The sequence below is a fragment of the Ahaetulla prasina genome, chromosome 8 (genome assembly GCF_028640845.1).
Source record: "Ahaetulla prasina isolate Xishuangbanna chromosome 8, ASM2864084v1, whole genome shotgun sequence".
In the NCBI taxonomy this organism is placed as follows: domain Eukaryota; kingdom Metazoa; phylum Chordata; class Lepidosauria; order Squamata; family Colubridae; genus Ahaetulla; species Ahaetulla prasina.
In genome coordinates this window covers 93,048,941-93,613,756 of record NC_080546.1, presented here as the reverse complement: position 1 = coordinate 93,613,756, position 564,816 = coordinate 93,048,941, and the positions used below count along the sequence as shown (strand labels likewise).

Genomic DNA, 564,816 nt, shown 5'->3' with positions numbered 1-564,816 from the left:
ACAGTACTAAACATCCCTACCTCACCAAAATCTCTATGCCTTCCACCTATGGAACTGCTTCTGGACTCAAGGCAGTGGGAGAGATATTCCCTTATGTGTTTCAATCACCGACCACCACTGAGCCAACGGATTGTGAACCAAATTTCTCCTGCCTAGTGTCCCAGCCCCAACTCACTTACACTGACCTCCTCAGTTCAGACGAATCTGTTCCTTCTACTGTAACACCAGTTAAAGGGAGAAGACTTTCTTTCTGCTGCCTGGAAGTACAACGGATGCTTCCAAATGATGTCTTTTGGAGCCAGAGTGTTCTGTCCCCTCTTGGCCTCAGCCACACGAGCTGGCTAAACGAGCCAGTAATTGAGTTCATGGCTGCTATCAGTCCTGGCAGGGAATCTGCAGCTGTCTGCCAAAGTCTTCCTTTTATCTTGGGGTTGCCAGGCAACCAGGAGGTCAGAAGTCCAGACCGAATATTCAGCTCAATTCTCCAAGAGTCAAAGAGTTCAGCTCAATTTTCCAAGAGTCAAATAGTTCAGCTCAATTTTTGCTCGTCACGGAGCAGAAGAGCAGCCAGGGCTGCTTTTATACTTTGTGGGGTGTGGCTCCGTGACTCAGCACTTCCTAGGCCTGCCCCACCCCTGCTTCTGTTGTTCCCTCCTCTCCTGCCTATGAAACCTAGGGTCCAGCCAGGCCTGATTGCCATCAGCTGGGTCTGGAGGCGTGGCCTGGGGGGGAAGAGTCAGGGGACGGAGGCCTCGTTATTTCCTCCACCTGGCCTGCCTCTGGCTCCTGGAGCTGAGCCAGGGAAGCCGGTGCTCCCGAGGTAAGTCCTGATGGCCCTTCCCACTCACTTTCCGAGTCACTTTCTGGCAGGGGGCCCGGCTCGGGGGGTGCAGACACAACACAGAGAGATGAAGGAGGGAAATTTTAGGCCAATATTCAAAGTGAAGGGCCATGTCTACTACAGGATAGGGAGTATCATGGCGGGGCCTCAGCAGCAGTCTTCATTTCTCCATATATACTTTGTTGGTGATGATGACAATGAGAGCCTGTCAAGACCATGGGGATGCTACAATGGTCATAAGTGTGAAAAATGGTCATAAGAAGCGAAGCACAGATATCCAGGTAGTACTGTATATTTCCTGATTAGGGCCTGAAGTTCAGCAGGAAATGTAAGTTGAGAAATTCTGGTTGTAAATATTAAATATACAAAACATCCTATATATTTTAGCTTCGGTTAGGTTTTCGGGTAGTAAAGAAATATAAAATTGCTCCAGTCCTGATTGCAATTCATGGGGAAGAAATTTCCTAAATAAAATAGGCCAGCCACCACATTGTAAGAACAGTGGGTGGTAATTTTGCTGATTATTTTCTTCATGAGTCTCCTAACTCCTTGGCTCTCAGTCCAGTGGCCTTTTTCCATCGGAATCCACTTTTCTCCTTCCGTTTCCATTCAGGCTAAGAGACCAGGCTGCCTTCTGCAATTTGGAAGGAACTCTTTTTTTTTTCCCTGTCAGAATCTGATTTCTGTCTAGGCTTTGAGAGGCTGAAACGACCGTTTTATGTGCGCAATGCAAGCAAACCTTAGCAGCCATTTTGCTATTACCACTTTAAAAAAAAATTAAGAAATTGGTCATTCAGATGATTTAAAACAGGAGGACGTTACCACAATACTCCAATTTTACAATACTCCAAAAGAGGCATCGGCTTTACCGCAGAGGAAAACAGTTTGATTCTTAAAGCAAAAATAATTGTTTTGTTTTGTAATTTGGGATACACCCAACTGGATTTAACTGACATATTTTCAACCGCCTTTTAACCATCTTTTGCTATTATTCCCTGCCCCTCAAGTAATGCAAAACGAAGAGGAAACATTACATTTAAATCACCATCTTGTTGCTAGGAAAATGGACTGTGCCAAGTTTTATTCCAGGGCTTGATGCCAAGTGAAGAGAAAAATAACTTTTTGCAAGGAAACAGGAAGTTTGAAAGTTGTTTTTCAACTTTTCCACAGTGGCATTTAGAAGGCATCGTGAAAAGAAATATTCCCCCAGTTTTTTTTTCCCCCTAATGCACCTGAATTCTTGCCAATTTGGGGAGGGAGGGAATCTGCCTTTCAATTCTTTTAGGACAAGATTAGCTTGAGTGCACTCTATGCTACTAAATCCTTTCCCTTTGTGTATAATACAGATGATTTAGGAGGAATTGTGTCAGAGGTGATTTATATATTGATATCTTAGGATAATAAGAAATGAGCCAACATTCGGCTCACCCTTTTATAGATGGACCTGAAGGCTGCATTAGGCAAATTTGACAGCATTAAAAGATTTTATCAATTTGTCTCAGAACAATTTTTCTTTTGTGTTGTGTCAAGTGATAACATTCCAGGCCATCATTCTAATTTAATGGCTTTGATAAATGGCTCCAGAGGTTAAAGAACTAGACTGGTTATATTATTTTGGCTCTTTAAAATAAAAGGCCTATTAGCTTAATTGTTAAATGTCCTTAATTATTGAAAATGGCAAGCTCTTGGGAATGTGTGTGTGGGGGGTGTATGTTTGTGATATATTTAAATGAACTGCAACACAAATATTGCACTAAAATGATTAACTGAAATGTCTGGAAAATTATATATATATTATAATTTTCTATATAATATAGTTATATAAGTGTTTTTTTTTTTGTTTTTTTTTATTCAAAAAGTTTTTATTAGTCAAAAAAAGGTTTATACAAATACATATCAGGTATGGTAAATTTTCATTTTTCTTATCTAAAATAAGAATTTTACTCAAATTTTTTTAACACATACAACAGCCATATGGCAAGCAGGTGACACGAAGTAGCTAAGTTTACAAATTTTAAATACGTAATAAAGAAGGGTCAAGAATAAACAGAATATCGTACAAAAGAGAATAAGGAAAACCAACACAATCCCAAATATCTTTATCACTTCCTAGTTTTGGATCTCAGAACTCTGGGTTCAGCCTGACCCAACTCCAGGGCCGCAACAGCGGCAGCCGCTCCGCCCATGATCTATAACCTCCCTTCTTCAATTCCTGGGTCATCTGATTCCAGGAGGGCTTTGTGTTCCTCCACATAGGCCGTAGCCTCCATAATTGTACTGATTTTTTCGTAATGCCCTCCCGGAAAATCATCAATCCCTCTGGCATCAGCCATCTGAAGCCCACTCCCTTCTGGTACAATTTGCTTGACAAAAATAATATTTCTTTCTTTTTCACGTACCTGTCTGGGAATCTGCCTCAGAATGGCTATCTCCTGCCCCTGTAAATCAGTGCCCCACTCCTATGTTTTCTAAGAATTTCATCTCGTCTCTCTTCTCACAAATTTGACATGAACCTCTCTGGGAACTGCATGCGTGCGTGCATATTGAATTAACTCTATAAACTCGATCCACATCCCAATTCATGAAATCAACACCTCTCCCAAGAAATTCTCCCAACAATTTGGTCACAACATCTCTCAAGTCTTCTTGGTCCACTTCTTCCAAATTTTGAAACCTAAGGAAATAAGACATTTTATCCATCTGTAGTCCAAGCACAGCATTGCCTGTCGTCTCCTCTCTTTTCTGCACTGCCGCATCTCACCCTCAAACCTTCCACTTTCTGCTTGTTTTCTGCTGAAACTTGTTGAGTATCCTTTAAATCCTTTTGGATAGTCACAATTTCTGCTCTTATTTCATCAATTTCTTGTCCATATTAGATAACTTTTCCAAAATTCTCTCCATCTCTCCAGCAGTTGGTCTCTGACCTTTTGCCATTAAGGAAAAAAATACAAAATCCTCAGGCAGGCACAGTATCCTTGTAATTTCCTCCGGATCCACCAGGGGGCACTCACAGGAGCAACGAGTCCAGAGTACAGTTAGTCAACCAGGAAGCCGAAGGGAAGTGATGTCATCAAAATTCTCATAGTGAAGGCGGAAGCTGGGCGCCACCACTGTTCCCCAGAAGGAGGGGCCCCAAACCTTCCCTCCTAAATTTCTCCATCACCTCTTCTCTCCAGAGCTCCACAAAACCGGTAATCTTCTTATTTTAAGTTCTCCTCTCTCCAGAATAACTCGTGCTCCTTCCAACCGCAGGGGAGAAAAAACCCCCCCGCACTCCGGAGCACTCCACTCACATTTACCGATATTCCCTTCCCTTCTCCTCCTCAATTCTTCTCCGTTCCCTGTTCACCACCAGGCTGCTGCAGTTATAAATCCAATGCCCGGTGTCACGGGCACAGCGCCCAGGCGACCAAAATAATGGCCGCGGCCTGTGGCCTCCAAACCCCGCCAAGCCTAGGACGCGCCAGCATCGGTCCCCACAGTCCTGTATGTCGGCTGGGAGACCCCTGGCGAGCCGTCCGTGCGGCAGGTGTCCTTTTCGGAACACCTGGCCCCTGAGGGCCTCGGCGGCGGCCGGATTCGGGCGCTGGAGGCAGGAGAAGCCTTCCAGACGTCCGTTGCCGCTGGACACCGGAAGTCGTCTCAGTTATATAAGTGTTATATTGCAGGAACAAAGTAGTAAAAGAAAACTCACGTAATTTAAATATAACTTCTCTTCTACAATTGGAATTGGTAAAGAGGTGCTCCAACCTGGTTCAAAAACAGGAACTGCGAGAGAGACCTTGGAATCCTAGTGGATGATCGCTTATACACGAGCCAGCTGTGTGCAGCAGCCGCCAAAAAAGCTAACACACGCCTGGGTTGTATAAACAGAGGCATAGAATCAAGATCACCTGAAGTATAACTACCGCTTTATAAAGCCTTAGCAAGACCACACCTGGAATCCTGCATCCAATTTTGGTCACCACATTAAAAAAAACAATGTTGAGACTTTTGAAAAAGTGCAGAGAAGAGCAACAAAGATGATTAGGGGATTGGAGGGTAAAAGGCTAAAACATACAAAGAACGGTTGCAGGAACTGGGTAAGGCCATCTAGAGAAAAGGACTGGGGTGGACATGATAGCAGTCTTCCAGTATTTGAGGGGCTGCCACAAAGAGGAGGGGGTCAACTTATTCTCCAAACCAACAGAAGGCAGGAGAAGGAACAATGGATGGAAACTCATCAAGGAGAGAAGCAATCTGGAATTAAGGAGAAACTTCCTAACAGTGAGGACAATTCACCAGTAGAAGGACTTGCCTTCAGAAGTTGTGGGTGTTCTATCACTGCAGGTTTTTAAGAAGAGATTGGACAGTCACTTGTCTGAAATGGTATAGGGTCTCCTGCTTGAGCAGAGGGTTGGACTAGAAGATCTCCAAGGTCCCTTCCAGCTCTCTATTCTGATTGATAAGATAAAAAGCTAAATTTTCAGTTAGAGGTTGTAATAAGTAGAAAATAAAGTTGTAATTTCCCCCCCTCCCAAGTCCACAGGACTTTTGAAATATATCCCCAGATCACCAAAGGGTCCATGAACCACAAGTTAAGAAACCCTACTATATAAGGGTTACTATCAAAATTATTTCGAAGAAATAATAAAAACACAAATGAGGATTGGTTTGATTATATCAGGTCAGTATCTATCCCAGAGTTGCTCCATGAGGAGGAGCAAGACAATCCAAAACAGCAGAGATGCAACTGGAGAAGTTAGAACATAGAATAATAGAGCTCGAAGGGACCTTGGAGGTCTTCTAGTCCAACCTCTTGTAAAAGCAGGAGACCCTCTACCATTTCAGACAAATGGTTGTCCATTCTCTTTTTGAAGGCCTCCAATGATGGAGCACCCACAACTTCTGAAGGCAAGCTGTTCCGTTGGTTGATTGTCCTCGCTGTGAGGAAATTTCTCCTTAGTTCTAGGTTGCTTCTCTCCTAGATGAATTTCCATCCGTTGCTTCTTCTCCTGCCCTCGGGTGCTTGGAGAATAGGTGGACCCCCTCTTCTTTATGACACCCTCTCAAATACACAGTCTTCCAATATCTTAAGGGGCTGCCCCAAAGAAGAGGGAGAGTCAACCTATTCTCCAAAGCATCAGAAGGCAGGACAAGAAGCAATGGATGGAAACTAATCAAGGAGAGAAGCAACCTGGAATTAAAGGAGAAACTTCCTAACAGTGAGAAAGATTAACCACTGGAATGGCTTGCCTCCAGAAATTATGGGTGCTCCATCACTGAAGAAGAGCCATTTTTCTGATTGAGCAGGGGTTGGACTAAAAGACCTCCATTCCCTTCCAATTCTGTTGTTCTGCCGCAGAGTACCTGAAGGCAGGACAAATAGCAATGGGTAGAAGCTCGTTAAAAGAGTGGTCCTACCTGGAACTATGGAGAAACTTCCTGACAGTGACAACAATTAATCAGTGGAACAACTTGTCACCTGGAGTTGTCAGTGCTACATTGCTGAAGGTTTTCTAGAAAAGATTGGACCACTACTTGTCTGGAGTAATATAGGATCATCTGTCATGGACAGGGGGCTGGGCCAGAAGACCTCTCTAAGGCATCTTATAGCCATTTGATTCTGTGAAGACTAAAAGACTGGTTTTGAAAGACCGAGTACTGGCTGCTTGTGTTAGGGTCCAAGGCTGAGGAACTTGGAATTGCGTGCTTAAATGTAAAATTATGGACATAACAAGTCTTGTGGAATTCTTGAAATTAAATGGGCTTGTAATTCATTTCTAAGGAGCCACCAGAGGAAACATTTCACTAAGCAAATGTTCTGAACTATGACACGGGTACTCCAACATGGTTAATGTGACTTCAATATTCATTAGTGTGACAAGGGCCCAATCCTTTTCTCACTTCCTTAGTAAAAAACTTTATCTTGGTGGTGTACAATGTATAACCAAGTGTATTTGGGTTTAGACTTAAGAACACTGCAAAATAAAGCATGCTTCTTAGTAACGTTGTAGATCCAAACTATTAGATCAGCGGAAGCGTATATTGAAGGAAACCCCTACTTATTAGTGGTATAAATGCAAAAGATTAATCACTCCAGCTCATGTCAAAATACACTTAGAAGTTAAGCTTTATGGACCTCAATTTTTGGCAGAGTTACCGTTTAAATAAATATACTGTATCTAGTGTGCTAGCATGGTATAGAGAAAGAAGACCAAGTTTAGGTGTCTATGTCTTTATATTCATCTTCCTTCAAAGATAATAACAGTGTAGATCAAGATAACAAATACACCCATGCACACACAAACACACACACATAGGTAAAGGTAAAGGTTCCCCTCACACAGATGTGCTAGTCGTTCCTGACTCTAGGGGGAGGTGCTCATCTCCGTTTCAAAGCCGAAGAGCCAGCGCTGTCTGAAGACGTCTCTGTGGTCATGTAGCCGGCATGACTCAATGCCAAAGGTGCCAGGAACACTGTTCCCTTCCCACCAAAGGTGGTCCCTATTTTCTCTACTAGCATTTTTTCCTGTGCTTCCGAACTGCTAGGTTGGCAGAAGCTGGGACAAGTCACGGGAGCTCACCCCATTACATGGCAGCACTAGGGATTCGAACCGCTGAACTGCCGACCTTTCGATCGACAAGCTCAGCATCTTAGCCACTCAGCCACCACACACACACACAAATTTATTAATCCAAATTTTGGATGATACAAATAGTCCTTGACTTACAATAGTTTGTTTAGTGATCATTCAAAGTTATAATTGAAAAAAGTGACTTAGGTCTGTTTTTCACATTTACGACCATTGTAGCCTCCCCATTGTCACGTGATCAAAGTTCAGATGCTTGGCAATTGACCCCATCTCAGATACACCAACAACAGCCAAGCCTCCTACAACTGACCCCATTTCATTGGGTTCACAACCCCTAGTGATCACAGAAAAGGAAGTGCAGGACCTATTTCACAGACAAAAGCCAGGAAAAGCTCCAGGCCCAGACAAGATAACTCCTTCTTGCTTAAAAGTCTGTGCTGACCAATTGGCCCCCATCTTCACCCATATTTTCAATAAATCACTAGAGATGTGTTATGTTCCTTCTTGCTTCAAACGCTCTACCATCATCCCAGTGCCAAAGAAGCCCACCATCAAGGAACTGAATGACTACAGACCAGTTGCTTTAACATCTGTAGTCATGAAAACCTTTGAAAGGCTAGTGCTTTCCTACTTGAAAACCATCACGGATCCGCTGTTAGACCCCTTGCAATTTGCATACCGAGCAAATAGCTCAACAGATGATGCTGTTAATATGGCTCTGCACTACATCCTACAACATCTTGAGTCTCCAAAGACCTATGCAAGGGTCCTTTTTGTAGACTTTAGTTCAGCATTCAATACCATCATTCCAGACATTCTTCTAACTAAGCTAAACCAGCTACAGGTACCTGAACACACTTGTAAGTGGATCATAAGCTTCCTAACAAACAGGAAGCAGCAGGTGAAACTAAGCAGAATCACAATCAGATACCTGTTCAATTAGCACAGCCCCCCCGCCCAAGGCTGTGTGCTCTCCCCACTTCTCTACTGAAGTTCGCAGATGACACAAGAGTGATTGGTCTCATTCGAGACAATGATGAATCTGCATTCAGACGGGAGGTTGAACAACTAGTCTCGTGGTACGACTGGAACAATCTGGAACTGAACAGACTCAAAACTGTAGAAATGGTGGTAGACTTTAGGAGAAACCCTTCCATACTTCCACCTCTCACAATACTAGATAACACAGTATCAACAGTAGAGACCTTCAAATTTCTAGGTTCTTCCATATCACAGGATCTAAAATGAATACCTAACATCAAAGATGTCATCAAAAAAGGACAACAAAGAATGGTCTTTCTGTGCCAACTCAGAAAGGTCAAACTGCCCAAGGAGCTGCTGATCCAGTTCTACAGAGGAATGATTGAGTCTGTCATCTGCACTACTATAACTGTCTGGTTTGGTTCTGCAACCCAACAAGAAAGACACAGATTTCAGAGGATAATTAGAACTGCAGACAAAATAATTGCTACCAACCTGCCTTCCATTGAGGACCTGTATACTGCACGAATCAAGAAGAGGGACGTGAAAATATTTACAGACCCCCCCCAAAACTACGCTATACAGCACGGCACACCAGAACAACTAGACACAAGAACATTTTTTTCCTGAACGCCAACACTCTGCTTAACAAATAATTCCATCAACATTGTCAAACTATTTACTGAATCTGCACTACTATTAATCTTCTCATTGTTCCCATCACCCATCTCCTCCCACTTATGACTGTATGACTATAACCCTGTTGCTGGTATCCTTACGATTTATATTGACTGTTTCCTAGTATGATTTGATTGCTAATTTGTACCCTATGACTATCATTAAGTGTCGTACCTTGGGATTCTTGATGAAGGTATCTTTTCTTTTTATGTACACTGAGAGCATATGCACCAAAGACAAATTCCTTGTGTGTCCAATCACACTTGGCCAATAAAAAATTCTATTCTATTCTATTCTATTCTATTCTATTCTATTCTACTCTACTCTACTCTACTCTACTCTACTCTACTCTACTCTACTCTAGTCTAGTCTAGTCTAGTCTAGTCTAGTCTATTCATACTTATGATGGTTGCAGTGTGATCCCTTTTTGCCAGCTTCTGACTAGCAAAGTCAATGGGGAAACCAGATTCACTTAACAACCATGTTACTAACTTAAGAACCGTAATGATTCACTTAACAAATACGGCAAGAAAAGTTGTAAAATGGGACAAAATTCACTTAACCATTGTCTCAGCTTAACATAACTGTTGGGCTCAATTGTGGGTGTGAATGAATCAAGAACTACCTTATTTATCAGCCACTTAGAAACAATACAGAGGTTTGTTTGTTTTGCAATATGCATCCGTGTTTTGAATTAGAAAAGGTAGCAGTTTACAAAAGCTGATAATGGGGTATTTTTTACCTTAATGTTTGAATTTAACAACGCTTGGACTCCACCCTGATCAGCTCTGTAAATCTGCACAGCTCTGCACAGAGGCGCTTCAAATGCCTTCCTGGGCTGGGGTTTATTTTCCTGAACTGCAACAGGCACGGATTTTAATCCAGGGGGGAATTCAGAAGGCGACCGAGGCCGTGTCTGCGGCCAAGGATTTTGGGAAGAGGCTGCCTGAGCAGAACGAAGGGTGGGTTCTCCCGCTCCTGGAAAAGGATGCTGAAATTAACATGCAGCTGCGCTTCTGTGATAAATGGATTCTGTTGGGTCACCGAGGGGATGCACGACATTAAGTGATTTACAGCCCTTTACCTTAATGAAATTGTTTCAGCAAGATGACGCTGAGAGCTTTTAATGGATAGCTTTTCTTGATGTAATGAAATTGCATTCCTTTGGCATTTAATATAAGGTGCAGTTATTATTTACTGGAGCTTTCCCAGGGATGTGGTGGTTTTTGCACACGGCGTGCAAAGCAAAAAGGGATTATTATTTTTTTTGGGTGATCGCATCCAATCCAGGAGGCCGGGTGACTTCCCTTGAAGCGTCCCAGGGAGCCCATCTCCGTTTGTAGGGCCTGTCTTTCAACCCTCCTCTCTTAAGGAGCCACCCTGTGTCTAGCTTTCCTCCGCTTCACCTCTCCTCTCCTACTCTCTTAAATAGGCAGCTGGATTTCAACCAGATCAGCTGTATTGAAGATGGGGCATTCAGAGCACTGCGGGATCTGGAAGTACTGTAAGTAGCATCCTCTCTCCTTCTCTCAAATGGGGAAGTCTCGGGTTCTAGGCGGCTGAGGGTCAAAAGGCTGAAGCAAAAGGATGCCGTTGTAATTCAAACAATTTGAAATGTACGGGAGGAGGGAAGGGATTCCTCCACTCCCCACACCGTCTATGGTTATGCAAAAGCAAAGCAAACTCCTTTGCAAAGCAGATTGAAGGCTTTGATGTTTCAGTTTATTTCAGTCCATGCCTTCCCATTGTTCAGATCCAACACTGTTCTCTTCTTTTTCCATATCGTTGTTCTGCACTGAGCAAAGTGAAGCCTTGAATTTATTTATATTTATTTTATTTGTCGAGTACGTATTAGATAATATATATAAGTATAAGCATGAATTGTATACATAAAATGAATACAATTAAAGGGAACATTAGGACAGGGACGGTAGGGGCTCTTATGCACGCCCCTTTCAGACCTCTTAGGAATGGGGTGAGGTCAACAGTAGCCAGTCTTAAGCAGCTTCAGATCGCAGCAGGATATTCGCTGGTCCCAGGACAGATGGGGTTTCGGACAGAGGTGGTGTCCCCCCTATTAAGGATGGGTATTTATTTACTGAGTAAGATCCTTCACCAAGCTGTGGAATAGCTTAACAGAAGTCAATAGGACTTTTTCAGTCCTATTGAAAAAGATCAAGCAGGTAACACCGAAGTATTTCTTGGAAATCCTGCCGGTATGGTAGAGCTTTTCTGCAGTGAACAAATCAATCTTTTAATCCCCCAAACTTCTTTCCAACTATTGGGGATAAATGATAGTGGCCCATTAATTTTCAACAAAGTGGAGTAATTCGCATGCTGTCAGGAAACAACCAACCACTCTGTTTGCAGGCTCTTTGGATAAAGAAAATAGGGCTTACCCATCACTTATTAAATATGAAATTTCACTACAAAACCATGCCATCTGTATGAACCTACGTATATGTTCTTTAAACAAACAAAAAATCTTAAAAACTAGTGGGGATATCAATATTTTTCTTAAGCTCTTTTATAGGTGATATGTTTTTATCTTATTTCATCTTTCAGGATTACATTTCAAAGTGGACTTTTAAAAAAATATTTAAAAAATAAAATGTAGAAAGCACCAGAAGTCGGATGAAGATCCTGGTTGTCCCAAAAGTGCTTTTTTCAAAAGGCAACTGGACTTTCTTGGCTTTTTCCTTGAAGACGTTTTGCTTCTCATCCAGGAACTGAAGAAGCTTCTTGACTGAGAAGCGAAACGTCTTCAAGGCAAAACAAAGAAAATCCAGTTGTTTTTTGAAAAAAGCACTTTTGGCTTTCTTGAGAAGATTTGGAAAGTGTTTGAAAAGAATACAGAAAGTATGGAAAATATTGCAGCACAATTAATTGATGGATTTTTTTTTCAATTGGTGAATTTCACTTTTCTTCTTCTTCACCTCTCCTTTTTAACTTGAACTTAGTAATAGTGAACAGATACAAAAGATTGGGAGGAACTGCAATTTAGAGCAAGTCTTTGGAAGAATTGAAACTGACTTCTTTTATGGGACAAATTTGGTTCTTTCATTTTTCATTTGGTATACATGAAACCAAATTTCCCCGTAATTCTTCATTTTTTCCTATGGAAAAATTTCACAAGAATTTTCAGCCTTATTCCACACCATTGTTTTTCTACCTGTTTCTCAAAATCACAGCATCCTTGCATTTTTGAGATGTGATGTTTGATTCTTATGAAAAAGGCAAAATGAAAATCACTGCTTTCTGTTTAACTTTGGGAGAGTAAACTCATTTCACTTCAGGTGATATTAATTTTGCTCCATAAACTGTTGGGCTAGCTAACAAGAAAGGATTTAATTGTCTACTCTTAGCATGGAGATTGTAGAATAGATCTCCAAAAGGACTTGTAAAATGGTTGCAATTGCTAGAGCTGTAAACAATTTGACTTCAACAATTGCTACACATTTCATTATTTTTAAATTTTGAAAATCGGCTTCGTTGTTTTGTTGAATTCAGCCATCTTTTGTTGGCTTCTCTGTTCCTTCCTTTTGGCCTGAATGCTTTGGTCCTTCAACATAACATTTAATCAAATATAATGATTTTATATAGCTTTAAATTCCTTTTCATCAGGGCTGTGGCCACTTTTTAAAAGTGAAGTGAGACCCTCAGCCCTTTAAAGCAGCTATCTCCCTCTTATGAAGGGTTCCTATTTCAACCTGTTCTGAAACACCTGATGCGAATCATTTTAAAAGTACGCATTGTTCTACTTTTCATATGAAGAGTTTTTCTTTAAATATTCTGTGTATTTTAAAGAGGATTTTTGACATTACATTTCAGACATTTATGAATGCTGATATTAGCGTATCTCATGATAGACAAATATATCTGTATTCAGGTACATGGTCTAAATTTGATCTCTTTAGAAAGTGCTGGGCATCTGCTTTGTTACAGTGGGCACCTTATCTAGAAGTTATCTATGTTTCTGTTCCTCCCCCCTTGCATTATTTGTAAAGAAATATGTGGTGTTTCTTTTACAAATCTTGAGACTTTTTTCCAATGGTCTGTGTGTTTCACCAGCAGCTTATTATCATAATGATCATTTAACGATTTAAACTATCTCTATATGCCGGTATATCTATAAAACATCCAGTTATGAATTCAGTGTGACCTGCTTAGTACATTGCTACTAACTTTTCATTCAGGTAATTCTACCACTGCAGAAGTTTGTGATGTAAATGTTGTGATTATTATTTTTTTGACATCCACTTCCTTGCCGCTAATGGTCCTATAAAGATTCATCATTCGATCTGAAAGCAATTGTTTTGTTTCAAGGAGAATTTACAAAGAGTAGCCCTTAATTTAATGCAGTGTTTTTTAACCTTGGCTACTTTAAGATGTGCGAGCTTCAATTCTTCAGTGCTGGCTGGGGAATTCTGGGAGTTGAAGTCCACACATTTTAAAACGGTCAGAGTTGAAAAGCGTTTATTTAGTGACAATAGAAATTCTCTGTTTTCCAGGTCATGGTTGTCCCAAAGGTGCTTTTTCTTCAAGCGGCAACTGGATTTTCTTGTTTTTCATTGATGACATTTCCCTTCTCATCCAAGAAGCTTCTTCAGCTCTTCTTCGGAACTGAAGTTTATTTTTTTTTTTTATTTATTTATTTTGCCACAACAGTGTATATAAGCATAAGCATGAAATAACTATACGATATATAAGCATATATATAATAACTATATGAATTGGATACAATCCAAGGGAACATTAGGACAGGAACGGTAGGCACACTGGTGCTCTTATGCACGCCCCTTACAGACCTCTTAGGAATGGTGACAGGTCAATAGTAGAAAGTTTTTGGTTAAAGCTTTTAGGATTATGAGAAGAGACCACAGAGTCAGGTAGTGCATTCCAGGCATTAACAACTCTGTTGCTGAAGTCATATTTTCTGCAATCAAGATTGGAACGGTTCACTTTAAGTTTAAATCTATTGTTTGCTCGTGCATTGTTGCAGTTGAAGCTGAAGTAGTCTTCGAAGGAAGGACATTGTAGCAGATGATTTTATGAGTTTAGCTCAGGTCATGTCGAAGGCGGCGGAGTTCTAAGTTTTCTAAACCCAGGATTTCAAGTCTGGTGGTATAAGGTATTTTGTTGTAATCAGAGGAATGGAGAACTCTTCTTGTAAATTATTTCTGGACACGCTCAATTGTATTAATGTCCGAAATGAGGTATGGGTTCCAGACAGGCGAGCTGTATTCAAGAATTGGTCTAGTGAATGTTTTATATGCTCTGGTTAGTACTGTAGTGTTTCTGGAGAAGAAGCTACGCCAGATTAAGTTTACAACTCTTAAAGCCTTTTTGGCGATGTAGTTGCAGTGGGCTTTGGCACTTAGATCATTTGATATGAAAACTCCAAGGTCTTTAACGGGGTGGGGGTCATCTGTAAGGTAATGACCATCAAGCTTGTATTTAGTGTTCGGATTCTTTTTTCTAATGTGTAAGACAGAGCATTTGCTGGTTGAGATTTGGAGTTGCCAAGTTTTTGACCATTCCGACACAAAGTCAAGGTCTTTTTGAAGGATAGCTGTATTGTTGGTAGTGCTGAATAGTTTAACATCACCAGCGAAGAGAGCACAATTACTTGTAATATGGTCACAGAGATCATTAATGTATAATATGAAGAGTGTTGGTCCAAGAATGCTGCCTTGGGGAATGCCGTTATTGACAGGAGCAGGATTTGATTGGGTACTGCCTATTTTGACCACTTGTTGTCTGTTTGACAGGAACGTTGTTATCCAGTTGTGGAGGGGTCCAGAGATGCCGAAGGATTTTAGTTTTAGGAGATGTTTGTCATGTACCACAGAGTCAAAAGCTTTACAGAAGTCTATGTAAATTGCATCTATTGCTTTGCCCTGATCAAGATTTGTAGTCCATATGTTTTTGCAGTGAAGAAGTTGTAAATTACAGGATAATTTTTTTCTGAAACCAAATTGTTTATTAGAGAGTAGGTTGTTTGTTTCTAGGTGGAGGGTAATGGATTGGTTGATGATAGATTCCATTACTTTGCAAGTGATGCAGCATAAAGAGATCGGTCTTTATGGTCAGCATAAAGTTCTAAGTTTTCTAAACCCAGGATTTCAAGTCTGGTGGTATAAGGTATTTTGTTGTAATCAGAGGAATGGAGAACTCTTCTTGTAAATTATTTCTGGACACGCTCAATTGTATTAATGTCCGAAATGAGGTATGGGTTCCAGACAGGCGAGCTGTATTCAAGAATTGGTCTAGTGAATGTTTTATATGCTCTGGTTAGTACTGTAGTGTTTCTGGAGAAGAAGCTACGCCAGATTAAGTTTACAACTCTTAAAGCCTTTTTGGCGATGTAGTTGCAGAGGGCTTTGGCACTTAGATCATTTGATATGAAAACTCCAAGGTCTTTAACGGGGTGGGGGTCATCTACAAGGTAATGACCATCAAGCTTGTATTTAGTGTTCGGATTCTTTTTTCTAATGTGTAAGACAGAGCATTTGCTGGTTGAGATTTGGAGTTGCCAAGTTTTTGACCATTCCGACACAAAGTCAAGGTCTTTTTGAAGGATAGCTGTATTGTTGGTAGTGCTGAATAGTTTAACATCACCAGCGAAGAGAGCACAATTACTTGTAATATGGTCACAGAGATCATTAATGTATAATATGAAGAGTGTTGGTCCAAGAATGCTGCCTTGGGGAATGCCGTTATTGACAGGAGCAGGATTTGATTGGGTACTGCCTATTTTGACCACTTGTTGTCTGTTTGACAGGAACGTTGTTATCCAGTTGTGGAGGGGTCCAGAGATGCCGAAGGATTTTAGTTTTAGGAGATGTTTGTCATGTACCACTGAGTCAAAAGCTTTACAGAAGTCTATGTAAATTGCATCTATTGCTTTGCCCTGATCAAGATTTGTAGTCCATATGTTTTTGCAGTGAAGAAGTTGTAAATTACAGGATAATTTTTTTCTGAAACCAAATTGTTTATTAGAGAGTAGGTTGTTTGTTTCTAGGTGGAGGGTAATGGATTGGTTGATGATAGATTCCATTACTTTGCAGGTGATGCAGCATAAAGAGATCGGTCTTTATGGTCAGCATAAAGTTCTTGGATGAGAAGCAAAACATTTTCAAAGAAAAACAAGAAAGTCCAGTTGCCTCCTGAAAAAGCACCTTTGGGATTGATTTAGTGATAACATTGATTAAGTAATTAATATTTGACTGTGAGAAGTGGCTACATTTTCTCTGTAAAGGGTAACTCATTAGAAATAAGACTCTTCTACCGCATTCTCAGTGGCATTAAAAAAAACCCTCAAGAAATGTTTCCAGTTAGGAACACAAGTCTCATAATTTGTGACTGTGTATACAAAAGTGATCTATGTGAATGATTACACATTGAGAACCCACAACGTCTGAAGACAAAATATTCCACTGGTTGATCTAACTGTCATGAAATTTCTCCTTGGTTCTCGGTTGCTTCTCTCCTTGGTTAGTTTCCGTCCGTTGCTTCTTGTCCTGCCTTCTGGTGCTTCTTTGTAGCAGCTCCTGAGATATTGGAACAATACGCTATTAAGGGCTATTTTAAGGGTCTTGATAAAAAATATTTCTTAATGTTTATAGCAAGCAAAAATTTAAGACTGATTCACATGGATCATTGACCTGTTCCAACTGTGGTTGGATGGAGGACTTGATCCTCTGCTCACCTTTAGCATATATTACATATATTGCATATATTTTCATATTTTCTGCTTGCACATCAAAAGTTGTGCTTTCTGCCTTGAACTGCTCAAGATGTGCTGTTGGACTTGCCTGTTAGGCTTCACATCTGCAGGAGGACTCCTCTAGGGCTGGTTGCTGCTGTCGGCAAACATTTTTCTCCTTCAGTTGCCGAAGTGACTGTTTCACTCAGAACAACCTTCCCCAATTTTAATGCACAAAATCCCTGAAACCTGCTAGTTCTCTAACTGACCTAGGTCTATGGGTGGCATGACTAACTCTTCCTGTTCAGACTGAGGTTTCTTGTTGTCAAAGATAGCACTATTTTCTTTGTCATGTTTATATATCTCTTTCTATCTCTATATCTCTATCTATCTTCCATCCATCATCTATCTGTCTGTCTGTCTGTCTCTCTCTATCTATCTCAAAAATGTAATATTGTTTACAAAGTTAAAACCTTGGTATCTGCACGTATGTGCACATAGTTGTCGTTGTTGTTAGTTGCGAAGTCATATCCGACCCCATGGACAACGTTCCTCCAGGCTTTCCTGTCCTCTACCATCCTCTGGAGTCCATTTAAGCTCACGCCGACTGCTTCAGTGACTCCATCCAGCCACCTCGTTCTCTGCCGTCCCCTTCTTCTTTTGCCCTCCTTCTTTCCCAGCATTAGACTCTTCTCCAGTGAGTCCTTCCTTCTCATCAGATGGCCAAAGTATTTGAATTTCATCTTCAGGATCTGGCCTTCTAAAGAGCAGTCAGGGTTGATCTCCTCTAGGACTGACTGTTGGATCGCCTTGACGTCCAAGGGATTCACAGGAGTCTTCTCCAGCACCAAAGTTCAAAGGCCTCAATTCTTTGGTGCTCAGCCTTCCTTATGGTCCAGATTTCACAGCCATACATTGCAACTGGGAAAACCAGAGCCTTGACTACACACACTTTTGTTGGCAGATGTGATGTCTCTGCTTTTTAGTATGCTGTCTAGATTTGCCATAGCTTTCCTCCCCAGGAGGAAGTGTCTTTTAATTTCTTGGCTGCAGTCCCCATCTGCAGTGATCTTGGAGCCCAGGAAAATAAAATCTATCACTACCTCCATTTCTTCCCCATCTATCTGCCATGAATTGAGAGGGCCGGATGCCATGATCTTAGTTTTCTTAATGTTGAGTTTCAAGCCAACTTTTGTACTCTCCTTCTTCACCCGCATGAAGAGGCTCTTTAGTTTCTCTTCGCTTTCTGCCATTAGAGTGGTATCATCTGCATATCTGAGGTTGTTGATATTTCTCCCGGCAATCGTAATTCCAACTTTTGATTCATCTAGCCCCGCCTTTCTCATGATGTGCTCTGCATATAAGTTAAATAGCCGGACTCCTTTCGCAATTTTGAACCAATCAGTGGTTCCGTGTCCAGTTCTCACTGTTGCTTCTTGACCCGCATATAGGTTTCTCAAGAGACAAATAAGATGGTCTGGTACTCCCAACTCTTTAAGAACTTGCCACAATTTGTTGTGATCCACACAATCAAAGGCTTTAGCAGAGTCAATGAAGCAGAAGTAGATGTTTTTCTGGAACTCCTTCGCTTTCTCCATGATTCAGCGTATGTTGGCAATTTGATCTCTACTTCCTCTGCCTCTACGAAATCCTGCCTGTACTTCTGATAGTTCTCGATCCACATACTGCTGGAGCCTAGCTTGTAGGATTTTAAGCATAACTTTACTAGCATGTGAAATGAGTGCAATGGGGCATATAGTAAATGGCTTTAAAATAAACAGTTTCTGTTTATTTTCCCAAGTGTGACTCCCTATTCTCTGTCTCACCCATTATTGGAGTAAAATCACAGCGGCTGTAAGCTCGGCACGTAGAAGGTTTCTACTTTGAAGTTCAGCAAAAAAATTTTTAATTGCTATTGTAGTTGTTACTATTCAAATACAATATTCTGTGTTTTGCAATATTTATCCAGTTGGGTTATTTTGCAGGTTTGGTAGCATCTTGCTAAGCCAAGTGTTGATAAAAATGTTGAAATTTGTTACTTTTTACTGCATGACAAGAAAATGCTTTAGCTACCATGATGTTACAAAAGGTTTGTGATTAACTCAACATTGTTAAATTTTCATTCTGAATTTTGAGGGACTGCTATTCGTTAATTCCAGATATTTTGTTGATTTTATTTGTTTATATTTATTTTACATTAGCAGTCTTCTGTTTGCCATGTGAAAAGATTGAGGCACAGAGTTCTTAAAAAAAATAAAGGTAGAAATAATTTGTTCATTTCCAGTTTTCAAAATCAGGGCCAGGTATTCTGCTTCAATCTGTTCATTATTTTCTTTCTTTCTTTCTTAGTGATGGAATGCAATATTGTTCATAAATAGAAGGGTAACTGGAGACCTTTGTACCTAAATAAATAAATAAATATCTATTGTTGATGTTTTGCAGCACTCTCAACAATAACAACATCACACGACTCTCGGTGGCAAGCTTCAACCATATGCCGAAACTCAGAACCTTGTAAGTAATTACAATTTCCTACTAGAAAGGTGTCAGAGTCTGATGATTCCTTTTGAGAAGTCAGTTTTTCCTTTTAGAAGCGCCAGATTAAAGTTTTGGGACATTCTAAATCTGCTCCCATTGGCAGATGGAGAGGGAATTGGAGTCAAGAAAAAAATGTATAATTTTAGGAACTCTGAAGGGAAATTTCATTGAAGACGGGAGAAAAAAAATCTCACTCTTTAGAATAGAATAGAATAGAATAGAATAGAATAGAATAGAATAGAATAGAATAGAATAGAATTTTTTATTGGCCAAGTGTGATGGGACACACAAGGAATTTGTCTTGGTGCATACGCTCTCAGTGTACATAAAAGAAAAGTTACATTCATCAAGAATCATAAGGTATGACACTTAATGATGGTCATAGGGTACAAATAAGCAATCAGGAAAGAATATCAATATAAATCGTAAGGATACAAGCAACAAAGTTACAGTCATACAGTCATAAGGGGAAGGAGATGAGTGATGGGAATGATGAGAAGATTAATAGTAGTGCAAACTTAGTAAATAGTTCGACATTCGGGGGAAAACTGTTCTTGTGTCTAGTTGTTCTGGTGTGCAGTGCTCCATAGCATCATTTTGAGGGTAGGAGTTGAAACAGTTTATGTCCTGGATGTGAGGGGTCTGTAAATATTTTCACAGCCCTCTTTTTGACTCGTGCAGTATACAGATCCTCCATGGAAGACAGGTTGGTAGCCATTGTTTTTTCTGCAGTTCTAATTGTATGCTCAGAGGTAGCATGTTGATAACATTTAGGCTAATAGATCGCATTTTTTTAATAACTAAATATTGATAATATCAAGATGAATCTAGTAGGATAGATTGATATTTAAAGTAGTATAGATATATTTGATAGAATTAGTGGTATCTTGTGGAATTAAATAAGTTGTGTTTCATTTAATTTCACAACTCCATCTGTGACTGGCTGTCAGGTATGATAAATGAGAAATATTTGAACATTTTTTTTAAAAAAAATTAAGCCTCAGTGCTTAATTAAATTAAAATACTTTTTCCAGATTCTTCCTAATATAAAAAATAAAAGGCCTCTCAACAGCATTTTAATTGAATCTCGTTGGCATTTGCCCTCCACTCCTCAAGCTAAAACTTGCACGTGAAATACGCCTAAATATATTTGAATAAATTCAAATCCGTGTTAATTTAATGCAGTAGCAAGATTGATGCTACCAAAGCCTGGATTTCAATATTAGAAAACATTAGCTTCTGAAATAATCAATTCCTTTTGGGCCGATAGCAGGAATGAATTGTCGCTTTCCAAATGAGGAGGGCAGGAAAGTGTCATATTTTAACCTTCAATCTGAGTCAGCATTGCAAGCATAAATAAAAGCATTCTATTTACCTTGTATTATTCTGTTCATTTTTCTGTCTTGTGCACTGACTTTTGAAACTGTGTGTGTGTGTGTTTGTTTGTTTGTTTTTGTTTTCCAGCCGGCTTCACTCCAACAACCTGCAGTGTGATTGCCACTTGGCTTGGTTATCGGATTGGCTACGTCAACGACCCCGAGTCGGCCTTTACACTCAGTGTATGTCCCCGTTACACTTACGCGGACATAACATAGCTGAAGTTCAGAAACGAGAATTCATCTGCAGCGGTAAGACCAGCCGGGTGTTTCCACCATCCCTTTAATAGATGCAAAACGAGATTGAAAAACCATATTTGCATGCTAGTTTCACTAATAAATAGTCTACGGAAGTCCGCTGACAATCCACTTATCCAGGATTCTGAGTGGTGGAATGAAAGCTGACTTAGAAGATGGACTTGGAAATCTTGGTTTCATACTCTTTTTCCTTTTAGAAATGCAGTCAGCACAACTAGAAAAGTTGGTGGAAGGAGGAAAGGAACCAATATTCTGGCCCTTATTTACGTCTCTCGTTCCTTCATACAGTAATTCTTTCCTGCCTGATAGAAGTTATATCGAATCCTAGGTCTACAACAACTTATGCTAGAAGAAGAAGAAGGAAGGCCAGATGCTATATATTTGACTGCCACAAACTCTTGCTTTTTCATAGTAACAGCTCGGTGCAAGAGGTGAAATTATGGCTCCACATCCCCATCCAAAATTAATAACTTACTTTTGCACAAAAAATAAATAAAAAAGCCTGAATGGGAACAATAAACAGCAGGCATGTTACATATTTTACCATCTGTGGGTTTTTTGTTTGCTTCATGAAAGAATCATGAAATGACAAATGATATGTTGCTAACATTTGTCTCTTTTTCTCTATTCATAACCTCCAGATGAGGAAGAAGGCAAGTTCACTTTTAATAATAATGATAATGATAATGATAATAATAATAATAATAATAATAATAATAATAATAATAATAATAATAATAATAATATCACCATCAATTGTATCATCTGTTAATTGTCACTCTTAATACATCCCAGTTGCCCAAAGCTGATGTATAAAACTGTAATGTGGACCGTTCTTTTTTATTCCTCCCCTAAATGTTTTGGATGGTTATGCTCGATGAGAAGCTCTGCAGATAATGTCTAAAATGTCATGCATAGGAAATATTGCAGCCTTGCTAATCTTTCCCAAACTGGATTCCTTCCAGATGTCTTGACCGACTCCCGTAATTCCCCAGACAAAAGCTTGTTACAATAATGGTTGGGGTCAGTAGGGTAATAAAACATGCACTTCGAACATGGATTTATTTCCTTCTTTCTTGCTGATGGAATAGTATCATTCTGAACTCCGTTCTTTTTTGTTGTCGGTGTTGAACTATTCATGTGAGAGAACACACGCCGCGTGTTGAAAAACGTTATTTGCTTTTCTACCATTCAAAATTAAAATAGAAATACCTATAAATAATATATTACTCAAGATGTTGGTACATCGTATGAAATCTGAATGTCCCTGACTATGGTTTTAACTCATCTACGGTACTCGGTAGAAGTATCTCATGTGAGTTGTTGTGGGCATTTTATATTAAGATTGGGAAGGCTTAAGAACGGTCCTTCTGGGATCCACCCGTGACTTTGATGCACTTTTGCAGCTCTAGAAGTGGCCATTTGTTGCTGTTTTCAGGTCACCAGTCTTTTATGGCTCCCTCCTGTAGTGTGTTGCACTGCCCCGCTACGTGTACCTGTAGTAACAACATTGTGGATTGCCGAGGGAAAGGCCTTACTGAAATCCCCACCAATCTTCCGGAAGCCATTACAGAAATGTAAGTAACAAGGTCTTCCTCCTGTCCTTCTAACATTTGTTACCCAAGGTTCATGTAATCATGAAGTGACCGTAGAGAAATATGGTATATCTTCCTAGCAACTTAACTTTCCTGCCAATGAATCGATGTGGGTTTGATACAACTTTGTATTTGTGTCTGGGTTGTTGCATCACTTGAATTGTTGGTATTGTTGCTTGCAAAATCTTTCCGTCCATAAAGAGAGGTGAATTCCTAATAGGTTCCTCCCAACACAACTTTGAGGAGGGCACAAATACACTTAAGTAGCAATTCCATATTGACATCATTGGTGAACTCTAGGAGTTCAATATATTGATCATTAGATATTGACAGCTCAGGATGTATGACTTTTAATCTATCAATGGGATCTCCAATGAAATTAATGGCTATTTGGTCGAACAGTTAATTCATTAATTATATCAGATGTAGAAGGGTACCCAAGTGATTTTAGAATAGAATAACAGAGTTGGAAGGGACCTTGGAGGTCTTCTAGTCTAACCACATGCTTGGAGAGAAAACCCTATAGCATTTCAGACAAATGGTTGTCCAATTTTGACTTATGATATGTTGCAGAAACATTTTTTGCTTCTCTATGGAGTGTAAAAGATGACCAATCCATTATTCTTGCAATTAATTCCATATTGGGAAAAACACACACGATTGTGTTACTCTGTTACTTCTATCGTATAGAAAATATTAATGTTTAGAGAGGCATAATGCAGGTCACTGCTACAATCACCTCAATTTCTTTGAGTGTCAGTCCACCGTACCTCAAGAGACCCTTATTATTTTAACATAAGAGGCTTTTCAGAAACTGTGGTGGCTGCACTATTAACAGTAATAAACAGTATATCAAGAAAGTATTCCAATATTAAACAACACCATAATTTACAATTGCTACGCTGGTTTACAAATTGTTTATTTTTGGCACTCTTCTTGCTATCCTTAGTTAACAGCTGTTTCTGCATTGCAATGAAATAAAAGTGAGGATTAGCTTCTTCCTATAAATGTGCCCCCGTAGGATAGATTCAGTGATAGTTTTTGTTTTTCCAAGTCTCTAGCAAGATTTTTAAGGGGAAGCAGTGGTTCAGTGGCTACGACGCTGAGCTTGTCGATCAAAAGGTCAGCAGTTCAGCAGTTTGAATCCATAGAGCCGTGTAACAGGGTGAGCTCCCGTTACTTGTCCCAGCTTCTGCCAACCTAGCAGTTCGAAAGCAGGTAAAAAATGCAAGTAGAAAAAATAGGGACCACCTTTGGTGGGAAGGTAACAGTGTTCTGTGCGCCTTTGGCGTTGAGTCATGCCAGCCACATGACCACGGAGACATCTTCGGACAGCACTGGCTCTTCGGCTTTGAAATGGAGATGAGTACCGCCCCCTAGAGTCGGGAACTACTAGCACATATGTGCGAAGGAATCCTTTATCTTTACCTTTAGCAAGATTTTTAACCTTTTGTTTATCTATTTTCCATTAGCTTTTCCAGTACATTTTTATTAATTCGCAGTGCAGGAAAAAGTATTATTTGAAAACAGAAATCGTTTCTATAGCTATGGAAGAAATGTAGAAACTGTCCAAAATCAATCCTTTTATCAACTCGATGTAATTTTGAATGGTTGCTAAATGGACTGTTGTATTACATATGCAGATATCCATACATTTTTAAATCTTTTTTTTTCTAGTTCTCATCTACTGACTATTACTGGCTAATTTTACATAAGTGGTGAGGGAAAGAGCATGAATCCTATGTTAACCAAATATCGAATATATTTATCTAATATATTTCCTTGTATTTCCTTTTTACAGATAAAACATAACAAGTGTTATAGTATGCCACAGATGCAAAATAAGATTAGTACTTAATGGAGATTATCACTAATTTCTACATCAAATTGACAGAATATTTTTTCGGCATTTAAAATTAAAATTATTCTCATGGTGTAACTCAGCCATGTTTTTATACAGTGTTCTTTCTCTTGGGTACGGGCGCCAGTTATACTATCTTATTCCCCTCTGATGGGTTTTAGAGCATCCAGTATTATTTCTCTTCTCTTTTTGTTAGACGACTGGAGCAAAATTCAATCAAGGTCATTCCACCTGCAGCTTTCTCACCCTACAAAAAGCTCAGACGAATGTAAGTGAGAAATACTTCGGAATTTACATAAGAAGGTTGTGATTTGTGCTAAGTACTTTCAGTCTCACTTCTTTCTTTCTTTCTTTCTTTCTTTCTTTCTTTCTTTCTTTCTTTCTTTCTCTCTCTTTCCCTCTCTCTCTCTCTCTCTTTCCTTCTCTTCCTCCCTCCCTCCTTTTTACATTAATGCCTTGCATTATTATTATGGTTTAAATATTTTTTTTCTTGATAGCACAGGGCACAAAATCATATTTTTAACAGTATAAGAAGAAAATTAGTTTCCACAGTTGGGTCTTTACAATATTGAAATAAATTGCTGTTTATCCTTTTCATTCATGGTGAATTTAATGAAGCTCCTTGACATCCAAAAGCAACGTTTCTCAATCTTGTGTGTAGTTCGACTCCCAGAATTCCCCAGCCAACAAGATATCTTACAGTGGGCAAGGTTGAGAAACGGTGTCCTAAAGTGTGTGATTGTGTTAACTGTGGTATCTTTTCTCGTTTTAGTGATCTGAGCAATAATCAAATCTCAGAGGTAGCCCCAGACGCCTTCCAGAGTCTCCGCTCACTTAATTCCCTGTAAGTACCCCAGACGGCTCTCATAAGGGCTACCTTCAGCTCACGTTCAGTTGACAAGAGATGCTTTTGTGGGCCCAGACATTGTGAAATATAATTTCTCCACTGATATAAATTCTCCATAAGGAAACTTCTGCTGGGAACATTTGATTTGTCGGTACGTGGTAACTCAACACTTCCAAAGTGGGGCATAATATTATCAAATATCATGTGCCCACTGATGGGAGTTGGCGGGCACTGATTTCTCATATGTCAGCACAGTCTCAAACTTTTAGGAGGTCTGAGTTATCTCGTTGCCTTTTAGAGGGTCTTTAGAAGTCCAGTTCCCTGCTGAATACTGGATCTACTAGAAGATCTCGAGAGAGATGATCTCTCTTTGGAGGTCTTCAGTGAAGAAGAAGTCTTCATTTCCTATGGAATTTTGTTCCAGTCTTTAGCAGCTTGTAGGGTTAAGAAGTTCCAATTCCTAGTCTGAATCTCCTTCTTCAACCACAGTTTCTGGTTCTATCCTCTGGAGCCATAGAGAATTACCGTGTTTCCCCGAAAATAAGATCCTGTCTTATATTTTTTTGAACCCTGAAATAAGCGCTTGGCCTTATTGCCATGCGCTCAAAAGCCCAATTGGGCTTGTTATCAGGGGATGTCTTATTTGGGGGGAAACAGGGTAGCAAGTTCTTCTTTTTGTGTAATTTGTGGACGTCTGTCATATCTTCACTCAGCTTCCATAGGCTAAACATACCAAATCCTTTAACTGTTAATAGGGTTTGATTTCCTCATGCTTCACCATTGAATTCTCAATTTATTCAGCACTGGGTTTTTTTCAATTATATGCTGAAAACTGGACACCATATTCCGAATGGGTCCTGGCCATTTGGAGAGAGAAGAAATGGAAACAATTGCTTTGCAAGAATAGAATAGAATAGAATAGAATAGAATAGAATAGAATAGAATAGAATAGAATAGAATAGAATAGAATAACAGAGTTGGAAGGGACCTTGGAGGTCTTCTAGTCCTACCCCCTGCTCAGACAGGAAACCCTATACTACGTTAGTCAAATGGTTGCCTAGTCTCTTCTTAAAAATTTCCAAAGTTGGAGAATTCACAACTTCTGGAGGCAAGTTGTTCCACTCCAAGAGTTGGAGTCTGTGGCCTCTTAATATACTCAAAATAGCATTTGACGTTTTTAAATCAGCTGCTTAATGAGGATATGCTACTCAGACGAATAGTGAGAGTAGCAAATATTTAAGGGACCTCTGGTGGCTCAACAGACTAAGACAGTCTGTTATTAACACAGCTGCTTGCAATTACTGCAAGTTCAAGTCCCACCAGGCCCAAGGTTGACTCAGCCTTCCATCCTTTATAAGGTAGGTAAAATGAGGACCCAGATTGTTGGGGGCAATAAGTTGACTTTATATATAATATACAAATGGATGAAGACTATTGCTTAACATAGTGTAAGCCGCCCTGAGTCTTCGGAGAAGGGCGGGATATAAATGCAAATAAAAAAAAAAGTGTTGGACTATCCATGCCTCTCTCTTTTTTTAGTTTTGAAGAATGCCCACGGAGCATGTCAGGGTAAAGATATTTTCGTCAACGGAGACTATAGTTTGCATTTGCAGCATTTCTGTTATTATTACTTTTATTATCATCATAATCATCATTTAACCTGTCCTTAAACCAGTTAAGCCATTGAACTTGGGTTTCAAATGATATTACCAGATATTAATAAAACCGGAGTTTTTGGAAACATAAACTCATCTTGATTTAAGATCTTTTCCATATGAAATTTTAACACTTGTAAATTTGTTTTTAAAAATAATCCTATCTAATGAAAATGATCTTAGTCTGAAATGAAGACCATTTCAAATCTGTCCCTAGGAAACTAAACTTAATAAGTAAGGATAGATGGACCCTTAATTTAAAGATCTGCTTGACTGTTAAAATACAGCTAGTTTAAATAAGTTTAATGTAGTGCAATGGTATAATTCAGCCCATCTTGGGTAAATTATATATTAAAAAATGCTGCTATACTACGTAAAGATATATGGGTCCAATATTTTTTCTACAGACATTTTAAAAATACGTGTAGTCAGTTTTTCAATCTTTGGGGTCTTTAACATGCAGAAGCGCTGTTTTCTTTCTTTTATGTTACTCTTACCCTAAATTGTCTGCATTATTTTTAATGCAAATCAGCTGTTTCTACTCTTTGACATGTACATTATCCTGAAGCAGGTTTTTAAAGTGCACGTCCCCGATGTAAGTTCTTTTAAAAACTGTGCATAAGGCCATTTGCACTCAATTTCCAATCGCATATTTGTTTTCCAGACGGTAGGAATGTGCACAGACAAATGCTTATAGATTTTTTGGTTATGCTGGTAAATACAGTTCTGAAGCCTGCTGGGAACAGAACTTGCAAATTAATTCCCTATAGATATTCTTTTTATTTATTTATTTCATTTCTTTTCCTTTTTCCTTTCCTTTTTTTTGGATGTTTATCTATTTGTTTGGTTGTGTTCCTGAGTTAAGTAAAAATAGGCACATTCAATGTTTTTTTTCCCTCCATATTCTGAATCCCTTCGCAAGTGTACTGTAGTAGTAGAAGCCATTTATCAAACTCCATTGTACTCGCCAGAGAGCTAGGAAAGGAAATAAAAGTGCACTGTTGTAGTTCAACTAGCTGGTCCCCCCCAATTTTATGTGTCTCAGCTTCCGTTGCAGTTACCCTTCCGTAGGTTGCTTGCTTAAGCTTAATTAGACCTGAAATGTTCAGGGAGTTTTCAAACTACTGAAAATTCTAGGTACGTATTAGGTACATTTGCCGCCTTGAGTTACTTATAAAAATAGCTGAGATTTTTAAAAAAAAATCTAAAAAACAAAGCAAACCCATTTTCTTCCTGTAAAGCAGAGCTCTCAGAACAATTCAGCGCTAATAATGTGATTTAGATCAGAAGACATCTGTGAAAATAATTAGGTATACTTTCAGAAGACCTAACCAGACCCCGACTCCTTATTAAGAGACTGACAGTGGAACATTGGCAGATAAACTTGTGTTATTCAAAAGTATTTTCATGGTCCAGTATGAGAACTTTGTTCTACTTCTGCTGGGGGAATATGGTGGTCGGAAATTTCTAGATGCACTAATTAACCGTTTTTGTTGTGTTTGTGGTGGTTGTTATAGGGTTCTCTATGGAAACAAAATTACCGAACTTCCCAAGGGTCTTTTTGAAGGACTTTTCGCTCTTCAATTGCTGTGAGTATTTCTTTTATAAAACCCAGTTTTATTTGTCTTCATTGAGAAGGGAGTTTGGGGTAGAAGTGGGTTGAGCCGGCAGGCCTGCTTTGAGGGGAGAGATCTCCATCTTTTGAAGCTGAAGAGGTTTTTCTAACCCTTTCAGGCTCTCATCTCCTATTCCTACTCTTCATCGAGATAAAACCTTCCCCCCCCCTTCAATTGATTTTCCCTTTTCTTTTAAGCAGTCGAACACTTGGTTTGAGAGTACCGATTTTAAGGGAACAAATTCATTTGTTTTATGCTGTTTTCTTGGAATTATGCCTATTAGTCTCCCTATCTCCCTGTCTGTCTATCTCTTCTTCAAGCAAAGCTATTCATTTATAATTATTATTTTTTAAAATTAGTATGAACGTCGCATTTTTCAGTCATAGTTACACATTAAGGGAGGCAGTGGGGAAGAGGCGACCATAATTGGATAGATACAACTTTTGTTTGCTTGAAGGATGAGTGACAGAGAATATTTCTATGCCTAGGAATGCGATTTTCCTGCAATTTTTTCCTTGCTGACTGTCCCCTTTTCTGGCATTCCACATTCACATGGTCCTTTTCAGCCAATGCTACAGCTGATGCCAAGAAGCTTGATAATTACATCGAAATTAAATGAACTAACTTGAATTTAATCAATTTGAAGGAAATGGGAGAAAGATGAGGGATGCGAAACCTCATGTACAGGGTATGAGATAGGTAACATCCATATCTTTCTAGTCTAAGAACTTAAAGGAAGATGGATTGTATATACCATTCTGACAGATTCTGTAGATCTCTTTTGCTGAGCGCTCAGATCTGCTCAGCTCCCCTAAAGGGAATGCTCTCTATATAGTCACAAAATGGTCCATGTAATTCACCATAGAGAGTTTGAACCCTGACATCTGATTCATCCCAATACAGGGTAAAACTGGTCACATAGAAGTGAGGGCAAACAATCTGATATCCTGAAGGTGTAGCAGCAAAGACAACAAACAACCTCCAATAACACTGAACAATTGATGAGTAGTATTTGCTTTAGCTGCATAAGATACACTGGTTTCAAAGGAAACAGAAATGACAAAAATACCCAGCCTTTGCATGTATGATGAGGGAGGGAGGGAGGGAGGGAGGAAGGAAGGAAGGAAGGAAGGAAGGAAGGAAGGAAGGAAGGAAGGAAGGAATAGTTAGATCTGAGAATATAAGAAAAATCAGCTGGAGAAATAACTGGTTTATTTTGTATTTCCATGCTTTTAAATACTAATTTGGAAACTAGCTAGGTCTCACAGAGCTGGAAAAAGAAAGGTTGAATGATTGAATCATAATTATATAAACATATTAAAATTACTTGCACCAGAGGTTAGCTTTAAAATATATGTGATTAGGAAACAAATATTATTTTGGTTTGTAACAAAATAGGTACATATGTGTGTAATGCATGTATCTATCTGCAGGTGTGTGGTGCAGGCAAACGGGGACACCCCGATAAGCAGGCACACATGTACCCTGCAGAAGTAAATTTCCTTGGAGTAAACAGTAACACCGCTTTTCAGCTCACATTGTGCTAGTTTGTCTGAAGCAAGTGGCAACTCCTTGCTAAATCTGCCCCACCTGGACAGGCAATATCCTAACGCAGAGGTGGGGAACTTGGGCCCTTTCATGACTTGTGGACTTCAGCTGGAGCCATCTGGCTCAGGGATTATGAGTGTTGGAGTCCATAAATCATAAAAGGGCCACAGTTCCCCATTCTCCGTCCTAATAGAATATTTGTATAAAAATCATCAAGAGAGCCTAATGTTTAGGCTAAAACTAAGAACTGGAGAGAAAAAAGTCAACTAGAACTTGTTAATGCATACTACACGTTGAGAAAACCCAAGTGGATTCTAAGAAAACTGTTCCGAGGTCGGTAAAACGAGGACCTCGATGGTTGGGGGCAAGAGGCTGACTTTGTAAACCGCTCGGAGAGGGCTGTCAAGCACTATATAAGTTCAAGGGCTGTCGCTACAGCAGTGAAGCTTAAGAAAGCTTAATAGAATAGAATAGAATTCTTTATTGGCCAAGTGTGATTGGACACACAAGGAATTCGTCTTTGGTGCATAGGCTCTCAGTGTACATAAAAGAAAAGATCATCAAGAATTCTAAGGTACAACACTTAATGATAGTCACAGTGTACAAATAAGCAATTAGGCAAAATTAAATGCCTAAATACGATTCCATTCTCTTTGGTTTTACAGATTATTAAATGCTAACAAGATCAACTGCCTGCGGGTGGATGCTTTCCAAGACTTACATAATTTGAACCTTCTCTCTTTGTATGACAATAAGCTTCAGACCATTGCGAAGGGCACTTTCTCTCCTCTCCGAGCAATTCAGACGCTGTACGTATTAGCATTTCGATTTCGCGCCCCAAGTAGAGCAGGAAACTGCTTGCGGAAAACCAACCGCAAGATCTTTTTTTTTTCTTTTCTTTTTAAAAATGTTCTTTTCTTTCTATTTGTCCAAGGCACTTGGCTCAGAACCCGTTCATTTGTGACTGTCATCTGAAGTGGCTAGCAGATTATCTCCATGTAAACCCCATTGAGACGAGCGGGGCTCGCTGCAGCAACCCCCGGCGGTTGGCCAACAAAAGGATTGGGCAGATCAAAAGCAAGAAATTTCGTTGTTCAGGTAATTTCTTTTGCTCGCCAGATACTTTTTCTTCCCTTCCAAAGAAAATTCACACAGCCTCTTTAAAGAGGGGAAAGAAAACTGCAGACAGCCTTCACTGAAATCCTGTCTGGTTCTTAGCTGAATTATTTAGCCATCAAAGGAAGTCTGGACTGGAACTGTAATATCCGTGTAGTTAGTAGCCCACATCTCAACCTTGGTTAAACACAATATATATATATATGTTTTCTGAGGTCGTTGGTTGTTTGGGTTTTCTCCGTAAAATTGAAGTATATATATATTAATATATATATATATATATATATATATATATTTATATATATATATATATATATATATATATATATATATATATATATATATATATATCCCAATGGTCTGACTTAATATATATATTAATATATATTAATATTAATATATATTAATATATATTAATATATATATATTAAGTCAGACCATTGGGCTATATTCCTCACAGCCTTTCCCCCTCAATCCTGGAGTACTAGCAAAATCTTTTTTTTTTTTTTTTTAAACAGCAACAGAAAATTGAAACATATGTCCTTCATATTACAGGGGAAAGCTTATATTAAATCATGATAAATTGTGATATTTTTTTCCTAATCTTACTCTATTTCCTCCTTTCTTTCTTCTGAAATCTAACTTGTAGCATCTGGTATCCAGCTATTCTGCAGTTAATTCTGTTTTTTTTTATGGCAAATTCGAGAATAACGCAACTAACCTTGATGCAAATAAGTTTATATCCAGGCATACTGTATAAAATCAAAGGATGTAAATATACATTTTCCCCCTGCTAGTCACTTTAGCCTATCTGTCGTCCTTACTTAGTCTAATAAATTAATTCTTTGCTTGCTGACACTCAGGTTCCTATTTTTCTCTCTTTCTCTTTCTCTCTCTTTTTTTAAATGTAGCTAAAGAACAGTATTTCATTCCAGGTAGGTTTGGTTGTGCGGTGCAATTAGTTGCGGACTTGAGTTTGTGCTGTCACACGAAGCAATTTTGTCTTAACTTCTAAGCACAGTGATGCATGCTTTTTAACCCTAGTAAAAAACCCCTTTAGAGCAAGGGTCTCCAAGCTTGGCAACTTTAAGACTTGTGGACTTCAACTCCCAGAGTTCCTCAGCCAGCAAAGCAGGCAGCATGGGGAACTCTGGGAGTTGAAGTCCACAAGTCTCAAAGTTGCCAAGCTTGGAAACCCCTGCTTTAGAGTAGTGCTAGTTGCCTAGATTTGTTTCCAGAATCCCTGGGCTTTGCATGCAGCTCTTGATATCCGGCTCATAGTTTCTTGAAGAGGAACTTGCTAGGATATTTTGCCTTGCTATATCCTGCTTACTTTAACATCATTTTTCTTTAAAATCCGAGCTGCTTTAAAAAACGAAAGAATCCTGTTAAGGATCAAAGAGCTGAGAAAACCCAAATAATTCTTTCCTGCTTTGCTTTTTGTTTTTATGCCCTGAACTCTGTTTTCTGCTTGTCTTGCTCTATTCCTTTCTTTTGACCTTTGATTCCTGTGCTTGCAAAATCATGAGTGCTCAGCCAAAATTGGTGGGGGAGGGGAGGAGGTTTTCTTCCCACAAGGATCCACAGACTATCCATGGGTACCATTGCTCCGATAAAGTAAAAAGAATTAAAACATCACCACTATTTTATATCATCTCCTTGCACATGCTACACACCAACCACGTTGGCTGTTTGCTCTTTGACACATGCTTCCATTTTCATTATTTATTTTGTGTAGCTAATCTTTACTCCAATGTTTTCTTGATGGTTTGAGGGAGGAACTATAGGATCACTCACTTACATTGCAGGATGCTGATAGGTGAAAAATAATTGATTGGCAGAAGGGTTTCAAAGTTTAATGAACCTTTTGACTCAAATAAAAATGCATGACCTGCCAGCAAATAATAAATAGAATTATTTGATACGATAGCTTTCCTCGTTGTTAGGAATAACAAAGAAACCTATCGGTTTTTTCTGAAGAAGATCCATTGGATTCTTTGCTGTAGTGAAATGGTTTTAACAAAAAGAAAAAGGCCTTTTTGGTTATTTTAGAGACTTCTGTTTAAAAAAAAAATCAGAAAAATGAAATGACTATTTCATTTTAAAGTCATATAAAAAACATGGCACAGCTGGCTGGGGAATTCTGGGAATTGAAGTCCGCACAGCTTAGAGTTGCTAAGATTACTAAACACTGATCACTGGAATGCATACCTTAGTCTTGCCAAAGTCACCCAGGATCACCTTGAGGACAGATGGGCTCCATAAAAAAAATAATATATAAAAAGCTAAAAGCTGGGAGAATCCAACTTGTGAATGAGTGTTTACTTAGTGCAAATGGGTTTATTATTTTGAACTTCAGAATGACAACCCGTTTTGGGTTTAGCCAGCTGTTTGCCATAAAGTTAGCTCTTTTTCTTCTACTTCTTTCAAACACACCCTGAAAGCTCCACGGCATGACCGGAGCACAGGGTTCCACTTTAGCCACGTCCCTTTCCCATTAGCTCCCTAATGGCCATTGGTGACTTTCCTTGGGCAAACCGTGTCCCTTACCTGGAATTAATTGTTGTGTGAAGTCACATTGTTTTTGCTGTCCTCTCTGCTTCCAAAAAAATAATAATAATCCAAACCCTAACCCTAACCTTGCCTGCTTTCTTTTGGGGAAAGCCACACAATCAAAGAAATGTACGTTAAAGGTACGTGCTAAAACAAAAACCCAACTCCTGGATTTGGAAGCACCCAATTGAAGCCAACTTGTTCCTCAAACCCTAGGTGAGATCAAGCATCTCGGCTCCTTTGGTCTTCTGGAAGGCTTTCCTTTGGCTCTGTTTCCACTGGAGATCACTCTGTCTCTCTTTCCTCCTTGTCTGTCTTTTCTTCTCCCTCTTTCCAGGAGTTCACCACGGGGGCTGTAAGTAAGGAAGGGGGCGAGTGGATCGTGCCACCTGCTCCTCTGATCGGAGGCCCTTTCCCTTTTGAATCTCGGTCTCCTCACCTTTGATCCAAGAAGAGTTCACAACCTTCCTTTGGTTTCTCTCCTCCCATCAACCAACCAGCCAACCCTCAGATCTTTTCTAGATGTTTGTTTGATGTTGTACATGTCTTACTTACAACGAACGGTGAACAGATCTCCTCCTGCACGCCTGTGTTGCTCTCCTTTCAGATTCAGGGATGTGACCGTCATGGAGGAAGTTCTCTCTCCCGAGAAGGCTACGGCCACCTTCTGAGGTTTCTCTCTGCCACCCTTTCCTGTCCCTTCCTTTCCCTCTTGTTTCCTCTCCTTGTCCCGGTGGATGAAGTTTGATTAAGTGGGCGAGATTTTCTGTTGTGCTTGATCTAACCATGTGGTTGTGAGGTATGCGTAAAACATGGTTCTGTCAAGCACCATGGAACGTCACGCAGCTTTCTACAGCATGAAAAAGCTGCTGAGGCTTAAATCTGAATTACAGATTAAAAAATAAATAAAACAAAACCAAACCAAACCAAATGGAGAAGCAAGGCAGGGCTGTAAGCTGCGTTGTTGAGAGATGACACAAAAAGGCTGGCTTCAGCAAAACGGAGTCTAAATGGGGAAGTGGAAAAAAAGGGTGCAACGATCTAAAAAAAAAAAAAGGATATTGAGCCAAAACGGACGTTGTTCTCTGTTTTTCCCACCGTAAAAACGGAATAGATTGGCTGACAGCTTAATCAGCAGAAACGGCGGCTGTGAAAAGCTCCAGTTAATGTTAACCCATGCGGAGTTTCCCCTCCGGCAAATTTCAAGCTTTCTAAAATTTAACCCTCGCTTAAGCCTTACTATTCTTCATGATCACAAAACCCTTTTCGTCTTGTTTGCAAGATCGACTTATTTTCTCTTCTTCTTCTTCTACCAAATATTGGGAAACCGCCTTCAGGGACTTAAGCGCACGTGTTTTATGTTTTCTTTTACCCCCAGGCACAGAAGATTACAGGTCCAAACTGAGCGGCGATTGCTTTGCGGACTTAGCTTGCCCTGAAAAATGCCGTTGCGAAGGCACGACGGTGGATTGTTCCAATCAGAAGCTCAACAAAATCCCCGAGCATATTCCGCAGTACACGGCAGAACTGTAAGTCCCGCCTTGTGCCAATCGGCAGGGAATAGACAGGCAGTGCTTGGCTTACGACTGCAATGGAGTATCGTGACCAGGCCCAAATAGGTCATAGGAAACTCAGTCAGTGTAAAAACAAACTTTTTCGAACAGATGAAAATTAATTCATTCCCAGCGTCATTCAACTCAAATTAAAGCAAATTCCTCCCAACACAAATTCCTCAGTCCTATCACCAGCCTTGGTCCAATTAGGCAAACTGCCAAAGGCCTTTCTTGGCAAAAGTTCAGAAGACACTGATACACAAATGCAACAAGACAAAATTATCAATGTTGTTTTCCGGCAAAGAGCCCAAACGCCGTTGCTGGTCTTTTAAGCTTTATGGGAGGGGCCAATCATCTCTTGGCCCAACTCCCGAGTCATCCTCTTTGCTTGAGCTGCTCTTGCCTTCTGGCAGCTCTTCTCATGCGTGCATGAGGAACAGGCTCCTCCTGTTCCTCTGCCTCACCACTGTCAGTCTCTGGAGGCTCTGGAGTCCGCACCTCACTCCCCGATGGCCCTGGTCCCACCTCCGCCTCATTGCTGTCTGACTCCGTTGCCAGCTCCACAGGCTGCTGGTGGACCACAACACTGAGCCCAGAATTTATCTTGCTAGGTGAGAAATTTGTTGAGTGACCTTCAACCCGTTTTATGACTTCTTTCACCACGTTGGTTAAGTGACTCACCCCAGTTGTTAAATTAGTCACGTGGCTGTTAAGTGATTGTGAACCCCCTTTGCTGGTCAGGCGGTTGCAAAAGATGCTCCCGTGACCCCGGGACACTGCAACCGTCATAAGTATGAGTCACTTTGCCAAGGATCTGAATCCCCCTGATGCTGCAATGGTCATTAAGTGTGAAAAATAATTCCCAAGTCACTTTTTTCAGTGCCATTGTAACTTCGAACTGTCACTAAATGAACTATTGTAAGTTGAGGGTTACCTGATTGATATTGTTGCTTATTTGGCTCCTTCGGGAAGAGAAAGATGGAGGTTTAGATGTGTGAACTCTGCTGTGGCCACCTTGTCTTCAGTCTAAAGCTGCAATCAGCAGAAGGAGCTGAACAACCAACAATATCTCTAAACATAGCAAAGGCTGCAATCCTAGCAATGTTTGTAGCTGCTAAAGGGGGGAAAAAATGAACCCAAACTAAATCATCACTAGCTTCACCATCTTTACCATTGGAATTAGAGGGTGGATGAGCCAGGCTGGTTCTAAGGCAAACTTGCAATTGGATCCAAACCTAATGAGTCAACTTGATTTATTTAATCATTTATTTATTTAATCAAATTTTTATACCGCCCTTCTCCCAAAGGACTCAGGGCGGTTTACAGCCAGATAAAAACAGAACAACAAAATAAATACAGAATAAAATAATATTTAAAATACTTATTCAATTTGGCCCAGTTTAAAATATCTTTAAAACAATAAAATCAACTAAAATTAAAACCAGATAAAATCTAAAATCCTATGCCAGTCCTGCAGTCCTGATGAATAAATATGTCTTCAGCTCGCGGCGAAAGGTCTGAAGGTCAGGAAGTTGGCGAAGTCCAGGGGGAAGTTCATTCCAGAGGGTGGGAGCCCCCACAGAGAAGGCCCTTCCCCTGGGGGCCGCAGCCGACATTGTTTGGCGGACGGCACCCTGAGGAGTCCCTCTCCGTGAGAGCGCACGGGTCCCTGAGAGGCAATCGGTAGCAATAGGCGGTCCCGTAAGTAACCCGGTCCTAAGCCATGGAGCACTTTAAAGGTAGTAATCAGCACCTTGGTTGGACTTGAAAATGCGTGTCTTTGGATGAAAGGTTCTCAACAGCCATCTTCCAGGTCTTTGAATCAGTTTGTCCCGTCCATGCTCCTCTGTTTCAAGAGTTTCAGTCAGTGAGTTGATGGAACCATCTTTTAAGTCAAGGCTTCGAAGAGAAGCTTAAACAGCCATGCTACTCAAACTCTCCTCTCTGTAACCTTCAACTGAGCAGAACAGGGCATCAAAGGGCAACAGATTTTGAACCGAGGTACCCCAAAGCGGCTAACTTAAGAAATGCATCCAAAATCTGAGACCCATGACATCCATGGGATTTAAATTTGGCAGATTTGTGGTCGCTTCAGTGTTGTCAGACTTCTGCCTGGAGGCTCAGTAGACCTTCAGTAGGTCTTGCCCTCGTCTTCCACCAGCTTCCACCATGGAAGTCAACCAGCAGCTGTCTGGTTGACTTCCATCTGGGTCAACCAGACAGCTGCCAGAGAGCATTCAGCCCTTGTCAAACCATCAGCAACTGAGAAACCAGCCCCATTCCCACTGGTTTTTTGCTTTGGACCACTGTTTCTCTGCTTAATCAAGGACACTATCTCTGAAACAAGGACCCAACAGGTCACAGGTCATCTAGCTGATATTACAAATATATTATTAGTAGCTTTGGCACATCATCATCACCATCGTAATTCTTTTACCCATGAATGCTTTCATATTATTATGAGAGCTACCACCATTTTTATTGTTGACAATATTGTTAACGTTTGTTTTAGAAGCAAGCAGCTCGGTGCTTCGGGTGATATCAGTCTGTGAGCTGCAGTTCCCCGTGCTAGTTACGATACAAACGACAAACCGAAGCCTTTCCAATTATATTCTCTGCTGTGTTTCACAGCTGGAAGGGAGCAGAGAACAGAAACTACCCCAGGGAATGCTTGCTAACGGAGGAGTTTTTCTAAGCAAGGAAGAGAACTGACTTAGCAACAGGCATAATGACACTTGCTTTCAGGAGGCTTCGTTTAAGGATTTACTTGTTAATTCAACCCATGTGTTCGTGGGTTGCTGCCAAAATTTGTACTGAACTGCATTAGGGATGAGGCAAACTGTAGCAGTTAAATAACAAAACCATGTTATTTAAAGTGAAATGGGATGTTAGAGCTGTCAGGCCCAGCAAAATAACCTCTTTGGAGCTACAACTGGCCTGTTATTTATATAATAAATAATAAAAAAGACAAATTTCAAATAATAAGAAAGACTCAGGCTATGATGAAGTACAATTTGGATGCACCAATTATAAGTCTTATATGTAATGACTCCTGGATGCAAGAATAAAATGTATTCATTCATTCATTCATTCATTCATTCATTCGCATTCTAAGGCTTTCAGATGGGGAACAGATAGCAAAATTCATGGGTCAAAAGGGAAGTTTTCCAGAGAGAGAACTAGTGAGGATGTGATACATTTCAAGACTTTCACATTAAGAATTTAACATAGCACATTCCTTAAAAAGAAAGCAGTAACTGAATCCCATTACATCCATTTGTATTCTGCCTCTGCATTTTTTACAATTACTTTTGAAATAAATGCACATTTTGTTTTTAGAAATGTATTGCACTTAATAGTTTTGTCACGTGTGAAATACAGTTGGTCCTTGAATTACAACAGTTCATTCAGTGACCGTGATCAAAATTCAGGCGCTTAGCAATTGACTCATATTTATGACGGTCACAGTCTCCCGGGGTCACGTGATCCCCTTTTGTGACCTTGTGACAAGCAAAGTCTACAGGGAAATCAGATTCACTTAACATCCATGGATTTAAATTTGGCAGATTTGTGGTCGCTTCAGTGTAGTCAGACTTCTGCCTGGAGGCTCAGTAGACCTTCAGTAGGTCTTGCCCTCGTCTTCCACCATCTGGGTCAACCAGGCAGCTGCCAGAGAGCATTCAGCCCTTGTCGAACCATCAGCAACTGAGAAACCAGCCCCATTCCCACTGGTTTTTTGCTTTGGACCACTGTTTCTCTGCTTAATCAAGGACACTATCTCTGAAACAAGGACCCAACAGGTCACAGGTCATCTAGCTGATATTACAAGTATATTATTAGTAGCTTTGGCACATCATCATCACCATCGTAATTCTTTTACCCATGAATGCTTTCATATTATTATGAGAGCTACCACCATTTTTATTGTTGACAATATTGTTAACGTTTGTTTTAGAAGCAAGCAGCTCGGTGCTTCGGGTGATATCAGTCTGTGAGCTGCAGTTCCCCGTGCTAGTTACGATACAAACGACAAACCGAAGCCTTTCCAATTATATTCTCTGCTGTGTTTCACAGCTGGAAGGGAGCAGAGAACAGAAACTACCCCAGGGAATGCTTGCTAACAGAGGAGTTTTTCTAAGCAAGGAAGAGAACTGACTTAGCAACAGGCATAATGACACTTGCTTTCAGGAGGCTTCGTTTAAGGATTTACTTGTTAATTCAACCCATGTGTTCGTGGGTTGCTGCCAAAATTTGTACTGAACTGCATTAGGGATGAGGCAAACTGTAGCAGTTAAATAACAAAACCATGTTATTTAAAGTGAAATGGGATGTTAGAGCTGTCAGGCCCAGCAAAATAACCTCTTTGGAGCTACAACTGGCCTGTTATTTATATAATAAATAATAAAAAATACAAATTTTCAAATAATAAGAAAGACTCAGGCTGATGATGAAGTACAATTTGGATGCACCAATTATAAGTCTTATATGTAATGACTTGTGGATGCAAGAATAAAATGTATTCATTCATTCATTCATTCATTCACCTTCTAAGGCTTTCAGATGGGGAACAGATAGCAAAATTCATGGGTCAAAAGAGAAGTTTTCCAGAGAGAGAACTAGTGAGGACGTGATACACTTCAAGACTTTCACATTAAGAATTTAACATAGCACATTCCTTAAAAAGAAAGCAGTAACTGAATCCCATTACGTCCATTTGTTTTCTGCCTCTGCATTTTTTACAATTACTTTTGAAATAAATGCACATTTTGTTTCTAGAAATGTATTGCACTTAATAGTTTTGTCACGTGTGAAATACAGTTGGTCCTTGAATTACAACAGTTCATTCAGTGACCGTGATCAAAATTCAGGCGCTTAGCAATTGACTCATATTTATGACGGTCACAGTCTCCCGGGGTCACGTGATCCCCTTTTGTGACCTTGTGACAAGCAAAGTCTACAGGGAAATCAGATTCACTTAATAACCATGTTAGTAACTTACAACTACAGTGATTCACTTAACAACTCTGGCAAGAAAGGTCGTAAAATGGGGCAAAACTCACTTAGCAAACGTCTCATGTAGCAGCAGAAATTTTGGTCGTAAGTCAAGGACTGTCTCTACCGACGAAAAGGCTACCTACATGTAACACAACTGCCGTAGCTTTCACTTGATATTCTGAAACCAATTGTTGTGCATGTGTACAATCATTTATGAAGCATCGGAAAAAGTGTTTAAGAAAAGGCACATTGACATAAAAGGAAGAAAGCTCAGCAGACTCTTTGTGTAACGTCAGATTAAATCGATCGGTCAATTATTTTGGGAAAGGACAACTAGTGACAGATATATTCTTCAATTGGTGGGATATGCATACCAATCTACTTACTAAAATCATATGGAACCTGTTTGCATTTAGTAGATTAATTAAGCAGGATTTCTCAGTAACATCTGTAGTCTGTTTAAATTACGAATTTTTGTAATCCAGCCAATCAATTTTGCTTATTGCACAAATGTAAACCCAGATAAGTGAATCCATAAATAACTATAAACACTAAACTTGCTTAGTCTCTAATTTCTGCATCCCTCATAGTGAATGCGTATCTTACTGTTTGTAACTGCTATACGCTATTCGTTTTTGAGATAAAATCCTGACGCTTACTACTCCCAGCTGCTGTATCAAAATCTGCAGTCAGTTGACGTCTGCTTATTTTCACCAGGGGATCAATTTCTTCTTTCTTTTTCTTTTTTTTGGTCTCAAAATTTGACAGTATGTTATTAATTGATGTTTTTGCATAGATTTACTAAAGACATGAACTCGAACATACATATTTATTATGGTTTCCATTTACAGGAGACTTAATAACAATGAATTTACAGTGCTGGAAGCCACTGGGATCTTTAAGAAGCTTCCCCAGCTGCGTAAAATGTGAGTAAAATTTATCAGCCTGTCCTGATGTAAGTGGTCTCACTGCAATCATTAACCTTTTAAAAATAAAAAATAAAATAGCCTAGCGGGAAAGTAAGGGTGTTGAGATGAACCATCTGTGATATTTATCACAAAACATCCTCAAAGATCAACCCATCATAATCTGGATGCCTTCAGATACGTTGCATCTACAAATTCCAGACAGTATATAGAATAGAATAGAATAGAATAGAATAGAATAGAATAGAATAGAATAGAATAGAATAGAATAGAATAGAATAGAATTTATTGGCCAAGTGTGATTGGACACACAAGGAATTTGTTTTGTTGCATATGCTCTCAGTGTACATAAAAGAAAAAGAAAAAAATACCTTCGTCAAAGGTACAACATTTACAACACAAATGATGGTCATAGGATACAATTTAACCCTTAATGATAGCAACAAAAAGTTACAGTCATACAATCATAAGTGGAAAGAGATTGGTGATGGGAACGATGAGAAGATTAATAGTAGTGCAGATTTAGTAAATAGTTTGACAGTGTTGAGGGAATTAATTGTTTAGCAGAGTGATGGCCTTCGGGGAAAAACTGTTCTTGTGTCTAGTTGTTCTGGTGTGCAGTGCTCTATAGCGTCATTTTGAGGGTAGGAGTTGAAACAGTTTATGTCCAGGATGCGAGGGGTCTGTAAATATTTTCACGGCCCTCTTCTTGATTCGTGTAGTATACAGGTCCTCAATGGAAGGCAGGTTGGTAGCAATTATTTTTTCTGCAGTTTAATTATCCTCTGAAGTCTGTGGTCTATTGTGGTCCCGTGCAGAATTCCAGAAATGGGGGACTCCTATCGGAGCTGATGGATAAGAGGCTACAAAAGATTCATATAAGTTGTTTAGAAGTCTAATTTTAAAAGGAACACAGTTGACATTGTGGAAGGTATGAATGAGGAAGGGATTGAATTTGGAGAACAGTTTTACACAGTCCCGAGATTGAAGGAAGGGTCAGAAACAGCCTCAAGGCAATTCCACTTTGATTTGGTTTAGCATAAGATGGGACGGAGAAAAATTTGGACAGGCTTTCAAGATTCTGTTATTATACCCATGACAATAAAGTGGAATCCTGTTTTCCTGACCTGGCCTACCTTAAAAGACTGACATTAATCTCGAAAGCTATTAGATGGTGCAGTGGCTTAGAGGTGGAGCTCTCTCCTCACGAACAGGAGGCTGTGAGTTCGATCCTAGGTAGTGGCAGATATTTCTCTCTCTGGGCACAATGAGAATATATCTGCTGAACAAAACTCTGCATTGGTGACAGGAAGGGCATCTGGCCATTAAAACACTCTGCTGGCTCCATTCACTTGCTCAAAACTCCACCCCGCAAGGGATTACGGGGTCGTTAAAAGATGATGATGAGTCTCGAAAGCCATTATTCAAACTTTAATACATTTGAATGGGAAAGATTGATGATCGGCTTTTTAAAATCCTACAGCCGTATTTTTTGAAACTTGCTACCGCCCACTTTGCTTCTCTTTGGTTCTCTTGTAATAGAGATTAGGGTGGCTAACTACATTTTTTAGCAGGCTGAAAAAGCATTCTAGTTATGAATGTGGAAACCAAAATTATAAAATTGTGTATAAATGCAACATTTATTAGTTGGCATTATTCTACCTTGATAAAAATTCAGCGTACATTCAAGCATGCAGAAAATGGGGTTTATTGTACGTCAAATACTTTTGAGATGCCAGCGTTTAATTAATATTTTAAAAGTTCTTGAAATGATTCTGGTCATTAGATTATGATAGTATTTTAGAAATAATTTTTCCTTCCCCTTTTCTGGAATCATTGTCTCTGGTTGATGGGAATGCCAAGCCTTACTTACTTATTGCTCTCTTGAAATCAGTGCCAAAAAACAAAAAAAGCTCAGTTCTAGAAATGATTTATCTAAAGGATATTTGTATTTTCTTCATTATGAACATGCAATAGAAATCTAAGCAATAACAAGATCACTGATATTGAAGAAGGCGTATTTGAAGGAGCTGCTGGAATCAATGAACTTTTGCTAACCAGTAACAGGCTGGAAAATGTACGACACAAAATGTTGAAAGGGCTGGAAAGTCTGAAGACTTTGTAAGTCTGAATTTTTTCCCCTCTTTATTCTTTGCATTTAAATGTCTGTGGAGATTCTTAGTCATCCAGGTCCAGGTTCTCCCAAAGGTGCTTTTTCAAGAGGCAACTGGACTTCCTTTGTTTTTCTTTGAAGATGTCTCACTTCTCATCCAAGAAGCATCTTCAACTCTATCTGGATGGTGGGAAATTCATAAATCCATCCATTCTCCATCATTCGGTCAGATTTAAAGATGCTTCTTGGATGAGGAACAAAATATCTTCAAGGAAAAACAAAGAAAATCCAGTTGCCTCTTGAAATAGCATCTTTGGGGACTTTGCACTTAAACTTTGCCTTTCTTGTCTTGCCCATTGTAATGCAGACTCTGTGACTTGAGAAGACTAGTTTAAAATTATAGGAAACAGCATGAAAGCAGCAAGGAAGAATGAAGGAATGATTTTTTTCTGTGTGTTTTCAGCTCTCATTTTTCTATTTGTGGTAAATTTCAATACTTTATGTTAGTTTTATCCTCATTTCTGATTATTTGGTGACGAATCCTTGTAGCTCAAAAGAGGTCTGCCAAATGGGGTGAGGGGGTTTTCTTCCCTATTTTGTGACAAAAAGATGTTGCAAAATCTTTTATTGCAGAAATTCAGGGTAGGAAAATCTGAAGCATTGTTGCCATGAAATCCAAGAACTGTTTTCTGCTGATATTGAGGTTTTTTTTAAAAAAAAAACCACACCATTATTATTATTATTTAAATGCTCTTGAAGGCGTCATAGAGTAGTAATGCTTGAAATTAATTAATTAGCGATTAATTGAAAAGATTGCAATTAATTCTGAATTGAAGGAAACCGTTCCTTTTGCTTCCGACCCTGAATAAACATTCCTGAAATGCAGTTGTTATTATAAAATGTATACCTGGCATATTATTCCAGGAAAAATTGTATATAGGTACAGTAGTCCTTGACTTACGACAGCTTGTTTAATGACTGATAGAATTTACAGTGACACTGAAAAAAGTGACTTACAGCCGTTTTTCACCCTTATGACCAGTGATGGGATTCAGCCAGTTCGCACCACTTCGGGAGAACCGGTTGTTAACTTTCTGAGCAGTTTGGCGAACTGGTTGTTGGAAGAAATCATTAGGGTAGAGAACCGGTTGTTGAATTACTTGAATCCCACCACTGGTTATGACCATTGCAGCATCCCCATTGATCAAAATTCAGACTCTTGGCCAATGACTCCTATTTATGATGGTTGTAGCATCCAAGGGTTACGTGATCCCCTTTTATGGCATTCTGCCAATATGAATGGGGAAGCTGGATTCACTTAACACCCATGTTACTAACTGAATAGCTGCAGTGATTCACTTAACAAACTGGTAAGAAAGGTCATAAAATGGGGCAAAACTGACTTAACACCTACCTCACTTCGACAGAAACTTTAGACTTAATTGTGGTCATAAATCAAGGACTACCTCTATAACACATTCGTCCTTTCTTACGTCTAACCCTTACGCAATCTTTGAGTAGAGGGAAGAACCTCACTAATCTTTTCTTCCCCTGGGGGAAAAAATATATGTCAGCAATAAAGAGAAAAAAGTGGTCAAACTTTCGGAACATTAGAAGGACAAGAACAATTTTGCAAAGTGCAAAACCTGGTTTTCTGCAGTTAATTCGAAGGAACGTGGAAGTTCATTCCCTTCATTTCTGCGTTTTTGTGGATGGACGCATTCTTTGGGCTGAACCGCTGGCTAGGAAATAAACAATCTAATTGAAGATGTAATTATATAGGGAGCCTGCCTCCATCCCTCTTCATTGTTTTTAAGATTCCTCCATGTCTCCCCCCCACACCTTAATTTGTAATCCTCCTATTTCTTCTTTCACATTTCTCCATCTTTCTAACTGCATTCATTATGGAAAACACAATGCGCTGTATCATTTACTTCCTCTTCTTGTGCCTTATCCGTCATCGGACATTGGCGATCATGTTGGCGATCCTATTTTTATCAACAGCCACACGAAAAAGTCCTGCTGAGTTTTGTCCAAACCTGTCCCTTAGATTTTGAAGCCATGATGTTCTTCTTCTGCCTGGACCTCATTTGCCTTCAATCTTTCCCTGGAGGATTAAGTGAAAGACGGCGTATTTTTCTGGGGGATGCATCCCATGTCCGAAATATTCTAACTTTCGCTTTTAAAAGGTTTTGATTATTTCCCTGTATCATTTACTAAGGAAGTATAAAATATCCTGTATCTTTTCTGAGCCACACTGATTGGGCCAGTCCAATGGTTTTTGAGAAGTTCTTCTCTGGGCCTGACGGTCCAAAAGCATCTTTCTAGTTGTGCCTGGACCCCATCCCAAGCACCATGGGCCATGAACCACCCCCAGAACGGCCATATTGGTATGGCCCAAAGTAGACATGGAATGGTTCAGGATGTTGTAAGATAGGGGTCTCCAACCTTGGTCCCTTTAAGACTTGTGGACTTCAACTCCCAGAGTTCCTCAGCCAGCTTTGCTGGGAGTTGAAGTCCACAAGTCTTAAAGGGACCAAGGTTGGAGACCCATGTTCTAAGATGCTGTTTTGCACATCCAGACTATTTAGCAACATCTAAGGAATAACAATGAGTGGGTGAAATAAAGGGTTTGTTCCTATTTTCTTCTTCTTCTTCAGAATGCTCAGGAGCAACCGAATTAGCTGTGTGAGCAACGACAGCTTCACAGGTTTGAGTTCTGTCCGACTGCTCTCCTTGTACGACAATCAGATAACTACAGTAGCTCCCGGTGCCTTTGACACCCTTCATTCTCTCTCCACGCTGTAAGTTGGCTTCTGTTAATAGAGATTCAGTCAATAAGTTACGGTTAATCAGACATATTGATAACACATTAGAAAACGTTACGTACAGAACATGAATAGCTGATAGGAACATAGAAAGGGTCACAGGAGGTTTCAATTGACAAGTTGCTTTAGATGGCTGAGTTTTGGGGCTGAAGACTGCGACAATTCTAGTGTGACGGTCATAAACCAGCCTGCAGTCCATGAAGAAAGAGACAACTGAAGATCAATCTTATTTGGTTTAAGAAGAGAAGCAGAATAACATAATCAAAGAGTTGGAAGGGACCTTGAAGGTCTTCTAGTCTAACCTCCTGTTCAAGCAGGAGACCCCAAACCATTTCAGATAAATGGCTGTCCAATATCTTCTTAAAAACCACCAGTGCTGGAGCACCCACAACTTCTGGAGGCAAGTTGTTCCACTGGTTAATTGGCCTCGCTGTTAGGAAGTTTCTCCTTAATTCCAGGTTGCTTCTCTCCTTGATTAGTTTCCATCTGTTGCTTCCTGTCCTGCCTTCAGGTGCCTTGGAAAATAGGTTGACCCCCCTGTTCTTTGGGGCAGCCCCCGAGGTATTGGAAGTCTGCTATTATATCACCTCAAGTCCTTTTTTTCATTAAACTAGACATACCGAATTCCTGCAACCGTTCTTCATATGTTTTAGCCTCCAGGCCCCTATAATGTGTTCTTTAAACATATTCAGTAACCGAGCCTCTGCAGGTCTAAACCATCAAGTCAAATTTAAAGGTAAAGGTAAAGGTTCCCCTCGCACATATGTACTAGTCGTTCCTGACTCTAGGGGGTGGTGCTCATCTCCGTTTGAAAGCCAAAGAGCCAGCACTGTCCAAAGACGTCTCCGTGGTCATGTGGCCGGCATGACTCAACGCCAAAGATGCACAGAACGCTGTTACCTTCCCACCAAAGGTGGTCCCTAGTTTTCCTACTTGCATTTTTTACCTGCTTTCGAAGTGCTAGGTTGGCAGAAGCTGGGATAAGTAACAGGAGCTCACCCCCTGACACGGCACTAGGGATTTGAACCGCTGAACTGCCAATTAATTAGCATAAATTAATTAACTAATTTAATTAGTGTTTTATTTCTGTATTTATAGTTATGTATTTGTGTTTTTAATAGGCTGTAAACCACCCTGAGTCCCTTGGGAGATAGGGCGGTATAAAAATATGATTAAATAAATAAATAAATAAATAAATAAATAAATAAATAAATAAATAAAACCTTTCTATCAACAAGCTCAGCGTCTTAGCCACTGAGCCACTGCATCCCTTGCTCCCAGCTTTTAAAAAAAATGGTTGTATTCTATACGGATATATCTGAAATGTCCTTTTCCAGAACCATCTGGTCTTGAAATTGTTTTATTTTTACTGGAAGAAAAGCCAAATTAATGGGAAATGGGGAAGGAAAAGTAAATGTGCTATATTTAAAAAATGCAAGTTTCTAGGGTAGGAATTCCTGAGACCTGTAATTGCCAACATATTCAATTCTCTTTCCACTTGAAACGTGACAAGTTATACCTGATGACTAATTCGTGCCTATTTAAGATGGCATGTTTATAAATAATGAAATTGTCAAAGGTCTTTCCTGAAACGTGGACTTGCAAGAAGTCCTGAAACTTCTGCAGGCAAATTCATTTTATAAGTGACATGTAATCAACTCAGCTGTCAGTTTAGATAGGAAAGCCAGTCTCTGGAGCAAATAAAGGATGGAAATCTTGAGGAGACAAATTAATGAAAGAACAATTGTCAGGTTAAGCTTAATAATACAATGCAATCAGCCTTCATCTCTATATTAAATTACTATATTATCAGGCATAGATAGTCTAACAAGCAAGTCAGATCTGTGACATCTTTAAATTGTTTCTAAATAATTTCTAAGCTCCAAAGTCAAAACTGGCTATCCTGGGTAGAATTTTTGGAGAAGGGGGGATTGGGGTAGACACAGGTGTTTTGACTACAGATTGAAGGTGTTTTCCGCTGTTAACGAGAAGGCCTCAACCCAGGTTTTGAGGTGGTCATTTTGGGGTTAGTTTGAGTTTTATTGGATAGATGGAAAACTTTCCAAATTGGATAAGGACAAAGAAGCAAAGCAATAGCTTTTATTTCTCTTACCAAAAATAAACAAAGAGTATCAGCCACTTTTTAAAAAAACTATATATGAAAGAACTTTAATTGCTGCGGATGTCCTAATGGTTTCCTTTCTTTGCAACTAACTCTGCACGTGGTTGCGTTGCTCTTTGCAGGAACCTCTTAGCCAACCCCTTCAATTGCAACTGCCATTTAGCGTGGCTGGGTGAGTGGCTGCGGAAGAAGCGGATTGTGACGGGCAACCCTCGCTGCCAGAAGCCTTACTTCCTCAAGGAGATCCCCATACAGGATGTTGCCATTCAGGATTTCACCTGTGAAGATGGTAAGGCCAGCAGTCCCTGGGATCAGCCAAATCTGGGCATTGCATCACGCCATTAGTATAGAGTCTCTTACAATCCATGAGCAGTTCTGCCACCCGCTGCCTCCTCCAATGAGTTACTACCCCGCTCTAATAGCTTCAGTGAAAGTCTGTGGAGATTCTCAGTCATCCAGGTCATGGTTGTCCCCAAAGGTGCTTTTCCAAACGGCCACCGGACTTCCTTGATATTTTTTTCCGCTTGAAAACATTTCACTTTTCATTCTTCAGAACTGAAGAAGCCTCTTGGATGAGAAGCAAAATGGTTTCAAGGAAAAAAACCCAAGGAAGTCCAGTTGCCTCTTGATAATTCAGTTGAAATCACATTGCAGTTGCTAGCAATATGAGTAACCTCTTGGGGGGAGCAATCTTGATCTACCAAAGTAGGAAGTACTTTGAAGTACTAAAGTAAGAAGGAGACGCTCAGTAGTGGATGCTACCGAAATCTGTATTTTGGAGAGTTGAAGTCCACAGGTGGTCAAGGGGCCATAGTGGCCCACGTCAGGAGAGCCGCATAGAAGGCAACACTTTGTATAAAGGTCAGGGCTAGTTGAACCCCAACATTGTTGCCCCAACTTCTTGCACCAGAACAGTAGACCGTACTAGTCTACTGTTGTGGTATATTTATTTTATTTTTTCATTTATCATATTTGTGTAGCCTCCCACCTCACATGAATGTGACACTGGGCAGTGTACAGCACCAATTTAAAAACAACAACAACCCAATAATAAATACCATAATGTTACTTCAATTTAACTTTATATTTTTCCCATTCTAGCATTATTTTTGCCAGAGACTTATTCCTCTAGGAAGGTGATCAAATATAGTGCCTTCTATATCCCTTCTAATTCACAAGGAAAGTGTATTTCAGTCCTCAACAAACTTATTTTATTAAAACAGTTGAGAATTAATTCATTCTCAGCTTCGTCCAAAACAAAATTTTTAATAACCAGTCCCTCGGCCTTATCACCAACCTTTGATGTCTTTGGCAACCTGCCAAAGACTTTTCTTGGCAAAAATCCCACAAAGTTCAAGAGACACTGACAAGAAGCAATGGAATCAACGTTGCTTTCCTACAAAGAACCCAAAAGCTCTTTGCTAGTCCTTTAAGCCTTATGGGAGGGGCCAATCATCTGGTCTTGCTCCCGAGTCGTCCTTTTTGCTTCAGCTGCTCTTGCCTTCTGGCAGCTCTTCACATGCGTGCCCTAGGAACAGGCTTCTCCTGTTCCTCTGCCTCTCTGCTGTCCACCTCTGGAGCTGCAGAGGCTACGCATTGCTCCCAGATGGCCCGGGCCCCATCTCTGCCTTCGATGCAGAGCCCTCATCCGGGCCTTTCCCTGACTCCAAGACTGGCCCATTGTCCTCCCCAGCCTCCTCACTGTCCGACTCCGCTGCCAGCTCTGCAGGCTGCTGGCAGACCACAACACCTGGCCTTTAGCTTTGCTTCCATGACGTAGGCCAGAAGTAGACAATTACAATCCGTTTATGGCTTGTAGACTTCAACTTCATGTTGCTTTCCTGATGTAGGCCAGAAGTAGGCAACTTAGGAACTGTGGACTTCAACTCCCAGAAATCTGAACCAGCCATGATGGCTCAGGAATTCTGGGAGTTGTGGTCCGCAGGTCATAAAAGGTCCGCAATTGCCTGCCCCAATATATGCAATGTGTTAAATATGTTAAAATAGACTAGCACGAATGAGGCCTCATTCTGGAATACCTGAAGAATCTCATCCAGGGGGACCATCATCTATTAATATCAAGAAAGGAATGAAAGATTTTCTTTTATAGGACCACGTGCAAGGTCTCCTCCAATGGTTGAACTAGAGCTCAAGTAGACAGATGGGTTGTTGGCCCCACATTGTTGAGGGATACTCAGTGAGCCTTTAAAAGTATCCATAATCATGATGTATTTGTGAGCCAGAATGTGACTGAATTTCATTTAAGTCCTATTAATAGATGAAGAAATTGTGGTCAAGCACGCAACACACAAAAACGGTGCACAACCTCATTTTGTTTATTCTCATTTTCTACTATAAGTACTTTCCCCTAGGAATCTGGATTTTTCTGGCCTTCAGATGACAAAGGATGAAAGCATGAGAAAATGCAACAATCTTGTGTTGGTGGTTTATATGTAGATTTGTCCATGACATTCGTGGTATAATTGCAGTGGTACAATGACACTCGTAGCAAAAATGTTCAGAGCAACACGGTTTCCTTTTCTTTGAATAATTAGCTACCAAGAGATTTATTTTTCTTTAGCTTTTACCCTTCTATTGTTATATTGCATGATGACCTGATCCTCAAGCAATTTATGATATAGAAATGGAATTGCAAGCTATTCAAGCCCAAAAAAAAGATAATTTTAGATCCAATAGTCTTCTACTCTCTTTGGCCAGACTGTATTTTCTTTCTGCGGTTTTTTTCTTTTTCTTTTTGTTCCCTTTTCCGTCTTCTTTTGCATTTCATTTTAGAGATAGAGCTATTGTAATGACACAGAATGATTATTATGCTTACAGTGTTTATGCAGTACTCCAGTTACTCTAGCAACAGAAATTTTGTAATCTCCCACTTCCTAAGAAACTATTAGATGGATAATGGAAATGTATTCTTGAAGGTATAATTGAAACATGTCCTTGAAGACACAATCAGAGATATAACGGCTTCAAAATGTCTTTGGAGTGGAACACTAATAGACATCTCATTGTCTATATTAGATGCCCTTAGCTGAATAAAGCTTATTCATTTTTTTTATTTCATTTCCAAAGTTAAAATACAAACAGAAGGAAAAACGGGAGAAACAAACTAGCAACCATAAAACTCTAATGATACAAATAGAAAGTGTAGAAATAAAAAATAACAGATGACAAATATCTCATTCACACTGGTATTAAATATAAAAGGTCCACCCTGGTTGAATGCTGGTGTCTTGTCTTGTTTTGTCATGTCTTGTCTTGTTATGTCAGAATAGAATAGAATAGAATAGAATAGAATAGAATAGAATAGAATAGAATAGAACAGAACAGAACAGAACAGAACAGAACAGAACAGAATAACAGAGTTGGAAGGGACCTTGGAGGTCTTCTAGTCCAACCCCCTGCTTAGGCAGGAAACCCTACACCATTTCAGACAAATGGTTGTCCACTCTCTTCTTAGAAACTTCCAGTGTTGCAGAATTCACAACTTCTGGAGGTAGATTATTCCACTGGTTAATTGTTCTAACTGTAAGGAAATTCCTCTTTAGTTCTAGGTTGCTTCTCTCCTTGATGAGTTTCCATCCGTTGCTTCCTGTCCTGCCTTCAGGTGCTTTGGAGAATAGCTTGGCTCCCTCTTCTTTGGGGCAGCTGCTCAGATACTGGAAGACTGCTATCATGTCACCCCTAGTTGTGTTGTGTTGTATTGTATTGCATTGCGTTATTTATTATTATTATTATATTGGCTGTCCATCTTACCACAGGGTAACTCTTGTTTTATTTTATATTTTAATTAGGGAATGATGACAACAGTTGCTCTCCCTTGTCCCGCTGTCCTGCCGAATGCACCTGTCTGGATACCGTCGTCCGTTGCAGTAACAAAGGCCTGAAGGCTCTACCTAAAGGCATCCCAAAAGAAGTGACCGAACTGTAAGAAACACCTTTAAAAAAACCTCTTGTTTTGTGCCTGTCTGGAACACTTACAACCATCGTCGTATTCCCATGGCTACTTGAGCCAATTTGGAAGCTTGGGAACTGACTCGTATTTATGACACTTGCAGTGTCCCAAGGTCACGTGAACCCCTTTTGCGACCTTCTGGGCTCAAGTTGTGGTCGTAAGTCTAGGAAAACCTATACAAAATAGCTACGTTCTACCAAGCAAGATGGAGCTATAGATGTTAATGAATCAATTGCTATTGGCTTCATATTAGATTTCAAAGACTGCCTGTTTAGACTCCAATGTAGAAGACATTAAAGATAAGATAACCTTTATTGTCATTATTTCCCCCTGTGGGCACCTTGGCACACATTAAAAATGAAATTCTGTTGCCTGCCCTCAAAAGTGTACACACATCTAACCCACATATAGACGTGTTATATACATACATATGGCTATACCTGCACCCTGATATATAAATACATCTAAATGTTAATCCATCTTGAACACATAGCGGAAAGAAGAAACCTGGGAGTTCACAAGGTTGATCCTGTATGGAGATAGAGTAGCATTGCTTGCAAAGTAGAGGTTAAATTTTGCTCTCACCACTATATTTTGCATAAGGCCCTATTGTGCTTCTCGCTTCTGGCTTCACACCTGAATATTAGAGTGATGAAATAAACTCTTAATGATTTCAGCTAAATAATACATGTCTTTCTTTTTGTAGTTATTTAGATGGAAACCAGTTCACACTTGTTCCCAAAGAATTATCAAACTACAAGCACTTAACTCTGATGTAAGTAACTAAATTCTCTGAGCTGATACCATTTCTGAACTTTTGTTTTATGCTATATTTTGAAACTATATTTTGCTTTTGGGTCTAAGCAACATGTCTGAGGGGTTTTTTTTAGGGGTTAGGAGCAGAATCTCTTGTAACTCCAAAAAAGACCTGTTTGCTGTTGGTGAGTTGAGGTGTAGCATAAATGAACTGAGGGATATTCAACTCAGTTATGAAAAGAAATTGGTTTAGTTTCTTTGCTTTGGGATTTTTCAGCAGTAGATATTTGTGTAGTGAAAAATCAAAGGATTATTAAAATTTATTTTTAAAAAAGTCAGAAGATTTTAAAAAATAGTTGTGTTTGTTTCAACATGCATTGAAAAAGGCAAGGGCCAATCTGTCTTGATAAGAGGTATGTCACATTGCAGTATGTATGCATAAAGTATTGACTCATCTTTGTATTTTTGTAAAAAATGTTGAATGTATGCATCCTTTAAAAGAGGGCAATCACTCTTTCAATGCATATCTTCTTTAATACAAAGACAAGCCAGGAATTTATTTAAATATATAGAAACAATGTTTAAGTATTTAAGTAAACTTATTTCATATAATTGTAATATATAAGTTCCAATTCTTTTTGTTCCATTGGTGTTCTTGTTCAGTTTGCATGATCTTGTTTATAATTGCAAATCCGAAACTTAGTGAGTCTTCTGCTACAGGTAGTACGATAAAAGGGCCGGTTTAGCTCACGCTGGTAAAAGCCTGTTATTAAGAACACAGTAGCCTGCAATTACTGCAGGTTCGAGCCCGGCCCAAGGTTGACTCAGCCTTCCATCCTTTATAAGGTAGGTAAAATGAGGACCCAGATTGTTGGGGGGGCAATAAGTTGACTTTGTAAAAAAAATATACAAATAGAATGAGACTATTGCCTTATACACTGTAAGCCGCCCTGAGTCTTCGGAGAAGGGCGGGGTATAAATGTAAACAAAAAAAACAAAACCAAATTTAAAATAATGTGCTAATAAATTGTATTTATCAATAACAATGTTACAGTTCATTTTTTAATATCTGTGATATAAGACAGAAGATTTCTAAATCTGCTGTGTTGTTTTTTTGTAGAGATTTAAGCAACAACAGGATCAGTACTCTCTCGAACCAGAGTTTCAGTAACATGACCCAGCTACTCACTTTGTAAGTGTTTATTCTTTCAATAATGCAATAAGCTTTACTAATTTACTCCTTGGATTTGCCTATGTTACCATTGCAACTGAGTTGAAGAAGAATGAGGAGTGGTCCAGTTAGACCTCACTTAGAATGTAGATTCAGAAGGATTTTGACAGATGTGATCATCTGTATGGCCAGTCTAGAGAAAAGAAGGACTAGGGGTATATGATCACAGTCTTCCAGTATTTGTGGGGCTGCCATAAGAAAGCGGGGAGGTCAACTTATTTTCCAAAGCTTCAGAAGACAAGATAAGAGGGGTTGGACTAGGAGACCTCCAAGGGTCCCTTCCAGCCCTAGGATTATTTGTAATTCTATGTAACTCCTTATTGCATTATGTTGTTTAGAAATCAGCATTTTGTATACTTTCAGAATTCTCAGTTACAATCGGCTCAGATGTATCCCAACACGGACTTTTGATGGCTTGAAATCACTTAGGCTGCTGTAAGTAATATTCCTGTCCTTGCTTTTCTGTGCAGTTTTTTATTTTTCACATTTCTGAACTTCCCGGCTTCCTCAAAGAAGGACTCTGGTTAGTGTACAATTTGCTTTAAGCTCAACCCTGCTGTGACTTTGTGATGCAATTTCCCATTTGGTTTTATCCCATAGACTCTTGTAACATAAATGGGAAATTCTGGGGAACCGTGTATTTATTTTCTTTTGCCATTGTAGCTGCTTACAATAGGTAGAAGCCTAGCTCATCTGGGCAGATCTCCAAAAACTAAGCATAGTTGGCCCTTGTGAGTATTTAGATGGGATGTCCCTGTGCTGGTGGACCAACTGAGAGTCAAAAATATCCAGACAAATGCAGGGGTAGATACTTCTATGTTGCTTCCAACGTGGATGTGTTCATGAAGTCAATAGGTGTTGTGTCCCACTCCTCCTCTGACTGCCGAGTCGGGGAAGTCCATATCAAGCGTGCCTCTGCAACTCTGCCAAAGTCCTATCAGAGTTCTCAAGGCAGGCAGGAGACCAGGAAGTGACTTCAGCAATCCAAGGTAGACTTTGCCTGACTCAGAGAATGCCAGAAAGCAGATCCTTTATATAGGCCATGGGGTGTGGCTCCATGACTCAGCACTTATTAAGGCCTGCCCCTCCCTTCCTTTTGCTGATGTCGCCTCTCAATTCTCCGGAAGCGAGGATCTCTCCAGCCTCCAGCTGTTGGTAATCTGAGCTCATGACTGGCTTCACATTCTTCAGGCTCAAATGCTGTGGGGGAGGGGTTTAGTTGTTCCGTTTGCCTGGGCATGGTGCCAGGACTGGGGGCTGAAGGCCCGTCAGGCCCTTCGTCTTGCTCAGCCTGTCTGGGCATGGTGCCAGGGCTGGGGCCTGGAGGCATGCCAGGACATTCTTCCGAACTATCAGCGTCCGGCAGGAGATAAGAGGGGCCCAGCTGCGGCAGGGGGAGCGAGCGAGACACAACAATAGGTTTACTTTCATTTTGAACAAAAACTGCTTAGTAACCCCTGGACTCATTTCCTATTTTTAAACTTTTATATGCGCTTACAAGAAGCCATGTCTGCGACATGAATGCTCCACCATCTGCATCCGGAGGGGGCTTGTGGTCCCTTTGGGTGGTGAGCTGGAGAGTCCATGCTTGAAAAAAAATTAAACGCTGCTACAACACAACTTCTTAAATTTGAATTACTTTAAATTACACTGCTTAAATACAGTTCATAATGGGAATAGAATAGAATAGAATAGAATAGAATAGAATAGAATAGAATAGAATAGAATAGAATAGAATAGAATAGAATAGACAGACTTGGAAGGGACCTTGGAGGTCTTCTAGTCCAACCCCCTGCTTAGGCAGGAAACCCTAAACCATTTCAGACAAATGGTTGTCCAATCTCTTGTTAAAAACTTCCAGTGTTGGAGAATTCACAACTTCTAAAGGCAAGTTGTTCCACTGGTTAATTGTTCTAACTATGAGGAACAATATCTAAGCCAATATCTTGGGCCTCTGGTGGCTCAACAGACTAAGCAGTCTGTTATTAACACAGCTGCTTGCAATTACTGCAAGTTCAAGACCCACCAGGCCCAAGGTTGACTCAGCCTTCCATCCTTTATAAGGTAGGTAAAATGAGGACCCAGATTGTTGGGGGCAATAAGTTGACTTTGTATATAAATATACAAATGGATGAAGACTATTGCTTAACACAGTGTAAGCCGCCCTGAGTTTTCGGAGAAGGACGGGATATAAATTCAAAAAAATAAAAATAAAAATAAAATAAAATTACAATCTGAGAGCTGCATTTCTGAAGAAGCCGTGTGCTCTTAAGTTCAGTAAACTTCAAGAACTTTATTATGGTCATCACCTTGATTTTTTGCAGCTTCAAATAGGTAATTCCAAAATGCAAAAAATCAAAACATAAACATCTACTTCTAAAGAATGCATACAATTCAACACAAATAAATTGGGTCCTGGAGTCTCTACAAATAATGCACAAAGGGGGAAAGTCAGACACAGAAGACTGAGAAGGACTCGAGTTCTTTAAACGAGGTTCTCTCTTGAATTCCTGGGTGAAGAGAAGGAGCCCTTTCTAACCTACTTCCGTTCTCCTTTCTTGTTTAGGTCTTTACATGGCAATGACATCTCTGTTCTTCCTGAAGGTGCTTTTAATGACCTTTCCGCATTATCTCATCTGTGAGTATTTGGGCCCTCTTGACAATAAGGTTCTGAATTAGAATATTCCATATTAGCTGTCGGACCATTGACTGAGATTCCCACCATAATCTCAAATACTGTTCAGGCAAAATGCAGGTTGCTGTGTCCTTAACACCATGCATAAAAGATGCTCTTAGCGGTGAAATTGGGTGGGAGATGGATTTCTCTGTCCTCAGAATTATTTAGTGATATAATCGACTGCAGCTGAACACTCAAGTAATACAATGAGGAAAGTATTCACACTCGGTTAACTGGAAGGGATTTAGCCTGAAGGTAATAAACTCCTCATGGGTAATGGACCATGGATCTGGTTGCCTTTTGTCCTTGGAGAGAGCAGGCAGATAAGGATTTATCTGTCCGATTGTAATTTTTAACAGGGCAACTCTGTTCGGACATGACCTGAGGTAACCTTGGCTACCTATGTTTATTTTATTTTATTTATTTATTTATTTATTTATTTATTTATTTTGTCACAACAATATATATATAAGCATCATACAGAAAAGATTATATAGTGTATAAACATATGTAAGAGTAAATATTAGGAGGTATAAGCTCCCAGAAGCACGAAGCTGAAGCCTGAAGATGACGAATGAGACTTCGTTGAAACGTCTCCAAGACACTTCCAATTTTACGCGGGAGAAAACCCGAATAACCAAAGACCTACATACAAACACCCGCGAAAACCTCAGAATATAAATATATATAAGAAGAAGAAGAAAAAAAGAAAAACAATAGGACAGGAACGGTAGGCACGTTTGTGCTCTCATGCACCCCTTATGGTCCTCTTAGGAATGGGGTGAGGTCAATATTAGAAAGTTTTTGGTTAAAGCTTTTGGGATTATGGGAAGAGACCACAGAGTCAGGTAAAGTATTCCAAGCACTGATGATGTAGTGAGAGATACCCACCAAGTCATGTCTTCTAGCTAATATGAACCCTTCAACACCCATGAAATGGAAACAGGCCCATGCAGGAAAGCAGAAACGTCGGTTGATGGTGTGTGCTTCTACCCTCAGCGCCCATCGATTCATTTGTCAGATCTCCATCCAGGTTCTCCTCCGGGAGGTCCAGGCAATCTACATAGCACTCCCCTATCATCGGCAATCTCACGAGGCCGGCCTATCTAAGACAGACTGATTGGCGGGTCCAAAATCTGTGGAAGCTTCTGTAGGTTGAGGGTGGACTAGAACCTTTAGCTCCCCAGGCTCCAGTACCTTCCCCACTACATCACTGTGGCTTTTGAAGGAATTCCACTCTCTGCCCATGTATTATTATGGTTTGATTCATAGATTAGAATAGAGTAGAATTTTTTATTGGCCAAGTGTGATTGGACACACAAGGAATTTGTTTTGGTGCATATATTCTCAGTGTACATAAAAGATTCATAGATTAGATTATCAAATAATAATTATAAGGTTTATATAAGAAGCAACAGATGGAAACTTATCAAAGAGAGATTTAGCCCTACAACTAAGGGAAATATCTTGATAATTGTTTTTAATAAATTATAATGAATCAGTGGAATTGTTTCCCTCCAGAGGTTGTGGGAGCTCCATCACTGGAGGTTTTCAAAAAGAGACTGGACAGTCACCTGCCTGAAATGGAATAAGGTCTCCAGGTTGAGCAGAGGGCTGGACTAGAAGACCTCCAAGGTCCCAGCTAACTCTGTCATTCTGTATATAGCAATCCTTCATTTCCCCCCCCCCAACAGTTCTAGCTGTGTAAGGTAGAGGAGGCACAGAGAGGCTGGCAGATACCAAGTCAGCTTCTGTGGCTGAAAGCAAAATTCAGGAGAAGAAGCTGGGTCTCCATGGCCCCAAACCTTTGTTTCTACACTATCCTAACTAAACAATTTGAACCAATTAAAAAAGGTGTTTGGATGATAAGCATTCCTTGAGAATCTAGTCGAGGAAGCTATCTGATCAGTCCTTAGGGTATCTTTAGTTGCGGCATTCTTTGTGTCTCCTTTGCAGCTAGTCCTCAACTTACAACCTCAATTGAGCCCAAAATTTCTGCTGCTATGAGAGACAGTGCTTAATTGAGTTTTAACCCCGGTTTATAACCTTTCTTGCCACCGTTGTTAAGTGAATCACAGCAGTTGTTCGATTGGTAACACAGTTGTTAAGCTTCCCCATCGGCTTTGCTGGCCAGAAGGTCGCAGACCCCTGCGACCGTCATAACTATGAGTCAGTTGCCAAGCATCTGAATGTTGACCACGTAACCCTGGGGATGCCGCAGTGGTTGTATGTGTGAAAAATAGCCATGGCCCAGGTCACTTTTTTCAGTAAGTTTGAATGGCCAGTAACCGAACTGTCGTAAGTCAAGGATGACCTGTATTTTCATTTTACCTGTTTGGAATTAAAGGCATATTTGGCTTCTTTTTCCCCCCGCAGAGCGATTGGAGCGAACCCCCTCCACTGTGACTGCCACATGCAATGGCTCTCCGACTGGGTAAAGTCCGAATACAAGGAGCCGGGCATCGCCCGATGTGTCGGTCCCGGAGAAATGGCCGACAAACTCCTTCTCACCACGCCCTCCAAAAAATTCACCTGTCAAGGTAATGAAGTAAACAATTCCGCAATCTGTGTGCAAGGGCTTCTTTCAAATTGTAAGTCACAACCACTGCTTCTGGGAGAAAGGATTGCTCATGCTGAGAAGAAGGAGGAGGCCGTTGCCATTCAGGGACCCCTTTCTCCATAAATGACACAGCTGTGACATTCACACACTGCAGACAATGATGAAATGTTGGAACTAGAGGCCCGGGTGATGCTTTTCTTCACTCCTTCTTGTTCAAAGCTGCAAACCCAGAAGCAAAGGAATCATCCTCTTTTAACGACCCCCATAATCCTTTGCGGGTTGGAGTCTGGGCAACTGAATGGAGCCGAGTGTTTACTGGCCAGATGCCCTTCCTGTCGCCAATGCGGAGTTTTATTCAGGAGATATAATCTCATTGTGCCCAGAGAGAGAAATATCTGCCTCTACCTAGGATCGAACTCACAGCCTCCTGATTGTGAGGCGAAATCTAGGCCACCGTACCACAAAGGAAGATTGGAAGCAAAAAACCAGATTTTACTGATTCTACCAACAGGATTGATTTCAATTCTTCGACCACGTGCACATTTCCGCGTTGTGGGACTGTGGCCCTATTTCATGAACACCACGCCAAACGTACAGGAAGGCTGAAAAATAAAATCGAGGGATTAATTCCCTTCCTAGAAATGCTGTGAAGATCAAATGGGTGTTGAGTCACGCCATCATTAACAACTCCAAGGAAGACTGACATATAAATGTAATTATTGAGTGGGTGAAGGCATACCAGGCGTTGCTTGTTCTGTTAAATACCTTCAAGTCCATTACTTATAATTATTCCCGCTCCTTCTCTCTGCCCTCAGAAATTGAACTTGGGGAAAGTCGAATGATTTCTCCTCTAATCTTGCTTGTAGCTATCAGAGATCCAATTATTTCCTTTGCTTTTGAAGCGTGAACTCAACTGTTGTCTTTAGCTTCCATTCTGGCCCCGACATGGGCTTTTCCTGAACTTCTTCCCCATGAAAACTCAATTTCCCTCTTTATTTTCTCCTGTGTCACTCTTCAAAACCAATATTTTTCTTACCTTTGCATCTTGTTATCCGTAAAGTTTTGAATGCCTTGCAGATTGATATCTCTCCTTCCTTCCTCCAAAAGACTTCAAAGATACATTTGCTGTTTACATAGCTCATTTAAATAGATTTACAGATTCCATAATAAATTCAGTAAACTTGAAGGGGACCCAGGTTTCTTTTCTGTTTTTATGTGTTAAGACTGGGCAAACTCAGTAATATTTACCTTTTATCAATATTTCCCTTCCTCTCCTTCATCTTCCCTTCCCTCCCCGCCCCTCCTTCCCTTCCCTCCGCTCCCTTCCCTCCCTTAACTCTCCTCTTCCCAATCCATTCCTTTCCATTTATCCTTCACTACTGATCAATGCCTAAAATCAATCACAGTTTCCCTTCATTCTTCAAGGTTTTTTGTTTGTTTGTTTCAGATTTTCTTTAAAAGGAATTTTTTTGCGGCCATTATCCAGATGTTTATGAGTGCAGGCGATACAGAATATTTGGGAGGGCAGGACATGAGGGACAGGAATACAACTCAGTTGTGAATTTGACTGTAGACTTTGCTCACACAAATCGAACGTTTCCTTCCGCGGCAGGAGTTCATTACGCAGGAGATTCAGGCAGTTCAGAGGAGTGTAAATTTATTTATTGCAAGTTTAAGCTCTCTGCAAGAATCTGGCCAACTAACGGTCAAGGGAAATGAGCAGGAGATAAGAGGGGCATTCCAGGAGGGCTGGACTTCCATCTCCTGCGGGTGCAGGGACTCGTGACTTATGACATATTTGACATTCCCCACTCAGGCTCAGCCTGGTCATCTCCTGCAGTCTATATGACAATTGCCGTTAAAGGATCGACAAGGAAAATTATTTAAATATGAGAGATAAATAGGGAACGAAGAAACCCATTAAAGTAAAATTGAGACATTTCAAAATGTAGATGTGAAAAGGAAATTTATCTGGGGAAAGGTTATTTTTTAACAGCCCTAAGCAAATCACTCAGTTAAGCAACATTATCTAGTGGAGTTCAATCCTTTTGACTTCCTATGCCGTCAACAGAATATTTTTTTCCCCTTGAAACACTCCTCAGCTCACCTTGATACGAGCTTGATTCCCATCATAGAGGTGCCTAAACATAGCCGTATCTCACAGGGCAGCTTTGGGTTAACTAGGATAGCACCAGAAGCTTGGAAGACACGATGATCAGGGATGAAAAGGGCTCGTTTTTGTAACACAAAGAATTATTTGTGCTTATTTGAAGGTCCGGTGGATGTCACTATTCTTGCCAAATGCAGCCCCTGCTTATCCAACCCTTGCAAAAACGATGGAACTTGTAACAATGACCCGGTTGATTTCTACAGCTGTTCCTGTCCTTACGGCTTCAAGGTATAGAAGACATTAAATTAAAAAAAACCTGCGTTCTTTAATTAATGCGCTAGTTGTATCTTTTATACGAGTGAGTCTCTCTGTTCCTAATGCCTGGTTCTTTTCCATTTGGAGATGCAGTTTTATCTCAGCCAGTCTTCAGGGGCTGTGGCTCCATTATAGATAGAAAGATATGCTGGCAGGACTGATGGGTTTCGGATGTGGAATCTATAACATTTGAAAACTCATTTCCCCCCTTATTTTTCTATGCCGCGTTTGTTCATTTTGTTCATTTACTGGTAGGGTCGAGACTGTGAGGTCCCCATCCATGCCTGTATCAGCAGCCCATGTAAAGAAGGCGGGACTTGTCACTTAAAAGAAGATGAAAAGAATGGATTTTGGTGAGTTTAAAAAACAAAGTAACATGCAAAAAGGAAGCCATCTACCCTCAGCACAGAATCTGTGGCCGTTTCTTCCTCTTCCGTTCTCCCAGTAATGAAGTAGGTGATGTGTATCGATTTCCAAGTCTTTCATACAAACATCAGTGAGCTTAAGGCACTTTGGAAACTTTTCTTGCTATCAATATGCTGTTTTTAATCAAGGCGTAATGGGGAAAGATAACATGATTTTTGCCTCTTGTTATCCTAAAACAGCCAGCTAAATTCCTCCTGAAAGTCTCACCATTCAGAGGTTTTGCTTTGCCTCATATCGGCAGCTTGTAAACGATCAGAGGTAAATCCCAGCGAAACACAAAATTAACAATGCATCTCCAGTCCAGTATCCTGCTGGTAAACATGCTGTGAGCATTTTTAATCTGGAGTTTTTTTAATCACAGAATACAGGCCCTCCAGATGTGGCTCTTAAATTATGGAGCTAAGAACGGTAATAAATGGATCCCATAATCCCATAATAAAAATTCTGCTGGCTTGTTAGAAACAATTTTGATTCCCCCTATTTAATAAGCAATTAGCTTTCTTTTCTACACACAAATGACAAGCAATGGCTGGATTGATTTCGCTCTGAAATTAATTTGAAACAGCTTAATATGATAAATTGCTGTTTTAATCACAACTTTATAGGGGGGGAAATGAATAAGTAGCCCTCCAGAATACTTGTGGTGGAGAGGCTAAATTAAGACATATATTCTGAACAACAGTTATAGTGATTGCCATAAATGCATAATCACTGATTTCCAATTGAGGCAAGCATGAATAAGTAATTATTTCTGTGCAATAATTAATACAGTAAATTATGTCCCAGAGAAACTAAATTTGTTAAGTAATTCCTTCCTTCTGACTCCCTTGTCTTTTCCCTTCTCACGTGCTTCTGCATGAATTTATTCCATAGCAGGCTTGAACCCTTGAAATTCATGAGTCAAGCATTGGCAAAGTACTTTCCACCCATAACACTCAAAATGCCCCTATTTGCATTACAAATTTCAGTAATTCAGTAGTTCTCTAACTTGCAGCGTAGTTCCATTTGAGCATACTTTATAATGGAAAGATTCCTTCAAGCAGTTCCCTAAAATAAAAATAAAAAACTCTCCTCCCTTTTTCTATTAGCCGACCTGGAATTCTCTTTAAGTTTGCAGAGAATCGCATCAAAGAAATTGTTAGGCACATGCACATTTCAAACATCATACATCATATTTTTTTGTTTGTTGGAAGAGCTGGTATGTTTCCTTTTACAGGTGTGCCTGTGCCGATGGATTTGAAGGTGAAAACTGTGAAGTGAACATTGATGATTGTGAAGATAACGATTGTGAAAACAATGCCACCTGTATAGATGGAATAAACAACTACACTTGCCTTTGTCCTCCAGAATACACAGGTATGAAGAAGATCTTACTTCATCACAAACTCCATCGTCTGGTATGATAATCCTGTATGCTAATCAATTTGATCCCTGCTTCTTCTCGTTCAACTTTCAAAGTGTTCCTTTATCGTTCCTTCCTCTGCTATTTCATTGAACTCAGCTTTATACCTGTGCAACATAAATCGCATGATAAGAAAGCTCAGAGCTTATAAAAGAAAAAAGATGGAAGTTGAAGATCTCAGCTTAAATCGAGGAGAGAAGCAATCTAGGATTAAGGAGAAAATTCCTGAGATTGAGAACAATGAATCCATGGAACAACTTGCCTTCAGAAGGTGCTCCACAACTCTCTTAATCTGTTACTGTTACTCCCTGGAGGCCTTTTAAAAAGACACTGGACAGCCATTTGTCTGCAACGGTATAGGGTCTCCTGCTTGGGCAGGGGGTTGGACTAGAAGACCTCCAAGGTCCCTCCCAATATCTGTTATTCTATATTCTAAAAAGCTTGCTGACCTACTTAAATGGTTAGAATATTTTTTTGGGAAGATGGATGGATGGAGAGAGAGAGAGAGAGAGAATTGCAAATTTTGCATGGTGATGTCATCAGACCCAAAATGTCATATTGCTGGATGGTGCTGACGTTTTCTGATATCTTCTGCAAACCTCACCTCCTTTATGTTCACATCTAATTCTGGGCCATTTATAAAATAGCAGATCTAATTTTTATTTATTTATTTATTTTGTCAAACACAACAATATATATAAGTATAAGCATGAAATAACTATACGAATTGGATACTATGAAAGGAAACAATAGGACAGGAACGGTAGGCACACTGGTGCTCTTATGCACACCCCTTACAGACCTCTTAGGAATGGGGTGAGGTCATTTGAAAGTCTTTGGTTAAAGTTTTGGGGATTTTGGGATGAAACCACAGAGTCAGGTAGTGCATTCCAGGCATTAACAACTCAGTTACTGAAGTCATATTTTCTACAATCAAGATTGGAACGGTTCACTTTAAGTTTGAATCGATTGTGTGCTCGTCTATTGTTGCGATTGAAGCTGAAGTAGTCTTTGACAGGAAGGACATTGTAACAGATGATTTTATGAGTTAAACTCAGGTCCTGTCGAAGGCGGCGTAGTTCTAAATTTTCTAAACCCAGGATTTCAAGTCTGGTGGCATAAGGTATTTGGTTGTGATCAGCGGAGTGGAGGACTCTTCTTGTGAAATATTTCTAATAAAGATATTGGGGGGGGGGGAAATGTGAGAGCCATCTTTTCTTCCTTTATGGGTATGGTCTCTTTATATCTCACCTGAGATATAAAGTACAGAAGGAGCTTCTTGGATGAGAAGCGAAACGTCTTCAAGGAATAACAAAGTCCAGTTGCCTTTTGGAAAAGCGCCTTTGGGACTTTATCTCTGACCTTTCTGCCCAGAGAGTGACCCTGCTGTCCGTTTCCTGTTGTTTGGACAGCAACTGAACCACATAAAATCCACTCATCCGCTGCCTGCAACCAGATTTTTGTTTTGCAGTGATCGGCACAAGTACCAAAACGTATCAGTCAAAGTTGGGCCACAACTCAGTCCACAACAAAGTTGGACTGGGTTAGTTTTTTAAATTTATGGGTTTTTAATGGGTTTTTTATTATTTATCCTAAATTTTAATCTCGGCCAATTGAATAAGTTTTTAAATTGTATTTTAATTGTATTTATATTGTAATATTATTGTGTATTTTTATCTGGCTGTGAACCGCCCTGAGTCCTTCGGGAGAAGGGCGGTATAGAAATTTAAATAATAATAAATAATAATAAACTCCGAGTCTCCAGGAGCAATGCTAGAACCAGTAATATTCCTACTCTAAAATCTAGGCCTTTCTTGGGAGAGAATAATCTCATCCCAAATTGATAATATTCCCAAGTAAGCAAGCAATCCTACTCACTGTCTTCAGAATAACAGGAAGAATAACAAATAACAGAGTTGGAAGGGATGTTGGAGGTCTTCTAGTCCAGCCCCCTGCCCAAGCAGGAGACCCTACACTATTTCAGAGAAATGGCTGTGCAATCTCTTCTTAAAATCTTCCAGTATTGGGGCATTCACAACTTCTGGAGGCAAGTTGTTCCACTGATTAATTGTTCTCACTGTCAGCAAATCTCTCCTTAGTTCTAGGTTGCTTCTCTCCTTGATGAGTTTCCACCCATTGCTTCTTGTCCTGCCTTCAGGTGCTTTGGAGAATAGGTTGACTCCCTCTTCTTTGGGGCAGCCCCTGAGATATTGGATCCCTGCTATAATATCACCCCTAGTCCTTCTTTTCATCAAACTAGGCATACCCAAGTCTTGCAATTGTTCTTCACATGTTTTAGCCTTCAGCCACCTAGTCATCTTTGTTGCTCTTCTCTGCACTTTTCAATATTGTTTCATCTGAATTATGTATCCATTATTCCTGTCTCATCCAAAATATCATAAAATCTACATATGCATTCCGTTTAGTTACTACTTCATCTAGAACTGAATTAAAAAATGCAAAGAAAATTTTCATTTATTCTTTTGAACCCTTTGTTCTGGGTTCAACCAGTACTTTATTCTGGTTAGTAGGCTTATAGCTGTATATAAGACTCTCTAGTGTCTTTTATTTATCCTGGGTGAAATGAATAGGCTTGAATATCAATAGTTTATAAACAAAGACTCTTGTGGCACTTAAGGACTGAGTAATGTATATTACTAGAAGTTGATCTGTGATCGCCTACATAAAATCAAAATGCAGAAATCAAAGCAAATAATCAAGACTCACTGCAATGTTTATTGTTACTAGTGCATATTGAAAGAGGTCTCCTCCAAAATAATAGTGGGGAAAACACCCCTCCCTCCAGGAATGGACTCATATTTATATATTACAGAAATTAAGGGGAAATGATGCATACATGCATATTCATAAGTAATAACATAATAGATATCAGGTTACTTCCTGCCCTTCTGTTACCTAGAGAGAACAATGGTGAAAAATAAAACACCTCCATCTTGAGATTCAGGGGTTGCTATGGGAATATTCTGATAAAACTTCACACGGGCAACTGTGAGCCCAAGGACACATTGCTTTTGTCTCCATTTGTTTAATAAACAGCCCCGTTCATCTGGAAACTGATTTTTCTCACACCTACAAGTTAGATACGGGCACAGAACAGCTATGCTTTTCATCGACTGCCTGCCCTAATGTACATGCTCCTATCTTTGTCTCAGTTTTAATCTGTGACCAACGGCGTCACATCACCCATTCTGTTCCAATTGAGCTGTTTAATGATTAAATTTAATCATGGTGATTCTTCAGCTCAAGGGTGACCGTCTTGAGTTAATAGAAAAAGAATCCTGGGGAATTAGTTATCTCCTGTAAATTCTAGTTTCTGAATATTGCTATTTCTGGAGTCTAATTTGGATCCATTTATTCTCTCTCTTTTTATATAGAGATGTGTCTGCTTGCTTAATGTACAGTGTAGCAATGGAAGCTGATAAATGGCTTATTGCCCCATTAAAAAATGGTCAGATAGATGAACATTTGTTGTTAATGACATAAGAAGTCCTAGTATAGAGTCCTAATATAGAGTTGTGGCAGCCTAGTGGTTAGAATGCAGTATTGCAGGCAAACTCTGCCTACAGCCAGGAGTTTGATCCTGATGGGATTCGAGGTTAACTCGTCCTTCCGTCCTCCCAATGTCCATAAAATGAGGACTCAGATTGTTGGGTGTGTGTGGCAAGAGGCTGACTCTATACCCTGCTTAGAGAGGGCTGTGAACACTGTGAAGCAGTATATAAGACTAAGGGCTATTGTGAATAGTGTGAGGCCATAACAGCTATGAGCCAATAGAGCTTGAAATTAGGGTTTAGTTTACTCTGGTACAACCTGGCATTGACGGTGACATGGATGATTGTCTGTAAGCAAGATATGGGACATCTGAAGGACAGGCAGGGTTGATGATCATAGCTTATGCATCATGGATATCTGGCTTGCTTGGTTTTAGCTTGGAAAAACAGGTGAGAACAAGAACTGTTTGGTTCAGTTTGATTTGATTTGGAGGTGTTTTTGCTAACAAAACTAGTATATAGACAGTGTCTTTTGAAGCTTAGTGAATGAATGAGTTAACATGTTGGATGGAAAGCCCAATAGCCATAGGATGCAAGTGCAGTAAAGCAGTATTTCCAAAAAAAATTATAGTGAAATTTGCCCTGCAATTCAGATAGGTCATTTTTTTTTTGTTCATGGAATATGAAAATGCCATTTAAAGCAGTTACAAAGCTTTGGTGAAAAATTCCAATTAACATAATTAAATAGACATTTTTCCTATGTAACTTATTGTTTTTAGTTGCAACCTACCGTTGGGCTAAAAAGAAGATAAAATGTTCGTATTTAACTGCAAGAATCCTTGTTTCAGGATAGAAATATATCTATTCGTAAAATATTCAGTATATAATTAACAATATCAGTGGAGCATTTCAGCTCTATGAGTTCTCAACTACGAAAAATGTATTGAATCAGAAAAGACCAATCCTGTGTTCGAGCAGGAGACCCTACACCATTCCAGACAAACAGTTGTCCAATCTCTTCTTCACAACCTTCAGTGATGGAGCACCCACAACTTCTGGAGCAACTTCTGTTCCACTGGTTGATTGCTCTCATTGTCAGGAAATTTATCCTCAGTTCCAGGTTGCTTCTCTCCTTGGTTAGTTTCCAACCACTGTTTCTCATCTTGCCTTCTGGTGCTTTGGAAAATAAGTTGACCCCCTCAAATACTGGAAGACTGCTATCGTGTCACCCCTAGTCCTTCATTTCCCTAGATTAGACCTTCTCAATTCTCAATTCCTACAACAGTTCTTCGTCTCTTTTAGTGAAATGTTTTTAAATTCCCTAACATTATTTCCTGCAGTTGAAAAGTCTGCCTTTCCTAACCTATTCGCGTTTGTAACTCCCAGTTTGGATGTCAGGATCATTATAGATGGTTTGTCTCGCTCATTATCATCTGCCCTTAAGACCCACTCCTGCCTTCCGCTTACCTACCCGCTTCCTGAGCCAGCACTGATGTGGGGCCCCTGGTGTGTTTGCTGTGCTATAAAATTAAAAACAAAACGAAACGCATTGTCACTTTGTCTGCAGTGACTTAATTCCACTGCTGCCATTAAATGTGCCTTGCTTTATTTGCGCTGTGCTGTTTCGGTTGACCGTAAATGTCTTTTTTCTGCCTTTTGTTGCTGCCAGCTGCTAACCTGAACGAGGTGGAGAAAGGTCAGTGGATGCGGTTCCTCTTGTCCCTCTTATTTCAGTTCCCTCTTGGGTCCAACGGCCATCATGCAAAAGATGACATTTAGGGCACTCAAAATCAAACCTGATTGTCGTGTCCCACTCCTCCGCTGACAGCTGGGTCAGGGAAATCCGAATCAGGCGTGCCTCTGCAGCTCTGCCCAAAGTCCTAGCAAAGTCCTCAGAGCAGGCAGGAGACCAGTAAGTGACTTCAGCAAGATAAGTTCGACTTTGCCTGACTCAGAGACTGCCAGAAAGCAGATCCTTTATATAGGCCATGGGGTGTGGCTCCATGACTCAGCACTCATTAAGGCCTGCCCCTCCCTTCCTTCTGTTGCCTCCGCCTCTCCAATCTTCTGATGCGAGGGTCACTCCAATCAGCTGTTCTTGGGAGTAAACCCTCCTCAGGCTCACCTGCTGTGGATGAGGGGGAGGGGTCTAGCTGCTCCGTTTGCCTGGGTATGGAGTCAGGGCTGGGGCAGGGAGATGCTCCTTCTTCTGCAGTTTGTCTGGGCATGGAGCCAGGACTGGGACCGGGAGGTGCCCCCTCCTCTTCAGCTTGTCTGGGCATGGAGCCAGGACTGGGGCCGGGAGGCATACATTCCTCCGTATTCGGGAGCAGATAAGAAGACCCCGGCTGCTCTGAGGGCGGGCAAGACACAACACTGATTTTGGTGTTTCTTGATCCATGATGTTCAGATCTACCGTCCGATATTTGGATGGGTCTTAAATTTACAGAGTATCTTAAAAGTCTTTTGGGGATATCCTGTATTTCGGAAACAAAACAACCTTTAAAAGACATGCCATTACTACTGTGCAGGAAGTCCTCGACTTATGACCACAGTTGAGCCGGGAATTTGTGTTGCTAAGTGAGAAATTTATTAAGTGAGTTTTGCCCCATTTTATGACCTTTCTTGCCACATTTGCTAAGTGAATCTGACTTCCTCATTGAGGTTGCTTGTCAGAAGGTCGCAAAAGGAGATCACGTGACCCGGGGGCACAGCAACTGTCGTAAGTATGAACCAATTCCCAAGCTTCCAAATTTTGATCGCGTGAGTCAGTTGTCAAGCATCTGAATGTAAATCGCATCACCCTGGGGACGCAGCAGTGGTCATAAGTGTGAGAAACGGTCATAAGTCACTTTTTTCACTCAGTTGTAACTTTGAACGGTCACTAAGTGAACCGTTATAAGTTGAGGACTACCTGTATGTGGGTTACCAGCAGTAGAAGACCCTTAAATTATTAATTTTAAAATGCTCGGCTTGAAACCTAAACAGTAGAGGACGCCAAATTATTAACTTTAAAATGAAGTGTTATTTGGGTCCATAACTACCCATAAGACTAAGAACAATGTTGTGCAAGGAAATTTATTCTTGTTCTAATACTTTCTTATTTGTATGTTGTTCTCGCCAATAAAATCCTCTGTTACCCTTTCCCAAGAAGAGATAAATGGATTCTTAAAATTTCATTTAGCCAACCCAAAAGAAGAATCCCTGGTGACCACCAGTAGAGTGATGAAAACTGAATTCTGGCACCTGTCAGGTTGAAAGCCTCACTCAGTATCTTAAAAGGCTGCCTGAATGAAGCACAACGCCTGAGCTGCTGGGCTCAGTCTTATTTAGGGCCATCCAAATAGCCTTGATCTAAATTGAACTGCACCCAAAGTCCCTCTGCTGAAGTTGTGTTTTAGGGAATGTTGATGGTTAAAATTTTAAATTCGCTCGTTTGTGCAGACTGGTTCCTTACAGGTGGCAGCCTTGTTTTATGGCATCGTTTTATTGCAGGGTTTTCCCCCCAATAAATGCTTGTAGAAATTATAAACATATTTGTGGGTTTGTTTAGAGCAGTGATAGTGTAAAAATTGTTTGACGTAACCATTTCTTTCTAAGAGTCCACCCCCCCATTTTTTTTTTTTTTGGCTAAACAAAGGGCCAACTTGAGTCTCAAAGGACGTTTCATGGCTATTCTTATCAACATTACTTTAGCCTGATTACTGTAACAATTACGGGGGAAAAGAGAATGTCAGATGGATTTAGTGCTTAACCTGACCAATCTACAGGACTTTTCTTCTCTCAGTCACAAAATCTGTTTAATTTAAAATATACATTCTTGGAACAGGATGAAGACTCTAGGCTAACTAAGCTGCTCTGAAGTGGGAACTGGGAACTATCTTACTGTATATATCTTGCTGTAGAATATGCTTCTTGGAACATTTTATCCCACTACGACGTTAAAGGGCCAGGAGGCAGGGCTTCCTCTCAGTTGAGAACAAGGGTGTAAAACAAGAACTTTATCAAAGTAATCAAGATAGTGGCCACCAATGGTGCAGCAGAGCCTCTCTTTCAGGGAGATGGGGGGTTTAGAAAGATAGATAGATAGATAGATAGATAGATAGATAGATAGATAGATAGATAGATAGATAGATAGATAGATAGATAATGATAGATAGATGATAGAGATGATACATATATGATAAATAGATGATAGATAGATAGATAGATAGATAGATAGATAGATAGATAGATAGATAGATAGATAGATAGATAGAGACAAAGGGATGATACATGATAAATAGATGAGAGAAAGAGAGAGAGGGAGAGAGAGAGGGAGATACATAGATACATACATAGATGATGGATGGATGGATGGATGGATGGATGTGTGAAAGAGATGATAGATAATAATGAATAGATAGATAGATGATAGAGAGAGAAAGGGATGATACATACATGATAAATAGAAGACAGACAGACAGACAGACAGACACACAGATAGATAGATAGAGAGAGAGAGAGAGAGTGTTGATGGGTAGAGGGATGGGTGTGTGTGAGAGAGATAATAGATAGATAGATAGATAGATAGATAGATAGATAGATAGATAGATAGATAGATAGATAGATAGGTAGATAGGTAGGTAGATAGGTAGGTAGGTAGAAAGAAGGGGGGGAGATCAAGAACATTCAATCAATCAAAATGTTTTTATGGTCCAAGACCAAGCACAATAAAAGATCAGCATACGACCAAACTTTGTGGACATCCAGGCTTAAAAGACAACATAATTCGTTTTAAATCCAAGTCATTATTAAGTGTTGGTATTTCAAAATTCTAATATCTTAATTAGTTGATTGGTCAGTTAGTAAGATACCGTTAGTAATATGAGAGTAGTTTAAGGCAGAAGCAGCCACACAGATAAAAGTGCCGATGGAAAGCCCGGCTCAAGGAAAGCGAGTGTGGTTTTTCTCCCAGGTGTTAGAGGTGAAATGAGGCCTTTGGGAGCGAATCTTTTTGCTCCACTGATCCTGTGTCATTCTAGCCGTGCTCAATCTCCGTTGCTTTGTTACAGGGGAGCTGTGTGACGAGAAGTTAGACTTCTGTGCTCAGGACCTGAATCCTTGCCAGCATGATTCCAAGTGCATTCTGGCCCCCAAAGGATATAAGTAAGCCTTTTCTTTCTTGCATGTTCTTCTCAGTTCGGTCCTTCGAATAGCTGAGTTTAATGGATGGGTTGTGTGGTGAAGTAATCTTGCAGTCAAGATTTAATCTTCCCTTCCTTCCTTCCTTCCTTCTTTTTCTTTGCCGTTGGTTCTGATGGAGCTTACACAGTGGTGGGATTCAAATAATTTAACAACCGGTTTTCTGCCCTAGTGACCAGCTGGGTAGGCGTGGCTTGGTGGTCATGTAACCTGTGGGTGTGGCCAACTCAACGTCACTCACGTCAATGGGCGCATCGCCTTAGCGGTTACAATGTAATAAGGGTTAACCAGAGAGGCAGTTGCTGTAAGCAGGGCAATAAAAATTAGGCTAGAAACACCACCAGAATGTTCCTTCCTGCCTTCCTTACAGGATTAGCCCTGGAAAGTGGAAAAAAACCAAAATAAAATTTCTTCCAACAACCGGTTCTCCAAACTGCTTAGAAAGTTAACAACCGGTCCTCTCGAATAGGTGCGAACTGGCTGAATCCCACCCCTGAGCTTACATGAAAATTCTCTTATTGGGGTACAATAGAACATGGTATAGGCAGTCCTCAAATGAACGACCATAATTGAGCCAAGAATTTAGGTTAAGAGATACAGTTGTCACATGACTTTGCCCCATTTTACCGACTTTCTTGCCACAGTTGTTAAGTGAACCAGTGCCGTTGTTAAGTTGGCAATACGGTTGTTAAGTGAACCTGCTGGTTAGAAGTTTGCACATGGCCCAGGGACACCGCAACCATCATAAGTACATGCATCTGACTTTTGATCATGTGAGCACGAGGATGCTGCAGTGGCCGTAGATGTGAAAAACGGTCGTAAATCACTTTTGTCGGTGCTGTATTAACTTCAAACGGTCACTAATCAAACTGTTGTAAATTGAGGACTATCTGTACTCTGAATTAAGCACAGAGATTGATGTAAGGGGAGTTTTTAATCTTCTGTAACAATTCACAAAACAGTGATATGATAGGGAGTGAATAATTAAGCTAACGGCTGGATTAAGAACCTGCAATTACTAAATGGGTTATTAGGGTGACAGGTTGGAAATTATTACACAATAAGGAGGTCCAAGGAAGGGTAATCTTTAATCAAGTGGTATTATCGTTATTATCATTCATTAGTATGCACATTTGTAATGCAACTTTTAATGGGCTTTAGATAAGTAGATTTGGAAACATCATCCTCTGCTCCACATTTTTTCCCCCCCTTCAGGCCAAACTTAGATTTGTGGATTGCTTTTGCTTCATTTAAATATCACCTTTAAATCCCACAGGCTCTTTGGGTATTATGTTAATGTGATGATTACAAATAACTATCATTCTTTCAGTTAACTCCAAATAGTTGGCACTAGTTCTGTAAAACGCAATGCAATGAAAATTAACCACAAGAACCCATAGATGTGAGAGTGAGCAAATGTAAAAACATAATGCCTAAGATCGTAGAGCTAATTCTGTCGCCTCCCTTTCCATTGTTGGATGAAAATGCATTTCTGATTAATTTAGTGTATGTGCTCCTGCTTCGCTCCCTGTTTTGGGGTGAGTAACCTCAAAGCAGTAAATTGAGAGATATATGTAGGATTCCCCAAATCAGGTTCACAAATCTGCTTGTTTTTTGAACAATGATGCTTTCCCCTCCGACAGCAAAGAGACTTGTCAGAATGATTCGTGATGTAACATAAATCTCAGAATTTCTGATAGAATGTCACAGCAAGGAAAAACTTACAAATAATAAATTGCAAACCAATTTGTGCAGTCAATAGACCGACCCTAAACAAATGCTAAAATATTTTGTTTCTAATGCACCATGATTCATCTTGAAATCTCAACCTAGTTTCCCCACCTCCCCCCACTAAATAATAGCAATAATAACAATCCTGCCTGTGTTAACAATATCTATGGGCACCCCATCCCTTCGGCCTGCTCCTTAAATCGCATTCATTCATTTATTTCAATTTTTTTTTCTGCCTCTAGGTGCAGTTGCACACCTGGATATGTTGGGGAACATTGTGATATTGACTACGATGACTGCCTAGACAACAAATGTCGAAATGGAGCTCAGTGCACGGATGCCGTGAATGGTTATACGTGTATTTGCCCTGAAGGCTACAGGTAAGGACTGTCCAGAAGTAGCAGAACAAAACGGCCGTTAGAATGTATGAAGAAACTTTTCAGGAGTGGAGAATATAAGGGTTCGTTTTTAGGTTCTTGATGTCCTCTGAGCACCGTTGTTTTCCTGTGGAAATTTTGTCACTGGGTCAGGTAACATCATCAGCCATGCTTATGACTATTTTATTTTTATTTATTTAATTTATTTAATTTTGTCATAACAATATACACAAGCATAACACAAAAGATTATATAATATATAAACATATATATGAGGAGAAACAAGGTAGTATAAGCATATACATACATACATACATACATACATACATACATACATACATACATACACATACATACATACATACATACATATATATATATACATACATACATACATACATACATATGTATATACATACATACATATATACATACATATACATACATACACATACATACACATACATACACATACATACACATACATACACATACATACACATACATACACATACATACATATATATATATATATATATATATATATATATATATATATACATGTATATATGTATATATTGCTCCCAGAAGCACGAAGCTGAAGCCTGAAGATGACGAATGAGACTTCGTCGAAACGTCGCCAAGACACTTCCAATTTTACGCGGGAGAAAACCCGAATAACCAAAGACCTACATACAAACACCCGCGAAAACCTCAGAAAACAAATATATATATATATATATAGAAAGAAACAATAGGACAGGAAGGGTAGGCACGTTTGTGCTCTTATGCACGCCCCTTAGAGTCCTTTTAGGAATGGGGTGAGGTCAATATTAGAAAGTTTTTGGTTACAGCTTTTGGGGTTATGAGAAGAGACCACAAAGTCAGGTAATGCATTCCAAGCATAGATAATTCTGTTACAGAAATCGTGTTTTCTGCAATCTAAACTGGAGCCGTTGACATTAAGTTTAAATCTGTTGGTAGCTCTTGTGTTATTGTTATTGAAACTAAAGTAGTCATTGGCAGGAAGGACATTACAACGGATGATTCTATGAGCTAAACCCAGGTCCTGTCAAAGGCGATGAAGTTCCAAGTTTTCTAGACCCAGGATATCAAGTCTGGTGGAATAAGGTATTTTATTGGTTTCGGAGGAGTGGAGAACTCTTCCCGTAAAATACCTTTGGACACGCTCAACTGTATTGATATCAGATATATGGTATGGGTTCCAGACAGGCGAGCAGTAATCAAGAATTGGCCTAGCAAATGTTTTATATGCTCTGGTCAGTAGTGTGGTGTTTTTGGAAAAGAAGCTACGTAGAATTAAGTTAACATATGTAGCTATCATACATAAACAGTAATTAGCAAACAATATTCCCTCGTGGCCTGGTAAGAAAAGGTCTGCCAGAAAACAACCAAACGGAGAGAACCCCAAGAACTGCACAGGTACAGATTAGGTGAAACCTGGCTCCATAGCAGTAACTGTGAGAGGGATCTTGGAGTCCTCGTGCAAAAATCACTTAAAGGTGAGCCAGCCATGCGCGGCAGCTGCCAAAGAAGCCAACGCAATCCAAGGCTGCATTAACAGAAGGATAGTGTGATGACTCGGGGCGTGACACAAAGGCAACACAGCCAGAGAACCGATATGAGTTTTTTTTAATTTTTAATTTGCATTTATATCCCGCCCTTCTCTGAAGACTCAGGGCGGCTTACACTATGTCAAGCAATAGTCTTCATCCATTTGTATATTATATACAAAGTCAACTTATTGCCCCCAACAATCTGGGTCCTCATTTTACCTACCTTATAAAGGATGGAAGGCTGAGTCAACCTTGGGCCTGGTGGGTCTTGAACTTGCAGTAATTGCAAGCAGCTGCTGTTAATAACAGACTGTCTTAGCAGTCTGAGCCACCAGAGTCCCTTTATTATCACCAACAGTGCCCTCAAATGTCCCTTTCATCTCTCCGGCCTGGAGAGAGCTCTTCCACCAACCTGTAATAGTCTTTGGCTGGCAATACTTCAGTCCCAAATGTTGTAAGCAGAAAACGTCTAACAAAAACTCCAAAAGCAAGACTAGGTGGTTTTGGGGTGAGTTATCAACTGTACGCGGATGACACCCAGCTGTACATTTCCACCCCTGACCACCCCAATGTAGCTGTTGAAGTGTTGTCTCGGTGTGTGGAGGCCGTTCGGGTCTGGATGGGGAGAAACAGGCTCAAGCTCAACCCCTCCAAGACTGAGTGGCTGTGGATGCCGTCATCCCGGTACAGTCATCTGCAACCGCGGCTGACTGTTTGAGGTGAATCATTGGCCCCAATGGAGAGGGTGTGCAATCTGGGGGTTCTCCTGGATGGACGGTTGTTTTTTGAAGATCATTTGGCGACCGTCTCCAGGAGAGCTTTTTACCAGGTGTGCCTGATCCTCCAGTTGCGCCCCTTTCTAGACCGGGATGCCTTATCACGGTCACTCACGCCCTCGTCACTTCTCGCCTGGACTACTGTAACGCTCTCTACATGGGGCTCCCCTTGAGGTGCACCCGGAGACTTCAGTTAGTTCAGAATCCAGCCGCGCGGGTGATAGAGGGAGCCACTCGTGGCTCCCATATAATACTGATCCTGCGCAGGCTGCACTGGCTGCCTGTGGTTTTCCGAGTGCACTTCAAGGTGTTGGTGACCAGCTTTAAAGCGCCCATGGCATAGGACCGGGATATCTTGGGACCGCCTTCTGTTACCACATGCCTCCCACCGCCGGTACGCTCCCATAGAGAGGGCCTCCCCAGGGTGCCGTCAGCCAAACAGTGTAGGCTGGCGACCCCCAGGGGGAGAGCCTTCTCTGTGGGGCACCTACCCTCTGGAATGAGCTTCCCCCAGGACTTCGACAACTTCCTGACCTCCGGACCTTTCGCCGCGAGCTTAAAACATATCTATTCTTCCGAGCAGGACTGGCTTAATAGGGTTTTTAAACATGGATTTTATTGGGGTTTATTTTATATTTTGTATTGTATTTTAAATTTAGGCTATTGGAATAAGTTTTTTAAATAGTGTTTTTATTGAAATGTATTGTATTATTTTATCTGCCTGTTCACCGCCCTGAGTCCTTCGGGAGAAGGGCGGTATAAAAATTAAATTATTATTATTATTATTATTATTATTATTATTATTATTATTATTATTATTATTATTATTATTATTATTATTATTATTATTATTATGTAATTAATCCAGCGGGGCAAGCAAAATACCGTCGGATTCAGACTATGACAGGGGCATGACAGATAGAATCAACATCACATGAGTTACTAATACTGCTCTATAAAGCCTTAGTAAGGCCATATTTGAAATGCTGCGTCCAGTTTTGGTCACCATATTATAAAAAAGATGTTGAGACTCTGGAAAGAATTTAGAGAAGAGCAGCAAGAATGAATAGATAGAATAAAATTCTTTATTGGCCAAGTGTGATTGGACACACAAGGAATTTGTCTTTGGTGCGTATGCTCTCAGTGTACATAAGGAGAATAAAATACATTCATCAAGAAGATACAACACTTAGTGATAGTCAAGGCTACTAATAAGCTATCAAATTGTACTAGAAAACAAATAAAAACAATATAAATTGAAAGATACAAGCAACATGGTTATAGTAATAAGTGGGAAGAAATAGATACTAGTAAGGAAGAGAATAATAATAGTAATAGAGTCTTAGTAAATTATTTGACAGTGTTGTGGGAATTACCATATTTTTTTAGAGTATAAGATGCACATTTTTCCCTCCTAAAAGAAGCTGAAAATTTGGGTGTGTCTTATACTCTGAATGGAGCTGTTTCGAAGCTTTTTTTTCCAGCCCTAACGATGCGCTAGTGAGTGAAGCAATGGGTGGTTTGCCTGTTTTTCTCATTGCTTCTCTGTCCAAAGATCAGTTTTGCTTTAGAACCTGGTTTTTATCCCCAAGTAGAGGATAAAACCCAGAAAACTAATGTGCTGAAGCTGACCAGACTAAGGACGCTAGTCAGATGAATATCTGGTAGGCAGATTTTTTTCTTCCTATTTTCCTCCCCAAAAACTAAGCTGCGTCTTATACTCTGGTGCATCTTAAACTCCAAAAAATATGGTAGTCGTCAAGAAGAGTGATTTGGGGGGTGGGGGAGGGAAACTGTTCTTGTGTCTAGTTGTTCTGGTGTGCAGTGCTCTGTAGCGTCGTTTTGAGGGTAGGAGTTGAAACAGTTTATGTCCTGGATGCGAGGGATCTGCAAATATTTTCACAGCCCTCTTTTTGACTCGTGCAGTATACAGGTCCTCAATGGAAGGCAGGTTGGTAGCCATTGTTTTTTTCTGCAGTTCTAATTATCAAGTGATACGGGGACTAGAGACTAAAATATATGAAGAACGGTTGCAGGAAGTGAGCATGTCTAGTTTAATGAAGAGAAAGACTAGGGCTGACATGATAGCAATTTTTAATATCTCAGGGGCTCATACAAAGCAGAGGGGGTCAACCTATTTTCTAAAGCACCAGACAAGAAGCAATGGATGGAAACCAATCAAGGAGAGAAACAACCTAGAACTAAGAAGAAATTTCCTAATAGTGAGAACGATTAACCAGTTGAACTACTCGCCTCCAGAAGTTGTGGGTGCTCCAATACTGGAGGTTTTTAAGAAAAGATTGGATAGCCATTTGCCTGAATTGGTACAGGGTTACCAATTACTGTTTGGTTTCTGTTAACTTAACCAAAGTTACTTCCTCGTTTGTATCTAGCGGACTTTTCTGTGAGTTTTCGCCACCGATGGTCTTGCCTCGCACCAGCCCGTGTGATCACTATGAATGTCAGAACGGAGCCCAGTGCATTATGAAGGCCAACGAGCCAAACTGCCAATGCCTGTCTGGTTACCAAGGGGAGAAATGCGAAAAGCTAGTCAGCATAAACTTCGTCCAGAAAGAAACGTACCTGCAAATCCCGTCAACCAAGATTCACTCGCACACCAATATCACCCTCCAGGTAAGTTCATCATAAAGTGTGAAATTGTGTGAGTCATTAATGTAAATTAATGTGTATTTTATTGAGCCCATAAATGCCTCTGAAGGCCACTTACCACAGACGGTATTTAGAGCCGAAGAAGGTGGATGAAGACCCCAGGAGACCAAAGAAAAGTGACATACCTGGAAAATGAAAAACACTATTCACCAAAACCTTTGTGGGAAACTCTGATTTGCACGTGTGGCATTGGTTTGATGCACTATTGAGAGAAGAGTGAATCTTTTTAATAGGAGAAAATGAAAAACCCGCTCAACCGTTGACAACTCTAGTTCAGCTGCAAGTAGTCCTCATTTAATAGCCTTCACAAGTTGGTCACACGGTTGTTAAGTGAGTCTGGTTCCCCACTTGACTTTCCTTGTCAGATGGTCACAAAAGGGGATCACGTGACCCAGGGACCACTGCAGTGGTTGTGTGTCTGAAAGAGTCGAGGACTACCTGAATAGATAAAGTGCCTGAGAAACAATATAAAACAGACAAAACACACCAGGGGATAGAACCATTTGTTTAATGATGGTTGAAAGTGAGAGTGGCACTGAAGTAAGTGACGGGTTGGTCCTTGTACTTGCAACCATCCCAGCCTTCCTACGGCCACATGATCAAAATTCAGGCCCTCGGCAATGGTTGTAACATCTCGGGGTCATGCGATGGCCAGTTGCAACTTTCTCAGTCACCTTCCGACGAGTCGAGTCCTTGGGGGAAATTCACTTAACAACCCATCCGTATGGATTTGCTGAACACCTGTGGCAAAGGAAGGTCATAAAACCGGACGTGACTCGCTTAAGGACTGCCTTGCTTAGTTCCATTCACAAGTGTGGTAAGTTGAAGACCGCCTGTGCAGTTAGAAGGTTTACAAACGAGTGAAAAACGTAGAACAGAATTAAATGGAGCAAACCAAGCTATCATCGGACCGAGATGGGGGTCAAGGCAGCTGTGGAATTCAACTTTTTTTACTACAAGTTCTGTGGGCATGGCTTGGTGGGCATGGCAGGGGAAGGATATTGCAAAATCCCCATTCCCTCCCCACTTGTGGGGGACGGATATTGCAAAATCCCCATTCCCACCCCACTCCAGGGGAAGGATACTGCACAATCCCCATTCCCACCCTATTTTGGGGAAAGGATATTGCAAAATCTCCATTCCCACCCCAATCCGGGGAAGGATACTGCAAAATCCTCATTCCCACCCCACTCCAGGGGAAGGATATTGCAAAATCCCCATTCCCTCCCCACTTGTGGGGGACGGATATTGCAAAATCCCCATTCCCACCCCACTCCGGGAAAGGATACTGCAAAATCCCCATTCCCACCCCACTCCTGGGGGAAGGATATTGCAGAATCCCCATTCCCACCCCACTCCTGCGGGAAGAATCCCCATTCCCACCCCACTCTGGGGCCAGCCAGAGGTGGTATTTGCCGGTTCTCCGAACTGCTCAAAATTTCTGCTGCCGGTTCTCCAGAACCTGCTGGATTTCACCCCTGGGTCAAAGCCTGCATGCCGTCTGGAAGACCTCTGTTTTGAGCAGCTTCCATGAGGTAGATAGGATGGGAGCCCACCACACCTCTATGGGGAAGTCTGCAGAGATCCTCCATCATCCAGGTGAAGGTTGTCCCAAAGGTGCTTTTTTCAAAAGGCAACTAGACTTTTTGGGATTTTTTTTTTTTTACTTTGAGGATGTTTCGCTTCTCATTCGAGAAGCATCTTCAGTTCTGGAGAAGCGAAACGTCTTCAAAGAAAAACCGGGAAGTCCAGTTGCTCTCTTGAAAAAAGATCTTTGCAATCACACTGGGAAAAGAAGAATAATTAAAAGGGGAATAAGGAGAGTAGCTAGAAAAACATTGCAAACTAGGAGAACAGACAAAAATAGCGAGGGCAGAAAGAGACAAAGAGGAAAAAAAGGAGGGAGGAAAAAAAAATACAAAGTTAAAGGACCACATTGGGATTAACAGTGAAAATATAAGAACGAAGGAAAGGGGGAAGAGGAGAGTGGATGGAAATACAGGACAAGCAAAGAGAGTAAAGGATTTTAAGAGAAAGAAGAAAAAAAGGAGAAAGAGAGAAAAGAAGAGGGGGAAAAATGGCTGACAATACATTAAATGGTTTAATTATTAATAATGGTATTTGAAAGCATAAAAAGTTTTTAATTGTGATTATAGAATTTATTTAAAGCATCAGAAGTGATATTATGAAGATTAACTGAGTTATTTTTCTTTTCTTTTTTGATTATGGTTAATATTATATGAACTGCTTTGAATTGCAAATTTATGAATGACTCTAAGGTTTGATAAGTAGTATATATAAAATGTTATAAATATTAATGGGGAATAAAGGGTTTAACTTAGAGGGAGTAATGAGAGGGGAAAAAAGAGGGAAGTTGGATAAAATGATTAGAATTCAGGGCGAAGGGTAAGATTAGATATACAACTTAAATAAAAGAAAGAAAACAAAAAATGAGGGAGAAAAGCAAAACATATTAATGTAAGCATATAAAATGTGTTGGAAGAGAACTAAGAGTTGTATAAACTTGAAACCTGGCCAATATTCTGTTCAGAAAAAATGTATGTTGGTGTGTGTATTAAAAAATAAAAAAAAACTTTTTACAAAAAAGAAAAAAGATATTTGGGACTCTATGGGGAAACCATTTAAAAAAAACAACCCTAGCCACTAAAAGGAACACCCTCAAGAGTTCAGCTCTCCTCATCTCCCTAAAGCTGAACGTAAGACTTGTATCATACTAAAGAGAGTAGAATATATATATTTTCGACTTTGTCGAAACGTCACCAAGACGCTTCCAATTTTACACGGGAGAAAACCCGAACAACCAAAGACCTACGTACATACATACATACATACATACATACATACATACATACATACATACATATATATGTAGGTCTTTGGTTATTCGGTTTCTCCCCCAAGAAATTCCAAGTTTTACGGAAAAATCCGAACAACCAAAGACCTACATATATATATGTATATATATATATAAATGACATTCACTGAAGGGTGAATTGGTTGTAGTCAATATCCTTTTAAAAAAACAACTTTCAATGTCAATATTTCTAATAATTCCAAATGGTTTGCCGTCAGATTTCCACAGATGAAGACAGTGGGATTCTGCTGTATAAAGGTGACGATGATCACGTAGCCATGGAGCTCTACCGGGGACGTGTACGAGTCAGTTATGACGCAGGAACGTATCCAGTATCTGCCATCTACAGGTGGGCTTATAAATAAGAAAACCAGGCTTTGAAGAAAACATGCATTGTTTTTAATCCAGTTGTGTTTCAGAAGTGGCAGCTTCCAGTGAATCCTGTATGGAAATTCCCAGTCACCTGGATCGCGGTTGTTCCAACAATGCATTTTCAAAAGGAAACTGGACTTTTCTTTGGTTCATTCCAGAACTAAAGAAGCTACTTAGATGGGAAATGAAATGTTTCCAAAGGAAAAAAAAAACCAAAAAACTCCAGTTGCCTTTTGGGGGAAAAAGAAAAAAGCACCTTTGGGATTTTCCAATGTCATTTTTTTTTTACAATTATGTCTTGAAATGTTTTCTGAAGAAGGAAGTTTTCCTTCGACTCCGGCTACGTGGTTTAGGGGATAAAATGGAGAGCATAATTCCTCCTTCCACTTCAAAGTCGGGAAAGTTTGAACTATGATATGAGGGAATCCAGCAGGTCACGATCAAGTTTCTATTTTCCATGTTTCCTCTGCCACCTTTGGTAATGCCTTGGTAAGACCACACTTGGAATATTGTAGTTTTGGTTGCCACAATATAAAAAAGATGTTGTGACTCTAGAAAGAGTGCAGAGAAGAGCCACAAAGGTGATTAGGGGACTGAAGGCTAAAACATAGGAAGAACAATTGCAGAAATTGGGTATATCTAGTCTAGTAAAAAGAAGGATTAGGGGAGACATGATAGCAGTCTTCCAAAGTCTCAGGGGCTGCCCCAAAGAAGAGGGAGTGAAGCTATTCTCCAAAGTACCTGAGGGTAGAACAAGAAGCAACGGATGGAAACTAATCAAGGAGAGAAGCAACCTAGAACTGAGGAGAAATTTCCTGACAGTGAGGACAATTAACCAGTGGAACAGCTTGCCTCCAGAAGTTGTGGGTGTTCCAACACTGGTGATTTTTTTAAAAAAAGATTGGACAACTATTTGTCTGAAATAGGGCAGTGATGGCTAACCTTTTTGCCATTGCGTGCCAGGAGGGGGCACCCCGTGCATGTGTGTGTGACCTCCCCCTCCCCCTGCTCTTGGCACGTGATGGCCCAGTAGGCCCATTTTTGTCTCTCACCTGGCTCCAGAGCCTTTCTAGGAGTCTGGGGAGGGCGAAAACGGGCTTCCCACCCCCCTGGAGGCCCAAGAGGTTTCCCTACTTCTGGTGGGCCCAGAAGGCCCGAAAAGGAGCTGAGCTTGCATGCCCACTGATATGGCTACATGTGCCACTTGTGGCACGCATGCCGTAGGTTTGCCATCACGGGCATAGGGTCTCCTGCTAGAGCAGAGGATTGGACTAGAACAGGGGTCTCCAACCTTGGTCCCTTTAAGACTTGTGGACTTCAACTCCCAGAGTTGAAGCTGGCTGAGGGACTCTGGGTGTTGAAGTCCACAAGTCTTAAAGAGACCAAGGTTGGAGACCCCTGGACTAGAAGGCCTCCAAGTTCCGTTCCAACTCTGTGATTCTGTTGTCACCTTCTGCTTTAATTTTCTTTGAAGAATCGGAATTGCCACATTGCTACCTAGCCGATATGGAATTCCACATAGACATGTCCTAAATCTATATACCAATGTCCCTTCATCTTTAGTATTAAAATAAAATGAGATGCAACCTTTTGAACACCCATCAAGGAATCTAATTAATAAGAAAATGAAAACTTTTATTATATTTTTGCCAAAATGGTGGAGTTGGGAGAGGTGGGAGGATAAGAAGATTTATCCCCTGTTGAGGTACGTATCCCTTGGTCACTGGAAAAGGAAAGATGGTTACATAAATTATGGAACATTATATTGGCCCGATCATGTGAACTAGGATTGCATCAATTACCATTAATGCACGATTAAACTATATTCCAGCACTTTCAGAATGAATTATAAGCGCTATCTATGATCTGAGTGTGCTTGGCAGAAGAGAAAAGATTTTTTTGTCAAACTGTGGTTGTGATATTATACCGATAGGAATTGTAGGAGCTGTAATTGTTATGCTTTGAGTTTGCACATGGATTTCTTCATGATTATTGTAACCAGGGAACGGCTCTCTTTCAAGATGACAGAACACATGATGCAGGTAGTTCTTGTCTTACAACAGTTCATTTAGTGACCGTTCGAATTGTAATGGTTCAAATTATAATTGGCTTTCCCAATTATGACCATTGCAGCATCCCTATGGTCACGTGGCCGCTTGGCAATTGTCTCATACTTGTGACGGCTGCAAAGTCAATGTGGAAGCCAAATTCACTTAACGACCAGTTTACTAACCTAACAACTGCAATGATTCACTTAACAACTGTTGTAAGAAAGGCAATCAAATGGGGCAAAACTCACTTAACAAATGTTTCACTCAGCAGCAGAAATTTGGGGCCCAATTGTGGTCGTAAGCCAAGGGCTTCCTATATCTGAATACCCTGGAGTGAATTTTTGATTCTCTAATTACAGATTTCCCAAAGTCACAAAAGGATCACCACACTGAAAATAGGTGGCAGTTTGAAGTTATTTGGGTTAATTTTTCTTATGCACAGTTAGGAAATTGCCGTTTCTCATAGTTTTCTGCATGCAGAGGGCTTAAACTTCAGGGCATTACGCAGATCTCTGCTAGCTTAGTATAAGCAGTTGGGACCGGTGGGATACGTAGACACCGACTCTTAAAATCTTGGTGCAGTGATTAATATTTATGAAATTAAAACACTTTCCCTTCCCCAGTGTCGAGACCATCAATGATGGAAAATTCCACATGGTGGAACTATTAGTAATGGACCAGATTCTGTCGTTATCTATTGATGGAGGAAACCCCAAAACCATCACCAACCTGTCTAAACAATCTACTTTGAATTTTGACTCCCCGTTTTATGTTGGAGGTAAGTTCTTCCTGCTACAGGGGTAGAGAGCTTCTGCTGTCTTGGAAAACGCAGCTGGGCGAAAGGGAAGAAAAACAGTAATTCTCACTTTTTAAAATAACTAAGAGTTTCATAGCAGCTCAGCCGCTAAGCCTTTCTAAGCTCAGACTTTTTTTTTTTTTTTGGATGGGTGGAATTGTTTGCTGTACCTTGCACCAGTGTGAAATCCAAATTTTTTTTATTACTGGTTCTGTGGGCGTGGCAGGGGAAGGATACTGCAAAATCCCCATTCCCCCCCCCCACTCCTGGGGAAAGGATATTGCAAAATCCCCATTCCCACCCCACTCTGGGGCCAGCCAGAGGTGATATTTGCCGGTTCTCCGAACTACTCAAAATTTCCGCTACCGGTTCTCCAGAACCTATCAGAACCTGCTGGATTTCACCTCTGCCTTGCACTGTATGAAGAGTGGAGCCTATTACATATACTGTACATATTTTTTCCTGTTCCTTTTATAATTTTATGTTTTTCTCTTTGCTTTTTTTTTTTTGCATTTAGTTAATTTTTCAAACTAAAAATTTCTCAAAGAGTGAATTCTTTTTTAAAAAATTTTTTTGCCCTGTCAATATGGTTTTTATGGGTCTATTGTGGAGTGATCTAATTCAGCCAACAGTTGAACAAATGGCCAAAATCTTGTGAAGTGATATATCATCATTAAGTTTCTCCACCTTTAACCATCCAATCTGTAAAAATCCTTTAAGGAAATCAGCAATTTTTTATAAGAGAGTCATTGGAAAAGGTGGGAGCAAATGGGAAGTCTGAATGTCTATAGAAATTCTCTGTCATCCAGATCATGGTTGTCCCAAAAAGGTGCTTTTTCAAGAGGCATTTTCTGGTTTTTCTTTGAAGACATTTCACTTCTCATCCAAGAAGCTTCTTCAGTTCTGACTGGATGGTGGGGAATGGAAGGATTTAGACTCCTCGCAGACATTTGCATCCTTTTTAGAGAGTCGTTGAGGCCACTTGGAGGTTTATCTGTGTCCTCAGGGTCACCTGAGCGGTGCAAATGGATGTAGAGCCCACCATCCAGTCAGAGCTGAAGAAGCTTCTTGGATGAGAAGCAAAACATTTTCAAAGAAAAAACAGAAAGTCCAGTTGCCTCTTGAAAAAAAAAGCACGTTTATCTAGAAAATTGATTGCAAGCTGCCTTGGGTCGCCTCTTGGTGAGCTTGGTATCGCCTGCGTTTAATAAATACCGTATTTTTCAGAGTATAAGACTGTTAAGGGTAATCTGGGTTCACAACCAAGGTTGTGGACTGTTGAGCAGAGTACCCTATGCATGAAAACGACTGAGACTGGTTGTAGACAATAACAGTCACTACATGGACAAACTGGGGTTTGATATTCCTTTATTTTTAGGGAAAAGGCAAAGTCATAGTCCAAAAACAATTCCAGGTCATACCCATATAAAGTCAGTCAGTCAGGGATGTTACAAATATCAAGTCTTCTTACCAACGTAGACTTGCACAACAAACAAGGTCTTCTTTCAGTTCGGCAAAACACAGTTCAATACACAACAGTTAGTAAATATTGAGGAATCAGTAACTAGCCATGATCAAGCAACGATCATAAAGCTCAAATGTACAGTTGCAGCATGTCATCAGATAACAATGCTGTAGCGTCCCTGTAGATTCCCAACAAGCCATAATTTAGTTTTCCTTTTATACATTGGCTACAGAGCTCAGCCAATCAGGATGCTTGCATGATGCAGCACAGCCTTAAAACAATATAATACCTTTCTTACTGCAAACATACATAGTTAGTTTATATATTGCCTGGCCAACTGGTTAGGCAAATAAGAATTTCCTAACAAAGACGCACCTTAGTTTTTGGGGAGGAAAATAAGAAAAAAGCTGATTGGCAGGTGGATTGGTCTCCCGGAATATCCCCAATCAGCTGTTCCCAGAGGTGAATGTTAGCAACAGGTTCCTTGGTTGTGAGCTTGTGCCTTGCTTTTTTTTTGGCTTTTTTTTCTGCCTCTGAAACTCTGTTTCAGAAAAAAACTTTTTTTCTGCCTCTGAAAGCCTCCGAAACAGCTTCAGAAAAAAAGCCTCTGAAACTCTGGGAGCTTCTTTTCTGAAGCTCCATTTCTGATGCTTTTTTCAGCCTCCGAAACCTCCGTTTGAGAAGCTAGGCAGGGCTACATTCGGAGTATAAGAAGCACCCAGATTTTCACCCTGTTTTTTGGGGGGTGAAAAGGTGCATCTTATACTCCGAAAAATATGGTAAATAAAATGCGGGAAGGGTGACACTTTCTGTAGCGAGTCGGTTACTTTAAGAGAGCCAGCCGGACAGAGGCGTCCATTCCGCTCACCTGTACAATCCATCCCCCAGGTATGCCGGTGAAGGAAAACGTGGCTGCATTGCACCAACCTCTAGGGCAAAATGCCACCAGCTTCCACGGCTGCCTCCGAAATCTCTTCATCAACAGCGAGCTGCAAGATTTCAGGAACGTCCCGTTGCAAGTTGGGATCCTCCCAGGCTGCGAACCTTGTCTGAAGAAGGTGTGTGTCCACGGCACTTGCCACGTGACCGGCCAGTCCGGCTTTACCTGCGAGTGCGATGAGGGATGGAGCGGCTCGCTCTGCGACCAGGAAGCCAGCAGCCCTTGCCTGGGGAACAAGTGAGTAGCAGACCGATATATCACTTTTAAGGGTGAAACCCTTTGGCCTGGGAGAGGAGTTCTATAAGGTGGGCTTTCCACTTACAATGCCTCGTTTAGTGACCCTTCAAAGGTACAACAGCACTGAAAACAGTGACGAATGGCTATTTTTCATACCTACGATCCTGTGGCCATGTGATCAGAATTCAGACGTTTGGCAACTGACTCATATATATGACGGTCGCAGTGTCCCGCGGGGGTGTGTGTGTCACGTACTGTAATCCCCTTTTGTGACCTTCTGACAAGCAAAGTCAAAGGGAAAACCCAGATTCACTTAGCAACCGAGTTCCTAATTGAACAACTGCAATAATTCACTTAGCAACGGTGGCAAGAAAGGTCGTAAAATGGGGAACCAAGCTCACTTAACAAATGTCTCACTTAGCAGCATAAATTTTGGGCTCAGTTGTCATCGTAATTCTACCTGTATTCACAGCCTTCAAAGTTGATGGCGCGACTCAACTTTACAAATTTTTTCGGAGTCATTTCTTTGAGTCCTGTTGGGTTAAGCTGTAATACTTCTTGAAAGTATTTGTTCAGGGAATGGATGGCAGGGCCAAACCCGTTTCAACAATATAGATACGCCTGGTTATATGATAGTGGTTGTCATTATGCGACTGTCGTGTCCCACTCCTCCTCTGACGGCCGGGTCGGGGAAGTCCGTATCAAGCGTGGCCACAAAGCCTCTGCAGCTTTGCCAAAGTTCTGTCAGAGTCCTCAGGGCAGGCAGGAGTCCAAGATGTGACTTCAGCAATCCAAGTTAGACTTTGCCTGACTCAAAGAATGCCAGAAAGCAGATCCTTTATATAGGCCATGGGGTGTGGCTCCATGACTCAGCACTTATCCAGGCCTGCCCCTCCCTTCCTTTTGCTGACGTCGCCTCTCTATTCTCCGGAAGCGAGGATCTCTCCAGCCTCCAGCTGTTGGTAATCTGAGCTCATGACTAGCTTCACATTCTTCAGGCTCACATGCTGTGGGGGAGGGGTTTAGTTGCTCCGTTTGCCTGGGCATGGTGCCAAGACTGGGGACTGGAGGCACGTCAGGCCATTCGTCTTGCTCGGCCTGTCCGGGCATGGTGCCAGGGCTGGGGGCTGGAGGCATGCCAGGACATTCTTCAGCACTATCAGCGTCTGGCAGGAGAAAAGAGGGGCCCTGCTACAGTGGGGGAGTGAGCGAGGCACAACAGCAACACTGTTTAATTTAGCACTATGATTTTATTCCAAAAATTGGTGATTTTTGGAGGGGTGGGGGGGGGAGAGTAGCCTATAAAAATCTAATCAACTATCGGGATATGTAAATTTAATCACTGTTTTTGGGGGCTTCAGAATATTTGACATATTAGGAGATTCAGTCCCAGGAATTCTTTTCAAATCAGGAAGAAATCCAGTCCAAATTCCCTAAAAAGAAGATGCCACGGATCAAATCATCTACCTGCGGGCAAAATCACTACTGACTCGTGCCAGACATCCCTGGAAGAAGCAAGAGTAATTTTAGGAGCCCAGTTTTCAAAGTTCGTATTAGCAGTCTAGAACTGCTCCGCTCCCAGTAACTAAGATTAGGAAACCTGTAGATGGTTACAATTCCCTTGAATGTTATGATCCTAAAACTTGGTGAACAATCCAAGGCATCGTCATAGTGCGGTGATTCTGGATTAGACCCAGATTAGATTGAAATCCATCCTTGGAAACAGCCATTAAAAGAAGCCATGAAGAGGATGGCCGATGGGTCATAACCTGGTCATAATTGTGAAAAATGGTCATAAGTCACTTTTTTTCAGTGCTGTTGTAACTTCAAACGGTTACAAAACGAACTGTTGTACATCAGGGACTCACCTGTACTGTATTTATATGAATTCAAGTGATCCGATGCATGCAACGGTTGTGACGATTGTGGGTTCTGTGTTGCCGGTTGTTGAGAAAAGCAGAACTTATGACCTGTGGTAGCCTACTCAGGTCTTCCATTACACATCTACAGTGGTTCTTTTCCCAATGCCCAGCGGCTGCTGCATCCTTGCCGGTCAGTTAGAATAGAATTTTTTATTGGCCAAGTGTGATTGGACACACAAGGAATTTGTCTTTGGTGCAAATGCTCTCAGTGTACATAAAAGAAAAGATACCTTCATCAAGAATCATAAGGTACAACACTTAATGATAGTCATAGGGTACAAATAAGCAATCAGGAAACAATCAATATCCATATAAATCATAAGGATACAAGCAATAAAGATACAGTCATAAGTGGAAGGAGAAATAGAAATACAGTAGAGTAGAGTAGAATAGAATAGAATAGAATAGAATAGAATAGAATAGAATAGAATAGAATAGAATAGAATAGAATAGAAGTTTTTATTGGCCAAGTGTGATTGGACACACAAGGAATTTGTCTTGGTGCATAAGCTCTCAGTGTACATAAAAGAAAAGATACATTCATCAAGAATCATAAGGTACAACACTTAATGATAGTCATAAGGAACAAATAAGCAATCAGGAAACAATCACTATCAATATAAATCATAAGGATACAAGCAACAAAGTTAGTCATACAGTGAGAAGTGGAAGGAGACAGGTGATGGGAACGATGAGAAGATTAATAGTAGTGCAGTAGTAGATGCTCCCAAGCTGATTCATGACGTCTTAGGGAGTTGCTGCAATTCCAGGGGAGACATCACAGCACTGTTCCAATATTCTCCTACAAAAGGGAATAGGTCAAAATATTTTCCAAAGCACCAAAAGTCAAGATCAGATGCAATAGAAGGAAACTCAGCAAAGAGAGAAGCAATTCTAGAACTAAGGAGAGGTTTCCTAACAAAAGAATTGATCAGCGGAAGGGCTTGTCTTCAGAAGTTATGGGTGCTCCTTCACTGAGGGCTTCTGAACAGAGGCTGGACAACCATTTGTCTGAAATGGTAGAGGGCCTCCTGCTCAAACAGGGGGTTGAACTAGAAGACCTCCAAGGTCCCTTCCAATCTACTATTCGGTGTTCTAAAATGAAACTCTGAAGCATTTCCTTTACTAAGGCTTTATTAGGAAGGCCACACCTGAATCCTGCATCCAGTTTTGGTCACCACATTACAAAAAAGTTGTTGAGGCTTTGGAAAAAGTTGAGAGAAGAGCAACCAAGATGATTAAAGGCCTGGAAGACAAAAACATATGAAGAACGGTGCAGGAATTGGGCATGGCCAGTCTAGAGAAAAGAAGGACTAGTTGGGGCATGATAGTAGTATCCTAGTATTTGAGGGGCTGCCACAAAGAAGAGGGAGTCAACTTATTCTCCAGAGCACCTGAAAGCAGGAGAAGAAACCATGGATGGAAACTCATCAAGGAGAGAAGCAACCTGGAATTAAGGAGAAACTTCCTGACGGTGAGGACAATCAACCAGTGGAACAGAACTTGTTCTTCAGAACTTGTAGGGTCTTCATCACTGGAGTTTTTAAAGAAGAGACTGGACAGTCACTTGTCTGGAATAGCCTAGGGTCTCTTGCTTGAGCAGGGGGCTGGACTAGAAGACCTCCAAGGTCCCTTCCAGCTACCTTCTAAAGCGAGGCACTTCCCCTTCAGAGCCCAGCCCAACCCGCTTATCGTTCGTGTCACTTAGCCTGAGGTCGGATGAATAATGTATTCTTATTCTCTTGGGCTTGTCTCCCCTGTAGATGTGTACATGGTACCTGCTTGCCAATCAATGCCTTTTCATACAGTTGTCAATGCCTGCAGGGATACGGAGGCGTCCTCTGCGATGAAGACGGGGAGGTGTTTAACCCCTGCCAGCCCCTCCGATGCAAACATGGTAAATGCAGGCTTTCAGGCCTTGGAAAACCATATTGCGAGTGCCACAGCGGATATACCGGGGACGGCTGCAATAAAGGTGAGCCTCCGGATCGGCTGGGAATTGATCTCCTAGGAGAAGGGGGGAAATCCTCATTTTATCTGAAGAGGGGGGAAAAAAAACCCCAACAATTTTCTTTTTTTTTTTTAAATCCTGTTCTGCATGCACGCGATACAATTTTCTTTTCGAAATTTAAATTTTTTTAAATTTTCTTCTTTATCTCCATCCCTGGCAAACAATTTTAGTACATTTTCGGCTTTTTGCTGGATGATTTAACAGAATGAGGGAAGGATGGTTTTGGTTTTGGTGTTGTTGTTGTTTTTAATTTTAGAGCATAAAACCAGGAAGGTTTTTCTTATCTCCTCCTTTCAAGATTTTGCTATAAAAACTTTTCTCTTTCTTCAGAAGCGACCTTTTGCTATATTTAAACTGCCACCTTATACCTGCTGTATCTTTCTGTATTTATTGTTTCTCTGCCTACTGCAACTATGAAGCCAAAACCAATGATTCTGCTGCTAGTTTTATTCCAAATTCTACTTTTGACCTCTCATCTTCAGCCGATTTATCGCATCGAATTATTCAGGTGAGATGGATAAAAACAGGGTGACGTGATCCCACCTTTCCACTTCTGTGCTGTGTCTCCTGTCTTTTCTCTCTCTCTTTCATTTCTAGATCTGGTATTCATTCATTCTGTCCTTTTGCATCCATGGGATTACAATAGACGTAAGGACCGTGCTCTCCCACTTAAACGGGTTTTATGCCTGGATAATTGATGGCGCCTAGGGGACTGGAGCCGCTGTTAAATAACAGATTGAATAGTATTTAGGTCTAATAAATGAAATTGCGTGCTGTCTCAAACATTTCCGAACAGTCAAAGAAACCAGCTGGCTGTTAAAAAACAAAACAAAACAGAGGATATGTATTTTTGTAATAAAGAAAATGATTTAAGCTCCCAATTTTCTTGTCATAGTGACTGTAGTGCATTTCGAGTTTGGATATAAATCAGTGCCAAAAAGAGGCTGTTGCATGTCAGCTTTAATCCTGCAGAGGAGAATCCTTGTTTTATTTTATTGTTTTCATTATTTGTTTCTTTGTTTGCTTGTTTGTTTTCTAAGCTGAAAGAAAAGCAAAACAGAAGGGATCTTTAGTAGCTGCTCTGAGTAGATGCCCCTTAAGCATCTGGAGCTTTTTCTTCTTTTTCACTTTGCAGAAATCGCTTGCCGAGAGGAACGGATCCGAGATTATTTCCAAAAGCAGCAAGGTTACGCCGCGTGCCAAACGACCCAGAAGGTTCTGAGACTCGAGTGTCAAGGGGGCTGTGTGAACGGGCAATGTTGCAGGCCGCTAAGAAGCAAAAAGAGGAAATACCTTTTTGAATGCACCGATGGCTCCTCCTTCATAGGCGAGGTTGAAAAAGTGGTGAGATGCGGCTGCACTCAGTGCCTCTCTTAAGAGACATACTTTTCCCACACTCATTTTTTTTTCTGAAAAAATCCTGTATCAGCCACTTCTCGGACTAAAGTAAGGCTTCGTAGTGGATATATATTGTAAAATACAGAACAGGCTTATTTTTATTACGACAATAAAGAACTGTTTCTTTAATTACAAAAAAAAAAAAAGTCAAAAAACGAGTGCTCAAAGAGACTTCTTGAAACTCCAAGGACTTGAAGAAGGAAATATGTATATGTAAAAAAAAAAGACCTGATAAAATTTCAACCAGGATAGGAAAAATTCCACTACTTTTAACACCCAACGTTCTTCAACCCACTCTGAAGATAAAGAAGCCCTTGGCTCAATTATCTTTCCGTCTGATCCTCGTATCGATGGGAGAGAATATAAAGTTTTTCTTTTTAATGTACTTTAACTATAGCTGGGGCGGGGGAGCAGGTTTCACTTTGGTTTGGTTTTATTTCCTTCACAAGACCGAGAAGAAAGCTCTCAGGTGGAGGAAGAGACCCATTTTTACAAGATGAAAAAAGTAAAAAAAAAAGTGATGCATTTTGTACAGTGTAAAAAAAAAGTTGAGAAAATGAGAGCGTTTGTTAATTCACAATTATCCTAAGATCTTCTAACACATTTTTTTTTAATGTTAGCATGTTACAAAGAAAGGAAGAAAGAAAGAAAGCATTTACCCACCCTCTTACAGTATTAATTTTTTTTTGTAATATAAATGATAAGATTGATAAAATAGATTATGGTTGAGAAAATTAGATATAATGCGGAGTTTTGTTTCTATGAATCCTGAACAGCTCTATACAGTATTCTGTTTATTGAGAAATATTTATTATATCAAAGTACACTGTACTTAACATCTAGACCAAACTTTTTACTCCCCCACCCAATGCTTTAATATATATTAATTTATATTTGTCCTGATATTTTTCTATTTTCAGTTGTTTTTTTAAAGAGAGAGAGGAAAACTTAAAATCAGGATATTTGCAATAGGACTAATATAGCAGGTTCTCCCGGGATAAATAGATTTGATCTGGGTTAATATTTTTTAGTGCAGCACCTGCCAGCTGGTGTCCATCATAGGACCAGAAGCTGCAAACAATCTGATTATTATTTTCATTATAACAAGGAAATATGACATCTCTCAAGTCTTTGTAATATATGAGGAAATTGTCTTTACAAATAGGTGGCAAATGTTATAGGTGTGATTCTTCCCCTCCCCTCCCAAGTATACGCTACTTTTCAGAAAATGAAATTATGTGTTGAAAATGACACTAGAAGATAGATATTTTCAAACTAATGTTCCCTCGGAGTTTGGTACCTTTAAAATGAATAAAAGAGGCTGTATTATCATTTCCCCCATTATTAAAACTACTTTTAAGCGCCCAAATATTTTCCTTTGTTAACATGTTGCTGCTAAGTATAATATAGAATTGGTAATAATTCTTTATAGTGGGTTGTTCTTTTTTTTTTTTTTTTAGTAAATCATGGGGTACCCTGTAAAAAAGCGGGGGGTTAATTTCTTTTATACAAGGAAAAGATAGTTGTACATGTGTAATATGGTGTTGCTTTGTCTAATTTGGACCGGTTATCAGTATCTTTACTGATGTTTGTAAATTAAACAGATCTTTACCTCAGTTCCACTTCTTGTATTTCTCAAAGGAGTTTAACGTCCTTTGGCAGATTGATTTCTGATATTAAGTTGAATTTCTCTTGGGAGTGAACTGCAAAAGCTATATTCTAATACCAAATGTACAGCAATCAGTTGCTATAGCATATTGCAATCTATTATATTTAAGTTTTTCTGCGTAGTATAAAACACTTGTTTCTCAAATTTGGCAATTTCAGCTCCCAGAATTCCTCAGCCAGCCTGCTGAAGTCTACATCTCTTAATGTTGCCATGTAGGGAGTTGGATTGATGAGGAGATAAAGAGAGGAGAAGCCGGACAGAAGAAAAGCAGAAAGGAATGACTCAAAAGTGCTTTTTCATGAGGCAATTGGACTTTTTTTTGTTTTTCCTTGAAGACGTTTTGCTTCTCACCCAAGAAGCTTCTTCAGTTCTGACTGAATACGTTTGGGGACTGGAAGGATTTATATTCCTTGCAGTCATCTGGTCGTTAGTCTTCTATTCCCCACCATTCAGTCAAAACTGAAGAAGCTTCTTGGACGAGAAGCAAAACATCTTTAAGGAAAAACAAGGAAGTCCAGTTGCCTCTTGAAAAAGCACCTTTGGGATAACCATGAACTGGATGATGGAGGATCTCCCTAGACTTTCAGGAATTAATAAGCTGGCATTGTAAGGGAGAAGGTAGCAGGAAGACTCATGGAGAAGAAGAAGAAGAGGGAGAAGGAGAAGGAGGAGAAGGAGAAGGAGAAGGAGAAGGAGAAGAAGAAGAAGAAGAAGAAGAAGAAGAAGAAGAAGAAGAAGAAGAAGAAGAAGAAGAAGAAGAAGAAGAAGAAGAAGAAGAATGAAGTCTGAGGAATGAGAAACATCCCATTTTCAGCTTCCTAAGAATTGATCCCAGATTTCTTAGCTCTTTTTAATACTGAGCTGTGGTGGCACAGTGGTTAGAATGAAGCATTGCAGGCTGACTCTGCCCACTGCCAGCAGTTCGATCCTGACCGGCTAGAGATTGACTCGGCCTTCTGTCCTTCTGAGGTCAGTAAAATGAGGACCCAGATTGTTGGGGGCAAGAGGTCGACTCTGGAAAACCACTTAGAGAGGGTGATAAAACACTATGAAATGGTATATATAAGTCTAAGGGCTATTGTTATCTAAACTGTGGTGGCGCAGTGGTTAGAATACAGTATTGCAGGCTGACTCTGCCCACTGCCAGGAGTTCGATTCTGACCGGCTCAAGGTAGACTCAACCTTCTATCCTTCCAAGCTGGATAAAATGAAAACCCGGATTGTTGGGTCTTAGAGAGGGCTGTAATGTGAAGTGGTGTATAAGTGCTGGTGCTATTGTCACTGCTCATACTAAGCTGGACAGCATTTTCAGTATTTTTGAGAAATATTGAACAATTAAATGGTGTGATGGGATGGAGAGGTTTTGAAAAGAATCCAAAGGATGGAACTGAATTGAACAAAACAGAAAGGAGAGGTGGGAGCAGGCAAAGAAAATCAGGATGAAGGATAAATAAGATGAAGAACGAGATATCAAAATATCCGTGCAGAGAATTCAATCCCTTTCAAGGCCCTGCATTAGTTCTACAAACTTTTGATTAATTCTGCTTAGGTGTCAGTTTGATAGCCTAAAGAACAACCTGAGGATCAGATCTCGGCTTTTTATAACCTAACATGAAAATAACGCTTCTTGTTCTTTTTCATCCGAATTGAATCGCCTGCTCAGGCACGCTGGCGTTTCACCAGAGAATAAATTCTGCCCAATTTCATAGTCCATATTTATGTGTGTTAAAAATAATAGCATATCCCTTTATCCTTTGGGGACGGAATGTGAGGAAATGATGTCTTTTTGATGGCTGTTGTAAAAGTAGAGTTCGTATTCGCAAACATTCATCACGAGTGGGGATGTTGAGGTATCAAATTATCTGAAGTTTCCAATCAAATAATTCTATTGTTGTTAGGCCAGGATAATTCTGTAGGTCAGAAACTACTTTGTAGGAGCTGCTGAATTAAAAGGCAAATGACAAGTGAAAGATGCAATGATATAATTGAGGGAAGAGTATATAACTTGTTAAGTTTGTTTAATGACCATCCAAAGCTACAACGGCATTGAAAAAAGTGACATGCCTGTTTTTCATACTTGCAACCGCTGCAGCATCACGTGATCAAAATTTGGATGCTTGACATCATCATTGTCATCATCGTCATCATCGTTCTAGCCATTATCTCTCCACTACAGGATGAAGGCCTCGTCCACCTGTTTCCAAACTAGATGGTCCGAAGCTTTTGCCAGTTGGGACCGCCATGTTTGCTGACCATATTGTGCTGACTACTGGCTTGTATTTATGACGGTTGCAGCATCTGGGTGTGTGTGTGTGTGTCATATAATCCCCTTTTGTGGCTTTCTGACCAGCCAAGGCAATGGGGGAAGCTGGATTCACTTAACAACTGTGTTACCGACTTAACAGCTGCAGTGATTCACTTAACCACTGTAGCAAGAGAAATCGTAAAATGAGATGGAACTCACTTAACGAACGTTTCACATGGCAACAGAGATGGTAGCAACAGAAACGTTGGGCTCAATTGTGGTTGTAAGTTGAAGACTACCTGTATCCTGAGTTACATCTGAGAAGCTTAGTGTGTGTTACTTCAAGCCATCAATTCCCAAATGTGGGATACTTCTCTTAAGACAAAGACAAAGAGAAAGAACAACTTTATGGGAACTATCTCCTCTTAATGAATTGACCAAGATCTCTTCCAGGCCTTGGTTGACTGCTCTCCCGGGCAATATAAACACATTAAGCCACTCTTTGATCTTCCACCTTCTCCAGAACCTTTAAATCAATTATCCGTGAAGTTTCTCAGCTTCTCCTCTTTACAGTCCATAAAACCACTTTTACTGCACCTGGCACATTATAGATCAAAGATAGCAAAGGGGCTCAAGATCCTAATAAAGACATTAATGAGGGGGTCATTTTTATTATTATTTCCTTGTCCCTCCTTCAGTTTGCATCCATTCCAAGATGGAGGGGGAAAATCCCTTCACGTAAGTTCAGTGAAAAAATATGGTATAAGAAGCAAGAATTCATAGGGAAATGACATCTATTGCATTAAGTGTGAGAGTTTTCTTTTAACAATAATGCTTTTGTTATTTTGTTAATTTTGTATAATATGCTTTCTTTTAGTTGTTTTAATTCATGCTTATGATATGAATAAACACAACAGTAATACTACACGATTATACACTACATATGAATATATAATTTGCAGAATGCACGAAAGACAAATTCCTTGTGTGTCCAATCACACTTGGCCAGTAAAGAATTCTAGATGAGGTCAAAGGGACCTTCGCTTCCTATGCAAAGTTGGAGAGACAAGCAGTTTACTAAAGAAATTTCTCAAGCAACGTAAGAGCCACAGGATGTTGCGCCCCTCCCCCCCCACCGCCCGGTAATGATTCTCCCATCTGTCCCAGTGTCACATTTTTATGCTACCCATTTTAGGAAAAGTACTTGTGATTGCTCGGGCTTCTGTTGCTTATTTTTCAAAATGATTTGGATCAGGGCGTATAGGAGGCATTGATAAAGTCATCAGACGACAGAAAACATGGAGGGGTGGATGGATAATACTTTTAGAGTGGGGTTGGGCAACTATGGCCTCTTTGCGACCTGTAGACTTCAACTCCCAGAACTCCTGAGCCAGCCATGGGAATTCTGGAAGCTCCAGGGTTGGATTTCCCAGGAATTCTGGGAGTTGAAGTCCACAAGTCTTAAAGCTGCCAAGGTGTTGGAGAGCCCTGCATAAGAGCATATTGAGCTCAATAACCACTGCTAAAACAGGAAGCTGTGCCTCCTTGGTTTCTACAAGGCGGAGTGATGATGTTCGTCCATCGTGTTCTTGGCATCGAATGGCTTGTGGGCTGTCCACGGTGCATCTGCAGGTGGCTGGTAAGGCCTAGACGGGCACGGAATTTTCTGCCACACGTCGGGCAGACGTCTGTGCGGGCACCGTTGTTGCAGCGCCTGCAGCTCTGGCTTTGCGGAGAGCTCGATTCTCTTGCGCTGCGGTTGCTCTTCAGTCTTCAAATGACCGGCACCCTTGGTGGATCCATAAGACGGGAGTTAAATGAACTTGGGCCGCAAAGACTCTTCCATGCAATCGTCGTCGTTTAGTTGCAAGGAGTTCCGATTTATTTGGCAACCGTTGTTCTGAACTTTTTTTCCTGTTGATATGCCGGCCTGTTTTGCTGGCCGTGCAGGTCATAGAAGAGAAGGAATGGAAGTAGTAACTGCGCTACCCTCCAGCGCAGGGGTCTCCAACCTTGGTCCCTTTAAGACTTGTGGACTTCAACTCCCAGAGTCCCTCAGCCAGCAAAGCTGGCTGAGGAACTCTGGGAGTTGAAGTCCACAAGTCTTAAAGGGACCAAGGTTGGAGACCCCTGCTCCAGTGGGCGACTTATAAAACCGAGAAACGGTTTTTGCAGCCAGCTGCCCCCTCAGAGATGGCAGAGGTTGAGGCTTGCGTTGGCCATCCATTGGTTTCAAGAAAGAAAAGCAACCACAGCCTAGTTAGCCAGTTTTACTCTGCTCTTGCTGCAGATCCCAAAGGTGTAGTAGCATCGGGAGGGGGAAAAAAAAGGAAATGAGGAAAAATACAATCATAATTCTAAGCCTAGCAGGGGCTTCTCATAGTTCTATGAGATTCCTGGGGGAAAGTTCTCTATATGGCAGGGGTCTCCAACCTTGGTCCCTTTAAGACTTGTGGACTTCAACTCCCAGAGGCCCTCAGCCAGCTTTGCTGGCTGAGGGACTCTGGGAGTTGAAGTCCACAAGTCTTAAAGGGACCAAGGTTGGAGACCCCTGCACTGAGGGACTCTGGGAGTTGAAGTCCACAAGTCTTAAAGGGACCAAGGTTGGAGACCCCTGCACTGAGGGACTCTGGGAGTTGAAGTCCACAAGTCTTAAAGGGACCAAGGTTGGAGACCCCTGCACTGAGGGACTCTGGGAGTTGAAGTCCACAAGTCTTAAAGGGACCAAGGTTGGAGACCCCTGCACTGAGGGACTCTGGGAGTTGAAGTCCACAAGTCTTAAAGGGACCAAGGTTGGAGACCCCTGCACTGAGGGACTCTGGGAGTTGAAGTCCACAAGTCTTAAAGGGACCAAGGTTGGAGACCCCTGCTCTATGGGGCTCCAGATTTATCCACGCATTGCAACCCCCGTTGCAGTTTAAGGGAGCCCGCTTCGTCCCTGCAATGCTGCAGCCTGCCCAAAACACTCCCGCGTGGATAGGAGAAAGGGATGGGATTGCACGCAGCGACGGATCGGTTCCCCTCCTTGCAAATCCTGTTTCCCGGGGTTTTATTTCAGCACCGTGAAAGAGGTGCGGACTTCACTTCCCAGAATTCCTCCAACCGGTATGGCTTGCTGAGGAATTCTGGGAGTTGAAGTCCGGCTCCGCTGAAGTTGACCAACACCGCCGCGGACCTCAAGAGGGCGCTGGCGTTTCAAGCTCGGACGCGTTTAGGCGACGTTTGGCCTCGCCGCCGCCCCGTAGTTCCCATAGTAACGGCAGGGCCGCCGCGGCCTACCTCGATTTGTGCGGCGGGTTTTTCTCCCCGGTTCCCCGCCGGAGTGAAACGGGCGGCTCGCTGCATCCCAGGAACCCCGACGTGGTATTTCAGACAGACCTATCCTCCCCCAGACCACGTGCAGGCGGCTTTTTCCCGAATCCCTCGGGAGATGGTGGGGAGAGGAAACCCAGGGAGGCTTGGCTGGGCTGTCCTTCCTCCTCCTGGGATTTCTTGGTGGTCTCCCATCCCGGCCTTGCTTATCACAGCAGTCGTGTGAGGTGTGGGGGAGGGGGCTCCTGTGATCTCCTGATGGCCTCCTAGTCTTTGCCCTGGCCAAATTTCATCCCCGGGGAGGCCAGTGGGATCTCCTGGTGGTCCCCTGTCCATAGACCAATCCTAGGCCATTTTTTTTAGCCAGAATGCTAAAATTGCTTTGTATTGCCTTCTGCCTGGGATCTCCTGGTGGTCCCCTGTCCATAGACCAAGCCTGGGCCACTTTTTTTTTAAGCCAAAATGCTAAAATTGCTTCGTATTGCCTTCTGCCTGGGATCTCCTGGTCGTCCCCTGTCCATAGACCAATCCTAGGCCATTTTTTTTTAGCCAGAATGCTAAAATTGCTTTGTATTGCCTTCTGCCTGGGATCTCCTGGTGGTCCCCTGTCCATAGACCAATCCTAGGCCATTTTTTTTTAGCCAGAATGCTAAAATTGCTTTGTATTGCCTTCTGCCTGGGATCTCCTGGTGGTCCCCTGTCCATAGACCAATCCTAGGCAATTTTTTTTAGCCAGAATACTAAAATTGCTTTGTATTGCCTTCTGCCTGGGATCTCCTGGTGGTCCCCTGTCCATAGACCAATCCTAGGCCATTTTTTTAAAGCCAAAATGCTAAAATTGCTTTGTATTGCCTTCTGCCAGGGATCTCCTGGTGGTCCCCTGTCCATAGACCAATCCTAGGCAATTTTTTAAAGCCAAAATGCTAAAATTGCTTTGTATTGCCTTCTGCCAGGGATCTCCTGGTGGTCCCCTGTCCATAGACCAATCCTAGGCAATTTTTTAAAGCCAAAATGCTAAAATTGCTTTGTATTGCCTTTTGCCTGGAATCTCCTGGTGGTCCCCTGTCCATAGACCAATCCTAGGCCTTTTTTTTAAAGCCAAAATGCTAAAATTGCTTTGTATTGCCTTCTGCCTGGGATCTCCTGGTGGTCCCCTGTCCATAGACCAAGCCTAGGCCATTTTTTAAAGCCAGAATGCTAAAATTGCTTTGTATTGCCTTCTGCCTGGGATCTCCTGGTGGTCCCCTGTCCATAGACCAAGCCTAGGCCACTTTTTTTTAGCCAGAATGCTAAAATTGCTTTGTATTGCCTTCTGCCTGGGATCTCCTGGTGGCTCCCCATCCTTAAACTAATGGGCCCCGTTCCTTTTCTCAGCCCCGGGGATGAAATAGCCTTCCTGTCGCCTTCTGTTTAGAATCACCGACTGGACCCCCCCCATCTGTGCCAGGCCGTTTTCTTGTCTCCGGGACTGAGCTGGCCGCCTGCCTGGGATCTCTTGGTGGTCCCCCATCCCAGCCTTAACTACTGGTCTGATGCTCTTGGCCTGGAGGTGGGGGGGGGGAGAGCACGAACCTCCCCCCCCTTCCATCCCCCCCCCTCCTCCTACCCTGCCCCCAGCCATGAACGACCCCCCCCCAACCCCTGGGCTGACCTCAACAAAGCCCAGAAGGCTGAGCCTTGCCTCTCCCTTAGCCTCCTCTGCTCCCCACTCACCCCGTCCCCCATGCTCCTCTGCAGATGCCTGTTTGGTGCACCGGGATGAGGCCCCCCTCCCCTTAGGACACCCCCAGGAAGGGATGCATCGGGCCAAGAAAGCCGAAGGCGCCAGGAAAACAGCAGCCGGTACTTGCATTTCTCTTCTCTTCTCTTCTCTTCTCTTCTCTTCTCTTCTCTTCTCTTCTCTTCTCTTCTCTTCTCTCTCTCTTTCTCTCTCTCTTTTGTTTTAAGAAAAAGGGGCCTGAATTCTGATTTTTCTTCCTGGGTATTCATTCAGCAGGCAGCGCGGGGAAGAGGACGTCTCCAGGCCGTGGAATGAGAGAGAAAAGCGAGACCCAGGAGAGGAAAACCTGCTCGGCTCCTTCTCAGACTTCGGCCCTGAAGCCGCGGCCTCGGCCGAGCGATCGACTTAATCCCAAAACCATCGATCCGGTAGGTCCGGGGCCGGGAGCTCTCCTTAGCATCATTTCCTCAAGCAAGTCCAGACAGAGGAATAATTGTCTTTGAGTGTTTATTTATTTATTTATTTGATTTATTATTCAAATTTTTATACCGCCCTTCTCCAAAGACTCAGGGTAGTGTACAGCACAAATAAAACATAGATACCAAAACACTTAAAATCCAATATTAGTTAAAAATCTAATTCAATATGCTGATATGTGTTCAATATGTGTTCAAAGAGGGCCAGTCAGCTGGCAAAGCCGAGTCTTGTGGCAGAGGTTGCATTTATTCATTGCTCCTACCCCAGACTCTGCTGTCCCTTTCCAAGGGTTACTCTTGATGTACATCGAGCTGCCTGCCGCTCCCAGTTGTTTTCCTGCTATCGTGTCCTGAATAATAGACAGTGACATCCTCAGACTGGGAAAAGCCACTGCCTGACTAAAGAACACGATGGCGGGACACCCTCAACGCTGACACCAGAAGCCGTGCAAGATCGGAAGATGCGGAGACACTTGGCCCACAGAATCACCGAGATTTGGACATGACATCATCGTCAGATCAAATTGCCAGGCTCCCTGCCTCCAGGAAACTGGGTTGCTTCTCTCATTTGCTCACCTGAATTTGGGGTCTCCCTGCTAAGTGCCACTTCCTCCCGGCAGGGACTGTCCAGGAGATTTCAGTTCTAATGACCAGGTGGGATGTCTTCTGCTGAAATTGACCGCAAGGAGAACAGCGACAACAAACTTTTCTTCCAGCATCAGATCTGGTTGAGAATTGGAGCGGTCCAGCCTTCTCACCTGCTGTTCAGGAAGCCATGTTGGCCCTTTGCTTGATTATGGTCATTCCTTTCAAAAGCTTTCATAGCTTTTGATCCTTGGGCTTAGTTGCCTGTTGTGCAATTTGTAGGGATTCTGACTCTCATATCACTTTAGTGTGGCTGCCTTCTCAGCCCTGGAAAGCTGTGACATTTTATCCCACCCCAAAGCTGACATGATAGAGAGTGATTAGTTTTTCCCACAGTGGAACCCAACAACGGCAGCTTTTCTAAACTGACCTGGATTTAGAGTGATGAAACATGGTGATGTTTTTAGCAATCTCCAGATCTTTTGAGCGTATCCATATAAATGCTCCAAGAGACAGAAAACTCCTATTTCATGTGCGCAGGAGTTATTATAGGAGTACATTATAGGAAGCTTAGAGATTTAATAAATCCCTTTGTATTATTGGTTCTTTTTATCTTGGCTGAAAGATTACCGGTATGTCTGGTTTATTGTATTTTTTCCCTCTCTTTCTCTTAATAGTCCATGGATTATTTTTCAGTCTCTTCCTTTATTTTGCTTTCAAACTAATGTGCCTATTTTTATATATATTTAAAATATATAAAATATATTTTATTTATATATGCCCATTTGCTGCCCTTTCATTTTTTTAAATCTCAATTTGATAAGGAGCGATACTTAGCCCACCATTTTGTTCTAAAACTCTGGAGAAGGTTTTGCATGAAACCATCCAACTCTGGAACGTGGGGTTGATAGCTGGCTGCTGTTTCTTGCTCTAAGCAGTCTTAGCAAAAAGTTAACTCTGGTTTGGATCATATAGATTAATATTAGTAAGATATATATTATCTTATTAATGTAAACTCCAACTGGTAACAAGTTTACTTCTTCGTGTTTTTTAGGTCAAGAAGAAAAATCACAAAATCTTTTTTCAGCTGAAAGCGTTTTGGCTTGTGCCCTCCTTCTGATTTTAATCTTCATTCTGAATATACATTTATGTTTTTAGAAGAACATATCCTCAAAATATAACGTATCTTCTGTAAAATTTAAGCACGTTCAAATGCCATTGGAAGGATTCAAATTCAGTAGGAGTTAGAAAAGCGATGTCTTCCTGGGGTATATCTCTATTAGAATAATAATATGCTGACCATATTATTTCTTTTTGTTCTAGTTCAATGTTCAGTCAAGAGTACCTTCCGCCTTTGCAGCCATTTACTCTAAAGGGGGCATCCCTTGCAGGTAATATCTGGGACCTGGGGAGCAGGTCATTAACCAAATAGGGAGGATATTCTTGCTGGGTTATACTGTGAGTTTTCATCTTAAAATGTTTGCACTTAATACATTGCTAGAAATGGGATAGTTCTGTTCTTTCCCTGATTGATAGTGGTGGAAGATTGTATGTTTTTTAAAAAAATATCATACTTAATAAAGAAAAAATAATAATCCTTCTATTTGTGAAGTTGTAAGAACTGAAGCTGGTGAGGCAGAAATCCGTTGGTAGACCAGACTGAATGGTCATGTAAATACAGAACAAACGTTTACAACTCTTAGAAGTTGTAAAACAGAAAACGATTATTAGAAGTTTATTTGTTACCACCCCTCCCCCCCAAGAGCGGTGACTTCTGCTTTATGGATTTAAGGGCATCTTCTTAAAGCCCTCAATCCGTCCAGGCTGAGTCTGTGAAACTTTGCGCTAATATATTTGAATGCGGAGTTGAGTTGGTGAGAGCTCCAGGAAAGTCCAGGCTTTTGACAGGAGCCCCTTTAGTGGGCAACACACTTGATTTCTAACATTTAGAATAGAATAGAATTCTTTATTGGCCAAGTGTGACAAAGAATTTGCCTTGGTGGATATGGTCTCAGTGTACATAACAGAAAAGATACCTAAGTTAGGGCCATCCTTTTCCAATAGTCCTCCTCAGGATGTTAATGGGGCTGCTTGAGAGCCCATAAAACAGGATATATTTGTATGATTTTGCTAAAATAAAATGTACTAGTTTTGTAAAAGGTATTTTAGAAATGTTGACATTAAGTGGAAAATACAGGAAGACACACATTCTCCCTGATCCAGTCTCTCTCTCCGCTTTTTTGTCAGTCTTGGCAGCTGCCTGGACAAATCCCTGTTATTTATATTTCCAACGCTTTGTTTTATTTTAGATTAATCCATGGCTCCATAAGGCACAAATTGCAATGGGACAGTCATCCTGCAACACTTCCGTTTGACCCTCTTCTTATTAATTTAGCAGAGGTAAATCGTTTTGCGGGATATCAGCTTTTTAAGTTTGGGAAAGAATTCCTACAATTTGTATTTTCTTGTTCACTCTGTTCAAAGGACAAGGGGAAGCTGGAATTTTCTTAAAAGTAATGTATTACAACCCTCCTTTTTTAAAAAAAAGAACACCAGAAAAATGAAAGTTATAATTTTATGAAGAGCACTGAAAACCCAGTGACAGTTTTGTCAAATAAATATGTGCACGAAAGAAGATAGCATAGCAAGTTATCAGCTTTGTTCAAGTAATCCTTCCGTTGCTTAGCTAGAGGCAGCCATGGGGTTTGGGGAAACGCAGAAATCTAGAATGTTTGGGGTAGAAAGGCTAGTAAAAATGAATTGATCCCCAAACTTTGAATCTTTGGTCTGAATCAGCGTTTCTCAGTCTCAGTGACCTTATTAAGATGGGTGGACCAGCTGGGGAGTTTGAAGAATTGAAGTCCACGCAGCTTAACATTTCTGAGTTTAGGAAATCTCAGAATTGGTCTGAATTGCTCCTTTAAAAAAAAATACAAGCATTGTATCCTAACACGTCTACGCAGTTTTTTTGCAAAATTCATATAAAGACATTTCAGGCTCAACATTGCAAGTTGTGAATCGCTTATTGCCTAGTATAGAAAAGTAATTTACATAGCGATTGTTTATTGCTTTAGATTAAAAAGTTCACAAATGGAACAGTTGGGTAATTATTTGCCCTCTCCCTCTACTATGTTCATACTATATTTAATTTACTTCTGCACACTTCTGGATTATGGGTTAGCCTCTTTCTGACCTTTCTTCTTAGGGTTAGGGTTAATTTTGAACTTACCACACCGGAATATTCTGACTTTGCAAAAAACCACCCTACTCAGAACTGCCTGTTACCTTAACAGCTCTGTGGTCCTTGCTTAGGACTTGAACTGTTAAGTTTTTACCAGTCCCAGACTGTGAATCGAATTGGAGGTGAAATCTTAAATAATAATTAGTTCAGAATGAGCCCTCAGGCGCTTTTGTTCTCAAAGCAATACTTACCAAGGCATTCAACTAGCACTGATTATAGTACTTTCTGAACAAGGTATTTGAAATGTCTGAAAAAGGGAGTCAGCAATTAAACCAGTGAGAACACACAGGCTTTTCTTTTCTTTTCTTTTCTTTTCTTTTCTTTTCTTTTCTTTTTTCTTGAAAAACTACCTGGCTACTTCTGTAAAGGCAGAATGCACCTGTTGAACATTGCAATGCTAGGTAGACCCAGAAGGTGGCAAACGTACATTTGAGATGGAAGAAAACTCTGAATTCTTCCAGTCTCTGGTCAGCCGGATTTTGTTAGGAATTTCAGAGGCGAAGGGAGCTGTGCATTAATATTGTGTGGTGTGACTCCGGCAGGGGCTCAAAGAAACCAGGCACCCGTATACGTTCATCTCCCAGGAGGGCTTCAAAGAACTGCTCTCTGTGGAAGGCGCTGCTCAGAAAACTCTTCCGTTGCTGCCTCGTCTCGTTCCAGTCTTAAAAGGTGCTTTGGTAGGTCTCTCGGATCGGAGAACCCAATCACAGATTACGCTGGTCTTGTCTGCTTCCTGGTTTCGGGCAGCCCGTTCCTGAATCTCCCAAAAGCCTGGGCTAAAATACGTTTTTGGATGAACACGGGGAGGAGGGAGGTGGCCTCCTTGGCTTGGCCTTGAGGGGCCTAGAATGCCGAAACAGGCGGACGCGCTTCATGGTCAGTTTTTTAATCTCTCATCGTGGCATCTTCCTAGATGTTTTCTAGCAATGTTGATCCAAAGGAACTTGCTCTATTATACCTTCGGATCCATGATTCTCAACTTCGACAACTTGAAGATGTGCGGACTTCAACTCCCAGAATTCCCCAACCAGCAACGGAGCTGAAGTCCACAACACACCTTCAAGTTGTCAAAGTTGAGAAACCACGGCTTAAGAAACTCTATCTTAGGCCCCAGTTCCATCACAGGCACCATGTTTGAGTCACTGTTTTTTAGCCCATTCTGGGAAAAGTCCTTCTAGGAAGCACCAGGTAGAACTTAAAAATGTAATTAAAAGAGGAGTCAACTTGCGGGCAAAACATTTTGATCTATCCTCCAACCGGGATAAGAAAGTTTCTGCCTTCATATCTCACGTTGCTATTTTTTGCTTAATGCCTCCTGTTTCTCTTCTGAGAAAGATGAGCTGAAGGTTGACAGAAATTACCCAGGGGAAGAGGGATGCCTGCAGTGACTGTCAGCTTAGGTGTTTTTCGTAGATGTCATTAAATAGCAGATGTGGTGGATGATTTTTCCTAAATCATTTCAGGTTAGGTTACAGCAAGTTTTATTGGTGACAATTCCTTTAAGAAGCCCATTTATGAATTTAGGAATGATGCCCCCTCTACCATCCCAGAGCTTCCTGCCACCTATTAGCATCACAGGCTTCTTCCAGAGAAGAAAAATATAGTTGTTTTAAACAGCTCTGATTGTAGTTTTCTCCCCAAAAATGAGCTCTTTTTACCCCATTAGTTATTCTCTTCCTATTACACTTCAGTCCTCAATATGCGACCATGGTTGAGCCCAAAGTTTCTGTTGTTAAGTGAGACATTTGTTAAGTGAGTTTTGCCCCAGTTTGCCACCTTCCTTGCCAGAGTTGTTAAGTGAATCACTGCAGTTGTAAGTTACGAACATGGTTATTAAGTGAATCTGATTTCCCTGTAGACTTTGCTTGTCAGAAGGTCGCAAAAGAGGATCATGTGAGCCCGGGACTCTGCAACCATCATAAATATTGCTAAGCGTCCCAATTTTTGATCATGTGACCATGGGGAAGCTACAGCGGCCGTGTGAAAAATGGTCCTTAATCACTTTTTTCAGTGTCTTTTTAACTTTGAACAGTCACTCAACGAACGGTTGTAATTCAAGGACTATCTGTACGTTTCTTCAAGTTTGTTGAAGACTTTGTGCCCACAACTATCAGGTTGGGTATCCACAAAGTGCTCGTACCGACAAAGTGAGCTGCTAGGCAAGGTTGGGGCCCAGTCAAAGCATTTGGGAGCCAGGCTGGTGGGCAAGAAGGCCTTCCCTCCATTGTCCAGGCCAGTGGAGTGCCAGCCTTCCACGCTTCCAGTCCGGAAGAGAAGATGCCTCCTCAGAGCCCGGATCTCCCCCCACTCCACCCTCCCAGTCAGAATAAGGCCTTATAATCAAATAGGGACCTTTTAAAAAGCTACTGAAATGTGTTGGCTTCACTTTATTAGCCCTCGAGAGCCAAATGGACGTGGCAAGCGAGCAGGTGTGAGATTGTGAATATTGGAAAGTGTATTTCATTGAAACGTGTAAACACATACAAGCATATAATGTGCAAACATATATAAATATATAAGGTGCAACATATTAGTATTGTCTGAAATGCTACACATCCTCTTCATGATCTGTTTTCATTCTGTTTGCCTTCATCTTCTGGGAGGGGCTGCGGGGTATCCGAAGCAGGAACCATTCAGCTTCAGCCATGGTTTTCTTCCGTATAACATCAACCTTGTGAACTCTCAAGTTATTATATATACGTATATACATATCTGTTTACGTATGTATATATGTATGTATGTGTATATGCATGTGTGTGTATATATAAAGATAGATATAGATATAGATATAGATAAATACACACACACACTTACTGGTATGTATGTATATGTGTGTGGGTAGATATGTACAGAATTTCATTTTTAATGTGGCCCAGTGTGCTCACAGTAAAAAGTAACAATCAAGGTTACCTTATATGTGTATATATTTACACTCTATCCCATTTAAACATAAATGCTGCCAGTCTGCTGGAAGAGAAACTTTAAAATGAATAGTTTAGTGCAGTCAAAAGGCTTTTACTTAGAAGAGGAGGGCGCATAGTTTGGGCCTCCCCAGATCTTGGTGAGATGCTCAGCCTTCTGGAATGCAACCCCCAGAATGGAGGGGCTCCAAATTACCAGCAACATTTTTATATGACTTAACTAAGAGGATTGCCACATTAGCAGGATTCGCTGAACGCATTTTTCAGTTACGTTAAAGTAATGCAGTTTTATTCTGGACCTTCTTTTCTGTATCCCACCTAATTATTATTATTGTTATTATTTTTTGAGGGGGGTGGAGGCTGCTTGTACAGCTCGCCTCTCTGCTTTTTTAGCGAATAATTCTTGAACCCTGTGAATCTGTGTTTATTCTGTGTCTTCTATTTCTTAAAAGGCCCATTCAGATGATGAAGTGTTTAGAAGAGGACTGAATGCTTTGGTCCAGTTGAGTGCTGTGGTTGGCTTTTGGCTTAATGGCCACCTGAAGCATCTGCTTTCTAGTGTGAGTATAACCACGCTTAATCCCAGTTTGCCAGAATTCCTGCTTATAACCTGGTTCTGAGTTTTCCTGGTTTGTGGCAAGGGAGGATCTGTATTGTAAAAACCATCCTACTAATGGACAGCATTTCTGTGGCTCTTTGGCCTGTTAACAGGTGGTATATTAAAGATTAAAATTCCTTTGAAAATTGGAATAAGAAGGTGCTGCAGGTGGATTTGCTCATCACCCTCAGCCTTAATGTCGTGGGCGGGTTAATCCAAGCCCTCGGATTTCAAACCATCACTTACTGTAATCTAGAGGGTCTGCCTATTCTCCAAAGCACCAGAGGGCAGAACAAGAAACAGTGGAGGGAAACGAATCAAGGAGAGAAGCAATAGAGAAATTGCCTGGCCATGAGAACAACCAGTGGAATGGCTTGCCTCCAGAAGTCGTGGCTGCTTCATCGCTGGAGGTTTTCAAGAAGAGCTTGGACAGCCATTTGTCTGAAGTGGTGTAGGGCAGGGATGTCAAACTCACATCATCACAGCAGTGTCACATGACGTATCGGGACTTCCCCCCCCTTTGCTAAACCGGGTATGGGCGGGGCCAGCACATGAGGAATCTGGCTAGTGACAGCCCTGGTGTAAGGTCTCCTGCCTTGAGCAGTGGGTTGGACTAGAGAATCTCCAAGGCCGCTTCCAACTCTGATATTCCATTATAATCTACAAACCTATCCATGTGTATTTATTCCTGAAATAAATATTCCTGATTTATTCCATTCCATGTTTTAAAAATCACATCTGCTGCTACAGACATACATTTGCCTGCCTGCACTATAACCCAACAGCCATCCTGCCTAGATCAGAGAAGGCATTGTGCTAAGCGGAGAGGCTGTCCTATGGCAGCATTTCAGGCCATTTTAAAACCTCACTGTCCTTTTTGCCTTTTAATTTTGGCCCCCAGCTTTCCAAGAGACAGATGAGCAAGAAGTTCAAAGAACAAACTATGGAGGCTTTGCAAAAACTGGAGCAATACGGCGGAAAAGTAAGGGCTATCTGTTGATCTCCTCGGTTGATTTTACCTGCGTTGTCTGGTTGGGTTTTGTTTGAGGCATCAAGGAGAGCAGGATCGGGCCACTCCATAAGCTTTTGCTGGTCTTACATTCTTATTGGTGCATATTTGCAATCCTGTCCTTCACCACTAAAATGAGCGGCTGACTTCTGCCGCAAAGGCAAATGGGGTCAGTCCTTCTCTTAATTGCAGGGGCGTGGTTAATAAGTGGGCACCCACCATTGCCACAGATTAAAGGTGAGGGAAACTCAGCGAGGGAATTTCCCGAGACAGAAAAGCTGTTCTCCCTGTCACAATTCTCAGTAGTTTAGTGTGCACTCATCGGAATTCTCCAGCCGATGATTGAATGCAGGGACTCTTTTTGAGTTTTTTGCCCTGGTGTCAGAAGCACCGAGGCGCTTAAGGATCAAAAGGATTAGCCGGTGACATCAACGTTTGGAAGGCAGGAGCTGGAGCAAAGGACAGGAGCTCAATCCTGCCCCACGGCAGTTCTCGGGTCTAGAACTGCTAACCTCCTGCCCGGCCTTCCGACTACTCTTCAAGTTATGAGCATTGATTTGAAGTTATGGTAGTGTCGAACAAAGGGACTTATGACCAGAACTTGAAGGTTACAGACACCAAAATGCCAGGTGCCTGGCAACCCACCTGCCCTTACAGCCGCAGGGTTTCTTCCTCTCCCCCCACCCCTCCCATCTTCCCCTCCCCTCATCCAAGGCCTTTTGGCCTCCTGCAGCCCCATCCCCCAGCTGATGCTTCCCATCGTGTTTCTTCTGTTGCTGACCAAGCATGAACGGACATGCCCTTCATGGCGTAGCTACTCCTCGCCACTTCTGCATCCTCTCCCATCCTTCAGCAGCCACCCCAGGCCTCGCCACACTCACCCTGCCCCTCCCCATGCCTCTCACAAACACACACACACACACACTCTTTCCATGCCATGCCTCCCCGCCACTCATGCTCCCCCTCCCTCCCTCCCATATCTGGAAGCCGCCCCTTATCTGCCTGCCGGCCTTCTGGCAAATTTCCTACAATGTGCAACTTCCTTCCAGCTTCCCCATTGGTTGCCGGAAGCTGCCAGAAAGTTGCAAGGGGCTGCTTGCTTAATGACGGTATGATCCTCGCTTAATAAAGGCAAATGGGAGGGCTGGGATTGCCACTGCCAAGATCACATGATGCCTGGCTTTACGACTGCATCCTTAGCATTGCCGGTATACGGTGTAACCCTGGTTTATTCTTCTTTCATACTTCTAAACTGATAGCTGGAATAGTTAGTGTTAAAGCTGGGATTCCTCCCAGAGGTTCACAGTCCGTGTCCCACAACAGATTGGCCAAAACCATTTCAAAGTAGAAATAATTTGTTTTCAGGTGAAGAGGGAATTTGGTTGCCCGCAAACTGACTTCAATACAAACCTAATTTTCATTTCCTATTTTATGAACAGGAAAGCCTGACTATTATAAAGGCAAAGATTCCGACATATTCTTCAATTTCTTCCTAAAGAACGTGATGAAGAGGCTTCTCTTGCAACTGTATTGGTGTTACCTATTTTTCTAGAGTGTGTTTGGTTCTGTGATCTTTCAGGGGAAGAAGTGAGTAATATTTAAAATTAAGACGAGTGTCAAGAATAAAAGTGTCCTGGATACTTAATTATGAAAAATGCTTAGGAATGGCACCATCTTTGCTTTAGTCCCTTTTCTGGGGACTAAAGTCTTTGCTGGTTTGTTAAAATTATTATGAAACAGTAATTATTACTATTTTTTTTTAAATTGTGGATCCTTTACTTGCTAGGCTTAACCCTTACCTAAAACCTCTGTGCATGATTGTTACTAACTCTAGATGCTGCTGCACGAGGGCGCTAAAGACCTTTTCCATTGCTGGTTAAGGAGGTCTTAAAAGGATCTGAAATCGCTAAAGCTGGAAGGGATTGTTTCTCAGTTAATAATATTTGTTGATAGGGATGGTTTCATTTTGATAGTGTTCTTAAAGAACCCACTATATTGTGGGTTCGGGATTGGAAAATGTACATAGTTTGTTCTTTTGGGACGGAAGTCTTTTTTCCAATGTGCTCAGAATACTTTATGTCTCCATCAAACACAAAGATTTTTATGAGTATTAAATAAAAATATTTAATTGCAGCATAATCCCCAAGTATTAATCTTTCTATAACAAATACACAGGTACTGACTTCCCACGAGTCTGCTGAAGAAAAACCCCACGCCTTCCGTGTCTTCATTTTTATTATAAAATGTGCACATTTAATTCTCATGGACATTCTACAACAAAGTTTAGATGTACATTTATTGTACTACTCGTATTCCTACAGTGACAGTAATAAGAGTAGTTTGACTCTCTAAGCCATCTTGCACCAGATTAGACGCCATTTTTAAAAATAGAAAGAAAAAAAAACTACAACAGTTTGCAGCATTTTTGTACATCTATAAGCTTTCTGGAACTTCAGTGCAAAATGTCACAATTAATGCTGGCATATGTCTTCTATCAGTACTTATAAGCATCTAGCCAGACAGTAATTTAATGTTACTTTGACTATCATGAGAAGTAGAAGTATTTTTTTGTTGGCTAGAGTCTGTTCTGTCTCTCACTTTATAGTTTTTGTTTTCCTTTTTTTTTAAAAAAAAAGGGGGGCGGGGACGCCAACTTCTACCTCTCTCAACTTAGATATTGTGCATTTGTATTTTTCCCCATGGCTGTGGCAAGTGTACTCTTTATTCAAATCATTTTTCTGTTAATTTTCTGTCGTTCACAGAACACTCACTCTCTGCTTTTCACCTTGTGAATAATAGTAATTGTAGCTCCTGAAAAATCTACAGCTCCTTCTAAGTAGACATGCTAATAAACTTCGAATCTTAGTTCGGTTTTGATACCAGAGAAGAAAAATCCTTCATATAAATGAGGCTTGATTGTTGTAATTTTGTCCCGGCCCATATTTTGAGCGGTCACCTACTGGGACCGTGAATGAACCTCTCTTACTGGTTCCCCATCAGTCTTCGCTTTGACTTCCATCTTTATTCCAATCAAGAACTGGCAGTATCAATTAATTTTCACCTTTGATTGGGAAGCCCAAACTTTTATCTAAACTACCTCCTGGGTGTTCACTATTATCAGGAAATTTGTCAGTGGAATAAATTTATCATAGGTAGTGGTTAAATAATACATTTTTTGTTTTGCACAGGAAAAGCTGCTATAAAAAGTGTAGATCTTGAATTGAAAAGAGTAGTTAGTGTTAAGGAATCTGAGATTCTTCTCAGGTGAGACTAAGGAAAACTCCGTCTGCCAGTCCATTATGGAGACTGAAGGTTTTTTTTTTCTACCCATGGGGAGAGCCTGGAAGCAATTTAGGTTGTCCCATTTCTCCCAGTGCCTCAATAGGAAGCCAGCATCTGAGACCGCTAACAGGCTGCAGGAAGCCTCCAGCCACACCCGGATCGATTCCCCTTAAAATGTAATTGTCAAAAGTGCCCCTCAAGTTGAGAATTATGTAGGATGAGCTTCACACCACAGGGGCTGTGGAATTCAAGACCTGATATCGTGGAAAGTTGTCTAACAAAAAAGCTTGCCTTCCCCCCCTCCCCCCCGCCCCCATCACTCCAAGACCTCCACGCTGGAAGCTGGAACGGCGAGAATGCACTTTCCCTATTGCTGTTTTCTTTGGATTGTTCTATGACTCAAATGACATTTTAAAAACGACTACAAGAGCATTGTTGAATGACTTCGCTTTACCTCAACTAGTGGAAAAATACAGTCTCCGAAGGTGGGCTTTAATTAAACAAAGCTTATTTGCATTATAGACATCTCAGTGCAAAGCTGACAATTCTGATTCCTACGTGGCAACGCTTCTTCTATCTGTGTTGCTGCAGAATTGTTCATATTGTCCACCGATTGAAGGGAGAGCTGCTGGAGGTTAAATTACATTTTCAAAGAGTTGCATGGAACGCATTATGTTTTCATCCTACAAACAAGAAAAACCACATGAAAACTCTAATTATTAGGAAAAGATATTTGAAACCAAATTCTTAACAACACCAATATACAGTTACGGATATAGTGAATGTCTCTTTTAAGATGAAACTACTGTATCTATCATCTCCACCTATCTGTCTGTCTAACTATCATCTGTCTGTCTATCCATCCATCCATCCATCCATCCATCCATCATCTACCTACTATCAACTAGCTAGTCAGCTATATCTCATCGTCCAAAGTCAAACATAGCTGAAACAGAACCACAGGCTACCAATCAAGATCCATGCTTTGATTCTTTGACGGCCCCCGCAGCACCTCAGCAAGCCTCCTGTTGGTTTCTGGAGATACAGATGAATGTTCTTCGTCTCCACAAGAGGAGCATTAAGGCCCCCAGATCATCAGCACAGCGGGCTGTGCAAGCGATTTCCGTTTGCTCCCCCAGTTGTGGGAATATGCACTTGTGCATTCGAATGACTTGCTTCCCATTAATAGGGTTGGTAAAGACGGAACTTGGGAGCAAACAAGATCCGGCATAATATTTAAGTATCGACCGATCAACCGTACTAATGAAAATAGAAATATTTAAATGGCGGCATGACTCATCCCCTAAAACAGGCAGACACTCTGCATTCCAGAAAGATGTCTCTGTCCCCTAAAATCTCCAAGAATCTCTGAAACTGAGCCCCAAAATAGCAAATTCCAATTATTCTGTTCTCTGTTCTTTTCACATATTAAACTCAAGAAAGCAAAGCTAAGGTTTGAAGGACCCAGGGCATAAATTTCATCTACTTTCTCCGGATGTTACCCCTGCATCGCCCACCCATTATCCTTCCGGTGGCCTTCAGAAGCTAAAAATGCTAATCAAATGTGTGTCAAAATTCACGAGTGAGGAGGGGGGCACTCCCTCCCATTTTCATGCAGGGGCTGAAGAGTCCTTTGTTGGGAGGGGTCAAGAGTAGAGAAAGAGTTTGTGCAAAGCTTCAATGCTTCCTGGTGGCTTTTCGAGTCCCTCAGCCTCAAACGACTTACTTTTTGACAGCTTTCAATGAATTCATCTATGGTAACTACACCATCCTTGTTCTTGTCCATTTTCTGCCAGAAATAAAAAGGTTGCATAAGTGATTTCAAACTCTTTTTTTTTCCCCAGATGCTTCTGGTCAATTTTTAAAAAGACTTATCTGTGGATGCTAAAATTCCACTAAAAGAGAATGGTTTGGTTTCACAGTTGGCTTCTGTTCTTGATTTTATTTTACTTTGTTTCCTTATTTTAGACACATTTGGAAAGCGATACATGCAAGAAAAATAAAAGTCTAGCACGAGACTTTTACTTTCCATTGAAGTAGCTTTAAAGCATTCATAAATTAATGCCTAAATAGACCTTGAATACGAGTAGCTGATTCGTCTTTAAAAATAGCATAATAATAGCAAATTTTACAACCATCAGAATGCAAACCATCACAGGAGTTTTTCCTACCTGGAAAAATGTTTCCACGTGTTGTTTTGGCGCATCGTCTCGAAGAACAGGGTAAGTGCATTTCCCCATCATATCATAGATGGCCTTCATTATATCAAGCATTTCCTGGTGAGAAACATTAAACCGATGAAAAATACATATCACGTCGATGGAAAATTTCTGACCCCTTTGGAGCTCTCCAAAATCCCGCAGTAAGATGACTTCTAACAGTGTGATCCAAATTCCCAAGTGTAGACCTTTGTTTTAAAGCAATTTCTTTAAAAAGCAATGGCCTCTAAGGATAAAGCAGATTTTTCTGTGTTTAACAGAACATAATAGATCTGTTCTAATGATCGATGAACAGAGTAACAAGTTGGAAGGGACCTTGGAGGTCTTCTAGTCACCTAAAAGTCCTTCTCTCTCCAGCATCTCATTGCAGCCTTTCTATGGCTGTCTTGAGAAACGGTCAAGACCTAGAAGTCTGCCATGGTACAGGGCTTCCTGCCTGAGCAAGGGGTTGGACTAGACCACCTCCGAGGTCCCTTCCAACTCTGTGATTCTGTTGTTCGTAACAAAAAGGGTCAGGAAATGCTCTTCTCAAGATCAGCCAATTCAGTGGTTCATTTTTAAAGCAGGAGGGTCCAGGCAATTTCAGCCGAATCTAAAAGCACCCAATTCTGGGAAGCTGCCCAGGGTCACCTTGTAGGGGACATGGAAGCCTAAGAATGTATAAATAAAATAAATCTCACCGTTTTATCTGTCAAACAAGATCAGTTGTTTACAGACTTGCTATAATGACTTCCGCATAAATGCATAAAATTAGCCACATACAAACTTCGTGCCCAGAAAACAGTCCCATTTAGGGAAAGCTTTAATGCTTGATATTGTCTGTAAGGGCATGAGAAGGTAGCAAACAATCCCAACTGAGCAGCATTAAAAAATAATAATCAAATATCTAGATTGAATGATTCCAATATCATATACATCTTGTTTCACACTTATGAATCTAGACATCATTTATTCATCTATATGTGGAAAAAAAAGTGTATAGTTAGCTTTGTATTGGACTCCTTACCTCTTTTGTTATACAGCCGTCTTTGTTTATATCGTACAAATTGAAAGCCCAGTTGAGTTTTTCCTGCACCGTCCCACGGAGCAAAATTGAAAGGCCCATCACGAAATCCTAGAAGAAGAGAAAAACAAGAGACAATAGAAAACATGGCGGTTTAGGTTAACACGGCAGGAAGAGCTGCAGTTTGGCAGCAGGAAAAACAAAATAAACCCAAGTGATTGATTGAATGACAAGTCTGTCGTGTGACATCTGAGTCTTCAGAACAGCCTTTGTTGCTTTCCTTCTTAGCTTCACGGAAGCAGAAAAACATGGAAGATGACAAACTCTTGCAAAACTCTACGGAATCTTTAAAAACCCATTAACCACTTGGATCTTTCTTGTTGCCATAATCGGAAAACAAAAATGCCCCACTTCAATTGAATGAGAGGCAGACTATATACTATTTATCTAGGGCAAGCCTCTAGAACATAAACTGAGAGCAAACCCCACTCCTTACTAGCATGGTGTCACCTGGTTTGGGTCATGAAACATCTGCCAGAAAACCACCAAGCTCAGAGAGCACCAAGGAGCCCTCATGTCAACCCTGAGTATGAATATTTTCCTTTATTGGTATAGGTATAGCAGTAGAGCTACACTTAAACTTAGACATACTTCATAGCAATTTTACAACCCCTCTCTAAGCTGTTTACAGAGTCAGCCTCTTGCCCCCCAACAATCTGGGTCCTCCTTTTAGCCACCTCGGAAGGACAGAAGGCTGAGTCAGCCTTGAGCCAGTCAGGATCGAACTCCTGGCAGTCAGCAGATTTAGCCTGCAATGCCACATTCTAACCAATGGGAAGGAAGGAAGGGAAAGGAAGTTAGCCCTCACCCCTCTCCTAGAAGAATGAAATATTTTGGAGGATATTGAATAGATGATAAATGGAGAAACCTGTTTTAAAGACAAAGCAGCTTCCTGCCTCCTCATACCTTTGTTAATGGGCCATTAAGGCTTCAACCAAGCTCACTCAATCCCCCCACCTTTGTCAATGGACCATCATCTGCAACACAATAGGATTCATCTAGCAACAGAAACTCACCACATGGCAAGGCTCAAGCAAGTTTGAGAGACAACCTACAACGTTAGCTAAGACCCCTAGACCACCTGGGAGTTTGACAACCAATCAGGGTACATTTCTTATACAGGAACAGGAAACACCAAGGTGGGGCCCTACAGAGAGTATAAACTCAGGCACTCAGCATCCCTTCTGCCCTTCTACCCTTCTCTCCTCTTCTTCTCCTTTCCTCTCTGGTTCTTCACCCAACGCCTTGAACATGTGACCACCATTAAACTATCTTTCCAAGCAGTCTCCATGTTTCCAGTGTCTTTCCTGTCCTATTGTTCCCTTCATTATATCAAATTAATATAGCTGATGCATATTCTTTACTTACATATATATATATATATTTTCTTCATGATATGTTTTTTTTTATGACAATGTTTGTGTATACTGTTGTGACAAAATGAAATAATAATAAAAAAAACAATCTGGGTCCTCATTTTACCCACCTCGGAAGGACGGAAGGCTGAGTCAACCTTGAGCCTGGTGAGATTCGAACTGCCGAACTGCAGCTAGCAGTCAGCTGAAGCAGCCTGCAGTACTGCACTCTAACCACTGCGCCACCTGGGCTCAGTATATACTCAGTATATGCTATTTTATCACGCAACTCCACCAAGCCGTGAAACCAATAGTTTTACAAACTGCACTATCCCAAGCTATGGAGCCACCCAGCTTCCATTTCCTGGACAATTGTTTGTGTTATTGTGTCACCGAAGGCGACAGTTTTGATAGAAGTAAAAGCCACTCTGGGTTTACTTGCATTAATGTGGATCTGAGAGAAAGCAGGTGATTAGATGTCTTTTTTCCTGCCCTATTGCCTTGGAGTACAAACACCAACTTCAGTTAATTCAGCCGTAGGAACGTTTTGCTGGGAGGCACCCCAGAAAATCAATCAGCACACAAACAAGATCAGGAAGTTACTCAACTGTTACACAGCAAACGAAAGCTAATTACAAAGACCGAATAAAAGGTCATTCTTCTTTTCCCCCTCTCTTTCTCTCCATCCATCTCTCTCTTCAAGCACCCGGTGTATGCAGACAAGCACTTCCCAGCATCTTTGGGGCTTTTATTTGTCCTCCCGCCAGACTGCACTGATTTCTCAAAAATAAATTTTTATTGCGAACGCGATTCGTATTAAGCCTGGGCGGTGATCCAGATTAGTGAGACCCAGTGCGATTTTGGCGCATGGATGGGCCTGCCTGTAGCGTCTTGTCAGGAGCTCCTCAACCGAGGTCATGCCAAAATTGAGGAGATCAAAATTAATCAGATATAGCTGTCGACCCTCTCTGTAATTTACATTATTAATTATTATTCCTCTCTTCAGACGATTTAAGCACAGCCTTGTCTTTCACTGAACACTGAAGTCACTGGAATAATTCACAGTTACCTATGAATACCTCAAACTATCTCGTGAAAGGTAAAATCCCATTAACATAAAGGTTACTGCTCTGTGGGTATTTTAAATAGTTTTCTTTTTCAGTATATGTTTTGGGGTGTGGAACGAAAAATGTGAACCGTATAAACCGGTGATGGCAAATCTTTTTGCCGTCGTGTCCCAAAAGCGGATGGAGTGCAGGGGGGGGGGGTTACATGCACGCGTGCCCACGCCTGAAACTACACTATACAACGCTGTTACAAACCTAGGTCTTGAACAACTTGTAACTAACAATACAAGACTCAACAACTGCCTTGACCTCATCTTCTGCAACAATTCAAACTCAATTTACGGACTACAAATTAAAGAACCTTTTTCCAACAGTGACCACTGCATGATTGATTTTCGTCTCAATATACGTCCATACTTAAATCGTCATAACAACAGTACTCCCAACTACAACTTCAAAAAAGCCAATTACGACCTTATAAACAACGATCTTTCATTTCTGGACTGGCAAAATTTGTTTGCAACCTGCATAACCGCTGAAGACCACTATAGAGTCTTCCTACTTGAAATCAATAGAGTCATTAAACTATATGTACCACAAATGACTACCATGATCAAGAAAAACAAACTACCCATATCAATAAAAAAGCTTCAATCAAAAAAAAAATCCCTCTGGAAAAGAAACAAAAAAGGCTATGTTACAAATTTCAAAAACCGCTACAGAAACATATGCAACCAAATAAAAACTGAATGCACAAATTACCACACCAAGCAAGAAGAGAATCTTCTGCGCACAAATTGCAATCGTGCCTTTTATAATTTTGTTAACAATAAACTTAAAGACTCTAGATCCATCCCACCACTAAAAGATTCTAACAACAAAGAATGCAATGATGAAACAGTCAAAGCAAACCTCTTCAACATTTTCTTTGGCTCAGTCTTTGTTAACTCCGATAACACATATCCGACCTTCCACAAACGTACCAGCAATGATTATGATGATTTAACTTATATAGATTTCACAGAAGACAACGTTGGAAAAGCTCTTCACAACTTAAAACCATCGCTATCTATTGGACCCGATGGACTATGTGCATACTTCTTAAAAAAACTTTCCATTAATATAGCAGAACCCCTAAGTATTATCTTTGATAAAGCTTTCACTACCAGTTCCCTTCCCAAACTTTGGTCACTAGCCACAGTCATCCCTATCTTCAAAAAAGGAGACCCCAGCTTAGTTGAAAACTACAGACCGATCTCCCTTTGCTGCGTCACCTGCAAAGTCATGGAATCTATCATCAACCAATCCATTACCTCATACTTAGAAACTAACAACCTACTCTCCAACAAACAATTTGGTTTCAGAAAAAAATTATCATGTAACTTACAACTTCTGCACTGCAAAAACATATGGACTTCAAATCTTGATCAAATCTTGATCAATTCCCCCCACACATGCGTGCCCCCCCATGCTGCGCTGTCCCCTGCACATGTGCCTGCGCCCCCACGCGCACGCCCCTGCACCCCATTTTGGGCCTAGCAGGCCTCCCTGAAACCTACGGAGACTGGAAATGACCCATTTCGAGACTTCCGGTAGGCCAGTTTTTCACCCTCCCCAGGCTCTGGAGACTTTCCTGGAGCCTGGGAGGGCAAAAACGGCCTCCCCCAGCCCTCTGGAGGCTGAAAATAGCCGGTTTCTGGACTTCCGTTAGGCCCGTTTTTTGCCCTCCCCAGGCTCCAGAAGCGTTCCTGGAGCCTGGGGAGGGCGAAAACAGCCTCCCCCAGCCCTCCGGAGGCCAGAAACAGAAGACCTGTTTTTCACCCTCCCAGAGCCTCCGCATGAGCCCTGTACTTACCTGGCATCCCAAACGGGCCACGTGGGGACTCCTGGGAGGGAAGGGGCGTGGATGCGGCCAGCCAAAAATCAGCTGGCTGGTGGGTGCACATGCATGGTAGACGTGACCTAGGGCAACGGCTCGCGTGCCCACAGAGATGGCTCCGCATGCCACCTGTGGCAGGCAGGTATAGACAGAAATAAGCCTAGCTAGAATAGAGAGCTTGTTCTGAGCTTCTTAAAGAAAAAGCAGAACGTTACATAATGAACAGACCTGACTAAGATATAGTTTATCCATGCTGAGCATCTTTCAGCCCCATTGAGCTCGGTGAAGGGATCGGGTGAGTATTTAAAACTGTTATTCCAGGCAGCAGGCGATCACTGCAGGAATTACCCAGAATGTAAGATAACGATGATGTGGAATTGGAATTTTTAACATATTAGCAAAATCCCTTCTGGGGGCTCATCTGTCTTATCTTTAAATACATGTGAACTACTTCATGAATAAATAAATAAAGGCGTATTTAATCATTTGCAGACTGCTCAGTTTCTACATTCATAAAGAAGTGTAAACAACGAATGTGCAAATCCTGAGGAAGACCTCGTTTTACTAACTTTTGAAGGCTTTCCATTTTTAATCTTGATCATGCTGTTTGCTTCCTCAGTGTGTCTATTCCTTTCTCCAGGTTTTTAAGGCAGCTGTCCCAACGTTCATCCCTGAGTTTATTTCCATAGCAGCCCTCCCCTGGGTCAGGATGTCAGAGTCACTGTGTGTGTATTATGCATAAATAATACATAAGTACATAAATTAAGATGTGCAGAGGGTGTGACAATGCCAGAGTCAGCACGCGAGCTTCCAGAGCTGATGGTAGACTTGAACATTTTCTCTTTGGTCTTGGCCCAATGACTTAACTACTCCCCTGCATTTTCTATAGTGGTTTAAATCAGCATTTGGCCTGTAAATTGGTTTGGCTACCTACCTCCATAAACTTTGGGAAGCATCTCACTGCCTTAGTAAACATTAGCAAAAATATTAACTTTTTCTAGAGGAGTATTCAGAATTGGAGAAGACCAAAAAGTTTTTCGATGAGTATAACCCTGAAGAGCTCAGGAGAAACAATTTCCTTTCATTTAGCTCTTAAAACAAGAAGGAATTTACAGAGGGAAGATGTTAACTGAGAGATAATGAAAGCTGAAACTTAAATACCTGATTGAGTAAAATCAGGCCCTCTTTTCCTTCACTTATTGAATGTTTTCTGATTGTATTAAAATTCTTTCTATCACTCTTCTGCTGAGGGAATATCGATCGGAGAAGGGATTAAAGGAGAATGTTGACCAGATAGAGGAATGAGGTGTGGAAAACTAAAAAATCAGGACTTGCATTTTCTCAAGTTATTTAATAATAATATTAATACTACTAATATATTAGTAGTAAGAATTCAGTTCACCCATTATACCAGCTTACAAGCAACGTGGAAAGCATATAACCTGTTAACAAGACTTTGGACTGCATTATAGAACAGAAATAAATAATATTTTTTTAAAAACTGCCTTACCTCAAAACTCACACATCCATTGTGATCTGTGTCAAATGCATTGAACAGAAAATGTGCATACGTTGTAGAATCTGGAATTAAAAAGATTGGTCCTTATTAATTGCATATGAAAACTTAACACTTTGAATAAACACATTCTATCTTTTCCTTACCTCTATTATTCTTATTAATTGGGAGGCAGGAAGTTAAGCCATTACTTGATTATTGTTAAGCAATTGCTTATAAAAAATTCTCATCCTTCTTATACTTTACCCCGGATATCATAGATGGTGTTAAAAATCCAGTTATTATTTATGGAATTGGGAAATTCATTAAATTACACAGTAGAGTCTCCATTTATATTGGAGAATAGAAACCAAGCCACATCAATGGAATGATTGGAGCAAACTGCACATGGGTACATTTGCACATGTTATTCTGTGCTTCATATCTACTATTCCAGGTTGTTATTTCAGGATTCAAATTCGGAAGGATGACAATGCCAGTGTCATTTTTAAAGCACACAGTTGTTTGAAGACCCATCAAATTGTTATAAGAAGTGCCATTCAGGGCCTAGACAAGAGCCATTGCTCCTAATTAGCTAAATAGAAATGGTTAATTTTCCCATTGAATTCAGTCAACTCTAATACTCTTGTTGGCTCAGTCAAACTTCCTTCCTACCTAGCTACCAAAAAAGGTAGATGCCGCCACTCCAAATTGCGCTCTGAAGCTTATATGTGCAACTTTTGAGCTTCTTCCTAACCTTCATCAAGGTTGTATCATGTTTTAGAATAATAGAGTTGGAAGGAACCTCTGAGGTCTTCTAGTCCAATCCCTGCTCAAACAGGAGACCCTATACCATTTCAGACAGGTGGCAGCCCAGTCTCTTCTTGAAAGCTTCCACTGATGAAGCTCCCACAACTTCTGAAGGCAAACTGTTCCATTAGTTAATTGCTCTCACTGTCAGAAAATTCCTCCTTATTTCTAGGTTGAATCTCTCCTTGTTTAGTTTCCATCCATTATTCCTTGTCCGGCCTTCAGGTGCTTTGGAAAATAGCTTGACCCCTTCCTTTCTGTGGCAGCCCCTCCAATCCTGGAAGATGCTCTCCTGTCTCCCCTGGTCCTTCTCTTCACTAGACCAGCCAGGCCCAGTTCCTGCAACCGTGCATCATAGGTTTTATCGTCCACCCCCCTAATCGTCTTGGTTGCTCTTCTCTGCACTCTTTCCAGAGTCTCAACACCTTTTTTGTATTGTGGGGACCAGAACTGGATGTGGTACTCCAAGTGTGGTTTTAATAAGGCTTTGTAAAGCGGTGCCAGAACCACACCTGATCTTGTGAATCTGATTCATTTAGTAACCATTCAAAGTCACGATGACGCTGAAAAAAAGTGACACGGCCGTTTTTCACCCTTATGACCGTTGCGGCATCCCTATGGTCACGTGATCCAAATGCAGACGCTTGGCCGCCGACTCATATTTACGGCAATTGCAGCGTCCCGGAGGTCACGTGATTCCCTTTGGCGACCTTCTGACAAACAGAGTCAATGGGGGAAACCCAGATTCACTTAACAACCGTGTGACTAACTTAACAACTGCGGTGATTCACTGAACAACTCTGCCAAGAAAGGCCGTAAAATGGGGCAGAACTCACTGGACGAACGTCTCCCTCAGCAACACAAATTTGTTGCTCGATTGTGGTCATAAGTCGAGGACGACCTGTGCTGATTTAGTAATCAACAGGGCCCTGTGTTTTGCACCAGCCGCAGTTCCCGAAGGTTCTTCAGAAGAAGCTCCAAGAAGGAAGCTAAGGCCGTGCGTGAATTCTTGTGGTCAGGTGGGGGTCACCTGTCTCATCAGTCCCACCTGGGCCACGCCCCTTTCTCCAGCCACCCCTCTGCCTGCCCAGCTAAGTCCCAGGTCTGTTGTCCACCTTTGGGAGTTAAACATTTCCTTAGCTGGATATTGGATGCTGACCTTCTCTCTCCTATTTATATCTGATCTCAAATGAAAACAAAACATTAAAATTCATTTTTTTAAAAAAAAAAATCAGGTTACGGATCAGACTGCTTTCCCCAAGCCATTAACAAAAATAAGCTTTTATTTTTGCAGCCTTTACTCAGCAAAATATCCAAGAAAATAATAATTAAAAAAAAAGACCATCACAATTGAAAGCAGACTGCATCTGATGCAGGATGTTTTTCAGCTTTTGATGAGTCCTGTTTAATAGGGTTTCCCTTATTGGACACTGGAATATAAGCCTGAAAACTTGGGGTGGATCATGAAATACAATCTTCCTCATTCTTAGTGAGAGTGATACTGGAGCTGTGAGATTTCAAAATTCCGTGGGACAGAATTGGTTTCCAAGTAGCATTTCCGATTCACATTTAATCCTCCATTCAGGCTGAATGCCCCTTAATTCATTCCAAAGCCGCTGTGCGCTTTTTCCGACTCAAACCGACTTAACGATCTGAATCCAGGTGATTGGAGATGATCGGTATTTGCACACTTAAAATACTGTAAAGTGGAAGGAATAAACAGCCTCGGGGGTCTTACGAGATTCAGACCAAGCAAACCAAAATACTTTATTTTTATAGTATTATTAGCATCCATATTTAACAGCCCAGCCCAGCCCAGCCGGTCGCAGGTACTGTAGAAGGCAGCGGACACCTGAGCAGGATAAATAATTGGCAAATAAGGAAAAGAACTAGAGAACAGAGGTTAAAACTACCAGCCATTAAGTTGCAGCCTTGCTTTGGAGGTTTTTGGACAACTTGAAGATGGGGGGGGAATAGAATTTATATTGTAAAGCTATACCCTGGTGTTGGGATTTTAGGCAAAAAAGGGAATCAAAATGATTTCGGCAGCCTCATTATTGTCTCATGGGAAGTGTGTGTTTGAGTAGTTGTCCCAAGAATCATTCCCCTTCCCATCCTGTGACATTTAAGGCACTTCGGGGCTGAAACAAAGGTGAAATCCAGCAGGTTTTGACAGGTTCTGGAGAACCGGTAGCAGAAATTTTGAGCAATTCGGAGAACCGGCAAATACCACCTCTGGCTGGCCCCAGAGTGGGGAGGGAATGCAATATCCTTCACCTGCCACGCCCACCAAGCCACACCAGACCTACCAAGCCACGCCTACTGAACCAGTAGTAAAAAAAATTGGATTTCACCACTGAGTTGAAAGGATGAGCTGGTGACATCCCCATTAGCTGGGGGACATCCGTGGGGGCTCCTTTCATGTCCCTGTCAAGGAGCTGTGGAGCAAATGACAGGAGCTCACCCCGCCATGCAGCAGCACTCGGGTCTCGAACGCGAGCTTGCTAACCTCCAACCCAGCGTCCTTACCGTGTGAGCCACCATGGGTTTTGTTTGGCAGGACAACACCAATCCCTAACTTGCAAACAGAGAAGTAGCAGAAAGTTTTGACTTTCTTGTCTGCTTTCCTACTTTTTATTTTTTTATTTTTATTTATTTATTTTGTCACAACAATATATGTAGGAATCATACAAAAGATTATATAGTATATAAACATATATGGGTAAATATAAGGAGGTATAAGCATATATATAGAAAGAAGAAAAGAAAAACAATAGGACAGGAATGGTAGGCACGTTTGTGCTCTTATGCACGCCCCTTATGGTCCCCTTAGGAATGGGGTGAGGTCAATAGTAGAAAGTTTTTGGATAAAGCTTTTAGGATTATGGGAAGAGACCACAGAGTCAGGTAAAGTGTTCCAAGCACTGATGATTCTGTTGCAGAAGTCATATTTTCTGCAATCTAGATTAAAGCGGTTGACATTAAGTTTAAATCTATTAGTTGCTCTAGTATTATTGCAATTAAAGCTGAAGTAGTCTTTAACAGGAAGGACATTACAATAGATGATTCTGTGAGTTAAGCTTAGGTCTTGTCGAAGGCGACGGAGTTCCAAGTTTTCTAAGCCTAGGATTTCAAGTCTGGTGGGATAAGGTATTCTATTGTTTTCAGAGGAATGGAGAATATAGAATATAGAACCTTCCCACCCACCTCCTGAGATCTTCATGGCCCTGGCGGGAGTCCTGCTCCACTGTTTGAGTAGCTCAGTCTTAATGAGTCTCATGGTCTAATTTGGGTAGCGTTGGCTGAGGTCTGAACCAAAGTTGAGAAGGTTGGATTAAATCTTCATCCAATGAGGGCCTCTAGTCTTGCAGGATGGGTCAAACAAGCCAAGACAGCAGCTATGATGGCTTTTAAGCAGAGGAATTCTTGGCTTGGTGGCGCAGTGGTTAGAGTGTAGTATTGCCCACTGCCAGCAGTTTGATCCTGACCGGCTCAAGGTTGAGGCAGCCTTTCCAAAGCCAGTAAAAGGGAGACCTGAATTGTTGGGGGCAAGAGGCTGGCTCTGTAAATTGCTCAGAGAGGGCTGTAAAGCACTATAAAGTGAAATATAAGTCTAAGTGCTATTGCTATTTTTGACTCTGTGGTTGCCCCCAATTTTTCTACATAACAAAAAGTTTTCTCTGGACAAAAAGATTTGCTCCTGAAATATTTGTTCTGTTTCTGAGGAGGAAAGGGCTTGACGTAATTACATTTTTTAAAAAACCAACAAGGATACAGGATACCATGAACAGCCTCCTAAATTGATTCAGCACACAAAATGACCAAGAGAGATGAGGCCCGAGTTGCTTTGATTTGATCTTCTGTTTTCACGGCTTCGTTGTTAAGTTTTTGTTGTTGTCGTTTGGAGAATCCCATCTCTCTTGCTTTGACTCATAAAAGCCAGGAAATCGTTTCCCAGCACCAGCCTGGTTAGCCTTTCAATCCTGAGTGAAAAACCGTGCCTGACAAGAAGGGATTTATTATTAGTCATGAAGTCATCCGTTTCTAAATGAACAGAATAGAATCCAGGCTATCGGTCGGTCTTCCTCAAAGACAAATGTCGACCATTGCAGGGAAAAAAAATGGTGGACTAGAACAGGGGTCTCCAATCTTGGCAACTTTAGGACTTGTGGACTTCAACTCCCAGAATTCCCCAGCCAGCAAAGCTCTGGGAGTTGAAGTCCACAAGTCTTAAAGTTGCCAAGGTTGGAGGCCTCCCGGACTAGATGACCAGTTGGCCGTATCTGGCACAGGTTTTTTGTACCTGAAAAGGGAAAAAGTTAAGAGTCCTTCAGTTTTAGGATGACTTTATTAGTATCACAGAGGGGTTTTTCTGTCAAGTATAAGGAAGTACATTTAGAAAAAAATTAAAAAACAACCTTCCGGTCTATTTAGCCATTGGGTTTCCTGTTTTTATTCTTTTAAAAACTAACCATATCCAACCTTACTTTGGTTTTATATTTGAAGGGGAAAGGGAAGATGTTCTCGTTCTGAGATAGTCAAGGCAGGCTGGCTACCACCTTGGAACCGAAAAATTAAATCTCCTTTATGCCACTTGAATAGACAGCCAGCTCCTTCTCATTTTCTGAGGAATAACCTGGAGGCCATTTTTTTTCGGTGTGTTTTCCAATGTCTAGAGTGCTGAAGCTTGATTAGGCTTCCCACTGAGCCAATACGGAACAAGATTTTGCCTGTTGGTGTTGTGCCACGTTGTTTTTTAAATGAAAAGGAAATGCCGTTCTTTCAGATAGCATGAAACTGCATCCCTTTCTTCCTAACTTGAAATATGCTAGGAATATGCACCATGGGGGGAAATGAACATAAGAGAACAAGAGAGTTGGAAGGGACCTTGGAGGTCTTCTAGTCCAACCCCCTGCTCAAGCAGGAGAGCAATCTGGACAAATGGTTGTCCAATCTCTCCTTAAAAAGCTTAAAAACAAACAAACAAAACCCCCACTAAAACATTTCATAAAAGCAACAAGATGTTGGCTGCGTCAGTTCTATGTTCTTGAGGGCTTTCCATCCAGTTCAGGTGGAGAAATGGAGGAAGGAATGTCCCTGAGGATAGTTGTACGGACTTGGTTCAGAACTTGGCAGAAAAACATCTCAGCGAATATGCACAGGACAGAAGACCAACATGGAGGAAGCCCTCAAACTAATTTGTTCGGGAAAACGAGACGGGAAAAAGAAGTTTATATAGGAGAACGCCTTGCGCCGACGCGCACCAAGATTGCAGCATTGGGATTGTGGGCGCAGGCAGCTGATAAAACCTCCTGCTTAAGTAAAAGATAGTTGGCTGGTTTCAGTAAGAGAATGAGAAGGAGCCATAATAATAAGCAAAAAACAGCTTTATTATCTACGCTGACTGTACCAATCTGTGCAAGAGCCAGAAATTATTTACTGATGGTGGAAAGCTGTCAAGTCAGCTAAGGAAAAAGAAAGCAACGTGCCTTATGAAACAAAGGGAGACCCACGGAGATCAGTAGGATACCCCACATTTGCCTCCACTTCAGGCTTTGAGCGACACATTTCGATGGCCTCTGGATTTCTCCCTGCCTCTCCTAACATAGCATTCTGTGGGAGAGAAAGAATCACCCCACGGAGAGCTTATAAGGAATCGTCTGACGCTTTGCCAGTTCTCATTATGTGGCTCCGAATAAGAAGAGATTTGTAGAATTTCTTTTCTCCTCCTTGCATCTTGACTATTAATGAAAGAGTAATTCTTTATTAGTCAGCCAAGAAGGGAGCACACAAGTCTCTCTCTCTTTTTTTTTTTTAGCAAGACACAGCACTACTTTTCAGCTTCTCTCTGCCAAGTGGCTTTGAATTTTGGTAACTGCAGGAGACACGGGAGCTAACTTTCACTTTTCAGAGATGGGTCAACTCTGCCTGGCTCCCAAAATTTAAGGCTAATCCAATGTGAGGAATAATGATAGATGAATACAGTCCATGTGTCAATGGAGGTTCTCCGTCATCCAGGTCAGGGGCCTCCAACCTTGGCAACTTTAAGCCTGGAGGACTTCGACTCCCAGAATCCCCCAGCCAGCAAAACTTGGGAGTTGAAGTCCTCCAGGCTTAAAGTTGCCAAGGTTGGAGGTCCCTGATCCAGGTCATGGTTGTCCCAAAGGTGCTTTTTTTCAAGAGGCAACTGGACTTGCTTGGTTTTTCCTTGAAGACGTTTTGCTTCTCATCCAAGAAGCTTCTTCAGCTCTGGCTGCAATCAGAACTGAGGAAGCTTCTTGGATCAGAAGCGAAACATCTTCAAGGAAAAACAAAGAAAGTCCAGTTGCCTCCTGAAAAAACATCTTTGGGACAATAATTCAACTTTTTTGAGAAGAACTGTTGGTCACAATATTACAATGTATGTGTCTAGATTATCTGGCTTAATTCTTGAAGGTGCATTTCTTTTTTCCTCCTTTCCAATTCCTGCTTTTCGTACCACCTTGCCTGTCAAAGGTAGAGAGAAGATCTTGGTAGCAAGCTGGGTATTAAAACCTAATAAAAGTGTATCTGTTCCTTTTTCTGTTTTCTTTATTTCTACTGTTTTCTTAATAAGACCCTTCAAAAATGAAACAAAACTTAATAATATTCATTGCAGTTCTTTTCTTTCAAAACTTAATTATGGATCAAATATAATTATAGTCATTATGATGCAAAACATTCAGATTTGATATTCTATTATGTATGCATGTTTAAATACAACATACTTTGCTCTCATTCTTTTAGTCTTCATTCCTAGAGTGTAGATCTATGTAGCTTGTGTAAAACAAATCAGAAGCTAAAAATAGAGATGTTCCACCTGCATATTGGTGTACAGTTAATTACTCTAAAGGAGAATCACCAATTAAGGCCTCCACCCTTTCCAAAATCTTCTCCAGGATTGCAAGATTACCTGTTGTGACTTCGGAATTATATGTACTAAGAAAATGTAGGGAAATGTTGACGAGTTTGATGTATTTCCTTCTTCATTTCTCCTGAGCTTTCAAAATGAGCTGTGGTGTCTGGTTGTACACCATGGACCACTGCCCATCTTTTAGGATTTTATTTTTGGGGAGGTTGCCCGGGTGGGACCAGGGAGAAGTCAACATGTCTTTACATGATGGTGCAGGGCCACCAGACCTGAAGGAGGTGTGCCCATAGGTTAAGCCAACATCAGAAAATACCATTTGATGACCTTCTCCCAAATCATGGCAACTGTGGAGCACTAAATCATTTCCACTGCTTTTCAACGGTTGGGTTTGGGAACTAAATGTTTCATTATGTTTTTGTGGGATATGTATATTTTCCCCGCTGGGATGCCTTTTTTAAGATAGTACTTAAACTCATTGGATTGGGTGGTACAAAATTGCCATAAATAAATAAATAACATGTAATTAAATTAAGCAAGCAATTCATGGACATCTATACTTTCCCATAACATCAGTTACAGCAGAAATGCTGAGCCAGAGTGAAGTGATAGAAGATGCAGAAGAATAAAATGAATTGCAAAAAAAAAAAAATGCAGACCTCGATGGGACCTGGGTTCAGGAACTGGGGAATGTAAATGTCCTTGGTGAGTTTTATAGCTGGAAGAACATCTGGGGCGCTCCTAGACTTATCCCTCTTATTGAGGTCCATTTTGGTCTCCATGACTAGGAGAGTCTGCGGCCATCTTCCGTTAGTATATCAACTGGATCATTTCCTGAACACGATCAGCCTAACTTTAGCTATTCGTGGGTTGCTAACCTCAAACCTAGGTTGCTGTAACCCACCCTTTCTCCTTGACCTGAAAACCTGGAGCTGGTGCAGGATGCGGGCATTAGGAGTACCAACTGCGCCAGCTGCTGATTGGCTACCAAGCCACTTGCAAGACCCTGAACCATTCAAGGCAGAAGTTTTTTCTCATTATAGATCATCAGGGATCATCATTGCCATATGGCAGCAGCTTATTCCAGCTGCCAATGGATGGCTCTTTTCTCTGGTCCACCCCAGAATGTTCTCCCCACTGAAATTTTGGATGCACATTCTATATCCTTTAAATGCCCTGTTGAAAAGTTATTTCTTCATCTAAACCTTCCCAGAGTGAATATTAGAATCTTTCCTTCTCCTCCTCCTCCTCCTCCTCCTCCTTCTCCTCCTCCTCCTCTTCCTCCTTCTCTTTCTTCTCCTTCTGCTCCTTCTCCTTCTCTTCTCCTCCTCCTCCTTCACTTCTCCTCCTCCTCCTCTCCTCCTCCTCTCTCCCTCCTCTTCTTCTCCTCCTCTTTCTCTTTCTCTTTCTCCTCCTCCTGCTCCTTCTCTTTCTCCTCCTTCTCCTCCTCCCTCTCCCTCCCTCCTCTTCTCCTCCTCCACTTCTCCTCCTCCTTCCTCTTCTCCCTCCTCCTTTTCTTTCTCTTCCTCCTCCTCTCCCTTCCCTTCTCTTCTTTCTCCTTCTCCTTCTCTTCTTCTTCTCTTCTCCTTCTCCTCCTCCTCCTCCTCCTCTTCTCCTTTTCTTTCTCCTCCTCCTCCTCCTCTCCTCCTCCTCCTTCTCTCCTCCTCCTCCTCCTCCTCCTCCTCCTCCTCCTCCTCCTCCTCCTCCTCCCTCTCCCTCCTCCTCCCCCTTTCAAGCTAATTTGGCACAGAAGCAGTATAAAACAAATAATACATTTGAACCCAAATACAGAGTATTCTCGAACAAGTATCCTGTGGCTAAGACAGAAGACACCCTTGAACGAAACCCCAAGAAATCTTTCCAACCTCCCATGAAAAGGCATAAGCGACTGAATTCCCAAGACCTCCCCTCCCCGCCCCCGCCCTGGATTTCAAAGCCGTGAGAGGTAAGGGGGATGGATGTACATGCAAAGCGGACTACTTATCTCAAAGGACTCACCTCCCTGTGGGAAGAACTGAGAGTAAATCTCTTTGAAGGTCTCTTCATTAACAACCCCACTGGGACACTCCTAAAGAAAGGGGGCAGAGATGCGAATGAATAAGAGGCCTATTCTCCAGCTCTCCAGACTCACAAACTCACACAATGATTTCAGAAGCTTCAAAGGGTCAAGAGAAACGATGGCCTGCAGAAGGAATCAGGCTCTACCCAACTATATTCCTTCCTCCGGTTTCCTGGCTCAAAATCTGCTCCCTGCAAGTAGGAATGGAAACCTCCCCCCCCCCTCTTCCTGCTCTGAAGCTCTGTGAGTGACTGGCTGCTGGCCCAAGTACAAATCCGTTGATACAGGTAGTCCTCGACTTACAAAGGTTCATTTAGCGACCGTCCAAAAGTTGCAGTGGCACCACTAAAAGGGACTTACGACCGCTTTTCACACTTAAGACCACTGCATTGGCCACGTGATGACAGCTCAGATGCCTGGCAAGTGACTCACATTTATGACGGCGATCCCTTTTTGCAAACTTCTGACAAGCGACGTCAATGGGGAAGTCAGATTCGCTTAACGACCGGGTCACTAATTGAACAACTGCAGTGATTCACGTAACAACAGCAGCGAGAAAAGTTGTAAAATGGGGCAAAACCTCACTTAGCCAACGTCTCACTCAGCAGCAGAAATTTTGGGGTGGTCATAAGTCGAGGACGACCTGTAGAGACAGCTCACAAACCATCCTTTGAGCCCTATGGAGGAATTTAGTTTTTGTATTCCTTGGCTAATAAACCGGTCTCTTGTTGAAGGTCCCTTGCGATGAATGAAACGTGGAGCCTTTTAACGCTTCTTTGCTATTCATATCTGATAGGAAACATGTAACTTATCTAAAACTTCTCCAGACTTCAGGGATGGCATCCAAGAATGAGCGTGGCTGTCACATCATAGAATAGCAGGACATGAAAACACTTTTTCCCCCTCAAGCGTCCTTGATTGAAGTGCATCAAAGCATCCCAGAGTTGACACGGCCATCATTTCGAAATCTCTTACTCCTCTAAAGTTATAGATCCTTTTTTCCCAAAGTGAAAGAGCCATTTACATCATTCGGATCAAATTGTTTTGAATTCTGTGGGGCAAATGTTTTTATTCCCTCACCGACCTGACTTTCCTGTGTCCTGGGAAACGTGAGGAGGGGATAGCACAATTCATCTGTTTAACGCAGGAATCTTAAATCAAATGCAGCCGCCTTTTATATTAGTTCTTGCCTTTAAAGATGACTCATTTTTCCAAGAAAACATTTGTAAAAAGAAAAAAAAAATACTGCACTGATTCTTCCGGGGGGCATGAAAAAGATACAGACACCTTGAGAAAGTTTTTTACTAGGAAAAGGTATTTGTAAGGAGGAAAATGTCTCACCAATTGAGCTTTTATTATGTCTGGGCCTGCCTTTCTCTCTTTTCCTACAGGGCAGAGAAAAATACAGTTCAGAAAGTCCACTTTGCTGCTTTTAGAACAGTGTTGTGTGAAGGCCACTTTAACAACAACAGTTCCTCCAACGAGCTTCAGAAACAAAACTCACACTTTCTAAGCCTACACCAATACATCACCATGCATCCTGTCACCCCAAATAATTTTAAGTGTGGACCCCTTTCTGGCTGGGGAATCCTAGGAGTTCACACATTGAGCTGCTGATGAACCGTGGCTGTGCAGGAATGTAGGGTACCTACTCCAGGTATGACTCTACATTTCGAATTCCAATTTCAAACTTTTTCTGAGAATTCCAAGAAACATGCGCCATAGTATATATTTTATTTATTTGTATCCTGCCTTTATTATTGTTCACAAATAACTCAAGGCGGCAAACATACTCAACACATTTTCCCTCCTCCTGTTTTCCCCACAACAACAACCCTGTGAAGTGGTTTGGGCTGAGAGAGAGAAAGAGAGAGAGAGAGTGCCTGGTCTAGAGTCATCCAATTGGCTTTCATGGCTAAGGCGGGACTAGAACTCACCATCTCCTGGTGATTGGCCCAAACTCCCCCCAGCTGATTAAGGTGGGACTAGAACTCATGGTCTCCTGCTTTCTAAACTGGTACCTTAACCGCCAGACCAAACTGGCCATAGTATAGCATATAGTAGAGTTGTAATAGTACAAATGTTTAATGCCTGATCTACTGGAGCCATGCAAAACAACCTTCACAAGGGTATTTTAAGCTTTCAGTTTCACAAAGCTTATCTCTTCATTCACTTTTCATTCTGGAGCAGAAGAAAAATCCAAAAAGGTCAAAGGGAAGTGGGCAGACATGGCATGACAACCGAAGTCCCACCCCTTGTGTATATTGTGTTTTTTCTACCTTGGCAATTTTCACAAACACAAACATCCATGGATGCTGCTTGTCTGGAATGGTATCTCCCAACTCAAGTCTCTGTCTAAGGAATCCTATCAATAATAATAACTCTTTGCCAGAGGTTTCTGTTTTCTCTACAAATAGAAATGCAAAGCAAAAGAACGGTCTTCAGACCACTTATAAGGCATTAAAAAAAAACATAAAGTGGGTTTTTAAGCATGATTTTTGTGTCCAAAGTTTCTATTTTTACCCTGTTTGCTTGGTGACTACAAAGGAGAGAAGACACTAACTAGCCTTATTATAAAGCTAGTACTACAAAATAAATACACCAAAGTTCAAAACCGTTTCATTACAGCTAATGGTGTTGCTTCTAGTTACAGCGTCTGTTGTGGGATCACGACCTGGTGTAAGCTTGTATCGGAATCCATCTTTTAAAAATAGAAAGCTAACAGTAAAGAGGGGGAAGAGAAGCGAACTGCGTGGCTCCAAGCTAGATGGTGTTTTTGACAGCACATTCTGAATATCTTTGTAATTTTTACTTTGTAATTTTTACTTGTTAGCACCTAACCTGTTGGAGAAAAAGTAAAAAAAATCTTTGTTTTATATAATAACTTTTTTATATAATTTGTTTTATATAATAATACAAGTAGTAGAACAAAGTCAAACTAGAGTCTTGGATTTTAAGAGAGCTAATTTCAATAAACTTAGAGAGAGCTTGAGAAGGATTCCATGGATGAGAATCTTCAAGGGGAAAACAACTCAAGAAGCTTGGGAAATTTTGGAAAGTGAGATTATAAAAGCCCAGTCTAGCATAATACCAATGAAGAAGAAAAATAATAGATCTCAAAAGAAACCAGCATTGCTGCATAAAGAACTATCTGACAAATTGAAAGACAAAAAGGACAAGTATAAAAAGTGGAAAAAGGGGCAAATAACTAAGGCAGAATATCAGCAAATAGCCCGAGCCTATAAAGATTAAGTGAAGAAAGCTACAGCTCACAATGAACACAGGCTTGTGACAAAAGTAAAAAATAACAAAAAAAAGCTTCTTCCAACATGTTAAAAACAAGAAAAAAGTCAAGGAAACAATTGGTCCATTGCTGGGAGAAAGTGGCAAGAAGATGACAAGCAACAGGGAGAAAGCAGATCTACTTAACTCATATTTTGCATCTGTCTTTACACAAAAGGAAAAAACAATCCAACCTATCAAAAACAGCACTACAAAAAACAGATTAGAAACACAAGTTAAAATAGGGAAGAAAATGGTAAGTGAACACCTGTCTACCCTAGACGAGTTCAAATCACCAGGACCGGATGGATTACACCCCAAGGTTCTGAAGGAACTGGCAGACGAGATCTCAGAACCACTGAACTATATCTTTCAAAGATCCTGGAGCACAGGGGAGCTGCCAGAGGACTGGAAAAGAGCTGATGTAGTTCCCATCTTCAAAAAAGGAAAAAAAACAGATCCAGGAAACTACAGACCTATCAGCCTGACCTCAATACCGGGGAAGATTCTGGAAAAGATAATCAAGCAACGAATCACCAAACACCTAGAAGCAAACAAAGTAATAACCAAAAGCCAACATGGGTTTGTCAAAAACAGATCATGCCAGACTAATCTTATTGCATTATTTGACAAAGTGACAAAATTAGTGGACCAGAGGAATGCTGCTGATAAAATTTACTTGGACTTCAGTAAAGCATTTGATAAAGTAGACCATAACCTACTACTAGATAAAAAGAAAAATGTGGGTTAGACAGCATCACCACCAGATGGATTCGTAACTGGCTGACCAACTGCACTCAACATGTAGTCCTCAATGGAACTGCATCTAAATGGAGGGAAGTATGCAGTGGGGTACCCCAAGGCTCTCTTTTAGGCCCAGTATTCTTCAACATCTTCATCAATGACTTGGACGAGGGGAAAAGATGGGGAACTCATCAAATTTGCAGATGATACCAAGCTGGCAGGAATAGCCAGCACTCCAGAAGATAGGCTCAAGATACAGAAGGATCTTGACAGACTTGAACGTTGGGCGCTATCTAACATAGTTCTGGGCTGCATAAACAGAGAGATAGAATCAAGATCAAGTAAAGTGTTAATACCACTATAATGCCTTGGTAAGACCACACTTAGAATCCTGCATTCAGTTTTGGTCGCCACAATGTAAAAAAGATGTTGAGACTCTAGAAAGAGTGCAGAGAAGAGCAACAAAGATGATTAGGGGACTGTAGACTAACACATATGAAGAATGGTTGCAGGAACTCGATATGTCTAGTTTAATGAAAAGAAGGACCAGGGGAGACATGATAGCAGTGTTCCAATATCTCAGGGGTTGCCACAAAGAAGAGGGAGTCAAACTATTCTCCAAAGCACCTGAGGGTAGAACAAGAAGCAACGGGTGGAAACTAATCAAGGAGAGAAGCAACTTAGAACTAAAGAGAAATTTCCTGACAGAACAATTAATGAGTGGAACAAATTGCCTGCAGAAGTTGTGAATGCTCCAACTGGAAATTTTTAAGAAAATGTTGGATAACCATCTGACTGAGATGGTGTAGAGCAGGGGTGTCCAAACTTTTTTGAGTGAGGGCCAAATACAGAAAAATAAACCAAGGCCCGGGCCACGGGGGGGGGGGTGTAATTTTTTTTGTACCAGTTCTTTGGGCGTGGCTTATTTTGGGGTGTGGCTTGGTGGTCATGTGACTGGTGGGCGTGGCTAACTGCTCATGTGACTGAGTGGATGTGGCTATGGGCATAGAAACTACTCAGAGGGCTAAAAAAAGTAATTTTTGACCAATCCTCACACTTATGACCATCCTCACATTTATGCCCATTGCAGCATTTTTAACAACCATATCACTCATTTCACAACTGCTTCTCTTCACCACAGTTACAAGATAGGGTGCAAAATGCAAAGATAGTTGTAGGTGTGAGGACCAGTCAAAAGTGTGAGGACAGGTCAAAAATAACTTTTTCAGCCCTCTGAGTAGTCCCTATGCACAAAATGCTGCAACAGGCATAAATGATGACCGGTCATAAGTGTGAGGACTGGTCAAAAGTGCGATATAGTTTTTGTCTGGAGACATTCTGCACACTTCCCCCCACCAACGCTGTTCGGCCCCTCGCCGCCCTCACCTGTTTCTCGATGCTGGTCTTCTTCTTTTCCGCCAGGGGAGTCCCAGCTGCTTTCTATCAGTCTGCAGGGTGCAAAACTGTCACGCTGGGAGATCCTGCAGCATGCAAAGAAGCCCCCAAGGGTCCCTCGGTTTGGGCACAGGTTTGGGAGCAGAGCCCCCAAAGGGCTTTGAAGCTGCTCCGAGGGGCAGCTGGGGCCCATGTACAGAGTGCGCACAATAGCCTCAAGCCACAAGAGTTTTGCAGCCAGCCAGTCCTTCTCAGAGGCAGACAAAATGAAACGAAACAAGCCAAGCGGGTGAGAGACACCTTCAAAGGCAAACAAACAAACAAACTTCCCTTTTGGGAAGAGGCAGCGCTGTGCTAGGAAGGCCGGCTGTTCTCCCCCTCCGAGGGCCTTGTGGGTCAGCCAGGAGGCTTTGGCCCCTTGGAGGAACGACCCTGGCAATGCCCCATGGGGCACAGGGGCCACCGGCCGGCCAAGCTGCCTTGGGCCCCAAAGACTCTTTGCGAGGAAGGGCTTCATCCCCCTTGGGCATCCCAGCATCCCAGGACGTTGCCATCTTCCCCAGCTGTGGCAACACTACGGGGGGTGGGGTGGGGTGGGTCTCTTGGCTCTCTCCCAGAGCCTCCTTGGTCACTCAGCTTCCCGGACAAGGCCCCAACTCAGCTGCGCCCCCCCTCACCAGGCGTCGAGGGATTCCCACCAACTGAGCTGCATCGCCGGGGAGGGGAGGCAGTGGCTGGAGAGGGACAACCCGCCGCTGCCCCCGCCCGGAGGTTCTCCGGGAGCAGAAGCGTCCCGTTCCCACCCGGACCCTCGGCAGCCCTGGCAGCGGGGCCCACTCAGCAGCTCGACCCTCCCATCCTCCTCCGCTCCGCTCCCCCGCCCGTCCAGCCCTGCTCTGCCGACCCGCCCGGAGAGCCTACCTGCGCGGCGCCGCGAGCTGAGGGCGCCCGGAGCAGCGCTGGCAGCTCTGCCGCCCGCCCGCCTCCTTCTCTGTCTGGTGGGCCGGGCTGCAGCCGTGGGCGTCCCGGGCGCCCCCTACAGCCCAGTGGCGGAATGGCCAGCCCGCAGCCCCGGGTGGGCGGGGGTTGCCTCAGCGGAGCTTCCCCGCATCTGCAACCGGGCGAGCGGCGGCTTCCTTGGGGGCCAGGACGGGGGCCGCACCCCATTGTCCACCGAGAATTTGCTGCGGGCCAATAAAAACTGACCCGCGGGCCGCAGTTGGCCCGCGGGCCGTAGTTTGGACACCCCTGGTGTAGAGTTTCCTGCCTGGGCAGGGGGTTGGACTACAAGACTTTCAAAGTCCCTTCCAACTCTTCTATTATTATTATTGTTGTTGTTGTTGTTGTTGTTGTTGTTATTAACTGGCTGTTTGCAAAGTTACTTTTTCATCATCGTTGTAAGGGCAAATGGTCATTGTACAAGGCGGTTGGTAAATGAGGACTGTCTCTAGTTGATAGAGGAAAAATGACGCGTTGTTTACCAGAACCAAAGGGTTCTTCAACAATAAGACTTTTTCCATTGTGATCCATTAAACAATCGCTAACCACCTGCTGCCTCTCAAAATTTGATTAAACCAAATTTTGCATCCCTCCAAAATACCCCCTTTCTTCTCTTGGATACCCAGATGGAGAGATTATGCTTCTTCCATTTTCCTTTCCTGCCCCTTTTCCCCACCATCCTCCAGATACTTTCAGATTCACTCAAGCGTATTAAGAACAATCCTACTGATGAATTACCCAATTACTTTAATTGCGGCATTCATTTTACACAGGGCAAAATTTTGGCAACTCAAATGCAGTTTGAAGTACAATCATTCCATTGAAGTTTAATTTTTTTTTTTAAAAAAAAAGGCTTGTGGAGCAAAATGAAGACTTATTGTATTAATTGAAATATTACACTAATCTCAGCGGGAAAGAATCGCAAAGGGTCCCTATTAAGGATTATTTGAATATTAATGTTAAGTCATTTTTCTGAAGATTTCAGCACCAAGCCCCAAATACGTCTCTGATACTATCTCCAGCATGAGCAAAATAGACATTCTATATGATATTGTTCTTTTGAAGAGATTGGCCGTTCATCAGCAGTTTTCTTTCCATTTTCTTTAATTAGTGTTCTTGATTCTATTAGGCTACATACTATTTTAAAAAAAAATCAACCTCAATTATCTGTTATTATCTGGAGGGGAGGTTAGAGCGCTATTAATTTAATACTGTTTTCAGCAGAATTAACGCTTGTGATTGTTGCCTTCGTGCCTCAGCCAAATTTAAGAATTAATGAGTGCATGCACTGCTGGCCATAAGCCAAAAATAATTACTGAAGCATATTTGATGTGATATCTCGCAACTTGTGCCTAGGAGAGTTTTCAAGAGGAGAGAAGTGAACATCCATCCTCAGATTTGCAGAAAATTGGCCTGGCATCTTCTTCTGCCAAACCTCTTGTGCCCTTCCCGGAAAGTCCCAGAAAATAGGTAGATAAGGAAGCACCCTCAATGGAAATAGGGCTGGAAAAGCAGCTGGCTGTGGTCCTTGACTTACGACCACAACTAAGCCCCAAAATTCCTGTTGCTAAGTGAGACATTCATTAAGTGAATTTTGCCCCATTTTACAACTTTTTCTTGCCACACTTGTTAAGTGAATAGAATAGAATAGAATAGAATAGAATAGAATAGAATAGAATTTTTTATTGGCTAAGTGTGATTGGACACACAAGGAATTTGTCTTGGTGCATATGCTCTCAGTGTACATAAAAAAAGATACGTTCATCACGGTACAACATTTACAACACAATTGATGGTCAATATATCAACATAAATCATAAGGATTGCCAGCAACAAAGTTACAGTCATACAGCCATAAGTGGAAAGAGATGGGTGACGGGAACTATGAGAAGATTAATAGTAGTGCAGATTCAGTAAATAGTTTGACAGTGTTGAGGGAATTATTTGTTTAGCAGAGTGATGGCATTTGGGAAAGAACTGTCCTTGTGTCTAGTTGTTCTGGTGTGCAGTGCTCTATAGCGTCGTTTTGAGGATAGGAGTTGAAACAGTTTATGTCCAGGATGCGAGGGATCTGCAAATATTTTCACGGCCCTCTTCTTGATTCGTGCAGTATACAGGTCCTCCATGGAAGGCAGGTTGGTAGCAATTATTTTTTCTGCAGTTCTAATAATCCTCTGAAGTCTGTGTTTTTCTTGTTGGGTTGCAGAACCGAACCAGACAGTTATAGAGGTGCAAATGACAGACTCAATCATTCCTCTGTAGAATTGGATCAGCAGCTCCTTGGGCAGTTTGAGCTTACTGAGTTGGCGCAGAAAGAACATTCTTTGTTGTGCTTTTTTGATGATGTTTTTGATGTTAGCTGTCCATTTTAGATGGACGTTTTAGAATCACTCCAGTTGTTAAGTTAGTGAAGGGAACCTGGTTCCCACGTTGCCTTTGCTTGTCAGAAGGTTGCTACAGGGGATCACATGAACACCCCCACGGGGTCACAGCAACAGTTATAAATATGAACCAGCTGCCAAGCGTCTGAATTTTGATCACCTGACCAATGACCATGGGGAAGCTGCAATGGTCGTGTGAAAAACGGTCACGAGTCACTTTTTTTTTTAGTGCCGTTGTAAGTTGAGGGTTACCTACATTACGCTTGAGTGTCAATGGGAATCCCCTTTTCTGCCTTCACGCTTCTTGTCTCTTGATCCAGTTATCAGGCAGTGGACATCGATACATATTCTTTCTTCTTTTCTTTGTTTTTAATTTTAAAGAGTTTGGTAGAAACTTCTCCCGTTTAATTTTTCCAGCAGTTTTCTGGATAAATGGAGAATTGGGTATGTCTAGTTTAATGAAAAGAAGGACTTGGGGGGGGGGACATGATAGCAGTCTTCCAGTATTTGAGGGGGTCAACTTATTTTCCAAAGCACCAGAAGGCAAAACAAGAAACAATGGATGGAAACTAATCAAGGAGAGAAGCAACCTGGGATTGAGGAGAAACTGCCTAACAGTGGGGACCATTCACCGGTGGAACAGCTTGCTACCAGAAGTTGTGGGTGCTCCATCACTGGAAGTTTTCAAGAAGAGACTGGACTTCCATTTGTCTGAAATGGTAGAGGGTCTCGTGCTTGAGCAGGAGGTTGGACTAGAAGACCTCCAAGGTCCCTTCCAGCTCTTATTTTGTATATCTATATGTGGGAGGATGCGGTGGCTCAGGGGCTAGGACGTTGAGCTTGTCGATCGAAAGGTCGGCAGCTCAGCAGTTCGAATCCCTAGTGCTTCCATGTAACGGGGTGAGCTCCCGTTACTTGTCCCAGCTTCTGCCAACCTAGCAGTTTCGAAAGCACGTAAAAATGCAAGTAGAAAAAACAGGGACCACCTTTGGTGGGAAGGTCACAGTGTTCCGTGCACCTTTGGCATTGAGTCATGCCGGCCACATGACCATGGAGACGTCTTCGCACAGCACTGGCTCTTTGGCTTTGAAACGGAGATGAGCACCGCCCCCTAGAGTCAGGAATGACTAGCACGTATGTGCGAGGGGAACCTTTACCTTTACCTATGTGGGTATAATCATAGTTCCTCTGAACTAATTTCTTTCTCTGTTTCCCTTCAACATTTCTTTAGATAACTTTTTTTTAGTATAGTTTCTGCTTCTCCTTTTAACTCAAGCTATGAAAATCTCTCCCTTTAAAACCAAATTTAAAAAGTCCTAAGAGACTAAACAATTTTTTCCCCCAGAATCTCCACCAGAAATAAAACACTCTGTGGCACCAAGAATAGACAGACTGTCTTGTTCTCAAAAATTCAACTAGAGCTCAAGAGAATCCTGAAGGCAGAATCAGGAAATGCTTAATGAGATCAAAGGGTTGGCATTAAATAGAAATTGAGGCATTCGGGATAATTCTTCCACCCACATGTAAGTCCTATCACAACTAGAAAGCTGAGGAGACAATCATGGGCCCCTCCTTCCACATGAAGAGAAACTTAATGCTATAAAATCATAGCCTCCCACATACAGAACCAATAAATCATTATTCCAAATATTGGCTGTAGCAACAGGTACCTCATTTTTATTTATGCAGACCTGCACAATTTAAATTAATGAGACTTCTTCCTTCCCCCCCCCCCTTCAAATTAAGCTGGATAAGAATTTTCACTTTTAAACTGCTGGTTTTATATTTGTGACTGCTGGCAACCTTTCCCCTGCATATAGGCACTGGTTTTATCCAGGCCCAGAAAGTATGCAATGATTTGTCTTTTACCGCTTTCTATATTCCCATAAATGAATAGTATGAAACTTCTTCAAAATAATCTTGGCTCCACTGCCTGTTTACGCCTCTGTAACTGTATTCAGGTGGAATTGTAGGAAAATAAGGGGAAGGGAAGTGGCAGAGTGGGGCATGGAAAGGGGAGAGGAGAGGAAAGGAAAGGAAAAAGAGAGAGAATGGAAGGGAGGGAAGGGAGGAAAAAAAGGAGATAGAAGGGAAGGGAAGGAAGTAAATGGATGAAAAAGAAAAGGAGGAAAGGAAAGGAAGTAAATGCATGAAGAAGAAAAGGAGGAAAGGAAAGGAAAAGAAAGTTCTTATTGCTCTTAAACTTCACCTTGGGTATTTGCACTCAGACTTCTCACAGGCTGGTTAAAAGAGCAAAGCTATATAGCACCTCACTCCATTTAGCTTTAAATAATTTCCAACTCTGTGCTAAACTGCAAATCTCTCCAGGGACTTCTTCTCCTCTTGTTGAAAGACGGAAGGAAGGTGCTTCTTAATATGGAAGGAGGCGATACCAATCAATGCTCATAAGTGGCTTTTTATTTTTCAAGAAACCAGGAATTTTCTGGTGGATGTTTCCATCTTTGGAAATGTTTTAAACAACTCTTGGTCCATGACAATAAATCAGATAAAACAACTTAACAAATTGGTCCTCAAATTCTCGACTTATGGGAAATCTCTTATGGCGTGGTACTTAAAAAAACAATGGCCACAACTTTTGAAATTATTTCCATAACTGAATATGGGGATATTTGACTCCAGACAAATAGTTTTGATTGGGAAGGTCATTATTCCATTGAACATTTTGGAGGGCAAAACTCCAACTGCTTCCAGCTGCAACTTTCTCCCTTTTGCTAGGAACTTTTATTGAAGAAACATCCCACGTACCAATGTACTTGTGACAATCCTTTGTGTGAAATTCACAGTGCACTGGAAGCTTTCTTGCAGTTCCATAATTGCACAGCAGGAAAAAATAAATAAACTATTATCTTTTAAAAAGTGTGACTTGCTCTCTTTTTCTGAGTATTGTGTTACCAGCAAGTCATAAATTAACACTAGACTTCTTACCTTAGATATATACTGTCTGTCGATCCCTCCGTTTAAATCAGTAAGCTAAAGAATGCCTACCCCTTGTTGAGTGATGCTTGTTGGTGTATATATAGGGGCTGCATGAATCTTATTTAAAGCCGGCCTAAAATAATAAACAAAGTGCTTGAAAACACTAAAGGAAGCTTTCCAAAGCTTAATCTAATTGAAAGGCATGACGATGCAATACAGAGTTTTAATAACTATCCAGAGGACGCAATATTAAGTACCGATACTGGGATGCATAAGTACTCTGTGAATTTGCTCTTCATTACTTCCGTAACAGTACTTGTTGTTCTGCAGCTCGAAAGGGCAACACAAACCTCAGTGAACGTTTTCCTTTTTCAAATTATAAGAACAGATCAAACTATGAAGGTTGCTTGTTGACTATTTTCTCATGGGGCTCTTTCCCAGTTCCCTAATGTTGGAGACGATTCACTCAAGCGTTTCAGACTAATTCAAAATACTGCAGCTTTGATTAGAATTAACTAGGGATGAGCTAATTACCCAAATCAATTCGTATTTACATTACGAAACTTTTTTTTTTAAAAAAACATCTTTTTGAATGGCCTAAAGATCTTAATCAGAAATGATTTGTCCAATGGATGTTCCAGTCTGCCATATTTAAGTCCCAGATTTTTACTCAATTTGCTAAATCTGACATTTATTTATTTATTTAGGGTATGGCACACAATGTTAGAGATATCTACACTTGCTAGGCACAATGCAGCCCTGACGGCTTAAGTGGCTACTTCAGTCTCTCTTGGGTAGTTTCGTGCCTATCCTTGGTGCATCATAGGGACAAAGTAGCTTACACCAGCTGGCTAGCGGTGCTCACATTGCTGGCTCTGCAGGGCTCCTCCCAGTGGTGGGTTTCAAATTTTTTTACTACTGTTTCTGTGGGCGTGGCATGGCTTGGTGGGCGTGGCTTGGTGGGCATGGCAGGGGAAGGATACTGCAAAATCCCCATTTCCTCCCAATCAGCTGGGACTCAGGAGGCAGAGAATAGATGGGGGTGGGGCCAATCAGAGGTGGTATTTACCAGTTCTCCAAACCACTCAAAATTTCTGCTACCGCTTCTCCAGAACTGGTCAGAACCTGCTGAAACCCACCTCTGGCTCCTCCACTGCTCAGAATGGGACAATTCTCCACGGCCAACTCACCATGGCCAATGTGCCATGGGTCAACCGACTGTAGGACAATTCAGCAATTCAGTTTAATTATTTAAAATAATTAGAACATTATTTTAATTTTTGTCATTCCCATTTCATTTTGTTCCTCCTTCGGCATCCATTTTTTTTAATGATTCCGTTCCATTATTTCTTTGATATTAGGGTAACTCTTGTTCTGCAGCGAGTTGTCCCATCACGAGTTGGTTGTGGTGTTTTGGCCATGGCGAGTTGTCGTAGACCCTCCGCTGGTCTTGCCTCATCACGCGTTGCACTGCCTCTCATCTGGCCAGGTCCAGTGCCAGCGTCTGCCCGGTGCACACACAAACACAGCTAGGTTTTTTTTTTACTGAGGTGGTACCCATTTATCTACTCGCAGTATCGCTTTTGAACTGCTGAGTGGGCAGGAGGCAGGGAGTGAACAGTGGGAATTCACTCCATCTCGCAGAGCCGGACTCGAACCGCTGGAGTGCAGACCATTTCTGGCAGGCAGTTCCAGCACCAGCTGTGCCACTGTGCCCTCTTGCTAAAGCTGGCACATGACATGTCATGCATTTGACTGAAGCCACATATTGATAAGGTCTCTGTAAGACACCAATCCTGAGTATTCAACCTATGCTTTGGGGGCAGAAATCTAGAGAAATACAAAACCTTCCTTCCCTTTTCTTTCTTTTTAACTGCGAGAAACTTATCAATGGGCAGAAGACGGGAAAGGGGAAAAAAAACCCAGCCACACGTGGAGCACATGTTTGACAGTTTGGGCAATTTACTGTGAAGTGCTCCTTAAATAAGGCACACCACAGAGCCCTTGGTTTGAAAGGTTAATGACTACGGCAATCAAACTTCCATTGTGGGAACGAGGAAAGGATGGGAAGGCAGCTACAAAATGGAATTGTCCCACTGTGATCTCCATCTCAGGATGATTCATCAGCCAGGCTCGAAAGCCGGGAAGATGAAAATCACGACTGCCAAATTGAGCTTCGAAGGGGCCAAGGACCCGCGAAATCTATTTCCCAATTGCCATATAAAAACAATTATTATTTTTTTTACTAAACACAACACATTTCCTCCAGCTACTCAGATTTGGTATCGTTCAGCCGTAAGAAATCTTACAGTAGCCGTTTAATCATCAGATAATTTGCCTCTGGGTAGCAATTTTAGGCTTCTCATCCCTCTCTTACAAACGATAACTTATAACCCTGTTGATTGCTCAGATCCAGTGATGCTACTATTGATCACCACTTAGCATACGCACATATCCATTCAGGTAGTCCTTGATTTACGACCTTAATTAACTTGTGCTGGTTGTTAAGGGGTTCATCACATAACCGACATGATTTTTGTTTTGGAGCAGTTCCCAGGTGAAGCAGATCGATCTGGTTCTTAATGTGCCTTGTTAAGTGAATCCATATGATTCAATCCGAATAGAGCTGGAAGGGACCTTGGAGGTCTTCTAGTCCAGCCCCCTGCTCAAACAGGAGACCCTATACCATTTCAGACAGGTGGCTGCTGTTCAGTCTCTTCTTAAAAACCTCCAGTGATGGAGCCCCTACAACTTCTGAAGGCAACGTCTGTTCCACTGGTTGATTGTCCTCACTGTCAGGAAGTTTCTCCTCAATTCCAGGTTGCTACTCTCTTTGATGAGTTTCCATCTGTTGCTTCTTGTCCTGCCTTCTGCTGCTTTGGAAAATAAGTTGACCCCCTCTTCTTCTTTGTGACAGCCCCTCAAATACTTGAAGACTGCTATCATGTCCCCTCTAGTCCTTCTTTTCTCTAGACTGGCCATATCTAGTTTCTACAAATGTTTTTCTTATGTTTTTGTCAGTGGTGGGTTTCAAATTTTTTTACTACCTGTTCTGTGGGTGTGGCTTAGTGGGCGTGGCATGGCTTGGTGGGCGTGGTGTGGTTTGGTGGGCGTGGCAGAGGAAGGATCCTGCAAAATACCCATTTCTTCCCCACTCCAGGAGAAGGATACTGCAAAATACCCATTCCCTGCTCATTCCTGAGGGAAGGATATTGCAAAATCTCCATTCCCACCCCCCTCTGGAGCCAGCCAGAGGTGGCATTTGCCAGTTCTCTGAACTACTCAAAATTTCCGCTACCGGTTCTCCAGAACCTGTCAGAACCTGCTGGATTTCACCCCTGGTTTAATCCTCTTAGTTGCTCTTCTCTGCACTTTTTCCAGGGTCTCAACACCTTTTTTTGTAATGCGGCGACCAAAACTGGACACAGTATTAAAGGTGTGGTCTTACTAAGGCTTTATAAAATGGTACTGTCACACGATTTTGATTCTAAGTCCTCTGTTTATACAACCAAGGATTGCATTAGCTTGATTCTTCACTGAAATCCATGGTCTTTATGTTATGTGTGTTTTTTTGATCGAAACTGGAAGTAAATGCTGGTTTCTGATAAGAATCATTGTACATTTTAGTTACGTGACTGAAGGATGCTATAAATGAAAGCTGCTTGCCGAGCATTTGGTTATTTACTTTCATGCTTATGTTTATATATACTGTTGTGACTAAATAAATAAATAAATAAATAAATAAATAAATAAATAAATAAATAAATAAAGTCATTATCTGACTGCAGGGGGGACAATGGCCATCAGAACTCTGAATCCATGTCTTTTTCTTCTTTTTTCTGTTGATTTAAGCAAGGTCATAAATCAAGGACTACCTGCACGGACTGCAAAATACAGCCTCCCTCCCCCCACTGAATAAATGGGAGGAATCTAGACAGTTTCCCCTACAAAGTACTCTGGTGGATCAGTTGCCGTCTTTGGGTGCTCTGGAGGTCCGTTCTTGGTTAATTACAGTAATTGAGACCAGAATATCTGTTGCTAAGGGACGTGGTTATAAGGCATACAAAACCACACTTCACAACTGCCTCACTTCACAACAGCACCCCTGGTGTAGCAGGAATGTGGCACGGCTGGAGGGGGAGGTTACCATTTGTAGGGGGGGGGGAGACTTCCCAGAGCAATAGCAACCCTTTCCTTCAGCCTTCCCCACTGACTTCGCTTGTGGGAGGCCGGCGGGAAAAGTTGCAAGTGGGACCACCTGACTGTGGGATACCGCAACGGTCATACGTGTGAACCGGTTCCAGCACCCAGATCAAGTGACCGTGAGGGTGTTGAGAATGGCCAGGACGCTGAGTTCTGATCACCAAAACCATTGTAACTTAGAACTGAACAAGCAATCATTAACTACCTCTCCTGTATCTCTGTTATATCTGAAACAAAAGGTGAATAGGGTTTTGTGCATGGGGATTCTCAGTCATCCAGATAACAACAACAACAACAACAACAGAGTTGGAAGGGACCTTGGAGGTCTTCTAGTCCACCCCCTGCCCAGGCAGGAAAGCCTACACCACTTCAGACAAATAGTTACCCAACATCTTCTAAAAAACTTCCAGTGTTGGAGCATCCACAACTTCTGGAGGCAAGTGGTTCCACTGATTCATTGTTCTGTCAGTAAATTTCCCCTTAGTTCCAGGTTGCTTCTCTCGATTACTGTAGTTTCCACCCATTGCTTCTGCCCTCAGGTGCTTTGGAGAATAGCTTGACTCCCTCTTCTTTGGGGCAGCCCCTGAGATATTGGAACACTGCTATCCTGGCTCCCCTGGTCCTTCTCTTCACTAGACCAGCCATGCCCAGTTCCTGCAACCATTCTTCATATGTTTTAGCCTCCAGTCCCCTAATCATCTTTGTTGCTCTTCTCTGCACTCTTTCTAGAGTCTCAGCATCTTTTTTACATCATGGCAACCAAAACTGGATGCAGTAATCCAAGTGTGGTCTTACCAAGGCCTTATAAAGTGGTATTAACCCTTCACGTGGTCTTGATTCTATCCCTCTGTTGATGCAGCCCAGAACTGTGTTGGCTTTTTTGGCAGCTGCTGCACACAGCTGGCTCATATCTAAATGGTTGTCCACTAGGACTCCAAGATCCCTCTCACAGTTACTACTATTGAGCAAGGGATCATATCCTGAGACTGTTTCATTCTGAGGAGGAAAGGAAGTCTGCAGCTTCACAAAGGAAATCTTGAAGAGATATTTAAAGCCAAGACTTCCTTCAGTGATCTCCATGGCTTTCAAAATCATTTCCCATGAAATTTTCTTAGGTGACATTTGGCGAAACTATCCTGAGATCTTGCCTCTGATTTCATTCTTGATCTTCAACTAGAACTTCATTCACAGTTCCAAAGCCTATTATCAAGAGATTCATTTAAATCAGGGGTCTCCAACCTTGGTCCCTTTAAGACTTGTGGACTTCAACTCCCAGAGTCCCTCAGACAGCAAAGCTGGCTGAGGAACTCTGGGAGTCTAAGTCCACAAGTCTTAAAGGGACCAAGGTTGGAGACCCCTGATTTAAATGTAATAATATATAAACTGCTTCCAGCAATTGACCAGCTGGTGGCTGATGGATCTGATAACTGCATATTCCCATCCTAACCATTTTGCTATGGTGTATGAATTATAATAATTCAATGTAGTTTTGAAGGGCTGGTTTCAACATCACACAATTGCAACCAGCACTTGTAGAACAGTGAGATTTGTCACAACACCCCTGCAATACCCAGACGGTCATTCCAGAAACGTAACAAAATGCTCATTTTCTGCATAGCAACTGTCAAGCGAAGGTAAGCAAATTAATAGCATTACCTGTTCAGCTTGACAAAAATCCTTAGATCCATTGCTGGGAAAAGGGAATTTGTTCACTGTCACATACTAGGGGTCAACTAGAACAGCTAGATACGCTGGCTGGAGAATTCTGGGAGTTGAAGTTCACAAGTCTTAAAGCTGCCAAGTTTGAAGACCTCTGAGCTAGAACTTTTCTCAATACTTCCAACCGTTTGTTATATTAACAGTCACACCAAAAGAAAGAATATTCTCAGGGGCCCCAAACAGATGTTCATGGGTGTTGGTCCTCCTCTCTAAATAGTATTTGAAGATATGCTGTATTTCAACCCAGAGGTTTTGACTGTTCTCAGTCTCTTTCCAATTAGCTTTATTGGTCCCCCTGTTTTGAGAGAAGAACAAAAAGCTTTCTTCTGCCCACTAGAATGCTCTACATTGAAAGGCAAAGCAAAGTGAAGATGGGTGGAGACGGGAGAGAAGAATCAGGACAATGAAAGTTGGTCTTCTGGAGCAGGGATTCCTATCTCAACACAGGGGACTGAGGTATGAGATGAAAGGAACAGCAGCGTAGCTCCAGCAGAATGGGCAAAAGAGCTCATCTTACCTGCCGGAAGAGCTGCGATGCCAAGGGAAGGGAGGAACTGAGGGCAGGAGCTCTTGCAAGACAGCTCAGAGGAGACAGAGTTGATGATCTATTCTTGAATCAAAGTTGATGATCTATTCTTGAGTCAAAAAGCTAAGCATGGAATTCATGGCCCAATTCTTACCTGGCCTCTATCACTTCTGCGCTAAGTCATGGCCAATCACCTGACTTGCTTCTCTTCCAGATTATGGGGAGAAAAATCAGATTTTGAACACCTTGAAACTGTTCTTGAAGGGCCCAAAAAAGTGGGAAACTTAACTTTCCTAGCAATACAATAAAGAGAATTGCTGCAAAGTAAAATGATGTATTGGTATGTATTGCTGCAGAGGTTTTGTCATCCTCACATGAACCCTAAGTAGGAAGGACTTGCAGCACCCTAAATGAGTGAAGCTCAATCGTGACCCAAACTTATTCCAAGAAGTAGAACAGGTATTTCCTCCTAATTTGAGAAGATTCACTTCCTTAGGGCTTGAGATGTTTATTTTTACCAAAGAATTACCAAAGAATTATCTACTTTGGGGGCTGTCCTGAGTCCAAGATAACAGTTTAATTTTAGTGATAAAGTGTTTAGAGTGACGTTCCAAAATTAAAAACTAAATATTTTGTGTGTTCTTAATGTTTTGTTGCATGAAAATAAAGTTACAGGAGAAAATACTGATCTTCACTTATGCGTTGGCCACTTAATTCCCATTAGTTAGTAATGGGATCTGGAACTTCTCAATAATCTCATTTCATTAGATTATCTGTCCTGCCCAGAGGTGGGTCCTACTTACCTTTACTACTGGTTTGCAATGGGAGTGTGCACGCTTCTGCACATGCGCAGATCATCCATTATGATGTCCAGGTGGGTGGACGGAGCCTCCCACCACTTTTACTACTGGTTCGCAAGAACTGGACAGAACCGGACAGAACCCACCACTGGTCCTGCCCATACCATCTAGCTACAAGCAGCCTCCCTTCCATGAACGACCTGTATACTGCACGAGTCAAAAAGAGGGCTGAGAAAATATCTACAGATCCCTCGCATCCTGGACATAAACTCTTTGAACTTCTCCCCTCAAGACCACGCTATAGGGCATTGCACGCCAAAACAACCAGACACAAAGACAGGTTTTTCCCTGTGCCATCACTCTGCTAAACAACTAATTCCCACAACACTGTCGATCTACCTAGTAGGGCTGTATTGTCCTTTTCATCTTTCCTAATACCTATTTCCTTAACATCTTATGACCATCACTTTGTTGCTTACATCTTACAATTTTGTATTGTTTTATTTAATATCCTAGTATGATTTATGTCGATTGCTTATTTAGTATCTTATGACTATCACTAAGTGTTGTATCATGATTTATGATGAATGCATTTTTATGATGATTATGATCATGATTAATCACTTGTTGCTTATATGTACACTGAGAGCTTATACACCGGAGACAAATTCTTTGTGTGTCCAATCACACTTGGCCAATAAAAAATTCTGTTCTATTTCTATTTCATTCCATTCTAAACTTTCTCATTCCTGAGGATCATGTCTTTCATTAAACAGTTGTCTAAGTCGCTTGGGGTGCGGGTGCGTATTTCTTCTGTTGGTATGTTTTTCTTCTACCCTTCCTTCCATAAATGTTCTACAAGGAGCACTTTGTCCCCACAAAGATCACATCATTGGGTCATCTTAACCAACCATGGCTAGGAGATGAATCGTTACCACCACATTCCTGGATGCGTTGTACCAGAAGTCTTCAAACTTGGCAGCTTTAAGACTTGTGGACTTCAGCTCCCAGAATTCCTCATCCATAGTTGGCTGGATAATTCTGGGAGTTGCAAGTCCACCAGCCTTAAAGCTGCCAAGTTTGGGGACCCCTGCGTTATACTGTTGTTGAGAAATAGGCATCGTCCTGTAATTTATCCAGTCCCCCTCCAAATACTTTCTGTAATTTCCCAATTCTTAGGAATTATCTACTTTGGGGGCAAAATCCACAAGAGACACTTACATTTTTGAACCCCCGATAGAGAATCTGAAGTTCCTTCTTTGTGAATTTGCTCTGGGCTTCCAACAGTTCCAGGGCTTCTGGTCGATGTCGCACGGTGGCCATTTCAATTTCATCTTCGACGCTGTCTAAGAAACCAAAGCGAAAAGGAAAAATTACCAAAAAGGAATCCCCCGGTCATGGCAAAAGTAGATCTCCAGTCATGACCACGTCAGCTGGAAAAAAAGAGAGACCTGGTAGGTTAGATGCACCAAGTCCATCCATGAAAAGCAGCACCTGACAATAATTCCAGCTCTTTGCAATTGGCCATTCAATAATAACGTATAAAATGTCAGCAATAGAACTGGGTTGGTTATGTAGAATAACTCATGATTTTTTTCCCTCCAATCCTAAAGTTCATAAGCACCTGATGCAGGGAGCATCACCTTCTGTTCATGCTCTTTTGACCTTTGAATAAAGGTATTGTGGCTTCCGTAACTTGTAGAAATGAATATTCAGATTACGTGTGTACTAGATTATATACAGTCAAGTCAGTCCTGAATCTTAGCCACCACAAAAACAGAATATCTCCAGGATGGTCTGTACTCAAACTGGATGTTTTCAAGAGTGCGCTCCGTGCTTTCGTAATTAAGTCCATCCATCTTGCTATTGGTTGCCCTATTGGTCTCCCGGTCTCCCTCCCTCCTTCCTTTCTTCCCCTTTTCCTTCCTCCCTCCTTCCCTCGCTCCTTCATTCCTTTCCTTCCTTCCTCCCTCCCCCTTCTTCCCTCCTTCCCTCTTTCCTTTTCTCTCTCCCTTCTCCCTCTCTCCCTCCCTCCTTCCTTTCTTTCTTCCTCCCTCCCTCCTCCCTCCCTCGCTCCCTCCCTCCCTCCTTCCTTCCTTCCTTTCCTCCCTCCCTCCTTTCTTTCCTTCTTTCCTTCTTTTCCTCCCCCTCCCTCCCTCCTTCCTTCCTTCCTTTCTCCCTCCCTCCCTCTTAGGGGTCTGGAAGCTAAAACCAATGAACTGTTGCAAAAATTGGATAGTGTCTATTTTAATGGGGGGGGAAAAAGGACTAGGGACATGAAAACAATGTTCCAATATTTGAGGGGTTGACATAAAGAAGAGGGGGTCAACTGACAAGAATCAATGGGTGGAAACTCATCAAGGCGAGAAGCAACCTAGAACTAGAAATTTCCTGACAGTGAGAACAATTAATCTGTGGAACGACTTGCCACCAGAGGTTGTGGGTGCTCCAACACTTGAGACTTTTAAGAAGAGACTGGACAACCATTTTTCTGAAATGTTGTAGGGTTTCCTGCTTGAACAGAAGGCTGGACTAGGAAGATATTTGAGGAGACACGCTAGGTCCTCAAAACCTAATATACTGGTTTTTCTATTCTGATTGGCATACTGTGTATGTCTAAAGTCTCAGACAACATCTATCATTTTAATAGGAAGAGAAATAAACTGGACAGGTTGATACAGTTGATAAACTTCTCCAACTTCTAGGCCCAGAAATCTGTCTTTATTTGAGAAAAATATCAAGAGAGAGAGCGCGCGATCTGAACTTAATTGTTCCTCCAGAGTTTTCCATGTGAGCTCCCTTGACATTTGCTAGGCTGCAATTATATACCAATGCTTTAAAAAAGTACAGAAACCACCTTCACAATCTCAGCTGCTATTAAAACAAAAGTTATCAGTTCTTAAGTTGACAAAGGTCTTGTTGAAAATAAATGCCTGCTGTATATTTCACAATGTATGTGCGAAGGCCCAGGAAGAAAATTAATAATAATTTGGTTTGTTTTTTCTCTGGGCATTCCTCCTGGTTATTTAACATGAATATATTATTCGTTGAAATAGGAAAGCTAGACAATGCTGTTAAAATGATTTTAATGACCTGGTACAGAAACAATTGCAGAGTTCTGCTCTCTATGCAGGTCGAGTACAGCGAAGGGGTTGAGATAAGGGTTGGTTGACTGATTGTAAGCGGAATGAACACACCCGTATGGCTTTGCAAAACACAAGAGTGAAGAGGTGTTGAGACAAGAGTGTCAGAATTGCTTTGTGAGTTTTCCAAGTGGATCTCGGATGACCATGGAAGCACGGACCACATGGTCGCTTGGTGAGGTGCCATAGCAACTGTCCATATGTCTGAATATTTTAGCTAATATTTTAGCTAATATAATTTAGCTACATTTAAATATATTTTAGCTAATAATTTTAGCTAATATTTTAAGTATACAGCGGTCAAATCAGATTTTTAAATTTGTTATAGTATTTTAATTTGTTTTGGATTTTTGTTGTTTTATTGGCTGTACACCGCCCTGAGTCTTCGGAGAAGGGCGGTATAAAAATATGAATAAATAAAATAAATAAATAAATGAATGAATATAAAGACAGAACTTGGAAAGTCCTCACAGCTATTGCATGTTCTGGAGCAGGGGGCTCCAACCTTGACTTGTGGACTTCAATTCCCAGAATTCCTCAGCCAGCGAAGTTGAAGTCCACAAGTCTTAAAAGTTGGCAAGGTTGGATGGAGACCCCTGTTCTGGAGGACAAAGCTGCCTTAAAGAAATGAGGTGGGGACCCACTTCCCGAAGGATGCCCTACCGTGCGTTTCACACAGCCCTAATATTGCGTTCCTAAATATTAATCATTCCATACCGCACAATGCATACCAACTAATCCAATTTTCTAAAATCAAGCCTTTTTAGAATCTGCCCAATTTAAATATCTCTGATTTGCATTTCAGAATTAAATCTTTTATTTTTTTAAAAAAAGAGAAAAGAAGTGGCTGCTCAATATTCAAGAGACTTAACAGACTCCAATTTTCAAGCCATGATAAACAGCCGGTGAGCATTTGCTAAAACCTGTCATGCAAACTGTATCCCAGGCAGTGCATTTGGGGGGTCGGGGGGGGGGGAGCTTATGCGCCACTAATTTATAGCTTAAAATTTGTTCCTGACAGTAGAATTTAAATGAAAGGGCTTCCAACTGCATTTCATTAAAAGATTATTTGATCACTGTGGATTCTGTTCCTTATTTAATTCTATACAGAGCACATTTTATTCTTCTGTGAACCAAGAAAAACTGTCTGTAAGATATATTATTCCTGTGCTATATTAAGGTATTATCTTCATAATCTCTCTACGCTGAGTGTTGTTTTTAAAACTTTGCTTCCCGGTATTATAAGATTAAAGTAAAGTGATTTATTCCACCGATTATTATTTTTTAACGTAACGAATGAAATCAATTGAATTACAGCAAATGACCATCAAAGTGAAAAGGAGCAAACGCAACGAAGAAAGTCAAATAGTCTAAAGCCTAAGACAGTAACATTTTAAAACCAGAGAAGAATAAAACAAAGTGCAAAAGAACAGAATAAAACATAAAATAAAGTAAAAATAAAGCCAAATTGAAACATGGCAAAATCAAAGAGAAAATAAAGACATCATATGTCATCGGTCCAAGCTGGCGGTATCTGAGATTTTATGGAACAATGAGAACAATCAACCAGCGGAACTGCTTGCCTCCAGAAGTTGTGGAGGATTTTAAAGAAGAGATTGGACAGCTATTTGTCTGGAAGGGTCTAGGATCTCCTAGGGGTTGGACTAGAAGACCTCCAGGGTCCCTTCCAGCTCTATTCTGATTGATTGATTGATTGATTGATTGGCGGCTTCCTAGGTGGCTCAGTGACTAAGATGCTGAGCCTGTCAATCAGAAAGGTCGGCAGTTCGAATCCCTAGTATAGGTTTCCTGTGTGAGCAGGGGGTTGGACTAGATTAAAAAAACTATAATATAATATAATATAATATAATATAATATAATAAATATAATATAATATAATATAATATAATACAATACAATACAATACAATACAATACAATACAATATAATATAATATTATAAAAAACTTATAGATTATTGAAACTGAAGACTACTTCAGCTTCAATCACAACAATACACGTGCACACAATAGATTTAAGCTTAATGTGAACTGCTCCAATCTTGATTGCAGAAAATATGACTTCAGAAACAGAGTTGTTAATGTCTGGAACTCACTACCTGACTCTGTGGTCTCTTCCCAAAATCCCCAAAGCTTCAACCAAAGACTATCTACTATGGACCTCACCTCATTCCTAAGAGGTCTGTAAGGGGCGTGCATAAGAGCACCAGCATGCCTACCATCCCTCTCCTAATATTCCCTTTGATTGTATCCAATTTCATATACTTATTACATACTTATGATTATATATATGTTTATATATCATATAGTCATTTCATGCTTATGCTTATATATAATGTTGTGACAAATAAATAAATAAATAAATAAATAACCTCCAAGGTCCCTCCCAACTCTGTTACTGTTACTTGATTGGTTGAACCTGCTGTAGATAGAAGCAGTGGACTCTGTTGGTGGTGGCTTTTTTTCTCTCTTGGTAGAAAATGGACTCAGAGACCAAGATTTTGTTACAGGGGATAAAGATACCTGAGCATGGAAAGTGGTATAGGAAGGCCAGCAGAAGAGCAGATGCAAAGGAGTTTTGGGTTTGATTGGATCACAAGGAGAATGGGATGGTAGATCCTCTGTAGAAAGAAAAGATTATACGAAAGACGCCGAGACTATGGAAAGAGTGCAAAAAAGAACAACAAAGATTATTAAGAGCCTCATAGGGTAAAACATATGAAGACTGGTTGCATGAATTGGGTATGTCTTGTCTAGGGAAAAGAAGCACTAGGGGTGACAGGATAACAGTCTTCCAATATTTGAGAGATTGTATAAAGAAGAGGGAGTCAAGCTATTCTCCAAAGCACTTGAGGGCAGGACAAGAAGCAACGGATGGAAACCCATCAAGGAGAGAAGCAACTTAGAACAAAGGAGGAATTTCCTCACGGTGAGAACAATTAACCAGTGGAATTAACCAACTTGCCTCCAGAAGTTATAAATGCTCCAACACTGGAAGTTTTTAAGAAGAGACTAGACAACCATTTGTCTGAAGTGGTACAGAAAGAAAGAAAGAACCATTTACCTCTCGTGGGACTAGTTCAGAGGGCTTAACTGAAATCCACCCACAGGTTCCTCTTTTAACTTTCTGAATTGAAATTCACAACGCAACTTTTACCCCCCCCCACACACAATTTTTTTAAAAAAAAATTCTACACTCTACCTTAGCTTAATAGTACACATTAGAAAAAATTATACTAATTTACGCAAAGTGTATTATACTGATTTCAGGAGTGTGGTATTATCTTGTCAAGAACGCAAGCATTTCAAAGTTAGAAGGAGGAAAGAGCTGAGAGCAGGAGGCGGTAGGTAGTATAGTTTGGTAGACGGGGACAGAGGAGGGGCAAAAATAAGAGCACCCACAGAGACCAAGAAAAGTGGGTGGCAGTTTGCAAAACAGGAGGAAAAGGGGATGGTATTTGAATTAGGAGTTGCTCAGATTACTCAAATCCAATCTATCATTAGTAGGACTCTGTAGCACTTCCAAAAGCAGGAGGAGGTCTCAGAAACCCATCTGCCATCTCCCTGTAACTCTTTAAAGCAGGTATGTCTTTTTCCTTAGGATTGTCTAAAGCAGGGGGTCTCCAACTTCGGTCAGTTTAAGACTTTTGGACTTCAACTCCCAGAATTCCCCAGCTAGTATGGCTGGCTAAGAAATTTTGGGAGTTGAAATCCACAATGTAGCCGAGGTTGGAAACTGTGTGATCTTGGGAAAAGACATAGCTGCTTTAAAGAATTGCGGATGATGATGCAGTTTGTTATTCCTTTGCTTTTTATTCTTCCAGTTTAAAGAGCTGCAGAGCCATCATGGTTCCTTAATTTATAGAAGAAGAAAAGGGACATTCATGGTTTGTAAGTGAGCTGCAATTCTGGGCTGATCTTTTTTTTTTATTTTGTCAAATACATATTAGATGATATATATAAGTATAAGCATGAATTGAATACATAAAATGCATACAATTAAAGAGAACTTTAGGACAGGGACGGAAGGCACCCTTACAGACCTCTTAGGAATGGGGTGAGGTCCACGATAGACAGTCTAAGTTTAAAGTTTTGGGGATTTTGGGATGAAACCACAGAGTCAGGTAGTGCATTCCAGGCATTGACCACTCTGTTACTGAAGTCGTATTTTCTGCAATTGAGTTTGGAGCGGTTCACTTTAAGTTTGTATCTCTTGTGTGCTCGTGTGTTGTTGTTGATGAAGCTGAAGTAATCATTGAAAGGTAGGACATTGTAGCAGATGATTTTATGAGCTATACTTAGGTCATACCGAAGGCAGCATAGTTCTAAATTTTCTAAGCCCAGAATTTCAAGTCTGGTGGCATAAGGTATTTTGTTGCGAGAAGACGAGTGGAGGACTCTTCTTGTGAAATATTTCTGGACTCTCTCAATTGTATTAATGTCCGATATGCAGTGCGGGTTCCAGACAGATGAGCTGTGATCGAGAATTGGTCTAGCAAATGTTTTGTATGCTCTGGTTAGTAGTGTAATATTACCGGAGAAGAAACTATGCAAGATTAGGTTAACAACTCTTAAATGCTGTTTTAGCAATGCTCTTACAGTGAGCTCTGGCACTTAGATCATTTGAGAGGAGTACTCCAAGTCCTTGACAGAGTGAGGATCATCTGCAAGGTTATGTCCACTTAGTTTGTATTTTGTGTTCTGCTTTTTTTTGCCACTGTGTAAGACAGAGCATTTGTTGGTTGAGATTTGGAGTTGCCAATTTTTTGACCATTCCGACACAAAGTCAAGGTCTTTTTGAAGGGTAGCAGCATTGTTGGTGGTGTTAAATAGTTCTATATCATCAGCGAAGAGAACACAGTTACTTATAATATGATCACAAAGGTCATTTATGTATAGTATGTAGAGTGTTGGTCCTAGAATGCTTCCTTGTGGGACACCACTATTAACAGGTGCAGGATTTTAACAGGTGTAGGATTACCTTACCTGTACATTACAGATCTTACCTGTGAATCATTAATTCATCCTGTGTTTACCACAATCAGGCACAGATCTGTGCTCAGAGATATTTCTAAACCTGGGAGAATGCCAAAGAAGTTTTTGGAAGTACATCTCACCCCACACAATTAAAACGGGGCAGAAAACAAACAGTCTAACGGTCCCAGGCACTTCCAAGAGAGATGTAGATGGCCTCTTATAGCAAAGAGAGCGGGGTGTGTGTGTGTGTGGCATTTGGGGAGGCGGAATAGTATACCCTGAAAAGGCCACACCTAGTTGACCAACTGAAGCACTGAGAAGCTACCTGCTGTACCCAACATTTGTTGTTCTGATTTTCAGCCGGAAGCTTTTGCACCGTTTGAGGATGGACAATAGTTGTGATCTTGTAAGTGAGATGCTAAAGATGATTCATGAAAGCGAGCATATCTGGATAATTCTGTCCCCTGTCTTAGTAAAGAGGTGCCAATTTTCCTCTTTCATCCCACACCTGCTCTACAGTCAGATTGGAGCTGTCTCCAGCACAGCAGTAAGGCAAAGTAAGGTTTCACCTGAGAATAATTCTTCCGCTTCAAGCAAAGCTGCCAAGAGATTCACCCTTTAAACAGCAGGCAGAGTGAGGCAGTAAATAAAAATCCTGAGCTTCTGGAGCGTCTGCCAAAGGCTGTCTTGTCCTGCTTGCTCCCATTGAACAGCTGAAAAATACAAGTCGAGCCCATCAAATGGAAAGGCTTTTTCTACGTATGAAAAGGGAGATGAATTCTACACGTCGTTTTTCTTTCCACACATTGTTACTGGGATGGCATAATATTCGCCCTCTATTAAAATGACCGCTTGATAATCCCAGTAGCATTTAAGCTTCCCAAAGATTTGGTGAGGCAGTAATTTTTCTCTTTTACAAGAGAAACGAAATTATTTTTATTTATTTATTTATATAGTTTATTTTATTTATTTGTATTAGATAATACATATAAGTATAAGCATGAGTTGAATACATAAAATGAATACAATTAAAGGGAACATTAGGACAGGGACGGTAGGCACGCTGGTCCTCTTATGCAGGCCCCTTACAGACCTCTTAGGAATGGGGTGAGGTCAACAGTAGACAGTCTTAGGTTAAAATTTTGGGGATTTGGGGAAGAAACCACAGAGTCAGGTAGTGCATTCCAGGCATTGACTACTCTGTTGTTGAAGTCGTATTTTCTGCAATCGAGTTTGGTGCGGTTTAAATTTGTATCTACTGTGTGCTTGTGTATTGTATTGTATTGTATTGTGTGTATGTATTGTACTTGCTAAGTTCTTCCCTTCGATTGTTTCTTTTTAAAATGTATTTTATTTCAGTTTATCCTGTTAGACTTCTTCCCCTCCCTCCCTCTGCCCTCCCCGCCCTCCTCCACTTCTTCCCCTTCCCCTTCTTTCCTCCTCCTCCTCCTCCTCCTCCTCCTCCACCATGCAATTCCAAAACCATTGGTCCTACTTGCTTTCTTCCCCCCACTTTCTCGAAAATCAGCATCAGTAGAAATCTAATACTAAGAAAAATACATATCCTGAAAGTTGCTTTAGATCAGTTGTAGGCGTCTTCTGTCAAAGTAGAATAATAATTCTTATAGCCAGTTTAGACAATCTAGTGTTTAACACATTCACAGTTTTTAACACCTTGATCATTCCAAAGACTAAGAAAATGGCCACGAAGACCAATCCTGAACATGGGGGCTAGAGCCCTTCACGTATGAATCCAAATTGCTCTGCAGACCCACAACTTTGTGCAGTGAACTTCAGCGTGCTTCCACAATCTTTAACCCATAATGGTCAACCCAGAATCATGTTAACAGTTACATCGTTTTTGGTCACAAGTGTGGCATTGAATGTTCCCTGGCTTTGATCAAAATTTTTGTGTTCTACAGTTATCGGTAGTGGGGCTCCATTCACGGCACAAGGAAAAGCTTATTTTCAGTGGAGTATCTCTTTTGTTGTGTTCTTCAGCTTTAACAGTGAGTTATGTTGTACTGCATGGCTACAGAATTATGTTCAAAAATAGGGAGAAGTCAACAACAATGGCCAAGAGTGTACCAAGCGTTGACCACATGAGTGGATATCTCCATTTTTCAAACTTCCTTGATTACTATATATGGTTATCCAATATGCAATTACCCCAGGGGATTATTTTCCAATATGATACTGTCAGACCTGCCCCAAACCGATCCTTTAGGAAAGAAAGACCCTCGACTCCATTTGCTTGAAACGAAAGGTCCTTTTACTAAGAGATGTTGGCTGCAGTAAAGTCAGGCTAGATCTGGGTTTCCCACACACCAAGGATACAGAAAGGTTTCCTCTCATCCCAGCCCTCCCTCCGCCCATGACCAGTCCATCTTCAGCCAATCGGAACTCACTGAAATGTTTTGAGAACAGTGAGATGTTTTGGGGTACTCTACATTCTTTCTCAGGGAGCCTGGCCTTGGATGCTGGTCTTTATCACCTGTCATTCCCCCCCCTCCTTATTTCCCATTACATGCGCACAAAGCTTTATTGCCCATCCATCCTTCCCTCCCCCACCTTTCTAGCCTTTGATGGCAGGATGCCCGTGAAGCGCCAAGCCGAACCTGGCAGACCCGGCAGATACATACATTCTAGGAAACATGCAATTTAAATACCAAAGAGCTTTTCAGTGGGAAAAGAAGAAAGAAAGGGAAAAAACAAAACTTGCTTTGAACGGCAGAAGAAGTCGATTTGGAAGATGAACAGCGCAAGAGCTTCATAAGCCGCTCTTTAATGCTGTGTTTCGAGTTTCTCGGGCTGTAGAGGAAACCTAGAAGATAACATCATCAAGGCCAAGTTTAGGTTAGAAGAAGACATTTACAGGTGGACAATAGTTATATTTGCCCTTGGAAGAAGCCAGACCAAGTTGCAAGCAGGAGAACATCCCCAGCTAAGTAAGAAATAATGAAAAGGGCCGGAAGTGGCTTGTTTATGCCAGACACAAAGGAAGTGGCTGCACCGTCATTAATTGATCTTTAGACACGGGGTAGATCTTATGTACAGGTCCTCGAATTATAAGCATTCATTTACTGACCGTTCGAAGTTACAACGGCATTGAAAACAGTGGGGCTACGACCGTTTTTCACCCTTATGGCATCCACACGGTCATGAAATCAAAATTCAGATGATTGACAACTGGCTCAAATTTATGACTGGCTCAAATTTATGACGTGTCCCGGGGTCTCGTGATCCTCTTTGGCATCCGTCTGAGAAGCAAAGTCACTGGGGAAACCGGATTCACTTAACAACGGTGTCACTGATGGTTAAAACTGCTGCGATTCACTTAACAAGAAAAAAATGGGGCAAAACTCACTTAAAAAATTTCTCACTTAGCAACACAAATTCTGGGCCCGATTGTGGTCGTAAGTCGAGGACTACCTGTAACCAGCCTAGGCGTTAAGTACAGATAGTCCTCGACTTAGAGTCATTGGTTTAGTGACCGCTTGAAGTTTCAACAGTGACTTAGGGACAGTTTTCACACTCACGACCACTGCAGCATCCCCATGGTCACATGATCAAAATTCAGCCAATTGGCAACTGGCATATATTTATGACAGTTAGATTGTCCCAGGTCACGTGATCACCATTTGTGACCATTTCCCAGCCGGCTTCCGACCAGGAAAGTCAGTGGGGGAAGACGTATTTGCTTAATGACATGTCTTACTTAACAATGGCAGTGATTCACTTAATAACCGTGGCAAAAAAAAAAAAAAGGTTGTAAAATTGGATGCAACTCAGTCACCTTGCACTCCAATGCAGCTTTTGGTCATAAGTCAAGAACTACCTGCGGAAAGAGAAATTCGCCTTTTCTCTGCTAGAAAACGCCATCAAACAGGGTGCATGTTATTTAGCTAAAAACCTTCATAACCAGCTGGTACCGTTTTGCTTTTCCTTGTGAAGCAGCAATTCTCTGCTTTTTTGGGGGGGGGGGATTCTTAATCAATGAGACTTGTGTTTTGTGTGTGTGTGTGTGTGTGTTTCCTCAGCAAACCACAATAAGCCTTCATGTTGCTTCTTTGGTCTGTAGGAAGTTAGCACTCACCTCTCTCCTAGAAAAATGAAATATTTTGGAGGATATTGAATAGGGCAAGTATTGTGTTTCTCTGGATGAGAAATGGAGAAACCTGTTTTAAAGACAAAGCAGCTTCCTGCCTCCTCACACCTTTGTCAATGGGCCATTAAGGCCTCAGCCAAGCTCACTCAATCCCCCCCCACCTTTGTCAATGGACCATCATCTGCAACACAATAGGATTCATCTAGCAACAGAAACTCACCACATGGCAAGGCTCAAGCAAGCTTGAGAGACAACCTACAATGTTAGCTAAGACCCCTAGACCACCTGGGAGTTTGAGAACCAATCAGGGTACATTTCTTATACAGGAACAGGAAACACCAAGGTGGGGCCCCACAGAGAGTATAAACTCAGGCATTCAGCATCCCTTCTGCCCTTCTACCCTTCTCTCCTCTTCTTCTCCTTTCCTCTCTGGTTCTTCACCCAACGCCTTGAACATGTGACCACCATTAAACTATCTTTCCAAGCAGTCTCCATGTTTCCAGTGTCTTTTTCCCCACTTGGAACTGAACCCAGATGGACATTTTTTCCAACAGGTCATTAGAAAACTCAAATAAAAGTAATTGAATGTTCAGGATTTCTGGAGAACTAAAATAACAAACATAATTATCACAGCCTCCATGTTTTCTAAGTCATTCCTAGCAATTTCAGGTTCTCGTCACCTGCAGCATAAACATTATAAAAAGAGAGCGGGCAAAATCTGAGGGACTTTCCCTCTTCAGCTCTGGAGTGTCCACAAAGTGTGAGGAAAAAAGGAGTGAAATCTACCCTGCAGACACCTTTTGAAATCTACAAAAATGGACTCTTAAATTTTATACCATAGTAAACATATGAGTAATTTAAAGCGCCATGAGCTACTCTTGGTTTTACTAAGATAAGCAACTATTTATATCAGCAATTGGATGTTGTGATCCAGATGACCTTGAAATATCCTGTGGGGAACAGCCTCCCAGAAGAATGAAATATTGGGGGATATTAAAAGAGGCAGAATATTATATTTCCCCAGGGGAGAAACGGAGAAAGTTCTTAGCAAAGGCAGAAAGCAGCCCCCAACAGCCCCCAGCAGATGCCTTTAGAGATGGAGATTTGGTGCCAATCTATTCATAATCAAAACATCTTCAGCTCCAGGTGATGGGATTAAGAAGGACAGGACAGGATCTGAACCCCATTCATTGAGAAAAGCAGAAACAATACCCATCCATTAAGAAAGGCAGGCAAGAGGCAATAGATAACATCAATTATACATGACTGACAGGGTTGGGACCAAGGAAGCCGATAATAAGACCCACCATGAGCCTTTGCGAAACGAGTAAAATCAATCATATAATAAAAGCACCCAAAGCAAACCTCAAAATTACAAAATACTGTAAAACTGTACAAAAATCCTTGCACTCATCAAGCTAGTTTGTCAGCTGTCCCAGAACCACATGCTGGTTCTGATTTTCTTCAAGGAACAGAGTCCATCTATTTCCGGATTGGAACTGGACCACATTTTTCTTCCTACAAATCCTAAATGTATCTCAATGGCTTTTCAGGTGTGCCCCAAAACAGAGTTGAGTCCATCTTTTGCTAGACTCACCCTAGACCAGGGGTTGGAGACCCCTGCCCCTAGATTCGATCTTCAAAGCCTCTCATTGGAACCACAGTTTTGACTAAAAACGAAGCTTAGGCCACAGAAAATTCTCCAAGCAAAGGTTTAGTCAAACCAGGGGGTGAACTCCAGCAGGTTCTGACAGGTTCTGGAGAACCGGTAGCGGAAATTTTGAGCAGTTCGGAGAACTGGCAAACACCATTTCTGGCTGGCCCCAGAGTGGGATGGGAATGGGGATTTTGCAGTATCCTTCCCCTGCCACGCCCACCAAGCCACACCCACAGAACCAGTAGTAATAAATTTGGATTTCAACACTGAGTCAAACATATAATCAAGTATGGTATCTGAGAATATTCCTCCTAGAGAAGCTGAGCTTCCAATCAGTTCACCCAAATCTCAAGCAAGTTCACAAAAGCAGCTTTGAAAACCAGTGTTTCTCTGAACTGCTTCAGGAATTCCGTAGCCTCTTCTGCACCATATATTGGCTGGAAGAGATAATATTCTTCTACGCATGTTTTCTTCTTGTATAATAAATGAGGCAAGAAAAGGTCAGGACAGAAAGCAGACAAAACAGCTGCTGAACTCTGACAGCTTCCAAACTGATGTGTCACTTCTTATTGAACAAAAGCTGCCCTTCAGATTTATTTATTCCGTTTTCCAAAACATGCATTTTGTCTTTTTATCCACAGTCTTTCAGAGTCCCGTGGAAAACATGGAAACGGTCTTTTTTAAAAAAACAAGTGCACGCATATCGTGTGGTTTTAGGTATATTTATTAAAATACGTGGCTTGGCTCTTGAATTTTCCTTCGAAAAGAAAAGCCATAAACACAAATTATAATTTTTTCCTTATTCTTATGAACCGCTTCGGCTCTGCACCTTTTATTGTTCCCAGAGCAAAGACGGTGGCTGTATTCTTCCTTGGGTGAAGAACAGGTTCACTCAGTGTGAGATTTATTTCCTTTCCCACCTTGGAGGCTTCCAGGTACGTCCTGGACCTGCATGTTATCATCGCACTAAATAGAGTGGTTGGCAGGACTATGAAGCTGTGGGAGGCAACGGGGGGGGGGAGCTTATTTTTCTCATCCCCAACGCCCTCTGGGTCTCCCTCCCTCCCTCCTTTCATTTATTCCGCCCGTGAAAGCAAGCGAGCAGGCTCTCTGCCGTAAATCCCGCTTTGTTCCATGCGGTTGCTAGAATTACGGCCCCTTCTGCCTAAATCTCAGGCCTAGAGAAGGGAACCAGGCGAAGGAAACAGACTGCAGCACCTCCATGGGAGACGCGTGGCCTCCTGTGAATCGGTCAATATTTCAAAATCACTGCGGATGATGGAAGCCCTTTTCTCTGCCGAGAAAAGCCCATCATCAGCCGCTCCTTTACCAAACAGGATGGCCTGTTTATTAGATCTTTTCTTTTTATGTTGGGTAGAAGCATAAACTAGAAAAGGAACCTCCTCTCGCCATCTCCCATCCAAGACAAGGCAAGGCAGCCAGTGGTGGGATTCAAGGAATTTAACAACCGGTTCTCTGCCCTAATGATTTCTTCCAACAACCACTTTGCCAAACTGCTCAGAAAGTTAACAACCGGTTCTCCCGAACTGGTGCGAACTGGCTGAATCCCATCACTGAAGGCAGCCTGAGAAGAATGGGGAGAGAGAGATCTCAATTCTATCTGCTCCTTCCTCTTCCTCCTGCTCCTCCTCCTTCCTCTTCGTCCTCCTCTTACTCCTTACTCCTGCTCCTTCTTCCTGCTCCTCTTCCTCCTGCTCCTCATCCTTCTATTCTTTCTCCTTTTCCTCCTCCTTCCTCTTCCTCCTCCTCCTTCCTCTTCCTTCTGCTCCTCCTCTTTCTTCCTCTTCCTCCTGCTCCTCCTTCTCCTCTTCCTCCTGCTCCTCATCCTTCTATTCTTCCTCCTTTTCCTCCTCCTTCCTCTTCCTCTTCCTCCTCCTCCTTCCTCTTTCTTCTGCTCCTCCTCTTTCCTCTTTCTTCTGCTCCTCCTCCTCCTTCCTCTTCCTCCTCCTCCTCTTCCTCCTGCTCCTCATCCTACTATTCTTCCTCCTTCCTCCCCCTCCTCCTCCTTCCTCTTCTTCTGCTCCTCCTCCTTCCTCCTCTTCCTCCTGCTCCTCCTCCTTCTATTCTTCCTCCTCTTCTTCCTCCTTCTTCTTCCTTTTCCTCTTGCTCCTCCTCCTTCCTCCTGCTCCCCACTTCTCTTCTTCCTCCTCTTTCTCCTCCTCCTTTCTCTTCCCCCTGCTCCTCCTCCCTCCTCCTCTTTTACCGCTTCTGGTATGGAGGAAAAAGTTCTGGTTCCTGAACTTCTGGTGGCCTCAACTATTGTGGCTTGCTTGACGCTGTTGTAGGGGGTCTTTGAGGCTGTCTCTTCATCTTCTCCTGGGTCTACCTCATGTTCTTTGACTTTCTCCTATTTTTGTATATGCCTTGTATGCTATGGAATCCAGGTGATACCTGTATTACTTCTATTTATAATAGATTAATTTCTTTTATTAAAAGGGAATGGTTCTAATTTCCAAACCACATTGAAATCTGTAGAGGCCAACATTCACTATTATAAATGAATTTATCTAAGTCAACCCAAACTAATTTTTTAAAATTTGTTCAGGTATTTACACCAACTATTTCATATTTATTCTTCCAGGAAGAAGAAAAGATATGATTAACTGAACTTAGTCACCTCTGACTGAATTTCTAAGGCAAATTATATACCCAGTGTGGAGCCAAACTCATGTAACGCTTTGTCTTTCTCTTATACCTTTTAAGATCCTAATTATCACCAATTACTGCAACTACATCACCTTCTGCGGCCAATGCAGACAGAGCAGTTACAAGAAAGACCTTATTAATTAAACACCTTTATTTCATCACATAGTCGTGTCTCATGGAAAAAGCAAAAATAGTGGAGAATCCCAAAATCGACTTGAATCTCTGCCCCATTTTTTAAACTTGTGATGAGATGGCCTAACCTCCTACAGAATCTGAATCTGAAACAGAAAATGCCATTCAACATAATCAGAAACTTCAAAGAAGTATCTTGAAGTACTTTTGGAATAATTGGTACTTCCCACTAAAGAATTTTTTCCCCCGATTGTCCAGAACTGTCACGAATTAGGGAAGGTCCATAACTAGTCATTAAAAATACATCAAAGACAGATAAAACGCATGGATTGTTTTAAAAAAGCAGAAGTCAGACCTCAGTCAATTTGTAATCTGAAGAGGACAATAAAGACTGATAAATTCTAGAAGCCATAACGACTGATAAATTTTTTCAAACTTCTTTAGGGGCTCTGAAAATTGTCATAAAGCATTGGTCCAGTCACCTCATGGTCATAAAAAGATCCCTGTTTCACAACAATAGATCATACGAGGGCCATTCACTAGTGTGTATAAAGTGGACATTTTATTATTGCATGCGATTCGGTTTCAATTTGCAAATCAGAGCATATATAAGTGGGACATTCATCTATAAGGCAGGTGTATCTGCCAGATGTCAGACCTATGAATAACTGATGGATTTCAGCCAGGTGGAAAAATATCTGGACCTTCACCCTAAATTATTTTTAAAAAGCATCTAGGGATATATTATACTCAGGACAAGTAATGCAGTGGAAATCCCATATGTCTCCAGGTTACGCCCCACAAAGTAACTCCAACATAATTTTATTTCTCCAATCTCCTTCAGAGCTGAAAATAAATTTTCTCTGCTCCTAGATGGCAAAATCATGTTGTTCCGAAACAAAACGAAGCAAAACTATTTTAAAACAAAAACAAAAAAAACCTTCAGCAGAATCATTTTCAAGAGAAACCAAAGAAAATATAATAAGCCTCTAGACAGACTAAATACAATATGAAACAGAAAAGTAGGCTCCTGATTTTAAATCGCCATTCCATTGTAAGGTCCCAGAAGTTTCTCCGAACTACAGAGATGCTAAAGAGAGAGAGATTCAAGACGAGGCTTGCAAAAAGAAGCAGATTTTATTTTTGGCCAAAACAAAATGCTGGGTGAAACTATATCCAGAACATACAGATACAATGCATGTAAAGAATAGCCACACCTTGGGGAAGATATGATGTCCTTTTATACTTCAGAGACATCATCTTAGTACCCAGTTCTGTCCCCCTGACCTATCCCTTCCTTGTAGCCCTGCATTGGCTGTGCAGCAAGGAACAGGGTGGCTGAGTGCTTAGCAACACAGGTATTTCCCCGATGTAACCCTGTTGAACCATGACATACCCCGCTTCTTGAGATATCCACCAGGCACAGAGTTGTACAAAAAAACAAGACAGCAGAAGTCAGATCACTGGCTCTTAGCAAATGGCAGAGGCAATTCCAATTCTTAGCAAAGCAATTCTTACAGAAGCAAAACAGCAAGTCAAACCAACTCTACTGGCTCTACAATTATGGCCCACTAATTCGACCTGTTCTATTATTATTATGTCCCTTCATTATCATAAAAGCTCTCTGTGTTTTTACTTTTCATTTATTCTCTACTGGAAACAGAAAAACATGTTTAGGACAAGTGTGTTGTTATTTCTCGGCATTAAAAAATTCTAAGCACTTTTTGATTTAGAACTAAGCCGAAATGCTGAGATTACCTTAATTCAAGAATTTCTGCCTGAGTTGGTTTTCATCCGTCTATGCTTTCATTTCCACCTGTTCCTTAGCTGCATTCGTCTCTGCACCTACAGAGTGGAATTACTGACGTGTATCTGTTTACTGATTATAATGATTTCAAGGCACTCCTTACATAAACTTACTGCAATCAATATATGAAAATACAACGGCGACAATTTGCCTTAATGATCTCAAAGTGGAAATCAACATAAAATGAGGTATACGGCATGGCGATACATCCTTTTCTCAGCTTGCCTTGAAGAAGTATTTTGCAAACTGGACTGGGCAAAAGCTGGAATAAAAAAAAAATCAATGGCACCTATTTAAATCACTTAAGATAAGCAAATGATGTTATTCTCATCTCAAAGACCCAGAAGAGCTACAAAGACACACACAAGAGCTGCACAAAGCAGGAGAACTCAGTTAAGAACTGAGATTTGGGACTCAAATCATTTGGTCATAAGCCAAGGATTTATCTGTACGACACATGACACATTACTACCCTTCTCCTCAATCGCACCACATTGCCTCTCTCCTTGCGTTTTGTTTTAAATCGTTTGCACGTTTTCATAAATCGGACCAACGTTGCGTTTAGGTTCTGCTGTCATACACAGCTAATCAAGGAGTTGTATCTTGATGAACGATGCCTCACAGGGAAGAAGGTTCTGGTTATTACTTATAAGTTCTGTAGAAAGTCAACGCCCACCCGCCTCTTAGAAGAATGAAATATTTTGGGAAATATTTAAAAAAAGGCAGAATATTGTATTTCTCCAAAGGGAGAAATGGATAAACATGTTTTTTTAGAGGCAGAAAGCATCCCCCACTTTCCTTAATAGCCCACAGCAGATGCCAGCACTTTAGAGATAAAGAGCTTATTGAAAGAGGAAGACAAGTATCTAGATAGCTCTATTCATAGCAAAGCAAATACTGCAAGCAGAAATCCATTCAAGACAGGATATTTTGAAACTCCCTGCAGCAAAGTCTGAATGGTAGGATTAGAAGCAGCCCCCTTCCTCAAGATCCAAAACAGGATGAAAGCCATTAGCCACGGTAGGAATTGCCCAACTCCCTTTCAGAACACAAGCCCCTTCATTGCAACATCCCAGAGCAGTCCAAATTTCAAAGTCACAGAAACTCAGGTAAGCAACAAACAAAAGCAAATGAGCTCAAACACCTAGGATTTGCATTCCCTCTTTTGCCTATAGAGCCAGCTATGACCCCTACATGAACCCCATAGGAATCTGACAACAGCCAATAGAATATTAAAGGACATGTTCTTCCACAGGAACAGGAAGTTCAAATACAAAACAAGCATAAGCCCCCCCCCTCTCAATTCTGCCCAGAACCACATGTGGTTCCGCTTCATCAATAAACCATCTTTCCAATCAGCCTCCATGTTTCCAGTGTCTTTCTCCCAGCTTGGAACTGGACCGGATGGATATGTCTTCCCACAGTTCTTTCCTGGGGCTTAGTTATCTGATGGATGGTGTGGCTCCCACAGTCCATCAGGGACTTCCAGGCCCCTCCATCCAGCCATATTTAAAAGAGCCCTTAAAATCTGGATATCCCCCCAGGGCTTGGGCTCGACTGTGGGGTAGTTTCCTTGTGGAATGATGGATCTGTTCGAGACTGCATTATTTTTCTCTGCTTTTATACAGTTTCACACTGTTTTGTTTTAATATTGTATGCTGCCCAGAATGGAGAGTGATGGAATTGGGTAAATGCTCTAATAAATAAACAAGAAGAATTCAATTGAATACATGCCTAGAATGGAAAACATATTCAGTGGCTAGAAGAAGGATGATTGCAGAGAAAATCGGAACTAGAGGGATCAGATGAACTGTTTCCAGCATTTTCTCGTGTTGCAAAAAATGCTTGTTGCTCATGATTGCGTTACTCATTGAATACATTCAGGCCTTCGAAGTGGCTATCAAAAAAGAAAAAATACAAACAAGATTAGTATCTCTTTAGAGAAGAGAACAGAAGGGCAGCTGCAGACAGAGCAAAGGTAGGAACCTATTTGTCTGGGTAAGGGCGGCATTTAAAATCAATATATTCAGGAGCACAACTAGACTGGATTGTCATTAAGTACAGAGAAACAGCAATCTTTGTTAATGCAATTAAATATATGTAGAGCAGGGGTGAAATGCTCCCGGTTCAAACTGGATCGCGCAATCCGGTAGCGATCGTGGCCGATGGTTCGGCGATCCGGTAGCGATGGCGGAGCAAAACTCCGCCCACCCGTCCAGGTGTCATTAATTCCTGGTTTTAATCAAAAAGTAATGTGTTTTTTACCTTCTGCGCATGCGCAGATGCGCACTTCCGAGCCGGTAAGAAAGATAAGTAGATTTCACCCCTGACATAGAGTATTTACTCAAAGATCCACAGTGGTTAGCAGGTGACATCCTGAAGACCAGGAAGGTATGTTTGACTTTGCTAGTTATTTTAAAAGGCCTAGTACAAGAAACCACTTCGCCTGAGGCACTCCGCAATGAAACCTTCATTCTTACCCTCCTGATGAGTCTATTTTTCGTTAACTGTTTAGGAAATAATTTAAGCAAAAGGGATAAACAACCAAAATGAGGTGCCATAATGTTTTTCGTGAAGATTAGACATTCCTAAAGCATTGCCCTGTTTGATTTATGGCCAAAATAATACAAGAACCAATGATTTCAAATGTCAGCTTGACGTCTGAATGGCAAGACTAATATCAAAAGTTCACCTTATAGTTTGCCCCGGTCATAAACACATCACTGTTATGTTACTCCTGGAAGATTTGCTACTGAAATGTTTTGCAATGCCTTGTCTGTAGATAATTATATTCTGATGTAAATTGTTAGCAATGTATGCTTACAGTCTGCAATCTTCTCTACTTACCCCATGCCTCCTTTTGGTGTACACTGCATGCACACCGCACAGTTGGTGTGTAGTACACACTGTGCACACACACAAGCAACATGCGTTTGGCATGCAGCACGCATGCGCAGCCAGCAAACCGGCAGTAAACCGGTTCAGATTTCACCACTAAGTCAACCTATTTTCTAAAACACCTGAAGGCCAGACAAGGAATAATGGATGGAAACTGATCAAGGAGAGACTCAACCTGGAAATAAGGAGAAATTTTCTGAGTGAGAACAATCCACCAATGGACCAGAAGTTGCCTTCAGATGTTGTGGGAGCTTCATCACTGGAAGCTTTCAAGAAGAGACTGGACAGCCATCTGTCAGAATTGGGTCTCCCGCTTGGGTGGGGGGTTGGACTAGATGATCTACAAGGTCTCTTCCAATTCTGTTAATCTGTTAGTCATTGCAACCAATTCTACGTGGGACAAAGATCACATCAATTAAAAACCAGGATCCACAAACACTGGCTGGCCATCAAAAGCCATGATCCCAAATCCTTAATTTCTACCCACACCGACACCGAACCGCACCAGTTTGACTGGAGCAAGACAAAAATCATTGGCCATGCTACCAGCAGCCATGCTGGGGAGTCCACCGAAGCCTGGCACTCCACAAGCCATTCCATCAGCAGACACATTGACCAACGAACCTTTCAGAATCCAAAACAACCACACAAACAACCAGTAACGGCACCGACCCTCAACCAAGCCATGCAAGACACACACACCCAACAGTCCAGCTCCCAATGACCCTCAATAAACTGCTTTTAAATGATCTTCCAACTTGGTTCCTTATTGGGAAGGTAATCCCAGGCAAAACCCAGGGCCAGATTTGGCTATCAAAACGTGAAGCATTCCCAACTACAAAATAAATGACTACTATCTGGGCATCTTTATATCTTTTACTAGCTGGACGCCCGTGCTTTGCTACGAAACTATGTGCTCGGGCTTGATAAATTGACACTTGCAGCCTGAAACTTAATGTAGAATGTGTAACTCCGTAGCATCAGAGTGTGTTAATATAATGCAACTGGCAGTTGGAACAGAGTGGGAAGGGGAGTAGAATGCCCCAGCCTGCAACATCCATCAATATTCATCTGTCTAGGATCTTGTCAGTGTGTAAGAGAGTTGAGGGGTGGTTGGAAACTCAAACAGTATTTGCTGTGTGAGCAAGGAGGCTGGGTGTGGTTTAGCTCAACTGTTCTGTAGTAAAGCTGCTTGCTGCTGTGAACGTAAAACTGAAAGTGAAACTTCTCTCCTCTGCTTGTGTTATATGGAACAGATTTCTTTTCAGGTGGGGAGAGGAAGTAGAACTCCTTAGCATCAGAGCGTGTTAATAATAATATAGGAAATACTAATGCTCTGATGGTAATTTCGAAAAATCCTTTCTTAGTGAGCACCTAGAAGCCAAGAGGAACATAGTGTTGTGCCTCGTCCGCTTTCCCCGCAGCCGGGCCCGTTTTATCTGCTTCCGAATGCTGAGGAATGTCCTAGCATGCCTCCCGGCCCCAGCCCTGGCTCCATGCCCAGACAGGCCGAGGAAGAAGAAGTGCCTCCAGCCCCCAGCCCTGGCTCCATGCCCAGGCAAACGGAGCAACTAGACCCCTCCCCCTCACAGCATGTGAGCCTGAGGAAGGTCAATTACCAACAGCTGCAGACTGGAGTGACCCTCGCTTCAGGAGAATTGATAGGCGGCGTCAACAGAAGGAAGGGAGGGGCAGGCCTGGATAAGTGCTGAGTCATGGAGCCATACCTCATGGCCTATATAAAGGATCTGCTTTCTGGCATTCTCTGAGTCAGGCAAAGTCTACCTTATCTTGCTGAAGTTACTTTCTGGTCTCCTGCCTGCCTTGAGAACTTTGCTAGGACTTTGGCAGAGCTGCAGAGGCACACCTGATTCGGATTTCCCTGACCCGGCCGTCAGCGGAGGAGTGGGACACGACACATAGGTGGCAAATCTTCAAGTTTGTAGGCTTTACAGTTCTGGAGATTTTGTGATTAATGCATGAGTAGTTTTCACTTCTATATATAGAGATTTTCTTTTTGCAGTGTTTTTACTCATTCAACCTAACAAGGAATTTTTCAAGAATTTCCTCCTTTTCTGAGAATCAAGCTTTCAGACTGGACTAAAGCAGAAATACTGAATAACCGTATTCTTATTTTTTTTCTGTTTTACATATTTTTTATGATATCTGAATATGTGAAAATATATTACACTGTACTCACATTGTACAAAATACAGTCAGGAATTGTATTCCAGGAAATCTTTCCATCCAGGCAGAAAAGTCAGGGAACTTGCTTTTAACGTGTGACAACTGCAATGAGATTATTCTATGAGCAAAACTGGAAAAGTTTGAACCGGTTTTCCAAAATGGAAAGAAAGATTGGTGGAATTAGCAGAGATGGCTAAATTAACTTCTTTGATTAGAGAAAGGCAGCATCGGCATTTATGGCTGATTGGCAACCGCTTATGAAGTTTTTGCATGAATTAAGAGAAAAGTGTAGTTACGAGTTCTGTTTTGAATCATTAGGAAAAAAATGGATAATAGAAAAATGAGGGTATTTTTGCAATCAGAGAGTAAGAGATAATTTTGGAATCAAACTTTAATTTGCTGCAAAGGAAATCAGAAGCCTCTTTCTACTTCTTTTTATTCTTTTTGCGTTTTTTTTCCTTTGTCTTTCTTTGTTCTATTTATGTGGTATTAATTCGTGTTCATTTTATGTTCCCTTTTAAACTTTTCATACTATCTATTTATCTGCCCATCTAACCTATCCACGTAGAAAACTCATCTATCATTACAATAATTTCTTTGTTGGGTTTTCAAAACTATTGTTTCAAAAATTCAAAGGGTACAATAACGGAACAGTCGACTTTCTAACAGAAGAAAGGAAAAACCACAAACTGGACTTGGTGTGAAAAATGTGATTTAGTTCTGCATTGTCACTTTGCTCTTTTTATTTCATACAATGTTCTCTGCTTTATAGTAGCCGTTAACAATGGATAGTCCTTCAAGGTTGTTTTCACAGCCTTGAAATCACTCTTCTAACTCACAGAAATATACATCAAGCTTTGCCAAGAACTGAGGGATAAGTATCTTTCTTTAGATGAATTTTGATCCCTGTTCAGAAATGGTTGGATATTAGCTATTGTGATAGATGTGAGAAGCTACTACAAACAAAGAAGGACCATTTCCCCACAGCAGTTTCAAACTACAATGCAACTTAGCATGATAGTGTAGTGATAGTGTAACCCTAACCCTAACCCTAACCTTTCTTAAGAGAGATTTGCCCCATTTTTCGACTTTTCATGCCACTGATGTTGAATGAATCGCTGCAGTCGTTAAATTAGTAACCCGGTTGTTAAATCAACCGGGGGGGGGGGTCGCAAAAGGGAATCATGCGACCACAGGACATTGTGACCGTCATAAATATGAGTCATACGTGTCTTATGCATCCAAATGTAAATCATGGGGATGCTGCAGTGGTCATACGTGTGAAAAACGGTCATAAGTCATTTTTCAGTGCTGTTGTAACTTTGAAAGGAGACTAAATGAACTGTTGTAAGTCAAGGGCTACCTACAACAGGGGTCTCCAACCTTGGCCACTTTAAGACTTGTGGACTTCAACTCCCAGAATTCACAGCTGGCTGACGAATTCTGAGAGCTGAAGTCCGCAAGTCTTAAAGTTGCCAAGGTTGGAGACCCCTGACCTACAGTATATTCACTGAATAACCAAAATAAAAAATCATGAACTTTCTAATCCCCTTTTTGCTTCTATATTAATAAGGAACACTTTTCCCACGCTTAGCCCCCTTTCTTATCAGGAGATCGATGAAACAGATGGAGGTATAGATATTTGTGTGTGTGTGTGCACATACACACCCCTTCAAATATGTATCTGGATCCGAGTATCTGTTTGCCTGGTCTATAGATTTCATTCAGTGCTGGAACCTTTGTGATGGATAATCCTAAATATTTAAAACTATCACTCTTGATCTGAAGATGAACACAGAACTGTCAACATTAATTCGTATAACGGCACATTTGTGTATATTCATTTCAGCTCTTCCTATCTGATTTATATATCATATATCCCTGAATGGTTTCCAAACAAAAACAACATATCAACAACAGCAATCAGATTGATTAAACGTTCCCTTCCTTTAATTGTTAGCACTTAAATCTGACATTGCTGCGAATGTTTCTGTTTAATGTTAAATTAAAGCAGAACATTGTTAGAATAACGGAATAACAGAATTGGAAGGGACCTTGGAGGTCTTCTAGTCCAACCCCTGCTCAAGCAAGAAAACCTGTATCATTTCAGACAAACGGCTGTCTAATCTCTACTTACAAAGTAGAATCTCTACGTACTCTACTGTTTTCTTGCATATGTTACATGACTCAAACTAGATAACATAATCAGTGCAAGAAGGTTTTGTTCTACTGCTTGAAGTAATAGTAATTTTAATTGGGGTTTATTATAGTTTTATTACTGTTTTTTAAGTTTTAATTCAGCCAAATTGAATTAGTTTTTTAATAGATTTTTAAAATTTTATATTATATGTATAATTGTGTTTTTTTTCTAGCTGTAAACCGCCCTGAGTCCTTTGGGAGAAGGGCGGTATAGAAATCAAATTAATAAATAAATAATAAATAAATAAATAAATAAATAAAGGGGGTGGGATTTGCAGAGAGGAGGAGGAGGAGGAGGAGGACGAAAACTGTGGGGTCCTTGGTGGTCTCTGAGTTTGCTTGTTTTCTTGCATACGTCTCATTACCCAACTAGGCAACATCAACTAGAGACGAAGGAGTTGGGTTTGGCTTATGTAGCCCCACTCCTTTCTAGCACTGATGATGTTACCGAGACCCCTCAAAAACGAGTCTGTGACATTCTCCAGTCAACCAGATGCAATGATTTTTCCACTTTTTATACTGCCTTTTTTTTACTCTCCACATTTTAGATCAAGTTTTAAAAAAAATTATGTTATAAAATAAATCATGTTTTCACCAACATTTCAGTTTTGTAGCTGGAGTGCTTTACGTTCAGCTTCTGTATCTTTGTTCATTTTTGTGGCAACTATTTTTAAACAGATTTCAGCTTCTAGCGAAGCCTTGCATTCCAACAAGTTCTGTCTTGTCTCATTGACCTTGTTTACATGAGAAATCAGACTAATAAAATATGCCCTATCACAGTTTATCGTGTATGGAAAATTATACCCAAGCTGTGCTGATATGAAACTATTCCTGTATTTATAGAATAGAGTAGAGTAGAGTAGAACTGAAAAGAATAGAATAGAATAGAATAGAATAGAATAGAATAGCATAGCATAGCATAGCATAGAACAGAACAGAACAGAACAGAACAGAACAGAATAGAATTCTTTATTGACCAAATGTGATTGGGCACACAAGGAATTTGTCTTGGTGCATATGCTCTCAGTGTACATAAAAGAAAAGATACGTTCATCAATAATCATAAGGTACAACACTTAATGATAGCCATAGGGTACAAATAAGCAATCAGGAAACAATCAATATCAATATAAATCGTAAGGATACAAGCAATAAAGATACAGTCATAAGTGGAAGGAGAAATAGAAATACAGTAGAATAGAATAGAATAGAATAGAATAAGAGTAGAGTAGAGTAGAGTAGAGTAGAGTAGAATAGAATAGAATAGAATAGAATAGAATAGAATAGAATAGAAGTTTTTATTGGTCAAGTGTGATTGGACACACAAGGAATTTGTCTTGGTGCATACGCTCTCAGTGTACATAAAACATCTCTGGAATAAATGAAGAAGTATAACAAAGAAACGATGCCAAAAGCAATAAAACCATCTTATCTATGAAAGAACAAATAAAAGCAGTGAGGAGTGACAAAACTATTACAAGCCTCCCCAAACAACAGAGGCCATGCTGAAGTCAACGTGAGCAGAGCACAAAAGACACCCAAATCAAAAGAACTCTTCAACGGCCCAATGAAGCAAATCCTTACAAAAAAACAGGCAACCAGATCAATAACGTTCTCAGCAGACAAATCACAGAAACAGGAATAACATGGAAAGCAAAAAGTAGGGGGGGGGGATCTGTTCTCCTCTTTTTCTGCAGATATCCAAAAAGATAGTTAGTCCTCGACTTACGACCACAATAGAGCCCAAAATTTCCGTTGAAGTGAAACGTTTGTTAAGTGACTAAATAAACTATTAAGTCGAGGACTAGCTGTGTATTCACAAACACCAAGTAGCTTGCAAAAGTCATGATGCAACTGCATTGATCTAACTCTCTACACAGACAACTATGGTCACAACCTCTACAGGTAAAAGATGAGCAGCTCAGCCCGAGCCAAATCTAAAACTCCAAGACCCTTGCCTAGAAATCTCATCCTGCTGCTGAGATGGGCCTAACCCACATGAGCTTAGATCCGATTTATGGGTTGATAAAACCAAAACTCAAACTTCAGAGCATTAGCTCCTTACACGGTGATTAACACCCATACCATTTCATCACACAGGAAGCAATTGACACCTAGAAAATCTAGAGCATCTCCTTAGCAACCAAATCACCAAAAACCAACTGCAAGAATCACCCTTTTCCAAAGAAGCCCCCACAATCCAGCCATCAACACCATCCGTCACACAAAATGCAACCAACACAGGGAGTAAAACAGAATTTCCACCTTATGAACGTCTGACAAACATCTCAAACAACAAGGGTTTGATTAGTTGACCAGCAGTTGTCCAGAATGGTCTAGGTAGGGTCTCCGGCTTGGGCAGGGGGGTTGGACTAGAAGACCTCCAAGGTCCCTTCCAACTTTGTTATTCCATAAAACAAAATCCCAGGGATTTTGATTCTTTTTTTCTGTTTTATTTCTTTTTTGTCCTTGTACATGCCACCCAGAGTTATTTGAGAGTCAGGCAGCTTCCAAACCAATTAAGCAAACAAAGAAACGAATATATTTCCAGAATTATCTATTGGAGAGCTACATATATACTCTACTCCAAGAAAAGACCTTGACAAATTCTGGTTTGTTGAGAAGGAAGCTGCACGAACATACAAAGTCACCAGGAGGTGAGCTTGACTTGTGGGCTCAGGTACTAATCAGGTTTAAGCTTGAATAATATCTGGATGGGATTTTTCTAGGAAACACCAGGACTATAGACTAGGCTGAGATGTTTAGAAAACGGTAAATCCACTTTTGCTACGAGGAACCCCATGGAGTCACCATGAATCATCAGATGATAAACTCAAGATAATTTTGGTTCGAGTGGAATGATCTGTTTTCAGAGGTGGAAAAGTAAACATGAATTTGTCTGCCATATTGGTTGGGCAAGGGGGTGTTTTAGCTTCTTCTCTCCTGGGGGTGGGTGGGTGGATGGACCATTTTCAATTATTATGATGGTAATTCCATTTTGTCTTAGCTACAACCTCCTGGATCCGAGATGTTGGAATTAGAATGGGCTTTGCAGATGAGCAGGAAGCTTCCCAATCACACCCCCAGTGTTCCCTTGGCTCCTTGGCATGGCTTCTTCTTCTCCATTAGGAAAAAAGCGTGGAACAAAAGATGCAATGAAGAATTATATGCCAATAAATAGAGGAATTCTTGACAACTCTTCACTCCCAAAAATAAAAATAAAAATGGTGGGGGATAAGGAAAGAGGGACTCCTGCTTCCTTTCACTTTCTATCTCAGTTAAATAAGAACCACATGTGCTTCTCTGGAGGATTATATGCATGTTCTTATATTAAAATTATATTCTTTACAGATCAAGAGAAAAAAAAGGGAGTGGCCTGAGGAGAGGGAAAAAACCGTTGGTATCAATTTGGACGTCTTCTCCTTCCAGCTTCATGTTTTCCTACTGCCACAAAAATCTAATTTTCTCTGAATTGTTATCATCCATCAAGCTCCTTTGTGCAAGATACTCACTAATACGGTTCATAAGAACTTCGCGATAAGGCTGTGTGTTGTAGCGCTTCCACAATCTCTACCAGATGGCTAGCATCCTAATTGCGCACCGCACAAGTTAAACGAGTTTGTGTGTGTGTGTGTAACAATATTAACAGGCCATGTCAGGTTTTCCTTTCAGGGCTTGTTCTTTTCTTTTTAATTAAGCAGATGTCTTTCAGTTCTTGTCCTTAGCTCCATGACTACCAAGGTTTGCTCCCAAACATGCAAACGGGGCTGGTGGATTCAACAGCATTATCCAGAAGCAAAAACGTGTCTCGCAGCCACGGCGTTTACACATTTGAAAACAAAAAGTGCACAATGACTACAAATAACCTTCAACTTACAACCACAATTGAGGTTGTCCAGTAAAACATTTGCTAAGTGAGATATACACAGTAGAGTGTCTTCTACTGAGCATTTCTTTCATTCTCCACCGATTAGCTCCAAAGCTCTTCACCTTACATGTTAGGGAAAGGCCAAAGAAAGCCTGTAAGGTAGACCAGGCTAAGAAACCGACAAGGTGTATCTCGAGAGTTACATGTCTGTGGAGATTCTACATCATCCAGGCCATGGTTGTCCCAAAGGTGCTTTTTTCAAAGTCAGGCAACTGGACTTTCCAGTTTTTCTTGGAAAATGTTTCGCTTCTCATCCAAGTAGCTTCTTCAACTTCCATTCCCCACCATCCAGTCAGAGCTGAAGAAGCTTCTTGGATGAAGAAGCTTCTTGGTTTTCAAAAAAACCCCAAAACCCCCCAGAAATTTCAGTCACCTCTTGAAAAAAAGCACCTTTGGGACTCATCCCAGTTCTCAATACAAGACTAGGATTCAGGAACCCTGAGTGGACCTTCTAACCAGAGTCAAAATTTTCAGTCCAGCTTGCAGGAGGCAGAAGCAAGAAGAGCTTATGGTTCCCATGCAAACTTGCCTTCAGTTTGCCTTTTTTCCAAAATATAGCCATGATTCAGGACCGATTTTTGCCAAAAATATCTAAAAATTGGCAAATCAACATCTATTGGGCTGTGTATGTCTGAACTCAACTATCTATTTCTATCGTTTTCTTCAACTGCTCCATTAATTAGCAATATTACTAACGGTATGAAAACACCTCCTACAGACGCAGTTATGGGAGGAAGAACCAAGCCTGGTTTATAGAAAGGAAGCAGCAGATAGAATGGACAACTTTTTCAAAGGCCAAAATAATTAATTACCTTCAATATTTTCCAGACAAACAGATGCGATCACTGTACATTTGTCAGCTTAAACCAAAGCAGCAGAAAGTAAATAAAATACGATTTTTTAAAAAAAAAACATCCAAGATCCCTGAATGGAATGGCTTATTACTGTGTTTCCTTGGCTCTCAAAACATGTTGCCTAATTGGTATGACATGGAAAAAAAGAGGTTTAATCATCACTGAATTTAAACTAACAATGTCAGTTCAATCCTCGGTTAGGAACCTGTAAACAATATTTTCTCATGCACTCATGGAAGCTCCCTCCAATTGCGAGAGTCCCAGAATATTATTTGTAATGTTCAATATTAAAAATAAAGATACTAAGTACATACATGCATGCATACATACATACAGGTATGTAATGTGTAGGTAATTGTATGGCTTACAGCTGGGGGACAAAACCTGGCACCTGCCAGCAGCCTGCGGAGCTGGCAATGGAGTCGGATAGCGATGAGGCTGAGGTGGGGCCAGGGCCATCGGGGAGAGAGGTGCGGACTCCAGAGCCTCCAGAGGCTGATAGTAGTGAGACAGAGGAACAGGAGGAGCCTGTTCCTAATGCATGCATGAGAAGAGCTGCCAGAAGGCAAGAGCAGCTCAAGCAAAGAGGACGACTCGGGAGTAGGGCCAAGAGATGATTGGCCCCTCCCATAAGGCTTAAAAGACCAGCAACAACGTTTGGGCTCTTTGTCAGAAAACAACATTGGTAGCTTCGTCTTCTGCTTCGTCTACGTCTTGCATTTATTTTTCTGACTTCTGAACGTTTGCCAAGAAAGGTCTTTGGCAGTTTGCCTAATTGGACCAAGGTTTGCGATAGGACTGAGGAATTTGTGTTGGGAGGAATTTGTTTCAATTTCAGTTGAATGATGATGGGAATGAAGTATTTCTCAGCTGTTTGAATAAAGTTTGTTTGTTTTTTCACAGACTGAGTTTCCTACTACCTACTTGGGCTTGGGCCACAACAGCATCGTAGTCACTTCATGCAATCTACCAGCTCTTCCTTCTCTAGTCTGTGGCTAAGAATTATATTTTTTTTTGGGGGGGGGGTTTGTCATATTTTGCAGAGTCAGTTAAAATGCAGCAAAGATGAAGCTTCTCCTTTGTTACCGAATTCTTAATCCTCTTACGGGATCACAAAATTGGTCTTCTGCCTGCTGTCTTTTCTTTGCCGAAAGAGACACTCGAGAAAGAAGATTTGGTCTACAATCCATTATAGGAGGATTTTTTTTTTTTAAAGTAACAGATACAAAGAAAGAGGAATGCAGAAATAACCTCAACAAGGAAATAGAGGAATTGTTAGGACAAAGGTGTAAGAAAGAAATTCAACCTCACTTTGACTCTGGCCTCTTTGAGGGAAATTTGGGCAGGCTGTGAGAGAAGGAGTAGCAGATCCAGGAGTAGTGGTGGTGTCAAAAGAGCAATAAGCCTAGAATCCCTACTGTAGCCATAAGCAAACTTAAGTCCAGCCTCCTTTGTATTCTACTGTTATCTAACTCCAAGCTGCTGCTAATCATTAGTTAAGATTCCTCAATCCGAAAAATGTTGAAAGTATCATCAGGCACCTGGATCATACTACCAGATGTGGTGGCCATGCATTGAAGCGAAAAGATATTGGACTAAGATACACACATGGTTGGAGAAAATGATTAAAAAACACATAGAGTTTAAGCCAGAAGTCTTTCTGTTGGGAATTATCCCTGAGATATACACTAGAGACGTAAAATATTTGATTGTGAATATTATTACAGCAGCTAGGATTGTGAGAAAAATGAGAAATTACCCTTGCAAGATGAAATAATTAGGAAGATGATGGAATGTGCAGAGATGAGTAAATTGACATTTGAAACTAGAGATCAAGAAGACAACCAATATTATAAAATATGGGACTTATTCTATAACTGGCTAGATGGGAAAATATGTTTGAAAAACAAAGATATATTTATGAAAGAGATGTTTATCTTGAGATTGCACAAGAAGATATGTAAACACCCCTTCAGCATATTGAAATTGTTTGATGTGAATGTTTTGGGGTTTTTTTTTGTTGTGGAAAAATAAAATTTCTTTTTTAAAAAAAGATTCCTATGCATCAGAGGTGAACTTCAGCAGGTTCTGACCAGTTCTGGAGAACCAGTAGCGGAAATTTTGAGTAGTTCGGAGAACCGGTAGTAAAAATTCTGACTGGCCCCGTCCCCATCTATTCTCCGCCCCCTGAGTCCCATCTGATTGGGAGGAAATGGGGATTTTGCAGGATTCTTCCCCTGCCACGCTCACCAAGCCACGCCAAGCCAAGCCACACCCACCAAGCCATGCCACACCCATCAAGCCACACCCACAGAACTGGTAGTAAAATAAATTGAAACCCACCCCTGCTATGCATAGGCTGATAAGTAATAAATCAGGTTTAATTGGATCTTCAGATGTGGATCTGATGTTTCTCACCTGATCCAGGCTTCTTAAATTCTGTTATCTCCTTTAACCCTTATTCAGTATCTAACATTGGTGTCTTTCCCTCATCTGACTTATTCAGAGATATCCGAATGGTACATTTTCTTGGTTTAAAATCATATCGTGCTGTCATAATATAGCATCTTTAACATATATAGTATATTCCTCAGAATGGCTTGAATCTATGTGAGATAAATCGATTATTTTATGCAAATAATATTCCATATACAAAAAGGCTACTCACAATATTGTTGCTGCTTTTGTGAAATGTAAGAATCGTGGATTATAGCTAGTTCCATGGATAAACATTGTGAAACCCAAGTTGAATATCAGGGCTGCATGGACCATCTCGTCTCTCACTGCATTGTTAAGGTTCCTAGCTTAAAAACTTTCAAAAAGACTGAATTAAGGATCACACAAGATGGACTTTGTAGTACCAAAAACGTGGATTTCATAGTATTGTTATATTTGCTAACTAACATACTTACTTTTTTTATTTTAATGTGACTTATTTTTCTCTCTTTCAAATGAGGTTTTCAAACCAGACTGAAACAGACTGGATTGATTGATTGATTGATTGATTGATTGATTGCTTCTAACATCCCTAAAATGAAAATGTAAGTTACAGGATGGGATGTCTGGAAAATGTCTCCTGATAAGAGAAACCTTGTTCTATTGATTGATACTTGGTTTGTCTCTTCTGGAACTCCAAATAACCTTCTTCCTTATCAAGACCTTAAAATTTACACCCCACCTCTTTGGATGAGAGGATTCCCTTTCATCAAAATATTCTGAATAAATTGTAATTACGGTCAATGATCTTTCTGTCTCAGTCTATCTCACAGGAAAATATGAATGCCGAAAGCCAGATTTGGCCTTCAGAACACTATGAATCTTCCATTTTCTTCTCTGCCAATACAACTCACACCGGGAGTGTTTCTGAAGGGCTTCCAGAATTAGGTGGGAACAAATATTTCGGTGACATTCCTTGAGCCCCTCATTCTGGCACAATATTTAAAGGCGAGGATGCAACCACTTTAAATAACAAAACTAGGGACAGATGTGTTGGCAGAGGGATTCTGTGCACCCTGGGAAAGCTGGGCCTGAAATTGCTCTGGTTGCAAAAGAAAGAATTTGGAAAGACAACAATTGTAATAGACACAAAAGAACCTCTCAGGGACACAATCATCCTGGCTTTATTGTGCCACCGTTTACTCAACCTTGAAGGATAAATTAAAAATCCTAGCTTTCATTTAATTCCAGAGTAATTGTTTCAGTGTTTCTGAGAAATACAGCTTGGCAGTGTTTGGTTTTTGTTTGCCTCAAACCAAGTTTTTCAAGAAGGGCTCACGAGCAGCTTCCCATCTTGGAAATTAATAATATTACAAATGAATATTCTAAACACAAAGTTTGATTTAAAAGCAACTACTGTATGATCACACTGAGATTGTTTCTGTGGTTAGAACCAATCCAGAAGAACTAAGGCCCTTTAGTCAGAGGTGGGTTTCAGCAGGTTCTGACCAGTTCTGGAGAACCTTTAGCGGAAATTTTGAGTAGTTCGGAGAACCGGTAGTAAAAATTCTGATTGGCCCCGCCCCCATCTATTCTCTGCCTCCCAATTCACAGCTGATTGGGAGGAAATGGGGATTTTGCAGTATCCTTCCCCTGCCATGCCCACCAAGCCACGCCCACAGAACCAGTAGTAAAAAAAATTGAAACCCACCACTGCCCTGAGTCCTTCAAAATTGCTTCTAACCACAGAAGGGGGCCTTCTAGTTTGCTTCTAAAGAAGGTCTAGGGGTGACACGATAGCAGTCTTCCAGTATTTGAGGGGTTGCCCCAAAGAGGAGGGGGTCCACTTATTTTCCAAAGCACCAGAAGGCAGGACAAGAAACAATGGATGGAAACTCACCAAGGAGAGAGGCAACCTGGAATTGAGGAGAAATGAAAAACAATTAATCCGTGGAACAGCTTTGCTTCCAGAAGTTGTGGGTGCTCCAACACTTGAGGTTTTTAAGAAGAGACTGGACAGCCGCTTGTCTGAAATGGAACAGGGTCTCCTGACTGACCAGGAGGGATGGGCTAGAAGACCTCCAAGGTCTCTTCCAGCTCTATTCTGATCGATCGAAGATTGTTCTTTGCTTTTTCTTATGTGGCAGGTCAAAGATTTTAACACTGAAGTGTTGCATTCATAGAGCTATTTGCAAATTTGAATTCCACTGGGCTGGTTTTTTTTCTCAGATCTACACAGCTGTGTGTCTACGACATGAGAGAGGCTTGGGTGGAAAAGGTGCCTCTCCCACACACATCCTCCCTCCAACGTGTCTAGATCACACCTGGCTACTTAGATCTTGGTATGTCCTCAGGATACGGGAGAAAAAAAGTCAAGATGGCGACCACAACAGTGCAATAAAATCTCACCTGTTTTTTTTGTGTGTGTGTATTTTACACCAGACCCTGCAGGTACCCCTGAAGCCATCTTTGTTTATTTGTTTACTTATTTACTTATTTATTTAATTTGCTTGCTGCCACTCTCGCTGTTAATCCGTACAGAATCTACAAACACAGTTGGGCAGGTGAAAATTCAGCGTGTGTACTTTCCCATTTTGGCTTTGCTCGCCTTCTACATCTCAGACATAAAAACCAACGAGAATCAGCAACGGCTGTTAGCTCAACTGCACAACGTTTGCCTCGTTCCGCCTGAGGTTGTGGCTTTGACCTTAAAAGGACACACAATGGCCCAGCTTCCCCCTCATGAACAAACCTCTTCAAATGGAAAAGCTCATGTCTTCCTGAACAATATGAACAATTACTGCAGAAATGTTGCAATTGATATTAAATGTCAGGGATCATTGATGTGGCTAGAAAATAAATAAATAAACAAAAACTGAAGATCAAGGGAAGAATCGCTGCGGCCTCCTAGCCGGTTTAATCAATCTTTCTCCTAATGTGGCAGGGCCTTTATCTTCTTCTCTTAAAAGGAGCTTTTTCTATCACGAGGACATCAAGAAGAAACAGTTTTGTATACTTTTCAACCTAAAATGTTGGCTGCGCGTGGTTTAAATACTGGATGCGTGTTGCAGAAGTGACTCAGACCTATTTATCCAAACTGCACCCCATTTCTTCTTCTACGGAATCTAAACTGACATGCTATTTATCATCAGACAGAGAGGCATTTCAAGGGAAAAAAATGAACAGACGTAACTTCCAAGGGGACAACTATGCTAACCGGGTTTATTTTTCATTAAGCGTATTGGCTCAGCGAAGGTAGCAGCGATTATTCACTGAACCGTATAAACTAAATGCAAATGCTCATTTATAATTGATGTATGTTTTGGAAGGTCTCCTCGTTCATTGAACCAAACAGAAATGTAAGCAAGGCTCATTTGCATAGCCAAGTCTGGGAATTGTGGGGTTCCTTTAAATGCTTTAAATTGTACTTTTGGGAGGAGAAATAGCAACAGGTCTCCTGAAGAGAGTCTCCTACTCTTTTTTTAAAAAACAATTTTTAAATTTTTTTTTAAAAAACAAAATAAAACATACAAATCTTTGTTGAAAAAGATATCAGTCTGGTACGTACTCAAACATATTTCAAATTTCATCCTCTCATTACATCATTTACCGAATATTTTCTTTCTCCTTTTCAAATTTTGTGATAGCCCTTTTCTTTTTAAACCTCTTTCCATCCCTTTATCCTGGAAAATGTTTTCATCTATATTTTACCTGGATACAATTCTCTTTTTAGAACATTTAGTATAGATCTAAAGGCAGTCAATAATATCCTTTCTTAGAGCGGTCATGCAATCACATCAACCTATCCATCTACATAGGAATAGTCCTAAAATGAAGACTATTCAGTTCCTGTATCTTCCTCTGTCTCTAGAAATCACTGTCTAATATCATTACAAATCTTAAATAACAATATTTCTTTTAAAAATTCCAAATCAAAAATAATTTTCTATAGTCTTTTCCTCATTCCCCAAAATATCCTTAACGATTCTATAGTTATCATTCGTATTTTGCATAGTTACAATTATCTCTTAAAATCTTCATATAGATCTGAAGACAGCCTTTTAACATCCTTTCTTAAAGCGGTCCTGCAATCACATCAACCTATCCATCTACATGGGAATAATCCTAGAATAAGAACTATTCAGTTCCTGCTATCTTCCTCTGTCTCTAGAGATAAGTGAGTCTCCTACTCTTTTCCAGTTGTTGTTTCAATCCAATGGACTGTTGCTATAAAGCAGCTCAACTTTGGGACTGGGAAGTCTATCAGCCACCAGGAAAGCTCTCCCAAAATTTCATGACAATAAAGAAGCTTGGAAAGAAAGATCAAGTATATCTTGATATATAAGGGGATTGGAGGCTAAAACATATGAAGAACGGTTGCAGGAACTCAGTATGCCTAGTTTAATGAAAAGAAGGACTAGGGGAGACATGACAGCAGTCTTCCAATATCTCAGGGGTTGCCACAAAGAAGAGGGAGTCGGGCTGTTCTCCAAAGCACCTGAGGGTAGAACAAGAAGCAATGGGTGGAAACTGATCAAGGAGAGAAGCAACTTAGAACTAAGGAGAAATTTCCTGACAGTTAGAACAATTAATCAGTGGAATGACTTGCCTGCAGAAGTTGTGGATGCTCCAACACTGGAAGGTTTTAAGAAGAGAGTGGATAACCATTTGTCTGAAAATGGTGTAGGGTTTCCTGCCTGGGCAGGGGGTTGGACTAGAAGACTTTCAAGGTCCCTTCCAGCTCTGTTCTGTTCTGTTCTGTTCTGTTCTGTTCTGTTCTGTTCTGTTCTGTTCTACTCTACTCTACTCTACTCTACTCTACTCTACTCTACTCTACTCTACTCTACTCTACTCTACTCTACTCTACTCTACTCTACTCTCTATTCTATTCTATTCTACTCTACTCTACTCTACTCTACTCTACTCTACATTCTATTCTATTCTATTCTATTCTATTCTATTCTATTCTACTCTACTCTTTCTTTTCTTTTCTTTTCTTTTCTATTCTATTCTATTCTATTCTGCTCTACTCTACTCTACATTCTATTCTATTCTATTCTATTCTATTCTATTCTATTCTATTCTATTCTATTCTATTCTACACTACTCTACTCTACTCTTCTCTACATTCTATTCTATTCTATTCTATTCTATTCTATTCTATTCTATTCTATTCTACTCTACTCTACTCTACTCTACTCTACTCTACTCTACTCTACTCTACACTATTCTATTCTATTCTATTCTATTCTATTCTATTCTACTCTACTCTACCCTACTCTACTCTATTCTGTTCTAAAGTTCAACAAGTCGCTGGATTTGGTCAGAGACTGGGAAGAAGAGCATCCTGCATGCCTCCCACTGCAGAAGATTCTGGCTCAGAAGTTTACTGACTGCTCTATGCTAAGGCCTTTTTTCCCCTGTCATGAGATCCAGAACAAAACCCACTCTGGGATTTCCTGGGCAAATATAGATCCAAACACTCAGAGGCACAAAACGAGGGAAAAGACTGGTTTAGTTTTTGAGGCGGATGGATTGAGGGGGATTGAGGAAAGGCTTAAAAAAGTGGAGTAGAGTAAAAGTAAAAAGACTTCAGGAAGAAAAAGGATGAGTCTATACTGAAAAGAATTAGGTTGGTTTCCCACAGGACTGAACAAAAAAGTGGATGTTTATTTTTTAAAGCTATTCTAGACATCTGGAACAGAGAAAGAAGAATTAGGTTGCAAAGGGACATTGAAACGTGTGGAGTGATGCTACTGGAAAGCAGAGGGAAGGGGAAGGAAAAATAAAAGCGATGGAATAATTCAGGATTAGGCTGAAGTGAGGAACGCTGGGCCCTGTATTTTAATATTTGATCTGTACGGGATGATATGGCGACTTCAAAGAGGGGAAACGAAACAAACTCTTAAGAGAAAAACATGAAAAGGAAATCACAAATGCTGGGTGAAGATTGAAAAATGATAGGACTGCTGGCTTAGATGGTCTAACTTTGTGTTTTTCAAACTTGACAATTTTAAGATGTGTGCACTTCAATCTTCGAGATTTCCCCAGACAGCAATGCTTGAAAAACACTGGTTTGTTTAACTGGAGAAATGATATAAAGTGCAGTGGCCGGATAACTTGTTGCGTGTGTGTGTTTATGTTTGCTTGTGTGTGCTTGTGTGTGTGTGTGTGTGTGTGTGTATGTGGGACGATTGCATCAACATCTCAAGCTTGGTAAAAGATACTATTGCTCTCTTCGGGAAGGAGAAAGGTAGCAAGGGTGAATAACAATGATAATAATAAAAACAAAAAACTTTTGGAAGTATTCAGCCCTGTTGTGATTGACAGGATATAAAGAAGACAACCATGAGCAAAAATCTGAGAAGTGCATTATTTATTTATTATTGTTCGATTCCACTTCTGGGCTGCTCAACTCCAAACAACCCCGCAGAGCTTCAAAATGTTAGAAGAACAAGGACACAAAAACATCCATTGATCAACCACTTTTCAAAGGAACGAAACCTTCTGTCTATATTGCCTGCTTGTTCAAGAGGGTCCATCCATCCTTTCTATCCATAGATGTCTGTCTGTCTGTCTATCTATCTCCAATATCCATCCATCCATCCATCCATTCTAACCAGTGGTGGTTTGCTCCTGGTTCGGTCCGGTTCTTGCGAACCAGTAGTATTGGTGGTGGGAGGCTCCGTCCACTGCCCCATTATCACTGATGATCTGTGTGCGCACTCCCGTTGTAAACTGGTAGTAAAGTGGAACCCACCCCTGATCCTAACACAAAGCCTGATGGAAGAGCCAGGTTTGATGAAGAGCCACCACATGAAAACTAACCCTACCATACACAAAAGAGGTGGCAGAAATGGCAGCCAGAATTCTCCAATCTTTGGGAATAGCAATAGTCCACAAACCCGCAACCACATTCCGCTAGGAATTATCCAGAACCAAAGACAAGATACCAAAGGATGAAAGAAATACAATGTAATCTACAAAATCAACGGTAAGAATTGCAACCAATTCTACGTGGGACAAACATCATGTCAATTGAAAACCAGAATCCGGGAACACCAGCTGGTGGTGAAATGCCACAATCCCATATCCCTAATCTCTACCTACACCAGGGGTGTCAAACACAAGGCCCGCAGCCGAGAGCCGGCCCACAATGTGGTTGGATCCAGCCTGCAGGACCATCCTGGGAAATGTAAGGGGCCGGCCCGCGTGGCTTTGGCCCGGTCTACCCAATGCAAAGATGAAACATCAGGCCGGTATGGCTTTAGCCCGGTCTACCCAGTGTGAAGAGGAAACATGCTAGCAGTTTGGGGAGTGGCATCAAGTTGGCCACACCCACCCAATTGGCCACACCTACCCAGTCATCCACGACTACCTGCCCTCCCCCCGAGGTCAACCACAGTCCTAATGTGGCCCTCAATGGAATTGAATTTGACACCCCTGACCTACACTGACACCAAAGAGCACCAATTTGATTGGATAAACACAAAAATCATTGGCCATGCTACCACCCACCACAATTGTGAGTCCATCAAAGCCTGACGCTCCACAAAGGATTCCATCAACAGACACACTGACCTACAACCAGCCTACAAACCCCTCAGAATCCGAAACCACCACACAACCAACCAGCGACAGCCCGGACCATCAACCAACCTGCGCAATCCCCCCAACCAATGACCCCTTAGATTTCTATAGTTAAAATATATTATAATAAGATAAATGTATTTCTGGAATTTTATTTATGTAAGAATAGTTGAATTAATTTATATGAGATATAGAATTTTTTTTTTATTGGCCAAGTGAGATTGGACACACAAGGAATTTGTCTTAGTGCATATGCTCTCAGTGTACATAAAAGAAAAGATACATTCATCAAGAATCATAAGGTACAACACTTAATGATAATCATAGGGTACAAATTTAACACTTAATGATACAACACTTCATGATAGTCATAGGGTACAAATAAGCAATCAGGAAACAATATCAATATAAATCACTATCACTTAAAGAAATATTATATATCTTACATAATAATTGTGTTGCCTATTCAACAACTCTTTACATTCCTAGTTTCATGCATCTTTCTTTTTCTTTCCATCCAAAAATTTGTTCCACAAATGAACGTGATACTATAAATATAAAAATCTCTTTCTTGCAAAATGTACTTTCCTCCATGGTACATTTGTAGATGATATATAAATAAAATAAATGTGCGTTACTCAGCGATTCCCATTAGAAAGAGAGAGAAAAAGAAGCATTCCTTTTAGTAATTTAGTTTTTAAAAAGGATGCCTGTAGATGAAATTCAATCCATACACTTTCTCAATTTGATGCAAGATCTTTGAGAAGAATAATTTATTTTTTAAATGCCCTTGAAGAACAGAGATAACAATTCCTCCTTTAAATCATTTGGATTTAGTTTCTGTGAGAAAGAAGACAATGATGGTTGCTTAATCATTTTTTAAAAAAGCATGCAGCAGTCATTGATTTAAATTTTAATTTTGTTAAGGCTTCTTCAAGCTCAGCTCAACTCGGGTTGATTCTATGAACTCTCCATGGGCACATTTGTGAATTTTCTTGGCAGCAACATGGACGTGATTTGTCATTACTTTCTCATGATGAACTTTTTCAGTTTCAAAGTCTAGATCCAAGCTGAGGTATTCCTACTAGTTCCCCATTTAAGCACTATCTCAAAATCAGACCATATCCTAGCAAATATAATTATGTGGTTGGATGCCATCATATCGGTTCTGGATCATATCATCCATGCTGCATTTGGTAGCACTCTAGTATAGCAATAGTCCTTGGACTTATATACTGCTTCATATTATAGTCCTCTCTGAGTGGTTTACAGAATCAGCCTCTTGCCCCCAACAATCTGGGTTCTCCTTTTACCCACCTCGGAAGGACAGAAGGCTGAGTCAACTTTGAGCCGGTCAGGATCGAACTGCTGGCAGTGGGCAGAGTCAGCCTGCAACCCTGCAGTCTACCTACTGTAGCACCACAGCTAAAGAAAGAATCACCATTATTACTTGAGGGACCATCTGATCCCACTGGGATTGGCTTGCCCCACCCATGCTGGCAGAGAAGGCATCCTGGGGGCTCTTTCAGCTCAATTATTCTGGCTGGCGAGATCTAGGAGAAAGGACTTCTCTGCCATTGCACCTGGCCTGTGGAACATGTTGCCTTCGGTGTGAGGTTGGCCCTGACCTTCCTGACTGCCTCTAAGAGCTTGAAGACCTGGCTCTGCCAATTAGCTTTGGGCGCCAATGAGGAGACAATGGGATGGTTGATTGAGTAACAACAGACCCCCACCTCCCGCCCCCACTCATTGGGACAGAGTGTTTAGAAGATCCAATCTAGGGTGATCACTGGAACCAGAAGTTTAGTCTTTTGAGCTTTTGGACTCCTGCTGGAGCCCATCTTCAGGGAATTCTGAAGCTCCCCAAGGATGGGTTCCAGCAAGAGTCCAAAAGACAAAACCTCCGGTCCTGATGATAGACCCAGATTGGATCTTGCAACATTACACATATATTTGCCTTCATTCTTAGTGTTGGGTTTTGCATTAACGTTTTCGTTTTCATATATATAAAAACATATATATAATCATTCATAATTGGCCTCTAAATTTAATAGATAGATAGATGATAGATAGATAGATAGATAGATAGATAGATAGATAGATAGATAGATAGATAGATAGATAGATTAGATAGATGGATAGATAGATAGATGATAGATAGATAGATAGATAGATAGATAGATAGATAGATAGATGATAGATAGATAGATAGATAGATAGATAGATAGATAGATAGATAGATAGATAGATAGATTAGATAGATGGATAGATAGATAGATGATAGATAGATAGATAGATAGATAGATAGATAGATAGATGATAGATAGATAGATAGATAGATAGATAGATAGATAGATAGATAGCATTTTGGAAGGGGGTTGTTTTCAACTACAGAAAAGAAGGACTGGGGGGCGGGACATGATAGCAGTCTTCCAGTATTTGAGGGCTGCCCCAAAGATGAGGGGCTCAAATTATTCTCCAAAGCACCTGAGGGTAGAACAAGAAACAATGGATGGAAACTAATCAAGGAGAGAAGCAACCTGGAACTAAGGAGAAACTTCCTAACAGTGAGGACAATCATCCATCACTGGAAGTTTTCAAGAAGATACTGGACAGCCATTTGTCTGCAATGGTACTGTTCTGTCCTCCTCCGCCTCCGTCCGAATGATGGCTTAATTAGCCGGCACTATCAGCTCTGGCGGCAAAAGAGCCAGCGTCTGCCAAGAGCCCTCATTATCTTCCACGATGTTGGTAAGTCACAAACTCCAGCTCTAGTTAATCAGTGGATTTGCCTGTTACAAAGAGACACACCAGCTCTCGCTGCCTTTTATATCCTGTGGGGTGTGGCTCCATGACTCAGCACTTCCTAGGCCTGCCCCACCCTTGCTTCTGTTGTTCCCTCCTCTCCTGCCTACGAAATCTAGGGTTCAATCAAGCCTGATTGCCGTCAGCTGGGTCTGCAGGCGTGGCCTGGGGGGGGAAGAGTCAGGGGACGGAGGCCTCGTTATCTCTTCCAAGTGGCCTGCTTGTGGCTCCTGGAGCTGAGCCAGGGAAGCCGGTCCTCCCAAGGTAAGTCCTGACAGCCCTTCCCCCTCACTGTCCAAGTCACTTTCTGGCAGCAGGCCCAGCTCCAAGTCACTTTCTGGCAGGAGGCCTGGCTCGGGAGGCGCAGACACAACAGGTACAGGGTCTCCTACATGAACAGAGGGTTGGACTAGAAGACCTCCAAGGTCCCTTCCAGCTCCATTCTGAACTTCCCTGCCAAGCCAACAGACCAGATACTTTCTGGAGGTGCTCCATCTAAGGACTAACCAGGCTTATCCCCTGAACCCAATTAACTAATGTGATATGAATTTATGCTTTGCTTGGAGGAAGACTGTAATGAAATTTTAAAATGAACACGTACGGAATTTCTGAACTTTCAAATGATTCTCAAGTATCTAGCAGGAGTTCCAAAACTTGTAAACGCTACAGAGAAGACATAGTTGAAGCACACACTTGTCTTCGTGGAAGTAAGAACCGAAGTCCGGTTGGACGGTCAGTTTTCCTTCAGCGTAGGTAAAAATCTTCTTTTAGAATAATTACATGCATGTCAATGCTATTCGCATAAGATGTGGCTTTCACCTGTGATTACGTATCTTTTCATTCCTTTCCTTTGGAAAACAACTGCAGATGGGTGAAAACGTTAATATAAAATGTTTCTGCTCTATCTGTTTGGACAATATAAGAAAAGGATGTCAAAGACAGTCAGTCAGTGGGGATTTCAAAAAAAGAAATGACTGAACAAATTAAATTTCCCTCTAGTCTACTGGGGGAAAAAAAGACATCCTTCAACGAGAAGGCCCAAGTTAAAATAAGATTTCTGGTTATTCTGTCTTAGATTAGATAATGAGTTTTCTGACGTGAATAATCTAGATGTGATCAAATAACTGACTTTTTTTTGAAGACTGGGATAAATTATTAAAAAGAATAGACAGATCTTTTAAAACTTTTGTATTCTTCACATTCTTGTCTGGAAATTGGTAACTGGATTTCTTTTCTGTTTTTGTTTTAGACTTTAGACCATTTGGATAAACAACAAAACAGTTCAAATAAAAAAAAAACGAAGTCCAGTCACCATGGCTGAACTTCCAGACAAACTTCCAGAATCTTCCTCGACATATTATCATGTTCCTGTTTTCTGCTAGCACAGAGCAGGCTCTGGAAAGGAAAGAAAGGAACCCAAAATACAGATTTCTGGAGAAACATTTATTCACAAAACCTACAAGTAATTTTGAATTGCCACAGGATATGGTGGAAATGGATATGGATGGTAGAGGACAGGAAGGCCTGGAGGAACGTTGTCCATGGGGTCACGATGGATCAGACATGACTTCGCAACAACAACAAATGATGGAAAACTCACAGCTTTGTGTCAATTCTACTCCACCAACCACCATCATGCTGATGTATAAAAGTTTGAAATAGTGTTGTTGTTTTTGTTATATTTTTATCTCTTTTGTTATATTTTTATCTCTTTTATTCATTAAACATGAAACTCAGTCAACTGAACATTCAAAAAGGCATTGCAAATACCATTGACAGGTGCTAATGGTTGATAGGGGTTATTGCCAGCGTCCGAGGTATCAACGAAGTACCTTCTTAAGATGTACGATGTTCCGAGTAGTACAGTTCTTTGCAGTTCCGCTGGTGTTATTGCAGGAGGCTGCTATTTCTTGATGTGTTTTGTAAAATTCTTGGACAAGGTACCAAGTGCGCCAATGACAATGGGTATCACTGTTACATGTTTCATCCATAGGTATGTAGTTTCGATGGCCAGGTTGCAATATTTTGTGATTTTTTTTCAGTTCTTTTTCTTTGACTCTGGCATCCTGGTACTGCGATGTCAATAAATAGTACGCTTCGGTCCACAACAACCGTGACATCTGTCGTGTTATGTTCCAAATGATGATCTGTCTGCATTTGAAAGTCCCACAAGATCTTCACTGTCTCATTTTCAATAACTTTTTCCACTTTGTGCTCCCATAACTTTTCAGATACAGGCAAGTCGTATTTTTTACAAAATTGTGCATATTATAGAATAGAATAGAATAGAATAGAATTTTGTATTGGACATGTGATTGGACACACAAGGAATTTGTCTAATAATAATAATAATAATAATAATAATAATAATAATAATAATAATAATAATAATAATAATAATAATAATAATAATAATAATAATAATAATAATAATAATAATAATGTCACAAACATAGGAGCTTCCTTTGCAAAATCTTGCAGCTTGTATAGATTTAACTAAATAAAAGCTAGTTTTCCTACAGATTTTGGAGGAATCAGTGATTTGATTGGATAATGTGAGTTAGGTTTTTGGACATCTTCTTTGGTTAAAAATAGCTTGTACATGAAGTAGATGTTTGGGGGGGGGAAAGAATAAGCTTTATCACATCCATTTGATCATGACAGCTATGATATAACAGTTCACATTAACCCAACATGAAATAATGTTGCGCCATAAATTACATGAGATAATTTCTTTTAACCTTCAGTTCATTCTAGTGGGGAATAGAAATTTAATAGATTGCAATTTCTTCAATGCTGAAAGAATATGAAGGATGATGGTTAAACAATATGGCCAGCTAACATTAGAAGATAAAGGGGGAAACTTCATGTCTATGGAGGTTCTCCATCATCCAGGTCATAGTTGTACCAAAACTGCTTTTTCAAAAGGCAACTAACTGGAATTCCTTGGTTTTTCCTTGAAGGTGTTTCGCTTCTCATCCAAGAACTGAAGAAGCTTGTTGGATGAGAAGTAAAACATCTTCAAAGAAAAACAAAGAAAGTCCTGTTGCCTCTTGAGAAAGCACCTTTGGGACAACTATGACTTGGATGATAGAGAATCTCCATAGACATTTGGACAGAGGGACATTTTGCTCAGAAAAGCTTATATCATTTGTAGCAGCTCAGCTCAGCATCCTATATCTGGTCTTAGCACTTTAATATTGATAACTCCACCGTAGCCTAATGCAGAAGACTGAAGGCTAAAACATAAAGAATGGTTGTTGGAATTGGATATGTCTAGTTTGATGAAAAGAAGGACCAGGGGAGACATGACAGCAGTCTTCCAATATCTCAGGGGCTGCCACAGAGAAGAGGGAGTCGGGCTGTTCTCCAAAGCACCTGAGGGTAGAACAAGAAGCAATGGGTGGAAACTGATCAAGGAGAGAAGCAACTTAGAACTAAGGAGGAATTTCCTGACAGTTAGAACAATCAATAAGTGGAACAACTTTCCTCCAGAAGATGTAAATCTGAAAGTTTTAAAGAAGAGATTGGATAACAATTTGTCCAGAATGCTGTAAGGTTTCCCTGCCTAAGCAGGGGGCTGGATGAGAAAACCTCCAAGATCCCTTCCAACTCTGTTATTCTATTCTATTTGTTTTCCAAACTACAAAAATACATACAAATATTTAAAGAGGTTGAACTATACAAAAGATTTCTCCCGGTAAGATAAGGCTTATCCAAGTAGATCACTTCCTCTCTTACTTTTGAAACCTTGTTTGATTTCCCAGGCTAATCTGCATTAACCTCCCATTAATTGCCTTGAGGTTCCCTATTCAAGTACAGGAAATCCTCAATTTACCACCACAACTGAGCGCAAAATTGATGTCGCTAAAGTGAAAAATTTGTTAAGTGAGTTTTGCCCCGTTTTACGACTTTTCATGCCACATTTGTTAAGGGCATCTGTTAAGTGAGGAACATGGTCGTTAAGTGAATCTGGTTTCCCCATTGACTTTGCTGGTCAGAAGGTCGCACGTGAGGGGACCACGTGACCCTGGGACGCTGCAACTGCCATAAATATGAACCAGTTGTCAAGCATCCAGATGTATATCAGGTGACCGTGGGGATGCTGCAATGGTCATAAGTGTGGAAAATGGTCATAAGTCTCTTTTTTCAGTGCCGTTGTAACCTCAAACGGTCACTAAATGAACTGTGGTAAGTAGAGATCTACCTGTACTAAAAAGATCCAACTCTGCCTGGAGGTGGACGCTCTACTACACGGGTAGTCAACCTTTTTATACCTACCGCCCACTTTTGTATCTCTGTTAGTAGTAAAATTTTCTAACCCCCCACTGGTTCCACAGTAATGCACCGTGGATCGTTGTCTGCGCATGCCTTTCGTGCATCGTGGATTGGGTTTGGGGAGGGCGCCGGCTACCAGCTCTGCTTGTCTGTTACAGCTAGGTGGTGGTGGGGGAGATGCGCGAGCTATTCTGGGACGGGGCTCTTTTGTTTGCGGTCGCACTATAGCGCCATTTAGTTTCACTTACGTAACGTGAACTAAACTTATGTGCGGGCGATACAAATAGTATATTTTCAGAAGTTTAAATTGTCACGGGGAATTTTATGAAAACCTCATGAAAATGTTTTTAAATAATGCTATGAAAATTTTTTAAAAAGTCAATTAAATTAAAAAAAAAAGGAAAGTGCTTCAGTATCGGTCAAAACCCCTACCGCCCACCATGAAAGCTGGAACTCCCACTAGGGGGCGGTAGGGACCAGGTTGACTACCACTGGTCTACTAGCATGGATTTTCAAAGAAACGTCTTCAAATTTTTTCCCCCAAGAAAATATGGGGAGGAGAAAGGGGATAGGTGAGGCAGATTGGGGTCAGAGGTAGCCAAACAAGCCCACCTTCACATCAGAAGTCTTAAGTAGAGTACATTAGGAGGGTCATTTCATATGCCTGGCTATAGATGTGTACACATATGTGTTAATGTGTGCGAGAGAGAAATGTAATGGAGTTCTCCATAGGTCACAGCTAACTGATTGCGATCAGCCAGCCGGCTCAGAAATTTATCATATAGTCTCTAGTATGGTGGCTTATAATCTTGGTCCCATGTTGAACCGCAGGGCCATCCAGCCCTCTCAATTTCATTCTGAATCGCTTCGCCATTTGGGGAAGGGTTAGCAGGTTTTGCCCAAGTCACCGGTACGTGAAATGAACAATCCTGTCATTCTCTCACAGTCGATTTGATCTATTTTTAGAACCAAATGGATTTGGTGCGTGTGTGGGAACATTTTCCAGCTCCGTATAGAATGAAATTGTTTGCATTATGTCTTAAAAAGCAAACTTGGGGAAGAACATTAAATGGAGACATTAAGTCTAGTAACTTTGAGGTTCGGTTGTTTTATTCTTTCAGGAGCCGTTCCCAACTATAAAAATACTTCGACAGGCTTCCTTGCAGCAAATGTACATTTTTTTCTCACCCGAACTCAGCAAATAACACTGGATCTTTCTTTGAAGCCGAGATCTTCCTCTTACCAAAGACACAACAACACCATTTTTACCTTTCACAAACGTTTGAAAAGAGCTGGTTAATTAATTAAAAAATTAAATACTATACAACAATTGGGTAATAAATCCTCATTGCCCCAATCATTTAAAAATAATTATTCACATACTGTATTTTTCGGAGTATAAGACATACCTTTTTCGCCCCATAAAGAGGGTGAAAATCTGGGTGCGTCTTATACTCTGAATGTAGCCCTGCCCAGCTTCTCAAACGGAGGTTTCAGAGGCTGAAAAAAACATCAGAAATGGAGCTTCATGGAGCTTAGAATAAAAGCCCCAAACGGAGCTTCAGAAAAGAAGCTTCCAAACAGAGCTTCAGAGGCTTTTTTTCTGAAGCTGTTTCAGAGGCTTTCAGAGGCAGAAAAAAAAGCCAAAAAAAAAAAAAAAGCAAGGCTCACAACCAAGGAACCTGTTGCTAAAATTCACTTCTGGGAACAGCTGATTGGGGGTATTCCGGGAGGCCGATCCACCTGCCAATCAGCTTTTTTCTTATTTTCCTCCCCAAAAACTAAGGTGCGTCTTATACTCTGAAAAATACGGTATTTCTTTCAAAAAACCCTTCAATTTATCTACTTAGATTTGGACAAGATGTGTCTTCTCTGTTGCACAATAATGTCTGAAAAACGACGTATAATTGTAGCTCCAAATAAAATGATTACAGACCCCTTTTTTAAATCCTCAGCATCAAAGACCCCAGTTCCAAAACCTGTCTTTGAAACGACCCTTTCAGAAGTGGTGGTTCACTCTGCATGTCTCATCTCAAGGCACCGGAAACCAAAAAACTCCAACTTTTTCTGCTTATTCCCCATTAAAGGTGACGGTTTCCCCTGCCCAATTTTATCTGATTCTGGTCTTCTTAGCCGAGGAAGCCAGCATTGTCCAAAGACCCTTTCCGTGGTCATGTGACCAGCATGACTACACACTGAGGCGCATGGAACACCGTTACCTTCCCAGCAAAGTAGTACCTATTTATCTATTCACATTTGCATGCTTTCAAACTGCTAGGCGGGCTGGAGCTGGAGCAAGGAATGGGAGCTCATCCCATCTCACGGAACTCGGGACTCAAACCCAGGCTGTTGTCTTTCCAGCTGACAATCTCATCTTCTTTAACCAAAGAAGCTCCCTGTCTCCCCCCACAATTACACAAATGGGAAATACGTGAATCCTGGCTCCAATTACGCTTGGGGTGAAGCAGCCAGAGGCCTGAATTCAGCAGGATCCCTTGTTAAGGAGATATGCTTGTGAACAAATTGCTGAGTGATGAAGTAATAATGGGCAATTCAAATTACAAACATACCACGGAGAGAGAGAGAGAGAAAAAAAGATAAATTTTCATAATGTGGTTGTCTTGGATGCATGCAGTCTGAGCTTTGCCCAAGTTTGGGGCCTCTGGTGGCTCAACAGACTAATGCAGTCTGTTATTAACAGCAGCTGCTTGCAATTACTGCAGGTTCAAATCCCACTAGGCCCAAGGTTGACTCAGCCTTCCATCCTTTATAAGGTAGGTAAAATGAGGACCCAGTGTCGTGTCCCACTCCTCCGCTGACGGCCGGGTCAGGGAAATCCGAATCAGGCTTGCCTCTGCAGCTCTGCCCAAAGCCCTAGCAAAGTCCTCAGAGCAGGCAGGAGACCAGTAAGTGACTTCAGCAAGATAAGTTCAACTTTGCCTGACTCAGAGACTGCCAGAAAGCAGATCCTTTATATAGGCCATGGGGTGTGGCTCCATGACTCAGCACTCATTAAGGCCTGCCCCTCCCTTCCTTCTGTTGCCTCCGCCTATCAAATCTTCTGATGCGAGGGTCACTCCAATCAGCTGTTGGAAGTAAACTTTCCTCAGGCTCACATGCTGTGGAGGAGGGGGAGGGGTCTAGCTGCTCCGTTTGCCTGGGCATGGAGCCAGGGCTGGGACCGGGAGGTGCCCCCTCCTCTGCAGCCTGCTTGGGCATGGAGCCAGGGCTGGGGCCGGGGGATGCTCCCTCCTCTGCAGCTTGTCTGGGCATGGAGCCAGGACTGGGGCCGGGAGGCATACATTCCTCCGTGTTCGGGAGCAGATAAGCAGACCCCGGCTGCGGTGAGAGCGGACAAGACACAACACCCAGATTGTTGGGGGCAATAAGTTGACTTTGTATATAATATACAAATGGATGAAGACTTGACATAGTGTAAGCCGCCCTGAGTCTTCAGAGAAGGGCGGGATATAAATGAAAAAAAAAAAAAAAGTAAGTACCGGTGAATGGTAATGGAGATTGAAGAAAAAGGTAGCCACATTAGGAAATGAAAAGCAGCTTCTATCCCAGGGAAGTAACTATATTGAATTCTACTGTATCGTGCAATATTAATGCAATATCGGTTTTCAGTTCAATTGTACAGAATGTGAAGGATGCGTGTTTGTGTTTTATTTTTTTAATTATAATGTGCACTGAAGATGGCATTTAATTTCGTTGTACCAGGTGCAATGACAATAAAGTAAACTAAAATAAGTCAGACAGGAACATTGTCATTACTCCCTAGGCTACGTCGTCAAGGGAGGGAAGTACAGGAGAGAAAGAGAAAAGGCCAGACAGAAAGACAAATCCCGCTTTGTCTCTACTAAAAGCCCCAAAAATGGGATTAAAATTAAATATAAAGAAGACCAAACAGATGTCAACGGTAGAGCAATCAGCCTTAGACCTGACAACGAAGATATTAAAGTGGTGGGTCGCTTCTGCCTTGAGGGCCAACCCTCAACAGCAAAGGAGGAAAAAGCAGTCAAGAAATAGGCCACCCACTGGGATTTGGTACAGCAGCTATGAAGACCTTGGAAGAAATATTCAAACACAATATTCATTGTGTCTACACCTACAAAGATTGTGCAAGTGATGGTATTCCCTGTAAGACAATGGAAGTGAAAGTTGGACTTTAAAACACAGAAGAAGAAGAATACTGACACCTTTGAACTCTGGAGTTGGAGAAGACTTCTGTAAATATCATGAGTAGCCCCCCAAAAAACCCCAAACTTTGCCCACAGCCTGGAGTTCAATCTGTTCAAAGTTGACTATCACTAGATCTATCTATCTATCTATCTATCTATCTATCTATCTATCTATCTATCTATCTATCTATCTATCTATCTATCTATCTTCTGTGGTGGTGCAGTGGTTAGAAGGCAGTTTTGCAGGCAAACTCTGCCCACTGCCAGGAGTTCGATCCTGATTATCTTAAGGTTGACTCAGCCTTCCATCCTTCCGAGGTTGGTAAAATGAGGACCCCGATGGGGCAAGAGGCTGACTCTATAAACATCCCTTAGAGAGGGTGCTGTAAAACACTGTGAAGTGATATAGAAGTCTGAGCAATACTCCAAATATTAAAGCCTCTACAAAGAAGTTGCTATAGGCTGCTGTAGTGTTGGATAACAAAGGCACCCCAATCCCAAATATGCTCTGGAAGCACATTTCTCTTCTTAATCCTGGTCCAGAGTCTTTATTGAGATAAAGCACGAAAACCTGCAGTTGGTTTTGTTCTGTTCTTTTTTGTTTCCTGACTGCTTAATAAATAAAAGGCGAAAAAAAATATGTTACTTGCCTTCATTTGAGCTTTAAAGAGCCAGACAGTGCAAATAATAATTCAATAACTATTGATGTGTGTTGCCGCAGGACAATTGGAAGTGACAATGACCTTTTAGCTTTCCATTAATTGAACACATCTGGGGACAGATTTGGGGTTGAGGGAACATTTTGACAGCAGATCGCACCTGCAGCAAAAGTGAGATTTCTCTTTCAATACCTAAGGAGAATTTAAGAATCTCACCCGCACAAAAGCCCTGGATCTTGTTAGGAACAACTTCTGTGAATGTATCCTTGTTCCATTTCAAGGGAAACACTCATGCATAACAAAGCCAAGAAGAAAAAAGCGGCACAGGTGAGCCAAAGAGAATTAAAAGACAGGAAATAAAAAAAAGGGAAAAAGGAAGAAAATCTAAATGCAGGCAGTCCTCGACTTATGACCAAAACTGAGCCCAACATTTCTATTGTTAAGTGAGACTGCTGGTAAGTGAGTTTTGGCCCATTTTACAACCTTCCTTGCTACAACTGTTAAGGGAATCCCTGCAGTCATTAAGTGAGCAGCCTGGTTGTTAAGTGAATCTAATTTTGCCCCTTGACTTTGCTTGTCGGAAGGTCACAAAAGGAGAGCGCATAACCCTGGGACACTGCAACCGTCATAAGAACGAATCAGTTCCCAAGCATCTGAATTTTGATCACGTGACCTTGGGGATGCTACAACGGTTGTAAGTGTGAAAAACAGTCATAAGTCCCTTTTTCTAGTGCCATTGTTACTTTGAACGGTCACTAAACAAACTATCGTAAGTCGAGGATTACTCTTAGTTGTAGCTGACACCAAAATAGCTCATTATGTGTCTACACACTGGGTTGCAAACCTTTCTTGTTTGTATCACTGATTCATATATTACTATCTGGGTATCATTTACTTCAACTGATGCCTTGAGGTTCTATGGAAACCAAAAGGCTTTAAACATTTTATTTACCTGCCATTTTGACTTCAAGTAAACACTTAGTTGTAGTTTCTGTCAAAATGTTTTTTTTCCCCCAAGAGAAAATGGTATACCAGTTCGAAAACGATTAGATGTCACAATCACCCTGTTACACCTTTGCTCAAAAAAATTATACAGATTCCCAAATATATTACACACACACTAAAGAAAGAGGAACTAAAGAGTCTCTTGATGTGGGTGAAGGAGGAGAGTGCAAAAGTTGGCTTGAAACTCAACATTAAGAAAACTAAAATCATGGCATCCGGCCCTCTCAGTTCATGGCAGATAGATGGGGAAGAAATGGAGGTAGTGACAGATTTTATTTTCCTGGGCTCCAAGATCACTGCAGATGGGGACTGCAAACAAGAAATGAAAAGACGCTTGCTCCTGGGGAGGAAAGCTATGGCAAATCTAGACAGCGTACTAAAAAGCAGAGACATCACCCTGCCAACAAAAGTGCGTATAGTCAAGGCCATGGTTTTCCCAGTTGCAATGGATGGTTGTGAAGGTTGGACCATAAGAAAGGCTGAGCGCCAAAGAATGGAGGCCTTTGAACTCTGGTGCTGGAGAAGACTCCTGCGAGTCCCTTGGACTGCAAGGATATCCAACAGGTCAGTCCTAGAAGCGATCAACCCTGACTGCTCTTTAGAAGGCCAGATCCTGAGGATGAAACTGAAATACTTTGGCCACCTAATGAGAAAGAAGGACTCCCTGGAGAAGAGCCGAATGCTGGGAATGATTGAGGGCAAAAGAAGAAGGGACGGCAGAGAACGAGGTGGCTGGATGGAGTCACTGAAGCAGTCGGCGGGAGCTTAAATGGACTCTGGGGGATGGTAGAGGACAGGAAGGCCTGGAGGAACATTGTCCATGGGGTCATGATGGGTCAGACATGACTTTGTGACTAACAACAACAATATTAAAGAAGCTTTAAAGCAACCCAGATAGAATAGAATAGAATAGAGTAGAGTAGAGTAGAGTAGAGTAGAGGTAGAGGTAGTCAAACATCCACAGGAGTGGTGAGAAGCTCACAAAACTTGGCTGTTCCCTATGGGCTTCACAAGACCATAAAACAGACCAGGGTTAGGTTTACTTCCGCTTCATCCAGGAGTCCAGTGGGCCTTCTCTATGGGCCTCTGCTTTCTCCACAGGAGAACAGACAAGATACAGGTAGTCTTGGACTTGCGCCCATAAATGGCCCCAACCTTTCTGTTGCTAAGTGAATTCTGCCCCATTTTATGACATTCCTTGCCACACTTATGTGAATTGCTGCGGTTGTGAAGTTAGTAACCTGGCCATTAAGTGAATCTGCCTTCCCCATTGACTTGGCCGGTCAGAAGGTCTCAAAAGCGGGTCACGTGACCCCAGGACACTGCAACCGTCATAAGTACACGCCAGTTGCCGAGTATCCAAAATTTTGATCACCTGACCATGAAGACGCCGCAACGGTCGAAAGTGTGAAAAACGGTCGCAACTCACTTTTTTTCATCGCCGCTGTAGCTTTGAACGGTCACTAAACAAATGGTTGTAAGTTGAGAACTATCTGGATATCTGGTTCGCCAGGTTTTAATGGCTAATTTTCACGGGGGATGGAATCAAAAGTGGAACAATATTTAAAGTTGAAGGAAACAGGCGAGAGAGAACCTGTGTCTGTGGACATGAATTTCCGATAAGGGAAACCAGAGAGATAAATTAGCTTACAAACTCTGCTTTTTAACTTCTTGAACTAAATAAACTAAAGAACTACAATAAATATTTCCAAGAACTTTTTTTTTTCTTTTGTAGAAGTTTAGACCAGGGGTCTGCAAACTTGGCTCTTTGAAGACTGGTGGACTTCAACTCCCAGAGTTTGCTTTGCTGGCTGAGGAACTCTGGGAGTTGAAGTCCACCAGTCTTAAAAGAGCCACGTTTGCGGAGCCCTGGTTTAGAGAGTTAAAAAATAGTCCACAAACAGAATTTTTGCTGATACTTTTTCCCCTTTCAGACTTTGACCAAATGGATTCTTAATATGTGCAGGTGGTCTTTTAATGAATTAATGAATCACACAATCAATGAATAATTGTGTAAAGGCTGATAAGCCATCCCATTTAACCATATTAAGTCTGAAATTAAGCTAGAAATAGCAGCTCTCTTTCCTAAGTCAGAGAGAACAATGCCTAGGGTTGTGTTAGGCATTGTGTTATTTAATTACACCTCGATTCTTGTAATGTGCATTTTTATTGGTATTTTTACAAGATATTCTAAATAAGATAAAGCGAATGAGGCGGCGCCTTGTTTCAATTTATTGATCTTTCAAAATGCACAATCAGCTAGACTTTTCCTGACAGGGGAGAATTCTTAGGGCTGAATTTATTGTCTTAATTATCTTTAGATAGCAACCTTAAACACATTTGGGAAGATAAAAAACGACTTCGCCAAAGACACAGATTTTACTTCAAATCTCCTTAAACCGTAAGAATGGACTTAAATGGTTCATTTTTATTTGTTTGTTTGTTTGTTGGGTGCCTGGACTGCTGAAAACGGAACAGAAATCAAAGAAACAAACTCGGTGATCATCCTTCAATTATGCCTTACAATGCTTTAATTACTTTTTCCATCCTTCAGATACGGCTGAAAAGAATAAACTATATTGCAGGCAGTTGTCTGATAACTGGAAGCTAAACTACGAAAGACTTTGAGAAACCTTTCCTGTTTAACTGCTCTCACTCACTCTCGCTCTCTCCAGCACACAAACACACACACACACACACACACACACACAGAGAGAGAGAGAGAGAGAGAGAGAAGAAGAGGAAGAGGAAGAAGAAGAGGAGGAGGAGGAGGAGGAGGAAAAGGAAGAAGATGAGGAAGAGGAAGACAAGGAAGAGGAAGACAAGGAAGAGGAAGGAAGGAAGGAAGAAGAAGAAGAGTGAGATAAAAGAATGCATAGAACCATCTTCTACAAATAACAGCTTTTCTCTAAAGTATAGGTATGTTGGTATGAATTACTCCCTCTCTCTCTCTCCCTCCCTCTCCCTTCCTCCCCCTCTCCATCTCTTTCTCTCTCCATCCCTCTCTCTCCCCCTCTCCTTCCCTCCCTCCATTTCTCTCTCCATCCCTCTCCCCCTCTCCTTCCCTCTCTCCATTTCTCTCTCCATCTCTCCCTCCCTCCCTCTTTCCCTCTTTCTCTCTCTCCCTCTCTCTCCCTCCCTCCCTCTCCCTCCCTCCCTCTCTCCATCTCTTTCTCCATCCCTCTCTCTCTCCCTACCTCCCTCTCTCTTTCTCCCTCTCTCTCCCTACCTCCCCCTCTCTTCCATCTCTCTCTCCCTCCCTCTCTCTCCCTCCCTCCCTCTCTTTCTCTCTCCATCTCTCTCCCTCCCTCCCTCCCTCCCTCTTTCTCTCTCTCCTAGAAAAGAAAGATTGGATTAGTTCACCTCCTTGTAATTACTCTATTCTGCACAAAACACCTTAATTTACTTAGCAGTTTGTGTCGGAGAGACAGAAACTGTAGGAGCTGTTAGGTCACCTTTCCAGTTCAAACAAACAAATGCTTACCAAGCATATTTTAGGACTGCAGAAAACCAGCATAATCCAACAACAACTTTGTGGCTTCAGCTTCAAGATGTTATTTTGACTGGCATACTATTTGGGCTGAAAATGGATGCACAGGCTTTGAAGAAGGCATCTAGCTCTTGTAAACCTTGAGCAACATGGTTCAAAACCATGATCATCATCTCAACCAGAGGTGGGTTGCTATCGGTTCGCCCCGATTCAGGGCGAACCGGTAGCGGCAGGAGGCTCCGCCTTCCTGCCTGGATGCTTTTGTGCATGCACAGAAGTGTTGTGTGTGTGCGCACACACAAGTGCACATGTGCACACGCATGAGCAAATGCGCACGAGCAAACTGGTAGCAAACTAAATTGAAACCCACTACTGATCTCAACATTATATTAGGAACACACTGCTGTTAGTATGGGAGAAAATCAGAGCGCTTCAAGATACCAGTTTGGCTTTCAACGATGAGAGCACTGGTTCACCCAAACGTTATTAACATGGGAAGTATTGCTAGATATAAAGATCTTTTGAATGAAAACTAAACAAGAACGGAGTGATCAAGGAATTGATATGGCATGGTATCCACAAGTACAGATACATTCTAGATCAGGGGTCTCCAACCTTGGCAACTTTAAGCCTGGTGGACTTCAGCTCCCAGAATTCCCCAGCCAGCTTTGCTGGCTGGGGGATTCTGAGAGCTGAAGTCCATCAGGCTTAAAGTTGCCAAGGTTGGAGATCCCTGTTCTAGATAAGAAGAAGGCATCTAACTTTTGTAAACCTTGAGAAACATGGTTCAAAACCAGACCTCATCGCCATAATCATCATCTCTTTAGCTCAAGTTCTAAGCCTACTTTTCTTTCCCTGGTTTCAATCCCAAACTAAACTCAATTTTAGCACTCTACCTTCACACCCACAAACACCCACACCCACACCCACACACTAATTTCATGCTACCCTATGCCTTGTCTAATTTTTTGCAAGAGAGGGATTATATTTCAACCACTGTCAATCTGCTGCAAATACATCTATATGTAAACCACTGTTGTATCGTATACCCAGCGTAAAATTACCATGTTGACCGGAGAGCTCCTGTTCTCCAGCCCTAACCCTAACTTAAATTATTATTTAAGGACTGGAATAAATTTCCAGCCTTTATAGAACTGAGTTATAACCCAGCCTATTTCTTTCACTTCATCAAAAGGATTTATTAACGCAAGAACTATTTTATGCTTCTCAGATCATGGATCCTTTTTAGGGGCGTCATGCAGTCAATTTTCCCTTTTAAGTCAATGTGGATTTCCTATTTTGCATCAGCTGTTTACTTATTATATTCTTATAGTTCATATTGTTTAAGCCTAAATTTAAAACATCACAAACAAAGGTATTCTTAGCAATGAGATGAAGATTTATCAACTGGCAGCAAGTGATAATACCCAGCTGGCCTTGCATGATATTAAAAAACAAAGCGGGATTCGATTTGGTTATTTTTTGGATGAGAAATCATTAGAAAATCTCCAGAGTTTAGGTTAAATTCAGAAGCTGGAAAACACATCCTAAAATACAGTGATGGCAAACTACTTTTGAATTTTTGCCAAGAAACCAACATGGCTATCGCATCAGCTTAATATCAAGAGTTGAACTCAATTCACACTTACCTTTTATAAATTATTCATTGCTGTTCACTGCTGATAAATTAACTACAATCAGTATATTTCTAAAGTTTTCTATGAAGTCTAGGTTTTAAAAGAGTCTCTTTCTACTAACATGTCTTTTAATGTAAAGGCAGAATTATTTAGCAATTCTTAAGAAGTTAATAGTTGCTGATTTCACTTTCTGAAGATGAATAAGATAAAAAGAGAGGAAAATAAGAAAAAAATTCGTGGCAGACTCTGAGTGTGTGCAATTTCTAAGGAAATTGGCTGGGGAGAAACACTATGTGAGCAATCTGAATAATTTCAGTTTGCTTGCAATCTAGAGAATTAAATCGGAGGGCTACAGTTTTAATTTTTAGCACCAGATATAACAAAGAAATCCCAAGAAAATATAATGCTCATAAACTCATCTACCGAACCCTACAGGGAACTTTTGTTTATACATCTGGTGCTCCTTTACAGAGAAATAAACTGAACAGACTGCAAGGCAATACGAATATATTAAAAACATTTTATCATTTGTTCCCAAGAATGCACATTACAACCAATACTCGGGATGGCTTGGAATATTGACTGACATCTTAACCAGTCAACCGCTTCCAGTTCTGAATGGATAAATAAACAGAACACACCCCAAACAGTTTTCCCGAAATCCGTTCGTGCATAAAAGCAACCGGTTAATATTAATCGTATTAATAATGGAAATCAGAAAAGTTCCAGTTTGACATAGCCACAATCTGCACGCCAAGAAAACCTGATTAGAGGCTAACTTTCTTACTCTGGCGATGTGATTGAGAGGTGCCTTTCTGCCTCCATCCCTGAAAAACATAGCTTCGAGAAGCTGCAGTGACTAAACCATAGAAATATAAACAAAAACAAAACATGATTTACAGCCCAGGCGGGCAACCATAAATTGCAGAAGCTGCTTGGCACAAGTGTATGAGCAGCACGTTTTATTCTCCAACGCCAAAGGTACACGCAGAGCCCAGGCGGCAGCAGCAACAGCAGCAACAGCAGCTGGCACTACCTACAAACAAAACAATTCAAAGTCACCACTTTACCTTCGGAGAAATCTATCAGTCCAAGCAAATGCAGCAGCTTGAGAGAGGCAAAGATAATCACAACAATGCCCACCGTTTGCAGACCCTCCGATTCCCATTCCAAAGTCAACATTGTCCGAGACGGTGTTTCATGCCAACCAGCTGCCAAGCCACCACGCAGTCGAAACGAAAGTTTAAGTCACTCTAACCGGGGTGGGTTTTTTTTTTTGGCCTCCCATACAAAAAAAGTTGCCAGCACAGCCAGAAAAAAGCAAAAAGGAAATGAAGTGACCAGGCAGGTGTTAAGTGAAACCTCTGGTCTCCTGCATCTTGATGCTTTGGGATGCTAATTGTGGCCTTCTTGCCAAAAAAAAAAGGGACATTCGACACCACCAGCTTTCTTACTTCTCCTCTGCTAGGGACGCATTCATTCCGGGTTTCCAGATTTTGCAGTATTGGTTTGGGAAAAAGCAAGGCAGCTTAAAGGAAGAGGCAGGAGCGAGCAGACCAAACGCTCCCTGCCTCTTCAGCCTTGAGTGCCAGCTCAGGCGCTCGCAGCTCCTGCTTTACAGCTCAGCTCCAGCTGAAAAGAGCAGCACTTCCGAGCTTGTCAAATATCAGATTAATCATCGGATGCGTTTGCATCTTTGTCGTTAGTGGTTTCAATTTGCGGGATGTTGTGGACCAACACCGAGAGTTTCCTCTTCTAACTTGAACGTGAGGGACACACGGGCTCCTGTCTCTTGGCAGAGGTCATCTCCAGGGTGACCGGGAAGCTCCTGTCTCTAAACATTCCAGAAACGAGAGGACCAGAAGAGTTAAAGCATTGATTGCATCCAAGAAAAAAAAATGTGGCTTGTATTGTGAACTTAGATATCTAACCTAAAAAGGTAAAAGAAAATGGGGAAAGGGCGAAACCAAAAGGTGCTTTTTCAGGAGGCAATTGGTCTTTCTTGTTTTTCCTTGAAGTTGTTTCACCTCTCATCTAAGAAGCTTCTTCAGCTCTGACTGGATGGTGGGGAATTTATGGGATTTATGTTCCTTGCAGACAGCCATTCCCCATCATCCAGTCAGAGATGAAGAAGCTTCTTAGATGAGAGGTGAAACATCTTCAAGGGAAAACAAGAAAGTCCAGTTGCCACCTGAAAAAGCACCTTTGCGACAACTGTGACCTGGATGATGGAGGATCTCCATGGACTTGAAGACAAAAGGACTTAATGTCCCTGAAAGAAGCTGAAGTTTTGAGGCAAAGCCAGACTGACTCCAGATTTTTGTGGGTCTCCTGTTGCTATTTTGCCTGCATACAATGCACAACAGAACCCTTATAGGGCCATGGAAAGGAAGCAAATGAGCTTGCAGTTGGCCAACATGCATTACAGAAATAGGGTGAGATACAATATAAAACACATGCTTTTTATTTTCAACTGAAACCAGGAACTGAATCATCAAATGGACACAGAGAATTCCAGTTGCTTTCTTAAAGGCACAGAACTTTACAAATTGCAAGAAAAAAGAATCTTGGAGGGATGAGACTCTTTCTCTGTGCTAAAATTAGAATACTTCTTTTTTTCCTAATGGGGATTATAAATGGTCACGTTCCCATATTTAAACGTGAGTGAAAGACCGGCTGCACTGGCACACAGGCACACTTAGAAAATGGTGGCAATCCAACCCAAATCCATGTATGGATCAAAAGACTGTCAAGATTGAACCTGCTGAGTGAGCCCAGTTCGTAAGTGTTCCTTGTGGGAGTTTCTAAAGACGACGATGTCAAAAGCCCAGCTGTGAAGAATTCTGATATGGAGAAAAATATGGAAGGCAGCAAACTGAGTGGTGGTGTTGATAACAAAAAAGCGAAGAGAAAGCGCGAAGCCGAAGGACGACCCACACAAGAAACGGAAAGAGGAGCAAGTCGCAAAACAAGAATGCAACTGCAAGGTCCAGAACTGTAGAATTGTGAAGTGGAACGATGGAACTTTGAGACTCGTTATATTAAAAAAAAAAATCATTATTGTTTAAGAACAATTTGATCTAGCAATAAATGTTTCTTTTTCATTAGAGCTTTTGATGTTAAGATTAGATAGCCTTCTCCCTTCTAACTTTCAACTGGATTCCTGTAGTAGGAGAAGAGTTAGATTCCATAACTTCCATGTACTCAAGGATTTGATGATTCTGTTTCAGGTTGTCTGGGATCCTTTGACCCCAACACTACATACTTTACATGTGTACCCCAAAAGGATCTCCAGTTCAATGGGATTCAGGATTACATCAATGCAGCCATGATTTTTATTTTATTTATTTATTATTTAAATTTATATACCGCCCTATCTCCCAAAGGACTCAGGGCGGTTCACAGGCATATAAAACATCGATACACAAAATTAAAATAATCTTTAAAAAACTTATTCCAATGCCCTATCATTAAAAATAGAAATATAAATATTAAAATCAATTTAAAACCCCTATAAAATTTAAAATCTAAGCCAGTCCTGCACAGATGAATAAATGTGTCTTGAGCTCGCGACGGAAGGTACGAAGGTCCGGAAGTTGACGGAGTCCTGGGGGGAGCTCGTTCCAGAGGGCGGGAGCCCCCACAGAGAAGGCCCTTCCCCTGGGCGTCGCCAGACGACACTGCCTAGCTGACGGCACCCTGAGGAGTCCCTCCCTGTGAGAGCGCACGGGTCGGTGAGAGGTATCTGGTCGCAGTAGGCGGTCCCGTAGATAACCCGGCCCTATGCCATGGAGCGCTAACGGGTCGGTGAGAGGTATCTGGTCGCAGTAGGCGGTCCCGTAGATAACCCGGCCCTATGCCATGATGGCAACTCGACCCTCATTGAAATCACTTACCAGCTTAATAACCTCAAACGTGACTTGCTTTGAGTCTCAGATGCGAACAGAGCAGCTGAGTGCCTCTCCAACAGATCCCAAAGGTGCGGGTGTCAACCACCCCCATCACATCTGCTGTAGGCAGCACAACAGTTCTGTGTGGCCTTGGTTACAAAGGATTATTTACATTTTATTTTTAAAAAATTGCCTCTTCCACCCAACCACCTACCTTGATCTATTTCATTGTCATTTCTCTTCCTGTTATATTTGTTATTGGACAAAAGCAATAAGAAATGGAACCATGCCAGGGCTGAGACCAGAAGAGCTATTTAACAGAATAACAGAGTTGGAAGGGACCTTGGAGGTCTTATAGTCCAACCCCCTGTTCAAAAAAGAGACCCTAAAGCATTTCAGACAGTCTCTTCTTAAAAACCTCCAGTGATGGAGCATTCACAACTTCTAAAGGCAAGCCATTCCACTGATCGATCGATCCATCTAGTTTCTCCTTAGTTCTAGGTTGCTTCTCTCCTTGATTTGTTTCCATTCCTTGTTTCTTGTCCTGCCTTCGGGTGCTTGTGAGAATTGATGTCCATCAAGGAGAACGTGAGATGGTTGGTTGGTCCAAAATATGATGATGCGCTGTTCGCTTGGGCCCTTCAAAGGAAGAGGATGAGCCCAGCAATTCTGGAGCATCCTCAGCAACCTCAATTCAGCACCAGCTTTCAGGCTTCCAAAACTCACACAATTACACACAACTCGCTAGGCATGGAGGTATTGTTCAAGACTAGATGCTTACTGATGTTGGAAGGCCATGCTGTGCTGAATGGGACATCTCGCTAGAATGCAAAAGCATTGAGATGGGATTCCCCACACACTCACACACATTGCCACCCCAAAAGAAATCTCTGCACACAGGTGAGCATCCTTACATTTGCATGACAAGAAGACTATAAAAGTTTTCACGCAACACGTTTAACTGGTTGGTAGGGAGACAGGTCATTCAAAGCCACTCAAACCTTGAAGGGAAAGGAAAGGTGAATAAAACAATGAACAAACTTCTAATCACTGCCTCTATTTCTCTCCCCTCCCTTAGAAAGGCCATCAGATAGTAAGAAAAAGATTGAAATTTTGAATTGGACACAAGAAAAACAATACAAGATTTGGATACTATTTACCAACAGAGTCCCTTCTTCAGTCTGTTCTGCCCTCCATGTACAAATTTTTGCAACTCCAATAACAATCCTTTCCTTCCATTTCTAATATTGCAACCAATTTAACATTCCGAAGTCTCTTCAGTTTAAATTAAGATTTATCTTTCTTTATAAATAATACAGTCATGAGTTAGTTGGAAGTCATTTTTAGCGTTTAAGGAGAGGCAAATATAAGGAGAGTCCAATGGAACTTGATGATCCTTCTAATAAAATACCAGGAATATAAAGTTGGAATTAACTATTTTAGACTGGAACAGATCATATTTAAACACCCAATTAATCTATGAAAGAAAAACTTTCCTAGAATGTGAAGCTCTGTAAAATTCTGAAAGTTACATTACATTCATCTCAATCCTGAAGTCTGGGAAAAATAAGAATAATACTCTACAACAGAAGAAAAGTTCTCGTGTGTGTATGTGTGTATTTTAAAATGTCTACTAACTGGGTATTTTTGACAAATGTTTTAAGGGGTTAGCTCAGGAAAGCAAAACTTTAAAGGGGAAAGGAAATAGAGCCTGCTGTGAGAAATTAAGAGAAAGTATAGATATTTTTGAGTTAAAGTCCAATGATCACACGGACAATCTTTTGAGGCCCTCGCTCAATGTTTCACAACTTTTCAGCTTTGTGGACTTCAACTTCCAGAATTCCCCAGCCAGCCTTCTGGATTCTGGGAATTGAAGTCCACACAGCTAAAACAAACAAACAAACAAAAAAACTTAGCCCTTCAAGTGACCACAGGAATGCTGCAATGGTCGTAAGTGTGAAAAAAATGGTCATAAGTCACTTTTCCCAGTGCCGTGGCAACTTTGAATGGTCACTAAATGAACTTTTGTAAGTTGCGTAGGTCCCGTCTGTGGAAGAATGCCACCTTGTGGGTCTAAGGAGGGCCTGCCCTATGGAAAGCCTCCCCTCTGGGGTTCTGACAGTCCTAGTTGACTGTGGTGGAATTTCCAGCCTCCAGAGTCCCTGAATCCTTCTTTGACTGGTCCAAGGACATGTATTCAGTCTGGTCAGATTCCTGTGTTACCAAGAAAGCTATTGTCCAGACTCATCACAAGCGGTTCCGTTTGGTTTGTCACCGACCTTTTGCAAGATCCTATTAGGGGACCCTTTCCTTGCATTTTAAGGCCAGCAGGCTAGCGGTGCCTGATCTCTGTCTGTTTGCATGGCATCGTCTAACAATTTCGGCTGACAGTTTTTACTTGTTATCTTTTAAAATAGCAAGAATTGTTTTTATGTCTATGACCATGGATCATGCTTTGTGTGCATTAGCCTGCTGACCCTTAAATTTACAATGCTAAAGGAATTTGATTTATTGTTGTGGTCTGCCAGCAGCCTGCAGAGCTGGCAACGGAGTCAGATAGCAATGAGGCTGAGGAAGAACATGGGCCAGTCCTGGAGGCTGGGGAAGGCCCAGAAGAGGGCTCTGCATCGGAGGCAGAGGGGGGGGGGCAGAGCCATCGGGGAGTGAAGTGCGGACTCCAGAGCCTCCAGAGGCTGACAGTAGTGAGGCAGAGGAACTGGAGGAGCCTGTTCCTAATGCACGCATGAGAAAAGCTGCCAGAAGGCAAGAGCAGCTAAAGCAAAGAGGACGACTCGGGAATAGGGCCAAGAGATGATTGGCCCCTCCCATAAGGCTTAAAAGTCCAGAAGCAGCGCTTGGGCTCTTTGCCGGAAAACAACGTTGGTAGCTTTATCTTGCTGCATTTGTTTCTTATCCGCGTCTACTGAACTTTTGCCAAGAAAGGCCTTTGGCAGTTTGCCTAGGTTGGTGATAGGACTGAGGAATTTGTGTTGGGAGGAATTTGCTTTAGTTTAGTTAAACTATGCTAGGAATGAAGTAATTCTCATCTGTTCGAATAAAGTTTGTTTGTTTTTACACTGACTGAGTTTCCTACTACCTACTTGGGCCTGGGTCACAAAATTTACAATGCTAAGGGAAAGGTAGAAGGAATGAGAAGATGGAGAGGACCACAGGCGCAGGGGGATGGACTCCGCTACAATTGTGATGGGGACACAATATGCGCATATATAATAAACCCTTCCTTCCCAGAGGAGCTGGCTTGTGTCTCGTCATTCTACAACAGGAAGACTGAAGGACCAGGATGTGTGTGAGTGCATGTGTGTTTGAGGGACAAGACAATCCTGGAGGAAACCTATCTGTGTGGGGCTATTAAGCATTTCCACTGACTTGATGGCACAGAAGGAAGCCATGAATTTTATATATAGTTCTGTGAGCCACCCAACAATATTTTACAAAGACGCATGACTATATAAATTTATTAAATATATTTCTCATCCCACCCTGCCCTACTGATTCAAGGGGCAAGAAGAAGAAAAAACCCAGCTGACTCTGCAGTCTGAATCCGACCGCTTGCTCTAATTGGAAGCAAAGAGTTACTTTTTAAATCGACATAATCCATTATGCCCTATTCAGCTAAAGCAAATCAAGTGAATGATGACCTATTTTCCTTTGTTTGGAACTTCCTTAATTGGGTCTCCAAAAGGCGAGCGCTGATACTCACCCACCCACTCAATCTGTGCAGTCCCCCAACCCTAGATAAGCAGAAATTGAGTTCCCAAAGTCGCCCCACAGTCCCTCCTTCCCACCTTTGAAAAAACAACAACAACAACAGGGAGACTTTAAGAGAAGACACGAACCGCTGGTCTGGGGAAGCTTTGAGACCCTAGTGAAACAAGGTTCCTGTAGCGGGAGAGAGTTCAATTCCTCCATTGTTTTCCTAGGAGATTAAAAAAAAAACAACACTGAGAAAGTTTCACAAAGCCACTTGATAGCCAGGAAAACATCTCCTTTCCCAAAGGTGGGGAAAAAAATCCTTACAAAATGTTGATGACACCCCCCCCCCCAGAAATCCCATTAAGAATTTTATATTCTCACACTAAATTTCACAGTGTAGGAGGAGGAGGAGAGGCGGAGACTGGAGGCAGAGTCAAAAAAGGAATCAGCCCAGAATCTCTGTGTTGCCACAAGTAGGCTTAAGTCCAACCCTTGTTGAATTCCATTGAGCCTTATCTAGCACCAAAATAACGATAAAGAAATAAAATAATGCTAACCATTAACTGAGTAGATTTCTATGCCTAGGCATGAGCAATAAATCAGTTTAATTGGAAGTTAGTATGCAGCCTGGTCTTTCGTGCCTTACACACATCACTGGACATCCATGGAGACTGTCCACCTCCCAAGAAGATCTGAACATTGCAGAGAGAGCCACCACAGATAGAGAAAATGGTCCATGTAGACCCTTTTTGGACCGTAAGAAAGGCTGAGCACCAAAGAATTGAGGCCTTTGAACTCTGGTGCTGGAGAAGACTCCTGCGAGTCCCTTGGACTGCAAGGCGAACAAACAAGTCAGTCCTAGAGGAGATCAACCCTGACTGCTCTTTAGAAGGCCAGATCCTGAAGATGAAACTCAAATCCTTTGGCCACCTGATGAGAAGGAAGGACTCACTGGAGAAGAGCCGAATGCTGGGAAAGATTGAGGGCAAAAGAAGAAGGGGACGTCAGAGAACGAGGTGGCTGGATGGAGTCACTGAAGCAGTCGGCAGGAGCTTCAATGGACTCCAGAGGATGGTAGAGGACAGGAAGGCCTGGGGGAATGTTGTCCACAGGGTCGCGATGGGTCGGACACAACTTCGCAACTATTCCTAGACCTCACCCCATTCCTAAGAGGTCTGTAAGGGGCGTGCATAAGAGCACAAGACTGCCTATCATTCCTGTCCTATTGTTTCCTTTCATTATATCCAATTAATATAGTTAATTCATACTCATGCTTATATATATATATTGTATAGTTATTTCATGCTTATGCTTATATATACTGTGTGACAAAATAAATAAATAAAATAAATAAATAAACTAACAACAAGACCCTTGTGTTTTAAATATGAGAGACCCTTGTCTCACCCATTTTCCTTTTGAACATGAGTGAAAGAGTATTCTCACATTCAAGTATCCTTAAAGAGATAATTTCCCCAAATTAATGTGATATTTAGCAGCTTAAAATTTCAGGTATTAATCCCCTGGATGAACGAGAAGTCTTATTTCTTCATGAATCTGTCCATGTAGGGTTTTTTCCCCAACAACCTGGAAGTGATCCAGAATTTCCTTCTTCTAGAACTTCCATTCGTGGTGGTTTCCCATCCAGGTTTGTTCTTAGGTTCTGTAACATCTTCAGATTTCAACAGAGAATCATTCACTTTGGATTTGCTGCCAATGAGGTCTAGTTAGAGAAGGGATGAAATCCAGCAGGTTCTAACAGGCTCTGGAGGACCAGTAGTGGAAATTTTGAGCAGTTCGGAGAACCGGCAAACACCACCTCTGGTTGGTCCCAGAGTGGGGTGGGAATGGAGATTTTGCAGTATCCTTCCCCTGCCACACCCAAGACACGCCCATCAAGCCACACTATGCCAACCAAGCCACACACACAGAACCGGTAGGGAAAAATTTTGAATTTCACCCCGAGTTAGAGCCATGGTGGCACAGTGGCTAGAATGCGGTATTGCAGCCCAACTCACTGCTCACTGCCAGCAGTTCAATCCTGACCAGCTCAAGGTCGATTCAGCCTTCCATCCTTCCGAGATCAGTAAAATGAGGAGCCAGATTGTTGGGGGCAAGAGGCTGACTCTGTAAACCACTTAGAGAGGGCTGCCAAGCACTGTGAAGCAGTATATAAGTCTAAGTGCTATTGCTATTTAGTCTAAATATTAGTAATGGGTGAATTACCTGATCCAATTCTGTTTGAGAAGCTGAATTGATTCAGATCCAAACCATTGCTTTGCTTCATCAAACCAACTCAAATTCTTGACTTGGTTAAGAAGAAAGTACTTGTGCAAATATGTATGTATGTATGTATGTATTTCAATTTGAATATTCATCAAATCAAGATGACAGCCAACTCAGACATATGGGGACTGAAGTCACAATTTTATTCAAAGAACTGATTCACCAGAGCTGACTTGAAATCAGATCTTTGCACAGGCTGACTTAATCTGTATTTCTCCAGCAATTTTCATAGTCAGGATTCCCCTATGTGTTTACCGGTTCCCAAGAAAACTTAATCAAGCCGATAATTACCAAGTGATGTTCTGTGCAGAAGATACATCATTTCCTATTTAGTTGCTAATGGGGGAAGCAGCTGCAATTTCCTGTGAAGAAACAGCAAAATAATGTCTTTTAAATCTTTTTCTCCTTTCTGCTTTTTCTGTTCTTCCATTTAGTGAAGTACGCAACCTAGTTCAACTGATACGACACAAGTGCCGATTGGAATAATCCTTCCTAAGTTATCTTCCCAGGTCTCTCTTGAATGTAAGAATGTCACCCAGTGTAGTATTAATCCAACGTCACAGGAAGGTTGAAGAACGTGAAATTTACTTGGATATTAAATTAATTCCTCTGCCAGTTTATTACAGATTTCAGTAGTGAACAAAATACGTAGCATAACAGACTTGGAAGGGACTTTGGTGGTCTTCTAATCCAACCCCTTGTTCAAGCAGACAGACAGGTGGCTGTCCAGTTTTTTCTTTAAAAAAACTCCAGTGATGAATCATCCACAATCAGTTCCACTGGTGAATTGAACTCACTTGTTAGGAAGTTTCTGAGAGCGTATGCACCAAAACAAATTCCTTGTGTGTCCAATCATACTTGGCCAATAAAAATTCCTATCCTATCCTATCCTATCCTATCCTATCCTATCCTATCCTATCCTATCCTATCCTATCCTATCCTTCTTAATTCCAGGTGGCTTCTCTCCTTGATCAGTTTCCATTCTTGTCCTAATTTCAGGTGCTTTGAGGAATAGGTTGACCCCCTCTTTTTCGTGACAGCCTTTCAAATATTGTACAACTACTATCGCATCACTCCTAGTCTTCTCTTTTCATTAAAAGGACCTTTTAGGCCACTTAGGTCTTCCTGAAACTAGCTTTCCTTCTGATTTTCACAAACGGATTGTTTCACTGCTTGTTCCTATTGTGCAAGAAACATAAGGACTGTGCAAACTTTAAACGTGGTTCAGAAGAACCTTTTGGATCTGCTGCAAACATGGAGGAGACCATAAAAAACTGAGGACGCTTGAAGGATCACGTCAACTTTGATTAGTGTTATTAGCTTTAAGACTAGACTCCTTGGAGCAGAGGTCTTCAAACTTGGCAGCTTTAAGACTTGTGGACTTCAGCTCCCAGAATTCTAGCTGGAGAATTCTGGGAGTTGAAGTCCACAAATCTTAAAGCTGCCAAGTTTGGGGACCTCTGCCTTAGAGAAGCAGCTTTTTGGAAGTTCACATGGAAACTCTAGGCAAAAAAGAAGAAGAGCTACTTTAATGAACAACAGAAAGATGCTGGCCTTGCCTGAAATCCAAAGCACTTCTTCCAAATTATTTTCCCAGTGTGGCTACCCATAATTTCTTTTTTCTTTTCATCCCTTCAGTAGCTAAATGTTAAATTGGAGTACAATTGTCTGTAAGTAAGGTGCTGAACCAAGCTGTATAGGAACTCAGCCTTTTAAAAAATGCTTGCATAAACATTTTTTAAACTAAAAAAAAATACAACCTTGATTGCAGCATTGGGAAGAAGAAGAAGAAGAAGAAAAAAGAGAGAAAATATTTAAATAGTCAGCTTAAACTGGCAAATAAAAGACCCTCACAAATAAAATATATTCACATCATGTGCTTTGAGAGTGTTTTTTTCTTCGTGGGTAATTAGAAGGAATGTCTAACTTTTAAATAAGAAAGAATAAGAAGTATTGTTTTAAAAGCCGAAAGTTAATTTTTTACTTAACGGGGGCTTCACAAAAATATTTAATGCAAATGAAACAAGGAAGATGGGAACACTTTCATGATCCAAAGTTTGTTCTATGGGTGCTGAAAAGATTCTTAAAGACAGGGAATGTGCTACTTTAAAAAGAATAAAATCTGTTGAGCTAACAATTAAGTTTTGATTGCTAGGCTGAATTTTATAGCTTAGCCTAAGAAACAAAATATTTGTTTTTCTTTGCCTAAAGAAGCAAGCTAGTGAAAATCTGTTTTTATGCATTTGCATGGAAATCTTATACGAAAGTTGTAGGCAAAGCCTTTTGCCTGGCATATTTATGGCTGCTTTCTTGGGAGAATTGATATTTAGATCCTGGTGCCCTAACATCTACCCCTTCATAAAAAAATAAACCATTTGGACTCCTGTCTTCTCATATTCATATCTCCCTGGATTGTGTGTTTGAGAAGAAAAGTTTTGTGTTGTGTTCAGTGCAGCTGGAGGAAAGAGATTAGTGGTAGCAAAGGTTATCATGAAAGCAGGGAGAACAGATAAATATTGCATATCAGATGTTTTCTCTCTACAAAACCTTCCAATGTGGCTGTTTGCTTAGAGGCTGTCCTTGGCATTTTTATGATAGACTCATTTATATTTGTATTTTCTTCAGACGAAGTCTAAAAATCCTGATAAAGAACAAGCAGATTAAGGGAGACAAATGTAAAATTCTTTACTTAGGAAACAGAAGTCAGGCACATAATAGAAAATGGAGGCCATTTATTCATCTGATTGAGTTTATGCTTCTATTGCTGAATACATATATATAAAATCTCTTTGCAATGAAGCAGTTATTTCAGTTTGTTTTTTTTAACTATATTATATTTAAATTCTAATTATATATTAAATATATGAATATGGAATGGAATAACTGCTTCATTGCAAAGAGAATATAAGCCAGCAGTTTGATGGAAGTGCTTACAAGTGTTTCTGATTGCAGCCATCAAGAAATTGGTCAATCAGCTAAAAACAAACAAACACGGAAACTAACCATTCCACTTCATTCTGAAGTGTTCACATCGTGCCTTGAATACCATGCCCATACCAATTCTGGGCAACCTGTTTTAAGACGAATTCAGACCAGGTTGACAGATGCACAAAGAGGATGCTCAATGTCTTGGAAGAGAGGCGGAGGAGATGACATTAGTTCCTTGAAAACAACTGGAGGATATGAGAGGTCCTCTCCCATACCTGAAGGTTTGTCACATGCAGTGGAATATCTGTGCAGAAAAGAGGCAGTCAAAGAAAGCCGAGAGAAAGCCAGGGCCCCTCTGCAAGGGTGGCTCCAAAATATGACTGATATAGACAGACAGACAGATGGTAGATAGATAGATACATGAAGAGAGAGAGAGACAGACAGACAGACAGACAGACAGACAGAGAAAAAGAAAGAAAGAAGATGGATGGATGGATAGAAGATAGATAGATAGATAAGATAGATAGATGACAGATGACAGATGATAGATGATAGATAGATAGACAGATAGACAGATAGACAGATAGACAGACAGACAGACAGACAGACAGAAAGAAAGAAAGAAAGAAAGAAAGAAAGAAAGAAAGAAAGAAGATGGATGGATGGATAGATGATAGATAGGTGAAAGAGACAGAGAGACAGAGAGATAGATGGCTGGCTGGCTGGCTGGCTGGCTGGATAGTATAGATAGACAGACAGACACACAGATAGAAAGAAAGAAGATGGATGGAGGGATAGATGATAGATAGAGATAGATAGATAGAATTATAGATAGAGATAGATAGATGAGAGAGACAGAGAGACAGACAGATAGATGGATGGATGGATAGATAGTTATAGATAGATGAGAGAGAGAGAGAGACAGACAGATAGATGGATGGATGGATAGATAGAGATAGATAGATGACAGAGAGAGAGAGACAGCGAGACAGAGAGATAGAAGATAGATGGCTGGCTGGCTGGCTGGCTAGTATAGATAGACAGACAGACACACAGATAGAAAGAAAGAAGATGGATGGATGGATAGATGATAGCTAGATAATGATAGATAGAGATAGATAGATAAATAGATGATAGATAGAGATAGATAGATGAGAGAGACAGAGAGACAGACAGATAGATGGATGGATGGATAGATAGTTATAGATAGATGAGAGAGAGAGAGAGAGAGACAGACAGATAGATAGAAGATGGATGGATGGATGGATGGATGAGAGACTGAGATTAGGTAGATAGATGAGAGAGAGAAAAAGAAAGAGAGAGATGACATGATGGATGGATGGATGGATGGACGGACGGACAGATGGACGGACAGATAGACGGACAGATATGAAAGATGGTGGCTAAAGCTATGTGATAAAACCTTGTTATGTCTGGTATAAGTAAAACAGCAATTTCAGTTCTATAATTGCAGACATCATCTCGATCTTTTTAATTCTGGGTAGCTGTCAACTTACAACCATTCATTCACCATTCAAAGTTAAAATGGCCCTGAAAAAAGTGACCGTTTTTCACACTAGCGACCGTTGCAGCATCCTGTGGTCACGTGATCAAAATTCAGCCACTGGCAGGTATGCATGACGGTCGCCGTGTCACGTGATCCCCTTTTGTGACCTTCTGACGAGCAGAGTCAATGGGGGAAGCCAGACCGATTTAACCAACGGGGTTACTAACTGATCAACTGCAGTGACTCACTTAACAGCTGTTGCAAGAAAAGCCGTAAAATGGCCCAAAGCTCATTTAAGAACCATCTTGCTTAGCAGTGGGAATTTGGGGCCCAATTGAGGTCGTAAGCCAAGGACCTCCTTATTCTCCCATGGAAGATGCTCAAGATCTGTTCCTCCTCATACCACAGTGCAGGTGGCAGACTTAAGGATTTAATTTACAGGAAAAAATAACTTCCCATTGCAATTTGGAAGCGACTTCGAAATTGGAAGAGCTGCCCAACAGCGGAACCCATCACCTGCCCAAATAAGTTGCTCCCCTTCCCTGGATACAGCCAGGTAGACTCCGTCCATCATCAGACCGGGATGCTTTGGATTCCTGAACTGAGCAAAGGCTTCTGCCAGCTGGCCTTCTAATTATGCTTCCACCAGATAAAAATTCATTTTGCAAAATGTGTATTGCAGACAGACGGAGGCGTAATAACTGAAGAGGCCACTCCAAGCAGTGAAGACAGAAGACGACTCTGGCTAGTCAGATGAAACACACTTGAAATGAATGAACGTACTTATTAGTCAAGATTGGGGGACTACTCGATGGACAAGAAATCAAGAATTGTCCAGGTATTTTGATAAAAGCCAGCTAGCTAGGATATGCAGGGAGTCAAACTCCACAGGAGGTCTTCCAGGTTGAGAAACGCAAAGGCACAATAGAGATACAGCCGTCAAGATAGAGAATGCAACTTCATTCTTAGCTTTTCTTTGTCCCAGCCATGTGCTATGAAGTGAGTAAAGCTGCGCATATATAGAACTAGCTGAATACCCATGCTCCGCTACGAAAATATGTGATCGGGCTTGATAAATCAACACTTAAGCGTTTGAAAATTAATGAGTAGTTATGATTGGCCTCTCCCCTTCTCTCCCTCAGGCTGGCCCCACAGAAACATCTCCTATCTTCTCCCCTTCTCTCCCTCAGGCTTTCTAGCCCCTTCTCTCTCAGCCTTGCCCCACAGAAGCCTTTCCTCTCTATTCCCTTCTCTCCCTCAGGCTGCCCCATAGATCCTCTCGTCTCCCCTTCTCTCCCTCAGGCTTTCTAGCCCCTTCTCTCCCTCAGCCTTGCCCCACAGAAGCCTGTCCTATTCTATCCCATTTTCTCCAGAGTTATTTTCAAGTTGGGAGGGGGAGTAGAACATCTAACTAATTAGCATCAGCACGTGTTAATAATAATATAGGAAATACTAACACTATGATGGTCATTTCGAAAAATCCTTTCTTAGTGAGCACCTAGAAGCCAAGAGGAACATGCGTGGCAAATTTCAAGATTGTAGGCTTTACAGTTCTGGAGATTTCATGATTAATGTGTGAGTGGTTTTCGCTTTTATATATATAGATATTCTTCTTCTTCTTCTTCTTCTTCTTCTTCTTCTTCTTCTTCTTCTTCTTCTTCTTCTTCTTCTTCTTCTTCTTCTTATTATTATTATTATTATTATTATTATTATTATTATTATTATTATTATTATTAATCAAGTGTGTTTGGACACAGAAGAGATTTGACTCTGGCGCACAAGCTCTCAGTATACGTACAAACAATAAAGTAATAGAATAATGATAATGATACAATAAGAGAACGTAGTAGAAAAGATGAGAAGGGTAATAGCAATACAGATAATCCTCAATTTAAAATAGTTCATTTAGTGACTGTTCAAAGTTACAACAGTGCTGAACAAAGTGACTTATGACTGGTTCTCACAGTGACGAACTTTGCACCACGATCACGAGATCGAAATTCAGATGCTTGGCAGGTGATTAGAGGGATCCAAGAATTTTGGTTGTAATATGATGGATGAATCAATGGGAAAACGTGAAACAAAAAAGGCCAAAATTGACATTATGGTACGGATTTAAAGGAGGGTTGGGGTTTTTTTTAAATAAAATGATGTATCATTGGTAGATGAAGTCAGAGAAATTATCTAGAATGTATAAAGACATTACAAATATGTTTTGGAAACAGGAACATTCCGTCATGCTTGGTGGACATGTGAAAAAGCTAAAACATTTAGATCCAAATACAGATATTTATATCTATTTTTATCATGCATTGTTAAGAAGAATTTGCAGCAGACATTAGAATGCCAGATAAGCTGCCAATAAATTTAATAAATAAATAAATAAATACATTTAATAAATAAATAAATAAATAAAATATATATAAATAAGTAAGCAAGCAAGCAAATAAAATGCACATTTCATAGGGCAAGTTATCGTATGCCAGCATGTTAACTAAAATTAGCATTATTTAAAATAGGTTATTGCAACAGTCAGAATATTTTAAATGGTCCCACATAATGGCGGTCATTTGGAGCCACAGATTTCAATGGATTTTACTTCCAGCTGAGTAAAGACAAAACCTAAATATCCACATTTATCTTTCTAGGTTAAGCATTTCAAAGTAGGTTATACAATTTCATCAAAGCTGTTGGGAATTGTGTAATTAAATGGTTTGGTCAGAGTCGGTTATGATTATCATGGAACTCATACCATTATGTTAATATTGTCAAATACAGCAATTAGCCTGATTTTGAAAAAAAATCCTTCACCTAAATTTTATAATCAAGTAGGACGTATATGAATGAAAACATATCCAAGCGCATACAAACCATATTTTTAAGACCTCTATTTGCAGCTACAAGGAACAGCCCCAAGTGTAGTAGCCAAGCTGGAGACATGAAGTCTAGTCATAACATATTGACTGAAGACTACATTGTTCTTCAATGGAGTGGAGAGACCATTAATGGAGAAGTCCTTGGTGGTCTCTGAGCTTGGTTGCTTTGTTGCAGATGTTTCATATACCCAACCTAGTATAGGAAGTCAGCTCTCCCTCCCTCTTCTTCTAAAATAGTCAATGAATTAAATTCCCAAATTAAGGAGAAAGCTTCCTCTTGACAACAGCTGACTTGCATCCCCTCCCTTATAGGAAAATCCCCAGAGCAGTTTTCCCAATAAACCAAAGCGCCTGTGAATGGAAACCTTGTGTCCATTCATAAAAGCAGAATGTTCTCTGTGAATGGAAACTAGGTAGCTGGACAGTACCATTCATTAACAAAAGCATTGCCCTTTACAGCCTATTCATAGGCAAAGAGCTGAGAGAGCATACCTAATAAATGAAGCATATAAAGACAACGAATAGAATAGAATAGAATAGAATTCTTTATTCGCCAAGTGTGATTGGACACACAAGGAATTTGTCTTGGTGCATATGCTCTCAGTGTACATAAAAGAAAAGATACCTTCATCAAGAATCCTATGGTACAACACTTAATGATAGTCATAGGGTACAAATAAACAATCAGGAAAGAATATCAATATAAATCATAAGGATAGAATTAGAATAGAATAGAATAGAATAGAATAGAATAGAATAGAATAGAATAGAATAGAATAGAATAGAATAGAATAATAGAATAGAATCAAGTGTGATTGGCCAAGTGTGATTGGACACACAAGGAATTTGTTTTGGTGCATACGCCCACAATGGAAACCAAGTCTCCAACAGTTAGGATAACCAAAGACACACACTTCAAACCTACTGTCCAACAATCTCAATCACACAGCCCCCAAAACAATATAAAGTCCATCCACTCACCAGACCAGATGACCAAGTCAATAGTCGTCTACAGGAAGGCATACAAAAAAACAAAAATCACCGGAAATTGAGTTGATTCAATTGAATCCAGCTAGTCTCCCTTCGAGAAACAGGACCTTTCTCTTTCACCATCTCTTTCACTGGTGAGCAGGCTGAAGCCCTCTCCCTACCAAAAATAACCACAAAAATGATGCTTCTCAAGAAGGACAGCTTCACCCATAGTAGAATAGAATAGAATAGAATTTTTTATTGGCCAAGACACAAAGAATTTTTCTTGGTGCATAGGCTCTCAGTGTACATAAAAGAAAATAAACCTTCATCAAGAATCATAAGGTATAACACTTAATGATAGTCATAGGGTACAAATAAGCAATCAGGAAACAATCAATGTCATTATAAATTATATCCTTGTATCCTTATAAGCAACAAAGTTACAGTCATACAGTCATAAGTGGAAGGAGAAATAGAAATAGAAATAGGAATAGAATAGAATAGAATAGAATAGAATAGAATAGAATAGAATAGAATTCTTTATTCGCCAAGTATGATTGGACACACAAGGAATTTGTCTTGGTGCATATGCTCTCAGCGTACATAAAAGAAAAGATACCTTCATCAAGAATCATAAGGTACAACATTCAATGCTGGTCATAGGGTACAAATAAGCAATCAGGAAACAATGTCAATATAAATTATATATGTTTATATGTGTACATACTATATAATCTTTTTGTATGATGTTGTGACAAAATAAATAAATAAATAAAATAAATAAATAAATTGTACTTTCATACCAGCAACAAGGTTACAGTCATACAGTCCTAAGTGGGAGGAGATGGATGGTGGAACCTCTAATAGTCAGAAGACCAAGAATATGGACAGAGGTACTGAAGAGGCAGATGTCTGGATCTGGATGGAGGATGGGGGCTTTCTCTGCATTATCCCTGAAGAAACAAAAATCATGCCAAATACTTCCAGAGACACTGGGACACACCTGCTAGCACTCCCACCCCATTCGGCATGTCCTTCACCTGGGAGTTGTGGGAAGTTGTAGTCCCACTCAGGACCAAATTAGGAAAGGTGGTTTAATTCTTTTGCTATTTTGTTGGGGGACAGTTAAAATATGAAGGAGGTTTTTCTCCCTTGTATTAATTGCCATGAAGGAGCCAAGCCTCCCATACTTCTATCCAATTTTCTACCTTTATAAAAAGACGTTCATTATCCTGATGTTTTTTTTAAGTAGCAAAAATCTTAAGCATCCGTGAAGATTTCTCAGAAGTTCTGTAATCCTCCATCTGTTCTCGCTCCAGCTTTGAAATACCAGAGGTGTTGCTGGGTTAAATTATCACCAACAGCTCAGTGATGTTCCAAGACTTTTGAATATATGAATACAAAAGTGGTCTTTGAAATGGAAGAGTTTTCCACTGCCACCAATAATTTCTTTCTCCTATCTTTTCATCTGTTCAAGAATCCATGAAAACCAGCTCTGTTTGTGCTTTGTAGAGGTATCTAGCCATACTTTATTTGAACTGTAAAGCTGCACCAGATAGACATTTGTCTTGATTCATCAACAGATTGTGTTATTGTGGGGGAATTGTTTTCATTTTATTCCCTTCCTGCAACACTGGAATTGTGAGCTGTTTAAACCGCTAATGGAAAAGAAGGTCAACCCAGTCCTATTCTTGTTCTAGGTTGCAGGACTCTAAAGAATGGGTCCAAGTAACAAAAGACAGACTCCAAGAACTGAATACAAAGAAAGATGCTAACAATAAGAGTCGTTTGGCAATAAAACCAATGACCCTGAGAATTGATTAACAACCCTTCACTGGATATTTGAAAGCATAAACCAAACAGTTTCACTTGGAGGTGGTTTCTTTTGAAGGCCAACATCACTGAGCAAGGGTTTGACTCAATAGGTTAGATGACAGCTTTTCTTTTTCTGTTCAAAAAGTTTTTATTAGTCAAAAAAGGTTTATACAAATACATATCAGGTATGGTAAATTTTCATTTTTCTTATCTAAAATAAGAATTTTACTCAAATTTTTTAACACATACAACAGCCATAAGGCAAGCAGGTGACACGAAGTAGCAAAGTTTGCAAATTTTAAATACGTAATAAAGAAGAGTCAAGAATAAACAGAATATCGTACAAAAGAGAATAAGGAAAACCAACACAATCCCAAATATCTTTATCACTTCCTAGTTTTGGATCTCAGAACTCTGGGTTCAGCCTGACCCAACTCCAGGGCCGCAACAGCGGCAGCCGCTTCAGCCCCATGATCTATAACCTCCCCTTCTTCAATTCCTGGGTCATCTGATTCCAGGAAGGCTTTGTGTTCCTCCACATAGGCCGTAGCCTCCGCAATTGTACTGATTTTTTTCGTAATGCCCTCCCGGAAAATCATCAATCCCTCTGGCATCAGCCATCTGAAGCCCACTCCCTTCTGGTACAATTTGCTTGACAAAAAATAATATTTCTTTCTTTTTTCACGTACCTGTCTGGGAAGATGACAGCTTTTCTGATGCATTTCTGCTTGAGACAACTGAAGAGCTGAAGTGATATTTTGAAGCCTGCATTTCCTCTCTCTGTTTCTCATCTGATCAATGCATGTTGTTATTGCGACACATATGACAAGAGACACTCGTCAATCTCTTCTGGAATTTGATTCAGTAAAACACAAAACAATTTTCCTTAAAGTGCTGGAGAAATGCATCAAACATTACTTTCGAATATGCAAAAGTATTTGTGAGTGTCTGGGTATACACACACATGCACACAGGTTCATGCATGGAGAGAGAGATGGGGGGACAGAGAGAGATCAAGAACACTCAATCAGTCAAAATCTTTTTATGGTCCAAGACTGTCTTGCATGTATGATATAATATATGATATAATAACTATGAAAATATATTTTTTAAATTGCAAGACAGTCTTAAAACAGTGCCCCCCCCCAACCTTTTGGGCACCTGGGAGAGATTTTCCCACGGACCGGAGGGGGCGTGATTTCACGTGCTACCTGTATCCTGCAGATGAGGCTTCGCTTGTTTCTGCAGCCCAGTTTCTAGTATGCCGTGGCCCAGTACCGATTCATGGACCATGTTTTGGGGACCCTTGTTTTAAAACAATGCATTGGCTAATAATTAATTGCACAAGGGACGGACCAAATGTTTTTCTAACAGCTGCAGCTCTTGCTACAAATATGGCCTCTTTCTTAGTACTTTCCAATGAGTGGTCACTCAGTTGAACTGAAAGAATATTCAAAAATGCAAGGAAAACCCCATCGGGCTTCAGGCACCTGTTAGCATAGCTCACAGCAATAAATGTAGCTGCAATCAAACCCATAGCATGGAAAACGTGGTCTGGAAGGCTGGAAAAACTGACTTTTGCATCACAGGTGAAGTGCGTGGCTCCTTTTTATCCCTCCGGCTGAAGCTTTGCTAGGAATATTTGCATGCAACAGCTGTAAGTTGTCAAAGAGGAATTCTTCAGCTAGGATGTTAAAATGGATGTTGACATCAAGGTTTGAGCTTGTTCACTCACCTCTGCCACTGCCCCTCACAAGGTGGAGCTTTTAGTCGCATTTTCATTGTTGTGATTAATTTCCTGCCTTTAGGAAAAGTGACATTATCTGGCTCCTTTTGTTACATTCCACAGCTGTACAATTTGTTTGTAGGTTTAAACGTTGGTGCTATTTACTGTTGTTAAATTAGATCATTGTTTACTTGGAATTAAGCGCTGAGTTAAATCTGTTGTAGGGCACTTCATTTAAAGCAGCACCTTGGGGAATCCTGCTTAGCTGCTGTACACTGGATAATACACTCGGATTAACCTTTTACCCCTATTCTTAATGTAGAAAACACAACGGGGCTGTCAGATCTAATTAGAAGCTCTTCAGAGTACTTTAAATGCATCCCTTAGGTACAAGTGAAATAGTTCTTGGGGGAAACTATGGCTTAAATGTGTACTGAGCAATAGATGTTTTGAGAATTGGTTAGCCATAAACAAAATTGTTTAGGAGTTAAAACACAGAGAGATCCTAATTATCCCATTGATGGCTTTGGAGAATTGTTAGTTTCAGTTGAGAAGAATGAACTTTTATTTGGCCATTCTTGTCTTCTGCAATGAAGAGAAAAATGGGGTCTCTAATCCTTGGCTTAATTTACTAGAGATGAAGTAACTAACCAGGGTAACTAACCCTAACCCTTCCAACTCTGTTATTCTGTGGACTCTCTGACACGGAAATGAAATTTGCCACTGCATTCAACTTGGTCTATCAGAGTCCTTCTAGTGGTTAATATTGCTGTGGGTTTCACCCCCTTTCTTAATTCTCAACCTCAGCTACAAAGATTGAATTTGTTTTTTCTTGGGCCGGTCCTAGGAGTTCAGCTCAGCCATCCGGAGTCTGAGATCTCTCACGGTTGACAAGTCCTGCGCAGTCCAAGGACAATAGGTGTCACTCTTGCAATTATCGGACAGGTTCTTCTATCTCTTTCCAACCAAGGCATGACCAAGAAGGTAATATTGTAGTTGCAGACTTTATTGAATTTAAAACAGGGTCTCTGTGGCCTATATAACCTGCATGTCAGTCTATTTCTGCTGCCTCTGCTAATTAATTAGAAGATTGGCCAGAATGTATACCTCTAAGCCAGAGGTTTCCAAACTTGGCAACTTTAAGATGTGTGGACTTCAAATCCCAGATTTCCTCAGCCAGCCATGCTAGCTGGGGAATTGTGGGAGTTGAAGTCCACAAGTCTTAAAGTTGCTAAGTTTGGAGACCCTTGCAACCTTAAACACTCAAAGATCCATTTGGACCAGTTTCCCACATAAAAGAAAACACCGGGAGCCACAAAACCCTTCCCATGCCTGACTATTTCCCAAGTAGCCACAATACTAGCATATATAGTTGAATTAAACATTCTGTTTTCTTCTGAAACTTTTCTTGGATTTATCCACGGTTGGCCTACAGGGAGTCAAAAGGCTCAATAAATTGCGTGCTGGTGGGTGTCGCACTTTGGCAGTTGTGACGCATATTTTGAGCGACAGGAAGCCGCAGCAGAGGGGTGAATGAGCCACATGCGGCTCCAGAGCTGCAGGTTGCTCTAAGCCAGCGGTTCTCAACCTGTGGGTCGGGACCCTGTTGGGGGTCGAATGACGATTTGCCAGGGGTCGCCTAAGACCATCGGAAATATGGGACGTATACTTGCGAGTCGAAGAATCGCGTTCCAATGGTTGACTCCACAAGCCAGCCGCAGGCTCTTCAAATCGCTAGCCGAATTCGGCTTCAGGCGCGATGAATTAAAAAAGAGAGAAATCTTTGCTCTGATGTCTCCCTCTCAAGCCAGCTGCAATCGCTCCCAATCGCTAGCCTAATCTGGCTTCAGGCGCGATAAACTTAATAGGGGAGGAGTCTCCGCTTTAATGCCTCCGTCCTCAAGGCAATCGCAAGCAGTTCAGATCGCTAGTCAATATGGCTTCAGCCGTGATAAATTCAAAACGAAAATAATTTTACGGTTGGGGTTGCCACATCGTGGAGAATTGTATTAAAGGGGTCGCAGTACTATAAAGATTGAGAACCACTGCTCTAAGCGATTAGGATGGGGAATTCTGGGAGTTGACATCCGCCAGGCTTAACATTGCCAAGGTTGGAGACCCCTGCCCCCAAAAACCTTAGGATCTATGTAGCAACCCTACACCCCTTCCAGAGGCAAATGGATAGTCATCTTTTGTGCCATGCCAAGTTTGCCGCCATTGGAAGAATTACGGGAAAGAATTAAGGGCAGGACGCTGGCTGTGTTGGTTCAACATAAGTTAAGTTCCCTGCTGGACAATTCTTAAGTTAATGAGTGGGTCTAATTCTCATCATCTCCACGTATATCTCTGCTTTAAAGGAGGTGCAGCCTTAATTGTCAGGATGAAAAGCCTTTAATGATGATGAATGAAGGAATGCGGACGGAATACAAAAGGGAAAGAATGACATTGAGCGGGTTTAGTGATACAGAGAGAATGGAAAAAAAGGATCAAAATCCAATCAATTTGTCCTCAAATGAAAAACTCCGATGCAACGACCTCCTTTTTAAGTCTCAACTCCGTAATCTGAATGCAGAAGCCTGGAAATCTTTGGGGCTTTGTTCATTTATTTAGTAGGATAACTTTCCCAGTATGAATTGCATGGTGCATTGCTAATTTTGCTCTCTTCTGCAGTAATCACAGAATGCATACAGGCTATAGGTTAAATTTAATAATAGTAAGAATAATAACCATCTGAAGCTGTATGGAGAAACACCAAACGAAATAGAATCACTGCTCAACAATGTATGCATGTGTATATCTATCTATTTACAAACACACACACACATACGTATATATATCATATCAATATCATATATATGATACTGCAAGTGGAGTTTGGACTGGATAAACTTACCATCCTCAACCTCAACAGGGGAAAAATACAGGTGGTCCTTGACTTATGACCACAATTGAGCCCCAAACTTTTGTTGCTGAGTGAAACAGTTGTTAAGTGTTTAACTAACAACTGTGGTGGCACAATGGTTAGAGTGCAGCTATTAGAGTGCCGCCAGTTGCGCCCCTTTCTTGACCGGGATGCCTTATGCACGGTCACTCACGCTCTCGTCACTTCTCGTCTGGATTATTGCAATGCTCTCTACATGGGGCTACCCCTGAGGTGCACCCGGAGACTGCAGTTAGTCCAGAATGCAGCTGCGTGGGTGATTGAGGGAGCACCGCGTTGCTCCTGGGTAACACCACTCCTGCGCAGTCTGCACTGGCTACCTGTGGTCTTCCGGGTGCGCTTCAAGGTTTTGGTTACCACCTTCAAAGCGCTCCATGGCTTAGGGCCTGGGTACTTACGGGACCGCCTGCTGTTACCACATGCCTCCCACCGACCCGTACGCTCTCACAGAGAGGGTCTTCTCAGGGTGCCGTCCACCAAGCAGTGTCGGCTGGCGGCCCCCAGGGGAAGGGCCTTCTCTGTGGGAGCACCTACTCTCTGGAACGAACTTCCCCCCGGTTTACGCCAATTGCCTGACCTTCGGACCTTCCGCCGGGAACTGAAAACTTATTTATTTATACAAGCGGGACTGGCCTGATTTTTAAATTTTAAATTTAAATTTTAAACTTTTAATGGTAATTTATTGGGTATTTTTATGGTCAATCGACGGTTTTAATTTGGCCTTTTATTGAATAAGTTTTTTAATTGTTATTTTAATATGTATATTAATTGTTTTAAAGGAAGGCTGTACACCGCCCTGAGTCCTTCGGGAGAAGGGCGGTATAGAAGTTTGATAAATAAATAAATAAATAAATAAATAAATAAATAAATAAATAAATATTGCAGGCTAACTCAATGCCCACAGCCAGGAGTTCGATCCTGACCGGCTCACGGTTGATTCAGCTTTCCATCCTTTCAAGGTCACTAAAATGAGGACCCAGATTGTTGGGGGCGAGAGGCTGACCCTGTAAGCCACTTAGAGAGGGCTATAAAGTGCCATTGCTAAGAGCTAAGTGAGTTTTGCTCCATTTTAAAACCTTTTGTGTCCCAGTTGTTAAGTGAATCATTGCAGTTCTTAAGTTAGTAACACGGTTGTTAGGCGAATCTGGTTTCCCCATTGACGTCGCTTGTCAGAAGGCTACAAAAGGGACCACGTGACCCTGGGACACTGCAGTGTCTGAATGTTGATCACATCCACATGGAGATGCTGTAGTGGTCATTAAGTGTGAAAAACGGTCATATGTCACTTTTTTCAGTGCCATTGTAACTTTGAATGGTCACTAAGCAAACTGTTGTTAAGAAAGCAAGATACGCTATGGAGTTAATATCAAGAGTGCTACCATTAGCTTGTGAAGATTCCATCTATCATCTATCTATCTATCTATCTATCTATCTATCTATCTAGTTATCTACCATCTATCTATCTATCTATCTACCATCTATCTATCTACCATCTATCTATTATCTAGCTATCATCTATCTATTATCTAGCTATCATCTATCTATCTATCTATCTATCTATCTATCATCTATCTATCTATCTATCTATCTATCTATCTATCATCTATCTATCTATCTATCTATCTATCATCTATCTATCTATCTATCTATCTATCTATCTATCTGTCTGTCTATCTGTCTATCTGTCTATCTATCATCTATCTATCTATCTATCTATCATCTATCTATCTATCTATCTATCTATCTATCTATCTATCTATCATCTATCTATCTATCTATCTATCTATCTATCTATCTATCTGTCTGTCTATCTATCATCTATCTATCTATCTATCATCTATCTATCTATCTATCTATCTATCATCTATCTATCTATCTATCATCTATCTATCTATCTATCTATCTATCTATCTATCTATCTATCTATCTATCTATCATCTATCTATCTATCTATCTATCTATCATCTATCTATCTATCTATCTATCTATCATCTATCTATCTATCTATCTATCTATCTATCTATCTATCTATCTATCATCTATCTATCTATCTATCTATCTATCTATCATCTATCTATCTATCTATCTATCTATCATCTATCTATCTATCTATCTATCTATCTATCTATCTATCTATCTATCTATCATCTATCTATCTATCTATCTATCTATCATCTATCTATCTATCTATCTATCTATCATCTATCTATCTATCTATCTATCTATCTATCTATCTATCATCTATCTATCATCTATCTATCTATCTATCTATCTATCTATCTATCTATCTATCTATCATCTATCTATCTATCTATCTATCTATCTATCTATCTATCTATCTATCTGTCTATCTATCATCTATCTATCTATCTATCTATCATCTATCTATCTATCTATCTATCTATCATCTATCTATCTATCTATCTATCTATCTATCTATCATCTATCTATCTATCTATCTATCTATCTATCTATCTATCTATCTATCTATCTGTCTATCTATCATCTATCTATCTATCATCTATCTATCTATCTATCATCTATCTATCTATCTATCTATCTATCTATCTATCTATCTATCTATCTATCTATCATCTATCTATCATCTATCTATCTATCTATCTATCTATCTATCTATCATCTATCTATCTATCTATCTATCTATCTATCTATCTATCTATCATCTATCTATCTATCTATCTATCTATCTATCTATCTATCATCTATCTATCTATCTATCTATCTATCTATCTATCTATCTATCTATCTATCTATCTATCTATCTACCATCTATCTGTCTATCCAGTGGTGGGATTCAGCCAGTTCACACCACTTCGGGAGAACTGATCTCATCTTCTGCAACAATTCAAACTCAATTTATGGACTACAAATTAAAGAACCCTTTTCCAACAGTGACCACTGCATGATTGATTTTCGTCTCAATATACGTCCATACTTAAATTGTCATAACAATAGTATTCCCAACTACAACTTCAAAAAAGCCAATTACGACCTTATAAACAACGATCTTTCATTTCTGGACCGGCAAAATCTGTTTGCAACCTGCATAACCGCTGAAGATCACTATAGAGTCTTCCTACTTGAAATCAATAGAGTCATTAAACTATATGTACCACAAATGACTACCATGACCAAGAAAAACAAACTACCCATATCAATAAAAAAGCTTCAATCAAAAAAAAAAAATCCCTCTGGAAAAGTAACAAAAAAGGCTATGTTGCAAATTTCAAAAACCGCTACAGAAATATATGCAACCAAATAAAAACTGAATGCACAAATTACCACACCAAGCAAGAAGAGAACCTTCTGCGCAAAAATTTCAATCGTGCCTTTTATAATTTTGTTAACAATAAACTTAAAGACTCAAGATCCATCCCACCACTAAAAGATTCTAACAACAAAGAATGCAATGACGAAACAGTCAAAGCAAACCTCTTCAACATTTTCTTTGGCTCAGTTTTTGTTAACTCCGATAACACATATCCGACATTCCACAAACGTACCAGCAATGATTATGATAACTTAACTCATATAGATTTCACAGAAGATAACGTTGGAAAAGCCCTTCATAATTTAAAACCATCGCTATCTATTGGACCCGATGGACTATGTGCATACTTCTTAAAAAAACTTTCCATCAATATAGCAGAACCCCTAAGTATTATCTTTGATAAAGATTCACTACCAGTTCCCTTCCCAAACTTTGGTCACTAGCCACAGTCATCCCTATCTTCAAAAAAGGAGACCCCAGCTTAGTCGAAAACTACAGACCGATCTCCCTTTGCTGCGTCACCTGCAAAGTCATGGAATCTATCATCAACCAATCCATTACCTCACACTTAGAAACTAACAACCTACTCTCCAACAAACAATTTGGTTTCAGGAAAAAATTATCATGTAACTTACAACTTCTCCACTGTAAAAACATATGGACTACAAATCTGGATCAAGGCAAATCAATAGATGCAATCTACATAGACTTCTGCAAAGCTTTTGACTCAGTAGTACACGATAAACTTCTCCTAAAACAAATATCCTATGGCATCTCAGGACCCCTTCACAAATGGATATCTGCTTTTCTGTCTAACAGATAACAAGTGGTCAAAATTGGCAATGCTCTGTCAAATCCTGTTCCTGTCAAGAGTGGCGTTCCTCAAGGCAGCGTCCTTGGACCAACACTCTTTATACTATACATTAATGATCTTTGTGACCATATATCAAGTAATTGTGTTCTCTTTGCTGACGATGTCAAACTATTTAACACCACAGACAATACTTCTATCATTCAAAACGACCTTGACCATCTAACCGCTTGGTCTAAAAATTGGCAGCTCCAAATTTCAACCAGCAAATGCTCATTCCATCTAGAAAAAGAACCCAAACACTAAGTGCATACTAGATGGACATTACCTTACAGACGACCCCCATCCCGTTAAAGACCTTGGAGTTTTCATGTCAAATGATCTAAGTGCCAAAGCCCACTGCAACTACATAGCAAAAAAAGCTCTAAGAGTTGTAAACCTAATCTTGCGTAGCTTCTTTTCCAAAAACACCACACTACTAACCAGAGCATATAAAACATTTGCTAGACCAATTCTAGAATACAGCTCACCTGTTTGGAACCCTCACCACATCTCTGACATCAATACAATTGAACGTGTCCAGAAATATTTTACAAGAAGAGTTCTCCATTCCTCTGAAAACAATAAAATACCTTATCCCACCAGACTTGAAATCCTAGGCTTAGAAAACTTGGAACTCCGTCGCCTTCGACAAGACCTAAGTTTAACTCACAGAATCATCTATTGTAATGTCCTTCCTGTCAAAGACTACTTCAGCTTTAATTGCAATAATACTAGAGCAACTAATAGATTTAAACTTAATGTCAACCGCTTTAATCTAGATTGCAGAAAATATGACTTCTGTAACAGAATCATCAGTGCTTGGAATACTTTACCTGACTCTGTGGTCTCTTCTCATAATCCCAAAAGCTTTAACCAAAAACTTTCTACTATTGACCTCACCCCATTCCTAAGAGGACCATAAGGGGCGTGCATAAGCGCACAAACGTGCCTACCGTTCCTGTCCTATTGTTTTTCTTTTCTTCTTCCTATATATATATATGCTTATACCTCCTTATATTTACTCATATAAGTGTTTATATACTATATAATCTTTTTGTATGACACCTACATATATTGTTGTGACAAAATAAATAAATAAATAAATAAACTGGTTTTTAATTTTCTGAGCAGTTTGATGAACTGGTTGTTGGAAGAAATCATTCGGGCAGAGAACCAGTTGTTAAATTATCTGAATCCCACCAATGAATGTATCTATCTATCTATCTATCTATCTATCTATCTATCTATCTATCTATCTATCTATCCTCTCTCTCTCTCATCCATCCATCTCTCTCTCTCTCTCTCTCTCTCTCTCTCTCTCTCTCCCCCTCTCTCTCTCAATTCCTCCTGTCTTTCATTGTCTCTCCCTCCCTCCTTAGCATATTCAGCGGAGTCCTAAAAGCCTCTTAGGTGTTATATCAGAATTCTTGAAGAAGATTTGGATAATGACTTGGTTGCCACTGTATTGTCGTAAAACCTTAGAAATTAAGTAACAAATAAACCGGCAGCCCACAAGGAAAGAGGCGAATCCCATCCATTGTGTATTCTGCTTGAATTGTCTAACTGCCTAGCGCAAAGGTAACTATTTGGTTATTTAAAAAATGTTAATTTGATATAAAGGGCAGACAGGACATCAATCACCATTCAAACATCAAACCTCTGGCGGCCAAATGTAAAATCTCAGAATCTTTTAAAAGGAGGTGATTGAAGTTGCTTTTTGGTTGAGTTCTTTCCTCCTGAGATATTTTACAATTAGCTGAAGAATCCTTTGGTCAGCTGTGAACACACAGTTGAGATGTTTGTTTCTTGAAGCTACCTGCATACATAGAATTTCCTTGCAGGAATCAGCAAGAAACTGCATTTCTAACAACTCCTTGACAACTTAAAAATCCATTAATTCTACCACTTAGGGAGCAACCAAACTTCTCTCCCTTTTCACATGCATTCATGTTAAAAAGAAAAGGAGGGAGGGGGGAGGGGAAAGGTAGAACCAGGACTTTGACTGCATGGTTGGCCCACCGTTTTGATGTGATGGAGGCCTCCATTTGCCTTCAGAGACACCTGCCTGCTCCCCATCCCGTAATGGGACCTTTGTACCTCGAAAGAATTTTGTTGCTTCTAGGTCTAATAACTTGAGATCTATATTTTCCCCCACAAGTGGTATGGGAATTTCTGCACGTAAACAGGGGTTCTAATGGAACCGGGGGGGGGGGACAATTGTGCAAAATACAGACCAGTGGTGAAATCCAATTTTTTTTACTACTGGTTCTGTGGTTGTGGTGTGGCTTGGTGGGTGTGGCAGGGGAAGGATACTGCAAAATCCCCATTCCCTCCCCACTCCTGGTGGAAGGATACTGCAAAATCTCCATTCCCTCTCCACTACAGGGGAAGGATAGTGCAAAATCCCCATTCCCTCCCCACTCCAGGGAAAGGATACTGCAAAATCCCCATTCCCTCCCCACTCCAGGGGAAGGATACCACAAAATCCCCATTCCCTCCCCACTCCAGGGGAAGGATAGTGCAAAATCCCCATTCCCTCCCCACTCCAGGGGAAGGATACTGCAAAATCCCATTCCTCCCACTCCAGGAAGGATACTGCAAAATCCCATTCCTCCCACTCCAGGGAAGGATACTGCAAAATCATTCCTCCCACTCCAGGGGAAGGATAGTGCAAAATCCCCATTCCCTCCCCACTCCAGGGGAAGGATACTGCAAAATCCCCATTCCCTCCCCACTCCAGGGGAAGGATACCACAAAATCCTCATTCCCTCCCCACTCCAGGGGAAGGATAGTGCAAAATCCCCATTCCCTCCCCACTCCAGGGGAAGGATATTGCAAAATCCCCATTCCCTCCCCACTCCAGGGGAAGGATACTGCAAAATTTCCGTTCCCACCCCACTCTGGGGCCAGCCAGAGGTGGTATTTGCCGGTTCTCCAAACTACTCAAAATTTCCGCTACCGGTTCTCCAGAACTTGTCAGAACCTGCTGGATTTCACCCCTGATAGAGACGCACCAACTATGACAATTATCCTAGTCACTTGGGGGAAGGGATAACAGTCTTTGGCCCCTCCAAACTATAGACCAGAATCATGCAAGCTGGCACTTTCTGGTGCAAGAAGTTCATCCTCTTCTGCAAATCTTCAGTCTGAGGCTTTTCACATCTTACGGTACAGGTGAAGATCCTTGGTGGTCTGATCATCTCGCCTACCTGTTACCTTGCCAGTAGGAGAACAGCAGAATGGACTTCAGTGGGATTAGAACCTGAACATTGAAGAACCCTGGCGGCGCAGAGGTTAGAATGCAGCATTGCAGTTCTGACTCTGCCTGCAGCCAGTAGTTCGATCCTGACTGGCTCAAGGTTGACTCAGCTTTTCATCCTTCCCATGTGGATAAAATGAGGACCCAGATTATTGGGGGCAAGAGGCTGTAAAAGCACTGCAAAGCGCTGTATAAATCTAATCGCTATTGCTATCTTTAAGAGCCCTGGTGGCGCAGTGGTTAGAGTGCTGCATTGCAGGCTAACTCTGCCCACAGTCTGAAGTTCGATTCTGACTGGCTCAAGGCCGACTCAGCCTTCCATCCTTCCGAGATCAGTAAAATGAAGACCCAGATTGTTGGGGGCAAGAGGCTGACTCTGTCAACTGCTTAGAAGGGACTGGAAAGTACCATGAAGCGGTATATAAGTGCTATTTTTATCTCAGTTAAACAGGTGTAACCTTAGTTACAGCTTGATCGGGACAATTAATTATTAAAACTTTAGGGAATAAGTCCCTGAGAAGTGTGCCTTTTGATTTCTTCCATAGTAAAATTGGCTAGAACGATTTGAGGAATCATTCCATGCAAGTGTCAGAACGGGTCTAGGAGCAATTTTTTTGGCCTGAGACATTTTATTAAAAAGGCATACATATTTTTTGAGTTCCAGTATTCCTCACAAAAGCTTTGGGTCATGAAAGCTTATGTTTTTTGGAACAAAAAAATCGTTTGTATGAAAAGATACAAAGGACACGACTGTCATCCTACAGTGTCTTGCAATTACGTGATTCATCTATTTACCATTATGTTTCATTGACAGAACATCAGTCCTATACATATAATAAATTCATAAGTGCTTTACTTCATATATCCTATTTTCCCCCCCATGCTTTTAATAGCTTGAGTGTTTCTATCATACTCCCCAGCATCGGAGCATCTTACTTAACTTCATAATTAAGTGGAAAGTATTTTAAAAGCAACTCCCACAAGAATAAATGGCATTTTTATTTATTAGCACACATACCAACACACAGAGATACTCCTCGACTTACAACTATTCATTTAGTGACCATTCAAAGTTACAATAGTACTGAAAAAAGTGACTCATGACCATTTTTCACATTTACAACCATTGCAGCATCTCCATGGTTACGTGATCAAAATTTGGATCATTGGTTCATATTTGTGACGGTCGCAGTATCCCGGGGCCACGTGATCGCCTTCTGCAACCTTCTGACAATCAAAGTCCAGGGGAAACCAGGTTCACTTAACCACTCGGCTACTAACTTAAGAACTGCTGGGATTCACTTAACCATTCAAGTTACATTTATGTTTCTCCTAACATCAACATCACACGATGTATTAGTACCGCTTTATAAAGCCTTCGTAAGGCCACACTGGCATCCAGTTTTGGTCACCGTGCTACAAAAAAGATGTTGAGACTTTGGAAAAAGCGCAGAGAAGAGCAACTAAGATGATTAAAGGCCTGGAGACAAAAAACATATGAAGAAGGGTTGCAGGATTTGGGTTTGGCTAGTTAGAGAAAAAAAAGGACTGGGGTGACATGAGAGCAGCGTTCCAGTATTTGAGGAGCTGCCACAAAGAAGGGAGAATAGGGTCAACCTATTCTCCAAAGCACTAGAAGGCAGGAGAAGAAGCAATGGATGGAGACTAATCCAGGAGGAATTAAGGAGCAATTTCTTAACGGTTAGAACAATTAACCAGTGGAACAGCTTGCCACCAGAAGTTGTGGGTGTTCCATCGCTGGAGGTTTTTAAGAAGATACTGGACAACCATTTGTCTGAAATGGCCTAGGGTCTCCTGCTTGAGCAAGGGGTTGGACTAGAAGACCTCCAAGGTCCCTTCCAGCTCTATTTTGATCCCATGTATAAGATTGATGAATTTTAGTTCGGATAAGGATGCCAGATGCATATGGTTAAGAAGTCACCAAAGTAACTACTGTAATTCTTTATTTCACTGGAGCTCAGTTTTTATTTTATTTATTTATTTTGTCAAACACAACAGTATATATAAGTATAAGCATGAAATAACCATACGAATTGGATACAATCAAAGGGAACATTAGGACAGGAACGGTAGGCACGCTGGTGCTCTTATGCACGCCCCTTATAGAATAAATAGAATAGAATAGAATAGAATAGAATAGAATAGAATTTGTTTATTGGCCAAGTGTGATTGGACACACAAGGAATCTGTCTTGGTGCATATGCTCTCAGTATATAGACCTATATAGTATATAGAAAAGCTCTTATAGACCTTTTACTTACATGGGAAAGAGAAGGAAGGAAGGAAGGAAGGAAGGACGGAAGGAAGGACGGAAGGAATGAAGGAAGGATAGAAAAATCATAACAAATCACGAAAGACTGCTGGACTTTAAGAAAAGTAGAACTATTCATGGTTCCAATACTGGGGACAGGAGCCATGGAACAAATAACTTGGAGCAATTATATATTTTATGCATCGCTTTTTAATATAATCAAATCAATCTTTTTTATGGTTATAGATCCTATAAACCCTGTTTTATAGATAAATCTTTGTTCATAAGGCAAAGTTTATATTAGACTCATTGTGTGTTAAAACCAGCAAAAGTTCATTAATCTCCATGCTCATACAGTCAAAGTTTAGGGGACTTGAAACATCTTCCAACTGTCATAAGATTTAGCAAAATCACTTGGGAGAAAAACTTTCTCACCAATGACTTTGGTTTCACGATTTAGAGCGATCTGAAGTGTTAATTTCCCCAGACTCTCATTTGACCCTTTAATCTACTGGTCTTAAAGTGAAGATATTATTAAATTTAGCAGCTGAATGTTTTTGCTGGTATTTTCACATTTTAGCATAATATTTGCAAGTTAATTAAAAGCTAACATAAAAGCATCACTCACCTCTCCTATGCAGCTGAATGTGGGTGTTTCAATTACTTCAAAAATTTACAGATCATCGGACTATGCAAAATGAAGGCAAACTTACGAAATTTCTAAATAGTAATTCACACATAATTAATGGAAGAGAATCTTCTGGAAAATGATGTATTCTCACTACTGATATGTAGCCCAGAGTTGGCTTTAAACTAAAGGCCAAAGACATTCAGGCACCACCAACTCTTCCTTTCAAATCATTTCAAAAATGCAAATCTGTTTATTGGCAGGAGGTGTTTTTTCTCAGTTAATCTGGCCAACGAGCAACTATGGAGTAGGTGCCATACAAAGCAAGCTAATTGCCCCAAGCATTTGCAGGGCCAAACAAATGCAGTGATAGATATATCATGAAACAAAATGAAGTACAGGACTTTTGAGATGATACTACGTGAAGTAGAACCAGATCTTAAAAGTATGTTAAAGGCACAACGGAATTGACAGGAAACTAAAATTCTTCATTTCTGCAAAATGCAATAGGACAGAACACAAAGATGGATTACATGGTACCTTACTGCAGTACAGCTAGTCCCCGAATTACAACAATTTGTTTAGTGACCGTTCAAAGTTACAACAGCACTGAAAAAAGGGACCTATGACCATTTTTCACACTTATGACCATTCCAGCATCCCCAGGGTCACGTGATCAAAATTCAGGCTCTTGGCTACTGGTTCATATTTATGACAGTTGCCATGCCCTGGGAAATCACATGATGGCAATAGCACTTAGACTTATATACCACTTCACAGTGCTTTTACAGCCTTCTCTAAACAGTTTACAGTTTACTCTGATGAGAAAAGTTGTAACATGGGGAAAAAACTGACTTAACAAATGTCTCACTTAGCAACATCAATTTGGGGCTCAATTGTGGTTGCAAGTTGAGGACGAACTTTAGATCTTTTTGTAGTTTTGACACAGGCGGTCCTTCTTGATTTATAGTCTTGGTCTTAATGCTAAGACGTTTTATCGACAGATCTTTGTGTTTTAGGATTCTAATACTGCGTTAGCAATATTAGCTGTTACTTGCTCTTTACCTCTTGATAGCTTTCGGTGTTATTATTGATACTCTTTTTATTCTTCTTGGTTTTATCTTAGGTTCTCTTTGCCTGCAATAAAGATTTGATTTCTGATGGATCCAAAATATTTTGCCCTTTCTGGAACAGAACTATCTAATGGGAAAACTTTAATGGGAACTTAAAATAGGCAGGAAGGAGACAGAAAGAGAAGGAAGGGAGGGAGGGAGGGAGGAAGAAAGGAAGGAAGAGGAGGGAGGGAGAGGAGAGGAGGAAGGAAGGAAGGAAGAGGAGGGAGGGAGGGAGAGGGAAGAAGAAGGCAGGAAGGAAGGAGACAGAAAGAGAAGGGAGGGAGGGAGGAAGGAAGGAAGGAAGGAAAAGGAGGGAGGGAGGGAGGGAGGGAGGAAGGAAAGAAGGAAGGAAGGAAGGAAGGAAAGAAGGAAGGAAGGAAGGAAGGAAGGAGACAGAAAGAGAAAAAAAGGAAGAAAAAAAAGAAAGAAAGAAAGAAAGGAAGGAAGGAAGGAAGGAAGGAAGGAAGGAAGGAAGGAAGGAAGGAGAAATTCTCTATTCCAGAAGAGTTTGGCATAGGAATCCAGATAGCTGAAAGAAGAATAGGACGTATATTTTTTATTATCTGCACCCTGAATTTGTAAACAAAGAGAAAGATAATTCAGAGGAGTGTGTATTGCAAGCTCCCTGGATTGAAAGCTGTGGCAAAAGCAGCCAGGATGAGCAAAAAGAGAGGAAATAAATAGTCACAGTGATTCCCTTCTTGGTCCCCTGGGAATGGCACAACACATCTGATCGATGACAGTCTCAGCAATTGTGTTGTCATTATTATTTCTTTAAACCTCATAGCATCAAAGGCTAACAAAACAAGTTATTGGCTGCTTCTCACTACTACCGTAATAGATTTATTGCTTCAGGTGCTGTTCATAACAAAATTTGCAGTTCAAAACGAGGCCCGTGAAAATGTTTATCTAACAAAAGCTTCATTCAAAGACGATGGGTCAAAGCGTTTCTGTCAAGGATTTTTTGATCCGTTTTCGGCACTGGAATCATGTCCCAACAAGGAAGTGACTTTGATTTTTAAACTGGCTTCCGTGTAAAAGAAGAAAGCCCTTTATGGTTAGCGTCAACCAAATAAATTTATTTAGAATTTCTGGAGAAAATAGACTGGAAGCAAATTGATTTTTATATTGAAGCAGGTTGTTGCTTTTTTAAAAAAAAAACCCCCACATTTTTATTCCCCCTGTTTCCCCGGATAATTGCAACTTGCCAGGAAGCAGGGGTGAAATCCAGCAGGTTCTGACAGGTTCTGACAAACCGGGAGCAGAAATTTTGAGCAGTTCGGAGAACCGGCAAATGCCACCTCTGGCTGGTCCCAGAGTGGGGTGGGAATGGAGATTTTGCAATATCCTTCCCTGAGGAGTGGGGAGGGAATGGGGATTTTGCAGTATCCTTCCCCACAGGAGTCGGGAGGGAATGGGGATTTTGCAGTATCCTTCCTCTGGAGTGGGGAGGGAATGGGGATTTTGCAGTATCCTTCCCCTGGAGTGGGGAGGGAATGGGGATTTTGCAGTATCCTTCCCCTGGAGTGGGGAGGGAATGGGGATTTTGCAGTATCCTTCCCCTGCCACGCCCACCAATCCTTCCCCTGCCATGTCCACTAAGTGACACCCATAGAAACGGTAGTAAAAAAAATTGGATTTCCCCACTGCCAGGAAATACACTAAATTAATATGCCATGCTCTCTTTCCAAGCACAATGACACTTCCTTTCCTACAATTAATTGAAATCCAAATCTGGCTTTAAAAGGCACCTTTTCCTTTGACATATTTGGGGTGGGGCGGGGAAAGGAGAAAGTGCTTACCCCATTGTTAGGTTTATAATCAAGCCCACAGAAAACAACCATTGCAGGAAAATTTATTTCAAAATTGATGGCGTCTTTTTCAGCACGCTCACAATTACCGCTACTGCAAGTTATTCATAATTATGTTTGACCTTGTATAAAACAGCTGTTATTCCAGGTGCAGGCTCTGAGATTATAAATTTGCAATACCTCTATGTCAGAGGTGGTATTCAGACAGTTTATACTGGTTAAGGTGAACCAGTAGTGGCAAGGGCCCGTCCACCCACCCCGCAGTATTCCCCGGTGTAATGCAGTATCCTATTTAGCCACTTTTTTTTATTTTATTTGCATTTATATCCCGCCCTTCTCCGAAGACTCAGGGCGGCTTACACTATGTCAAGCAATAGTCTTCATCCATTTGTATATTGTATACAAAGTCAACTTTTATTGCCCCCAACAATCTGGGTCCTCATTTTACCTACCTTATAAAGGATGGAAGGCTGAGTCAACCTTGGGCCTGGTGGGGTTGAACCTGCAGTAATTGCAAGCAGCTGCTGTTAATAACAGACTGTCTTACCAGTCTGAGCCACCAGAGACTGAGTTGGGACGCATGCGCAGAAGGCATGGATGAGAGCAAAGCGCATGCGTGCAAGCCATGCACTGGCATGAAGCAAGCATGTGCGCGGGTGGCAAACCAATGGTAAGAATATGTGAAACCCACCCTATGTGTGTAATATATGCAAAATATTCAGAGTAATAAATAGGATCCCAAGGAAACACGTTCAAACTAAAGATCATTATGTGCTTAGATTATCTTGGAATATGAGTTAAATTGCCTAAAGAGAGGCGAGTGGGACTTAAACCAGGATCCAGGGGCCGGATCCGGTCCACAGGATGCTTAGAACTGGGCTGCGGGGGGCCCCTAGAAACAGTGAAGAACCAGCCAAGGGTGGCTCTGCCAGTGAAAACAGAGCTTGGGAGGGCTGTGCACATCCTCCCTGACCTCCATTTTCACTGGCAACTACATCGCAAAAAAGGCTTTAAGAATTGTAAACCTAATCGTGCGTAGCTTCTTCTCCAGAAACACTGCACTATTAACCAGAGCATATAAAACATTTGCTAGACCAATTCTTCAATACAGCTTGTCTGTCTGGAACCCATACCTCATTTCAGATATCAATACAATTGAACATGTCCAAAAATATTTCACAAGAAGAGTTCTCCACTCCTCTGAATACAGCAAAATACCTTATGCCACCAGACTTGAAATCCTGGGTTTAGAAAATTTAGAACTATGCCACCTTCGACATGACCTGAGTTTAACTCACAGAATCATCTGTTACAACGTCCTTCCTGTTAAAGACTACTTCAGCTTCAATTGCAACAATACACGAGCACACAATCAATTCAAACTTAAAGTGAACCGTTCCAATCTTGATTGTAGAAAATATGACTTCAGTAACAGAGTTGTTAATGCCTGGAATGCACTACCAGACTCTGTGGTCTCTTCTCAAAATCCCCAAAGCTTTAACCAAAAACTATCTACTGTTGACCTCACCCCATTCCTAAGAGGTCGGTAAGGGGCGTGCATAAGAGCATAAACGTGCCTACCGTCCCTGTCCTAATGTTCCCTTTGATTGTATCCAATTTCATAAAGTTATTACATACTTATGGTAATATACAGTATATGCTTATATATCGTATAGTTATTTCATGCTTATGCTTATATATACTGTTGTGACAAATAAAATAAATAAATAAATAAATAACTGCAGGCGGCCATTGGGGCCAAAAACGGAGCCTCAATGAGTGATGTCAAGCTGGCCACGCCCACCTTAGCCCCCCCTCTGAGGTCAAACACGACTAGACCCTTCATTTACAGGAAATTCAGGATCTTCCTCCAAGGTCAGCCACAAAAGAATATTAATAGCTCTGCTCAAACATTGAAAAGTAGGGATGAGTGGCTCAAGAACATCAAAGAGGCAAGGGCCTCTGGTGGCTCAACAGACTAAGACAGTCTGTTATTAACATCAGCTGCCTGCAATTACTGCAAGTTCGAGTCCCACCAGGGCCAAGGTTGACTCAGCCTTCCATCCTTTATAAGGTAGGTAAAATGAGGACCCAGATTGTTGGGGGCAATAAAAGTTGACTTTGTATATAATATACAAATGGATGAAGACTATTGCTTGACATAGTGTAAGCCGCCCTGAGTCTTCGGAGAAGGGCGGGATATAAATACAAATAAAAAAAAAGAAAGAAAGAAAAGATGGAAAGGTTCTGCTGGCTACGCTGTATATAGATATTTTAATTTCTTCCCAAGGAAAAGAACAATCCGTGTAGCTCATTGGGCTGAAGAAATGCAGAACGGTGCTGAGACAGGAAATATGGTAATAGATCAGCAGCGGGTTTGGAAGCAGACCAGCCAAAATGAAAGAACTTTTGGATGGGTTTTGGAAACTGTCTGATACAGTATTTCTCAATCTTGGCAACTTTTAAGATGTCTGGACTTCAGTTCCCAGAATTCCCCCTGGCAGCTTCAGGAATTCTGGGAGTTGAAGTCCATACATCTTGTAGATGCCAAGGTTGGGAAATACTGGTTTGATACCTCTGGAGATCCTCAGTTACCCATGGTGGTGTCCCAAATATATTTCTTCCAACAGGCAACTGGACTTTGTTTTTCCTTGAAGAGGTTTTGCTTCTCATCCAAGAAGATTCTTCAGTTCTGAAGCTTCTTGGATGAGAAGCGAAACACCTTCAAGGAAAAACAAGAAAGTCCAGTCAGAACTGAAGAAGCATTTTTTTTTTTTTTTGGAAAACATTTCATTTCTCATGCAGGAAGCATCTTTAGAACCAAAGAAGCTTGAACTAAAATAAAAGGAGAAAATGTGCCCCAAAATACATTTCTTATATTCCCTAAAAAATGGAAGACTTCTCATGTGACTGACACAATTTTCAATCCCTGTTGCTATCTATTTATTATTATTATTATTTTCTGGAGTAAGATGGCCAAATCTTTCAATTACTCCTAGCAACCTGTTGGGCGGGAACCTGGGGAACTTCAAATTGAATTCTGGAAAAAGAGCCAGTAATGAAAGCCTTGAAGTCAAGACTTCACTGAAGACGGGGTAGGTCTGTGTCTCAAGTCCATGGCTGCCATGGTCTGTAAACTTTTGCTCAGAATACAGGAAATAAACAAGATGATCTTGACCTCCGCATGCAGAAAAGCCCCCGATTTAATAGGAATAAGACAGAGGAATCCCACAATTGGGCACTGTAGCAATTTGGCCAACAGGACTGGAAACAGCACTGGGGATTTAAAAGCACCCCCTTCGGCCCTGTTCAGAGCATCTGGGTTAAGAAAAAAAAATAACCCCCTTTATTTTCCTTTCTAGAGAAATGAATAGAAGCATGATGGTTTGTTGCTGTTTGAGGGGTCCTTGGTGCTCTCTGAGCTTGGTGGTTTTCTTGCAGATATTTTGTGACCCAAAGTAGGTGACATCATCAGTGCTAGAAGGGAGGGGGGTTGGCAGAGAGGAGGAGGAGGAGGAGGAGGAAGAGGAGGAAGAGGAGGAGATAGTACTATGGGGACCTTGGTGCTCTCTGAGCTTGCTTGTTTTCTTGCTGATGTTTCATGACCCAACTAAGTAACATCATCAGTGGTAGAAGGGGATGGGATTTGCAGAAAGGAGGAGGAGGAGGAGGAGGAGTATGGGGTCCTTGGTTCTCTCTGAAGTTGGTTGATTTCTTGCAGATGTTTCATTACCCAAACTAGGTAACATCCTCAGTGCTTGAGTCATACACTATTGGGCAGATCAGAAGTCTACTGAAGAGACTGAGAGATAAACAACAAATTCCCTAACACTGATGATGTTGCCTAGCTTAAGTCATGAAACATCTGCAAGAAAACCAAGTTCAGAGAGCATCAAGGACCCCATGGCCCTCCTCCTCCTCCTCCTCCTCCTCCTCCTTTCTGCAAATCCCACCTCCTTCTAGCATTGATGATGTTACCTAGCTTAAGTCATGAAACATCTGCAAGAAAACCACCAAGCTCAGAGAGCATCAAGGACCCCATGGTCGTCGTCCTCCTCCTCCTCCCCCCTCCTCCTCCTCCTTTCTGCAAATCCCACCTGCTTCTAGCATTGATGATGTTACCTAGTTTGGCTCATGAAACGTCTGCAAGAAAACCCACCAAGCTCAGAGAGCACCAAGAACCCCATAGTCGCTGTAACCATAGAAAGGACTTCAGAAAAGCAGAAGCTCAGAGGAGGCAAAGGTTGGTGAAGGATGGTTTTAAAAAATGCTTCTTTAGAAACAATCAAAATTAAAAAGAACAAAAAGGATAAGCATCCCAGCTGTTTGAGGACAGAGGAATAAGCTAATGGCTAATGGAAACAAAGCAGGAATAGTCAACTTCTAATTTGGATCAGTCTCCTCTTTAAAAAAAATATAGATCCACCATGAAGTGCTGAAGAGTTGGATTAATTCCAGAACTATATCTTGTTCCAAGGTCAGTTTTATGACTTCCATTTCAGGGTCATGGAGGAATTATGGACAGTGTGATTGAAGTTTTATGTAACCTCATTGAGAAATTGCTGGAGAAGAGATGAAATGCCAGAAGTCAGAAGGAAGGTAAACATTTCTTTCCTCTTTCAAAGGAGAAAGTCCTGGAGAAATTACCAACAATATCACCCAATAGTATCAGGAAAGTCCTACAACCGATCAAAAGGAATTCGACCTTTAATTAACTTTGAAAATGGAAGCTAATATGGATTTTTGTAAAGAGCAAAATTTACCTTATTAGCTTTCTCCATTTTAATTAGACATTTCCTTTAGTAACTTGTGGAGAAATTGTGGAAATAATCTATCTGACAAAATACACCATTATTAAATATGGACGAGGCGGCCTGAGAATTACGTGGCTTCATAACTTACTTGCTTGAAAATTGTATTCAACGTGTCCTCTCAACGGTGCCTCATCAAAATGGAATCATTAATTGAATTGGCGCCACCAGTTATGGGTTCCCTTAACCTTTTTATTAATAACTTGGATGAAGAAATGGAGAGAATGCTTACCAAGTGACATATCACAAAAATGACTGTGAAGTGCAATCTTTTGCCATGGCAATATTCTACTTGTTTAACAGCCACAAGTACAAAGTTCTTCACTTACCAAGCAGAAATCAAAGCTTAGGTACGAGATGGGTTTTACTTCGTGCGGTAACTCATCTAGAGATAGTACTTGGCTACAAATTGAATATGAATCAATAATGTGAAGTGGTTTGCCGGGGGAAATGCAATTTTCAGCTTCCTAAAAGAAAAGTGGACTTTCAGAGTTACTTGCAATGGTTTTTTCCACTTTATTTTTCAGGGGTAAGAAGATGCCACTTCAAATATTATGTCTTCTGGACACATCATTTTAAGACAAATAGGAATCACTTCGGAGAATGACAAGTATAGGAGAGGATTAAATGTAAACAACTGAGCAGAGATATCAGAAGCCTCTGGAAATACTTGAAAGGATGTTAAATAGACGAGGATCCATTTTCTGCTGCTTTGAAATATGGGAGAGACGATAATGGATGCAATGCTAGAAAAATAATTCCTAAAAGGAGTCACTGACCCAGATTGATGATAGCCCCCTAGCTGTGTGTTCAAGTGGACCACCTGGGATGCTTTGGGTTCTTTTGTTGAGCAGGTATTTGGAAATATCCATATAAATAAAAGGTAAAGGTAAAGGTTCCCCTCGCACATACGTGCTAGTCGTTCCCGACTCTAGGGGGCAGTGCTCATCTCCATTTCAAAGCCGAAGAGCCAACGCTGTCCGAAGACGTCTCCGTGGTCATGTGGCCGGCATGACTCAACGCCAAAGGCGCATGGAACGCTGTTACCTTCCCACTAAAGGTGGTCCCTGTTTTTTCTACTTGCATTTTTACGTGCTTTCGAAACTGCTAGGTTGGCAGAAGCTGGGACAAGTAATGGGAGCTCACCCCGTTACACGGCAGCACTAGGGATTCGAACTGCTGAGCTGCCAACCATATAAATACACATTTCCAAACCTAAGAAAGTAGTATAAGACAGGGGTCTCCAATCTTGGTCCCTTTAAGACTTGTGGACTTCAACTCCCAGAGTTCCTCAGCCAGCAAAGCTGGCTGAGCGACTCTGGGAGTTGAAGTCCACAAGTCTTAAAGGGACCAAGGTTGGAGACCCCTGGTATAAGATAAGATAAACCTTCATTGTCTTTTTTTCCCTACTATGAGCACACTGGCCCACATTAAAAATGAAATTCTGTTTCCCTGCTTTCACAATAAAGTATATATCTACACACAACACAACACACATATACATATGCTATAACATACCCTACCTACATAATCTATACCTACACCATAGACACACACACACATATTAATCATGGTCCATTTTGAATACGTAGCGAAAAGAGGAAACTTGAGAGTTCACAAGGTTGATGTTATATGGAGCAAAACTGTGACTGAATCTGAATGTTTTTTGCTTTGGATACCATGGATATCATCCGGTTATCTACTGCCTTGAATTTTGATGCTTCTACTAATGGGCTCAGCTCTCGTTTCCATGCAGCCAAGAAAGCAGGGGCCATGTTCTTACACAAAGTTATTTCTGTTTCTTTCACCAAACATTCAGTCCTCACAGCAGGTCTTATCTTACTCATTACCTTTCTCCAAGCATTTCATATCTTAAAAAATTGGCAATCTGGTTTTTCCTTTCTCTCTCCCCTAGTAGCAAATATTCTACTAAGCACATAACTCTATTTTCCCGGTCAAACAGAGTGACCTTGGTATGTGATGCATTTAAAGGAAAAAGAAACCTAAACGAAACTATAGATTATTTTCTCAACTTCTACCTTTTTCTTTCTTTCTTGAGGCCTTTGTGTTAGTCTGGACTCTGGGCAACTGCCTGGACAGGTCCTAGAAATTTTCTTAGCAAGATTTCAGAAGTGTGCCTGTTTTCTAGAAGAGAGAGAGAGAGAAAGAGAAAGAGAGAAAGAGGAAGGGAGGGAGGGACTGGCCTAAAGTCATCCAAATTCCTAAAGTTCAATTTACAGTCTTCTTCTGGTTACCTTAACCCTAACCCTAACCCTAACCCTAACCTCATGCCTTAACCACTATAGCAAATTGGCTCATTAGTATCATTTAATTAACAATCCTACAGCTTTGGAAGGTTTCATTTCTTTTTCATTCCAAAGTTACTGTAAGAGATGACCAGGCTGAGCCCAAAGGAAGAGGGGTCAAAAATGTAATCAGTCTCGAGTCCCTATGTGCCCACAAGAGATCTAAGTCCAGTCCACCTTGAATGCCTTTCTTATCTTCCGCTCATTTCCCTTGGCTGTTAGTTGGCCAGATTTTTGTAGAGAGCTTAAACCTGCAATAAATCTCTATATTCATTTGAACCGCCTGGGTCTCTGATTTCCATGGTGCTTGGCAGTAACCCAGTTCTGACCTTGCTCAGCTACTGGCATAAACAAATAGTTCCTACTCTGATACTGTGAGGACAAGCAAACAAAACAATTAATAACATTTGTTAATAGTTAATTAATAGTATTCATTTATTTTTCTTATTTAATTAACCAGCAAGTGCTAAAACATGGTGCCTTAATGATGACTGTAACTGCATTATCTGAAACCCATTTTCTCCACATTAGAATAATTCAAAATATAAGATCACAAAATCTTACAAAAACCTACTTGTGACTAAACCGAATTAGGGGACTATAGTGCTCAGGAGACAGACACAAAATTGCATTGTTATTTTATGGAGAAGAGGAAATGTGGGATAACTATGTAATGAAAATATATGGAAATCACAACTTTAAGTAGCATTTCAATAAATGAAAAATACTGAATTGCATGAAACCAGTGTGTTTAAAGTAATCTCTCTCCCCCCACTCTCCCTCCCTCCCTCCCTCCCTCTCTCTACATACATACATACATACATACATACAATTTCCCCCATATTAGGCTTAAAGCTCATTTTTCTGGAGCACAACATCTCTTATTTCTAACTATTTTGGTGATGTGGACTTTTTGAGCCACACAGAATCTGTGAATCAGGTATATAAGAAGAAAGAAAGAAAGAAAGAAAGAAAGAAAGAAAGAAAGAAAGAAAGAAAGAAAAGAGAGAGAGAAAGAAAGAAAGAAAGAAAGAAAGAAAGAAAGAAAGAAAGAAAGTGAGAGAAAGAATAGAGAGAGAAAGAAGGAAGGAAGGAAAGAAAGAGAGAGAGAGAAAAAGGAAGAAAGAAAGAAGAGAGAGAAAGAATAGAGAAAGAAGGAAGGAGAAAGAGAGAGAGAGAGAGAAAACACACAAGCAAGAAAGGCAATCTTGTCATGTTCTGTTTTGCAGAAGCTTCCTCTCCAGCCACAACTGACCACAGGAAAAGCTCCCAGCTATGTTGGAGAACCAGAACCATGTCCCTCATTACTGTCATTTCTCCCAATTATGGACTCCTTGACATTTCGCGTTGCCTCGTTGAGGTGATCTTCCACCCTTCTGATCAATCCATCTGACCTTCCCTTTTTGGTCTACAGAGACGCTTTTTGATTAGGTGGCAACTAGAAGAGACACCCACGTTCAAAGGCTGCCTTGTGACCTAGACAGGTGGACCGTTGCCAGGGACTTGGGCAACGCTTCCCAGGATGAAAGAAATGCTCAATTAGTTGACTTCTTTATAATCAAAATATGAAGACCATGAGACGCACAGAGAGACAGAGAGAGATACATCACAATCAGGCTGGAAGGTGAAATATTTGCAATTAGTCCTGTCGAGACTGATTTGCTTCACCATCCTATGTTATCATTAAAGCAAAGCTAGAATGAACTTATTCAACAGATATAAATATCCTGTCACTTCTAAATTGGATAAGGGCGAAAGAGGGCAGTCCACCACAGTGGTAATGTCAAGGGTTATACAACCAACAGTTGCCTTTTCATCTTTTATCACAGTTTCTGATGCAGCCGTTTCAAGATGAGATTCTTGATTAAAAATATATCAAAGGTCCAATACTTTTAAGCGTGTGAAAAGAAGACTCTATGGACTACCTGTCCAAATTTTAAAACAAAAAAACCACACATGATATATTCAGTGGTGGGATTCAAGTATTTTAACAACCGGTTCTCTGCCCTAAATATTCCTTCCAACAACCAGTTTGCCAAACTGCTCAGAAAGTTAACAACCAGTTCTCCCGAAGTGGTGCAAACTGGTTGAATCCCACCACTGGATATATTCTACGCAAAATTAGGTAGACTCTAAGTGTCCACTGATAATCTACCACTAATTGTAATATATTGTTTTGTCTGGTTTTAATGCTTTTATTTGTAATTCTGGTCTATGACCGTAATAAAAATTGATCGATTGGACACATGATCTTAAAGATTTTGACGTCCAGATGACGTAACTATGAATAAGGATTCTATATCTTCATTTATTTTTTTTTGCTGAATTATCAGGAAAATGTGGTAATAAAATAGCTCTGTCTCACACAATAGGATTGTGCATTTTTTTAATAAACAGAGTCCTTCATGTATTGTACTAATGAAAGCATAGTATGTATCTGCTAGTTATTAAAGTATCCCCAACTGTTTTTAGGTTTTAGCATATATTTATGTGACTGTTTAAGAGTTATTTTAACACTGAGCCAGCTCCTTAAAGTGGCCATAACTATTTTCAGGTTTTTTCCCCTTGAATCTCCAAATAATGACTGCTTTAAGAGTTCCTTTTATCAGATGGCTCATTAAAGCAGACACATCAGTGGTGGGTTTCAAATTTTTTTACTACCGGTTCTGTGGGCTTGGTGGGTGTGGCTTGTGGGTGTGGCAGGGGAAGGATACTGTAAAATCTCCATTCCCTCCCCAATCCAGGGGAAGGATACTGCAAAATCCCCATTTCCTCCCAATCAGCTGGGACTTGGGAGGCAGAGAATAAATGGGGACAGGGCCAGTCAGAATTTTTACTATCGGTTCTCCAAACTACTCAAAATTTCCGCTCTTGGTTCTCCAGAACTGGTCAGAACCTGCTGAAACCCACCTCTCAGACACATCTCTTTTCTTCTTTTCTGGCTTATGCAGAAAGTGAAAAAATAACTCTGTTAAATAGAAATAAACCTAGGGAAGTTTGAAGTGACTTGGATGCAATTTATTCGAGAAATGGAAAGGTGTTATGACATGTTTGTATCAAAAGCTAATATATTAATTCAGCACATCGGTAGAGCTGCTCTGGATTAATTATTTAAAGGAGCATTGGGGGGAAAATGATAAATTAATGTGAATATTTTAGTCCAACAAGATCTGTTCAATAAAACTCCCTTGTAAAGCTTGAAGATTGTTCAACTTGTTAGCCTATGATCTGGACTTGTCCTTCAAAAGAAGGATGATGCATATTCATAAAGAGGAGCTGGGGATGTGATTTTAAAGATATGTAGAGCCTAGGAGCACAAAAGGTCATTCATAAAAATGAGATGGGAGAATTCGTTTCGGGTCACCGGTTAATTCTGATGGAGTCAAAATGCGTAAAATGCCAAAAACCCCAACTGGTAATTGTGAACCATCTGCGTGTACTGATGTTGGGTTTGCAAATACGTGGAGTCGGATTATACCGATCGCAAAGTACAATATATCACATCAGACTTTCTAATTTACTAGACAAGGCATGCAAAAATTGTGATGCACACAAGAGAAAAGAAAAGAGAGGCAAGAAAAGTTTTGCTGCCAACTAGCAATTGTCACAATTTCTGCAGCTTGGAAATTGTAGCTTTATTATAGGGCAACTAACATGGCCCTGAGACTAAGAGAAGGATGAGATGCTATAATCAGTGGTGGGATTCAACCAGTTCAGGTGAACCGGTAGTTAAATTGCTGGCTCGCGCCTCCCCTCCCCTCCCCTCCCTCCCTGCCCTGCCCCTTCCAGGAGTCCCCACGCACCCCATTTTAGCTCCCAGGTAAGTGCAGGGAGCCCTCCTAGGCACCAAGCAGGATGTGGAGTGGGCAACCCACCCCGACCTGTTTTTTGCTCCCAGGGGGGGTGCAGGAGGTGGAGTGCTGCCTGTCACACCCCCTGGCCACGCCCACCATGGCCACGCCCACCCAGTCGGTCATTAGGGCAGAGAACCGGTTGTTAAATTCTTTGAATCCCACCACTGGCTATAATGGTATGTGAGAATGACTTTGGCAGGGGCAGGAACAGGAACAGACAGATAAGTGAGGGCATAACCGATATCTCCCTTAGAAAGAAACCTTCCTAACTTCTCGGTAAAACAGAAGAAAGAGATTTTCATCAGATTTTCCAAGATTCTGTTCCCGTAGCCTTACAGTAAAGTAGAATTAGTTCATCGGATCGTGTTTTCTGACTGGTCTACTTGGTCTACTGCTGATAAGGAACATGGTCGACATTTCCAAATAAAGGGTTTATTTCAGTGGTGAAATCCAAATTTTTTAACTACAGGTTCTGTGGGTGTAGCTTGGTGGACGTGGCTTGGTGGGCGTGGCAGGGGAAGGATACTGCAAAATCCCCATTCCCTCCCAACTCCTGGGGGAACGATATTGCAAAATCCCCATTACCATCCCACTCTAGGGCCAGCCAGAGGTGGCATTGGTCGGTTCTCTGAACTGCTCAAAATTTCTGCTACCGGTTCTCCAGAACCTGTCAGAACCTGCTAGATTTCACCCCTGGTTTATTTTCTTTTCTTTTCGGGAGGGATGGGGAGTTAGGATTTTATGACACTAGATGGGAAAAAAAGATTCCAAATTCTTACGTCAACGTCCTCTTCATTTCTGATGCCTCCATTGCTAAAGAAGCAGATAGATGAACAGGCAAAAGGATCAGGGTTTCCATGACGGTTGGAGCATCGGAATTTCTTTTTAGTTAGTTCCTTGATGGTTGGTTTCCATCAGGTGTCCTGAACAGAGTTAACGGCAGAATATTTGGGGGGGGGGGGGAAGGCTCAATAAATATTTAATTGTGCTATCTGGGTTCGGTTGTTGGCTTGCAGAGGTTTTCTTACCCAACTAGGTAACGTCAAGTGATGATGATTGATGACGATGGTTGATGATGCATCTAGTTGTGAAATAAAACATCATCAAGAGCAGAGCCAACCTGAGAGAGTAACCAAAAAGTTCCACGGTTTAACCCTCAATTTCAAATTCTTCGATGGGAATTATCTTTTTGAGGCATGGCGTGTATATAAGAAGGAGTTCCGTTTTCATGATCTCCATTCCTTCAGGAGAACTTGATCCTGAAACATGAACTCCTACACATTTTTGGACTGAATGGAAGAATATCGGTTTGTATTTGCGCTGCAACAGCTATCAGGTAGCAGCCAGAAAAATAATCTGACAGAAACAGTGGCTTATATGTAATCTTGACCTGCATACAATCTCTGCTAAACAATTCCTTGTCTGCACATGAATTTCTTTCTATTCCTTGGTGATATTTAGAGACCTTACTTTCCCCCAGGGCACCAGCAAATCCTGAATTTCTGATCAAAGAGGGGGGAAAAAAATTAAAATTCCCACAATTCAGGGAAACCACATAGACAGAGTCTTGCGGTTACTTGGCAACAGTATGAAAGAGAGCTGAGCCATTGACTTTTTCTGTATTTGTATTTATTTTTCAAGATTTCCTATCCAAGTATTTTTTTTTTGAGCCAAGACCCTGTTATTATGGAAATTCTTCAAACAACTCAGCTCTTTTGTGATTATGATTTATAATGACATGTAGGGGCCCTTTCTTCACACAGAATGGGGCCATGGCATAAATCATAACCACCAGCTCAGAGAACAATATTTGAGCGTTGGAATTCTCTAATCTCCAGTGATGATGATTATTACTGATAAAAGCGTAAGTCGACTTTGCCATCTTGTGAAAAAAAATGTGGGGAAACTGCACCCTATCCGGCTATTCAGAAGAGATGTTTTCACTACTAGTATGTACTCGCTGTTGGCAAATCTAATTGTGATCACAGTCGTATCCTTAACATTTCACATTCGCAACAAAAATACGCTCCTTCTAATTAAACTCAGGAAGCTCAAACTGCCCAAGGAGCTGCTGATCCAATTCTACAGAGGAATTATTGAGTCTGTCATTTGCACCTCTATAACTGTCTGGTTCAGTTCTGCAACCCAACAAGAAAAACACAGACTTCAGAGGATCATTAGAACTGCAGGAAAAACCATGGCTACCAACCTGCCTTCCAATGAGGACCTGTATACTGCACGAATCAAGAAGAGGGCCGTGAAAATATTTGCAGATCCCTCGCATCCTGGACATAAACTGTTTCAACTCCTACCCTCAAAACGACGCTATAGAGCACTGCACACCAGAACAACTAGACACAAGAACAGTTTTTTTCCTGAACGCCATCACTCTGCTAAACAAATAATTCCCTCAACACTGTCAAACTATTACTAAGTTTGCACTACTATTAATCTTCTCAATGTTTCCATCACCCATCTCCTTCCACTTATGACTGTATGACTGTAACTTTGTTGCTTGTATCCTTATGATTTATATGGATATTGATTGTTTCCTGATTGCTTATTTGTACCCTATGACTATCATTAAATGTTGTATCTTATGATTATTGACGAATGTATCTTGTCCTTTTATGTACACTGAGAGCATATGCACCAAAGACAAATTCCTTGTGTGTCCAATCCCACTTGGCCAATAAAAAATTCTATTCTATTTTATTCTAAAATTGCATCGTCTGAAAAACTAAGCAGTGATAACAAGGACACACCACTGTGTAAGCCATAGAATGCTGGAAAGTTTTTGTACGTTTATAATTCAGCATACAGCTTTCCCAAGTAAACACCGGGTTAGATAGCAAATTTAAAATCTGAACAGCCAACTGCAGAATTTTAAAAAGACAGAAAACAGGGTGTGTGGGACTTATAAATCCTTGTTATTCAAATATCACAAAACAGCTCCTGAAATCCTGAAACCCAAAGCTCCCTCTGCAAATTCTCTTTAGTGCAACTGGCTGAATCAGGGAATTGTTTATCGGAGCCTTTGTGCCTAGGTGGAGTTTCATGTTTTTGTTTTTACTGCTCTACAAACAATAGGAAAGCTCATGTTGTCTAGGCTGCTGTGAATCATAATGGAAGAAGAGGAAGAAAAATCTCTTGTGGGATCCATCTAAAGACCCAAACAGATGTAACCGTTATACAGGTGCGATGGAAAACAAAACCTCATCCTAGAATAAGCAGAAGGAAGTGTTCTGACCCAGGCTCCCTTAAAAACCAGGAAGCAGGAATTGGTCCTGGAAAAACCTCTTTTATTTACATGACTGTGAATTCCTTTCATTGACAGTCAGCAAGGCTTGTCCAAACAGTTTTTCAAAGGAATATTTCTCAACACACCTTATCTTGTTTGGCAAGCTGCCACGTAACTTGTTTCCAGCTGCAGTACAAGGCAAAACTTGGCACAGAGTCTCTTAAGAGTCACGGAATAAACGATTTGTTTCCTGCAAAAGCCCACTCCCTGTTTGCTCATTTTTTGTTTCCTATGCGAGGGGCCAATCACCTCCAAGACTCCTGAGTAGATCCTACTTTCTGAGTTGTTCTTGTCTTCTGGCAGTTCTGCACATGCAGACATTGGGAATGGGCTCCAGCTGTTCCTCTGCCTCACTGCTGTCTATCTCCCTCTCTGCCTCTGACGTAGAGCCTTCATCCGAGCTTTCCCCACCCCTAGGCCTGGCCCAAGTTCCTCCCCAACCTTCTCATTGTCCAACTCTGCTGCCAACTCCAATGGCTGCCAGTGGGTCACAACAGAAAATTTATGGAGTACACAATAACAAAAGGGCTGATCATCAGTTAGGGTCTGTCAGCTTCATCTTTTTGATTCCTCTGTAGGCAACTCTTCAGATCTGGGCTATATCAACCACCAAAATGGTTGGGCATTTTAGCCTCCCTGTTGCAGCTCCCAAGATGTCTTAGTTTTAAGGCAATTTGTTGGGAAAGCAACAACTTGTCCTTGTCCTCTCTGTCCTTGAGACTTGAGAAGATGGGCCTTCAAATCCTTCTCTCACCCAGCCCTTATGCTGCCTAAAAGTCAAGTTTTATTGGGGGTGAGATGTTGCAGGATCCTTAAGATATTTGTAATTTTTCAGTCACTGAGTCATGTCCGATTCTTCGTGACCCTGTGGACCATACAACCTTCTGTCCTCCACTGTCTCCTGGAATTTGCCCAAAGTCATGGTCATTGAGCCGATGACGCCATCCAACCATCTCCTCCTTTGCTGTCCCTTCCTCCTTTGGTCTTCCATTTTTCCCAACTTCAGGGTCTTCTCCAAGGAGTCCTCTCTTCTCATTAGGTGGCCAAAGTATTTGAGTTTCCTCTTCAGGATCTGGCCTTCTAAAGAGCAGTTGGGGTTGATCTCCTCTAGGACTGACCGGTTGGATCGCCTTGCAGTCCAAGGGACGCGCAGGAGTCTTCTCTAGCACCAGAGTTCAAAGGCCTCAATTCTTTGACACTCAGCCTTTCTTATGGTCCAACTTTCACATCCATACCCTGCAACTGGGAAAACCATAGCCTTGATTATACACACTTTTGTTGGCAGGGTGATGTCTCTGCTTTTTAGTATGCTGTCTAGATTTGCCATAGCTTTCCTCCCCAGGAGCAAGTGTCTTTTAATTTCTTGGCTGCAGTCCCCATCTGCGGTGATCTTGGAGCCCAGGAAAATAAAATCTGTCACTACCTCCATTTCTTCCCCATCTATCTGCCAGGAATTGAGAGGGCCGGATGCAATGATCTTGGTTTTCTTAATGTGGAGTTTCAAGCCAACTTTTGCACTCTCCTCCTTCACCCGCATCAAGAGACTCTTTAGTTCCTCTTCACTTTCTGCCATTAGAGTGGTATCATCTGCATATCTGAGGTTGTTGATATTTCTCCTGGCAATCTTAATTCCAACTTTTAATTCATCTAGCCCCGCCTTTCTCATGATGTGCTCTGCATATATGTTAAATAGGCAGGGTGACAGGATATAGCCTTGCCGGACTCCTTTCCCAATTTTGAACCAATCAGTGGTTCTGTGTCCAGTTCTCACTGTTGCTTGTTGACCCACATATAGGTTTCTCAAGAGACAAATAAGATGGTCTGGTACTCCCAACTCTTTAAGAACTTGCCACAATTTGTTGTGATCCACACAATCAAAGGCTTTAGCAGAGTCAATGAAGCAGAAGTAGATGTTTTTCTGGAACTCCTTAGCTTTCTCCATGATCCAGTGTATGTTGGCAATTTGATCTCCAGTTCCTCTGCCTCTTTGAAATCTTGCCTGTATTTCTGGTAGTTCTCGATCCACATACTGCTGGAGCCTAGTTTGTAGGATTTTAAGCATAACCTTACTAGCATGTGTAATGAGTGCAATGGTGTGATAGTTTGAACGTTCTTTGGCATTGCCTTTCTTTGGAATTGGAATGTAAACTGACCTTTTCCAATCCTGTGGCCACTGTTGAGTTTTCCAAATTTGCTGGCAAACTGAGTGTAGCACTTTTACTGCATCGTCTTTTAAGATTTTGAATAGCTCAGCTGGAATACTGTCTCCTCCACTAGCTTTGTCGTTGCTCAGATTTCCTAAGGCCCGTTTGACTTCACATTCTAGTATCTCTGGCTCGAAGTCAGTGACCACCACATCGTGGTTATCAGGAACGTTAAGCTCGTTCTTGTATAGTTCTTCTGGGGATACTATGCATTTATTCACTTACACTTACGCATGTCGCTTAATTAAGATGTTTGCCATCCTGGCGCTGCATGTAAGGTTTTAATAGATGATTAATTTGCCAGATGTGGTTTCAGATCTCTGCAGGAAGTGAACTGAAGCCCTTGGGCATTTTCCTTCTTGCAGGTCTTGTCTTCCTTCTTCTACAACACAAGATTTTGTAAAAAAAATAATAATTATAATTCCCCAGGCAGCTTTGTGAGCTTGTCACACAGTTCTGAAGCCATGCTGAAGGCCTCCATCGCTTTCAAAGCTTTGTCAGTACATCGGCCGTCCGATTTAAAACGTCCCATACAACTTCATAACGTAGCGTTATCAAAGCAACGGCCTTCCTGCACATTACTGCATCGGAGGAGTGGTTTTTCAGAAGGGCTTTGAGCATATCCACAGAATGAGTCTATGGCCCCCGAGTTTTGCAAAAGCTCTTGGACCCAGATGGTGAATTGACACTCTCCGATTGCCATGGCTTGACAAACGGAGACATCGCTTTCGTCTTGGCAGCTTAAGTCTGGCATCATCGCCTGGACTGATAACTTCACAGTTTTCAACCTAGCTTTACATCTTGTGGATGTGATGGGGATTAATGGAAGCTCTTCATAGAGTCCCCATGAAAAACTGTGAGTGGGTAAAGGCAGCCTCCATTCAGGGTGGAAGAGCAGCCACGCCATGAAAATTCAAGATTACGGTTGAAAGAGAAAGGCGGAGGAAATCTTTGGTCTGGTTTTGGGGCTCTCCATCATTTACGGACACCATCTGACGAACGATAGGTAAAGAGGAGAAAAGGAGTCTCTAATACTCAGGGTGTAGATCAGACTTGGAAGAAGAAAATGGGGCTGCTCCTATTTCAATAAAAGTATCGTGAGTGTGTATTTCTAACAGCAAAGAGTCAAAATGATGAAATATTCATGGTGATATCTCAATTCAGGCTCCGCCTTTTTTTGGTCATAGGGGATATTGTGAAGAACTATAAAAGGGTTAGAATGCGCATAGCAACATTACAACACACAATTTTTAGTACCTGCAGGTACCTATGAGAGAATGTGAAGATCTGGGGTTTGTGTATATAGAAAATGCGCGCGCGCACACACACAAATATGTTCTCGGTATTTTCCTCACATTCACACAGACGAGTCTTCTGTTTTTTCCTTCCACATTTTAATGTTCAGTTGATCAAAAAAAAAGGGGAAATGGGTATAAATATTCATGACACATTAATCTTTTCTGTGATTTATTTAAACGGCAACAACTCTGCAAGTGGGCAGGAGTGTGTGTGTGTGTGTGTGTGTGTGTGTAGTGCAAATGGGTGTGGAACCTTCTTGGAACTGCTGAAAGGAGTGTGTTGTAAACAGGATTCAAGTGACCCTGAGGACACAGACGAACCTCCAAGTGGCCTCACTGACCCTCTAAAAAAGATGCAAATGACCAGCTGTCTGCAAGGAGCATAAATCCTTTCATCCTCCACCATTTTATTCAGAACTGAAGAAGCTTCTTGGATGAGAAGCGAAACATCTTCAAGAAAAAACAAAGTCCCGTTGCCTTTTGAAAAAAAAAAGCACCTTCAGGATAAAGATGAAGAACAGTCAACACAACTTCAAATGAATCTAGGTAGAACTCCAATCTAGACCTCCTGGCTCAACTCAAGGTGTGGGTAGGAAGGAGTCACCGTGAGGATTTTGGAAAAGGAGCTAGAATAAATCTTCCCAGGGTTCTACACAACGTCAGGAGAACCTAAATGAGGCCTTCAAAGAAGTAAAGTTGAGGTCAACTCTTGCTGCTGTCAAGGTTTAAACATTTTGGGGAACAAGGATAGCAAACAAAAGCTAAACTTGTTTATAGTCTCAACCCACCCAACAGGATAGAAGGGTGGAGCCCATCAGAGGCTTACGGGCAGCTACTGGATCGAAACAGCCAGAGGACATCAGTCACCATCTGTTAGTTAAGCACTTTGTTGGAAAGAAGGATGAGAGGGTTGAGAAAGGATGAGCCATTCCTTCCTGCTTTCAATAAGAGAGGCCAAGAATCAGAGAGAGAAGCAAAGCTGGAACAGATCTAGGAAGCCCAGTCTTCTCGCTTCCTTTTCTACTCCGCATATCCTTATGGAAGAGCAGATGGTATATAGATGAAACATAGGAAGAACGGAAAAGGGGTAACTGAAGTTGCCCTAGCACAGTGTTGGTGAACCTTTTCGGCACCGACTGCTGTAACGGGAGCGTGTGCTTGTGTGTGTGAGTGCTGGAAACCGGAAGAGCAGGTCCCTGGTGCACATACACACGCCAGGAAGCTGAGCTTCCAGTGTCCGGATTGCGCATGTGCGCCAGTCACCCGGTCTTCCGGTTTCTGGCACATATGCCCACGCAAAGACCAGCTGGCCAACTGGACTAACTTCCCGGTCTGTTATTGAAGTCTGTTGTGAAGTATCTGGCATTTGTCAAACCATCTGTTCCACCTTTTGATCAGAGCTGTTAAGTTTGGGTATTGACGAGGCAGGAGACCAGGTTAGTGACAACAGCTCTTTAATATAGTGTGACCCAGCAACACTCTGGAGAAAAACCTCTCCTTATATACACTTCAGCCTGAGGCTGCATCCAATCAGAAGCGAGATATTTCCCGCCTAAAACTCCCGCCAAAACTTACAGTAATACATTACACTCCTTCCCTCCCAGAAGGCACTTTGCCAGTATTTGCATATTACTTCTCTACGTAGTCCTGCAGGTACGTGGGGCGTCTTCTGACTCTCCCGGACCTGCGCAGTTCACTTTCTGGAGTTGAGTCGAGCTTGCCGGAGGGACTTTTCGTTCCTCTGAGCTCCTCCTCCCGGCCATCCGGCCCTGGATTATTCGCCGGCTCGGACCTGCTGTCCTCTAGAGGGACCGGAGGGTGTCGCTGGACCTCGCTTGACTCAGATAAGTCTCTGTTTGGTTCTTTGCTTACGCTTTCTGTTTGTTCTTGGCTCCGGTCAGCTGTGGGGTTAATTAAATCATAGTCAGGGCTGCTCTCGCCTAATTCTGCCTTATCGCTCAATCTGTTTCTTAATTGATCTATGTGGCGCCTCAGACTCTGCCATCGTCTAGTTCCACTAGATAAGATTTGGGGCCCGTTTTGTCTATGACTATCCCCCTCTTCCAGTTAGGGCCGTCGCTGTAATTATGTGCCCACACCGAGTCTCCTATGCTTAACTCTCGGATTCTATCTGGTTTTGTTTTGAACCCGTCCTGTACATAGTTCGGTGTAGCGGTCTAGCGGGCACCGTAGCTTCCGCCCCATTAATAGCTCGGCTGGGCTGCGGCGGTGGCCACACAGGGGTCCTGTGTTGGACGGTTAGGAATGCGTCGATTTGTGCCTGCCAATCGCGGGGCGCCGTGATAGCGCTTCTTTCGCACTCCGAACAAAGCGTTCAGCAAGGCCGTTCGGCGCGGGGTGGAGCGGCGCTGAGAGGCATGTCGGATGCCCTCTTCAGCCAGGTACCCTTCAAATAATGCTGCGGTGAACTGTGGGCGTTATCGGACACGAGGGTGTCCGGTAGCCCGTGCGTGGCGAAAAGGTGTTTTAGTGCTGAGATGACAGCTCCAGCGGTTGTGGATTTCATTAGGATGATCTCCAGCCATTTGGAGAATGCATCCACCACAATTAGAAATGTTTGGCCGTGGAAGGGCCGGCAAAATCAATGTGTATGCGGGACCAAGGGCCTTGGGGTTTCTCCCACTCCAAAACTGGGGCCGTGGGTGGTAGTGGTCTGGATTCCTGACATACTTGGCATCGGCCAACCCTGTCACTGATTTCCCTGTCCATTAGGGGCCACCAGACATAGCTCCTAGCCAAACCCTTCATCCTCACAATTCCTGGGTGACCCTCATGCAGGAGTTCCAGAACTTTTTCTCAGCTTCTCTGGAACTACCACCCTATCCCCCAGAGCAGGCACCCCTTGCACAGACAATTCCCTTTTTCTTTACAAATTCCTTAAAACGTTAAGCCCGGCAGCGGCCATCCCTTGAACCCAACTGATTACAGTCCTTAAAACAACGTCCCGGTAGGAGGCCCGAGCCACTTCCTGCGATGTGACTGGCCCGAGTCCAAAGAGTCAATTAGTAGAACGGGGTGCCCGGAGTAGGGTCCTCGATTTCCCCGGGCAATGGGCATCTGCTCAATGCGTCCGCATGCCCCAGCTCTTTTCCAGGTCGATGCTGCAGTTTGTAAGAGTAGGCGGCCAAAAAGATAGTCCATCTGGTCAGCCGGGGTGATAGTGCCACTGGCGTTGGGCGGTCGCCAGCCAGTAATCCCAATAGCGGTCTGTGGTCAGTGATAATTTCAAAGTCTCTCCCAAAAACGTATTCGTGAAATTTTCCCCCCTGACACTATTGCGAGAGCCTCCCTATCTAGCTGGCTGTAATTCCTCTCAGCCGGGGACATCGTTCGTGAATAGAACGCTATAGGGGCTTCAGTGCCGTTTGGGAGTCTGTGGCTAAGTACAGCTCCTACTCCATAGGGGGACGCATCACAAACCAATACTAACGGCAGTCTGTTGTTGTATTGTATTAACAGGCTATCGCTTGATAGCAAACTTTTTACTGCCTCAAATGCCCTATTCTCTGACTTCCCCACGACCAAGCAGTGTTTTCCAAGCAATTTATGCAGCGGTTCAGCAACGGTTGCCTTGTCTTTTAAAAACACGGCGTAAAGTTTACCAGACCCAGGAAAGCCTGGAGTTCTGTCTTGTTTTTGGGTGCTGGGGCTCTCTTTATCGCCTTGACTTTGCTCTCAGTGGGGTGAATCCTTTTTGTCTATTCTATAGCCCAAAATTCAACAGATTCGACCCTATCTGACACTTGCTTGCTTTGACTTTTAATCCTGCCGACCTAAAATGGCCAAAACTTTCCTTAACCGCTTCCCCAGTTCTCTTAAATCTTCCCTGATACCAACACATCATCGAAATAGGGTACGACTCCTGGTAACCCTTGTAGAGCCGCTCCATCAAATTTTGGAATAGCCCGGGCCACACTCACCCCAAACTGTAACCGGGTGCACTTAAAGGCACCCGGTGCGTTACAATGGTCTGGGCTTCAGCTGTGCTAGCATCTACGGGTAGCTGTTGGTACGCTTGTGCCAAGTCTAATTTGGCGAAAACTTGTCCGTGCCCTAGTGAGTGCAATAAGTGTTGCACTACTGGAACTGGGTAGGCGCTCTTTGCAATGCTTTGTTCAAGGTAGCCTTGTAATCAGCGCAAATTCTTATGGACCCGTCTGGTTTTATAGGGTGACGATTGGCGTCTCCCATTTGGCATGGTCAACTGGCACTAGTATCCCTGGCTGACTAATTTATCTAACTCTTTGTCGATTTTAGGTTTGAGTGCAAAGGAACCCTCCTTGCCTTTAACCTAATGGGAGCTATTTGGGGTCTAAATTGAAGGAGATAGGGGTCCCTTGTACTTGCCTAAACGGTCCTCGAATCGTCTGCGAATTCCTCCATTAGGGCGTTTTGCAGGTTGCATCCGCTCGTGGACGCCAGTCACCCCATTCCCAACGCCCGGAACCAGTCTAGCCCCAGCAAGCTTGGCAAGGTTCCTCGACTAACGTGATGGGCAGGGTCTTTTCGTATGTCCCGTACTTGACCTCGGCCAACCCTGTCACTGATTTCCCTGTCCATTAGGGGCCACCAGACATAGCTCCTAGCCAAACCCTTCATCCTCACAATTCCTGGGTGACCCTCATGCAGGAGTTCCAGAACTTTTTCTCAGCTTCTCTGGACTACCACCCTATCCCCCAGAGCAGGCACCCCTTGTACAGACAATTCCCTTTTTCTTTACAAATTCCTTAAAGCGTTAGCCGGGCAGCAGGCCATCCCTTTGAACCCAACTGATTACAGTCCTTAAAACAACGTCCCGGTAGGAGGCCCGAGCCACTTCCTGCGATGTGACTGGCCCTGAGTCCAAAGAGTCAATTAGTAGAACGGGGGTGCCCGGAGTAGGGTCCTCGATTTCCCCGGGCAATGGGCATCTGCTCAATGCGTCCGCATGCCCCAGCTCTTTTCCAGGTCGATGCTGCAGTTTGTAAGAGTAGGCGGCCAAAAAGATAGTCCATCTGGTCAGCCGGGGTGATAGTGCCACTGGCGTTGGGCGGTCGCCAGCCAGTAATCCCAATAGCGGTCTGTGGTCAGTGATAATTTCAAAGTCTCTCCCAAAAACGTATTCGTGAAATTTTTTCACCCCTGACACTATTGCGAGAGCCTCCCTATCTAGCTGGCTGTAATTCCTCTCAGCCGGGGACATCGTTCGTGAATAGAACGCTATAGGGGCTTCAGTGCCGTTTGGGAGTCTGTGGCTAAGTACAGCCCCTACTCCATAGGGGGACGCATCACAAACCAATACTAACGGCAGTCTGTTATTGTATTGTATTAACAGGCTATCGCTGGATAGCAAACTTTTTACTGCCTCAAATGCCCTATTCTCTGACTTCCCCCACGACCAAGCAGTGTTTTTTCCAAGCAATTTATGCAGCGGTTCAGCAACGGTTGCCTTGTCCTTTAAAAACACGGCGTAAAAGTTTACCAGACCCAGGAAAGCCTGGAGTTCTGTCTTGTTTTTGGGTGCTGGGGCTCTCTTTATCGCCTTGACTTTGCTCTCAGTGGGGTGAATCCCTTTTTTGTCTATTCTATAGCCCAAAAATTCAACAGATTCGACCCCTATCTGACACTTGGTTGCTTTGACTTTTAATCCTGCCGACCTAAAATGGCCAAAACTTTCCTTAACCGCTTCCCAGTTCTCTTAAATCTTCCCTGATACCAACACATCATCGAAATAGGGCACGACTCCTGGTAACCCTTGTAGAGCCGCTCCATCAAATTTTGGAATAGCCCGGGCCACACTCACCCCGAACTGTAACCGGGTGCACTTAAAGGCACCCGGTGCAATGGTCTGGGCTTCAGCTGTGCTAGCATCTACGGGTAGCTGTTGGTACGCTTGTGCCAAGTCTAATTTGGCGAAAACTTGTCCGTGCCCTAGTGAGTGCAATAAGTGTTGCACTACTGGAACTGGGTAGGCGCTCTTTGCAATGCTTTGTTCAAGGTAGCCTTGTAATCAGCGCAAATTCTTATGGACCCGTCTGGTTTTATAGGGGTGACGATTGGCGTCTCCCATTTGGCATGGTCAACTGGCACTAGTATCCCTGGCTGACTAATTTATCTAACTCTTTGTCGATTTTAGGTTTGAGTGCAAAGGAACCCTCCTTGCCTTTAACCTAATGGGAGCTATTTGGGGTCTAAATTGAAGGAGATAGGGGTCCCTTGTACTTGCCTAAACGGTCCTCGAATCGTCTGCGAATTCCTCCATTAGGGCGTTTTGCAGGTTGGGGTGCTCGGCAGACTTGAGCCAGGTGCCCTTCCTTTCACACCGCCGCAAATGGCGTCCCTGAACTTACATCTTTGGCGCTGATGTCGCCCGCAACTTCCGCATTCCTCCGGGTCTTCCTTGTCGATTTTCCGGTGTAGTGGACTTCTTCCTCCTCTTCGCTGGTTGACTCACGATAGGTTTCTTCGTGGTGGACTGTGCTCGGCTTTGCGCCCGCCATCGGCGTGAGTCGCTTTTGTAAGGTGTCTGCTGCATGGTTGGACATCTCATGGGCTCTGGCTTCGTCCAGAGCGTTTGCCAATGTCAGGTTGCTCTTGGCTAGCAACCGTCTCCTCAAACGGATGTCTCTGACCCCCCGTATAAGTTGTTCCAGCAGCTCTTCGTCCAGATCGCGGTACTCGCAATGCTTGGAGGCTTGTCTCAGGGCTGCCATGTAGTCGCTGATAGACTCGCCTTCTTGTTGCCTGCGCTCCCCAAACTCGTACCGTCGAGCGTATTTGGGCGGGGCTGGTGCGTAGTGATTCTTCAGGAGGGTCTGAAGGGTCTGCCACGATACGGAGTGTAGCGGTGTTGGCTCCGCTAGGCTTCTGCGACGGCGATGACTGCGGACCCACAGTGGCTTATGAAGTAAGCCCGTTTGCGGTTGTCGGAGACTCCTGTAGCTCGTTTGCCTCCAGGAAACTTTCAAACGGGTCATATATATTCCCCATGTCTCCTGGGCAGGGTCAAACGGAGTGGGTGGCGTGTAGCCGGTCATCGCTGCATTCGCCCTCACCTTGCTGGGTTTGATTCTCGTAGTGAGTTCAGCTCTGTTCTGGTGCTCTGCCTCAAGATCCCACCGCCGCCAATGTTAAGTTTGGGTATTGACGAGGCAGGAGACCAGGTTAGTGACAACAGCTCTTTAATATAGTGTGACCCAGCAACACTCTGGAGAAAAACCTCTCCTTATATACACTTCAGCCTGAGGCTGCATCCAATCAGAAGCGAGATATTTCCCGCCTAAAACTCCCGCCAAAACTTACAGTAATACATTACAAGAGCCTTATCTCTCCCCCTCCTGCCTAAGAACCTACATTGTATATATATATTACATCACTGCAACTACATTGCCAAAAAGGCTTTAAGAGTTGTAAACTTAATCTTGCGTAGCTTCTTCTCCAGAAAGATTACACTACTAACCAGAGCATACAAAACATTTGCTAGACCAATTCTCGAATACAGCTCACCTGTCTGGAACCCACACCTCATTTCGGACATTAATACAATTGAACGTGTCCAGAAATATTTTACAAGAAGAGTCTTCCACTCCTCTGATCACAACAAAATACCTTATGCCACCAGACTTGAAATCCTGGATTTAGAAAATTTAGAACTCCGCGCGCCTTCGGCATGACCTGAGTTTAATTCATAGAATCATCTATTGCAATGTCCTTCCTGTTGAAGACTACTTCAGCTTCAATTGCAACAATATACGAGCACACATTAGATTCAAACATAATGTGAACCACTCCAATCTTGATTGTAGAAAATATGACTTCAGCAACAGAGTTGTTAATGCCTGGAATGCACTACCTGACTCTGTGGTCTCTTCCCAAAATCCCCAAAGCTTTAACCAAAGACTATCTACTGTTGACCTCAGCCCATTCCTAAGAGGTCTGTAAGGGGCGTGCATAAGAGCACCAGCGTGCCTACCATTCCTGTCCTAATGTTCCCTTTGATTGTATCCAATTCGTATGGTTATTTTATGCTTATACTTATATATACTGTTGTGTTTGACAAATAAATAAAATAAATAAAAATAAATCTCATCTTTGTATCTTTTGAGTTCCCTCCACTCCAGGGGGCTAAATAGCCAAGTGTGAACACAAAGATGATGATCAGGAAGAGAGAACGCTGATGATGCTCATTAAGAGGCTGTAAGCCACCGTTTTGGTTCATTCTCCTCGCCTTTCCCCCGTGTTTTTCTGGAGAAACCATTAATTTAAGGTTGGTTTGTTTGTTTTCCTGTGAGGTGTTGGGTGTGCAGCAGACCTATTGTGCTCAGTTCTCAAAGAAGCCTCCTGGGCTTGGGAAGGATTTCTATGGATTATTTGTTTCTCTCGTCTTAGCCCAAGGCTTTTGCCTCGCTCGCCTTTGTTTTCCTTCCCTTGAAGGTGTGTGCTGGTGTGTGTGCGCACGCTTGTGTAAATCTCAAGAGGAAAACCAATCGTTAGAGAGGATCCAAGGAATACCTTTAACTCATCCAAATAAAAAAGCCACCGTGAGTATCGGATTCATGGGAGGAATGCCGGGAAAAATAAGACCTCGGATGTAGGAACTCAACAGAAGTACAAGGGATGTGCTGCATCATTAATATTCTCCTGATGGCATGACCCACTATCTACTTTGCTGGGAGGAAAATGAAACATTGAAAACTTTAAAATGTCTCAGCTTTCAAAGACGTATTACAAAGGAGGGAAGGTTGCAATCCTCTTTCAGAGAAGAGTTACACAGGCAATGCCATTTGGAGTCACTTAGGTTCCCTGGGAAGCTCCATATTTGTTTATGGCTTATTTCTTCAGCCTTCGGGTTATTTGTGGGCAGGCAAGTTCTCTACTGCCATTCTTAATCCCTTTCTGGAGGACAAGACAGCACTGAATTTTGCAGGCTCTCCTATCCACCTCTCGGAAATCCTAACCCTAATTTTTTAGGTCAGAGTGGGGGCAGGATGCTACCCAAAAGAGGAAAAATCAAAATAATTCGGGGCCGAAACACCACAGAGATACAGGCAGCCACACCCTGTCCTATGGGGGAGGGGCTATCAAAAACGATAAGATGGAAAATATGGAAAATATGGTCTCTAAAAGTCAATGGAGATTCTCGGTCATCCAGGCCATGGTTGTCCCAAAGGTGCTTTTTTCAAGAGGCAACTGGACTTTCTGGGGTTTTCCTTGAAGACCTTTCACTTCTCATCCAAGCAGCTTCTTCAGTTCTGACTGGACCTTCTTTGTTTTTCCTTGAAGAGGTTTTGCTTCTCATCCAAGAAGCTTCTTCAGTTCTGACTGGACCTTCTTTGTTTCTCCTTGAAGAGGTTTTGCTTCTCATCCAAGGAGCTTCTTCAGTTCTGACTGGACCTTCTTTGTTTCTCCTTGAAAACCTTTCGCTTCTCATCTGAGAAGCTTGTTCAGTTCTTGGCAGCTTCCTGGATGAGAAGCAAAACATCTTCAAGAAAAAAACCAAGTCCACTTGCCTTTTGAAAAAGCACCTCTGGGATACGGCCTCTAAGCTTCACCTCTTTAGGACAGAGAATCATAGGGCTGGAAAGGACCTCAGAGGTCATCTAGTCCAACCCCTTGCTCAAGGCAGGAGCCTTATACAATGGTTCTCCAAACTGTTTTTGAAAACCTCCAGTGACGGAGCACCCACACCTCTGAGAGGAAACTGCTGCATTGATTAATTGTCCATGTGATGGTAGCTGTAGTCTAACAGCTTGCCAGTTACAAGCTGGTGAAAGCAGTTAGTAGGAATTCTATCCTTGTTCTTTGTCTAAGGATCCTGCAAATCAGGGTCTCCAACCTGGGCAACTCAGCCTGGCGGACTTCAACTCCCAGAATCCCCCAGCCAGCAAAGCTGGCTGGGGAATTCTGGGAGTTGAAGTCCGCCAGGCTGAGTTGCCCAGGTTGGAGACCTCTGCTGCAAAAGGCAGGGAAGGGATTCTCAGATACCGCACACATTGAATATTCCGTATAAAAGGACTAGAGTGAAAACAGTATAAACTTCGTAAAAAGTATACAAACATAAACAATAGTGCATCGGGTAAAAATTTTGTCTCAGAATCAAGAGCCTCAGAGAGAGATTTGAAAGTGTGGCTCATTTGTGCATCTAAAAAAATGCGGATCAAATTCTCAAGGTCCAAACGCCTCAACCAAGCCAACCGTGTCCTTTATAAAAACAGCTGAGTGTCAGTCACGTCTCCTTCACACTTCGCCTTCCTTCCTCTTGCCAGTCTGAGCAAGTAGGAATTAAGCCCACGGACACTAATTTGCCGCACAGCTTAGGTTATGTTTATGATGCACCTGTTAGAATCCTATCCTAGCTTGCATCTTTAAAAACAAACAGAAAAGCTTTGTCTTTCTTTCCAAAAAAGAAAAAAAAGGTGGAGGGGAAGGGAAAGCGATACATTCATCACTGCTCCTGAAGTTTTAATTTAAATTTGTATGATGATGAAGACAGGAGGGTGTTCACCCATCACCATCTCCATCTCCATTTCAGCTCTTCTTCAGAAGGATTATCTTAAATTCAGGACCATCTACATTTTGTACAAATAGAATAGAATAGAATAGAATAGAATAGAATAGAATAGAATAGAATAGAATAGAATAGAATAGAATAGAATAGAATAGAATAGAATAGAATTTTTTATTGGCCAAGTGTGATTGGACACACAAGGAATTTGTCTCTGGTGCATAAGCTCTCAGTGTACATAAAAGAAAAGATACCTTCATCAAGGTACAACATTTAGAACACAATTGATGGTCAATATATCAACATAAATCATAAGGATTGCCAGCAACAAGTTATAGTCTTATGCACAGTCACTCACGCTCTGGTTACGTCTAGGCTGGATTATTGCAATGCTCTCTACATGGGGCTGCCCTTGAGGTGCACCCGGAGGCTGCAGTTAGTCCAGAATGCGGCTGCGCGAGTAGTAACGGGAGCCGCTCGTGGCTCCCACGTGACATCGCTGCTCCGTAGCTTGCACTGGCTTCCTGTGGTCTTTCGGGTGCGCTTCAAGATTTTGGTAACTATCTTTAAAGCGCTCCATGGCTTAGGACCCGGGTACTTACGAGACCGCCTGCTGTTACCCTTTGCCTCCCACCGACCCGTATGCTCTCACAGAGAGGGTCTTCTCAGGGTGCCGTCTGCCAAACAGTGTCGGCTGGCGGCCCCCAGGAGTAGGGCCTTCTCTGTGGGGGCAGTGACGCTCTGGAATGAACTTCCCTGGCCCGCGCCATGCCTGATCTTCGGACCTTCCGTCGTGAGCTCAAAACATATTTATTTATTAAAGCGGGACTGGCATAATTTGTGTTGAATTTTAAATTGGGTATTCTTAATATTTTTAAATTTTTAAATCTAAATTTTAATAATCAGCCTTTAAAATTTGCTCTTTTTAAATGTTGTTTTAAATTGTATATATTTTGGTTTTATTCTGGCTGTACACCGCCCTGAGTCCTTCGGGAGAAGGGCGGTATAAAAATTTAATAAAATAATAAATAAATAAATAATAAATAATAGTCATACAGTCTCAAGTGGAAAGAGATTGGTGATGGGAACTATGAAACGATTAATAATAGTGCAGATTCAGTAAATAGTCTGACAGTGTTGAGGGAATTATTTGTTTAGCAGAGTGATGGCCTTCGGGAAAAAACTGTTCTTGTGTCTAGTTGTTCTGGTGTGCAGTGCTCTATAGCGTCGTTTTGAGGGTAGGAGTTGAAACAGTTTATGTCCAGGATGCAAGGGATCTGCAAACATTTTCACGGCCCTCTTCTTGATTCGTGCAGTATACAGGTGACCTCAATGGAAGGCAGGTTGGTAGCAATTATTTTTTCTGCAGTTCTAATTATCCTCTGAAGTCTGTGTTTTTCTTGTTGGGTTGCAGAACCGAACCAGACAGTTATAGAGGTGCAAATGACAGACTCAATAATATAGGATAAAATAAAATAAAATAGGATAAAATGCGTGCATGTCATCTTCATTAAGAAGGTCTCTCTCTTAATGATAGCACCTATGCCAACGAACAAGCGTGAAAGACATTTTTAAAGATGGTTGACATGGAAGGTGTGTAGCATTCTTAGTATGCGGTGCTGCCAAAAAAGTGACTGCATTGCCAAAAAAGCCAGCACAATCCTAGGCTGTCATAGCATCAAGATTATGAGCTATAGTGGCGCAGTGGTTAGAGTACAGTCCTGCAGGCTCCTTCTGCCGACTGCCGGCTGCCTGCAATTTGGCAGTTCGGATCTCACCAGGCTCAAGGTTAACTCAGCCTTCTGTGGTCAGTAAAATGAGGACCCAGATTGTTGGGGGCCACATGCTGACTCCATAAACCGCTTAGAGAGGACTGTAAAGCAGTGTAAAGCGGTATATAAATCTAAGTGCTATTGCTATCAGAAGAAGGGTTAATACCACTCCATACTACACTAATAAAGGTAAAACTTGAAATAATGCGTCCAGTTCTGGTCACCACGATACACAAAGGATGCTGAGAGCCTAGAAAGAGGGCTAGAGAAGAGCAACAAAAAGGATAAGGGATGAACCATCAAAGGAAACCAGGTATGTTCAGCCTACCGAAGAAAAGGCTTAGGGGTGCCATGACAGCTGCCTTCCAATACTTGAAGGACTATCACAGGGAAGAGGAGGGACGGTAAGAAGTAACGGGTGGAAGCTTGTCGGAAGGAGCTCCCACCTGGAAAGGAGGAGGAATTTCTTGACAGTGAAAACTATTAATCAAGGTGACAGCTTGCCTTCTGGAATTGTGGATGCACCATTGCTGGAGGTTCTCAAGGAAACATTGGACAACCATTTCTCTGGAATTGGATAAGGACTCCTGCCTTGGGCAAGTTGTTGGACTAGAAGATCTCCAAGGTCCCTTCCAAACATATGAGTCTATGATTCCATAACTTGCATAAAAAAACACAGTTCCCCAAATGCCACAGTGCAGTCTCACTATCCCACAGGAGCTTTTTCAAGAGGCAACTGGACTTCTTGGTTGTTCTTTGAAGATGTTTCGCTTCTCACCCAAGAAGCTTCTTCAGCTCATCCAAGAAGCTTCTTCAGAGAGCTGAAGATGCATCTTGAATGAGAAGTGAAATGTCTTCAAAGAAAACCCAAGAAAGTCCAGTTGCCTCTCGAAAAAGCACCTTTGGGAGAACCAGGACCTGGAGGGCTGAGAATCTCCTTAGACATTCAGTCCAACTAAGCTTCCTGGGTGCATCAAAGCAGAATGTTCAGGATAAAACCATGAAAAATTGGTTGGTTCTAAAGCAAACTTGGGGTTTGCGGTTGCAAACTTCTTAAGGTTAAGCTTGACATGCTGACAATATACACCTCCTTAGTATTTATTTCCATATAGAGTTGCAGAGTCTCTTAAATGTGTGGGTTGCCATCCACTAACGGCCATCCAGGTTTTTGCAGTCTAAAGGATAGGCATTATTTTATTCTTTATCCAAGCGGTTCTTGACTTACAAGCACTGGAGCCCAAAATTTCTGCGGCTAAACAAAGTCACCTAAGTGGACTTGCAGGCCGTTTCACGATCGTTTTGCCACAATCTTCTTGCCACAGTTGTTAAGTGAATCATGTGGTCGTTAAGCAATTCTGGCTTCTTCCATTGACTTTACTTGTTGGAAACTTTCAGGAAGGTCACCAAAGGGCAGTGGTGGGATTCAGCCGGTTCGCACCTATTCGGGAGAACCGGTTGTTAACTTTCCAAGCAGTTTGGAGAACCGGTTGTTGGAAGAAATCTTATTTTGGTTTTCCCCACTTTACAGGGCTAATTCTGCAAGGAAGGCAGGAAGGAACATTCTGTGGTGTTTCTAGACTAATCTTTATTGCCCTGCTTACAGAAACTGCCTCTCTGGTTAACCCTTAGCACATTGTATCAGCTAAGGCGAAGCGCCCATCGACGTGAGTGATGTTGAGTTGGCCACGCCCACACGGTCACATGAACACCAAGCCACGCCTACCCAACTGGTCATTAGGGCAGAGAACTGGTTGTTAAATTATTTGAATCCCGCCACTGCCAAAGGGGATCACATCCTCTTCTTCAATCCCTTGCAGGGTGGAATCTGGGCAACTGCATGGAGCTAGCAGAATGTTTTACTGGCCAGATGCCCTTCCTGTTGCCAGTGTGGAGTTTTATTCAGCAGATAATATTCTCATCGGGCCCAGAGAGAGAAATATCTGCCTCTACCTAGGATCGAACTCACAGCCTCCTGATTGTGAGGCGAGAGCTCCACACCAAGGCCACCGCAACACTGCACCAAAGGGGATCACATGACCATCATAAATACACGCTGGTTGCCAAGCTCCCAAATTGTGATCAGGGGGCCATGCGGATGCTACAACGTCGTAACGGTCAAAACATAAAACATGTCCTAAGTCACGTTTTTCCATTACCACTGCAACTTCAAGTGGTTGCTAAATGCTTATAAGTTGGGGCCTAGATAAGTGGAGTCTACGCCAAATGTAGCAAAGCAGATCAGCCTAGTAGCTTTGTATATTTTAGTGATCTGGCGTGTTTCATTTTGAAGCCATTCTCCTGTTGAAAGGCCTTCAAACTACCCCATTAAAACAAACAAAGGAAAAGCATTCAACCTTTAAACATTTTTTCCCCCATTAATCCTTTTTTCTTGCATTTGGGACCGGCTGCTGCTTAATTCCCTGCTGTGTCTCGCTCAGACATGACCTGTTTGTTAGCCTATTAATAGAAGCCCATGTAATGAAGTATTAGAAAGTTCCTTTTTTACAAAAACACCATATTAGAGGGGAAAAAATGCTTTGTAATTCTAATGTAACTCAACTCTAAAGTAGTACTGCCACTCTCTGGGCTCCGGAAGAATTATTCCTTGAAAATATATTGGTCTGCAATAAATATAAAGTCTCAAGGTAATTTACTTTGCAAAAACACCAAAGATAGTTTTTCATCAAAGAACTCATGGGTTTAAATGCATTTTTTTTCTCCACTTGTTGTGTCTTTGAATCACACTTGCATGAATTTTGGGTGCTCCCAGGACCACAGCAAGCGAGAAGGTCTCTACAGAGTCCCAAAGATGCTTTTTTTTCAAGAGGCAACTGGAATTTCTGGTTTTTCTTTGAAGACCTTCTCATCCAAAGAAGCTTCTTCAGCTCTGCCTCTTGAAAAAGCACTTTTGGGAGATTAAGTGTTGTAAGTGTTGTACCTTGATGGAGGTATCTTTTCTTTTATGTACACTGAGAGCCTATGCACCAAGACAAATTCCTTGGGTGTCCACTCACACTTGGCCAATAAATTCTATTCTATTCTATTCTATTCTATTCTATTCTATTCTATTCTATTCTATTCTATTCTATTCTATTCTAGAAGAAACAGAAGCCAACAGAGATACTGGACAGTTGGTTCCTCAAACAGCTCTTTTTCTAAGCTTAGGCAAAATAGCAGAGGGACATGGAAAGGTAGAGGGTTGGTGTTGACTGGCAATAGGCAGTCCTGAATTACAACTATTTGTTTAGTGACCATTCAAAGTTTGCAACGGTGCTGAAAAAAATGTGACATGACCATTTTTCACACGTATGACCATTCCACGATCCCTATCATCATGTGACACGTCTCCCGGGCCCTTGAACCCAGCTAGAAAAATGAGAAGCCTCCCCTAATTCAAGTAGCCCTCGACTCATGACCACAATGGAGCCCAAAATTTACGTTGCTAAGGGAGACAGCTATCAAGTGAGTTTTGCCCGATTTTATGACCTTTCTTGCCACAGTTGTTATGTCAGTAACATGGTTGTAAATTGAATCTGGCTTCCCCATTGACTTTGCTGGTCAGAGGGTCGCAAAAAGGGATCGTTTTTTTTTAAGAACAAGTTTTTATTTATTTTTAGCTTCCCCCTACACACATACATGATTTATGAACAGAGTATTGGCCATATCGTATCTTATACAATTCAATATATTCAAATATATTTTACTTAGTTACAATTTTTGCCAATATTTTTATTCATTTCCTAATATTTCCTTGCTCATTTTATTAAGTCACATCATCTTTCGCCCTCAGGTTCTAATCCAAGGGTCTGAATTTTGACCACATGATCATAGAGATGTTGCAATGGTCATAAGCGTGAAAAAATGGTCATAAGTCACCTTTTTCAGTGCCGTTGTAACTTCAAACCGTCACTAAATGAACTGTTGTAAGTGTAGAATTATCAGTATTCTAGGCAGATTTCTTTCCCTTATGAATATGGATAGATTCGTGCTCTTTTTTCTATGAAATGGTCACAGTTTTGTGAACTTTCATCACATGGCACAATCACAGTGCGTTAGAAAATCATTAAGCTTTGCTAACAAATGGAATCGAACCGACATTCCCAGATGACTTATTCCCATTTGTTCCCATCTCGTTGCCAATGCCTAGCAACACTAAAAATCAATAAGCAGATGAGACTACAGCATATAGACAGGCTTAACAGCAGGAAATGTGAGAGGGATCTTGGAGTCTTAGTGGACAACCAGATAAATATGAGCCAGCTGTGTTCTGCAGCGGCCAAAAAAGCCAACACAATCCTAAATTGCATTAACAGAGGGATACAATCAAGATCAAGAGAGGTACTACTACCACTCTGTAAAGCCTTAGTAAGACCACACCTGGAATACTGCATCCAGTTTTGGTCACCACACTATAAAAAATGATGTTGAGACTGTGGAAAGAGTGCAGAGAAGAGCAACCAAGATGATGAGGGGACTGGAGGCTAAAATATATGATGAACGATTGCAGTAACTGGGCCTGGCTAGTCTGGTGAAGAGAAGGACCAGGGGAGACAGGATATAACAATCTTCCAATACTTGAGGGGCTGCCACAGAGAGGAGGGGGTCAAGCTATTCTCCAAAGCACTTGAAGGCCAGACAAGGGATAATGGATGTGGAAACTGATCAAGGAGAGATTCAACCTGGAAATAAGGAGAAATTTTCTGACAGTGAGAGCAATCAATCAATGGAAGAGATGTTGCCTTCAGAAGTCGTGGGAGCTTCATTCCTGGAACATTTCAAGAAGAAACTGGACTGCCACCTGCTAAAAATGGTGTCAGGTCTCCTGCTTGAGCTGGGGGTTGGTCCTTTTAAAGGTCAGTGACTGTACAGGTAGTCCTCTACTTATAACAATTCAACCCAAAAGAGTGCAAAGAAGACCAACCAAGATGATTAGGGGACTGGAAGCTAAAACATATGAAGAACGGTTGCACGAATTGGGAAATCTATTTTAATGAAAAGAAGAACTGGGGCGACATGATAGCAGTCTTCCAGTATTTGAGGGGCTATAACAGAGAAGAGGGGATCAATTTATGTCCCAAAGAACGTGAAGGCAAGACAAGAAGCAATGGATGGAAACTAATCAAGGAGAGAAGCAACCTGGAACTAAGGAGAAATTTCCTAACAGTGAAAACAATCAACCAGTGAAACAGCTTCTCTCCAGAAATTGTGGGCACTCCGTCACTAGAGGTTTTTAAGAAGAGATTGGTCTACCATTTCTCTGAAATGCTCTTCGGTCTCCTGCTTGAGGAGAAGGTTGGACTAGAAGACCTCCAGGGTCCTTTCCAACTCTATCATTCTATCTTATGTATTCATTCCTTTGTGGATACTAAAGAGATCTTATCTCTTTCTCTGAAAAGTTTTGCCAGATTTGGAAAACTCAGTAGAAGTTGGATATGTTTTTGCTTAGGGTTACAAAGATGTGATTTAATTAAGGCTTCTGAATATTCCTCATAGGCAAATGATTTCTTTTATTTTAGAATAGAATATCCCAAATAAATATTGCTTGATTGAATAACACAGAAGTATATCTGTTTACATAGTTTTGAAATAATAATAATAATAATAATAATAATAATAATAATAATAATAATAATAATAATAATAATAATAATAATAATAATAATAATAATATTTTAATTTGTATATCGCCCTTCTCCCGAAGGACTCAGGGCGGTGAACAACTAAATAAAATACAAACACAGGCACATACAATATTAAAAACAACCCTTAAAAAACTTATTCAATTTGTCAAAAAATTTAAAATACAAATTACAGTCATAGCCTTAATATACAGACAAGATAATTTCTAGTATCTACTTAGAATTGATTTGGTTTAAGTTTTATATAACCATCATCATCATCACCATCTGCTGGAAAGTAAACAAAATTGGAAGATTTTTATGCTTCTTTAAATTTGATTTCAAAACAAAAATACATTTTACACTAAAACATATTCCAGCTCTCATAAAAAGGTATAAAGTCATAACAAGGTGGATTTTTACGACTTTTATTTCCAAGAATGTGTTTGCAAAGCAACATTTTTAAGGATGCCTTTTAGATGAAAGTCTCAAAAAGACAGAACCATTGAGAGGAGAAGGGAAATTATTTCCGGCACAATGCAAAAACACACTTAGAAAGCAAACCTTACAGGATTCACTCAAGTAAACGTCAACCCGTCCATGGTTTAACACCTTTGCAATCACTGGCAAATAGCTACGTTCTTTTAAATCTGCTCTAGAAAGAGGGGAAGAAAAACCACCAATAAATGGATTAATAACGTATCAGGGCAACCTACAATGCCAGTATAAGCAATTTGGATGTCTAACAGTCTACTTAACATTGTATTTTGGAAACAGAATAACCACACAGCCTCTATGACATGAAGGTAGAGACCATGGACCTGCCACAAAGCTAAAATAATTTTCATGCAGTAGGATAAATTAAGGCTATGACAGTAAACTTAGAAATGTGATGGGCGCAGCACCATCACCCCTAAGATGTAGCTGATTATTAGGCCTTCTTTGTAGTTTTCCTAAATGTTCAAACTCAACAAACAAACAAAACTGCACTGAGAACTTTTTTTTTTCATATGTTAACTCTTGGAAGAAGGACTGCATTTCTTTAAAGGAGTGTATAAATGGACAACCCCAACTCCAACCAAACTGAGAAATTTACATTTTGCCAGCTTTGTTTCCAGCGGTTAAAATTGGAAGCTGTTGTTTAAATGGAAAACAAGTTCTTGGTGCCTCATTCAGAGCTGCAATCCATACATACTGTGCTAGGAACTCTGAAAAAAATGTGACCAAATCCCTCTTTTTAGGTAATTTCCATTCTCTGCTCACTCTCGGGATACATTACAAGCACAGATGTTTTCGAATATTTTTCTAAAATCTAAATGATGTTTTTTCTTCAAGCGTGAATTCCCGGAAAGAGATCAAAAGTAGGATGCACCCGGAAATACCTCAAACTCTTAACAGTGAAAAAAGAATTCACCCCAACCTATTGATAGAATAATTCTACAAAACCTAGTTTACTTCCCTGGAATATTATGTCTGTTAAAGTAGAGTACAATTTAAACATCTCCTTTTCTCTGCTCCTCCCCATCATCCCTCGCTACACAACACAACACATTCCTCCGAATCCAAATCTTACACAAGCGTTTGTGCACAGCTAGCAAGGATCTTAGCCAAAGTTTGCTTCCCTTCTTACCACACCCCCTTCCTTCAAAGCACTTAAGAACGTCTCCTGTCTCAGGGCTTTTTCAAGACCGTACGAGAAAGCAGCAACGCTTGAATATCGATTCTGAAAAATTATTTGGAGGAATAACAGATAAAGAAAAAGAAAAAGAAAAGTTCTCTTCACAGGTACCCTTCATCGTCCTACTCAAGATTCAGAAGCTCACGATTATTTTGAGGAGCGATGCCTCTTACCTTCAAAGCCAGAATCTATCAGCCCAAATTGTTCCAGCGCTTTGACAAAAAGGACAATCATAACCAGGACTGCGATCATCTCAAGTCCTTCCAAGTTCATGATGATGCTTCAAGTCATGGTCTACTCCAGCTACAGAGGAAAGAACTCAGGTGCCGGGACTTCCCTGTAAAGCCATGGAGCCACTTTAAGAATCTGACAGCCTCGGCAAGGAAACGTGGAAGAAAGGAAAGGGAAAGAGAAGGACGACCGAGGACGTGTGACTGACAGGGAGGTGAATGTCTTCGATCGACCCTAACGGAGTCCAGAAGTAGCAGCCAGATAGAAGTCTCTGGCTTGATAGGATGAGCTGTTCGTTCATCAGCCCACTCCAGCACAGCCATGAGTGGAGAAAAGTAGCAGTTGCCCCCAAGGTCCGAGAGGTCATCTCACAAATGCCCTTTATAGAATACGATCCACCTTGAAGTAATAGCTGAACATCTAGGAATAATAACCTCTTTGTTTTTTCTTCCTGGTTCCTCCCTTCTCTACTAGCAGCTCTCTGCTAATAGCAAAGCCTTGTTGTGGATATTCAGTTGCCTGGGAAACTAAAGCTATCTAATATGGGATCCTCACACAGGATGTTAAGAAGCTAACATCTGAAAGTAAGATTCCAAATAAGCAAATATTGAAGAGGTTGTTGTCACCAGATCTTAAACACAAAGGGTGCTAACTTAAATAACAGTTGCTTATAGAGTAGCTTGCAGGGAAAGTTATAATAATAATAACAGAGTTGGGAGACCTCCAAGGTCCCTTCCAACTCTGTTAATATTATTATAACTTTCCCTGCAAGCTACTCTATAAGCAACTGTTATTTAACCCCATAGGGTGGGAGTTGGGCAACTATTTTCAAATTCCAGGTGACAGAGATCATTGTACAACCGCTATGTTAGTGAAATAAATTTAAGTTTAAGTTAAGTTTAAGATTATTTCATGGATCCAAAATCGAGCATAAAAAACCTGATGAAGATGGTTATACTACCTCAGAACCGGATGGTTCTCTCAAATAGTACCACAAGATTTATGCATTTGCATTTTAAGCCTGAGAATTTGAGACTCCAGAAAATAAACTTCTTGACATCAGAAGGAAGAGAAGAGAAGAGAAGAGAAGAGAAGAGAAGAGAAGAGAAGAGAAGAGAAGAGAAGAGAAGAGAATTCTTTATTGGCCAAGTGTGATTGGAAACACAAGGAATTTGTCTTGGTGCGTATGCTCTCAGCGTACTTAAAAGAAAAGACTACTGCGTAACGAGTACATATTTTCTTTTATTTTAAAGCATTTAATAAAATGAAAAATTGTTGAATGAATAGAAACTACACTGTTTCTTTTAACTGTTACAGAAGTTGATTTAACTTGATTTAGCTGTTACAGAACCTGTATGAGTTGAGAAGCTAAGAAGAGGTGGATGAAATAAGTCCACCAGAAAATCCACAGATTGTAACCTATAAAGTTAAACAAATTTATTTCATAGTGCAGCTAAAAAACCAATAATAATTAAACAACTGTGTTCATGAAGTCTCGAGAAATCACGCTTGACTTTCAGAAGATTCATCAGTGCAGAAACGATCTTGTGAAATGGTGGAGCTCTTGGTCAATTTCTTTTGTGAAAGGGATGCAGAGATATCATTACAGCTCCCATTGAAGACGACCTTCTCATTATATCAGGGCGATCTTTGACCCACACAGACAGGGCTATTTCTAGCAAGAACCTTTAAGACTTAGAGATAATGTCTCCCACATTAAGTCTGGTCATTTGGATCGCTGAGGTTTAGTAATCTTGGGAAGAAATCGCCTCCCAATTTAGTCCGGCCAGCAGAGACTTTCCAAAGAACAGCCTTGGTCTAACTGGAATTGACCCACAAGCCATGTTTGACCTCCGACTTCAACCATCACTGCAAATGTTGACTGCCACATATGTCTATCTACAAGGCAGGACCATCAACTTGCACTACAACTCTGCACTACATCCTACAGCATCTTGAGTCTCCAAAGACCTATGCAAGGGTCCTTTTTGTAGACTTTAGTTCAGCATTCAATACCATCATTCCAGACATTCTTCTAACTAAGCTAAACCAGCTACAGGTACCGGAACAGACTTGTAAGTGGATCACAAGCTTCCTAACAAACAGGAAGCAGCAGATGAAGCTAAGCAAGATCACATCAAATACCTGTACAATTAGCACAGGGGCCCCCCAAGGCTGTGTGCTCTCCCCACTTCTCTTCTCTCTGTATACCAATGACTGCATCTCCAATGATCCATCTGTTAAGCTACTGAAGTTCGCAGATGACACAACAGTGATTGGTCTCATTCGAGACAATGACGAATCCGCATATAGACTAGAGATCGAACGACTAGCCTTGTGGTGCAACCAAAACAATCTGGAACTGAACACACTCAAAACCGTAGAAATGGTGGTAGACTTTAGGAGAAACCCTTCCATACTTCCACCTCTCACAATACTTGACAACACAGTATCAACAGTAGAAACCTTCAAATTTCTGGGTTCTATCATATCGCAAGATCTCAAATGGACAGCTAACATCAAAAACATCATTAAAAAAGGACAACAAAGAATGTTCTTTCTGCGCCAACTCAGTAAGCTCAAACTGCCCAAGGAGCTGCTGATCCAATTCTACAGAGGAATTATTGAGTCTGTCATTTGCACCTCTATAACTGTCTGGTTCGGTTCTGCAACCCAACAAGAAAAACACAGACTTCAGAGGATAATTAGAACTGCAGAAAAAATAATTGCTACCAACCTGCCTTCCAAGTCCACTGTTCCTGTCAAGAGTGGTGTTCCTCAAGGCAGCGTCCTTGGACCAACACTCTTTATACTATACATTAATGATCTTTGTGACCACATCTCAAGTAATTGTGTTCTCTTTGCTGACGATGTCAAACTGTTTAATACCACAGACAATACTTCTACCATTCAAAACGACCTTGATCATCTAACCGCTTGGTCTAAAAATTGCCAGCTCCAAATTTCATCCAGCAAGTGCTCAGTCTTACATATAGGAAAAAAGAACCCAAACACTAAGTACATACTAGATGGACATTACCTTACAGACGACCCCCATCCCGTTAAAGACCTTGGAGTTTTCATGTCAAATGATCTAAGTGCCAAAGCCCACTGCAACTATATAGCAAAAAAAGCTCTAAGAGTTGTAAACCTAATCTTGCATAGCTTCTTTTCCAAAAACACCACACTACTAACCAGAGCATATAAAACATTTGCTAGACCAATTCTAGAATACAGCTCGCCTGTTTGGAACCCTCACCACATCTCTGACATCAATACAATTGAACATGTCCAGAAATATTTTACAAGAAGAGTTCTCCATTCCTCTGAAAACAATAAAATACCTTATCCCACCAGACTTGAAATCCTAGGCTTAGAAAGCTTCGACAAGACCTAAGTTTAACTCACAGAATCATCTATTGTAATGTCCTTCCTGTTAAAGACTACTTCAGCTTTAATTGCAATAATACTAGAGCAACTAATAGATTTAAACTTAATGTCAACCGCTTTAATCTAGATTGCAGAAAATATGACTTCTGTAACAGAATCATCAGTGCTTGGAATACTTTACCTGACTCTGTGGTCTCTTCTCATAATCCTAAAAGCTTTAACCAAAAACTTTCTACTATTGACCTCACCCCATTCCTAAGAGGACCATAAGGGGCGGCATAAGCGCACAAACGTGCCTACCATTCCTGTCCTATTGTTTTCTTTTATATATATATATATATATATATATATATATATATATATATATATATATATATATATATATATATATATATATATATATATATATATATATATATATATATATATATATATATATATATATATATTTGTTTTCTGAGGTTTTCACGGGTGTTTGTATATAGGTCTTTGGTTGTTCGGGTTTCTCCGTGTAAAATTGGAAGTGTCTTATGACGCTTCGACTAAGTCTCATTCGTCATCTTCAGGCTTCAGCTGCTTCTGGGAGCAATGTGTGATCGCAGCTGTTTCTTCCTTTTAACTGCTAGTGGGGTTTGAACTGATTGGGTGGGAGCTTGGCTGTGCTCTGATTGGATGGGGTTTTCTGTGCTCTGATTGGCTGGGGGTGTGTCCTGTGTTGGTGGGGGCTTGGTTGTGCTCAGTCTAATCTGTGCTGCAGGGGGATTTGAGCTGGTGAGCTGCACTGCTGCTGTTTGGCTTCGTGGTCGTGCTACATCTTCGTAGTGGGTGTCAGTCTGCTGCATGTATGGATTGGAGGGTTTGAAGTGGCTAATGTTGCAGCTGCGGTCTGGCTTCTGGTCCTTGGTCGTGCTTCCTGATCAGTGTGGGTTTGGGTGTGCTTTCTGGGTGGATGTGTGGTGGTGACATCCTGTGTGGACCTCGTGAGTGTGGGTCTGGTGTCATTCCTCGTGTTAGGGACACGTTTGTCAATAAGGGCAGGTTTCCAAATGGCTGGTAGGCGGGAGGTATCATCTCGTTTGTTCATGCTGTGTGGGCGTTTTTCTATCTCGATGGCTTCTCTGATTATTCTGTTGTTAAAGTGTTCAGTTTTGGCGATAGTTCTGGTCTTTTAAAGTCAATATCGTGTCCTGTGACTTTAAAGTGTTGGACCAGGAAGAAGTTAGTTCCTCTTTTTGAATGAGTTCTTGTGTTCTTCAATCGTGCACTTATTCTTCTGTTGGTTTGTCCAATGTATGTGGTGGGGCAGGCGGTGCATGGGATTTCATATACTCCTTGATTTTCTAACTCAATTTTGTCTTTGGGGTTTCTTAGGATGGTGGATATTTTTGGTTTGTGCAGAATGCTGTCTTGATGTTATGTTTGTGGAGGATCTTGCTGATTCTGTCTGTGGTGCCTTTTATATATGGGAGGAGGGCTGTGCCATTTTCTTGCTCTCTGTCTTGGGTTTTAGTGGGGGTTCTTTTGGATTAGTTTGGTAATCTTATTTCTCTGGAATCCATTGGATGTTAGTACGTTTGTGAGAGTGTAGTTCGGTTTTAGGTGTTGTTCGTCAGCTAAGCATTTTGTTCTAGAGATGAGTGTCTTGGCTACGGAGTTGATCTGTGCTGGGTGGTGGTGTGAGTGCATGCAGATAGCGGTTTGTGTGTGTTTTCTTCTGGTAGATGGTGTGTCCTAGGGAGCCATTGGGTTTCTTGTAGACTAAGACATCTAGGAAGGAAGTTGGTTGTTAACTTCTGTTTCCATGGTGAACTGTATTTTGGGGTGTAGGCTATTGAGGTGTGTGAGGAAGTTTTCAAGTTTTCTTTCCCGTGTGGCCAGATTATGAAGGTGTCGTCTACGTATCTGAGCCAGAGTTTGGGTTTGTGATCAGATTTTTCTAGTGCTTGGGTTTCAAAGTGTTCCATGTAGAGGTTGGCAATGACAGGTGAGAGGGTGATCCCATGGGTGCGCCTTCTATTTGTTTGTATTTTGTCCGTTATAGATGAAGTATGTGTTGGATAGGCAGTGGTTGGTCAGATCTAGTATGTGCTTGGGGGTTATATTTGTTTTGGATAGCTGTCAAGGCTTCTTTGATTGGCACTTGGGTGAAGAGGATATGACATCAAAGCTCACGAGTAGGTCGCTGGGCTGTAAGTTTTGTTTCTTTATGATCTCTATGAACTGGAATGAGTTTTTACGTGTGATGGATTCTGCATAGGGCTGTAGTTGTTTGGCGAGAAATTTGGCTAGGTTTTGTAGAGGTGAGCCTATGGAGCTGACTATGGGTCTGAGTGGGGTTCCTTCTTTGTGTATCTTGGGAGGCCGTAGAGCTTAGGGCATCTGGATGATTTCTCTCTGGGAATGATTCTTTGTTGGATTTCTTCGCTGATGGGGAGGCTTTTATTTTGGATCTAGTGGTTTTTCTAGGTAGGTGGTGGGGTCTGTTTTAGGGGCTTGTATGCAGGGTCTTGGAGTAGGTTGGTTAATTTGGTTTGGTAGTCAGATGTGTTCATAACCACCGTGGCGTTGCCCTTGTCTGCTGGTAGGATTATTATGCTGGTATCTTTTTTCAGGTTAAGTAGTGCTGTCTGTTCCTCTTTGGGTAAGTTGCTTTTGGGTGGCTTGCTGCTGCAGAGGATGTTGGTGATTTCGAGTCTGATTTTGTTAGCGTCATCGGGGTTGGATTTGGTCAGGGTGGTTTCAACTCCGCATAATGGTCTCAGTGGGGATGTATTTGGGAGTGACTGCAAAGTTGAATCCTTTGGAAAGGACATCGGTTTCAGCTTTGGTGAGGATCCTATCTGAGATGTTATGCACTGTTTGTTTCATGTGTTGCTGTGAGGGTGGAGGGTTTGTTTCTGGCGTTCTTGTAGTCTTGAGTTTGTTGGTGTGCGTGTCTGTCTTGAGGGTGGTCTGTGTTTCTCTCCAGGCGGCAAGTTGTTTGGATTGTCCCAAAGTGCGGGTGCATCTTGTTGCTGAGTTTGAGGTGAAGTGTGAGGAGATCTTTGTTGATTTGATCTAGGAGGAATCTTTTGTGTGAAGTTCATTTCTGATTAAGGCCAATTCTGTTCTTTTTAGGATGCGTTTGGTGGCTGCAGAGTTGGAGTGGAATTTCAATTGGAAGCATTTGGGGATTAAATTTTCATCGCGGCAGTTTCGTAGGAATGCGAGGTCACATAAAATGGAAGCTCTTTGGACTTCTAGTTTTTCATAGGTCCTGGTCAGATGGTGGATTTCCTCCCCGTAGAGGTGCAATATTTGTTTTCTGAGGTTTTCACGGGTGTTTGTATATAGGTCTTTGGTTGTTGGGTTTTCTCCGTGTAAAATTGGAAGTGTCTTTGGCGACGTCGATCTCATTCGTCATCTTCAGGCTTCAGCTTCGGCTTCTGGGAGCAATGTGTGATCGCAGCTGTTTCTTCCTTTTAACTGCTAGTGGGGGTTTGAACTGATTGGGTGGGAGCTTGGCTGTGCTCTGATTGGATGGGGGTTTTTCTGTGCTCTGATTGGCTGGGGGTGTGTCCTGTGTTGGTGGGGGCTTGGTTGTGCTCAGTCTAATCTGTGCTGCAGGGGGATTTGAGCTGGTGAGCTGCACTGCTGCTGTTTGTCAGTCTGCTGCATGTATGGATTGGAGGGGTTTGAAGTGGCTAATGTTGCAGCTGCGGTCTGGCTTCTGGTCCTTGGTCGTGCTTCCTGATCAGTGTGGGTTTGGGTGTGCTTTCTGGGTGGATGTGTGGTGGTGACATCCTGTGTGGACCTCGTGAGTGTGGGTCTGGTGTCATTCCTCGTGTTAGGGACACGTTTGTCAATAAGGGCAGGTTTCCAAATGGCTGGTAGGCGGGAGGTATCATCTCGTTTGTTCATGCTGTGTGTTTATCTCGATGGCTTCTCTGATTATTCTGTTGTTAAAGTGTTCAGTTTTGGCGATAGTTCTGGTCTTTTTAAAGTCAATATCGTGTCCTGTGACTTTAAAGTGTTGGACCAGGAAGAAGTTCCTCTTTTGAATGAGTTCTTGTGTTCTTCAATCGTGCACTTATTCTTCTGTTGGTTTGTCCAATGTATGTGGTGGGGCAGGCGGTGCATGGGATTTCATATACTCCTTGATTTTCTAACTCAATTTTGTCTTTGGGGTTTCTTAGGATGGTGGATATTTTTGGTTTGTGCAGAATGCTGTCTTGATGTTATGTTTGTGGAGGATCTTGCTGATTCTGTCTGTGGTGCCTTTTATATATGGGAGGAGGGCTGTGCCATTTTCTTGCTCTCTGTCTTGGGTTTTAGTGGGGGTTCTTTTGGATTAGTTTGGTAATCTTATTTCTCTGGAATCCATTGGATGTTAGTACGTTTGTGAGAGTGTGTAGTTCGGTTTTAGGTGTTGTCTGTCAGCTAAGATGTAGCGACGCGCCAAACAACAGCAGCAGCAGCTCACCAGCTCAAATCCTGCAGCACAGATTAGACTGAGCACAACCAAGCCCCCACCAACACAGGACACACCCCAGCCAATCAGAGCACAGAAAAACCCCACCCAATCAGAGCACAGCCAAGCCCCCACCCAATCAGTTCAAACCCCCTATAGCAGTTAAAAGGAAGAAACAGCTGCGATCACACATTGCTCCAGAAGCACGAAGCTGAAGCCTGAAGATGACGAATGAGATTTCGTCGAAACGTCATCAAGACACTTCCAATTTTACGGGAGAAACCCGAACAACCAAAGACCTATATACAAACACCGTGAAAACCTCAGAAAACAAATATTGCACCTCTACGGGAGGAAATCCACCATCTGACCAGGACCTATGAAAACTAGAAGTCCAAAGAGCTTCCATTTTATGTGACCTCGCATTCCTACGATGGCATGATGAAAATTTAATCCCCAAATGCTTCCAATTGAAATTCACTCCAACTCTGCAGCCACCAAACGCATCCTAAAAAGAACAGAATTGGCCTTAATCAGAAATGAACTTCACACAAAAGATTCCTCCTAGATCAAATCAACAAAGATCTCCTCACACTTCACCTCAAACTCAGCAACAAGATGCACCCGCACTTTGGGACAAATCCAAAACAACTTGCCTGGAGAGCCGAACACAGACCACCCTCAAGACAGACACGCACACCAACAAACTCCAAGACTACAAGAACGCCAGAAACAAACCCTCCACCCTCACAGCAACACATGAAACAAACAGTGCATAACATCTCAGATAGGATCCTCACCAAAGCTGAAACCGATGTCCTTTCCAAAGGATTCAACTTTGCAGTCACTCCCAAATACATCCCCTGAGACCATTATATGCGGAGTTGAAACCAGCCTGACCAAAATCAACCCGACGCTTAACAAAATCAGACTCGAAATCACCAACATCCTCTGCAGCAGCAAGCCACCCAAAGCAACTTACCCAAGAGGAACAGACAGCACTACTTAACCTGAAAAAGATACCAGCATAATAATCCTACCAGCAGACAGGCAACGCCACGGTGGTTATGAACACATCTGACTACCAAACCAAATTAACCAACTCCAAGACCCTGCATACAAGCCCCTAAAACAGACCCCACCACCTACCTAGAAAAACCACTAGATCCAAAATAAAAGCCTCCCCATCAGCGAAGAAATCCAACAAAGAATCATTCCCAGAGAGAAATCATCCAGATGCCCTAAGCTCCACGGCCTCCCAAGATACACAAAGAAGGAACCCACAGACCCATAGTCAGCTCCATAGGCTCACCTCTACAAAACCTAGCCAAATTTCTGCCAAACAACTACAGCCCTATGCAGAATCCATCGCTCCTCGTAAAAACTCATTCCAGTTCATAGAGATCATAAAGAAACAAAACTTACAGCCCAGCGAACTGTGAGCTTTGATGTCATATCCTCTTCACCCAAGTGCCAATCAAAGAAGCCTTGACAGCTATCCAAAACAAATATAACCCCCAAGCACATACTAGATCTGACCAACCACTGCCTATCCAACACATACTTCATCTATAACGGACAAAATACAAACAAATAGAAGGCGCACCCATGGGATCACCCTCTCACCTGTCATTGCCAACCTCTACATGGAACACTTTGAAACCCAAGCACTAGAAAAATCTGATCACAAACCCAAACTCTGGCTCAGATCGTGACGACACCTTCATAATCTGGCCACACGGAAAGAAAAACTTGAAAACTTCCTCACACCTCAATAGCCTACACCCCAAAATACAGTTCACCATGGAAACAGAAGTTAACAACCAACTTCCTTCCTAGATGTCTTAGTCTACAAGAGAACCCAATGGCTCCTAGGACACACCATCTACCAGAAGAAAACACACACAAACCGCTATCTGCATGCACTCTCACACCACCACCCAGCACAGATCAACTCCGTAGCCAAGACACTCATCTCTAGAACAAAATGCTTCTGACGAACAACACCTAAAACCGAACTACACTCTCACAAACGTACTAACATCCAATGGATTCCAAGAAATAAGATTACCAAACTAATCCAAAAGAACCCCCACTAAAACCCAAGACAGAGAGCAAGAAAATGGCACAGCCCTCCTCCCATATATAAAAGGCACCACAGACAGAATCAGCAAGATCCTCCACAAACATAACATCAAGACAGCATTCTGCACACAAAAATATCCACCATCCTAAGAAACCCCAAAGACAAAATTGAGTTAGAAAATCAAGGAGTATATGAAATCCCATGCCTGCCCCACCACATACATTGACAAACCAACAGAAGAATAAGTGCACATTGAAGAACACAAGAACTCATTCAAAAGAGGAACCAACTTCTTCCTGGTCCAACACTTTAAAGTCACAGGACGATATTGACTTTAAAAGACCAGAACTATCGCCAAAACTGAACACTTTAACAACAGAATAATCAGAGAAGCCATCGAGATAGAAAACGCCCACAGCATGAACAAACGAGATGATACCTCCGCCTACCAGCCATTTGAAACCTGCCCTTATTGACAAACGTGTCCCTAACACGAGGAATGACACCAGACCCACACTCACGAGGTCCACACAGGATGTCACCACCACACATCCACCCAGAAAGCACACCCAAACCCACACTGATCAGGAAGCGACCAAGGACCAGAAGCCAGACCGCAGCTGCAACATTAGCCACTTCAAACCCTCCAATCCATACATGCAGCAGACTGACACCCACTACGAAGATGTGCACCACCACGAAGCCAAACAGCAGCAGTGCAGCTCACCAGCTCAAATCTGCAGCACAGATTAGACTGAGCACAACCAAGCCCCACCAACACAGGACACACCCCAGCCAATCAGAGCACAGAAAACCCCCATCCAATCAGAGCACAGCCAAGCTCCCACCCAATCAGTTCAAACCCCACTAGCAGTTAAAGGAAGAAACAGCTGCGATCACACATTGCTCCCAGAAGCACGAGCTGAAGCCTGAAGATGACGAATGAGACTTCGTCACGTCGCCAAGACACTTCCAATTTTACACGGAGAAAACCCGAACCAAAGACCTATATACAAACAACCGTGAAAACCTCAGAAAACAAATATTGCACCTCTACGGGAGGAAATCCACCATCTGACCAGGACCTATGAAAACTAGAAGTCAAAGAGCTTCCATTTTATGTGACCTCGCATTCCTACGAAACTGCGCGATGAAAATTTAATCCCCAAATGCTTCCAATTGAAATTCCACTCCAACTCTGCAGCCACCAAACGATCCTAAAAAGAACAGAATTGGCCTTAATCAGAAATGAACTTCACACAAAAAGATTCCTCCTAGATCAAATCAACAAAGATCTCCTCACACTTCACCTCAAACTCAGCAACAAGATGCACCCGGCACTTTGGGACAAATCCAAACAACTTGCCGTCTGGAGAGCCAAACACAGACCACCCTCAAGACAGACACGCACACCAACAAACTCAAGACTCCAAGAACGCCAGAAACGACCCCCTCCGCCCTCAGACCACCACATCAAACAAACAGTGCATAACATCTCAGATAGGATCCTCACCAAAGCTGAAACCGATGTCCTTTCCAAAGGATTCAACTTTGCAGTCACTCCCAAATACATCCCACTGAGACCATTATATGGAGTTGAAACCAGCCTGACCAAAATCAACCCCGATGACGCTAACAAAATCAGACTCAAATCACCAACATCCTCTGCAGCAGCAAGCCACCCAAAAGCAACTTACCCAAGAGGAACAGACAGCACTACTTAACCTGAAAAAGATACCAGCATAATAATCCTACCAGCAGACAAGGGCAACGCCACGGTGGTTATGAACACATCTGACTACCAAACCAAATTAACCAACCTACTCCAAGACCCTGCATACAAGCCCCTAAAACAGACCCCACCACCTACCTAGAAAAACCACTAGATCCAAAATAAAAGCCTCCCCATCAGCAAGAAATCCAACAAAGAATCATTCCCAGAGAGAAATCATCCAGATGCCCTAAGCTCTACGGCCTCTACGGCCTCCCCAAGATACACAAAGAAGGAACCCCACTCAGACCCATAGTCAGCTCCATAGGCTCACCTCTACAAAACCTAGCCAAATTTCTCGCCAAACAACTACAGCCCTATGCAGAATCCATCGCTCAAAAAAACTCATTCCAGTTCATAGAGATCATAAAGAAACAAAACTTACAGCCCAGCGACCTACCGTGAGCTTTGATGTCATATCCCTTCACCCAAGTGCCAATCAAAGAAGCCTTGACAGCTATCCAAAACAAATATAACCCCCCCAAGCACATACTAGATCTGACCAACCACTGCCTATCCAACACATACTTCATCTATAACGGACAAAAATACAAACAAATAGAAGGCGCACCCATGGGATCACCCCTCTCACCTGTCATTGCCAACCTCTACATGGAACACTTTGAAACCCAAGCACTAGAAAAATCTGATCACAAACCCAAACTCTGGCTCAGATACGTAGACGACACCTTCATAATCTGGCCACACGGAAAGAAAAACTTGAAAACTTCCTCACACACCTCAATAGCCTACACCCCAAAATACAGTTCACCATGGAAACAGAAGTTAACAACCAACTTCCCTTCCTAGATGTCTTAGTCTACAAGAAACCCAATGGCTCCCTAGGACACACCATCTACCAGAAGAAAACACACACAAACCGCTATCTGCATGCACTCTCACACCACCACCCAGCACAGATCAACTCCGTAGCCAAGACACTCATCTCTAGAACAAAATGCTTAGCTGACGAACAACACCTAAAAACCGAACTACACACTCTCACAAACGTACTAACATCCAATGGATTCCAGAGAAATAAGATTACCAAACTAATCCAAAAGAACCCCCACTAAAACCCAAGACAGAGAGCAAGAAAATGGCACAGCCCTCCTCCCATATATAAAAGGCACCACAGACAGAATCAGCAAGATCCTTCACAAACATAACATCAAGACAGCATTCTGCACAAACCAAAAATATCCACCATCCTAAGAAACCCCAAAGACAAAATTGAGTTAGAAAATCAAGGAGTATATGAAATCCCATGCACCGCCTGCCCCACCACATACATTGGACAAACCAACAGAAGAATAAGTGCACGATTGAAGAACACAAGAACTCATTCAAAAGAGGAACCAACTTCTTCCCTGGTCCAACACTTTAAAGTCACAGGACACGATATTGACTTTAAAAGACCAGAACTATCGCCAAAACTGAACACTTTAACAACAGAATAATCAGAGAAGCCATCGAGATAAACGCCCACACAGCATGAACAAGCGAGATGATACCTCCGCCTACCAGCCATTTGAAACCTGCCCTTATTGACAAACGTGTCCCTAACACGAGGAATGACACCAGACCCACACTCACGAGGTCCACACAGGATGTCACTACTGCACATCCACCCAGAAAGCACACCCAAACCCACACTGATCAGGAAGCACGACCAAGGACCAGAAGCCAGACCGCAGCTGCAACCTTACCCACTTCAAACCCCTCCAATCCATACATGCAGCAGACTGACACCCACTACGAAGATGTAGCGACCACGAACACGAAGCCAAACAGCAGCAGTGCAGCTCACCAGCTCAAATCCCCTGCAGCACAGATTAGACTGAGCACAACCAAGCCCCCACCAACACAGGACACACCCCCAGCCAATCAGAGCACAGAAAAACCCCCATCCAATCAGAGCACAGCCAAGCTCCCACCCAATCAGTTCAAACCCCCACTAGCAGTTAAAAGGAAGAAACAGCTGCGATCACACATTGCTCCCAGAAGCACGGTTGAAGCCTGAAGATGACGAATGAGACTTCGAACGCCGCCAAGACACTTCCAATTTTACGGAGAAAACCCGAACAACCAAAGACCTATATACAAACACCCGTGAAAACCTCAGAAAACAAATATTGCACCTCTACGGGGAGGAAATCCACCATCTGACCAGGACCTATGAAAAACTAGAAGTCCAAAGAGCTTCCATTTTATGTGACCTCGCATTCCTACGAAACTGCCGCGATGAAAATTTAATCCCCAAATGCTTCCAATTGAAATTCCACTCCAACTCTGCAGCCACCAAACGGATCCTAAAAAGAACAGAATTGGCCTTAATCAGAAATGAACTTCACACAAAAAGATTCCTCCTAGATCAAATCAACAAAGATCTCCTCACACTTCACCTCAAACTCAGCAACAAGATGCACCCGGCACTTTGGGACAAATCCAAACAACTTGCCGTCTGGAGGCGAAACACAGACCACCCTCAAGACAGACACGCACACCAACAAACTCCGAAGACTACAAAACGCCAGAAACAAACCCCTCCACCCTCACAGCAACACATGAAACAAACAGTGCATAACATCTCAGATAGGATCCTCACCAAAGCTGAAACCGATGTCCTTTCCAAAGTTCAACTTTGCAGTCACTCCCAAATACATCCCCACTGAAACCATTATATGCGGAGTTGAAACCAGCCTGACCAAAATCAACCCCGATGGCGCTAACAAAATCAGACTCGAAATCACCAACATCCTCTGCAGCAGCAAGCCACCCAAAAGCAACTTACCCAAGAGGAACAGACAGCACTACTTAACCTGAAAAAGATACCAGCATAATAATCCTACCAGCAGACAAGGGCAACGCCACGGTGGTTATGAACACATCTGACTACCAAACCAAATTAACCAACCTACTCCAAGACCCTGCATACAAGCCCCTAAAACAGACCCCACCACCTACCTAGAAAAACCACTAGATCCAAAATAAAAGCCTCCCCATCAGCGAAGAAATCCAACAAAGAATCATTCCCAGAGAGAAATCATCCAGATGCCCTAAGCTCTCGGCCTCCCAAGATACACAAAGAAGGAACCCCACTCAGACCCATAGTCAGCTCCATAGGCTCACCTCTACAAAACCTAGCCAAATTTCTCGCCAAACAACTACAGCCCTATGCAGAATCCATCGCTCACACGTAAAAACTCATTCCAGTTCATAGAGATCATAAAGAAACAAAACTTACAGCCCAGCGACCTACTCGTGAGCTTTGATGTCATATCCTCTTCACCCAAGTGCCAATCAAAGAAGCCTTGACAGCTATCCAAAACAAATATAACCCCCAAGCACATACTAGATCTGACCAACCACTGCCTATCCAACACATACTTCATCTATAATGGACAAAATACAAACAAATAGAAGGCGCACCCATGGGATCACCCCTCTCATCTGTCATTGCCAACCTCTACATGGAACACTTTGAAACCCAAGCACTAGAAAAATCTGATCACAAACCCAAACTCTGGCTCAGATCGTGACGACACCTTCATAATCTGGCCACAGGAAAGAAAAACTTGAAAACTTCCTCACACACCTCAATAGCCTACACCCCAAAATACAGTTCACCATGGAAACAGAAGTTAACAACCAACTTCCTTCCTAGATGTCTTAGTCTACAAGAAACGCAATGGCTCCCTAGGACACACCATCTACCAGAAGAAAACACACACAAACCGCTATCTGCATGCACTCTCACACCACAACCCAGCACAGATCAACTCCGTAGCCAAGACACTCATCTCTAGAACAAAATGCTTAGCTGACGAACAACACCTAAAACCGAACTACACACTCTCACAAACGTACTAACATCCAATGGATTCCAGAGAAATAAGATTACCAAACTAATCCAAAAGAACCCCCACTAAAACCCAAGACAGAGAGCAAGAAAATGGCACAGCCCTCCTCCCATATATAAAAGGCACCACAGACAGAATCAGCAAGATCCTCCACAAACATAACATCAAGACAGCATTCTGCACAAACCAAAAATATCCACCATCCTAAGAAACCCCAAAGACAAAATTGAGTTAGAAAATCAAGGAGTATATGAAATCCCATGCACCGCCTGCCCCACCACATACATTGGACAAACCAACAGAAGAATAAGTGCACGCATTGAAGAACACAAGAACTCATTCAAAAGAGGAACCAACTTCTTCCTGGTCCAACACTTTAAAGTCACAGGACACGATATTGACTTTAAAAGACCAGAACTATCGCCAAAACTGAACACTTTAACAACAGAATAATCAGAGAAGCCATCGAGATAGAAAACGCCCACACAGCATGAACAAACGAGATGATACCTCCGCCTACCAGCCATTTGAAACCTGCCCTTATTGACAAGCGTGTCCCTAACACGAGGAATGACACCAGACCCACACTCACGAGGTCCACACAGGATGTCACCACCACACATCGACCCAGAAAGCAGACCCAAACCCACACTGATCAGGAAGCACGACCAAGGACCAGAAGCGAGACCGGAGCTGCAACATTAGCCATTTCAAACCCTCCAATCCATACATGCAGCAGACTGACACCCACTACGAAGATGTAGCACGACCACGAAGCCAAACAGCAGCAGTGCAGCTCACCAGCTCAAATCCCCTGCAGCACAGATTAGACTGAGCACAACCAAGCCCCACCAACACAGGACACACCCCAGCCAATCAGAGCACAGAAAAACCCCATCCAATCAGAGCACAGCCAAGCTCCCACCCAATCAGTTCAAACCCCACTAGCAGTTAAAAGGAAGAAACAGCTGCGATCACATTGCTCCCAGAAGCACGAAGCTGAAGCCTGAAGATGAATGAGACTTCAAAACGTCGCCAAGACACTTCCAATTTTACGGAGAAAACCCGAACAACCAAAGACCTATATATATATATATATATATATATATATATAAGAGCAATAGTTTCACAAACATAAGCATTTAATTTTCACAGCCTTAAAAGGAAGAAACAGCTGCGATCACATTGCTCCCAGAAGCACGAAGCTGAAGCCTGAAGATGAATGAGACTTCGTCAAAAGCCGCCAAGACACTTCCAATTTTACGGAGAAAACCCGAACAACCAAAGACCTACATACAAACACCGTGAAAACCTCAGAAAACAAATATAACCCCCAAGCATATCCTAGATCTGACCAACCACTGCCTATCCAACACATACTTCATCTATAATGGACAAAATACAAACAAATAGAAGGAGCACCCATGGGATCACCCCTCTCACCTGTCATTGCCAACCTCTACATGGAACACTTTGAAACCCAAGCACTAGAAAAATCTGATCACAAACCCAAACTCTGGCTCCAGATATGACGACACCTTCATAATCTGCGCACACCGGAAAGCTAAACTTGACAACTTCCTCACACACCTCAATAGCCTACACCCCAAAATACAGTTCACCATGGAAACAGAAGTTAACAACCAACTTCCCTTCCTAGATGTCTTAGTCTACAAGAAACCCAATGGCTCCCTAGGACACACCATCTACCAGAAGAAAACACACACAAAACGGTATCTGCACTCTCACACCACCACCCAGCAGAGATCAACTCCGTAGCCAAGACACTCATCTCTAGAACAAAACGCTTAGCTGACGAACAACACCTAAAAACCGAACTACACACTCTCACAAACATACTAACATCCAATGGATTCCAGAGAAATAAGATTACCAAACTAATCCAAAAAGAACCCCCCACTAAAACCCAAGACAGAGAACAAGAAAATGGCACAGCCCTCCTCCCATATATAAAAGGCACCACAGACAGAATCAGCAAGATCCTCCACAAACATAACATCAAGACAGCATTCTGCACAAACCAAAAAATATCCACCATCCTAAGAAACCCCAAAGACAAAATTGAGTTAGAAAATCAAGGAGTATATGAAATCCCATGCACCGCCTGCCCCACCACATACATTGGACAAACCAACAGAAGAATAAGTGCATTGAAGAACACAAGAACTCATTCAAAAGAGGAACCAACTTCTTCCCTGGTCCAACACTTTAAAGTCACAGGACACGATATTGACTTTAAAAGACCAGAACTATCGCCAAAACTGAACACTTTAACAACAGAATAATCAGAGAAGCCATCGAGATAAACGCCCACACAGCATGAACAAGCGAGATGATACCTCCGCCTACCAGCCATTTGGAAACCTGCCCTTATTGACAAGCGTGTCCCTAACACGAGGAATGACACCAGACCCACACTCACGAGGTCCACACAGGATGTCACCACCACATCCACCCAGAAAGCAGACCCAAACCCACACTGATCAGGAAGCACGACCAAGGACCAGAAGCCAGACCGCAGCTGCAACATTAGCCATTTCAAACCCCTCAATCCATACATGCAGCAGACTGACACCCACTACGAAGATGTAGCACGACCACACGAAGCCAAACAGCAGCAGTGCAGCTCACCAGCTCAAATCCCCTGCAGCACAGATTAGACTGAGCACAACCAAGCCCCACCAACACAGGACACACCCCAGCCAATCAGAGCACAGAAAAACCCCATCCAATCAGAGCACAGCCAAGCTCCCACCCAATCAGTTCAAACCCCACTAGCAGTTAAAGGAAGAAACAGCTGCAATCACACATTGCTCCCAGAAGCACGAAGCTGAAGCCTGAAGATGACGAATGAGACTTCAAAACGTCGCCAAGACACTTCCAATTTTACGGAGAAAACCCGAACAACCAAAGACCTATATATATATATATATATATATATATATATAAGAGCAATAGTTTCACAAACATAACATCAAGACAGCATTCTGCACAAACCAAAAATATCCACCATCCTAAGAAACCCCAAAGACAAAATTGAGTTAGAAAATCAAGGAGTATATGAAATCCCATGCACCGCCTGCCCCACCACATACATTGGACAAACCAACAGAAGAATAAGTGCACGCATTGAAGAACACAAGAACTCATTCAAAAGAGGAACCAACTTCTTCCTGGTCCAACACTTTAAAGTCACAGGACACGATATTGACTTTAAAAGACCAGAACTATCGCCAAAACTGAACACTTTAACAACAGAATAATCAGAGAAGCCATCGAGATAAACGCCCACACAGCATGAACAAACGAGATGATACCTCCGCCTACCAGCCATTTGAAACCCGCCTTATTGACAAACGAGTCCCTAACACGAGGGATGACACCAGACCCACACTCACGAGGTCCACACAGGATGTCACCACCACACATCCACCCAGAAAGCAGACCCAAACCCACACTGATCAGGAAGCACGACCAAGGACCAGAAGCCAGACCGCAGCTGCAACATTAGCCATTTCAAACCCCTCCAATCCATACTTACAGCAGACAGACACCCACCATAAAGATGTAGCACGACCACAAACACGAAGCCAAACAACAGCAATGCAGCTCACCAGGTCAAATCCCCCTGCAACTCAGACTAATCTGAGCACAACCAAACCCCCACCCAAGCAGGACACACCCCCAGCCAATCAGAGCACAAAAAAACCTCCATCCAATCAGAGCACAGCCAAGCTCCCACCCAATCAGTTCAAACCCCCACTAGCAGTTAAAAAGGAAGAAACAGCTGCAATCACACATTTCTCCCAGAAGCACGAAGCTGAAGCCTGAAGATGACGAATGAGACTTCGTCGAAACGTCGCCAAGAAACTTCTAATTTTACACGGGAGAAAACCCGAACAACCAAAGACCTACATATATATATATATTTCACGGCCCTCTTCTTGATTCGTGCAGTATACAGGTCCTCAATGGAAGGCAAGTTGGTAGCAATTATTTTTTCTGCAGTTCTAATTATCCTCTGAAGTCTGTGTTTTTCTTGTTGGGTTGCAGAACCGAACCAGACAGTTATAGAGGTGCAAATGACAGACTCAATAATTCCTCTGTAGAACACTGTAGAACACTGTAGAACACTGTCAAACTATTTACTAGGTCTGCACTACTATTAATCTTCTCATTGTTCCCATCACCCATTTCCTCCCACTTATGACTGCATGACTGTAACTTTGCTTTTTGTATCCTTACGATTTATATTGATATTGTTTCCTGATTGCTTATTTGTACCCTATGACTATCATTAAATGTTGTACCTTAGAATTCTTGATGAAGGTATCTTTTCTTTTATGTACACTGAGAGCGTATGCACCAAGACAATTTCCTTGTGTGTCCAATCACAATTGGCCAATAAAAAAAAAATCTATTCAATGAATTAATTTCCATCCATTGTTTCTTGTCTTGCCTTCAGATGCTTTGGAAAATAAGTTGACCTCTTCTTCTTTGTGGCAGGCCCTCAAATACTGGAAGGCTGCTATCATGTCACCCCTAGTCCTTTTTCCTCTAGACTGGCCATATCCAAATCCTGCAACCGTTCTTCATATGGTTTAGCCCCCCTCCCCCCCATTACATGTTACGACCACAACTGACTTAAATTAAGTCAGATAAACATATATTTTGGAAGAATTAAACAATTGTCTACACTCAAATAATTAGTAACAGACAGCTCATGTTACTCTATGGATTTTTTTTTTTAAATGGAGGAAAAGTCTGAAGTCTTGATACTAAATACAGATTAACAGCTTCATTCAACTGTAGCAGAGCACTCATGCCATCATAGAGTCTAGACAAGAGGTGCTTATTTTGTTTCTGTCTTAATCCAGAAATGCCAAGACACTTTGAATTTATAACTGAAAGCTGTTTATTGCTTGGAGAATGCTTTTCTTTTTAATAGATAAATCAGGTTAATAGAAGACAGTGAATTTGAAGGAAATTGATTTAAGCATTTAGATCATGGATAGAAAATTCCAGATAGCCAAGCAATAGATGTTTAACACACTAATTTCCTAGTCCATAATCGTCACCAAAATAGGAAACTCTGTTATGAATATAAAATGGGAATGAGTAATAAAATTGATATGACTAATGAAAAAAATTGGAAATCATATATGACAAGTTTTCACTGAAACAGGACTCTTATTAAACTATTTACTAAATCTACACTACTATTAATCTTCTCGTTGTTTTCATCACCAATCTCTTTCCACTTATGACTGTATGACTATAACTTTTTGTTGCTATCACTAAGGGTTAAATTGCAACCTATGACCATCATTTGTGTTGTAAATGTTGTACCTTTGATGAAGGTATTTTTTTCTTTCTTTTTCTTTTTCTTTTATGTACACTGAGAGCATATGCACCAAAACAAATTCCTTGTGTGTCCAATCACACTTGGCCAATAAATTCTATTCTAAATTCTATTCTATATTTGAATTTAGATTGGCTCTGGTTCTAGATCCATCTAACCCAACATTCTAGGTTACTCAGGGACCATACAAATGGGAAGTATTCAAGGACACCACTATCTGATGAAACCCTGATAATCTGATTTTCTATGAACCCGTCTAGTTTCCACTGAAAGCAGCCCACACAAATTTCTGGCAGTGAATTCCACAATTTAGATTGGCTCTGGTTCTAGGTCCATCTAGGTTCCTGCAGGTCAAGGACCTCCTTGAATTCTAACTAACAGCATGATAAAAGATTGATGTCAGCAAGTCCAGGCCCTAAATTGGCCTTTGGGACTGTGGAAAGTTTCATAAGAAAGCACAACCTGGATATAACTTCTATACCTGCCAGAATTTTAAAACAACATTTAATACGGCACAGTACTTGAGCAAAATGGTTCGGTTGAGATAGGCATATGTGGGTAAATTGGGGTAAATTGTAGGAGTGATACTGAAATATAATTTTATTTTATTTATCTATATATTAATTTATTGTATTTTATTCCCATTTCACTTCAAATTGTGTTTTATTCCAATTTCATTTTAAATTATATTTTATTCCAATTTCTGCCATCCAGAAGCATTGTCCCCTGGCAGCAGGGGTAAAATGTAAAATGCATTACTACTGGTTCTGTGGGCGTGGCTTGGTGTGTGTGTGGGGGGGTTAATGTGACTGGGTGGGCGTGGTCAACTTTTTTTTTTACTTTTAAAAGCATTTTAAAAGTCAAAGAGGTTGTAAAAAAAATGCTTTTAAAAGCCTCTGATGACCAGGCAACTCAGCTGGGATCGCCAGAGGGAAAAAAGCTTTTAAAAGGCTCCTCTGGCCCACCCCGCCTGAGTTCCCTGATCGCCAGAACCTTTTAAAAGCATTTTTTTACAAGCTCTTTGGCCGAAGACCTTGAAGAAAACATGCTTTTAAAAGGTTCTGGCGATCAGGCAACTCAGCTGGGATCACCAGAGGAGCCTTTTAAAAGCTTTTTTTTTTTACAACCTCTTCAACCGAAGAGGTTGTAGAAAAAATGCTTTTAAAGGGTTCTGACGATCCCAGCTGAGCGGCATGATCGTCAGAGGCTTTTTTTTTACTTTTAAAAGCATTTTTTCGGCCAAAGAAAAATGCTTTTAAAAGTAAAAAAAAAAAGCAACCTCTGATGATCGCGCGGCTCAGCTAGAGCAGAGGGGGGGGGCAGAGATTTTTGCTACCAGTTCTCCGAACCACCCACCGCCATCGCTACCGGATCGAGCGATCCAGTCTGAACCGGGAGCATTTCACCCCCACCTGGCAGGGAAACATTTCAGTTGAAATTATGGCAGAAAAAGTACAGAGTGGACAGACTAACATCTACTTGCTAAGGGACTAACTTATTCACAAAGATGCCCGGCTTTTAAGAAGCTGTTTTCTGTGTCAAACTGAGATCCATCCAAAAGCATAAAATCTATTTACAAGAAGCAAACATTCGTGTGTGTCTTTGTTAGAGTGGGTACAGAAATTACGGTAAAGCACATTCCTTTCCTAACTTTGTGCTTAGTTCCTGGTTCTGGTATTTTACTTAATTCAGCTCCTGCTGTTTTCCTGGCTCTTATCTTGGTCTTTTCCCATTAACTTTGCTACGGTTCAGTTGGTTTATTTTCATTAAGGAGAGTGTCACTTCATCAGTTCCCTTGTTCTAATCAGCGGTTCTGAATTCAGCTTCTTAACTCTCTTGAAATCAAACTTTCTTTCTGTTATGAATTTTTGCATTCTATCGGAAAGATTGCAACACCCACAAAAACACACACATTTAATCTACTTAATCCTGGAGCACAAACACGGCACAAATTTGACGTCAGTGTGACCTTGGAAAGGGACTAAGAGGCCACTGTGGGAATCTGCCCACCTTTGCCTGTAGTTTAAAGAATTATAAAAGTAGACTTTTGATTTGAATAAAATATACATAAAATGTGCATAAGCGCACCAGCGGGCCTACCGTCCCTGTCCTACTCTTCCCAATTATATGTAATCATTCTATGTGTTTATGGCTATGTTTTGCCAATTTATATCCCTTTTTTTTTTTTGTGCCAAAAATTTTTCATATGTCCATGTCTATGTCTACTCTGTTACTTGTTTTCTTGTATTTGTTGACAAATAAAATAAATAAATAAATAAAAATGACTTGGTGTTATTGCTATGATGCCAATTGTTATACTATATACAGTATTCTTTTCTTTTAATTCCTGTATTTATAGTTTAAATTTATACTTTAATTAATTATATTTGTTATTCTCTTCTTGGGGTTGTAAGATGAAGCATGACCTATTAATTTCAGCATAGTCTTTCAAAGTCATCTAGGAAGTTTGCGATTCTCCATTTTTTAAAAATAATTATTTGTTGTTGTTTTTCTCTTAACTGCTTTCTACGGCTGGTTAATCTCCTTTGATTTACATTATATTTTTAGTATGCAAAGCCACCTTCGTTTCTTACAGATTTTCTATATTACGTGCTGTTGGAAGACAGAGGAGAAATAAGGAAAAATAAATAAATGACTAATGGCTTCTCTCCTCACTGTTCCTCCTATGGACTAGAAGCATGAAACTGAGAGCCGAACCCAAACCAGAACTAGATGGCAATATAGGTAGTCCTCACGTTATGACCACAGTGGATCCCAAAATTACGACCACAAATCTCTGTTGCTAAGCCAGACATTTGTTAAGTGAATTTTGCCCCATTGTACGACTTTTCTTGCCACGGTTGTTAAGTGAATCACTGCAGTTGTTTGGTTAATAACAGGGTTGTTAAGTGAATCTGGTTCACTCGTTGACTGTACAGGTCAGAGGGTGGCAAAAGAGGATCATGTGATTCCGGGATACTGCAACCGTCATAAATATGAGTCCGTTGCTGAGCTTCTGAATTTAGATTATGTGACCTTGGAGATGCCACAATGGTCGTAAGTGTGAAAAATAGTCATAAACCATCCTTTTCAGTGTCATTGCAACTTCGAAAAGTCACTAAATGAACTGTTATAAGTTGAGGACTACCTATATATCTTTTTTAAAAAATCTCTGGAATTCTATAAGTTTTCTCTTGTCGTCTTCTTCCCCCCCATCTCCCTTTTCCATTTCAGAAGAAGAGAAGATTATAAATATAAATGTACAATTATGAAATGATAGATTGGGTAAAATAGAAAAGAAACCGAAAAGAAAGTATATATTATTAGAAGATTGGAGCTGCTCGGATACCAAACAAGGGAAATATCATACAACAAAGAAGAAAGAAAGAAGAGAGGAATAGAAGGTAAGATAGAGGAGGTGAAGGAGAGAGAGGGATGGAAGGAAGGAGAAGGAGAGGAAGATAAGTCAGGGGAGAAGAGTAAGAGAGAAGGTGAGAAAGGAGGGAAAGAGAAGAGGAGTGGGGGAGAGGAAAGTGAAGTAGGCATGAGGAAGGAGAGGAGGAGGAAGAAGGTAGGAAAGGAGTTAAAGACCTTGGAGTTTTCATATCAAATGACCTAACTGCCAAAGCCCACTGCAACTACATAGCAAAAAAGGCTCTAAGAGTTGTAAACCTAAACCCATCGCAATCCCATGGACAACATTCCTCCAGGTCTTCTTGTCCTCTACCATCCCCTGGAGACCATTTAAGCTCACGCCGACTGCTTCAGTGACTCCATCCAGCCACCTCGTTCTCTGCCATCCCCTTCTTGTTTTGCCCTCAATCATTCCCAGCATTAGGCTCTTCTCCAGGGAGTCCTTCCTTCTCATTAGGTGGCCCAGGTATTTGAGTTTCCTCTTCAGGATCTGGCCTTCTAAAGAGCAGTCAGGGTTGATCTCCTCTAGGACTGACCGGTTGGATGGCCTTGCAGTCCAAGGGACTTGCAGGAGTCTTCTCCAGCACCAGAGTTCAAAGGCCTCAATTCTTTGGTGCTCAGCCTTCCTTATGGTCCAACTTTCACAGCCATACACTGCAACTGGGAAAACCATGGCCTTGACTATACACATTTTTGTTGGCAGGGTGATGTCTCTGCTTTTTAGTATGCTGTCTAGATTTGCCATAAATTTCTACTTGCTGAAGTAGGAGACCCTATACTATTTTAGGCAAATGGTTGTCCAGTCTCTTCTTAAAACCTCCAGTGATGGAGCACTCACAACTTCTGGAGGCAGCTTCTGTTTCACTGGTTGATTGTCCTCACTGTTAGGAAATTTCTCCTTAGTTCTAGGTTGCTTTTCTCTTTGTTCAGTCTCCATCCATTGCTTCTTGTCCTGCTTTCAGGAAAATAAGTTGACCCTCTCCTCTTTATGGCAGCCACTCAAATATTGGAAGACTGCTATCATGTCACCCCATGTCCTTCTTTTCATTAAACTAGACACACCCAGTTCCTGCAATCGTTCATCGTATGTTTTAGACTCCAGCCCCCTAATCATCTTTGATGCTCTTCTCTGCACTCTTTCCACCGTCTCAACATCTTTTGGGTATTGTGGCGACCAAAACTGGAAGCAGTATTCCAAGTGTGGCCTTACCGGGTCCTGTAAGTAACCGCACCGGGTTACTTACGGGACCACCTACTGCCACCTTGTGCCTCCCACCGACCCGTGCGCTCTCACAGAGAGGGACTCCTTAGGGTGCCATCAGCCAAGCAACGTTGGCTGACGGCCCCCAGGGGAAGGGCCTTCTCTGTGGGGGCTCCCACCGTATGGAATGAACTTCCCCCTGGACTTCGACAGCTCCCTGACCTTCGGACCTTTCACCGCGAACTTAAGACGTATCTATTTTCTCACGCAGGACTGGCCTAAAATTTAATATTTTAGATGATTTTATGGGTTTTTAATTTCCAATTAGTTTTATAGGGTTTTCAAATGTATTTTAAAAGTTGGGCCAAATTTAAATAAGTTTTTTAGCTATTGTTTTTAGTTGTATAGTATATGTTTTGATTGTTGTTTTATTTGGCTGTTAACCACCCTGAGTCCTTCGGGAGAAGGGCGGTATACAAATTAAATAATAATAATAATAATAATAATAATAATAATAATAATAATAATAATAATAATAATAATAATAATTATTATTATTATTATGAATAAACCTTCTTTTAGCATGGTTTCTTTAAGATGCTTGATGCCAAAGGGCTGGCCATGTGCTACAAAGCAGATTTCTACAGTCTTGTGCACCCAGGAGATACATCGAGTTTATGTCACTTGGGAACCGCAGAAGCTGTACTACAGAGATCAGTTAGAATGCCTCTCTGTGACAAATCCTGAACAGGGATGCTCAAAATAATATAATCAATCCAAGAGAGAGCAGGTTATGAAAAAGTTATACGTGTCTCTGAAGGGCCAGCTTTGAAAATACTCTGCCACGTATTTAAGGCCTTGTGGAGTTGAGTTTTTCTTCAGCCAAATCTTCCTTCAACTAATCCAAAATTAAACGTATATTTGGAGAGTTTACTATTCAGTGTGCACATGGCTGTGAGAGAAAGAGAAGTCTCTGGACTATATTTAGTTACAAGCCCCACATTCTGGAATGCCAGAAGCATCTGAAAAGAGTTAATTTGGGAAAAATGAGGGCTTGCGATCCACTATGGCAAAATCTCCTTGGCAGGCATTTTGGTAATAAGCTTCCCCATCTAATTTCAAATTTACAAATCCAGTCTGCCCCAAAACCATGGTCCACCATTAGATTAATTTGATGCGTGAACCCTATCCTATTCTGTTCAACCCTATCCTCTTGAGTTCAACCCAATCCGATTCAGTTCAAGCCCAATCCAATAATTTTTAAAATGATATCTATACCAACCTAGCCTTATTAAAACTTGCATCTATTAAAGAAAACAATACCTATGAATCCTTCCATTTGTCTTTGCCTTAATTAGTCACCATTGCACATGAAATAATTCTACAGCTTTTTATCTGCCTTCCTACAGCAGGATATACCCTTTAAGCATATTTATTGGCAAATAATACGATTTATTGAAATAGTATTCTTTTGTCCCATTCTATTCTCTGCTTGCTTTCTCTCAAGAAATTAATTCTATAGGCCATTGGTTCTCAACCAGGGGTGAAATCCAGCAGGTTCTGAAGGTTCTGGAGAACCGGTAGCAGAAATTTTGAGTAGTTTGGAGAACTGGTACTGAAATTTTGAGTAGTTCGGAGAACCGGTAGCAGAAATTTTGAGTAGTTTGGAGAACTGGTAGTGAAATTTTGAGTAGTTCGGAGAACCGGTAGCAGAAGTTTTGAGTAGTTTGGAAAACTGGCAAATACCACCTCTGGCTGGTCCCAGAGTGGGGTGGGAATGGAGTTTTTGCAATATCCTTCCCCTGCCACGCCCACCAAGCCACGCACACAGAACCAGTAGTAAAAAAAAAAAATTGAATTTCACCACTGTTCCAAACCTTTTCTTCACCATGGACCCCCATCAAATACCTTTTGTGGCCATGAACCGGAGCCACAGACCACCAAGACTTAACTCAAGATTTTAATTCATAACATTTCTTCAAGCTTTCATGGACCACCTGTGATGAACATCATGGCCCCCCAGGGATCCATGGACCAAAGGTTGAGAACCTCTGCTGTAGGCCATTGTGGAGTCACATCAGTCATTTTCTGGGACAACAACAAAGGCCCCAAATAAACTAAATCAGCTATTCAGCAGATGTAGAGCAACAGAAAGACAGCTAAAAATATTTCTTGACTCCCAGATATTTTGGACACAGTTTATTCATCTCTAACTGTCTGGGGCTGTTGGGAGTTGGAACAGAAGCTCTCTGCCAGGAGTTGGAGAAGGTTGGCCGGACCAGAATGGAAAGGAAGAGTGGATTCACTTGCTTCTGAAAATCCACACTTCACTTTTTTCTTTCCTTGGACAAATCGTTAGCAGAAACACACTGGGAGGAACAATATGGCTGAAGAGAACTGACGATGTCTCAGATGTCCTATTCTTCTCTCCCTGTATGATATTTGAAATCACCATCAATCCGTGTTTGACAGCACATCTTCAGAAAAGATGAACTGCTTCCGTTGCACCCTTGCAGTTCTCTGTGACATGAAAGATAAAATAACGATGAGCGATTCCTAGCAATTTCATGAATCTGTAGTTGTCTTAGCAACAATATGGAAATAATTTATCATTGCCTTTCTCTTGGATGACTTCTTAACGTCCCAGTCTAGCTTGGAGCCCAGGAATGTTCTCATGGTATTCCAAACGAGTGTTAACCAGTTTCATCCTGGTTAATCCTGTCCTTAAACCTCTGAGAGAAAACAGGGTCATCCTGGGGCTGTCATCGTTTTTCATAACCGCATTAATTCATATCCAACGAAGGAGCCTCCAGAGTTTTCCGAGACAGAGAAAAAGCTTCTTCCTCTAATGAATTCAGAATCCCAGCGGAAAAGAACATAATTCTGTTTGAAAGGCCAACGTGTTAAAGAATAACTTCTTAATATATTTTTCTAGCAGAAAACTGGGGCTGGAAACTTGTTCCCAGATGTCCAATGAATTAGGGTTTTCTCCACTGAGCATTTTCTGTTAAGATGCCTAGTTACTTTGTGTGATAATTATTGTCTGCCATTAGACAGCGATGAAACAGTCATACGTGAAAGAAGAAGGTCTCAAAGAAAAATAAGCAAAAAAGGTTCCGAAACATAAACCACATCCTTGCTTTATTTTTTGACTGCCTTCTTTAGTTGAAATTATAGTTCTAATTCTCTAGTCAAGACCAAAGCTCGCCAAGTTACCAACTTTTTATAGCATACAGAAATTGAGATGAAAGGAAATGTCTCTCGTACAGGCAGTCCTGGACTTACAACAGTTCATTTAGTGACCATTCAAAGTTACAACGAAGTAGCACTGAAAAAAAGGAACTTATGGCACTTTTCCACACTTAATCAGTGGAACAGAAATTGCCTCCAGAAGTTGTGAGTGCTCCTTCACTGGAGGTTTTTTAAGAAGATGTTGGAGAACCACTTGTCTGAAATGGTACAGGGTTTCCTGCCTGAGCAGGGGGCTGGACTAGAAGACCTCCAAGGTCCCTTCCAGCTCTATGCTGATTGTATTGATTAATTGTAAATTACTTCAGGCACATTCTGTGAAGTCCTAGCACTCTAGAGAAGACTCTAACAGAGGGAAAGATAGAAGGAAACAGAAGAAGAGGACAACCAGCAGTCGGGTGGATGGGCAGTGATGGTGAGTATAATACCAATGAAACATCTGAAGGACTAGAGACATCATGGCGAAAAACGGCCACTGTGGTTGCTAAGAATTGACACCAACCTGAAGGGACACAAAATCATCTGCTACAATGTCCTACTTGTCAATGACTACTTCAGCTTCAACCACACTAATATACGAGCACACAATAGATACAAACTTAAGGTAAATCGGTCCAAATTCGATTGCAGAAAATATGACTTCAGCAACAGAGTTGTTAATGCCTGGAATGCACTACCAGACTCTGTGGTCTCATCCCAAAACACCCAAAATTTTAACCAAAGACTATCTACTGTTGACCTCACCCCATTCCTAAGATGTCTGTAAGGGGCCTGCATAAAAGCACCAGCGTGCCTACTGTCCCTGTCCTAATGTTCCCTTTAATTGTATTCACTTATTTATTCAATTCATGCTTATACTTATATATATTATCTAATACGTACTCGACAAAATAAATAAATAAAATAAGTGTGAAGGCTGAACGTTGCAGAGAAGCAGACCTTGGTGTGACCATTAGGAGAAACATCCAATAGAACAGAACTTCATGAAGATTAGTAGGTCCTCCTTAACTAGCAGCAGAAGCAAAAGCTCTTTTGCCTTCTTGAATTCATGCTCCATCAAGAGGCAGGGCAGATATCTTGTCAACTGGAGAAACTTATAATTCTCTTCCTCCTTCAGGCTGCCAAGTTCTGACTCGAAAGGGGACTAGGAGGTGGCTGCTATGAAAGGAGCGGTATCAAAAGTGATGAAGTATTCAAAAAAGGAGTTCAGCTTTATTTCCATCGGGCTTCAAAAGGCCCCGAGGGACTGCCTTCTGGGGAACTTTAAAATTTCAAAAAATTGCAGGCACCCAGGAATCCTTTCAAAAAGATCTGAAAGAAATCAGATCGGCCTGTCATTACTCTCCCCCCACCTGTTTTTCTTTTTTTTTGCCTGCCCTGCTTTTATTTTTTTTAAATTCTATTTATTCTCCTCAGGCAGCCATATCGACTGACACTTAACCACATTGTGTTTTAAAGAAGCTGCAAAGCACAACCCATCCGTTGCAGAGACATTGCATGTAATAATCATTTATCTTTGAAGCAGCGGGACAACTTTGTAGATAAACTTCTTAATAATCAGGAGTATCCACTGTTATTTCTCATAGGATTAAGATAAGGATTCCCCTTCTGAAGGAACTTCAGAAGAACAAATCAATATTATTATTATCCACGGTCTTATTGTAATTATCTGGAGCCAAAAACAGCTATCGGTTTTACTCCATGAAGTTGGCCCTTTTTCACATGTTTTGTATGTTTCGTTTGTGACTAAAAACCTTGCCCAAATCGGGAAGATAAATAGACAGATTCCTCTTAAATTTCTCATTAGAAAAGATGCAACTTTTATTTTTCACTATGAAAAGTAAAAGTTTGGCAGCGAGAGGAAACATTTAGATCAAATATGAGTGATGCATGGAGATACAAAATCCCAAGGGGTGAGTAAGGAAAACATGCGTAAAAATCAACAAGAATTAAAATACTAAAATGGGCAAGAGATGATGGATAGCTACTACTATAAGATTTGTGCTATTAAGTTTTTAGAATAGAGGAAGAAAGGGGGAAATATTATTATGCATATTCCTATATAATATTTTAAAAACAGTATGTAGATGAAAGGATCAGAAGTTGAAAGATGATTGTATTATGTACACTTAAACATCATTGTTAGGGTTCTGAGTATTGTGTATTAAAATACTGAATAATTAAATGATGAAGGATTATATACATGGTGGAGCAAATACTAAAATGTTAACACCTTTAATGTATATTTATGTTATTAATATTATAAGGATGTGAGTATGATTAATGTAATTAAGGTTATTAAGATTATCACTATTATTTGGTATCAAAATTAATGATACCCAGAGGCCACACTGTTCATGTATTCAATACATACATATATATTACAAACTATTCTAAAAATAGTTCCAGGTATACTTGTAAAGAAAGAAACAGACATTCTGCGAACTCCAGGACTAAAATAATTAAAATTTTATTCTACTAAGCTTTCGTCAGCCATCTGCTGACATCGTCAGAGTATTAAACTACCATTATAGAGATCTCTGACTTTATATGTCACTAGTCAATTTGGCCATTGCGCACGTGGAAGGGCCTATCACATGCGCAATGGCCAAATTGACTAATGACATATAAAGGCAGAGATCTCTGTAATGGTAGTATAATAATAATAATAATAATAATAATAATAATAATAATAATAATAATAATAATAATAATAATAATAGTAACAACATCATCAACAACAACAACAACAACAGCAACAACAAAGTTGGAAGGGACCTTGGAGGCCTTCTAGTCCAACCCCCTGCCCAGGCAGGAAACCCTACACCATCTCAGTCAGATGGTTATCCAATATTTTCTTAAAAATTTCCAGTGTTGGAGCATTCACAACTTCTGCAGGCAAGTCGTTCCACTTATTGATTGTTCTAACTGTCAGGAAATTTCTCCTTAGTTCTAAGTTGCTTCTCTCCTTGATGAGTTTCCACCCATTGCTTCTTGTTCTACCCTCAGGTGCTTTGGAGAACAGCTTGACTCCCTCTTCTTTGGGGCAACCCCTGAGATATTGGAACACTGCTATCATGTCTCCCCTAGTCCTTCTTTTTATTAAACTAGCCAGGCCCAGTTCCTGCAACCGTTCTTCATATGTTTTAGCCTCCAGCCCCCTAAATCATCTTTGTTGCTCTTCTCTGCACTCTTTCTAGAGTCGGACGATGTAATACTCTGACGATGTCAGCAGATGGCTGATGAAAGCTTAGTAGAATAAAATTTTAATTATTTCAGTTCTGGAGTTCATAGAATGTCCGTATGAGGGCCCTTCTTCTTTTTTTTTAACTGAATGAATCATGGAAATCCAATTGAAAATATTAGGTGCCATCAAATAATTAGAGGCATACCTTTTCAAAATTCTCTTTTTCGCCTCTTGCCTGCAAAGGTGTAAGCACACCTGGTCTGCTAGCTTCCGTATTTGAGCTGTCAGGCAAGAAGAGATCGTGCTGCTATTTTGTATCATGCTACATAAACCACCAGCTAAAATATATGTTTTAATTAATTCCCAAACGAGCAGAAGATGTACCAACCTCCAAATGGTACATTAAACATGACATCCTCCCACAATATTTTCTTGGCATTTAAACCTCATTGCTTTATAGTCAAGATAAAGAAAGCGAAGGGACATAGTAATAGGGATATACTAATAAGAATTAGTTTAACCGTTGTTCTTTTGCTTCTGTTAAGAATTAGTTTAACTCCTGCTTTCTCGCTTCTGTTTCTTGCTTCTGGGCTGACGCCAGGCACAGCCTTGCTTGACAGATAAGAAGGGCAGAGCACAGAGCCTGCAAAGGGTTGACTCGAAATAGATAAGGAGGACACAAACGCAAGAGAATGCTCTATAGCAGGGGTGTCAAATACAAGGCCTGTGGGCCGAATCCAGCCCGTGATGTGGTCAGATCTGTCCTGGGAAATGTAAGGGGCTGGCCCGCGTCACTTTGGCCTGGTCTAGTCAATGCGAAGAGGAAACATTGGGCCAGCGTGGCTTCAGCCCAGTCTACCCAGTGCGAATAGGAAACATGCCAGCAGTTTGGGGAGTGGCGTCAAGCTGGCCACACCCACCCAGTGGGCCACGCCCACCCAATCAGCCACGCCCAGTGAGTGTTGTCAAGATGGCCACACCCACCCAGTTGGCCACGGCTACCCAGCCCCCCCAAGGTCAAGATGCGATGTGGCCCTCAATAAAATTGAGTTTGACACCCGTGACCTTCCTATAAATAAGGAAGACATGGGCAGGGCAGGGCTAAGGAATGATTTATGAATGGGGAACCAGCCTTTGTCTCTGATTGGCTACGTGAATGTATAAGATGTTCCCCAAACTCTTCTCGGGCGTAGCCCTTCCTTCCACGCTTGCTGCCTGTATGCCGTGGAACTGTCCACCCAGCTATTTCCTTTGGCCAAAATAAAAACGGTTAACTTTTTCCAAGCTTCTGCTTTAAGTCTCTTTTTTTGAAACTCTGATGATATTTTGGACCTCACATTTTCTGGCTTTGCTCGGTGAAGAAGTTTGCCCCTCCTTTCAGTCCGTCCTGGGTAACATCCCTTCTGACTGGAATATCTGAATACAGGTATTCTTGGGCATACAACCTTTCCTTTAGTAACCGTTTGAAGTTACAACGGGACTGAGAAAAGTGACTTGTGACCGTTTTTCACACTTATGACCGTTGCAGCATCCCCATGGTCACGTGATCAAAATTCGGACGCTTGGCGATTGACTCGTATTGATGACGGTTGCAGGGTCCTTGGGTTATGGGATCCTCTTTTGCAACCTTCCGGCGAGCAAAATCAACAAGCCAGCCAGATTCACTTAACAACCGTTTTACTAATTTCACAGCTGAAGTGATTCACTTAACAAGAAAGGTTGTAAAATGGGCAACATTCACTTAACAACTGTCTTGCTTAGCAGTATAAATTTTGAGCTCAGTTGTGGTCCATTCCATCCATCCATCCATCTATCTATCTATCTATCTATATCATATATCTCTCTCCATCCATCCATCCATCCATCCTTCTATCTATCTATCTATCTATCTATCTATCTATCTATCTATCTATCTATCTATCTATCTATCTATCTATCTATCTATCTATCTATCTCATCTCTCTCTCCCCATCCATCCATCTGTGTCTGTCTGTCTATCTAACTATCTCATCTATCATCTCTCTCCCTCCCTCCCTCTCTCTCTCTCCCTCTCTAATTAACCATCCATCTTCTTCACAGAGGAGTTCCGGCCAGTGTCATTCACGTGACCTGCAGGGGGAAAGGCAGCACAACCATTTATGACCGCCATAAGTGCTTTATGGACTATACAGACTACAAAGCACGCATTCCATGGCTGTTGTAACATTTTAAACAGTTGTAAAATGATTTGTCATTATGTGAGGAACAGCTGCATTTTTACTTCCTCCCCCTCGTAAGCACATCTCTTAGACCAGAGCAAAGAAGGGAAAATTTCCAGCCTACTCTGCACCCATCCACCAGTGCTTCTTAATTGGAGAAGGGATGAGATCTGATATCCAGACTGACTAAAGGAAAGAGACTTCACCCCATTCCCAAGAGGTCTGTAAGGGGCATGCATAAGAGCACCAGTGTGCCTACCGTTCCTGTCCTAATGTTCCCTTTGATTGTATCCAGTTCGTATGGTTATTTCATGCTTATACTTATATATACTGTTGTGTTTGACAAATAAATAAATAAGAGAAGTTTTTAATTTTATTTTTTAACTTCCACCTTAGTACATGGGAAGTGAGGGGAAGGGCAGGATAGTCACAGGGGTTATTCTTTTGACGTCCTGAGAATTCTGCACAGCAATGTAAGAACTAGAAGACTATGAAGTTTTTGTAAAGGCCAATATAACATAAAAATGATTATTTATTCCAGAATTATATTGTCTGTAATTTCACTCCATGCATCTCTGAAATGTGGAGTTTTGGGGGGGAACCAAGGTACTAATAATATCAGAATGTGGTTCAATTGCAGGCAAAGATTAATTGGCTGGTATTCAGTAATAACATATTTCTTCTTGTTGTGATTAATTAAAGTAATTTTAGTTTATTGATCAGACTGTAAGTTGATGAATGTACCAAATTAATTTGCTTAAATATGCGTACTGATATCAATTTTCTGCAGAAAGCCCCTGTTTGCAATATGTTAAAACTTTTATTTGATGTATACGTTCCAGTAAAAAATGAAAATAAGACTTTTCAGAAACGTCTTTCTTTCCTTTATAAACATTCGAAGCGGTCATCAATCAACAGTCAGCTCCAAGCAGTGTTTCAGTGGCTCATTAGAGGTTGTCCTTTTCCTTAAGGAATTTCCTCTAAAATTAGACTAAAGTTTGTCTGATACATTTGGCTGGATTTCTGTCTGTAATGAGAAGACTAATTGCACAAGTTCAACTTTTATTTGTTATTCTCTTACTTGGGGCTGAGAAAGCCTTGGTCTCTTATCTTCTGAATTCAGAACAAAATTCTCACATGGAATAGATTTGGCAGGAAAGGAAAAAAAATGGAAACAAATCCTCAAAATGCTATAAACAGAACCCACCGGGCAATATAAATACAAGGAAAATGATATTTACAAAGTCGCACATCCGATAATCGCAGCATAAACTTTCATAGGCAACTGAGGCTAAATTGATATTCATAAAATGCAGAAAGAATAGAGAGGTCGGATTGGTATTTTGGATTGGTACTTTGTTCAGCCTTCTGCCCTCACTTTTCACTCCTCATTTGCTGGTTCCAAAGCTATGCAGATGTATTCAAATTTATGCCACCAGTCAGGAAACCAGCTGCACTGACATATTCCTCTTTCTGTTTGCAACCAGAGGGCGGCTGCCGTGAACCTACATGCTTCTGTTGGCCGTGCAATTCTATTTAAATCCAGTCTGCCCTTCAAATTAGGTGGGCTAAGAGGTTTCACGCGGCGAAATGTATTTTATCCATTGCAATTAGAGTGCTGTGAGCAAATTATGCAGGAGAGCAAGAGAGATGCTCCAAATCATGCTGGCTTCCATGGTAACCCCCCTCAACGACAAGGGAAGCAAACTCCTTAACTCCATCTTTTGCTTCAGTGGCGTGCTAGCAAGCCACAAAAATGGGATGAGGTTTCACACAACTTATAGGACAATCCACACCAGGGGTGTTGAACTCAAGGTCCGCAAGCCAGATCTGGCCCACGGACTACTTACATCTGGCCCGTGGGGCTGCCCTGGAACAGTGAAGGACCAGCCCGCGGTGCCTCTGCTGGAGAAAACGGGCTCGTGAGCTCCGTTTTCGACTGCGATGGCCTCCTGCGACCTTCTGCCAGTGAAAACAGAGCTCGGGAGGGCCGCCTTCCCGAGCTCTCTTTTCACTAGCAGACGGTTGCAGGAGGCCGTCGCAGCCGAAAACAGAGCTTGGGAGCCAGTTTTCTCTGGCAAAGCACTCAGGCCATCACAGGCACCCCTGACGCAAGTGACGCTGAGCTGGCCATGCCCACCCTACTCACGCCCACCCAGGGCTCCCGAGATCAAACACAACCCTGATGTGGCCCTCATTGAAATCGAGTTTGACACACCCTCTATAAACACCCTCTACAAACACCTGATCCACACCCTCTACAAACCAACCAAGAGGTGTTATACCTAGATGGAGCGATTTTGCTAACGATGGTCACCAAACGGCCATTTCCTTCCAAAGAGAAAGCCTCGATCTAATCAGCAAGGCCTATCAAGGCTTTGACCTCAGGTGGAATACACACAATGGACAATCAAGGAGCAGATTGGTCGAAAAAACAAAACAAAACACAATTGCCTGCAATAGACTTTACCTTTCTCTAAATTGACCTTCATTGTAAACAGGAGGCTGTGCTGTAAAACGAAACAGAAAATGTTTTCTACAACAGCCCTAATGAATCAAATAAACGTGCTAGCAGAGCCCGGAGTTAGATTTTATGGAATTGTTAAGACATTCTTTTCCTCTTGAATGAAGGCAAACATATGTGTTCCAGGATAACTGTCCATTTGTTGGATCTTTTAACTCACCTCAAGGCTTTTTATAACAGTTTGAAAAGACGGTGTAAAAAACAAGACAAAGTCGGAGTCGTGCAAGAAATAAATTCTCCTGCTAATCTGAGTAATTAGATAGATTCAGTATTGAGAGTTGATGCACCAGATAATTGGCTTCTAAAGGATAGGTTAAAATTCTTTATTGGCCAGGTGTGACTGGACACACAAGGAATTTGTCTCCGGTGCATAAGCTTATGTAATTGTACATAAAAGCTATGAGTGATAAATCATGATCATAGTCATCATAAAACATTCATCAAGAATCATAAGATACAACACTTAGTAGTCATAGGATACTAAACAAGCAATCAACAAAAAATCATACTAGGAAACAATATAAAACAATATAAATCATAAAGATACAAGCAAGAAGGTTATAGCCACAAGTAGAAAAGGAGATAGGTCATAGGAAGGATGAGAAGAATAGTAGTAATACAGTCTTAGTAAACAGTTTGACCGTGTTGTGGGAATGAGTTGTTTAGCAGAGTGATGGCATGTGGGAAAGAACTGTCTTTGTCTAGTTGTTCTGGGATAAAGTCGTTTTGAGGGATGAAGAACCTCGAAGGTCATTCCTCCCCACCCCGGCATCTTAAATTCTGTGCCCATAAGCACCTGATAGCCCATGCAGCTATTTTAACCCATCATTTGATGCTTTTAGCTGCACTAGTCAGCTGTTGTAAATGTCGTACCTTGATGAACGTATCTTTTCTTTTATGTACACAGAGAGCATATGCACCAAGACAAATTCCTTGTGTGTCCAATCACACTTGGCCAATAAAAATTCTATTCTATTCTATTCTATTCTAACCTGGTCACATTTCACATCAATTGCAATTTCAAGTAAACTTTTTTAGCATTGCATAAAAGCACATGATGGTAGCCAAGGTGTTTGTAGTCAGAGCAAGTATAATGATCATTAACTTTGACTGGCTCAAAGAATCACAGCTATTTGATATTATGCAAAGATGCTCCTTGCCGTGGCTGCCACCTGCACATCTACAAAAGTTATGAAATATTCCCAACTTTTCTGGTTTGTGTTCCACCTTCCCTCCCAACTTCTATTTATCAGGATTTCTTTTTTCATCTTCTGCAAAGAAAACTGCTAAAAGCAGAGTTTTACAGGGGACAGTCCAATGGTTTCAAGGCACTGGACCACAACAAATCCACAATCAAGTATCTGTCAACAGAACCTTAGCAGAATATTAATAGACTTAAAAATCACTCGGTGTAATCCTTTTCACTCTGGGTTACAGTAAGATAAACAAAATTGATATTTGAAGTTAACTGTATCTAAATTTACATGGATAACAATCTCCCCAAACCCATGCTACTAACATTTGGATATTCTGGGAGGAAGGAATAGAAATAGAATAGAACAGAACAGAACAGAATAGAATGAAGGAATGAAAATAGAATAGAATAGAATTCTTTATTGGCCAAGTGTGATTGGACATACTGTGAACCGCCCTGAGTCCTTCGGGAGATAGGGCGGTATACAAATATGATTAAATAAATAAATAAATAAATAAATAAATAATACAAGGAATTTGTCTTGGTGCATACGCTCTCAGTGTACATAAAAGAAAAGATATGTTCATTGAGAATCATAAGGAGGGCAAAATCAATCACCAATCAATCAGACGAGAGCTGGAAGGGACCTTGGAGGCCTTCTAGTCCAACCCCCTGCTTGGAGGGGACTTGAGTTATATTTCCAGCTACAGAATAATTACAACTTCCTTCATGGAAGTCTTCTCTAAGAAGTTACAAGACAGAGCCAGAAGATCGTGGATATAAACTGTTAGGATTCATAAGATCCTAGTATCACCAAGCCTTTAAAAAAAATCTCATTCTTTTGACAGGGTCCACCAATTATCAAAGTTCTGTCAGATCAGAAACCAGAGAATTCAACAACTGCAATATTAGTAAATTCAAATGATACAGGGAAGGCATCAATCATGACAATAATAAGGCTTGGTTGCCTGATACCCGTAATTAACTCAATACATTCAATGAATCCAATTTTGTAAATGTGCATGATACACCATATGGTTGCTTAACATAGCCCATAGCACAATTAACGATTTCATTGCTTTTCTCTCCTTATTAAAGAATATTTCTTATTGAAGAAATCGCTTTTCTCAGCTATACTAATAGAAACAGGCAAAGACTAACTTGAGGAATAATTTCAGTCTTTGGGTATAAGATGCCACCAAAAATTCAGCAGCATAGGGCTGTTTCCCACTTATAATTTCCAAAACTACCCGAGATGGGTGGTACACAGCTGTAGTAAAAAAATAAAAATAAACAATAAATAAAACAAAACTCATGTTCTATTCTTCCTTGTAAGGGATCTCAACCCAAATCACTCAACAAACAAAACAAGCAAGGCTGATTCAATCACAACTACAAATACAAACACAAAATACAGTTGCGTTATTTGAGCTTGTGGGATTAACTTGTGGGTTAAACACAGCCAATCAAAAAAGGACAACAAAGAATGTTCTTTCTGCGCCAATTCAGTAAGCTCAAACTGCCCAAGGAGCTGCTGATCCAATTCTACAGAGGAATTATTGAGTCTGTCATCTGCACCTCTATAACTGTCTGGTTCGGTTCTGCAACCCAACAAGACAGACAAAGACTTCAGAGGATAATTAGAACTGCAGAAAAAACAATGGCTACCAACCTGCCTTCCATTGAACACCTGTATACTGCACGAATCAAGAAGAGGGCTGTGAAAATATTTACAGACCCCTTGCATCCGGGACATAAATTGTTTCAACTCCTACCCTCAAAACGACGCTACAGAGCACTGCACACCAGAACAACTAGACACAAGGACAGTTTTTTCCCAAACACCATCACTCTGCTAAACAAATAATTCCCTCAACACTGTCAAACTATTCACTAAATCTGCACTACTATTAACCTTCTCATCGTTCCCATCCCCCATCTCCTTCCACTTATGACTGTATGACTGTAACTTTGTTGCTTGTATCCTTACGATTTATATTGATATTGATTGTTTCCTGATTTCTTATTTGTATCCTATGACTATCATGAAGTGTTGTATCATTAAGTGTTAAATTTGTACCCTATGACTATCATTAAGTGTTGTAAGTGTTGTACATCAAGTGTTGATGAAGGTATCTTTTCTTTTATGTACACTGAGAGTGTACGCAACAAGACAAATTCCTTGTGTCTCCAATCATAGTTGGCCAATAAAAAATTCTATTCTATCTATTCTATTCTATTCTAAAAAAATTCTATTCCATTCTATTCTATTAGTCCACAATGTTGTGTTATATTACTGAGGTTCTTCATATTAAGTAAGCTTCAAACTCCACCAAAGAATTTCTTCCAGAAATGCACATATTTCATATTTGGAAAGGTGAACAAACACAAGTCATGAAGCTACCTTCTTCACCTTCAAAAGGAAAATGGATGAGCAAATAAAAGGGGTATCCATGGGATCCCCCAATATCAGGATTCACTGCAGAAACTGCCCTGTGTGAATTCAAACACCTTGCATTTCAAAACTAGACGCCTATATTTTGGAGTTGCTCCGTGGAGGACAGCGTTGTCATCATCAAAAGAAATGCACTGAAAGACTTCCGTATCCTTCTGAACTCCATCTTCCCAGAGCTACAATTCATAATGGAGGAAGAAACGGCTAGACAAGTACCATTTTTAGATGTGCTTAACAACTGGCAGGAAGATGGAAGTCTGCAAAGGACTTTTTTTTTTAAGTCACAAAGCCACCAACACTCCAAGTATTCTTAATTTCAGCAGTTACCCTCCACTGTCACACAAAAAGAGTTGTGTCAGAACACTACATGGCAGGGTGAGAATACACTGTAGCACCAGGCAGTTAAACAAGCCAGTTGCACCCCTTCCTTGACCGGGACACCTTACGCACGGTCACTCACGCCCTCGTCACTTCTCGCCTGGACTATTGCAATGCTCTCTACATGGGGCTCCCCTTGAAGAGCACCCGGAGGCTCCAGTTAGTCCAGAATGCTGCTGCGTGGGTGATAGAGGGAGCACCGCGTTGCTCCCATATAACACCCATCCTCCGCGGCCTACACTGGCTACCGGTAGTCTTCCGGGTGCAATTCAAGGTCTTGGTTACCACCTTTAAAGCGCTCCATGGCTTAGGACCGGGATACCTTCGAGACCGCCTTCTGCCGCCGATTGCCTCCCAACGACCTGTGCGCTCCCACAGAGTAGGCCTCCTCAGGGTGCCGTCGACCAAACAATGTAGGTTGCCGACCCCCAGGGGGAGGGCCTTCTCTGTGGCGGCACCAGCCCTGTGGAACGAGCTTCCTCCGGGATTACGACAACTCCCCGACCTCCGGACCTTCAGATGGGAACTGAAGACTCTATTATTTCAGCGTGCTGGACTAGCCTAAGAATAAAATGTTTTAGCAAATTTTAATGGGGTTTTTACTGGTTTTTACTGTTTTAGTGATCAGGCCATGATAATATTTAGTCTTAACTGGGTTTTAATGCTTATTTATTATATTGTTTTAATATGCCTGTGAACCGCCCCGAGTCCTACGGGAGATGGTGCGGTATATAAGTATGATTAATAAATAAATAAATAATAAAAACTGGTGAGAAGGTACCTACATGAACAATTCAGACAGAATGGCTACCCACAAGCATTTGTTACAAGATGCCTGTGTGACATACAAAGGAGAAGGAAGGAAGATACAAGGCCATTTATGTGGCACACCCTACCGTACATCTACCGTACATCCAAAACGTTTCGGAAGCAGTAGAATGCAGCTTCCAAGTTCTGCAAATGGACATCGCGCACTGCCACAAAGGCTACCCTAGGACGACAAATCATGCATTGCAAACATCGCTTGGAGTTGGGAGATACTTCCAGTGTAATCTACCGGATCCCCTGCATGGATTGCCCCTGTCACTATGTGGGAAAGATGGAGAGGAAGCTAACCATCAGTTTGCAAGAAACAGTGAAGTGAGCAGTCAAGATGAGGAGATCCATTCAGTTTCAAACTACTAAGATTGTTGGCCGAGCAGGCACAAAAATAGCCAGGGAAATGATTGAAGCCTGGGAAATGCCCCCCTGATCAGTTGATAGGAGTGCTGATTTACCACCAGCTTACGAGGTACTGAGAAGGCGAGGGCTCAACAACAAGGAAACAACAGCCAATGGCACAGCCATTAGCACACCAATCAACAATAGCAAGGTACCACATAGACAGAATGCATAGAGTAGCCCAAAGCACACATTCGGGGATAGAGAAGCTCCCTGAGGATGGGCTCCAGCACGAGTCCCAAAGCTCAGATGATTAAACCTTTGATCCAGTGATGAAATCTAAATTCCTTTCCTAACGGTTCTGTGGGCGTGGCTTGGTGGGGGTGGGGTCATGTGACTGGGTGGGCGTGGCTATGTAACCATGTGACTGGGGGATCAAAAGACAGAAACTCACTAAGAATGTCCTGCTGGAGCAGGGTTGGACTAGATGACCTCCAGGTCCCTTCCAGCCCTGGATTATCCTCTGAAGCTGCGTCTAGCGCCAGGTTTGTACTCCTTCCTTCCTCTCCTTTTTCCTTTCTTCCTTCCTTCCTCCCCTCCCTCCCTCCCTCCTTTCTTTCTCTCTCTCTCTCTCTCTCTCAAATGAACCCCCCACCCACCCCATTTTTTGCCTACACCCCCCATTTTTTGCTTAGCAGACTTCAGCTTTTTTTCCTTTTAAAAAATGCTTTTAAAAAGTAAAAAAAAGAGCCTCTGACGATCCCAGCTGAGTTGCCTGATCATCAGAGTCTTTTTTTTTTTTTTACTTTTAAAAGCATTTTTTTTAACAACCTCTTCGGCCAAAGAGGTTATACAAAAAATGCTTCTAAAACTAAATAATTTTTTTTAAAAAAGGCTATGATGATAGCACAGTTCAGCTGTTATCGTCAGAGCCTCTTTTTTAAACCTTTTAAAAGCCTTTTTACAACCTATTCAGCAGAATAGGCTGAAAAAAAATGCTTTTAAAAGTTTTTTTAAAAAGCCTCTGACGATCACCTGGCTCAGCTAGGCATGGGGGGTGGGGCGGGTGGCAGGAATTTTTGCTACCGGTTCTCCAAACCACCCACCGCCATTGCTACCGGATTGGCGATCTGGTCTGAACTGGGAGCATTTCACCCCTGCTTTGATCCTGGTGACCGACCCAGATTGGATCCTGTAAGCGTTTCCGCAAGTAGAGTCCTGGTGGTTAGAATGCAGCATTGCAGGCTAATTCTGCTGACTGCCAGCAGTTCGATCCTGACCGGCTCAAGGTTGATTCAGCCTTCCGTCCTTCCAGTGTCGGTAAAATGAGGACCCAGATTGTCCGGGGGCCAGAGGCTGACTCTCCGCTTAGAGAGGGTTGTGAAGCACTGTGAAGTGGTAAAAAAGTCTAAGTGCTGCTGCTATTGCCATGGAAAATATGCCAACTGTAGTTCCAATATTTAGTTAGATACTCATCTAGTTTACTGTATCTTATAAAGTAGGTTACCAAAAGTACTTTTAAAATAAAGGTTTATAACGAAAAAACAACTATAGAAAGAACAATTCTGAAGAGCTTCAAAAATAACAGATTATGCATCAGTAGAGCTTTTCAGAGAGGTTAATATTAAAAAATAATGATTTATCCTGCAGTTGTGTAGGAAAAATGTGTCTGGATACCTTATCTTCAAAGTAAAAGAATAAAGTACATAGCACAATCAAAATGATCAAGGAAAGTGAGGATTTATATGGGGGGGGAAACCATTTAAACCCTCTTTAGCATTTAAAGAAAGGAAAGGATGAATAATGTTTGCGTTTACAGAGATTTATTAAAATGAGAAAGAAGAAAGCCATTTTTTTTTCTCAATTTCTCATCATCTTACCATTTGGAATTACTCATCTGAAGATAGATATTGGACAGACAGAAGAAAAATACTTCTTCGCAGTAATTACCTTTTGAAATTCTCTCCCTGCAGAAGATAACCTCCACAGCTAGCGAGGGACAATTGTTTAAAGATCAAGGAAGGAAGCTACAGTTTCAGAGTCAAAAAACAAAACCCACTTCAAAACTAGGTATCGAGGACAAACAAACCATCGGGGAAGTTGCAAGTCCACCTAGTTGGCTTTCATGGAAACAGAAGGCCGTGCAAGTACCAAGCATTGAGTGATAAGAACCAGACAATTATTTGTCTTTCCAGACAAATAATTGTGGGAAGCCCCCGAAGAATGAAATATTTTGGGAAATATTTTTTTTAAAAAAGGCAGTATTTCCCTAAAGGAGAAATGGAGAGACATGTTTTTAGAGGCAGAAAAGCAGCCCACAAACTTTCTTAATAGCCCACAGCACTTAAGGAGATAAAGAGCTTATTAAAAGAAGACGCCAACTATCTAGATGGCTCTATCCATAAGCAAAGCAAACACCGCAGGCAGAAATCCATTCGAGGCAGGGTATTTCGAAAGCCCTTGCAGCAGAGTTTGACAGCTAACCAAAGCAGAATGGTAGGATTAGTACAGTAGCCCCTCACCCAAGATCCAGCCAGAGCCACAACAGGAATTGTCCAACTCCCTTTCAGAGCAAAAGCCCCTTCACTGCACAACCCCCACCCCACCTACCCTCAGCAGCATTTCAGGACTTCTATAAAAATCCTGGCACAGATCTAGCTCGTTGTTCAGCTGACCCAGAACCACAAACCCTGGTGGTTCTGTTCACCCATAAGTGGATCTTCTTTCCAATCAGCCTCCAGCCTCCATGTTGTTTCTCCCAGCTTGGAACTGAACCAGATGGATTTTCCTTCCAACAACATAACTGTTCTGTCCCCCTCCCCACCTCACAGAGAAGACGCAGAGACGCGTGTCCCACAGTCCTTTATATTTATAACAGACCGGACTTTCTGTAGTGGATGACAGACTTGGCAGCGGCAGTGCAAAGGCCTGCCAAGTTCCGAGTTCCTTATCTCTTACGGAGACAGAAGCCCACGTGTCCAAAATCTGTTGCCAAGAGCTCACAGAAAAATCCTTTGCACAGTCCAGGCCTTTTAACTCCCAAACGACCGACCTGCAGTTCACACTTGGTACCTTTTTGTCCGTCACAAGGGCCAGATGGCAACTCCACCCGCTTTTATCCCCTGTGGGGTGTGGCTCAGTGACTCAGCAATCTCTGGGCCTGCCACACCTCTTCCTTTGCTGCGCGCACTTATCTTTTCATCGCTGCCTCGGGTCAATCCAGGATTGATCTTCAGCAGCAGGAACCTGAGGCATTGCCAGGGAGGAGGAGGGTCCGGGAGAGGGAGGCCTTGTCAGCTCCTCCTGGCCTGCAGCTGGAACCTGGGGCGGTGCCAGAGAGGAGGGTCCTGGAGAGGGAGGCCTTGTCAGCTCCTCCCCATCACTCTCAGAGTCATCCTCCTTCATGAGGACAGGCTCGGGGGCCGGAGTCACAACAATAACCTTATGTCAACACACAACAGACCTTGATCTGGAGTCAGCTCTTGTATCTCACAAATCTCTTGGTTGCGGTTCTTCTTCCTGTTCCCCTCAAGGGTATTCCTTCTGTCCCAGGGGTGAAATCCAGAAGGTTCTGACAGGTTCTGGAGAACCACCAGTGGAAATTTTGAGCAGTTCGGAGAACCGGCAGGGGATATTTTGAGTATTTCGAGAACCGGCAAATGTCACCTCTGGCTGGCCCCAGAGTGGGGTGGGAATGGGGATTTTAAAATAGCCTTCCCCGAGGAGTGGAGTGGGAATGGGGATTTTGCAGTATCCTTCCTCCAGGAGTGGGGAAGGAATGGGGATTTTGCAATATTTTTCCCTTGGAGTGGGGTGGGAATGGATATTTTGCAGTATCCTTCCCCCAGGAGCAAGGAAGGAATGGGGATTTTGCAATATCCTTCCTTTGGAGTGGGAAGGGAATGGGGATTTTTGAGTATCCTTCCCCCAGGAGTGGGGAGGGAATGGAGATTTTGCAGTATCCTTCCCCTGCCACGCCCACCAAACCATACCATGCACACCAAGTGACACCCACATAACTGGTAAAAAAAAAAATTGAATTCCACCACTGTTCTGTCCATGAGAGGACCGGCTCCAAGACCTCCAGAAGGTTTCCAGCCCAAAGTAGCACCAAGTCTGGTTTCCTAATTTCTACCCTGGGAGGTTGAAGCAGCTCATTAAACTGGTTCTCTGAAAAATTAGAAGCCGGAAATTATGAAAAGCTCTCATAATTCTACCTTTCGGACTGCAACTCATAGGAGACCCAGCCAGCTAATCTAATCCTGGTTGTAATTCATCAACGGTGAGAACAGAATCACTACTTTGGGGGCCTCCTGACAGTCCCCTTGGGCCACAACTAGACTTTCAGCCTATTCTAATGCAAATCTGCACTTAATTGCAACTTTTACTTTACACATGAACTTCGTCTTCCTAATGTCTTTGTTTTGAAACACTGCACAGGTGCATCCAGCCGAATAAAGATATATTTTGCCATACTTCTTGTGAGATGTAGAAAGGCTCTAACTCTGAAGGAAACTGAAACCAAAAATATTCAGATAGTTCCCGACTTACAATGGTTCATTTAGTGACCGTTCAAGGTTACAACGGCATTGAAAAAAGTGATTTGCGATCATTTTTCACACTTACAACCTTTGGGGCATCCATGTGGTCACATGATCAAAATTCAGAGACTTGACTCCTATTTATGACGGTTGCAGTGTCCCAGGGTCACATGATACCCTTTTGCGACCTTCTAACAATCAAAGTCAATGGGGAAAGCGGATTCACTTAACAACGGTGGCAAGGACAGTCGTAAAATGGGGCAAAACTCACTTAACGAATGTCTCACTTACTTAGCAACAGAAAAGTTGGGCTCCATTGTGGCCGTTAAGGCGAGGACTACCTGTATAAGATTGACTGGTAAAGTTGTAGCATTGCAGAAGAGCTGTTGAGGTCAGGTGAGAAAATCCCTCAGCAGTTAAACAATAATTCACTAAGTCATAACATTTCATTAAAATCAAATTGGAGGCTTATTTGCTCTGCTTCAGAGCATCCATTGCCTCTAATACAACCATAATCCTTCTACGTAGCCCGCTCTGGAAAAAAAAAATTAAACAAACCTTCCAATAATTGCTATTTTTCAGGGATTCCCCTACATTAATAGGCATCCATGGCTGCGCCAATAGAAAAATGCTCATGTTTAGCGCATGAAATTTTCACTTATTTTCTGACAGCCCTTTATTAGTGCATCTGCTATCTGAACAATAGCTGGAATCGCTTTTCTGCATCCCAGCTTAATAACCGGACACATTCAGAGCTGTCTGGGTGCCTCTCCTATCATTAAAATCACAATAAACAAAGAAGATGGATGGTGCAGGAAGGAGGGTTTCAAGATTAAGATCAAATCAGGTACTAATACCTCTCTATAAAGCCTTAGTAAGACCACACCTAGAGTACTGCATCCAGTTTTGGTCATCACACTATAAAAAAAGACGTTCAGACTTTAGAAAAAGTGCAGAGAAGAGCAACCAAGACGATTAGGGGGACTGGAGGATAAAACATACGATGCGGTTGCAGGAACTGGGCACGGCTGGTCTAGTGAAGAGAAGGACCAGGGGAGACACGATAGCCATCATCATCAAGTCTTCTGCACTACTATTAATCTTCTCATCGTTCCCATCACCAATCTCTTTCCATTTATGACTGTATGACTATAACTTGTTGCTGGCAATCCTTATGATTTATATTGGTTTATTGACCATCAATTGTGTTGTAAATGTTGTACCTTGATGAACGTATTTTTTTTTATTATTTTTATTTATTTATTTATTTTATGTACACTGAGAGCATATGCACCAAGACAAATTCCTTGTGTGTCCAATCACACTTGGCCAATAAAAATTCTATTCTATTCTATCAAGTCTTCCAATACTTGAGGGGCTGCCACAGAGAGGAGGGGGGGGTGTCAGGCTGTTTTCCAAAGCACCTGAAGACCAGACAAGGAACAATGGATGGAGACTGACCAAGGAGAGATTCAACCTGGAAATAAGGATAAATTTTCTGACTGAGCAATCAACCAATGGAACAGAAGTTACCTTCCGAAGTTGTGGGAGCTTCATCACTGGAAGCTTTCAAGAAGAGACTGGACAGCCATCTGTCAGAAATGGGGCTAGGTTCTCTTGCTTGGGCAGGAGAAGGTTGGACTAGATGATCTACAAGGTCCCTTCCAACTCTGTTAATCTGTTAGGGTTCCTTCAGGAAAGTTCGTGTCCAAGGTACACACAGGTAACAACAGCCGAAGCACCCTCATCAAATCTACTCTTATTTTCTGGCAGGAATAGTGATACACTTTGCTTTGCATTAGCCAGCGCGGCTTACAATTTGGAGTTTTAATAAAGGTTTCTTACTAACAAACTAGAAAGGCTCAGTTCTTCTTTTGCAAGTCAGCCAAGGTCGGCTAGGTGTTGCCACGTACTTGGTCTACAAACACTCCTTGGATTTTGGCAGGCCCTTGAAGTGGGTCGGATCAAGAACAAATCAATCAGATCAATTAATCAGAATAGAGCTGGAAGGGACCTTGGAGGTCTTCTAGTCCAGCCCCCTGCTCAAGCAGACCATTTCAGACATCTCCAGTCTCTTCTTAAAAACCAGGCCGCAGGATCCAAGTCATGTTTCTTAATCGTTTTGGGGTATATTAAAATAATTTTGGATGCCTCCCCCAAGCCTTTACTTCCCTGCTTTAAGGACATTAGGATCGAGGAGGGGAATAAGAATAAAGAATAGTGTAGGAATAACTGGGAAGAATAGAGGGAAGAGTCACAACCAAGACAGGGGTCAGATAAAAGAAATTCGAGTCCAAAGCAGAAATGAAATTTGAGAAAGCATCTCAAACTTGACCCTCCCTAGTTCTTCTGAAGATTAAAAAAAAGAGAGAAGTGTATTCTTACTTATAAGATTCTCTTACTGTAACTTATTGTTAATTATAAAATAAAATGCGATTAGCACCAAAGGTGGCATTCAGCCGGTTCGGGCAAACCTGTTTAGGCACGGTTTTAAGGCCGGACGCATGCACGGAAGACGCAAGGGCGAGCAAAGTGCATGTACACATGTGTGGAAGATGCACACATGCGCAAAGCAAGCGTGTGCATGCGCGGCGAACCGGTAGCAACAAAATGTGAAGCCCATCACTGATTAGCACTCATAATCTTGGTTTTCTAGTCTGGTCTAGAAGGACTCACAAGAAAGAACTCTTCCAAGTGCCTTTATCACAATTCCTTCTTCCCAAGGGTTCGTCAACAATTGCCGATCTCCTGCCTCCTTGTGTCCTTCAGCGACACAAATTGGAAGTGGTTTGCCATCATCTTTTTCCAGAATATATCTTGATTTCCCAGCTTTGCCTATCCTTGGTCCTTCCTGGAGATTGCCCATCTAAGTATTAACCAAGCCCTAAGGAATCTAGGAAAGAAGGAACCTGGAACTAAGGAGGAATTTCCTGACAATTAGAACAATCAAAGGGTAGAATGGCTTTCCTTCAGAAGTTGTGAATGCTCCAACAACACTGGAGGTTTTTAACAACAGATTGGATGATCATCTGTCTGGAATGATATAGGGTTTCTGGCTTGAGCAGGCGGATGGACTAGAAGACCTCCAAGGTCCCTTCCAACTCTGTTATTCTGTAAGCCCAGATCTGCTTAGCTTCTTTCAACTGATACATCCAAGTAATTGTAAATAAATAATGCAGGCAATTTGATCCAGTGGTTAAGACACCAGTCAAGAAATCGGGAGGCTTTGAGTTCTAGTCCTGCCTTAGGCATGAAAGTCAGTTGGATAGAACATAATTATAGAGTAACAAAGTTGGAAGGGACATTGGAGGTCTTCTAATCCAACCCCCTGCTTAGGCAGGAAACCCTATACCATTTCAGGTATATCTATCTATCTATCTATCTATCTATCTATCTATCTATCTATCTATCTATCTATCTATCTATCTATCTATGTCCAATCTGTTGTTAAAATGTTGGAGCATTTACAACTTCTGGAGGCAAGTTGTTCCACTGATTAATTGTTTTCAGTGTCAAGAAGTTTCTCCTTAGTTCTAAGTTGCTTCTTTTCTTGATTAGTTTCCATCCGTTGCTTCTTGTTCTACCCTCAGGTGCTTTGGAGAATAGCTTGACTCCCTCTTCTTTGGGGCAGCCCCTGAGATATTGGAACACTGCTATCATGTCTCTCCCCTAGTCCTTCTTTTTATTAAACTAGACATACCCAGTTCCAGCAACCGTTCTTCATATGTTTTAGCCTCCAGTCCTCTAATCATCTTTGTTGCTCTTCTCTGCACTCTTTCTAGAGTCTCAGCATCTTTTTTACATCGTGACAACCAAAACTGAATGCAATTGTTCCAAGTCTGGCCTTACCAAGGCCTTATAAAGTGGTATTAACACTTCACGTGATCCTGATTCTATCCCTCTGTTTCTGCAGCCTAGAACTGTGTTGGCTCATGGGCTGATCATTACTCTCAGCCCAACTCACCTCACAGGGTTGTTTTTCTGGGGAAAATAAGAGGAGGAGGAAGGAGTATTAGATACATTTGCCACTTTGAGTTGTTTATTTAAAAAATGATAATAAAGATGCTGTGTATATATAATTTAAAAAAAGTCTTAGCTCACATACATCGTAGATCTCTTTTTTTAAAAAAAAACCAAAACAAAACTCTATTTTACATTCCAGGATGAGCTCAGCTGCCTTTGCTTTCAGCTGAGAACAGCAACCCGAAAGGCAATGAGAATTTGATCTGAAAAAGATGATGAAGAAGCTGCATCTGTACACACGTCTTGTGACTGTGATAATTCCACAAAAATCGGGATGAAAACAAGACCTTCAGTAAAGCAGCTTCATTCAGAAAATACAGAGGTGGCCTCATGAAATTCATGCTTTCTTTTCAAGGCTTTTAAAAAGCTGTTTGGCTGCCTGGAACAAGTTGAGCCATTGCCAGCTTCTGCTATTAGAAGGAGAGTATGGGGGTGGGGGGGGGACCCTTCCTTGTTAACTTTCCTTTCTAATTTTACAGCCACCTCAGGTGAAATTCTCCTGTTTTTACTGACTTTTAACCAAGTGAGTTTCATACATTCCAGCGTCTTTGCTGCCCTCTGCAGATCATTAATGAATAAATGGTACCGAAAGACACAAGGTTTTTTCCCACTGAAAGCTCAAAGGGGAGGGGAATGGAAGGGAGAGGACATTGGAGGGGAAGGGAGGGGAGGGAGCAGAGGGGAATGAAAGGAAGGAGAGGAGGAAGGAGGAGGGAATGGAAGGAAGGAGAGGAGGAAGGAGGAGAGGGAATGGAAGGAGAGGAGAGGGAGGGAGGAGAGGAGAGCGGAAGGAGGAGAGGGGAATGAAAGGAAGGGAGGGGAGGGAGGGAAGACGTGGGGAATGGAAGGAAGGACAGGGGAGGGAGGAGAAGAGAATGGAGGGGAGGAGAGGGGAGGGGAAGCCATAGGAGCTGCTGTGCTTGGTAAAGAAGAGGAAGGACCCCTTGAGGACACAAAAGTTATGGATAATCTAACACTAAATGAAGCGTTTAGAAATTTAAGTCTTTTAGGCTTCTAATCTGGCCAAACTTCCTGCCCAAGAATATTCAGAGTGTTTTGGAAGAGTATTAACAATGAAAGAATTCTTACTATGCTACAGAGCCCCTGACTATGACATTAGCCATGCAACTATGCTAACCTCAATGCTAACATGGGCTACCTCTTGCCCATATCCACTCATCTTCCTGGGTGACCTAAATCTACCTCTCATTAACTGGATAACTAATGAATGTTCAACTGACCCAATCCATACTACACTATACAACGCTGTTACAAACCTAGGTCTTGAACAACTTGTAACCAATAATACAAGACTCAACAACTGCCTTGATCTCATCTTCTGCAACAACCCAAATTCAATTTACGGACTACAAATTAAAGAACCTTTTTCCAACAGTGACCACTGCATGATTGATTTTCGTCTCAATATACGTCCATACTTAAATTGTCATAACAATAGTATTCCCAACTACAACTTCAAAAAAGCCAATTACGACCTTATAAACAACGATCTTTCATTTCTGGACTGGCAAAATCTGTTTGCAACCTGCATAACCGCTGAAGACCACTATAGAGTCTTCCTACTTGAGATCAATAGAGTCATTAAACTATATGTACCACAAATGACTACCATGATCAGGAAAAGCAAACCCTAAGTACATACTAGATGGACATTACCTTACAGACGACCCCCATCCCGTTAAAGACCTTGGAGTTTTCATGTAAAATGATCTAAGTGCCAAAGCCCACTGCAACTACATAGCAAAAAAAGCTCTAAGAGTTGTTAACCTAATCTTGCGTAGCTTCTTTTCCAAAAACACCACACTACTAACCAGAGCATATAAAACATTTGCTAGGCCAATTCTAGAATACAGCTCGCCTGTTTGGAACCCTCACCACATCTCTGACATCAATACAATTGAACGTGTCCAGAAATATTTTACAAGAAGAGTTCTCCATTCCTCTGAAAACAACAAAATACCTTATCCCACCAGACTTGAAATCCTAGGCTTAGAAAACTTGGAACTCCGTCGCCTTCGACAAGACCTAAGTTTAACTCACAGAATCATCTATTGTAATGTCCTTCCTGTCAAAGACTACTTCAGCTTTAATTACAATAATACAAGGGCAACCAATAGATTTAAACTTAATGTCAACCGCTTTAATCTAGATTGCAGAAAATACGATTTCTGTAACAGAATCATCAGTGTTTGGAATACTTTACCTGACTCTGTGGTCTCTTCCCATAATCCTAAAAGCTTTAACCAAAAACTTTCTACTATTGACCTCACCCCATTCCTAAGAGGACCATAAGGGGCGTGCATAAGCGCACAAATGTGACTACCGTTTCTGTCCTATTGTTTTTCTTTTCTTCTTCCTATATATATGCTTATACCTCCTTATATTTACCCATATATGTGTTTATATACTATATAATCTTTTTGTATGATGCCTACATATATTGTTGTGACAAAATAAATAAATAAAAGAAAGCCAAAAGCTTCACTCCCAACATTCCAGTTTTTCACCAGATAGTACTAAACCACCTCCTCCTCCTCCCCCTCCCCCCCCAAAAAAACTGTTCCATGGAATAGCCACAGAGGGTGGGAAAACATTGATTGAGACCTTTTGGTTCCTTACCAGTTTGAAGGCGGTGAGAAAAGCCAGGAAAAGCCAGGAAGGTTGGAATTTCCTCTGGTTCAGAGCAGAGGCTGCCAAGATATCTTCCTACAGCTGCCTTTGCAGCGCAAACCAAGCCAATTATTAATCCGTTCCAGCTCAGTGGCTACTATTTCTGAAATTATTGCCAGAAAATGTTCCTAATGATTGTGGATTTCTTAGTCCTTCTGAAAACTTGGTTCGTTTATGGAGACAAAACCATCACTGTATAATCATGCTTAAAAACTGCAAACTGGTTTTAAGTAGTTTACATGTTTTAATTAAAGCGAGACATTTACAACCCTCTGAAATAATATCAGCCTTATCTAACATGGAGTTAAATACTCTTGGTAACTTGCTGTGTTTTTCAAAAGCTTCATTCTGTGTTGATATGAAAGCTAAGTCCTTAGGGCTTAATATCCCTATTTGATGGCTCTAATTAAAATGCAAATTTAGTTATAAAGACAAAACACTTTGAGAAATGCAGCATCTTATATCTAAAGAACGATGATTCTACACAACAGCCAATGAGATCATTGCTGATGAACTGAAAAAAATTATTCCAAATTCAGCAGATTATGTACAGTATTAATGAAACACTGGATTTCCTCCTTCAGCTTTTATCTCATTAAACTTTGCTTCAAAATGTTGTAGAACTCAGTGTAAATATAGCACTGATTAAAATACTTTGCTGTCTAAATGCACAATCTTCCTCTGGAAAAATAAAGCCCACCTCTTTAATTAATTATCTTAATTAACAAAGGTTCCATTTGAAAGACATTTAATGGATGATAGACGAGTGCATGACTGATTAGGACAAAGGCACAAATTGTTTGAAAAAGTGAATGTAGAAAAAACAGCAGCTTAAAAGAACATAAATATTGCTCATTTTGAATTTTCTGGAACATTACAATACCCTGTTTCCCCGAAAATGAGACCCAACTGGAAAATAAGTCCTAGTATGATTTTTCAGGATGCTCGCAATATAAACCCTACTCCAAAAATAAGCCCCAGTTAAGATTGTCAGCCAGGTGGATGCATTTAGTACCGTATTTTCCCCCAAAATAAGACCTAACCAGAAAATAAGCCCTAATGCATTTTTGGAGCAAAAATTAATATAAGACCCGGTCTTAGTTTTTGGGGAAACACGGTACATTGTAGTCCTCGACTTACAATAGTTTATTTAGTGACCGTTCAAAGTTATAACTGAAAAAAGTGACTTGTGACCATTTTTCACACTCTATTGCATACAAACTCTATTGCAAAAATTAAGAAGTGAAAGTTGATACAACTGCATTCCACTGTCCCACATAAGTTGGGGGCAAAACAAACAGTGTAGTAGTATATATAAAAAATTCCCAAGCCACAAGTCTACCTCCAACCAAACCAGAGAGGAAGAAGAAGAAAAAAGATATTTTGATATTTCCTTATTTATAACTCTCCTAGTAAAACCTGCTTAATGCCAACATATCTTCAAACTAAAATCGATGCCTGTTATCGTGAAAGACAAAGTTATTCTTAATATTTTCCTGCCTTCCTATTCTGTATCATATGCAATATTCATTTTAAAAAAAACAGCTTTTCCTGGGATATAAGCATTGATCTCAAATTGCAAGAGCAGCTGGATGAAGCTTCTACATTGAACAAACTTTTGCTTCCCACAGTGTGGCAGTAGAACCTTAAAAAAAAGATGAAGTTGACAGAAGGAAAAACCAAAGTATTCAGAAGCTGATATAAGGGATATAAGCATACAATGCGTAGGTGAGATGCCTGATTTCTAAATTAATTGCTAAAGTTGGGACTTGCAAGCTACAATCTAGAATATTTTTTCCCATTTTAACATTATCTGTTGTTGTTTTTTGGAAAGAACATAAGACGAAGAGATTATAGGAAAGATAATATCCATTATGACAGTGAAAAATACAGGTGGACAATCAACAAATCTGAAATGCCATTAAAAGCTAATATTTTCCAATGTATCATTGGAAACACAGATTATTCTAACGCACATTATATTCATGTTTGGATGAAAACCCACACTTCGCTATGGAACGTTTAGTGTTTGGTTGACACAATAAATGCTGCTAAAAACAAACTACGGACAATGAACAATTCAGTAAATCGGTTGCTATAAATTCTAATTTAAAATGTAGGAAATGGCCAGGCTGGGACTGAGGGAGGGGTCAAACTCCTAAATCATGAGTTCCTGCTTACCCTCCCCCCACGAGATCTAAGTTCAGCCCCCCCTTGAATGCATCTCTTATCTCCCGCTCAATCCATTGACCACCAGTTGGCCAGGTTCTTGTAGAGAGTCAATCTTTCAATAAATCTTTACATCTATCTATCTATCTATCTATCTATCTATCTATCATCTATCTCTTAATCTATTTATTATGTCTCTCACACATACATTTATCTATCTATCTATCTATCTGTCTGCCTATCTCATCTATTGTAAGAGATGGTCAGGCTGAGCCTGAGGAAGGAGTCAAACGTGTCATCGGTCATGAGTTCCTGCATGCCCCCGGCAAGAGATCTAAGTCCAACCCTTCTTGAATGTCTCTCTTATCTCCCGCTCATTTGGCAAAGACATGGCACACGTAGAGTAAAATAAAGTGTTAAAGTGTGAGCAGGTGGCTGACCTGGTCATTTTAGAAGCTCAGCAGAACATGTGCTTGAATCCGCAAACTCCAAAGCTATACCTTAGTCAGGGATGTTGGGAAGACAATCAAACAATTAGAAAAGAAGATGGGAATTTACTTTTGTATTGTTGCCAAGGAAACTATATGGATGAGTCAAAAAGGGTCAATTGTGAAGTGAAGGACCTTCCTTCCTCCCTCCCTCCCTCCCTGTCCTTTCTTCCTTCCTTCCTCCCTCCCTCCCTCTCTTCCTCTCCCTCCCTCCCTGTCCTTCCTTCCTTCCTTCCTTCCTCTCCCTCCCTCCCTGTTCTTCTTCCCTCCCTCCCTCCCTCCCTCCTTTCTTCCTCTCTCCCTCTCTCTCTCCTTCCTTCCTTCCTTCCTTCCTTCCTTCCTTTCTTCCTCTCCCTCCCTCCCTCCCTGTATATTGTCTATATCTATCTAGACCTACATCCTTCCTATGTTGGCGGTTCTCTTCCTAGACAGCTTTTCTCATCCATTCCATGTTAGAAGCTCCCAGCTCATTCATGTGGGCTGGAGCAGCAGGGCTGAATTAATCTCATCCAAAGGCCTGCCGGAGAACATATTTCCTCCTGATGTCCATTCAATATTAAGTTAGTCCCACAAGGTCATCTCTAATCACTACTTAATTTGAGTGTATTATCATAAAAGGCTATAAATTAATTTCATAAAACTTTAATGATTGTACTTTAAATGTCCCCTGCCCGAAGCTATCACGTAGCCTGATACTGTAGACCCAAGATCAATTTTTCACTTCACTGTAAGAGCTCCATCATTCAATTAATTCCCTAAATAGCGACATAACCTTTTCTTGTCTGAAGGCTACCCGGTTTTGTTTTAGGCAGACGACTGCATTAAAGCTCTGGTTTTCGGAATACTTTGCCACGCTAAATATGGAATTCCACTTTGCAGGTAACTTTTCTTTTTCTCCTACCTTACATGTTAGGTACACTTATATTAGGGGAAGGTGTAACTTTTAATCTTTTTGGATTTAGATACTAATTGTGTTTTAAATCTCATCAGAAGTTTCCCTCTTGGTATAACCTGGTAAACCAAATATTTTCTTAGGACTTGCTGGAATTGGGTATGTCTAGTTTAATGAAAAGAAGGGCTAGGGGTGACGTGATAGCAGTCTTCCAATATCTCAGGGGTTGCCACAAAGAAGAGGGAACCAAGCTATTCTCCAAAGCACCTGAAGGCAGGGCAAGAAACAATGGATGGAAATTAATCAAGGAGAGAAGCAACTTAGAACTAAGGAGAAACTTCCTAAGTGAGGACAAGTAACCAGTGGAACGGCTTGCCACCAGAAGCTGTGAATGCTCCAACTCTAGAAGTTTTTAAGATGAGATTGGACAATTATTTGTCTAAAATAGCATAGGGTCTCCACTTGAGCAGAGGGTTGGACTAGGAGACCTCCAAGGTCCCTTCCAGCTCTATTCTGATTGATTGATTTGTGTCAGAAGCACTGAGGTGCTTCTTGGTCGAAAGGATTAACCAGTGATAGCACCATTGCCCAGGGGATACCCTGTTGGGGGGTTCCTTTCATGTCCCGAGCTAGAGCAAAGGATGAGAGCTCACTCCACTCCACAACTGCACTCGGGTCTCAAACGCGAGCTTGATAACCTCAAACCCAGAGTTTTTTTTTTAATTTGCATTTATATCCCGCCCTTCTCCGAAGACTGAGGGCGGCTTACACTATGTTCAACCACGTAAGCCCCCATGCCCCTGATGCACTTGATTAGAAGCCAAGAGACTGAATCCATGTCTCAGTTTGGTCATCTGTGTGACTAAGAGCCCTGGTGGCATAGTGGTTAGAGTGCAGTATTGCAGGCGGACTCTGCCGACTGCCAGGAGTTCGATCCTGACAGGATCAAGGTCAACTCAGCCTTCCATCCTTCCAAGGTCGGTAAAATGAGGACCCAAGATGCTGACTCTATAAAACCGCTTACAACCACGAGTTAACTGGCTGAAGGAAGATCTCTGTTCTGGGTAGAACATGCCACTCCTTATATCAAGGGTATACATTCAAACATTACTAGAAGCATTGGAAGGTCTGATTTCTTACTAGTCTTGGAATCAACCAGAGGTAAAGCTACCACATATTTGCAACCATGATCCAGAATAAGATGTCAGTGTGGAGGAGGGAAGGAGGAAAATAGGGAGGAAGGGAGGAAGGAAGGATATAGGTAGGTAGGTAGGTAGGTAGGTAGATAAAGCTACTTCTGAAAATGTGAAGAAAAGTGAGGGACATGAGCCCATGTCACCAAGTGTCAAGGTTGCCTCAATGGACCGTCATAATGACAGATGATGCGGTGCTACTATTTAAATGTAGAATCTGAGAGAAAAAAGAACGGCAACATATATAATTAAATTTAAAATGTATGGACCAGAGAACGAGTAGGAAATTAATATTTCAGGATTTGCTGACATGCTTCTTCTCCCAGGCGTGTGGTGTGTTTTTTTACCTGTATAACACTTGAAACGATGTAGCATGGCATGCTAGAAAATGTGATGAAGTTTTAGTTTTTATTAATTCTCGCGCCATTTATACCTGTTATGCTTAATAATATCCACAGGGAGGAGGAGGCAGAGTGAGAAAAAATATTAAAAATGGCAGCTGCAATTTTCTGATTAAAGCTCCAGCCCTTGGGGGTAGGGGTGGATTTTTTAATGTAAATCCTAAAATGAAGAAATTCGAGTTAAAAGAGGAAAGGAATGCTGATTACATCCCTTAGCTTTCAACAAATCTGCTTAAAATGTTTCCTTATCCCTGATTTTGCCATGGGAAATGTGGCAAAGAGCTTTCATTCTCCACTGGGACAAAAATGTGCATTTTCCGCTAACAAGTAAGAATTTGGTCTTCACTTATTCAGAAAAAATGTAGGCCTCCAAACAAAAAAAAAATGAGTAGCTAGAGAAAACTACGGAATGAAGGCATTTTAAGGGGGATTAAACTATATTGTGGCTGGCATTGTTTTACCATATGATTCATTTGGTTGGCTTCATGGGTCAAATGTTGCAAGTTAAATCCTTTTTTTAAAAAAAAAATCTTAAAATACTGTATCAGAAAACTAAGCACGAAATTTTGATCGTGTCACCTTAAAATACCATTTCTCCATTTTCAACATTCTAGATCCGTCTTTTTTTTCTTTTTAATTGCTGATAGGTGGCTTTCAAAATACAAAAAAAGATTTTCACTCTGAAAATTTAAACGCTTTTTAGATCTGATTTGGGGTTCCTAAAATGTAGACATTATGGCATATACAATCACCTTTTTTAAAATTTTATTTTGTCACAACAGTATATATAAAAAGGTAAAGCTTCCCCTCGCACATACATGCTAGTCGTTGCCGACTCTAGGGGGTGGTGCTCATCTCCGTTTCAAAGCCCAAGAGCCAGCGCTGTCCGAAGACGTCTCCGTGGTCATGTGGCCGGCATGACTCAACGCCAAAGGCTCATGGAACACTGTTCCCTTCCCGCCAAAGGTGGTCCCTATTTTTCTACTTGCATTTTTACGTGCTTTATAAGCATAAGCATAAAACAACTATACAACACATAAGCGTATATATAATGAAAGGAAACAATAGGACAGGAACGGACGGTAGGTACTTTTGTGCTCTTATGCACGCCCCTTATAGTCCTCTTAGGAATGGGGTGAGGTCAATGGTAGACAGTTTTTGGTTGAAGCTTTTGGGAGTTTGAGAAGAGACCACAGAGTCAGGCAGTGTGTTCTAAGTGTTGCAGAAGTCAAGATTGCAAATAAGATTGAATCAGTTAACATTAAGTTTGAATCTATTGTTTGCTCTTGTATTATTGCGATTGAAGCTGAAGTAGTCTTTAACAGGAAGGACATTGCAATAGATGATTCTGTGTGTTAAACACAAAGAATCATCTTGGAACACACTTAAAACACTTAAAACACACTTAAAACACACTTGGACGTAGATGCAAAAGATCCAAGATCCATAAACATCTAATTTTTTTTTTAAAAAAAATCCCATTCAGAAGGTAATTAGAAACAGTACGGTAGACTTCTGAATGAGAAAATCTTTTGAACGGTAGGCGTTATTTAGCAATCGTAAGAAAGGGTGTAAAATTTTCAAATAATCCAAAGAAGACAAGAACAAAACTGAATTTCTGCATTTTACCTTTGCAAACTTTGTTCCGAAAGAGAATTCAGACATTAGGAAACCTGGCTTCCTGCGTTACTCCCCCAACTGTCAGACACTTTTCTACAGAAAAATGGAGATCGAGAAGAAAAAGCCGGAAGAAACAGGCTCTACCTGACCAGCTAGAGCTGAAGTTCAAGGCAAATATAATTTCTACAATCCTCTCAAGTGAAACATCCAGACTTAAATTTACGGAAATTAATCTGCTCCAGTTGGGAAAGAAGTGGAGGGACTGACGCTTCATGCCAAATCTCACCCATGGGCATCATCTAGGCCACCAGCTCACAAATCAAATTCAGAGGCCCATCCTTGAAATACATAAACAGAAGCAGAAACTGCTCTACTAATAAGAAACTCAGAAGAACAGGTTGGCCGAGAGAAATAAGTCATTGGAGTAAGATGGCTTTGCAAAACAACAACCACAACCATGTATTATGGCATTCAGGCAAATGTGTGGTGCGGTGGCCTAGAGGTGGCGCTCTCGCCTCACAATCAGGAGGCTGTGAGTTCGATCCTAGGTAGAAGCAGATATTTCTCTCTCTGGGCACACTGAGAATATATCTGCTGAACAAAACTCCACATTGGCGACAGGGAAGGGCATCCGGCTAGTAAACAGTCTGCTAGCTCCATTTGGTTACCCAGACTCTGCCCTGCAAGGGATTATGAGGCTTAGATCCTTCACTTATTTATTCCCCATATTCTGAGCATTACTTTATAGATAACAAAAGGTCTGAACTTCCTGAGCTAATCCTCTTTCTGCCATTTCTTGGTGAAGTTTAAATATGCAGGTCTGTATTTTAGACTTCAGAGCTTTTGTCTCCAACCTCCCTACCCTGTAAAACTGTCATAATAAAACTCATCATGCTTCAGGCAAACACATTTTCATCTGTCCTTGGGAGGTCACACCACTCATCTCCTGCCACGGCCTGTCATCTAGAGAACTCAGGCAAAGGTCCCAGGAACCAAATAATTTATTAAATTTCAGTTTGGGTAAAGTCAGATTGTCCAGTGGCCCACAAACAAACTTTGTTTGTGAGTGAATAATCAACTTTTGAAAATCTGGTAATGTTTTCTCCTTCCAGTTTCTCCCACTTGTAGAAGCAGAACGGAACAGAATAACAGAGTTGGAAGGGACCTTGGAGATCTTCTAGTCCAACCCTCTCCTCAAGCAGGAGATCCTGTACAATTTCAGACAAGTGGCTGTTCTTAAAAACCTTCAGTATTGGAGCACCCACAACTTCTGGAGGCAACTTCTGTTCCATTCTTTATTGTTCTCATTGTTGAGAAGTTTCTCCTTAGTTCTAGGTTGCTTCTCTCGTTTGTTAGTTTCCATTGGTTGCTACTGGTCCTGCCTTCAGGTGCTTTGGAGAATAGCTTGACCCCCTTTTCTTTGGGTCGACCCCTGAGATAACTCACACATTTTGCTCTGGCAACATCTATCTCCCTTCCAGATAGAATCAACACCATTGGACTCTTTCCATCAAGGAAAGTTTTTCCCCCCGACTGTTGGCTGATTAGAGTCCATAAACTCAATATAATGCATTAACACACAACAGATACAAACCAGTGGTGGGTTTCAATTTTTTTTACTACTGGTTCTGTGTGCGTGGCTTGGTGGGTGTGGCATGGCTTGGTGGGTGTGGCTTGATAGGCGTGGCAGGAGAAGGATACTGTAAAATCTCCATTCCCACCCCACTCCAGGAGAAGGTTATTGCAAAATCCCCATTTCCTCCCAACCAGCTGGGACTCGGGAAGCAGAGAATAGATGGGGCCAGTCAGAATGTTTACTACAGGTTCTCCAAACTATTCAAAATTTACGCTACCGGTTCTCCAGAACTGGTCAGAAGCTGCTGAAACCCACCTCTGATACAAACTTAAGGTAAACCGCTCCAAATTCGACTGCAGAAAATATGACTTCAGCAACAGAGTGGTCAATGCCTGGAACGCACTACCCGACTCTGGTTTTATCACCAAACCCGCAAAACTTTAACCTTAGACTGTCTACCGTGCACCTCACCCCATTCCTAAGAGATCTGTAAGGGGCATGCAAAAGTGCACCAACATGCCTACCGTCCCTGTCCTAATGTTCCCTTTATTTGTTGTTGTTGTTTTTTTAAATTTCTATCCCGTCCTTCTCCGAAGACTCAGGGCGGCTTACATTGTGTTAAGCAATAGTCTTCATCCATTTGTATATTATATACAAAGTCAACTTTTATTGCCCCCAACAATCTGGGTATTCATTTTATGCATTCGTAATCATGTTTATACTTATATCTGTTATCTTATACATGCTTGACAAAATAACTAAATAATGAATAAATTTAAAAAATACAATTTATGCTTATTACCATATAAGATTATATCAAGGGGGCTAGGATAAAAAGTACAGAATCAGCATCATAACCTTGGATCTCCTCCACATTTTATAAAAAGTTCTAGTTTCAATATCATATAACACATCTCGGTATAAAGGACCTTCCCAGGTCACCCTACTCGACCTATTGGTGGTTGCAGAAAGAACAGCATTGAATATTTCCTCTGCGACTTTCCACTCTTGAGGTTTCAAAATCACAGATATTTACCAACCTGTTAAACTGCTGACATAAATTGAATACCAGAAGGTAGGACAAATTGTATCTACCTGGTTGGCTTATTCAGATAAGTTCTGGGTTTCGTTCCAAGATAAATCTAGCACTAGAAAGGAAAAGAAGGGGAAGCATTTAGCATGGTGAAAAGTAATAGGTAAGGTAGATCTGTTTATGGTACATACAAACTCAAGTTCAAAGCCTACACTTCATAGTGTCATGTATGTAGCTGCTGCTCAGTATAGGCAATACCTGTAGCTGGGTAAGGGGAGGCCGCCAGTGGTGGGATTCAAATAATTTAACAACTGGTTCTCTGCCCTAATGACCAGCTGAGTAGGCGTGGCTTGGTGGTCATGTGACCGTGTGGGTGTGGCCAACTCAATGTCACTCATGTCGATGGACGCTTCGCCTTAGCTATTACAATGTAATGAGGGTTAACCAGAGAGGCAGTTTCTGTAAGCAGGGCAATAAAGATGAGGCTAGAAACACCACCAGAATGTTCCTTCCTGCCTACCTTACAGGATTAGCCCTGTAAAGTGGAAAAGAAACAAAATAAGATTTCTTCCAACAACCAGTTCTCCGAGCTGCTTAGAAAGTTAACAACCGGTTCTCCCGAATAGGTGCGAACCGGCTGAATCCCACCACTGGCGGCCGCCCACCGACTTGAGTGGCTGCAAGCACCCCAATCATTCCACCTGGAACCCCCAGATGTTGACCTATTTTTTTTATATATATATATTGGGGGTTAAAAATAAGCAGTTGCATTCTTTCCCTTCGCAACCAGCCATTCCATCCTCAAAATAAAATTAAACTGCTGCCAGGTGAAGGCAAAAAGTTTTCTCTGCGCCTTCCCACTGGCTGCACAGGACCAAATGGAATGTACTGAAAAATGCAGTTATTTTCTTTCCCTTTTGTGGCAAGCAGGAGAAAAGCATGTTCCGTTAGTTGGGTTGCTTCAAGAGCTCGAGAAGGAGCGCACTGATGGAAAAGTGGTTTTCGCTCTGATGGCACAGCTGGGAAGACGACTAATTGGCTGATGGGGTCCTTTACCTATTCTCAGCCATTCAAAGTCAACAGAGGGGAAGCTGAAATGGGTCAGCTTCACTTTTTTTTTTTTAAAAAAAAATTATTTTAAGGGCTTGGGGAACAAAGATGGTGGCAGCATGAAAATGCCCAACGCCTGCTGGCTAAGGAACTTTTCAGTCAACAATCATTACGAACGGCAACCTTACTGTAGGAAGTTAGCACCCACCCTTCTCCTAGGAAAATGAGATCGTCTAGGAAATATTAAAAAGGCTGACTATTATACCTCCCTGGATGAGAAATGGAGAAATGTGTTTTAGGCAGGAAGCAGACTCGCTCTTAATAGCCCCCACCCTCCTCAATAAGCCACAGCAGATGTCAGCACTTAAGAGATAAAGAGATAGCTAGGTCTAGTCATAAGCAAATGCCCTCACCCAAGAGCCAACAAAGGTAGGATTAGCCCTCTACCCATCTAGCAACAGAACTCACTACACGGCACCTGGGGAGATTGCATCACCCAGCAAGGCTCAACCAAGCCTGGGACTCAAAAGACAACCTACAAAGTTACCCCTGCATGGCCCCGTGGGAGTCTGACAACCAATCAGAATACAAGCTCAGATTCAAAGCCCAACAGAGGGTATAAATCTCCCTCCCTCCCTCTCTCCCTTTCTCTCTCACCCATGTGCCTTTTTTCCCAGGACCTCAAAACCATGTGATCCTGTCCACCATTAAACCCTATTTTCAAGTAGTCTCCGTGTTTCCAGCATCGTTCTCCCCACTTGGAACTGAACCCAGATGGACATTTCTTCCAACTGTACATTGGGAGCGAACCAGTGGCGGGATTCAAATAATTTAACCACCAGTTCTCTGCCCTAGTGATTTCTTCCAACAACCAGTTTGCCAAACTGCTCAGAAAGTTAACAACCGGTTCTCCCGAAGTGGTGCGAACTGGCTGAATCCCACCACTGGAGCTAACCTGAAAGAGAGGTAAGTCTTTCCGAAAGAACAAAGTCATCCTGGCTTACTATTGAGACAGAGAGAAAGAGAGAAGGATAGAAATAATTCTCTCCCCCCCCCCATTTTTATTTTTTGAGTCTGCACAATTATTTTGTGTCCTTCCCAGCCTCCTTTGTTCTCAACATCATAAGGTTGCGTCTGCCCGTTATTTTTCTTCCCATAGAATAATGGATGTGTTGCTAACTGACGGAATCAAAACCATACATCTAAAAGAGCTCCCCTCCCACCTTTCTCTTTTGATTTTTCATGATTTTGCAGAACACATTTCCTCCCTCCCCCTTTTTTTTCCCCCTCCAACAATCACTCACACACTCAAAAGCTTGCTTAGAATGTCATTTGGGTATAGATCGCGAATGGGAGACCGTTACTATCCCATTAAATTAAATAAATTAAAATATTATTATTATTATTATTATTATTATTAACTTCCATGCGCTTCCTTGGTATTTATCTATGAGCCATAATGCAACCACCTTGAACTCCCATAACTGGATCAGTGGTGGGTTTCAAAAATTTTTACTACCGGTTCTATGGGCTTGGTGGGTGTGGCTTCTGGGCGTGGCAGGGGAAGGATACTGTAAAATCTCCATTCCCTCCCCAATCCAAGGGAAGGATACTGCAAAATCCCCATTTCCTCCCGATCAGCTGGGACTCAGGAAGCAGAGAATAGATGGGGACGGGGCCAATCAGAATTTTTACTACCGGTTCTCCAAACTACTCAAAATTTCCGCTACCGGTTCTCCAGAACTGGTCAGTACCTGCTGAAACCCACCTCTGAACTGGATGTGGGCACATCAACTCCTCACACCCTAAAAAGACTACAGCCAGGAATACTTGGAAAACTCAGTGAAAGCAATACTTTTTTTTTGTGCACATTTATTTAAGAGAGACTATAGTCATGAAATTCAAATGCAACGTGCTTCAGTAAGTTTAGTGTAGAAGTACAAAGGCTTTAGGGGTCAGTGACTTTCATAAAAGTCATTCGTTTCCCAGAAATGCCCTGAGGCAAATAATTAAATTCACCCTACAGAATCCGACTGACAATGCCATTGTAAGCAGATCATCTGCGGGGAAATAAAGAGGCAGATTTTGAGAAGACCCCAAAATACCTTTCTTACCCTGTTTCTCCATAGCTTGGTACTTTACTAAAAAGGTTTGGAAAATAGGAGCTCAGAATAATAGAGTCATCCTCAGTAAGGCTGGCACATTGAAATGGGTGAGCTGCTGTATAATAAACCCATCTTCCAAATTGCCAAATATTTAAATACACAAACACCCAAGTATCTTAGGAGAGTTATTGACTCAAGCAAGATTGGAGCAGCTGGACAAATATAGTTAAATATAGAAGGTTTGAACTGGTTTTTATGACAAACACACTTGTTATTTGCAGAGTCCGAGGCACATATATCAAATAAATGTCAACTATATAAGAAATATGTATCTTGGATTACACATTAGATGAATGGGCTATTGGAATCCTTACATTAATGCAGCATATTTCATGTACGATCAGAATACCCAAAATTACGCATAATATAGACTTTTATGTGAACTCACATGCAATTCTCAGTTATACAATTGAGAACTGCACGTGAGGAACTGTTTGGGATAAATCATTGGGATCTTCAGGGGGAGACCCTGAAATATGCTTTTCTTTTAAATATTCCTTTTCTCCCATTTTGTAATACATGGTTATTGTTTTATTGTATATTGTATTATTGTTTTGTATTTTATACTTTGTATTCTGATATGACCTACCAGTTAGTCAGTCAATAAACTAGCAATGGTTTGTTTATGTAATCAGTTACTGGTATTGTCTCCATAAAACAGAGTTACCACGGATGTTAACAACAACAATAACAAAAAGATAGGAAGAAGATCGACCTTGGGATTCCAGGTCCAAAGGTGGATTTTATAGAATGTTTGTGGAATTGCTAAATGCTGACTTTTATTCTATCAACCTCTTCCTCTTCCTCCGAGCTCTCAACTCCCTCTTTTATCTTCACAAGATCCTTTCAAAGTGTTTTGATTGTAACTAAATGCCTTAATTGGGTTTTGCCACTTAATTTCATGGCTGACTAAGTATCTCCAGACCCCATACAACGCTGAAATTAGGCCAATGGAAGTATTCAAAGGGAGGTTTAGAAGGCTGTCCTGCTAATCAGCGCCAGAGACGCCAGGCCCTTTGGGGGACCCTCAGTGAATGCGGGTTTTTCTGCAGTTATTATCCCTCTAATAATCATTTTCTATTACATCCGCTTTCCTTTTCTTAACCATAATTGAATGTTGGCTTGCAAACTGAGCGTCTATCATAGGAAGAGGATTTTTCTGCAACAGAAGAATGGAGACAAAATTGTTTAGTAAACTTTGCAGAGGACTCTTTTAAATAGCATTTTTTTAAAAAAAGTAATAAATTCATCTATTTTTTCTTGGTGTTCTCTAAAGTTACAATCTAAATCTGGGAATCTTAACTATCAATGAGCAGCATGATGTTTGCGTTGACAATAAACATAGTTGTTGTGAATCTGATTTCCTCTTAATGAAAATTCATAATGGTTAACAAACGGTTGGAGGCGTCTGTTTTAAATAATGATTGAAATTGAACTCCTGGTTAATATTCGGTATGCGGAGAATGCTGGACAGTTATAGATTAAAAAAACCATATGGATTCCTTGCCATAAATTACCAGAAAAGCTACAATACCTTTCTCTTGAAACCCCAGGTGTATAGGCCATGTGATATGCCTTGCTTAGAATTTGCCTAGGTAGGAAGCTTCCAAGCTAAATATGAATATGTTTTGATAATTTTAGATTAAACTGAAAAGTTAGCTTAGCTTAATTAAATGCAAGCCCAACTGCCTTGTTTCAGATCATTAGCAAATATTCAATCATCAGCAAAGATGGGCCGCTTTTATTATTTGCTGACAATCACGACTCTTTAAATTTTTAATGAAAATGTATTCATTTAAAGCAATTTGGTTAATAACCGGGATATACTGAAGCAATTCCTAGAACCCTCATTTAATTGATTTAATTTAATTTAGTTATATTACACATTAAACCACCCATCTTCCTCAAAAGGGGACTGATTATTTTGGGCAGGAAAGAGAGAAGTGACCAGAGTAAGCAACATACAACTATGAGCAAAACAACCCTTTCCAATATCATTGCCCTATAGAAACTAATAAAACTCATAAAAATGAAGAACCAAAGGATTTGTTGGTTCATTTTAATGGTGCAACGTGTATTAATTGAACAATGCAATTTACTTGGTCATTATTGTAAAGGAAATCTCAGGCCAATAAAAATGTCTCTCCCATGCTCTTTTTGAAATGCATATACTGTAATTTCCAAGCACAAGAAGTCACTCAGAGATCTTGTAAAAGGAAAAAGAGCGTTTTTCAAACTATAACAAACTAAGCACAGACAGCTTAGAAACTGAACAACAAATATAGTGTCATAATTTGGAGAAACTTTACAATTGCACTTGAATTGAACAGACAGAAACAATTCAAGTCCATCAACAGCAAAAGACTACTTGCATAAAACAAAACAAAATAAAACAATTCTTTTGAAAAGTTATTTCCCACTAATCCAGAAAAGGTTTTATTCCCTTATATGTATACCAAGTACTCTTTGTTACTTCTTTGTCGTAATCTATTGTTACAAATTCTGCATTCAAGATGATTAAAATAAAAATATGTTTTGACGTATGAATAATGCAAGAAGTAAAACGTTCCCGCAGCATCAAAATGAATGAATGAACGAATGAATGAATGAATAAATGAATGATAGCAGATGAATTTTCCCCAGGTGTTGATGGAGTTTAAATTTTAAATCACCTAACTAGAGTAGGTTTTGTATCAGTAGAGAAAAGTGTTTTATGATTAGCCTACACCTAACCTGTCTATTTATTTTAAATATGTATTGATTACCACTGAAAACAATCTTTTTAATGCAAATTACTATATTGAATTTAAGCTCCATTTTAGCATGGAAGGCTAGATATTATTCCTGCATCTATCCTATAATAAATAAGCACTTTTCACTCTGCAATTTTGTGAGCTAAAACTACACAGCATGAACAATGCAATAAGGGACAGGAAGGGGACACAGGAGATAGGGTATTCCATAAAACTTCTGGGTCTGAAGAACTACAAAATTTGAAAGATACATCAGTAGACTTGGTTGTCATTCCTATCTGTAGCTATCCCATTGTGTTATATTTTGGTGATACTCAGAGCTGACAATACTTCAAAAAGAATGCAAGAATACCCAATGGACTCGAGGAAATAAACACATTTTATTCAGTACATCTTGATTTTATATTCTGAAGATGGCTTTAATTTTATATTCATAGCTTTATATTTCTGGCAAACATCTCCACATATCGTGTATCTATTATTTGTTTTAACAGCAGTTAGTGTTTACTTTGAGCAAAGCTCATATGATTATTTAACCTAATGTCTGATTTTAATTATTTATGTTTTAATTGTATATGCAACTGTAAGCCACCTAGAATTATCCTATGAGAAGGTGGGCTGACCAATACATTTTATAAATGAATAAATAAATAAAATGTGCCAAAATGGGTATGTTAGGAAAACAGTGACAGGGAAGAAATTGTGTGTCATACTTCACCAAATAAAAGCACAGATCAGGTGAATAAAATGGGGGGGGGGGGAGAAATTCACTTAACAACTGTCTCACCTAGTCACCTAAATTTCGGTTGAGAACTAAGTTTATGGGTTTTCCAGGAACATAATGGTACTTTCTTTCACCTCACCTCATGACATCATCTACACCAGGAGTCTCCAACCTTGGCAACTTTAAAACTTGTGGACTTCAACTCCCAGAGTTTTGCTGGCTGAGGAACTCTGGGAGTTGAAGTCCACAAGTCTTAAATTTGCCAAGTTTGGAGACCCCTGATCTACACTGTCACTTAGACTACAAAGGGAAGCTGACCAAATTCTTCCAAACTTCCAAAAATATTGGATAGCAAAGCTGAGTGAAACCTTGGATGGAAGGACCGAGCTAAAATGAGAAGGCCCTGGCTCAGAGGTGAGTTTCAGCAGGTTCTGACCAGTTCTGGAGAACCGGTAGCAGGAATTTTGAGTAGTTCGGAGAACCGGTAGTAAAAGTTCTAACTGGCCCCGTCCCAATCTATTCTCTGCCTCCCGAGTCCCAGCTGATCGGGAAGAAATGGGGATTTTGCAGTAACCTTCCCCTGGAGTGGGGTGGGAATGGAGATTTTACAATATCCTTCCCCTGCCCTGCCCACCAAGCAACGCCCACCAAGCCATGTCCACAGAACTGGTAGTAAAAAAAAATTGAAAGCCACCACTGCCCTGGCTGTCCTTTTTTGGCTGAAGCATCCCACTGGGCCTCCTTAAGGATACCTCATTTCCTAACCTCGAGGTCTTTTGCTCTTTAAAAAGAATGAAAGGCCAATCGTATCCAGAACTCATATCATGCTTTAAGAGTGATTTGCAAAGCAGAGAATAAGGGACGGATGTTTCCACGGAAGCCAGGAGCTCAATCTCTCCTGCAGCCAAGGCCAAAATCATCTGGACAAGAAATGCCCAGGAACTGGATAGAATATACATCCCACAGCAGACGGATATTTATTTACTCATTCTATTCCCTCTGTCAGAGCAAAGATGTTTTGGGAAATTGCAATAGTACTAGCAATAGTACTTTGACTTATATATCGCTTCACAGTTCTATACAGCCCTCTCTAAGCAGTTTACAGAGTTGGCATCTGGCCCCCAACAATCTGGGTCCTCCTTCTACCAACCTTAGAAGAATGGAAGGCTGAGTTAACCTTGATCCAGTCGAACTGGTGGCAGTCGGCAGAGTTAGCCTGTAATACTGCTTTCTAACCCCTGGGAAGGAAGGAAGGAAGGAGGGAGGGAGGGGAGGGAGGGAGGGAGGGAGAGAGGAGTCAACCTTGAGTGTCAGGATTGAACTGGTGGCAGTTGGAAGAGTTAGCCTGCAATACTGCATTCTAACCCCTGGGAAGGAAGGATGGATGGATGGATGAAAGGAAGGAAGGGAGGGAGGGAGGAAGGGAGAGAGGAAGGGAGGGAGGAGTCAACCTTGAGACTGTCAGGATTGAACTGGTGGCAGTTGGAAGAGTTAGTCTGTAATACTGCTCTCTAACCCCTGGGAAGGAAGGAAGGAAGGAAGGAAGGAAGGAAGGAAGGAAAGAAGGGAGGGAGGGAGGGAGGGAGGGAGGGAAGGAGGAGTCAACCTTGAGACCATCAGGATTGAACTGGTGGCAGTTGGAAGAGTTAGTCTGTAATACTGCTCTCTAACCCCTGGGAAGGAAGGAAGGAAGGAAGGAAGGAAGGAAGGAAGGAAGGAAGGAAGGAAGGAAGGAAGGAAGGAAAGAAGGGAGGGAGGGAGGGAGGGAAGGAGGAGTCAACCTTGAGACCATCAGGATTGAACTGGTGGCAGTTGGAAGAGTTAGTCTGTAATACTGCTCTCTAACCCCTGGGAAGGAAGGAAGGAAGGAAGGAAGGAAGGAAGGAAGGAGGGGGAGGAAGGAAGGAGGAGGAGGGAGGAGGGGGGGAAGGAGGAGACAACCTTGAGACCATCAGGATTGAACTGGTGGCAGTTGGAAGAGTTAGTCTGTAATACTGCTCTCTAACCCCTGGGAAGGAAGGAAGGAAGGAAGGAAGGAAGGAAGGAAGGAAGGAAGGAAGGAAGGAAGGAAGGAAGGGAGGGAGGGAGGGAGGGAGGGAGGGAGGGAGGGAGGGAGGGAAGGAGGAGTCAACCTTGAGACCATCAGGATTGAACTGGTGGCAGTTGGAAGAGTTAGTCTGTAATACTGCTCTCTAACCCCTGGGAAGGAAGGAAGGAAGGAAGGAAGGAAAGAAGGGAGGGAGGGAGGGAGGGAGGGAGGGAGGGAGGGAGGAGTCAACTTTGAGACCGTCAGGATTGAACTGGTGGCAGTTGGCAGAGTTAGCCTGCAGGGCTGCATTCTGACCAGGGTTCATAATATAGATCCTAGTCTTTTTTTCCAAATTGAAAGTCTACACGTTTCCATATACAGGTAGACCTTAACTGACAACAGTTCATTTACTGACCGTTCAAAATTACGACGACGCTGAAAAAAGTGACTTACGACCATTTTTCACACTTTTGACCGTCGCAGCATCCCGACGGTCCTGTGATTTACATTCAGATGCTTGACAACCGGCTCACATTTACGACGGTCGCAGTGTCCCCTTCTGACAAGCAAAGTCAAAGGGAAGCCAGATTCACTCAACAACCGTGTTATTCATTTAACAACTGCAGTGATTCGCTTAACAAATGTGGCAAGAAAAGTCGTAAAGCAGGACGAAACTCACTGAACAAATTTCTCACTTAGCAATGTAAGTTCTGGGCTCCATTGTGGTCATAAGTCGAGGCCTACCGAAGAACATTCAAGGACTCCTTGCCTGGTTTTCTGCCCATCGTTCAATCCCTGCATCGCTCAACAGCTGGAACTGGAGACGATGGCCAGTCATGAGGCGTGAATTTGCTCTCCAGCAAAATGAAAAATGATAACGGTACCTTCAACAGTTTTCTCCAGAGGTCTCAATCTTAAAGTTAAGGATTTGATACAATCAAGTCTGCAGTCCTAAATAACAGTCCTAAGGGCCGGGATAGCTCAGGCTGTTAGAAGCTGGTTATTAGAACACAGCAGCCTGCAATTACTGCAGGCTCGAGTCCCACCAGGCCCAAGGTTGACTCAGCCTTCCATCCTTTATAAGGTAGGTAAAATGAGGACCCAGATTGTTGGGGGCAATAAAAGTTGACTTTGTATATAAATATACAAATAGGATGAGACTATTGCCTTACACAATGTAAGCCGCCCTGAGTCTTCGGAGAAGGGCGGGATATAAATGTAAATAAAAAAAAATATATATTTTCCTTTCCCAACACAATGGGATTTACTTTTGTGATTCGTTTCCACAATATAAAAAGTACATTAAAATGGATAAAATCGCAAGTTCATATCATCTGTTTTAAAAAAACAACAACGATTTGTCGTTTTTTTTAAACCTAAAAAAGAAAAAAAGATACCTCAAAGCCATGAATCAAATATTGGTTGGGCGTCTTGAACAAATTAGGAACATTTGTGGGAACAAAGCCACAAAACCCATCTAAGATGCCATTTGCAATAGAATCTACAACTACCATCCACAATGCAGTCACACTTCAAAGCACTTCTTAAAAAAAGAAGACAAAGCCATTTTTTTTGTTGTTGTTAAAAATGGTCTTAAGTAAATCATGTCCTTGAAAATGATTAACAGCTTTTAGGCACAATATAAATTCTCCCCACAGCACTTAGTTGCAACAGTTTGTGTATTTGTAAAGCATCCACGTTATCTCTGCAAAAAAAAAGGAAAAAAAAATGGTAAATAATTGGGTATTGACTGTACTTTTCCTTTAAGGCATTTCAAGATTGACCCAATCTTGTTAAATATTTTATCTCTCTCCCTGTTGAAAAGGGACGAGGAGTTTTAATTTTAAGAAGAGAAGTTTAAAAAAGAAATTATTTCCTTATCTTGACATTAGGATTTTACCCATTGGATGAACTTCATTTGAAGCGGTCCCAAAGATGATGAAAAATTAAAAACTATTCTATCCTTGAAGAATCAAACCCAAAATGAAATCAATTTCAGATCCTTTCTCGACAGAAAGAAAACCGTTTTGTTCTGACGGGATACTTTTTCCAACACGGTTATGAAGCCTCGGCTTTGCTCTGTGTCTATCGTGCACTAACTCAAAAGCTGACAGGAAGGCCTTATTTAGTGAGTACAATTTGCACCGGTTTTAAGCAAAACAGCCATTCAGTGAAACCACAACTGTGTTACAGTCTTAAAGTTTCCCTCACTTTATAGACCTGTGAAGATTGTAAAATGCAACGGTTGGCCCAAAAGTTACTTTTTTCATCATGGTCGTAATTGCAAATAATAGTTAAACAAGTCAGCCACTAAACGAGGAGTACCTGTATCTCACAATACTGTCCATGAGACCGAACACAATTTAAATCTTACCTTAATAAGGCAATTTAATAATCTCAAACTTGGATTTTGAAAAGCTCAAAGGTGTGGATAGGAAACAGAGTTCTAACCATATCTAACCACCCTTCCACCCTTCCATACTTCCACCTCTCACAATACTAGACAACACAGTATCAATAGTAGAAACCTTCAAATTTCTAGGTTCTATCATATCGCAAAATCTAAAATGGACAGCTAACATCAAAAACATCATTAAAAAAGGACAGCAAAGAATGTTCTTTCTGCGCCAACTCAGGAAGCTCAAACTGCCCAAGGAGCTGCTGATTCAGTTCTACAGAGGAATTATTGAGTCTGTCATTTGCACCTCTATAACTGTCTGGTTCGGTTCTGCAACCCAACAAGAAAAACACAGACTTCAGAGGATAATTAGAACTGCAGGAAAAATAATTGCTACCAACTTGCCTTCCATTGAGGACCTGTATACTGCACGAATCAAGAAGAGGGCCATGAAAATATTTACAGACCCCTCGTATCCTGGACATAAACTGTTTCAACTCCTACCCTCAAAACGACGCTATAGAGCACTGCACACCAGAACAACTAGACACAAGAACAGTTTTTTCCCGAAGGCCATCACTCTGCTAAACAAATAATTCCCTCAACACTGTCAGACTATTTACTGAATCTGCACTACTATTAATCTTCTCATAGTTCCCATCACCAATCTCTTTCCACTTATGACTGTATGACTATAACTTGTTGCTGGCAATCCTTATGATTTATATTGATATATTGACCATCAATTGTGTTGTAAATGTTGTACCTTGATGAACGTATCTTTTCTTTTATGTACACTGAGAGCATATGCACCAAGACAAATTCCTTGTGTGTCCAATCACACTTGGCCAATAAAAAAATTCTATTCTATTCTATTCTATTCTATTCTATTCTATATTTCCCGTATTGGGGGCTAGTGCTTGTAAATGCCTCAGACATTTGACAGGTGATACTAAGAGTCTAACAGGAAATCCTTCATTTTCACACTTATGACCATTGTGGTATCTCCTCAGTCACGTGATCAAAATTCAGACGTTATGTTTGAAATGTGAGAATTAGCCTAAACTTGTATTGAGATAAGGAAGTGTATCAATTATAAGGTAAAGTTTGATGAAAATGTTTAAACCGGAGCTGTCACACTATGTCCACTGTTTTAAATAAATAAAAATTTTTTAAAAAATTCAAACGTTTGGCAACTGACTCGTATTTAAAACAGTCGTAGTGTCCCAGGGTCATCTGATCCACAAAGGGCTGGGAAGTGGCTCAACAGGCTAATGCAGTCTGTTATTAACACACAGCCTGCAATTACAATTACTGCAGGCTCGAGTCCCACCAGGCCCAAGGTTGACTCAGCCTTCCATCCTTTATAAGGTAGGTAAAATGAGGACCAGATTGTTGGGGGGGCAATACAAGTTGACTTTGTATATAATATACAAATGAATGAGATTATTGCCTTACACAATGTAAGCCGCCCTGAGTCTTTGGAGAAGGGCGGGATATAAATTCAAATAAAAAAACAACAACTTCTGACCAGCAAAGTCAAGATTCACTTAACAACTGGCAAAATTCACTTACCAAATGTCTCACTTAGCAATAGAAATTTTGGGCTCAATTTGTGATCATAAATCAAGGACCACCTTGATTTAAAAACTTAAAAAAAGAAACTTTTCAAAAAAAAACCTATACACTTCATAGTTACATTTGTTGCTCCCATAACATTCAACAAGAGGTTGAGGAGACCATCAATGAAGGCTTTCAAGCCAAGGTTGGACAGCCACTGATCAGGGCTCATGAGATGACAATGAGCTAAGGCAGGGGTCTCCAACTTCGGCAACTTTAAGACTTGTGGACTTCAACTCTGAAAGTCTTAAAGTTGCCAAGATTGGAGACCCCTAGAGCTAAGCGACCAGTGTAGAAAACCTCTCTAATCCCATCGGGGCCTATAATTCTTATACACTACTAGGACTGGGCTGCCCGTCCATGGACTGATGTTCTTTCACTAACTGTACATTATTTATAATCCTGTTGATTGTGGGTTTACTACTTGTTTAAGCCAAGATCAGCATGTCCTCTTTCTATAATTACATCATCTCTACAGGGCTAAGAAACAAAATTAGGTTTAATTTTGGCATTAGCGTCCATTGTCATAGCAACTGAAGCACTGCCACCTTTCCAAACGGGGGTAGCTATAACTATGCAAGAACATGGTTAAGTGGCAACGTACAGAATAACAGAGCTGGAAGGGACCTTGGGTGGTCTTCTAGTCCAACCCCTCACTCAAGCAGGAAACCCGATATCATGTGAGACAAACGGATTGTCCTCACCCTCAGGAAATTCCTCCTTAATTCCAGATTGCTTCTCTCCTTGATTAGTTTCTATTCATTGTTTCCTGGCTTCTGGCGCTTTGGAGAATAGTTTGAGCCCCTCTTCTTTGTGGCAACCCCTGAGATCTGAGGTCTCCAACCTTGACAACTTTAAGACTTTAAACTTTAAGCTTTGCTGGCTGAGGAACTCTGGGAGTTGAAGTCCACAAGTCTTAAAGATGCCAAGGTTGGAGACTCCTGCCCTAGGCCATTCCAGACAAATGGTTGTCTGATCTCTTCTTAAAAACTTCCTATGAGGTGAGAAAAAGATAACAGGTTGCAACAAAGAGTAGGGTTGTTTTTTTTAATGTATTTGGATCACAATTTTATGTGATTGCTAAGCTCCTTGGACTTGTTTCCCCTCACTGCCATGGTAGTTGTACATATGCAGGCAGCTGTTCTGTATTAAACTAACCCCATTAAAAAAAAAATAAAGTGAGGCTTCAAAATAGTCCATCTAATCCGTAGCTTTTGCTAAAATGGTTTATTACAATATACCGTTCTCCTGGGCATTCTTCGAAAAGCAGATTAATTGTAAAAGAATTATCTCAAAGAGGAATTGTTGGGCCAACATTAGAGGATAAGGGATTGCTCCATTTACCCCTCCCCCCCCCCGCCTCAGGATCAGAATAATCAGGAGGGAATCATTTTTACAATGCAAACCGTTTATTTGCAGCTGGATCGTTCTTCTCTCTACGTGTAGCTGTTCCTACTGCTCTAAACAGAATGGATGGGAAGAAGGCATGGAACAAAATTCCAAGAGAAAACTTTTTTTTAATTTTTAATTTTTTCTTTTCTTATACACATATTATAGATGCACATTTTCTTATTCATAGATAATTATACATATTCTTTCTAAAGAAAGACAAAGATAAAACATTTTGATTGCATTTGAAGTTGCTCTTCTACCCTTTCTTTCCCTCCATTTTACAAGCCGCCTTCTCCTCTTTTCCCTCCCTCCTTCTTCTCTCCTTGATTAGTTTCTATTCATTGTTTCCTGGCTTCTGGCGCTTTGGAGAATAGTTTGAGCCCCTCTTCTTTGTGGCAACCCCTGAGATCTGAGGTCTCCAACCTTGACAACTTTAAGACTTTAAACTTTAAGCTTTGCTGGCTGAGGAACTCTGGGAGTTGAAGTCCACAAGTCTTAAAGATGCCAAGGTTGGAGACTCCTGCCCTAGGCCATTCCAGACAAATGGTTGTCTGATCTCTTCTTAAAAACTTCCTATGAGGTGAGAAAAAGATAACAGGTTGCAACAAAGAGTAGGGTTGTTTTTTTTAATGTATTTGGATCACAATTTTATGTGATTGCTAAGCTCCTTGGACTTGTTTCCCCTCACTGCCATGGTAGTTGTACATATGCAGGCAGCTGTTCTGTATTAAACTAACCCCATTAAAAAAATAAATAAAGTGAGGCTTCAAAATAGTTCATCTAATCCGTAGCTTTTGCTAAGATGGTTTATTACAATATACCGTTCTCCTGGGCATTCTTCGAAAAGCAGATTAATTGTAAAAGAATTATCTCAAAGAGGAATTGTTGGGCCAACATTAGAGGATAAGGGATTGCTCCATTTACCCCTCCCCCCCCCCGCCTCAGGATCAGAATAATCAGGAGTGAATCATTTTTACAATGCAAACCGTTTATTTGCAGCTGGATCGTTCTTCTCTCTACGTGTAGCTGTTCCTACTGCTCTAAACAGAATGGATGGGAAGAAGGCATGGAACAAAATTCCAAGAGAAAACTTTTTTTTTAATAAAAAAAAGTTTTTTCTTTTTTCTTTTCTTATACACATATTATAAATGCACATTTTCTTATTCATAGATAATCATACATATTCTTTCTAAAGAAAGGACAAAGATAAAACATTTTGATTGCATTTGAAGTTGCTCTTCTACCCTTTCTTTCCCTCCATTTTACAACAAGCCTTCTTCTCCTCTTTTCCCTCCCTCCTTCTTCTCCTTTCCTACCTTCCTCCTCCTCCTCTCCCTCCTCATACCTACTTCTCTTTCCTCTGCCCCACTCCTCTTCTCTTTCCCTCCTTTCTCACCTTCTCTCTTACTCTTATCCCCTGACTTATCTTCCTCTCCTTCTCCTTCCCTCCATCCCTCTCTCTCCTTCACCTCCTCTATCTTACCTTCTATTCCTCTCTTCTTTCTTTCTTCTTGCCTTAATGACTGCTATCATGGCACCACTAGTTCTTCTTTTCTTTAAACTAGACCTACCCAATTCCTGCAACCATTCTTCATGTGTTTTAGCTTCCAGTCCCCTAATCATCTTTGTTGCTCTTCTCTGCACTCTTTCTAGAGTCTCTACATCCTTTTTATATTGTGGAGACCAAAACTGGATACAGGATTCCAAGTCAATCTGGATTGATCCTCCTGTGGAATGTTCTATTCTGCCACCACCCCTCTCCAGAATGCTCCATCATACGCTCCCCCCACTCAACCTGAGCTTGACCATAGTCTACATCAGGGGTCTCCAACCTTGGCAACTTTAAGCCTGGTGGACTTCAACTCCCAGAAAGCCCCAGCTGGCTGGGGAATTCTGGGAGTTGAAGTCTTCCAGGCTTAAAGTTGCCAAGGTTGGAGACCCCTGGTCTACATAGGCATAGGAAATTCCTAGAGATGAAACATTCTAGCAAAAAACGTGTGGAATGTTCCAGAACTGAAACACCCCAATTTCACAGAACTCAGTGAATAAAATACTGCTTGGGGGAAAAAATATATAGAAAAAGTTTTAAATATTTTTTAAAAAGTTTTATATCAGGAGATACCACCAAATGATGAAAACATTTGGCTTTGGTTATAGACGGAGCGAATTCATGTCTAGTAAAATAAAGAATGCAAAGTGTTTTGTCGTTTTATTTCCATTGATGAGTATTTAAGAATTAAAAGCTCACTTTATCTTCCCGCATTTTCTTATAATAAAGAAAAGTCGTAAAGTTGCTTCCATAAATCGTGTGAGAAACGGATTCCCAGAGGCCCCAGGTCCCCGAAGCTCATACTTCCCTCCTAGTTTGTCAACACGAGTCATTCTCATTTCAGTGAAACCAAAAAAAACACGGATAACTCCACTTGAGTAAAAAAGAATTCAAGCACTGGAGCTTCACAGACAGAATACGTGAGCAAACAACGTCCTTGCATTTAGAGCATTTTTATGAAAACCAAGGAACACGGATTGGATGTTTTCTTTCTTTCTCTGAAGACAAACATCACACATAAATCTTGATTTTATTTAGACAGTTGCTACAGTGGTGGGTTGCTCCCGGTTCACCCTGGTTTGGGAGAACCAGTAGTGGCGGCGGGAGGCTCCACCCATCCGCCCAGACGTCATAAAAATGCTCTGCGCATGTGCAGAAGCACCGCACGCTCGCAAAGCAAGTGCAAGCCCCTGCATGCTACTGATAGCGAACCGGTAGTGCCGGGATTTGAATCCCACTACTGAGTTGCCGCCTGTATTCAGGAATAGCTTCAGAGTCACACCACAGCTAGGTAGATTGCTTTTCTGTTGACAAGTAAAAAGTCACACATAAACACAACATCTTGCCTACTGTATTGTGGAGCACAGAAAGCAAACCACCCTCTCTCTCTCTCTCTCTCTCCCTCCCTCCCTCCCTCCTTCAGAGTTTAAATTTCTAGGTATTTTCCTTCTTCTTTTCTTAATCAATAAACTTAAGTCATTCAGGCCTTGAGAGTCAAAGACAAGGTTCCTTCTTTCCTTAATAGGCCCAACACACTGATTCCTACTTTCCACGTGATCAAAATTCGGACGCTTCGCAACCGATTCATATTTATGATGGTTGCAGTGTCCCGGGGTCACGTGATCCCCTTCGGCGATTTTCTGATGAGCAAAGTCAAGGGGCAAGCCGGATTCACTTAACAACTGCGGCAAGAAAGAAATGGGGCAAAACTCACTTAACAGCTGTCTTGCTTAGCAATAGACATTTTGGCTAAATTGTGGTCGCAGAGCGAGAACTACCAGTATATATATCAGAGAGAGAAAGAGAAAAAGAAAGAGAAAGAGAGAAAGAAAGAGAGAGAAAGAGAGTGAGAGAGAAAGAGAGAGAGAGAGAAAGAGAGAAAGAGAAACGGAGAGAGAGAGCGAGAGAGAGAGAAAGAGAGAGAGAGATTTGGAACCTCTTGTCTTCTGTCAACTGCCATATAAGTTACCTATTAATGGATTTACTTCAAATATATGTGCGCTGCAATCTAATACAGAACTTCTCTGCCAGCTGATAAGTACTCTAAACATTCAACCAACTGTTCTCCATTTTTTATCTTTTTCTTTTTTAAATAAATATTTAATGCCTCCTGCCTGCCCTTCAAGTCCCGTCCCTTTAATGTCATGGGAGCCCTCTAAACTGATCGCTCCCCACGTTTCCTATGGTTGAACAAAACTCTGACTTGACAGCATCCTAATTAAGCACATCATGTACTTCCTCAAACTATGGAGGGAGAATTATTTGTTTAAAAAATCAACCAACATCATGCTTAGCATTGAGAGAAAATTCATCATTGTATTAACTTATTTCGAGGCTATTTTAGAGAGCTATTTCTGTTATTCGTTTGAAAATAACCTTGTCTTCTCCAAAAAAAATTGCTTATTTGTGTTGACAGGCTTATCTATGTAATATATGATCTGAATGTCTTATTCTGCTCAGCACTGGCACAGAAATAACAACAATAAATAAATTAGTTCAAAACACTATTAACTGGCATTGCTAAATTCATTACTACACTTGACTTTTTCTGGCTCCAGCTGACAAGTAATGTCTCTTTATCAAAAAGCAGAATGCATAGAAAAGCCAGAAATAAGCCTGATTTAGCATTAAAGATCAATTAAGAGATAAAACCTGAAGCTGGAACATATACACACATGCCCCCTTTAGTAATTAGAGGAAGCAAGTTTGGTCGGTCCTCTCTTTGAAAAAATTGGCAGTGAAAATGGAGAAAGAGAAGAAGCGTTTCCAGACATTGGAATACAAATGTTTGGCAATGTTTAATGTAATAACCTTGAACTGCGGATATTTTTTTTACCTCAGTTTGCATGACTGATACGTAAAGTCATAATGTGTATTGAGTTGTCCCAATAAGTTAGGCTAAACACTCTCTCTTTCTCTCTCTCTTTGCTCTTTGCTCTCTGTGTTTCTCTCTATCCCTCCCTCTCTCTCTCTCTTTCTCTCTCTCTCTTCCAGCCATCATGGTAGATCTAGGACAACTCGGCATGGCCAACATGGGACAAGAGTTACACTAATATCGAAGAAATGATGGAATAGAATTATTAAAGAAAGGATGCCAAAGGAGAGATAAAATGAAATGTGAATGACAAAAATTAAAATAAAGTTTTAAGATAATTTTGAACAATTACAGGTAGACTGAATTATTGAATTGTCCTGGAGTTAGTTGTCCATGCGAGTTGTCCCATTCTGAGCTTGGCTGCCTGAAGAATTCTGGGAACTGAAGCCCTCAAGTCTTCAGGTATGGAAACCTCTGGTCTCAAGTAGTTAAATATTTACCCCGCAAACAGCTGCATGAATTATTAAACTAACTTTCTACAAAAATCTCTTTCGTCCTGGCATAGATATTGACCCATTATGGGGCTAAGCTGCTTACAAAAATGGCTGCTTCTCCTTATGACAAATCTGCAACCATCTCATGCAGACCAGCGTTTCTGTCAAGGTAGCCAAAGGTGGGTCAGATCTATTACACAAACAGGGGCCAAAATACCACTCAGTCATCTTACGTAAAATTCTCCTCCGTCATTCCTTCCATCCCATTATTATTACCCTCTCTCTGACTTCTTCTTCTACTTTCCTAATTCTTTTTTTTAAAACAAATATATAAGCAGAATGGAAGTGCTCCAATGCAATAAAACATAGGAACTGATGGAGTTGGTTTCCTGTCAAAAATAATTAAATTCACTTGCCATTTCTTTTCTCCCCCACTGCATGGAAGATTATCTATTGAGGTCAAAGAAAATGTTTTAGGGAATTAAGAAAGCTGTAGTGACTTTGGTTATAAGAAGACCATAACAGGCAATGCCCCTGAATTCTTGCCCTCCAGTTGGCAGGAGGCGATTATCTCTCCCTGCTGAATATTATTCTGGTTAGTTATCCTCTGAGATGGTCTCTGTGCACAAATCTTACACAAAGTTTTCAAGAAATGTGGAACTATAATAAGCAGAACCTTTGGCTTCTTTGGCTCCCAACATATAATGAAAAGGTCAATAGTAGATCACAGCCAGCAAAGCATTTCTGGGGGCTGAAGTCCACAAGTCTTAAAGTTGCCAAGGTTGGAGACCCCTATTCTAAGGCAAAGGTGTCCTTTAAAGAAAGCAAAGAGGTAAGAAAGGTAAGAAGTCGATGTAAACTAGCATAAAGGCAGTGCAGTTCTCTGCATCACGATGTTACAGGATCATAGACTGATAGCACAAGAAGGGACCTTGGAGCTCATCTAGCCCAACCCCCTGTTCAAGGCAAAGAGACCTTATATCGTTTTGTACACATGAACGTCCAATCTTTTCTTGGAAATCTCCAGTAATGTGGGGAGCAATCAAAACTCTGAGAGATAAGCTGTTCCACTGATTAATTGTTCTCACTGTCAGGAAGTTTCTCCTTAGTTCCAGGTTGCTTCTCTCCTTGAGTAGTTTCCACCCGTTGCTTCTTGTCCTGCCTTCAGGTGCCTTGGAGAATAGCTTGACTCCCTCTTCTTTGGGGCAGCCACTCATATACTGTCACCCCTAGTCCTTCTTTTCATTAAACTAGACCAGGGGTGTCAAACTCACGTTGTCATGATGGTGTCATGTGATGTACCAGGGACTTTCCCCCCCTTTAGCTGGCCACACTGGGCATAGGTGTGGCCAGCGGGTGAGGCATCCGGCCCATGGGCCGTGAGTTGGACAGCCCTAAACTAGACCTACCCAATTCCTGCAACTGTTCTTCAACAACATATGTTACAGCTGCAACACTATAATAGGATGCATGTGTTTATAAATATTGGTAATAATTGTGGGTGTCAATGCATGCATGAGTCTTTGTATAAACCAAAAACAAAACACACATATATATTCCTTCTTACATACTGCTAGATTCCACTCTTGATTAATTTCCAAATATTTACTGATTTTTTTTTCTTTTAATTGAGCAGTGCTATTTTTCTCCTATGGTGCTGGAGAAGACTCCTGCGAGTCCCTTGGACGTCAAGGCGATCCAACCGGTCAGTCCTAGAGGAGATCAACCCTGACTGCTCTTTAGAAGGCCAGATCCTGAAGAAGAAACTCAAATACTTTGGCCATCTAATGAGAAGGAAAAACTCCCTGGAGAAGAGCCTCATGCTGGGAAAGAAGGAGGGCAAAAGAAGAAGGGGAGGACAGAGAATGAGGTGGATGGATGGAGTCACTGAAGCAGTCGGTGTGAGCTTAAATGGACTCCAGAGGATGGTAGAGGACAGGAAGGCCTAGAGCAGTGGTTCTCAACCTGTGGGTCGCGACCCCATTGGGGGTCGAATGACGATTTGCCAGAGATCACCTAAGACCATCGGAAATATGGGAAGTATACTTGCGAGTCGAAGAATCGCGTTCCAACGGTTGACTCCACAAGCCAGCTGCAGGCTCTTCAAATCGCTAGCCGAATTCGGCTTCAGGCGCGATGAATTAAAAAAGAGAGAAATCTTTGCTCTGATGTCTCCCTCTCAAGCCAGCTGCAATCACTCCCAATCGCTATCCTAATCTGGCTTCAGGCGCCATAAACTTAATAGGGGAGGAGTCTCCGCTTTAATGCCTCCGTCCTCAAGGCAATCGCAAGCAGTTCAGATCGCTAGCCAAGACGGCTTCAGGCGCGATAAATTCAAAACGAAAATAATTTTACGGTTGGGGTCGCCACATCGTGGGGAATTGTATTAAAGGGGTTGCAGCACTATAAAGGTTGAGAACCACTGGCCTAGAGGAACATTGTCCATGGGATTGCGATGGGTCAGACATGACTTTGCGACTAACAACAAAAAAATTTTTTAGGAAACAACAGTGGGAACTTTTTTAACAAGAAAAATGTGTGGAAAATGTAAGACCACAGTAAGCACTAAACAACATTTAAAGACATGTTGGAACATGCTAGTCTATTCTACATAGTTTCTGAGGAAAAAAGACCAGCTTAGATGCAGGGATGTCAGAAAGGTTGGTTGATGTGGTGTAGTCAAAAGAAAACATAAATCTGGCAGCATGGATACAAAGGATATAAATATCCAGACTTAAATTTCAGAAGAAATTTTGGTCCTCTTGTGCTGGTCTGATCTCTACTGCATCTGGACCTTTTAATCTCTAACTTTGGATAAATCCTTTTTCTTTTTTTACTAAATTTTGTTGAGCTAACGTACAACTTTATGGAGATTATATTTCACTTCATACAATGCACTTCTTAAATAAAAGAATTTAAATCTCACTGACCTTAATTTCGCTGGGTTTTTTGGGTTTTTTTTGGCAAAGCCTGATTTAATAAATAGAAATTAGAAAGGCTTGGTCCAAGCTAAGAGAAGAAAGCAAGACAATAAACAAGGAGGCCTTTTCTTCAGCAGAATATTGAATAAGGATTTAAAATGCTAGAGAGGATGTTAAGATCCATGCTCTAAGCAAAATAATCATTCAGTGAATGCTTCGGTGCGCAGGAAGGTGTGGTTTTTTTGCTCCTAAGCTAGTTCATGTATTCCATTCATATACTGTCTGATCCACTTCAGACTCAGAACAATTGCAATCATAAATTGAAGCCTGATTCAAAAATCTTGTCTTATAGGATTTATTGGGGGGTCACGAAATGTCCTGAGCTCAGCATGTCCAATCTGGATTTAGGTGGGGGAAGTAGACAATCATCAAGGAACGAATCTAAATCTAAATCATGATTTCTCAGCCCAACCCACCTCACAAGTTGGTGGTTGTGGAGAAAATAGGAGAAAATAGCAGTCTCAGATATGTTCCCCATCTTGAGTTATTGATAAAAATAATAAAGGCAGATAAAAATTAATTAATTTAGAAGAAGAACAGTTCAGTCATGTTTTACAGCCATTGCTTTCTAAATGTTTTGGTCAAAGGATTTTAACAAATCAACTTGTATTTAAACGTTATTTTGTTTAATTTAACTGTTTGATATTTTTATGTTCCTTTCTTCTCTCCTTTCTTGATTCGTAATTTCTTGATTCTTTCTTGATTCTTAATTTCATGTAACATCAAATTAATAGTCTTTCAATTTACATCACATTACTAGCAATATATCTTTGTTTATGATTCTTAATAAGTCAATAAAGATTTTTTTTCCTCACACAGAAAAGCATAATATTCTGCTCACATCTTCCTCAGAAGCTTTCCTTCTGCATTTATTTTACTAAGCTTTATCTTTTTTTCTTTTTTGGTAGTTCAAAAGGAAAAAAAAAAGAATAAGAAAACTAAAAGATGGATTTAACTAAGCAAAACGGCAAAATGCTTTCATGTTTTCAGCTGATATATATTTCCTTCTGGGAAACTGTTCCTCTTGGGACAAAGACTTATTTTTAAAATGATCAAAATGTCTCCGCAACCAAGAACTTTCAAAGTGCATTCTTCAAATTTGAAATGTTTCTTTATCTTGAAACATCTAGATAACAAATGAAAAAGGAGAAAGAAGAACTGAATTGTTCTTATAAGACTTTTACCCTTGGCTCAGCAAAGAATAAAGTCACTAATTAGAAATAAGAAGATTTATTCCCAAGGAGACAAAAGACAGACAGACACTAAATACCAGCTCACTAGGAAAACAAATGCTGCGCTTAACAATTCTGCTTAAAAATATTGCACCAGTGAAAAGTTTAGCTGTTGAGATACAGAATACAGAATAACAGAGTAGGACGGGACCTTGGAGGTCTTCTAGCCCAACCCTAAGCTCGAGCAGGAGACCCTATGCCATGCTGAATAAGTGGCTGTCTAATGTTTTCTTGAAAACCTCCAGTGTTGGAGCAACCATAACTTCTGGAGGCAAGTTGTTCCACTGATGAATTGTTCTCACTTTTAGGAAATTCTTCCTCAGTTCTAGGTTGCTTCTCTCCTTGATTAGTTTCCACCCATTGATTCTTGTCCTGCCTTCAGGTGCTTTGGAGAAGAGCTTGACTCCTTCTTCTTTGGGGCAGCCCCTCCAATATTGGAAGACTGCTATTATGTCACCCCTAGTCCTTCTTTTCACTACACTAGGTAAAGTTGAAGGTTCCCCTTGCACCTACGTGCTACCCGTTCCCGACTCTAGGGGGCGGTGCTCATCTCCGTTTCAAAGCCGAAGAGCCAGCGCTGTCCGAAGACGTCTCCGTGGTCATGTGACCGGCATGACTCAACACCAAAGGCGCACGGAACACTGTTACCTTCCCACCAAAGGTGGTCCCTATTTTTTCTACTTGCATTTTTACGTGCTTTCGAAACTGGTAGGTTGGCAGAAGCTGGGACAAGTAACGGGAGCTCACCCCATTACACGGCAGCATTAGGGATTTGAACCGCTGAGCTGCCGACCTTTCGACTGACAAGCCCAACGTCCTAGGCCCTGAGCCACCGCGTCTCCTTTCACTACACTAGACATACCCAATTCCTGCAACCTTCATATGTTTCAGCCTCCAGCTCCATAATTATGGATATTTAAAAGCAAATATCATTGTTGCTTTTCTTTGCTCAAATGTACTTAGGCCTCCAATTGCATGTAGGTTTTAGCCAATGATCATAGTCAGAGATAGTCATTAATAAACAAGGGTAGCATGGATACCTAGTTTTATGACTAGTAAAAATATCCAGATAAGCACACATGGTTATTTCAGTGTCATCCCTCATTTTGTTATAGATAGCATATAGTATCTACCGTGTACTCTCTCCTTACTTATGAGGGTGAAATATTTTCTCTTACTTTGTGAGTTAGGGGCCAGTTACAAAATGGAGCATTGTAACAGCTTTAATATTTCAGCAATGCTTTAATATTTTATCACTTAAGTGGACAATAAAATGGAAGTTTGCTATATAAAGGAGGACTATAATGGAAAGTAAAGGGATTATATAACAGAAACTGGACAATACAGAAATAAAGTATATTCTCCAACTCTCTTGGAATGGAGACTGCTAGTATTGGTTGGAATTCAAGAAGCAACTAGATGAGGTTCCGTCAGCAATCTAGAGCCTTAGTGGTTGGTTCCTGGAGCTACAGATGAAGATCAAAATTCTGTAATTTGAAATTTCGTTTAACAACTGTCTCCCCCACACTTACTAACTTCTTCTTGATCAGGACTGCACTGCACACAAGATGTTTGAAGCACCACAACTTAATATAGGCACTTTTCCCTGCTCCCGAGAGGACAGTGAAAAAGTCACTTGGACAGTGTGACATGGTCCAAGGAGCCTTCTCGTGGCCTGACCATTAGGGATCCCTCAACCAAACCACCTGGTTTTGACCTGCCTCACTCCGTCTGGACAAAATTGATTCTCCTCTGATGTGAAGGAGTATGATAAATTACTGATCAAATCTCAAAGGTGTTCTTAGGAACAATGGCCATTCTATAATGGCCATCCATAAGCCATGCTAACGAACAAGAAACCACCATGCCTAAACTAAGATATTTTTGCTGTTGTTAGTTGCGAAGTCGTGTCCGACCCATCGCGACCCCATGGACAACATTCCTCCAGGCCTTCCTGTTCTCTACTATCCTCTGGAGTTCATTTAAAGTCATGCCTACTGCTTCAGTGACTCCATCCAGCCACCTCATTCTCTGCCGTCCCCTTCTTCTTTTGCCCTCAATCTTTCCCAGCATTCGGCTCTTCTCCAGTGAGTCCTTCTTTCTCATTAGGTGGCCAAAGGATTTCATTTCCATCTTCAGGATCTGGCCTTCTAAAGAGCAGTCAGGGTTGATCTCCTCTAGGACTGATTTGTTTGTTCGCCTTGCAGTCCAAGGGACTCGCAGGAGTCTTCTCCAGCACCAGAGTTCAAAGGCCTCAATTCTTTGGTGCTCAGCCTTCCTTATGGTCCAGATTTCACAGCCATACATTGCAACTGGGAAAACCAGAGCCTTGACTATACGCACTTTTGTTGGCAGGGTGATGTCTCTGCTTTTTAGTACGCTGTCTAGATTTGCCATAGCTTTCCTCCCCAGGAGCAAGCGTCTTTTAATTTCTTGGCTGCAGTCCCCATATCTTAAACTAATCTTAAACTAAGATATGGTGGATATTAAATTGAAGCAATGGAATCAGTGGTGGGTTTCACATTATGTTACTATTGGTTTGCCCCATGCACATCCATTTGCTTCATGCGCATGTACCACCCAGTTCACACACGTGCCCGCCGTCCACACATGTGCCTGGACTTCCATGCACGCTCCCAGCCTCAAAAATGTGCCTAAATAGAATGGCATAGAGCTGGGGGGAGGCGGGGTGAGCCCAGCCGTGATTTCCGCTACCGGTTCTGGTGAACCGGCTGAACACCAGCTCTGAATGGTATTAAAGTTACATCATTTACACACCCAGCAATTGGCTTCGCCATGAGGGAAAACCATTCTACTTTCTTTGCTGCAGGAGAGAACCAGAAGACCCACAAAAGCTGGGGGGGGTGGGTTCCCCCCTTGAAAGTTGGAAAAAGTGGCTATTGAGTTGTGTTTTTTTTTAAGGCTGAAGAAATCGAAAAGCAAGAGCACCCTTTTGAAATTAGCTTCAGATCTGCCTGTTCCAAAGTGTCAGCATGTTAAAGAGAGCCGAGATGATTTATTTCCAGCTTAGCTGGGTTGCCCTTGAAATCACTGCATTGTTAGGTTGTGAGTTTTTTGTTTTTGTTTTTTGTTTTGGGGAGCTCACACGGAGCCAACAGGTGCCAAGAGGGGAGAGGCCAAGATGGATTTGGTGGCTGTTAATTGCTGGTGGGGCATCAGAGGAAGAAGTTGCAGGGCGTTCGTTGCTCTCACGACCTGCCCGGAAGATCCGTGTTGGATCTGAAAGGTTCAACCAGCATTTCTGCTTAAAAAAAAAAAAGGGCAGACTGGTAAAGGACCTAGCAGTCAAGGCAGGTTATTACAGAAGTTCTCAGAGAATGCTTTCGAAAAGATACAGCAGTAAAACACTCCCAGGAGAAGACCAGGTGGAGGAGATGGAGAAAGATGACCCAAAAAAACTCCCCAAAACTTGTCAAGAACTTTTATTTGCCGAAGAGGTTCTGCAGTCTCACCACTGTTGATGTCTCTAGTCCACTGTTTCTCAACCTTGTCATATGTCAACTGTCAGAATTCCCCAGCCATGCATCTTAAAGTTACTATGGTTGAGGAACACTGCTCTAGACTCTTGAACAGCAGCTTTTGAAAGCTTTTGGGACTTAGGGAAAGGACCCTAGAAGATCTGCAGAGAAGAAGGACACTAGGAGGGTTCCTTGGTGATCTTTGAGCTTGGATCTTTTCTTGCAGTTTCTTCAGTACTCAAGCTAGGTAACATCGTCCGTGCTAGCGCTGGTGTTTTTATTAAGAAAGAGTTCTGCCAAATTCACCCGATATCCTTTTTTCAGTAGACTAGCCAGATTGTGGTAGACGTGGAGTGAAATCTCCCATGAGATTCTAGGACAGAAGATGGCATCTATGCCTATGTTAGAGAGAAGCAGAGCTGGTTGAGCAAATTGTACCTCATGGACTCTACGTCCAGTTGGAAGCCTAGACTCCTGTGTCACAGGCAGCCTTTTGAGATGCTATATTGTTCAAACAATATTTAAAAAATATTTCACAAGAAGAGTCCTCCACTCCTCTGCTCGCAGCGAAATACCTTATGCCACCAGACTTGAAATTCTGGGTTTAGAAAATTTAGAACTACGCCACCTTCGACATGACCTAAGCATGGCTCATAAAATCATCTGCTACAATGTCCTATCTTTCAATGACTACTTCAGCTTCAACCACAAGAATACACAAGCACACAAGATACAAATTTAAGGTAAACCGCTCCAAACTCGATTGCAGAAAATACGACTTAGCAACAGAGCGGTCAATGCCTGGAATGCACTACCTGACTCTATGGTCTCATCCCAAAACCCCCAAAACTGTAAGCTTAGACTGTCTATCGTGGACCTCACCTCATTCCTAAGAGGTCTGTAAGAGTGCCTTCCGTCCCTGTCCTAAAGTTCTCTTTAATTGTATTCATTTCATGTATTCAATTCATGCTTATACTTATATATATTATCTAATATGTACTTGACAAAATAAATAAATAAATAATAAATGACTTGGATTCACAGTTATGAAATGGGATCATCAAATATGCAAACAAGGCAGAGAAAACAGGGAAACGGGGGAAAACAGGGAGATGGAGAAATGCAACCTGTGATTTCTTTCTTCATCTTCTCCAGACTTGACCTACGGAACTCCCAGGAGCAGCATACTAATTGTATAGACTCTGATGCTTAATTAAAAATATGGCGGCAGAATAAGGCAGCCAGTTGTTTTTTACGTCCTCACTTTTCCCCCTCATTACTTATTTCTTCCTTTATGGCTGGGGTCTCCAAACTTGGCAACTTTAAGACTTGGGATGGAAACCAATCAAGGAGAGAAGCAATCTAGAACCGAGGAAATTTTTACTGTCAGTGAGGAAAATTAACCAGTGGAACAGCTTGTCACCAGAAGTCATAGGTGCTCCATCACTGGAGGCTTTTAAGAAGAGATTGGACAACCAGTTGTCTGACTGGGTTTCCTGCTTGAACAGGGGGTTGGGCTAGAAGACCTCAAAAGTCCCTTCCAACTCTGTTATTCTCATTGGGGACTTCAACTCCCAGAATTCCCCAGCCAGTACTGGAATCGAAACCCACAAGTCTTAAAGTTGCCAAATTTGGAGACCCCCTCCTCTGTAGGATCTTTGAATGAAGCAGAAGTAAGGCAACAAGGCCAATTAGAATAAATATGGAGACACACAAACACCGATTGCTTAATTTGCTAAATAAATAATTAGGTTAATTAACAGTTGGGCAGACGTCCTATCTATCAACTGTTCTTTATCATCTGAGAATTCAAAAGAGTTTTACCTATTTGCCCCGATCAGTAACTGACTGTTACCAATATTTTCCCCCCAAATTGTGGGAAAGAAGAAAAGGGGGGGGAAAGCGATGTTTAAATATTGCACAGCTCTTTATGCGGATGTACTTTGTAACTCTGTGCAAAATACCATTTCACCTAAAAAGGACGGAATCGTCGGAAGCTACACAGCATGACCCAGAAAGACATTTATTCTTCATGCGCTCAAATGAAAAATTATTTGGAGCATGATCCTTCTCCAACTGAAGATTTATGACCAGAATAACGAGAAAACTCACACAGAGAAGTAATATGGGGCTAATGAAGCATTTATTCATTTTACAAATTAAAAATTCTGCTGGATGATGTGGAGGATTAAAAAAATAAAATAAAGTTTCGCATCACCGGACAGAATTTTTTCAATTCTTCTTTTTTTTTAACTGAAATACTTTTAAAAAGCTGGAGGACATTATTTTCAACCTGTTACTTTAGAACATTTCTGCATTTTTATTTCATGGAAAAGTCTTCCCATTCTGAAAATCTTTGTCAGTAAGAACCAATTACTTAAAATGGGAGAATGTTTAATATTTAGGGTGAGTAAGGGGACAGGGACTGCTGAGGAGCTGAGAGGCCCCTTCCTCAGAATGGAACATGGAAAGAGAAATTACATCTCTAGAATGGCGCAAGATGTGAGAAACTGCACTGTTTTAAGATTCGGTTATTTTTTTTTCATCGTTCTGACAGTCAATTCTTGAGACAGGAAAATCTGAATTATTATTATTTTTAGTTGGGATAGAAAAACAGATTCAGAATAACAGAATAACAGCGGCCTTGGAGGTCTTCTAGTCCAGCCCCCTGCTCAAGCAGGAAATCCTATTCCATTTCACACAAGTGGCTGTCCAGTCTCTTCTTCAAAACCTCCAATGGTGGAGCACCCACAACTTCTGGTGGCAAGCTGTTCCACTGGTTAACTGTCCTCATTATCAGGAAGTTTCTCCTTAATTCCAGGTTGCTTCTCTCCTTGATTACAATTTCCATTCATTGCTTCTTGTCCTGCCTTCAGGGGCTTTGGAGAATAGAATAATAGAATAAGAGAGTTGGAAGGGACCTTGGAGGTCTTCTAGTCCAGCCCCCTGCTCAAGCAGGAGATCCTATTCCATTTCAGACAAATGACTGTCTAGTCTCTTCTTAAAAACCTCCAGTGATGGAGAACCCACAACTTCTGGTGGCAAGCTGTTCCACTGGCTAAATTGTTCTCATTGTCAGGAAATTCCTCTTTGGTTCTAGGTTGCTTCTCTCCTTCATTAGCTTCTGTTCACTGTTTCCTTCTTTCAGTTGCTTTGAAGAATAGGTTGACTTTTTCTTCTTTGTTGACAGCTCCTCAAATAGTGGAACATTGCTATCATCTCTTCCCTAGTCCTTTTTTTCCATTTTCATTCCAATCAGTCAAGCCGAGCTTCGCCACAACATAATGATTTTCTTGCAAACAGTGTAGAAATGGTTCATCAAGACCTACTTTGAAGACTTTTGTTGACTTTTCAGTTCAACCTCCGTTATTCCTGGCAGAAGCACGATTCATATTTTGCAGTTTACTGACTTCTATGCCGAGTACATCAAAATGCCTTTACAAAGTTACATTACAGCGAGTCTCCCAAAGGTACTTTTTGAAGATGCAACTGGACTTTCTATTTTTTCTTTTCCTCTTGAAAAAGCACCTTTGGGGCAACCATGATCCGGATGACTGAGAATTACAGCGAGTGACTGTGGTCTATGTAGCCTGGTAGAAATTCAGATGTTTCGCTCACATCAACAACTAAAAGCTAACAATGTAGAAAAGGCCTGCACCGGTGAATAGCTGCAGTGCTACAAAAGCTGTTTAATTCAATCATTCACTTACAAATGTCTGGTCAGCAACAGTGCATACAATTCGATTAGATGTCACAACAGGCCACAATAATCTTGTTATAAGCCCTCAACACCATCCACAGTTAGATGTCTGACAGAAAAGACGTGCTTCATTTTTTCCACCCTCTTTTCACCAGGGATTTAGGTCTCTCGGGATTCCAAACTAATGAGGAGTTTGACCCTGACATCAGGCTCAGCACAGGTGGTCCTTGACTTACAACCAGAATTGAACAACAAAATTCATGTTGCTAAGCAAGACATTTGTTAAGTGAGTTTTGTACCATTTTACGACGTTGCTCGCCGCAGCTGTTAAGGAAATCGCTGCAGTTGTTAGGTTAGCAACACCGTTGGCTCCCCATTGTCTCTGCTTTTCAGAAGGTCGCAAAAGGAGGATCACGTGACCCCTGGGACACTGCAGCCGTCATAAATATGAACCCGGTTGCCAAGTCTCTGAATTTTGATCATGGGGATGATGCAACAATTGTTAAGTGTGAAAAACAGTCTTAAACAGGGATGAAATGCTCCCGGTTCACACCGGATCGCCTGATCCGGTAGCGATGGTGGCGGGTGGTTTGGAGAACCGGTAGCAAAAATCCCTGCCCCCACCCCATGCCCAGCTGAGCTGCGCGATCATCAGAGGTGGTTTTTTTTAACTTTTAAAAGCATTTTTTCTTCGGCCAAAAAAATGCCTTTAAAAGTAAAAAAAAAAGTCTCTGATGATCGCGCGGCTCAGCTGGGATCGTCAGAACCTTTTTAAAGCATTTTTCTACAACTTCTTCAGCTGAAAAGGTTGTAAAAAATGCTTTTTAAAAAGATTCTGGCGATCAGGCAATTCAGCTGGGATCGTCAGAACCCTTTAAAAGCATTTTTTTTACAACCTCTTCAGCCGAAGAGGCCGTAGAAAAAATGCTTTGAAAAGGCTCCTCTGGCGATCCCAGCTGAGTTGCCTGATCATCAGAGGCTTTTAAAAGCATTTTTTTTTTTACAACTTCTTCGGCCGGTAGTAACAAATTTTACATTTCATCTTGGTCTTAAGTCACTTTTTTCAATGCCGTTGTAACTTTGAATGGTCACTAAAAGAACTGTCACAAGTTGAGGACTACCTGTATTTCAAACCAGCATTGTAGAATCAGGGCTTGGCCTATATAGGAGGCATCTTCCACTGTTGTCCTGGCTCGTCCTAACCTAATAGCTTTTCTTTCAATCAGATAGTAAGTGAATGAGTCAATACTTTAAAGGAACAACGCTTTTATTATAAATAGGCAATATATGTGTATATGTATGTATGTGTGTAGTGTATGTGTGTGTGTATATATATATATATATATATATATATATATATATATATATATATATATATATATATATAAATGTAGTATATAATATGTTTGTGTCTTTTTAAAAAAAGAAGCGAACATAGGGATGAAAGACACGTTTCTCGTGATTCTTTGGCTCTCCTCGCCATTTGTTTTTGGAAACCAAAGCACAGCATTTTGATGAGAACTAATTTTAATCTGCCAGAATTTATTTTGGGAACAGTGCATAAAAAATTTGCTCTGCTAATAACCGATGCTGTGATCGGATTTTACCTCTGTCCTTCCCACTCCTTTTACAGCAGCCGCAGAAATTAAACAGCGAAGGAGAAGACAAATTCCCTGCATTTTGGATTAGCATCCTAAGATACCACAAAAATTATCTGGGAAAGAGACGATGGACATTTAGATATTCTTCCAGTATTTGAGGGGCTGCCCCAAAGAAGAGGGGGTCAAACCTATTCTCCAAAGCACCTGAAGGCAGGACAAGAAGCAACGGATGGAAACTAAGCAAGGAGAGAAGCAACCTGGAACTAAGGAGATACTTCCTGACAGTGAAGACAATTAACCAGTGGAACTGCTTGCCACCAGAAGTCGTGGGTGCTCCATCAGTGGAGGTTTTTAAGAAGAGACTGGACAGCCACCTGTCTGAAATGGTAGAGGGTCTCCTGCCTGAGCAGGAGGTTGGACTAGAAGACCTCCAAGGTCCCTTCCAATTCTGTTACTCTGCTTTTCTATTGATTAGGCATTCGCTCTCTCCTTAATTTGCCTGTAATAAACTTTCAAGCTGAATATATTCATCCCCTAATCCAGAGGTCTCCAACCTTGGCCACTTTAAGACTTGTGGACTTCAACTCCCAGAATTCCTCAGCCAAAGTGGCCAAGGTTGGAGACCCCTGCCCTAATCTATTCCTTCCTCTGCACCATTCAGGCCTCCATCACTCCTTCCTTTACACTTTTTTTTTAAAATTTGCATTTATATCCCGCCCTTCTCCGAAGACTCAGGGTGGCTTACACTATGTCAAGCAATAGTCTTCATCCATTTGTATATTATATACAAAGTCAACTTATTGCCCCCAACAATCTGGGTCCTCATTTTACCTACCTTATAAAGGATGGAAGGCTGAGTCAACCTTGGGCCTGGTGGGTCTTGAACTTGCAGTAATTGCAAGCAGCAGTAACAGACTTACTTAGTCTGTTGAGCCACCAGAGGCCCCTTGTAGGATGTACAAGTGGCAGCAAGCTTTGGGGTCTCTGAGCCCATGAAAATGGATGCCCCCTCCCCCTGCAATCACCTCTCGTGTTTCATGTGCCCAAGCCAAACAAAGCCAGTGGGAAACGAGCCCCACAAGTTACAGTGTGAAGTGCTGGATGCGAACCTCTCGGGTGCGAACTTTCTCTGGAGACCATTTCCGATTTTCTGGACCTCCATTCAGATTAAGGCACATGGGTTGCTCACCACGAGCTCGCCAGGTGTAGAGATTCCTCTCCAGCTGAGCATGAAATTGCAAGATTATAAAATAAATTTGAATTCTGAGGCTGGAAGGAGAAATATGAGCATTTGAAGTTCTGGCAAGAAGCTTTCCGAGGTCATTTTGATCTGAAAGGGGGAGGAGAACGAACAGGGACCTTGGAAAGGAAGGGGCTCCAGAGCTACAAGGGTGGAAGGGGCCTTTTCTTTGAACGATCGTGTCTACAAGCAGCACAAAATCAGGAAACTGGTCACCTAGATTGAGCTAGCAACAGCACAGCAATAGCACTTGGACTTTTATATACCATTTCACAGTGCTTTCCAGCCCTCTGTGGGAGGTTTACAGAGTCGGCCTCTTGTCTCCAACAATCTAGGTCCTCATTTTACCCACCTCGGAAGGAGGGAAGGCTGAGTCAACCCTGAGCCGCTCAGGATCGAACTCCTGGCAGTGGGCAGAGTTAGCCTGCAATACTGCATTCTAACCACTGCACCACTAACCACAAGGAAGGAAGGAAGGAAGTGGAAGGAAGGAAGGAAGGCAGGAAGTGGAAGGAAGGCAGGAAGGCAGGAAGGCAGGAAGGCTGGCAGGCTAAGTCAACCTTGGTCCAGTCAGGATTGAACTCCTGGCAGTGGGCAGAGTTAGCGTGCAATACTGCATTCTAACCACTGCACAACCAGGTGATCAGGCAAAAATATCAGGCAAGATAACACACCTGTCCCTCACTGAAGTTTTGTCCAGAGCTGTCATTCTGGCTCTCTCATTTTGCAAAACTGGACAAGCCAGAAGATTCAGGGGTTGCCACAAAGAAGAGGGAGTCAAACTATTCTCCACAGCACCTGAGGATAGAACAAGAAGCAATGGGTGGAAACTAATCAAGGAGAGAAGCAACCTAGAACTAAGGAGAAATTTCCTGACAGAAGAATTAATCAGTGGAACAACTTGCCTTCAGAAGTTGTGAATGCTCCAACACTGGAAGTTTTTAAGAAGATGTTAGATAGCCATTTGTCTGAAGTGGTGTAGGGTTTCCTGCCTGGGCAGGGGGTGGACTAGAAGACCTCCAAGGTCCCTTCCAAGTCTGTTATTCTATTCTATTCTATTCTAGTCTATTCTATTATCAGAGAAGATTACTGCTTCCAGGGGGGAGGGGGGAGCAAGGGGACACAGATATAACGGAAGGTCAGTCTGAAGCAAAACACAGCTCTGCCCATCTTCATTAAATGCCAATCATGGTTGCAACTTGATTAAAAGATCAGACAATGGGAAAAGCTTTGCCTTTCACAAAAGCCTTCACTAGGCTGTCACCCACTTTATTATCCTGCATCGGAATCGCCTGGAACCAGAGAGCTAGAAAACGGGAACGATTAATGGTCCAAGCAGGCACCGTGTGGTCTCTCCAAATTTTGAACATATGGTGAGTCTACACGTCTCCCCAATTTCACAGGGGAAATTCGCACACAGCAAAGTTGTGGTCTTTGTATGTAAACAGACTCGTGGCTCAGGTCAAACCTACGGATCAGAAGGTTGAGTTTTACAGAGTTTGATAGTTAACATACCGAGCTGAAGATACAAAGCAAATTGTTGGATTTCCAGGCAACCTTAATTCTTGGTGTCAAAGGGTGATTTTGCTGTCTGCATCATTAATTACATTTTTATCCTTTCCTCCTGAAAGCTTAATGCAGCAGGAAACTATCTTGGCTTTACTCTTTGAGATACCTCTCTATAAAGCCTTAGTAAGACCACACCTAGAGTACTGCATCCAGATTTGGTCACCACAATATAAAAAAGATGTTGAAACTCTAGAAAGTGTGCAGAGAAGAGCAACCAAGAGGTTTAGGGGACTAGAGGCTAAAACATATGATGAATTCGCCATGCCGAGTTGCAAGAACTGGACATGGCTAGTCTAGTGAAGAGAAAGACCAGGATAGCAGTGTTCCAATATTTGAGGGGCTGCTACCAAGAAGTAGAGGGCATCAACCTATTTTCCAGGCCAGACAAGGAATAATGGATAGAAACTGAACAAGGAGAGATTCAACCTGGAAATAAGGAGAAATTTCCTGACAGTGAGAGCAATCAACTGATGGAACAAAGTTGCCTTCAGAAGTTGTGGGAACTTCATCCCTGGAAGCTTTCAAGGAGAGACTGGACTGCCATCGGTCAGAAATGGGCTAGGGTCTCTTGCTTGGGCAGGCAGGGGTTGGACTAGATGACCTACAAGGTCCCTTCCAACTCTGTTAATCTTTATCTATACTTGTCTCCAAATTAGCAGATTGTAAGTAATGATGGTTTCCTATAGGATCTCTCAATACATCTGTCCCCTGACTTCTTCTCTGACTCTTTTTCTTCTGCACTAACAAGGGAGATCAGAGCAGCAAAAAGAAGCTACTCTGAAAAGCTAAAGAATCAGTTTTCAGCAAATGAACCAGCAAACATGTGGAAAACTCTTAAAAATATCACCGGCTATGGCAAACCTCTTTCCCAGGCTGAAGGTAATCAACAACTGGCAGATGACCTGAATGAGTTTTACTGCAGGTTTGAAAGGAAACTACAGCCACCTATCTCCACAACCCCCATCTCAGACACACCAACAACAGCCAAGCCTCCTACAACTGACCCCATTTCATTGGGTTCACAACCCCTAGTGATCACAGAAAAGGAAGTGCAAGACCTATTTCGCAGACAATAGCCAGGAAAAGCTCCAGGATAACTGGAGATAACTCCTCCTTGCTTAAAAGTCTGTGCTGACCAATTGGCCCCCATCTTCACCAGAATCTTCAATAAATCACTAGAGATGTGCTATGTTCCTTCTTGCTTCAAATGCTCTATCATCCCAGTGCCAAAGAAGCCCACCATCAAGGAACTGAATGACTATAGATCAGTTGCTCTAACATCTGTAGTCATGAAAACCTTTGAAAGGCTAGTGCTATCCCACTTGAAAACCATCATGGATCTGCTGTTAGACCCCTTGCAATTTGCATACCGAGCAAATAGATCAACAGATGATGCTGTTAATATGGCTCTGCACTACATCCTACAACATCTTGAGTCTCCAAAGACCTATGCAAGGGTCCTTTTTGTAGACTTTAGTTCAGCATTCAATACCATCATTCCAGACATTCTTCTAACTAAGCTAAACCAGCTACAGGTACCGGAACAGACTTGTAAGTGGATCACAAGCTTCCTAACAAACAGGAAGCAGCAGGTGAAGCTAAGCAAGATCACATCAAATACCTGTACAATTAGCACAGGGGCCCCCAAGGCTGTGTGCTCTCCCCACTTCTCTTCTCTCTGTATACCAATGACTGCATCTCCAATGATCCATCTGTTAAGCTACTGAAGTTCGCAGATGACACAACAGTGATTGGTCTCATTCGAGACAATGACGAATCCGTATATAGACGAGAGGTCGAACGACTAGCCTTGTGGTGCAACCAAAACAATCTGGAACTGAACACACTCAAAACCGTAGAAATGGTGGTAGACTTTAGGAGAAACCCTTCCATACTTCCACCTCTCACAATACTAGACAACACAGTATCAACAGTAGAAACCTTTAAATTTCTAGGTTCTATCATATCGCAAGATCTAAAATGGACAGCCAACATCAAAAACATTATTAAAAAAGGACAACAAAGAATGTTCTTTTTGTGCCAACTCAGAAAGCTCAAACTGCCCAAGGAGCTGCTGATTCAGTTCTACAGAGGAATTATTGAGTCTGTCATTTGCACCTCTATAACTGTCTGGTTCGGTTCTGCAACCCAACAAGAAAGACACAGACTTCAGAGGATAATTAGAACTGCAGGGAAAAAAAATAATTGCTACCAACCTGCCTTCCATTGAGGACCTGTATACTGCACGAATCAAGAAGTGGGCCGTGAAAATATTTACAGACCCCTCGCATCCTGGACATAAACTGTTTCAACTCCTACCCTCAAAACGACGCTATAGAGCACTGCACACCAGAACAACTAGACACAAGAACAGTTTTTTCCCGAAGGCCATCACTCTGCTAAACAAATAATTCCTCAACACTGTCAGACTATTTACTGAATCTGCACTACTATTAATCGTTTCATAGTTCCCATCACCCATCTCTTTCCACTTATGACTATATGACTGTAACTTGTTGCTGGCAATCCTTATGATCTATATTGATATATTGATCATCAATTGTGTTGTAAATGTTGTACCTTGATGAACGTATCTTTTCTTTTATGTACACTGAGAGCATATGCACCAAGACAAATTCCTTGTGTGTCCAATCACACTTGGCCAATAAAAATTCTATTCTATTCTATTCTATTCTATTCTATTCTATTCTATTCTATTCTATTCTATTCCTTCTACAAACACAACCAGACAGCTAACTTTTGCATCCATTTGTTCTTCTCTTTTCATGAACAAGGGGATGATGTTGATAACTGGTCTCCTGAAAAATGCTGGAGATGCACTAGAAGACCAACCACTCAATCATTTACAGCAGTCGTGAATCTGCAGTATGGTGACACACTGGATTTTATCAGCCATCAATCATGGACTTTGGTGTGTCAAGATTAGACAGACTGTGGTGCATGGCAAATTGTGATGACTCCTCCAGACGCTTCCCCAGATACCTCTCCAGATGTCATTTTTGGGGGAAGATAAAGCAATTCCAGGCACATCTGGCGGGGAGTTGGTCAATGGCTCCAAGAAGCCACCTGAGGGGAATGTGGTTCAAGCACAGCTGTAGCAGGACAGCCCTGAGGCTCCAGGTGGGGAAAGGATGCAATGAAGAAGAAGAGGAACTGCCTTCTGTACCTCATCCAAGAACACGTAGGGCAGAGAAAAGGCAGGAGCAGAGGAGGTCAGCCAGGTTACTTGCAAGGAGGCAGCCTCACCCTTCTTCATGGGCTGCACCAGAAGCTGGCTATTTAGCAGAATGGACAGATGGAGACGATGCCGGGAACAACATGTTCATTTCTTAGTTGTGTGTTTCCCGGTCATTGTGATTCTTGCCTTGCTTTGGATTGACACCATGCCCTGACTTTGGATCATGCCTTGTGAACTCGGGACTTTTCTTGCCTCGTGAACCCTCTTGTGTTGTGGATTTAATTTTGCCTGGTGGGTTTATCTTGTCTGGGAAACTTTCAAGTGGACTCACTGGCCATTGATCAGTGTCAGCCTGCTTTTGGCTGGACATGACTGGGACAATTCTCGGTTTTTATTTGCTGGGAAATATTAATAAACCCACTAAACCACCATTATGTGTGCATGTGAGTGAGTGGGACAGCACACAGATCCACTGAAGCGGGGGGGGGGCAGCATTATTTAAAGCAGGGCTTGTCAACTATGGCCCCTTTAAGACCTGTGGACTTCAACTCCCAGAATTCCTGAGCCAGCGGGTCGAAGAGTTGAAATTCACAGGTTGTACAGGGGTCAAGTTGACCACCCCGAAGTTAAAATCTTTGGGTTTCTTGCCATCATGTGACCAAATAGTTGTTTGAATTTACCCCTTAAACTTCGGTCCTCTCTACTACTATAAATAATGGAGAACTAAGCATCAGTTTAGGAAAAGATGCCTCTCCTTTAAGGTGGACCTGTGTTGCTATATTCACATTCCTGTATATTTCAAAGCACTGAAACCAAGAAGTGTCGCCTGATTCCACACGGTTGCAGAATGCTGGTCTGAAACTGGCCGTCCAGTCTACTTCACAGATGAACACAAAGAGGAGCATATTTTATATTCCATCCGCTAGACCTCTCTGGCATTTTGAGATCACCTAAATATTGATTGGCTGGCAGTGCTAATCAATAGGGAGATGTAGCACGTTCACACCTTGCTCAGCGTGAGTCAAGCGAGCAGGATTTATAAAACCCAACAAATTGGAATTGAGACCTCAGAAGAACACCGTATGAACAAAAGAAGGGATGCTACGGGTTCATGTGTTTAAAAAGACCTCCACCCCACCCAGGTCTGCTTCCACCTGCCATCAACTCTTTTAAAAACGGGTCCCAACGTTCAAAAGCAAATTATTTCAAATCCCTGCTGACTTTTAGTGGGAGAATTAAGCTCAAGCTTAATTCATTGGTTTAAAGGGAAGAGAATTCCCGTAATGAGAGGATTTCATTTGTGACTAATTCTTTTCCATTCAAATGAAGGTATTAACTCTGGTAGGACTGTCCCCTTTCGCTGATATGGCAGCACGAGAGAAGGAAGGCGTGGGAAGCACGAAGGCCACAGGAAGAAAAACCAGAGACACCAGCCAAGAAGGCAAAGCCAACTCAGTGGTCACTTTGGCCAAACTACAGGGTTGAAAGAGATTTAGTAGAAGTGGGAAGTCCATCAACTCTTCGGAGAAGCTGTTGGCCTGAGAGTGGAAGATCTCTGGTCAGTGTGGTTTCTCTCATTATTTTGCTTGTAAACTCTCCATAAGTCACCTTTTGGGAAATCAACAGCCGAAGTAAATTTCCTCAATAACAAGAGAGGATGCTAAAACGCCCGCCCTCACCACACCACATGCGTGACAAAAGAGGGAAAGGATAACGATTGGCAAATTAGGCTATCATAAAATTCAAGTAAATGTCAATAAATAAAGCAACAAAATCACACATCTGGAAGATACAGGCTGTCCTCTCAAAACTTGAGACAAACAATGTACTTACACATCAGCACATAAAAACTTTCAAGGCTTAGTAAGTAAGCCAAGAGTTCATGCAGAAACGGGCCCATTTCTGTCTGTCCATACTCAGGCTTTTAAGCATCCTGTCTCCTGATTTTGCATAATATTTATGCACAAACCCTTTGCAGCCCGATCTAGTTATATCTGCCTTCCATCAACCCATCTATATAGAGATGCAAACGGTTCCTGCCCGCACATCATGAACTGGCATTTTTAACAACGGAAAGGAAAAAACGTTGCCTTGAAAAAAAGCAACACGAGAGGTTAACAATAACCGAGGATCATTGCGTGGAGTTGTCGCCCAAGAAACATTACCTCACCGCGGGGGGAAATGTATTCTTTATTTAGAAAGGCAGCCTGCTTCTCTTCTAAAGCCCAGCTTTTCTTTTTAAAATAAATTCAATCTATCTGCACTGTTCTTCTCACACACACCCCTTACGCTAGAGCTTAATCCATGTTTGTGTGCCCACACGTGCTCAGACACACACACACACAACTTCTTTCACGCGTCCAGTTTCAAGGAGTCTGCTTTTGGGAGAGAAATTAGAAAACAAAAATTCACAGGCTGCAAATTCTACTACTATTTCACTACTTCTGCCCCCCCCCGCCCCGACAATTCCCCAACTAACCCACCCCACGCTAACATCCAGCGCCGGTGTGAAGTTTACTCTCCTTGCCGACTAAGAGAACGCAACCCCGTTCAGTCGCTATAACTCCAAAAAACAAGCGCGCCGGGACCACCGATTCAGACGCCCCGCCTGGGTCCAGAAGCGGGTGGAAAGGTATTTAACCGCACTCTGCGTAGGCAGCTCTTGCATGGATTCTAACTTGGGTCGACCTGGATTTTTCTGCTCGGTTGCCGGGCAGAATTTTGCAGCCCGGCATCCAAAGCCGTTTGGCTAAAGAGGCGACTCGCCCACCTTCGCTTGCACGGCTGAGGACCTCGGAAAGACCCCGAGGGAAAACTTCCTTCCCCCTCCCGCCTCGAACGCAGCCCAGGGGCTCTTACCTGTCGGAAGCGTCCCGGTGACGGCCCTGAAGAGATACTGGGCGAATTTCAAGATTTCCCGTTTGCACCGTTTGCGGCATCCGTTCATTTTAGGCAGAGCCGAGTCTCCCCCCACCCAGGAGAGCGAGAGCGAGCGAGGGAGGGTCCTCGGCTGACCGGGAGGCAGAGGTTTCACGCGGCCAATTTGGGCTCCACTTTGCCTCTTCCGACGCTGCCTTGGCAAACCCGGGGAGGGAGGGGAGCCCCCAAGACAGGAGAGTCCTTCCAAGGGAGCGGCGAGGAGTTGGAAGAAAGGAGGCGAAGGGCGGGCAGGAGGAACCCCGCCGGCTCTGGTCCCCCCGCCAAGAGCCCGCCAGCTGCCCCGGATGCGTGTGAAGTCCCCACCAGGGCAGGTGGGGAGCACGTCAGGACCGTTTCTCCGCCCCCCCCCCCCAGTTCCCGCCACTCCGGCTGAACCCTCTGGAGGGCTCGCCCGGAGGCCGGCTCTGCAAAGCCAACTCTGCCCAGGGAAAAGGCGCCTTCCTCGAGGAAGCAGCCGGGAGCCAAGGGAAGAGGGCGCCGAGGGATGGAGGGATGGAGGGCAACCTGGAGAGTCCCCCTCTTGCAAGAGGAAGGAGCCGGCAGAAGGGAGGCAGCGGCTCACTCTGAGCAAATGGAGGGAGAGAGAGAGATCTTTTGGGGGGGGGGGTTGAGGGTGGGCGCGCTTGTCCTATGCCGCCTTTGATCACAGCGCCGTAGAAGGGGAGGGAGGCAAAGCCGCGAAAAGTTTATTAGACTGCAAGAACGTCAGCACGTCCTTGGGTTTGGTTTTGGTTTTGGTCGTCGTCAACTTGTGGAACAAGGAAGGGCGCGGACTTTGCGTTTTGCGGGGCGGAATGGGGCGGGGGAGAATTGGGCTCTGCTGTAAGGGGACCGTCAAGCATGGTTAGGCAGTTCAGATTTAAGGAGAAGTTTTGAGATAGAAATACCTGTAGGCAGGGCCAACTCTTGGGATCACATAAATATACTTGTATTTAGCTTTAAGGCTACCAGATGATGGATGAGGGATGGATGGGTGGATGGAAGGAAGGAAGGATTGGTAGACAGACTGACAGACTGACTGACAGACAGATACTGACAGATGATAAGATTGACAGATGACAAATCTGACAGATTAGAGAGACAGACAGACAGACAGAAGATGGATGGATGATAGAAAGAGAGAGAGAGAGATGATTGATAGGCAGACATATGATAGATAGAAAGATAGATAGATAGATAGATAATAGAGATGATAGATAATAGATAATAGATAGAAAGATAATAGATAATAGATAGAAAGATAGATAGAAAGATAGATGATAGATAGATACATAGATAGATAGATGATTGATAGACAGACATATGATAGACAGACAGACAGACAGACAGACAGACAGACAGATAGGAGATGGATGGATGGATGGATGATAGATAGATAGATAGATAGATAGATAGATAGATAGATAGATAGATAGATGATTGAGAGATAGACAGACATATGATAGATAGACAGTCAGACAGATTGACAGATAATAGATTACCACATTCTAGTGGTTCCCAGAGTTTTGGAGCACAGATCTGGCAGCCTGCCTTTAGATCCCAATTAGGAAGGTCTTTTCAAATTGGATCCCTGTTGGGCAGATTAGATTGAGGGAAAATCTCCCCATAAACTGAGTTTGGTGACATCCTGTGTGGACCTCGTGAGTGTGGGTCTGGTGTCATTCCTCTTATTGACAAACGAGTGTCTAACACGAGCTCAAATCCCCCTGCAACTCAGACTAATCTGAGCAATTTTACGCGGGAGAAAACCCGAATAACCAAAGCAGACCCAAACCCACACTGATCATGAAGCACGACCAAGGACCAGAAGCCAGACCGGAGCTGCAACATTAGCCATTTCAAACCCCTCCAATCCATACATGCAGCAGACTGACACCCACTATGAAGATGTAGCACGACCACAAAGCCAAACAACAGCTATGCAGCTCACCAGCTCAAATCCCCCTGCAGCACAGACTAGACTGAGCACAACCAAGCCCCCACCAACACAGGACACATCCCCATCCAATCAGAGCACAGCCAAGCTCCCACCCAATCAGTTCAAACCCCCACTAGCAGTTAAAAGGAAGAAACAGCTGCGATCACACATTGCTCCCAGAAGCACGAAGCTGAAGCCTGAAGATGACGAATGAGACTTCGTCGAAACGTCGCCAAGACACTTCCAATTTTACACGGGAGAAAAATTGGAAGTGTCTTGAATATATGAATATATATGAATGATACAAATTCCCTGGAGAACAAGACCTCATCTAGCACAAGAGAACAATTGATGCATCAAGAGAATTGGGAAAACTTAATTACTTTTCAAATCAAGGGCTGTAAACAAAAAAGGAACAAATAAGGATGAACCTGTAATGATGCAGAATATGGAGCCAAGAATGATCAGTGAACAGAAGATATAGATTTGTATAGCATTGTGGAACAAGAAGGAGAGCAGAGAGCAGAGCTAGAAAGAGTGCAGAGAAGAGCAACAAAGATGATTAGGGGACTGGAGGCTAAAACATATGAAGAACGGTTGCAGGAACTGGGTATGTCTAGTTTAATGAAAAGAAGGACTAAGGGAGACATGATAGCAGTGCTCCAATATCTCAGGGGTTGCCCCAAAGAAGAGGAGTCAAACTATTCTCCAAAGCACCTGAGGGTAGAACAAGAAGCAATGGGTGGAAACTAATCAAGGAGAGAAGCAACCTAGAACTAAGAAGAAATTTCCTGACAGTGAGAGCAATCAACCAGTGAAACGGCTTGCCTTCAGAAGTTGTGGGTACTCATCATTGGAGGCTTGCAAGAAGAGACTGGACAGCCATTTGTCTGAAATGACACAGGGTCTCCTGCTGGAGCAGGGGGTTGGACTAGAAGACCTCCAAGGTCCCTTCCAACTCTATTATTCTATGTTCTAACTCAGCCATAAAAGATAAAGAACTTCTACCGCTCCTATTTCCACAGCATATATTTTGTAAACAATCATCTAGAAATCTGCAGTTGTAGTCTGCTAATATCAATTGATTTTCAACTTCCACCAAAGCAAATTCTCTTCAACCAGCTGCAGGTGATGGAACACAAGATTGCCATTCTAGTGGACACGTTGGGAACTGCCTACCCATCCATCTCTTCCACCTTCCCTCTGCCTCCACTTATCTGGATCTCCAGTTACCCTGTCCACTGCCTCTCAGCGATCTTATCTATTGGCTCTTCATTGGCACAGAGACAGCGAGAATCTAAGGACAGCATCAGGAAGTAAAAAGAAAGAAAAGAAACTTCTTTCAGTCTGGGTGTAGACATTATAGCAGCAATCCTAATTTTTCCCAGGGCTTCTTGAAGTCTGGTGCAGACTGAGAATGACGGACAATTATTCCTCTTCTATTTCTTCTCTTTTTCTCCCCTCCTCCTTCAAACTTTCTCCTTTTTCTGTCACGTCGCTGAGATTCCAAATTTCAGAAAAGAGACTTCGTTTGGCTGGATGATTCATAAGCTGCTCTGAGAGCCATTCTGTCTAGAGAACTGGCAAGTGCTTTGCAAGAGTAAATACGGATTTGTGGCCTCTGCATAAGCAGAAACAAACCCAGTTTTGCCCTCAGCACAGCTGTAAGTACTATAAAAAGTCTTCAAAAAAAGTAACGCTAAATTTAACCACTTGCATTCCATGATACTGATGATAATGACTCAGGTAAGCTATTTTGCACTGTTCGTACTGTATTCCGCATTTAAGAGTTGAACATGTTTTTGGTTGCATCTGGAATAGGGTTTCTCTTTTTAAAAATAAAAGCAATATTTTTTTAAAAAAAGAGAAACTGTTCCAGATGCAACCAAAAACATTTCCAACATCATTTGTCCTCAGAAGGATGCAACTGTCTCCCGGCCCAAGCGTCACTGATTTCTGGGATACTTTAAATATATCGTAATTGATGTATGGTTGCAGTCTATATAAATAATAATAATAGGAAGCAGAAGGTACAACTAATGTGATTTATTAGCAATCTAACTGTCCAACAGCTGCCAAGGTTGATCTCTCCATATAACTGTGACCTTTTTGTGCTATTGCTTAATGGTTTTGCATTATTTTAATTATTGCTGTGGTTACTGCTTTTGTTCTTTGAAGGACATCGTAGTTTCATAGCAAATTTTGTCTGCTACAGTCCTAGTTGGTCAGCTAAAAGCTTAAAGCATCAACAAAATGCACAGAGACTCACAAGCTGTAAGCACATCCAATGTATTTCACACCCTCTGGAAAGAAAGTAGATTTTATCCTAAACAAGGGAAGATTGTGTTGTCAAATTCCCTAGGAATTTCTTTCCCAACTGATTAACTTAAAAGACAGTTTAGACCCCATGTCAAATCTCTCTTTCCCCTCCCTCCCTCCCTCTCGCTCCCTCTCCCTCCCTCCCTCCCTCCCTCCCTCCCTATCCATCCATCTATCTATCTGATTCTGGAAAATATTTCAGATATTGCTGGCTAGCATTGAGGGAGTGGGGATAGGGGGTTTTATATAGTCTCAGTGTGATACCAAACACCTTGCAAAAACCATTAGATGTATAAGCAACATGCAAACATTGAAAAAATATGCCTGAAGTTATTTATTGCAAAGAGAGGGAGGGAGGGAGGGAGGGAAAGAGGGAAGGAGGGAAGGAGAAAGGAGGGAGGGAGGAAGGGAGGAAGGAGTGAGGGAGGGAGGAGAAAGGAGGAAGGGAAGGAAGGGAAGAAGGAGGGAAGGAAGGAAGGAGAAGGGAGGGAGGAAAGAGAAAGGAGAAAGGAGGGAGGGAAGGAAGGAAGAAGGAGGGAAGGAGGGAGGGAGGAGAAAGGGAGGGAAGGAAGGAAAGAGGGAGGGAGGGAGGGAAGGAAGGAAGGAGGGAAGGAGGGAAGGAGGAGAAAGGAGGAAGGGAAGGAAGGAAAGAGGGAGGGAGAGAGGGAGGAGAAAGGAAGGAGGGAAGAAAGGAAGGAGGAGGAAAGGAGGGTATAAAGGAAGGAAGGAGGAGGGAGGGAAGGAGGGAGGGAGGAAGGAAGATTCTGAATTATACCAAATCTCTCCCTGCTGGTTCATGTCTTACAATTGGCTAAGAAGGTGAGCCTCTTTTCTTACTGCTACGCCCTTGAATTCACTCCTGTCTTCATTTCCACACTGCAGCCTAAGGGAAATTCTCCTGCCGTCAGCTGTAATGGGCCCGGGAAGCCCTCGAAGCGATCTCACAAGTGCCTGATTAAAAATTCAGAGGAAGATTGGAAAAATATGACATGGAGTCAAGGAACACGAGGGCCTGACCTTCAGTTGAAGAGAAGGAATAAAGCAGAAGACCCTAGAACAGCTGCCAGACCAAAGACAACCAAATATAGCTTTCATGTCACACTTGTAGGTGTGTCGTGTCGTGTTCTGCCTGAACAGTGAAACCGCTGCCACAGAATCTAGAGCGCCCAGAGACCTTCATACCATATCAGCCAAAGATTTCAGTGCTAGCCAGCCATCAAACACTTCTATTAAAATTCATTCTGGAGAAAACTGGACAACCGAGGTAACCCATGCCTGGCAAAAACACCTTTTAAGTGTTTGCTCAAAGCTTCAGAGAAAGCTGGATGTCAGTGTTCCAGAAGACCCCAACTCAGGGCTGAAATCCGGCAGGTTCTGACAGGTTCTGGAGAACCAATAGTGGAAATTTTGAGTAATTCAGGGAACCAGCAAATACCAGCTCTGGCTGCTCCAGAGTGGGGTGGGAATGGGGATTTTGCAGTATCCTTCCCCCAGGAGTGGGGAGGGAATGGGGATTCTGCAGTATCCTTCCTCTGGAGTGGGGATGGAATGGAGATTTTGCAGTATCCTTCCCCTGGAGTGGGGAGGGAATGGGGATTCTGCAGTATCCTTCCTCTGGAGTGGGGATGGAATGGAGATTTTGCAGTATCCTTCCCCTGGAGTGGGGAGGGAATGGGGATTTTGCAGTATCCTTCCCCTGGAGTGGGGAGGGAATGGGGATTTTGCAGTATCCTTCCCCTGGAGTGGGGAGGGAATGGGGATTTTGCGGTATCCTTCCCCTGAAGTGGGGAGGGAATGGGGATTTTGCGGTATCCTTCCCCTGGAGTGGGGAGGGAATGGGGATTTTGCAATATCTTTCCCCCAGGAGTGGGGAGGGAATGGAGGTTTTGCATTATCCTTCCCCTGCCCACCAAGCCACACCCACCAAGCCACACCACGCCCACCAAGCCCACAGAAGCAGTGATAAAAAAATTGGATTTCACCACTAGCCCAACTCCAATTAAAAACTCCGAGACGGGCATTTTCTCCAAGTTCCCATTTATTAGACTAGTTAGACTGGCACATCTGGGAAAATCCAAATCTGAGAGTTCCGGGTTTTCCCTCAGTAAATCAAAAATCCCAAACCCATCTCCTGCACCCATCAGTCCATCCCATGGCCCAATCGTCCTCCATCCCAACTCCAGGCCTCACTTCCACCACTCCTCCCTCCAGATGCAGGGATACCGTGGCCTTGACCAAAGAGAAGAATGCTATGATGGCTAAGTACATTCCCTCTACTCAATCCTCCCCTTCCTCATTTCCCAAGCACAAGGAAGCGGAATCTTCCGGTGTTAATATGGCTTCCAAAGCTGACACTGGAAGCAATAGGGATTCACATTCTTTTTTCCACGGTTCAGTACATAGAAAGTTTACCTTTGTCTAGTCCAGGGGTCTCCAACCTTGGTCCCTTTAAGACTTGTGGACTTCAACTCCCAGCAAAACTGGCCGAGGAACTCTGGGAGTTGAAGTCCACAAGTCTTAAAGGGACCAAGATTGGAGACCCCTGGTCTAGTCTAAGTCAGTTTTTAGGATTGTAAATGTAGTCTGTTTATCCTCCAATGAAGGCAGCCTGCAGAGAATCCTTGGCCAGATATATCAAGATACAGACTAATATATCATATATCCACTACAACCAGCTCTTGTATCTACCCTTGACCACTCCTAAATATCCTAAATTCTCCATCACACAGAACAGCCTTTCTACTGGCACTTTTGATGCTCTTCCAACAATTGGCAATCTTTATCAAGACTACCTGTGTATCTGCTCAGACTCCAGTATTGCACGTTCTTTTAAATTGAACTGCTGGCTGTGGGCAGAGTCAGCCTGCAATGCTACATTCTAACCACTGAGCCACCAGGGCTCTTAATCCTTGCCCAGCCCCTGGACCTCCTTCCTCTGCCCTCCATCCTAAAGTAGCTGAAGCTACTTCCTAATCTTCCTAATCCAACTGCTAAAGGTTTTGTTGTAATTGTACCATATTAATTTATTTGATTCTTTTTGTTAGTTTGTATTGTTTTAAATGTGGTTTTATATTCTGTAAGCCGCCTTGAGTTGCCATGGGAGAATAAGCGGCAATATAAAGTCAAGAAAGAAAGAAAAGGGAAGGAAGGAAGGAAGGAAGGAAGGAAGGAAGGAAGGAAGGAAGAAAGAAAGAAAGAAAGAAAGAAAGAAAGAAAGAAAGAAAGAAAGAAAGAAAGAAAGAAAGAAAGAAAGAAAGAAAGAAAGAAAGAAAGAGTTGAAGCATGGAAACTATTCTGCCAGATTCCAGAAAGTTTAGGTTGGAGTTTTAATACCCTAGCTTTAATCAATATACCAGTGGATATTGGTATGAACTCTGTTCAGCAACACTTCCAGATTGAAACCCATCTGAGTTTTCAGGAAAATATACAGAAGGGGTTAAATGTTCTCCAGAACATTTGATTGTTGGAGGCGGCGTATTTTGCACACCCTTAGCTATGTTCACAGCAGTTGAGCAATAGTGTCCCCATCCATTTAAAAAAATCATTTACCTAGACCCCAGGTTTATCAATATTGAGTATCTTTAAATTATTGATGAGAGCCCTGACATATCGGAGATATACTGTTGGTGTTGTTTTATTAAAGACGAAAAGAAAGGCATCGTGAGAACACAGATAAGAGAGAAAGTTTAAAGAAGGATTCTTGGTGATTGACTATCAACTTTGCAAAGGAAATTAGTTAGCTTGTTTGCATTACCACTGCTAATCAAAAAGAGTTATTAGCCGAAGCATATGCAAATTATAGGTTCCTGTGACTTTATAGGAAAGGATTTATTGCACTATGCATTCTGTAATAAGAATAAATAATACGCTCATCATAAGAAAATTTTCCTGTGCACAGAAGCCAAGGGAAAGCTGCACTTCATTTCAACCAAATGAGAAATCATGAACTAATATTAGGATAAATCACAGCATAACTATAATGGATTTCTTTTGCAGTAATGATGCAGACAAAGACAGCATGAAAGCTACCGGCCACTAAAAGAAGCGCGAAGAAAAAAGAACCAAGTAGACTCTCAAAATTCGATCCTCAAAGTCACAGGGGAGTAGACTACAATTTATTCTGTTTCTAACGATTTCAGATGTTCTTGCTCTTGAAGCTGGTGCAACATAGGTATTATTTAACGAGTGGATAATCTACTGCAAAAAGAGAGGGGGGGAAAACCCAATTTATTCAGACCCTCCAGGAACTCCTGGAGATCACTAATCTAGAACCAATAAATCACTTCCGAGATTAGTAGCTGAATTGTACTCTCATTGCAGACTCAATTCCTGCTAAGTAAAGGAAGCGAATGAATAATTTGAAAGTTGAGTAGCTAAGGGGCTAAGAGGTTGGATTAACAGCCAGGGAGTCTTTATTTCAAGCCACGTGGAAACAAAACCTCATTTAAGGTCCCAGGCAAGTGAATATGTTCTTATTTTCAGTCCACCGTGTATAATTATTCTGAGTTATAACACCTCTCCTAGTTTATGGGCTTCGTTTCAAGGAAATAACGCTTAGAGAAGAAACAATCAGAAAGAGGCCTGTTAAAATGGTAATTATCCTTAATGATTTGTTTCATTCTTTCTGTTTTTACGCATGATCAAACCTCAGTTCACAGCGGAGCATTTATCCTGATTCAATAAACCATGGTTTCAATATAGAGCCAGTCAAAGTCTTTGGTCATTCTCACACTAACCAAGTTGATTCAGAACAGAATAAGAAAAGAATTCCTAATAGAAGCCGGTAGCCATATTGCCTCAGAAGGACCCTGGCAGCATCTTCTAGAGCCCACTGGCAGAGTGGTTAGACTGAAGTATCGCAGGCCGACTCTACCCACTGCCAGGAGTTCGATTCTGACCTGCTCAAAGTTGACTCAGCCTTCCATCCTTCCGAGGTCGGTAAAACGAGGACCCAGTTTGTTGGGGGCAAGAGGCTGACTCTGTAAACTGCTCAGAGTGGGCTGCAAAGTACTGTGAAGTGGTATATAAGTCTAAGTGCTGTTGCTATTTATTCCTTCCTTCCTTCCTTCCTTCCTTCCGTCCGCGGCGGTGCAGTGGTTAGAATGCAGCATTGCAGGCTAATTCTGCTGACTGCCTGAAGTTTGATCCTGACTGGCTCAAGATTGACTCAACCTTCTGTCCTTCCAAGTTGGGTAAAATGAGGGCCCAGATTGTTGGGGGTGGGGGGAGCAAGAGCAGGGGTGAAATGCTAGCGGTTCCCTCCGGTTCGTGTGAATCCATAGTGATAAAAAGTACTGGTTTGGGCAAACCGGTAGTAAAAAAAAGATTAAAAAGCTACCGGTTCAGATAGCTTTTGATGCTTGGGAAGGAGGCTTGGGAAGACAAGACCTAAGTTTAACTTAGTTAAGACAAGACCTAAGTTTAACTCACAGAATCATCTGTTGTAATGTCCTTCCTGTTAAAGACTACTTCAGCTTCAATAGCAATAATACAAGAGCAACCAATAGATTTAAACTTAATGTCAACCGCTTTAATTTAGATTGCAGAAAATATGACTTCTGTAACAGAATCATCAGTGCTTGGAATACTTTACCTGACTCTGTGGTCTCTTCCCATAATCCTAAAAGCTTTAACCAAAAACTTTCTACTATTGACCTCACCCCATTCCTAAGAGGACCATAAGGGGTGTGCATAAGCGCACAAATGTGCTTATCGTTCCTGTTTTTCTTTTCTTCTTCCTATATATATGCTTATACCTCCTTATATTTACTCATATAAGTGTTTATATACTATATAATCTCTTTATATGATGTTGTGACAAAATAAATAAATAAAATAAATAAATAAATAAATAAAGGTAAGTAGAACAGCGAGGGGGGATCAGCTGTGCTGCACTGTTTAGCTTCGGTAGAAAGCAGGAAATTCTGCTTTCATCATCAATGACTTGGATGAGGGGATAGATGGGGAATTCATCAAATTTGCAGATGACACCAAGCTGGCAGGAATAGCCAGAGCTAGAAAGAGTGCAGAGAAGTACAGAGAAGAGCAACAAAGAGGATTAGGGGACTGGAGGCTAAAACATATGAAGAATGGTTGCAAGAACTGGGTATGCCTAGTTTAATGAAAAGAAGGACCAGGGGAGACATGATAGCAGTCTTCCAATATCTCAGGAGTTTCGGATAAGATACAAAATTAAATAAGAAAGTGGTGTGGGGGGGGAGGGAGAAAGGGGGGGAAGAGAAGTGAGGAAGGATAAGGGGGAAGAAAAAGAAACAGACCTCTGTTACAGTAAAATAAAGCATTAACATCAAACTACAACTTTTTGGGGTTTTTTTTCATGATAATATAAACTAGCCATTTCTCTAAGGGTCTGTCAGTCTAGTCCAGGGTCTCAACCTTGGTCCCTTTAAGACTTGTGGACTTCAACTCCCAGAGTCCCTCAGCCAGCAAAGCTGGCTGAGGGACTCTGGGAGTTGAAGTCCACAAGTCTTAAAGGGACCAAGGTTGGAGACCCCTGGTCTAGTCGATAAAACCCAAAATCCAGGTTTCATTCTTGTCCACTTCAAGCACAAAGTTCAGGAGCGGTCTGTCTGCACGTGGAAACCAAAGCACTTATATTCTTTTCTTTCATCAAAGGGGTCCGTTTCGCCCTTTCAGCCGTCAACTCCATCAACTTCTGCACCCATTTGTCCCCTGCGGTGGGACCCGAAGTGTCCTTCCATTTCTGTGCATAGAATAATCTCGCTGCTGTCAACATATATAGTGTCACAGTTCCAAATTTTTGTCCTTCTTGGGTTCCTGGTGCTGCGGGTAGAAAATACGAGCTAAAAATCAATATATTTTACCGCATTATTTTTATTCCAAAGAAAGCCATCAAATCCATGCCTAGCAGCCAGTTCCTCTTCATCCCACTGTCTCTTTTTCACAACCGCAGGACTGTGATTTGCAGTAAATCAAAGAAGCGGCTCTTTGTCGGGCTGCACCGACCTCGCAACCGATTTGGAAAAATCGCTTCTGGTCTCACACAATGAGCACCACCTCCCGCTGTTCATTAGAGCAGCTTTTCAGACTTTTGCATAAGTCTGGCGGAGGAAGCCGATACCGCTGCCCTCAGAGTTGCATTTGCTTTTAATTAGCTGGGCCCCTCAAAAAAAAAGGCAGCTGTAGAGCAGAAGAGCAGAGAGCCATGTCTACCTTCAAAGCCCTGAATAGCCCTCGTTATCTCTAATAGGAACTTTAATAATAGGATTCACGAAATCGGCTTAAGGCCCGCGAAGCTGTACAATGGTTTAGCCCAGGGGTGAAATCCAGCAGGTTCTGACAGGTTCTGGAGAACCGGTAGCGGAAATTTTGAGCAGTTCGGAGAACCGGCAAATGCCACCTCTGGCTGGCCCCAGAGTGGGGAGGGATTGGGGATTTTGCAGTATCCTTCCCACAGGAGTGGGGAGGGAATGGGGATTTTGCAGTATCCTTCCCACAGGAGTGGGGATGGAATGGAGATTTTGCAGTATCCTTTCCCTGGAGTGGGGAGGGAATGGGGATTTTGCAGTATCCTTCCCACAGGAGTGGGGAGGGAATGGGGATTTTGCAATATCCTTCCCCCGCCATGCCCACCAAGCCATGTCAACCAAGCCACACCACACCCACCAAGCCACACCCACAGAACCGGTAGTAAAAAAAAAATGGATTTCACCACTGGTTTACATTATTCCGCTAGAAACTTAACAAGGGCTTCATATATTTTTCTCTGGCTTGGAGGTCTTCTACTTCTCCAAGTCAGGAGACCTTATGCCATCCCCAACAGATGGTTGTCCAATCTCTTCTTTAAAAAACTCCAGCGATGGAGTACCCACAACTCCAGAAGGCAAGCCATTTCCTTGATTAAATGGTTGTAAAAATATTCATTATTGGAGAAGAAAAAGGCTATTTTTAAACAATCAGACTGGCTACATATGGAGCAGTTCTTCCCATATTTAGCTGAATCTACTTTTCAAGGCGCCAGAGAATTGAGGCCTTTGAACTCTGGTGCTGGAGAAGACTCCTGCGAGTCCCTTGGACCACAAGGCGATCCAACCGGTCAGTCCTAGAGGAGATCAACCCCGACTGCTCTTTAGAAGGCCAGATCCTGAAGATGAAACTCAAATCCTTTGGCCACTTAATGAGAAGGAAGGACTCACTGGAGAAGAGCCTCATGCTGGGAATGATTGAGGGCAAAAGAAGAAGGGGACGGCAGAGAACGAGGTGACTGGCTGGAGTCAGTGAAGCAGTCGGTGTGAGCTTAAATGGTCTCCAGGGGATGGTAGAGGACAAGAAGACCTGGAGGAATGTTGTCCATGGGGTCGTGATGGGTCGGATATGACTTTGCCATTAACAACAGCAACAACTTTTCAAGGGCATTTATGCTGGGCCTCAACAAGTCCCTAAGTTTTGGTTGCTGTGAATTTTTTCCAATTAGAATGCTTAATGGCACAGAATTATCTGGAATTAAGGAAAAACCTCTTAATAGTGAGGACAATTAACCAATGGAACAGAAGTTGGCTTTAGAAGTTGTGGGTGGTCCATCGTTGGAGGTCTTTAAGAATAGACTGGACAGCCACTTGTCTGAGATGGTCTAGGGTCTCTTGCTTGAACAGAGGGCTGGACTAGTAGACCTCCAAGGTCCCTTCGAGCTCTATTCTCTATTCTCTATTTCTATCTTTTCCTAGATGGAGTAAACACCCATATCCTCGCCCAAAGTCAGGAGCGCAAACTCTTAATTCTTCTCAATTTTGCATTGCTTCTTGATAATATTTGTATTCTGGGCAGGTTGAGGATTATTATAATCCAAATAGCATAGAGACTTGGCTGAGGGGTATGTTTGTCAGCCCTTCTGTTCTTAGTAAAACACAGGTCAAAGGTTCCCTGGCACTGAGGAACTATTTAGCATGTCTTGTAAAAAAAATCTACTCCTCTCAGGAAATAGTTCTTTGTGAAATTTCATAGTTTCTGGGAAATCAGTAACTCACAACGCATCTGTGGTTGTAACCATTCCAACTTGATTCAGGGGGAGTTTGCAATATATTTAACGATTAATGGTCACCACGTTACAAAAAAGATGTTGAGGCTTTGGAAAAAGTTCAGAGAAGAGCAACTAAGATGATCAAAGGCCTGGAGACTAAGACATAAGAAGAACGGCTGCAGGTTTTGGGTCTGGCAAGTCTTAAGAAAAGAAGGATTAGGGGTGACATGATAGTAGAATCCCGGTATCTGAGGGGCTGCCCCAAAGAAGAGGAGGTCCACTTGTTCTCCAAAGCACCTGAAAGCAGGAGAAGAAACCATGGATGGAAACTGATCAAGGAGAGAAGCAACCTGGAATTAAGGAGAAGTTCTCTGGCAGTGAGGACAATTAACCAGTGGAACAGAAGAAGTTGCCTTCAGAAGCTGTAGATGCTCCATCACTGAAGGTTTTTAAGACTGGACATCCAGTTGTCTGAAATGGCATAAGGTCTCCTGCTTGAGGAAGGGGCTGGACTAGAAGGTCTCCAAGGTCCCTTCCAGCTCTATTCTGATTCTGAAACAAGTCAGTGAAGAAGCAACATCCACTTAACAAACGTCTTAAACAAACAAGTGCAGTAATTCCATTAACAACTGCGGCAAAACTCACTAAACAAACGTCTTGCCTAGCAACAGAAATTTTGGGCTCAACCAATGGTCGTAAATCAAGGACTATCTGAAATAATTTTGCAACCAAGGTACTAGTCTACAATCTGGTCCAATATCTTTTTTTCTGGGGGGGTGGGGGGAGGGAAACGGAATGCCTTCCTACTTTGCTTACAGTAGCATTTCCCACTATCTAGACATTAGTAACACCTTTGGTGGATGTCCTACTATGCTTTTACTTTCTCCCATCAATCAAGTTCATCTCTCAAACTTGATTATAAAAGCCTAAAAGTTTAATAACGTCTGACTCTCTTCAATGTACAATTAGAAATCATACTTTGCAAACTCCCAACAAGTATGTACACTGAATATACAAGGTCGTATATGAATAAATGCCATTTGTACAAGGAATTTGGAAGGAAATATTACCAGGCAGTGGCCAATTAGACTTCTTTTTGACCAGATTTTCTGTCTCAAAGTCATAATGATGACTTATGATTTATATTGATATATTGACCATCAATTGTGTTGTAAATGTTGTACCTTGATGAACGTATCTTTTCTTTTATGTACACTGAGAGCATATGCACCAAGACAAATTCCTTGTGTGTCCAATCACACTTGGCCAATAAAATTCTATTCTATTCTATTCTATTCTATTCTATAAGAGACTTCAGGTCCTTCCACAGAAATATAAGCTCAGGTGCTGGCTTTTCTGTGCGTTATAAGAAATGCAACCTTTGTCCAACCAGCGAACTCTTTATTAAAACACCATGAAACCTTTTTTTTTAAGGATTAAAATTTTGTGGGGAAAACTGTCTGATTTATGGGTAGAACATACAGTAAAACCACAGACTGGAAGAAAATATTCCATCCGTCATCGTGATTTAAGAACCAATAGTTTTATTTTATGGTGACAATGTGCCTGCGATTCACACAAAACTTTTGCCTACTGAAAAAAAGAGAATTTGTATAGAAGTTTAGATTGTGGAAAAGGAACTCAGCTTCCCTTTACCCTTCTGAGTCAGATACAATTTTTATCTTTTAGACCGATCTTTCCACACTCAGGCCTACATCAATTCCAGCAAAGCTGGGTTTTGCGTAACAGTGAACTGCACTTGAAAACCGTCTGTAACGCTTGCATGAATTAAAGAGGTTTTGATTTCTTGTGAAGCAATTATTTCTTCACTGCAATCAGCAATCTGTTAAAAGTATTTGCAAGTATAATTTTTTTTCAAATAGACCCTTCAAGAAATTTCTGAAATCATTAATTCCGTTCTTATCTGATAATAGTTTGGATCGTCCCTAGATTACGTTGAAACTACGTACACATGGCTGTGAAGAAGCATGCAACCACAAGTTTTATCCATGTCCTACATCAGAACTTCCACCGTGGTGTGAAGAAGCCATGAAGGACAGATTCTACCCGTGTCATTTTTAATTTAAATCAAACTACCGTCAGTTGCTCTAGAAGACGGTTTACAGAAAACGAGTTCATTTTGTTATATACAGGGCGCTGAAAGGTATAGACAAAAATGAGATTATTACTTTTAGCGGCACAATATTTTGACTTCACCTAATGCATCCAAAAACAGAACTGTTGTAGAGTTCTCACAAATATCCTGAAGTGATGCGTGACCTTGAAAATGACCTTCACGATTTACGTGAAGAAACACCAAAGCTCTTGTCGCTAGTTTTCTTCAGGTAATGAAGGAAGAAAGCGTCCCTCATTTTCCCACATTGTCACTTCCCCTGCTAATATGGACTGGATCCAGCTTCACATTCTCAAGAACAGCTTGTTTCAGCTCAGCCCAACTCTTCTGCAGTTCAGAAAAATTTAAGAAATTAGAACAATGATAGAAAAAGGAGTATGAAATCTGCCGGATGATGTATATCCGGTGGGAATTTAAAATGCAGTTGTGAAAGTCTCCAAAACAGCTCCTTTCTTTGCCATTGGAAAGCAACCGATCTCTCTAAGCCTGCTGCCTATGATTCAGAGGTAATAGGATTCTACCATCAATACTGCCAGTCACTGATAGCTTGATTGAGGAATGGTGCAAAGGCCTTGTGGTGGAGCTCCTCACAATCCTCAAGGTCGCCTGAGTACTGCAAATGGGTGTGGATAGACATAGATCCACGATGGTGAACCTATCCATGATGGTGAGCCTTCCATTGAGGACCTGTATACTGCACGAATCAAGAAGAGGGCCGTGAAAATATTTACAGACCCCTCGCATCCTGGACATAAACTGTTTCAACTCCTACCCTCAAAACGACGCTATAGAGCACTGCACACCAGAACAACTAGACACAAGAACAGTTTTTTCCCGAAGGCCATCACTCTGCTAAACAAATAATTCCCTCAACACTGTCAGACTATTTACTGAATCTGCACTACTATTAATCGTTTCATAGTTCCCATCACCCATCTCTTTCCACTTATGACTGTATGACTATAACTTGTTGCTGGCAATCCTTATGATTTATATTGATATATTGATCATCAATTGTGTTGTAAATGTTGTACCTTGATGAACGTATCTTTTCTTTTATGTACACTGAGAGCATATGCACCAAGACAAATTCCTTGTGTGTCCAATCACACTTGGCCAATAAAATTCTATTCTATTCTATTCTATTCTATGGCGCGTGTGCCCAAAATGGCACGCAGAGCCATCTTTCTGGTCATGCGAGCTGTTGCCCAAGACACCTGCAGCTGTGCATGTGCACGCGCCCCCCCACAGCTGGTGTTCGGGCCTCTGATATGCATGCGTGCAATTCAGGGGACCCAGCTGGTCTTCTGAGCTCTCCTGCCCATGCGCACACATTTGCACATGTGTGCAAGAGTACTTGTGTGCAGTGCACATGCATAGATGGCATCCGTGCACATGGATTGTGTGCACAAAAACCGCATGCATGCAGAGATGGTGCAATTGAGCTCAGCGCACATGAGTGGGCCACATGAAACCTGCGTGCATGCGCAGATGGTGTGGTTGTGCACACAGCGCACAGGGGAGCCACGTGAAACCACACATATGTGCAGATGGTGTGCACGAAAACCATGCCCATGTGCAGATGTTGTATTTGCACACGCAGTACCTGGGGGAAGAGCTACGCGTTAGTGTGGATAGCACATGTGCGTGCAAAGTGCGCAATGCGCACGAAGCACATACCTGTTCAGCACTCGATGAGTAAAAAGTTCACCACCACTGACATAGATAAACCTCCAAGCGGCCGCAACGATTCTCTAAACAGAATGCAAAGGACTGTCTGCAAGGAATATCAATCCTTCCATTCCCCTCCATCCAGTCAGAGCTGAAGAAGCTTCTTGGATGAGAAGTGAAATGTCTTCAAAGAAAAATCACAAAGTCCAGTTGCCTCCTGAAAAAGTACCTTTGGGTCAACCATGACCTGAATGATGGAGAACTTCCGTAGACCTTATGCAAGGACCAGGTTCTCTGGAGAAGGTCCTGATGCTGGAGAGAGTAGGAGGAAAGAGAAGAAGAGAAGAACCAGCATCAAGGTTGATGGATTCAACTACTGTGATGATGGATGCACTGTTGGAAGATTTGAAGGACCAGGTTAAGGGCAGTTTGTCATGGTGATAATCCATCTACGTGATCGGTTAGGAGGCAACGCTAAATTGATAGCCCATATAATCAATCATTTCCCTTTCCATCTGGGCATTTACACTGATAATTTTGCTCCCGAAAACCTAGAAAATAAAAGATTAGAGAACTGGAAGGAAGCTTATGGAATAGCGTAATAATTTGCAAACCCACGATCAGTTAAAAAAAATCCATTAAAAAGATTTCATTCCTGCTATAAATTTGAGATCTAAGCATTAAACTTAAATGCCAAGTTTACTCTAAGTTCCGCATTATAGGATAGGCAATTATCAATCATAATACCTAAGTTTCTCTCTCTCTCTTCTTTAAGAAAACACGAAACACAATATCACGCAAGGGAGAAAAACTGTTCTTGCCCTTTGTCTGCCTGGTCTGTTAGTTTCGGGCTGCACCTGCCCCATTGACAGAGCAAAATCACAACATAATTAGGGATTTTTTTTTCACCCAGTTGTTCACTGAGCCTACCCATGCCATCTCTTTCGACCACTGTAAGAAATACAAGAAATTAAAATATGTTCTGCAAGATCCACAACATGAAAACGTGAGTGGATTTAAGACTGCAAATGCATAACACTGACAGGATAACAAGAGTTGGAAGGGCCCTTGGAGGTCTTCTAGTCCAGCCCCCTGCTCAAGCACGAGACCTTTTACTATCCCAGACAAATGGCTGTCCACTCTCTTCTTAAAAGCTTCCAGTGATGGAATTTCTGAAGGAATTTAATCAGTGGAACGGCTTTCTGAAGGCAAAGTCTTAGTTCTAGATTGGTTCTCTCCTTGATCAGTTTTCATCCATTGCTTCTTGTCCTGCCCTCAGGGGCTTTGGAGGATAGGTTTGATACGATATGTTCCTCATTTGACATATTTACTGTAATTTCTCATCCAGTTATTCGCTTATTCTTACACTATTCATAAGGGCAGAGGTCAGCAACCTGCGGCCCTGGAGCCACATGCAGGTCTTTCATCCCTCTGCTGTGGCTCCCTGTTGCTCAAAATATGCATCCCAACTGCCAATGTGCGACACCCACCAGCACGTGATTTATTGAGCTTTTTGACTCCCGGTAGGCCAACCATGGATAAATCCAAGAAAAGAAAACTTTCAGAAGAAAACAGAACATTTAATTCAACTACATATGCTAGTTTTGTGGCCACTCAGGAAATAGTCAGTTATGACTCCCAATGTTTTCTTTTCTGTGGGAAATGGGTCCAAATGGCTCTTGAAGATTGCCGACTCCTGCATTAGGATGTGTGATGCAAATGCTCAAAGTAGTGAAACCTTAAGATCTGAAGCCATGAGGGCCTGCAAAGGGTCTTTGCAATGGATTTTTGGATCCTGGAGCCCAAATTTTACGCCTTCTACCTTTGTCTTTGATCTCTCACGAGCCTTCAGAATTTGAGTAGAAAAAGTCCATGTGGATAGATCCAGCTTGACCTAAAGCCACCTTCCCCACAAGTCTCTGAAGTCCCTTGAGAAATAGGTAGAACAGGTGAACCACCTGCATACGGAGGTTAACATTCTCACAAGTTAGATCTGGTTGCTTTCCTAGTTGCTTCTTCAAACTATCATTTTCCAAGCCAACCTACAACCATCATATGCACTCTGGCATTAAATAGCATCAACATCTCATTCTAAATTTTTCTGTTTCACTACAGTTGCTTCTTGCTCAAGTCTGTACATCTGTAACATCTGGTGAATGGCTGCCTTTGTCCAAATATAATGAGGGTGATATGAAAGATTCCGCGGTAATAATTTGTGTTCATTCTCCTTCTCCTATTCTCTTGTTCTCCTCTTCTCCTTCTCCATTATTACTATGGAAGTTTTAATATTGGTTAACCTCTGTCTATCATTTACGGTGGGTGATTTATAATCAAAAACTGCCACAAATTCTTGACAGATTCAGTGGTAAACAAAAGAAGGAACCGTGCATGAAAGCAATAAATTTCTCAAATCCTTTGAAAGCGCAACTCAAATTAGCCCCATCCAACATCAACTTTCTTAAATTTCACTGGTGGACAGTTGCAGAAACAAATATCCGCTCTGTGATTATTCAGCGTGTCCTGCGATCAGAGTGACAGATGGTGGTCTGGTTATATCTTGTATCTTACTCTTGGCAAAGCTATCCATCAGTGAGTCCCATATTCCCAGGTCTGCCATGCTCACTGCATGAACAAATGCCGAAAGGGTTTGTTTTGAATGCTGTGACCATTGCTGCAGTCTCTGTTGTGCGATGCAGCTTCCAAATGTCTTATTGAAGATGAAGGCTTGTGACATTTTTTTGAATGGGGCAAAGGAGGAAAGACTTTTTTAAAAAAAAACTATTTTGGTTTTCCTGAATTCTGAGTTGCATATAAGCTCTATATAAGCTCAGAATGTCAATGACTACTTCAGCTTCAACCACAACAATACACGAGCAAATAATAGATACAAACTCAAGGTCAACTGCTTCAAACTCGATTGCAGAAAATATGACTTCAGTAACAGAGTGGTCAACACCTGGAATGCACTACCTGACTCTGTGGTTTCTTCCCCAAACCCCCAAAACTTTAACCTTAGACAGTCTACCGTTGACCTCTCCCCATTCCTAAGAGGTCTGTAAGGGAGTGCATAAGCGCACTAGCATGCCTACCGTCCCTGTCTTAATACTCCTTTTTACTTACTCTTTTCATGTATCCAAATTATTTTTATACTTTTACCTGTTATCTTACATATGATTGACAAATAAATAAATAAATAAATAAGAATTCAGGAAAACCAAAATAGTTTTTTACACACAAGCTATAACGTATGCGGGTGAAACATGGACATTAACCTCACAATCGACACAAAAGCTAAGAGGGGCGCAAAGATCCATGCTCGGCATCACAAGGCAAGATAGAAAAACCTGCGCATGGATTAGAGAACTAACAAAGGTGTAAGATGCCATCAAGAGAGTCAAAGAATGGAAATGGATACGGGCTGGTCGCATAGCAAGAAGAATTGAGGGCAGGTACAAACAAGGCAGTCTCAGAATGGATCCCACTTGATCAAAAGCGTTCACAAAAAAGACCTAGAACAAAATGGAGCAACCACAGAAGTTGCGTTTAGAATTTGTGGGCGCTTCATCACTGGACGCTTTCAAGAAGGGACTGGACTGCCATCTGTTGGAAATGGTGTAAGGTCTCCTGCTTGGGTGGGGGGTTGGACTCGATAGAATAGAATAGGATAGGATAGGATAGGATAGGATAGGATAGGATAGGATAGGATAGGGTAGGGTAGGGTAGGGTAGGGTAGGGTAGGGTAGGGTAGGGGAGAGGAGAGGAGAGGAGAGGAGAGGAGAGGAGAGGAGAGGAGAGGAGAGGAGAAGAGAAGAGAAGAGAAGAGAAGAGAAGAGAAGAGAAGAGAAGGGAAGGGAAGGGAAGGGAAGGGAAGGGAAGGGAAGGGAAGGGAAGGGAAGGGAAGGGAAGGGAAGGGAAGGGAAGGGAAGGGAAGGGAAGGGAAGAGAAGAGAAGAGAATTTATTTATTGGTCAAGTTTAATAGGACACACAAGGAATTTGACTTGGTGCATATGCTCTCAGTGTACATAAAAGAAAAGATACCTTCATCAAGGTACAACACTTACAACACTTAATGATGGTCATAGGGTACAAATAAGCAATCAGGAAACAATCAATATCAATATAAATCGTAAGGATACAAGCAACAAAGTTACAGTCATACAGTCATCAGTGGAAGGAGATGGGTGATTGGAACGATGAGAAGATTAATAGTAGTGCAGACTTAGTAAATAGTTTGACAGTGTTGAGGGAATTATTTGTTTAGCAGAGTGATGGCGTTCGGGAAAAAACTGTTCTTGTGTCTAGTTGATGTTCTTGTGTCTAGTAGTTGTGTCTAGATGACCTACAAGGTCGCTTCCGACTCTGTTCATCTGTACTTGTATATACATCAGCCAGTATGGCGAGCCCAATTGGCAAAAGAAAACTCAGGATTGTATAGTTTGGAAGCCGCCTTCCGTTCTGCAGGGGAGAGACAATGGCTAGAACGATTATGGGCTCTAAAATCTCGCTCAAGCTGGTAATAGGATACTAGCTACATTCAATTGACCTGATTTTATTTAGAGTTCTGCAGGAAAGATTTACTCTGTCCTTTTCTCTCTCAGGTTGCAGAGAACAACAAAGATACTAAGGAGTCTGGAGGCTAAATGATAAGGCGAAAGGTTGAGGGAAGTTGCTAGCCTATCAAAAGAGAAAAATTGGAGGCGACATGAAAACCCTCTTCCAATACTTAAGGGGCCATCCCAGAGAAGAAGCCCCTTTGACCTGCTCCAAAGGAGCTTTTTTCCACCAAGACCTGGATGACTGAGAATCTCTGAAGACTTTAAGGGATGACTTATTCTCCAAAGAACCTGAGGGAAGGACGAGAAGTAACATCTGGAAGATGAGATCCAACCTAGAAGTAAGGAGAAATTTTCGAACTGTGAAAAACAATTGATCAATGGAATAGCTTTTCTCCCAGAGTTGTGGATGCTCCAAGACGGGAGATTTTCCTAAACAACCATCTGACTCGGGATGGTATAAGGCTCCTCCTGCCTTGAGCAGGGGGTTGGACTAGACGACCTCTGAAGTCTCTTCCAGCCCTATAATTTCTATCTTCTATTTTCAGATTTAAGTGCTATTGTAAAGAGGGGTTTCTCTGTATTGTTTTAAAGGGGATTTCTTCTTTACAAAATAATTTCTGGTATGCCTGACTTCAAATTTCGTGTTTCTCTGACTTCTGAGAATTTCCACAAAGATTTACCTACATTTAGGCTGATGGGGAGAAGGAGTAGACCTCTATAGCTGGATAGATTAAGATGAATCAGGAAACTCGACATTAATATAGTAAAGAATTGAAATATTTAGATTAAATCTTATGGATAGTTAATTAGAAAATCTTATGGACCGTCTTATGATGACCATAGCAAGGTTATTATATCCAAGAATGGAAGACTTACAGAAATACCCCCAATTGGTGGACTGGATTGTGAAGATGGTAGAACTTGCAGAACTAACTAAATTGACTTGTTTGATTAAAGAGGGAACAGCAAACGGATAAATGAAATGAAAATGAAAATGGATAAAAATGAATTGGCTATTTCAGAATATACCAATAAGGCCTGAATATGGGGAGATGTTTATGTAACTTAGACGGGTTTTAAGTATGTTTGTAAGTCCTGTAAAGAAGATTAAAAGTTGCTTCTTCCTTTCCTTTCCTTTCCTTTCCTTTCCTTTCCTTTCCTTTTTCCTTTCCTTTCCTTTCTTTCCTCTTTGTTTTCTATTTATTTCAATGCATCTTTTTCCTTCCTTCCTTCAATACATATATCAGTGTTGTACAAACAAGAGACCATACAGGTATACAAGACATCAAATATCATTAGCAAGTTTTCTACTAATCCTAATTCTAGTATTTCAATATATATGCTCCCTTCACTTCCTTCCTTCCTTCCTTCCTTCCTTCCTTCCTTCCTTCCTTCCTTCCTTCCTTCCTTCTTTCTTTCTTTCGATTGTTTTGTCTTTAACTTTTTTAAAATATTCTTTGTTAAAAAATTATATTTAAAAGGGGAAATTCAACATTAATGGTAGTGTCCTATTATAATTATGTATGAAAGAGACTTCTTGATTATAACAGATTTAAAAGAAAAGCCATTTTCTCTCTCCCCACTAAGGAACAGCAGTCCGACAGGAAACTATATCACTCAAGATAAATAGCTGTAAGTTAAGGATGCGATATGAATTGCAACCTTTTGAAGGACTTCCTGAGGATATGTCTCTCTCTCAAAAAGCAAGTTGAGAATCACTTTGTTTTCCTTGGGAATTAGAGGCGGTCCCTGAGAACAAACATTAAATGGAATGGTTCAATAAAACAACTCCAATTGTTTTAAACTGCAATTTGAAACGCAGTAACAATTTCTGTGGAATAAAACCACAGCTTGTGCACGCAATGTTATTACAGAGCTAGTTTAAAACTGCCAAAATTTATACTGGCTTTAGAACAGCTAAATGCATAGATTTGTTAACACTAAAGAATTTGGGATAAGAATTGCTCCCTTTACAGTAAACATGGATTTGAGCCATATCCACAAAATATGGCAAATATTAAGTCCATAATGATAAGAAACCTATAATGAATTAATGTCACATGGACACTTTGGTCTTGGCTATGGCAATGAAAGCCACAGAGCCCAGCTTGCAAACTTATCTCCAGCACCTCATCGCCTTTGTGCCGTAGCAGAAAATAAAATTAGCTAAAAATCCATTCCTGCTTCAGAGCCAAAATGTGTGCTGATGCATTCCCGGCAGTACTTATCTGGTTTCAGGTTGCAATTAATCCATCAGGAAGTTATCTGGAAGTTGTTGTAAATTCAGTCCAAGCATCTTGCCTTCCTCAATAGACTCACTTGGCAAGCTGCACTTCAAAGAAGAAAAGAACAGGAGGGGAAACCGAGTCCCGAGGAAATTTGAAGAGTTGTAGAATGGTTCTTGCAAATCATTATCTACAAGATGTTCTTGTAGATCATTATTATTTCAGCCACTTCAAGCTGTTCCCAACACCAGCTTCTTCTGACCACAATGCTATTCCTGATTCTCAAGGATTCCCCTAATTGTGAATTGTGAACTTGAGGAGACAAACCTGTTGAATAATGATCTGGACAACCAACAGGAAACCAATCACCCACCAGTAGCTAAGGTGGGCAGGCTTGAACATTGGACACTATCTCTAACAAAATGAAATTCAATGGTTGAAAAAAGGAAGGTTCTACGTTTAGGCAAGAAAAACAAAATGCGCAGGTACCGTATTTGTGGTCCCTTGCTCAATAGTAGTACCTGTGAGAGGGATCTTGGAGTCCTAGTGGACAAGCATTTAGATATGACCCAGCAGTGTGCAACAGCTGCCAAAAAAGCCAACACAGTTCTAGGCTACATGAACAGAGAGATAGAATCAAGGTCACATGAAGTGTTAAATCCGCTTTATAAGGCCTTGGTAAGGCCACACTTGGAACAATTGCATTCGGTTTTAGTCACCAGGATACAAAAAAGATGTTAAGACTCTGGAAAGAGTGCAGAGAAGAGCAACAAAGATGATTAGGGGACTGGAGGCTAAAACATGTAAAGAACAGTTGCAGGAACTGGGTGTGTCCAGTTTAATGAAAAGAAGGACTAGGGGAGACATGATAGCAGTCTTCCAATATCTCAGGGGCTGCCACAAAGAAGAGGGAGTCAAACTATTCTCCAAAGCACCTGAGGGTAGAACAAGAAGTAATGGGTGGAAACTGATCAAGGAGAGAAGCAACCTGGAATTAAGGAGAAATTTACTTACAGTTTGTCTCTTAGACTGTTAGCGGAATTCTCTCTAATTTTTTTTTTAGGTGGGCTGATGGAATTTATGGCACTGTTAATGGAAAGAGACATCTATGTGGAAAGTAAAGCCATAGTGTGAAGACATTTGCTGGGTTTAATCCAACAAGAAGAAAATGTTCTACCTGACACCTCCCTATGCAATAACACTTATAAAGGTGTCATAAGAAAATTCCAATAGGAAACCAAGACAACAACACAAGCAATAATTCTTACTTTAAGATCAGAGGTTTATTGATTCTAGTAATTTGGAACATAAGAAATGAATAGATATAAAAGATATAATGGCATCAATATACTTGTATTAACAAGCCATTGCAATGGGGTCCAATGATATACAGCAAATCCTACATGGACTGCTATAAATCAAAGGGCTCCGAGCTGATCTCTAACCCCATCCTTTATACTCTTCTTCTAACCACAAACACGTTTCACAACTTCACTGTCACTGTTCTGTCCCCCCACCTCAGACACGTGAACTGACTCAATTAGCCGGCAATTTAGTCCACGGCAGCTATCAGCTCTGGCAGCAAAACAGCGATCATCTGCCAAGGTTTTCTTTATCTTCCTTGATGCCGGCATGTCAGAAGCTCGTTACCGGAGCAACCAGGAAGTCAGGAACAAACAGCAATCCAAGCCAAATGCTCAGTCAAATAGTTCAGCTCAAGTTTTCTCCAGTCAGTTTGGTTTGTCCGTCACGAAGTAGCAGAACAGCCCCTCCTGTTTTTATACTCTGTGGGGTGTGGCTCCATGACTCAGCACTTTCTAGGCCTGCTCCACCTCTTCTTCTGTTGTTCCTGCTTCTCTTGTCTACGAAACCTGGGATCTAACCAGGACTGATTGTCCACAGCTGGGTCTGGAAGTGTTGCCTGGGCGGGGGGGAGATACAGGAGACAGAGGCCTCATCACCTCCTCCACCTGGCCTGCCTCTGGCTCCTGGAGCTGAGCCAGAGAGGCTGGCCCTGCAGAGGAGAGCCCTAACGGCCCTTCCCCCTCACTCTTTGAGTCACTTTCTGGCAGGGGGCCAGGCCCGGGTGGAGGGGGGCTGAAGCCACAACAGTCACTTTCCATAAATACCTGTGTACATTACTTTCAGTTCCTCATTTCCAACAGTTTTGTTCTTCCTGTTTTAAATGTATCCACACAAGTGCATACTTTGCAAAAACATGTTTCACAGTTAGCAACGGCTCAGCAGGATTAAAAATGGTTTGGGTGTATTTTGAAACCATCCTAGCTAAAAACTTTGGTTCATATCTCTTTCTTCTGGGCCCTGCTATCATCCATAAGGTTTATTGAACCTAATAGATCAATAGGCTATATTTTTTGATTCTCACAAAGGAATAATTCTTTTCTGCATTAAGAGCCACAGTGGTGCTAGCATCCAACCCAGATCCCTTCACCTGATCCTAAAGATTCACTGCTTTGGCCATGCAACTAAGGAAGAAGAGCTCCCAAAATAACTTCTCTGGCAAACTACATAACATTGTTACATCCAGAAGACTCCAACTTGCAGGCCATATTCTCTGCAAGGGGAACAACCCAAACCCCCAAGGAGGCAGTGAGAGGGACCCCTCTGATGCCGAAATACCAAGGAGACGATCTTAAAATAGGGGGCGAAGAAGGTTCATGGAAGACATAAAGATACTAAGCATCACATGGCAAAACACCAAAGAACTGGACCTGTTCACCTCTGCTCGCTCTCTTATCTATCTATCTATCTGTCTATCTATCTATCTATCTATCTATCTATCTATCTATCTATCTATCTATCTATCATCTATCTATCATCTATCTCTATCTATTATCTACCTATCATCCATCCATCCATTTATCTATCTATCTATCTATCTATCTATCTATCTATCTATCTATCTATCTGTCTGTCTGTCTCTCTCTCTCTCTATCTATTATCTATCTATCTATTATCTATCTATCTATCTATCTATCTATCTATCTATCTATCTATCATCTATCTATCATCTATCTATTATCTACCTATCATCCATCCATCCATCCATCCATCCATCCATCCATCCATCCATCCATCCATCCATCTATCTATCTATCTATCTATCTATCTATCTATCTATCTATCATCTACCTATCATCTATCTATCTATCTCCCTACCTACCTACCTCCCTCCCTCCTTACCTGGCAGCCAGTTAATCTCTGCTACTTTGTTTGCTTGTTTATTTGTTTCTTTAGCTATGGCAGTAAATAAACACGTCAGCAGAGGCGAACAGGTTGGGTTTAATGAAGAGAAGAACTAGAGTTGACATGATAGCAGTCTTCCACTATTTCAGGGGCTGCCACAAAGAGGAGGGAGTCAACCTATTCTCCAAAGCACTGAGGGTAGAAGAAGAAGCAACGGGTGGAAACTAATCAAGGAGAGAAGCAACTTAGAACTAAGGAGAAATTTCATGACAGTTGGAACAATTAATCAGTGGAACAACTTGCCTCCAGAAGTTGTGGATGCTCCATCATTGGAAGTTTTTAAAGAAGAGATCGGATAACATTTGCCTGAAATGATATAGTGTTTCCTGCTTGAGCAGGGGGTTAGACTAGAAGACCTCCAAGTTCCCTTCCAACTTATTCTGTTCTTTTCCGAGTTTCCGGGTTTACTGTGACCCCCCTGCCCCCCCCCCAAAAAGAAGATTTGAATGTAGCCCTGAGACCCCACAGAATATCAATGTGATAAAAAAGCAGCCCTTCTTAGATCCATGTCTGGAAGGTGATCGTTTCATTACCCTGCTAATGAATTCAGCTATTAGCTTAGAGGACAAAATCAATCTCATTTCAGAGGTGTAATTTATTTCTGAGAGCCCAGAAGGAGGAGGGCAGTTTGCAAAAGGGCCAAACCCCTGAATCAACTAAAAAAACCCAGCGGGTCAGAGACGTGACAGGTGAAACTTGACTTGGCACCAGAACTTGCCAGAAGGTTGTGGGTTTCTGCTGGGCCCCACATTAAGCATGACTTAATAGCGACAGCCTCAAACATCCACGCAAACTACTCTTAAAACAAAATGTGACTCAATCAGGATTTATATTATGCCTGAGTTGTCAAATTAGATTTCTGCTTTCACAATTTGCTTGTACTTCTAAATGAATATTGCATGTTTTATAATTATATGAAAAAGCATGATTGCATCTTTGTTGCACCATTATTCAGCTTTAACTAGCCCCTGAGGGCTTCTGAAGCACTTTCTTTTCCATGTTTATTTAAAAAATACATGTAGGATGGGACTCTTTCTAGTTAAGCATAGTAATGTGTTTCACATCACTTGCTCAAAAGTACCCCCTGAAAAATTGATAAGTGTTTAATAAATATGATTCTAAAACTGGAGTTAATCATTAATTTCATTTGATTTTATTTACAATCAAACAGCAACCTTCAAATTAAATCTGCATTTATATAGAGAAGGGGGAAAAAAGAAATAGTGATTTAAAATGCAGCCTGTTATTAACAGCAGCTGCTTGCAATTATTGCAGGTTCTAGTCCCACCAGGCCCAAGGTTGACTCAGCCTTCCATCCTTTATAAGGTAGGTAAAATGAGGACCCAGATTGTTGGAGGCAATAAAAGCTGACTTTGTATATAATATACAAATGGATGAAGACTATTGCTTGTCATAGTGTAAGCTGCCCTGAGTCTTCGGAGAAGGGCGGGAAATAAATCCCCCCCAAAAAAGAAAGAAAGAAAGAGAAGAGCCAGTACAAAAAAAAAATTTCTGAATCCAGAATTACTGAATTATTGGATAAAAATAATTTTCCAGCGGATACTCTCATATACTAATGGTGATTAAACAGAAATGTCTATGGGAAGTTTATAGCGATGAATGATTGTCCTAAAACATTTTGAAACCCTGAGGAGTCTAAACAACACATAATGCATGATATATTGTCTCTATTTTCCATAATCTACCTGGGCATGTTGACTTTCCTCTTGCAATTTCGTATTTTCCCTCTAGTAACATGGAGGGCAATATGTTTACTCTGCCTATAAAGAATGTGATGAATGAGATAAGGAATGCTCTAAGCTGCTCCAATAATTTTAACAGAGAAACTTTGAGTGTTCCAACATTTCCATCAGAGAACCTATAAGATCATGTAAAATAGTGTTAGCTTAAAAAAACAAAAACCTAAAACAGCTGATTGATTGATTATTTGATTGTTTGATTGATTGATTTATGTGGCTGCCTACTCATTCTCAGTGACTCTGGGCAGCTTGCAAACAATAAAAAAAAACGACTCTAAAATGGTTCGACTGAGATTGGCATATTGGGGTAGATTGCAGGGGTGATACAGAAATATAATTTTACATCATTTTATTCTATTTTACATATTTATGTATTATATTATTGTATTTTATCCTATAACTATTGTATTGTACCTTACTCTAATTTTAAATTGTTTGTATAGGATTTTATTGGTAATACGTGTTTGAGTCTTGTACGTTGATATGGCCTAATCAATCAAAAAATAATAATAATAATAATAATAATAATAATAATAATAATAATAATAATAATAATAACAACAACAACAACAACAACAACAACAACAACAACAACAACAACAACAATCCTAATATAAAAAGGATAAAAACCACAAATAAAACAACAAGCAATCAAACAAACAAGTGATGGGCTCCATCACACTCTGTGTCCCTCAGGCCCACTGGCCAAACCAATTTCTCAAGGACTTGCGAAAGTCTAAATGGGGCCCAGTCTAATCTTTGCAGGGAATGAAGTTCCAAATGGGGGGAGCCACCATTGAGAAGGCCCTTCTTCTAAGCCCCGCCAGATGTGCTTGTGTAGAACAGGGGACCCTCCACATTCCCTGCACCTCCACTCGGGCAGATGTGACAGGTCAAAGGGATGCTTCAAATAACCTGGTCCCAAGCCATGAAGGGCTTCAAAGGTGACAACCAGCAGCACCTTGAATTGCACCTGGAAGCAAAACAAATCAGCAGCCAATGCAGCTCCCGCAGGAGGGATGACACCTGTGCACATCTGGGTCTGCACAAAACCATCTGGAGCAGCTGCATTTTGAACCAACTGGAGCTCCTGGATACTTTTTGAGGGCAGCCCCATGTAGAACGTGTTGCAATAGTCAAGACAGGGGATGACTAGGGTGTGAGTGACTTATGAGCAGGGATTGTTGGTCCAGGAAAGAGCATAACTGGCACACAACCACACTTTGTGACCAACAGTTGCTCTCTCTAGTTGCAGAGAAGCTCAGGATATCTGTAAACATCCTGAGTTATTTGAGAGTGTCTTCACCTTTTCTGATGTTTGCAAGAAAAATCAAGCTTCTATGTTTATCCACTCTCTCATCCTGTTGCATTGTTATAATTCTGAGTTTGGAGGGGATTTTTTGTGTATGTGCCACATTTGAATTTATGTTTAATTTGTTCTTCTCGCAATAGCATGAAAAAGCCTGAGGGAATCTTTTTCATATTCTGATACGCAAAGTTGCAGCAACATCTCCCTATAACAACAGCTAACGATCCTTCTGCCAGTTTTGAGGTGTAGAATTATTCCTGCTTAACTATGTGTTGAGTTCTGTTGGCATCTAGAAACGGTGAACCTTGGTTTTTTACCCCTTCTGAATGGGATCTGGGTACCTATTATCCACGGCCACCCTGCTTCTCATGCATTGGGGTTTTATTAGGATGCATCCCAATTAGATACAGCAGTTGCTTATTAAAGTTTTATCACACTCAAGACAGCATGGATTAATCATGCTCTTTTTGGTAATACATTAATGGCATCAATGCTGTATGATAATGTAGTCCAGGCAAGGTACCTGGAAATCTTTCTATTGAATAATACATAATATTATTCCGATTTGTATTTTTCCCCCAGCTGTTTCTAGGCAGGGATAATATCGTCTCCAGTTAAACTGAGGCACTTTTGCTAAAGGACATGGCCTTTAGCTATTTTTTTCAAGAGGCGACTGGACTTCCTTGTTTTTCTTTGAAGATGTTTCACTTCTCATCCAAGAAGCTTCTTCAGCTCTTGAGAGCAAAAGTCTTCCAAGGAAAAACAAAGTAAATCCAGTTGCCTCTTGAAAAAAAGCACCCTTCGGACAACCATGACCTGGATGACATAGCAGGAAATGTTATGGTTTATTTAGGGGCACAATCTTAAATTATGCCACTAATGGTTCACCAGAGGTGGGTTTCAGCAGGTTCTGACCAGTTCTGGAGAACCGGTAGCGGAAATTTTGAGTAGTTCGGAGAACCAGTAGTAAAAATTCTGACTGGCCCCACCCCCATCTATTCTCTGCCTCCCATGTCCCAGCTGATGGGGAGGAAATGGGGATTTTGCAGTAACCGTCCCCTGGAGTGGGGAGGGAATGGAGATTTTACAGTATCCTTCCCCTGCCATGCCCTGCCATGCCCACCAAGCCATGCCCACAGAACCGGTAAAAATTTTTTACCGGTGGTAAAAAAATTGAAACCCCCCACTGGGTGTCACCTTTATATAATGAAGTTGGGTCTGCATTATAGGGTGTGAAGGGACATGATAATAATAGAACAGGTCGAATTAGTGGGCCATAATTGTAGAGCCAGTAGAATTGGTTTGACTCGCTGTTTTGCTTCTGTAAGAATTGCTTTGCTAAGAATTGGAATTGCCTCTGCCATTTGCTAGTAGAGCCAGTGATCTGACTTCTGCTGTCTTGTTTTTTTGTACAACTCTGTGCCTGGTGGATATCTCAAGAAGCGGGGTATGTCACGGTTCAGCAGGGTTACATCGGGGAAATACCTGTGTTGCTAAGCACTCAGCCACCCTGTTCCTTGCTGCACAGCCAATGCAGGGCTACAAGGAAGGGATAGGTCAGGGGGACAGAACTGGGTACTAAGATGATGTCTCTGAGGGTATAAAAGGACATCATATCTTCCCCAAGGTGTGGCTTATTCCTTTCATGTATCTTAATGTTCTGGATGTAGTCCCTCCCAGTATTTTGTTTTTCGCTAGAAATAAAATCTGCTTCGTTTTGCAAGCCTCGTCTTGAGTTTCTCTCTTTGGCATTCTGGTGACTCAAGTACATTTTGGGACTTTACAGGTGTTTAAATGCAATGGAAGATTAATCCGCTAGGAATTATCTTATATGTTGACTTGGGGGAATTGCTTGTATCTTCTACTAATCAATACCCATCTGCTTTAACACATTCCCATGTATTACTTGTTCAAGGATTCTATGTGACGTAAAGAAAGATAAGGATAAAAGTTCCTGCAGAAAGTGCAAAGGGATCTCGAGGGAACCTGGAGACTTTAAACAACTTGAATGATTTAAAGAAAGAAAGACAGGTTCCTACAGAAAATGTAGCAAACTCTCAAGGTGATCTAGAGATTTAAAATTAGGTGGCTGGTTGGAGCAACCTTTTTCGGTTCCTACTGGTTAATGAAATCAGGAGTAGAGCATTGTAACTTTGACATTATCCACAGTTTTATTTGTAACCTTGTCATGGCTTATTAATTCACTTGCTTCGTGTCTTCTCTTCTGGCCACAAGATGACCTCACCAGGTTCTTCCCCAATTTTGCCCTCTAATGAGCTATCTTGTGACATAGCGAAACATTTTCTACTTTTAGTAAACTGTCTTTTCTGAGCTGGCTTTCCCTATTCCACCCCCCTTCAGATGAAATGAAGAGATTCGATTTCAATGCCACAAAACATAATCTCGTTTACCCACTAAAGGGCCATGTAATGTATTACTGTAAGTTTTGGCGGGAGTTTTAGGCGGGAAGTATCTCGCTTCTGATTGGATACAGCCTCTGGCTGAAGTGTATATAAGGAGAGGTTTTTCTCCAGAGTTTTGCTGGGTCACACTATATTAAAGAGCTGTTGTCACTAACCTGGTCTCCTGCCTCGTCAATACCCAAACTTAACATTGGCGACGAAGGTGGGATATTGAGGCAGAGCACCAGAACAGAGCTGAACTCACTACGAGGATCAAACCCAGCAAGATAACGGCAAATGCAGCGATGACCGGCTACACGCCACCCACTCCGTTTGACCCTGCCCAGGAGACATGGGGAATATATATGACCCGTTTCGAAAGTTTCCTGGAGGCAAACGAGCTACAGGGAGTCTCCGACAACCGTAAACGGGCTTACTTCATAAGCCACTGTGGGTCCGCAGTCATCGCCGTCGCAGAAGCCCTAGCGGAGCCAACACCGCTACACTCCGTATCGTGGCAGACCCTTCAGACCCTCCTGAAGAATCACTACGCACCAGCCCCGTCCAAATACGTTCGACGGTACGAGTTTGGGGAGCGCAGGCAACAAGAAGGCGAGTCTATCAGCGACTACATGGCAGCCCTGAGACAAGCCTCCAAGCATTGCGAGTACCGCGATCTGGACGAAGAGCTGCTGGAACAACTTATACGGGGGGTCAGAGACATCCGTTTGAGGAGACGGTTGCTAGCCAAGAGCAACCTGACATTGGCAAACGCTCTGGACGAAGCCAGAGCCCATGAGATGTCCAACCATGCAGCAGACACCTTACAAAAGCGACTCACGCCGATGGCGGGCGCAAAGCCGAGCACAGTCCACCACGAAGAAACCTATCGTGAGTCAACCAGCGAAGAGGAGGAAGAAGTCCACTACACCGGAAAATCGACAAGGAAGACCCGGAGGAATGCGGAAGTTGCGGGCGACATCAGCGCCAAAGATGTAAGTTCAGGGACGCCATTTGCGGTGTGAAAGGAAGGGCACCTGGCTCAAGTCTGCCGAGCACCCCAACCTTCCGCCGAAAATTCAAATCGCCAATCAGAGCGGCTCTGAGTCAGAGATGCAAACACCACATTCCGCCGAAAATTCAAATCGGCCAATCAGAGCGCGAGATCGGCGAGGCGACCCGCGATTGGCCAGGAAAGAAAGAGCGCAAGTCAAACCGAATGACTGTTACCATAGACCACGCAGCTACCCGCATCAAGAAAAGATCTTCACAAACCCGACAATTGAAGGCGCATCGTGCCGACTGGAAGTAGACACAGGATCAGCTATCACAATCATGTCCTGGGACACTTTTGTGAAAGCCTTGCCGACATCGCAAAGCGCAAGCTACAGAAACAACGGCCCGGGTGCAGGATTACCAGGGCAACCGCATCCCTGTTCGAGGACAACGACCGCCGAGGTCCGGCACGGGACATACGAAAAGACCCTGCCCATCACGTTAGTCGAGGGAACCTTGCCAAGCTTGCTGGGGCTAGACTGGTTCCGGGCGTTGGGAATGGGGGTGACCGCCGTCCACCGGAGCGGATGCAACCTGCAAAACGCCCTAATGGAGGAATTCGCAGACGATTCGAGGACCGTTTAGGCAAGTACAAGGGACCCCTATCTCCTTCAATTTAGACCCCAAATAGCTCCCATTAGGTTAAAGGCAAGGAGGGTTCCTTTGCACTCAAACCTAAAATCGACAAAGAGTTAGATAAATTAGTCAGCCAGGGATACTAGTGCCAGTTGACCATGCCAAATGGGAGACGCCAATCGTCACCCTATAAAACCAGACGGGTCCATAAGAATTTGCGCTGATTACAAGGCTACCTTGAACAAAGCATTGCAAAAGAGCGCCTACCCAGTTCCAGTAGTGCAACACTTATTGCACTCACTAGGCACGGACAAGTTTTCGCCAAATTAGACTTGGCACAAGCGTACCAACAGCTACCCGTAGATGCTAGCACAGCTGAAGCCCAGACCATTGTAACGCACCGGGTGCCTTTAAGTGCACCCGTTACAGTTCGGGTGAGTGTGGCCCGGGCTATTCCAAAATTTGATGGAGCGGCTCCTACAAGGGTTACCGGAGTCGACCCTATTTCGATGATGTGTTGGTATCAGGGAAGATTTAAGAGAACTGGGGAAGCGATTAAGGAAAGTTTTGGCCATTTTAGGTCGGCAGGATTAAAAGTCAAAGCAAGCAAGTGTCAGATAGGGGTCGAATCTGTTGAATTTTGGGCTATAGAATAGACAAAAAGGGATTCACCCACTGAGAGCAAAGTCAAGGCGATAAAGAGAGCCCCAGCACCCAAAAACAAGACAGAACTCCAGGCTTTCCTGGGTCTGGTAAATTTTACGCCGTGTTTTTAAAAGACAAGGCAACCGTTGCTGAACCGCTGCATAAATTGCTTGGAAAAACACTGCTTGGTCGTGGGGAAGTCAGAGAATAGGGCATTTGAGGCAGTAAAAGTTTGCTATCAAGCGATAGCCTGTTAATACAATACAACAACAGACTGCCGTTAGTATTGGTTTGTGATGCGTCCCCTATGGAGTAGGAGCGTACTTAGCCACAGACTCCCAAACGGCACTGAAGCCCCTATAGCGTTCTATTCACGAACGATGTCCCCGGCTGAAAGGAATTACAGCCAGCTAGATAGGAGGCTCTCGCAATAGTGTCAGGGTGAAAAATTTCACGAATACGTTTTTGGGAGAGACTTTGAAATTATCACTGACCACAGACCGCTATTGGGATTACTGGCTGGCGACCGCCCAACGCCAGTGGCACTATCGCCCCGGCTGACCAGATGGACTATTTTTCTGGCCGCCTACTCTTACAAACTGCAGCATCGACCTGGAAAAGAGCTGGGGCATGCGGACGCATTGAGCAGATGCCCATTGCCCGGGGAAATCGAGGACCCTACTCCGGGCGCCCCCGTTCTACTAATTGACTCTTGGGACTCTGGCCCAGTCACATCGCAGGAAGTGGCTCGGGCCTCCTACCGGGACGTTGTTTTAAGAACTGTAATCGGTTGGGTTCAAAGGGGATGGCCCGCTGTGCCGGGCGACCGTTTTAGAGAGTTTGTAAAGAAACGAGGGGAATTGTCTGTGCAAGGGGGGTGCCTGCTCTGGGGGGATAGGGTGGTAGTTCCAGAGAAGCTGAGAAAAAAAGTCCTGGAACTACTGCATGAGGGTCACCCAGGAATTGTAAGGATGAAGGGCTAGCCAGGAGCTATGTTTGGTGGCCCCTAATGGACAGGGAAATCGGTGACAAGGTTGGCCGATGCCAGGTATGTCAGGAATCCAGACCACTACCACCCACGGCCCCAGTGTTGGAGTGGGAGAAACCCCAAGGCCCTTGGTCCCGCATACACATTGATTTTGCCGGCCCTTCCACGGCCAAACATTTCTAATTGTGGTGGATGCATTCTCCAAATGGCTGGAGATCATCCTAATGAAATCCACAACCGCGGAGCTGTCATTGCAGCACTAAAACACCTTTTCGCCACGCACGGGCTACCGGACACCCTCGTGTCCGATAACGCCCACAGTTCACCGCAGCATTATTTGAAGGGTACCTGGCTGAAGAGGGCATCCGACATGCCCTCTCAGCGCCGCTCCACCCTGCGTCGAACGGCCTTGCTGAACGCTTTGTTCGGAGTGCGAAGAAGCGCTATCACGGCGGCCCCGGCGATTGGCAGGCACAGATCGACGATTCCTAACCGTCCAACACAGGACCCCTGTGTGGCCACCGGCCGCAGCCCAGCCGAGCTATTAATGGGACGGAAGCTACGGTGCCCGCTAGACCGGCTACACCCCAACTACGTGCAGGACGGGTTCAAAACAAAACCAGATAGAATCCGGGCATTAAACATAGGAGACTCAGTGTGGGCACATAATTACAGCGACGGCCCAAGCTGGAAGAGGGGATAGTCATAGACAAACGGGCCCCAAATCTTATCTAGTGGAAATAGACGATGGCAGAGTTTGGAGGCGCCACATAGATCAATTAAGAACCAGATTGAGGGATAAGGCAGAATTAGGCGAGACCAGCCCTGACTATGATTTAATTAACCCCACAGCTGACTGGAGCCGAGAACAAACAGAAAGCGAGAACCAAACAGAGACTTATCTGAGTCAGGCGAGGTCCAGCGACACCCTCAGGTCCCTCTAGAGGGCAGCAGGTCCGAGCCGGCGAATAATCCAGGGCCGGATGGCCGGGAGGAGGAGCTCAGAGGAACGAAAAGCCCCTCCGGCAAGCTCGACTCAACTCCAGAAAGTGAACTGCGCAGGTCCGGGAGAGTCAGGAGACGCCCCACGTACCTGCGGGACTACGTAGAGAAGTAATATGCAAATATTGGCAAAGTGCCTTCTGGGAGGGGAGGAGTGTAATGTATTACTGTAAGTTTTGGTGGGAGTTTTAGGCGGGAAGTATCTCGCTTCTGATTGGATACAGCCTCTGGCTGAAGTGTATATAAGGAGAGGTTTTTCTCCAGAGTTTTGCTGGGTCACACTATATTAAAGAGCTGTTGTCACTAACCTGGTCTCCTGCCTCGTCAATACCCAAACTTAACAGGCCAGTCTTCCCATTTTTTTCCTTAAAGCATGAATGTTGTGACCCAGGCCCAAGTAGGGAGTAGGAAACTCAGTCAGTGACAAAAGAAACAAACTTTACTCGAACAGCTGAGAATTAATTCATTCTCAGCGTAATCCAACTAAATTAAAGCAAATTCCTCCCAACACAAATTCCTCAGTCCTATCGCAAAACTTGGTCCAATTATGCAAACTGCCAAAGGCCTTTCTTGGCAAACATTCAGAAGTCACAAAAATAAATGCAAGATGTAGACGAAGCAGAAGACGCAGCTACCAACGTTGTTTTCCGGCAAAGCCCAAATGCCGTTGCTGGTCTTTTAAGCCTTATGGGAGGGGCCAGTCATCTCTTGGCCCTATTCCTGAGTTGTCCTTTGTGCTTGAGCTGCTCTTGCCTTCTGGCAGCCCTTCTCATGCGTGCATTAGGCACCTCCTGTTCCTCTGCCTCACTACTATCAGTCTCTGGAGGCTCCAGAGTCTGCACATCACTCCATGATGGCCCTGGCCTCACCTCAGCTTCTGACACAAAGCCCTCATCCGGGCCTTCTCCAGCCTCCAGGACTGGCCCATGTTCTTCCTTCAGCCTCATTGCTGTCCGACTCCATTGCCAGCTCCGCAGGCTGCTGGCAGACCACAACACACACTTTCTTTCTTTCTTTCTTTCTTTCTTTCTTTCTTTCTTTCTTTCTTTCCTTCCTTCCTTCCTTCCTTCCTTCCTTCCTTCCTTCTCTCTCTCTCTCTCTCTCTTCTTTCCAAGTGCAACCTACTCAATGATCTCTTGCCAGAATGTATGAAATGAGCGTCCCGCAACATGCCTTCTCTAACCCTAACCCCTTATTTCCCTGGATCCAAATCCCTCTTACCACTCAGGTGCTCCTTAAGAGTCGACTTTTCCAATAAATGAACAATATATACAACCATGTATTTCATTTTTTTAAAAAAATCAACAGATTCTATTTAAAATACGTAAATATGGATATGAAAGAAAATACCAGCTACAACAACGATTGCAACTGTCCATAGTGCTGATTTCCTGGTTTTTTTAAAAAATTGAAAGACTCCCCCGGAGGGTCATCTGAGATTAACCCCACCTGAATACTTACAATTACAATCAAATTTCAAATTCTTTATAGCCTTCAAAATCATATTCATGCTGTTCATCACTGAACTGCCAAGATTTCAAAATGAGATAAAATGGAGAAAAGTATCATTTACAAAAGGCCAAACCAGTTCAGTTCAATTTAAGCATTTGAATCGATTAAAACAACAACAACAGATTTACTGTTTGAGCATTCAAACCAATTTGGAATACGGAGCCAATCCAAATGTTCCAACTGATTGGAAAATGAACTTCCACTTAAGCATTCAAAGTGATTTCAATTCCATTGAACCTGGTTTGATGATTAAAAAGCAACAACATGTGTGCCAGGACTGCAATGACCTCAGATCTATTCGGAGTTGTTCAATGCTGTTCTGCAAACTGAAGCAGAATTCCAATATGAGGCAGGACACCAACGATTAATACCAGAAAGGTTAGCTTAATTTAAAGTTTGTTGAGTTCTCAACTTTTCTTTTTTTAAATGCTTTGCTAATGCTGCCACCTGGTGGCTGTCTACTGTAATAGCTAATCTATTTATAATAGCAAGATTTACTACGGTATATTCTTTCATTTATAAGCCTGTAGCCCAGGGGTGAAATCCAGCAGGTTCTGACAGGTTCTGGAGAACTGGTAGTGGAAATTTTGAGCAGTTCAGAGAACCGGCCCCAGAGTGGGGTGGGAATGGGGATTTTGCAGGATCCTTTCCGTGGAGTGGGGAGGGAATGGGGATTTTGCAGTATCCTTCCCCCAGTAGTGTGGTGGAAATGGAGATTTTGCAGTATCCTTCCCCCAGGAGTGGGGTGGGAATGGAGATTTTGCAGTATCCTTCCCCCAGGAGTGGGGTGGGAATGGGGATTTTGCAATATCCTTCCCCCAGGAGTGGGGAGGGAATGGGGATTTTGCAGTATCCTTCCCCTGCCATGCCCACCAAGCCATGCCCACAGAACCAGTAATAAAAAAAAATATGTGGCTTTCTCCACTGCTGTAGCCAAAGGGTTTGGCCCTCTGCATTCTCAATGAACTTTACCCCACAAACAGCGTATGTGAACAACCCTGATGGCTATCTCTGAAGGTTGCAATCTAGCAAGATCTCTTATTCATGGATTGGAAGAGTGAAAGCATCAGATCCTTTCATTTGCAACTGTTTCACCCAGGATATCATAAATGGAAAGCCCACCTTTCTGTATTGAAGATGGTCTTGCCTTAACCAATTAAGAAGGCAATGCTTACTCAAGGTTATGCCAAGCACAGACAGGGGATTGTGATGCACTTGCCTAAGGAGGCAAAGGAATTTTACAGGAGGTAGTTAATGCTGGGCAACCTCTCATTTTGAGACAAGACATAGAATTCTGGGAGTTGACATCCTCCAGGCTTGCAGTTGCCAAGGTTGGAGGCCCCTGTCATAAATGATGCCCTGATTGTATAAGATGGCAAACACCCACATTATAACTGGAGGATACCAAGAGAATTTTGATTTCTTTCTGTACTTTACCTGACCGGTACAATCTCATGACCTTGAATTTGACTAAATTGTGCCTGCAAAGTTAGACATGCTGTGATCAGCTCACTAACTTAGCTACAAGGTTATGTTGTCCTTATTTGATTTCAATCAGAAACTCTTTTATTTGTTTACCTGTAGAATTCTGGTTAATGACTGTAATAAAGATTGCCTCTGTTGTTACTGCAGCTAGCAGAGGAAAAGCTTATTTTCTTTTTACACTTTTTCTTCTATCTGGGCACAACTTTTTTTTTTTTAGAGTCGACTCCCACATATCCTTCGTACAGGAGTTCAAACAGAGTCCCTGCTGCCACTTTTCTCCAACAACAGTCTTATGAGGGAGGTTGGACCATGACCGAAGTATCTTTCATGGTTGAGTGGGGACTTGAACAAGGGTTGCCTCAGGCTTTTCCCATATCTTAATGTCCTTTGTCAGATCTGATGAAGGGAGGAACAAATGTGTCCATTTCCAGAGCATATACCTTTTGCACATTTTCCCAGCATCAATTCCTTTTTGTTTTATTTCCATATCATTCAAGTGTTCTCTTAAAAAGTGACCCTGAAATGTGCATTGAATTTTTTTACATTTTTATTTTTTTTAAAAAAAAGAACATTTTGAGTTATGATGTAACAGGGTGCTAAGGAAAATTAACAGCTGGTGGATAGTAACGTTTCAGTTAATATTGATTCAGCTAATAATACAAGGGAAGAAGAACATTTGGTTCCTTCCTTAAAACGTTTGCTGAGCTGGGATTTGATGAAGAAGGATTAAGGAATAAACTGTGAATATTGTGTTCATATTGCATATTATTATTCTATAATAATACTATAATTAGCTATGTTTGTGGAACTCCCTGTTTAAATTAGAAGATAAATTGCACGAATCAAGAAACTGCATGTATTAAGCATTTTCACATATTATTTAGGAAAGATGGGGGTAGATGAAACTACAGTATTATGCACAAGTTGTTGCTGTCCGTAAACATCTGAATCCATGCCTGTTTCAAAATCTGTTGCATCAGGTTGGAATTCATTGTTGGAATGTATTTTTACATGCAGTTGTTAATGCAACAACTACACAGTATTCAGTCAGTAGATGGCAGTGTTTACAAGTTTGGATCTATAGTATATACTCTATGTTCTTTTGTTCTAAGTAGAGTTTCCTGTTTCCTGTTACAGTTATGTAGTTGAGCAGTAAAGCACATGGTGACTGTGCTCTTTCTTTGCTCTGTGTGGTGCTTTATATAAACAGAATTTCTAGCACGTGAGAACCAACTTGTGTTGGCAAAGACATCAGTATGGATCCAGCTAGCAAAGGCATCTGCAGAATTGAAAGCTTTGGCCCCAATGGCAAACACAGCATTGGGCTGTCACAATGCAAGCTCCACCCCTTTCATGTATGAAAGGGGTGGAGCTTCTACCATGCTGCTGCTGCTTTTGTCATTTGCCTCTTGGATGTATCAAGCGCACATCCACTGAGGATGGTTTGGGTTGGATGCCCAGCTACGAGGTGTTTTCAAATGGGTGTATGCCAGCCAGAGGTGGGTTTCAGCAGATTCTGACCAGTTCTGAAGAACCGGAAGTGGAAATTTTGAGTAGTTCGGAGAACCGGTAGTAAAAATTCTGACTGGCCCCGCCCCCATCTAGTCACTGCCTCCCAAGTCCCAGATAATCAGGAGGAAACGGGGATTTTGCAGTATCCTTCCCCTGCCACGCCCACCAAGCCACGCCCACCAAGCCATGCCACACCCACCAAGCCACGCCCACAGAACCGGTAGTAAAAAAATTGATCCTTCAAAAACAGGTGTCTTTGTAGCGATAGCTCTGTAAACTTTAAGCCATGTGTTCTTTGAACTACTCTCTCTTTCTCTCTTTCTCTCTCTCTCTTTTCTCTCTCTCTCTCCCTCTCTCTCTCTTTTCTCTCTCTCTCTCTCTCTCTTTCTCTCTCTCTTACTATTTTTAATGTCTGAAAATTTTGCACCAATCTTCTCGTCTTCTTCTTCTTAATTTTCTTTTTATTTGACTGCTGGCCTTATGGTTGTAACAAAGGTTTGATGATGATAATCCCTAATTATTCTGTAGCTAGTTAAGAGTCTAGGGCTCAAATAGACTTTTTCAACTCTGGTTCTAGGAAAGATAACCCAGAAATCCCCTGGTCTGCAGCCCCTCTAAGATGATGGGCTTCATTTTTATACACATTAATGCTGCCTTAATTATTCATTTCCGTCTTTTATTCATTCAAGTGGATTCTAAAGTCTTTTTTAAAGCATTTTTCCCCAGCTGCTCTTTATGACAGCGGATTACGTACATGACGTGCTTTGAACATTCACAAAAAAGAAGAAGGCCCATCACCTCAAAAGCTCCAGGAACAGGGACTTATTTTATTTTTCCAAGAGTTCCAACAATTTATTTTTTTCCATTAATTTGTTACTTAAATCATTTTCAGCATATAGGCTAAATTTCAGCAAAGTTTGCCTGCATCACTAGATTGGAACCCCATCACCAAATTGCAATTTTAGGGGTGGAGCCATTTCAGCCACCCTATTGAGACCACCTACTCACGTGTAGCTGCTCTTCCGTGCTAGGCGAAGGACCTCCTCCACCCCACTGCAAACAGCAAAAAAAGAATTTTAGCAAGAATATCCAGGGATATTTCCAAAACTAGACTAATTTTACTAATCCCTATGTATAATAGCCTTAGCCGGACAACTTTGCCTCAGGCAATATACTGAAACATCAAAACTAATTTCACAAGGACAAAGAAGTGGTCTTTATCAGGCTGGATATGAATTTAAAGAAGATTATCCAGAGCCTATAATAAAATCAGTAGCGCCAGCAAAGAGTTTATCCAAAATGCATCTCCTTGAATTCCTTTCTAGGAACCTTCCTGTAGACGTTGTATGCATTTATCTTAATATATAGACCACCTGACTCCCAACAGCTCTGGGCCGTTCACAAGTACCGTGTTTCCCCGAAAATAAGACCCTGTCTTATATTTTTTTGAACCCCAAAATAAGTGCTTGGCCTTATTTTCGGGGAGGTCTTATTATTTTGGGTGCATGGAGCAAGACAGGGCTCCTCTTGCCTTCTTACCTGATTTCCAGCTCTGTCTCCCTAAACCTAACCAGAGAAAATGGCGGGGACCAGCTGAGCGTGCGTTTAAATATTTTCAGGGGGGGCTTACTTTCAGAGACACACGGTAGAAAGCATTAAAAATGAGAGGAACAGTATCATAAAGTAAAATAAAGGAATAAAAGACAGTGGACAGTCACAAGAAAAGACAGGTCCACTCAACCCCAAGAGGGCTTCGGTCATTCTCGCCAAAGGCCTGGAGAAAGTGCCAGGTTCTCAAGGCCCTTCAAAATGCCTTCAGGATGGAGGCTGCCCAGATTTGGGGAGGAACGGCACTGCAGAGGGCACAATTAATTAAATCACATTTAATGGTTGTCTGAGTCAATTGTCACCCAGCCCCATGATTAAACCCAGAGTGGCATTCAGACAGTTCAGATCGGTTCAGGCGAACTGGTAGCGGAGATAACGGGTGGCCCTGCCCACTGTCATGGCTCTATGCTGTCCTATTTAGACATGGTTTTGAGGCCAGGCGCATGCACGGAGGGTGTGCGCGTAGGGCGAACCGGTGGTAACAAAATGTAAATGAACCTGGCTGAAACGTTTAACCTTGGTTGGTGACCATGTATAGCATAGCAAAGTTTGCAAATAATTTCAGTTTGTTCCTTTTCCAGGAACACACTAAACAAGTTCTTAAGGGCGTCTTTTTCTAAGAAAAGATTTCAATAAGATTTTTTATCTGAATTGTTTACTTCTTTACGGGTAGCTGACTCAAAACTGGACAGCTTTTCTATGGTGATAACAACAAACTTGGAAAACATGGCTTGGATATATTAAGACTGATGATCAACATGGCATGATAACCTGGTTGACAGCCACAAATATTTTCATTTTCAGAGTAAGGGTAAGCTGTCATCATATCTTCCTGATTGTGACTGGATTGTCAAAGCCTTTGGCATGTGAATTACTACTCTCCTCCAGCTTGATTTTAGCGCTGTGATAAAACTAATAAAATCCAGACCTTGAGATATTTCTTATCAAGACTCTGTTGCTGTTTTTCTTACAAACTGTTTGCTTTATTCTCTACTCGTCTCCTATGAAAATCCATCTCAGTAGCTGCTGGGATCAGATTACTAAACTCGATGTCACTTAAGCTTTCTTTTCACTCATTTTAAATGCATTATTCAGAAATGTTCAAGGAAGATATTAAAAAAAAAAACTTCATTTGTGCAAATTTCATCCATGTCGTGATCAAGACCAAAAAAAAATTGCATCATATTTTATCTGAGTTTGTCAGATATATTACATCTTGTGTAACATCTGCATTTCATTTGTCCGTAATCAAGACTTGCTATGGTTGATGGAGGCACCCAATCAACCTTGACTGATCTGGAAAAAGATAGGAAGCGTCAGACTTGATTAATAACTTGAATAGGAAACCATAACAAAATCCCACAGCCTTAGCTGAGATCGGTGGTGGGATTCAAATAATTTAACAATTATTGGCTGGGTGGGCGTGGCCATGGTGGGCGTGGCCAGGGGGGGTGACAGGCAGCACTCAGCCCTCCTGCAACCCCCCTGGGAGAAAAACGGGCCACGGGGGGGATGCACCGCCCACCTCACGCCCCCATTTTGGGCCTAGAAGGCCTCTCTGCAGCCTCCTGGGAGCAAACACAGGCTGCCGGTGGGGGGGTGGGGGGCGCACCACACACACTTGTGTCCCGTGGGTGAAATGCTCCCAGTTCAAACCGGATCATGGCGTTGGGTGGTTCAGAGAACTGGTAGCAAAAAACCCTGCCCCCCCTCCGCCCATGCCCACCCAATGCCCGGTTGCCCGCTTCCCTGCTTGCTGCTTCTTTTAAAAAATGCTTTTAAAAGGTAAAAAAAGAGGCTCTGATAATCACAGCTGAACCGCAGAGACTTTTTTTTTTACTTTTAAAAGAATTTTTTTTTTTGGCCGAAAAAATCCTTTTAAAAGTAAAAAAAAAAGATTGCGCGCCACAATCTTTTTGATCACACACACCCACCCATGTGTGATGTTGTACTTACACCCCCCCATGCCTCCTTTTGGCATGCACTGGATGCATGTGTGTGCACCTTGCATTTGTGTAGTGTGCACTGTGCAGGCGCACGCGCAGCACATATGCACAGCCAGCAAACCTGTAGTAAACCGGTTCAGATTTCACCACAGCCGTGCCCCATTTGGGGCCTAGGAGGCCTCCCTGCACTTACCTGGGAGGCAAAATGGGGTGCGTGGAGACTCCTGGAAGGGGCGGGGCCAGCCAGCAATTTAATGATCGGTTTGCCCGAACCGGCTTGAACCGGCTGAATCCCACCACTGCATTAGATCAGTTAATTGGGAAAAAAAACTAGCAAGAAAACAAACTCAAAGTTGCATTGATGCAAGGAATGGACCTGCATGAGTCACCCTTATGAAGGCTCACCAGAAAAAGTACTTAGATTAGCTTTTAAGGCCACTAACCAATGAGTTTGCAAGGCCTCTGATTCAAAGACTTCTTCTATATGCAGACCTGGAGTTCCCTTTTGCATTTATTTTTGCAGGATGTCACGAGGCACATCCATCATTCTTGTAAATGACTTTTTAGATAGCCCAGACAGGTGAAGAAGATGCCAGACTAAAGGCAGGACTTTAACAACCCACCGGGCACAAAGAGCTCCTGGCTTTTATCTTTTAAGCCAAAGGAAGCCATTCCTTATTCATACAATTTCCTGGCAGGAAGGGAAAATGACTCGAGATGAATCACCTTAATTTAATACTGTCCTTAGTGCCTTGTTGACAAGATTGATCACACTGACAAGAAGAAACTCAGGGAAATCTGGAGCAAGAACAACAAGCCAGCAATAAAATGTATTTACTTATATTGTACTTTAAAAGAGTTTAGAGGACTTGGCATGTACTACAGAAATCCCTACAGCATGGGTCTCCAACCTTGGCAATTTTAAGACTTGTGGACTTCAACTCTGGCTGAGGGATTCTGGGAGTTGAAGTCCACAAGTCTTAAAATTCCCAAGGTTGGAGACCCCTGCCCTACAGCAATACCAAGGGTAGAGTGTGTTATCACGCAAAAGAGAGTTAATTGCTCAAAAAAATTGCTCAAGAAAGAGTGCAGAGAAGAGTCACAAAGAGGATGAGGGGACTGGAGGCTAAAACATATGGAGAACGGTTGCAGGAACTGGGCATGGCTAGTTTAATGAAAAGAAGGACCAGGGGAGACATGATAGCAGTGTTCCAATATCTCAGGGGTTGCCCCACAGAAGAGGGAGTCAAGCTATTCTCCAACGCACCTGAGGGTAGAACAAGAAGCAATGGGTGGAAACTAATCAAGGAGAGAAGTAACCTAGAACTAAGGAGAAATTTCCTGACAGTTGGAACAATTAATCAGTGGAACAACTTTCCTCCAGAAGTTGTGAATGCTCCAACACTGGAAGTTTTTAAGAAGATGTTGGATAACCATTTGTCTGAAGTGGTTTAGGGTTTCCTGCCTAAGCAGGGGGTTGGACTAGAAGACCTCCAAGGTCCCTTCCAACTCTGTTATTCTATTCTAAATATGAATGCCCCCAAAAAGAATGAATGCTCTTTTAGAGCGCAGCTCTGAATCCTCTGCTCTCAGTTCTTCATGCATATTCCTTTAAGCATCTCACCCTAACATTTAATAGCAATAAGCCCTTAGACTTATATACCACTTCACAGTGCTTTTACAGCCCTCTCTAAGCGGTTTTACAGAATCAGCCTCTTGCCCCCAACAATCCGGGTCCTCATTATACTGACCTGGTATGAGAGGTGGGCAGTGCTGGGATTCAAGTAATTTAGCAACCGGTTCTCTGCCCTCATGATTTCTTCCAACAACCAGTTTGCCAAACTGCTCAGAAAGTTAACAACCGATTCTCCCGAAGTGGTACGAACTGGCCGAATCCCATCACTGGAGGTGGGCTCCAGCAGGTTCTGACCAGTTCTGGAGAACCGATAGTAAAAATTCTGACTGGCCCCATCCCCATCTATTCTCTGCCTCCCGAGTGCCAGCTGATTGGGAGGAAATGGGGATTTTGCAGTAACCTTCCCCTGGAGTGGGGAGAGAATGGAGATTTTGCAGTATCCTTTCCCTGCCACATCCACCAAGCCACACCCACCAAGCCACGCCCACAGAACTGGTAGTAAAAAAGTTTGAAACCCACCACTGCCTGGTATAATATAAAGGATGGAAGGCTGAGTCATCCTAATCACCTAATGGTGCTTCCAACCGCCTCTTTGCAAAAAAATAAAAATAAAAGGCTCTAAGTTTTTATTTCCCGATGAGATGGAGCTATACAGAATCTAAGGAGAGCTCAGTTGAACCAGGCCCCTCCTAGCCCTGCCTGTGACCCATCAGATACCAAGGCAGGCAAGCGGGCGATATCAGACAAGAAAACTAAACCATCCAATCCTTCTTGCAGAGTTACAGTCACGGCAAATGGCGAATCTAACAGCATTTCTTCATCCCCTTGATTTGGCTTCCACAGTACCAGGGAGGGTCCATGTCAGAAGACATGTTTTCCATCTCCCTTCCTTCTGTGAGCTAAGATCAGGGGTGAAATGCTTCCAGTTTGTACCGGATCAGCCGATCCGGCAGCAATGGTGGTGGGTGGTTTGGAGAACCGGTAGCAAAAATCCCTGCCGCCCCCCCCCCCCGGCCCGGCCCACATGCCCTGCTGAGCCACGCAATCGTCAGTGGCTTTTTGTTTTCTTTTAAAAGCATTTTTTAAAACAACCTCTTCAGCTGAAGAGGTTGTAAAAAATGCTTTTAAAGGGTTAAAACAAGGCTCTGATGATCCCATCAGAGGTGGGTTTTTTAACTTCTAAAAGCATTTTTTAAAAGGTAAAAAAACTGAAGCCTGCTAGGCAAAAAGTGGGGGGGGGTTGTTTGAGAGAGAGACAGAGAGGGAAGGAAGGAAGGAAGGAAGGAAGGAAGGAAGGAAGGAAGGAAGGAAGGAAGGAAGGAAGGAGGGAGGGAGGGAGGGAGGGAGGGAGGGAAAAGGAAAGGAAGGAAGAACTACAAATCTGGCACTGGACGCAGCTTCAGTGGATAATCCAGGGCTGGAAGGGACTTGGAGGTCATCTAACAACAACAACAACAACAACAACAACAGAGTTGGAAGGGGCCTTGGAGGCCTTCTAGTCTAACCCCCTGCCCAGGCAGGAAACCCTCCATCATTTCAGACAAATGGTTATCCAACATTTTCTTAAAAATTTCCAGTGTTGGAGCATCCACAACTTCTGGAGGCAAGGACAGTAGAGGTCAGGAAGGCCTAAAGGAATATTGTTCATGGGGTCGCAGTGGGTTGGACTAACAACAACAACAAATAAACTGAATGGAGTTATAAACAATTCTGTCTTTTCAGTTGAAAAATTAACCATAACTGGCTGCTATTCCGTGCCCTGTTCACAGCTGACACTGGGATGCAGGCTGACTCTACAAATCCCAACTGATGTTTATTATTTAATACTCCAATTACACCATAATTAAGGAAAGTCTAAATATTTGTTTACAAGGTCTCCTGCAAGCTACTTCACTCAAAACAGAGTTGGGACATTCAAATTTAAATTATTATACAAAATAACAAATGGTGCAATAAAACATTGGAACTTAAGAACAGTGGCCCCTGACCATTTTCTGTGACCATGAGTAGCTGCCATGCTTGGCTTTAGGACAAGTTACAAAATTTAGGATGGCATCCAAAAACTTGAAAGCCACTCTGGCTGCAAACTGCTCTATTTCTCTGTACCATCTGGAAAATTCTATATTTCTGTTAGAAGCAATTACAGTGTCTCCAGTGAAAATGTGTTTGGGGAGGTAATTATTTAACCTACTGCTCTCCTCTTTCTGACATTGATCGCTTTTCAGCATCACGGCTGGTCCTGGCTGGCTTTGGGGAAGAATGTCTACAGGGGTTGGAGTCATGTGATCAACTCGCCACAGAACCAATCAGAAAGCTGCCAAAAGATTGCCCGCTTAATGGGATCTCTGCTGCAGGCTTCAGGATCCTTGATTTATGTTGTCACTCTATAACAGTAAAAAAAATAAATAAACAGATAGTAGAACAGTTCTTTCTTCAAAGGTGAAAGTATATTTTATGTCCAAAAGAGAAATTGACGAGAGAGCAAACAATGTAATTTCAATCATTTTATTTATTTATTTATTTAGTCAAACACAACAATATATATAAGTATAAGCATGAAATAACCACACAAATTGAATACAATCAAAGGGAACATTAGGACAGGCACGCTGGTGCTCTTATGCACACCCCTTACAGACCTCTTAGGAATAGGGTGAGGTCAACAGTAGACAGTCTTAGGTTTTGGGGTGAAACCACAGAGTCAGGTAGTGCATTCCAGGCATTGACCACTCTTACTGAAGTCATATTTTCTGCAATCGAGAAGTATAGTGTAGTTTAAATCACGTGAGGCAATACCTGGAATGCTGCATCCAGTTTTGGTCACCACATTATAAAAAAAAAGATGTTGAGACTTTGGGAGAAAGTGCAGAGAAGAGCAACCAAGATGATTAAAGGCCTGGAGACAAAAACAAATGAGGAACGGTTGCAGGATTTGGGTTTGGCCATTCTAGAGAAAAGAAGGACTAAGGGGGACATGATAGCAGTGTTCCAATATCTCAGGGGTTGCCCCACAGAAGAGAGAGTCAAGCTATTCTCCAAAGCACCTGACGGCAGGACAAGAAACAATGGATGGAAACTGATCAAGGAGAGAAGAAACCTGGAACTAAGGAGAAACTTCCTGACAGTGAGAACAGTTAACTAGTGGAACAGAAGTTGCCTTCAAAAGTTGGGGATATTCCATCACTGGAGGCTTTTAAGAAGAGACTGGACAGCCACTTATCTCAAATTGTCCAGGGTCTCCTGCTTGAGCAGGGGGTCGGACGAGAAGACCTGAAGATCCCTTCCAGCTCTATTCTGACTGATCGATTGAATTTAGACCTCTGGGACAGAAGCCAGATTTCTCATCATGTTGGAACAGACCCCCCCCCCTTTGATCTATATAAGAACAACTCATTCTATTCTTCTCAAGTTTTAAGATTCTGGAAGGGAACCTGCAGGGGGGATGAGTTGAATCAATCAGATTTAAGAAAGAGCCAAATCTTCTCATTAGAAATTTTACCCAATTATTAAGATCATATTTATTTATTTATTCATGAAATTTATTTGCCGCCACCTCACCACAAGGCGACCCCCCCTTTCGCCCATAGTGGCCCCCATCTTGAGCACTCATGAATTATATTTCTGGTTTTGCTCCTAAAATATAGGATGTTTTCCCTTCAGAGCTAAAATTTAGGAATTTTTACCCAATTCATAGGAATTAAATTAAAGTTCCCCTTTTATCTGAAAATTTCTTTTATCCAATTTCTTCAAAATTGAAGTCCCTCTCATAAAAGAGAATTGAAAATCCCTGAGCTAAATATTTCAAGCCAGCATGATTTTGATTACTCTCCTGGAAAGCCAAAGCGAATTCTAAGTTTTGTGGAAGCAAAACTTATTTCCTAATAAATAATATCCGATGCTTCCGTATCAACCAAATAGAATAAAGCCCTATTTTATTCTATACTGACTTGGTTTAAACCATACTTTGCATCTCAGTCCCTAAGATGAAAGGGACGTCCCAGATACTCACTAAGAAAATGAAAATTAAATACACCTTACACTGCCAAACCTCTGTGCTAGCTTTTTGAATAAAATAAATATATTTTATACTATATACCACTGGGTGGTGATCATTCAACATGGATTAAAGCCTTCGGCAAAAAGACAAAGTGAGAACAGAAGTTAAGTTTGAAATCCTTACGCAGCGAATTGTGAATATTTATTTCAAAAGGGAAATCGTGAATAACAGTGTTCAAAAATAATAGACTCCACTCAGTAATGCCATGGGGTGACATTAAACAAGGCTACAGTTTGGTTGCTCATAATTCCTGCTTAATTAATTAAACAAATGTGATTGCTTGAACAATAGGTTATGATGCACCAAAAAAAAGGGGGAGGGAAGAAAAATGATAAAGAGAGAAATACACCCTATAGTAAATTACAAAACGCAGTTCATAATTACTTGGCAGATTATGTTCAGAAACACCTACAATGCTAGACTTATTTGTTAAACTGCTGGTTTAATAGCCCTGATTTTAAAAGAGGACAAGTAAACGCACCCTTACTCTCTATTTGAGGAAGAGAAAAATCAGACGAATTTCCTATGAATTAAACTACCTTTCCCCATAATAGCCAGATTTTCTATAGCACGTATGGAACATTAGGGAAGAAACCGGGCAAGCCAAGGTAGATGGACGGCGTCTACGAGTCCACCAGTATTTTCTTTTAAAAAATTAAGAGGCCATTCTTTGTGATTTCAGGGTTGCCACAAGGAAGAAGAGGGGACAGGGAGGGGGAAGTAGATGGCTGGGGTTTTGTAGTCAAAACAAAAAGTTTTCCTGTGGGAACCAAGGACATTCCCACAGGTGGTTGGGAAGAGGAGGAGCAAAGTAACCAAGCAACCGGCCAGGACCTCTATTGGACAATGCGACTGATGGCTTGGGGGGAAAGGAAAACTTTTACTTTCTAATTAGGTGAAAACCACAGGAACTTTCAGAGTCGGTTTTCACCAGTTGTGCCAATATGATGTGAGTTGTGCCAATATGAGTTAGAACCACAAGGAAGGTATTCAACCATCTCATTGTTCCAGGGATGCTGTTATTCCCAATTTAGCCTACAAATGGATCTGATCCCACTTCATTTTTTTTAATGGGAATTGGGTAAGCCAAAAACTTCTTGCTATTTGCAATAGCACTTTCAGATTCTATCTATGTGGTCACTAAGAGTCGGAAACAACTTGACGGCACATAATCAATCAATCAATCAATATGTCAGGGTTCCAAGTAACACCCACAACAAAATCAAACTCCAAGGCTTGAGGTTCCTCAAAGCTAATTTTTATAAGAGATGTCATATTGGCCCATCTGGGAAAACCCAAATCTGAAAGCTTCCAGGTTTTCCTCACCCAAAGGAAAGTTCAAGTCCTTGCTCATCACCCATATATCCATCACCCGGACCAATCAGGTACCCTCCAGAACAGAAGATACCTCCCCAGTCTTCTCAGCAAGCTGCAGGGCACAACGCCCTTGACTATCTGGAAAGAATGTTATTTTGACTACATATCATCTTCACTCCATACAATCCCCCGTCCCATTTTCCCACAGTAGAATTTGTGGCAGGCCTGAAGGCTTCCAGGCCAGACACAATGACTACTCCAGCTTCTGAAAATCTATTTGAAAGAAGAATCCCAGGAATGGAACATGTTCTCCAGAGAGAAGCCGCGTTTCTGAATGTGGTGTAAGTTTCCCATTTTGTATTGGCTTAGTTCTCCTACGTCTCAAAAGACAACGAACGTGAGAAAGTGGATTCATTGCTGATACAATCCAATCCCTTCTAATCTTCTAAAATTGTCATTTTATTTTGTAAATTTACAAAAATTTACAATAGGTGCTGTCCATACTCAAGTCTGGCACTGAAATTGTAGACATTCTCAAAGCATCATTTTAATTTCAAAAGAAAAGGAAATAGTGTGATGAAAATTTCCCCCTGAAGCTCCAAAAAGAAAAGAAAAGAACCACATCTTCCAAGCATTTTAAAGAAACATGCCTGCATATCTCAATCTTAATATTACCAACTTAAATCTTTCATGTAAGATTGTCTAGATTTAAACATTGCAATCAACTAAATCACTGAAAGCATCCAAAACTGACACCCTACTCCCTACACACACACAGAGAGAAGACAAGAGGAGATGAGAGGAGAGGGGAGGGGAGGGGAGAGGAGAGGAGAGGAGAGGAGAGGAGAGGAGAGGAGAGGAGAGGAGAGGAGAGAAGAGAATATAGGGTAGGGTAGGGTAGGGTAAGAGAAGAGAAGAGAAGAGAAGAGAAGAGAAGAGAAGAGAAGAGAAGAGAAGAGAAGAGAAGAGAAGAGAAGAGAAGAAGGGAGGGAGGGATGGGATGGGATGGGAGAGGGTAGGAGAGGGAAAAGGAGAGGAGAGGAGAGAAGAGAAGAGAAGAAGAGAAAGAAGAGAAGAGAAGAGAGAAGAGGAGGGAAGGGAAGGAAGGGAAGGGAGGGAGGAGAGGGAGGGAGGGAGGGAGAGGAGAGGAGAGGAGAGGAGAGGAGAGGAGAGGAGAGGAGAGGAGAGGAGAGAAGAGAATATAGGGTAGGGTAGGGTAGGGTAAGAGAAGAGAAGAGAAGAGAAGAGAAGAGAAGAGAAGAGAAGAGAAGAGAAGAGAAGAGAAGAGAAGAAGAGAAGAGAAGAAGGGAGGGAGGGATGGGATGGGATGGGAGAGGGTAGGAGAGGGAAAAGGAGAGGAGAGGAGAGAAGAGAAGAGAAAAGAAGAGAAAAGAAGAGAAGAGAAGAGAGAAGAGGAGGGAAGGGAAGGAAGGAAGGGAGGGAGGGAGAGGGGAGGGAGGGGAGGAAAAGGAGAGGAGAGAGGAGAGGGAGGGAGGGAAAAGGAGAGAAGAGGAGGGAGAGGGAGGAGAGGAGAGAATATAGAGTAGGGTAGGGTAGGGTAGGGTAGGAGAAGAGAAGAGAAGAGAGAAGAGAAGAGAAGAAAGAGAAGAGAAGAGAAGAGAAGAAAGAGAAGAGAAGAGAAGAGAAGAGAAGAGAAGAGAAGAGAAGAGAAGAGAAGAGAAGAGAAGAGAAGAGAAGAGAAGAGAAGAGAAGAACAATTTGTTTTAAAGTGTTGATCAAAAACAGAGCTCCAGATATATGTGTTGGAGGCAATCAACCCTCAATCAGGAGTCATCTTCACTCTATTTTTCTTTTTAACACAGACTTCCAGAGTCTCCTCTAGCATTGCCCAAAAATAGGGCATCAAAAATACCAAACAATTGATTCCTTCTGAACTCAGGCTTGGAACCTATTTATAGCAGAAAATCCACCCCTTGGATAATCTAATTATATAATTAGCCTTCTTCACACAGACATCAAATGCTTTGCTTTTAGCCACATAATACTTCCATATGGATGGAAATCATACTGGCTTTGTACTTAAATGACGGATGACTGGATCGGTTTGAAAATATACTGATTATGGTGCATTTTGGCAGTTTCAATAAAAAGTACTTCTATCATGTTCTTCCCCGGATAGTCCTGGGGGGAACTGATTGTGTCTTTACTTGAAACTACTCATCTAGAGATCCTGAGATTTGTGGGGTTTTTTTCCCAAACAGTAGCTGCCCTCTGATTCCGAAACTCTGATTCCCATCAAGGACTGGACTCTCCAGCGATCAAAGTGCCCAAGAGAAAAAAATCATTGCTGTGAGACGGCCAAGGTTACTTCATCAGGCTAAAGGAGATGGACAGAAAGCAATAAAAATGTCTTTGATAAGTCCTTTGGCAGATGGGGGCATTCCTTCCCGATTCACGGGAATTTATATCTCTTCCCAAAAAACTCTGCTTGACTAAAGTTCATGGATGAAAAAAAAATCAGTGCTTTTAGTTTTGTTTTAGTCCGTTGCACATAGTGAAAAAAAATTATATCTTAATTTTGATTCAGGAGGTTAGAGATTAATACCCCCCTCCCCGAAAGTGGTCTCCGTGGCTCTCAGAGAGAATACTAATGACCAGAGGACTGCAAAGAAATACCGTCCTTCCAGCCCTCACCCTCAATCTGGTCAGTAGCAATCCATCCATTTCTCCCCCCTCTCTCTTGCCATCAGAACTGATGTGTCAGTTTTAGGAGGCAATTTTCTTTTTGTTTCTTAACTGCCACATATTTTAGCTGGGGAAGTTGGGAGGGGGTTGTTGTTGGAGCGGTAGAAAGTTAGTCATAACAACATTCCGTATTCAAGGACTTTTGCCTGCGTCTGATGTAGACTGCCTGTAGATTTTATCCAATTGAGTGTGAAGAGTTGATTGGACAATGTGATGAACTTGTGGGTGTGGGGCCGGGCTGTGAACTGTCAACTGGGTATGGAAAACCTGGAAGCTTTCAGTTTTGGGTTTTCCCAGCTGTGCCAACATGGCATCTCTAATAAATTGGAACTTTGAGGAGCCTCAAGCCTCAGAGCTTTATTTCATTGGAGGTGTTCCTTGGAACACTGATATGATGAAGCTTCCCGGATGAGAAGCAAAAAATCTTCTTCCTCAAGGAAGAAACGGTCTAGTTGACTTTGAAAAAAAAGTTGACCTAGATGACTGAGAATCTCATGGTGAGATAGTGCCATTAACGCAACAAACATAAATTTGGGTCCTTCTACACCTGGAGACAGGATTGATAAAAGTCAAAGGAAGAATCTATATGGCTTCTTTAAATCTTTGGCTAAAGCTTAATTTGTTTTTTTCCCTCCAGGCCTTCCTCCATTAATCCTCCAAGACAAATTCTCCTCTTCATGGGTCAAGGCCGGTTGATATGATACTAGAGTTAGGCCATGCTGTGTTTTGTTAGTGTGCCGACAGATTGGGTGCCAAATTGTGATTTTGATAATAGACTTTATTTGTTATTTATCATTTTATTCAAGACTATTAAACTGAGTGTTTTCAAGTTGTTCCGGTCTTTGTAATAAACTTTGACTTGATGTGACTTGACCCAGATCAAAATAAAAATGAAACAGAGGTCTTAGTAATAGTCGGAAGCCAAGGCCAAGGAGGGCTGGAAGCTGAGAAGGCAACTGAGAAAGAACCTTCTCAGACAAATCCTAAAGTTTTTCCTTCTGGCCTAGTTTTATTTTCCTGAATTAAGGTAATATATGAACATTATTCTTATGAGTTTTTCAACAACATTGTTGAATTGCTCATGTTTGTGGCTTCCATGACGGCCTTGGATCTGACCCAGTTAGTTGATGGTCCCACTCACATTGGGGGAAAAACTCTGGACTTAATTTTTGTCTCTGGACAGTGGCTGAATGATTTGGAATTAAGGGATTTAGTTACTTTACCCTTGTCATGGTCAGATCATTCGCTCCTTCGGCTGGACGTTCGAACCGCCAACCCTCACCGCAGGGAGATGGAACCGATGCATTGGTTCTGCCCCAGGCGCCTGATGGACCTGGAGAGGTTTCTGACGAAGCTTGGGCCACTTCCTGATGACCTAGCCCACAACTCGGCTGAAGAACTCATCGCCACCTGGGATAGGGCGGCAGCGGGGGCCTTGGACCGCGTCGTGCCTTTGCGGCCTCTGACCCGGCGTGGATCTCGACTGGCTCCTTGGTATTCTGAGGAGCTGAGAGAGATGAAGCGCCGGAAAAGACACCTAGAGAGTGGTTGGAGGGCCAGCCGTTCTGAACCTGACCGAACACTAGTAAGGTCTCATATTCAGACCTATCTAGTGGTGATAAGAGCGGCGAAGCGTGAGTATTTCTCTGCTCTTATCGCGTCGGCAGATAACGCCCAGCAGCCTTGTTTAGGGTGACCCGCTCCCTTCTTACTCAGGGTTGCTCAGCGATCCCTTCCAACTCTGTTAATCTGTTATTCATAACCAGAAGAAAAACATAGTAGATAAATTCACCTTTTTATGGGCTTCCATCGGCATTTCTGATGGTGTCCCCACAATTCTGGTGTTTTGTCTGTCCAGCCAGCCCCCCTGCACGTGTCTGGTAACAGTTCTGTTGAAATGAAGCTAATTAGCTTAAAGTGGAAGTTTTTCCACGTCCCTCCATCAGGCTGTTTTGTGCCGATGCTTTAGCCTTTGACCGATAAGAAGCCTTTCACAGCCCTTACCATCTGCCCTACCAGCTGGAACGGAGAGTGAAAATTAGCTCTTCAACTGCGATATGCAAATAAATTTCAGAATAATACATATATCTACATACATCTCTCTCCCAAATATATATGTGTGTGTGTGTGTGTGTATGGGTGTATGGGTGTATGTATACACACACACACACTCATAAACACACACACAGATACACATACATAGATACACATAGATACACACACATATACATATGTGTATACATATATATATATACATATATATACATACATATACATACATATATATATATATATACATACACACACACGCATATATATATATAAATATATATATATTCTAGAATACAGCTCACCTGTTTGGAACCCTCACCACATCTCTGACATCAATACAATTGAACGTGTCCAGAAATATTTTACAAGAAGAGTTCTCCATTCCTCAGAAAACAACAAAATACCTTATCCCACCAGACTTGAAATCCTAGGCTTAAAAAACTTGGAACTCCGTCGCCTTCAACAAGACCTAAGTTTAACTCATAGAATCATCTATTGTAATGTCCTTCCTGTCAAAGACTACTTCAGCTTTAATTGCAATAATACAAGGGCAACCAATAGATTTAAACTTAATGTTAACCGCTTTAATCTAGATTGCAGAAAATATGACTTCTGCAACAGAATCATCAGTGCTTGGAATACTTTACCTGACTCTGTGGTCTCTTCCCATAATCCTAAATGCTTTAACCAAAACTTTCTACTATTGACCTCACCCCATTCCTAAGAGGACCATAAGGGGCGTGCATAAGCGCACAAACGTGCCTACCGTTCCTGTCCTATCGTTTTTCTTTTCTTCTTCCTATATATGACAAAATAAATAAATAAATAAATAAATAAATAAACCTCAGAAAACATACATATATATATGTGTATATATATATACATATATATATATATATATATATATATATATATATATATATATATATATATATATATATATATATATATATATATATATATATATATATATATATATATATATATATATATATATATATATATATATATATATATATATATTTGGTTTCTGAGGTTTTCACGGGTGTTTGTATATAGGTCTTTGGTTGTTCGAGTTTTCTCCCGTGTAAAATTGGAAGTGTCTTGGCGACGTTTCGATGAAGTCTCATTCGTCATCTTCAGGCTTCAGCTTCGTGCTTCTGGGAGCAATGTGTGATCGCAGCTGTTTCTTCCTTTTAACTGCTAGTGGGGGTTTGAACTGATTGGGTGGGAGCTTGGCTGTGCTCTGATTGGATGGGGGTTTTTCTGTGCTCTGATTGGCTGGGGGTGTGTCCTGTGTTGGTGGGGGCTTGGTTGTGCTCAGTCTAATCTGTGCTGCAGGGGGATTTGAGCTGGTGAGCTGCACTGCTGCTGTTTGGCTTCGTGGTCGTGCTACATCTTCGTAGTGGGTGTCAGTCTGCTGCATGTATGGATTGGAGGGGTTTGAAGTGGCTAATGTTGCAGCTGCGGTCTGGCTTCTGGTCCTTGGTCGTGCTTCCTGATCAGTGTGGGTTTGGGTGTGCTTTCTGGGTGGATGTGTGGTGGTGACATCCTGTGTGGACCTCGTGAGTGTGGGTCTGGTGTCATTCCTCGTGTTAGGGACACGTTTGTCAATAAGGGCAGGTTTCCAAATGGCTGGTAGGCGGGAGGTATCATCTCGTTTGTTCATGCTGTGTGGGCGTTTTTCTATCTCGATGGCTTCTCTGATTATTCTGTTGTTAAAGTGTTCAGTTTTGGCGATAGTTCTGGTCTTTTTAAAGTCAATATCGTGTCCTGTGACTTTAAAGTGTTGGACCAGGGAAGAAGTTGGTTCCTCTTTTTTGAATGAGTTCTTGTGTTCTTCAATGCGCACTTATTCTTCTGTTGGTTTGTCCAATGTATGTGGTGGGGCAGGCGGTGCATGGGATTTCATATACTCCTTGATTTTCTAACTCAATTTTGTCTTTGGGGTTTCTTAGGATGGTGGATATTTTTGGTTTGTGCAGAATGCTGTCTTGATGTTATGTTTGTGGAGGATCTTGCTGATTCTGTCTGTGGTGCCTTTTATATATGGGAGGAGGGCTGTGCCATTTTCTTGCTCTCTGTCTTGGGTTTTAGTGGGGGTTCTTTTGGATTAGTTTGGTAATCTTATTTCTCTGGAATCCATTGGATGTTAGTACGTTTGTGAGAGTGTGTAGTTCGGTTTTAGGTGTTGTTCGTCAGCTAAGCATTTTGTTCTAGAGATGAGTGTCTTGGCTACGGAGTTGATCTGTGCTGGGTGGTGGTGTGAGAGTGCATGCAGATAGCGGTTTGTGTGTGTTTTCTTCTGGTAGATGGTGTGTCCTAGGGAGCCATTGGGTTTCTTGTAGACTAAGACATCTAGGAAGGAAGTTGGTTGTTAACTTCTGTTTCCATGGTGAACTGTATTTTGGGGTGTAGGCTATTGAGGTGTGTGAGGAAGTTTTCAAGTTTTTCTTTCCGTGTGGCCAGATTATGAAGGTGTCGTCTCGTATCTGAGCCAGAGTTTGGGTTTGTGATCAGATTTTTCTAGTGCTTGGGTTTCAAAGTGTTCCATGTAGAGGTTGGCAATGACAGGTGAGAGGGTGATCCCATGGGTGCGCCTTCTATTTGTTTGTATTTTGTCCGTTATAGATGAAGTATGTGTTGGATAGGCAGTGGTTGGTCAGATCTAGTATGTGCTTGGGGGTTATATTTGTTTTGGATAGCTGTCAAGGCTTCTTTGATTGGCACTTGGGTGAAGAGGATATGACATCAAAGCTCACGAGTAGGTCGCTGGGCTGTAAGTTTTGTTTCTTTATGATCTCTATGAACTGGAATGAGTTTTTACGTGTGAGGCGATGGATTCTGCATAGGGCTGTAGTTGTTTGGCGAGAAATTTGGCTAGGTTTTGTAGAGGTGAGCCTATGGAGCTGACTATGGGTCTGAGTGGGGTTCCTTCTTTGTGTATCTTGGGAGGCCGAGAGCTTAGGGCATCTGGATGATTTCTCTGGGAATGATTCTTTGTTGGATTTCTTCGCTGATGGGGAGGCTTTTATTTTGGATCTAGTGGTTTTTCTAGGTAGGTGGTGGGGTCTGTTTTAGGGGCTTGTATGCAGGGTCTTGGAGTAGGTTGGTTAATTTGGTTTGGTAGTCAGATGTGTTCATAACCACCGTGGCGTTGCCCTTGTCTGCTGGTAGGATTATTATGCTGGTATCTTTTTCAGGTTAAGTAGTGCTGTCTGTTCCTCTTTGGGTAAGTTGCTTTTGGGTGGCTTGCTGCTGCAGAGGATGTTGGTGATTTCGAGTCTGATTTTGTTAGCGCCATCGGGGTTGATTTTGGTCAGGCTGGTTTCAACTCCATATAATGGTCTCAGTGGGGATGTATTTGGGAGTGACTGCAAAGTTGAATCCTTTGGAAAGGACATCGGTTTCAGCTTTGGTGAGGATCCTATCTGAGATGTTATGCACTGTTTGTTTCATGTGTTGCTGTGAGGGTGGAGGGTTTGTTTTCTGGCGTTCTTGTAGTCTTCGGAGTTTGTTGGTGTGCGTGTCTGTCTTGAGGGTGGTCTGTGTTTCGCCTCCAGACGGCAAGTTGTTTGGATTTGTCCCAAAGTGCCGGGTGCATCTTGTTGCTGAGTTTGAGGTGAAGTGTGAGGAGATCTTTGTTGATTTGATCTAGGAGGAATCTTTTGTGTGAAGTTCATTTCTGATTAAGGCCAATTCTGTTCTTTTTAGGATGCGTTTGGTGGCTGCAGAGTTGGAGTGGAATTTCAATTGGAAGCATTTGGGGATTAAATTTTCATCGCGGCAGTTTCGTAGGAATGCGAGGTCACATAAAATGGAAGCTCTTTGGACTTCTAGTTTTTCATAGGTCCTGGTCAGATGGTGGATTTCCTCCCCGTAGAGGTGCAATATTTGTTTTCTGAGGTTTTCACGGGTGTTTGTATATAGGTCTTTGGTTGTTCGGGTTTTCTCCCGTGTAAAATTGGGAGTGTCTTGGCGACGTTCGATGAAGTCTCATTCGTCATCTTCAGGCTTCAGCTTGCTTGTGGGAGCAATGTGTGATCGCAGCTGTTTCTTCCTTTTAACTGCTAGTGGGGGTTTGAACTGATTGGGTGGGAGCTTGGCTGTGCTCTGATTGGATGGGGGTTTTTCTGTGCTCTGATTGGCTGGGGGTGTGTCCTGTGTTGGTGGGGGCTTGGTTGTGCTCAGTCTAATCTGTGCTGCAGGGGGTTTTGAGCTGGTGAGCTGCACTGCTGCTGTTTGGCTTCGTGGTCGTGCTACATCTTCGTAGTGGGTGTCAGTCTGCTGCATGTATGGATTGGAGGGGTTTGAAGTGGCTAATGTTGCAGCTGCGGTCTGGCTTCTGGTCCTTGGTCGTGCTTCCTGATCAGTGTGGGTTTGGGTGTGCTTACTGGGTGGATGTGGTGGTGACATCCTGTGTGGACCTCGTGAGTGTGGGTCTGGTGTCATTCCTCGTGTTAGGGACACGTTTGTCAATAAGGGCAGGTTTCCAAATGGCTGGTAGGCGGAGGTATCATCTCGTTTGTTCATGCTGTGTGGGCGTTTTTATATCTCGATGGCTTCTGTGATGATTCTGTTGTTAAAGTGTTCAGTTTTGGCGATAGTTCTGGTCCTTTTAAAGTCAATATCGTGTCCTGTGACTTTAAAGTGTTGGACCAGGGAAGAAGTTGGTTCCTCTTTTTTGAATGAGTTCTTGTGTTCTTCAATGCGTGCACTTATTCTTCTGTTGGTTTGTCCAATGTATGTGGTGGGGCAGGCGGTGCATGGGATTTCATATACTCCTTGATTTTCTAACTCAATTTTGTCTTTGGGGTTTCTTAGGTTGGTGGATTTTTTTTGGTTTGTGCAGAATGCTGTCTTGATGTTGTGTTTGTGGAGGATCTTGCTGATTCTGTCTGTGGTCCCTTTTATATATGGGAGGAGGGCTGTGCCATTTTCTTGCTCTCTGTCTTGGGTTTTAGTGGGGGTTCTTTTGGATTAGTTTGGTAATCTTATTTCTCTGGAATCCATTGGATGTTAGTACGTTTGTGAGAGTGTGTAGTTCGGTTTTAGGTGTTGTTCGTCAGCTAAGCATTTTGTTCTAGAGATGAGTGTCTTGGCTACGGAGTTGATCTGTGCTGGGTGGTGGTGTGAGAGTGCATGCAGATAGCGGTTTGTGTGTGTTTTCTTCTGGTAGATGGTGTGTCCTAGGGAGCCATTGGGGTTCTTGTAGACTAAGACATCTAGGAAGGAAGTTGGTTGTTAACTTCTGTTTCCATGGTGAACTGTATTTTGGGGTGTAGGCTATTGAGGTGTGTGAGGAAGTTTTCAAGTTTTTCTTTCCCGTGTGGCCAGATTATGAAGGTGTCGCCTACGATCTGAGCCAGAGTTTGGGTTTGTGATCAGATTTTCTAGTGCTTGGGTTTCAAAGTGTTCCATGTAGAGGTTGGCAATGACAGGTGAGAGGGTGATCCCATGGGTGCGCCTTCTATTTGTTTGTATTTTGTCCGTTATAGATGAAGTATGTGTTGGATAGGCAGTGGTTGGTCAGATCTAGTATGTGCTTGGGGGTTATATTTGTTTTGGATAGCTGTCAAGGCTTCTTTGATTGGCACTTGGGTGAAGAGGATATGACATCAAAGCTCACGAGTAGGTCGCTGGGCTGTAAGTTTTGTTTCTTTATGATCTCTATGAACTGGAATGAGTTTTTACGTGTGAGGCGATGGATTCTGCATAGGGCTGTAGTTGTTTGGCGAGAAATTTGGCTAGGTTTTGTAGAGGTGAGCCTATGGAGCTGACTATGGGTCTGAGTGGGGGTTCCTTCTTTGTGTATCTTGGGAGGCCGAGAGCTTAGGGCATCTGGATGATTTCTCTGGGAATGATTCTTTGTTGGATTTCTTCGCTGATGGGGAGGCTTTTATTTTGGATCTAGTGGTTTTTCTAGGTAGGTGGTGGGGTCTGTTTTAGGGGCTTGTATGCAGGGTCTTGGAGTAGGTTGGTTAATTTGGTTTGGTAGTCAGATGTGTTCATAACCACCGTGGCGCTGCTTTGTCTGCTGGTAGGATTATTATGCTGGTATCTTTTTCAGGTTAAGTAGTGCTGTCTGTTCCTCTTTGGGTAAGTTGCTTTTGGGTGGCTTGCTGCTGCAGAGGATGTTGGTGATTTTAGTCTGATTTTGTTAGCGCCATCGGGGTTGATTTTGGTCAGGCTGGTTTCAACTCCGCATATAATGGTCTCAGTGGGGATGTATTTTGGGAGTGACTGCAAAGTTGAATCCTTTGGAAAGGACATCGGTTTCAGCTTTGGTGAGGATCCTATCTGAGATGTTATGCACTGTTTGTTTCATGTGTTGCTGTGAGGGTGGAGGGGTTTGTTTTTGGCGTTCTTGTAGTCTTCGGAGTTTGTTGGTGTGCGTGTCTGTCTTGAGGGTGGTCTGTGTTTCGCTCTCCAGACGGCAAGTTGTTTGGATTTGTCCCAAAGTGCAGGGTGCATCTTGTTGCTGAGTTTGAGGTGAAGTGTGAGGAGATCTTTGTTGATTTGATCTAGGAGGAATCTTTTTGTGTGAAGTTCATTTCTGATTAAGGCCAATTCTGTTCTTTTTAGGATGCGTTTGGTGGCTGCAGAGTTGGAGTGGAATTTCAATTGGAAGCATTTGGGGATTAAATTTTCATCAGGCAGTTTCAGAGGAATGCGAGGTCACATAAAATGGAAGCTCTTTGGACTTCTAGTTTTTCATAGGTCCTGGTCAGATGGTGGATTTCCTCCCCGTAGAGGTGCAATATTTGTTTTCTGAGGTTTTCACGGGTGTTTGTATATAGGTCTTTGGTTGTTCGGGTTTTCTGGGCGACGTTCCGACGAAGTCTCATTCGTCATCTTCAGGCTTCAGCTTCGTGCTTCTGGGAGCAATGTGTGATCGCAGCTGTTTCTTCCTTTTAACTGCTAGTGGGGGTTTGAACTGATTGGGTGGGAGCTTGGCTGTGCTCTGATTGGATGGGGGTTTTCTGTGCTCTGATTGGCTGGGGTGTGTCCTGTGTTGGTGGGGGCTTGGTTGTGCTCAGTCTAATCTGTGCTGCAGGGGGATTTGAGCTGGTGAGCTGCACTGCTGCTGTTTGGCTTCGTGTTCGTGGTCGTGCTACATCTTCGTAGTGGGTGTCAGTCTGCTGCATGTATGGATTGGAGGGGTTTGAAGTGGCTAATGTTGCAGCTGCGGTCTGGCTTCTGGTCCTTGGTCGTGCTTCCTGATCAGTGTGGGTTTGGGTGTGCTTTCTGGGTGGATGTGTGGTGGTGACATCCTGTGTGGACCTCGTGAGTGTGGGTCTGGTGTCATTCCTCGTGTTAGGGACACGTTTGTCAATAAGGGCAGGTTTCAAATGGCTGGTAGGCGGAGGTATCATCTCGTTTGTTCATGCTGTGTGGGCGTTTTCTATCTCGATGGCTTCTCTGATTATTCTGTTGTTAAAGTGTTCAGTTTTGGCGATAGTTCTGGTCTTTTAAAGTCAATATCGTGTCCTGTGACTTTAAAGTGTTGGACCAGGGAAGAAGTTGGTTCCTCTTTTTGAATGAGTTCTTGTGTTCTTCAATCGTGCACTTATTCTTCTGTTGGTTTGTCCAATGTATGTGGTGGGGCAGGCGGTGCATGGGATTTCATATACTCCTTGATTTTCTAACTCAATTTTGTCTTTGGGGTTTCTTAGGATGGTGGATATTTTTGGTTTGTGCAGAATGCTGTCTTGATGTTATGTTTGTGGAGGATCTTGCTGATTCTGTCTGTGGTGCCTTTTATATATGGGAGGAGGGCTGTGCCATTTTCTTGCTCTCTGTCTTGGGTTTTAGTGGGGGTTCTTTTGGATTAGTTTGGTAATCTTATTTCTCTGGAATCCATTGGATGTTAGTACGTTTGTGAGAGTGTGTAGTTCGGTTGTTAGGTGTTGTTCGTCAGCTAAGCATTTTGTTCTAGAGATGCGTGTCTTGGCTACGCAGTTGATCTGTGCTGGGTGCTGGTGTGAGAGTGCATGCAGCTAGCGGTCTGTGTGTGTTTTCTTCTGGTAGATGCTGTGTCCTAGGGAGCCATTGGGTTTCTTGTAGACTAAGACATCTAGGAAGGAAGTTGGTTGTTAACTTCTGTTTCCATGGTGAACTGTATTTTGGGGTGTAGGCTATTGAGGTGTGTGAGGAAGTTTTCAAGTTTTCTTTCCGTGTGGCCAGATTATGAAGGTGTCGCTCACGATCTGAGCCAGAGTTTGGGTTTGTGATCAGATTTTTCTAGTGCTTGGGTTTCAAAGTGTTCCATGTAGAGGTTGGCAATGACAGGTGAGAGGGTGATCCCATGGGTGCGCCTTCTATTTGTTTGTATTTTGTCCGTTATAGATGAAGTATGTGTTGGATAGGCAGTGGTTGGTCAGATCTAGTATGTGCTTGGGGGTTATATTTGTTTTGGATAGCTGTCAAGGCTTCTTTGATTGGCACTTGGGTGAAGAGGATATGACATCAAAGCTCACGAGTAGGTCGCTGGGCTGTAAGTTTTGTTTCTTTATGATCTCTATGAACTGGAATGAGTTTTTACGTGTGAGGCGATGGATTCTGCATAGGGCTGTAGTTGTTTGGCGAGAAATTTGGCTAGGTTTTGTAGAGGTGAGCCTATGGAGCTGACTATGGGTCTGAGTGGGGTTCCTTCTTTGTGTATCTTGGGAAGGCCGTAGAGCTTAGGGCATCTGGATGATTTCTCTCTGGGAATGATTCTTTGTTGGATTTCTTCGCTGATGGGGAGGCTTTTATTTTGGATCTAGTGGTTTTTCTAGGTAGGTGGTGGGGTCTGTTTTAGGGGCTTGTATGCAGGGTCTTGGAGTAGGTTGGTTAATTTGGTTTGGTAGTCAGATGTGTTCATAACCACCGTGGCGTTGCCCTTGTCTGCTGGTAGGATTATTATGCTGGTATCTTTTTTCAGGTTAAGTAGTGCTGTCTGTTCCTCTTTGGGTAAGTTGCTTTTGGGTGGCTTGCTGCTGCAGAGGATGTTGGTGATTTCGAGTCTGATTTTGTTAGCGTCATCGGGGTTGATTTTGGTCAGGCTGGTTTCAACTCCATATAATGGTCTCAGTGGGGATGTATTTGGGAGTGACTGCAAAGTTGAATCCTTTGGAAAGGACATCGGTTTCAGCTTTGGTGAGGATCCTATCTGAGATGTTATGCACTGTTTGTTTCATGTGTTGCTGTGAGGGTGGAGGGTTTGTTTCTGGCGTTCTTGTAGTCTTCGGAGTTTGTTGGTGTGCGTGTCTGTCTTGAGGGTGGTCTGTGTTTCGCTCTCCAGACGGCAAGTTGTTTGGATTTGTCCCAAAGTGCCGGGTGCATCTTGTTGCTGAGTTTGAGGTGAAGTGTGAGGAGATCTTTGTTGATTTGATCTAGGAGGAATCTTTTTGTGTGAAGTTCATTTCTGATTAAGGCCAATTCTGTTCTTTTTAGGATGCGTTTGGTGGCTGCAGAGTTGGAGTGGAATTTCAATTGGAAGCATTTGGGGATTAAATTTTCATCGCGGCAGTTTCGTAGGAATGCGAGGTCACATAAAATGGAAGCTCTTTGGACTTCTAGTTTTTCATAGGTCCTGGTCAGATGGTGGATTTCCTCCCCGTAGAGGTGCAATATTTGTTTTCTGAGGTTTTCACGGGTGTTTGTATATAGGTCTTTGGTTGTTCGGGTTTTCTGCCGTGTAAAATTGGAAGTGTCTTGGCGACGTTTGAAGTCTCATTCGTCATCTTCAGGCTTCAGCTTCGTGCTTCTGGGAGCAATGTGTGATCGCAGCTGTTTCTTCCTTTTAACTGCTAGTGGGGGTTTGAACTGATTGGGTGGGAGCTTGGCTGTGCTCTGATTGGATGGGGTTTTTTCTGTGCTCTGATTGGCTGGGGTGTGTCCTGTGTTGGTGGGGGCTTGGTTGTGCTCAGTCTAATCTGTGCTGCAGGGGATTTGAGCTGGTGAGCTGCACTGCTGCTGTTTGGCTTCGTGTTCGTGGTGGTGCTACATCTTCGTAGTGGGTGTCAGTCTGCTGCATGTATGGATTGGAGGGTTTGAAGTGGCTAATGTTGCAGCTGCGGTCTGGCTTCTGGTCCTTGGTCGTGCTTCCTGATCAGTGTGGGTTTGGTGGCTTGCTGCTGCAGAGGATGTTGGTGATTTCGAGTCTGATTTTGTTAGCGTCATCGGGGTTGATTTTGGTCAGGCTGGTTTCAACTCCGCATATAATGGTCTCAGTGGGGATGTATTTGGGAGTGACTGCAAAGTTGAATCCTTTGGAAAGGACATCGGTTTCAGCTTTGGTGAGGATCCTATCTGAGATGTTATGCACTGTTTGTTTCATGTGTTGCTGTGAGGGTGGAGGGTTTGTTTTCTGGCGTTCTTGTAGTCTTCGGAGTTTGTTGGTGTGCGTGTCTGTCTTGAGGGTGGTCTGTGTTTCGCTCTCCAGGCGGCAAGTTGTTTGGATTTGTCCCAAAGTGCCGGGTGCATCTTGTTGCTGAGTTTGAGGTGAAGTGTGAGGAGATCTTTGTTGATTTGATCTAGGAGGAATCTTTTTGTGTGAAGTTCATTTCTGATTAAGGCCAATTCTGTTCTTTTTAGGATGCGTTTGGTGGCTGCAGAGTTGGAGTGGAATTTCAATTGGAAGCATTTGGGGATTAAATTTTCATCGCGGCAGTTTCGTAGGAATGCGAGGTCACATAAAATGGAAGCTCTTTGGACTTCTAGTTTTTCATAGGTCCTGGTCAGATGGTGGATTTCCTCCCCGTAGAGGTGCAATATTTGTTTTCTGAGGTTTTCACGGGTGTTTGTATATAGGTCTTTGGTTGTTCGGGTTTTCTCCGTGTAAAATTGGAAGTGTCTTGGCGACGTTTCGTGAAGTCTCATTCGTCATCTTCAGGCTTCAGCTCAGCTTCTGGGAGCAATGTGTGATCGCAGCTGTTTCTTCCTTTTAACTGCTAGTGGGGTTTGAACTGATTGGGTGGGAGCTTGGCTGTGCTCTGATTGGATGGGGTTTTCTGTGCTCTGATTGGCTGGGGTGTGTCCTGTGTTGGTGGGGGCTTGGTTGTGCTCAGTCTAATCTGTGCTGCAGGGGATTTGAGCTGGTGAGCTGCACTGCTGCTGTTTGGCTTCGTGTTCGTGGTGGTGCTACATCTTCGTAGTGGGTGTCAGTCTGCTGCATGTATGGATTGGAGGGTTTGAAGTGGCTAATGTTGCAGCTGCGGTCTGGCTTCTGGTCCTTGGTCGTGCTTCCTGATCAGTGTGGGTTTGGGTGTGCTTTCTGGGTGGATGTGTGGTGGTGACATCCTGTGTGGACCTCGTGAGTGTGGGTCTGGTGTCATTCCTCGTGTTAGGGACACGTTTGTCAATAAGGGCAGGTTTCAAATGGCTGGTAGGCGGAGGTATCATCTCGTTTGTTCATGCTGTGTGGGCGTTTTTCTATCTCGATGGCTTCTCTGATTATTCTGTTGTTAAAGTGTTCAGTTTTGGCGATAGTTCTGGTCTTTTTAAAGTCAATATCGTGTCCTGTGACTTTAAAGTGTTGGACCAGGGAAGAAGTTGGTTCCTCTTTTTTGAATGAGTTCTTGTGTTCTTCAATCGTGCACTTATTCTTCTGTTGGTTTGTCCAATGTATGTGGTGGGGCAGGCGGTGCATGGGATTTCATATACTCCTTGATTTTCTAACTCAATTTTGTCTTTGGGGTTTCTTAGGATGGTGGATATTTTTGGTTTGTGCAGAATGCTGTCTTGATGTTATGTTTGTGGAGGATCTTGCTGATTCTGTCTGTGGTGCCTTTTATATATGGGAGGAGGGCTGTGCCATTTTCTTGCTCTCTGTCTTGGGTTTTAGTGGGGGTTCTTTTGGATTAGTTTGGTAATCTTATTTCTCTGGAATCCATTGGATGTTAGTACGTTTGTGAGAGTGTGTAGTTCGGTTTTAGGTGTTGTTCGTCAGCTAAGCATTTTGTTCTAGAGATGAGTGTCTTGGCTACGGAGTTGATCTGTGCTGGGTGGTGGTGTGAGAGTGCATGCAGATAGCGGTTTGTGTGTGTTTTCTTCTGGTAGATGGTGTGTCCTAGGGAGCCATTGGGTTTCTTGTAGACTAAGACATCTAGGAAGGAAGTTGGTTGTTAACTTCTGTTTCCATGGTGAACTGTATTTTGGGGTGTAGGCTATTGAGGTGTGTGAGGAAGTTTTCAAGTTTTTCTTTCCCGTGTGGCCAGATTATGAAGGTGTCGTCTACGTATCTGAGCCAGAGTTTGGGTTTGTGATCAGATTTTTCTAGTGCTTGGGTTTCAAAGTGTTCCATGTAGAGGTTGGCAATGGCAGGTGAGAGGGTGATCCCATGGGTGCGCCTTCTATTTGTTTGTATTTTGTCCGTTATAGATGAAGTATGTGTTGGATAGGCAGTGGTTGGTCAGATCTAGTATGTGCTTGGGGGTTATATTTGTTTTGGATAGCTGTCAAGGCTTCTTTGATTGGCACTTGGGTGAAGAGGATATGACATCAAAGCTCACGAGTAGGTCGCTGGGCTGTAAGTTTTGTTTCTTTATGATCTCTATGAACTGGAATGAGTTTTTTACGTGTGAAGCGATGGATTCTGCATAGGGCTGTAGTTGTTTGGCGAGAAATTTGGCTAGGTTTTGTAGAGGTGAGCCTATGGAGCTGACTATGGGTCTGAGTGGGGTTCCTTCTTTGTGTATCTTGGGGAGGCCGTAGAGCTTAGGGCATCTGGATGATTTCTCTCTGGGAATGATTCTTTGTTGGATTTCTTCGCTGATGGGGGAGGCTTTTATTTTGGATCTAGTGGTTTTCTAGGTAGGTGGTGGGGTCTGTTTTAGGGGCTTGTATGCAGGGTCTTGGAGTAGGTTGGTTAATTTGGTTTGGTAGTCAGATGTGTTCATAACCACCGTGGCGTTGCCCTTGTCTGCTGGTAGGATTATTATGCTGGTATCTTTTTTCAGGTTAAGTAGTGCTGTCTGTTCCTCTTTGGGTAAGTTGCTTTTGGGTGGCTTGCTGCTGCAGAGGATGTTGGTGATTTCGAGTCTGATTTTGTTAGCGTCATCGGGGTTGATTTTGGTCAGGCTGGTTTCAACTCCGCATATAATGGTCTCAGTGGGGATGTATTTGGGAGTGACTGCAAAGTTGAATCCTTTGGAAAGGACATCGGTTTCAGCTTTGGTGAGGATCCTATCTGAGATGTTATGCACTGTTTGTTTCATGTGTTGCTGTGAGGGTGGAGGGTTTGTTTTCTGGCGTTCTTGTAGTCTTGAGTTTGTTGGTGTGCGTGTCTGTCTTGAGGGTGGTCTGTGTTTGGCTCTCAGGCGGCAAGTTGTTTGGATTTGTCCCAAAGTGCGGGTGCATCTTGTTGCTGAGTTTGAGGTGAAGTGTGAGGAGATCTTTGTTGATTTGATCTAGGAGGAATCTTTTGTGTGAAGTTCATTTCTGATTAAGGCCAATTCTGTTCTTTTTAGGATCGTTTGGTGGCTGCAGAGTTGGAGTGGAATTTCAATTGGAAGCATTTGGGGATTAAATTTTCATCGCGGCAGTTTCGTAGGAATGCGAGGTCACATAAAATGGAAGCTCTTTGGACTTCTAGTTTTTCATAGGTCCTGGTCAGATGGTGGATTTCCTCCCGTGAGGTGCAATATTTGTTTTCTGAGGTTTTCACGGTGTTTGTATATAGGTCTTTGGTTGTTGGGTTTTCTCCGTGTAAAATTGGAAGTGTCTTGGCGACGTTTGATGAAGTCTCATTCGTCATCTTCAGCCTTCAGCCTCGAGCTTCTGGGAGCAATGTGTGATCGCAGCTGTTTCTTCCTTTTAACTGCTAGTGGGGGTTTGAACTGATTGGGTGGGAGCTTGGCTGTGCTCTGATTGGATGGGGTTTTTTCTGTGCTCTGATTGGATGGGGTGTGTCCTGTGTTGGTGGGGGCTTGGTTGTGCTCAGTCTAATCTGTGCTGCAGGGGATTTGAGCTGGTGAGCTGCACTGCTGCTGTTTGGCTTCGTGTTCGTGGTCGTGCTACATCTTCGTAGTGGGTGTCAGTCTGCTGCATGTATGGATTGGAGGGTTTGAAGTGGCTAATGTTGCAGCTGCGGTCTGGCTTCTGGTCCTTGGTCGTGCTTCCTGATCAGTGTGGGTTTGGGTGTGCTTTCTGGGTGGATGTGTGGTGGTGACATCCTGTGTGGACCTCGTGAGTGTGGGTCTGGTGTCATTCCTCGTGTTAGGGACACGTTTGTCAATAAGGCAGGTTTCAAATGGCTGGTAGGCGGAGGTATCATCTCGTTTGTTCATGCTGTGTGGGCGTTTTCTATCTCGATGGCTTCTCTGATTATTCTGTTGTTAAAGTGTTCAGTTTTGGCGATAGTTCTGGTCTTTTAAAGTCAATATCGTGTCCTGTGACTTTAAAGTGTTGGACCAGGGAAGAAGTTGGTTCCTCTTTTTTGAATGAGTTCTTGTGTTCTTCAATGCGTGCACTTATTCTTCTGTTGGTTTGTCCAATGTATGTGGTGGGGCAGGCGGTGCATGGGATTTCATATACTCCTTGATTTTCTAACTCAATTTTGTCTTTGGGGTTTCTTAGGATGGTGGATATTTTTGGTTTGTGCAGAATGCTGTCTTGATGTTATGTTTGTGGAGGATCTTGCTGATTCTGTCTGTGGTGCCTTTTATATATGGGAGGAGGGCTGTGCCATTTTCTTGCTCTCTGTCTTGGGTTTTAGTGGGGGGTTCTTTTTGGATTAGTTTGGTAATCTTATTTCTCTGGAATCCATTGGATGTTAGTACGTTTGTGAGAGTGTGTAGTTCGGTTTTAGGTGTTGTTCGTCAGCTAAGCATTTTGTTCTAGAGATGAGTGTCTTGGCTACGGAGTTGATCTGTGCTGGGTGGTGGTGTGAGAGTGCATGCAGATAGCGGTTTGTGTGTGTTTTCTTCTGGTAGATGGTGTGTCCTAGGGAGCCATTGGGTTTCTTGTAGACTAAGACATCTAGGAAGGGAAGTTGGTTGTTAACTTCTGTTTCCATGGTGAACTGTATTTTGGGGTGTAGGCTATTGAGGTGTGTGAGGAAGTTTTCAAGTTTTTCTTTCCCGTGTGGCCAGATTATGAAGGTGTCGTCTACGTATCTGAGCCAGAGTTTGGGTTTGTGATCAGATTTTTCTAGTGCTTGGGTTTCAAAGTGTTCCATGTAGAGGTTGGCAATGACAGGTGAGAGGGTGATCCCATGGGTGCGCCTTCTATTTGTTTGTATTTTGTCCGTTATAGATGAAGTATGTGTTGGATAGGCAGTGGTTGGTCAGATCTAGTATGTGCTTGGGGGTTATATTTGTTTTGGATAGCTGTCAAGGCTTCTTTGATTGGCACTTGGGTGAAGAGGATATGACATCAAAGCTCACGAGTAGGTCGCTGGGCTGTAAGTTTTGTTTCTTTATGATCTCTATGAACTGGAATGAGTTTTTACATGTGAGGCGATGGATTCTGCATAGGGCTGTAGTTGTTTGGCGAGAAATTTGGCTAGGTTTTGTAGAGGTGAGCCTATGGAGCTGACTATGGGTCTGAGTGGGGTTCCTTCTTTGTGTATCTTGGGAGGCCGTAGAGCTTAGGGCATCTGGATGATTTCTCTCTGGGAATGATTCTTTGTTGGATTTCTTCGCTGATGGGGAGGCTTTTATTTTGGATCTAGTGGTTTTTCTAGGTAGGTGGTGGGGTCTGTTTTAGGGGCTTGTATGCAGGGTCTTGGAGTAGGTTGGTTAATTTGGTTTGGTAGTCAGATGTGTTCATAACCACCGTGGCGTTGCCCTTGTCTGCTGGTAGGATTATTATGCTGGTATCTTTTTTCAGGTTAAGTAGTGCTGTCTGTTCCTCTTTGGGTAAGTTGCTTTTGGGTGGCTTGCTGCTGCAGAGGATGTTGGTGATTTCGAGTCTGATTTTGTTAGCGTCATCGGGGTTGATTTTGGTCAGGCTGGTTTCAACTCCATATAATGGTCTCAGTGGGGATGTATTTGGGAGTGACTGCAAAGTTGAATCCTTTGGAAAGGACATCGGTTTCAGCTTTGGTGAGGATCCTATCTGAGATGTTATGCACTGTTTGTTTCATGTGTTGCTGTGAGGGTGGAGGGTTTGTTTTCTGGCGTTCTTGTAGTCTTGAGTTTGTTGGTGTGCGTGTCTGTCTTGAGGGTGGTCTGTGTTTGGCTCTCCAGGCGGCAAGTTGTTTGGATTTGTCCCAAAGTGCAGGTGCATCTTGTTGCTGAGTTTGAGGTGAAGTGTGAGGAGATCTTTGTTGATTTGATCTAGGAGGAATCTTTTGTGTGAAGTTCATTTCTGATTAAGGCCAATTCTGTTCTTTTTAGGATCGTTTGGTGGCTGCAGAGTTGGAGTGGAATTTCAATTGGAAGCATTTGGGGATTAAATTTTCATCGCGGCAGTTTCGTAGGAATGCGAGGTCACATAAAATGGAAGCTCTTTGGACTTCTAGTTTTTCATAGGTCCTGGTCAGATGGTGGATTTCCTCCCCGTAGAGGTGCAATATTTGTTTTCTGAGGTTTTCACGGGTGTTTGTATATAGGTCTCTGGTTGTTGGGTTTTCTCCGTGTAAAATTGGAAGTGTCTTGGCGACGTTTCGAAGTCTCATTCGTCATCTTCAGGCTTCAACCGTGCTTCTGGGAGCAATGTGTGATCGCAGCTGTTTCTTCCTTTTAACTGCTAGTGGGGTTTGAACTGATTGGGTGGGAGCTTGGCTGTGCTCTGATTGGATGGGGTTTTCTGTGCTCTGATTGGCTGGGGTGTGTCCTGTGTTGGTGGGGGCTTGGTTGTGCTCAGTCTAATCTGTGCTGCAGGGGATTTGAGCTGGTGAGCTGCACTGCTGCTGTTTGGCTTCGTGTTCGTGGTCGTGCTACATCTTCGTAGTGGGTGTCAGTCTGCTGCATGTATGGATTGGAGGGTTTGAAGTGGCTAATGTTGCAGCTGCGGTCTGGCTTCTGGTCCTTGGTCGTGCTTCCTGATCAGTGTGGGTTTGGGTGTGCTTTCTGGGTGGATGTGTGGTGGTGACATCCTGTGTGGACCTCGTGAGTGTGGGTCTGGTGTCATTCCTCGTGTTAGGGACACGTTTGTCAATAAGGGCAGGTTTCCAAATGGCTGGTAGGCGGAGGTATCATCTCGTTTGTTCATGCTGTGTGGGCGTTTTTCTATCTCGATGGCTTCTCTGATTATTCTGTTGTTAAAGTGTTCAGTTTTGGCGATAGTTCTGGTCTTTTTAAAGTCAATATCGTGTCCTGTGACTTTAAAGTGTTGGACCAGGGAAGAAGTTGGTTCCTCTTTTTTGAATGAGTTCTTGTGTTCTTCAATGCGTGCACTTATTCTTCTGTTGGTTTGTCCAATGTATGTGGTGGGGCAGGCGGTGCATGGGATTTCATATACTCCTTGATTTTCTAACTCAATTTTGTCTTTGGGGTTTCTTAGGATGGTGGATATTTTTTGGTTTGTGCAGAATGCTGTCTTGATGTTATGTTTGTGGAGGATCTTGCTGATTCTGTCTGTGGTGCCTTTTATATATGGGAGGAGGGCTGTGCCATTTTCTTTCTCGCATCCTAAAAAGAACAGAATTGGCCTTAATCAGAAATGAACTTCACACAAAAAGATTCCTCCTAGATCAAATCAACAAAGATCTCCTCACACTTCACCTCAAACTCAGCAACAAGATGCACCCGGCACTTTGGGACAAATCCAAACAACTTGCCGTCTGGAGAGCCGAAACACAGACCACCCTCAAGACAGACACGCACACCAACAAACTCCGAAGACTACAAGAACGCCAGAAACAAACCCCTCCACCCTCACAGCAACACATGAAACAAACAGTGCATAACATCTCAGATAGGATCCTCACCAAAGCTGAAACCGATGTCCTTTCCAAAGGATTCAACTTTGCAGTCACTCCCAAATACATCCCCACTGAGACCATTATATGCGGAGTTGAAACCAGCCTGACCAAAATCAACCCCGATGACGCTAACAAAATCAGACTCGAAATCACCAACATCCTCTGCAGCAGCAAGCCACCCAAAAGCAACTTACCCAAAGAGGAACAGACAGCACTACTTAACCTGAAAAAAGATACCAGCATAATAATCCTACCAGCAGACAAGGGCAACGCCACGGTGGTTATGAACACATCTGACTACCAAACCAAATTAACCAACCTACTCCAAGACCCTGCATACAAGCCCCTAAAACAGACCCCACCACCTACCTAGAAAAACCACTAGATCCAAAATAAAAGCCTCCCCATCAGCGAAGAAATCCAACAAAGAATCATTCCCAGAGAAATCATCCAGATGCCCTAAGCTCTACGGCCTCCCAAGATACACAAAGAAGGAACCCCCACTCAGACCCATAGTCAGCTCCATAGGCTCACCTCTACAAAACCTAGCCAAATTTCTCGCCAAACAACTACAGCCCTATGCAGAATCCATCGCCTCACATGTAAAAACTCATTCCAGTTCATAGAGATCATAAAGAAACAAAACTTACAGCCCAGCGACCTACTCGTGAGCTTTGATGTCATATCCTCTTCACCCAAGTGCCAATCAAAGAAGCCTTGACAGCTATCCAAAACAAATATAACCCCCAAGCACATACTAGATCTGACCAACCACTGCCTATCCAACACATACTTCATCTATAACGGACAAAAATACAAACAAATAGAAGGCGCACCCATGGGATCACCCTCTCACCTGTCATTGCCAACCTCTACATGGAACACTTTGAAACCCAAGCACTAGAAAAATCTGATCACAAACCCAAACTCTGGCTCAGATACGTAGACGACACCTTCATAATCTGGCCACACGGAAAGAAAACTTGAAAACTTCCTCACACACCTCAATAGCCTACACCCCAAAATACAGTTCACCATGGAAACAGAAGTTAACAACCAACTTCCTTCCTAGATGTCTTAGTCTACAAGAAACCCAATGGCTCCCTAGGACACACCATCTACCAGAAGAAAACACACACAAACCGCTATCTGCATGCACTCTCACACCACCACCCAGCACAGATCAACTCCGTAGCCAAGACACTCATCTCTAGAACAAAATGCTTAGCTGACGAACAACACCTAAAACCGAACTACACACTCTCACAAACGTACTAACATCCAATGGATTCCAGAGAAATAAGATTACCAAACTAATCCAAAAGAACCCCCACTAAAACCCAAGACAGAGAGCAAGAAAATGGCACAGCCCTCCTCCCATATATAAAAGGCACCACAGACAGAATCAGCAAGATCCTCCACAAACATAACATCAAGACAGCATTCTGCACAAACCAAAAATATCCACCATCCTAAGAAACCCCAAAGACAAAATTGAGTTAGAAAATCAAGGAGTATATGAAATCCCATGCACCGCCTGCCCCACCACATACATTGGACAAACCAACAGAAGAATAAGTGCACGCATTGAAGAACACAAGAACTCATTCAAAAAAGAGGAACCAACTTCTTCCCTGGTCCAACACTTTAAAGTCACAGGACACGATATTGACTTTAAAAGACCAGAACTATCGCCAAAACTGAACACTTTAACAACAGAATAATCAGAGAAGCCATCGAGATAGAAAACGCCCACACAGCATGAACAAAGCGAGATGATACCTCCCGCCTACCAGCCATTTGAAACCTGCCCTTATTGACAAACGTGTCCCTAACACGAGGAATGACACCAGACCCACACTCACGAGGTCACACAGGATGTCACCACCACACATCCACCCAGAAAGCACACCCAAACCCACACTGATCAGGAAGCACGACCAAGGACCAGAAGCCAGACCGCAGCTGCAACATTAGCCACTTCAAACCCCTCCAATCCATACATGCAGCAGACTGACACCCACTACGAAGATGTAGCACGACCACGAACACGAAGCCAAACAGCAGCAGTGCAGCTCACCAGCTCAAATCCCCCTGCAGCACAGATTAGACTGAGCACAACCAAGCCCCCACCAACACAGGACACACCCCAGCCAATCAGAGCACCGAAAACCACCCTTCCAACCAGAACACAGTCAAGCTCCCACCCAATCACTTCAACCCCCAACTAGCTGTTAAAAGCAAGAAACAGCTGCGATCACACATTGCTCCCAGAAGCACGAAGCTGAAGACTGAAGATGTCGAATGAGACTTCGAAACGTCGCCAAGACACTTCCAATTTTACACGGAGAAAACCCGAACAACCAAAGACCTATATACAAACACCGTGAAAACCTCAGAAAACAAATATATATATATATATATATTTGTTTTCTGAGGTTTTCACGGGTGTTTGTATGTAAACACCCAGCATACATACATACATACATATACATATATACACATACATATTCACACACACATATATATACATACATATATGCATACACAAACACACACACACACATATACATACATATATACACCCAGCTTCAGCCCCCATTAGTAAAAATGATCCCATCATCTGCAAGTAAAGAAATAATGAAACTGACCTCGGTCATAAAGCTAAATGCAAGGGCCACGTCTGGATATTGTGATGCTACAAAAACAGCATTCTACTAGAATGTGTTTGTTTATTCATTCATTGCAAGTGAAGCTGCTGTTTTTTCTAAGGGCTGGAGGCATAATATAAAACATAAACCTCCCTTTATTTTAATCTCCTGCATTAACCTATGAGGTAATTTGTGGTCCAGGTGGAGAAGATACTTTATATAATCCCATCAGCATGTTTTTATACAAAATGCATGGAAATAAGGAAAGTAATGCTTATTATTAATAAAAAAATCCTATCACGATGCCTAATTTTCTAGACATTTTTTTAACAACCCTGTAATGCTTTGCCTTGGGATAGAGTTGGGGTGACTGAATGGAGTTCATCGTTTACTGGCCGGATGCCCTTCCTGATGCCTACGCAGAGTTCACAGCAAATGTTTTCTTTTTGGACCCAGAGAGAGAAATATCTGCCACTACCTAAGATCGAACTCACAGCCTCCTGATTGTGAGGCAAGAGCTCCACCTCTAGGCCACTTTGTTGTTCTTATAAAAATGTTATTTATATTTCACTTATATTTATTCAATGGAATCATTTGAAGAGATCTGTATAAAATAATTTCTCTCTGATATTACTTCACAGAATTACTGGCCGGCATATTTTCAGTGATCCAAGTCAATTGCATTTCGAGCTAAATTAATGACTCTATAAAATCATCATAAAATTTGGTCATGGCATTACCCTGGATAGCCATCTTTTTAATTCCCAGTTTAATCCCCAAATTCTAGAGGAAAAGCATTTCAGTAATCTCTCCATATCTTCAAATGCGCATCTTCAAAAGTAACAAGTGAGTAATCTCTAAAACCAAGATAATTTTTAGAGTTAATCATACCACCTGCCACAATACATAGAATCTGCACTTCCGCTGTGTTACAAATCCTGTTTAACCTTAATAATCTAAATATCTAAAAGTATGTTCAGACTCTGCAATATTGATAAACAAATATACACTCAAACAACAGCACACACTCTTACCAAAACTTTAAAAACCTAATTCTAAAAATGCTCATTCTGAAGCTCCATTGGCTGTCATGAATTGGTGCAGACACAAAAAACATACAAGCCAGGATTAAAATATTGCTTGCATGCAGATGTTTCTGTTCTCTATCAGCACCATGGACAGAGAATGCAACAAAAGACACACCAAGTATTGTAGCCTATTTTGTTCAGTTTACTTTGTGTGACAACAGCAAAGTATTTGTAGGTAAGAAGCTTCAACAATATAGCACTTACAGAAAAAAAAATAGCTGAGCTTGTTTTTATTTTAATTTGCTCCTTCAAAACTGTGATTTTTGTATCTAACTTCTCAAACTGAAATGGAAGGAATCCTGAAACTAAAAGATTTTGCTGCAATAAGAAGTGTTATAAGCCAGGAAAATAGGAGTTACACTTTTTTTTTCTCAATGAAATGGTGATCTAAATTTCTTATAAGTTTAGCCCAAAATGTTTTAAAAGTTGTTAACAACCCCAACGGTTTTCTTTGCCTATGCAAGTTCTTTCCCTTAGCAAAAAGTTGAGAGGCAGGAGTCAATTTTACCCCATACTTTTAGATTTCAAATATTCCACTCCCTTCTCCAAAATCTCCAAAATAGCTCAGTCTGTCATGTGGGAAAATGACCACTAAGCCCAGGGAATCTCCTAATTTGGCAACTTTAAGTCTTGTGGACTTCAAATCCCAGAATCCCCCAGCCAGTATCACCATCAGATGGTTCATAAAGAGCAGGTTAGCCTGTCTTATGAAGAAGTGTGAAATCAAGGCACTCACATTTGGTAGGGCTTGTTTCTAAATGCAAGTTGAGCCTAAATCAGACCACTTGCAGGTTTTGCTCTGTGCGGGGCACAAAGTGTATGAAACTCCACCAATATAATTTAACACAATGTTTGTATTAGTATATAAACAGTCAATTAAAATTGTGTGTTGTGATATCCAATAACTCTTGATTATATTTTCCTACTGATAAAAGCAGCAAGCTGTACAGCAACTAGCAAAAAAGAAAAACTTTATTTCACGTGTCGCTTCCTTCTTTCCTAACACAACAAACTCCACAGCTAGGGTTTGTTACTGCATTCTGGTTCCTAGATTGCTTGCAAGAAACCAGCCCAAATTCCAAATCCCAGTTTAGATCCAAGGCTAATTAATTATCTTCTGATGGGAACTGCCAAGATAGTATAGCATACACCAGGATAGTCCATGAAAATGATCAATCATGACTTGATTGAAAATGATCAATCATATCAGTGGTGAAATCCAAATTTTTTTACTACCAGGTCTGTGGGTGTGGCCGTGGCAGGGGAAGGATACCACAAAATCCCCATTCCCTCCTCACTCATGGGGGAAGGATATTGCAAAATCTCCATTCCCATCACACTCTGGGGCCAATTGGAGGTGGCATATGTCAGTTCTCTGAACTGCTCTAAATTTCTGCTACCGGTTCTCCAGAACCTGTCAGAACCTGCTGGATTTCACCCCGATATGAATAGAGTCAGTAAACAACTCTTCATTTCTTAATATCCTTTTTATATTCTGAGCTAAAATGACATTTCACTTTAACAACAACAACAACAATAATAATAATTTAATTTAATTTCTATACCGCCCTTCTCCCAAAGGACTCAGGGCGGTTTACAGCCAGATAAAAACCAACAATAAATAGATACAATACAACTAAAACCAATAATAAAAAACTTATTAAATTTGGCCCCTAGTTAAAATACATTAAAACCATAAAAACCCATTTAAAATTAAAAATAATAATAATAATTCTATGCCAGTCATGCGCGGAAGAATAAATACGTCTTCAGCTCGCGGCAGAAGGCCCGGAAGTCAGGAAGTTGCCGAAGTCCTGGGGGTAGGAGCCCCCACAGAGAAGGCCCTCCCCCAATCTCTTTTTGCCTAAGTTTATTATGCAAGTCATTAAAGTAGTCAAAATAAGCAAAAAAGGAATTAAATGCCCTGTTTACTAACGATAATCTTAGCAGTCTTCCCCTGACTTAGAAAATATCAGCAAGGGTTAAGCGTCTGGATTATTTTCAGAGAATTAAAGTTAGGGATGCAAAAAGTTCTATTCCAGAGACTAGATTTTTTTTTTTTAGTGGAATTCCAACACGAACAAAGTCCTGTGATTTTTGTGCCTTCAACTTTCACTGCGCCTGCGATAGAAATAGCTACAAGGGAGCAATTTTAGGCAAGAAGATGATGTTCCGAATTCAATGCTAAAAGGAAATATATGAAGGGACTTAATGCAGAACTGGGAGTTTTCCTGCAGCCGAGTGTTGACATTTAGAACTTCAGTATAGGAAGTGAAGATACAGACCATTTACACTTTTAACAACCCAGAAAGAAAGAAAAAAAATATAGCAAAAGCAAGCCCAGGCCCATTTCTGTTCTTTCAAGCTACTAGAATAATTCCAATCTCTGTGAATGGAGGAAGAGTGAAATGGGTTGCTGTATTATCATCTTCTTTTAACGACCGCATAATCCCTTCCCGGGTAGAGTCTGGGCAACTGAATGGACCTAGCTGAAGGTTTACTGGCCAGATGCCCTTCCTGTTGCCACTGTGGAGTTTTGTTCAGCGGATATACAGTATTCTCATTGTGCCCAGAGAGAGAAATATCAGCCTCTACCTAGGATTGAACTCACTGCCTCCTGATTGTGAGGCGAGACCGCCACCTCTAGGCCACCGCACCACTCCAAATGGGTTGCTATACCTGAGAAGATGAAGAGGTAGGGACTTCAATGCCTAAAATTCCTCAGTTAGCATCAGTCAAGACCTGGAAGATTTTCAGTTTGTGTGGGTTTTCGGAAATCAAAGTACGTTATGGGGAATTAACATTTTAAATGAACACATGTATTTGCATTGGTCTTGATTGTCCCATGTAGCATAGACTAGAGTTATATGTGCTTAGTGAGCAGCATATTGTCTGGGTCAATTCGTTTACATAGTAATACTTATTAAGTTCCTAAATTCTACCTTTTTTTTATCCAGCCATTGATAAAACAAGTCCCAAGTTCGAAAACATTCTGTGTCTTCTTTTGCTTTTATCTTCAGTGTTGATCTGTCCATTTCTGCACAGTCCAATGTTTTTTTAATTGTATCTTCTTGCGTAGGTGTTTCCTCGCTTTTCCAATGTTGTGGAAATACAATTCTTGCTGCTGTCAAGACATGCATTATCAAACATACAATGGTCTGGTTTCTTAATGTATTTATATGCTGGATCTAAATCAATATGCTTGTAAATTGCTCCCATGGTAGAAGACCAGGCTTCAACCATTCAAAATTTAAATACATATTTGTAACTTTCCAGAATTAGGAAATGGTTAATTCCCTTAAATCATGTCATTTGTATTTAGAAGTTCAATATTTATGTCAGCTTTGGAAATCTGGTGATTTACTTAACCGAGGAGGGTATGCGCAAACAACGGTGACACAAAGATCACTCTCAATATTTTCCAAGATCTCAGGTGAAAATTTTATTAGCAAATCAAGATCATAAATTAAAATTATATTCCAATGCTGTGTGCATTATTCAGCCAGGTTTAATATTAGTATCAAACCCAAGTCGCACATGCTATTACTTGGGTGCGCAACTCTTGTCATTTTAGCCTTTTATTTAGGCTAGCTATTTGGAATACCTCTTTGAAGACCAAAATTATCATTTGATCTTGCAAAAATGTGATCTATTTTTAGTTGACTACAAAGGATCTTTCCCTTGACAACCCTGAATAATTTATTTATAAACTGAGAAAAACCTGAGACAGCTGCTGTAACAAACAGACACATCAATGCACCCAGGGATGTTCAGGTGTTCAGCCTTCCAACCTGAGCAACACTGATAAAAGAAATCTTTATTTGCGAAGTGTGCTCTACTTTTTAACCATTGGGACAATGGGATCTCACAAGAAGAAACAATCAGAATCTGGGAAGAGAAGGGGAAGGGGAAGGGGAAGGGGAAGGGGAGGAAAGGAAAGGAAAGGAAAGGAAAGGAAAGGAAAGGAAAGGAAAGGAAAGGAAAGGAAAGGAAATAAATGAATGAAAAGGAAAGGAAAGGAAGGAAGAAAGGAAAGGGGAAGGGGAAGGGGAAGGGGAAGGGGAAGGGGAAGGGAAGGGAAGGGAAGGGAAGGGAAGGGAAGGGAAGGAAGGAAAGGAAAGGAAAGGAAAGAAAAGAAAAGAAAAGGAAGAAAGGAAAGGAGAAGGGGAAGGGGGAAGGGTAGGGCAGGAAAGGAAAGGAAAGAAAAGGAAAGGAAAAAATGAAGGGAAGGGAAGAGAAGGAAAGGAAAGGAAAAAAGGAAGGGAAAGGAAGGGCAGGGCAGGGCAGGAAAGGAAAGGAAAGGAAAGGAAATAAATGGATGAAGAGGAAAGGAAAGAAAGGAAGAAAGGAGAGGGGAAGGGAAGGGAAGGGAAGGGAAGGGAAGGGAAGGGAAAGAAATGACCAGCATGCCATGTTTACATCTACTTCAGTTCTGCTTCAGTTTTATTCATAGTCAAAGCTTTACCGCAGCCTTGAGACTATTGTACAGACGTGCATTCCTAATTCATAAATACAGCGGTAAAAGATGATCTAAAAGGACCAACAGAAACAATCTGGTTTTTTTAAAAATGAAGCTGTTAGTAAACACCACTGCGTCACATAATATTTGCTTCTCCGTTAAGCCACTTGGCAGGCCCTGTGGACTAGGCTAGCAGCAGACAGATATACCGAATATTATTTTTACCTGATAATTATTTAATGGGCCTAATTAATACCAGCTGAGGGAACCTATAAAAACCTCAGCGCCGAAGGGCCGTGCCATGTATCTTCCTCTGCTCGGAAGTCGTAAGGGCAGAGGGGTTCATGGTTGAACGTCTTTCAGCGTTTGCCAACAATGCATCCAGCTTGGCAAATTCTCTGCAATGTCTATAATTTATTAGGAATTGGCCATCGTCAGCTGGCGCGGCAGCCAAGGGGAAGCTTCCAGGACTTATTTTGCCTCGATGCCACACTAATAACTTGCTGATCTTCCTTCTCTAAAATCCTGCAGAACGTTGTGGCTTGATCATGACTCACCCTTCGTAATTTCTCACAAGAGAAGTCTATTTTTTTCCTCTAATAATATAATTGCTTCTGTCTTTAACCCTGAAACTCTCTTGGTCATTCTGGGAATTCATTTATGCCGAGAAAATCTCTTGATCAGGAGTGGTTACAGCATCTTCCTGTGACTTCCCCTTCAGCTAAGACACAGAGGCCGCCATTCTGCCCCTCCTTGTAGAGCTGCTTCAAGGTTCATGGGCTCCACCACCAACAAACAACCAACAATCCAACAAACCAACAACAATCCAACAAACCAACAACAACCCAGCAAACCACCAACAATCCAGCAAACCAACAACAATCCAACAAACATTGTGTAATATCTGGGTTTTTAAATGGAAATGAAGCATCACAGAACCCACATCTACCGTACATCAGCATGAACGTATTCAGCCTAAGAAAACAAGACACATCAGCAAGTACGGTGGGCTCAATTGGCAAAAGAAAGTTCAGGACCATCTTTGTTGGAAACAGGTGAAAGAGGCCTTCGTACCTGCAGCGGAGAGACAATGGCTAGAATGGTGAAAATGAGGATGATACTCAGTTTAAGGTCAACAGTCCATGCCACGTAAGCACAGTCTTTGTATTTAGATGTTTTCTACAAGTCTTGCTCCTTCTTTCTGACCAAAAGGACACATATAGACTGGGTGAAACCAAACTTAATAGCAGCAACTGTGAGAGGGATCTTGGAATCTTAGTGGACAACCAGTTAAATATGAGCCAGCCGTGTGCAGCGGCAGCTAAAAAAGCCAATGCAATCCTAAATTGCATTAACAGAGGGATATAATCAAAATCCCAAGGAGGTACTAATACCACTCTATAAAGTAAGACCACACCTTGAGTAGTGCATCCTGTTTTGGTCACCACACTATAAAAAAGATGTTGTGACTCTAGAAAAAGTGTAGAGAAGAGCAACCAAGAGGATTAGGGGCCCGGAGGCTAAAACAAAGGAAGAACGGTTGCAGGAACTGGGCCTGGCTAGTCTAATGAAGAGAAGGACTAGGGGAGACAGGATAGCAGTCAATATTTGAGGGGCTGCCCCAGAGAGGAAGGGGTCAGGCTATTCTCCATAGCACTTGAAGAACAGACAAGGAATAATGGATGGAAACTGACCAAGGAGAGATTCAACCTGGAAATAAGGAGAATTTTTCTGACAGAGAGAACAATCAACCCATGGAACAAAAGTTACCTTCAGAAATTATGGGAGCTTCATCACTGGAGGCTTTCAAGAAGAGACTGGACTGCCATGTGTCAGAAATGGTGTAGGGTCTCCTGCTTGGGCAGCCGGGGGTTGGACTAGATGACCTACAAGGTCCATCCAACTCTGTTAATCTGTTAATGCTGATGATCTTGTCGCTATTATTTTTCCACTTGGATTCATTAATGGGAAACTTACTAAATTTCACCCAAACAAAGGAAAGAGAAAAATCACTGGACGAGGCCTCAACCTGCCCTGTGGCTTCCGAATAGACTCTCAGCTCTCTCTTTTGATGCCATACCTGCATGCAGTTTAAAACTCACCTTCTTGGTTTGGCCCCAATTAGTAGGGCTACAAAGTGCTTTGCTCCTCAAGGAAGCGCGACAAACGCAATCAGGCTGAAAGGGTTGTTTGACTTTGCAAAAAAAAACCCGAAAGACACAAAAGACGAAATTCATGATTGAGACAATCTCTTCTGGGAAGGGAGCTGAGAGGAACAGCTGGGGCTCTTTCTAATTCTTCCATTTTTCGGTTATCAGGTATGTAAATTGTAGGTGTTATACACCTGCAGCGCTGCATTCATTACAAGGTTTTTGGAGCCGGCTGCCTGGACAGAATCAAGACCTCAAATATATTCCTGTGGTGATTTTAACAATAGTCACTATCCTCACTGACAGCTTAATTTTCCCTTTATAACTATTTGAAAGCTTAATCAAAATTCAGGCGTAGATCTCATGTTAAAAACCCTTCATGGTCTCATAGTTGATGATAAAGCTGATTTTAATAGTAGACCTTTCCAGTGACTTTATAATGGACTATGTAACACTGATTAATCTGCCTCTTCCCTTTATCAAACTGGAAAAACCCTCATTATCTAGAGTGAACTATCTCAACCTATCCACTATGCTGAAGCATCCTAACAACCTACGTCTCAAGGTCAGGCCATCTATTAGATTCCTGATCTATTTTTGTTGACGGGCCCTTCTGAGATTTTAAGAGCATGTTGTGAGCACTTTGAAGAATGTAAAAATCACAGATCCTCCCATTCCCCATCATTCAGTCAGAATTGAAGAAGCTTCTTGGATGAGAAGCAAAACGTCTTCAAGAAAAATCAAGAAAATCCAGTTGCCTCTTTTGGGTCTTATTATCTAAGTGTTTTTCATCACATAGTTGAATTCTCTCTCTCTCTCTTTTTTTTCCAGTGACTGGTGGGAAAATTAGTAAAAGATTGCAAAAATAAAATTGGTTTCCAGACCTTCAAGTGTCAAGTGGATTGATTAGCAACCAAAATCTAAAGTTATCTCCCATAAAAGCTTTCAGTTTGTATTTGCTTCACTTACATATACAACACATATAGATTTAAATTAGAATTAGAATTAGAATTCTTTATTGGCCACGTGTGATTGGACACACAAGGAATTTGTCTTTGGTGCATACGCTCTCAGCCAGTGGCGGGATTCAAGTAATTTAACAACCGGTTCTCTGCCCTAATAATTTCTTCCAACAACCAGTTTGCCAAACTGCTCAGAAAGTTAACAACCGGTTCTCCCGAAGTGGTGCAAACTGGCTGAATCCCATCACTGTTCTCAGTGTACATAAAAAGAAAAGATACATTTGTTAAGAACCATAAGGTACAACATTTAATGATAGTCACAGGGTACAAATAAGCAATCAAATCATATTAGGAAACAATCAATATAAACTGTAAGGATGCAGTAACAAGTTACAGTCATACAGTCATAAGTGGGAGGAGATGGGTGATGGGAACGATGAGAAGACTAATAGTAATGCAGACTTAGTAAATAGTGAAAAGGCCCTAAAAATATGAAATGCAAGAAACCAAGAGTTTAGACAAATTGCCTTTTTCAGAAAGTGACATTTTCCAACAATTCTTGCAAACGATAGCACAGAGTTCAAGAACATATAAAGTACCTCTGAATTACACACGACAGATTCCTAACCAAAGCACCTTTTTGATATATGAATTCAGTGAAAATTTAGAAACCTGTAACTAGTATGTCATCAGAAATTATCCTTTGTGTAGATGATAATAACAGAATTTACTACCTCATAGATGTTCTAAATAACTCTAAGATGGCACTTTTAATTTTTTCCAGTCACAACTCTGCTGCTAGCCAATACTTAAATAATGGTCCACCAGGACACTTAGATATTTCTCAGAGTTACAGTTCAGCCAAGTATTACTAATTCTGTAGCTGTGTATTTGGTTTTTCCGTAGCGCCTTACTCTTCTCACCATTGATCTGCATCTTGTTATGATAGATATTCCAAAGAAGGGCCTCTGTGGCCTCTGTGGCTCAGACTGGTAAGACAGTCTGTTATTAACAGCAGCTGCCTCCAATTACTGCAGGTTCAAGTCCCACCAGGCCCAAGGTTGACTCAGCCTTCCATCCTTTATAAGGTAGGTAAAATGAGGACCCAGATTGTTGGGGGCAATAAAGTTGACTTTGTATATAATATACAAATGGATGAAGACTATTGCTTGACATAGTGTAAGCCGCCCTGAGTCTTCGGAGAAGGGTGGGATATAAATGCAAAGAAGAAAAAAAATAAGAGAAGTTGCAAGAGAGAAAGCTCAAATCCTTAGAACATAGAATATAGAATAATCAATAATAATTGAATAGGATTCAAAGGGTCTTTTAGTCCAACCCATTCCTCAATTAAACCTTTCATTAAACTATCAAATAATTCAATTAAAATTGTGGATTTCATCGCAAATGGTTTAGGCAAATGTAGTTAAAATGTAAAATACTTGTTTGGCTTTTTAAAAAAAATGATGCATATGTAATCACCTTTCATGAAAATCATCAACAATATGGGAAAAGTCTTTTTTTTTAGGAAGCAGGTCTCTTAACACCATAGATAGAGATGATAATAGGCAGCAAAAGTATCTTCTAAGTCTAGAGGGATTTATTATTCTGGGTAACTTTACAGGCTTTGATGAAAATCAGGTGATTAAAATGGTAGATTCCTCTTCCCTAAGTGAGTTTTGAATGGACTTCAATTAGTTTAGATTTAGTATAGACCACCAATAAATTGGATTTTTCTTCTTATAAAGAGTCACTGACTTCAACAATCTCTAATAACAGGATTTGTTATTCAACCACTATTGTACTTCATCGTGTTCAAGACAAGAATATTCAAGATCTTCACGGACAAAATGGATGTTTTGACTCCATGGTTAAGAGCTGAAAGATATATGGAAGGGGTTGGTATAAGGCAGGGGTCTGCAAACTTGGCTCTTTTAAGACTTGTGGACTTCAACTCCCAGAGTTCCTCAGCCGGCAAAGCTCTGGGAGTTGAAGTCCACAAGTCTTAAAAGAGCCAAGTTTGCAGACCCCTGGTATAGGGGAAAAGATTATCATCTGATGACAATCTTTTTTTTTAATGTTATCAGATTCACTTTAAATAGCTGAAGCATTAACAGATAAGCTGACAAGATTTGAAGGATCTATGAAATACCGTAGTTCAGATTTTGCCAAAAGAGAATTGCTGTTCAGAGAAAATGAATAGACTTTATTTGTTGGTTTACTAATCAGATCAGGATATTCAGGGATTAAAATTACAATGAATCTGAATAGATGGTTGGAACCGAATTATATTCCATTTCGGCCATCCATCCAAAGACTTCATCATGTAGCAAAAATTTATTTATTTATTTTATTTATTTATTTATTTTATTTTGTCACAACAATATATGTAGGAATCATACAAAAGATTATATAGTATATAAACATATATGAGTAAATATAAGGAGGTATAAGCATATATACAGAAAGAAGAAAAGAAAAACAATAGAACAGGAACGGTAGGCACGTTTGTGCACTTATGCACGCCCCTTATGGTCCTCTTAGGAATGGGGTGAGGTCAATAGTAGAAAGTTTTTGGATAAAGCTTTTAGGATTATGGGAAGAGACCACAGAGTCAGGTAAAGTATTCCAAGAACTGATGATTCTGTTACAGAAGTCATATTTTCTGCAATCTAGATTAAATTGAATCTGAATTTTCAAGGGTGGCAATAGCTTTGAAACTTATGGCTTTTTTTTCAGGGCTTGTATCTTTTTTATGCCCTGCCCTGTTACAGTAATGATTAACTGAAGATATGGCCAAATAAAATTGAAATACAGGCCACTTTCCTGGCCTTTCAGGTAGCCAATGGAGGGTGGGGGAATTGAAAGCCCTCCCCCCACCTCTTAATTAATTTTTAACATTGAATTTTAATCATTCTTGTCTCTTTTTAAATTTCATATACCATTTTTAATGTTTTTACGTTTTATCTGGGCACCAGCGGAGTCCTTTTGCGAGGGAAAGGGGCGATTTCGAAATCTGATCAATAAATAACTAAATATTCTTAACAAAACTGTCTAATCAGTAGAGTACTTTAAGATTCTTTGAGTCAGCAACATCAGCTAATAAGAAGCGGCAACAGAGGGCTTGGAACCAGCCATCTGAGTTTTTTGCCGATTCAGAATATAAAACTGCCAAAATCTATAATCACAGCTGCCATCCATCCAGCAAAAGAATCCAAGCTGAGTTGAAGCAGGGTTGCAGGATATTCCAATTTATGGGGAAAGAAAGGCTTTTTCTTTAAAAAATAATAATAATGAACGGCCGTTTGAACTACGTTTCCCTGTGAAAACAGCAGCTCTGTGTGAATTCCGAACACCGTTGTGGTATCAACGGGAGCTGTACGGGAGAGGGCAGACAATGCTCTTATGCTGAATAAATGTTTCCACTGAACACTAACAATTGGGAGGATTCCTGCTAACTCTTTTCAAACGTTTGTTTGGATCTCCTGCAGAAAAGTGGCTGGTTTACAGTATCTCAGAGCCATTTTTAAGATTCACCTGCAGAATCTTTCTCGGTGATCTTTTCGTTATGCTTTGGGCTTGGACTATATTTATGTGAAAAGTTCCTGGGAAGTTTGTTCTTTGCTCTTCATCTCTGTATTTATTTGAGTGCTGGTTTAGATATTTCTCTCATTTGACATGTGTCACTCATTGGACACACCAGCAAGGGTGTTATACTGAAGTGGCTCTGGACACATTCTCATGTAAGGAAAAAACAACCGAGTAGGAGCTCCAGAATCACAGGAGACCTACGTAAAGGGCAGTGGTGAAATCCAATTTTTTTTACTACCGGTTCTGTGGGCGTGGCTTAGTGGGCATGGCAGGTGAAGGATACTGCAAAATCCCCATTCCCTCCCCACTCCAAGGGGAAGGATATTGCAAAATCCCCATTCCCTCCCCAGTCCAGGGGAAAGGATATTGCAAAATTTCCATTCCCACTCCACTCCAGGGGAAGGACTCTGCAAAATCCCCATTCCGACCCCACTCTGGGGTTCTCTGAACTACTCAAAATTTCCACTACCGGTTCTCCAGTACCTGCTGGATTTCACCCCGATAAAGGGCCATTTATCAAGGCCTAAGGAAGCCGAGAGATGCAGGTTTTTGGGGTTATTGTTGTTTTTTTTAGAATTATCAAATACGATGAGCTTTTGTTACTCTCTGAGCTTGGTTGCTTGCTTCCAGACATTTCCTTATCCAACTGAGTAACATCTCCAGCATGAATGAATATGGGGTTTGGTGCCTTCTTTGATAACTGCTGGGTTTTGGAAATTCACAAATGAGAGAATTGCTGGAAGCCTGCCATTCCGGCCAGTCAGCCATCAACAGACACATAGAGATAAACCACTTAGACATCAGTCAAAAGTGGTAATTGTGACTAAAATAAAACGGTCTGAACTAAGATTGACTTTGAAAATACCAACTCTGTGTGAATTTTGAACAACGTTGAGGTACCAGCTAGAGCTATACTAGGAGTGAAGTCCTTGACTTAGGACCACAATAAAGGCTCAACATTTTCCTCTGCTAAGCAAGACGGTTGTTAAATGACTTGCAAAGCATTTCCTGACCTATTTTTGCCAAGCAGTTTTGTTAAGCAGTTTTTAAGAGAATCATGTAGTCATTAAACAAATCTGGCTTTTTTCATTGACTTTGCTTGTCAGAAGCCAGCTTGGAAAGTCACAAAAGCAGATCACATGACCCCGGGACACTGCAACCGTCATAATTATGAACCAGTTGCCTGAATTTTGATCATGTGAGACCGTGCAAAGGTCATAAGTGTGAGAACCAATCCCAGCTCATTTTTTTCAGTGCTGTTGTGACTTTGAATAGTCACTAAAATGAAGGCTCATAAGCCAAGGATTGCAAGTAGTTGTAAAAAAAAACACCCTACATTGTTCTAGCAGCCCACATTCACCTTATAGGGATCACCTTATAAGGAAAGATGGGAAGAATTGCAACTTCGTAAGTAAATAAATAAAAAATAAACTAGAGTTTACCCTGTGGTGGTAACACGGGCGGCCAACAAATTTTATAAATAAATAAACAAACCAAAGAATTTGTTGTGACCCAGGCCCAAGTAGGTAGTAGTAGACACAATCAGTTCAAAAATAAACAGACTTTATTAGAACAGCTGAGAATGAGTTAATTCTCAGTCCAAACTAAATCAAAGCAATTTTTTCATAACACAATTCTTCAGTCTTATCACCAACCTTGGTCTCATTAGGCAAACTGCCAAAGGCTTTTCTTGGCAAAAGTTCAAAAGCAGAAGACGCCAACAAGAAATAAATGCAGCAAGACAGGGAGCTAGGCTATCAATATTGTTTTCTGACAAAGAGCCCAAACGCCATTGCTGGTCTTTTAAGCCTTATGGGAGGGGCCAATCATCTCTTGCTCTACTCCCGAGTTGTCCTCTGTGCTTGAGCTGCTCTTGCCTTCTGGCAGCTCTTCTCATGCGTGCATTAGGAAAAGGCTCCTCCTGTTCCTCTGCCTCACTACTGTCAGTCTCTGGAGGCTCCGGAGTCTTCATATCACTCCCCGATGGCCCTGGCCCACCTCTGCCTCTGATGCAGAGCCCTCATCCGGGCCTTCCCCAGCCTCCAGGACTGGCCCACACTCTTCCTAAGCCTCATCGCTGTCTGACTCCATTGCCAGCTCTGCAGGCTGCTGGCGGACCACAACAGAATTCAGATAAGCAGGGATCAACACTAGACAAGCAATCACAAAGAAAACAATTCTCAAATATAGATACCATCATGGAGGAAAACGCACTGGACCAAAGCTTGCAGGGCAAAAGCCCACACTCACCAGCACTGATGATGATACCTAATCAGGTAACGAAACGTCTCCCCAAAACCAACCAAGCTCAGAGAGCCCAAGGACTCTACAGCCTTACAGCCTTGAGCTAGAGATAATCTCTTCTATTGAAAGTATCAAAGGATTATAAGACTCTGAGTTTATTGATCTACTGTACATTCACAACAGTTAAGATCAGGGGTGGGTTCTGCTTAACTTTACTACCAGTTCGCAACAGGAGCGCGCATGTGTCTGCGCAGATTGTCAGTGATGATGTCAGGGCGGATGGGCGGAGCCTCCTGCTGCCATTACTACCGGTTCTCAAGAACCGGACCAAACTGGAAGCAACCCACCACTGGTTAAGATCCACTCACTGGGCCTGGAGAACCATTCGATTTTAGGAATATCCCCTCTGCATTTTCACTTACAAAGTAGGGGGGAGGAAAGTGAAGTGAAATGGGAAGAGAGAGCGAGAGACCGACCAAAGGGGGGGGGGAAATAGAGGCATAATTAGAACAGGACCTTCAAAAGAGAAAATTTTGTTGTGTTTTTCATCACACAGGGTTGTGTGATGAGCGTTTTCATGGCAATAGCAAAAGCCACTCTTTTATCTTTCAGCCATACCAAAGTTATTACTGGCACGAGGTGCCTTTGTTTTTATTTTTATTTTTTTTGCAACGGATGGAGGAAATGGCTTGAGCTGTAGGCCCAGGAGAAGACAGGGCATGTTCCACAGACTCTGTCACCACACGGGGGACCCTGGAAGGGTTGTGTAAGGCAAACAATTTATTTACATAAGTGAGAAAACAAATGGGGAGCAGCTTCTATTTCTGATGTCCTGGAAAACAACCAAGTAATGGCACTGAGCATCCATATGCTTTAAAGCAAAAGGTGTTGATGGAGAGAATATGTTCCTATATGTAGGTACTGGGATACACACAAACATAGAAGAAGGTGGGGGGAACTATATTCTGTATCTGTTCAGTAAAAGGATGTGAGAAAACAACCTAGATTATACAAGTCTTCCTCAATTTACAACCTCATTTGAGCCCCTAATTTCTGTTGTTAAGATACACGTTTGTTAAGTGAGCTTTGCTACATGAGCCGCAGTGGTTAATAGTGCGGTATTGCAGGCTACTTCTGCTGACTGCCGGCTGCCTGCAATTTGGCAGTTCGAATCTCACCAGGCTCAAGGTTGACTCAGCCTTCCGAGGTGGGTAAAATGAGGACCCAAATTGTTGGAGGCAAGAGGCTGACCAGAGGTGAAATCCAAATTTTTTTACTACCAGTTCTGTGGGTTTGCCTTGGTGGGCGTGGTGTGGCTTGGTAGGCATGGCTTGGTGGGCATGGCAGGGGAAGGATATTGCAAAATCTCCATTCCCACCCCTCTCTGGGGCCAGCCGGAGCTGGTATTTGCCAATTCTCGGAACTGCTCAAAATTTCCGCTACAGGTTCTCCAGAACCTGTCAGAACCTGCTGGGATTTCACCCTTGAGGCTGACTCTGTAAACTGCTTGGAGAGGGCTGTAAAACACTGTGAAGTAGTATATAAGTCTAAGTGCTATTGCCATTGCTATTTTACAATCTTTCTTGCCATGGTCACTAAGTGAATCATGCAGTTGTTGTTAAGTTAGTAATATGTTGGTTCAGTGAATCCGGCTGCCCCATTGACTCTGCTTGTCAGAAGGTCGCAAAAGGGGGACACGTGACGTCATAAATATGAATCCGTTGCCAAGTGCCTGCATTTTGATCATGTGACCACGAGGTTGCTGCAACGGTCATAAATCTGAAAAAAATGGTCATTTTTTCCAGTGCTGTTGTCATTTCAAATGGTCACTAAATGTTGTAAGTCAAGGACTTCCTATAATCCAGTCAATATTCACTATACGTGAAAAGCCAGATTTGTCTGCTTAAAGTACAAGTAGAAGTTTCACCTGTTGAGTTGCGTCCGACTCTAGGAGGCACTGCTCACCTCCATTCCTTAGTCAAGGGAGCCAATGTTCTCAAAGACTGGGCCGCCATTTGTCTGAAATGTTCCTGAGTTTCCTGCCTGAGAAGGGGGTTGGACTAGAGGACCTACAAGGTCCCTTCCAACTCTTTGTTATTCTGTATTCTGACCCTTCTGTGATCATGTGGCCAACAATACACCAAGGGGCACGGAGCGCTGTTACTTTCCCACCAAAGTGGTACCTATTCGTCTACTCGCAGAGTTGCATATTTTTGGACTGTTAAGAGGAGCTCACTCTGTCGCAGGTTCTCGGATCTCGAAAACTCAAGTCTCTCTAACCACTGAGCCACTGCGACCTCCGTTAACTCTTCTTAAAGTAGAGCCACTAAAATCAATGGCCAGGCAACGGATTCAATCTCCCCGGGTCTTGTACCAGATTACAAGTTACTTCTGAGTAACTAAACACAGGCTTTTGACCCTTGGTGGCAAGCTTCTGTAAACTCTTGGCTGGGGCTAGTAGCTTGACTTCTGTTTAAACATGTATATGAATCACATTGTTAAGTGCCTTAATAAGTTTTTAAACTTCAGCTGAGACACGAAAATGGAAAACTAATCACCAAGGGATCAGTTCTGAAGCAGAGGGTTGCAAGCGCTAGTGTTGAGCTAGAATTTTTCCCCCCGTTTTTTGAAGGAAAAAAGAACCACTCACTTCAACATTTCTCCACTATTTATAACGCTGCCAGAAGACCCCTTGTGGCAAAATCATCCACGGCAAAACTTTTCTCCTATAATTTAGGCGTGTGACAGCTAAAATTTAATCCCACAGTATTGAGCGTGATGCAGAAAAGACAGCTGTACTCTCTATGTGTGGTGCATGAAGAAAACTGATTTTTTTAAAAAAGCAAACATTCATTCTGCTTTCTAGTCAGTTACTGTAGTTAGTTAATTATTAGCTAACTTCTTTAAATCTCCAATTCGATCTCAAAGTGATTAAATAACTTCAGTGTTTAAGTATTCATTAATAGAGTAGGACCTTATAGCCTGGAGGTAACTGGAAGAAAACAAATTCAGGAAAATTAGATTTAACTAACTGGGCCTGGCGTTTCTCCCTGGGTGATGCTAGAGAAGAAAATTAGAAACAATTCTATGGGGACAAATGAGAAAATGAATGTTGAGGTCTGTATTTTTCATGCATTTCAAAATAAATTGCTTTGCAAGTGGTTTACAGAGTCAACCTCTTGCCCCCAACAATCTGCGTCCTCATTTTACCGACCTCAGAAGGAAGGATGGAAGGCTGAGTCAACCTTGAGCTGATCTGGATCGAATTGCTGGCAGTCGGCAGAATTAGCCTGTAATACTGCATCCTAACCACAGCACCACCACAGCTCTTCAAAGAAACTGGGAAGTAAGTTTGTCTTTTTTATTTATTTATTTATTTTTATTTGTCAAGAACGTATTAGATAATATATATAAGCATGAATCGAATACATAAAATAAATACAATTAAAGGGAACATTAGGACAGGGATTGTAGGCACACTGGTGCTCTTATGCACACCCCTTACAGACCTCTTAGAAATGGGGTGAGGTCAACAATAGACAGTCTAAGAAACCAGAGTCAGGTAGTGCATTCCAGGCATTGGCCACTCTGTTACTGAAGTCATATTTTCTGCAATCAAGTTTGTAGAGGTTCACTTTAAGTTTGTATCTATTGTGTGCTCATGTGTTGTTGTGGTTGAAGCTGAAGTAGTCATTGACAGGTAAGATATTGTGGTAGATAATTTTATGAGCCTTGCTTAAGTCAGATCGAAGGTGGCGTAGTTCTAAGTTTCCTAAGCCTAGAATTTCAAGTCTGGTGGCATAAGATATTTTGTTGTGAGCAGAGGAGTGGAGGACTCTTCTTGTGAAATATTTCTGGACGCGTTCTATTGTATTAATGTCCGATATGCAGTGCGGGTTCCACACAGATGAGCTGTATTCAAGAATTGGTCTAGCAAAGGCTTTGTATGCTCTGGTTAGTAGTTGATATTACCGCAGAAGAAGCTATGCAATATTAGGTTTACAACTCTTTGTTATAAAAAGTTTTTATTGGTCAAAAAAAATTTATGCAAATACATATCAGGTATGGTAAATTTTCATTTTTCTTATACATGATAAGAATTTTACTCAAAATTTTAAACACATACAACAGCCATATGGCAAGCAGGTGATACGAAGTAGCTAAGTTTCAATCTTACAGAATAAGGAAGGGTCAAGAATAATCAGAATATCATACGAAAGAGAATAAGGAAAACCAACACAATACCAAATATCTTTGTCACTTCCTAGTTTTAGATCTCAGAACTCTGGGTTCAGCCTGGCCCAACTCCAGGGCCGCAACAGCGGCAGCCGCCTCCGCCCCATGGTCTATAACCTCCCCTTCTTCAATTCCTGGGTCATCTAAATCCAGGAGGGCTTTGTGTTCCTCCACGTAGGCCGCAGCCTCCATAATTGTACTAATTTTTTCGTAATGCCCTCCCGGAAAATCATCAATCCTCTGGCATCAGCCATCTGAAGCCCACTCCTTCTGGTACAATTTGCTTGATAAAAATAATATTTCTTTCTCATTTCACGTACCTGTCTGGGAATCTGCCTCAGAATGGCTATCTCCCTGCCCCTATAAGTCAGTGCCCCACTCCTATGTTTTCTAAGAATTTCATCTCGCCTCTTTTCACAAATTTGACATGAACCTCTCTAGGAACTGCATGCGTGCGTGCATATTGTGAATTAACTCTATAAACTCGATCCACATCCCAATTCATAAAATCAACACCTCTCCCAAGAAATTCTCCCAACAGTTTAGTCACAACATCTCTCAAGTCTTCTTGGTCCACTTCTTCCAAATTTTGAAACCTAAGAAAATAAGACATTTTATCCATCTGTAGTCCAAGCACAGCATTGCTTGTCGTCTCCCCTCTTTTCTGCACTGGCCGCATCTCACCCTCCAGACCTTCCACTTTCTGCTTATTTTCTGCTGAGACTTGTTGAGTATCCTTTAAATCCTTTTGGATAGTCACAATTTCTGCTCTTATTTCATCCAGTTTCTTGTCCATATTAGATAACTTTTCCAGAATTCTCTCCATTTCTCCAGCAGTTGGTCTCTGACCTTTTGCCATTTAAAAAAAAATTTTTAAAATCCTCAGGCAAGCACAGTATCCTTATAATTTCCTCCGGATCCACCAGGGGGCACTCACAGGAGCAACGAGTCCAGAGTACAGTTAGTCAACCAGGAAGCCGAAGGGAAGTGATGTCATCAAGATTCTCATAGTGAAGGCGGAAGCTGGACGCCACCATTGTTCCCCAGAGGGAGGGGGGGCCTCAAACCCTCCCTCCTAAATTTCTCCATCACCTCTTTCTCCAGAGCTCCACAAAACCGGTAATCTTGTTATTTTAAGTTCTCCTCTCTCCAAAGTGATTCGTACTCCTTCCAGTCGCAGGGGAGAAAAAACCCCCCCGCACTCCGGAGTACTCCACTCACATTTGCCGATATCCCCTTCCCTTCTTCATTCCTCAATTCTTCTCCGTTCCCTGTTCACCACCAGGCTGCTGCAATTATAAATCCAAAGCCCCGGTGTCACCGAGCACAGCGGCCCAGGCGACGACCAAAATAATGGCCGCGGCCTGTGGCCTCCGAACCCCGCCGAGCCTAGGACGCGCCAGCATCGGTCCCCCCAGTCCTGTATATCGGCTGGGAGACCCCTGGCGAGCCGTCCGTGCGGCAGGTGTCCTTTTCGGAACACCTGGCCCCTAAGGGCCTCGGCGGCGGCCGGATTCGGACACTGGAGGCAAGAGAAGCCTTCCAGACGTCCGTTGCCACCGGATACCGGAAGTCGTCCAGGTTTACAACTCTTAAAGCCTTATTGGCGATGTCGTTACAGTGGGCTTTTGCACTTAGATCATTAGAGATGAGTATTCCAAGGTCCTTGACAGAGTGAAGGTCTTGTACATCTCATCTACAAGGTCTTGTTCAAACAAATTATAGCATTTCCTAAAATTAACCCCTTGGTTTACGCCAATTGCCTGATCTTCGGACCTTTCGCCGTGAGCTGAAAACACATTTATTTATTCAAGCGGGACTGGCTTAAAAGTTTTATTAAATTTTATTGGGGCTATGTATGAATTTTAGGGTTTTAAAATTGACTGTTTTAAATTTCGGCCATTTATATAATTATGCTTGGTTTTAAGTTTTTTGTTTTAATGTGTATATTGTATGGTTTTATTACTTGGCTGTACACCGCCCTGAGTCCTTCGGGAGAAGGGCGGTATAAAAATCTAAATAAAACTAAAAAACTAAAACTAAACTCTTATCTCAAGCAAGCCAAAAGGAGAACCTGCAATTAAATTAAAAACAGGAGGCTTATATCCACTCTCATCTTTTCATCAAAACACAGCTTATTGCGTTTTAACGTGTATAATTAATCACATTATCACTCCGCTGAAGTTTTAAAACATGCTGAAATAGTGTCCTCAAAAAAGAATCTGGGGAATCGGATATTGCAAAAGCCTCTGTATTATTTCCTAAACCAGACATTAAACCCATTTGTGGGCATGCAAATTCCGTCATTGTTTTGACTAATTTTAACTACGGCTTCCTTGTCCAGCTTTATCTATGTCTAGCTAAAATGTCAAGGATTTCAGGCAGAATATTCCTGCCATTTCTTCATTTCCTTCAGCCAGCAAAGACAAATGATCTGATTCTCTCAACTCTTTATAGCTAACCATTAGGGGGGAGTGAAGGGAAGGAAAGTTTGCAAAATATATATATGCCATCCTGAGCAGCTCTTACAAAAGCAATCGCTAAAATGGGGAAAGAGCCAAAGATTTGTGTGTCAACGTGTCATTCCTTCTCTACTGCATCAGCAGAGAACAATCTGATGACCGGCAGTTAAAAATGGGTATAATCTACCCTAGGCAAACATTTACTGTAGATTAATTATAAGTGGCTAATTATGGGGCTGGATGGTGGTTTTTATATCTGCACCATTTGCAAAACCGCTACATTTCTTGGTACTCAAACCGAGCACTTCTCTCTTCTTTGTGGGTGTGTTAAATAAAGTGAACGCCGAGGAGAAATAATAGAAAGAGAGAGAGGCAGTGAAATTTTTTCAGATTTTATTCATGCCGTGTAAGATCCAGAACTACATCACCTAGCACTTACACTTTTCCTGTTTTCCAGGGAATAAGAAGATAATCAAGGCTTCCCAGTTAATCAAGTGCCAGGAAGGATTCTGACCTAATCCTAATTTTGTTCATCCTTCCCAGGACCACTGCAATTTTTCTCACTATCATTTCAGATGGGCTACTCAAAGACACTCCAAACATTATTGAAACCTAAACTTTTCTGAGCAAGAGAAAATAAATGGGAAAGCGAGGAAGCGTCACTTCACCAGAGCTGCCCTGGTTTGAACTAGATAACTAAATTACAAAAAAATAAAAAAAAGATGCAATATAAGAGCAGTGTCATCTAATGCAGTGTTTTCAAAAGTGCAGGTCCGTAGGAACTGATTACGGTAGGTATTGAGTGAAAATCCATTCATTGAGTTCTTGGTCGCTTGGCAACTGAGCCTTTAGGGTGGGCAACAGACAGGCTGAGGGAGGAACATTTATTGGGGGGGGAGGTTAACCTTAAAAGTGTTTTTCTTGCTTCAGAGGATTTCAAACTGGAAGCGTATTTGGGATGCTCTTCTAAAGAATCGCATTTTGCTGTTTGAGAATGTGATCTCCAACCAACCCAACTTAGATTCAAAATCACTGTGAATGGAAAAGTCAGATTTGCTTCCAAGCTGACTCCCAGCTCTAATAATAATAATAATAATAATAATAATAATAATAATAATAATAATAATAATAACAACAACAACAACAACAACAACAACAATAACAACAACAACGGGCGTGGCTTAAGATGGGAACCATCAAGAAAGAAACGGAAGGTTTAATACTCGCTGCTCAACAACAAGCACTACAAACTAAGGCCATGAAAGCAAAGATACAAAAATCCACTGACAATCCAAACTGCCGACTTTGCAACAACAAAGTCAAAACTGTTTCACATTTAATATGTAGCAAAATCGCACAAACTGATTACAAAGCTAGACACGACCGAGTTGCTAAATTAATCTACTGGTCATTATGTAAAAAATATGACTTACCTGTATCCAAAAAGTCATGGGAACATAAAGTGGAAAAAGTTATAGAAAATGAGAAGGTGAAGATCTTGTGGGACTTTCGAATACAGACAGATCGTCACTTGGAACACAACACACCAGATATCACAGTTGTGGAAAACTGAAACATACAATTTATTGACATCGCAGTACCAGGAGATGCCAGAGTCAAAGAAAAAGAACTAGAAAAAATCATGAAATATTGCGACCTGGCCATCGAAACTACATGGCTCTGGATGAAACATTTAACAGTGATGCCCATTGTCATCGGGGCACTTGGTACCATGTCCAAGGGTTTTATAATATACATCAACAAATTGCAGTTTCCTGCAATAACACCAGCAGAACTGCAAAAAACTGTGCTACTTGGAACATTGTACATCTTAAGAAGGTTCTTGGTTGATACCTAGGACGCTGGCAACAGTCAATGCTATTTGTGATGTATTTTTAAATGTTCAGTTGACTGAGTTTCCTTTTTAATGAATAAAGGAAATAATAATAATAATAATAATAATAATAATAATAATAATAATAATAATAATAATAATAATAATAATAATAATAATAATAATAGTTAACTGGTATGTGAGAGAATTTTAAATAGCACTTAGACTTATATACCGCTTCATATTGCTTTTACAGTCCTCTATAAGTGGTTTACAGAGTCAGCTTCTTGCCCCCAACAACCTGGGTCCTCATTTTATCATCCTCGGAAGGACAGAAGGCTGAGTCAACCTTGAGCTGGTCAGGATCAAACTCCTGTCCATGGGCAGAGTTAGCCTGCAATGCTGCACTCTAAAAACTGTGCCACCAGGGTGCGTCTAAATTCTCTAAACAATTTTTGTCCCTATAAAAACTTTGGTTCTCTAAAGCAACATTTGCTGGATGAGAACATTTAAGAAAACCCAGGTTTAGAGGAAACTCAGCAACAAAGACTAAAGAATACTAAAACCTGTACTTCATTTTAGCAATTAGTGAGGTGTAGTGTATGATACTGAGAAATTAATCAAAAGAGTGACAAGCAAGTAAGAAAATCCTTGTTGGACTCAGTAGAGGTGACCTCTGCTCCCGTTTTTAGCCTCTGATTTGGAAAATGCCAGGAATCATCATTTTTGCAATTGTATACCTAGAGGGGTCATGCCTCTGTTGCCTTAACAATTGCTGATTACTCTCCATCAATTTATTCCACTCTTAGCTTTAACCACAGATAATCAACATGCAAATACTGTCTTCCCTTTCATTAATAATAATTAATCCTCTTTTGAATCCCTTTGAGCCAACAGGCCAAGTGGCTTAAAAGTGAAGAATAAAACCCAAATATCAATAACTTGTCCGACCCATTTTATGATTTCACACCATCTCAAATAGTCCATCGATCCAGGTTGTTTTTTTCCTGATTTTGATGACAAATAGCATATTTGAGTAAAGGACCCAGCTACAGCGAAGCTTTCTGCCAAATGCTCATAACGGGGGGGATAAGGCTCCTTTTTCTAACGAAGGACTAAAACACAATGTTTTAATCATGCAATAATTCTAAATATAAAAGGGAAGGCAAAGTTTCAAGAGCATATGTTAAAAATTGCCCAAATTCCTATCGTTAACAGCTATATGTACCGGCCAATATTTACAACGGAATTGAAAAGGAAGACTTCACAGGCTCATAAACAGATCTATCCATAAGCTTGTTTGACTTGCTAACAGAGATGGGGTTTTGTTGGAATGGATTAAGCCACTTTTGCATGCCACTTGTTGTAAAAGCTACTAAAGCTACTTGTTGTACCAACCGGTCCCAAGTCATAAACAAAGCGCAGTGGCCAGAGGGAAGCAGCCACATCACGAAGGAGGAACTGGGACCAATCGCCCAGTTCACGTTTCCTTATTCCATTGGTTGGTATTGGAATGAAGACGAAATAAAGAAGGAAGCAGCGTATTCAGTGTATTCTCCTTATTTATGCTTTTTTTTGCTTTTTTTGGCTGGGTCTCCCAGCGTGAACCAACAAACAGAGGCTCTGGAGCTTGGAGGTGGTTTTGATTATTTACTGGGGGGTGAGTGGGGGGAGCACAGAAATAACCACCACAGCCAGAAGCTGCTATTTGCTTGGCGAGCTATAAACCCAGCTCTGTAGTTTTGCTGACCTCCGCTGTTACATTGATTGCAAAAAAACATGTAATGCGTCAACTTCATCTAGAGAATATGCAAAAGGGGTTCTTTTCTTTTCTTTTCTTTTCGTCCAGCTTTGTCGTTGAGCCTGGAGAATAAGAAAAGCTGCCTGCCTGCCTGCCATTTATGGCCTCTGCAAATTCCTTACGAGAATATTGGGCAGAGGTCAATCGGAATAGCGCTGGAAGGGACCTCGGAGGTCTTCTAGTCCAACCCCTTGCTCAAGCAGGAGACTCTCAACCATTTCAGACAAGTGGTTGTCCAGTCTGTTCTTAAAAATCTCCAGCAATGAAGCACCCACTGAAGGCAAACTGTTTTAATGATTAATTGTTTTCAATGTCAAGAAAGTTCTCCTTAATTCTAGGTTGCTTCTCTCCTTGCTTAGTTTCTATCCATTGTTTCTTGCCCTGCCTTCTGGTGCTTTGGAAAATAGCTTGACCTCCTCTTCTTTCTGGCAGCTCCTCAAATACTGGAAGGCTGCTATCATGTCTTCCACATTAGAACTGCAGGAAAAACAATGGCTACCAACCTGCCTTCCATGGAGGACCTGTATACTGCACAAGTCAAAAAGAGGGCTGTGAAAATATTTACAGATCCGTCACATCCTGGACATAAACTGTTTCAACTCCTACCCTCAAAACGATGCTATGGAGCACTGCACACCAGAACAACTAGACACAAGAACAGTTTTTTTCAAGAACGCCATCACTCTGCTAAACAAATAATTCCATCAACACTGTCAAACTATTTACTAAATCTGCACTACTATTAATCTTCTCATTGTTCCCATCACCCATCTCCTTCCACTTATGACTGTATGACTGTAACCTTGTTGCTTGCATTCTTACAATTTATATTGATATTTATTGTTTCCTAGTATGATTCGATTGCTTATTTGTACCCTATGACTATCATCGAGTGTTGTAACTTATTATTCTTGATGAATGTATTTTTAATATAGACCGAGAGCTTATGTACCAAAGACAAATTCCTTGTGTGTCCAATCACACTTGGCCAATAAAGAATTCTATTCTATTCTATTCTATTCTATTCTATTCTATTCTATTCTATTCTATTCTATTCTATTCTATTCTCCCCCTGGTCCTTCTTTTCTCTAGATTGGCCAAACTCAAATCCTGCAACCATTCTTCATATGTTTTAGTCTCCAGGCCTTTGATCATCTTAGTTGCTCTTCTCTGCACTTTTTCTAAAGTCTCAACATCTTTTTGTAACATGGTGACCAAAACAGGATGCAGGAGTCCCGGTGTGGCCTTGACTAAGTCTTTATAAGGAAGTGCTGATACTTCACGTGATCTTGATCCTATGCCTCTGTTTATACAACCTGCATTACTCCAGCATGAGCCCGAAAGCTCGGAAGACAAACCCTCTGATGCTGGTGACTGTCCCAGATTGGATCCTGCGACATTTTTTTTTTTTTGCATTTATATCCCGCCCTTCTCCGAAGACTCAGGGCAGCTTACACTATGTTAGCAATAGTCTTCATCCTATTTGTATATTTATATACAAAGTCAACTTATTGCCCCCAACAATCTGGGTCCTCATTTTACCTCCCTTATAAAGGATGGAAGGCTGAGTCAACCTTGGGCCTGGTGGGACTAGAACCTGCAGTAATTGCAGGCAGCTGTGTTAATAACAGACTGTCTTACTAGTCTGAGCCACAGAGGCCCTGATCCAGGGAGGCGTAGATTTGCCTTCATACATGTTGAATCTCTGGCTTCCAGAGCATTTTTCCCTCCTGCCCCCATGGTACTAAGTGAGCATCAATAGCTGCCTGGAGATCCTGAACACATGCTGGGCTGCAACATAATCTCCTGGATCTCTGGATTTCAGGCGTTCAAGGAACAGACAATCAGGCAGATGGGCGCTGACTGTAAAATCCCACATATTGGACCGCAGCTGTTGCACACCTGATCACCGATATTAATCTACTGAATTTCTTTTTCCTGGGATGGAGAGAAAGGAGAACGGACTCCCTTGCCCTGACTGTCTTTCACGGCACTTATGCGCATTAAGCATAAACGGCATTGCTGAGATTTGAAGTTTTCTTTGCTCTCAGTTCCTTCGGCAAGACGGAGCAAGGATTTTCAGAAATGTTGCTTTACTGTTGTTGTTGTTGTTGTTGTTGTTGGGCATCGCAACAGAGTCCTGGAAGTCTGCCAGAGAATCCTTCTGCCCCTTTCGATGCCAAAGAGACTCAAGGTGGAGTTATTTTGAGTTTCTTCCTCACACCTTGTCCTCTTCCAAGACTGAGTCACCGTTCACTTTCTCTTACTCGCCCGCTTTCTTCAGCAAGGTTACTGCTGTATCCTGTCCTTTGCAGTTTGCAGAAATGTAGACTTGACTCTGGACGCTGGATGTTTGCTCCTGGAGTAAGGGAGACCTTGGCAGAAGAACTGGGAAGCAGTAACCCAGCCAGCCTTCCTCGTTTACCCTTCACAGTCCGAAGTTCTGCACACTATCAAACAAAATCACCATTATTCTCCAAAGCAGGGGTCTCCAACCTTGGTCCCTTTAAGACTTGTGGACTTCAACTCCCAGCTTTGCTGGCTGAGGGACTCTGGGAGTTGAAGTCCACAAGTCTTAAAGGGACCAAGGTTGGAGACCCCTGCTCCAAAGCACCAGATGGCAGGAGAAGAAGCGATGGATGGAAACTAAGCAAGGAGAGAAGCAACCTAGAACTCAGGAGAAACTTCCTAACAGTGAGGATGATTAACCAGCGGAACTGCTTGCCACCAGAGGTTGTAGGTGCTTCATCACTGGAGGTTTGTAAGAGGAGATTGGCCAGTCATTTCTCCAGAATTGTATAGGGTGCCCTGCTTGAGAAAAGGGTTGGACTAGAAGACCTCCAAGGTCCCTTTATTCTAACAATCTCCTTCTTTCTTCCCATTGATGGAGAAGGCACATGGCAGCCTTCCGTGGACGGTTTGTTTGTGCGTGGAAAATCCTATCTAGATCCTTGGTGGTGGAGAGACCACTGCATCGATTGTAGCCAGGCTCCTTCTGTTTCACTTTTACAAAACAGGGTCTTTCTCCACAGCTAAGAAATCCCAAGCCATTGGATTTAGGCCATTCAATCTTAGAAGCAAAATAATTTGACTCGTCTCGATCAGAAATCAGGCAGGATTCTTCCACCAGCATCTCTATCTTTGCTGCTTCTTCTTCTCCCCTTTGGGGCTGCTGTATCAGTAGGTTTGATGAGTAAGAACTATTATTCACTGAGGCAGCAAATGGAAAGAAGACACAACTATTATTTGTGCAGAAAAAGAACAGAAGGCAATAGTAATCACGACAAAGGAGCAAGAAGGAAGCCCACCATCATAATAGAAAAAATATTGTCTTTAAAATAAATGCTAGGATACATGGCTGTAAAAAAGGATGGGATGGGAAGGGAAGGGAAGGGAAGGGAAGGGAAGGAGGAAGAAGGGAAGGGAAGGGAAGGGAAGGGAAGGGAAGGGAAGGGAAGGGAAGGAAGGAAGGAAGGAAGGAGGAAGGAAGAAGGAAGGAAGGAAGGAAGGAAGGAGGAAGAAGGAAGGAAGGAAGAGAAGGGAAGAGAAGGGAAGGGAAGGGAGGAAGGAAGAAGGGAAGGGAAGGAAAAGAAAGGAAAGGAAAGGAAAGGAAAGGAAAGGAAAGGAAAGGAAAGGAGGAAGAAGGGAAGGGAAGGGAAGGGAAGGGAAGGGAAGGGAAGGGAAGGGAAGGGAAGGGAAGGAAAGGAAGAGAGAGAGAACAATGATGAGTGGGGAAAAAAATAAATGAACTGTATCTGCAAGGGAGAATCTGCCAGAAGGAGAAACATTCAAAAAGACCATGGGCAACAATGAGATTTTGTGAAGAAGCAAATACATTATTCTGTCTTTCTGTGCAGTTTCTACAATTTTACTGTTTACGCAAAAAGCTGTGATTGGATGATGAGTCCCAAGAGCCCCTCTGATCTAGGAATAAATCTGTATCTCCCTTCCACCATATTACAGGTATCAGCACTCGGATATTATTGAGAGAGGTGGCTCTTTTGAAACTGAACTCTAGAAGTAGATCTTGGAGGAGAAATTTGAATCAGGAAAAAACGAAACTGTTGAATTCAACACGATTAGAGAAAATCAATTCAACAGTGGACACAAGGAAAAATTGCGACTTCTGTTTTGCGCAGATGCAAAGCAATATTAGTTCGATGCTTCTCTTAGCCTGAGTTTGTGTGCCAAGAGTTTCTTCTGGAAGCAGCCTTGATAATAAGTCGCAGAATTGATCCACCTAAAGTCTAAAGTCCCGTACAAGAAAAAACTTTTAGCACTTAAGACCACTGGCGATATCAAACAGCAGAGAGAATGTGCTTCCCCAACATACGAAAAATAAAGATGGCTAAGAAGGTACGCTCACTGACAAAGCAACTCATCCGAAATTCAAGACTGTAGGAATCTCACCAGGTGACACCACCTGCTCCAGCTTGAGCTACAGTAGTAGCCAAAATTGTGGAAACCTTTCAGGAAAAGTGTATTTTTGAGGTTTGATGGCTAATAACACTACTTTTTTTTTTTTTTTGGAGTTTCAAGATAATCCTATTCCACTGCTGGAATGGCCTGGGAATAGCCCAGATCTTCACCCAATTGAAAATCTATGGAGCCGACTAAAGAAACTGGTTAGTCAGAACTTGCAACCCAGCAATAAAACCCAGATTGATAGAAGCCATCATTCCATCTCGGTTTCACATGAGAACAGCTGCAGAGCTCAAAGACTTGCTTCACTCCATGGGAAGACGTTGTAAGGCCGTAATTCATGCTAAAGGTGATCCAACGAAGTATTAACTGACACGGGGATCATTTTTGTATATCTCATTTTTTCTACGTGTTTCACTTTTCTTCTTTATACTATAACTGCTATTCTAATAGCAAATCCTTCCTAAACATTATTGCATGACATTCTTGATTAAATTAATTTTCCATTGATATATAATTTTATGGTACTATTCAAAAAAAAAAAGTGGTGTTATTAGCTAGTTTTAGAAAATACACTTTTCCCAAAAGGTTTCCACAATTTTGGCCACTCCTATATTTCAACCTGAAGAGACAAACTAGGTTTTGGTGCAACTTGGCTAGAAGACAACTTGGGGATTGGCTGGTGGCCTTCTCATCTTATGAACTAGTCAAAGGCTGTGGCTAGACTGGAAAACGCAGATGGCCCTCGACTTACAACAGTTCACTTAAGGATCATTTGAAGTTACAAAGTCACTGGGAAAAAAGCGACTTACGACCATTTTTCACACTTATGACCATGGTGGTATCCCCGTGGTCACAAGATTTACATTTGAATGCTTGGCAACCGATGTAGGACCGTTGCAGCATCCAGGGGTCATGTGATTCCCCCTTTTTGCGATGAGCCAAGTCAACAGGGAATCTGGATTCACTTAACGACCACCTGACTAAGTTAACAAGTGCAGGGATTCACTTAGCAACCGTGGCAAGAAAAGTCGTAAAAGGGAGGAAAACCTCAGTTACCAATGGTCTCACTTAGCAACCGAAATTCTGGGCTCAATTTTGTGGTCGTAAGTCAAGGATTACCTGTAGCAGTAACAGCCAAAGAAGAAGAGCCTCTGGGCCTCTGGTGGCTCAGCAGACTAAGTTTGTCTGTTATTAACACAGCTGCTTGCAATTACTGCAGGTTCAAGTCCCACCAGGCCCAAGGTTGACTCAACCTTCCATCTTTTATAAGGTAGGTAAAATGAGGACCCAGATTGTTGGGGGCAATAAAAGTTGACTTTGTATATAATATACAAATGGATGAAGACTATTGCTTAACACTGTGTAAGCCGCCCTGAGTCTTCGGAGAAGGGTGGGATATAAATTCAAATTAAAAAAAAAGAGGAAAAGGAAGAGTAGACTTCCATGTTGTTGCCAAGAAGACAACCAAGTTGTCATCTGGAGACACTCTACTCCTGCAACTTATAAAAACTTAAATTCGGATTACCGTATTTTTCAGAATATAAGATGCATTTTAGTTTTGGGGAAGGAAAATAAGAAAAAAAATTCCACCTCTGCCTACCAGCATCCATTGGTATTCATCTGGCTAGTGTCCTGTCGGTGTGTGAGAAAATTGAGGGTTGTTTGGAAACTGAAACAGTATTCGTTGTGTGAGCAACAAGGAAGGCGACAGCAAGGAGCCTGGGCGTAGCTTAGCTCTGCAGCTCTGAGTCTGTGCTGAACTAGTCTGCTGCTCAAAACTAAAACTGAAACTCCTCTCCTCTGCTTGTGTTTTGTTTGTATTTACTACCAGGTTGGAAAACCTGCTTTTGGTATTGTATATTTACTTCATGTGTTATATTATATATAAAGAGAAGGTATTGAATCCTGCTGAATCAGTTACTTGTGTGTGCTTTCTGGATGTGACTGCTGCTGCAAACTCTGACGCGTCCTTGAAGCAAATAGCGAACAGCCAGCTTTGCTTCAGCACATTATTGAAGCCTGATTCAGCACGAATAGCTGACTGGCGGGTGGATCGGCCTCCCGGAATGCCCCCAATCAGCTGTTCCAGGCTGTGGGGATTGCCACAGACCATCACGGCCTCTGTGCCTCACATTTTTGACCTCACGGGTGGGGCTACATTCAGTGTATAAGACGCACCCAAATTTTCACTCTCTTTTGGGGTGGGAAGTGTGTCTTATACTCTGAAAAATACGGTATATTCCTGGCGGGAGTCGTCATTTGTTTTAAAACCCTGCAAAACTCAATGTCTTCAATGAGAGTAAAGGTCAAGTCCATGATCATCGTAAGTCCAGAGAAAGCCATTCCTTGCTGGGGCATTTGGTTTCTTCCTACGACTTCCTATTTTTCCTTTGGGAAAAGACGAATGCGAGAGAACAATCCATCCATTCCGGTGACAGAGGACAGATTGCCAAAATTGTAACCCACAGAACATGAAGGGGTTTGGGATGTTCTAGAACCGTGATGGCGAACCTATGGCATGCGTGCCCACAGGTGGCACATGAAGCCCTCTCTACGGGCAGGCAAGCCATCACCCAGCTCAGCTCCACTGCACAGGCTCCAGCGCTTCCCGCCAGCCGATTTTCAGGTCTCTGCCCTGCAAGCGGGAGACAAGCGTGCATGAGGGGGGGTTACCTTTCTCCTCACTTTCTGCTCCCCATGTCTTCCCAGATCTCTGGACAGTCCCCTCCCACCCCTGTTTTGGAAGGCGAGGCTTCCCCGCCCCAGCACTGTTTTGGGATGTGAGGCCAAAAAGGGGGGGGTCACGCGCATGCATGGGGGGGAGCAGGGGCTTCCATGCGCATGTGCAGGGAGTCACGCACACATTGTTGTGCCTCGTCCCCCCTCCTCTCCTCAGCCGGGCCCCTCCCGTCTCCTCCCGGGCCTGTTATCAGACTCGGAGTCTGATAATGAAGATGAACGGCCTGTCATGCCTCTAGCCCCCGGCCCTGGCCCCATGCCCTGACAGGATGTCAGGAATGAACAAACAAACCTCACTCCTACAGCGTGTGAGCAGGGAGCCAGCCACGTGCTGGAATTACCGGCAGCAGATCCACCTGAAGAGAATTCACAGTGGGAGGATCCTCGCTTCTGGAGATCTGAAAGGCGACGCCAGCAGAAGGAAGGGAGGGGCAGGCCTGGATAAATGCTGAGTCATGGAGCCACACCCCACAGCCTATATAAAGGACCTGCTTGTGGCATTCCAACCTTGATTCAAGCAAAGTCTCATCTAGTTTGCTGAAGTCACAACTTGGATTCCTGCCTGCCCTGAGAAACCTGGAAGGAATTTGGCAAAGCTGCAGAGGCTTCGTTGCCCCGCTTGATACGGACTTCCTGGGCCCGGTCGTCGGAGGGGGAGGGGGACACGACACACATCTGCAGGGGAGGGGCATGCAGGAGGGGCATTGCATTATGGGTGTAGGCAGGCACGTGTACGTGACAGCGCGCGCATGCACACTTTTGGCACCCGAGGAAAAAACGGTCAGCCATCACTGTTCTAGAATCTGCTTTTGGTCTCCCAAGAAGAAGCACACTAGGCAGCACTTCGCATGAAATCGTATTTAAGCTTTTTGCCATTCAACTTGCCTTGCTTGTAGGATTTTCCTCTACGGATGCAAAATGCAATTCGATAGCCATACTTGTCGACTGCTGGGTTTCCTATCATGATGACAGGTAATAAATATATCACGAAAATGTCAAAACTCACAGGAAAGTAAGATGGGGAGCATTGCAAACCGACTTAACATTTGAGCAATAAAGAACATAAAGAATAATACCTTATGCCACCAGACTTGAAATCCTGGGTTTAGAAAACTTAGAACTACGCCGCCTTCGACATGACCTGAGTTTAACTCATAAAATCATCTACTACAATGTCCTTCCTGTCAAAGACTACTTCAGCTTCAGTTGCAACAATACACGAGCACACAATAGATTTAAGCTTAATGTTAACCGCTCCAATCTCGATTGCAGAAAATATGACTTTAGTAACAGAGTTGTTAATGCCTGGAACGCACTACCTGACTCTGTGGTCTCTTCCCAAAATCCCCAAAGCTTTAACCAAAAACTGTCTACTGTTGACCTCACCCCATTCCTAAAAGGTCTGTAAGGGACGTGCATAAGAGCACAAATGTGCCTACCGTTCCTGTCCTAATGTTCTCTTGGATTGTATACAATTTCATATAGTTATTACATATTCATGCTTATATATATGCTTATATATTGTATAGTTATTTCGTGCTTATGCTTATATATACTGTTGTGACAAAAATTAATAAATAAAAATAAATAAACATGGCAACCTTATTAGGCTTATCTCAGCGTGGATGGAGCCCCTTGTGAAAAACATCATACTTAGAGGCATAACCTCGGAGGAAACACGTGCCTGGCTTGTATTAACTAATCGGAAATATTCCAAGGAAACCAGCCTCAAATCTTTTTCACTGCCCACATGCCAGCCTCCTGCCCAGGTCCTTGGCTGACCCTCCATGTTCGAGAAACCCATTCGGAAAATAAAAGGACCGTCTTCTTTAATAAGTCAACACTTCTGAATAAAAACTATAAAGCAAAACATATCCAAGAGAGGCTTCCGTTGAAATGCCCTCGCAGATAGTCCTCGACTTACAGCCGTTTGTTTAGTGACCGTTCGGAGTTACGACGGCACTGGAAAAAAAGTGAATTATGACCATTTTTCACATTTATGACTTTTGCAACATCCCCGTGGCCGCATGATCATTGGCATCTGGTTCATACTTATAACACATTACTCACTTAACAGCAGCAGTGATTCACTTACCGACTGTGACAAGAAAGGTCATAAAATGAGACAGAACTCTCTTAACTCCTGCCTTGCTTAGCAGCAGAAATTTCAAGCTACATTGTGGTCATAAGTCAAGGACTATCTCTAGTTGCCCTAAATGCAAATCACTGACAATAATCAGGTCAATTCTGATTGCTCAGCATTTAAAAGCATTTATTAGCAGGGTTATGCAGTTCTTCCCTGAATTCCAGTCAGCAAAAAATATAAAATGCAACACACCCTTGAAATGTGGCATTAGGAACCGATTCCTAATTCTCCATAAGCTTTCTACCCCCAAGAAATATATAGAAACAAAGCTATCACTGCCAATGAAACTCGTGTTAATATTTCAATCTCCTCCTATATGTGTGACTGATACAGAATTTATAAGATTCTGGAATATTTTTGAGTTGGTGACCATCTTTAATCAGTGGGGACCTTCAACATATCTGTCAAATGTTTTAAATACATTTTAGCATCAAGTCCTGGATTCACAGATTAAGAGGAATTTCTCCGGTGAATTAAATTCTGTAAGAGCATATTCATTATTGTATGTTGCTTATGAAAACATTGAATAAAAATAGATTCAACCTTATTCATTTACAGTCATGGAAAACAAGTTTTCAAAAGTCTGATACGTTCATATATTGTGCATACACATTACCGATATTCCTCTACGCTCAATCTTTGTTACGAAAGCCAATCGGAAAAAAATCCACTCCCTCCCTGACCAAAACTTCAGGAAAATAAGAAAAGACAAATAAGAGACTCAAAAGATCATCACCCCCCATTGTCTTAGCAACATCTTTAGCTCGACTTTCAAACAAATATGCTTCATTTCATTTTTGTTTTTCTTAAAAATGCCTTTAAAGCTGGAAAAAAAATTGAAAAGCACATTGCAATGAGGAAGAATCATGTGAGAAATATGACCACACACAATCACAGCATTTTCTAAAATATTTTTGGAATTTAATAGGGGGTGGGAGAGAGCCAAAGCTGTGAAACAGATGGTCTTCGTTAAAAATAAAATAAAATAAAATGTTATCCCAAACATGAAGTGGGTGCTTAAGTAGCCTGGCCTGTAGACTTAGCTTTGAAAGCTTTCTGCAACGCTTAGGAAAGGATCCTAATATTTTGGGAATAGATTCATGGCTGTGCCTTTGTGCAGAAAGAGGCATATCCACCTGCCACAGGTGTTTGTGGGACCTCCAGATACAATGAACCTATAGTCACCATTTTCTCTGTTTCCTGGCTTCAACCCAGTGCCTCAATTTTCTACCCCACTCAGCCACGGTTGCGCAGTTCTTTCCATGTGAAGGACATTAGAGACAGCAAAAAGTGACACATAATCCAAGTTGATAATTGGTAGAACATCAACTTAAAACAATATTAGAAAACCAGTCTTTATATTTAGGAAGCGATGGTCATCTTTTTTTTTTCTTGTAAAATTCCAACATCAGAAGCTCAGAGAAGGATGTAGCAACTCTATCAGGGCGTTTTTTACAGGAAGCATGTTTTGTGTCACTATGGACGCGTTAAACCCCAATGCAATCCCCCCCCCCCCCAAAAAAAAAAAAATTGAAGCAAGCATTCCACCAGGGCACATTTTAGGCCTACAGAAACATCCAGTATCAATCCAATGGATCTTCAGGACAGGAATGGATTAATGGTTTCAACCATCTAAATCCGTGTTTCTCAAACTTTGCAACTTTAAGATATGTGCCCTTTAAGTTCCAGAATTCCCCAGCCAACATGGCCGGCTGGGAAATAGCAAGAGAGGGAGAGTTGAACTCTACGCATCTTAAAAGTTGGCAAGCCTGAGAAACGCTCTCCTCTCATTGTTAAGGGCATGAACATGCTAGCGAGCTCTACAAATCCTCTGGTCCTTTTTTTTATACCTCTTGACATGAAAGCCAAATTGCCACATCTCCTACATTGGCACAAAATAGAAAAATAACCGCATGCCTGCAAGGATTGGTGTGTTTTTTTTGGCAAAGATTAATTCTTTGTGAAAAACCTGTAGAAAAAGCCTGCTTGTGTAAGCAGCAACACTGTACAGCTGTTGTCTTCCTAAAAGTTCTCAAACAGCCAAGGAACCCTCCAGCAAAGCTGCCGGGGGAATTCTGGGAGTTGAAGTCCTCCAGGCTTAAAGTTGCCAAAGTTGGAGAGCCCTGCTCCAGAGAGAAGAGACACGGGGTAGATCACTTGAAATTTCCCCCTTTCTTTGACTGAGATTCCTGTCCAATCCTTATGGAAATGCTGGTCCTTTTCTTCTCTCATTAATGTCTAAGTCTGCACTACTAGTAATCTTCTCATCGTTCCCATCACCCATCTCCTCCCACTGATGACTGTAACCTTGTTGCTGGTATCCTTACGATTTATATTGACTGTTTCCTAGTATGATTTGATTGCTTATTTAGTATCCTATGACTATCACTAAGTGTTGTATCTTAAGATTCTTGATGAATGTATTTTTTTTATGTACACTGAGAGCGTATACACCAAAGACAAATTCCTTGTGTGCCCAATCACACTTGGCCAATAAAGAATTCTATTCTATTCTATTCTATTCTATTCTATTCTATTCTATTCTATTCTATTCTATTCCATTCCATTCCATTCCATTCCATTCCATTCCATTCCATTCCATTCCATTCCATTCTTATACTTTTTTATTCTATTCTATTCTTATTCTTTGGGCATCAGGGACCTTCTGCCTGTTGTGAGGTGTGTGTTTGCAGAGTAGCCTAGCCTACAGAAATGTAGCAAGCCTGTTTTGTTGTTTTGTTTTTTCTTGGTGTGGAAGTCAAAACTGCGTCTTCACGCCCTGACAGTCGGGTAACAGGAAAGACAGCCAGCACTTCCAACTGAAATGATGGTTGAACTGCAATTTTCTTCGAAAATAATAATAATTCGAAACAGGGTTTATGGCTGGCCTATTTTGAACTATACAACTATGTACCTATCATTGTATTGCTCTTCCTTTCATTTATAAATTTAGTATATCCATGCGAAGTTTTCCACGGCAATTTTCTGGGATAGTGGGAAGTATCCATGCAATAAGTAGAATATCAAGCGAGCAGGAAAAATTCACTCTTCCTCCCATCGTGAAGAGTTAAATGAAGTTATCCCGCATTTGGATATGGTTCTTAATGACGCAGGTTGCTTGAGGTCGATCCTCTAATTTCCCCATGATACAAGCAAGATACTCGGGCGCCCACAAGCAACAGGAAACTAAAACAAATAATGCTCTAATCCCCACTTCATTTATTTCAAATCAAGTCCTGGGGATTTGGTTGAAAATCAGGTTCTCGTTTCCCTATTTCCTTGATGGGCTTTTAAGCTCAACATTTGCTGTAAATTTAATCCCTTATGGTTGGAAAGCATCTCTTGTAACAGGCCGAAACTCAGCACCGAAGTTCTCCATCCTGCCTGCCCAGCAGAATTAACCACACACCCTTCAGTCTCCCAGCCCAAAGTCAGGACCCCCAGGATCCAAAAGTCTGATGAAGACCTGCTCCCACCTGAAGGCTCCTGCACCCTCCTCCACTATCTCCCCCTGGGACTGAAGAAAAGAGCGCAAAATATTTCCTCAACTTCTTTGAGTTTGGCCGGCTCAAGGATTCTCCTCTGGAATCGGCGGGCATCGCTTTAGGGGATGGATGCCAGCTCTCCAGCACCCAGGCGCGCTTGCCCAAAAGTGCACCTAGCTGAATTGAGGCTACCCGCCACTAATCGAAACCAGGCAGCCTTTGGACTCAAAGCGGGAGCCCGCCGGGTCGCTGGAAACCATCCGAGGCCACCACGCCTGAAGGCGCACAGACGCCGTATATTCCTCCTCCGTTGAAACCGGGAGGTGTGTGTGTGGGGGGGTGGACTTTCCCACTAGCAGAAAGTGGAAGCGATGGGGGAGTGGGTGACGGAAGGAGTCGTTCCCCCACCCCCCACCCCCCACTGCCTGGATAAACGCCCCTCCCGGCACCAGAGCATCCTGGCCACCGAGAAGTGGCAACCCTGGTTGCAAAGGCGACCGAGGAGGATGGGAGCTGCCCAAGGGCCGGGTTGACCTGCCCACCGCTTCTCTCCGGAAGGCAAACCTGCCCCACCTCGCCCACCCCCCAAAAAACACGCCCCCCCCCTCCGGTGGCACCCTTAGCGCTCATCCAGGCTGCCACCGAGGCGGCGCAAAAGCAAAGCGCAGCTGGCCGGGCCGGGCGCGTAAAGTTGGCTCCTGGTTGCGGCTTAAGAAGGAAAAGCAGAAGGGTACCAGCCAGTTTCTCGCAGCCCGTCCTCCCCCCGGCCCCGGGCCGAAACCCCCTACCGCCGCTGGAGCTGGCTTCCTCCAGCTGTGCCGAGATGCTGGCCACTCTGCGGACACTCATGGCGGGAGGGCGGGAGGGCGAGCGAGCTCCGAAGGGGCGCCGCCGGCTCAGCGCTGCTTTCCCGAGCTTTGGCGGCCGCTCAGCCTCCCGAGCGGGGCCGGGGGCCAGTCCGGCGCGCGCCCCTCCCAACACCTGCTGCTGCTGCCGCTGCTTGGCGGGCACGCGCCCGGGCAGGCGGCGGGGGAGTTGCTTCCTCTCTCCAGGCTGCAGTTGTTGCTTCCAAGGCGGCTCGAATTCCTGGCCGGGGACGCGTGCACGGAGGTCCCCACGTTACGCCTGCACGGGAAGGTCTCCTCCGCGGCTTGAGAAGTCGCCCACGATGCCGGGAAACCGAGGCGGGGAAGGATGGCGGGAGCGGGAGGCGATCCAAAGCCAGCCAAAAATCCGAGGAAGAGTTGCGGGAAGGAGGCAAAGGCTGCGCGCCCAGGCGGGAAGGAGACTCTCCCGGTTGAATTCCCTTCCCTGGATCCGCGGTGGCCCGTTGGGGGTCCTGGCAGGAAGGAGCTTCTGCAAAGTCCCGCGACTGAAGCGGCGTGAAGCTCGGCCTCCAGCGCTTGCAAAACCCGCCGAGCCGAAAACGGGAAAAGCGCAACTCCCTGAAGGTGTTTCTAGCACCGCGCTGCCTTTGGGCTGCCGCGCCGGCCAATCTGTCCCCGACCCGCGTTGCGTGGACCTCCTGGTCCCTTCTCTCTACTCATCCAGCTGATGCCCAACCTCCTCGTGGAAATCGAGCCACCGCAAGAGCGCAAGAACGTGTAGCTTTAAGCGCAACGGTAGCGCAAGAGGCGAGGCGCAGAGGGGGCCGCTTTCGGGAAGAGCCAAATCCGGCGCTGCAGGGATTCCCTCCGCCAAAGGGGCTCCTGGATCGCAGCCGTTCCTCGCCCCTTCCTTGCTCCCACCCATGGTTCCTTCCTCGCCCCCCCCCCCACTCCAGGGTCTGTGTGGAGATTCTCAGCCATCCAGGTTATGGTTGTCCCTAAGATGCTTTTGGGATCCCTTTAGGGCAGGGGTGTCCAAACGTGGCCCCTTGAAGAGTGGTGGACTTCAACTCCCAGAATTCCCCAGACAGCAGGAGCTATAAATATGAGCAAGTTGCTGGCTGGGGAATTCTGGGAGTTGAAGTCCACCACTCTTCAAGGGGCCACGTTTGGCTATCCCTGCTTTAGGGGGACAACCATGACCTGGATGGCTGAGAACCTCCATAGACCTTTAGCTGTGCACTTCGAGATGAAGCCCCTTCCAACAGTATGGGAATATGAACGGATTTCCACAAAAATTGCAGGCTACAGGAACCATTCATGCTTCAGTTTGTGATGGGAGACAACACACGTTCATCCACAACCACCTGCGCTTGCTTTCCCCAGGGAAGGGACACAGGGCGGAGGGGAACATCCTGCAGAAAGCACAGATCCACAACACAGATCCTTTCAGCAGCTCCAAGAAGGCTCCACCACCCATTTGCACCACTCAGGTGACCCTGAGGACTCAGATAAACCTCCAAGTGGCCTCAACGGCTCAACGAACAACCGTAAATGCGTGGCACAACATAGGAGAACAAGCCCTTTGGGGTTCAACGCAGTCCATCTGTATTTAAAAGACAAGGGCCACTCTTTTGAAGACAGCAAAATCCACATTTTGGACAGAGAGGGGCGCTGGTTTGGAAGAGGGTTCAAAGAGGCCACCTAGGTCAAAAATGAACTGTCCTCCCTCGACAGAGATGGAACGATACATCATCATCTATCTCCAGTCTACAACATGGTCCTTTCAGCACTTCCAAGAAGGCTCCACACCCATTTGGACCACTCAGGTGACCCTGAGGACACAGACAAACCTCCAAGTGGCCTCAAGGACTCTCTAAAAAGGATGCAAATGACCAGCTGTCCGCAAGGAGTATAAATCCTTCCATTCCCCACCACCCACTCAGAGCTTAAGAAGCTTCTCGGATGAGAAGCGAAACATCTTCAAAGAAAAACCAGAAAGTCCAGTTGCCTCTTGAAAAGGCACCTTTGATGCTTGTTTGCCAAAGAAGAATGGACAGGATGTTCATAAAAAAAACAACATGGTACATTCACGCATGCTCACAAATCAAACTTTTTAGGAGATGACCTAAAGCAAACTCAGCTTCTCAAGGATTTTCGCAATAGAGATTTGGCCATCTGGAGGTTCTAGAGCACTCTAGAATGTGCCACTTTCCTTTCGACCTCTTTCTGGATCGTGGCAGCCTTGGTGTATCCGGTGGTTTCTAGAGGTAAATCCTCCAAACTGGGAGCGATTTAAGAAATTTCAAATACAGCCTCCCAGAAAAATCAGAACTTCTCTGGGGTTGGACCAACCCTCTGGAAGGTTGCAGGTCTGAAGATCTACTTCAGAAACCATAAAGCCCAGGATCTCTGCAGGCTGTGATCCAAAATGTGCGTTGGAACTTCGATTGCATTATTTGGACCATAATTTGCAGGTACCCCTGCACAGAAGGGCCCACAGCAATGTCGCAGTCCAAGAAAGTTAGCATGATCTGAATAAAAACTAACATTTGGCACAATCCTAGTTCATGCCTTGTTATACAATGATTTAACCATTGTTTATTGACTAAACTATATTTCACAAATTGTCAGCAATTATACCATGTTTGTAAATCCCAATGCTTATATCCCCACAAAATGCAAACAAAAATTAAACAATTAAATTAAAAAAAAATTAACTGACAGCAAATAGCACTCCTTGCTAGCACTGATGATGTTCCCTAGCTGGGTCATGAAATGTCTGCAAGAAAACCACCAAGCTCATGGAGCACCAAGGACCCCACAGTTCTTCTCCTTCTCCTCCTCTTCCTCTTCCTCTTCCTCCTCCTCCTCCAAATCCCACCTCCTTCTTGTACTGATGATGTTACCTAGTTGGGTCATGAAATGTCTGTAAGAAAAGCACCAAGCTCAGAGAGCTCCAAGGACTTCTCACAGTTCTCCTCCTCCTCTTCCCCCTTCCCCTCCTCCCTGCAAATCCCACCTCCTTTTAGCATTAATGATGTTACCTAGTTTGGGTCATGAAACGTCTGCAAGAAAACCACCAAGCTCAGAGAGCATCAAGGATCCCTCAAAAATTAAACAAACCACTTCATAGTTTAGTGCGATAAATAAAGAGGGCATGGCTTTTAAATCAAGTTTTATATTATCCTTGTATTAAATTCGTACACACCTTACAAACCAATTTATAAACCACAATAGTTGCCTTCTCACGTGATGCTGACTCAGTGCCAAACCAAACCACATTTCGATTTAATCTAATATGAAGACTTAGTGCAAGTCTTACTCTGTGTTACTTCTTGATTTCAGTCTTACCGTTAAAGGTGAGAAACCAAAACGAATCGTTTTCTTTGCTATGCGTTAGAGGAATCATGTATTTTACTAACCTACAGTTTGTATCAGTTTTTTTTCTCTCTCTCTCAACGATAGAGAACAAGCTTTGCGCTAAAACCATCAACATGATTTGAAAGCTACATTGGCTGAGATCCTGAAAAACAAATAAATCACACTTGCATTTAGTGAAATGATTTAATGAAAAGATCACTTTAACGTGCCACCACTTTTCTTCCCAAGTCTTCCAGCCGTTCTGAAAATGTGGAATTTGGGAGTTTTCAGACCTAAATGTTCTTGGACGAGGAAAAGGTTTTAGGTAGTGTGAATATGGTTTGGAGGGAAAGGAGGAGTTCTGTAGAACATTACATGCCTGGAAGAGAATATTTTGCACGTTCCTGCTCTTAATAGTCAGAAAACATACAGAAGACATTTAGAATTGAGATCCAGTCTATTCACTTAGAATTTATCCTGCATATCATGCAGATGGAGGGTGTGTGATTAATACTATACCTATATATGTTATGATTTCAGTTGTCCATTCAAAACCCTCCATCCACCAGATTAGGGAATTAAACCTTACTTTAACTGGAAGGAAAACATGAATCTTTGCAAGAAGGAAGGAAGGAAGGAGAAAGAGGAAAAAGAAAAAGAAAGAAAGAAAAAGAAAGAAAGAAAGAAAGAAAGAAAGAAAGAAAAAAAAAGAAGAGAAAGAGAAAAGAAAGAAAGAAAAAAGAGGGGAGAGAGGGAGGGGCAATCTTGTTAGTTTTAAGTAGGTCAGTCAAGTCCTTCTCAGGATCTAAAGAAGCCAAAATTGTCTTATCGACCTGTGTCTCTTATCTTTCCCTTTTAATCTTTCTTTTCTTACAAATGTCTTCGTGACTTTTAACAATTATGGAGCAAACAAAAAGAAGAAACACACTCAGAAATTGTGCTCACTTGATCAAAGCCATTGCTGCGTCTGCCTTTATAGCCTCAGTAGAATAACAACCCTTGCCCCACAAATAAACACAAACACACACACACACACACACACACACACACATATACACAAATCCAAAAACAAGATTGTGGCTTTAGCTTACTCCTTGCAAACAGCAGCCCTTTGCAGTACAAACAGCGTACAACCAACTGAGATGTCTGTATTTGCTTCATTTGCAATTCCTTTTCCAGATATTAATTCACGACGTGAAGCTTAATGTCATCAGAGCTGACAGACCTCAAAGGGTGTGTCCTTCCAGGACAAAATTTCCACAACTTTCAGAAACCCGATTGTCATCTTGGTGTGCTTTAATTTTGACATTATCCTTCAAACCCTAGAACAAGCGAGATTGTAGCTGAGATCAGCTTCAATCGCAATAATACAAGAACAAACAATAGATTTAAACTTAATGTCAACCGCTTCAAACTTGATTGCAGAAAATATGACTTTTGTAACAGAATTGTTAACGCTTGGAATGCACTACCTGACTCTATGGTCTCTTCTCAAAATCCTAAAAGCTTTAACCAAAAACTTTCTACTATTGACCTCACCCCATTCCTAAGAGGACTATAAGGGGCGTGCATAAGAGCACAAAAGTGCCTACCGTTCCTGTCCTATTGTTCCCTTCATTATATCAAATTAACATAGCTGTTGCATACTTTTACTTATATATACATATTTTTCTTTCATGATATGTTATTTTTATTTATGACGATGTTTGTGTATACTGTTGTGACAAAAATAAATAAATAAAATTGTCCTGCTGGGAAGCGAACAGCTCCTGTTTGCAGAACTCTTAGTAGACAACACATCACCAACGGCAGTTCAATATCACAACTTGGAGTCTTTCCAGTAGGTTAAATGCAGCCCCCAATCAAAACAAAACAACAACAAAAATTCCCGGCTTTACTTCCTTTTTCTATGAGTTAATTGTATGAGCTGGAGGTGTTGATTTTCTCCTACATCCATCACTCTAAGATGGAAAGATCTTAAACAAGGATGTCATCTGAAGTCTGAAGCAATACGGGTAGTTCTTGACCTGCAACCATTCACTTTGTAGAAAGTTAGCACCCACCTCTCTTCTAGATTCTAGAGGAATGAAATATTTTGAAAATATATTTAATACTATATTTAAATAAAAAATATTTTAAAATGCAGAATATTACATTTCCCTGGATGATAAAAGAAGAAACGAGACAGAGAGCAGCTCCCTGCCCCTTGCAGGTGTTTGGTGCCCATTGAGAAAGACTGGGCCAGCCTATCTACAAGACAAAAGACCTCCAGCTCCAGGGTGATGGGATTAAGACATGACCTAATAGGATTAGCCCATCTGGCAGCAGAGCTCACCACATGGCACAATCACCTGGGGGCATCGCATCACCCAGCAAACTTCAACCAAGCCTGGGGCTCAAGACAACCTACAGAGTCAGCTATGACCCCCTACAACAGCCAACAGAATAGATGTTCTTGCACAGGAACAGGAAGCTCAAGTGCAAAGCCCAAGAGAAGATATAAATATCCCTGACTCTCAACTCCATGTGGTCAGCTGCACCAGAATCACACATGGTTGGTATTTCTGCTTCATCAATAAATGCACCCTCCTTTCAAGCAGCTTCCAGCCTCCATTTTGTCTCCAGTGACTTTCTCTCGGCTTGGGACTGAACCAGACGAATATTAATATTAATAATAATAATAATAATAATAATAATAATAATAATAATAATAATAATAATAATAATAATAATAATAATAATAATATCAGAGTTGGAAGGGACCTTATAGGTTATTTATTTATTTATTTATTTATTTATTTATTTATTTATTTATTTATTTATTCATATTTTTACACCGCCCTTCTCCGAAGACTCAGGGCGGTGTACAGCAAATAAAACAACAAAAATCCAAAACAAATTAAAATACTATAACAAGTTTAAGACTCTAATTCGACCGCTGTATACTTAAAATATTAGCTAAAATTTTTCAAAAGCTAAAAACCCTGTTAAAAACCCGCTAAAACCCCCCATCTTAAAATCAATCAGGCCAGCCCCGCTTGGTGAAAAAAGAAAGTCTTGAGCTCGCGTTTAAAGGTCCGGAGATCAGGGAGGAGACGGAGTCCCACCGGCAGCTCGTTCCATAGAGCTGGGTAACCCACAGAGGTCATCTAGTCCAACCCCCCCACCCCCCCGCTCAAGCAGGAGACCCTACACCAGGGGTGTCCAAACTTGGCCCCTTGAAGAGTGGTGGACTTCAACTCCCAGAATTCCCCAGCCTGCGTGAGCTATAAATATGAGCAAGTTGCTGGCTGGGGAATTCTGGGAGTTGAAGTCCACCACTCTTCAAGGGGCCAAGTTTGGACATCCCTGCCCTACACCATTTCTGACAAACGACCGTCCAGTCTCTTCTTGAAAGCCTCCAGTGATGAAGCTCCTACAATGGTTGCAGTGTTCCCGGGGTCACGTGACTCCCCCTTTTTGTGACCTTCTGAGAAGCAAACTCAATGGGGAAGCCAGATTCACTTAACAACCGTGTTGCTAACTTAACAACTGCAATGGTTGCACTGAACACTGAAGCACTGAATTCTCTCGCTTAGCCACAGAAAGTTTGGGCTCAATTGTGGTCGTAACTCGAGGACTATCTGTAGGGCATTTAAGCAGCCAAGGAGAAGGAAGGCTTGCACTTTAAATCAGTGGTAAACATTTTAGAAGCAAAATTGTGATATTTCCGCTGACCCCTCGCTTGCAAAGCAGGTGAATGCAAGTAGAGACAAGCCTATGCTAGTCGAATTCAAGCCCTTGTAATAATTAGACATATACATATGACTTTAACTCTGCCAAATTGCAGAATCCTTGGCTGAAACAGAAACAAGGACTGACAATTAGAAGAAAATTATGTGTAAGGCCTATTATCTATTAATGCAGCTGCAGGGCATTCAAATACACCTTTGAAACTTTGTCATGGTTATGAAACAATTTGTGGTTGCAACGAAGCATCCATAACATTTCCATCCACTAGAGCGGTGCGTCTGGTTTGTAAAAAGTGCGTGCAACATACTGCGTTCAGAAGGAAGCCAAGGAGATAAACAAGGAGGCACCTGTGCCAAGTCAGCTTCAGAAAACAGATCAGCCAGGAACCGTCTGCTTACAGACGTCATCAAAAGAAAACCAGAGGCATGGAGATGGGAGAAGAACAAAGGATAGTAAAAAGTAGGACATCGATCAATATAATCACCTGGTTAAATTACAGTGGTACATGGATACTCATCATGAATTAGTTCCAAGAGTGAATACCCAAAATCATGAGTACCGAACAAATTTTTCCCATAAGGAATAATGTAATGAGTCACAAGGCAGCTGACACCAACAAGTTCTAATTGTACATTGAGTATCAAGTAAAAGAGGAGTACAAGGACTAAAATGTTCACCAACAAATGCTTTGAGTACCAAATTTGATGAGTTTCAAAGCAGTTGAGTTCCCAGGAACCGCTGTACTTAGAAAGGGCCTCTGGTGGCTCAACAGACTATGTCTGTCTGTTATTAACATAGCTGCTTGCAATTACTGCAAGTTCATGTCCCACCAGGTCCAAGGTTGACTCAGCCTTCCATCCTTTATAAGGTAGGTAAAATGAGGACCCAGATTGTTGGGGGCAATAAAAGTTGACTTTGTATATAATATACAAATGGATGAAGACTATTGCTTGACATAGTGTAAGCCGCCCTGAGTCTTTGGAGAAGGGCGGGATATAAATGCAAATTTTTTTTTAAAAGGTCTTTCTGCCAATCTTACATGTAGCAACAATGAAACATGCCAATTAAAGTATCATATTATTTCATATTATTATATGATTTCAAATGTTATGCGAACGAGAACAGAATGCTGTTTTCAACTTTTTCAAGTTCAGTAATCTTAAAAAAGTACATGTAAAACAACCTTTAAAAGGAGTCGTTTGAAATGTTTAGGATAGGCTTCAGTTCAAATTATTTTTGATATTTCTGTTTTTGCCTTTGGATGAGGCCCAGAACTTATCAGAAAGGAAATATTTCACACTTATATCCCAGAACTGACAAATCAGTTCTGGAAAGTTGATTTTAAGTCTAAACATCAGAAGACGTTGGGAAGGGGGTTGGACTAGACAACCTCCAATCTCCCGCCTGACCCAAAGATTCCATAAAATTAGTTTTCCCAATGAGATTTATAGTTTCCTTAATTTGCAAGATAACTTTGTGTTCCCCTACAAAGGAGGTATTTATCCAGATTTCAAATGTTAGCCTGATCAGCATAACACTTGCCTCATTTTGATCCAAAGTTGAAGCAAAGGGTTCATGACGATGATACTCAACCCAAGTTCTAACTCATAATCTGTTTAGCTAATCTTTTTGGTTCAGCTTCTGTGAGAGCCCTTATATTTGGCACTTTAATTCAGTTTTTGCTTGTCCCTGCTGCTGGAAGAAAAATAGATCCATGGTGCCTAGTAAGAGTAATCTGTTTTTTGTGGGCTTTTGCTGAGATTAAAAAAAAAATATTCCTCTCTACCTTACGGTTATGGTAGCTGAGAGGAAAAGAAAATTATCTTTTTAGTGTCTAGTCTTGTCCCAGATCACCAAAAGAACCAATCTATACACTTCAACTGTTCTTTTCATTAATCAATCAATAAATTCCTTGTGTGTCCAATCACACTTGGCCAATAACAAATTCTAAGGGAGAAGGAGAGAGAGAAAAAGAAGAAAGGGAAGAGGGGAGGAAGAAAGGGAGGGGAAGTAGAGAGGGAGTAGGAGAAGAGGGAAGAAAGTAAGAAGGATAAAAGAAGGGAGGAAGAGGAAAGAGAAAGAGAAGAAAGATGGTTGTAAAACAAAAAAGATGAAATGGAAGAAAGGCAACCCCGAACATGTTTGAACATATCAGGATAAAAACTGAAGAATCTAAAAAATAATAAAAGAGAACAGATATAAGTAAAAATGGAGAAATTAGAACTTGAGGGCGAAAGAAGATGTGGTTTATATAAATAAGCATAGAAATATTAAGATATGATTAAAAATATGAAAAAAGAACACTTTGGCAGAAATTGTAAAATCTATTTGGATATGTTAAGTTGTATAAGATATGATATGGCCAATACTCTGTTCATATGCTATGTGTGCGTGGGTGTAAGGGAAAAAAAATCAATAAAAATTGATTTTTTAAAAATATTCTATTCTATTCTATTCTATTCTATTCTATTCTATTCTATTCTATTCTATTCATAGTCTGGTAACTCTGTAATTTCCCTAATTTATTCTATGTTTGAAGAATGCCTTAAACGTATCAATCTTGAGTAAATATTACTTATTTCTGGTCTTCGGCTGCAAATCAATCAACATATAGGAAGTCCTTGACTTCTGAGCATAATTGGGACTATAATTTCAGTTGCTGAGGGACGTGGTCATTGAATGAGTCATCACGTGATCCATTTTATGACCATTTCTAGCATGGTGAACAAGCTTATGGCAGGATAAGCAAATCATTTGTCATTAAACAAATCCAGCTTCCAAAGTTGTCTCTGCTTGTCAGAAGCCAGATGGGTAGCTCACAAATTGCAATCACGGGACACACTAACCAACATAAATGTGTGTGACCCACTTGCCGAGCGCCCAAATTGTGATCTTGTGCCTTGTAGGGATGGTGTGATGATCATAACTTTGAGGATGGGTTGTCAGTCACTTTTTTTAACGCCGTCCAAACTGCTGTGAAATGAACGGTCATAACTTGAAAGCCATCTGTACCAAATACCTCCTGCGGTCAGACTCCTCTTTTCAAGATGACCACTCAAAAATTTTTGAGACTGAGTCAAATGATTGTCCTCTTCCACCATTGCAGAGTTTTAGGAGGGATGCACAAGGAAAAGTGAAGGAGAAGGGACAGCCAGATCAATGGGATAATATATGTTTCAACCAGATTCCCCTACCTATCCATTTTGAGGCTAAAAGTTTTTATTGCTAGAAAATATAATGATGGTAAGGAACGTAAGACATTGATTCACTGAAACCCTTCCATACTTCCACCTCTTACAATACTAGACAACACAGTATCAACAGTAGAAACCTTCAAATTTATAGGTTCTACCATATCTCAAGATCTAAAATGGACAGCTAACATCAACCAATCCATTACCTCACACTTAGAAACTAACAACCTACTCTCCAATAAACAATTTGGTTTCAGGAAAAAATTATCATGTAACTTACAACTTCTCCACTGTAAAAACATATGGACTACAAATCTTGATCAAGGCAAATCAATAGATGCAATTTACATAGACTTCTGCAAAGCCTCAGTAGTACACGATAAACTTCTCCTAAAACTAACATCCTATGGCATCTCAGGACCCCTTCACAAATGGATATCTGCTTTTCTGTCTAACAGACAACAAGTGGTCAAAATTGGCAATGCTTTATCAAATCCTGTTCCTGTCAAGAGTGGCGTTCCTCAAGGCAGCGTCCTTGGACCAACACTCTTCATACTATACATTAATGATCTTTGTGACCATATCTCAAGTAGTTGTGTTCTCTTTGCTGACGATGTCAAACTATTTAACACCACAGACAATACATCTATCATTCAAAAAGACCTTGATCATCTAACCGCTTGGTCTAAAACTTGGCAACTCCAAATCTCAACCAGCAAATGCTCAGTCTTACATATAGGAAAAAAGAACCCAAACACTAAGTACATAGTAGATGGACATTACCTTACAGATGACCCCATTCCCGTTAAAGACCTTGGAGTTTTCATGTCAAATGATCTAAGTGCCAAAGCCCACTGCAACTACATAGCAACAAAAGCTCTAAGAGTTGTAAACCTAATCTTGCGTAGCTTCTTTTCTAAAAACACCACACTACTAACCAGAGCATATAAAACGTTTGCTAGACCAATTCTAGAATACAGCTCGCCTGTTTGGAACCCTCACCACATCTCTGACATCAATACAATCGAACGTGTTCAGAAATATTTTACAAGAAGAGTTCTCCATTCCTCTGAAAACAATAAAATACCTTATCCCACCAGACTTGAAATCCTAGGCTTAGAAAGCTTGGAACTCCATCGCCTTCGACAAGACCTAAGTTTAACTCACAGAATCATCTATTGTAATGTCCTTCCTGTTAAAGACTACTTCAGCTTTAATTGCAATAATACTAGAGCAACTAATAGATTTAAACTTAATGTCAGCCGCTTTAATCTAGATTGCAGAAAATATGACTTCTGTAACAGAATCATCAGTGCTTGGAATACTTTACCTGACTCTGTGGTCTCTTCTCATAATCCCAAAAGCTTTAACCAAAAACTTTCTACTATTGACCTCACCCCATTCCTAAGAGGACCATAAGGGGCGTGCATAAGCGCACAAACGTGCCTACCGTTCCTGTCATATTGTTTTTCTTTTTTCTTCCTATATATATATATATATATATATGCTTATAACTCCTAATATTTACCCAAATATGTGTTTATATACTATATAATCTTTTTGTATGATACCTACATATATTGTTGTGATGAAATAAAATAAATAAATAAAAATAAACTTTAAAAACATCATCAAAAAAGCACAACAAAGAATGTTCTTTCTTCGCCAACTCAGGAAGCTCAAGGAGCTGCTGATCCAATTCTACAGAGGAATTATTGAGTCTGTCATTTGCACCTCTATAACTGTCTGGTTCGGTTCTGCAACCCGACAAGAAAAACACAGACTTCAGAGGATAATTAGAACTGCAGAAAAAATAATTGCTACCAACCTGCCTTCCATGGAGGACCTGTATACTGCACGAGTCAAAAAGAAGGCTGTGAAAATATCTACAGATCCCTTGCATCCTGGACATAAACTGTTTCAACTCCTACCATCAAAACGACGCTATGGAGCACTGCACACCAGAACAACTAGACACAAGAACAGTTTTTCCCCGAACGCCATCACTCTGCTAAACAAATAATTCCCTCAACACTGTCAGACTCTTAACTAAAACTGCACTACTATTAATCTTCTCATCATTCCCATCACTTATCTCCTTCCACTTATGACTATATGACTATAACTTTGTTGCTTGTATCCTTACGATTTATATTGATATTGTTTCCTGATTGCTTATTTGTACCCTATGACTATCATTAAATGTTGTACCTTATGATTCTTGATGAACGTATCTTTTCTTTTATGTAAACTGAGAGCTTATGCACCAAAGACAAATTCCTTGTGTGTCCAATCACACTTGGTGAATAAAAATTTCTATTCTATTCTATTCTATTCTATTCTGTTCTATTCTATTCTATTCTAAACAGACACACTTGAAAGTAAAATATGTTTTAATAAGAGCTGTAGTTCATCTGTATGTTATCTTAAATAATGGCATCTTTGAGCTCAATCTCATTTCTGTTGGCTTTGTATGTGCATCTGTGCAGTATTCTTGGTAACAAGGTAATCGTGGTTTACTATAGCCTCTTTCTGGGATGTTTTTCAACTTCTCAGGCAACAATTGCAATTTCCTGGAGGAATTTATCCAAGTTATACCCAGCAGCAACTGGGCTCTGCGTCCAAATCTGGATCAGATTCCCCCAGGTGCTTCCATCTGCTGTTTTGGCAATCTTATTCCATCTCAAACTCGGTCTTAGGCAAACTGAATTTTATTTCTGAATAAACATACATAGGGTTGTGTTATGATTAAAGAGACTTTCTCCCAGGTAGCGACTTGAAATTCTCATGACCTGTCATTGAGTCAAGACAAAACTGTAGGACCGTGAAATTTGCTGGTCTTCTACAGATTCCAATCCTTCCTGCAATGCTTTGGTTTCGAGTCATTGCCAATCCTCCATCTTCTTTCCAGGGTATTTGATTGACAAAACCAAACAGATTTTATAGGCTGCCTTTGGCAGACTTGCAAGGAGGAGAAAAAAAACCTCCACGAATACCAGTAAAGCTAAGAAAAACTTCAGGCTGTTTGCCACATAGGTTGGGGAAGAGAAAAAAAGTGGCATCAGAGACAAAGATGAATGAAAATGTTGACAACACATATTTATGGCATTATGGTGCCAATGGGAAAAAGACTTCAGGGCAGGAAATTTTGGCATTGCCCTAATGACCTTAAAAAAATAGTACAGTCCTAAATTCCACACTGTTTTTTTTTTTAATGACAGAGAACAACATAAGCCATTGCAACAATAATCTGACATTTAATTGAGCATATCCAAGTCTATCTGCTTAACTGCAGCTCTATGAAGATACACCTCCAACAAAGAATATTACTACATCCTGCCAAAATAGTCTCTCGTGCTATGCAGCAAACTCCCTGAAGTCTCCAGCCAAGAACTTTCTCCTTATCTACCATTTGGTGCTCCAAATATGCTTAATAAGAATACATCGATAATAATAACTATCTCTACTGCAGATTTGAGCAAAAAACAAAACAAAACCCAACACCCTAAGCTTACATCAAACCTGGACATCTTTTCTTAGCAACAATCTTACTCAAAAGCAAGCTTTGCTTCTCAACATAGTTTGTGAAGGAGGAAGAGGAGAAGAAAGAATATATAAGTCCTAACTATAGAGGGTATAATATTAAAATTATATTGAAATACATACAGATGAACAACCAATAAGCAAAGGTGAAAATCATCCATAAGATTGCTGGCCTATTGCTTTTCATTTGTCTATCGAAATAGGCAAATTTCAGGCCCAGATGCTCTATTGATGATCACAGAACAGAAATAAAATAAATATATGCAAAATAAACTTATTCCACATCTGACATGTTGACAGTCTTGAAGAGTCAAAAGCTTTCTTTTTTTAAACATGGAATTTTGCCCAAGTAAGAATGGCTTCATAAGGTTGTATAACTGCAACGCTTTTAAAAATTTAGTATAGACTTTTTATACAATGCTAGACATCATTAATTAACCATGGATTCATTATCTGGAAAGAGTTTAGAAATTATTTACACCAAGCTTCAGGCTATGCTTTTAATTGCCACAACATACTGTTGGGTTTATCAATACTTTTGGGTGAGATAGATAAGCCAAACTTCTAAAAATGACGCCTTCCAGTTTGTATACATAAAACTTTTTGTGCCAACCTCAGAAACGTGATTTAAAAAAGAATCTCTCAGCCATAAACACACACAGTCTAACTCTGGAGATACAAGAAAGCTTGAAGAGAATATTATTGATATAATGGGCATTAGGGAATAAATTTAATAATAATAATAATATCAGAGTTGGAAGGGACCTTGGAGGTCTTCTAGTCCAACCCCCTGCCCAGGCAGGAAACCCTACACCATTTCAGACAAATGGTTATCTAACATTTTCTTAAAAATTTCCAGTGTTGGAGCATTCACAACTTCTGCAGGCAAGTTGTTCCACTGATTAATTGTTCCAACTGTCAGGAAATTCCTCTTTAGTTCTAAGTTGCTTCTCTCCTTGATTAGTTTCCACCCATTGCTTCTTGTTCTACCCTCAGGTGCTCTGGAGAATAGTTTGACTCCCTCTTCTTTAAGGAACAGCAGGAGCCACAATCAAGACAATATTCAGTTTTTTTAAAAAAAAACCTATCTGAGTTTGGGGCAGAATTTGTAACCCTGATATGTCTCAAAGAAGACCCTCCCTAATTATTCTCCAAAGTGCCTGAAGGCCAGACAAGGAATAATGGACGCAAACTGGCTAAGGAGAGATTCAACCTGGAAATAAGGAGAAATTTTCTGACAGTGAGAGCAATCAACCCATGGAACAGAAGCTGCCTTCAGAAGTTGTGAGAGCTTCATCCCTGGAGGCCTTCAAGAAATGACTGGACTGCCAGCGGTAGGAAATGGCGTAGGATCTCCTGCTTGAATGGGGGGGGTGGACTAGATGACCTAGAAGGTCCCTTCCAACTCCGTTAATCTGTTAATTCTCATGAAAACAAAGGGAGTGGAGAAGCACATTCAGACATGCAAAAATCTGTTATTGTAATGGACTTGTTATTAATCAATGTAATATTAGCATGCGTGATTTTAATTTCATAGTCCAGCCTACCTTGGAGGGCTGATATTTTGCTCGTACAATGATTTGAGGATTTTCTTTCTTTTTTTCTGCTTTAGAAAGCTGATAGGTAGGAAAACATCTGCCTCCCCTTATCTCTACAGATCCGGCAAGGATTTTAAATGTGTTAAATTTGGTGCAGCCTCCAAGCCTAGATTTGCATCTGATTCCCATGTAGCTAGTAAGCAAATTTGATCAGCCAAACACGTTTTTCTGCCTTTCTCTTTACTCAACTATTTGGAAAGTATTTTTCAGTTTGACCTTTCCCGAGTCAGCGTGACACCTCAAGTTCCCAAACTCTGCAAGCATCTGTATATTTTTGTCTCTTTCTATTTTCACTTTGCCCACTGTAGTCTTGTAAACACGGCTATTATTAGCCAAGAAAGCCTGAAAACAATCATCTCCTTCCCCCCCACCAAAAATATATATAGAATAGAATAGAATAGAATAGAATAGAATAGAATAGAATAGAATAGAATAGAATAGAATTTTATTGGCCAAATGTGATTGGACACACAAGGAATTTGTCTTGGTGCATAGGCTCTCAGTGTACATAAAAGATAAGAATAGAATAGAATAGAATAGAATAGAACAGAATAGAATAGAATTTTTTTTATTGGCCAAGTGTGATTGGACACACAAGGAATTTGTCTTTGGTGCAGATGCTCTCAGTGTACATAAAAGAAAAGATACGTTCATCAAGGTACAACATTTACAACACAAATGATGGTCAATATATCAATATAAATCATAAGGTTGCCAGCAACAAAGTTACTGGCAATCCTTTACATTTGTAAAGGATATATTACATTTGTATATATGCAAATGTAATATATATGCAATATATTACATTTGTACACATGAAACACATTTTTCACATCTCACTAAAGCTGATAGAGGCTTTGGGTGACTTATTTCCATTGGTTAACTCCAACAAAAGCCCAATGGTAGCATTTCCATTGATAACAGTTTGTGAGATATCGCATTATAAAGAGCCTCACAATCATTCTATATTATGGGTAGTCCTCGACTTACGGCCACAACTGAGCCCCAAATTTATGTTGTTAAGCGAGACATTTGTTCATTGAGCTTTGTCCCATTTTACGAGCTTTTTTGCCACCGTTGCTAAGTGAGTCGGTGCAGTTGATGAGCAAATAACCCAGTTGTTAAGTGAATCAAGCTTCCCCACTGACTTAATTGGTCAGCAATAATTCCCAGGGCACTGTTACAACCGCCATAAGTATGAACCAGTTGCCAAAGATCTGAAATTTGATCACATGACCATGGAGAGATCGGTGGAACGGTGGAAAACGGTCGTGAGTTATTTTTTTCCCCCCCAGTTCCGTCGTAACTTTGAATGGACGGTCGCAAGTATTTTCCCATTTTCCTCCTTTTACGACGAAACTGGAGGGCGAGGGAAGGACACAATGGGGTTTTTCAGGAATCCAATTTCTGGCAAGACACACCTTACCTGTAACGTTCATCAAAAAGCCACAAGAGAGATGGCCGTTATCACCTTCAGATGCTATCAATAAATGCTCCACTTAGCGGAACAAAATGGAAGACACACACACACACACACCCCAATGGAAGAAAATTATTCCAAATGGAATTTAAATCAGGTCTCTGACCTTGGCAACTTTAAGACTCGTGGGACTTCAACTCTTTGCTGGCTGAGGAATTCTGGGAGTTGAAGTCCCACGAGTCTTAAAGTTGCCAAGGTTGCAGAGACCTGATTTAAATAAGGTGACCAATTGTCCTCCTTTAGCGATGACAGCCCTCCTTTCGTAAGTTCTGTCCTCTCTTGAAAAGTGTCCTCCTACATGTCCTCCTTTTTGATATTTGAAGACTAATCTGTAAAAATTCTATATTCGATCGATGCCGATCCGATCCGTTGCGTGTGATGTGACATATTTGTATTTGACATGACGATTCGTCAAGGCTCGGTACAATGCGGCGAGACGCAATTATGAGACGGACGTGCTCCGCACCGGAGAATTGTTTTGAGAGAGTGCACACCACGCGCAAGTGGCTTTGTTTACTTCTTACCGAAACACGACACGGCACACACGCATGTATTAGACTCACTTCTTTCTCAGTGAATATTCAATTGTGCACAGCTGAGCACAATCATTCACGTTTTATTAATTCGTTATCTATTTAATAATGTCCAACTACGTATAATTTTATTTACAAGTTCATTCGCTTATGTTATTGCTTCAGTTTTAATAATTCATTTTATTTATTCAATTGCTAACGATTTTTTGGAAATCGAGATTGAATGCTGATACTCTAGCTGCAGCACTTGCCGTAAAATTCAATATGAAGGATATGTCTTGTTCAGATATTTCCAATATATTGTTAGAAGATGATACATTGACAAAAAAAACCCCATTCATTCAATGGAAAAGTACTCATTTAAATAATAATTAATAGGCATGTTAGCATAATTACAATATAAAATGTTATTGTTACAAATGTTTTTTATTATGCATTTATCATATTGTAGTGTATCCTGTATTATTGTTGCAAGGAATAAAATGTTTCTTTTATGTACGATATTTATTTTCTTCAATTTATTTGTGTCCTCCTCCTCATAGTAAAAAAAATTGGTCACCCTAATTTAAACCAAGCCTTTGGAGCAGGGGTCTCCAACCTTGGTCCCTTTAAGACTTGTGGACTTCAACTCCCAGAGTCCCTCAGTGCAGGGGTCTCCAACCTTGGTCCCTTTAAGACTTGTGGACTTCAACTCCCAGAGCTTTGCTGGCTGAGGGACTCTGGGAGTTGAAGTCCACAAGTCTTAAAGGGACCAAGGTTGGAGACCCCTGCTTTGGAGGGTGCACAATCCCAGAGCTTGCTTGTACTGAGCCACCCCTCAAATGGCCCATGGGGAAGGGACTACAAAGCCTGAGCGTTGACATCATGAAAGGCCACAAACCTGGGGAATTGTTGCCGGAGGCTCGGAGGGCGTGTGGGGTTTGTGGTGGTTTCCTCAGGACCCCATTTGGAGGACCGAAACCTGGTGCTTTGGGATTCAGGTGGCAAGGGCCAAGGGCCAAGCCAGGCAAAAACCAGGGTTGGGAAGAGAACAAGGTACTTACGGGACCGCCTGCTGCCACCGACTACCTCCCACCGACCCGTACGCTCTCACAGGGAGGGACTCCTCAGGGTGCCGTCCGCCAGGCAGTGCCGACTGGCGACACCCAGGGGAAGGGCCTTCTCTGTGGGGGCTCCCACCCTCTGGAACGAGCTCCCCCCAGGATTACGTCAACTTCCCGACCTCCGAACCTTCCGCCGCGAGCTTAAGACACATCTATTTATCCGTGCAGGGCTGGCCTAGGGTTTGATTTTTTATAAATTTAATTTTAATGGGGTTTTGTATTTTAACTATAGTTTTAAATTTGGCCTAATGGAATAAGTTTTTTAAATGTTGTTTTAACATGTATTTATATTATATTTTATGTTTTATAAGGCTGTAAACCGCCCTGAGTCCTTCGGGAGATAGGGTGGTATAAAAGTTTGAATAATAAATTAAAAAAAAAAAACAAGAAAAAGAAACAAACAAACCAGGTTGCATTGAAACCAAGCCAAGAAAAAGCTCTCACCGGAAGCCAAAGTCCAGGATGGCAGCGTCTTCAAACCAGCCCAGAAGAGCCTCTCAGGAAAATGGCGCCTGGAGGCCCTGCAGGGAGGCTCCTCTTTCCCCCAGGCAGCTTCTCCTTCTCCCTCTGCCTCAGCCTCAGCCTCAGCCTCAGCTGGGCAGGATTAGCCCTCAGCACAGCTGGGGCTGCTCAGCCTCAGATTTCCCTCCAGCAGGCCTGGGCTGGCTTGCTTTACCCAACCATCAATCTCTCCATCTCCCTGGGCTCTGGGGCTGGAAGCTTCCCCTTCCCCTTCCCTTCCGTTCCCTTCTCTACCTTTCTCTTCTTTTCCTTTCCTTTCCTTTCCTTTCTTCCTCTCTTTCCTTTCCTATTTCCTTCCCTTCTTCATCCATTTACTTCCTTTCCTTTCCTTTCCTTCTCTTCTTCCTCCTTCCCTTCCCTTCCCTTCCTCTCTCTACCTTTCTCTTCCTTTCCTTTCCTTTCCTTTCCTTCCTTCCTTCCTTCCCTTCCTTCCTTCCTTCTTCCTCCCTCCTTCCCTTCCTCCTTCCTTTCCTTTCCTTCCTTCTTCCTCCTTTCCTTTCCTTTCCTTTCCTTCTCTTCTTCCTCCTTCCCTTCCCTTCCCTTCTTCCTCCTTTCCTTTCCTTTCCTTCTTTCCTTTCCTTTCTTTTCCTTTCCTTCTCTTCTTCCTCCTTCCCTTTCCTTCCCTTCTTCCTCCTTTCCTTTCCTTTCCTTCTTTCCTTTCCTTTCCTTTCCTTTCCTTTCCTTTCCTTTCCTTTCCTTCTCTTCTTCCTCCTTTCCTTTCCTTCCTCTCCCTTCCCTTCCTCCTTCCCCTTCCCTTCCCTTCCTCCTTCCCCTTTCTTTCCCTTTCCCTTCCTTCCCTTCCTCTCCCTTCCTTTTCCTTCCCTTCCTCCTTCTCCTTCCCTTCCCTTCCTCCTTCCCCTCTCCCTTTCCTTTCCTTTCCTTTCCATTCCATTCCTTTGGAAAGGATTAACTAAAAGGATTAATTTAATACACCATAGTCCTAGTGGAGTAAGGTCTTGGAATAGTAGCAGTGCCAATTCTGAAGACTTGGCAAGGAGCTATTTTCTAAATCATGTTACTTGAACTACTGTGGCATTTTTAAAGACACCTGGTGATTCTTATTCACAAATTACAGCATTGCTTTCAGTCTGACAAGTGTGACAGGGGAAAGAATTTTATGGGTCGGGTGAACCCATAAAAGATGTTTGCAAAATAGCTTGGCTCCATTAATTCTCTTTTCAAAGCAAAGAGTAACCGTAGAAGGTTGATATATAAATACAGCAGAATCCCACGGATTGATGTCCCTTTAGCTGTGTTGACTCTTAGGTAACTGAAGTACACTGTATTTTGAAACAGAGACCTTCTGTCATTCTGGATTCCAGCATTCAGACAGAACATTGGCATGCAATATCAAGAACCTTTTGGAGTGTTATTGTGGCTTCTTCACAGCTTGTAGATCTGAAAAGACGGGTATAACTTTTGTGGAGAGATAAGGACCATCTTCTGCTTATCCCATCTTTCTCCTCAATTCAAAACACATTCAGTAGAACAGATTAACAGATTAACAGAGTTGGAAGGGACGTTATAGGTCATCTAGTCCAACCCCCCACTCAAGCAGGAGACCCTATACCCATCATGGCAAACCTCTGGCACACGGAGCCATATCAGTGGGCACGTGAGCTCAGGTCCGCCAGCTGATTTTCCGGCCTTCTGACTGCCAAATTGCAGTCAGCTGGCAGTCAGCAGAAGTAGCCTGCAGTACTGCACTCTAACCACTGTGCCATGCATCTCATTAACTAGGAAATCATTAAAAAAAGGTGCAAAAGAAAAAGGGAACTGGAGAATGGGTAATGTAGTCATTGATGACCCTGCAATACTGCACTCTAACCACTGAGCCGCCTTGACTCACCTTTAATGAAAAGAAGGACTAGGGGAGACATGATAGCAGTCTTCCAATTTCTCAGGGGTTGCCCCAAAGAAGAGGGAGTCAAGCTATTCTCCAAAGCCCCGGAAGGCAGGACAAGAAGCAATGGGTGGAAACTGATCAAGGAGAGAAGCAACTTAGAACTAAGGAGAAATTTCCTGACACTTAGAACAATTAACCAGTGGAACAACTTGCCTCCAGAAGTTGTGAATGCTCCAACACTGGAAATTTTAAGAAGATGTTGGATAACCATCTGTCTGGTGATGTAGGGTTTCCTGCCTAGGCAGGGGGTTGGACTAGAAGACCTCCAAGGTCTCTTTCTATTCTATTCTATTCTATTCTATTCTATTCTATTCTATTCTATTCTATTCTATTCTATTCTATTCTATTCTATTCTATTCTATATAAGATAACTAACTAATAAACAGTATACATATCTCCCACATTCCAGTTTGGGAACAGAGCAACAAACGTTTGCCATAAAAAGATGTGCAAAGGAGACTCAGGATTTAAACCTTGGGGCCAACACATGCACTCACTCACACACAGAGAGTGTGTGCCTGGTGTTATGTAATGGTTGATTGTCTGTACATGGATATTACTTGAAAGAAAGCTTTGATCGATCTCTACCAGGTTTTCCTATTAGATACTGGGTGAGTATCCGTTAAGTCAAGAAGAAACCTATAACCAGTGGTGGGATTCAGCCGGTTCGCACCACTTCGGGAGAACCGGTTGTTAACTTTCTGAGCAGTTTGGTGAACTGGTTGTTGGAAGAAATCATTAGGCAGAGAATCGGTTGTTAAATTATTTGAATCCCACCACTGCCTATAACCCTCTGAAGTCTGACAGATTTGTTGGTACTGTGCACACAAGGCACCAATAAATACTTTACTGCAGAGCCTCTTAAAGACTTTTGTGGTGATCAGTGGGAATATGGCAGAAATCTTCAAGGCCACAAACATGTAGCTGTATGGCTGTGGAGTCAAAAAAGAAGGGGAGGAGGAGGAGGAGAAAGAGAGGAGATAGGAGGAGGAGGAGGAGGAGGAGGAGGAGGAGGAGGAGGAGGAGGAGGAGGAGGAGGAGAAAGAGAGGAGATAGAAGGAGGAGGAGGAGGAGGAGGAGGAGGAGGAGAAGGAGGAGGAGGAAGGAGGAGATAGAAGGAGGAGGAGAGGAGGAGGAGGAGGAGGAGAGAGGAGGAGGAGGAGGAGGAGGAGGAGGAGAAAGAGAGGAGATAGAAGGAGGAGGAGAGGAGGAGGAGGAGGAGGAGGCAGGGGAGGGAGAAGAGGAGATAGAAGGAGGAGGAGGAGGAGGAGGAGGAGGAGGAGGAGGAGGAGGAGGAGAAAGAGAGAGAAGGAGGAGAGGAGGAGGAGGAGGAGGAGGAGGAGGGGGAGGAGGGGGAGAAAGAGAGGACATAGAAGGAGGAGGAGGAGGAGGAGGAGGAGGAGGAGGAGGAGGAGGAGGAGGAGGAGGAGGAGGAGGAGGAGGAGGAGGAGGAGGAAGAAATTGAATAAAAGCTACATGCAGGGAAATCGGATTTCGATCTACAATTCTACCTGAATGCAAGTTGGTGCAATTTCTTACTTACATGACTTGGAAAGGATGATAAAAAGAAAAGAACAAACCAACTTCAAAACTCGAAGAGGAACTTACGTGTAGCCATTTTAGATTTTCCTTTTCTAGATTTTAGGATTCAAAGCATGTAATAAATTGGAAAGCAGAGCAATTTTGTTTCTAACTTAATAAACCTCCTAATAAAAACGATAATGATAATTGAGAGAAGAATGTGAAAAATAAGGAAGAAAACCTGCAATTGTGAGTTTATTTTGTTTATTTGTTTATTTTTATTTTTCTTTGCATTTATATTCTCCAAAGACTCAGGGCGGCTTACACTATGTTAAGCAATAATCTTCATCCTATTTGTATATTATATACAAAGTCAACTTTTATTGCCCCCCAATAATCTGGGTCCTCATTTTACCTACCTTATAAAGGATGGAAGGCTGAGTCAACCTTGGGCCTGGTGGGATTCGAGCCTGCAGTAATTGCAAGCAGCTGCTGTTAATAACCGACTGTCTCAGCAGTAGCACAATTAGGAGCCACCTTTAAGAGAAACGAACCTTACAGCTATATATTTAGCAAAGCGATCTTTTTTTTCTCAAGGTGGTTATCAGCTAAGGGTGTTCACTAAATTTCACTGTTTTGTTTTCACTGAGATCATGTGAGCTAGGTGGTGGGGGAGGGGAACGTGGAGAGGGGGCAGTGTGGGAATAGACAGTTTGTTCCGTTAGGAATTGAAAACTGAACAAAGAAACTTGGGAATGGTTGAGGAAGTGGCTGACAAAGGATCTGTAGCATCCTCAAAGCACAATTGCCTATCTCCTACATTCCAGAAAGACCTATGTGCTAGGTACCCAGAAACGATCAAAATAGTAGTAATTTTGCTTTCTTTAACCTGTCATCTGCTGGAATAATCCCCAGTATTATTTGATTCTTCCCCAATCCGTGGAAAACGCTGTCAGAGAATAACAGAGTTAGCAGAAAAAAAGATTATTGATTATTATAAGATTATAAGATTATTATCCAATCTTGATTGCAGAAAATATGACTTCAGCAACAGAGTTGTCAACGCCTGGAATGCACTACCTGACTCTGTGGTCTCTTCCCAAAATCCCCAAAGCTTTAACCAAAAACTGTCTACTATTGACCTCACCCCATTCCTAAGAGGTCTGTAAGGAGCGTGCATAAGAGCACCAGTGTGCCTACCGTCCTAATGTTTCCCTCCATTATATCCAATTAATATAGTTATTACATACTTTATGCTTATATATATGCTTATATATTGTATAGTTATTTCATGCTTATACTTATATATACTGTTGTGACAAAATAAATAAATAAAATAAAAAATATTTTTTTTAACACAGGAGGCCTCTGTGGCTCAGACTGCTAATGCAGTCTGTTATTAACAGCAGCTGCCTGCAATTACTGCAGGTTCAAGTCCCACCAGGCCTGAGGTCGACTCAGCCTTCCATCCTTTATAAGGTAGGTAAAATGAGGACCCAGATTGTTGGGGGCAATAAGTTGACTTTGTATATAAATATACAAATAGGATGAAGACTATTGCTAACATAGTGTAAGCCGCCCTGAGTCTTCGGAGAAGGGCGGGATATAAATGCAAATAAAAAAAAAAATTATATCCTGCATGTTCATTCACCTTAATATCTTCTTCCTTCTGACGTGATCTACCCGACAAACAACAACCCCCCCACATGTCCCACAAAGCAAAAGTAAAGCACTTTCTTGCATTCTCTTGCTCTCTCCTTTATCCATCTTATGTTGGCTCTTAGTGTCTGAAACCTGGCGGTTCATTTGTCGTTTCTCTTATGACCCTCTCCCCTTTGTAAGTACTAAAGCAAAACTTGGCTCACATAAGGAATGAGTAGCATCGGTTCAGAGGTCAATCACTTGTCCTTCCTTCCTTCTTTATTGCCACAAAAGACGTTTCTGATCTCTAGACAGTAAGGCTTCCTTGCATTCTAACAGTGGCTTCCCTGCAGCTTTAAATGATAATGGTTGTGCCATAGGTCAGGGGTCTCCAACCTTGGTCCCTTTAAAACTTGTGGACTTCAACTCCCAGAGTCCCTCAGCCAGCAAAAAAAAAAAAAAAAAAGTCCACAAGTCTTAAAGGGACCAAGGTTGGAGACCCTTGCCATAGGTGACTAGTGCTTTTCCATTTAAAAAAATCCAAATATTGCTGGCCCACCTGCTCTGGGGGACTCTAGCTACCGCACAGGAGTCAGTGGTCAAAGAGAGCATCGAAAAGCTTTGGTGATAAATCTCCCCTTAAAGAATAAGGGTCATCAATGACTACATTACCCATTCTCCAGTTCCTGTTTTCTCTTGCATCTTTTTTTTAAAATGATCTCTGAGTTAATGAGCCAAGGTGGTGCAGTGGTTAGAGTGCAGTACTGCAGGCTACTTCTGCAGACTGCCGGCTGCTTGCAATTTGGCAGTTCAAATCTCACCAGGCTCAAGGTTGACTCAGCCTCCCGTCCTTCCAAGGTCCGTAAAATGAGGATCCAAATTCTTGGGGACAAGAGGCTGACTCTGTAAACCACTTAGAGAAGGCTGTAAAAGCACTGTGAAGCGGGATATAAGTCTAAGGGCTACTGCTAGTCCTCCCTCCCTCCCTCCCTTAGTGGTACAGTGGTTAGAATGCAGCATTGCAGGCTAACTCTACCCACTGCTAGGAGTTCGATCCTGACCGGCTCAAGGTAGACTCAGCCTTCCATCCTTCCAAATTCAGTAAAATGAGGAGCCGGATTGTTGGGGGCAAGAGGCTGATTCTGCAAGTGCTTAGAGAGGACTGAAAAGCACTGTGAAGCGGTATATAAATCTAAGTGCTATTGCTATTGCTATTAACTTAGCAAGCATATTGCAATAAGGTGAATTTTGACTTTCTTTTTTTCCAGAAAAGGCAACCATCTTTACTGTATCCTCAGAACACCATTTCTGTTTGAGAGTTCCTATGAACATCCTATTGACATCAGCGTAGATGATGCAATCTTTGGTGCACCAGTTCTTTTCGTTTTGATATAACAAGGGCGAATTTGCCACGAGATCTTCACTTACTTTGAAAGGCTCTTTCCCAGAGAGAAGCAAAAATAGACTCTGTGGCCCACATTCTTCTAAGCTGTCCTCTTGATCATCAAGTCAAGAGCTGAGGTATTTCTGCACCCAGGAAGCGATTGGAAGGAGACTTACCAACTCTGGCCTCCATCTCTCTCTTGGTGTTACTGCTCAGGTGGCGAGATTTTGCTCATGGGCCATCCAAAAATGCAAAAACATGACAGAGTAGATAGCGGTAGATCGAGACACCTAATATGTCTATTTATTTACTGATCTGGAGTGGCATAGTTTATTTTAACTCTCTCAATTCTTTTCCCTTTTATGGTTTTGGACCTCATTTTATAAATTTATGTTCTATGTCACCTGTGTTGGTTCTAGCGTTTTACAAGTAGTCCCTGAGTTATGATCATTTGTTCAGTGACGGCTCAAAGTTACATCAGTATTGATAAAAGCAACTTATAACCTGTTGTTTTGTTTTGTTTTGTTTTTTGGTGCTTATAACCATTGCAGCATCCTTTGTGGTCACGTGATTAAAGGGAAATATATTAGGGGTGTCCCCCAGTTAACGTTTTGAAGGCTTGTGAGTATCAGTTAATAGGCATAACATATGTACTGAAAGATAGATTTATTTGGGCAAATTTAAAGTATTTAGGGCATTATCGGCAACCAATTTAGCCAGAAGTTATTCCAATGAACTAAGATTTTCTTCGAGCACACACATCATAAGTTCTTCAGTCCAATTCAGAAAATCCCGTCTGTTCGTACATCAGCTTTCTTGCATCACTGTCTCACTATTAATTCGTTTTAGCCGCTTTTGTATAATTGCACTGATTTGTTATTATCTTTGACTCTACCGCAGGTTTCCCTCCCACCTTCTTTCTTGATGAGTTTTGGTTTACATTTCTGTGGCCTTATTCTTATTCTTTAGATTTCTACTTATTTAATGAATTAATTAAAATTTTATATGTGCCACCAAGTCATCAACTGTGACTCTGGGTGGCTAGCACAGGTTTAAAAGAAACAAAGGATAACCGATGAAAATAAGACAAGAAGAAAGGCCAGATTTTCAAGACCTTTCCAAAAGCCAGTCTATTCTATTCTATTCTATTCTATTCTATTCTATTCTATTCTATTCTATTCTATTCTATTCTACTCTACTCTACTCTTATTCTATTCTATTCTATTCTATTCTACTCTACTCTACTCTTTTTCTTTTCTTTTCTTTTCTTTTCTTTTCTTTTCTATTCTATTCTATTCTATTCTATTCTATTCTATTCTATTCTATTCTACTCTACTCTACTCTTATTCTATTCTATTCTATTCTATTCTATTCTACTCTACTCTACTCTTATTCTATTCTATTCTATTCTACTCTACTCTACTCTACTCTTTTTCTTTTCTTTTCTATTCTATTCTATTCTATTCTATTCTATTCTATTCTATTCTATTCTATTCTATTCTATTCTATTCTATGTAGTCCAAGGACCCTGTTCATTTGGTCAGGATGAAAAGGCTCAAACTCTTTCCAGATAACCAAGCCAGACTTGGCCTTAATCAACCTCAAAGGACCTGTACAAAGCCAGAGCGACTGAGAGAGGATCTGAGCCATTTTATTTGATGGATGCCTCAGATAATCTTCACACTGAGTACTCTTCCTGTAGATGCATTTCTGGCCCTACACCTAGGAGAGAGTGCCAGCTGGCTATCTTTGGAAGCAGTAAGAGTGGAGAAATAATTATTTTTGTTTCACTCTTATTACCACAAGGTATATTAACAAAAACTCTTGCCTTGCTCGGTCAGTTTTAACTCTTTGTTGCTTTCCAAACTTCTGTTGCAGTCCTCTCTCCTGCTGTTTCATCTCGTCCAAAAACCAGGTGCCATCTGATCCAAGACCTTCATCACCATCTTATTCCAAGACTTAAGGCCATGGTCAAATTCTACAGCAGAGCCTTGAGAACAACCCAAAACTGCCTCTGAAGCCCAGCAAGGTCATCAGATGCCTGGAACAGACCAATCCAATAGGTCCTTCATTCAACACAGAGAATCTGCAGACAGAATTATTATCTGGCCATGATAAGGGCTTGATGGTGACATTCCCCCAACTCCAGATCACATTATTTTTATTTTATTTATTTCGTCAAGCATGTATTTTATGACAGATACAAGTGTAAACATAATTATAAATACATGTAAATAGAATAGAATAGAATAGAATTTTATTGGCCAAGTGTGATTGGACACACAAGGAATTTGTCTTGGTGCATATGCTCTCAGTGTACATAAAAGAAAAGATACGTTCATCAAGGTACAACATTTACAACACAATTGATGATCAATATATCAATATAAATCATAAGGATTGCCAGCAACAAGTTATAGTCATACAGTCATAAGTGGAAAGAGATTGGTGATGGGAACTATGAAACGATTAATAGTAGTGCAGATTCAGTAAATAGTCTGACAGTGTTGAGGGAATTATTTGTTTAGCAGAGTGATGGCCTTCGGGAAAAAACTGTTCTTGTGTCTAGTTGTTCTGGTGTGCAGTGCTCTATAGCGTCGTTTTGAGGGTAGGAGTTGAAACAGTTTATGTCCAGGATGCGAGGGATCTGCAAATATTTTCACGGCTCTCTTCTTGATTCGTGCAGTATACAGGTCCTCAATGGAAGGCAAGTTGGTAGCAATTATTTTTTCTGCAGTTCTAATTATCCTCTGAAGTCTGTGTTTTTCTTGTTGGGTTGCAGAACCGAACCAGACAGTTATAGAGGTGCAAATGACAGACTCAATAATTCCTCTGTAGAACTGGATCAGCAGCTCCTTGGGCAGTTTGAGCTTACTGAGTTGGCGCAGAAAGAACATTCTTTGTTGTCCTTTTTTAATGATGTTTTTGATGTTAGCTGTCCATTTGAGATCTTGCGATATGATAGAACCCAGAAATTTGAAGGTTTCTACTGTTGATACTGTGTTGTCAAGTATTGTGAGAGGTGGAAGTATGGAAGGGTTTTTCCTAAAATCTACCACCATTTCTACGGTTTTGAGTGTGTTCAGTTCCAGATTGTTTTGGTTGCACCACAAGGCTAGTCATAAAGGATACAAATAAAAGAAAACATTAGGATAGGGACGGTAGGCATGCTGGTGCGCTTATGCACGCCCCTTACAGACCTCTTAGGAATGGGGTGAGGTCAATAGTAGACAGTCTTAGGTTAAAGTTTTGGGGGTTTGGGGAAGAAACCACAGAGTCAGGAAGTGCATTCCAGGCACTGACCACTCTGTTATTGAAGTTGTATTTTCTGCAGTCTAGTTTGGATCGGTTTACCATGAATTTATATCTATTATGTGCTCTTCTATTGTTTTGGTTGAAGCTGAAGTATTCATTGGCTGGTAGGACATTGTAGTAGATGGTTTTATGTACTATGCTTAGGTCAAACCTAAGCATAGTCTAAGCCCAAAACATTGAGTCTGGTGGCATCAGGTATTTTGTTGCCAGCAGAGGAGTGGAGGACTCTTTTTGTGAAATATCTCTGGACTCGTTCGATTGTATTAATGTCCAATATGCAGTGCGGGTTCCAGATAGATGAGCTGTATTCAAGAATTGGTCTGGCAAAAGTTTTGTATGCCCTAGTTTGCAGTTCAATACTACCAGAGAAGACATCTTTGTCCTTAAGTGGCGGGGGGAGAGATTTGGTTTCATTGACTATAACAAAGAATATCTCCCTCCCCCTCCCCCTCCCCCTCCCCCTCTCATTGAAAAACACTGGCTTAGATCATTTCAATGCTCCCTTCCAACCCTAATAGTTATGATTCAGGGTTTGCTTGTTTCTTTAAAAAATGAATCCTTGGAACAGGGATATTAAAAAAATAAAATAAAGTGACCAAATCAAAACAAAAACAGTATGGCTGTAACATACTTGACCTAATAACTTTTTCAGGCATGTAATTTAATTTGGCAAATTTAATGGCAAATCTAGACAGCGTGCTAAAAAGCAGAGACATCATCCTGCCAACAAAAGTGGGTATAATCAAGGCTCTGGTTTTCCCAGTTGCAATGTATGGCTGTGAAAGTTGGACCATGAGGAAGGCTGAGCGCCAAAGAATTGAGGCCTTTGAACTCTGGTGCTGGAGAAGACTCCTGCGAGTCCCTTGGACTGCAAGGTGATCCAACCGGTCAGTCCTAGAGGAGATCAACCCTGACTGCTCTTTAGAAGGCCAGATCCTGAAGATGAAACTGAAATCCTTTGGCCACTTAATGAGAAGGAAGGACTCACTGGAGAAGAGCCTAATGCTGGGAAAGATTGAAGGCAAAAGAAGAAAGGGATGACAGAGAACGAGGTGGCTGGATGGAGTCACTGAAGCAGTAGGTGTGAGTTTAAATGGACTCCAGTGGATGGTAGAGGACAGGAAGGCCTGGAGGAATGTTGTCCATGGGGTCGCGATGGGTTGGACACGACTTTGCAACTAACAACAACAATTTAATTTGTCCATAAAGCTTCCTTTTGCATATTTGCAGCCTGCAATACTTCTGGATTTATTATTCCTTTTTACTTAATTTGGTTCCTATTTTTAAGAAGGATAATAAACGTGCCATTAATCTTTGAGTACCTTCCATCTGCTCTCAAGGTCACTTTTATTGATACCGTTTGATCCAATCTGAATTCACTCTTCCTTCAAGACTACATCTGCTTATTTTTTAACGAAAAGAGTAAGAATCCAGTGTATTATTCTCTAGACATGAGGAAGTGGAATCATTTAAGCAAGTGAGGCATTTCCTCACTTCTCATAATCCTCATAAGTAGATTGTGAAGCAAAATATACTATAACCACTGATTGAGGAGGCCTTAGTTCAATAAAGAGTTTATATGAAGCTAAGATGAAGGAACACTCAAAGATCTTCCTTCCTTCCTTCCTTCCTTCCTTCCTTCCTTCCTTCCTTCCTTCCTTCCTTCCTTCCTTCCTTCCCAATAACAGAGATGATATTTATGGAGATTCTCAGTCATCCAGGACATGAACACATTTTGCTTCTCATCCAAGAAGCTGGATGCAGAACCGAACAAGCTTCTTGGAAAAGAAGTGAAACATTTTCACAGAAAAACAAAGTCCACTTGCCTTTTGAAAAAGCAACTTTGGGGCAAACAGGGGACGATAGATCGTTTAGAATAAATCAATCGATTGATTGCAAAAATGATATTCCAATGACCAAGGCCATTAAGCCTGCCAAGTTTAATCCAGATTTAAACTAGGTAGGGCTAATAGCCTTTGTCCTTTCAATAATCATGTTCAGGATTTTCACAGCCATAAAGTTTTGTCGTAGTTCTTTTAAGACAGAAAGAGGAAAGGGTAACACACCAATCTCCCAGTTCTCCAGCAAAGAGCATTTTGTTTCAAAATCTGATTTTAATGAGTACAGCTCAACTAGTCTGAGTCTTTTGTCATGTCAAAACTGTCTCTACCTGACACCTAGTTATTTCTAGGAGAAGTGCCACAGTTTCAGATAAAGCTATCCCATGACACAGTAAGAATCTGGGACATTGCAGATGAAGGTAACTAACTGAAAATGACAATATTCTCTGGGGAAAATTCCTAGGCAAAGGTTTGTGAATCGTCTCATAAATCATTCCTATGTATTTCTCGCCAAGTCAAGAGTAATATACCTTCATTAAGGTCAATCTTGACAGCATCGTAGTTCAATCTAACTGCTAATTGTCAGAGATTGAGGTTAGTCTATTTGCAGTCTCTGACAGGACATCCGAACGGGCTCCATCTTAAGCCCTTCTTGGGTGACCAATAACATTGGTCATTAAATGACTACAACTCTGAATAATCTCCTTCATTCTCCAATTAGAGATGGCTGCCCCATCTCCCAAGTTAAACTGGAGAGCAGAAGTCTGCTTTGAAAAAATATAAATAACCCCATAAACAATTCCCAGATTTTACGGGATCCAGGAAAAGATGGAATCCTGATTCTATTTTAAGATTAACTCTTTCGCCCATATATATATATAGGTCTTTGGTTGTTCGGGTTTTGCATGTATGTATGAAGATGTAGCACCACCACAAAGCCAAACAACAGCTATGCAGCTCACCAGCTCAAATCCCCCTGCAACACAGACTAAATTGAGCACAACCAAGCCCCCACCCAAACAGGACACACCCCCATCCAATCAGAGCACAAAAAAACCTCCATCCAATCAGAGCACAGCCAAGCTCCCACCCAATCAGTTCAAACCCCCACTAGCAGTTAAAAGGAAGAAACAGCTGCGATCACACATTGCTCCCAGAAGCACGAAGCTGAAGCCTGAAGATGACGAATGAGACTTCGTCGAAACGTTGCCAAGACATTTCCAATTTTACACGGGAGAAAACCCGAACAACCAAAGACCTACATACAAACACCCGTGAAAACCTCAGAAAACACACACATATATATATATATATATACACACACACACACACATACATACACACACATATACATGTATGTACACACACACACACACAGACACAAATTTACTGCTTTTTCTTTTTTCAGCACCCAGCCAAGGTGGATCCTACATGTAAACGTTAAATTTATCGGATCACTCTTTCCTCTTTTTTATACACCATTTCCCCCCCCCCCTTTTGTTGTTGTTGTTATGTTTTGTTTTTGTTTTTGTTTTCTGTTTTGTATTTTACTCTTTAAGATAAAACAATAAAAATATTTTTTAAAAGATTAAATCTTTTTTTTTAGTAAAAGAATCGATCAGTAAATCGTATTCGTGGGGGGGAATCAAAATACGATATTTTTCTTTGTTATGTTTGTTTTGAAGCCTGCGTTTTAAAGGAAATGATATATTCTGAGAATGAACAGCATATTTGCATTGTGTAAGGTTTATTCTTGAATATGAGTACACACACATCTCTCTTTCTCTGTGTACAGATAAATGAGAGCGAGAGAATGATGGATATAGTTAGTGTGTGTGTGTGTATAATGTGTGTATTCTTCTATAAAGTATAGTAGAACTCTGAAAGCACAAAAACATATATCACAATTTTCTTTAAAGCTGATTCTTGGACCAAGAGGCTAAAATCAGGATAACATTCTTTTATCAAATCGTCTTACAATCAGGGTCCAAATACCCAAATGAAGCAGAATTAATTTTATTTGCCCCATATTTGAACTTTACGGACTCCCTGGCTCATTTTCTCCTTTGGGGAAGAATGCAAAATCCGGACTGAACAACCTTCTTGGCTCTCCCCTGGCAACTTTTCGAGTACAGAAAAACAGAACCAAGAAAAAAAAGTTAGAAGAGAATTTTGTGATGCAGAGATGCAGTGGGCGGGGAGGGGGGGGTGATTTTTACGGCCACAATGATCTCAATGAAACTCTGCCCGGTATTTTTTTTAAATGTGAATTATGTTGGAGAGGATAAGTCTGCCCTCTGAAAAGTTTTCCCCATTTTATATCTCAAAACCCCCAAGACAAACCCATCCGCTCTGAATTCTATTTTAAGTACTATTGCCCCTCATTGCATTGGCCATTATAAATTATCTTTTGTTCCCCCCCCGGCCGAAACCTAAAAAGGTATAAAGGCTGCCCTCTGCTTCATTTCATGCTCAGGCACGGCCTCTCCAGCCCAGGAAGGTAAACCCACCGCTCTATTGGAAGAGGAACGTGTTCCTCCAACGTGTGCATGGCTTACAAAATAAGAAGTCAGGACCTCACAAGCTACTACTCAATCATTGTGAAACTTTTTGTCAGTGGGATAGATGGATTTATCCTCCCATGTGCATCACCCGTCGCTAAATCCATCATTAATAGCTCTAAGATACCGACAGATGTGTGAGCGGGTGCATCGTTGCAGCTTAAACTGCTTCCGATATGACGCACGACATCAAAACCAGGGGAAGGAAATCTCCGTCTATGCTAAACCAGGATCTTCTGCTAAACCAGAATCTCAGCAATCTTCGCTCATAATTGAAGGAAGGTTGGAGGGTTAGTCTAGAGACAGCTGGGCAGGGCTGGGATTCAAATAATTTAACAACCGGTTCTCTGCACTAATGACCAGCTGGGTAGGCGTGGCCAGGGGTGTGACAGGCAGCATTCGGTCTCCTTCACACACACCCCGGGAGCAAAAATGGGCCGCGGGGAAGCGGGATATGGCCCCCGTGCCATGTTTTGGGCCTAATAGGCCTCCCTGCAGCCTCATGGGAGTGAAAACGGGGTGTGTGGGGACTCCTGGAAGGGGCAGGGCAGGGAGGGCTGGGGCCAGCCAGCAATTTAACTACTGGTTCAGCCAAACTAGGCCAAACCGGTTGAATCCCACCACTGTAGCTGGATCATCTTAAGCTTCCTCCCCCATTTTTGCATTCAACTGAGCTACTTCCATCGCCACAATAATAAAGACTACACCTCCATTACAGGGACAACCCTCAGCCTGAGTCTTGGGCAAACCTGTTCAAGAGTAACCTACAAAACAGTTGGTCCAAGCATTGTCTTCTCCTGGGACAACTGCAGCAACACACTTATTTACCGAGGATGTTAATGATGAACACGAGCCGAATATGGAAAAGAAAGGACAACAGCCTGGGAACCAGATATAGGCTGTCCACTCTATTATGTTCTCTGCAGCAACTCATGGTTGTGAAAGTTGGACCTTGAAAAAGACAGGAGGAAAATTGATTTGTTTGAGCTGTATGTCTACGGAGGTTCTCAGTCATCCAGGTCATGGTTGTCTCAAAGGTTCAAGAGGCAACTGGACTTTCTTGTTTTTCTTTAAAGATGTTTCGCTTCTCATCCAAGAAGCTTCTCCAGCTCTGACTGGATGGTGGGAAATGGAAGGATTTATACTCCTTGAGACAGCTGGTCATTTGCATTCTTTTGAGAGGGTCTTGGAGGTTTATCTGTGTCCTCAGGGTCACCTGAGTGGTGTGTGGAGCCTTTTTGGAAGTGCTGAAAGGATCTGTGTTGTGGACTGAAGATAGATGAGGTCCTATCCCCCTCTGTTGAGAGAGGGCTGTTCAGTTTGGACCTAGATGGCCTCTTTGACTCCTCTTTCAAACCAGTCCAAAATGTGGACTTTGGTGTCTTGAAAAGAGTGGCCTTCATCTTTCAAATGCAGATGGACTGCTGAATCTTGTCCTGATGGGTTTATTCTCCTATGTTGTGCTACGCTTTTTATGAAATGGCTGTTTTCTTTCCCCAAGTTTCAGATCTGCACACGGCTCATTGCATTGTACTGCATAGACCACATTGCTCAGTTTGTGTCTGGCTGTTGAGCTGTTGTGCTGAAGAAGGATCTTGCCTATTCCTTGGACAGCAAAGGTGACTAACAAGCAAGTATCGGAGCGCATAACACCAGCCAAATCACCAGAAGGCAAAATCAGAAAAACTGTGTCTCACTTACTTTGGCCATGTCATGCGGAGAATTCACCGGAGAAAGCTGGGAAGAGTTGGGAAGAGTTAGAGGTAAAAGGAAGCCAGGGCACCAAAGAAGACAGTGGCTGGACACCAGGCAGAACACAGAACAACTCAAGGAAGCTATGCAAGATTGGAAGATGTGGGGAGCTCATAAATTCGTCAAGAGTTGAACATGACTGACTGGGTAACATCATCATATTTAAAGCAAATTCCAGATAAGCTACCCTGGTTTACTAGAAGGTGTGGGACAGTTCTTGAACACAGTTTATTGGGATGTGTTTTATAAACAACCCCCCCGCCCGAATACAAATTAGACAAAGAGATTGAACCCATGGAAGAACTTGACCTACACACTGGATTAGTTTTATTTCTCACTTTTTACCTTTCATTTCAAAAATGTCATTATAAAAGCACAGCAAAGAATGTTCTTTCTGCGCCAGAAAGCTCAAACTGCCCAAGGAGCTGCTGATCCATTTCCACAGAAGAATTACGGAGTCTGTCATCTGCACCTCTATAACTGTCTGGTTTGGTTCTGCAACCCAACAAGAAAAACACAGACTTCAGAGGATCATTATAACTGTGGAAAAAACAATGGCTACTAACCTGCCTTCCATTGAGGACCTGTATACTGCACGAATCAAGAAGAGGGCCGTGAAAATATTGGCAGACCCCTCGCATCCTGGACATAAACTGTTTCAACTCCTACCCTCAAAACGACGCTATAGAGCACTGCACACCAGAACAACTAGACACAAGAACAGTTTTTTCCCGAAGGCCATCACTCTGCTAAACAAATAATTCCCTCAACACTGTCAAACTATTGACTAAGTCTGACTATTAATCTTATCATTGTTCCTATCACCCACCTCCTTCCACTTATGACTGTATGAATGTAACCTTATTGCTGGTATCCTTAAGATTTATATTGACTGTTTCCCTATGACTATCATTAAGTGTTGTATCTTATGATTCTTAATGAATGTATCTTTTCTTTTATGTACACTGAGAGCAGATGCACCAAGACAAATTCCTTGTGTGTCAGATCACACTTGGCCAATAAAAAATTCTATTCTATTCTATTCTATTCTATTCTATTCTATTCTATTCTATTCTATTCTATTCTATTCTAATTTGTTCTGAGCCACAAATAAGCAGTCTATTAATGGATAGCTTTGCCAGAAAAAAAAGAGGGTTGTAAATAACATTGTGCAAAGACCCAGCTCTCTGGAAAGCAAAAGAAGAGGAAAACCAGGAGCAGTAAGGTGGCTGGACTCAGCCATAGTGGTGATGGAGGCCCCTTTGCAAGATCCGAAAGACTAGGTGAGGGAGAGATGGCCATGAAATAAATCTATCTCAGTGGTTGCTAAAGGTTTGACAATCTTGCTGGCACACAATCAATCAATCAATCAATCAAGCAAGCAAGCAAGCAAGCAAGCAAGCAAGCAACTCTACCTAAAATTTCAGAGAACTGCTTTGTCCATCAGAACTATCATGATGGTGGGTGCTGGCCACAGACTTTCTCCTGGATTGTCCATCACCTGGAATTGAGTTCCCAGAAAAATGTGCAATCGTGGGTCATCCCTGCGAGTTTTCAAGACCATCCCGAAGCCACATTTCTTGCTTTCTCTGCTAGGATTATTTGTGATGCAAAAATCATTTTAAGCTTCTTTTGTCCTCCACACGGTCATTTTAAATTAAGGATAACATTGTTGTATTTCTTATGTGCTTTCCAATTCCTTGTAAGCCAGTCCGTGGGGGCAGCTTCCCTTGAAAGGTGAGGTAGGAAGTTATTAAACGAATGGCTGGATGAATGAGGGCAGAAATACAATTTATAATCTTTGCGATGTGAAGGATTTTTCATGATTGACGTGGGAAGAAAGAACAGGGATTAAGCAACTGTGAGGAAAACCTTTTGGGCTTTCATCAAAGCACACACACACACACACACACGGTAAACCAAAAGTCAGGCTGCATAGGTCTATCACAAAAAGTTTTATTTTATTTTTTTCCCCAAAGCAAATGTTTCTGTACTTAGGCATGCTCAGAGGTTAAATGCCAAACGATGAAGGAAGTTTACAAGACAACGGCAACCGGTTGCAACATTTAATGTCATTGGTGTAATAAATGGGCTATGAGATCTAAATTCTGATGCCCCATTTCTCTGTGTGTAGGTATGTGTGTGTGTATCTAGGCCTTTATGTCTCTACGTCTCTCACACACATACATATACACACAGAGAAAGAACTACAGGTAGTTCTTGACTTACGACTGCAATTGAGCCAATGGTGAAATCCAAATTTTTTTACTACTGGTTCTTTGGGCATGGCCTGGTGGGTGTGGCGTGACATGGTGGGCGTGGCTTGGTGGGCGTGGCAGGGGAAGGATACTGCAAAATCTCCATTCCCACCCCACTCCAGGGGAAGGATACTGCAAAATCCCCATTCCCTCCCCACTCCCGGGGGAAGGATACTGCAAAATTTCCACCCCACTCCTGGGGGAAGGAACTGCAAAATCACCATTCCCACCCCACTCTGGGGCCAGCCAGAGGTGGTATTTGCTGGTTCTCTGAACTGCTCAAAATTTCCGCTACTGGTTCTCCAGAACCTGTCAGAACCTGCTGGATTTCACCCCTGAATTGAGCCCAATGTTTCTGTTGTTAAGTGAAACATTTATTAATGTTTCCAGAGCCTGGACAACCACTTGTCTGAAATTGGGCAAGGGGCTGGACTAGAAGACCTCCAAGGTGCCTTCCAGCTCTATTCCGATTCTGATTCAAAAATATTGTTCTGTCTAAAATAATAGCAAAGTGTTGTTACATGCGTCTACTCGCTGTAAAAGTAAATAGGTTTTTTTAGAGCAATACTAACTGGACTCGTATCACAAAAAGGGCCGATTTTTTGACTTGCACTTCTTGGGAGCCTCCGTGTCCTTTCTTAAATTCAGCCAAGTTCTACCATTTGTGGAGAGAAAATTTTAGCAATTTGTGTAGACAAGCTGTCTTGATGAAAAGTCATCCCCATCAATTACTCTTCTTAATTACTCTTTCTTAGGAAAAAAAAAACCTTCTCTATATTCTTTGTGTATTTGGAGCATCCTTTAGCTTCTGCTATCCAAACTGTTCTGATTTTTAAGCTATTTATCCAAACAGAGGAGACGGGCAGAGAAGCAGAGATGCTAAATCAATATTATTGATTCTTTTTTATATTTTTTATTTTATTAGGATTAAAAATATAGCCCAGTATCGGATTAAAAATAGTCGGGGTAAGTGAAGCTAAAAAGAAAAGAAGTGCCCGAAATGTTGTTGCAAAACCTATCAGGTAAAGGAATATCAGGCCTATAAGTTAAAAACCGTGTTATTGCAACACAATTTGCACTTTGTGAACTGATGTCAAAGAACGTCACAATGAATGCAAGTGTTTTTAGGAAAAGGAAAAAAACCAAAGGAAGCCAGTTAAAAGTAGATGCCCTCCACGTAATCACAGAGAAAAACTCTATATAGGTAGTCTTCGACTTACAACAGTTTTTTAGTGACTGTTTGAAGCTACAACGGCATTGAAAAAAGTGACTTATGACTGTTTTTCACACTTATGACTGTTGTAGCATCATGTGATCAAAATTTGGATGCTTGACAACTGACATGTTTATGACAATCACAATGTCCGGGGGGGGGGGGAGGTCACGTGATCCCCTTTTGCGACCTTCTCTCCAGCAAAGTCATTGGGGGAAACCGGATTCACTTAACAGCCGTGCAACTAATGTAAAAAAAATGCAGTGATTCGCTTAGCGACGGTGGCAAGGAAGTAAAATAGGGCAAATTTCACTTAACCAATGTCTCGCTTAGCAAAATAACTTTTGGGCTTCACTGTGGTCGTAAGTTGAGGATTACCTTATTATGTGGCTGGGCAGATTTTGCGTGGTATTTCATAGACTCCTTGGTTTTCTAGCTGGATCTTGTCTTTGGGGTTTCTTGGAGAATTTCTTAATCAAGACAGCATTCTGCACAGACCAAAAAATAGCCAACATCTTAAGAAACCCCAAAGAAAAGATTCAGCTAGAAAACCAAGGAGTCTATGAAATACTATGCAAAATCTGCCCAGCCACATACATTGGACAAACTAATAGGAGAATAAATGCATGCATCGCAGAACACAAAAACTCAGTCAGAAAAGAAGAAAAAACCTCCTCCCTTTTCCAGCACCTTGAAACCACAGGACATGAAATTGATTTTGAAGGAACCAAATTAATCTCTAAAACTGAACACTATAACAAGAGAATAATTATAGAAGCCATCGAAATAGAGAAACACCCCCACAACATGAACAAACGGAACGACACTTCCCGCCTACCAGACATCTGGAAACTAGCCCTAGTCAACAAGCAAGTCCCAGCCATGAAAATTGACACTGGACCCAGGACAACACATGACGCCACCACCAATCATCCTCACCAGATTCAAACCCAAACCCATCCCACAGATGAAACACAACCACCATCCAAAAGCCAGACCACGCCGGCACACCAACTGCTGCACCCCCTCCAATCCCCACAAAAAGCAAACTCCATGAACACATGACAAGACCTCAAACTCGGAGCCAAACCAAAACCCGGGATGCTGCATCACAGCCATCTACTCAGGACATTACGTCACAGAACCCAAGAAGCCACAACACCAAAGCTCAGGATGTTACAACATAACCAACCACCCAGGATGTTATAGCACAAAACTCAGGAGGTCACATTCCCAGAACTCAGGACATTTCCACACAGCCCATTACCCAGGTCATTACAACACAAAAGACTAATGGGCACACAACTAGGACCACACCCATACAGGATGCTACGAAACAGCCGGCTAATCTGCAAACACCCACTCCACCTACCAATCAAGATGCAACAACACAGCCAACCAACCCGCTTACAGCAACAAAGCCAACACTCCCTACCTCCCCACCAGTATTTATAGAGAGACGGCAGCTCCGACCATGCTTTGCTCACACAAGCATGAATCCATAAGCACCAGCCTGAAGATGACGAGTGAGACCTCATCGAAACGTTGCCAAGATACTCTCAACCTTACATTGGAAAAGACTCGAATACGCCAAGACCTACATACCTATACCTGCGAAAATCTATGAATATATATTACCGGAGAAGAAGCTACGCAAGATTAGGTTAACAACTCTTAATGCTTTTTTAGCAATGCTCTTACAGTGAGCTCTGGCACTTAGATCGTTTGAGAGGAGTACTCCAAGGTCCTTGACAGAGTGAGGGTCATCTACAAGGTCATGTCCACTCAGCTTGTATTTTGTGTTCTGATTTTTTTTGCCAGCGTGTAAGACAGATCATTTGTTGGTTGAGATTTGTTGCCAATTGTTTGACCATTCTGACAGATAGCCAAAGTCTTTTTGTAGAGTAGCAGCATTGTCAGTGGTGTTGAATAGTTTTACATCATCCGCAAAGAGAATGCATATTTCTTATAATATGATCGCAAAGGTCATTTATATAAAGAGTGTGGGTCCTAAAAGACTGCCTTGGGAGACACCACTGTTAAGTTTCTTTATTAAGAAACTTTTTCGCAGCTCAAAACTGAATCACATTGCACCTTTCAATTGCATAGCTGACTAATATTTAAGGCCTAAGCGCAAAGATTAATATTGAGGATTGGCGTTCTTAGGCGTGGGGTTTTATTCCCTTCGGTCTGACATTCTTCCCACTCCATCATCTTCCTTTGCAAACAGCTGGGTCTTCATTTACAAATGCTATTTCATATTTCGTCGAAGACAAATGAACGTAAGATAGTAATATGTCATTCATTTTATTTATCTATCCAGGAAATTTATTTGCCACTCATCTCGTCTCCAATAACCCTGAGCCTAAATTATCAATTAATGATAGTTTAAGTTGACTTACAATATATAAAAACCTAGTTATAAGATCGTGAGTTACAGAAAAATCTGTTGAAAGGCTACATATGCTACACAGTGAATAGTCATGTCACGAGCGGAGGCTAAATATTTTAGATGATTTAAGACAAAGATCCACTGGATTTGAAAACAATGGCTATCATTTCTTATGAAATTGTCTTTTAGAATGAAATCTGCAGACTTACACGAGCCTCTTTTGAGAAATTAACCAAATGTCTTCATTCCGTAACCTTTCGTGACCTATTATAAAAGGAAAGAAAATTACATTCTGTGACTTTAAATAGGGTTATAAAGATAAGGGATAGAAGGGATAGAAGAAAGATTGCTTGTGATGGCAAACCAGGGAAATGTTACAATAGCTTTTATCCATCAAAGAGAAAATTAGCAATGAATGGATGCTATCAGGCAGGTTACATAATATCTGGATGAGGATATTTGAAAATATAATAAGAGACATAAGGTGCCATTTCAACCAACTAGATTGCAACATTCCCTTCCTGACGACGGAAGATACGGTGGGTTTTCGTGAATTGTATCCAGATAATTCTGGAAATAATACGATGCATTGACCCCATAGATGAAATGTTCAGACTGCTTACCGATCTACAGGAAGGGGAAAAAAATCAAAAAAGAACAATGTGATGTTTAATGCATTTAATTAATATATATGTGGGGTCTATACATGCCTACATTTTACAGACATATATTGCAAATACATGTGTGCATGTACCGAGTTGAAGGGTCTGAATACTTAGGACAATGCGATATCTCCCTTTTTTACTTTTTAATAAATTTGCAGACATTTCTAAAATTCTGTTTGTCATTATGGGGCACTGAGTGTGGATGAATGAGAAAAAAATGGAATTTCAACAACTGTAAAAATCGGGCTGCAGCATAACACAATTGACCTAAGTGTAGGGTTTCTGAACACTTTCTGAATACACTGTGTGTATATATACACACACGCATATATATGTACATACAGTGTTTTGATGGAAAACAAGGAAACTGGCCACTTAGACCAGGGGTCTCCAACCTTGGTCCCTTTAAGACTTGTGGACTTCAACTCCCAGAGTCCCTCAGCCAGCAAAGCTGGCTGAGGAACTCTGGGAGTTGAAGTCCACAAGTTTTAAAGGAACCAAGGTTGGAGACCCCTGACTTAGACAGATCTTCTTTGTGATGATCTGTCCCTAACCTAGTCCTTCAAGTTAGCTCCCAACACCACCATAACTAAATCCATCCACCTTGCTGTTTCTTCTTCTTCTTCTTCTTCTTCTTCTTCTTCTTCTTCTTCTTCTTCTTCTTCTTCTTCTTCTTCTTCTTCTTCTTCTTCTTCTTCTTCTTCTTCTTCTTCTCCTCCTCCTCCTCCTCCTCCTCCTCCTCCTCCTCCTCCTCCTCCTCCTCCTCCTCCTCCTCCTCCTCCTCCTCCTCTCCACCTTTCCCAGTTTCGGAGCCTTGTCCAGAGAGCTGGGACTTCATATAATGTGTCCAACATAGGATGAACTGAGCTTGGTCAGTTGAGCCTCAAGCAAGAACTGTGGGTTGATTTGTCCAATGATCCACTGGTTTGTTTTCCTAGTTGTCCACAGTATTCTCAGGGGCCTTCTTCTCCCACACCAAAATTCAAAACCATCTATAATACCTTGCTACCTTGAATGTCTGGAAAGCAACTGTGCATAGAGCATTTCTACGATAACATGGGAAGGAAGGTGAAAAAGGCAGTTTGAAAGGGTTGACGGAATATTCTGTAGTTGATTTGGTTGAAGGTAACAGTGTGCACCAAACAGCTTCCAGATCAACAGAGCTTCTAAAGGATGAAGAAGGAAATAGATATCTAGGCTTAAAGGATTTATTTTCCCTCTACTATACAGATGAAGGAGCTTCCCTTCTCAGAAGCCTGAGATAGTTAAAAAGGTTTGACAGAATGATACATAAATAAATAAAAAAGAAACACTTTCCTTGGGGCCTGAAGGGAAAAAAAAAGAGAGAGAGTAGGTGGAATTGAAGGAGGTGAAAAACTATCATGGTTCTTTCGGCAGGAAATGATACAAGTTACCTTTATGGGAAAATAGAAGAGATAAAAAGAACTGTCGAGCAGAACAGTTCTAAAAACAACCTATCATGCTTCAGCATATGGCTGGAACACAGCATCAGTCCTATTTATGTGCAAAACGTTGCATTTGGAAGCTGCTCGAATTCTGATCCAGGAATGCACTTCAATGGAGCCCAGAAGATCCAGCCATTGGTGCCAAACAGCCAGAGTCGCTCCGAGGCTTCAATTCTGCCATAAAACCTGCTGTTGAACCACGTGTGCTGGAAGGGAGGAACATGGTGGAGAGCAGTCGAACTATCTTGCTGTAAGAATTGTTGGAAGAAAGGTCCATCTGGGTTCAGTTCCAAGTGGGGGAAAAAGACACTGGCTCCATGGAAGTTGCAAGATCGCAAAAGGGTCCCCCCTCATACAAAACATCCAGGAAGGCTCGCCGCCACATTTCTCGATCAGCGGCATGACGCCATCTTGGACATGCGTACTCAAAACTACTATTTTGAGTAGTTTGGAGAACCGGTAGAGATGGATGGATGGATGGATGGATGGATGGATGGACGGACGGACGGACGGACAGACAGACAGACAGAGATAGAGAAGTGGATGTAGGTAGATGATGCAAATAGATAGATAGATAGATAGATAGATAGATAGATAGATAGATAGATAGATAGATAGATAGATAGATAGATAGATATTAGATAGATAGATAGATAGATAGATAGATAGATAGATAGATAGATAGATAGATAGATAGATGATAGACAGACAGACAGGCAGGCAGGCAGGCAGGCAGGCAGGCAGGCAGGCAGGCAGGCAAACAGAGATAGAGAGCTAGTTAGAGATCTTTTTCCTATAACGGTGAAACCTACAGGAAATCCAGAAAGAATCGTGTACCGTCCCCCCAGGGATGATCTCAGCTTTAGCATTGACGTAACTCTGAACCTCAAGGCTATTTTTATTTATTCAACTGTCAAATCTCATGCAATTTTGAAAATCCTGATTAGGCTTCTCATTTGCTGCATTAAGGACCTCACATTGGAGAAAAGAGCCACCTGCGTCCCTCGTTTCGGTCCGGGTCTCCTGCTCTTCTTATTATCCAGCTTTCACTCCCCTTCAGTTCTCACAGAAGAGTTCTCTCCTCGGTTAATCTAATCGGAATTCAGCCTGCTTTCTTTCTTTCTTTCTTTCTTTCTTTCTTTCTTTCTTTCTTTCTTTCTTTCTTTCTTTCTTTCTTCTTTCTCTGGTTCACCCTCTTTCTCTTTCTCCGTATCATTTAAAGTATTTTTAATAGCGTTTTCATTAACACCGTACGCTTATTCAAGTATGGCATATGTTGGTATATTATAAATAGACTCCTTGAAACCTGCTGCTTTGCCACTTTTAAAAACCACTCAGTAGAATGACGGGGATTTAATCCTTGGGAACATAAGTTATGACATTTGGAACAAACTGTCATGGGATTTGGGGTTGCATCGTTTTTGCTCTCTTTAACCAGAATATTCCATTTCTACTTTTACCCCTGACTTTCCCTTCCTGTCTCCAGAAGACAAAAGTGTTGTTGTGATTGCAGACTCACAACGTTAGGAACGCCTAGGCCAGGGTTCTACAAACTTGGAAACTTTAAGACTTGTGGACTTCAACTCCCAGAGTTCCTCAGCCAGCTTTGCTTTGCTTTTTGCTTTTTGCTTTTTGCTTTTTGCTTTTTGCTTTTTGCTTTTTGCTTTGCATAGAATAGAATAGAATAGAATAGAATAGAATAGAATAGAATAGAATAGAATAGAATAGAATAGAATTTTTATTGGCCAGGTGTGATTGGACACACAAGGGCAGGGAAACTCAGGGTGGGGGGTGGGTGAGGGGGAAGGGGAAGGGGACACTTCACCAGTGTGCAAACTGCTTTTCCATCCCCCCAAGAGAGGGGGAAATGCCCCTCGAATGCGACGCTTGGAGCGATCTTGAGTTCAGAGAGCAATTCAGCTGCGACTTTAGTTGAAACTAAAATGAGACCTTAAAGCCCGAATAAATATCTCTGCCTTTCAGAGACGTTATTCAGCTAATGTTTCGATCATTTATATTACCCTCTATTTTGAACTCATTTCTAATCCTGCCCAGTATAATGAAGGCTGAGCTTCATTATTGTGGAGACCTTTTCGACTCATGTTAATATAGAAATTTGAGAGATTTCTTTGACAAACCCCAACTCCTTAATCGGGAGGGTTTTTTTTTTTTGTTTTTTTTTTTGAGCCTGCACTTTCCTCCTGAGGCTACTCTTCTCCTTTTGACCGAAGTGGGATGAAATTTTAATTGTCTCTTTTCTCACGTCCTATTTTAATAAGCACCCGGTCTGTTTTGGAGAGATGATATGTATTCTGTATATTGTTTTATGATTTTATAGCCTGTGCCAGCCTTTAGATGCTAAGCAGCTTTCATAAATGTTTAAATGTTGATATCTTTTCCCCCACCTAAAAGTGGGAAAAGGAGAAGTATTTCATCAATATTGCAAAAGTACAGCGTTCGGATAAGCCTCCTTCAAGTGGCGTTTGCATTTCGTAGTGATTTCTTGCTAAAACATAGGAATGGTTTTTCACGATTGCCTTCTGGACTTTAATGTTGTCTTCCCGGTTTTCCTTAAGCCCCAAATCCAGCAGATACCTTTGTTGGAAGAGAAAGGGTTTTTTTTTAAAAAAAAAAACTTGGCTTTGACCACAGGTGGCACACGGAGCCATATTGGTGGGCACGCGAGCTCAGCTCCGTTTTCGGGCTTTCTGGGCCCACCAGAAGTAGGGAAACAGGCTGTTTCCGGCCTCCGGAGGGCCTCGGAGGAGTGGGGAAGGCCGTTTTCGCCCTCCCCAGGCTCCTAGAAAGGCTCTGGAGCTTGGGGAGGGCAAAAAATGGGCCCACCGTGCCATTGCGTGCCAAAAGCAGAGGGTGGGGATCATGCACGCATGTGTGGGAGGGTGGGGTGCATAGAATTATGGGTGTGGGCACGCACACACGTGATCCCCTGTGCTCCCCCCCCCCCCGCTTTTGGCACGCAATGGCACGAAGGTTAGTCATCACTGGCCTCGGCTGATTTCTCATGATTGACTCAACCACAAACGGATTTCTCCCATTGTAGCTTCGGTTTTCCTACGAGCTCCTCTTGGTGTTCATTGTGTAATGGGAACCTCCAAAAGCTGGATTAGTTAAAATGGGATTCAGTGAATACAGCCTATATCCTACTACAGGCAGGCAACTCGGTTAACTGGATCTAAGCTGGCTATGTGTGGCCTGCAGACACCACTGTAGGTTGCACTGAACAGAATAGAATAACAGAATTGGCAAGGGCCTTGGAGGTCTTCTAGTCCAACCCCCTACTCAAGCAGGAAGCTCTATACCATTCCCGACAGATGGTTGTCCAGTCTCTTCTTAAAAACTTCCACATTTCTAAAACTCTGCACCTGTCAAAGGGTTAAATTCCCGTTGACCTGTATCTCCCGGTCATTTTCCATCAGCTACCTCTTTCTGCAATGCAGCCTCTCCTTAATTCCAGAGACTCACTTTATCTTTGAAAGAGATTGCTGTAAAAAAAACACAACCCCCCAAAAAATCACCCTTTGATAAGTCATAACTTTTGGCTTTGCCAAGTAAATCAATTTTAATTAAATTTAGTACACTGGGACACTGACTCATTCCTTCCTTCCCTCCCCCTCCCCTCATTTCTTTGAGTCTGGCTGCAGCAGGCTTGTCAATATTGAAGGGAGAAGTCGGGAAACAAGGTGCTACAACTTCTAATCATTGCTCATTGTCCTTTCACAGCTGTATTGGGTGTTGGGGCTGAGAAGTCCACCATGAGCTAAAGAAAATGAATCTCCCAATGTGCCTAAGCCTGCTAGCTTGAAAATAAAAGAGGGAAGCCAGAGGAAAATCTCAGCAAGCCAGAATAAAATCAGTTTAAAAACCCACTCAAGCTAGAGAGTAGGAGTCACGGGAGCTTGCAGTTGTTCTTCCATATTCTTTCCCAAGCTTGGTCCAATAAGCAGTCTTAAGAGAAGGAAGAAAAGATCAAGGTTGGAATTTATTTTTCTAGTTACAGGTAGGCCTTGACTCACAAAGATTGTTGGTTTGGGGTCTCTAAATCTGGGTTTTTGTTCAGTGTGATCCACTGCCGGAAACTTGCCATTCAGTTCGGTGATGCATTTACAGTTAAAAACTGTTTAATCTCTGACTGGAGATCACATTAATTAATGCAATTATTCTATCATTAGGTGAACATCTGTTCCAGGGTCTTATAGGTTTGGAGCTTCTCAATCACCAAATGTATCCCAGCCTGATGCCTTCCACATATATTTGGATTACAAATCTCATAACTCCCACCCAAAGCCCATGTTACACCCACCTACATTTATTCCTCTTAGTTTTGCTCTTTGGAGAAAGTGGCTGTAAACAGCTTTCTATTTTCCAGGATAGAATTTTTTTAAAAAATGATATTGATATTCAGACCGGCTGTTCAGAATAATAGCTACCTTGATCTTTTATCAATAGCAAAATGAATTAAATTATATGCATAATTTTAGTAGTTTGCAACTGATCTACAGATGGCCCTGGACTTAAGAGCACAATTGAGCCCCAAATTTCTGTTGCTAAGTGAGACGTTTGTTCAGTGAATTTTGCCCCATTTTATGACCTTTCTTGCCACGGTTGTTAAGTGAATCTGGTTTCCTCATTGACGTTGCTTGTCAGAAGGTCGCAAAAGGGGATCCCGTGACCCCATGACCATCAGTTGCCAAACCCCCCAAATTCTGATTACATGACCCTGAGGATGCTGCATTGGTTGTAAGTGTGAAGAATGGTCATAAGTCACCTTTTTCAGTGCCAATGTAATTTCAAATGGTTGCTAAATTTTCCCCCTGCCCTGCCATCGCTCTGCTAAACAACTCATCCCCACAACACAAACTATTTACTAAGACTGTATTACTATTACTCTTCTCATCCTTCCTATGACCTATCTCCTTTTCTACTTATGGCTATAACCTTCTTGCTTGTATCTTGATTTAAATTATTTTATTTCATTTCCTAGTACGATTTATGCTGATTGCTTATTTAGTATCCTATGACTATCACGAAGTGTTATCTTATGATTCATGAGTGTATTTTTATGATGACGATGATCATGATTTATCATTTATATCTTTTATGTACACTGAGACACTATGCACCGGAGACAAATTTCTTGTGAGTCCAATCACATTTGGCCAATAAAAAATTCTACTCTACTCTACTCTACTCTACTCTTCTAATTCTCTTCTCTTATTTTATTCTCTCTCCTCTCCTATTCTATTCTAAATGAAGTATTGTAAGTAGCCATAGATGATGATCATGATTTATCACTTATATCTTTCATGTACACTGAGAGCCTACGCACCAGAGGCAAATTTATTGTGTGTCCAATCATTCTTGGCCAATAAAGAATTCTCTCTTCTCTTCTCTTCTCTTCTCTTCTCTTCTCTTCTCTTCTCTTCTCTTCTCTTCTCTTCTCTTCTCTTCTCTTCTCTTCTCTTCTCTTCTCTTCTCTTCTCTTCTCTTCTCCTCTCCTCTCCTCTCCTCTCCTCTCCTCTCCTCTCCTCTCCTCTCCTCTCCTCTCCTCTCCTCCCTTCCCTTCCCTTCTACATGAAGTATTGTAAATACCCATTTTTTTCCCCCTTTTGCTTTTCAGTAGGGAAACAAACTGCTTTCCATTTTTCTGTCACTTTATCTCCAGGGCATTAAAGATGAGAAACAACAGATGGAAACTAACTAAGGAGGGAAGCAACCTAGAACTAAAGAGGAATTTCCTAACGGCTGAGAGCAAGAAAGAGTCCTGCAATCAACCTTCTTCGCCTTGGGCAACTGCCAAAGGTGTCCTGTTTCCATCCTTAGATTCTGTACTCAGACTTCAGTCCAGGTGGTTTTCAGCACTCGAACAAACCTGCCAGATAAATTAAATACATAACAGTAAAATAAATAACCGGTAACAAAGGTAACAACAGCTCCGTCTGAAGTAGGTCCTTTAAAGAAGAAAATAGAGAGGAGGGGGGGAAAAATAATGAGGCAATCTTTTTTCTCCCTGAATCTTTACAAATCTTTACTAGCAGAACAATTAATTTCACAACCCTAAGAGCAAAACTTCTCTTGGCAAGGATAACAACTGTAATCAACTTACCTGCCTTCTTTTGGAATGTTTTTTCTTCTTCTTTCCAAGTGTACAATTTAGCCTTTGGGTTTTCTAGTGGTTTCTAGGCCAAATATTAATCATAATTTTTAGATCAGTCGAGTGTAGTGAGTTGTGGCCAATGGGCGGGAATCAGAAGACTATCTGCTGACTGACAAAGAATCTACAGCAAACCTAAAAGAGTGAAATTCAGATTTAAAATGAAAACAGAAATACATTGCCATCATTTTTATCCCCCAAACTCCTGAATGCATGGAGATTGGTGGGATGGTTCTTACTGCTGTTAACTTAGAACATAGAATAATAGGAACTGTAGAGGTCTTCTAGTTCAACCCCCTGCTCGAGCAGGAGAACCTATACCATTTCAGACAAATGGTTGTTCAGTCTCTTTTTGAAAGTCTCCAGTGATGGAGCTCCCACAACTTCTGAAGGCAATTTCTGCTCCACTGGTTGATTGTCCTCACAGTTAGGAAGTTTCTCCTTAATTCCAGGTTGCTTCTCTACTTGATTACTTTCCATCCATTGTTTCTCGTCTTGCCCTCAGGTGCTTTGGAGAATAATTTGACCCCTTCTTCTTTGTAGGTGCCGCTCAAATACTGGAAGACTGCTATCATGTCACCCCTAGTCCTTCTTTTCATTAAACTACACAGACTTCAGAGGATAATTAGAACTGCAGAAAAAATAATTGCTACCAACCTGCCTTCCATTGAGGACCTGTATACTGCACGAATCAAGAAGAGGGCCGTGAAAATATTTGCAGATCCCTCGCATCCTGGACATAAACTGTTTCAACTCCTACCCTCAAAACAACGCTATAGAGCACTGCACACCAGAACAACTAGTCACAAGAACAGTTTTTTCCCGAAGGCCATCACTCTGCTAAACAAATAATTCCCTCAACACTGTCAAACTATTTACTGAATCTGCACTACTATTAATCTTCCCATAGTTCCCATCACCAATCTCTTTCCACTTATGACTGTATGACTATAACTTGTTGCTGGCAATCCTTATGATTTATATTGATATATTGACCATCAATTGTGTTGTAAATGTTGTACCTTGATGAACGTATCTTTTCTTTTATGTACACTGAGAGCATATGCACCAAGACAAATTCCTTGTGTATCCAATCACACTTGGCCAATAAAAATTCTATTCTATTCTATTCTATTCTACCCAATTCCTGCAATTGTTCTTCATATGTTTCAGTCTCCAGGCCTTGAATCATCTTAGTTGCTCTTTTCTGCACTCTTTCCAGAGTCTCAAATGCCAAGAATAAGGGGAGACAATCACCAAATGAATACGAAATCATTCCCTACTTGGAGTGGCAACACTCTGTGGACACACAGACACAACAGAGCACATTTCTTCTGCACTCATGCTACATACATACTACTAATTCCATTATTGCATAAATACTCCGTAAAACAATCCCCTACCCCTTTGATATCTTGACAGTTCTGAGGCTGGTTGTTGTCATTCATTTGGTCTTCTTTATCTTGAGTTTGAGTTCTATTTTTTTTGAACTGGGCTTTTTAACTTCTATTCCCAGAGCTCTGGATCTTTTGTATGTTCATGGCTCGAAGCAGAGCATTTCCACATAAGTGGATTTAAACTCTCAGAATCCTCAGCAACAATCAAGCTGGTAGATTATTTTGTGAGTTCACATCCACCCTTCTGAAAATTGCCCCGTTGGGAAACCGTCGGCTGTATTGGGTTCTACTTAAAATGTGAATTAATTTTCTCTTTGGTCCAGCTATTTAGATTAGTCCCAGGAAAGCAGGTTTGCAGTTTCTTAAGTTTTCCTTCTCCTCGCCAGGTGTCCTGAGTGGGGAGTGAAGGTGGGAAAAATTATCTTTAGTAGCCAAAATTAAACCCCGATCCTTGAGCCATCAACCAGATACGAAATGGTGAAATCTACTTCCATAGCTGCTCCTTATTCAAATACTTGCTTTGTGTCTGCTGCCATGCCTCCCAATTTGCAGAAGCAGATGTGGATGTGCGAGGTGGTGCAAACCCTGTTTGCACAACGGGGCTAACGTTCCCCTTTCCTGCTTGAAAAGACCGGTAATACGAGAAATAAGATAAAAATTAAATAGGTGAGCACGCACCTCCTGGAAGATGTTGTCCATGAAGGTTGCCATAGAAACATTGGCTTATTCTGACTTAAAAGTGAGAAATTGGACTTATGCTGTTTTAAACACATCTCAAATCACTTACTAGGCAGCATATTATGAATGTGATTTTCAATTTGCCTTTTTTCTAATTTTTTTTAATATTTTCTATTCTAGACTGCAGCCCTCTTTCTCGTCAAGCATTAACAAGTCCTGATCCTGCTTAGTTTCCAAATCCTGACACCCCACCACCCCAAAAACCCAACCCAAACAAACAAAAAAACACATCCTAGATATTTGCCATTTCCAAATATTTATTAATAAATCTGAGTTGTTGTCATTTTTTAAACGTTTCTCAACTTCCAAAGCTGTTTTGGGGATTTAGATCTGTGTTTTTTTGTTTTTTTAACCAACCAGATGGTTCCTGATTTCGTACATCTAATGTCTTCCAATGGATTCGTGGATTTTAGTTTAGTTTCGGCACATTTTTCACCAGGGCTACAAATTAAAACCTGGTGCCATAATATAGAATATTGATTGGTAATTTTTGTAGCTGGATAAGCCTTGATTCTCTGGGGCCGCACAACAAGCTACCAGCCAGTATCCATTTCCATTCTTTCTTTCTCTTGATGGCATCTTACACTGTTTGTTCTCTAATCCATCTGCAGGTCTTTCTATCGTGTCTTGTGATGCCGAGAGCACGTCTCTTTCCCGTGACTCTTTATATTGTATTGTAGCTTTTGTAGTGATTGTGAGGTTAGTGTCCATGTTTTGCCAGCATAGGTTAGAGCAGGGAGCACACACTGGTCGAAAACTTTTCTCTTCGGGCACAAGGGGAAGCTGTTCTTGACAATTATGCTTGACAAATAGCTGCCAACCACATCAAACACGCCCCCGTGGCGTTGAATCACCCTAATTCCTTCTTTTGCCTCCGTGTTACTTTACATCTCTTCATCCAGCTACTTTGCAAGGAAAAGCAATCCAGGAAGTGCTACTAAATCCAACTGGGGATCTAAGCTTCTTCTCTCCCCATAAACTGCTAATCCCCCAGTTGAGTTGTTTTTTGCAAGAGAAAAAAAGCAGGAGAAATAACAAACGGAGATCAAAGGTTATAAGTCCTGCAGCCACTTTGCTTCTTTCCCCAAGTATTTTTATTTTATTTATTTTTTTAGATTTACGAATTGGGGGTGGGTGGGTGGGATAGGTTTTATTATGACCAGGCTGATGAATGTTGTTGGTTGACACGGTGGCTTCATCACAGGAGTCAGAAATGAATGGGAGAAGAAGATGGATAAGTTAAGAGGGGAGCTCAAGGAAGAAAATGGCTTATACCAAGTTGCACCATTTCAATCATAACGACCAGATTGTTACCCACGGAGAGTCTTTTTCCTCTCTCTCTTTGCTTTCTGGAAATGTTAAAGATGAGTTCTTTATGCAAAACCTACATTCTTCAATAAACTATAGTTCTATAATCCCACATCATTGCATGGCTCAAAAGAGGAGAGAGAAGAGGAAATCTTTTATCAAGTTGAGCCAAGCTGACTTCTGGTGACCAGAAAGAAATGGTATTTTTTCCACTGCTCTCTTTTGGGAAGTCACCTCTCCCTCCCCCAATTCTTGATCTAGCCTATTGCTCAACTGTGGAGGGATCAAGCAAGGCCCCACGTTGCCCTTCCCTATAACTTCATGAAAGAAAAAATACTTTTTTTTTTGACCTTGCATTACGTTTCAAACATGGATCCAGTTGTAATGCATCCAATTTGAAGCCAGTATCTCCATTTCATTTTCCTTCAAACGAACAACCAAACAAAGAAATAATAATGCAGAATTTGCTATAAGTTTGCTTAATGGACCAGATCCAAAGAGACTTTTTTTCATTCTGCGGCATCTGCTTCAACATTAAATTGAGTAACTTATTTCTAACAAGAGTTTACAGTTCTACTGAACTGTGCAGAACACATTAGGGTGAAGCCATCACGTCCAAAATCGCCTCCTTAAAATGCACACATGTTCTTTTGAAAAATTAATCTTGCATTGTTATATTTGTTCGGATAGTCATAGCGGCTGCGTAACTGAGAGGGGAAAAAATTGCTCTTTGGAGCAGAAACAAACATTTGAACTGATAAGTTTGTTCTGAATACACAAGTCTTCACTCGTCATGTCCCTTTTTTGCTTTAAAATCAGGATTATTTGAAAGAGAAACAGAGCACAGCCACTTGCTCTGAGATAGCAGTTACGTTTGGAAGAATTTAGCGGTAAAAGGAAAGATCAGAAAACAGGATGGTTGGCTGGACACCCTCAAAGCTGCCAGACGTAGAGCAGCTCAAAAGAAACCGTGCAAGACTGAAAGATATGGAGAGACCCAACCCAATGGAGAAAAGTCAAGAGTCAGACATGACTGAATGGATGGATGTCCCAAAGGTGCTTTTTTCAAGAGACAACTGGACTTTCTGGTTTTTCTTTGAAGATGTTTTGCTTCTTATCCAAGAAGCTTCTTCAGCTGTGTTCTGTCCCCCCTACCTCACCTAAAAAAACACATGTGCCGAAGAACGTCTGCCAGCAATTTATTTACAAGTTGGCCTGGTTTCCTTTGGCAGAGGAAAGTTCTGGCAGATGCTCTCCAAGTGCCTGCCAAGTTTTTTATCAAGAGTCAGCGTGTTTACAGTTGGTTGCCGGAGCAACCAGGAGTCTAAAGAATGGTCAAGAGTTATTCACGAAAATCCAAGCCTTAAATCCAAAAACTGTCTGAAGCTCACATGATGCAGTTCACCCTTAATAGCTTTTGTCCGTCACAAGGGCCAGATGGCAACCCCACCCGCTTTTATCCCCTGTGGGGTGTGACTCAGTGACTCAGCACTCTCTGGGCCTGCTACACCTCTTCCTCTGCTGTGCACACCTCTCTTTCCGACGCTGCCTAGGGTCAATCCAGGATTGATCCTCGTCCTCTATCTATGGGGGCTCTGACACGCCTTCTTCCTGGCCTTCCGCCGGCACTTGAGGCATTGCCAGGAAGGAGGGACCTGGAGAGGGAGGGCTTGTCGTCTCCTCTCCCTCACTCTCAGAGTCATCCTCCTCCATGAGGACAGGATTGGGGGTGGAGTCACAACAGACTGGGTGGTGAGGAATGGAAGGATTTATATTCCTTGCAGACAGCTGGTCATTTGCATCTTTTGAGAGGGTCATTGAAGCACTTTATCAGGGTCACCCGAGGGGTGCAAATGGGTGTGAAGCCATTGGCTGCAGGATAGCAATAGCAATAGCACTTAAGATTTATATACCGCTTCACAGTGTTTTCCAGCCCTCTCGAAGCAGTTTACAGAGTCAGCCTCTTGCCCCCAACAATCTGGGTCCTCATTTTACCTCATTTTCAGAAGGATGGAAGGCCGAGTCAACCTTGAGCCTGGTGAGATTCGATCTGCGAAACTACTGGCAGCCGGCAGAAGTAGCCTGCAGTACTGCATTCTAACCACTGTGCCACCAAGGCTCTTTCTGCCCTGTGTCCCTTGCCTGTTGAAGACAAGCGCAGGCTGTTGGGGATGAGCCTGTGTTGTCTGCATCTCAAACTGAAACGCAAATGGTTCCTGTGGTCTGCAATTTTTCTGGAAAGGGCATAGCTAAAAAAAGTCTATGGAGAAACTTTCAAACAAAAAAGAAAGTCCAGCTGTCTCCCTTTGGGACAACCATGATCTGGATGGGTGAGAATCTCCATAGACTGAATTGTTCAACAGCAGCAATCTGTAGGTTGCAATCTGACTTAGCTCGCCTTGAAAGTGTCTTGTCAAGAAAGTAACTCTCACTTAGCTTTAGCGTTCCTTCTCCAGCAAAACTGCAACTGGGAGGTAATATTGGTCTTACATTATTCCTGGCACTGCTTTTTATTATTTATTTAAACCACTGACATCACTGACTACCTAGAACTAAGGAGAAATTTCCTAACGGTGAGAACAATCAACCAGCGGAGCAGAAGTTGCCTTCAGAAGTTCTGGGTGCTTCATCACTGGAGGCTTTTAAGAAGAAACTGGACAGCCATTGAGCAGAAATAGTCTCCTGCGAGAGCAGCGGGTTAGACTAGATGACTTCCAAGGTCCCTTCCAACTCGGTTATGCTGCTGTGGTTGATCAAGAACAATCCAGAACTATCAGAGACCCTAGAATAAGTCAGGATGCTCCAAGCAGGCCAATCTAAGCAGCCAACTCTCTGTAGCTATTCAAAGGGTTGAAGAGAAATCTGCAGCACAAATTAACGCTTGGGGATGACAAAAGATTCGGGATGGGAAAAGAACTTCTGGTTCCTGCAATGAAACCTTTTGAAAATAGGAGCCAACTGCTAGCTCGAGTCTTTCCATTTTTCATCTAACATTCCGCACTGGCAACACAAGACTTGCAAAGGCGGCCTTGGGACCAGAGGGAGGAAAAACCAGGTTTTTCTGGCTTAAAAAAAATACAGCCTTTTCATAGGCCATTCCTCAGAATTTGTTCCACTTGCAAACTTTACAGATGTAAATTTACAGATTTAACTAATTCCAGTTGCTGTCAGGACTGCAAATGAACCACCCAATGTTCTGGCTTAGCCAATGGGCAAAAGAGAAGGAAGGAAGGAAGGAAGGAAGGAAGGAAGGAAGGAAGGAAGGAAGGAAGGAAGGAAGGAAGGAAAACATTGCAAACTTCTATCTCATATAGGTATAAAAACAAAACTCTAAAAATCTTTATTAAAAGGAATAAAAAAATTAAAAATACAAAATAACAATAAATATACGGCTAATTAAACCTATCCTACTATAAAACATTATGAACTAATAAGTCAAATTCTCATTACAGCTGATCTGAGGCACAGGTCCGGATCTGAAGGATTTTAAGGGCTGCTGTGCAAAACTTGGCAACGTTGTATGTTGTGGCAGGATTAGCGTCCGAAAGCAGCAGGGAGCTGCAAAATCGTCCTCTCCGCCTGGGGCATTTATACAGGATTGGCGAAATGAGGCTACTATGTCTTGTCTCTGTCATAGAAACACTGGAGGAAAATATTGTCCCTCTGCGTAGGGCATTTTCTTGTGGCGCCTGCTTCCATATTTGATGTCTTGATGGATGTTGTGATGTTGCTTCTTATCTCTTCTAAGACACCAACCTTTCGGACCTCAGGGACCTCTAAATTCATAATTTTAAATCCCGCGGACCACTAATATGATCTGCCTAATGACCGGCTGGGTGGGCGTGGCAAGGTGGTCATGTGACTGGGTTGGGCGTGGCCAATTCGATGTCACTTGTGCCGAGGGGCACCTCGCCGGCCTCGCTACTCTTTGCCTGCCCGCCAGGGGTCCTTAGGGCCCCAACAGGAAGCGGTTGTTGGAGCTAAGCAGCCATCACGAGAAAGAGTTGGCAAAATAGCTCAGTTCAAATTGGATCTGACCAAGGAGGCTCAGCAGAAACACCTCACTGAGGACTAGGAGCATAGGCTTTCCAAGCAGAGGGAAGACCTGCGGGAGTGCAAGGCCAGGTACTGGCGCCTGAAGGCTCAGTGGGCTGAGATGGCCAGCCAGTTCCAGGCCATTTTCAATGCGTCCCACTGGAATGAGGCCCTCCGGCTCTTCGCCACCAGCATCATTTCCCTCCAGCCTTCACCCAAAGCCCCATACTAGGAGGCTGAAGCAGACCCCGAGTTGGAATTTCTGCTCCCCTCTGACCTGCACAAAAAGACCCCGAAGGGGGAAGACTCTCTGCAACAACATAAATGTTAAATGCACGTATCTGGCCCAGCGGTCATAGTTTGATGACCCCTGATTTAGTGCAATATAAGAAATGCAAATAATTTTTCTACAGACCACCAAAATTTTCTTGTGGACCACCAGTGATCCACGGACCACCAGTCGGTGATCGCTGTTCTAAGAGATCTCTGCAGTTCTAGAGATCCCCCTTTGCAAGTCCCAGTGCTCAACAGCCGCCTTGGTTGCTTCTCTCTCTCTCTTGACATTTATCCTTAACATCCTTCTTCAATTTTATTCCACAATTATTCTGATTCCTTATTTAGGACATGAAAAGTGTTTTTGTGGCTGTGTGGGTGTTTGTCTAAGTGTGCGTATGCGGAACAGGGAGGAAAAACTGAAATTCTTTCATGTTATGTAGTTAGAACTTAGAAATAGAATAATAAGAGTTGGAAGGGACCTTGGAGGTCTTCTAGTCCAACCGCCTGCTCAAGCGGTGGCCATCTAATCTCTTAAAAGCCTCCAGTGATGGAGCACTCATAACTTTGGAAGGCAACTTCTGTTCCACTGGTTGACTGCTCTCACCGTTAGGAAATTTATCCTTAGTTCTAGGTTGCTTCTCTCCTTGGTTAGTTTCCATCCGTTGTTTCTCATCTTGCTTTTTGATGCTTTGGAAAATAGTTTGCTAGTTAATGAAATTTGGTGACATCCAGACATTTTAGTCTGCTTTAGGACAGTTGCTTCATTTCCTCTTTATCTTCACATTCTTTCCAAACAGGCTTATTAACCTAATTTGGTTTCTGCCTCTAGGATGTTTAAATTTTATTTCACTTTCGTTGGGGGGAAAAAAATCAAGTATCCCACACGACAGAAGGGCTCTGGGGCGTGGTTTTGTTTAAAACAAATCGAATCATGGTTTGATTCCCATCTGGAGTCTGACTAGTGCCAGCGAAAGGAAGATGCAGTCTAGAGTGATGTGATTAGAAGCAAAGACGCTATAAGCGGAGTTGAGCCGCAAAAACATTGCGTTATCCGCAGCTGTAAACATTTCTCGCATCGCATCGCATGCCAGATGCCTCTTTAGGAATGTAACAGAGATGAGGAACAATCTCCCGTTTAAGGACTGTAGAATTATAAGGGAAAATGCTGTCAAACAAGAACATTGAAAACACCACACCGTTCTTTTGAACAGCATCGATCCAGAGTGCTTCCATATTGCTGAAAGAAAGTTCCACAACAAAAGGAACACGTATCAGGAGCCACAAATCCCAGGCTTATGAATGCTCTACAAGGAGGCCTGTTCAAACCACAAGCAGCTTATCTGGGCTCAGGAGCTAAGCAGGGTTAGGATTAAGCCGAGTTAATACTGGGATATGACATCACGAGGAAAACCCAGAACTGCAGACTAAGCTGGTAAATTAAAAGCAGCAGCGGCAGCCACACTCCGGGGTAAATGCTCAACACCTCGGTTGCTGTAAAGAACAGCTCGATCCATCATGGACGCACAATCTGCATTTCCACTCCTGGGGAAAAGGTAACATTTTGCAAGAGAAATAATTCAAGGTGGGATCAGGAACCGAATGGGCGGCTCCCAAGAAGCTGGTTGGATAAATGGTAGAGGAAACCGCTAAAGCGCAAAGTCTGCCAAGGTTCTTCTGCCCTGCCAAAGAGAATAAGGGCCGTCGGAGCTCCTCCGGGCACCGCGCAGACGGAGGCTTCCAATTTTCTGGCTTCTGCCACTCTCCAGCTGCTTTTTAGGCAGCAACGCGGACGACCAAGGAGAGGGAGCAGGCTTTGATTTCCTGGTCATTCCCTCTTAGGGGAGGAACTGTGTGTCCGAATCAAGTTTTAGTCCTGATTTTTTGGAGAATTTGGATGTGTGTGTGGGGGGGACGGGGGGGGACACAGGGTTTTTTAAATGGAACGAGTTGATGTCAGGACTGCTGATTCAATTTTGCTTTCTTTTGAAAACTATGAAAGCATGGTTATCATCCATCCATCTATATCATCTATCTACCTATCATCTATCATTTATTTATGTCTGTGTCTTATCTACTCATCCATCCATATCTTATCATTTATTATTCATCTATCAATTTTTGTTTATCTGGCCATCTAACCATCTCATCCATCCATCCATCATCTTCTTTTAACAATCCCATAATCCCTTCCAGGGTGAAATCTGGTCAACTGA

At 41.8% G+C, this 564,816-nt stretch overlaps 3 protein-coding genes across 13 annotated transcripts in view; 2 read left to right on the top strand and 1 right to left on the bottom strand.

Moving 5' to 3' along the window:
• SLIT2 (slit guidance ligand 2) overlaps positions 1 to 94,519 on the top strand; it is a 231,620-nt gene extending 137,101 nt beyond the window's left edge. The window contains exons 6-36 of one of the 2 annotated variants that reach the window (XM_058193772.1): positions 10,508 to 10,579; positions 19,226 to 19,297; positions 20,786 to 20,949; positions 22,394 to 22,532; positions 24,608 to 24,679; positions 25,184 to 25,255; positions 28,431 to 28,502; positions 30,743 to 30,886; positions 31,012 to 31,175; positions 35,125 to 35,275; positions 41,146 to 41,220; positions 43,198 to 43,341; positions 45,994 to 46,137; positions 48,406 to 48,572; positions 52,093 to 52,225; positions 52,960 to 53,028; positions 54,130 to 54,201; positions 54,604 to 54,675; positions 56,807 to 56,878; positions 59,294 to 59,457; positions 61,751 to 61,875; positions 62,158 to 62,255; positions 63,545 to 63,684; positions 72,297 to 72,390; positions 74,400 to 74,537; positions 79,281 to 79,521; positions 82,651 to 82,781; positions 85,479 to 85,633; positions 88,005 to 88,293; positions 91,979 to 92,190; positions 93,362 to 94,519. In XM_058193772.1, the coding sequence (XP_058049755.1) occupies positions 10,508 to 10,579; positions 19,226 to 19,297; positions 20,786 to 20,949; positions 22,394 to 22,532; positions 24,608 to 24,679; positions 25,184 to 25,255; positions 28,431 to 28,502; positions 30,743 to 30,886; positions 31,012 to 31,175; positions 35,125 to 35,275; positions 41,146 to 41,220; positions 43,198 to 43,341; positions 45,994 to 46,137; positions 48,406 to 48,572; positions 52,093 to 52,225; positions 52,960 to 53,028; positions 54,130 to 54,201; positions 54,604 to 54,675; positions 56,807 to 56,878; positions 59,294 to 59,457; positions 61,751 to 61,875; positions 62,158 to 62,255; positions 63,545 to 63,684; positions 72,297 to 72,390; positions 74,400 to 74,537; positions 79,281 to 79,521; positions 82,651 to 82,781; positions 85,479 to 85,633; positions 88,005 to 88,293; positions 91,979 to 92,190; positions 93,362 to 93,603 (4,099 nt within the window). In that variant the 3' untranslated portion in view covers positions 93,604 to 94,519. The remainder of the gene's footprint in view (positions 1 to 10,507; positions 10,580 to 19,225; positions 19,298 to 20,785; positions 20,950 to 22,393; positions 22,533 to 24,607; positions 24,680 to 25,183; positions 25,256 to 28,430; positions 28,503 to 30,742; positions 30,887 to 31,011; positions 31,176 to 35,124; positions 35,276 to 41,145; positions 41,221 to 43,197; positions 43,342 to 45,993; positions 46,138 to 48,405; positions 48,573 to 52,092; positions 52,226 to 52,959; positions 53,029 to 54,129; positions 54,202 to 54,603; positions 54,676 to 56,806; positions 56,879 to 59,293; positions 59,458 to 61,750; positions 61,876 to 62,157; positions 62,256 to 63,544; positions 63,685 to 72,296; positions 72,391 to 74,399; positions 74,538 to 79,280; positions 79,522 to 82,650; positions 82,782 to 85,478; positions 85,634 to 88,004; positions 88,294 to 91,978; positions 92,191 to 93,361) is intronic. The other variant, XM_058193773.1, reaches the window with a different exon arrangement.
• A 4,603-nt stretch (positions 94,520 to 99,122) lies between these two features.
• Positions 99,123 to 113,533, top strand: PACRGL (parkin coregulated like). 5 transcript variants are annotated; one of them, XM_058192103.1, is made up of 9 exons: positions 99,123 to 99,177; positions 102,588 to 102,692; positions 102,847 to 102,998; positions 104,955 to 105,022; positions 105,941 to 106,031; positions 107,415 to 107,549; positions 110,246 to 110,353; positions 111,293 to 111,373; positions 112,840 to 113,533. In XM_058192103.1, exons 1-9 carry the CDS (start codon positions 99,138 to 99,140, stop codon positions 112,894 to 112,896), a joined length of 837 nt encoding a protein of 278 aa, XP_058048086.1. In that variant the 5' UTR covers positions 99,123 to 99,137; the 3' UTR covers positions 112,897 to 113,533. The 5 variants fall into 5 exon arrangements, with proteins under 5 accessions (XP_058048086.1, XP_058048085.1, XP_058048090.1 ...); XM_058192102.1 differs by having other exon boundaries at positions 102,844 to 102,998; XM_058192106.1 differs by lacking the exon at positions 99,123 to 99,177 and adding an exon at positions 100,759 to 100,901.
• Positions 113,534 to 115,038: 1,505 nt separating this feature from the next.
• Positions 115,039 to 505,714, bottom strand: KCNIP4 (potassium voltage-gated channel interacting protein 4). 6 transcript variants are annotated; one of them, XM_058192110.1, is made up of 9 exons: positions 505,656 to 505,714; positions 163,359 to 163,464; positions 153,723 to 153,843; positions 133,455 to 133,524; positions 123,776 to 123,846; positions 117,908 to 118,015; positions 116,854 to 116,958; positions 116,409 to 116,471; positions 115,039 to 115,365 (listed from the first exon to the last, which is right to left on the bottom strand). In XM_058192110.1, exons 2-9 carry the CDS (start codon positions 163,412 to 163,414, stop codon positions 115,318 to 115,320), a joined length of 642 nt encoding a protein of 213 aa, XP_058048093.1. In that variant the 5' UTR covers positions 163,415 to 163,464; positions 505,656 to 505,714; the 3' UTR covers positions 115,039 to 115,317. The 6 variants fall into 6 exon arrangements, with proteins under 6 accessions (XP_058048093.1, XP_058048095.1, XP_058048096.1 ...); XM_058192112.1 differs by lacking the exons at positions 163,359 to 163,464; positions 505,656 to 505,714 and adding exons at positions 172,742 to 172,908; positions 212,232 to 212,846; XM_058192113.1 differs by lacking the exon at positions 163,359 to 163,464 and having other exon boundaries at positions 153,723 to 153,847.
• Between the last annotated feature and the right edge of the window lie 59,102 nt (positions 505,715 to 564,816).

Bases quoted from the DNA above. Each gene is read 5' to 3' on its own strand.
- PACRGL (XM_058192102.1), top strand. From the start codon at position 99,138: ATGGCTTGTGGGCTGTCCACGGTGCATCTGCAGGTGGCTG. The intron at 106,032-107,414 runs GTAAATCGTTTT...TGACTCCGGCAG, and splicing joins TTCTTATTAATTTAGCAGAG to GGGCTCAAAGAAACCAGGCA. The intron at 110,354-111,292 runs GTGAGTATAACC...TTTGGCCCCCAG, and splicing joins TGAAGCATCTGCTTTCTAGT to CTTTCCAAGAGACAGATGAG.
- KCNIP4 (XM_058192108.1), bottom strand. From the start codon at position 212,343: ATGTTGACTTTGGAATGGGAATCGGAGGGTCTGCAAACGGTGGGCATT. The intron at 116,472-116,853 runs GTAGGAAAAACT...TATTTCTGGCAG, and splicing joins ACGTGGAAACATTTTTCCAG to AAAATGGACAAGAACAAGGA. The intron at 115,366-116,408 runs GTAAGTCGTTTG...TCTTGTTTGTAG, and splicing joins TCATTGAAAGCTGTCAAAAA to GATGAAAACATAATGCGTTC.